The 576,716-nt window shown below is 38.9% G+C and overlaps 3 protein-coding genes across 8 annotated transcripts; 1 reads left to right on the forward strand and 2 right to left on the reverse strand.

Moving 5' to 3' along the window:
• The first annotated feature begins 3,586 nt into the window (after window positions 1-3,586).
• Window positions 3,587-264,398, forward strand: cdh8 (cadherin 8). 2 transcript variants are annotated; one of them, XM_038267329.1, is made up of 12 exons: window positions 3,587-3,689; window positions 5,374-5,921; window positions 86,462-86,756; window positions 170,702-170,821; window positions 194,135-194,302; window positions 194,415-194,602; window positions 222,103-222,350; window positions 240,036-240,172; window positions 247,834-247,955; window positions 251,478-251,595; window positions 261,954-262,205; window positions 263,781-264,398. In XM_038267329.1, the coding sequence occupies exons 2-12, from the start codon at window positions 5,667-5,669 to the stop codon at window positions 264,272-264,274; spliced, it is 2,397 nt and encodes a 798-aa protein (XP_038123257.1). In that variant the 5' UTR covers window positions 3,587-3,689; window positions 5,374-5,666; the 3' UTR covers window positions 264,275-264,398. The 2 variants fall into 2 exon arrangements, with proteins under 2 accessions (XP_038123257.1, XP_038123259.1); XM_038267331.1 differs by having other exon boundaries at window positions 263,787-264,398.
• A 180,542-nt stretch (window positions 264,399-444,940) lies between these two features.
• Window positions 444,941-446,536, reverse strand: LOC119771408. Of its 3 annotated transcripts, none has more exons than XR_005279144.1 (3): window positions 446,425-446,536; window positions 445,845-446,003; window positions 444,941-445,074 (listed from the first exon to the last, which is right to left on the reverse strand). XR_005279144.1 is itself a non-coding variant. In XM_038267328.1 (3 exons), exons 1-3 carry the CDS (start codon window positions 446,494-446,496, stop codon window positions 444,963-444,965), a joined length of 657 nt encoding a protein of 218 aa, XP_038123256.1. In that variant the 5' UTR covers window positions 446,497-446,524; the 3' UTR covers window positions 444,941-444,962. The 3 variants fall into 3 exon arrangements, 2 of the variants coding, with proteins under 2 accessions (XP_038123256.1, XP_038123255.1); XM_038267328.1 differs by having other exon boundaries at window positions 445,845-445,932; window positions 446,040-446,524; XM_038267327.1 differs by having other exon boundaries at window positions 445,845-446,524.
• Window positions 446,537-446,558: 22 nt separating this feature from the next.
• On the reverse strand, window positions 446,559-449,721 carry LOC119771407. Of its 3 annotated transcripts, none has more exons than XM_038267326.1 (3): window positions 448,710-449,721; window positions 446,865-446,940; window positions 446,559-446,662 (listed from the first exon to the last, which is right to left on the reverse strand). In XM_038267326.1, exons 1-3 carry the CDS (start codon window positions 448,776-448,778, stop codon window positions 446,580-446,582), a joined length of 228 nt encoding a protein of 75 aa, XP_038123254.1. In that variant the 5' UTR covers window positions 448,779-449,721; the 3' UTR covers window positions 446,559-446,579. The 3 variants fall into 3 exon arrangements, 2 of the variants coding, with proteins under 2 accessions (XP_038123254.1, XP_038123253.1); XM_038267325.1 differs by having other exon boundaries at window positions 448,152-449,721; XR_005279143.1 differs by having other exon boundaries at window positions 446,582-446,662; window positions 446,808-446,940; window positions 448,152-449,721.
• Window positions 449,722-576,716: the final 126,995 nt, after the last annotated feature.

The following is a 576,716-nucleotide window of genomic DNA, read 5'->3' on the forward strand; positions in this document are numbered from 1 at the left end:
TGAATCATCCAGGAATATTAATTGTTAATTGTCTTAACTTTTAAATCAACACTGCATAGCTTTTAGCCACTAGGGGAGCTATAGCCTACTTGTAATTTCCAGGTTTAGCGCACCAGAAGGCCACTGGAAACACAGCACTCCTCAAAATTTAAAAGTCTCCATCTGTGTTATGGAATCTGATAGTGGAGCACTTTGGACCAGCAGATTGAGAAGTCATGGGAAGAAAAGGCTGCATTCGTCCATCTGTTTATCTGCTGGATCTATTTTTTTATTATATTTTCCTGTTTTTTCTTCTATTTATGGACCCCCTTTGAAAACGAGATGGTATCATCTCAAGGAGCATATCTATGACGGAGCATTAGCGCCAGGCTAGAGATTTAATTTCTTCTATTTCGATAATAAAGTCATAAAATACGAGAATAAATTCACAACGAGAATAGTCATAAAATTATGAGAATAAAGTGGTAACATTACCAGAATAAAGTCGTAAAGTTACGAGAATAAAGTCAGAAAATTGCGAGAATTAAGTTGTAAAATAACGTGAATAAAGTGGTAACATTACGAGAATAAAGTCGTAAAGTTACGAGAATAAAGTCAGAAAATTGCGAGATTTAAGTTGTAAAATAACGTGAATGAAGTGGTAACATTACGAGAATAAAGTCGTAAAGTTACAAGAATAAAGTCATAAAATTGTGAGAATAAAGTCGTAAAATTCCGAGAATAAAGTGGTAACATTACAAGAATAAAGTCGTAAAGTTACGAGAATAAAGTCATAAAATTGCGAGAATAAAGTGGTAAAATTGCGAGAATAAATTGGTAAAATTACGAGAATAAAGTGGTAAAATTACGAGAATAAAGTTGTAAAGTTACAAGAATAAAGTCATAAAATTGTGAGAATAAAGTCGTAAAATTCAGAGAATAAAGTGGTAACATTACAAGAATAAAGTCGTAAAGTTACGAGAATAAAGTCATAAAATTGCGAGAATAAAGTGGTAAAATTGCGAGAATAAAGTTGTAAAATGATGAGTATAAAGTCGGAAAATTAGGAGAAAAAGGTTGTATTTTATGACAACTCTTTCAAGAAGCACTTTCTTCCCTAAAATGAGGAATATGGAGCATCGTGCGAAGTTCTACTTTAGCATCGGTTTGACAAATCAGGAAATCTTTTAGCAGCAGCATCAAACTGGGCAGGATGTCAAAGTGGTTGCTGATTGGTGGAGCTGGTCGGCCGCCATCTGCTGGTCAGAGCTCGAACCTTTCTTTCTGAAACGGGCTTTTGTATGATGACTTCATTCTCGTAATGTTACGACTTTATTCTTGTAATTTTATGACTTTATTCTCGAAATAGAAAAAAAAAATCTCTAGCCTGGCCCTAATACCCGAACATATCATCTTTGTTTAAATAAATACAAAATAAATACATCTATTAATGAATTATTAAACAATCAATTTTGGTGAAGGTTGTTTTAGCAACATGAGGCTGTTTTATAAGCAGTTCCAGCTTTCAGTACCCAAACATGCTTCCTTATTTATTCCAACATTTAGAGTGATTTGAGAAGAACAGCCATCCCTGAAGATTTTTTTAAAGAACACATTTATCTCCATCCATGCATGTCCAACTTGCTCTGCGTGTCCGTCAATGAAGTCTTCATCCATATGTAGAAAGAGCTCAACATTTACAGCCTAATGCATTATGCAGCAGGGGCTTTTAAGAAAGATGACTGGAGAATTCCCGTCTGACATGCAGCTGCGGCATCAAAGCAGATGTAGGAGGAGAATTAAATCGTGCAGAAATAAATAATGGTCGACTTGATGTCTTTGCTAATTACAATTTCTGGCATTTGGGTCAAAAGGCCTCCAGAAGGAAAAGAAAAGCCTCTTAGGAACAGGTCTGGGGTTTTAAGGTGGAGAAGCACAATAACACGCATGGCACCACGACAATCTCATATACAAAGCCATCTGAGAGCCTTTAAATGCTTTGCAATTGTTCACATTTTGCGAGTTTTTTATGCAATTAACCGCCCAAAAGGTAGCTGATAAATTTGAAGGGAGTTGAGAGGATTTATTTATTAGGATACTTAATGAATAAAAATTTGAAAAGATAAAAAATAAAAATGTATTTAGGTAAAGTCTTACAACAGCTGATTCTGCAAAGGTTTTAGAGCTTCGATGGATAATAAATGTAAAGTGAAAAGAAACTTGAAGCAGGGAAATTTTGTTGAAGAAACCTCTACAATACAAGTTACAACTTAATATTTTAATTTTGGATTTGGTATTTTGGTAGGTCAAGTACTATATTGGAAGAAACATAACAACAAAAACCTCCTCTCTGTGAAGCATGGTGGTGGTAGCCTCATGCAGCCAGATTCTGTTTTTAAATCAGGGATACATAAATTGTTAAGAGTCAATGAAGATGAATAAAAAACCAAAAACAGTAACAGACAAAGTTTAGCTTTAAACCAGTCATAGGCTGTAAAACATTTGAGGCTGAGGTAAAGGTTCATCTACCAGGGATACAAAGACTGACCGCTGTAATGCAATAACCTGTCACAGTCTCTTGACAGATTTCCAACCCATCTGGCAGATTTTCAACTATTTTTCATGGAAAACCAGTATCTGCAACACTTAGTTTTAGTACATCACATTGGAAATAAAAAGATCCACAATGTTTGGGCTTTTTATTACATGGCAAACTGAATATTTTCAAAGCACCCTGTGTTTCCCTTCTTCTGCACCCCTTAAGACCCACTCCACAGCTGCCGAGTAGCCACACAAACACTAGAGGGCTCCCTCTATGGGCAGCTAAATGAGCCTCCTCTGCTGTTACTCACACTCTCTTCTGCTCTCACATTCTCTTAATTCATCCATGCATTGATGAGCCATGACCTTTTCACTAACAGTCTTAATAAGGCCCCAGTCCTCTCCCCTTCTCTTTTACAAGACATGAATTTTTCTTCTTCTTCTTTTTATTTTTGGTCTTTCATATTGCTTCCTTTATAGCGTTAATGTGCAGAAAATGTGTAAAAAGATCAGCAGGGATAGAGAAGTTCTTCACTTTCCCCTCTGCTATATAACTGTATCCATCTGCTCGCTGGTTAATCCTATAAAATAACCTTATAGGGGCTTAATGCACGTTACTATAAACAAGAGGAAACTCGTGCGCCGTTTTCCTAAATGTTAGGCTACAAAAAGAACACAAATGTGAAAGATATAAATTATTATTATTATAAATATTTAATATCCGACACTTTAAACGTGAGACAATAACCTTTTTTTTTTTCACCATTACGCCGCGTCCGTGCCGGCGGTGAGCGCCATGCATTCATTTGCGCGCCTGTTGACCCGACTCCTCATCAACCCAATGAGCGCAGCGGAGGGAGGCTCTCCCCTCTCTTCTTCTCTCCTTTCCTCCAGCGTGCAGATCTCTCCTCCATCTCCTCATCACTTTTCCAGTCGACCAGCAAGCCTGTCGGAGCTCCTCTAACTGCGCGCACCAACACTCTGTCGCTCTGCATTGACAAACTGCAGGACGGATTTTATTTTATTATTATTATTATTATTTTAACAGCCTGTTTCGCACACTCACCCCCCCGAGAAAACCTGATGGAGTTTTTTGTCGTTTTGGGGGAGAGAGAAAAAAAAACAACGATAAAATAATGCAGCAGCGGAAAAGGATGCGAGTCTCACGAGTAAGTAAAGCAGTCACAGTGACATTAAATAAGAGCCCCATCAGGTAGGCTACTGACACCTTAATGCATGGTGTTTTTGAAAGGGACAGCTTGAAGAACACTTCTTGTCACCTTTTGCTCATTGGAGAGGTTCCATCCTTAACGCATCTTTAGCAAGTCTGCAGAAGAGCTCTGCAACTTAGGTTAGATGTTTTTTTTCTTTGACTCTTCTCAGTCCTGCCTTCGGTTGATATGCACGCTGGCTGCATGTGGATGATTCCCCTTAAATCGGAAAGCTAAAGCGCTCCAGTCATACAGCTGATGCGCAAAGAGGGGCTGAATAGAAAACGGGAAAACTTCAGCGGGAGCCGGAGAAGGTGTTATAGATACAAGCGGGTGCCTTTAACTTTTATTTATTTTTCGTGTTATGTATTTTTTGTTGGAGATATGAAGGAAAAAGATACATTTTAAGTATTTAAGCACCTTGGACAGCTCCTCCGACTGCTGCTCGGTGTTCCGTCTGCGTCTGAGCCGCCTGGACGCTGCTGTCATCCGCCGGAGAGCTGTCCCTCTCATGTGGTGCTGAAATGCAAGCCTAGGATCAAACCAAAAATGACGGCAAAAGAAAAAAAAAAAAAAACACGCGGTGGGAATCTTATTAAAAAGCCAAACATGTGTTTTTTTTATAACTGATATTATCTTTAATGTTTTTTTTTTTTTTTTTTTTTTACATTTGTAATTTATAGTCTGGGTCGCTTGTCACGCAGTGTTGCTGATGTTTTGGGCTTTAAGCGTATTGTCCTTAGATCAGCTGCAAAATTAAGGAATAGGTGGAGTAAAAGTTCATTGCAACTGAAAACAGGCTGCTGGGCAAAAGGATACCATGTCCACCTGCACCAGTTTTTATTTTTATTTTATTATTATTATTATTTTATCGTTCTTGCTTTTTTGCAGAAACTGTTTTTGGCTTTTTTTCTCTTGGTGTCTAGTCACAACTAAATCACATCAAACAGACAAAACTGTGCAACTTTTCAGGGAAGGACAATATTATTATTTTTTTCATCGAAATTGTTTGATTATAGAATTTGCTTGTAAACATCAGCCTATTGTTCAAGCTTATCATAAAAGAACAGCTCTGGTGTAAAATTCCATATCTTCTGCAGTGGGTAAACACTCCTCTCAGAGCCTTTTGGTAATAATCTCATCTGCTTTCCTTTGATATCAGAGGGCTGCAGTCTTGTTGACAAGGCTCACCTGCCTCACCCTGGAACAGCAGAGCGGGCTTCTGAGGAATCTGGCTGTTGTTTGTGAATATGCTCAACCTCTCACTTCAATCACATGGAAACATGAGATTCCTCAAAATCTGAGCACGATAATCCCCACAATGGCAGATTACATGCACAGCAATCTGATATTGTGAGGCTGGAGAGACCCGGAGTACCTTTGTTCTCTTCTGGTAGGATAATGTAAAAAAAGAAGAAGGGAGATTTGGATTGAGGGTTAAGACTGCTTAAATGACACAGTGACATTTTCCATTGCACCATGACAGAATAATCCTGCCATATCCTCAACACCCCTCCACCCCCTTTAGATCTAGCACAAGTAACATGTTTAGATGTTGAGTTTACTTTCCCCTTCTGCACCAGCTCCTCACAAGTTTCCATAAGTCTGAGGAGACTAACTAGCACTGTTTGCTCTCTTTTAGGTCTCCTTTCAGGAGTAACGGCGAATGGATGCTGGGCAGAGAGCCTCACCCCCCTCACCAACTGCAATGGAGGCACGCCAAGCCATGCCAATGACCTTTATTGCACCATGAATGCAAGCTCTGCCGCTCTAAGAGGACACAAGTAACCTTTTCTTGTTATCTAAGAAGGAGCTGTTGATCTGAAGAGAGAGAAGAGGGGGGAGGCGGGGCAAGAGGTGGAGATAGGAGAAGAAGACGAGTCCAGTAAAACAGACAAAAACAACAATCAAACAATCAAAACACGCAGGGACAGGATGCCAAAGAGGTCTGAGGAGATGCTCGTGGATCTGTTGATGTCCTTGTTGCTGGTGTGGATTACTTGCATTCCCTCCATTTCCATGACCCCTATTGGGGGACAGTCCAGAACAGCACAAACCGGAGGGTCGGCGGCGGCAAGCGGTCTTGGCGAAGGACAAAGATTACTGAACCGCGCCAAGAGAGGATGGGTTTGGAATCAAATGTTTGTGCTGGAGGAATTCTCTGGACGGGATCCAATCCTGGTTGGCAGGGTAAGTGTTTGTGATTGTCAGCGTTATATTAAGCTTGCTTATCACGGGCAAACATTAATTTGGTCCATTTGAATGGATTTTACGTTTCTGACTTTGTGTGCCCTTGAAGCACATTTCTAGCTTCCCGAAAGTCTTCTGCAGAAATAACCTTTCTCTTACTCCCTTTCTTCCACTTTCCTTTGATAGCATGTGTTACAGCCAATACTTGTAGGCTAACTTCCATTTTCCATTCTGCAGCTCGGGGCCACCTGCTCTCCTGGCCGTGCACTGCATTGGAAGGCTGCATGCCAGCCTGGCCAAAGCAGCTTGTTCACAGCTCTTTGCTGACTTTCACCTGGGGAGAGTCAGTATGGCATCCCCTCCGTCGTCCCCACCCCAATGTATCACCCATGCACTTTGGCACCAATAGGCCATCGAGCAAAAATTAACAGGATCTCAAAACGAACACAAAGCTGGAATTCCAATGTCATTTATGACTGTCTGCCCAAGTAAACACTTTAAACATCCTCCTCAATCCAAACTCTGTCATCTTGCCCTATCAATAAAAGATTTGCAACCACCAGACATTTACACCTGTGTTTTCTGAATATCGTGCAACATAAAAATGCTGTTAAGATACGCATTAATAATTCAGTTCAGTCAGTTAGGCACCCTCTGCAGGATTCAACAATGACTGCTCATTAGGACGCAGAAGGAAACAAACACTTGCTGGGGCCATGGGGCCCGCATGCGAGCTTAAAACGGGAGGGCTTCCACACAGCTGTGGGACACAGAGCTACACAAGCTTAGCATGTCACCTAAAAAAAACTGTTATATAATGAGTTTTTTTCTTTTTAAAGGGAAGAAATTTAACGAATAATGCAGTCTTTAACTTTAGCTTTTAAGGCAGCAAAGATCCAGTTGGAAATGTTGAATGTATGAAAACACTTTACGGTCTGAAATGGGGAAGGATGCTTTCTCTCAAGGTCTCTGCTAATGCAATGGAAAGTTGACTGTAGGACAGTTTAGTCGGAGGTACCTTCCTGATGAAGGACAGTATGAGGATTTGGTGCGGGATGGGGAGGGGGTGGGACGAGAGCTAGCCCTTTTGCAAAGCGCTGATGATGGGTTGCGTTCACCGCAAGGTTAAGTGCTCATGAGTGTGGCTGGCAGAGCTGAGATAAGTTAGACCAAGATGGCACAGCATCAGTTCAGGACTATAAATCTCCCTTTCAAAAGCTCAGTCTCCTTTTCTTCCCACTTTTTTCCTGTGTTTCTCATGCTTAATTAAAAGATGAATCAAATAGGTGGGAGGCAGGATTCAAATGGGTCATATAGCTCTCTGGGTGTTTTTGCTTAATTTCCTCCGTGGTGTTTGTTGCACACAATATCTAAGGAAGCCGAGGCGGAGTATGGACTCTATCCATCTTGGATTAGTATGTGTTTTTAATGCTACTGGTCTTTGAGCCTTAATTTACTCTCATAACTTGACTCCCTTCACCTACACTCAAGATGTTAGGGAGAGAAAGACGGTGTTTGTGAGGAAGAGATCATCTCATTGATTTTTACCGGCGTTCCATCTGCTGTGATTTCTCTCAGCAGGGAGGATTAGCATAAAGGGGAAGTGGGGTGAGGAAGGTGGGTGGGTGGGTTACGGAGAAATGAGAAGGACAACCAGGAGCTGTGACAGCACCCACCTCCCCCAAGCCTCCTTTTTCCATTTTGCTTTACTTCTTCAGCGCACCGTTTCTTGACATTGTGATTCAGGGAACGACGCGCTCGTCAGCCTCTGTCACTCCTGTCGGCGCCGGTCGAGGCAGACATGCAGTACCTGTTAAAGTGAAGCCGGAGAGACAGCTGTGAAAGCTTGTTGCTCGGCTGTAGCTTAAAATTAACACAGAGTTGGAGGGGATTTTAAGGATTATTCATCAGGAGCCAAAGGTGCTTCAGAAATATCCCATCATTAGAAGCAGGAATAGGTAAATGTGGGAAAGCAGACGGATTCAGAGGTACTTCTAAGACTGGAGAATATATCGAGCAACAGCAGGCTGCTATTCGGTCAAGGATTTACAGAGCAGAATTTGCTCCTTCAATGCTGTCTGATTAAGTCTCCAGATAAAGGTTATATGTTTTTGCTTTAACAGGGATTCATTTTGTCCTTCCTACGTCCTGTATCTGAATATCAAGTTGTTGAAAAGTATTTTTTTCGCTCATTAAATGCGTCCAAGCTTCCACCATCTTTAGTGTGCAAGAATTCAAACCAACAGTATTTTCTGATGGCATGAATGCATATCTTCTAAGAACAGATTTTTTTTTTGGGCTGTGTTTGCAGATCTTTTTCCACATGAAAACTAGAAGTAAAACTAGGAAAAATATTCCTCAATATTATTTTTTCCAGGAAAAATTCTATTTTTTTTTTTTAAAGAAACCAGAATTATAATTATTTGGGGAGAAATATGTTTAAAAAACCTTTAAAACTAGCATAGCTTATATGAAATTATATCATAAGTAGACATAAAAAACAATAATTGAGTTTTTGGTGCTTTTGCCTGCACTATATATCCAAAGGTTGTTACAAAAAACACCTCCCATCTGGAGGTAGGCAGACCTCGGGTGTTTTTTTGTTTTTTTTTTTGCATAAATCTGACTTTTTCCTCCTAAACTTCCAATGCGAGCTGAAATAATAACTGAACAGCAAGCGATCTAGAGTTAGATTTATTTTGGGAGCATGGAGTATCCCTCTGCTGGTGTCGTTTCAGGCTCCACCGCTCTCAGTCCTTTTCTGCTTCATCAATTATTTGCTGTCATGCTCTAAAGCCTAAAACTATCTGTACTCTTGATGGCTAAACCTAACTTTAATCACAGACAAACTGTTGAATCAGACATTGTTATCCAATATTTTGGCAGGTTATTCTTTTCTACGCGCCTGAACTAGAATGACTGCATGAGTCAGGAGTTTTTGACCGTTAGGCCTCATAAAATATACCGACATCGTATCCAGCTGCTGATTATGTTACAGGGCTTTTTGCAAAAAAAAATTTAAAAAACTATAATAATAATTTCAGTTATAAGAAATATCCAAAGACCTGCAGCCGGGTCCTTAGTCTGTAGCGGATTCTAGCCATCAGTCACATCCTCCTACCATTTTTGCCACTTCATTCAAAGCTGCTTAAATTATTAAAACATACAACGATGCAACTCAATTACACCAGGCCATTAAAGGCAAAACACTGTGTAAGAACAAAAGACAAACAGCGTGCAAATTGCTGCGTTTGCACCAAAGAGATATCCGGATGTGTTCCCTTTGTAGTGCCAGGCAGATTGATGGCAGTTTACACTGGGATTTTTCTTTTTTTTTCCAGAAATTACTTCTCTAAACTCCTTTACTTCAGATCATTTAACATGAATCCTGTTTGGATTGCTAATGATGGATTCCGGGGTTGAAATTGGGTGTGGATGCACTAATCTGACTGATCTTTCATCCTATTGTCCAACACTTTTATCCACTGTAGCATTGTGTGTGTGTGTTTTTTTCCCACAAAGAGAATCTGTAATCAACCATTAATATTCATCAGTTCAGACTGAAGTGTGAGATTGCAGGGACTGACAGTGATGCAGGCAAAAAAAAAGAGAGAGAAAAAAACACTTTGATTACTGATTCAGTAAAGAAAATAGATATGTCTGTAAGGGGGAAATGGCTTTGTCTTTTCTCGTATGTGTTCTGAGGAAAAAACATGAGATTTATCCTTTTTAACAAGCTGCTGAAGTGCATTCCCAACATGGGGGGGGGGGGGGGGATCGCATCAGACCGGAGCTGTAATGGAAGTCTGCTGGGTGTTTTTGTTGGAATTAAAGGTGATATTTGTAGACTTCGCTCCTTCAAAAATTCAAAAGGCGTTTCTAGGGCTGACTTCTTCTCAAATGGTTCAGTTTTGTTTTTTTTCCATTTACATGACGCATTCAGGTGAAACCAATAAAAAAAAAAAAAAAGATCCCAGTGAAATTTAATTGGTTTAGTGTGTTGTAAAAGCAGCTGCTCCTTGTGCATATTTATGTATCTATTTGATTCTGTATCTCATAAAGTAAAATTTTCACAGCTCATATGAGTCGAGGTTTTAATTGCTTTTCTATTTGTGTTTTCCACCTGACTCTGGACTTGTAATGCACTATCTCTGCCCAACATGGTGTGTAAAACTCATCCCAGGTTTTATTATTCGTTGCTCTCTACATATCTGCTCTTGTTATAAGTATCAAAGAAAACTGAGATGCCAGTCGTCTTATTATGTTAGGGGGTTTCATTATGATGGAAGCGACTATGTTTGAAACCAGCTCTCCCAAAGAGGATAAGTTTGAAGCTCCCCTGGGAGCGTTTCTATCGTGATACCGCTAAACGCAAAACTGAAAACACACTGGCGTGTTTACAGATGCGAGTCAATGCAAACCTCCCTCCCTTTTTAACCATTTAACTGTCAGGTTTCGTCCGATGGACGTATGTGTTGCTCTTAAATTAGTAGCCTCATACTGGATCCATGAGGCTACTGTCCCCTAATATAACAGTTTTATATGGCAGGTTAGATCCTCCAAAGGGTTAAAGAAACCAGATGATTCATTTTATGTTTTTTCAGGCATTTTGTGGTAATGTTGGTGTTGCTAGTTAATATTTTAACATACATGTGTTAGCAAAAAACCACAACTTTAGCAGATTCTGTGCCGTGGTTCTTTTTTTGAGGCCATTGAGCTTATTGGGGATTTTATACTTGCTACTTGTTGCTCCTCCACTGCTCCTCCTATTCTTTCTCTTCTGTGTTCCTGCGAGGCAGTGCCAGCCTGCCACCCACTGGTGTGGCACAGGTATTGCAACGCCTACTACAGCTTTCTCGGCTTCATTTCGTTTCTTCTTTACACTTAATTGTTTTTCTGTCCACAAATCTTATTTGATTTTGTGAATCTAGCTCTTTTATGCCAGATTAGGTACCGCAGTGACTGACATTTTTTCTAGTTGCCCCAACCCCACTTGTTGCTGTGCCAGTGAGTTAGCTGAAAGAAAGCTACAATGCTCTTCGCTCACGCAAATTAGTGTTATTTCAAAACACTCAACTGATATCTTCATTGCTCAACTGCTGCGGGCAAATTGTGGAAGACTTCCTGTATTCTGCACGATATGCAGCAGAAAGTAGAGACTGGCTGGTAAAATCTGCATCTGAAACAGCTTACGCCTTACATGGAGTGAGCAATTCCAGTTCCTGGGGGCCGGTACCCTGCAACATTTAGATGTGCCTTTGGTTCAACAAACCAAAATCGAGTAATTAGATGATTGAGAGGACTCTGGGCAAACTAACTGCACACTAAGGAGGTATTTCAGCCATTTGATTCAGGTGTGTTGGACCAAGGATGGATCGAAATTTTGCAGGACGCCGGCCACCAGGAACTGGAATTGTCCACCTTCTTACATCTTGTTCTATTTATTTATTTTTGTTGTCAGCTTGGTAACATTCTTTCTAACCGGTGGCTGGTATGACTGTTGGTAATAAAGCATCCATTTTTTGTCATGTTTTTCACCAGCTGGGGTCGCCAGGGGTGCTGGTGCCTATCTCCGGCTGTCTACGGGGGCAGAGGAGGGGTACACCCTGGACAGGTTGCAGTCTATCGCAGATCGAACTATTTATTAGTTCAATATAATTCTTATTATAGATGCATCAATGAGCCAGTGAGAAATCAATCAATCCCCCAACAAAAATCTAGCGTAGATATTAAGCAGATGTCTTCCAGCTGCAGAAGGAGAAATTTTGTCTTTTCTTTTTAAATTAAAGTAATTTGATCAAGTTATATATCAGTTAAATAGAAGCAGGCTGATTCTCCCTCTCTACACTTTGGACTGCCAGGACTATAAGTGGAATACTGCGCAGATTCCATCTCAGTCTCTCTATCCTCCACCTGCTCTCTTCCCCTCTCCAGCTCAGATCACGGTGAAAGTGACTCTTGAAGCTGAGTAAGCTTGGCCCCAGGGCTGGTAGGATGTGGGACGGTGACATTCAGCTCCACAAATATGAAGCATAGCTGGGAACTTAAAGAGGATACTGGGGCCCAGAACGGAGCCCGGGCCTCCACCGGTCCATTGCAAAGTCCTCGGGCTTCGCCAAAGCTTGGCAGATCAAAGCTGATCCTGCTCAGATTTGGGCTGGTGATGAATGCCGATCCCCCACCTTTATCCTACATTTACTTCCCCTCGCAGCTGAGCCACCGTCTGGCTCTGCCTTTGATTGATGGATGAGGAGTGGGAGTTAATGAGAATATTAGCCGAATTATTGCCAGTGATTGATAGCCATTATGACACGTAAATTACAAGCATTGGCGCAGATATAATACATTCTGAAACGTAGCCCAAAATTAGACACAGGTTCCCGAGCCGCGGTGAGAAGGTTGAATCGGAAAGCTGTTATTAAATCCTGGAAGAGAAAGCCCATCAGTGTTTTTGTTGGACTTCATTCCATTTGCTTTCTCACACCCGCATCAGCTCTTGGAAAACAGCTCTATAATCTCCCTTTGAGCTGTGCCACACAGACCCATATTGAGCTGCAGTCTAGCGGCGGCTCCTCAGATCAGCTTCCTCACCTCATATGTAATTTTAAAACAAAAAAAGCAGCAACACATGCTAACAGCTTTCAGTCTCCTGCTTCTTTCTACCTTTCCTAACTCTCTCAGTTGGGCTCGCCTCTTTCCCTGATGCCCTACCTGTATTGTATATCACTAAAGCTACTGGAGCCATTATATCAGTGGACCATGGTCACAGTCTTCATGTTCCTTTCCAATCTCTCTCTCTCTCCCTCCCGGCCTGTAATAGAACACTGGGCAAAGGGAAGGCTCTGATGGAGCTGTGGGATCACATTAGCACTGCCCTTGAAGAGCTTGACAGGTCGTCTGCGCCTTTGTATCGTCATCAACACGCTCAGTATGTCTATATGCGTGAGCTCCATTTGGCCAAGTCCAGACAGACCTAAATGAGATGAGCAGACGCAGGCTTGGATGGAGTATATTAAGTCACAGGGGGCTGTTTGTGTGTAACAGTATATACAACGCGACTGCGAGGCTTTATGGCAGCCGTATCTTTGCAAACGTTTGCCGAGGTGTCAGCGCGGTTATATTTATGAGAGAATTTCTCCAAACTGCATTATGTGTGCATTTGTCCAAGTTGAAATCTCTGACGTTTCGAATTTACAGGTGACCTTATCCTCCCAGGCATTATTACTTCCCCCATACACTGATATTACCCACATCCTAAATGTTATTTTAAAGTGTTTTTATTTTAACCAGCCTGTCTCTGATGATTTAGCGGCGTTTCTGAAGCGGGTCACATTTTACCTTTGGCATGTCTGTCATTCTTTGAATGCAGTGCTAGGGAAAAGTATAGCTCCAAAACAGTAAAGCTGATTATCTTTTTATCTATGCAATCCAATGTGCCGCATCAAGATATTATGGGACTGACAAAAACAAAAATACATGTTTGATTGTACAATAGATTCATGTAATGTTTACTGCTATTCTGTTGGGTTGAAAGACTGCAAAAATATCCCGTTCTTGTTTGCAAATTGCTTAAGCTCAGTCAGATTGGATCAAGAGTTTTGGTAAGATTCAACTTTCTAGATTTTTACACATGGACCCTTTCAAATAAACCATTATTTAATCTCTGGCTCTTTAGCTTTTGGATCTTTGTCTTCCAGGAAGAAGAACTTCCATCACTTCTCTTCCTTTCAGAGCCTCTGATAAACTCAAACTCATCAACTCTGATGAAATCAAATCGTAAATTTTATGCTATTGTAACTTGGGCTCCTGATTTTTTCAAATTTATGTGAAAGTCATAGTTACTAAATCACATAATGAACAAACTAAGAATCTTTAACTTCTAACCAAAGGTTCTTATTTCTTGTTTAGTGCAGGTTTGTCATCTGCGTATTTACATAAACTTTATTGTTTCAGGTACAGTAACAGAGTTTCAAACCCTGTTTTTTGCAGTTTCTTAATTAAATAAAATTTAAGCCTTATTGCTACTTAAAAGAAAGTTCAAGATGATTTTGTTTGGCAAAATCTCTTTAGCATTAATTTTCGGCGACTGAACACTCAGTCTCTAACGTAGCTCCAAAAGTTTGTCCTCTCAAATTTCACAACAAAACAAATGTTTTGGTAGAGCTTTCATTTCTTAAAATGACCTCAAGCAATACTGTAACTTTTAGCCACTAGGGGCGCTAGACTTGTAACATACAGGTTTAGCACCCCTGAAGGTTACTGGAAACACTGCAATGTCTTAAACTTAAGTCTCCCTCTGTGTTGTTGAATTTGATAGCAGGCCACTTTGGGCCCATATAGTTTAAATCCTACATCACAGAATCAAAAACAACAACTTTTAAGATATTTAGCACTTACAGTATGTTCAAGGGGAGCTTAGAAGTGCTGTAAGGCCACCTTCTGAGTCAGATAAGGTATTTAGTGACAGATACGACCCTCTCAACTTACAAAGGAGAATCTTTGGGAAGAGCAGCGCTGTATAACCTGAAAAATGTATTGATATATCTTAAAATAAGCTAATAGTTTGGTCCTAATTAGTATTGCTTTTGGGCTAGTGGTTACAGTAGTGCACTTGTGCCCTGAGAAGAATTGCAACCATCTGGTTTAATCCCCACAGCCTCCAGCCACAGCCTCTGGGTCCCTGAGCAAGACCCCTTAACCCAACACTTCTCCCAGGACGCCGCAAAATGGCAGCCCTCTGGTCCCTAAAGGGTTGGGTTAAATGCAGTGGTAAATTAGCCTGGTGAGACCATCCTGATCTTGCGAGCTTTCAAGGTTTCACTCGCTAATCAGTCTGAAGACTCTCTGTTGAAGAAAATTTGGAGCCGTTCACCAAACGAACGTCCAATCAGCGTTGGCTTTGAGGCGGGTTGAGGTGTGACGCAACGAGAAGCGCGACAGTTCAGTCTAAAGAACATGGCGGCTTCAGCCGATGAAACTAGCATTAGCGTGGCTATCGAGCAAGTTTTATCTGAATTACAGAGTATTTCTTCACTGAAAGAAGAGCAAAACACTGCTCTGGAGGCTTTTCTCAGAGGAAAAGATGTTTTTGCTCTTCTCCCGACTGGTTTCGGCAAGAGTAGCCTGGCTTGTGGTTGTGTTTTCGTCGCCCCTCTGTTAGTACGTCATATGCTTCGATGATCTGATTGGTTTATTTGGCCCGTATATCACCAACATGGGCCAATCAGCTAACCGGTATTTTCGCCCCTTCCCAAAATTACTTCAACGGAAGGTTTCCAGATGGATATGCGGAGCAAATCCATCTGGCGGAGTCAAGTTAGAGGTAAATTTCTCCAGTGTGAGATCAATAAAGTTCAGGTATTAATAATTATGCTTATTATTAATTATTAATACAGCATTTTTTTCTGATCTTTCAGCAAGTATAAGACATAAGATCATCAAAAAAGGAAAATCTGATTTAGGAACGTAATAAACTAATAATTGCACAGTTAAAAGGTTTAATGTTAAAAATGAACACATATGCACCCTTTAGGCAATTACCAGGTGTACATTTATTATTGATTATTCAATCTGATATTTAAATAGAGTAGTTGTCTATAATTTCGGCAAATAATCTCACTGAGTAGTTTGGTCTACAAGAGAGATCCATTTAGAAAATCTAAGTGCATATCACTTTTAACCATCTACAATCTTCCTTAGACCATCAGTATGCATTAATCTGTCTCACTTCTATGATCACAAAAACCCTGGATCAAATTCATTGAAGGTTGTGTTGAAAGATGACAATAACAAATGCAGAATAGTCAGAGAATTGTTCATGCTTTTGCTAGGCACTGTATAATTTACTCATGACTTTCTGTTGCATACTGCATTTTTCTCCTTGTTCATTTTCATATGGGAGTCAAAATCAGGTTTCCGCTCAGTGGATCATAAGAAGGCACGCTACGTCCGCGCTCTCCTGTGTACATGCATCAGCTGCAATAATAATTTAACAGGAAAGCACATCAATTCACACGGCTTCAGAGTCCCTGGGCAAAATAACAAGCTTGCTGCTATCAGTCACATCTGAGGCTCGGCGTGATTAAATCCGTGTTGTACGGTGAAGGGGGCTGACGCAAGGCCACTTTCCCCAAGCTTCTACATCACTGTTAATTCCTAGCAAATGGTCCCTTTATGGTTTCACCCAGGACTGCGTCGCTATGATAGCACGCTCCCATGTCAGCGTTTGTCGGTCAATGGAGTCTGGCTCTCGTTGCTGAAATAAAATGTAAAAAAAGGGAAAGAATTCCCAGCCTCTCATTAAGTCTAAATCTCCATCCCTGCCCTTGCTTAACTGCCTTCCCTCCCCTCCCCTCTCATCTCCCCCCGCCTGCCTCGGTCTGAGCGGCTCACCGGGGCTTGGCCTGTGCTGGCTGTGTGGAGGTGGAGCGCTTATTGGGCTAAATCATCTGGCTCTCTGCCTTGAACTTTGCTCTAACTAATTTATAGGAATTAAAGTGGTTCACCTCAAAGGCCTGGATGCTGCGTTGTCTTGTCTAAACTAGTCTCCCTAAACAGGACGGTTTGGTGTTATTTAAATTACAGATAATTTATGGAATGTAAAGTGGATTTGTAACTTTAAACTTCTATACATTTTTCCTGTGCTAATATTTGAATTATTGTAATCAGGCACATGTTTGTTAGTGGTATTAAAGTATATTAAAGCTTCTATTGAATTCTAGGAAAAAAGTCATTAAACTGATTCTAAATTAAAACAGAGGTAGTTATTGAAATGTTTCACATGGATTAGGTATACTTTTTCATATTCAAATTGAAATTGATAAAATTGGTTTATTTTAGACATAACCTGACCACAGGGTAGTGGCAAAGTCCTTTGAAAGTGATTTTGCTGGTTTCTTATTTGAGGTATTTTGATGTTATGAACCATATATAGACGGCTGGACAGACAGTTATATCGTTTTGGAAGATTTTAAAGGTTGAAAATGTTCCATTGCATTTGGATGTGGTGACTATAGAAACCTAACCTGACTCTGCCAGATGGATTTGCTCCGCATATCCATCTGGAAACCTTCCGTTGAAGTAATTTTGGGAAGGGGCGAAAATACTTGTTAGCTGATTGGCCTATGTTGGTGATAGACGGGCCAAATAACCCAATCAGATCAACGAAGCATATGACGTACTAACAGCCAGGCTACTCTTGCCGAAACCAGTCGGGAGAAGAGCAAAAGCATCTTTTCCTCTGAGAAAAGCCTCCAGAGCAGTGTTTTGCTCTTCTTTCAGTGAAAACATACTCTGTAATTCCGATAAAACTTGCTCGATATCCACGCTAACGCTAGTTTTATCGGCTGAAGCCGCCATGTTCTTTAGACTGAACTGTCGCGCTTCTCGGTGCGTCACACCTCAACCCGCCTCAAAGCCAACGCTGATTGGTCGTTCGTTTGGTGAGCGGCTCCAAATTTTCTTTCATGGAGAGTCTCCAGACTGATCTGCGAGTGAAACCTTGAAAGCTCGCGAGATCAGGATGGTCTCACGAGGCTAATAGAAACCCAGCTGACACTGTTGACTGAATAAAATCCATACTTACATAAAGTAATCATAACCTGGTATTTGAATTATGAAATTGTATTTAAATTGTATTTAAAAGCTCTTTCTGACCCCTTTTTATCGTTATTTTTTCTTTCAAGAATTTGACTTGTGTTTATGCGCATTGATGTAAATGTAACATCAACAACATTAGCGGTTAGCTATAGGTCGTTTACCTTAGTTCCTTGGTCACACAAGAATTAACACTTAATGAACGCCTGTAGGTGAATCACTGATGGTAGAATTTGCCTCTTTTGGTGGATAATCTTATGGGCTTTTGTGAGCAATGAGCCAACATTAAAAAAATAATAATATTTCTGGCAAGTTCTAACTGAAGCTCAACACTAACAAACATGTTTTAAAATGAGAAACTGCATTTAAGAGTTAATCCTTTCATTAAAACAGAGACAGTAAAAGAGCCACTGGACCTTCTCTCTACTGTTTGGAACCTAAACCACTGCAGAATGCCCCTCCCACACCTGTTGTTATGAACTGCTGTTCAGCTGGCTGCAATAAAGACACCTAACGTGGCTGCTTTGACATTTTCTTGGTGAATCATGCTAAAAAAACTCCACCTATCGCTCTTAATAAAAGACTGTAAATCTTCATTTGGCAGCTTACAAATACATGATTCAACCTGCTGCAGGCTTGCAACCAAATAAACAAACAGCTTACATCAGATCATGATGCTCTGAAATAGCCAAGCAGTCTGAAATAGTCTATTATGACAAAATATACTTAAATTCTGCTTCTATACTTGATGGTTTTTATAAAATTTATTGTTTTGTGTTCATAAATCAATATCAGAAAATAGTAAAGATCACAGAAAAAAACTGCTATACAATATATATCATTGAATTTAAGCAATAGTGTGAAATAGATATGCATTTTCTAATGACCCTTATGTGAAGGGAAATAGAAAATAATACATTAGTCTATTTATTATTCAAACCGTGAGAATCAGAGATGATGATCGTTATGGATACTGGAGACAAATCAATCACCAGATCACCAGACGGCTAAAAGGAAAAAAAAGTTCTGAATAAAGTAAACGAGGGAGTGAAGGGATTTTAGACAATCTGATTGCAGATGAATAGCGACTGTATTTTCTCATCCAATCAGTAGTTGAGAATTAGTGACTGTGTTGGACTTATGTCCAAATCTGATTATTCAAATCAGAAGCTTATGATTATTTGAAACCTGTTAATTGGCCCCTGCCTCTGACGCCGCTGCAGAAGTAGCTCCAGATTCCTGCCGGATTCTTTGGCTCCTGTGGGCTTGATGCTTGGCTCTCCTCACTGGGAAGCCCCTTTCCTATTGATAGATCCAAGCATACGTAAAATGCTGCAGGCGGCTGCAGGCTGCTTATCCCTACGCCCCTGCTTCAAAATGCTTCCCATTAGCCAAGCTGGGACTTGCGGAGTAATCTCTTTAAGAAGGGATGTTGCCATTGTGCGCACAGATGTGCGTCTCAGCTCCAAATGTTTGCTTGGAGCACACGTGGGCCGGATAAGATAGACAATGAGGACGTCGTTTTTTGGAACGGGCGGGGTCTTTGGGGGTGGACAGTCTATTTTCAGGCCCTCTGAGGACAACGTTCCTCTTTCCCTGTCTTTTCTTTTACATTACAAACATCTCGTGCCGTAAAAGCAACATCAGTAAACAAACAATGTGACATTTACTTGAAGATAGGTGTCTTCACCTATAACGGGCATTAAAGATGATTGTCTTCACTCCTGAGCAGAAAGTGGCGGTTTGCTCACCCCAATCATTTGCCAAAAAAAAAAAAGAGCCCTATTCTGTGCAGACTCTTCTCTCTCTATGCAACCATCCCTAACTCTGGTATCTGGGTGCCAACAGACTGTGGTTTTGACCTTTCTAGCAAATGAATCATTTCAGTTTAATGATCCTTTCTGCAGAAAGAACAAAAAGATAACTAAAATAATAGGCATGGCAGAGGAGGCGGGGTGCAAAAGGCCAGAACATGGACCCTCATCTTCCTCATACTTTACCCTGGATGCTGTGGAGGACACCTTTCTCCTTTTAATAATACCATTTCCATGTGTTTGTGTCTCTAAGGGTTCCAACTCATGCCTTAGAAATCGACTGTCTTTAAAAAAACTAGATATATAACAAGCAGATGGTGGTGACAAAAAAAACACATTATTTTTGAGTGTTTTAAAGTGACACCTTGGATTTTCCCTTTTCATCCTCCAATGTTTGATTAAGACTCCTTTTTATCCAAGTCGGATCAGAAACAGAACGGGTGGTGGCGGAAAGTAGTGCTGGTGGTGATTTTTGAGGGGGGGGGCTGCATGAAAAATTCAAAACGTTATAATATAAATTCCAGATGAATCATGAATGCTTAATGGGAATCAGGGCTGGATGCTGAAATTGTGCTCAAAGAATCGTGTTGCGTGTGCGCCGCGTACGCATGGATCAGGGACGGGACGTGTTATAACGTCCCTCTCAGCTGCTCGCTCAGCGACAACAAAAATGAGCTGCAGAGGGAGTGAATGAAGGATGCCAGAAACATGTGAAAAGCTTTTAGGGGCTAGAGGCCTTCTGTTGGTGAAGTCCGCCTAATTGCTTTTATCCCTTGCTGCAACTGCTTGTTGTTGTGTGTGCGGAGTGGACATGAGCGGGATGGTCTATCTGATAAAATATTAACAAATCTTTGCCCACAACCGCCCCTCCTCTATTGTTAGAACGCAGGATTCCAAGAAAAAAAGAAACTTCTGCTTTCATGAATTATAAAGTATCCAATTAGTACAACATCCTCACACATGATTTTGATGAAAGAGCACAGTTAACCGAGGTTGAATGTGGCTTTGCTATGGGAGATCACTTGTGACTTGATGATGCAGACACGCCACATTAAACCTGCTGGAGTGCCTTTATTAAAGAATAAAAACACTGATATGATTCTCAGCAGAACCCAGGGTCAGACGTTTGAGTCACTTAGGGAAAATAAACTGTGATGAAACTGCTTTATGTTTGTAGAAGCAGAGTCTGAGCTCTCACTGCAGCAGCTGACTGAAACCTGAGAGCCTCGGCTGCTGCAGACCAGGTGTCCATGTTGACCTCCTACCAGCTGAATTGTTTAGAATAGTTCTGTCTTAATAGGAGACTTCTCTTCTTACACAACGTACACAGATGGTTGCTTATTTACTGAGCTTTGAGAGCTAAGCTATGCTGACAGTCGGATGAAATAGTTATATAGCTATTACCACGGTGACACAGTTTTACAGTATAAACAATTTAAAGCAAAAATATAAAAAATGTAAAACACATTCACAATTACCACTCTTGCCCAAATAATTTCAAATATAACCTGGTTTTCAAAAGCCCTCGATATGGCATTTATTCATATGTGCTACATTATATAACAACCATTATCTCATCTGGTGTTTATAATGTATAAGTACGGTGGCCCTGAAGTGCAAACTGCAACTACAAATCTAAAAGCGCAACTACATTAAGAAAAACAGAATTACATTAACCTACCGGAAAAGGTAGGTACCAGTGGGAAACATGAGACATCGCTGATTGGACGACGGCGCCGTTTGACCCTTGAACCGGAAGTCATTCTGCCTGCTGCGGCTTTTGAAAACATGGATATTGTCGGCGCCCCAAACATAGCTGCCGTTATCCAGGAATATTTTGAATCAGGACATACGTACGAGGCGATACTGGATATGCTCAAGACTAATCACGAAATTTTAGTTAGTTTGCGTACACTGAAGACACACTTAAAAGAAGCTGGACTGTTCAGACGACGCAACTTCCGGTTCAAGGGTCAAACGGCGCCGTCGTCCAATCAGCGATGTCTCATGTTTCCCACTGGTACCTACCTTTTCTGGTAGGTTAATGTAATTGTGTTTTCCTTAATATAGTTGCGCTTTTAGATTTGTAGTTGCAGTTTGCACTTCCGGGCCACCATATATAAGGGATGAAATGCTATACATATACAGGAAAATAAATTGACATTATAAAAGAATGGGAATATAAAATGTTGAGTTAAAGAAATGCTAATTGTAAAAAGCACTGTGGCAAAAATGAAAATAAATCAACCTTATAAAAAATTGGTAAGAATTTATGCGGTTGATGTAGAAGCTTTAGGAAATTGTTATACATATAAACATGTGCGGAGATGTTGGTTAAAAAAAGTTTTACATTAGTTTTAGTTGTAAAAAAATAAAAATAAAAAAATGTGTGTATTTCCAAGAGTTGAGACCAGATTGAAGATAGTTTTACCTGTAAAATATCTCCAAGATTAAAGGACTAAATCTCAGCAGGACCATTAAAAATAATTAATGTGTTTATCTTTAGTAATATTGATCACCGCTGTGGTGTTTTTACAGGTTGACCTAAAAACTGGATCAGACAGCTGCAGCTGATTCAGAGAGCTGCTGCCTGTGTCCTCAGCAAAACCAAGAAACTGGAGAACATAAACCTATTTCAAAAATGGTTCCACTGGCTCCCTGTACCTCAGAGAATAAATGAGATAAATCAATTATTGATTAGCTTAGCCCCAGAATACATTATAGACTTACTATCAGTCAATCCTTCCTTCGTGACAGAAAAGGAAAATATCCTTCATATATATATTTGATATAATTTAAGTATAATGTAAAGTTGATGTTCAATCATACAAAGTCTGACTGTTTGACATGAAAAACGTGCAGAAACACATTTGAGAATAATAAAAAGCTAGCTAGGAAGCTAAAATGGAGAACAAAACCCCCTTTCTTCTTATTTCTGGACCACACTACAAATTAAAATGTGTTCATGATGTAAATATCTAAAGGAAGAACATCTTTAGAAATACCTGCAAAAGCACAGAACAAAGCAAAATATCATGAACCCTGAAAGGTGGTTTGAGAAGACGTGGAAAAAAAGGCATTATGCAGCTTGTAAACTTTAAGCGCTTCCAAAGCATCTCAGGATTGTTAAAGCCAGAGTTCACTCCTCACTATTGGCCTTTAAAAAAGTCTAAGTGGTAAAGATCTACAGTTTGCTCCCCAAATGCTGTACTACTTGTCCATTTCAAAGCCTCTGGCCTTAGCAGAAACTTGTGAATAGTAATAGTCCACAACAAAGATAACAGGATCATAAATATGAGTAGTTCCTAATCTCCTTCCATATGGTGGCTGGATCCATAGACATGTAGTGAGGTGCTACCTCTTAGGAGGAACCGCTGCTTCTCCAAAGCAAAGCCAGTTTGTTTAAGAGGTTCAGGCATCTGATTAGAAAAGCTTCTAGGTTAACCGACAGAGCTTCCTAGTAGAATTATTAAATTCAGTTCAGTTTATTTGCATATCTCCAATTCATCTCAACAAATGCTTTTTACAGAAAAAATAAAATAAAAAAGTCATACAGACAGATCAGTTAAAGGTTTTCCATTTATGGAAAGCCAGCTGATTACATCCAGTCTCTGACTTTGCAGGATTCTCTCCTCCTGGATGAACATGTGGTGACAGTAGTAGGCATTCACTTGCTTTGGGTAGTTGACTATACAGCAAGAATGCATGTAGGGACAGTAGAAAGGAAAGAGTGGAAGAAACCTGCAGCAGAACTAGGCTCATTGTCAGCGGCCTTCTACTGGAGCCAACTCAGGCTTCAATGAAACAGAAGCAGACATGCAAAAGGATCTTAGAAGCTCAGATCCATAAAACCTTTAATGTTAGAGAAGGAAACGGTCAACTAGCTCTGTCTAGCCAAAAACAGATAAGCAGATGAGCAATGAGTTCTTTTTTTTATGTTAAAAATGATAAAAGAGAGCAAATACAATTAGAAACAGTAAAAGCTATAACTATAGATCCCTTCTGGTTTCGGGAAGTTTTGGGAAATGAACAGAAAAAAACAGGGTGTTTTATTCCATATAAAATAATCCTGGATTAAGAGGATGTTGGATTGATGGACATCCACTGAGGATTTCACAGATGTATTTACAGAAAATATGCCTTTTTTTTCTCCGGCTTCTTAGAGAAAAACATGAATCAAAAAAATGTGAAGTGGCAGCTTTATTGAATTCTTAGTCTTCTGTGTAACGGCGTTCATCAGGCCTTGGTGGTCAGTACTTTCATTTTACAACAATTCAGAGATTTAATTGACAGTTTAGTTTGAAAGATATTTCTGAAAGTGAAAGCACTTGAGTTAAATTCAACTAAATATCCTGAAATTGGAATCCTCCTACCTAAACAATAAAAACCTTTAAACAATGGCAGCTCTTTAATATTTCATGTGCAGGGCCACGTGAAGCAAGGCAGATTTGTCAATTAAGGGTTTTAGTCCAGTAACCTCAGCTCTGGTTGCGAATCCTTTCAGAGAGAAACAAGCAAAGTGCTGAAATGTCAAACAGCAGGTGGGGATGAGAGAAACTCTGAATTTCAGCCCACCAGTCGGCTTACAGGCTGTTTGGTCACTCCATTTTACAGCTAAAATATTTTTACACATCTCCCACACAATTTGCAACAATCAAATTATATAATGCTGCCAATCTAATCCAAAAATATGATCAGAGGAAAAACAGTCAGTGTTTTTAAACTACATATCTTAGAATTATATATATATGTAAAGATTTATCTGTCGTAAATATGCATTTTTCCCTGAGCCTAATTCAAAAGCCTTTAGATCTGCAAATATTACATGATAAAAAAGAAATCATTATGTGTGTTAAATACCTATGTTAAGTTTTTGGCCATTTAAAAGAAATGTAGAATATTTAATAAAGAAAGAATAGAATAGAATTCCTTTTGTAAGATGTTATTTGTGGAAAAAAAAACAAAAAGCAGTTACCCATGAAGCAGTTTCCAAGATAATGGCAAGAAAACAGATCTAAAAGTAAAAACTTCTGGGATTCTAAATAACCTGCTGTTGTGAAAATGCAATCAAAAAAAATATTTGAAAAAGCCTGCTAAAGCTTAAAGTCGTAGGGAAGAGGCTGTTCCAACCGTTGTATTTCCGAATTCTCCCGAATAGTGCCCGACTTTACACGAGTGAATAAAGTGAATGCGATTGGTCGTTTATCAAAGAGGCGGGATTATTGTGGCGGAAGGTTTGCAAACAAGTTTGATTGTGGCCGGTTTGTCGGAAGCATCTTGCTAACCAGTTAGCAACTTAGTGCTAGCAGGTTCCCAATGGGAAATTCCATTGGGACCAAGTAGCACTAAATTGGTGACTTAGAAACGACGCTGTCAAGGAACGCTATGGACAGCGGAAACATGCAAGAGGAGGAGAGTTTAGTGTCGGAGGTCGTGGATGAGTCTCCTCCGTCATCCATTTTTTATTTAGAGGAGGAAAGCGGGGACGAAGATGTTGTGGAAGAGGACGCCAGGGCGGCAGAAGCTTGGTTTGGTGTAGAAGGCTTCCAGCCGTCCATGTTTGAGCCCTTGCCTCGCAACGCTGCCAGTTCTGTTAGCTCTACGCCTGCTGAAGACACAGACGTCCATCCCCGTGAACACTGGGACGCAACTCAATGGGAAAGGAAAGGATTCTGGTTTCAACCGTTGCGTATATTAGCTGCGACATATGAATCAAGATGCTATGAGCTTAAATATTTGATTAACAGATGACCGTTGATATATAATTGGCCGAATTTTGGTTGAGGCTGACGTAGAACTAACTGGCCTGCAGAAGATAACGAGAAAAAAAAAACACAGATTTTAAGACAGGATTTTTTTTTAAATAGAAATGTTCTAACTTTTGAGACAATATGGTCTGATAAAGAGTACATTTATATACATGTTTAAGCCAGAATGATTTGACATTTAAATATGACTTCCCTACAACTCTAAGGCTGGCATTTGTTTTCAGTTATTATTCTATTGCAAAACTATTAAGCTATGTTCAGACTTGGTCGGTCAGACTAATACTTAAATGCTCCCACCATCATACTCCTTTCTGAGCATTTTACAGCCCCCACCCACATGCACAGGGGGACAGTTTAGACATCATGCATCAGCACTCTGGTAACGGAAGCAATAATAGATGTTATTATATATTTTTGAACAATGGAAGCTGACAATATCATAAAACGACGGAGAACTGGAGGAGAAAAAGAAAAAGCACAGCTGTTTATAAGGTGACAGTTGGATGAAATGAGACATGACCGTTCAGCTGCTTTAGAAACTTCCAGATACATATCAGATTTAGTGCCACATATGGAAGTGGCATCATTTTAGGAGGCATTTAGCCGCTGTGGCATGAAAAAGTTGGATACAGGTCGCATTCACCTGCAGTGTGAGCGTAGCCTTATTTGATTCTGTATCATTTTATTATTTATTTTACATCTTAAGCCACTTTAGTAACAAAGAAATACTTGCGGCTCTAAAGGTTGCAGTTCCTATAGATTTCTACTAGGGATGCACGATATTGGGATTTTGGCCGATATCCGATATGCCGATATTTTAAAACTCATGTAGCCGATAACCGATATCGACACCGATGTTAAAGCTGGACAAAAATAAGTATTCATTGAAAATAGCAGTTTTGTTATCCATTTCTGACAAAAATAATATACTCAAATATATTTTCATATGCTGATATCAAATAGATTTTTAAAAACGTGGTATCGATCTATTTTACTTTCAAAATCTGGTGAAATTTCATCGTTCTGTTACAAACTCTCGTGATATTTTGCAAGTTCTTGTGAGATTTTGTTAGTAAAATAGATCGATACCGCGTCAATATATCAACATATAAAAATATGGCAAAATTTCGTGAATTTTCGGGGGATTTCGTAGCATAACGATGACATATAGCAATATTTCATTAGTAAAAGAGATTGATGTGGTGTTTTTAAATGGCAATATATCAGCATATGAAGATATTGGGATATTTTAATGTATCAATATTTTTTCCCTCGTCTTTAGAAGTTTTTAAGTTTTTGAGGAAGAAGAAGAAGAATTTGTATTTTTTTTTTTAGACTTTAGAAACTCAGAAGCTTATCAAATATCGTGTTAAATATCGGTGGGGTGGCCGATGTCCGATATTCAGTTTTAAGGCTGATACCGATAGGGGGCCGATTATATCGTGCATCCCTAATTTCTACATATATTCCTCCAAGGAACGCAGAACCACTCAGAGTCCACCTGTAGAGCCAGTAGATTGACATGCATCCCAACACATGCAGACATGCACAGCAGATTCACACTTCCAAAGCAATTGGGGAATCCCACTTCACAGGAACCTGTGTGAGTGGGTGGAAGCTGAAGCTAATTCAAAGCTGCACCCCAGTGATTATTTCGTTCATTGATATCTTTAATATTTCACTGATGTGTGTCCCTCCATACTCTACTCTCCAACTATACATATTGCCTTTGAATGCATCTCTGTGATGAAACAGCTTCTATGTTTGTGGCTTTAGGGGCCGGGTCTTACATCTCTCTTGAGCTTTATCTATGTGTCATTTCAGTGCTAAAACTCACAAATGTGTCAACTCTGCTATCCTTTGGGGAAAACAAAAATTGTTTTTAGGTAACCCGAGAAGTGTAAAGACACTTTAGAAACCCGGTATACTCAAGGAGCAGAGTCTTCGAGGGAAACCCTCCCTCTGAGTCTCAAGAGATGATGCTTCTCGCTTCTAAGGAAAGGATCTCAGCCAAATGGCACAGTGCCCTTTTATGTTACTTTCTGTGCTCTATCTGCATCACAAAAGCTCCGCGCGCTGGTGAAGACAGGGAGCAGCTGTAGTGAGAAAGCAAGATTGTGACGGCTCCATGAATCCTAAATGGTTTGCTATTAAGGTGTGTGTGTGTGCTATGAAGAGTTGGACAGAAACAATGTACCATCCTTCTGGACTGAACCAGTCCACGGGCGTTAATTTCCCTCCATCTCAATCGGTGCAGCACTCTGTGTTTGCAGACATCGGTGCCTTCGCTCCAACCACAGCTTGCCAAGATGTGCCGTTTTTTTATCACCGTCTCTCTCGACACAAGGTGGCACACAAACACAGATGTGCATGCAAACTCAAGTATAGTCTTCGTCTCTCTTTGAGTGGTCAGATAAGAAAACATGACATTATCTTTTTTTTTTGTTATGTTTGTGCAACCGTGCACCACCGCTGCTGCGGCTTCAGCCCATCCTCTCAAAATGCTAAAGCCGTATCTGTCTGTGTGACCTTTTGTTCTTTGGTGATGCCTGGTGTTTTTATAAATACTGTGCTGATATCCTGGGATGTGTAATTACTGCACCGCAGCAACACTCTGCCTCTTTATTAGTTTTCTGACAATGGCCCTCCCCGTCACCAAAGAGGCTCGTGCTGGCGTCGGTGTGTGAGCGGCTTTTGTGTCGCCCTGTTTATACAGCTGAGCACTACAGTACACGAACTGTTCTACTCTTCACTCGCATCTGATAAAATAGCTTTTTTGTATGATGATTTATTTGCTAGTCAAGGTCACCGATATATTTGAAAGTGGAACCTTGATAGAAATTATTTTAACTGATTGATGAGTGTAAATGGGAGGATTTAGATATCTAGGAATGCACCTACTTGTTTTGTAGGACCTTATCAAACACAGAATCGGACAAACCTCTGTGCTTTTTTTTGCTCACAGTTACATGTATAGGATTAAGGTAATTTAGGTAGGTTGTCAACCAAACTGCAGGCACCAGAATAATAAAAGCGAACATATTTTGCCGGCACGTTTCGACAAGTTAATTTAGGCATTAATAAACTGTTTCAGAGGATTACTCACAGTGATCTGCATCAGCAGTGCTGTGTCTGACTCCCTGCCAGCTACCAGATCAGCTTCTCTGATTGGTTGATGTCGTGCATCAAGCATCAGAAGTCCAATTTTTCCAACTCCATCGTCTGCTTGTGAAATTTTCTAACATTTGAGCAAATTTTTTGAGGTAGAATTAGGGCATACTAAAGCCATACATCCCAATAACGGCGTACAATTTGTCCTTTTTTAGTAAAGGGCATAAAGGGCGTACAATGTACACCTGTACGCATTGCTAGTTTAAAGCCTGGTTTCCACCTCTAAGAAGCTACACCACTTTTCGATGAATCCAATGTGTATCTGCCGGCTCTTGCTGTTATTCTCTAGAGTTCCAAAACCTTAGAAATGGCTCTACTTTGCATTTTGAGATCTTCCAGTCTATTTTTATGCTGTCAGAAAAGTAATCCTCATGTAATATATTTCCAAGTCTGGATGAAACTCAACTTTTCATATAAATTTTGTTTTTTCTATAGAATCAAGCTGGTTAAGATAGCTTTCCCCCCTTCAAAGAGACATCTCCCAAAAAATCAGACTTATTTCATGTTAAAATGTCTGGGTTGGGCTTCAATTAAAACCTGCCTTTAAAATCCGAAGTGTGAGAGTGGCTTGCTGGATTCTTGTGGGCTCATGGTTCAAATCAGAAAAACCTACAAGAGAGCACGCTACCTACAAAGTGCAATGTTGGTTCACCTTCTGTATCGACTTCAATACTGGAATAATTTTCGCTTTTATTCCTTCCGTCTTCAAAAGGAGCCTTTCCACCCATTAGTGAACCTGCAGGTATTCAGTAAGTGTTGCTATGTCCATATCTTCTTGCCTATTGGTAAACAAACCATGGCTAATGTCGCTAAGGCTACATGCACATCAACATGCATACATGCGCTCCAATTTCTTATGCATAAACTTGGGGAGTGGGAGCAGTATGAATAGGAGTGTGAATTAGCTCTATTTTTGTTTTCTCCAAAAAATGTTTAAACATTTTAGAAAAAAATCAAAATCTTATGGCTCCTTTAAAATCATTAATGAAACCATACATTATTTTAAAAAGTGCTATTTTTATCTACTCTGCAAAAACATAAAAAATCTGCTCTATCGCAGTGGTTCTCCATCCTGCTCCTCGAGTGCCCTTGTGCTGCATGTTTAGGTGTTTGCTTGCCGTAAGTGCCTGACTTTTATGAAAGAGTGGTTAATAGGATTTTGCAGCATCTGATGGCTGCTGAGGAGGTCATGCATACATTTGTATCAGGTGTGCTGCAGCAGAGAAACATCTAAAACCTGCACAGCATCGGTGCTGGATGATTGAGGCCCACTGCTCTATAGGATTCAGATGAGTAGGAGTTTTACAGACGTCATGTTATTTTTATACAGTAAAAGCAAGAGTGGCATTTCTTTTTTGCATGCTAAAAGGGTCTGTATGCTGCTTGTTCGTGAGGTTTTGTGCTGGCTTTACATTCATCAATACTTACTTCTTGAGTTGGGTTGTGAGGATTAGGGCTCAGTCTGTTTGATCTCTGTTGGTTTTACATAAAAACTGTAAGTCCTGAATAATCTGGCACAGAAAGGAGCCGGCTAATTGCGAGGTGCCCCAGCAGCCGGGATGGACTCGCACTGTTTCTTTGTGGGGTGTCCTCAAGATGTCTTCAACAACACAGCAATTACATTACAGTCAGAGTGGTTTGTAATAGATGCTTTCAATAGCGGAGAATAGAAGGGTGTTTCTCTCAGTCATGTAGCAGCGGTAGAACTGGGATTTCAGATAGAACCAGCTAACTCTCAGTCAATACACTAAAAACGTGTGCAAATAGGATCTCAGTCACAGCAGGCAGTCAGACAGGAAAGTGAACTTATTCACCGTCAAATAGGAGATGCTGTTAGCTTGTGCATGTGGAAGCATATTCTGAATCTCTCCAAAGCTGCAGTCATGATCCCCTGTGTCCACATCAGATCAACATGCGCCTAGGCAGCAAACACAGCAAAAGTAGACTGGTGCATGCCAGCTACGGAACATAATTGCTTCTAATGACCATTAAGAGTTTGGTTTACATCCTCCGGGGGTTGTAGAAAAGGCCTTTCGTCTTATCAGTTGATTAGGAACAAATAGACGGGTCGGATCCTGCATATTAAGCAAACAGGAGTCTAAAATGGTGTTACTCTGTAAAAAGGAAGCCTAATGGAGTGGCGGGAAGCTCATCCCTTGCTAATGTGTCGGCAAATGGATAAGTACTCAGAAACCCTTGCTCCACTCGTCAAATATTGGTTTTCTTATATTTTTCTTTCAAAGTTTGAACTGTATGGAGATAAAATACAAATACCAGCCTGAGGGTTAGACCTACCGTAGACCATAATCACACCATGGTGTAGTTGGGTTTAAGTATCTTTGTGGTGTTACAAAATCTTTGGATTAAAAAGAAAAAAAAAGGCAAATATTAGCTTTAGTCTTTAAGTTAGGTTGCAACATGTTTGCTGGAGAAGCTGAATATTTCCCATTCAAAAGCATCACATTTTTGAAAATGTAATGTAAAAAAAAAAATAAATAAATAAATAAAATGCCTTTATTGTCCAAAAATGGCAAAATTCACTCTGCATTTAACTTGGGGAGCAGTGGGCTGCCACTGTGTGGTGCCTAGGGAGCAGTTGGGGGTTTAAAAGTTTTGCTCAGGAACCCAGAGTGGAGGCTGTCGGGATCGAACCGGGTACTAGCAAACCTCTCAGAGCACAAGCGCACTTTTCTATCCACTAGGCCATCACTCCCCAGGAAAATGAATATATAGGTGACATTAAACCACATTTAAACACGAAATGGTCAACTAAAACAGGCATGGAGTTGGCCACCTTGGCCAATCACTGACCACCTGTATAGCCACCCCTACCAGATGATTTATTGTCCATTGGAAAATATTTCACCAACTCTGGAACCAGTAGTTTAGCCTCGTGAGACCATCCTGATCTCGCAAGCTTTCAAGGTTTCACTCGCTAATCAGTCTGGAGACTCTCCGTTAAAGAAAATTTGGAGCCGTTCACCAAACGAACGTCCAATCAGCGTTGGCTTTGAGGCGGGTTGAGGTGTGACGCAACGAGAAGCGCGACAGTTCAGTCTAAAGAACATGGCGGCTTCAGCCGATGAAACTAGCGTTAGCGTGGCTATCGAGCAAGTTTTATCGGAACTACAGAGTATTTCTTCACTGAAAGAAGAGCAAAACACTGCTCTGGAGGCTTTTCTCAGAGGAAAAGATGTTTTTGCTCTTCTCCCGACTGGTTTCGGCAAGAGTTTGATCTATCAATTGGCTCCTCTTCCTCATCGCTCTGTTAGTACGCCATATTCTTCGTTGATCTGATTGGTTTATTTGGCCCGTCTATCACCAACATTGGCCAATCAGCTAACCAGTATTTTCGCCCCTTCCCAAAATTACTTCAGCGGAAGGTTTCCAGATGGATATGCGGAGTAAATCCATCTGGCGGAGTCAGGTTACTAGTAGTTCCCCCTTTAAACAGAGGGTGGCAGCACTGATACTCTCAGTTGGAATGCCTTAATTTAGTCAATGTTTCTATTGTAAGTGTTTTAACAATAAATCAACAACAAAATGACTGTAACTAAGTAATTATTTGCATCAATATACATTAATTAAGAAAACTTGTGTTTTCTGATTTATTGGAATGGAAGAGAAAGTTATGAGCCTTTCGTTGCAGGGAAGTCTATATGAAATTATAAAGAACCACCGCTCAACCAATTTAACGTGTATATTATACAAAACCATTACAGATTTAGACAGCATAGATGTATAAATATGTGTATGAATTTATTAGCAAGGGCTTCTTTAATATCTAGCATGACTTCCCTGATTAATTTGGAAAAATCCAGCTGTTTTTCTGATTTAGTTCGCAGTTGGTAAATTAGTGTAGACTGAACCTAAACTGCTAATCACCACCATGAACATTTCCTGGCTCCGCCACTGTGCAGAAAAAATAACAAATGACCATTTATTGTCTGCTTTCTGATTGATTCCACTACGGATTATTTGATTACTGCTCATTTAACTTAAGAGAGGAACTTTTATTTACAGTATATAGCACCTTTGGCAGATAAAAACATGAGGTCCTTCAGGATAGCAAACATATTATAGTAATATATAATAAATAACAAAAGGGAGATGATTTCGTTCCAAACTATACTCTGTAAGGATGCAGTTGGATGATTGTGCCTCATTTAAACATGTGAACAACCAGATAACACTAATTTTTCCTTCTACTGACATACATCCATGGATACAGGGGCGGCGATGCTACAGAACAGCTTCTTTAAAGGCAAGCCCAGAAACCAAACTGTCTAGACCTCTGTGCTGCTCTTTAGTAAAGTCATTTATGCTTCTCCAGGAGCATTTCTGGCATCCAACTGTCACTGATGGCAGGAAAGTTGTTTTTCACTCTCATAGGATTCATTTGCATTATGCAAATGAACAATTGATATGGATCTTCTCCCCCCCGATGAACATTTTGCACAGCAATTTGCCAAGCAAGTAATTACTTATTGACAGAATAATATCACACAGGAAATTGTTGTGTAAAATGACTAACCCATCTCATTGTGATGCTGGTAGTAAAAAAAAAAAAAATAATGATAATAAAAAAATATAGAAAAAAATAATAATAAAATTAGGAGTTGTTGGTTAAATGGGCATGAGTTATGGAGCCAGGAAGCCATCACGGCTGTTCTCGTCGCGCTCTCGTCGCTGCCACCTGTGGTTGCACTCAGGGCTGGTGGCTTTGCATTTTAATTAATTCCAAACATTATTAAGGATAAAAAACTCACTGTCTCACTCGAGTGCACTACGCAGTGTAGTTCAGCTGCAAGAATATCAGTAATTATCTATATTGTGATAGAATATTTAGGCCTTGTGCGTGTAACTTGCGTCTTACATTGTGTCGTGACTAGCGATTAAACTTTCTCTTCTATTTTTTTTCTTTCTCTTTTTCAAGTTCAAGAAATATTTTTGGATTAAACCATAAATTATGTCAAACAGCACCAATAATGCCTGCAGCTGCTTGTATGCAAAAGATTTAGTTACTCCAACTTGAGCCCCCGTGTTGAATTATAAATCAAAGGCTGCATTCAGAAATGCGTGAATTCATTTAAGCGTGCAGAATTCTGTTATTTTTTTGTTTCTCACTTGAAGCAGTATCTCTGTAGTATTCCTAAAGTGGCATCACTTTCCCTAAAAAACAGGCAGCACTTCAGCAACATGACCTCTGGTAGGACAGAAAAAAAATAGAAAACAATCACACGAGTCAATAAAGCAATTAATATCCCTGCAGCAGAGTCTGGGGGTCAATAGTAGAAAAAAATGTTGGAGGGTTCTTTGGTTCATAACAAGGCTTCTCTCATATATTCCACTTTCTGTGTCCCTGTTTTGTTGCACAAAGGAATCATTTTCCAGCACGTTTGCGTCAGTGCCGTTCCAGCTCTAATATCCAGCATCCCCACAGATTGACACCTGGAGGAAAATAGGAAAGGGGGGGAAAATGGAAAGAAAAAAAAAGGGGAGGCTGGTGTGCAGCTGCATTTTGTGCCTCAGTAATCGAATTCCTCAAAAGGGGTCCATTTTTCTTCATCTCCCCAGGTCCACAGGACCTTTAAGCAGAGCAAGACACCAAAAGAAGGTGCCATAGAACGCAATTATAATTCCAATATAGTCTTGTAAAGAAAATATAAACAGATAGCTCGGCTGCAAAGCTGCCTCCTATTCTCCCACAGGACTGGTAATAAAGTAGAAAAGATGTAATATTGGAAGAGGCTTTTTACCCCCTGTCCTTTTTCTTACTCTAGAAATTGAAAACTGCGGTTTTCAATGGTGATGCTGCAGGAGGAGGAGATGTTTTGAGGTTGGTGGGAAATTTAGAGCAGTGCTTGATTTTACCACAACGATTAGAGTGGTTTTGCAAATGAACTTTAATGCACAAGTAGCGATCAGAATGAATGGTGCTCTCCCTTTCTGGTAAAGGCAATTGGTTCTGTATCATAAGTCTGCCTGTTCTTCCCATAAGCCTAAATCCCCAACCTTCCAGTCTCCGACAGGGGAAAGAATTAAGCTACTGTCCCCTCCAGAAATCCTAGAAAATTGGTGGCAAATTTGGATTTGTAAGCATGCGCAGCTTTGCCAGTGGCAAGTCTTATATTCTCAAAGCGAGACATTTCAATGCTTTTCCATACCGTCCTTCTTATCCTCCTTTGAATATTCTGTTTTCTGTGTTGTCTTGGGGGATGCATTTGTTTTCTATCCATTTCTTCTTTTCTGTTGGTTTCTTCTCCAATCATTGGAAAACAGCAATGCACTGCTTATGAACATTTTCTGGCATAGGTTGCAGCTGTCCTAATAATTATCACTGCTATAGTGAAAAGCACTTGGGGGCATAGCTCATGGGTGTGCGTGCAAGTTTATGTGTGTTTGTGCATATGGTACTGATTGTGTATTCAGTGAATTTGATGAAACTAATCCAAAGTGCTCAGTTTAGAACAAGGAACAGTGTCGCCACGTTTACAAAGCAGCCATTTATAGAGCGAGGACTGGGCTGATCCCCGTTTTTCCTTAAAGCTTTATTCTCCAGATGCACAGTTATTTACCAATGAAGATAAGAGGATATTAGAAAAAAGACACATTTAGTAGATAGAAATGTGGGAAAAAATGCAATTAACCCTTTAAAGCCCGATCCAAGAATAAAACAAAACAGAAAATTACTTTTTTTTGGTTTGAAGTCCTTATTTGGCCTTTTAACAAAATATGTAAAAAGAAGAAACTGAAATTTTTGATATTAATAATTTATTACTATGCGATAAGCCAAGATTATTTTTTGTGTGGTCTTCTACTGGCTGTTATCAGGTATATCTGATTGTGTACAATAGGATTTTGAGCAAAGTTTTTACCATTAAATTATGCAAAAGGTGTCAGACGCAAAACATTTCAGAAACCGTATGTATCAAATATGATAGTTTTAAAAATGTCTAAATCAAAAAAAGATTTTGGTTGCAATTTTTTTTTATTTTGTTATATTTTATTATGTTAACTTTTTTTTTCAAATTCTGTTTTTCAAATGTAACTCTACAAATATCTTTTTTTTTAAAGCTCACATTTTGTTTAATTTGCCTTGCCTTTATTTGCTTTGATGAGTTGGAGAAAAGTAAACCCCAAACCGCATCTGTGCAGTCAGTTTGTCAGGATTATGATCCTAATAAATGATTCGGTTCTTTTTCAGAGCGACAGAGCTCCCGCACAAAAAAAATCCAGAAAATTACTTATTTTCCACCATATTTTGCAAATAAATTCTTTAAAAATCAGACAATGTGATTTTCTGGATTTTTTTTCTCATTTTGTCTCTCATAGTTGAGGTATATCTATGATGAAAATTACCGGCCTCTCTCATCTTTTTGAGTGGGAGAACTTGCACTATTGGTGGCTGACTAAATACTTTTTTGCCCCACTGTAAATATATATTAATTTTTCATATGCCGACAGCTCTGCAGAAGCAATCTCAGCTTGCTTGTATTTGCCGATGGATCATCTCCTTTTATTGGTTGATGATCCACACCCAGCTGCAAAAGTTCAGATTTTGCAACACTACCATTGGCTGCTTTAGAAGTGCTTAAAATGCATCAAGTCAAATGCACAGCACAGAGAAGTCCAAAACACACAGAGGAGAAGACATCTTGAAGCACATTTATACTGGATATCCTTGATGCTGAAAATGCGATTACCCTAAAAATCACCAATTTTTAGGCTTAAAAATAAGGTTTATTTAAGTTGTGTTTTTTTTTTATATTTCAAACTTAACATATTCATATCAAGTTTATTGACAAACAAGTGAACTTAATCTTGTAGCATCACTAACTTTGCCTTAAGATGAGGCTATCAGCGCTCTTTGGATGGTTGCACTGGGAAAAAAAGTTAAAATTTCCTAAATTAATTGTATTTACCCTTAATTTGAGTAGGCAAATCAGATACGTTGCCAATAGAATGAGTATTTTTACTTTTAAAATAAGATAATTAGATAATCTGCACTTGAAATAAGACGATGCAATCGTGTTTTCTTATTTTAAGTGGAAGTTGTCTTGTTCCATTGGAATAATGTCTCTTTTATCTCCTTAATCCAAGAACAAATGCACTTATTTCAAGAAAAAATGACTTATCTAGATTTTGATTTTTTTCAAATGTGTGGTTACGCAGTTTCCTGTGCACACACAGACAAGCAAGAGTGTGTGTTTATTAGACAGTGTAAAGTAATGCGTGTGTGTGTGTGTTGGGGGGGGGGGGGGGGGGGGGGTGGGGGTTGGGGGGGGCCTGAGAGTGAGCGAATCTCAGGGCAGTAAGGGCCCAGCAGGGCCCGGGAAGGGTTGGAGGAGGTGGTTGTGACAGTTCAGTGTGAGTATGGGAAATGGCATAGTGTTACTGAAGGCAGTCATCCGTCTGCTGTGACACCCAGCGTGCATGGAAGATGCCCGCGGGACTCAGCCAAGGCGGCGAGGACGACTGGTTGTGCAGAGGAGTGAAAGTGTCATCCTCTCTGTAAGTGTCACTCGGTCTCTGGTAGCCTGTCTGTATCTTTGCTCCGTACTTGCTGTCGCTCTCCAAGTGTCTTACCAAACATTTGATTCCACATTTTCTTTTTTTCTCCATGGTTAACTGTACGACATGTTTTTTTCTCATGAATATCAGTTCTGCCCATATTTCCCCTTTGACCCACAAAGTAACAGAAGCTAAGATTGTCCCTGGTTGAAGTCTATAAATGCTGCTAATGAGCTAATTAGTGCTTAATGATCAGCATGAACCATCAATACACCACTCATATCTATTTATGAATGCCAACAGTTACGATGAAAATATGCTATTAGATTCCTTTGTTAACTCTATTTTAATCACTATTTTATTCCCTTTTCAGATCTCACACGAGATAAAAACTGACATCATAGCTGCTGGGTTTTAAAACCAAATTTATCTATATCTGGATTAAACTAATGATTAGAAAAAATATAAAAGACTGATGTATAGCTACTAGCTCATTGGGTATCATGGCTTCAATGTCAGGAATATGATGTCAATGTGATTCTATTGCAGAATGCCAATATTGATTGTAGAAGCTCATCTTTCAAACATGTTTGTTTCTCCAACATGACTGACTTCATGTTGAAGAATCTCAATCATGATGTCCTCACCAGTTTCTGTGAGTTTAGCTGCTCAGCTACCAAATGTGTACCTTAGCTGGGTACATGACGGGCAGTTAGAGGGCCAAATTAAGCATCCTTATGCATCATGCAGTTGCTTGACTCTTGGAATGCAATACTCTCATTAACACTGCATCCAAGAAGTCACTTACATTCAAGACATTGCACAGATACCGCAACAGAGACTGCAAAGACTGTGATTATTCAACAACTTAACCAGCTTCATACCAATTTTACATCATATGCATTCAATTAATGTCATATTTAAACCTCAGAGGTTTGTTTCATAGTGAGATGATATTACTGAACAGAAGCCTGCAGATCTGGCATCCATGATGCAGAACTGCTGTTCCCTGACGTCCTAAAGGTGGAGTTTGATTTGATGATTTCAGAGGTTGTGAATCAATGCTTATTTGGTACCAAGGGGCCCAACATGGGTCAACTATGATCGGCTACTACCTGCTTGAACTGTGTCACGGTTTTGGTTCTGTTCAAATTTTTCATTGGTCTTATTTCCATTTTGTGTTGTAGTTATTTTATTTGAGTTCTTTCCTGTTTCCCTTCTTGTGTCAGTCTCCTTTTCCCTAGCTCCCTTCTTGCCTCCTCTCTTCACACCTGCTCCCAATCTGCTAATTAGACTGGTCTTTGTTTCTCTCTCCCATATATTCTCCTCTTGTTCAGTCACTCATTGCTGGTTTGTCGTCATTTCTTTGCCCTCTTGTTGTGAGTATTCCTGGTTCTCAGTTTTTGTGGATTTTGTGGATTTATTTTTTGGATTTTTGCTTCTTTTACCCTTTTTTTTAAAAGTCTGCAAGTAACCGCTTTCAGCTTTTGTGTCTGCATTTGGGTCCTGTCAAACCTCCACCCCACAGTGACAAACTGCTGCTGTGTTTCAGGGTTTAAAGTGTTGTGTTCAGGGATAGTATTCTGTAGACGTTGCTTTAGATGAATGATTCTCTGAAATTATATTGACAGTCTTTACATTATTTTGTGACGGCAAGGAGTTGTTTGTGTACACAACTGCTGCTAAATGGACTTTTTTCCATATTTTAACCATGCTCTACAAACTAAAGAGAAATCCCAGTAGAATCCAATGTTAGAATTAAAGTAAATCCCCTAAATCCTTTATTGTAATGCTTAATTTGAAATGCATTGAATTTCACCCACTAGATTGGCTACTTCAGTTCATAGGCATCAAGTGTACCTAGAAAGAAAACTAAAAAAAACTCAGCCAGGGAAACACACTTATATATTTACAGTTGTGGGTGCTTTTCAATAGCAGGTGCTGTATTCTGCACTATAATGGGCCTTTCTACTTTACAATGACCCAAGCAAGTTCCAATAACAAATGTTCAATGTGCAATCACTGACCTAAACGGGGTCTGTGTGAAGTACAAATGTTTTAGATTCTGATTTTTAGCGAACAAACCAGTGCAACATCAGTCAGAAGGTTTCTGTCACATGCACACTATTAGGATGAAGATGGATGTGAGAAATATATAACGAATGGTTGCAAAAGGTTTGAGCAGCACCAGTGACGTATGGGATGTTTGGTGTTGTTGCATTCTTCTGTTCTAACTGCAGGCAATAAACTAAAACAAAATGTACATAAATAAGCTGTTTTTCTGTTTTTAAATCTTTGCAAAACAACTTCCTATAAGAAGGATGTATAACTGCACAGTATGTTCTGAGCTAAACCTATTCTGGAAACACATTCTATGTGTTATATATTCACATATTTAACATGTGAAAGTTATTGTTCAGAGGTGACGGGTATCGCACACAAAAGTTCACTGCAGTCACTTTAAACACCTCTGAAAATAGCAGGAAGAATATAAATCATGCAGGATTTCAAGAACACACTGTTTTATTTTTGAGATCACCTATATTAAAATTCATTGACCTTGTTAAATATCAAACTGCCATACTGCTGTATGAAATGAAATATAACACGCTGCCAGGAGAAATGCGAGAAATGCTTACTGTTAGGATGGGGGGTTCATAATGTCAGAGAACGGTTTAAATCAAGTAACCAATGTGAGATAAAGGAAAACATACATTGGTGTTGTAGGTATTAAGCTGTGTGTTCAGCTGTGCTTCCTGACAGATGAAGTATTTTAAATAAAAACGTTCAGAAAATATAAAAAATATATAACACTGAAAGGAAAAACTGCTGTTAGTTTGTGAAAGGGCTGTTTAAATGCAGAGTTACAGTATTTGCAAGCATGATGCCAGTGATGCAGAATATTTAGATCGGAAAAGATCACAGGTGTCAAGTAATAAAGTACAAATACGTTGTTAATTAAGTAGACATTTTGACTATCTACACTGGAAAAACGATCTAGAAATAAGTAAAAATTTCTCAAATTATGTGTATTTACCCTTTTTTGAGTAGGTAAATAAGATGATTTGCAAATTGAATGAGTATTTTTACTCTTAAAATGAGATGTTTAGATAAAATGCACTTGAAATAAGACAATGCAATAGCTTTTTCTTATTTTAAATTTAAATTGTCTTGTTCCATTGGCAAAATGTATCTTTTACCTTCTCAATTCAAGAACAAATGCACTTATTTTAAGCAAAAATTACTCATCTAGGGTTTAATTTTTTCCAGTGTATATCATTTAGACAACTTTTTACTTCTACTCCTTACATTTTTTTTTTACAATTATCTTTATTTACTGCTCCTTACCTTTTAAAAATAGACTCTTTGCTTTTGTTTTATTTAAGATCATTTTCATGATGGCCTGTTGGTATTAAAAAATAAAAATAAAAACCATCAAAATAATTTGTTTTATCCAGACAATTTATTTGTGGACTGTGGTACTGCACCAATGTGCTGTTCACGACATACAAAAATAAATCGTTTTTCAGGATGATACAAAGTTAAATTTGACACTGTTGCCTAGTGGTGTAAATCACACCTATCATGGCGATTCGATTCAGTATCGATTTCCTGACCCAACGATTCGATTATTTTCGATACTCAAGAATACATCGCGATACGATTCGATTAATTGGTTCTTTTTTTTTTCTTCAATAAATCAATGAAAGTTGTAACATCGTTATGCATTTTATTTTGAGAAACAACAGCAAATAACAGAAGTTAAAAAGTTGCACTCCACCTTTTCCTATTAAAATGTCATTCACTGAAAATTAATAATACCCCTGCGTTATAGATTCTGAAAGGCACAAAATCAGTGCAATGCAATACCTCGGCTCCAGACGTCCCCGCCCCCTCCACAGACGCTCCGCTGCTCCTCTCCCAAATTGTAGCTGACCGCAGACAGCGCCGCAGACAGGAGGCCGGCTTGTTTTGTTTTTATGAGCGAAATTGCGGAAAACAACTCGTGAAGTTTGACCCGCTAGAAGAGCGAGGTGCGCGAGAACGCTGGGACCCTTTTTCCACCTGGATCTCCGCTCTTTTTGGCCCTCATGTCCCTCCGTCGTCGGACTAAACTCGCCCCCACTTCCTCGCCGCCTCGGCCGTATCTAGACTCACAGCGTGTAGCACAGACCACGCTTCAATACTGAGCATAAATCAAAAATGTCTGCATCAAGCTCACTGCAACACACTGCTGTAAGAGGATAACCAGGAAGCGAGGTAGGAGGGCAAAATAGATTTAGCGCCACCACAGCACGGGAGGGAGAATTACACCCAGGAGCAAATGGATAAAAATAGACCGCAGGAAAAAAAAAACATGAATCGATTCTCTTGCAGACGTATCGATGCATCGGATCGCCGGCTGTTGGATTGATGCATCGATACAAAACGATTATTATTTACACCCCTACTGTTGCCATTAGTTATAAATTTAAGCAAATTAAGTGTGGGAACCTTTTTATTTCTCATGCAGCTGTTGTTAGATTTTGCAGTGTATGTTTGTATGAAATCAGGAAGCCAAAAGAGTTACACAATGTCCCTTTAAAGGATGGATAATAACTTTTTAACAGACTGCAGAGGGTTAGGGTCAGTTGCTGAGGCTGTCGATTAATAAGCTATTCTTTGTCCATCTTAGATTGCAGTTTATGTGTGATGAAAACTTTTAACAATGTTCTTGAGTTTTTTTATGTTTCAGCTGTCTGGCTTTATTACAGAAGACAACTTTTTATTTTCTTACGTATCATAATGATAGAAATGTTAGAAAACCTAATGTAACTTTAGAAATGCATAATAAAAATGTTAAATCTGTCATTATTATGACATCCCCCTTTCTCCTATTTTCCTCCAGAGCAAAGTTGCAGTCAGTAGAAGTTAACTAAGTAAAATTCCAACAATAAATAATTCTTCTCCGGAGTTTTAACCTGTTTAATTCATTTTCCCCCCCATGCTCCAATCCGTCTTTTCTTTGCATTACAATAGCAACTTATTAGCAGAGTTACCTACAGCATCAAGTGTTTCACAGGGGTGACCCAGTTGGGAGAGAGAGGAAGACAAAAGACGCGAAGAGACGGAGGGGGGAGCTCTAGTTGCTGGAATTTTAATGGCTCTTCCTTGCCAAGTGTGGTCACAAACCTCCAGTGCAAAGACAAGCCTAATCAAAAGCCCCACACCGTGTGAGTGACAGCATCAAAGTGCATCTGCATACTGAGGGGAATTCTCCCCACTTTCTGATTTCTTCACAATTAAAGTGGGTGCGGAAATGGAAAAGCGCGCTGTGATGATTTCCTCCTTCCTCCCTCTCTCTCTCTTATTTTTTTTCCCAGTTACTCTTTTCTCCTCATCCCCACTATAAACAACACGAGTGCTTTATCCGTCTGCGTTTTATGTTTGTGTACATTATTTTGCAATCCTCCGGAGATTCAGAGCCGGGGGAAGTGGGGAATTAAAAGGAAAAAATGGGAGAAAAGGGGAAGTGAGGCTGGAAATGCAGAGGAGAGGGGTAGGAGTTACACAGCCGGGAGGAAGAAGGGAAGAGGGGCTGAATAGAAGAGAAGAGACGTCATTTTACACCACTTTCTGAGGGGCATTGAAGAACCAGTCACTACACTGAAAATAATAAAAAAAAGATTTCTGCCTTGTGAAAACATCCCTCTGAAATAGGACAGCCTGACCCGCTGCAGCAGAAGGTGACCAATAATTACAGCACAACTGGATTTATCCTCGTTTCCAAAAGACATTACATAGAAACTACCTTTTTTTTTTTTTTCCCACTCCTGCTTAACTTTCCTCTGACTGTGTCTGTCCGCTGCCGCATATTTTGCCATAAATATATCAGACGCCGAAAGCTCATTAAAAACATTTTTATGTTATTTTTTTTTTTGGCTAGGAATGAGGCAAAAAGAAATATATAAAAAAAAAATCTCCTGCAGGATAAGATTTATTTGTCAGGTTTATATTTGCTATCTCAATTTCCTTCTCTCCCATTAGCGGATTGGCTACTTGCAAGTGCTGCTTCCTATCAAGGGAATTGCAAAAGCCCGCACCAGCCAGAATGATGGAAATTGCTTTTCCAGCTTTCCACGTATGATGCTGAAATCTGGCAGGGCTTATGTTTCATGAGCGATGCAGTCCCCCAGCTTTTAATGACTAAAGCAATGCAAAGTATTCACATCCCTAATACTTTTTTATGCTTTGTCACATTAAAACCACAAATTTAAGTCTATCTATTTTAGATTTTATATAATATGTACATTATCGCAGGTGCAACTGTAGGCTCTACACATTGAGACAAAAACAAAAAGTTTGGTTTCTTTGGATGCAGAACGTCTTTAACCCTATAATGCCAAATGTATCATATTTGATACATACGGTTTCTGAAATGTTTTTCGTCTGACACCTTTTGCATAATTTAATGGTAAAAACTTTGCTCAAAATCCTATTGCACACAATCAGATATACCTGATAACAGCCAGTAGAAGACTACACAAAAAATAATCTTGACTTATCGCATAGTAATAAATTAATAATTTTTACATATTTTGTAAAAAAGGCCAAATACGGAGTTCAAAGCAAAAAAAAGGAATTTTCTGTTTTGTTTTATTCTTGGATAGGGCTTTAAAGGGTTAAAAATCAATTCTCTTGTCATTAATGGATTTAGATCTGTACTTTAACTAGGCCATTTTAAAACATGAATGTGCTTTGACCTAAACCAGCGGACCAGCGGTCGGCAACCTGCCGCTCAGTTGCCGCATGCAGCTCTTTAGTGTCGCCCCTTTCGAGTCCATGGAGCTTTTTCAAAAATGTATGAAATTTTTTTTTGGTTTGTTTATTTTAATATGGTGTGCAGGAGGTGGAACAGACATAATGTTTTCCAATGCTGTAAACATTTGTATAATAGATTTAAACAATAAATGTAAACATTTATTTCAATGAAAATGTGCATCATAGCCATTGAGACAAGTGGTCTTAGCCTGCAACACATTGTCAGCGCGACGTCCGCCAAACAAAGCGGCGGGTGTCTCGGACCATGGATCCCAAAGAGAAAAAAAGGGATATACCTGATGAGAACAGATGATTTAAAGAAGAATTTACCAAATCATTTGCTTTCATTATCAATGTGGAAGGATTGCCTTTCAATTTTCATTTATTGTTCATTTGAAAGGGGACAGTGTACATTAATCAACATTAAAACAATGTAAATATACCCGAGTTAGCTAAGGAGTGCTAATTTTCATGGGTAGTCCCCCAGCCAGATATAAAAAAGGCAACCTTAAAAATAAACACAAGTATAAAATCACAAGATAAAATGACAATACCAATTACATAAAAAACCTTATGGTTAAGAAATACAATTCATGTAAAATAATGACATTTTTGCATTTTTTGCTTTGGCACGAGAATTTGTCAAATAATAAAAAGAGTAATTTGGAAATTTGAAATTTCAGGGAAGGCTAAATATGCGGCTGATCACACAGTGGTGAGTGAGAGAAAAAGTGCAACTGCAGAAATTAGAGGAGAGCAAAGATAGATTTAAGAAGTGGATTGCGTCTCCGAATTTCACTACTGCTGCTAGTTTGGTTGCAAGGATGGAAAAATGTCCACAGATCAAACGGGTAGCGCTTTTCTGCAGGTGTGGGAACTTTCTAACATTTTTTTCCCCAAATCCTAAAAATATAAGTTACACAAAGGAACGATGGTGAAGGAGGATGTGGGATTTCACGGTTAGAGAGCTTGGCTCTGATGGATGTCAGTTCCTGCTTGGTTCTTAATGACTCAATCAACTCCTCCCAACAGAAACGCGTCCACCATAGAAAGATTCCTTTATCGTGTTTCTATAATTTCATCAATGCAACAAAACCTAAACCACGCGGTGAAGTTCCCTGCCCCTCCCTCACCTCATGCTACTGTGTGACATTTGCTCCAGGATAAACATTTAATCATGAATACTTTATATATATTTAAGCCCATATAGTCCTTTTTAAAAGTGGGCTAATACACTTAAAGCCCTTTTTTGCCAAACGAGGCTTATATAAAACGTTTACGTTTTTGTGGCTCAAGACAGATTTGTTTTTTCTTTGGCTCTTTGAGCAGTTTGGGTTGCCGACCCCTGACCTAAACCACCTCACTGTGCCTTTAGGGTCAAAGTACACCCAAGTCAGAAGGCTTTTACTACTTCTATCTCTAACTTTATCTATCTTCTTATCAACTCTGATCAGCTTCCTTTTCCTTGCAGAAGTATGGCGTCCCCACATCATAATCCTTCCACCGCCATATTGACATATTTTGTCTGGCAGGTTAACAAGTTAAAGTTTGTAGCAGTGTTTGGCTTTGTTTTAACTGAATTTAGGATGCCTGATTGTTCCAAAGTGACTCTCAAGCTCCAACATTCAGCATTGATGCTAATATAATGAATGCATCTAGTTTGTATTAAAGCAACATTTTAGCTTTTTATCCACTAGGGGTGCTGCACCTTTAACTTCTAGGTTTAGTCAAGGAAGCCTGAAGACCTAGCCTCGTGAGACCATCCTGATCTCGTGAGCTTTCAAGATTTCACTCGCAGATCAGTCTGGAGACTCTCCGTTAAAGGAAATTTGGAGCCGTTCACCAAACGAACGTCCAATCAGCGTTGGCTTTGAGGCGGGTTGAGGTGTGACGCAACGAGAAGCGCGACAGTTCAGTCTAAAGAACATGGTGGCTTCAGCCGATGAAACTAGCGTTAGCGTGGCTATCGAGCAAGTTTTATCAGAATTACAGAGTATTTCTTCGCTAAAAGAAGAGCAAAACACTGCTCTGGAGGCTTTTCTCAGAGGAAAAGATGTTTTTGGTCTTCTCCTGACTGGTTTCTGCAAGAGTAGCCTGCCTTTTGGTTGTGTTTTCGTCGTCGCTCTGTTAGTACGTCATATGCTTCGTTGATCTGATTGATTTATTTGGCCCGTATATCACCATCATAGGCCAATCAGCTAACCAGTATTTTCGCCCCTTCCCAAAATTACTTCAACGGAAGGTTTCCAGATGGATATGCGGAGCAAATCCATCTGGCGGAGTCAGGTTACTGAAGACCAGCCATGTCATAGCAGCATTTGTGGCAATATGAGGCTGCAGCGTCGCTCTGGGTCACATGACTCAGCAGTCACAGATCTGACCCTCAAGTACCGTAGTCGGGTTATTGAGAATGGTAGCCCACACATAGCATTGATACACGTCAAGTGCTGTAAATCGACCTGAAAATCCTTTAATATATCTAAAATTACAGGTGCTGGTCATAAAATTAGAATATCATGAAAAAGTAGATTGATTTCAGTAATTCCATTTAAAAAGTGAAACTTGTATATTATATTCATACATTACATACAAACTCATATATTTCAGATGTTTATTTTGTTTAATTTTGATGATTACAAATGACAACAAATGAAAATCTCAAATTCATCATATCAGAAAATTAGAATATTGTGAAAAGGTTCAAAATTGATGGCCCCTGGTGCCACACTCTAATCAGCTAATTAACTCAAACCACCTGCAAAAGCCTTTAAATGGTCTTTCAGTCTAGTTCTATAGGCTACACAATCATGGGGAAGACTGCTGACTTGACAGTTGTCCAAAAGACGACCATCGACACCTTGCACAAGGAGGGCAAGACACAAAAGGTCATCGCTAAAGAGGCTGGCTGTTCACAGAGCTCAGTGTCCAAGCACATTAATAGAGAGGCGAAGGGAAGGAAAAGATGTGGTCGAAAAAAGTGTACAAGCAAGAGAGATAACCGCACCCTGGAGAGGATTGTGAAACAAAACCCATTCAGAAATGTGGGGGAGATTCACAAAGAGTGGACTGCAGCTGGAGTGAGTGCTTCAAGAACCACCACACACAGACGTATGAAAGACATGGGTTTCTGCTGTCGCATTCCTTGTGTCAAGCCACTCTTGAACCACAGACAGCGTCAGAAGCGTCTTGCCTGGGCTAAAGAGAAACAGGACTGGACTGCTGGTGAGTGGTCCAAAGTCATGTTCTCTGATGAAAGTAAATTTTGCATTTCCTTTGGAAATCAAGGTCCCAGAGTCTGGAGGAAAAGAAGAGAGGCACTTCATCCACGTTGCTTGAAGTCCAGTGTAAAGTTTCCACAGTCAGTGATGGTTTGGGGTGCCATGTCATCTGCTGGTGTTGGTCCATTGTGTTTTCTGAGGTCCAGGGTCAACGCAGCCACATACCAGGAAGTTTTAGAGCACTTCATGCTTCCTGCAGCTGACCAACTTTTTGGAGATGCAGATTTCATTTTCCAACAGGACTTGGCACCTGCACACAGTGCCAAAGCTACCAGTACCTGGTTGAAGGACCATGGTATCCCTGTTCTTAATTGGCCAGCAAACTCTCCTGACCTTAACCCCATAGAAAATCTATGGGGTATTGTGAAGAAGAAGATGCAATACACCAGACCCAACAATTCAGAAGAGCTAAAAGCCACTATTAGAGCAACCTGGGCTATCATAACACCTGAGCAGTGCCACAGACTGATCGACTCCATGCCACGCCGCATTGCTGCAGTAATACAGGCCAAAGGAGGCCCAACTAAATACTGAGTGCTGTACATGCTCATACTTTTCATGTTCATACTTTTCAGTTGGCCAACATTTCTATAAATCCTTTGTTTTTATTGGTCTTCAGTAATATTCTAATTTTCTGATATGATGAATTTGAGATTTTCATTTGTTGTCATTTGTAATCATCAAAATTAAACAAAATAAACATCTGAAATATATGAGTTTGTATGTAATGTATGAATATAATATACAAGTTTCACTTTTTAAATGGAATTACTGAAATCAATCTACTTTTTCATGATATTCTAATTTTATGACCAGCACCTGTAAGCTAGTATATCAAAGTTAAACAGTGTTGCTTTGATATAGAAGGTAGTGAAATCAGATAGGGTTGACATCAAATGTATTATCTTTTGCTGCCAGGCTAAAGACAATGAAATCCTCACAGAGTTAGCAAAAAGGAAAGCCTCATTTGTCACAGGCTCTTCTGCTGCACAGATCTCGCCATCCTGTAATGCCCTCTGTTTTATTTTTTTTTGATCATCCACTCATACTGATGATGCAGGTCAGTAGGCTTGGCCACCCTTTTCTGTACATGTAAGCATTTCTGCCAGCATCTGGAGCGGCTAAATGGATATTGGACGCCATCACAGGAGCCGAAAGAATGTTGGACAGTGGTGGAGATTGATGAGTGTTTGGGCGCTTTCCCCGCGACCCCGCCGCATCTGGCAGGAACAAAGTCAGACAGGTGTGACAGCCAGCATCTATCTACTAGTCAGCCGAAGTAGGGAGGGGGCACTTGTATCAGGACACGCACACCCCTACACAAAGCACAATCCCACATCCTACAGCCTGTGTTTTTCTGAACATTTTATCAAGCAACAATGCACACACAAACACAAACATCTGTCACACCAACGCAATGCAGCCGGGAAGAGAAGCAAGAGTGGTCGTAATTCATCTAAACGTGCATGCGCACACACACAGACACTGACTCAGGGAAAGAAAAAAAAACAACTAAAAATAAATAAATAAAAAGCTTTCCTGGCAAGCCTCACTGAGCGTCTTTCCAGGAAGAAGTCGTTTTGCAGTGCTGACTTCCTTCAAATGTCTGCAGGCTCTCATGTCTTATTACCAGAGACAAATGGCATGGCGTATCAACGTCGTGTCCCGACTCGTTAGCTCTGGACATGACAGCCATGACAACGCGTTTCGCCGCACCGCACGCGGTCTTAGGGTGGATTTAACATGTGGAAAAGGTGACACGTGGGTTAGGATGGGACTGTAACAAGCTGCATGTCTGTGAGAAGGTGCTGGGGTTCAGCTTGTCCAAATGTTCCGCGTCATGCGAACACAATACCTGCTTTTACAACCAAAACCATAACCACACCTACATAGAAGTTTACAGTTGATTTATTTGGAAACAATATACTCAGGAAAGTCTTTCTAGACAATATTTATCTTTCCATTTTACTGGTTATTCTCAGTTTGCTGGGTATCTGCACTTTGATGGCAGCAAAAGGGAAAAAAACAGAGTACTGCAAACCAATGTAGAAAAAGGTGACTGTGCAAACATCCTGGCTGTTCCCATGCTGTTTCCTCTAAGAAGTCAGTAGAAGCATTTCCTTCCTATAATTTGTCTTTGAACCACCAGACAGAGGAGTCAGAGATGGAGACTTTCAAGCAGAGCTCACACAAATTCCTCCATTTTAACATTTGATGCCATTCCAACTCCATTCTTATGAGATTTTTCTACCTTTTTGCAACATTTCGGAGATTTTTAGTAACACAAATTTATCTTAGTTTTATCATTGCTTCTATGATATTCAGACTTCATTACTTACGAAGTGCTGTAGACTTTTTCATATTAGAACTAGATTATCCTACACTGCAGAGCTTTTAAAGCCCATTTTGTAATTTATTATAGCTCAATATTGTCTGTAACCTAATAGGGGTTCATGAATCCTTAACCCTGTAATGCCAAATGTATCGTATTTGATACATACGGTTTCTGAAATGTTTTGCGTCTGACACCTTTTGCATAATTTAATGGTAAAAACTTTGCTCACAATCCTATTGTACACAATCAGATATACCTGATAACTGAGGGCAGAAGACTACACAAAAAATAATCTTGACTTATCGCATAGTAATAAATTATTATTATCAAAAATGTATTTCTGTTTTTTCTTTTTGTTAAAAGGGCAAATAAGGACTTCAAACCAAAAAAAAGTAATTTTCTGTTTTGTTTTATTCTTGGTTCAGGCTTTAAAGGGTTAAAATGTTAACAAATACATCCTTTTTAATTAGTTTTATCCGACTTATTCAAACTTCAGAAATTTGTGTAAATCTCTTTATTGTCCAACAATGGGAAAATTCACTCTCTGCATTTAACCCATCCCCTTGGGGAGCAGTGGGCTGCCATTGTGCGGCGCCCGGGGAGCAGTGTGGGGTTAAGGGTCTTGCTCAGAGACCCAGAGTGGAGGCTGTGGGGATCGAACTGGGAACTGCAACCTTCTCAGAGCACAACACTGGAAAAAATCAAAATCTAGATAAGTCATTATTTCTTAAAATAAGTGCATTTTTTCTTGAATTGAGGAGGAAAAAGAGACATCTTGCCAATGAAACAAGACAATTTACATTTAAAATAAGAAAACACAATCATATTGTCTTATCTCAAGTGCATCTTATCTAAATATCTTATTTTAAGAGTAAAATCATTCATTCCATTGGCTAACTATCTCATTTACCTACTCAAATTAAGGGTAAATGCATGTAATTTGAGATATTTTGACTTATTTCTAGATCGTTTTTCCAGTGAACGCACTGCTCTAACCACTACACTGGAAAAAATCTAAATCTAGATAAGTCATTATTTCTTAAAATAACTACATTTGTTCTTGGATTGAGGAGGTAAAAGATACATTTTGCCAATAGAACAAGACAATTGAAACTTAAAATAAAAAAAAATAAATAATTGCATTGTCTTATTTGCATATTAGTGCATATTATCTAATTATCTTATTTCAAGAATTAAAATACTCATTCCATTGGAAAACTATCTTATTTGCCTACTCAAATTAAGGGTAAATACACTTAATTTAAGACATTTTTACTTATTACTAGATCGTTTTTCCAGTGTAGACAACACTCCCCATAATTGCCAAATTATTTAATAATATTTCCGGATTTTTCTAAGTTTAAAATCGGAATATTTGTACTTATGTCAACAACTTGCATATACAACCTGCAGTATACTGTACTGCACAACATTTAAATGATTTAAGTTCAATTATGAGGTCATGGTGGATGTAGATGTAGAACACGCAGGACAGATATTGAACTAAAGATATTTTTACATCAATTTTGAAAAGAAGAAAAGACAGTTAAGAAATCAGCAAGTCCTTAAACATGAATTTAGGAGGCAAACATCACCAAGGCCGAGCTCTAATGAAAACAGTCACGGGAACAGAAGGGATTGCTTTAATAAGGCTCATCCAAACAACAAAGGAAATCAAGGAGTAAATATGCAAACGGAGGAAAATAAAAATAAAAACAATGTCAAATTGCAGGAGAGCCTGCCAGTTACCTGGAATAGGATGTTAAAAAACAACAAGAGGTAAACTAAGGGGTTCAAAGGAAATCCTATCATATATAAATAGATTGATCTGCAAAGAACTTTAAAACCTGGTAAAAGGCAAAAGTAGAAAGTGAAAGATGGGAATTTTAATAGTTCAAAGAAGCAGAAGAAAAATCCAAAAAGGGTTTAATTTACAGACCAATATTATGTATTTGTAGTGATGCATTTATTTTTAAAGGAAAATGTGTATGGATATTAATATCCGACATAGATTTTATATACTTTTTTGTAGTTGTGATAAATACAAAAATATATATTGCGATTAAAATGTACATATCCTTTGTTTTTAGAGAAAATCTAGCCTCTTGGACCCCTGACTGGTACTAGGGAGATAATTTAAATTAACACTAATTTGGAAAGGAAGATATTTTTTAAAACATCCAAGAAAAAGCTTTACAGTTAGCTATGATTTTAAAAAAAAGGCTAGCATCTATGAGGTCTGGGTTAAATCTGGGTCTTTTAGACGTCTCATTTAGCCACAACACCTGAATCTAATGACCTAAGTACCTCACTGGCTCTGCTAATGAGCTCACATTGGAGTCAGGTGCAAATATTTTTAAATAAAAAAAAATCCTTTTGCATTAAAATTCATTCATTTTCAATTCTAAACATATTTTAATCTCAGTTAGTTTGGCTCTAATCCACTCCTACTGTGTCACTTAAACCAGTGATTGATAATTCTGAGTTAAAGCATCAATTAAAAAGCACAGCTAACAACAGATTAGCAGAAAAAGGTGTTCCTCGACCCCAGACTGCCAATTAGCGTTATCTTTCACACTGACGCACTCAGTGTAAAGTCAACATGTGGAATCGAGACAAAATCCTTGACAGTGTTGAGCAAAGTTGATGGCATATCACAACAGAGACACATGTTTACAGTCTACTGACATTCTTAACAGTTTACAGTAACAGCCTTTAAGGCCTGGAAGTCTAATAGTGAGCAACAGCAGGATGTTATCAACCTGTAATGAAAGACAGTAAATATTGCAGCAAATAAAAGGGTCGACTGTTTGGGACACTTTTTTGTTTCACAGGTGAAGTAAATTATCATACAGATGTTTTATTAGTATAAAAAATCAAAACTATGCTGTGCTCTTTCAGAGGCTTCAAGATACACATAGACAGCCTGTGCAAACAAACCAATATACAGTATATTTATATAAGTGCACTGGAAAAAAATCGAAATCTAGATAGGTAATAAGTTAAAATAAGTGCATTTTTTCTTTGATTGAGGAGATAACAGAGACATTTTGCCAATGGAACAAGACAATTTACACTTAAAATAAGAAAATTCAATTGCATTGTCTTATTTCTAGTGGATATTATCTAATTATCTTATTTTAAGAGTAAAAACACTCATTCCATTGGCAAAATCTTATTTACCTACTCAAATTAATGGTAAATACACTTAATTTAAGAATATTTTACTTATTTCTAGATCGTTTTTCCAATGTGGTCGCCATAGATAATTTTTTTAATGTAGATTAATCTCACTGTAATCTTCAAATTATTCTAGATTTATCTAGATTAAAATTGCCCATTTAAATTCTGAAAATATGTGTGTACTACCTAAATAATAACCTGTTCAATACGCTTTCCCTGAAGCAAACCTGTCTTTATAGCTGCATCCATGCACTGGAAAAACGATCTAGAAATAAGTAAACATTTCTTAAAGTAAGTGTATTTGCCATTAATTTGAGTAGGTAAATTAGATTGTTTGCCAATGGAATGAGTAGTTTTAGATTAGATATTTAGATATTTAGATTATATGCACTTGAAATAAGACAATGCAGTTGTGTTTTCTTATTTCAAGTGTAAATTGTCTTGTTCCATTGGAAAAATGTCTGTTTTACCTCCTCAATCCAAGAACAAATGCACCTTTTCCAAGAAAAAATGACTAATCTAGATTTAGATTTTTTTCAGTGTTAACATGTTCTGAGATGCAGACGGAGTTTGAGGGTCAAACATCATTAATGATCAAACAGATCCCTTCACTTTCCAAAAAGGTTCATCAACAAACATCCTTCTTCGCCACAATCTCTTTCCAAAATCAACAACTTTGCTTTCTGTGGTGATCAATTGTTTCTCTGCAGCACAGCAGCACTTTCATAAATAAACTCAATCAGCTGATTTTACTCACGGTCCACTTGCTGCTTTCTTCGTCTGTGAGTGATCAGTTGGATCTCCCAAACGTTGCACTTTTCTTCAATTCATAGGTGAAGTTTTCTACTTGTTGTTGCTACACTTACAACCTAATAAGTTCCCAAAAAATAAAAAAATGCCAGGTTGGTTTTTAGCAGGAGCTTTCAACTCCAAAATAAAAAGCACGTGCGCAGAGTTTTCTGGTTTCAGAAGGTGTTTTCTTTACTTATAAAAACAACCGAAATAATCTACAATTTGACTTACAAAAAATGTAAATATAAATGTTAATTGTTGGTAGAAACTGTTTCACTCCTTCCACCTTCACCAAACAATCAGATCAACCAAATCAGCTGTTTCTGCTTGTTAAACACAGCAGCAGGTGGACTGACAAGGAGGAGGGTCAAATAAGATTTAAAAAAATAAATAGCAATGGATCTACCATTCACATAACCTTAGATCTCTAACATTAATAATTTAGCAAAAGAGAAATTAATCCTACTTATAAGAGGCTCCAACAGCACGTCACCTTCAATGTGGTGATTTCACAGTACGCTTACACAGGTTCTCACCCCCAGATATACATCTGCGCTGAAATATCAAGGTGAAAGTCCACCCAACAGTGAGAATAAATTAACGGTGATATATTTTTTTATTGCATTAATACGCTGCATTAACAGCCCACACACACACATATATATATATATATATATATATATATATATATATATATATATATATATATATATATATATAATATATATATTATATTATATATATATTATATATTATATATATATATATATATATATATATGAGTATGGGCTGGAAGTCCCAAGGTCAAAATGGAAGACACCTCCTAAGGTAGTTGAGAATGACCGAGCTAAGATCCTATGGGACTTCAAGATCCAGACTGACAAACAGGTGATGGCTAACCAACCAGACATCGTGTTGATCGACAAACAGCAGAAGAAGGCAGTAGTGATAGATGTGGCAATCCCAAGCGACAGCAACATCAAGAAGAAAGAACACGAGAAGCTTGAGAAATACCAAGGGCTGAAAGAGGAGCTAGAAAAGATGTGGAAAGTAAGAGCAGCAGTGGTGCCAGTGGTAATTGGAGCACTGGGGCTGTGACCCCCATACTGGGAGAGTGGCTACAGCAGATTCCAGGTAAAACATCAGAGGTCTCTGTCCAGAAGAGCGCAGTCCTAGGAACAGCTAAGATACTGCGCAGAACCCTCAAACTCCCACGCTTCTGGTAGAGGACCCGAGCTTGAAGATGACACATACCACCCCACCAGGGCGAAGAAAGCAGTTTTTTTTCTTAAATATATATGTGTATATATACATATATATATATATATATATATATATATATATATATATATATATATATATATATATATATATATATATATATATATATATATATATTGAGTTGACAAATTGACAAAGACTCCTGGATATTTGAGAGAATAATTCAGTGAAAGTCTGGTTGCACCTGTTATGCATCAATAAATTATTTTATGGTACCAATTAAAACAATTGTTACTTTTGGCTTTAAATAAAAGCAAATGTACCATTATATTGTGGATGCTTTACATATCCATAGAAATGTGAGGCTCATGGTTATCAAACCGTGGGAATCTCAAACCAGCCCAAGACAGGTTGGTAGTAATAAAGGATATGACGCTTTATTAAATGGATATTATCGCTCTGGCCACAAATGCATGCAGTTTATGCTTGTCACAAAGTTTTCTGACCAATTTCTATTCAGGACATAGTGACATTTAACCAGCAGAGTCTACATGTGGGTAGAGTTTGCTGTAAAAGCATTTCTCAGCCGAGTGATCAACGCGGCCATTGTAAGAGTGCCTTACCATGTCAGGCCCAAGGGCAATGGCCCTTATCCACATCAACTCCCCCCTGCTTTCCTTTACGTACCACCACCTCCATCACCGTTACTGCCGCCCTTTCTTCGGCTGGCATGGAAAATCCCCCCAGAGCCTCCCTTCTGATGTAAATCACAGGTAGGGGAACTTGGAAGGCCCGGCTGATGCACTGGCACTCTGCCGTGAAATCTCTGTTGACATTACCAATGGGCGACTTCAGAAAAGAAGACACAGTGTGAAAGCAGTAGGGGGGTTAAAGTGCTATAAAGAAAGAAAGAGGATTGTGAGTTGACGTAAGTATTTCATTTTCTTTCCTACATTTGGACATACCACCTGGCCCTCATGTCCAGGATGATGAACTGAGCACAGGGGGCTATTTTCCTTTATCCTTTTTCATTCTTTTGCAGTTTCTACGTGTGGAATGTTTTACTTTACTCTAAAAGCCACAGAGAATCTTCCTTTTCTATAAAAAAAAAAAAAAAAGATAGGGGAAAATATCCTTATTATTGTGCTGCTGGCTAATACCCCCAAGACTTAGCCTGTTTTCTTACTTTTTGTTTGGTAACCTTTTACCGGACAGGGATTGATTTATTTCTACTACTGGTAGCTTCATTAAGTGGTACCAAGATGCAGAAAGATGAGGATAACTTGGAAATGAAGTGAAGGTAACAGGGGAATCAGGTAAATGGGTTATGAGAGGCAATTTCAAGGCAAGCACTGAGAAGAAGAAGAAGAATTACTTTGCAAAGAATAATATTCAGTTATTTCTAAACTCAAAGCATTCCCTTTCATTGGTAAGGTGCACTGTACATTTGTCGCTTGCATAGTTCCTTTTCATTCTGAAAATGTTTCAGATCATTACATTTATTTTTACATCCTTCAAAGAAAGGCTGAATAAAAAAGAAAATGTTCTCCGAAGATGATTTCAGTTGATGGAAAAAAAAAATCTATCCAAAGCATCTGGGCTCATTGTAAAAAAAAGTAAACCCTGCCACACTCTTGGACGCAATGAATTCTGTATTTCGTACTTGGCTATGGCAATGAGTCTTGAATCTCTGCAGGAACAATGGCCAGTCTTCCTTCAAAAATACTCAACATCCACATTTTTCAGATGTACTTGCATTTTTCAAAAGCAAGCACTGCCCATATTGAATAAGTGGAAGGATAAAAGGAACATGTCATCGCTGCCCTCCATTAAGAACATCCAGACTTCCTGCTTGTCCCCTTTGTTATCCTGTGCCACTCTTTACTTTGACACAGATGCATCACAATGCATACAGGGAGGATTTTATGTTGCACCCATTCCAAGGCGATTTGACATCTTAAAATGATGCTTTTTGCAACTGCATGGTTGTTTCGGCAAACCTGTTGTTTTTCTTCCTCCTAACTCACTCCGACCCCCCCTTGCCAGTGTATAGCTGGCTGCCAAGTGCTTCCGCAAAAAGGATGGCTTAATTGTTTCTGCCAGAGCCATGCCTCTTCTTCATTTTTCTCTCTTTCGGTCCTAATCCAAGGGATGGGAAAATGGAGCTGTTATTTGCATGTCTAATGATACTCAATATCACAGGCCTCTCAAAGGAAAAGGCAAAGATGATTATTAAAATGGCCAATGAAGCTCCCATTTACACTGCCTTTTATTCTTAGGCAGGACTAAATACTGCTTTCCTCCAACTTACTTAAAAAAAAAAAGGTGCTATAATGAGGTAGGTAAGTCAAAAATAAGTATGGAAGTTGGGAGTTATTAATGCAGAAAATAAAGTTCAGAAAAGTTTCACTTTTGCTGTAAATAATTGCAATTCAACCCACAGAAAACCTGTTTCATTAGGGCACACCTAAAAAACGTAATAATGCAGTCGCCTGTAGTGCTGCTCTTTAGAAAGAGTCCAGAGAGGAATTTGCACAAAGACAAACAAAAGTGCTTAGCCAAAGCTGTCAGAGCCCATTACCCAAGCTTCTATACAGAAACTCATTGTGTTCCCTACCTGCACAAGCCCTCCGCACCAGCAATGCATGCCTTGCCGGTGCTGGCAGCTGGCATTGGAACCAGCTAATTTGCAAGACTTCTCAGGTTGAGAACAATGACTTTGACAGCTCGAACAGGCACAGCGGAGCACATCTGCATTTCCCTACAGGAATAAGCCTCGCACAGTGACTCTGACGCTGCGTGCCCACCCAATTATGAAAATATGAGCTTGTCTACATATACTCTATATGAAATACATTTTGAATTAGGCTTATTGGAAAGCCAAAGGGAATCTGAATTCAAATATTTGTTGGACATAAAATTATTGACAAGAATATAATTTTTTTCTTTTTAAGTAAGTCTTTTTTATATCGCACACATTGAGCTCACTATAGAACACTATAGTTTTTTTAATGACTGTATCTAATTTGTTGAAAGTATTTTACATATTAATAAGAAATAATGCATACCGAGTGTAGGCTGATGTAGGTCCTTAAAATATAACAGCCAGTGTCTTCTGCAAATGTTAAAGCTTCTCCTGACCTGTATAAATATAAAGCAAAGTAATTAGAATACAGCTGCATAGAGTCATACACATCCAGTATTAGAGCTATTTTTTGTTGAATTTTTTTTTCCTGCTGGGAAATGCAAAAGCCATTTCCCTAAAGACGTACAATGATTGTTATGTGGGAAGAAAGTTTAGTTTTATTTCCCATGGGACAAAAAAATCCAACATTTCTGATTGTTCATATATGCTATTTAATATTCAGAAGGGCTCTATTGGTGATGTTTTACCCGTCTCCACTGGTGATTTTGACTTTTCATCCTTCTGGAGAGCTCCAAGTCATTCAGGTATAGAATAGCAAATGTTTTAACCCTCATCGCAGATTCAGTTCAGGATTCTGGTATTTCCGAAATATACTTATGTGTTATCAGCTGACAAATCTACTCCACTTCAAATGTGTTTTTTTTAACAGAATTGTTTTGCTGAAACATCTTAAGGTTCTACCACACAAGACGTGATTCCAGTGAACAGTTTCCATATTCACATGCTGTAGTTCGCCAGACGCATCACCAGCCGTTCACATGGCAGCAACAAACTCCACTCTTGTTGCTACATGGCATAATCGAATATTCTGGCTTTTATCTGCTACTTGTAAATTTCAATTCAGCATGTTGGACCTGGATTTTTGCTTCTAGTTTGGGAAGTATGGGAACGAGCTTGTTCCCATACTGTTTTCTGTTTCTAATACTGTTTTCTGAGCTTGTTGTTTTCTAATTTTATCTTGTTTTTTTTTTCATTACAATCGCAAAAACTAACACAGCATTTTGTATCACTACCATGTCTGAGCCCTCGCCATGCTGTGTAGTGACATTAAGTTCCTTTGATTTTAACCAAGAATTAGAAAAAATAGCTGTGTCGATTTGTTTTTTGAGTGTTCAGTCAAATCTTTGATATCTTTAGGATGCTTAAAAAGACTATGCACTAAGCAGAATGATGAATGATGAAATATGAAGCATCCTTTTAGTCTTTAACATGAAATACAGTATATCAAACAGAAATAGTTCTTTTCAATTTGAATTTGATGCATATTGTCATTAGCCTCGTGAGACCATCCTGATCTCGCGAGCTTTCAAGATTTCACTCGCTAATCAGTCTGGAGGCTCTCCGTTGAAGAAAATTTGGAGCCGTTCACCAAACGAACGTCCAATCAGCGTTGGCTTTGAGGCGGGTTGAGGTGTGACGCAACGAGAAGCGCGACAGTTCAGTCTAAAGAACATGGCGGCTTCAGCCGATGAAACTAGCGTTAGCGTGGCTATCGAGCAAGTTTTATCGGAATTACAGAGTATTTCTTCACTGAAAGAAGAGCAAAACACTGCTCTGGAGGCTTTTCTCAGAGGAAAAGATGTTTTTGCTCTTCTCCCGACTGGTTTCGGCAAGAGTAGCCTGGCTTGTGGTTGTGTTTTCGTCGTCGGTCTGTTAGTACGTCATATGCTTCGTTGAGCTGATTGGTTTATTTGGCCCGTCTATCACCAACATAGGCCAATCAGCTAACCAGTATTTTCGCCCCTTCCCAAAATTACTTCAACGGAAGGTTTCCAGATGGATATGCGGAGCAAATCCATCTGGCGGAGTCAGGTTAGTATCCTTTTAGTCTTTAACATGAAATATATCAAACAGAAATAGTTCTTTTCAATTTGAATTAGATGCATATTGTCATCAGCTTTGGCAGCTATCTATATCCTTTCCAGTCCAACAAAAAAATGAATTAGTTAAAAGATGACCTAGATTCTAAAACTACCCAGAGTACGTTTAATTCTGGATGCTAATGAGACTGATAACTTGTACGATTCCTGGTTGAGTTAGTCGCTCTTTGTCACATACACCGTGAAACTGACCAGTCAGCATGTGTTGCTTCCTACATTTATCAAGATCACAGGATCGGCTGTTTAACAGATGAGTTTGTGAGACTCATCCACGTCAACGCTCATTTACTCCATGGTTAAACTGTGAGTGGGAAAAAAAGGGGAGAAAAAATCCAAAGCTTATGAAAGAAAAGTGCCAAAAGATAGGACGAGCGGACGGGGGGGGATGCGACGCTAAAATGTGAATCACAAACCAAGGCAGCGCCATCTGGGCCGAGAAAACACGCATCATAGTGGAGAGGCAGCACATTGAATTAGACTTGCTACGGGATCCATCTGCACCTCGTGAAATCAATCTCATTCCTTGATTTGATTAGGTTAGCCTCACAGAAGAAAGAGAAAAACTGTTGTGCTCCTTGATTAAGCTTGTTTTGTTTAGTGCCCCTCTGCCCACCCATCCCCTCCTACCTTCGGCATGCTTTGTATACAGATGAGCTTAGGGGTCTAAAGGTAGGGTAATGACACTCTTTGAGCTTAACTCTGAAAAACTCCTCCATTTTGGACGTTTTGTGTGACCAACAGCTCCTTTGGCTGAGTCTCTTTGTTGTTCACAATGCATCCTTTTCTTTTCCTTCTGCTTGTTTGTTTTGCTGAAATTACAGCTTTTTCTCGTCAGGCTGCTGAACTCTTCAGAGAACACAGAAGCTGCTGTGAAGTGGACTTGTTTTCTGGTGCTAAGAGGCCAAATAAAATGAACAACCTGATTGTACTCTTGCTGAACAATAGCGTTTAATGAGGGGATGTGAAAAAAAAAAATTTATGGTCAAATTTCCATATCTAGTAGACCTTGATTCTTGAAAAGAGTTCCAATAAAGCGGACATAAAGGACAACAATTCGTTTTTTCATAAGATATATTAATTTACTGCCTTAAATTAGTCCTTTCAAATGGTTCCCTGTTGGGCTTACTGCCTAATTTAGGTATGTGAAAGCGTAAAGTTACATAAAAAAAGCATTTTTTTCTGTGCCATTCCTCATCAAATCATGCAGCTGAATACAGAAGGACGCATGTCTATACAGGCTTGTTTATCTCTCTCTGATGGATGCTTTCATTTTCCAAATCTGGTCCTCAGCTTTGTGAGCATCACTGAAACTCAGTTTGATTTATTTTCTTTTCATCTTTCTTCTCCACATTCTTACCACATGACAAACTCCTTGCGTTTCAATTTGGCTACCTGGTCTGTCGAAAACTTTTTTTCAGTCCATCTTTATTTTGTCAATTAATGGCTTCATCTTAGTCTGATCTACATGTGATTCACTACATACAACTATAAAATTTGCAATCCCTACTTGGAACGAGGAACTAAAGATTGAGCACGGAAAACAAGTCTTTGTGTTCGATTTCTTGCAACTTCACATGTTCTAGAGAACATCAGAAGCCTAGATGCATCAGGGAAAATAGTTTTCACTCTCTGTTCTGTTCTGATTTTTGCCTGAGAAACAAAGTTCAATACTCCTAAATGTTATAACTGTTGATATTTAGGGTTTTTTCTTAATGTCCAATGAACGAAACTGGTTGTAGGACAGCATTTACCCACATCATACTACAGATTTTGGCTTTATTTCAATTTTTAAGGATAAAGAAATGCCCTGTCTCTTCCACTGAGTTTGGTTCAGATCTCAGTAATTAAATGTAACAGATAATATCCCCAAGGCAAGATGAAAAATAAGCTAAACATTCTGTTATTAGATATCATTCAGTGGAATGACAGAAACCACGTTCTTTCACAGTCGACTGAGCTAAATGACAAAACATTATGATTAGTTATGATCTAGAGAAATGGGTAAAAAGGCAGGTGTGACCTTAATTTGAGGTTAAAAGTTTGTTTTCATTCTTTATTTTGTATTCTAATAGCGGAGAAAGGAGAATAGTGAAAGTGCTAGAGTAGAAAATGACTGACCAGCAACCGTTCCATTGTTAAGTCCAGGAATTAAACTTCTCTTGTTTTTTTTTTTTGTGTGTTTTTATGCATTTGTGTGTCGTTACTAACCTCCCTCCCCCTTAATGCTAACACCTTTTAAAAGCCTAACCAGGGAAGAAGGATGCAAATTAGCCCATGGCTACAAGCCTTATGTACTTGGACATCGGCCACCTGTTTGGTTGCAATGTTTAATTGTACTGTCCCTGTCAAATAAACAAATAAATAAAAAAAAAAAAAATAAACTTTAACAAGATGAACCCTTTAATGGACAATTCAACCTGTCTAGGTAATTATAGTATGTAAGTTCATTGTATATTTTTTTCAAATCCTTCCTTCATTCACCAAAGATTTTGATTGCATGCCAAGAGAAGCAACAGGTAGAATTCCAGCAAAAATAACAGACCCATCTAATTGGTTATTGCATGTCTATTAAGGGTCAATTAGATATTTTTCTTCTGTTTTATTGCATGCCCTGCAACCATTTCAAATACAGAAATAATGAAAGTAATTTAGAGAAGCTGAAATTTTACTGCTACTCATCAGTTTTCCACCTTCATGTATAAAACACTTCATATGTTTTATACATGAAGTTTTAGGCACTGCATGTAATGAAAGGTCACCTGTGGTTTATTTGGTTTAAAGGTTAGGACATGTCACCGAACATTTAAGCCATTTGCAAACCATCAAAGGCTGAAGCCTGAGATCGGCAGGGCCTGCAGCCTCCCTACCAGGTTTCAGTGCGACGACATGTTATCTAACAGTTTAAATGCGCCGTTGCATCTTTTTTCAGACTTACAAGCAAAACGCTTTTCATGGGTGGATAAATCTAATTGCGTTGCCCTCCTGTACAGAGGAGCGCTGCTTTGACTTTGACTTATTCTCCAGAAGCAATAAAGCGCCGGTGGCAATGAATGCTACATGCATGCAATTGCTCAGAGTGCGGGTATGGGCCGGAACACATTAGCTTAGATCGACCTTGGCACAGATTGCACACAAATCCAGCATTTTGGGTTTGGATCATTGAACCACATTCATCCATAAAAAAAAAATAAATGAATAAAATAAAGAGGATGTAAGCAGTGGCCATTAATGTCATGAAAAAGGAAAACTACAAGATATTTGAGTGAGTTACTATGGAAATGGTATCTATGCTGGTTGTAATTACTGTACCTATTCCGAGTGGCCCTGGCTTCAATTACAAACCACCACCTTTGCTTGTTTGAGTGTCGTGGAACCATCTCTCTCCCATTGTCTCAATAAAGCTAGAGTGTCTGCACTGATAATAAATGAACAGGAAAACATGCAAGGCACTCGTTCCTCTTTTTGCCCTCCATTAATACTGACTGACCTCACACTGAAACAGTATTGATTATGGTTCTCCTGCAAAAGATGCTTGCAAATCTCGGCTGATTTTATCCCTTTGCGGCCTGAACAAAAAGGACAACAGATAACCTAGCTTTTAAATCTCTTTCTTCTGTGAGAGTCGTGAAAATAGCTGCGCTGTCTCACAACAGATGCAGAGAAACGAATGTTACAACAATCGCAGAAGGAGTACGTTTTACTTAACACCTTTAAAGATGACTTGATTTGTGTTATAAAGTGTGAAAGGGCTGATAACATTTCAGACAGATTTAATTCTAAAAGAAGCTTTTTCATTTCAGCTGGTATAACTGATGTTCGCCGTATAGTTTCCTCTAATAAAATCTACAGTGGTTTTACAACAGAAGGGAACTTTTGTGTCCAATTTGATAAACCGCTATGTGCCATGAGACATACTGGAGGGAAAATGTTCCCAAGAATAGCTAAGTGTATCATATATCATGCATCGCACCATCTGTTCCGTACATTCAAAATGTTATTGCAATATTTAGAATTACAGATTATTCATGTAAGTGTAATTAGAAGAGTCAAAATCCAACAAATGGGAGGAAGTACAATTAATATCTAGACATGTTTGAGCAGAATCTATCTGGAGTAACTATTTGGGCTGCAGTTGCCGAAGGCTCCACAGAAGCTCTAATTTTATCCGTTTTGGCAATGAATTACCCGCTGTTGATTTGTCGCTGCAGTGTGAAGCTGTCTCAGATGAACTTTTTTTGGATTTGTTCTGCAGATTACGCTGACCAAGTGAGGAAAACTAGGGCACAACAACCGGCTTAGCTGAAAATATAAAAAAATAAAATAAAATCAACATCTGGCTGCAACAAAAGGTGCTCTGCAAACCAGAGTGAAACTGTGCATGGCCTCAGGGTTCCTACACACTTTATATAACATGCATGTTGTCCATATTTTACAGAGAATACAGCATTTCCCCTCAACTATGATAGTGGGATTATGTAATCTAGTTTAAACAAACCATAATCCTTTTGCATCAGTTCTGTACTAATTACTTGTACTGTAGAGCAAACACATAGATTCAATGAACAACTTCAGATGATCAGATTTCAGAGGTAATAGCATTTGAGCATTTCCTCCTTCGGCCTCTTTTACATTTTTCTCATGCACACAAAAAATATGCACTTATATTTATTTAAAAGTTATATCTAATATTTGAATTTAGATTAGGTGAGAGGAGACAGATGATGAAAATGGTATTGTTTATGCAACCCTGTTAAAAATCCAGGTTTGTGAATCAAAAGGAGATAATTTTATACAAACTGTAAGATGACACCTAATCTTTACTATCTAAATAAAAAAAAACATCAAATTAAACCCTCTAATCTGTTGAGAGGTTTTGTAGTGAGGAGCGATTATATCCACACCATTACACCACCCCTATTAGCCAAAACCATTGACTGCTGTTCCCATGTCGTTTTTACAAAATCCTCAAGCTTTTATATAAATGTGGCAGCTGAAACGGGGCTCATCAGAGCAGTTTAGCCAGTTACTGGGTGTTTCAGCCATTTTTTTTAGCTGTAGGAGCGGCAGATCTTGTGTTCCTCCTTTCTTGAAGCCAAGCTGTTGTAAAGATTAGGATGTTCAGGTATGGTATTATGGCAGCCTGGCTACAGCGGCCTGAGTCACCGTTAAACATGAGAGCTACACTGGAAAAACAATCTAGAAATAAGTAAAAATTTCCTATATTAAGTGTATTTACCCTTATTTGAGTAGGTAAATGAGATAGTTTGCCAATGGAATGAATACTTTTACTCTTAAAATAAGATAATTAGATAATATGCACTTATTTTAAGTGTAATTTGTTTTGTTCCATTGGCATACTGTCTGTTTTACCTCCTCAATCCAAGAAAAATTCACTTATTTTAAGAAAAAATGACTTTTCCAGTGTAACCAGGCAATCTATAGCTAGGGAGAAGAGGTTTTTTAAGAATCTGGAGGCCTTTCCGAATAAACACTTCTGCGTTGTTGGAGTCTGTCTTTTTGTATGTTTTTTGTATTTGGCTATTTGAATCACAACGAGTATCCTTATGTAAGATCTTCAGAATGAGTTCCAAGATAGAGTTGTAGAAACTACAGAAAACGCATTGCTCAAACTTTTTTCAGCGATAGCTTTATTTACCCCTCTATCAAACCATCTATCCTCTGTGTCCAAAATTGGAACATTTCATTAGTCAAAGGTGTGTCCTTTCCCCTTAAGGTTAAGGCTTTTCAACAAGTCGACTGGGGCGACAGTGGCGTTGGATGTAGGAGTTTGCCCTGAAATCGAAGGGTTGACGGTTCAAGCCCCGGCTCTGACTTTCATTGTCGTTGTGTCCTTGGGCAAGACACTACACCTGCATTGTCTACGGATGGTGGTCAGAGGGCCTGGTGGCGCCAGTGTACGGCAGCCCCGCTTCTGTCAGCGAGACCCAGGGCAGCTGTGGCTACAATGTAGCTTGCCACCATCAGTGTGTGAATGGGTGAATGAATGTAGTGTAAAGCGCTTTGGTCAAGGTGCTATATAAGTACATACAATTTACCAAACCTTGTACAAACTGCTCGCTTTCATTTGCTGTGTCCTTGCATTTGTGTAGTTTCTGTATGGCTTCTCCAACATAGGAGTTGAATCCGTCCTTGCTGCACTGGAAGGCTCAGTTTTGTTATTTCGACATTCTGTCTTTGAGGTGAGCCAGTTTTTGTATGAGTGTGTTGTTGGGTTTGTAAGATTTAATCTAGAGAGGTTGAATCCAGCTATTTCTTTCCAACTTAAAGCCTGGAAGTTACAGGTCTAACTTAACCTGACAACAGCCAGATGCATGTCTCGCTCCGCCTAGCTTCACTCACATACATCTGGGAAACCGCTCATTGAAAGTGATTTCCCCAACCAAATTTATGGTCTGGCCAATCAGGACGCAAGGCGGGTGTGTCCTGGAGTAGAGAAGCGACCGTGAGATTCCAACAACAATGGTGGCTCGCATTGAGGAAGCAAGCGTTAGCATTGATGCTGCTATTTCTTCTGTGTTGTCCAATCTATCTGATATTGTTTCATTAAAAGAACATCAGAGAACGGCTTTGAAGGCTTTTATTGGTGGAAACGATGTTTTCGCCCTTCTCCCGACCGGATTTGGCAAGAGCGTGATCTACCAAATGGCTCCTCCTCTCACAGCGTCACGGGTTAGCTTCGGTGTGAGTGGTTGAAATAGCACGTCGATAAAGATGACAGACAAGTGGCTTATCCAATAATATGCAAGGAGTTTTGATAAGGCCCAGTCTTCAGTAAAGGCAATTCCTATGGCGGTGTCCCAGATGTACACTATATTGCCAAAAGTATTTGCTCACCTGCCTTGACTCACATATGAGCTTAAGTGACATCCCGTTCCTAATCCATAGGGTTCAATATGACGTCGGTCCACCCTTTGCAGCTAGAACAGCTTCAACTCTTCTGGGAAGGCTGTCCACAAGGTTTAGGAGTGTGTTTATGGGAATTTTTGACCATTCTTCCAGAAGCGCATTTGTGAGGTTGCACACTGATGTTGGACGAGAAGGCCTGGCTCTCAGTCTCCGCTCTAATTCATCCCAAAGGTGTTCTATCGGGTTGAGGTCAGGACTCTGTGCAGGCCAGTCAAGTTCATCCACACCAGACTCTGTCATCCATGTCTTTATGGACCTTGCTTTGTGCACTGGTGCACAGTCATGTTGGAAGAGGAAGGGGCCAGCTCCAAACTGTTCCCACAAAGTTGGGAGCATGGAATTGTCCAAAATCTCTTGGTATGCTGAAGCATTCAGAGTTCCTTTCACTGGAACTAAGGGGCCAAGCCCAGCTCCTGAAAAACAACCCCACACCATAATCCCCCCTCCACCAAACTTTACACTTGGCACAATGCAGTCAGACAAGTACCGTTCTCCTGGCAACCGCCAAACCCAGACCCGTCCATCAGATTGCCAGATGGAGAAGCGCGATTCGTCACTCCAGAGAACGCGTCTCCACTGCTCTAGAGTCCAGTGGCGGCGTGCTTTACACCACCGCATCCGACGCTTTGCATTGCACTTGGTGATGTATGGCTTGGATGCAGCTGCTCGACCATGGAAACCCATTCCATGAAGCTCTCTGCGCACTGTTCTTGAGCTACATGAAGTTTGGAGGTCTGTAGTGATTGACTCTGCAGAAAGTTGGCGACCTCTTCGCACTATGCGCGTCAGCATCCGCTGACCCCGCTCCGTCAGTTTACGTGGCCTACCACTTCGTGGCTGAGTTGCTGTCGTTCCCAAACACTTCCATTTTCTTATAATACAGCTGACAGTTGACTGTGGAATATTTAGGAGCGAGGAAATTTCACGACTGGATTTGTTGCACAGGTGGCATCCTATCACAGTTCCACGCTGGAATTCACTGAGCTCCTGAGAGCGACCCATTCTTTCACAAATGTTTGTAAAAACAGTCTGCATGCCTAGGTGCTTGAATTTATACACCTGTGGCCATGGAAGTGATTGGAACACCTGATTCCAATAATTTGGATGGGTGAGCAAATACTTTTGGCAATATAGTGTATGTGAGTGGAGCTAGGTGGAGTGAGACATGCATCTGGCTGTTGTCAGGTTAGGTCTAACTACCCTAGTGACTAAAAGTTACAGTGTTGCTTTGTAATTGATATCTGTTTTTTATGGTATTCAACATAGAACTTCTTTTCACTATTCCACACATTATCTCTTCATTTTTGAAAGTATACAAGTTAAACCTCTAATGTATTAAAGCAACCTGATGTTAAATACTGATGTGTGATTATTTGTTGAGCCCTGGTTGTGTTATGAAAAATTCTTGGCCTTGTAAACATCTCTCAGTACCTTATATAAAAAAAATGCATGGCCTGACAAAATTGAGAGCACCTTGTTCTCGGGTGGTTGTTTTTCATCTGCTTGAACAGGGTTTTGCTCAGTCAAGCTGTAAAATCTAATATTGTTCATTGCAGCTCTAAATAGCTGCAAAACCTAGCTGAAAACTCTTTGTTGTCTGATAGGACACTGAAGATAAAGAGTGATTTCATTTTTAATCATTAAGGCTAACCAGGGAATACATGTGATTCAGCAGTAGACCATCATTATGATAATAATTACTAAAGACCTAAATTCATACCAAAACTATATGACTCAAACACAAGAGACGTCTTTGCAATTTAAAATATTTTGAGCATTTTTGTAATGGAGAGTGGGGAGAAATTCCCACTCAATATCGAGCATACCAAAGATACATGAATGGTGTAACTGACACAACAATATGAAGCTTCAATTTGTACTTCAAACCTTGGAATCCAATGTCACAGACTAACTAATTAGTAAAAGACCCCTTTAGCAAGAATGAATTAATATTTCCGAGAATATTGTTTGCTCTGCTGCACATCTTTGCACATTTTTCTGCATAAACCCTTAATTCATTTAAAGCTGACATCACCTGAACTTTATAGATTTTCCTCTTAACACGTGTGTGCTAATGTTGGGATTTAGCCCAAACCTATCAAACAGTCAGGAGTGTGAAAGTATCTTGTTTTTTTTGTTTGTTTGTTTGGCTCTTTGTTCAAACCAGCTCTTCACAAAGTGCCATTTTGTTCCTCCTCCTTGATTTATGTCTATTATGGAATGGTACTAAAATGAATACGCCTTGCATTCATCACTCCTTTCTCTATTCCACCAGGAGATGTGATTCCAACAATCAGGAACTCACCTGCAGGCAGTCGGTAAATGTTGCTGCTTGTGGAGCCTTTTACCTGTTCTTTAGGAAACCTGAAAAACTATGCTAAATGAACCATTGCAAACTGCTAATGTTGCTAACATCACATTCACATGAATGAGCATACACACAAGTAAAAAAAAACGATAAATTAGGGTATGAAAATTAGCTCAATTAGAACAAAAATAAAAAAAAAACATGATGAAACATGAAGTTGAGGGAAAAAAGCAGATTATGAATCCTTTAAGAAAAGGATGGAGTATCATAGTGTATAAAGTCAATTTTCTACATTACTTGTAAATGTGAAAAACAGCAAAATAAAAAGGAACTGTGTTGGTTCATGGGCCAAAATCACATTTTAAGCCTACAAATCTAGTCAACATATTTTATCTTCCCTTCCAGTAAAATCAGATAATATTTTCTGGTGGTTCACAAATTAAATTTCCAAGTAAGAGAAACAGAGGAAGAACAGCAGCGTTTTTTATGTCATGCTTTTAAAAAGATTCCCACTTTTTAAGAAAGAATTGGATATACTCAATAGCAGCGTGTCACGGTTTTGGTTCTGTTTAAGTTTTATCTCGAGCTTTCAATGGTTTTATTTCCATTTTGTGTTATTCTGGTTGTTTTTGATTGTATTTGAGTACTTAGGTATTTCTTGTTTGCCTTCTGTTGCTCTTTTGTGTCAGTTTCCTTCGCTTAGCTCCCTTCTAGACTCCTCTGTTCACACCTGCTCCCATCTGCTGATTAGCCTGGTCTTTGTTTCTCTCTCCCATGCACCTCCTGTTCAGTCACTGTTTGCTGGTTCGTCGTCCTTTCTTCACCTTTAAGTGAGTTTTAAGTTTTTCCATATTTTTGTGGATCCTGAGGGTTTATGTCTTTGGATGTTTGCCTTTGTTGCACTGGAAAAAATCAAAATCTAGATAGGTCATTCTTAAAATAATCATCCATCCATCCATCCATCATCGATCCATCATCCATCCATCCATCATCCATCCATCCATCTTCCATCCATCCATCCATCATCCATCCATCCATCATGCATCCATCCATCATCCATCCATCATGCATCCATCCATCATCCATCCATCCATCATGCATCCATCCATCATCCATCCATCATGCATCCATCCATCATCCATCCATCCATCCATCCATCTTCCATCCATCCATCCATCCATCCATCCATCCATCCATCCATCCATCCATCATCATCATCATGAAAAGGTTCATTGTGCGACCTGAGTAACATGCCATAACAGGGTGTCGGCAATTGTAACTGTGTTATAGTTACAGTAAAAAGGTAGCGGCGTTAGTAACGCCGTTACTTTCAACGCCGTTACTCCCATCACTGGTTTTCAGTCGGTTTGGGTGAGAGCTTACAGTTAATGGGTTGTCCTTCCTTAAACCCCTCCTCTCTTCTAACATTAAAATAGTTCTTTAAAGAAGGGTTGGTGCATATTCTTCAACAATGATAAATAAAAAATACTTGTTGCTTGTCGGCAGAAATTTCTGCCGGTTGTAGGATTGGTGGTAATTAGCTCCATGTCGGTTTGCTTCTTTTTTATGTATTGGTGTAAATTCCTATTAAAATGTTAAATGTCGTTATCAAAACTTTCCTCAAGAATAGCTTCTTCCGTCCCTCATAAACACCATGCCCAAGTCATTGCAACTACAGAAGCAATCTTCAGTCCCCTTCTAAATAGTAACTGAGGTTGAACTTAGAGACAGCAGTCTGACGTATTGTGTGCAGTATGTTCTTCATCACAGTGACAGCATCTCCTCCCTCTTGCTCTTTACTTCAGTCTGCCTCTCCATCTTCAGTCCTGCTGGTACATACATAGGAGGAGCACATGTCCTAACTAACATTTGGCCTGACAAGGAGCAAAATCATTAGTTCCTTCAGCAGGGGCAACACCGGGAGAATTCCAGCCTCCTGACGGGGGAGGGGAGTTAGTTCGGGTGTGTGGGAGTGGAATCTGTTGAATCTATCTCATTAGGACGGTGATTGTTCAAGTGATTGCTGTAAAGGCTCATCTGCAGCAGGGGCTGACATATTTCCTCCTCCACTGGCTGGTAAAGAAGAACCAATCCAGCTCCCTGATTGGAAGTTGCGGCTGGTGTTGTGCACATGAATGTGCATGCATCGGCAGAGAGTGCTGCTAAGGAGTGTCATGGGGGGAAAAAGACCTCTTCATTCATCAAGGGCTTTCCTCATCAGTCTGAGCTCTAGCCTCAGAATGTATAGATGTCTGTCTTTTCAACAGCAGAGGCTGCGGTTGGAGAGGGAGTCAATAAAACCTTTCCAGCCAGAACACACCCGCTGCACTCACTGATGCTGTGTGATGAATTGCATTGTCTTTTACAGAACACTGAAGTCGCTGTTTACTAAACGAATGAAACTCTGAATGAAGGCAGCGTTACATTTCAGCCCTATTTAAAGCCTAGTTTAGGAGTCGTCTTGCCTTTACCGAAAATCGACTGCAAACATCTCTATTAATATTGTTTCATGCCAAATACCAAATCGATGGAGGCATGCCATAGGGTGCATTAGCTTTGTTTACCCTGTGTTCAAAAGTCTGTGTGGTGTATTGTGTCTCTAGTGTGCACTGCAGCACATAATCACTCTGACTTCACTCTAGTGTTATCTATTTTCCGCTCACTTCCTGGATACCAGAGCTAATGTCAGTAGTTGTTGATGCTATGTAAGTTACCCAGGCAACTTGCTTAATGACCAGGACCAGTGACAGTCTTCTTTTTTCATCTGTCAGTAATTGTACTCTTTAAAGACCCTTTTGGGTACTCCAGGGCGACCCAGCCCTGTAGAGGAGTGTCAAGAGCTGTGGCCGGGTATGGCAAAACTCCCTTTAACTTTTAGGGAGGACAGGGGTCAAGTCCCAGCTTCAGACACAGAGCTGAGTAGAAGTGTTACTTTCAATTTGTAACAGGAAGAACACTGTGCCCCTTTTAACGGAGATGATTTATTCAGGCCTTGTGTTTTTTTCTTACTTGCCAGCTATAATGCAGCACAAAGCCACTGAAATATCTATACAGTCTTGTAAGCTGAGTCACAACGAGGATGAAAATAACAGCCTTTGAAATACCCCCCCCCCGAACTTGTAGTTATACCAGTAACAAGGCGTGATAGTCTGCAAGATAAATCTGGCAAGGTAGGAGACCTGAAACAGTATAAAAAAGGGAAAAGACTTACAGAAGTCAGATATTTCTTAGATTAGATTGTAACATAACTATAAATTAAAACTTTATTGACTCACTTTGCTGTCCAACTTCAATTCAATTCAATTCAGTTTATTTATATAACACCAATTCACAACAGATGTCATCTCAAGGCACTTTCCAGTTCACCAGATCATCCAGTCAAATTGATTTAAAGATTTTTATCTAAGGAAAACCAGTTGATTGCATCGACTCATTGACTCTTCAGCAACCCCTCACATTGAGTATGCTTGTAGCGACAGTGGAGAGGAAAAACTCCCTTTTAAGGCCGACTGGGGTTCAAGGAGACAGAAGCAGAGATACAAACAGCAGCTGTAAAAGGCGGCCCCGTCCAGGAAACATACAGTCAGGCAGACAAGCCAACTCCCATGTCAGGAAATGAAGAGAGCACAACTTCACTATGTTAGCCACATTATTTTCTACTGCCTTGGAATATGTAAATAAGTTAAATTCAGTTATGTCCACCATGAGAAAACAAATCCTTGCAGTTTGTGGGGTTTTGGGGACTTCTAGATGCATGCTGTGGTGTTTAATTTTATTAAGCATTGGACATGAGTGTGTTTGGTTGTGCATAATATCAAGGCGTTTCATTGTTTAAAACTAGTATTGCTCCGATGCCAATTTTTTGCCCCCGATACCGATACCCGGTACCTGGCTTTGCAGTATGAGCCGATACCGATACCATCTTTTTGAAATTGATTTGTGTATATGAAGAACTGAAAGCTACTTGGATGTAAAATAATTGCCATCATGGCTTTGTCAAGCTGCTGCCTGCCTTTGCGAAGCAGGAAAAAGACCAATGCAAAGTGAATCCAGTAGAAATTTTTATTTCCTACCTGGAAATGGTGACAATAGTTGAATAAACTTTTGGTTCTCAAAATGGTATCGGTGCCCTATTTGTTGGTACTCGCCGATACCGATGCCGCCATTTTAGTGCTTGATCGGGGCCCCGACCGATACTGGCATTGGTATCTGTGCAGCTCTATTTAAAACAGGAGTCAACAGATGCAAATTTTCTCTAGATTAACCTCTCTGAGCTTGATTGTCTTCCTCTGTGGTTCCACAATGCTGGTGAAAGCTCAGACGGTTGGGTTTATATACACTATATTGCCAAAAGTATTTGCTCACCTGCCTTGACTCACATATGAGCTTAAGTGACATCCCGTTCCTAATCCATAGGGTTCAATATGACGTCGGTCCACCCTTTGCAGCTAGAACAGCTTCAACTCTTCTGGGAAGGCTGTCCACAAGGTTTAGGAGTGTGTTTATGGGAATTTTTGACCATTCTTCCAGAAGCGCATTTGTGAGGTCGCACACTGATGTTGGACGAGAAGGCCTGGCTCTCAGTCTCCGCTCTAATTCATCCCAAAGGTGTTCTATCGGGTTGAGGTCAGGACTCTGTGCAGGCCAGTCAAGTTCATCCACACCAGACTCTGTCATCCATGTCTTTATGGACCTTGCTTTGTGCACTGGTGCACAGTCATGTTGGAAGAGGAAGGGGCCAGCTCCAAACTGTTCCCACAAAGTTGGGAGCATGGAATTGTCCAAAATGTCTTGGTATGCTGAAGCATTCAGAGTTCCTTTCACTGGAACTAAGGGGCCAAGCCCAGCTCCTGAAAAACAACCTCACACCATAATCCCCCCTCCACCAAACTTTACACTTGGCACAATGCAGTCAGACAAGTACCGTTCTCCTGGCAACCGCCAAACCCAGACCCGTCCATCAGATTGCCAGATGGAGAAGCGCGATTCGTCACTCCAGAGAACGCGTCTCCACTGCTCTAGAGTCCAGTGGCGGCGTGCTTTACACCACCGCATCCGACGCTTTGCATTGCACTTGGTGATGTATGGCTTGGATGCAGCTGCTCGACCATGGAAACCCATTCCATGAAGCTCTCTGCGCACTGTTCTTGAGCTAATCTGAAGGCCACATGAAGTTTGGAGGTCTGTAGTGATTGACTCTGCAGAAAGTTGGCGACCTCTTCGCACTATGCGCGTCAGCATCCGCTGACCCCGCTCCGTCAGTTTACGTGGCCTACCACTTCGTGGCTGAGTTGCTGTCGTTCCCAAACACTTCCATTTTCTTATAATACAGCTGACAGTTGACTGTGGAATATTTAGGAGCGAGGAAATTTCACGACTGGATTTGTTGCACAGGTGGCATCCTATCACAGTTCCACGCTGGAATTCACTGAGCTCCTGAGAGCGACCCATTCTTTCACAAATGTTTGTAAAAACAGTCTGCATGCCTAGGTGCTTGAATTTATACACCTGTGGCCATGGAAGTGATTGGAACACCTGATTCCAATAATTTGGATGGGTGAGCAAATACTTTTGGCAATATAGTGTATGTAGAGCACCAGTTGGTTTGTCATGACAGGAGAAAAACAATGGTGCTCTTTGTTGATTTTGGTTCATTTTATCTACTTTAATCAATAAGATTTTCATAATACCTAATGAAGAGTTTTTCTTTTTTCATGTATTTTTTTGTCCCATTTGTTGACTACAATTTACTTTATAGTTTGAGACTTTGACGACGACATCGAATATGCTTCCTATCTACATAACTCTGCTTAGTGTAAAAATTAAGGTGATTTGGTTTCTTTTAATACTGAATACTCTGATGTTTGACAGATAGCATTTTGCCGAAGTGTTCAAATGTCCAAACTGTTTAGAAATATGTTATTAAATCTCTTGGTTCTCAGGGTCAGACCTGGAGCATAGTTGGATGGGATGATCTAATGTCTGACCGAAAAGGTCGATAAGGTGGACCATTATTATCGCATCTCTTAGAAGTATTTGTGGATAGTACAATTTTTTTATCTCTTTTTACAGGTCCATGTGCAAGAGCTAACTATTTACCTTAGTGATTCAGCAAAGCAAAATATTTGTAATTAATTAACTTTATCAGAACTTATGTATTTGGTGATCTTTGACTTGTTTTGTTTACAAATGCTTATAAATATTTAATAGTATTCAACTGCTAAGACATTTCAGTCTCAGGATAATTGGTTTTCAAACCTTAGAGGTTAAAATATCCACTTTTCAAAAACTATGAGTCCATAATATGAAGAAAAATAACAGAGAAGCATTAAACTCAATACTTCAGATTTGGCGTGAAAAACAACAAACCTATTTCAATTAAAGGTTTGCAAATCAGCTCTCTTGAGAGAGTAATCAGCAGATTAGGCTTGTTCAAAGAAATATGAATGTAGAATGTGTCCGCCGCTCTCAGCACCTTTGGGACTTTTTTCCAGCCTCAAGATGTATTAAAAAAAGGCTTATTTCATTGAATGCTTTGTCAATACTGGTTGTATTTTTTTGGCAGTAACCCACATGTTTTACCTTTGAAATATTGTTAAGAATGACTTACTTCCAATTGTTAAGATTTGTACCATATTAACAGACAAATTGAGCCTGAGTAAAGGAGAAAACAGACTAACAATTTATCCAAACCACCTTAGCCAGATGTAAATCCATAACTTCAACCATCATGATCACTGGTGTTCAACAAACAGTCAGGTTCAGTTTTTCCAGCCTCACCCAGATCCGATTAATTTACTTTAGTTATCAGATTGTACTTGAGTGAAATTAAAGAAAACACTGAACAATGGAACCTCATCCAGAAGTGACATAGTTAAGTAAGTGTGTATTGTTCATTATTAAGATGGAAAATAGGTTAAAAGGCTGTCAATGGCTGAGTTCTGTGGCAAACAGACTGCTGAGCTAAACAAAGACAAAGATCCCTATCATATTAGCCAAGTACATCTTGGGATCTACTGTGAACTGACGAGCCAGGCATGGAAATCCACTTACTTTGCATTACTTACAACTTAACTATTGTATCTATGCTTCTTTTTCTATGTCTGCTTCTGTCTCCTTGAACCCCAGTCGGCCTCAGCAGATGGCTGCTCACACTGAGCCTGGTTCTGCTGGAGGTTTCTTCCTGTTAAAAGGGAGTTGTTCCTCTCCACTGTCGCTACAAGCATGCTTAGTGTGAGGGATTGCTGAAGAGTCAATGAGTCGATGCAATCAGCTGGTTTTCCTTAGATATAAAGCACTGAATTGTCTCTTAATTGCCTTGAGATTAAATGTGTTATTTATTAGTGTTTTATATATATATATATATATATATATATATATATATATATATATATATATATATATATATATATATATATATATATATGTGATTTTTATTTGTTAGGCAGAGAGGTAAAAAAAAATGAATAAATAAGCATATCTTCAACATACGAACATGAAGTAAGAATATGAGTTTAATAATTGCTAATGAACAAAATGTCATGATGGGTTCACTAAAGGAGACCCAGTTATGCAGAACACCACTGACGGACACAAGGATGAAAAGTTGAACAGTTTATTAAGCACAAACACACAGAATGTACTGATTCTGGTTCTGGTCTGGGTTCTGGTTCACCGGAGTCTGCGTGAGAGACAGCACAGTAAGTGACTGTTGACAGGGTTTGATTTCCACGGGTTTACCGTCTATACCTTGCGGGTTCTTGAGGTTAACTTTGGGAGAGTCACTGTTGGTTCTGGAGAGGGGTTTGTCAGCAGAGTCCGTTTGCTGCTTCAGTGTCTCACGTCTTAGCTTGAACAGACCTTGGCTTGGGTTCCCAGCTCTAGTCCTGAGCTGCTTGGAGGTTCTCTGTGAGTCTTCAGGGTTTGGCTCAGAGGGTCGGCTCGGCAGGTTAGCTCTTCCTGAGCTTTCCCAGAGGAGGCACAGGTTTCCTGGAAAACAGAGACAATAGTTAGAATCCAGACTGGATTCAAAGTCATGGAGATGCACTGAGAATCTAGGCTTTAGCGCTGACCAACTGGAGCAACACTGCGGCGTTGAGGCAAGGTCTGAAGACAGCTTATATAGTGGATCCTCTGATGGTCTTGATGAGCTGCAGCTGTGCAGGAGGCTCCCTCAGAGGATCCACAGCGGACTCTGCTGGAGAAAGATGGAATCTTCTCCAGCTCCCAACAGTACCCCCCCCTCAACGACCGCCCCTTGGCGGTCCGGAAGAGGTTGATGGGCAGGAACGCTCGTACTCCTCGATGAGTGCTGGATCGAGGATGTACGAGCCTGGGACCCACTGGCGATCCTCCGGTCCGTAGCCCTCCCAGTCGACGAGGTACTGCCATCCGCGACCTCGTCGACGGGAGTCCACGATGCGGCGCACTGTGAAAGCCGGATGGCCATCGACCTCCAGGGCGGGTGGTGGGGAGTCGGACGGTGGGCACAGAGGGCTCGAAGAGACGGGCTTGATCTGGGACACGTGGAAAGTGGGGTGGATCCGGAGGGACTGAGGTAACTGGAGACGAACAGCTGAGGGGTTGATTACACGAGAGATCCTAAAGGGTCCGATGAATCTTGGGGAGAGTTTTCGAGACATCCCCTTGAGAGGGATGTCTCGAGTGGAGAGCCACACCTCCTGGCCCTCAGCGTACTCGGGGGCGGGACGTCTCTTGGCGTCGGCGAAACGTTTTGCAGATGCTGATGACTGATTGAGTGTGGCAATGGTTTCCCTCCAGATCCTCTGGCAACAGCGAATGTGATGATTGACGGACAGCACCGATATCTCTCTCTCATCTGCGGGGAAAAGAGGTGGTTGATATCCGAGACTGACCTGAAACGGGGACTGTCCAGTTGATCCAGAACGGAGTGAGTTGTGGGCATATTCAATCCACGGAAGGTACTGACTCCAATCCACGGGGTTGTTGGAGGTGAGACAGCGGAGGGTGGATTCCAGTTGTTGGTTCATACGTTCAGTCTGGCCGTTAGATTGAGGGTGGTAACCTGACGTGAGAGATGGTTTGCAGCCGAGAGCAGAACAGAAAGCCTTCCATACCTGTGAGATGAATTGAGGTCCTCTGTCCGAGAGGATTTCCTGGGGTATACCATGAAGCCGGAAGACATGCTTAATGAGTAGCTGGGCTGTCTGGAAGGCCGTGGGGAGTTTCCTGAGGGGAACTAGGTGGCAGGACTTCGAGAAACGATCAACAATTGTAAGTATGGTGGACATACCTCTGGAGACAGGGAGACCGGTGACAAAATCTATGGCTATATGGGACCATGGACGCGAGGGGACAGGTAGAGGTTGAAGCAGGCCCGAAGGAGGTTGGTGTGAGGCTTTGTTGCGTGCGCATGTGGGGCAGGCCAACACATACTCCTTAATGTCCTTATGAAGCGTGGGCCACCAGAAGCGCCTGGAGATGAGAGCAACTGTCCTACTCACACCAGGATGAGCGGTGAATTTGGCGGCGTGCATCCACTGGATAAGACGGGACCTGACGGAAGATGGGACATATGTACGATTAGGCGGACCGGTACCTGGGTCTGGTTCAGTGGCTAGGGCAGAATTGATTAGATCCGTTATCTCCCAGTTGACCACTCCAATGGTGCATGATGCTGGGAGAACTGGTTCAGGAGTCTCAGGATGATCGACGGAGTAGAGACGAGAGAGAGAATCGGGCTTCACGTTCTTGGATCCGGGCCTGTATGAAATGATGAGATTGAAGCGAGAGAAGAAGATTGACCACCTGGACTGGCGAGGATTTGCCTGTTTGGTTGACTGGATGTAAGCAAGGTTCTTGTGGTCTGTCCACACGAGAACCGGATGCTCAGCTCCCTCCAGCCAATGCCTCCATTCCTCCAATGCCAGCTTAATAGCCAGGAGTTCACGGTCACCCACGTCGTAGTTTTGTTCGGCTGGAGATAGCCTACGGGAGAAGAAAGCACACGGGTGAATCCTTTGATCTGAGTCGAGCCTTTGAGAGAGAACAGCTCCAACCCCGGAGTCTGAAGCATCCACCTCTAGGATGAACTGTTTGGTTGGATCTGGTTGAATGAGAACAGGTGCTCTGGAAAACAGGGATTTTAGTTTTTCAAAAGCTGTTTGAGCCTCGGGGGTCCACTGAAAAGATCGTTTGATGGAGGTTAGTGAGGTTAAAGGAAGGGCGGTCTGACTGTAATTCCTTATGAACCGGCGATAGAAGTTGGCGAAACCTAAAAACCTCTGTAGCTGCTTTCGGTTCTCTGGAACTGGCCAGTCCAAGACAGCCTTTATTTTGTCTTCTGAAGGTTTTACCTGGCCGCCCTCGAGCACAAACCCCAAAAAGGTGACTGAAGGTTGATGGAACTCGCACTTCTCGGCTTTCACGAACAGTTTGTTTTCCAGTAGTCTCTGAAGACAAGACGAACATGTCTCTTGTGTTCCTGGAGGTCCTTGGAATAAATGAGAATGTCATCAATGTACACAAAAACAAATACATTGAGGAAATCTCTGAGAACATCGTTAACCAAAGCCTGGAAGCAGGCAGGAGCGTTTGTTAAACCGAAGGGCATCACCAGATATTCGAATTGACCCAAGGGTGTCTTAAAGGCAGTTTTCCATTCGTCGCCCTCGCGTATCCTAAGGAGATGGTAGGCGTTTCTTAAATCCAGTTTGGAAAACACTGTTGCACCCTGTACAGGTTCAAAAGCAGAGGCGAGAAGAGGCAGTGGGTATTTATTTTTAACTGTGATCTGATTCAAACCTCGATAATCAATACAAGGTCTCAGGGAACCATCCTTCTTGCCCACGAAGAAGAAACCAGCGCCCAATGGAGAGGATGAAGGGCGAATTATTCCAGCAGCTAATGATTCGTTGATGTATTTTTCCATTGTTTCTCTTTCGGGCTTGGAAATGTTATACAATCTGCTGCTAGGAAGAGGTGCACCAGGTAAAAGTTCAATGGCGCAATCGTATGGTCGTTGTGGAGGTAGGGACGTCGCACTGACCTTACTGAAGACAGGGGCTAAGTCATGGTACTCAGAGGGAACTGAAGAAAGGTCAGGAGAGTCCATCTCCCCCCCACCACTAGGAGGCCCCACCATAGGGGCAGCAGAACGAAGGCAGGTTTCGTGGCACGTAGTGGACCATGATTCCAGAAGACGTTTAGTCCAATTAATGTGAGGGTTATGCTTCTCCAACCACTCGAACCCGAGGACCAGCGAGGAACATGCAGAGGGAAAAACAAAGAAAGTTATAGTCTCTCGGTGGTTACCTGACAGAAGTAGCTCGAGGGGCTGGGTTTGGTGGGTAACACGGTGGAGTCTTTTCCTGTCTATGGCGGACACACTGAGAGGCTGAGAGAGAGGAACGGTTTTAATCTGGAGTTGTTGGACGAGGTTAGAGTCGATTAGGTTACGCTCACAGCCTGAGTCGATGAAGGCGGAGAAAGATAGACTTTGGTTATCACAGAAGAGGGTGGCAGGCAGCAACAAACGAGGAGATTTTATTGTGTTAATTTGGCCCGCCAGACTCCTCAGATCCTCTGGCGGGCCCCGGCTTTTGATTTTGCCGGGCAGGAGGCGATGAAGTGTCCACTCTCGCCACAGTAGATACATAACTTGCTTAGGAAACGCCTCTGTCTCTCCTCTGGAGTGAGCCTAGTGTGTCCCACCTGCATTGGTTCATAATCCCTTTCCCCCGAATGAGAGGCTTGAACAGGCAATGGTAGAGGCTGGGGCTTAGACATCTGAGTGGGCATCTGCTCTGTAGAGGGAGAACACACAGTCACGTTAAGAGAGGCAGGAGAGAAATTACTCTGCTTCTTAGAACTGTTTCTGGCTCGAATCCTATTATCTAGTCTAATGGAGAGGCGAATTAAATCCTCGAGGGAAGCAGGCTCGTCGAGGGTTGCTAGTTCATCCTTAATCTGTTCATTTAAGGCCATGAAGAAGGCTCCCTTCAAGGCGCTTTGGTTCCATCCGGAAGCTGCCGCCTTAACCCGGAAGTTTATTGAAAAATCGGCCACCGATGAATTTCCTTGTTTAAGGCTGAAAAGAGCTCTGGAGTCAATAGTTTGGTCAGATTCCTGGTTGAAAACCTGGGCAAATTCAGCAATGAAGTCAGAAAAACGGCAATTTAGACTGTCGTCAGTGGCAAATCTTGCCTGAGCCCATTCCAAGGCTCTTCCCGTTAACTGAGAAAGAATGAACGTTATCTTCTTGTGATCTGTGGAAAAGCTACCAGGAGAGTTCTGAAAAATTAGCCGACACTGGAATAAAAATCCTTTGCAATCTTTCATGTTACCGGAGAATTTCTCTGGAAGACTAGGGCGGAACTCTGATGACGTCACGGGTTGTGACCTCGGGGGAGGGACTGGACCCGGAAACGGTTGCTGAACAGATGCAGCATTAGCGCTATTCATGAAGTTAGCACAACTCTGTAGCATTTGGTTATGAGTTCCCACTAGATGGTATAACTCACGGAGTGTTTGGGTTTGTCCTTGTAGTTGCGCATCCTGTTCCTCCAAACGGCGGATGAGGTGATCTGCTGGGCCTTGAGTTTGGCCGCAGTGTTCTGTCATGATGGGTTCACTAAAGGAGACCCAGTTATGCAGAACACCACTGACGGACACAAGGATGAAAAGTTGAACAGTTTATTAAGCACAAACACACAGAATGTACTGATTCTGGTTCTGGTCTGGGTTCTGGTTCACCGGAGTCTGCGTGAGAGACAGCACAGTAAGTGACTGTTGACAGGGTTTGATTTCCACGGGTTTACCGTCTATACCTTGAGGGTTCTTGAGGTTAACTTTGGGAGAGTCACTGTTGGTTCTGGAGAGGGGTTTGTCAGCAGAGTCCGTTTGCTGCTTCAGCGTCTCACGTCTTAGCTTGAACAGACCTTGGCTTGGGTTCCCAGCTCTAGTCCTGAGCTGCTTGGAGGTTCTCTGTGAATCTTCAGGGTTTGGCTCAGAGGGTCGGCTCGGCAGGTTAGCTCTTCCTGAGCTTTCACAGAGGAGGCACAGGTTTCCTGGAAAACAGAGACAATAGTTAGAATCCAGACTGGATTCAAAGTCATGGAGATGCACTGAGAATCTAGGCTTTAGCGCTGACCAACTGGAGCAACACTGCGGCGTTGAGGCAAGGTCTGAAGACAGCTTATATAGTGGATCCTCTGATGGTCTTGATGAGCTGCAGCTGTGCAGGAGGCTCCCTCAGAGGATCCACAGCGGACTCTGCTGGAGAAAGATGGAATCTTCTCCAGCTCCCAACACAAAAATCATAAAAATTAGATAATTATTTATTTATAATACATATGGTTTCATTCATTAAATGCTTGTATTAATGCATTTTTATCTTCTTTTTGTGTGTTCCTAACTATAACTTCATTGAGCACAGATACATAGAGGTTTTTTTAGCGCTAACAGCAGGCTGTCAATAGGTTGACGCCGACCAAAGATAGGCTGTACCTGCGGCTTGATCCTCAGATGACAGCCGGGGCACTGTTTATATATCAAAGTAATGGAGCCACTGTTGAGCTGCATAATTTTCCCTTCTTCACCAGCAGCCGATCGAGCATTGTGAACTTTAACAGGGCGACTTCATAAACTGAAAGAAATTGCATCAGTTGCCAAACTATTTTGTGGGGATGGGGGTCAGTGGATGTCTATCATAATACTGCATGGACAATTATGAAGAGAAAATTATAATCAATGGTATTTATGCAAGCTATAAAAGTTTTTCACATGCAGCAATAAATAAAAAAATTAGGTAAAGAAGTAAATGAGGGTTGCAACTAATGGTTATTTAGCAAATTGACTGATATGTCAGTTAACTTTTTTAATTTATAGTGGCATATCTTAAGTTTCCTTAAAGATGACTTTTTGCAAAATTAAACCAAGTGAACCTGAAACATTTCCTCTTGAGTTCTGGATAGAACATATTGACAGACAAAACATTTTTTAAAATCTTAATTGCAAAATGTTTATATATTTTGTTTTTTTAAAGTTTTGATATAATTACTGCCCTAAATGGGTCACTCTGTCAGCTAAAGACAAGTTTTAGAGTCTCTACACTCCATTGAATGATTAATCAATTATTAAGTTTGGTTATGATTATTTCAATACTCGATTAATCACGATAAATCCCATTAATTGTTTTAGCACTACAGTAAATAAGAAATACCCAGTTGCCCCGCCCCCTTTACCCCCGTCGACCTGGAACCAACTATGATTTTTTTCTCTCTAGCAGAAAATCCTTAGCCTCGTGAGACCATCCTGATCTTGCAAGCTTTTAAGATTTCACACGCAGATCAGTCTGGAGACTCTCCGTTAAAGAAAATTTGGAGCCGTTCACCAAACGAACGTCCAATCAGCGTTGGCTTTGAGGCGGGTTGAGGTGTGACGCAACGAGAAGCGCGACAGTTCAGTCTAAAGAACATGGCGGCTTCAGCCGATGAAACTAGCGTTAGCGTGTCTAACATCTTTTCTCAGAGGAAAAGATGTTTTTGCTTTTGATCTGTCAATTGGCTCCTCTTCGTCGTCGGTCTGTTAGTACGTCATATGCTTGGTTGATCTGATTGGTTTATTTGGCCCGTCTATCACCAACATAGGCCAATCAGCTAACCAGTATTTTCGCCCCTTCCCAAAATGACTTCAACGGAAGGTTTCCAGATGGATATGCGGAGCAAATCCATCTGGGGGAGTCAGGTTAGAAAATCCTAGCAGATAATTAATTGTCAGCAGTTTATGACCTCAAGTACCCTTTGGTTGATCCAAGAACACAATGATCTGAGGGAAACTAGCGAGTCTAGTTGGCCTCAGAGAAATTAAATAAAGGTTATTTAGAGTCCTCGTTGAAGTCCGTACTTGAGTTTAACCTTAAACAACGATGTGAAAGAGTTATCAAAAGCTTCTGATGGGAATAATTGGGTGGAACGAGCAATTATTTTAGTCTCAGAGAGAGATTAATGCCTTAAAAAAGTGTTTAAAAACTTTGTAAAGGATCCATCTTTATACATATGGTATATACAATCTGAACTCATAGGTATACTTTTGCAGCAGGGTATGTGTTCAGCACTGTGTTACCATCCTAACAGAACCCCTTCATTGAAGGTATTGAGTTGTAAATATTAGATTACATGCAAGTAGCCAAACAGAATAAAAGAGGGGGTTAAAAATGACAGACCATCATTAATTTGAGCTCATTTGGAGTTTCTCAGTATGCAGGATGTTGTAAGGCATTTGTGTTAATGAGCTACATCATTCATGTGAAATGATGGCACAATTAGGAAAACAAAAGTGCAAGGTGTGACAATTTAAGCGAATGTGCTTTGTCAGTGTCTTCAAACAACACCTCGGAGACGGCAAACACATAAAAGCTGGCCTGCGTGAATGTCGCGCGGGGAGGGCTTGAGGGGACGGGATTTTTGCCGACAGATCCCTGCTTCTCTTTTCCGCATCCCAGCTACGCTCCCACAGGAATCCCTGCTGAAACACTGGCTGGGAAATGAAATTAAAGCTGCTGAATTCAGATGTTTTGATTCATGCCTGTGAGCTTTTTGAAAGCATGTCTTTCAGATAACATGTATGTTCACAAAAATAGAGACAGAAATGACGAGTGCTGGCATCCGAAGCCAGAAACCCGGAGCCCTGTCTTCCCCTCTTCTGACAATCACTCGCATCATGGATCAGGAGGCATATATGAGAAGAGCTTAGATGAATAAAATCAAACTTCTTTGCTTTTGTATCCCACCTTCCTCTTATGTTTTCTTCTTGCATTTTCTCCTGTAAGTTCCTTTTTTTAAACCCTACAGCTTAGGCTTTCTCCTCCTCGTGTGTTTGAGCAGCCTTACATAGATAGCCCTGTCAGGCTCATTAGTTATACCAGGCTGTGCAGCGAGTGGGATCTAACCACTCAGCTTAGCATGTAATGCAGCTCTACTGAACTAATGAAACCATAATGACAAAAATAATGAGGAGTATGCAGCACCGTCCACTGACTTTTGGACTTATTTGAGGAAATGAATGAGGATAGATTCATCCTTAGAAAAGAAATGTACCTTTGATTCTTGCCTTCTAATAAGTTCTGCATCCAGACCACAACCAGCTTCTGTTTTCCGTGAGTTCTACACTTCAGGGAGCATTTTACCTAGGATTGCATGTTTGTATGACGCTTTTTTTGATGTACAACGAGGAACTATGTCGGCTTTGGTCCATTTCCTGCGCTACTTATAAACTTATTGTCCCCAGCGGGCCTCATTTAGCTAAGCGAAGCAATGTTGGGCCATGTTTAGTATCTAGGCAACACTTCTTCCAGCAATGGAGCAGCAGCAACCATAAGGTATTACACCTATGTCAAATACTTCAACTGAATATGCATAAAATAGCACAAAAAAAAGTCATAAGCATTGAATGTCCAGATTTTCATATCGTTTTCTCGTTATAAACACAATTTTGTCTGAGAGGACAACACAACGTAGTGATCAGTTGTGAAGAGGAAAGTAGAGAGCAAATGTTAAGAAGGAAAATGCATAAAGAAAAAATTGTCAAACTGTCCAGCTTCTGCTGGAATTATCTTTTGGGGGCTACAGGTACAGATCTATCTATCTGTATTTGTAGATCTTGAATTTCTGTATCAATTATTGCCTGTGTCAGTTCTTGGAATTGGAAGGCAATTGTTTCAACACTTATTCAGGAGTCTTTGTCAGTTCTGTTAGCTTGCACCAGAGCAAGCTATAGTTGGAGAGGAGGATGTACCTACATTTGCTTAAAGGTATAGTGGAGGATGTCCTTTTTCTAGGTGGATCATTAAAATAACTGGTCCTCCTAGTTGTCAATCATTCTGGTGATATGTTTACGTAAGGCTGTTGAACGTGCTTGTTCTGACATAGTGGAAAAATTTCAAATCTTCTTCTGAAAATAAGCTTGCAAACAGCAACTCTTAAACAGAGCGTGCACCAGGAGAAATGTGCTCGTGCACGCTCTTGCAAGCGTTTAATAGGCGTTCCCTCTGGGGAGCGGGTACAGGGTTGTGCATGTGCGTTTTGTTCAAAAGTGGAGAGGGCGGGTCTTTTCAAAAATTCGCAAAAATCCCCTTCAATACCTTTAAATACATCAGCAATACATACAGTGGCTAATTTAGTGTTACCTTTTCTGTGTAGGAAAGAAACAATCAGGCAGATGAGCTCTGAGCTGATTTCCATGCACAGAGGAGAAGAGAGCAGTTGGTCAAAGTAAAAGCTTCTTCTATAGCTATGTCTAGGGGGAAAAACATGACTAAGCACTAAATAATGGGCTCTACTCAATCCTTCAAAATGAAAGTTGTTAATGGCAGCAGCCCAGCTGATGTTTGGAGCTAGGAGGATTTCATAGACAAACACTACCAGCCCAGATGGAGCTACTCTGAGAAGAAAAGGCAGAGCGAGCTTAAAATTAGCGTTTGACCTAACATAAACTGCAGAGTTGAATTGCAGAGTAATCGAAAGTTGTTCCAATGTTCTCTACGGCAGCCTAAGCCTGGAGGACATTGGAACCTGAGCCACTCCACCTATAGGCTTTATCAAAAAGGAAAGCCATAAATGTTGAGAGGGTGTCTGCTTTACGAAATAAAACTCTTTGTTGGTTACACAGGAAAGAAGCCTGGATACAGCTTTCTTTCTTTGTTTCTTGGTCGTCATTTAAATGGTTTACCAACATTCTTTAATAAACTCTTAAACCTATAATGAATTTATCATGGCTGTCAAATTACTGAAGGTGAAAAAGTTTAAGCTGTACAGAATGCTAATTGACGACACTTCACCATGAAATCATTTTCTGAAGTAGTTGAGGAGATAGATAGATAGATAGATAGATAGATAGATAGATAGATAGATAGATAGATAGATAGATAGATAGATAGATAGATAGATAGATAGATAGATAGATAGATAGATAGATAGATAGATAGATAGATAAATAGATTTCAAAACATCTTCCTAACATTTTATCTCTCTGTTCTTTTGATTGCAGCTACACACAGACTTGGATGTGGGCAACAAGAACATCAAATATGTTCTGGCAGGCGAGGGGGCCGGCACCATCTTCGCCATAAATGAGTTAACAGGTGACATTCATGCCATGAAGAGGCTGGACCGTGAGGAGAAAGCAGAGTACACGCTAACAGCCCAGGTCATTAACGCTGACACAGACGAGCCTCTGGAGCCGCCGTCTGAGTTCATCATCAAAGTCCAGGACATAAACGACAACCCACCGCAGTTCATTGAAGGCCCATACCGTGCGTCAGTTCCAGAAATGTCTGCTGTTGGTAAGTCACAGTTGACCGACCTCATTTCTAACCTCTTGCCTCTCACAGCGGCCTAATCAGAGTGAGAGATTTCCAAGACGGCTGATCTCTAATGGGCTATCTAACAGAAATAATGAGAGAATCAGACAAGAGGAAACAAGTGTGCCTATTTACATGCATGTCTTTGATGAGCATTTTGGGCAAGAGGAAATACATGAATGATGAATAAGATCAAATCCCTTCGATTTCAACCCACAGCCCAGAACTGTGACCTCGCAACTGGGGTCAGCATCAAAAACCATTTCAAAGTTGAATGTCTGTAAACAACTTAAGTAGAAAGAAATGCAAATGAGCAAAGCATGACGAAAATGTCGCAGATTTCTTATTAAGAATCAACAATGCAAGATATACACAGCAACATTCCAGACATTACGAAGTCATCAGCACATTTAATTAGGGTATGAATTCTACTGCAAGATGCTTTAACCCACTGATGACTTTGTTTTTTCTTTTTACAAAAGTTAGTTCTTCATCTCCAAATCATGTCATCTCGAAAAAACTTCAATCAGATCATACAGTCAGATTGGTTAAAAATTTGATATCTAAGAAAACCCAACTGTTGCATTAAGTCACTGACTTTGCAGGACTCGTTTCACCTGGATGAGCAAATGTAGACAACAGATATTTGCTTGCATTTGTCTTTGACTCAACAGTCATCCCTCATACAGAGGAAGCATGCAGTTTCAGTGGAGATGATAATCCCCTTTTAAACAGGAAGAAACCTCCAGCAGAACCAGGCTCATTATGAGCGACTTCCTCCGAGGGTAACTAGGGTTTAAGAAGACAGAGACAAAAACACTGAGGGAATAGAAAGGACTTGAAGCACTTCCACAGGTGGCTCTGTCTGCAAAATAAACTGTTAGGCTATGAGTTAAGTTTTATGTCAAAAGGGATAAAAAAAAGAGCGCATTGTTGGCCACAGTAAAAGCTGAGAACATAGTAATGTCTAGAAGAGAAATAGGACTAAGCACTGAAAAACTAAGAACCAGATAATCCAGATCCGCAAAGTAAAAATCATGGACGAGATTAGTTCCAACATTTATATTTTAACCTCCAAAACACAGACTGGGGGTTAATCACCTGGTTTAATGAACAGGATGAAAGAAAACTAAGAAGGGTTTTTATTTTCTGGAACAAGATCAGACCAGACAGCTAATATGATGAGAAAAAGAACAGAGGACATAAGGGTATTAGTTGAACTAACAAATATTGCAGAGTTGGAGAATAGACAGACAGACAGACAGACAAGTAGAGTTTTATTGGTTCATTTTTATAAAAATGTTATTCATATAACCTGTGTTGGACTCAAGTTATTTCTATGACCATTTAGTTTTTTTTTATTGAATAACTTTGTCCATGTCTGTATGTATTTTTAATATCCAAGATTCAATTTTATTCAGAAGCAGTTTCAAATTTGCTGTTTGATTTAAGGCTGATTCTTGTGGCTGGCACTGAATGTAGTCGCAGGCCTTTGTAATCAGCTAAATTTTGTCATTAAAAAACCCTAAAACAAATGAGCAACTTCTGTTCACCTGAAAAAATTATCTTTTAGTGTCTTGGTTTCAACAACATCGCTATGAATGTAACAGAAATTCTATCTAAGAGGAAGATCATTTAAGGCAGGGGTCTTCAACGTTTTCCAGACCAGGGACCCCCAAACTTATGGTGAGATGGAGCAGGGACCCCCTAAATATAGATTGTATGAAATAGTGTTCTATCAAACTGGTCCTATAGTCACTCGATGGAGTAATGTAATGAAAGTAATTTCTCGCTGGGATTATTAAAGTATTTCTGATTCCTGGTTGACGGGACAGGTGTTGTGAAGGAAACGGTGCCCAGCTTGAAAGAGCTCCTGTGTGTTGTATTGAGATTGGATCCCAGTTTTCTTTTTTTCAAAAGAAATTCCTCTAATTTTTAAACCTGAATGCATCGTATTTTTTTTTTTTGTTCTAATTCAGATTTTATAGAAAAATGTAATTTTAAGTTAAATTAAGTCAAAAATATATAAAATTCCAAAATTATGGAATCCTGGCCCCCATGTACATTTGGTATAGAACCACCACTGGCATTGATGACTGAAAGACATCTTCTGCCTCCATTTATCTGTTTACTACAGTCTGAATTCATGTTAATGTGGATTTAAAGACATTTCAATTAGTGGAAAAAATTGCAGGGTGAATATTAAATAAAAGTCTAATAAACCAAAACTTTCGCGACCTCCATGCAGTACCTCTGGGGACCCCTTAGGGGTCGCGGACCCCCTGTTGAAGACCTCTGATTTAAGGATCAATCTATAGAGGAGCATGTTGCAGCAATAGGTGGGGGTAGGGACAGCTTTAATGGTTAAAACAATGTGACACAAATAGGGTTTAGAACAGTATTTTCTTTCTTTCATAGTTAGATGAATTGTAAAACAGCTTGAATGCTCAGTCCTCATACTTCCTCTTTTCCACAACACTTGAATCCACATTTTTATAACTTGGACTGTATTTCCTCACTGTTTCCTACATTCTGTTAGCTAGCAGACCCCATGCAGATTTGACAGTCAGTAGTGAAAAAGTCATCAGCTCTTCCTCTGGGCTCACTGTTGTGCAATTTTGTTTCCACCGTGGTTTTTGGAAAAGATCTCACAGCTCTTCTCTTTGTAGTAGATTTGATTAAAGGAATAGTACACCCAAAACATGATTAGCCTTCATTTTCTACTCACCCCCATGCTGAACAACACTCTGGAGTACTTTTTTGATATCTCAAATGCATCTGGAGATCTGGGAGGCTTCTTGCTGTCTGCTGACATTCAAATAATGGAGGTCTATGGCGCCCGAGACAGAAAGGTCCACAAAAGTCCACAAAAACGTGTCAATATTCCTCCATACTGCTCGTCCAATGTAATCCAAGTGTCCTGAGTGGGTAGCATCCAGAATTTACTCGAAACGAAGTCATTTAGAACGTTTTAGAGCATAAACAGTAGTGTATAGGATTTCCTAAAAGCGCGCTCACGATTCTACGGAAACCGCGGCAGACCAAACCGGAAGAAAGTGCGCATTCAACGTCTGCTCTGCCGATAATGCAAGCGTAGAAGAAGAAATGTGCTGTTTACCTGTGCAAAGAAAGAAACAACGAAAGAAAAATGTCTGAGGACTTCAGCGTTGAGGAAGAGCATGAGTTCTTTGCCGAGCATTTTCTCTATGAACCAGAATACACAGATGACGAACTTAGAGACATGGATGAGGCAGCCGCAGCTCAAGCTGAGCCGCAAACACCATTGTGCTACAGACGTAGAGCGTCAGAAACATGGTGGTGTAAATGTGGAAATTGTCAAGCAATGCCAACAGAAGAGCAGAGCATTTGCTGTGTGGACTGGGACTTGTTGATGCCACCACTGGAGGATCTAAATATCTCCACTGATGAGACCGAGAGCACTAGCCAAAGACTTTGTGTCACCCAAAACATGGATTATCCACCATTACTGACCCGTGGAGTTCTGGAGATGTTTTTCCATGTGCCCAAAATCAATTGGAAAAAGAGGCCAAGACCCGCAGGACCAAACAACACGCTCTCTGCAGAGTAAGTTTTGTGCAACAGGCCTATGCCTTGCTAATAATATTATTATATATATCATATATATATATATATATATATATCATATATATATATATATATATATATCATATATATATATATATCATATATATATCATATATATATATATCATATATATATCATATATATATCATATATATATCATATATATATATCATATATATATCATATATATATATCATATATATATATATATATATATATATATATATATCATATATATATCATATATATATATCATATATATATATATATATATCATATATATATCATATATATATATCATATATATATCATATATATATATCATATATATCATATATATATATATATATCATATATATCATATATATATATCATATATATATATATATGATATCTATATCATATACACTCACCGGCCACTTTATTAGGTACCCCATGCTAGTAACGGGTTGGACCCCCTTTTGCCTTCAGAACTGCCTCAATTCTTGGTGGCATAGATTCAACAAGGTGCTGGAAGCATTCCTCAGGGAGTTTGGTCCATATTGACATGATGGCATCACACAGTTGCCGCAGATTTGTCGGCTGCACATCCATGATGCGAATCTCCCATTCCACCACGTCCCAAAGATGCTCTATTGGATTGAGATCTGGTGACTGTGGAGGCCATTTGAGTACAGTGAACTCATTGTCATGTTCAAGAAACCAGTCTGAGATGATTCCAGCTTTATGACATGGCGCATTATCCTGCTGAAAGTAGCCATCAGAAGTTGGGTACATTGTGGTCATAAAGGGATGGACATGGTCAGCAACAATACTCGGGTAGGCTGTGGCGTTGCAATGATACTCAATTGGTACCAAGGGGCCCAAAGAGTGCCAAGAAAATATTCCCCACACCATGACATCACCACCACCAGCCTGAACCATTGATACAAGGCAGGATGGATCCATGCTTTCATGTAGACGCCAAATTCTGACCCTACCATCCGAATGTCGCAGCAGAAATCAAGACTCATCAGACCAGGCAACGTTTTTCCAATCTTCTATTGTCCAGTTTCGATGAGCTTGTGCAAATTGTAGCCTCAGTTTCCTGTTCTTAGCTGAAAGGAGTGGCACCCGGTGTGGTCTTCTGCTGCTGTAGCCCATCTGCCTCAAAGTTCGACGTACTGTGCGTTCAGAGATGCTCTTCTGCCCACCTTTGTTGTAACGGGTGGTTATATGAGTCACTGTTGCCCTTCTATCAGCTCGAACCAGTCTGGCCATTCTCCTCTGACCTCTGGCATCAACAGGGCATTTCTGCCCACAGAACTGCCGCTCACTGGATGTTTTTTCTTTTTCGGACCATTCTCTGTAAACCCTAGAGATGGTTGTGCGTGAAAATCCCAGTAGATCAGCAGTTTCTGAAATACTCAGACCAGCCCTTCTGGCACCAACAATCATGCCACGTTCAAAGTCACTCAAATCACCTTTCTTCCCCATACTGATGCTCGGTTTGAACTGCAGGAGATTGTCTTGACCATGTCTACATGCCTAAATGCACTGAGTTGCCGCCATGTGATTGGCTGCTTAGAAATTAAGTGTTAACGAGCAGTTGGACAGGTGTACCTAATAAAGTGGCCGATGAGTGTATATCATATATATATATATCATATATATACATAATGTTAATGGTACTCACTGTGCAGTTTTTTGTATGTGATGCTAGTACTAAAGTCTGTTTACTCAGCATCTTACCCAGGTTGTGTGCTGGATGAGATACTGCTTTCTTTTTCAGTTGTATTGCTAAAATAATGGCTCCATTTCACCCCCCCCCCCCGTCCCCCAGTCAGTACAGGTTGGTGGCCTACCGTGTGGTACTCGAGTGGATTCTGAAAGGCGAGAGACTTGGCAAGGACAGCAGAAGAGTTTTACCTGCCTGTATTGTTAAAAGCATCCGTTCCAGCTACCCTTCACCACATGGAGTGTATACTGGTTTCAAGGAGGCAGAGGCAGCTTTTGAACAGTTGTAAAGACTATAAACAAATCCTAAGAGACTCTTCCATATTAATTTGTACTACATTATATTTCATATTTTTTCCCAAATCACAAACCTATACTGCCTCATTATAGATAACATTTCAGAATTTATGTAGCCGATAACTGTAACCTTTCCTGGACTATTGTGTTGTTTTGGAAATAAACAAAATGACTTTGGATGGTAAGAAAGATGTAACTCTGTTCCTTTGATTAAATATTTATTCTAGACTCACTAAGTGTGAAATGCAGACAAACCAACCACAGACACATGCCATTTTATTTAAAAATGTCATGTCATAACTATATTAAGTAAACCCCTTATCAGACTCTGTATCCCAGAATTTTGAAAAAAAAAAAGGTTAAAATTACATGCCACCAGCTAGACTTTTTATTTGCATAAGTACAAATATAAAAAGGCAAGAGTAAAAATACTGCACCACTCAGACTAACTGCTGTATCGGGAAGTAAGTTTTTGTATGGCTTCCTCTTTGGCAGGTTTTGGTTTCTGAGCAATGTTTTCTGGTATGGGAGGGATAGAAACATATGACTGGGGGTCTTTGATCTTGATGTTGGGGTCCAGGCGTCTCCGCACAACTTGCACCACCAGATTTTGCCGGAATGTTTGTGTTGTTGGAACATAGATGTTTTTGGCGACCCATTCTTTTGTTTGTTTTGGGTAAACCACATTGAACCGTGCTTGTCCTAAAAAACAAAGAAGAAAATGTAAGACAGAGGAAACATTAATGAAATAACATAGCTATTATAAAGCATTCAAAAAGTTTCGGTTTTAGGTTTCAAAAAAGGAACCAAGAAATTGTATCCAAATAATTAGGAATCTGGTACTTGTAATTTTGTGGTGGTGAGAATTAGGACCATAAAGTACCATATTTGTTATGCAGATCTTAGTGCAGCAGCTCACTAAACAGGTGCGGTTCCCATTGAAGGTTAAATGTAATGTTTGCTGTTTTTTTCAGTACAGCTCATTTTGAGGACATAAATGAGTATATGTCACTGAGCAAAGCGCACAAGGTTAGGTTTTTTTGGTTTTGAAGATACTTTCTTGTTACCTGTGTTGGTGTAGGCCTGTTCACGCTGAACATTTTCATTGTGGTCCATAACGGCAAGCTGGGTGCGAGCTTTCATTGTTGAGTAGTGGAAGTGCAGTCTCTTCTCTGTGTATTTCAGCATAGATGCATGGAATACTTCAAGCTTCCCTGAGAAAAAATAATAATGACAAGTTCACTAAATATTTAAAATTTTGAATTTCTCATAATTATTGTGCTTTCCTCGTTATATTTACCAGTATGTTTGAAAAGGGCCATTTGCCTAAGGTCTTTCATGAGTCCTTTGTCCAGGGCAATAGCTGTCAGGGCTTTGAAAGCGTAAGAGTCTCTCCTTAACCACCTCTTTCGCCTCTGTTCCTCTGACGTAAGGTCAGCATGCACACATTTAATCTCCTGTCCATCTTCCTCCCAGCGGTGCACACCACAGATGTGATGAAGTAGTGCTTTCCACTTCCTTATCAAATCCTGAGGATATTAGAAAATTACAATTCAGTATCAAAGAGAGTAAAAGGATTGTGTCAAAGACTATCAGTTATTATTATCATAACTTTATGTTGCCTAAATGTGAAGAATGTGATGTTTGCTCACATCAGGGTCACCTCCACAAGTGGAACAGGCGTACCACAAGTGATTGCAGATGGATTTTATCCATGGTTGCAGGTTGTCCTTTTTGTTGGATGCTGACAGCAATTTTTTCATGAGCCCTACCAAAAACAGAACAATCGTCAATGAGTCTCAAGCAAGCATAAAATATGGCAACTGGAGTAAACGTGTGAGTAGAAGATGTTTTGTCTCTCATCCAAGAAACTTATTCCTTTATAAAATAGTCTGGTTGGGGAGTACAAGAAATGTATCCACCAGGTGTATGGTGGCAACGTCACTGAGGTGGCACTAAACGTTAGACAGGACATGTTGTTCATACAGGTGGATCAAAGAGTTTGGGAAGGATCAAGGGAACCAGGTGTTAGAGACAATATTGCTTTGTTGTTTCGAAAAACAGAAAGGAGTGTGAGCTTTTTAAAATATTTAATTTCCCTTCTGGGATAAATAAAGTATTTTTCATTTAATTTAATTTTAACGACAGTAGGGAGCTCAGGGCTCAGAGAGTGTAGGTGATTGGAGATGTACAGTCCAAACAGACTGCACTTCTGCACATGGGTGACGTCAACATAGTCTTGGTGGGTATGAAGTACAAGGTGGGAGCAGGTAATAGAGGAGTGTGGGATCACAATGGGGCTGTGTATAACCTAGGCAGATGCCAGCGCTTTGGCAAGGGAGGGGTAAATTATGTAAAAGTTTATGTGGCTGTACAAGGGCTATACAAAGTATATTGTAAAAACATTTTCCTCATTATAGTAATTCCTTTACCATTGTACATTTACAAATTACAATTTGTCAGCTTACCCTTGACAACAGGCCAGATGTCAAACTCATGGTGGATTTCCGGATACTCTTCGCGCATAATTTTTCGTATAGATGGTGATCGGTCAGTGGTTACCACCTCCACTTCAAGACCTTGCTCAAGGAGATAATCAAGTCCTCTCCTGAACCCCACTGGCTCCAAATTAATGTTTAAAATCATTTTCATACATCTTTGATGGGACAGTGCTTGTCATAATCCGATAGCAACAATGATTTTTTAATATGTTCCACATATTACACATACATTTATTTACTTCTTTAATTTCATTCCGCACATGATGAAAATGAGAAACATTACCCCAAAAAAAAGGAAGAAAAACAATATAATAAATGCACCAAAATTGATAATAAATACAATAGATAATAATAATATTTAAAAAAAAGATACAATAAAAAAAGAAAACTGAAAATAGATAAATATAGAAATTTAAAAAATAATGTAGGCTACATTTATCAAATTGAAGAACGAAAATGAGTGGGATTAAGTACAAAACCAAATTCAATCCCACCCTTTAAAAAAAACAACATTTACATAGATCACAGTCTTCCGCTTCACAATTATTATTTGCCAATTAGAATGACCAAAATCCAAATAAAACTACAAAATATATGCATATGTATCTTTGTGCAGTCAATTTGTAAACACACAATTGACAATTGTTCTCATATTATGTTGTAATATGAAATATGAAATAATAATTTCCCTTACCTGCACTAACTGAAAAAGGATTATTTCCTTTGTTGTGTCCTCCATGAAGCTGTAGGTGTTGTATTTTGCGGAGAAGCCTGGGCTGTAAAGACAAAAAGATAAATAGGCTATCAAATCCAATATTACATCAATTACTCTAACGATAACTTCAGATAATCAAGAGTTAAATATTTGTCATTCATTATAAATAATATACTAACCTGTCTGATCGGCCATCTCCAGATACATGCACTCCCTTTTTCAGAGTATACTGTTTATGCAGTAGCTGTTCCATGATGGCCTTGTGCTGCTCGTTGTACACCATGTCGATGACTGGGATTAGATATGAAGACTGTATTTTGTAATATGTTGTATTGTTGGGAATTTGGAGATTCAGCAGTCCAGCCCAATCAGCAGTTGTTGTGTACGTGGCACCAGTGAACAGAGTTGACGCTGCTACAAGTAGATTATTCTCTGGCATCCCTCTAACATCTGGACAGGAACTCCACTCATCACTATGTTGATTCAGACACTCCCACAATATTTTGATACGGCTCCCAGATATCTGAACATTTTTTTGAATGATTTCTGTTCCACACTGATGGCAAGTCTTGAAAAGCTGAAACAATTTTGACTCGTCAACCAGCCATTTCCTCTCATCCCAGGTTCTCAAGTCTTCAGTTTCTTCTGAGGTTGGAGTTGAAGTTGATGTTGAGCTTGGAAGAGCAAAACTGGTGTCTTTTGGGTATAGAGGAACAACAATTGAGGTCATGCTGACATCCAAACCTTCCTCCAAACGTTCCTCTGCCATCTGAGCTTGCATATCCTAAAATCAACAAAATAACCATTAGACTTGTTGAGAAGCTATATTTACTTGCTTTAAGCCACACATAAGCCAAAACTGTAACTACTAGATTTGCCATAGCAGCCAGTGGGTGAGTACTTACAGTTTGAGATAACCATGTGGGGGGGAAGGCATGATAACTGCCAGATGTGGATGGACATGTGCGTTCTTTGGTTGTTTCAGGGCTTGTTAGGACCAGCTGCAGTCTTGCATGAGAGTGCTCAGGTCGATCACCTGGTTGTTTTGGTTTAACTGGAGTGAAGTGTGGCACATCATCAAAAGAAGTCTCAATGTTTGCTGTCTCAGTCACTGCAGCAGCAGGATGTTGTGAAATGCCCTAGAAACAAACACTATTATTAATAATAAAAAATAATCATGCTATGATTTCATATGAGCAAATAAAAGTTGCAGCATCTAAGAAAGACTTTATGTGGCAATGAATGTCATTCATTTCACTTTTTTATTTATTTATTTATGTATTTTAAATCATGGATCACATTAGTATTTCCCTGGGTGCTAAAAGTTGAGTTATTATCATCCAGATTTTTATTTTTTATTAACTCCTAAACACTAACAACTTGCAGGCCATCAATGATCACATTGATTGATCACAAAATTAATATGATGTCACACTGAGCTGTGGAGCGGGTGTTTGTCAATAGGTGGGTTGTACATACATACATTGTAAAAAAAATCCGTCTGATAACAAAGCAACTAAAATAACATGACTTGTAAAAAATTCCATGATTGTCCAAATTGATGTGGAAGTTAACATTTTTACTCAAGTAATATTAGCGTGTTTTAACATTTTAACGTTTTTTTTTAAAAAGTACCGGTAAAAATACAGATCATATACAAACGTGTAAGTTACATAAATGGTTTATAAAGTACATACCTCTGTCCTTAGTTGTGACACCATCGGCACAGCTTTACTCTTTAATAAAGCTCTTCCTTTACAGGTTCGGAAATCATCCGCTGAAAAGTGTTCACTACAGACACGGAGAGAATCCATGTTAGCTGTCCTTAGATCTTTTCGTAGAGCTATTAGACACAGTTTTAGCCTTTCAGGGTCCCGAAGAGTTAATTTGTGGAAAGTTACGGAATGGGTTATTCCACACTTGCGCTTCATCTGATTGAAGCATCCAGGATAGGAACACACTCGAACCATCTTCTTAATTTCACGACTAAAATCACTAATCAACAACTTTTTCAAACTCTGAGAGAGACTGACCTCGTGCTCACCTGGCTCAGGGCAGAAAATAAACAGGTGAAAAGCGGAACTTCTTCTTCTACGCTTGCATTATCGGCAGAGCAGACGCTGAATGCGCACTTTCTTCCGGTTTGGTCTGCCGCGGTTTCCGTAGAATCGTGAGCGCGCATGGGGGCGCTATTAGGAAATCCTATACACTACTGTTTATGCTCTAAAACGTTCTAAATGACTTCGTTTCGAGTAAATTCTGGATGCTACCCACTCAGGACACTTGGATTACATTGGACGAGCAGTATGGAGGAATATTGACACGTTTTTTGTGGACTTTTATGGACCTTTCTGTCTCGGGCGCCATAGACCTCCATTATTTGAATGTCAGCAGACAGCAAGAAGCCTCCCAGATCTCCAGATGCATTTCAGATATCGAAAAAGTACTCCAGAGTGTTGTTCAGCATGGGGGTGAGTAGAAAATGAAGGCTAATCATGTTTTGGGTGTACTATTCCTTTAAGACCCAAGAGTGCAATGCCCTTCAACCTCTCATCAGAATAGATATCTTTCAGTTGTTTTTACTTTCCTTTGTCAGTATTGCAAGATTTATTGTATTTCAGCAGCTTCTTCTTTGAGTTCTAAATTAACTTAAACGTTTGTACAGAGGGTACATCAACATAAAATAATAAGGTCATAACAAGTCATTAAATTCAGATTCTGTGAATCTGGACATATTTTATTTTTTTTATTTGAGCAAGGATATACTCAGTGTTGGGAAAGTTCTCTTTCTACGTGAACTAGTTCAAAGTTCAGTTCACACATTTTAAAATGAACTAGTTCAGTTCATAATTCAAAATTTTGAACTAAGTTCACAGTTCCAAAAAATGAACTAGTTTATAGTTCTTTTTTTTTTTCCTATATTGCTCAATTACACCATAGCCTACTGTAGAACCACAGACAGAATTATTTTATCAGTTGTAACACTTGTTACGGCTGCAGTGGGTCTCTGTTTTTTTCTCCTTTCAGGGTCCTGGAGGCAGGCCTTCTGCAGGTGTTATGTTTTTTCCCTGATTGGTGCTGCTGCTTTAAAAGCTGTCATGCTGCAGCAGTCAGGAGGCTTTTTTACTCCTCTCCCTCTTCAGAACCCAGTTGGTTTGGTTTGTACCTTATGATTGAGTTTTGTTAGGTTTGTGTTGCGTTTGTTTGTTTCTAATTGGTTGTGGTTTTGTATTAATCTGTTTTGGCTTCTTATTTCAGGCAATTCTTTTTTCAGTTTTTACTTAATATAATTTAATAAATTTCCTTTTTCATTACCTCTAAAATCCTTGTGTGGTCTCCATTAATGTTACCCCACCTAACAAGCCAGGTGGACGTAACACACTGAAACTGTGCGTCAGATTTCATCTTCATATCCAGTTTTGAATCTTTATCCAACCAGGGTTTACATTAGCATTGAGGGGACAGCATTTCCCCATTGTTACTTTAACGCTTTGTTGCTGTCCATTCACTTCACACTAGTAGCAGCTGCAGCTTTCACCCCTACAGTATATTCTCAAAAACATCAGGAAAAATGTGCTGCTTGAATGGTCTTTTTATGAGGAATTATTAAAAAATAAAACAGGAAAGTAGTCTTTAAGCTGCAATTTTTTATTTTTTTTTTTATATTTTTTCCAATTTGAAATTCCATTTCAGTACATACTAAAAAGGAATACTGGAATCCTGGAAAATTATACCAGGCAGGTTTAACAAACAAGTTACATGAATAGTAAAACCCTCAAGAACATTTTACTGACAGAAACTGAGGGACCAGGCTGAGGTAGGAATTTAAGGTTACTGAAGTGCGGATTGTTTTACTGAAAGCCGGCGGGCAAAGTTTGCAGAGAAATGTAAGATTGTTGCCATCATCCTCACCGACCACCTGGTCATAAAACTGTTTTAAGTGATCATACTGCTGCTTTGTCGCCTCCACGGTCGCCTCCACGCTGCATTTTGTTTTGATGACGCACGCGGCTGTAGGCTACGACACTGGTAGCTGGTGTTTCCAGATTGGGTGTTTTTCCCGCTACATATTAAGGCTTGTTTACGGTGTGATTTAGCCGGGGTTTCGCCTGGAGGGCTCTATAGAAATCTGTCAACCTATTGAACGGAGTTGAACTGAGAGCGTGCCGTTCACAGACACCAGAAAGAACGAGTTCACAATAACGTTCATCAGGCAGTAATGCAGTACGTTCAGTTCACGTTCGCCCAAAACATGAACGAGTTCATGAACTTTCATTCAATGAACGCGTTCAGGCACAACACTGGATATTATTTTTCCATTGTATGCCTTAACCACTAGGCCACCACTCCCTATTATTGAAACTATCAATTATTTTATAGACTTCATCTTCATTTTAAACATCTTTAGAACGTTTTAATCACTATTTTTCCTTTCTCCTACGGCTGGATTACCAGATATGCAAATGATGTGATGACATCATTTAGTGATTTATAGGACAGCTAATGGTGACTTTCCTAGCTGAAGAGTTGGCAACAGTGCTGGCAGTGGCTCAATGAACATTTTTTCTCCATCTGAACTAAGGGAGTTTGTATTGTCAGCACTCAGCAACAAAATAGCCGATTGTCTGTATAATATATTAAGAAGCTGTGAGAGGTCTATGGAAAAGCAACTTAAATGATGGTGATAGCACTATAGTACCATTAAACAGCTGCCCTATAAAGTAGAATACAAGCTACTTTATCCTCTTCTACTGTAATGGCTCTTAATGAATTGTTCTACTCTCATCTATTGAATTTCGGCATTAACTAGAGTGCGGTGTGATGATGATCTAAGGGAGTGGCAGAACTCGTGTCAGTGGATCATTTTGCTGTGTTTTTTCATCTAGGATAACCTCAGCGCTGACCCTGAAGCAGCAGGGGGGCTTTTGGGAAAATGTTTCCATCACCAGCAAAAAGGAGATCAGAGCGTGTCTTTATGTGGTTTTGACATTCGAGGAGCTCAGCGAGAGAGCTGAGGTCTGTTGTCTGGCATTACGTGGTTGTTATTGTGTTTCTCCATTGAGCTACCTCTTGTAACCTGTCATGGAGCTGACATAACATGCAAGGGCAGATGGTGTTAGGTATATAATGGAATCTGTTTTGGGCAAATTCCATCTGTATCGAGCAGGCCTTTTGCGTTGGTTTAACCAGGTGGTGCTGATTTAGCTCCAGCTCCTCCTGACGCCTGTGGCTGATTCTTATTAGCTGCGGCTGTTTTGGAGGCAAAAAGGAACAAAAGATGCTGTAAAGTATCCATGTAAACACAGAGAAACAGTGAACTCTTTTTGTCTGAACTCTGTTACGCGATCCCCACTGCTCAAGGCTTTGGATCTCGGGTTGAACAGAACTCTGGCTCTCTGAGGGGTTTTTGCCAGCGCAGAGCAGAGACAACCATGAAGACGGGGTAGGGAGCAAAGTGGCAGTTGACAGCACTCTGTGATTTGCCAGCGGGAATAATGCATAAGAAATGGAAATCCACATCTCTTTGTTGACTGTTGTTCCCTTTTGTCACTACTGATTAATTAAACATTCACGGAAGCTCAGTTGTTTGCTTGCAAGCCTTTTTTTTTGTCCCCTTTCAGCTGCAAGTTTTCCTCTTGTTAAGTTTGTGGGATTATGGGAAGACACACCGGACAAACAAACAAAAATTTGTTCGTCTCTCTCGTCTCATATTCATAAACCGCCGGTTTCCTTCCAGCAGCGTTTCCTCTTCATCACGGTCGAACTGAGAATGCCTGTTGGACTCGGCGGATTACCTCGAGTGTGTCGAGCCTTGTTGATAACTAATAAAGTCCACAAGAAAGCAGAGCTGGAATAAATAGACTCCACTGAAGTCTGCCGCACGCAAGCCTCTGCAAGAGAAAGAAGGAAGTATTTAAATGTAATTATGACATGTAGACGGCGTGCTGGGCTCAGAGCGTTGAGAGGGCTGATGTGTCTCTGCTTGGAGTGAACTCACCTGCGTCGAACAATCAAAAATCTAATCCAGGACCATAACAGGCTGCTTCTCCTGACGATGTTATCCACTTACAGAGCTTGTCAGTTCCACTCCAGACTTCATCAGTGTCTTAGCCGCTCTACGCTTATCGAGAGTGTATCCGTGTATCAGCGAGACCGGGACAAATATCAACACCCACCTTTATCTGTCAAGGACTTACAGCTAGATAGAATCCCCTCCCCACACACAAACCTCTTGGATTGAATGTCAGCTTCCAGCAAAGGAAGCGTTCCCCACAGCCGGATGAGATATGTGACATGGGCCGCGGAGGTTGCCATGTTTCCTGTGTGCCGAGGAGCACAGAGGTTAATGGGAAATGAAGGAGAAAGACCTTTTGTTCTTCCTTTAAAAGAGCTAGTCGGATAAGACGTGTGGCTTTCTGTGACTTTTCCCTGACTTTCACTTTCCTTGAATGGCTGAGAATGGAGGTGACTATCACTGTGCAGCACGTTGTCTAAGTACAGTGCAACAAAGAGGGGGAGTGGGCAGTAAGGGGCCATCACTCCGCTGGAGGGGAAATAGCTTGTTGGAATAAAATTAGATGTCATTAGTGTAAGCAGCCGGGGAATATGTTATCAGTTCGGTTTCTTTGATTGAGACTCTTATAAGCAAGGTTTATTTTTTTTTATTTCTATGTTTTTTATTTGAAAATACTGTTAAAGACTGAAATGCATCCCAAAAAAATATTTTTTTTTACAGGAAAGACCACCAGATAGTTCTAAATTTCCACCAGAGAATAGTGGGACATTAAATAATAATTCTTGTTTATCAGACTTTGATGTTCTACTTATCAAGGCTTGAATCCGGTACATTACTGTTCCAATTGAGACATTTATAAGGATTAACAACCTAGCAGAATAAATGTACGTAAAAAAAAATTAAAGATCTAAAACTTACCAGCGGCCAAATCACATTAAATTTAGGTCTGGAGTCTGGTAAAAAGCTAACATGGAAATTAGCTCCAAAAACCATTTATTTCTTTAACTAAATCAGGGAGCTCTAATTAGTTTATTCTGAAAATGATTAAGGATTTTCCATAAACAATGTCTCAAGGATGTTTGTGGGGCTACCACTATAAAATATAAATCTAAAAACTATCCTGGAAGATTGTTTTATCCAAACATAAGAGAATGCAGCGTAAACTTATCCCACCAAATTAAAAAAAGGAATAATTTTCTGTTTTAACTCCCGTTTAATGAGGTAAAGTCTCAGCCTAATGTTGTCTAAAAGATTCTTTTTGTTTGTTGTTGTTAAAAAAAGGATTTTCATAAGGCAGTTGTTGTTGTATTAATTTAACTCATTAAACTTTTGAATTCAAAAAGCTTCCTGGATGGGAATGAGACCTCTTGAAACTTGGAAAACAAATTCCAGTAGTTTGTTTTTTAACTTTTTTCATTAACTTTTTTGGAATTCCGTAAACATTAAAAAAATATCCACTGGATTTGAAGACGTTTCTCCACCTCTCCAGGAAGCTTTCTCAATTCAAATGTCTGGATCCGCTGGGAGTTTGAGTCTTTATATAGACAAAGCCTTGTATCGCTTGGAAGCATGCAAATGGTAGCCGATGAATGGGTTGTTTGGTTCCATTGTTAGCCTGTAACGATCAAACGGACCAAACGACCCATTCATCGGTTACCATTTGCATGCTTCCAAGCGATACAAGGCTTTGTCTATATAAGGACTCAAACTCACTGCGGATCCAGACTTTTGAATTGAGAAAGCTTTTTGGAGAGGAAGCGAAATGTCTTCAAATCTTGGAAACCAAGTCCAGTGGATATTTTTTGAAAATTTTACGGAATCATTATGACCTGGATGACTGGGAATCTTGACCAGCAAACTCAGAGAAGGTTAGTTTTTTAAAGAAAAATATTTAAACAAAGTGTTATTCTTGCAGACATTTTCACCACCAACTATTCGAAACATTTCTAAGTATAAGACACCCAAAGAGTGGCTGGGATAGTTTATTGTTGTGATTATATCATGGACCTAGAGGAAGGCGGCCAGCACCACAGCTAGCATAGCCTTGAAAGAGAGCCGGACTTAGGCTATGCCGAATGTCCGCCTTAATCACTATATATGGCACTATATAGTGGTTAAGCCATTTTAAATGAGTGTCCGAAAAGCTAGTCGATGAAAAGTAGTCGAATACAAATTTCCCACAATGCACCTTGAAAAGTAGTGATCATCCATGGTCACTGGACAGAATGCTTTTCGCGGAGAGTTCTACCAGCAAAGCATTATGGGATTTGCTGTCACAGGGGCTCGCTGTCGCCATAGGCTGTAGCTTCCCGACAGCGGCGACTAATAACAAAGATGGCACAGGCACCGGGCGCTTGAGGCGGAGTTACATCACTAACGGGAAGTGAAAAGTAGTGATCATCTGTCCGAACGGTCAATTAACTGAGTTCAATATAAAGCTCACTATATAGGCCCTACTCTATATAGTGATTGAGGGATTTAGGGGTTAGGGCGGATGTTCGGACACAGCCTTATTCAGTGGAAGGTTGAGGTTGGTAGCTACAGTAAGCCTCTTGCCTGGATTACAGTCACATTATGGCATCACTATTTGTTCTTGCATATCATGGTGGGTAGGAACTAGTTAATATTTATTTAGTCATATTTATTTGGGTAACTTTAAAAAAAAAAACAAGACTAGCGGTACTATACCAAACATCTTATTTTTACCTTACCTTGTTAAGTATCAGAAGCATATAATAGTATATATATTATAGTATTAATGCATGTCCATATTTTATTTTTTTTTTTTTTTACATATTAATTTAAGCTGCTATGATTGATGCTGATATCATAGGATCAAAACTCAAAGCTGCTATATCAGTATTTAATCAGAAATGTTAAAAAAGCTGGATGAAAAGATAACACCTCAATTCAGTGTATATATTTGGAAAAAAATAATCTGGAATCTTCATATCTTTTTTTTTTTTTGTGCATATGTCTTTATTTTCCTCCATGCTGCAAATGAGGATGCTTATTACCAAGGATAAATCCAAATCCAACACACTAGTTTAACCTTTTATATTAGGTATAAAAATAATAATTAGCACAACTTCCAGAAATTTTCCACGTTTTCAAGTCCTTTTTTTTTTGTTTTTGTTGTGTTCATAAATTCAAGGTTTTGGTAATTTTCTGTGTTCCTAATCTTCAAGCAAATGAAAACACTCGTTTTATTTCCTCCGAGCTGATTAGTGTTTGATATCTCTGCGTGTCTAGCCAACGTTGTTAGCTGTGTGAATGTATTCATTTCATATTTATGATTCCGTGTCACTGCAGTTAAAGCGAGTTTATTATTGCTTACGGCTGCAAGCCTGGCTGTGATATTAATGTGTTTCTTTCGCACTGATTGCACAGATCTCACAGGATTAGTGGATCCTGTTTTCTCGTTAATGGGGTCTTCGACTTTAAGGCCAGTACAAGCTGACAAATTCCCTTGTATGTTTGTAGACCATATGCCGGAATTATGAGGCTCTGCCACCGTCTGCAGCTAACAAGCGGGTTGTGATGTAGATGGAAATTACAAAGTCTGCTGGAGGTGATGCTTCAGGTAATTAGGCAGAGGTCGCCAGGCCCTCCTCAGTGCGCTAAGAGGGGGTGTGAATGACAATAATTGCTCCGCTGCGAAGCAAACTTGGTGAAAGTTGTTCTGCTGCATAAAACTCATGCGAGAGACGCCCCAGGGGTATAGGGCTGAACGTGCACTTCATTATCAGGCCGATTAATGTGGGAGGCTCGCTGACAGATGGCCCATCTTTTCCTCCCCTTGCATGAGCCGCCCTCACTAAGACCACGGCAAAATGAATACGTGTGCGGAAGCTCGCCAGAAAGTTCCAGGATCTCCTAAATTGGAGCAAAGACATAAAACCAAAGTGACATTAATAGATTACCTGGACTTGATTTACATTTTCCGAGCTATTATGGGTGCGGGTAACGTGCCTAAGAGGCACAGCCTTCTATGGAGGGTCTTAATGATGTTTCTGATTATGGTTTCATCACCACCGGCAGGAGAGAAAATAAGTAAAGGCTTGTCATCCCAGATTTGGGCGATGAATGTGTGGACTTGATCAAGTTGCGACGTATGGAAATGAGCAGGTTGCAGACCTTTATCTAAGCTACATCTGTTGTGCTGTTATGATGTTCCAGAATACTGTGATCCATGATGATGCATTTCTTTCTGCAAGACAAGACAATTTATTTTTTTACACTGGACTGTTTTTTGTTCTCTCAATTTAAAAGGCTCTCTATTCTTTTTTTATATTGTTTTTGCATTACAACTAGAAATGTATAGGAGTAGTATTTTATTTTCCTATGTCCCCAGAGGCGGTGTTCTGTCAGAGGAGTATAACCGGTCAGACCAGCATACCCATAGTCAATACTAGGGATGCACGATATTGGGATTTTGGCCGATATCCGCTATGCCGATATTTTAAAACTCATGTAGCCGATAACCGATATCGATACCGATGTTAAAGCTGGACAAAAATAAGTAGTCTTTGAAAATAGCAGTTTTGTTATCCATTTCTGACACTTTGAAAAATAATATACTCAAATATATTTTCATATGCTGATATCAAATTGATTTTTAAAAACGCGGTATCCATCTATTTTACTTTCAAAATCTCGTGAAATTTCATCGTTCTGTTACAAACTCTCGTGATATTTTGCAAATACTTGTGAGATTTTGTTAGTAAAATAGATCGATACCGCGTCAATATATCAACATATAAAAATATGGCAACATTTGGTGAATTTTCGGGGGATTTCGTAGCATAACGATGACATATAGCAATATTTCATTAGTAAAAGAGATTGATATGGTGTTTTTAAATGGCAATATATCAGCATATGAAGATATTGGGATATTTTAATGTATCAATATTTTTTCCCTCGTCTTTAGAAGTTTTTAAGTCTGTAAAAAAGAAGTTTTTGAGGAAGAAGAAGAAGTAGTATTTATTTTTTTTTTCAGACTTTAGAAACTCAGAAGCTGATCAAATATCGGGTTAAATATCGGTGGGGTGGCCGATGTCCGATATTCAGTTTTAAGGCCGATACCGATAGGGGGCCGATTATATCGTGCATCCCTAGTCAATACCATTATCCCTTTAGTTGATATTAGTTTATCCCTTTAGTTTTGTGCAAAAGATAGACTTGTGCATTGTTCCTTGTGTATCACTCACTTGTCATGTCATATTTGAATTATTGTATCGAGGTTTGGGGAAACAATTTTAAGACCAATCTTCAGCCCCTGGTTACACTGCAAAAAAGAGCAATTTGAATCGTTCATAAAGTAAATTATTTACATCCCACAAATTTATTGTTTCTACAATCCTCCAATTTAAAATTATTTGATCTTGTAAACTTAAGAACTGCGCAAATAATGTTCAGAGCATCAACTCTTTCAGGAGCGGGAGGCACTTCAGGCTTAAATCTTAGAGGCGAAAATCGATTATACCAACCCAAAGTAAGAACTACCTTGAAATCAATGTGCATCTCAAGTCGTGGCGTCACCCTCTGGAATAGTTTACCAGAGGAACAAAAGTGTTGTGAAAACATAAACCATTTCAAAAAAATATTTAAGCAGGATGGAAAATACCTGGAAGAGAGTGAGTGATGTTCTATGAGGGTGGTGGGATGTAGGGAGGGGGTTGCAGGGATGGGGAGCGTTGGACCAGTGTGTTGTCTTGTATGCATGAGTGTGGATGGGTTGTTTGTCTTGTCTTTGGCCCCGTCCACACGAAGTCAAAACGAACACGAAACGCTAATATTTTCCAGAACGTTTGTCGTAAAGACGGAGACGTAAAATAAATGTGATCGTCCACACGAATGCATGAAAACGCTGCAAAATGTATGCCAGGCCTGTAAGTGGCGCAGTGGTGCCAAAGCAAAAATAGGCGACGAAATGTTGGGCATGCGCACTAATTAGAGATGTCCCGATCCAGGTTTTTGCACTTCCGATCCGATACCGATATTGTTTTTGGACTTCCGATCCGATACCGATACTGGCCGATACCAGCCTATCCGAGCATGTATTTAAAGTATTTAGCCTTAGTTGTAAGACTCATGTTGAAAAGGGTTTTAGTACTCTTGATAACATCTAGCCAGCTAAATTAGGTGAGATTGAATAAAACACAATGCTTGGTAACAACAAACGTACCTGTTTATTAAGAGATAAACACAAACTGGACAAAATTATGAATAGCAATCTGAAATTGCACAGTGAACAGTAAAACCGTAAACAGTTAAAGGTGCAAGTATTACTGTAAGTTTTAATAAAAATGCAAAACAGGGAAACACTGGCGCAAAAAAGTGGAATGGATCGTTTCAATCGGCGAAACTGGAAAATACGGACCGGATTTTTTTTCAAAAACTGGATCGGCAGTCTGGATCGGCATTTTACATGCTTTGCCGATACGCATTTTTTTGCCAATATCGGCGTCCCGATCCGATACGTGGATCGGATCGGGACAAGCCTAGCACTATTATTTATACATGGTTGCCCTGCGGGTCCATTTTCGTGGTTCAGTCAAATTCAGGTGCTGAACTATGTCGTCGATATTGCTCTGTTCTTCCTGGAGATATTCCAGAAGAAGATTCTGTTGTAAGCCCGACAGCAGGGTGAGTAGCATGAGCAGCAACCATTCAACACAGTATGGCACCATTGTTATTGTGATACTGTGTCGCGCATGCGTGTTTAGAGGCGACGCTATGACGCAAGCGTGTAAGAAAAAAAATGCGGTTAGAGCTTAAAGATGGAACCGCGAAAACGGCGTTTCAAAATCTTCCCACTCTGAAGGCTGAATAAAAAAAAGATTGTTTACAGACCCCTGAAACGCCGGCTTCGTATGGATGAGAGGCTGGTTTGGTGAAAAATGTGTGCGTTTAGGCCAGGGTTCGGCTTCGTGTGGACGGGGCCTTTGTCTTGTCATTTGCAGGAGTGTCCCTGGGATGAGCAGGAGGGGATTGGACATGTATAAGCTTTTGCTTCTTCCATCCCCTTTTCAAGCCATGCATATGTATTTTTTTGTCATATGTGTTGTAAAATGTGTGCAGGTTTGAAATAAACTTTTTGATTACTTGATTACCTTTTTTTTATTACCTTTTTATTACTTACTGTTTGTTTTTTTAAAGCATATGGCGATCTGACCATTATATGTTTTTTCTTCTTTTTTTGTACATGACTAAAGAGATACACGCCCCTTTAGGGTGTTTAAAGTCTACTTTTTGGCACAAAACTAAAGGGATAAACACAAATCTGATGTCTTGCACATGCGTATTGACTATAGGTATGCGGGTGTGATGGGGTATGCTCATCTGACAAAACACTGGCTCATAGCACATAGCAAATTGCATAGGGTGGTAACTACAGGACTGAGCTCTGCCACAAAAAAAGTCAAAGGGAAAAAAAATACTAAATGATAATAAAATCTAAAACCCTGACTGGCCACTTTTTAAAAATTTAAAGAAAAAAAAACTAATATAAGCAACACAAACATGTCTCTGTCTCTCTCTCCGATTTCCTCCTTTTGATAGACCGCCCCCATAGCTGGGGATTTAAGAATTGAATACCCCCCGATGCGCAACTATGAGCTGATTCAAAGCAGATTAAGATGTTTTTAAAATAGATTCACTACAAAGTTTTCTCCTCAGGGAATCTTAGTCACATGAGACAGTGAAAGCCTAATTTTCAAAAGTTATTTCTTGACTTATTCTCAATAAACAGGATTAGTAGGAAGCTACGTTGTCATTACCAGCTGATGTTAGTATCACATTTAACCTCTTAGGGGCTGTGCCACTCGGAAGCTAGCTTCAGTGTCATCATTTCCACCTGAGGGATTTTAATTATCGGCCCAGACTTTTTTTTTTACTTTTTCCCAAAATATATTTATTCAAATTTTAGCAATTTAAACAAACACCTTGAACAATATACAGAATGTAATCACAGCAATATTTACGTTACTGTTCAAGTCAAAATAAAATGCAGACAACAAATTGCCTTACACAACATTTGCTCCAATGCAACTGATCACATTTCATGCTTGGCCTCTTATAATGCAAATTAAATTTGACAGTATTTGTCCTCCAATAAAATGTCTTTGGGAACTGCGGTTCACTTGTTCTTCAATCACTTGCACTTTTTTTTCTAGATATTCAGAGTCTTAACATAATTAATGAAGGAGTTCCAAATAGATTCAAACGGGTCCTGTTTGTCCTAATATATATTCATGATTTTTTTTTTCCAGAGAGAGGACAGATAACATTAGAAATCAGACAGAAATCAATATTTACTTTTTACTCCTTGAACTCCATTTTAAAACCATTATTATTTATATCCCAGCAAACAGCCAAAGGTTTTAACACTTAACTTTTAGCTCCTGTAGACTTGTTAAATGATACCACATATTCTGTTATGGATACTGATTGATTAATTAATTGACTTTACTGATCTCACAGTGGAGAAATTTCTCATTAGATCAGCTTAAATAGTAAAATAGGTGAAGTGTAGTCACTTTAGCCCATAATTTCAACTAGCTGATTAGTTGTTTCAATACAGTACATCTGGTCTGCCTGCCTCTGCTAACTGTTTGATCATAATGCACAAAAACAGGTAAACTTTACAGCCTCAGTCCTGGACAGACGCTGAAGAGAAGCTTACCAAGGTTGTCAACACATTGAGGCTTTGAAGGTTTACTTTTTCTGTGCCAATAAATCGTTCTGTGATATATGTGTACCACGATGGATTCTGATAATATTTTAAGTAAAGTTTTGGCTTAGAATTTTGCATTTATAAAAATAAATGTCATACACCTTTACTGCTTTGGTAAAAGCTTTAATATGTATTTAAATAAAAGCAAAATTTACAAGTTAACAGCATACAACAATATATTTTTTTTCTTTATTATTTTTTTTAAACATAGAACATATTCATGCTAGAACAGTTTATCTAAATAATCAATAGGGAAAGTTTTTGCTGTACCGCAAGCCATGATGAGAGCTGTATATCTCCAAGCGCCTTGCACATTTAGAGACGGCCATTTATGTAAATTAATTTTCACAAAATATCTCAAGTTCAATTCAGTTTATTTATATAGCGCCAATTAACAACACATGCCACATACGGTAAAATTGATTCAAAGTTTCTAAGGAAAACCAGCTGATTGCATTGACTCATTGACTCTTCAGCAATCCCTCACACTAAGCATGCTTGTAGCGACAGTGGAAAAGAAAAACTCCCTTTTAACAGGAAGAAACTTCCAGCAGAACCAGGCTAAATGTGAGCGGCCATCTGCTGAGGCCCACTGGGGTTCAAGGAGACAGAAGCAGAGTCATTCAGTCATGGACAGAGAAACAGGACTACACTGAAAAACAGGCTGATCTCCAACATCTAGAAACAAATGTGTTGATGGCAGCAGCAAAGCTGATATTTCTCTCCAGGATGGAGTCACAGCCAAACAGAACAGACCAGATGAAGCTACTGTGAGAAAAAGCAGAGAGAGCAGAACGTTAGAGATTAATAACAGATTCTGCAGAGTGAGAGAATAGAGATAGAATGAAGCAAAATTATGAAATAGGGGTCCCTATGTCTTCCAGAATTCAATGCCTATAGCAGCATAACTATATTGGTTGGGTTGCGTTTACTTTGATCTGAATCATTGTAGCTCAGGTTATACATGTGTCATCGCAGTCCTTTTCGGAAGGGGAACTGTCCCCCTTTAGGAAGGGTTTGGTAGCCTCAGCAGATTTCTTCCAGAATCATTAATGGACTTTTAGCTACGTTCACCTTCCTTTCAACATTGACCAGATTCTCTTGCCATAGTGAAAAAAATCGTCATAATGCTGCCTCTACCTTGTTTTTACAGATGGTATGTACAATTAAACCAGTGATTCCTAAACGTTTCTGGCTTCAATAGTGTTTGTGAGGCCCCTAACTAACTAACTAACTAACTAACTAACTAACTAACTAACTAACTAACTAACTAACTAACTAACTAACTAACTAACTAACTAGCTAACTAACTAACTAACTAACTAACTAACTAGCTAACTAACTAACTAATCCAATGCACTTTATTCATATAGCACGATTTCAATAAACACAAGGTTTCCAAAGTGCTGCACAAAAAGATAAAATAACTAAAATAAATAAAAAGTAAATAAAATAAAAAAATAAAAGTAATTAGTATGTATCTATCTATCTATCTATCTATCTATCTATCTATCTATCTATCTATCTATCTATCTATCTATCTATCTATCTATCTATCTATCTATCTATCTATCTATCTATCTATCTATCTATCTATCTATCTATCTATCTATCTTCTGCTCGTTTGTTCACACGTTGCACTCTGTGTTTTGGATCAATAAAGAAACAGCTGAGATATTTTCAGACCGTTTCGCTTCAGTTGAGCCAGATGTTCTATAAATAAAAGCTGTCCTGATATACTGAGGAACATTGTTCTTTTTTTCCTGATCTCTCAGCACCTCTTCAGCGTGTGTCGGCCTTGCAAAATCAGAGTCTGGGTGCCTTAAAGGAGCTTAACTTCAGTAAAGTGTTGCAGTATTTTGGGGTCACAGCAACCCGCAAGTATGAGAGGAACATTTATAGTGCATCTTTTATCTACCATTTCTCTGCTGAGCTTTGGACTGAGGGCTAAGAGAGTGGGTTTCTGGTGTTTGCGCCTCTCTCTTCTCTGATCCTCGACTCCCGTCTGTAGCTCGGCAGATGGGCAGAGTGGCAGGGGGCTCCTGGCCCTTTAACACAGTGGGCAGCTGGGCCGATGCTGAGCTGGAGCACATCCGATGAGCAGGCTCCCCGAGGTGGGGAGAGATGCTTCAGACCACGGCTGTGATTACGTTGGTGGGTGGCGCTGAGGCTGCGCGGGGGGTGAGTGGAGGTCAGAGCGGTGAACCTGGCCAAGTTCGGACTCTCTCAGGCCTAACAGCCAGCGCCTGCGTGCCAAACTGCCATTTGCTGTGGCCGTGCTAAATGGGGATAGGACAGGCCTCCGAGGCAGAGAGGATTTAACTGACACACTGGAGTTTCTCTGTAAATAACCCACTACTCCTATCTGTCTCACCTCATTTGGCAGCAGTGTCTGAGCTTCTGCTCTGGTGTGTACGGCTATGGTTGTGTGTTGTAAAACAGAGGTGGGTAGAGTACCTAGAATTTGTACTCAAGTTAGAGTAACATTACTTCATTATATATTCACTCAAGTATTAGTCAAAAGTAGGCATCCAAGCTACTCAAGTAAAAGTATTTGTTAAAACAGCTACTTACTGTAGGAACTGAGGAACTCTAATGTTTAAAGTATGTAATTAAAAAAAGGGAACAACATGTAAAAAGTCAGGTGCAAATTCTGCTATTTAAAAGAAAAAAATATATATTAAAAATGTAATTGAAGAACAAAATCTTCCAGGCAGAAGAAACTTTTCTGAACAAATGTAATCTGTCTGTCTGTCTGTCTGTTTGATCAATAAAGGAAAAGCTGAGATATTTTCAGACCGTTTCATGCTTCAGTTGAGCCAATTTTCTTTTTAACATAAAACCTATAAAACCAGTCTCTCCGGACGGAGTTGTCAAGTAACGCAGTAAAAATACTTCCTTACTGTACTTAAGTAAACTTTTTAGGTATCTATGCTTTACTCCATCTCTTAATTTTCTTCCTACTTCTGACTTCTGCTCATTACATTTTCACACAAGTATCTGTACTTTCTATTCCTTACATTTTTAAAACAAACGTTCCTCGTTACTCTTGGCTTCGGTTTAATGTTTCTAAATATTTATTTCCCGTCATGTGCTCCATCCAATGCAGATCATTGGCTCCGCCCACATCTAGTGAAAACTAGTGTGATTGGATGAGTCATAGAATGCAAACACTCATTGGTTAGCTAAAGGAAATCATCAGAAGCAAGCAGGTGTTCTTCAAACTGCTAACGTGAATTGTCTATGCCATGCTACAATGTGGGATTCAGAAAAAGATGTTCCACTGGAAAAACGATCTAGAAACAAGTAAAAATTTCCCTGAATTAAGCTGATGAAGGTTCTCAGTCATCCAGGTCATAGTCATTCCGTAAAAATTCAAAAAATATCCACTGGACTTGGTTTTCAAGATTTGAAGACGTTTCGCCACCTCTCCAGGAAGCTTTCTCAATTCAAAAAAAAAAAAAAAAAAAAAAAAAAAAAAAAAAAAATGAATGAAAAAATTTTTTTTTTTGAATTGAGAAAGCTTCCTGGAGAGGTGGCGAAACGTCTTCAAATCTTGAAAACCAAGTCCAGTGGATATTTTTTGAATTTTTACGGAATTCCCTGAATTAAGTGTATTTAACCTGAATTTGAGTAGGTAAATGAGAAAGTTTGCCAATGGAATGAGTATTTTTACTCTTAAAGTAAGATAATCAAATAATATGCACTTCAAATAAGACAATGCAATTTTGTTTTCTTATTTTAAGTGTAAATTGTCTTGTTCCATTGGCAAAATGTCTCTTTTACCTCGTCAATCCAAGAACAAATGCATTTATTTTAAGAAAAAATGACTTCTCTAGATTTCTATTTTTTCCAGTGTGAAATGTCTGAAAGGTCGGACACAGGTGAGGGCGTATCGGGAGACGGAGACCAACAAGACCTCCCTCATCCTTGGCCCTATCTCAGAGAAATTTTAGAAATAGTCGAAAAATTAAGCTTTCAATTCATATAGTGGCATCTGGCTGTTTTTTTTAAAGGTTACTTTATACTTTAAGTAGTTTTTGGAGCACATACTTTTTCACTTTTACTTAAGTAAAGAGGTCAAGTTGATACTTCAACTTTTACCAGAGTGTTTTTTTGAACTGCAGTATCTATACTTCTACTTAAGTAACAAATGTGTGAACTTTTGACACCAATGCTACCGGACAATACTTACTCCTTAGTGCACATTAGCTTGACCTCAACTGATGTAAGCTTGTATAAAAAAATAAAAATAAAAAAAAGAGACACATATATATTAACTGTGGGCACTTTATATAAAAAAAAAAGAATAGAAAAAAAATTAATAAATAAACAAGCTTGTTTGTAATTCGTTGAAATTACTTATAATAAATAAAGTAGCCATACGTAAAGTTCAGAGAAATCTTATCAGGCTATTCCTCAAATAAAAGTATAAAAATTTGGTGCACTAAACCTACAATTAAAAGTATATTTTTCACAAATAATATACTGAAATAACTAAACTAAGTTAATATGACCAGTTATTACCCACTTCTTTTGATAAACACACAGATTTGATTTTAATCACCTCTGTTTCAGTAGGTATTGTCATTTATTAATAAATCTGTCTTGTCTCACAATTTTAAATGTTCAATAAACTAACTGCTAATCAGTTGTAGCTTTGAATAAACCTAAATACAATCTTTCCGTTTGTCGATTCATATGGTGTCAGTACTTTATTTGATAACTTTTTTTAGATTAAATTGGTGAACATGAAAAGATGCACCACACAGAAAGGCACGTTCCATCTATCATGTAAAAAATGTTTGCCAAACCTGCAAACCAGCAGAGACAGGGCTGTCCCCGTTAGCTGAAAGATTTGCAAAGGACAGTATAAATCAGAGAAGGAGCCCAGGGGCCCATTTCAGATTCACAACTCAAGTAGGAGAATCTGTGAACAGGCAACTAACTCACCTGGGAAAGTCCCATTAAAATCCGCTTTTAAAGGGACTCCAGGCCTTAGGGGCACTAAGTTACATGGCAAATACCATAAACAATACACAATTAAGGTACAAGTTAAGCAAAACAATTACGATTTACTAAGGCTATCACAGGTGTTCCCAGTCTTGTCTTCAAATGATCAAGTACTGTAATAAATTCAGTTTAATTCAGTTAAACTAAATGGAGAAGGGGCAAGGAGAAAGCCATAAGAAGTCCAGTTAGCGATCTGGGGAAAGTCATGCATTAGACACACAAAGTGAACTGATCAAACACCAAAATAAAGTAAATTTCTTCGCCTGGTCTGACTGACTTACAGCACGCTGGATTTAAGTCAGTCTGGTAAGGCTCAATACTCTCTGGTCTAAAACAGACCAGCTATAAAACAGCTTCAACAGAGAAATGTTTTATTGATGCCCTTTACTATGTCCCAAAAGAGCTGTTTATATGGCTAAAATCTCAACAATTGACTGAGGTAACACATCTGTTGTTATAAAATGTGTTCTTTGTTTCCTCTGATCCTGTTAGCCCCACCTTTGAAATCAAAATATTTATTAAAGCCTCCTTAGTAGAAAAAATGAAATGGAAGAGGAAAATAAAATCTCTCTTTGTAAACCTCTTGGGAATAATTACACATGCTTTATTGTACCTAAAATAATATATTTAACAGGTGTAAATGGTTAAAAAATAAGTCAAATATAAATAAATTAAGTAATAAAATAAGAATCTGGTGAGGATTTAAGGTGAGGATTTTTCCCCCCTGTTATTAATCTATACCCCCCAAGTTCTAAACTTGGTTCTGCTGGAGGTTTCTTCCTGTTAAAAGGGAGTTTTTCCTCTCCACTGTCGCTACAAGCATGCTTAGTGTGAGGGATTGCTGAAGAGTCAATGAGTCGATGCAATCAACTGGTTTTCCTTAGACAACTTTGAATCAATTGAGATGGCATGTGTTGTGAATTGGCACTATATAAATTAACTGAATGGAATTGAATTAAATTTGACCTAATTAATGATTACCCATCTGGTAATTGCCTGTACAATAAAATAACCACAAACTATGTTCTTCATATGTTTAGCATGATCCGTTATATTCTAAATTCTGATCAGTACAGACTTGCAAGATTGCAGTAACTGGCTGTTTTAATTATATATTTACATGCCTCCACTATCTGTAATCTCTGTAATTTACACATTCAAAAAAGCTAAAATATACCAAAAAAAACTTGAATTTATTTTCCCACTTTTTTGTCACTCAAAAGGTTGGTATAGCAGCGCCCTGGTAGAGCAGTGCCCCTATGCGCCACACACACTCCATAACTTCTCAACAGAATTTTATAAAACAATAATAAGGGAGATTTACAGGAGACAGCTAACATGGGAGGATGGCGGGAAAGGGGTAAAATACGGGAGCTCCTCGGCCAAAACGGGATACCTGACAGCTATGTAATGGTGTGTTATGTGTTGATTCAGATCCACATAAAATGATAATGAAATATGTTAAAGCTAGTGTATGGCCGTGACAACATCTGAAAAATACAGTGTCTGCATTACTTTGTTAAGTTCTGGAAAAAAAGATCAATTAAAAAAATACATGCAGTACCACAGTCGCAGATGCTCAATATCACACATATCTGCATTACTAATTCATCAAATGTTATTTATTATCCAGTGTAGCTCTAAATTATGCATGGAACATCATCAGTCTTGGTCCAGACAGAGTAATATGAGCCCTTTAGAGCCCGGGGGGTGGGGCGGGGGTATCTGTGTGTGTGCTCTTGTTTTTATCACATTGCAGGACCCATTTTAAGGGAAAATAGCATGTTGTGGGGACCGGCTGCTCCTTCTTAAACTGACTGGGATGGATTTGCTCCGCATGTCCATCTGGAAACCTTCCGTTGAAGTAATTTTGGGAAGGGGCGAAAATACTGGTTAGCTGATTGGCCTATGTTGGTGATAGACGGGCCAAATAAACCAATCAGATCAACGAATCATATGACGTACTAACAGAGCAACGACGAAAACACAACCACAAGCCAGGCTACTCTTGTCAAAACCAGTCGGGAGAAGAGCAAAAACATCTTTTTCTCTGAGAAAAGCCTCCATAGCAGTGTTTTTTCTCTTCTTTTAGTGAAGAAATCCTCTGTAATTCCGATAAAACTTGCTCGTAGCCACGCTAACGCTAGTTTCATCAGCTGAAGCCGCCATGTTCTTTAGACTGAGCTGTCGCGCTTCTCGTTGCGTCACACCTCAACCCGCCTCAAAGCCAACGCTGATTGGACGTTCGTTTGGTGAACGGCTCCAAATTTTCTTCTACGGAGAGTCTCCAGACTGATTAGCGAGTGAAACCTTGAAAGCTCACGAGATCAGGATGGTCTCATGAGGCTAGCTCCTTGTGGGGCCCAATGCCTGGAACCCACGAGGGAAATTGCTGTTTTAGGGTCAGGGGTCACGTTTAGGACTATGTTTTAGGTTAGGGTTAGGTATTAACCCAGAATAGTTTTAGGGTTAGGGTAGAGGTCACGGTTAGGCTGTAGAAATGAATGGGAGTCAATGAAAAGGCTCCGCAAAGACTGTGAGACTTGGGTAGGGTGTGGGTTTGTTAATGTGTGTGGAGGGGGGGTCATTTGCATGCAGGCAGAAATACACGATAAAGAGATACATGTGTCCACTATATTCACGCCTGTGTCACAGGGACATGTGCACAAAGCCGCCAGCAGCTGCAAATGTAAAGGTGCTGTTGTTCAGGTGTCGGCTTCCCTCTCTAGAGCATGCAGAGCCAGACTTAATTCCCCCCCAACCTTAAACATCAACAGTTTCATCTTTTTTTTTTTACTTTTTCCTCCATCTCACTCCATCCTTTTTAGCCATCACTCTCCTTTGCTAAGCTAATGCTCTCTCATTTGCTCTCCCCTTCAGGGAGAACAAAAAGTATCTGGCTTCTAGGTAATGAAGCCCTTCAGTTTGATCTGCATAAGATGCCTCTCTAGCCGCCGTGGTCCAATGAATAGCAAGAGACTCAACGAGACTAAGGACAAAAAAAGGCGCCTTCTTCTTCGCCATAGGGTCGTTTTTCAAACAAAGTCATCTTTTTAGTGTTGATATGCTATGCCCATGAGGTGAAAAGAAGAGAAAAAAAAAATAATAAAACGGGGGAAATAAATAAAGTTCATGAAGGGGAAGTCGAATGAGAGCATTTATTCATGAAGGAGTTTGCATGCAAGCTATCATGTGCCTCTTTTTTTAATGATGAGGACACAACAATGCAAATAGCAGGACCTGACACCAAGGCCATCACTCTATGCTGACAGGTAGGAGATGATATTAAGGGAATTTTATGCACCAGTCAGCAGGAGAAAAACAAATAATGATAATATAATACGGATTAAAGCTAAAGAAGGAACATTTTTTTTTCAATATTCATAATTCTGCAGGATGTGTCAAATCCCAAGGAAAGAACATTTTTTTGTTCAATTACACATTAGCTGTCACATCATCCTTTCCAATTAATGATCTCCAAATTTTTTTGTGGCTTTGAGATGCATGGAAGTCTCATCTTTCCCTGTCATGCTGTCACATGCTGCCACATGCTGCCGATCGTCGTATCAAGGTCAGTTAATCAATCTGAGAGAGGGAAACAAGGGCAGAGCGTCCTTTATGCAGAGGAGAAGAGGAGCTGATTCGCTCCAGCGTGTTCGGAAGGCAATGTAAAGCTTTCTAAAAGCCACTAATGGGCAGATAGGCTAAAGGTACTTATGGAAACGATTGAGCGAATGCATTATATGTCAGATGGACTAATTTAAGCTGGTGTTATTTTCAAGAAGAGAAGTTATATTTCAAGCAGAAGAGAACATTTTTGTCATATTGATCAGTAATTTTCATTTTTTGATCACTTAAAAACCATTACTGTTTTTTATATCAGGCACTATGAATGTTAATAACTAATGATTAGATCATTTTTATCTACTCTGTAGACATGTATTACTAAATATGATGTTGCAAACCAGAGGGGTTCTAAGTCAAAGTGAGTACTAAAGTCTGCAAGTTTAATATCCCTCTGATATTAAAAGCATTAGTTAATAGTCCTTTAATGAGTCTTCTTTGCTGCTACACACCCGATTGCAACAATGAGAGACAATAAGCATGTGCGATATTTCCCATATAACCCAACATTTGAAAAATAAAGAGTGGTGTGAGTATAGAAAAATGTTTTTACGCAGACAAATGATATTTTCATCCCATACCAAAACTCACCAGGGAGATTTGCAAGAGTAATTTCCCCTGTCCCGCTAATACGTTATCTGCTATGCTTTTCAATGATGTAGCACGGTATGCTGCGTTTGGTAAATAATACCCCTGAATTTAGCTGACCCAGTGGGGACTGAATATAAATGCATACTATACATTTTGGCTTTTAATTTGTAAAATGTTATGAGAAACCATAAATCTCTAAGAATCCTTCTCCTTTAACAGTATTACTTTGTTAGTTTACGCTCACAACAACATGTAGGGAGGTTTAGCGTTGGACTGTGACAAATGAAAAACAAGAGGCATGCAATTTTTATGTTATTTTTTTTGCAATGGGCTGTATATACTTGGAGATCTTTGCAAGAAGTTGACATAGACATTCTTAACCTTAAATGATTGGCACCACAAGTCTTGAGAATGACACTTCTACGTGCATTGTTTTGTTGCTGATAAACCTCAGTACACTGCTATACATACAAAGCAATCCAGCATTTATTTTATTTTTTTGACATCCCCATATTAAAATAAAAGAGAAGACATCATGCCTTATTAACCTTTAACCAAACTAACTTGTGTTTGTAGTTTGGAGGACAATAGTTTAAAACATATATCAGTAAAGTTGTCAAAGTGGGGCATGACCTGATCCAAAGCATCAAACATAAATTAGATCATGGCACTAAAATACTGAGATTCATGCTGCCTTTGAGGCACATATAGAAGTCTAACTAAAAGTATAAAGATAATCTTAATCTAAAGTTGAATCCAAAAGTCTACACCTGTTTTTCCTACAAAATTTGTAGGTTTTAAAAGCTTAACCCTGAGTTCACTGCAAAAAATCTAAACCTAGAAAAGTCATTTTTTTCTTAAAATAAGTGCATTTGAACTTGAATTGAGGAGGCAGAAGAGACATTTTGCCAATGGAACAAGACAATTTACACTTAAAATAAGAAATCATAATTGCATTGTCTTATTTCAAGTACATATTATCTAATTATCTTACTGTAAGAGTAAAATTACTCATTCCATTGGCAAACTATCTCATTTACCTGCTCAAATTAAGGGTAAATACACTTCATTTAAGAAATTTTTACTTATTTTTAGATCGCTTTTGCAGTGTTGGAATCTCAGGCCGGGTTTACTTATTCTCCTCATACATGCATGGAGTCTTTGGTTACTCAGGCATCTTACCATAGTGACTGTCAGTAGTTATTGGTCTCTTAATGCCTTTTTACTGGATAGCTCTACTTCATTTGCTCTCACTCTAATCAGCACAGAATTTGATGAATTTCCATTCACTAAGTGTTTGTTTATTTATCCCCACCTCCAACCGTCAGCATCACATCATTCTTTCCACTACCTTGGCAAACACTTTTCATTTCCCTTTCAACCCATGATTGACTGAAAATATTTAAAACTGCAGCCTTGTATGATACACAGAAAGGCCGACATCTCATTGCTACACCAAGGGTTCGACTTGCTGTTTCCATGTATAGTTTGTAACTTAAAGGGGCAGTTATACTCAACAGCAGTGGGTCGCAGTGAGCTTGTCGGAGGTATGATGCAGATATTTTTGATTTATGCCCGATATTGAAGCATGGTCTGCGCTATGTTATTCCACTACAAAACGCAAGAGGGACAATCAGGAACTAGCTGTGGGTCTAGATACGGCCGAGGCGACGAGGAAGTGGAGGCAGGTTTGTGCGACAACGGAGGGACATCAGGGCCAAAAAGAGCGGGGACCCAGGTGGAAAAAGGGTCAAACTTCGCTCTTCCAGCTGGTCCGTCTTCACAAGTCGTGTTCCGCAATGGCGGTCATACAAACAAAACAAGCTGGTAAGGTACCAAACAGGAAATATGCATAGTGTAGAGCGGATGTAGATTTGACCAATCAGAGGCCTCTTGAGACCATCCTGATCTCGCGAGCTTTCAAGGTTTCACTCGCAGATCAGTCTGTCTACTTTCCGTTAAGGAAAATTTGGAGCCGTTCACCAAACGAACGTCCAATCAGCGTTGGCTTTGAGGCGGGTTGAGGTGTGATGCAACGAGAAGCGCGACAGTTCAGTCTAAAGAACATGGCGGCTTCAGCCGATGAAAGTAGCGTTAGCGTGGCTATCGAGCAAGTTTTATCGGAATTGCAGAGTATTTCTTCACTGAAAGAAGAGTAAAACACTGCTCTGGAGGCTTTTCTCACAGGAAAAGATGTTTTTGCTCTTCTCCCGACTAGTTTGATCTATTAATTGGCTCCTCTTTGTCGTCGCTCTGTTAGTACGTCATATGCTTCGTTGATCTGATTGGTTTATTTGGCCCGTCTCTCACCAACATAGGCCAATCAGCTAACCAGTATTTTCGCCCCTTCCCAAAATTACTTCAACGGAAGGTTTCCAGATGGATGTGCAGAGCAGGTTACCTTTCTGCGGCACTGTCTGTTGTCACCTACAATTTTGGAGAGGTGCAGCAGAGCGTCTGCGTAAGGGGCGGGGCTTATCTGCGTTCACTGCAACACACACACAGACGACCTGGTTTCTGAGTATAAATCAGCCTTTAATCTTAATTTCTTTTAAGCTTACAGACTCATGCCATGGGCATTATCAAGCACTAGACCACATTCAATTTTGATCACATGTTGTCCCTTTCTAGTTCCAAAAGCATGTGATGGTCAGCAGGTTCCAAGACACCAATATCAGACCGAATAATTCAGTAATGGAAACAATCACAAAAAAACTGAGTGGATTGGACCCAGACAAAGTAGAACCAGTTGAGAAGGGCCTTAGAGTGTATTCACTGACACATTTGATACGCTTTTAACCAGATTATGATGGTGAAGGTTACACCTTTTTTCAATGAGGTAGTGTGAAAGAAAATTACCAGGGTCTTAAGAAGATCCTGGGCTGCTCAGTGATGCAATCACTAGCACTGCTATCTTGTAGCAAGAAGATTCTGGGTTCGATTCTCAGTGTGTTTTTTCTCTGCATGGAGTTTGCATTTTCTCCCTGGGTGGGTTCTCTCTGGGTACTCCAGCTTTCTCCCACAGTCCAAAAACATGATTGTTAGTTTAATTGGCTTCTCTAAATTCCCCTTAAGTGTGATAGTGTGTGTGAATGGTTGTTTGTCCTGTTTGTCTCTGTGTTGCCCTGCGATGGACTGGCAACCTGTCCAGGGTGACCCAGACTCTCACCCGTAGACAGCTGGAGATAGTCACCAGCAGCCCCTCATGACCCCGCTTGAGATTGGGGATCTACCTACACACACACCATTTTCTGTCATCAAATTAATAAACAATGGACTCTTTAAAGAACTGATACAAATCCTTATTCATAAAACTTCAATGGTAATGAGGCTGCTCTGGTTCCTTACCACCATTCAATAGTAAACATATTCTAAGTTACCTTAAGGTGGGAATAGTATCGGAATAATTTATTCTTTCATATTGGACAGGTTGTACCTTACCTTTCCCATGGGATGGGTGTAAGCTCTAGAACCTTTTTCAATAATTAATTGGGTTTTTTTAATGGATGGTTTAGAGGTTGTTTTTCCTTTATCAAAATGCAAAAACACATTCATGTTTACATAAGGCCTATCATTATCGGGGTAGAAGTCTCCTTAGTTGACATTATGGCTCTAACTTTAAGAACGATACAGTTGCCTCTGCCCCAGTTTGTGTCTCTATCTGTTTGATTTATCACTTCATCTGCAAACTTTGATGTATATCCTGACCATTAAACTGTGGTCTTTTTAATGGTCTGAGGGGTAATCCATCATTACAAGTGACTGGTGAATTTTCAGAAAGCCAGCTCCAGGCTGTAAACAAAAAGGCATACACAGATGAATATGATATAAAGAGTACATCAATGCTTAGGACAGCCCATAGGTTGCCCCAGACAGAAATAATATGGTTAGAGAGATGCATGCGTGAGAAAGCTAGTTTCTTAGCTTATGTTTGGCAAAAGCGTAACTGAATCACAGAAGACTGCCTCCTGGAATGAAAGCACAGCTAATTGGATATCAGAGCATTTAACTTTAAAACTTCACCATTTACAGTTATTGCTGGCCTCTAACAGAAGTTTTGATGCACAAAGTAGTGGAACTAGAAACTCCCAAAAGATGGTGCTATCAAATACAGATTCCTCAGAAAAAATAGCAGAAGTTTGGCAATATCACCAATAGGGGTGTAAATCACTAACCTGACTCCGCCAGATGGATTTGCTCCACATATCCATCTGGAAACCTTCCGTTGAAGTAATTTTGGGAAGGGGCGAAAATACTGGTTAGCTGATTGGCCTATGTTGGCTATAGACGGGCCAAATAAACCAATCGGATCAACGAAGCATATGACGTACTAACAGAGCGACGACGAAGAGTAGCCAATTGATAGATCAAACTCTTGCCGAAACCATTCGGGAGAAAAGCAAAAACATCTTTTCCTCTGAGAAAAGCCTCCAGAGCAGTGTTTTGCTCTTCTTTCAGTGAAGAAATACTCTGTAATTCCGATAAAACTTACTCGATAGCCACGCTAACGCTAGTTTCATCGGCTGAAGCCGCCATGTTCTTTAGACTGAACTGTCGCGCTTCTCGTTGCGTCACACCTCAACCCGCCTCAAAGCCAATGCTGATTGGATGTTCGTCTAGTGAACGGCTCCAAATTTTCTTTAACGGAGAGTCTCCAGACTGATTTGCGAGTGAAACCTTGAAAGCTCGCGAGATCAGGATGGTCTCACGAGGCTAGTAAATCACACCCAACGATTTGATTATTTTCGATACTCAAGGATACACCACGTTACGATTCGATTAATTGGTTCTTTTTTTTTTTTTACCTTACAGGCTAGATAATGTTTCAAATTTGAGATAAATCAATGAAAGCTGTAATATCGTTATGCATTTTATTTGAGTCACAACAGCAAATAACAGAAGTAGAAAAGTTGTACTCCACCTAGGCCTATCAAAACCTCATTCACTGAAAAATAATAATGCCCCTGCGTTATAGATTCTGAAAGGCTTTGCATCAAAAAATACTGCACATAATCAGTACAATGAGTGCAATGCAATACCTCGGCTCCAGACGTCCCACCCCCTCCGCAGACGCTCTGCTGCACCTCTTACAAATTGTAGCTGACCGCAAACAGAGTCACAGACAGGAGGCCGGCTTGTTTTGTTTTTATGACCGAAATTGCGGAAAACAACTCGTGAAGTTTGACCCGCTAGAAGAGCGAGGTGCGCGAGAATGCTGGGACCCTTTTTCCAGCTCCGCTCTTTTTGGCCCTCATGTCCCTCAGTCGTCGGACTAAACTCGCCCCCACTTCATCACCGCCTCGGCCGTAACTAGACCCACAGCGTGTAGCACAGACCACGCTTCAATATTGAGCATAAATCAAAAATGTCTGTGTCAAGCTCACTGCAACACACTGCTGTAAGAGTATAACCAGGAAGCGAGGTAGGAGGGCAAAATAGGTTTAGCGCCACTGCAGCACGGGAGGGAGAATTACGTCCAGGAGCAAATGGATAAAAATAGACCGTAGGGAAAAAAGACATGAAACGATGCTCTTGCGGACGTGTCGATGCATCGGATCGTCAGCTGTTGGATCGATGCATCTATACAAAACGATTATTATTTACACCCTTAATCACCAATATCTGCTGTCTTTTCAATTTTATGCATTATGTGTTACTGGAGAAAAAGTCTTGGATCATTGTCCCACTTAGGCTGGACATGCTCTTTAACTGATCATCTGCATCCTTTTTATACATATATAGATTATTGGTACATAACTGTAGTCAATGAGTTATCCAGGAGGACAGCTACAGTAAAGCTTCATGTTAAAAAATCTTGTAGAAGTAACTTATTCTTCCTCATCCAAGCCCATGTGCCACTCACATTTCCTTGCAAATGTTTCCATTGCAAAAATACTTTCTTTTTACAAACTTTTAAAAGATATTATGTTATGCTGTCAATAGATTGAGTAAAAATCTACTGAAGTTTTAGCAGCATGAATACTTTTCTACACGAGGAATCTGCAAAAAGTATTAGGGACTACTTGATGTTCAGGGGTGGGTGAGTTGGATGTTCTTCCTGAATTAATGCTAAAGAAAGAAAACAGAGAGGGATCAAGTTTGCTGCTTCTAACTTGACAAATGCTTACTCATATCTATTAAGATGCCAGGAAGTGTTTCCATTCTCATTCCTCAGTATAACGGCAGAACTCATCTATTAATTATTCAACTAGAGTTGTAGATATTTAATGTGGTGTTGTAAGGCCTTCTCTGGCTGTGCATGCATCTCTCTTTTCCTCTATTTGTTGGTGCATTTTGTGAAGGTATCACTTCCACTTGCAAAGGACAGACAAAAAAACAAACAACAAAAAACATTTGAGGTAAGGCTCTGTGGCTGTACAGCCAAAAGACAAAATCAGTATGTTTGTGCATCTGGGGGTGTGTTTGAGTTAAACTATGTCAGGCTTTGGGCGATTTCTATAGTACTGAACAGCAGGGGCTAGATTTGCACACTCTCATCCCTTAATGTCTACATTATTAATTGTATGGGTAGCAACCATACCATTTAGACCCTGCAGTGCTCAGAAACTAAAACTGAATCAGCATTTTGTTTCTATTGGAATTAATGATCACAATCAGTTACATTTGCTTTTCAAAGCTGCTGTATACCTGATTAAACAGCAGAAGGATGAAAGGAAATGTGTCTGGAAAAACAGGGGAGGTATCGGTTCTTACAGTTTGGAAAAGGACAGAATTTAATTTGAGTATTTTCCCAGTGTTTATAGGTGTGCAGAAAGTAAATAGAGTATAAAAATAAAGCTTTGCCTCATTAGAATATCCATCCATCCATCCATCCATCCATCCATCATCAATCCATCCATCCATCCTTCCGTCCATCCATCCATCCATCCATCCATCCATCCATCCATCCATCCATCCATCCATCCATCCATCCATCCATCCATCCATCCTTCCGTCCATCCATCCATCCATCCATCCATCCATCCATCCATCCATCCATCCATCCATCCATCCATCCATCCATCCATCCATCCTTGACTTTAAAAATTCCTAATGTAAATCTATAACCACCAATCCCTATTCAAGTTTTATTTTTTGAAATGAAGCACCAAAAGGTAAGAACCAGAGGTGTGCTCTGACTTGATGAATTGACTTGAGTCAGATCACAAGTCACAGATTTGATGCACCTGTTTCGGATTAGCCTCGTGAGACCATCCTGATCTCGCGAGCTTTCAAGGTTTCACTCGCAGATCAGTCTGGAGACTCTCTGTTAAAGAAAATTTGGAGCCGTTCACCAAACGAACGTCCAATCAGCGTTGGCTTTGAGGCGGGTTGAGGTGTGACGCAACGAGAAGAGCGACCGTTCGGTCTAAAGAACATGGCGGCTTCAGCCGATGAAACTAGCGTTAGCGTGGCTATCGAGTAAGTTTTATCGGAATTACAGAGTATTTCTTCACTGAAAGAAGAGCAAAACACTGCTCTGGAGGCTTTTCTCAGAGGAAAAGATGTTTTTGCTCTTCTCCCGACTGGTTTCGGCTAGAGTAGCCTGGCTTGTGGTTGTGTTTTCGTCGTCGCTCTGTTAGTACGTCATATGCTTCGTTGATCTGATTGGTTTATTTGGCCCGTCTATCACCAACATAGGCCAATCAGCTAACCAGTATTTTCGCCCCTTCCCAAAATTACTTCAACGGAAGGTTTCCAGATGTATATGCGGAGCAAATCCATCTGGCGGACTCAGGTTAGTTTCGGATAGGATCAACCATAAATTGGCCGTTATCAATCCCATAGGATGTCTACAGACTGTGCCTTCAAGTACGTTTTTATAGCTGATAATAGGCAGCTTTTTGTTGATTACAGCTCCATCGGCTGCATCTCATGATACGCTTTATTTACAATGTACCTACTTTTTTGTTTTGAGTTATATGATTTCTATAAAATTTCTATAAAATATATTATCTCTATTTTATTCCTATAAAATAGATAAAGAACTCTTTTAATCGTCAAATTACACATATGTACATTGATTGATTTCACTGGCAAAAAAAGGATTTACCACAGGTTTGGTGTTCATTCAGTAATAACAGAGAAAATTAGTTATTTTAGAACTTTAGATTTTTGCTTATTGACAGGACTTTGTCTATAAAAAAGTGATGCTTTTCAAGCAACTTACAAAAAAAAATGCTTTGCAAAATAATTGTATATGGACCACTCTATGTAAAAAGAAAAAACTCCAAAAAACCAGAGGGACTGAATAATTCCAGTCATTCTATGTAAAAAACAAAACAAAAAGCAGTACCATGTAGGTGAAATTAGCGTAACACTCACAGGGTAACGAGCACATGTTGAAAAAAGCAGCAGGGAGTCAGTCACTGTTGCTGACAGCTTCTTTAGATTAGAGCTGCTTCTAACTGACATATATTAAATGTTTGTTAACCTGTTATATGAATAAATCACAGGAACATTAGGCCTTTAACTTCACTTTAAATACACTGTCATTAAATTAGTGGCTCAGCGCCATCGCCTCTTCTCTCAGTCTGTACTCAAGGCATGCTGAACACCTGCCTACATTACAGCTGAAATTCACCACTGGTTAGATTTGTGTGGCGCGGTTTGCAGGTAGATTGGTTATGAATAAATGAATTAAAAACTTTTTTTTCAGACAATCTAGTAAAATTTTTAAATTCAACAAATACAAGTATATTTTCTCTACCAGTGATTGGTTGGATCTTAGATCTCTGCCACCTTGATTAATGTGTTTCATTCCTAAACAGCAGTTTAATTTCTCCAAACTCTTTTTAGACGTATGCAACAATTATATATCTACGTCTATAGCTATATATATATATATATATATATATATATATATATATATATATATATATATATATATATATATATATATATATATATATATATATATATATATATATATATATATATATAGATATATATATATATATAGATATATATATATAGATATACAGTATATATATATATATATATAGATATATATATATATAGATATATAGATATATATATCTATAGATATATATATATATAGATATATAGATATATATATCTATAGATATATATATATATATAGATAGAGAGAGAGAGAGAGAGAGAGAGAGAGAGAGAGAGAGTCATAATTGTTGCATTTGTCTGAAAAGGAGTTTAAAAAAAGTGAAACTGCTGGTTAGGGATGGAAGACATTAATCAAGGTGGCAGAGATCTGAGGGACCCATCCAATCACTGGCAGAGAAAATAGCTCGGAGAGGCATAAAAGACAGTAGGCTACAGCAAGGACATTTGAGAAAGAAGCTGATAAGACAAAATGATTAAATCTCCTTGGGTAGCGTGGCCCTTCGCTAGATGTCTGTCCCATTAACAAACGTCCGTCGTCTGGCTGTGCCTCACCTTTCTGACACAATGCGAGTTATAAAAAAGACTCTTTCAGCTGCTTTTACTGCTTTAGTTAACATCAACATTTGTGGCCAGAAGTCTGTGTCAGTTTCTTTCTTCTTTTTATTTGGACCTGACCTCAAATTTTAGTGGCGTTCGTATCGTATTGTGTGAAAGCTGTTCCATATTCTGCTCTGGCCACTTCCTGTTGTCTGCTTGTCATGCAGCCGGCTGATTTGTGGCAGCCATCGCGGCTCTGGCTGTTTGTGTGCTGTGGCATTGGCAGCTGTACTGCCCTCAGCGCTGCAGTATGGATTTAGTCAGTCTATGGTTTTACCACAGTAACAGCCTGGTGTCAGCGCACACACCGTCACACACACTCACACACCCAGTCAATCTTACAGCAAGTTTGCTATGCCACGTCGGGGACTGCTGTGTAATTGGGTGAATCTGCTCTCCAGCATGCTGCAGAGATAGCCCTTTTAAAATGTTTTCTTCACTTCTCAGAGAGTAAACAAACCTGTGGATTTCTGGCAGTGTAAATTCACACTTCTCTCTTTCATTTCCTGGCTTTCTTTGATCACTTGACTACCTCGTTTGGGGGGAAGCCTAACCTCCTGAAGTCCCTTTACTTTTCTCATCACCTGTGTGGGTTGAAAAATCTTTCATTAACATTATTTCTTATCCATACATAGTAAATCTTCCTAATTACTTTTAGTTTTTTTTATTTCTCAACAATTCAGTTACCAAGGATTATATTTTACATCCAAATATGTTTTTTTCTGTTTGCTTTTCTAAGGTGGAGAAAGTGATTATTTCATAGCCTGCCATGTTTTTTTATTGGTCACAAGGAACATGGAAAGGTCTAATATTTTTCATCGCAGTCACTGTTTAATGGAGAGCAGTGACAGTGAGTTAAAACAGTGCTACATTACAAAAAGTTCTCTTGTTGAACTTGATTCCTAGAATTTGCCCGCTAGCTTGTTTTTGCTGATTCAAGACTGCCATTGTGAAATTATTTGCTGAATCTGCAATCATACTTTTCATAAAAGGAGAGCGGACATACTGTGCAGCTAGCTCGTTATCTATTGCTTTTCTTCCAAACCATAACCTTTCTCACCATTTTGTCGTTTAACATGATGATATTTTTAAAATACAAGGTTGACGCTCATCCTCGCTAACTGTTTTTAGCAAAAAAATAATAATAATAATGATACAATACTAAAAACTGATTTATACTAAAATATAATGTGTTTCTGCTAAATCAACAAACTAAGATTGTTTACTTTTTTATTGTTTCTGTTTAACCAAAACCAGCTATAAAATAAATTTACATTTACCTTGACGCTTTACAGTCAAACTTCTTTAATCCTGTTATTCAATAAAGGAATTGGCAAACATAGCTATTTTAAATGTCATTTTGTTTTCATTGTTTTAGCACCAGGGGTCGCCAACGCGGTGCCCGCGAGCACCAAGGGGCCCTCAAGGACCACATGGTCATTTATAGAGCATTTCATCATAGTAATCATATAGGGCATTTTAGGATTTATAGAGATTTTAAAATTATAATTTTTAAAGGAAAATTAGAAATTAATAGCTAATAATAAAAATTTGTTTAATTTGGATGAAGTTTAGGTGAACGCTGACCCCTCTTGTTCATAGGTCCGTATTGGTAGCCCTTCCTATGATTCGATAGCCATGAAGTAGCCCTCAGCCTTGAAATGGTTGGTGACTTCTGGTCTAGATGTTGTAATGAGACAGAGACTGGATCAAAATGAACCAAGACAGGTTAGTGACGTTTGATTGGTTTATTGAAAAGGTTACTACAGGCTGCAGGTAGACAGGCGGGCAGATTAAGGGAGGTTTACCAGTTTTTGATCCAGGACGGGGAGGCAGGCAGTTGAACCGAGCTTTTCCGAGTCCGTGATCCAGAGAGAGGGGAGCAGGCAGACCGATCAGAATGACTCAGAGATCCGGGGATCCAGAGGCAGAGCAGAGAGGGTAATCAGGCAGGCAGATTCAGACAGGGGTCAGGCAGGCTCTGTATCAGGAGGCAGATCGGGTCAGAAACAGGTAGACAATCAGAGACTCTTCAAGATGCTGGACTATTCGTAGCAGGTTGGCTCGAGATAATCTGGCACAGAGGACTGATCTGATGGGGTTTTTAAACTTCTGGAAACAGGTGACTCCGGTCAGAGCTGATTGCTGATGGGTGGAGCAGAGCAGGTGTACGGACTGAGTGATCAGGCCAGAATCAGTGCAGAAACCATTACAGATCTGATTTCTAAAGCTCATTTTCATCACTACATGAATTTATTTATTTATTTCTTTTTGCAAATGTCTAAAACAGGTTATATTTTCTGACACAATAAATAAATGTAAAGAACATGAAACATTTTTTTTCTGGTAAAACCAAACGTTACATTTTTAATAAATCTAACTTCAAATAAACAGGAAAATGAATAAAATAGAAATCAAATAGGAATAATAATTTTTTCTTTTACATTTTTTCTCAGTAGAACAAATTATATAGAAGGAATAAGCAGCCCTCTATATAATCTAAATGTCATTGCCTTTTTTATTAATCCCCGTACCCTGGCCAAATTATATAGAACTTGCATGTTATGAAATAAAGTTAAAGAAACAAGAACCCAGGAGGATTTAAAACTTGTACTTATGTCAGTCTGCCTGAGATTTGTAACTGTCTCGGTGCCCTAACTAGCGCATTAATGTATGTCTTTCAGCATGCTGGGTGCTATGTGTGCTGATGTGAGTCTGCGGCGGTGCGCAGTTACCGTGTACTTTAGCGTGTCTGTCGTGCAGACGCTCTATGTGGCTGCATGCAGCTTTCTGTCTGTGTGTTCTCTGTGATGGATTGCTTGTCAGGCGGCAGCAGAGTGCCGCTCTCACCGGCTGACGGAGACATTAAACCACCAGTCACAAAGTAGGCTTCAGCATTCCTCTAGGGAAAAATCTAAAACCCTTTGCACTCCAAGATGGCTGTCAGATGACAGAGTGAGTTGCTCAGAAAGTGCTTTTTAAAAAAACAACAACAGAAAATAGTGCGGTGAGGATGCTGAGGGTTTTTGTTGTCCATTATTTCTAGATGGACAATTGTTGAAGCTACAGGCTAGAGATTCCACTCTGCTCCTGTCAGCGAGACAATCTATAGAGTTGGTTTTTGGTGTTTTATAACACCAGGTCTGCAAGAACTAGAAAGAGTGACGAGGAAATGTTCTGGAGATGCTGTAGCTTATAAAGGATTATAGTTTTAACCTACATTTATTCAGTGTTTTTTTTTCTCTACATTTGTCATGTTCAAACTGTCATTCAAATATAATGTTATAGAACAACATGACATAGAGCATAGCTTTGAGATGGCAGTGTAGTTATACATAGTTTTTTAAAATAAAAATGGAGCCGGGGCGGGTTGTGAAGCTGGCTGCTTAATGCTAATTGGCAAACATACTTAAGGATTTTGACTGACAGCGAGGAGGTTTTCCTCAAGAGTACAGAGGGAAGAGTGATTATTCAGTCAGAACAGTCATCATGGGCTGAATTCTCGCCGTGGTTTCTGGACTTTATTATTTGAGCTTCACAACATTGATGTGTTTTAATTGTTTAGTAATGAAATATGTGACATTTGGATTTAATTAACACCTTTGAGCCTCTCCTGGATCAGAGAGCGGCGGCATCGGCTGAATGCTACCTGTGCAATAAGTCCTGCAATGAAATTCCCTCAAAACTAAATCCTTCACAGTGGGTTGTAGTATGGGGATGTCTTTTTATGTGGCTTTAGTTTAGTTTTAGTAAAAGGAAAATATAGCCCCATTTACACTACCCTCTCAAAACCGATCCATGCCAAGCTGGGTTCCTTACGACCGTTTACACACCACGCTAGCACGGTTCCTTGCCTCCTAGTGACATCTACAGCACATCGACATGGCCGTGCCCGTAACGTTCAAGAAGTTTGGTTATAATTGTGATATTTTGTTGTTTGCGGAGAGTCAGGCGAAGAAGGCAGCCTTTGATGAATTTACTTTACAGAGTCGGCTTTTGGAGACTGGATACGACAATTGATAGTCTAATCAGGGCTTAAAGATGCAGGAAACATCGACAGATGTTGAGGTTTAAAAAAGGTAGGGAAAATAGGGCCCTAGTTGCACTATTGCATTGACTGTTATCGCTGTTTTGTCCCTCACTCAAACAGTATATGGTTTGATTTTGCACTTAACAAGAACAAACAGCAAAAAAACAGCATGAAGAAACATGTTGCCAAATTCCGATTAGATGCTTAAAAAACTGAAATCTGTATCAGACCAAACAGAAGAAACAGATGTGTCTTCTATCTTGGTCTCCAAAGTAACAGTAGGAAGTCGATTTAAAATGCGCTTACAGCACCTTTAAAAGGACACCGCCACAACTGAGTCTAATCTGACCGCAGTGTTGTGAAAGCCTCTTTGTGGATTGAATTCTCCTGGAAGTGTTCTTCCCCTGTGTTGAATCAGCAAGCTTTCTGCCAGTTTGCACAGTGAGTGGTCTCTTTTTTCCCTTTCTTTCTGGGTTTCACAGGTATATCACTAAGTTATCGTCTGTTCTTTTTCTCCCAACTGATGTGGCCTCATGAGTAGATCCTATCTTACTGTGTGGAGCTCCAACTTGATAGATCAGTAAGGAAACTACACACAGTGTTCTTATAAAACAATTCTTGAACTGCACTTTTTAGAGGGCTGAACGTAGTGCACACAGAACTTGACTATAAAACAAATTCCTTTTCATTTTTCATTTGATACTACTAACATTCCCTATAAACAACCTGTCCTCTCAGTCAGCAATATCTTAGTTCAGTCGTTCTCCATTAATTTTTTTTCTTTCTTTTTTTCTCTTCTTTTTTTCGTTGGAGTCGTTCTCCATTCAAACCTGACTCCGCCAGATGGATTTGCTCCACATATCCATCTGTAAACCTTCCGTTGAAGTTATTTTGGGAAGGGGAGAAAATACTGGTCAGCTGATTGGCCTATGTTGGTGATAGACGGGCCAAATAAACCAATCAGATCAACGAAGCATATGACGTACTAACAGAGCGACGACGAAGAGGAGCCAATTGATAGATCAAACTCTTGCCGAAACCAGTCGGGAGAAGAGCAAAAACATCTTTTCCTCTGAGAAAAGCCTCCAGAGCAGTGTTTTGCTCTTCTTTCAGTGAAGAAATACTCTGTAATTCCGATAAAACTTGCTCGATAGCCACGCTAACGCTAGTTTCATTTGCTGAAGCCGCCATGTTCTTTAGACTGAACTGTCGCGCTTCTCCTTGCGTCACACCTCAACCTGCCTCAAAGCCAACGCTGATTGGACGTTCGTTTGGTGAACGGCTCCAAATTTTCTTCAACAGAGAGTCTCCAGACTGATTAGCGAGTGAAATCTTGAAAGCTCGCGAGATCAGGATGGTCTCACCAGGCTAACACTGTGGGACTACTCGGTGCAGAGTCTGTGTAGTCTGTATTTACTTCCTGGTTCCTCAGCCAATCAGATTAGAATACCCAAGGTTGCCAAAGCACAGCATTTGGTATTTTATAATAGCAAAAACAGCAGCAGCTTGGAAAGATGGAAGTTATTAAGTTTATATTTTACAGAGAGTATTTACAAAGAAAAAAATAAATATCTATCATGGTGTGTGAAAAATAAAGCCATTGAAATTATATATCCACTGTCTAAATAATTAGAGAAAAACATATTTTCCTTCAAGTTCTTGTTTTACATTTTCCATTTCTCAAAACAATAGAATATACTTTGGACTCTGAAAATGTTCAGAGATATTTGTTTATCCACATGATGAATTGGCTTGAAATGATTCTGAACAAATCCCAGAAATCCTTTCCAGCAGTCCATGGATTTACTGTTACGGTTGATGATTCCTGGATATTCCTGTATATAGAGCCGTTCTACTATTGAATCGCAGCTGTTCTGCTGACTCATCGTTTCAAGAGCCAGTTTTGACCAGACAGCTAAAGCTCACATATGATGTTTTGATACTTTGAAATATAGAGGAGCTTTTGCCAAAGTTATGACTGCAAAGTTTTGTGTTTGTAAAATTTAAAAAAACAAGTAATCTTTTGGCTTTTTTTACTTCTTTTGGTCTAGTTTCATAGTATATCCTATTCTAATACTTTGCCAAAACAGCCATTTTTTATTATTTTATTTATTTAGCCTTCTTTGGTAGTATTTTTACATGTCCACACCCCTTTTCAGGAGACCATAGAGTTTCTGTTAGATTTAGCTCAGATCTCTACTATTCCCACTTCAGAACTTTATTATACTGTTATTTATGTTTTTTTTTATTTTCTATGCAATGCTCTACACCCTCCTCCTGACTGATACCTCTGTACACTAAGATCTTTTTTATCCTTTTTAATCTCTTTACAAATCCTGGCTTTAGCTAATAGGTGTGGATGAGCATATGTCAGGAGAATCCTTGTAGGACAGCTGAACTAAGGTTAATCAGATTCACCATAGCCGCTGGCTGATGTGTATTTAAGATGACTGAAAACTAAAGAATAATGAAAAGGTGCTAACACAAAGTATTAGCTTATTCCATTTGCCTGCTTGTCCTTTTTGTTACATTTCTCTAACTCTTTTTAATGAACCGGGGAAACCTTGGTTTCTTTTCTTATAGAAAAGAATTTCCTTATGTTGAGCTTATTTGTATCACACCAGTAATCAGGTACTACTGTAATATGTCTTCCTATGTATATAAATGTGAATCCCCTCATAATTTAATTGGATATACCCCCTCCTGTTCCTAACATGGCTGTTATAGTACACTATGTGTATGGACGCCATATGTAACAGCAGGCCACACTGATCCATAGCGCTTGAATAAATCACTGAATCAATTTACACCAGTGCAGGGGAATAAAGCGTCACCCTGAAAAATGTCCACTGTTGTAAAACCAGCGCAGCGCAATTATTTCTTTAAATGTTACAAAATAAACAGTTTCACTCTAAAGCTTTACTCCCTTACTTATGTTGCTCCCAGCATCACTTTGTCCTCCTTGTCGCTTTGACTCCTCCCGTCCTCGTTGAAGTAACAAATGCATGGACTAGTTTCTCAGCATCACCCATGGACAGGAGATTTCTAATTTTTGCAATATTGCACAGATGAAAGAAGGAAGAATAAAATTCTAGAAACCTCATTGATAGGGGATTTAAATGACAGGTCCTGATCAAAAACACTAAGATTTTTACTTTATTATCTGAAATCAGTTTAATCCCATCCAAATGAAGTGACTGACTAATCAGCTTCTTTTTCAAAGACTCTGGTCCAAAGACTATAACTTCTGTTTTGTCTGCATTCAGAAGCAGAAAGTTAAGAGTCATCCAGGTTTTTATGTCTTCAGACATGCCTGTAATCTATGTAATAGGTTCATCTGGATTATAGACAGATATAGCTGGGTATCATCAGCATAACAGTGAAAATTAATCCCATGCTGTCTAATAACTCTACCGATTGGGAGCATGCATAAAGTAAAGAGAATTGGTCGTAGCACTGATCCCTGTGGTACTCCACAGGTAACCTTTGAGCGTGTTGAAGATCTATAATTAACATGAACAAACTGAATTCGATCAGATAGATAAGATTTAAACCAGTCTAGTGCTGTTCCTTTAATTCCAACAAAATATTCAAGTCTTTCCTAAAGAAAATTATGGTCAACTGTCAACAGGACGAGCACAGATACAAGTCCATTATCTGAGGCTATGAGAATATCATTAGTGACTTTCACCAGAGTTGTTTCAGTGCTATGATGAGCTCTAAAGCCAGACTGAAACTCTTCAAAAAGTTCATTATGGTGCAAGTGATCGCAAACTTGTTTGGCAACTACTTTCTCAAGAATTTTGGATAAGAAAGGAAGATTGGATATAGGTCTATAATTGACCAAGTCATCTGGGTCAAGAGACGGTTTCTTAAGCAGAGGTTTAATTACAGCAATCTTAAAAGCTTTAGGTACATATCCCTGTAACAGAGATAGATTAATCACATCTAAAATGGAGGAGGAGATCAAAGGGAATACCTCCTTAAATAACCTGGTTGGAACTGGATCTAACATACAAGTTGAAGGCTTAGATGAAGACAAAAGTTTAGCTAACTCTGAAATTTTAACTGTATCAAAGCAGCCTAAACCCGGATCAGATTCCATGACTACCTCAGATGCTGCCTCACCCTCCAGAGACAAACAATTGAGTGCTAATCATCTTATTTTTAAAAAGATCAATCTTATTTATAAAGAATCCCATAAAATCATTGCTGCTAAGAGCAGGTGGAATGGACGGTTCAACTAAGCTATGGCTCAGGGTGAGTTTGGCAACTGTATTAAAAAGATATATAGGATTTTTCTTATTCTCCACTATTAATGAGGAGAAATATGCTGCTCTTGCTTTACAAAGGGTCCTCTTATACAGCAGTAAACCATTTTCCAGACTAGGAAGGACTCCCGCAGGCCTGTGGAGCGATATTTTCTGTCCAGTTTCCTAGCATTTTGCTTCAAAGTACGCAGTTCTGCATTAAACCAAGGAGCCAGCTTTCCATTTTTAAGGGTTTTCATTTTTAAAGAGGCTGCATTGTCTAAGGCAGTACGTAGAGAACTAGCAACCCCATCAACAAAATCATCAACCTGTGAAGGGGAATAAACAAAGCTTTTGCACTCTGCAGCACTGCTCAGTGACACAAATGAGAGAGTTAAACAGATTCTTTAAAATTTATAATTGCACTATCTGATAATGATCTGCTCAAGTGAAACCTTCTTTAGGGCGAGAACTATGTTAACGTAATCCTGAAGGTTATTAAAAAGTGGTCAGAGAGGGCAGGGTTGTTAGGAAATACTCTTATTTCTTCACAATCTATGCCGTATGTCAGCACAAGATCCAAAGTATGAAGATGAGAATGTGTGGGACTATTGACATTTTGAACAAAGCCAATAGCGTCTAAGATAGCATTAAAGGCTGCTCTTAAGCGATCACCTTCAATTTCAGCATGGATGTTAAAATCTCCCACTATGATGACCCTGTCAGTATATCATATCTCTGATATGAGATGGAGCTTGGCAATTTAAGGCTTTATATGTGAGAAAGAGGATTTTAAATTCTATTTAGGGGTTTAGCTCTCCCCTAGTGGCTAAAAGTCCTTGCCTCTATTGTATAAAGGCTAGATGTTTGAAGTTATAAGAGTTAGCTGTGGATCAAGTGAAGCTCCTACAGGTGTCAATGTGCCTCTGATTCTCAGACACATGCACCATTTTGTGTGGCTTTTGAGATTAAAGGCTGACAAAATATATTCAAGCCTCTGGTTAAAATATTTAAAATAATGAAGAAGTTGAAGGATGGCTGTATCACTGAATACCTTTGATGTGGAGCTCCAGTGGTAAAGGCTGCTGCTCCTATGGAGTTGTACCAGCTTTAACCACACGTTTATTCCATCCAACTGTTTTGAATTATTCTGAAATGATTTCCCCCTTTTTTAGTGGAGAATGCCTAATTCACATTAAACACCCCAGGCCCTGTGGCAAAGTTCTCATATTGAGAAGCATTCAATACATTTACCCATGATAAAGTTGCTCATTAGACAATATCCTTTGCCTTACTTTTTGTTATTACCTCACCATTGCTAATGCCTTGGGAGCAATTAAACATGTGAAGGGCCCAATTTTCCATTCTTGACTTCCAGTCCTGAACCCTATCTGCATGTTGCACACATTGCCTATGAGCTAATTAAAGTGAATCAATGACACAACCCTTTAAAAATGGCGGCGCGCGTCACGGCCATCAGCGGGGAACAAAAGACCCTCTTAATTATTTTGTTCCTGCCGTTCCTGTAAATGGCCTGTCAAGGCAGTAGACTCAGTAACTGCCTGCTTGAAAAGGGGATGTCATGCACAAAGCAGACACATGTGGCGTTCAAACTCACACACATGCAAACACGGCTTCTCTGTGACGGCTCCCTCTCTGTCTTGTAAAAGACTAGTAATTGTACTACAACAATGGCAATGTAAGTGCTTAAGTGTGACGATCCCCTTACTTATCAAAAGTGCAGTGTCCCTTATCCATCATTGCCTCTAGGGAACCATTTCTTGGATGCTGACAACCATATCTTATCTTCAAGATGTAGTATGTTTTTTTTTATTATTGTTTTATTGCTATAAGCCACACATGCTGGATTTGCTTAACTCTAATTTTTAAAAGTGTGATAGTGTGATATAAACATATATTTCCTTATCTTCTCAGCCTCTGCAGGGTGCTTATATATTCATCTTCCCCATTCCTCAGCTGCATTTTACAGCCCTGTTGAAACCTGCTTTTTTAACATGTGTATTTATTAGTTCTGTTATGAAGACTGATGGTTTTAGGAGAGGCGTGATACTTTTTTTTCTTACTTGTCATGCTCATGTTGAACTTATTTACCCTGCTTCCCTGTTATCTGTAACACATGCTGATTTGCTTGAAAGCGGAATACAGAGATGCAGTTTTAGTCACCACCTAAGTTATAGATAAAGTCAGTGGTTTTTTTTGGCTGCTTCTTTGGTTAATCCTTCCCCTGGCCTGCCATTTAAGTCACTCAGCCCTGCCTTATTTTGGATTTATAGAATGCTTCTTATGATGTACAGGATCATCTGATTTGGAGATGTTTCATAACTTTGTTTAAATTTTTTTTAACATTTTTTTTCTAAACCAAGTTTGTAATGTGTATCTTTCTTCATTACTACAGTATCTTTAGCTGGATTTATATTAAGATTGAGCCAAACTCACATATATTCTTTTTTTTATGGGGACATTTCATTGATTCATTTTATATAGTCTAACCCAGACTGTTACCTTAAACTAACTATTACCAATGCAAACCTATTCCTACACCTAACCCTTACCTGAACTGAATTCATACCTTTGTTCTAAACCTAACCGCGACTCAAAGAAAATAACCTTACCACATGAGAACCGGGATTTTGGTCCCCATAAGGACATAGGTCTCTATGACGTGAGCAGTGGGTTGCCTTTGTGTGGTGCCCGGGGAGCAATCTTTGGTTAAGGGTTTTGCTCAGGAACCCAGAGTTGATAACCTGACTCCGCCAGATGGATTTGCTCCACATATCCATCTGGAAACCTTCCGTTGAAGTAATTTTGGGAAGGGGCGAAAATACTGGTCAGCTGATTGGCCTATGTTGGTGATAGACGGGCCAAATAAACCAATCAGATCAACGAAGCATATGACATACTAAAAGCCAGGCTACTCTTGCCGAGAGTAGAAGAGCAAAAGCATCTTTTCCTCTGAGAAAAGCCTCCAGAGCAGTGTTTTGCTCTTCTTTCAGTGAAGAAATACTCTGTAATTCTTTCCGTAAAAATTCAAAAAATATCCACTGGACTTGGTTTTCAAGATTTGAAGACGTTTCGCAACCTCTCCAGGAAGCTTTCTCAATTCAAATGTCTGGATCCGCAGTGAGTTTGAGTCTTATATAGACAACGCCTTGTATCGCTTGGAAACATGCAATGGTAACCGATTTCATCGGAATGACTATGACCTGGATGACTGAGAACCTTCATCAGCATACTCTGTAATTCCAATAAAGCTTGCTCGATAGCCACGCTAACGCTAGTTTCATCGGCTGAAGCCGCCATGTTCTTTAGACTGAACTGTCGCGCTTCTCGTTGCGTCACATCTCAACCCGCCTCAAAGCCAACGCTGATTGGACGTTCGTTTGGTGAACGACTCCAAATTTTCTTCAACGGAGAGTCTCCAGACTGATTAGCGAGTGAAACCTTGAAAGCTCGCGAGATCAGGATGGTCTCACGAGGCTACAGAGTTGAGGCTGTGGGGATCGAACATGGTACTTGCAACCTTCTCAGAGCACAAGGGCACTGCTCCAACCGCTAGGCCATCACTCCTTAACCATTAACCTAGTGGCTCAGAAAATGGCTAAAATTCAGCTCTCTGATAGAGTGCCGACTGCTGAAGATAGGCACCAGCCCAACCGAGACCCTGATGGAATCAGGAGGAAACGATGGATGGGTGGAGTAAAATTTTACACTTTTAGCATCTAAATTCGTAACACTTTATCAAGTTTAAATAACATTTTTCAAAGAGTTAAACAATTAAAACTGAGAAATTTGGATTAACAATCTAAATATTTGTAATTCAATGTTAGCAGGATTAAATTCAGAGGTGTCATAAATACTTATTTTGTTTAGTAGAAGTACAAATACCTTTATTAAAAGTGCAAATTAAACTCTTTTTTTCACAAGTAAGAGCAGAACATGTCCTACATTGTACTGAAGTGCACAAGTAAATGCTTTAGAAATGGTTAATGGCACAGAAAATGGCTTCCCTTTTCCCTTCTGCTCACCGTGTTTGTAGATAGAACATAAAAAATACTGACTCTGTGTAGTTGTGTTGTGAATCATAATTTAAGAAAGGATAAGATAGACTGAACTAAAAACAAATCCTCTATGTTCATGTAAATGTGTTTATATCTCTGGTCTTCAGAGCATCCAGGCTGCAAATAGCATTAAAATTGAAATAGAACTTGTAAAATAATCAACATGTAAATTTAAAATCAAATAAAGGGATGCGTCGGTAGATTGGGAGTTGTCTTCCATTTCAGAACCTGATCCATCATCTGGAATATTTTTCAGCTCTTTGTCTTCATTAATGTTTTTCTTTAAACAAACTTGCTTCCAAATGGAGAGATTTTCTTCTTGATCTTCTCTGTTTTTCGTTGCTGCTGTTTCCTCATATTTATCAATATGCATGGAAGTAATGACCCACTTTGGAGAAAGGAAAGAGTAGATGGATCAGATATTTGTGTTCAAATGTAGTAAGAAAAAATGATTAGTCCTCAGAAAAATAAATACTCAATTAAAGAACAGATACTGAAAAAAAAAAAAATCTTGAATATATTAACGTAGTATTTATATTTACAGTAGGTACTTGACAACTCTGGTTAAATTTACTAAACAGCAGGTTGTTCATGCAAGACCAGAACTCCACTGAAGTTTTCATTTGCAGTTTACAGATATTGAATTCTGCACTGCAAAAAATTCAAATCTTAATAAGTAATTTTTTCTTAAAATAACTGCATTTTTTATTCGATTAAGGGAGTAAGTGAGACACTTTGCCAATGGAACAAGACAATATACATTTAAAATAAGAAAAAACAACTGCATTCTCTTGTTTCAAGTGCATTTTTATCTTATTATCTTATTTTAAGAGTAAAAATACTCATTCCATTGGCAAATCCTCTTATTTATCTTCTCAAATTAAGGTTAAATTCAGTTAATTTAAGAAATCTTCACTTATTTCTAGATTGTTTTTGCAGTGTGGGATAAGACTTAATCCGCACTCTGTGGATTGACGCCAATTCCTTGAAGGAATTAACTCCCTCATAGCTGAATTTAAATAAATAAATAGTGCTGAACTTGTGTGTTGTACATTTAACATACAATATCAACTGTTTTTATTTATGGTGTTTGAACTAAAAGGGGATGAACACAAATGCACATCCCATTTTTACTTGTTAGATGAATTGAAAGCCATTTATCATTTACTCTCCACCTTTACAATTATCCAACACTTTGGAGGTTCGTCGCTAAAATACAAGACAAAAAGGAGACAAGAATGCCTGGTATGAATATCTATGGAAGGCACTATGCAGATTTAGTCACTAGCTGAGCTGTAACTAAATGTCAGGTGCCAATTGTTACACATGAAAGGGGCTGTGCTGGCAAAGACAACATAAGTTGGTTTTTGTCCATTTGTTTGAGGGTTTCCCTCAACGCTCAACTGCATTGTTGCTGTAAATGCCCATCTGCAAGCCAGGGAATCTACAACTGACTTTGACTGCAGAGGGAGAATCAGCAGTGCTCCAAGTGTGTCATCCTCTTTAATGTGAGCTTTGGATGGATGGATGGATGGATGGATGGATGGATGGTGGAAGGCTGGAAGGGTGGATGGATGGATGGATGAATGGTGGATGGATGAATGGATGGATGGAAGGATGGATGGATGGTCGAAGGATGGATGCATGGATAGATGGTTTGATGGATGGATGGATGGATGGATGGATGGTGGATGGATGGATGGATGGATGGATGAATGGATGGATGGAAGGATGGATGGATGGACGATGAGTCGATGGATGGTGGATGAATGGATGGATGGAAGGATGGATGGATGGACGATGAGTCGATGGATGGTGGATGGATGGATGGATGGAAGGATGGATGGACGATGAGTCGATGGATGGAGGATGGATGGATGGATGGATGTATGGATGGTGGATGGATGGATGGATGGATGGATGGATGGATGGATGATGAGTCGATGGATGGATGGATGGATGGTGGATGGATGGATGGATGGATGAATAGATGGATGGATGGATGGTGGATGGATGGTGGATGGATGGATGGATGGATGGATGGATGGTGGATGGATGGATGGATGATGGATGGTGGATGGATGGATGGATGGTGGATGGATGGGTGGATGGAAGGATGGATGGACGATGAGTCGATGGATGGGTGGATGGATGGATGGATGGATGTATGGTGGATGGATGGATGGATGGATGGATGGATGGATGGACGATGAGTCGATGGATGGAGGATGGATGGATGGATGGATGGATGGTGGATGGATGGATGGATGGATGGATGATGAGTCGATGGATGGATGGATGGATGGTGGATGGATGGATGGATGGATGAATAGATGGATGGATGGATGGTGGATGGATGGTGGATGGATGGATGGATGGATGGATGGTGGATGGATGGATGGATGATGGATGGTGGATGGATGGATGGATGGTGGATGGATGGGTGGATGGATGGTGGATGGATGGATGGATGGTGGATGGATGGATGGATGGATGGATGGATGGATGATGGATGGATGGATGGATGGATGGATGGAAGGATGGATGGACGATGAGTCGATGGATGGGTGGATGGATGGATGGATGTATGGTGGATGGATGGATGGATGGATGGATGGACGATGAGTCGATGGATGGAGGATGGATGGATGGATGGATGGATGGATGGATGGATGGATGGTGGATGGATGGATGGATGGATGGATGGATGGATGGATGGATGGTGGATGGATGGATGGATGGATGGATGGATGGATGGTGGATGGATGGATGGATGGATGGATGGATGGTGGATGGATGGATGGATGGATGGATGGATGGAGTTTTTCTGGTTCAGAGTTAAGCCCTCACCTCCACGGCACAGTGCATCACTTTGTGGCTGGTGATGCTCTCTTTGCCACACTCGGTTGATCGTCTCTTAATTCAAGCGTTACTCCCCCCTGATCCGTGTGCACGCATTTCAATCACTAGGTGGGACTGTCCAAAAATAGAGCTGGCGGCACTGCCTGAAGAGATTGGCTGTCAGTCTTCACGTCTGAGCTATTATCCTCTCAGCCCACAGCCAGAGAAGGAGCTACACCAGTGTCTATGTGATCATGATCAATACATAATCACTTTCCTGTCACCGCAGTGGCGCTGTCTGGGGAAGGTCCAGCCGCATAGACCAGCCATTTTAGAAAAAAGGTCTGGCATGCCATCTTTCTGACCTAGAAAGGCAGAAAGAGAGGAGAGTGGTGGCTAAGCGAGGGTTGGATGTGTCTAAGTAGTTATTCTCATGAATTTTTATTGTACTTGGATTCATCAGATCCTGTTTATTATGCTCCTGCTGTAAGATAGAAGCAAAAATTATTCACTCACTAACATGTTTTTTTTTATATACATGTTGCAAACTCATTTGAGTGAACCAAACTAATGCCATTTAGTTAGACAAATCTTTTAAATACCATGCTTCAGAAATAGGGTGATAACATCTGAGTCTAGAAAATGAGGGCTCTGCCATTCCATCATTCACTGAAACACAGATATGGATTTTTTTCTCTTTTACTTTTGCTGCATTTAAAGAATTGCCAGTTTGATCTCAGAGGATTTTACGAAAGAACTGATTTTTAATTTTTTTTTTTCAGTTTAGTATGAGAAAAAAGTCATAATTCTGACTTTTTTCTCAGAATTCTGACTTTTTCTGACTTTAATCTCAGAATTCTTACTAAATTCTAACAATAAAAATTCTGAGATTAAAGTCAGAATTCTGACTTTTTTCTCATACTAAACTGAAATAAAAAGTAAAAATCAGTTAACTTATTTTTTTTTTTTCACTGGCCCTAATCCTCTTCCGTAAGATTTAAACTGTTTTTGATGGAAACCTTTCACTTAAAGCAAATTCTAGTCTAAGATTACAGCCTTATTCACTAACCTATATTTTATAACGTATTTTAAGTAATTTATATTCATATTGTTATGTTATATTTTATAACATATTTTAAGTACTTTTTCTTTTATGTATCCTAAAAACAAATATTCCAAATATTTTTGCCTTGAAGGAGTTTTATAAACATGGCAAAATATTTTTTAAGAGTCATTGGACAAGCGTCTGTTTGGAGCAAGGCATCCAGATGGCATCTGAAACAGATTTTATAACCATGGCATAGGACAACCAGTAAACTGAGAGCTTTTTCTTTTGGCTCCGCCCCTCTTTACCGCAACAGACCAACGCAGTGTCCGCATTAAAGCATCAGCCATCTGTCAATATCCTACTCCATTTTCGCCTGACCTGTGAACAGGACACCACGATACTTGACCCCTAGCAGATGATGTAGGGAGAAAGAAGAACCACATCATTTGCAAAAAGCAGAGACAAACTGTGCTGTTCCCCAAACCAGACTCTCCAACCCTTGACTGGCTTTTTAAACTGCATTAAGGACTGTTGAGAAAACTGCGAACTTAGCCTGAAATTTTGAACAAGCATACTTTCCCGGTCACATGTTCAGCAGGACTAATTTATACCATCAACACAGCATATTAGTCTGGAAAGAGGTTTGAGGAGTCAATTCCTAAGGCTTGACTAACAGAGTCATCACATACAGTTTTGAACTAACCTCTTACACCCTCAGGGGGTATAAATAAATTTCTGCCTGACAAAAACACACAAAAGTAAATAACTTATAGCCTCACAGCTATTAGATTTAAGAAGAAACTTTTGGTACCTCTGTAAAGGTAAGATGTCATAGAATGGTTTTCTGGTGTCAGCAGCATTGTAGCTTTGACCCTGCCTGAAATATTAGGGACAAAATACAAAATATTTTGCATTTTTTCAACCTCGCCAAAATTTTCTTTGAAATAAACATTACAAAACACAACCAAAATATTATTTATAGCACAAAAAAGTAGTACAGACTTTTAAATCTAAATGTTGTGTAAAAATATACCAAATTTGGACTCAATCAGATGAATCATATTTATTTTAGAATTAATTGGTATGTGTTTTTTACATCAATACTGGGGGTTTGTTAAAATTACGAGGTCACGTAGCAGCTGGACCCACCGGTGGGTCCGTAGGGTTCTAGGGGTTAATTGGATAACTAGGGATGTGATGCGAAAACATATATTTAAAAATAAATCTATTCACAGGAACAAGTTCTTAATATTTACAGCAGCCAATAGTTAAAATTGTATCAATATAAACAGCTCTCCTATGGGGATAAGGTATCAATAAAACATGGCTCCTTTGCAGCTGCAGGCTTGATTGTTATGGTTACAAAAAAGACTCCAATGCTGCGATTAGTTAGGTTTGTTTTAGACCAGAGACTATTGAGCCTGACCAAACTGGCCTATGTCCCATATAAGTTCATTTGGCTGGCCAGGTCTCCCACACAACCACAGCTGCCATTCCTATGAATTTGCTTCATTTTTAAAGTTTTATTACTACGACATACTTTTTTGGTCATTTAGTAGGTTACACATAAATGTGAAGTTAAACAGTGTGATGGTGATAGGCAACCAAAATGCTCCATCTAGACAGATGGACCCAGTATTCAAGGAGAGACGGTCAGTAGAAAAGTTCAAAATGTTTATTGAAATAAAGACAAACAAATGGAAACTAAAGTGGAGCTGTTGGATCTGTGGCGACTGCAGGTGGGGGGCGGGGCACCGCCCAATCTCAGACACTCCGTTCATGGGAGAAACACAGGTAAGTGACCGCCATTATCTGCAGAAGATGATTATCTGAGTTGGTCACTTACCTGGTTTAACAGTCCAGTCCATCTCCCTGGAATGGGGCACAAACCAGCCGCTGGACTGATGCGGCGCGCATCACAGAGAGTGTCCCTTGGGTAAAGATGTCATGATGTTCTTAAGGGATCTGACCCACATCCAGTAAACCACTCAGAGAACCAGGGTAAAAGTTTTAACAGGTTTATTGATAAGATCAGCGGGGTAGGATTCAGGACACTCAGTGTACTGGTGAACTGGAACTGGAAGAGGGAAGGGAAGTATCAGTGGTTAGTTCAGGATCCGTGGGAACTTAGAACGATGACTTGGAGAGACACAGAAAACGGGACTCACGTTAGTGGAGAAAACTTTTTCCAAGAATCCAGTCGGTGTGGGTTTATCCAGAGGAAAAGACTCGTTTAAGGGCAGACAGGTTTAGACTTGGTTGGACCCTGAGGAGCTATTGAGCGGACTGTACTTGGGAAACCTGGAGGACTTGAACGGAACTTGTGGAGGTTAATCCCCTGCTTCCTGCCGAAGAGGCAGGAAGGCTTAGTGAAACAAAGACTCAGTTAAACTCAGCAAAACTCAGCTTGGCTAGAGTACCCAAAACTGGAAAACACTCTGGCACTGAGGTAGTGACAGTCCACGGCTAAAATATTCCTCAGTGATGAGTCTACCAGCCGCAGTTGTGTGAGAGGACCAACAAGAACAGGGCACCACCTGGTGGTGAAGGGAGAGAAAGACACAAAAACACAACCCACACAAACTGGATTCCTAATAAAGGAAGCCGATCCTGGACAGGGTTACAGATCAGGCAGGAACAGACAGATAACAGGATCCAGGCTTCCAGGTAATCCACAAGCTCCCAGGCAGGTTCAGAGTCTGACAGAGTCGAGAAGCGTGACCAGAGGACACGCACCGGAGCAGACAGGATCAGGTGCAGACGGGCAGGCTCATTGGCAGAGGGTAGCCGAGACGGGACGTGGAACCAGAACTTGATGCAGGACCTTTAAACTGGTCTCCTCCCTGGAGCCAGGCTTACTAGGATAAAAACTTAACCTCCCTGCATATAGAGCCAAAAACCCAGAGGACTCAGCAGGGGAGGAACAGTGGACGATCAGGAGACGAGACAAAGAAAAAACCCTCTTTCCACTTGCCGCCAGGATCCAGGACTTGAACTGTGGAATAAAACTGAAAAAACCTCAGTCAAACAGGAAAACAAATGAAATGATCTGGCCCTGAAAGTTTAGGCTGAACAGAGTATATAGCAAAGGAAACAGGTGTGAGGAATAAATGATAATTAAGGCTGGGAGGGAAAACGGCAGGTGAAAGAAATAAGCAATTAAGATGGAGGAATCAGGCCAGATCATGACATCTAGTTTATTAAGCTGGAAAAGAAGCTGAAAATCTTTCCAATATATGAACCTTTTAGCTCACTTATGGTAACATAGCTAATGGAAAAGCATAATTTTCTTTTGCGGTTCTAGTGTAAAATTCAGGTTCAGTTTATTTGTTAAGTGCTTCAGAGGAAGGATCCTGGCTGGCTTCTCAGGGATAAAAAAATTTAATATAAATAGCTTTTGTTGTCCCACAGAGGGAAAATGATATGTCCCAGCAGCAAGTAAAATGAAAATAGAAACATACAGATACTTTACTGTACATATTATTAAAAACCAAAAAAGAAGAATAGAAGACTGGTCTGTACGGTAAGATAAGAAGAAATACTTCATCGCTATTATCTGTTAAAAATAGCACAATCAAAGATATTAATCTGTATTATGTTGAACTTCAGAGGAGAGAAGATTTAAGGGGAAAAGATTAATGATTAATAATTGTTTAATCTAAATATTATCCATTTTGCATTCTCATATAAGAAAAAAATCCAAAATTCATAGCTCAAGTGCACTCGACTCTGCACCTCTACTTATTTACCCCTGTGTTTCTCTCTCTCTCCTCCGACCCCTGCAGTGTAAAGCCAGTCAGACATAAGCAGTATTGCTTTATCCAGGTAGGGCTCACAGCGGGGAACTGTTAGCCTGACGTCTCATGCAGCCCATAGCTCTGCTCATGCCTCAGTGATATCCTTTCTCTATGGCTCAGTGCTTACATACATATGAATGCCCCCCTCCTGTCTTCTACCCTTCACGCCTCGGGAGCCAACCCAAGCTGAGGGAAGCGGTGATGCTACCGTGCTGCTGCGCTTTCTGGACAGAAGGTTATGAAACAGGGTTGCATTCCAGAGCTAGTAAACGAACTGTAGTGACACTTTGTTTGGAGTGATTCAGGAAGGGTGGCACTTCATCTGGGAGTGGTGCACTTTGCTGACTTGTATGAGTAAATTCAGAGCATGCAGGATGAAAGTAAAAACATCTTGTGTTTCCCTGATCTAAAAGAATAAGATGAGCTGACAGCCTTCTAAAAAGTTTATAAAGCATTACTGTAAGCTTCACTAATTCTGAAATCATAATGGCAAGGCTTTTAGTTTGCTCCAAAAAAAAACTCTATTAGCCTTGTTTGTGTGGGTAACATTGAAAATAATTCTAAATTTGGAGAAGAAGATGCAGACTACTGTACTGCCTAATTAGCAAATTCATTTCCTCTTTCTGCCACCCTGCAGTGTAAAGTAAGTGTTTGCAAAAGAACATCCTGATGGCTCAAAGCAAAGTCTTTATGACTTCCCCCCCCATTTGATTATCCTGGCTATACCACTGCAGGAAATAAACAGGCCATAACAGATGAAGCTGAGCTGCAGAATGAAAACATGCAACAGAAATAAGCTGCAGTGTCCTTCTTTGGCCGTTGTGTGTCACACGGAGCTGTATCCCTCCCAATTTACGCCCTCTCCGGTTCAGGAAAGATACCTATTGATTTCCTATCAGCGAGCCAGTGTACAGACTAAATGGAAGCGTTGGCGCTATTATTTCTGCTGCTTGACAAAACATAAGGCTAGACCCCATGTCTTTATTATAAAGCCCCTTTAGTCGCCGTATGCCCTTGAAGCTACAAACAGCAGCTGTAAATTTGATATAAATGGTTTATATACAGTAATGACATCCTTTGAAAATGATGTGTGTTTAAATTATTGCTGTGGCATTAAATCCTGTGAACTTCAGCACATGAGTAATGGCGTTACACTTAGCATGGGTAAACAACCATAACGGCAGGCTGTATTTCCATAAATGCCCAACGTGTTTCACCCTGTGGGGGGTCGGGTAGGGCCGATGTAAAGCTGACACGGAGAGAGAGGCTTCTTAGAATTGCAGTATATAGTCAAGATTACTTTATACACATGCATTTTTTACATTTCTTTATGTGAGATTCACAACTTTTTATTATTATTTTTATTTTATTCTAATGGAAATGTATAAATCATAACAAAGTAGATTGTACTTTTAAAGTAAAAAATAATGCATGCTTTAAAAACACATACACTGCAAAAGCAATCTTTAAATGAGTAAAAAATGTCTTAAATTAAGTGTATTTACCCTTAATTTGAGTAGGTAAATAAGATGATTTGCCAATAGAATGAGTATTTTTACTCTTAAAATAAGATAATTAGATAATATGCACTTGAAATAAGACAATATAATTTTTTTTATCCTATTTTAAATATAAATTTTCTTGTTCCATTGGCAAATTGTCTCACTTACCTCCTTAATTCAAGAAAAATGCACTTATTTTAAGAAAAAAAATACTTATTGAGATTGACTTTTTTTTTTGCAGTGTATACATACTCACATGTATGTTTCTGAAATGTGTGGGGTGCATTTTTTTATACCCGCCTTCAATCTGAAGCCCCGGAATTAAATCTAATCTCACAATGTCCATGTGGGACACACTGAAGTTCATAGCTACAAATTATACATCAAAACAATTTATAAAAAGTATATACGTCCACAGAATGTCTATAGTGCTGCAGAATAAATATATTAATTTGACTTAAGAAAAAAATTGGGGATGCACGATATAATCGGCCCCCAATCGGTATCGACCTTAAAACTAAATATCGGACATCGGCCACCCCACCGATATTTAACCCGATATTTGATCAGCTTCTGAGTTTCTAAAGTCTAAAAAAATAAATAAAAAATACTACTTCTTCTTCTTCCTCAAAAACTTCTTTTTTACAGACTTAAAAACTTCTAAAGACGAGGGAAAAAATATTGATAGATTAAAATATCCCAATATCTTCATATGCTGATATATTGCCATTTAAAAGCACCATATCAATCTCTTTTACTAATGAAATATTGCTATATGTCATCGTTATGCTACGAAATCCCCCGAAAATTCACCAAATGTTGCCATATTTTTATATGTTGATATATTGACGCGGTATCGATCTATTTTACTAACAAAATCTCACAAGAATTTGCAAAATATCACGAGAGTTTGTAACAGAACCATTAAATTTCACGAGATTTTGAAAGTAAAATAGATCGATACCGCGTTTTTAAAAATCAATTTGAGATCAGCATATGAAAATATATTTGAGTATATTATTTTTCAATGTGTCAGAAATGGATAACAAAACTGCTATTTTCAATGACTACTTATTTTTGTCCTGCTTTAACATCGGTATCGATATCGGTTATCGGCTACATGAGTTTTAAAATATCGGCATATTGGATATCGGCCAAAATCCCAATATCGTGCATCCCTAAAAAAAATTATAGTAAAGTAGTAAAGAGTCAATTTTGACCGGTTCAGTATGTATAAACATTAACTTCTGGTTATGAAAGGAGTTTGCACCAATAGGAATAGTAGGATGGAGTCATGTGAGATGGAGGTCAGGTGCCACAGGGTGTGTCCCATTTCAGGGCCTACATCCTTCAAAGGACCCGACCCATGTAGGAAGGATCCTTCGAAGGATGTATGCTCAAAAACATCCATCCATCCATCCATCCATCCATCCATCCATCCATCCATCCATCCATCCATCCATCCATCCATCCATCCATCCATCCATCCATCCATTTTCTTCTGCTTATCCGGGTCACAGGTCACAGAGCTGCCCCTCACAGTGTCTGCAAGCTGACAACAACCCACTACATGAGGAAGTAGAAACACAGCAGCTTACAACTTTATCAAAGCCTCTTCATGCCGTTAGAGAGCAACAAAAATGTATTTACTGGAGTTTTTCCAAAATGTGTTGATAGTGCAGAGATCTAAATCAGGAATTCTCTGGATGTGTACATTTGTGTACCAGTACCAGCAGAAGCTGCTGCCTGCTCGCCATGTTTTCTGCACAGTTCCATCTGCGTAGCTAAAATTTTTCTAGGTGCTCTGTGTGGAAATTCTGTCGATACAGAATCCACGCAGAGTGGCGTGAAAGCCCAAAATAACAAAAATTGGCTGCACGGCCTCGCAGACTCGTTAATTATAAATCAAGATTAAGTAAAACTGGAAATCAAATTAGGCCTCTCTATATACGAAAAGGTGGTTGGGACATCTCCCTAATAACATGGACCTGTTTCTGGAGTGCAAGATGAAGTAAAAAGTAGTAAAGTAGCTTCTTTAGCAGATATAAATTATGTCTATTTTGGTACAATTACCCTTGATTTCTTGCCATCATAACAGAGGAAATGTCCAACTCTCCTTTGAATGATTGTTTTATTGCTGCTATGTTGGAATTTTTTTTTTTAGCTTTTTTATTGAGTATGAATGGTGATGGATTTGGATTTGGCCCTAAACCTGATTAAAGTCCTGCTCAAAACTTCATTCTGCTTTCATGAGTCATTCAGATGCTTCCTTTCTATCTTCTTTCAAATAAGATTTTTTTTTTTAAGTTCCACCTTTTGTTTTATCAACCTACAAAACATTTGCCTCCACATTATAGGGATATTGAAGAGGATTTTGTGAAATGAAAGATGGGGATCATAGTTTGGTCTCAGAACCCTTCCCAGTGGAGTCTCATCCATCTTAGCCGTCATTGGAGTTAAGTTGTTCTGTGATGCTGGTTCAACTGGTTAAATCATTCATATCTTCATGCACTAGAGCAGCCTTTGTCAGGAAGGTTCACCACCTCTGCATGTCACTTTTGGTCATTTACTTTGTTTTATAATGTTTTTTTTAAGATGTGATGTTATTATAAATCTTTTGTCCATTAGCTACAGTAGCAGCCATTCGAAATGACCCTTCCCAGTCAAACAGCAGCCGGATGGCAGCCAACTTCCAACCACTGGAGTGACCCCCTCCTCCTCCTGGGCCTGCATTTTTTTTACTCTGACTCCACCCTTTCGCTGAACTGCAGGCTCTGACAAGAAGATGACGCTTCTTTTTAGATCTTAATGTCCACAAATCATAACAGAAAGAATATTTAAGAACAAAGATTGATGAATAAAAATGAAATCTCAGGGGCTAAGCCAAAGGCCCAGAAAGAAAAGTCGGGAAAACTGTTTGTTTTCAGGGAGATAAAATCTTTATTCCAGATTGGAAAGATGTTTGCATTCATGTTGTTCTTTAGACCTCACATAGTCCTCCTGCACAGTTCTTTTGATTTTAAACACCCATTCAGTTTTCCATTCCTCTCAGTGTATATTGAAAGTGTTGTGTTACTATTATTGTAATCGCCATGGTGCTACAGGCTTCAAATAAACGCCAGAGACAATATTCCACCTACAGTCCAGTTGGTGTGCCCATTGCGTTACCCACAGCGTATCCATCTCAGCGCTGTCCCTGGAATTTCTTTGGATCATCAGCGGAAAAAGAAAAGCTAATCTGCTCTGATTTGAAATAGCAAAAAAACACTGGCTTTCCTAATCTTTTTATATTATTTGATATCAGGGGCAGGGAAGAGCATTTTACCCCTTTTGGGGCTGGGGATGGGGGATGGGGGGGGGGGGGGTTATTTCACGCTTCACTGATTCTACTGTTTTTTTTAAGACTTTTCTTTTTTTCTGAACCCCTCTTTCAACACTTAAATCCATAGTGTAACTGAATGTATTAAGCCATTATGCAATAGTCCAACACACTGCAGAAGGACTAAGGTGCTTTTCATAATTAGGGAGGCGTAAAGGGCTCTCTGCTCGCTCTGTACTTGCAGCAATTTAACTTTAAAGCAGATTAGACTCTGTATCTCTGAAAATTGGGCGGTGCAATCTCCTTTGTTGTCGTTCATTCAACTCATTTGACAATTGGCAAACAGCGATGACACTGAGGAGGGAATTAGCCTCCTGAAAACGAAACACAAATTCTCCAATTTGGATCAAAGAACACCTTTGTGGGATACAGATGATGCAGCTGTAGCCCCTTCGTTCTCTAAAACTGCTGAATATGCTGTACATTTGATCAACTAAATAGACCCCCTAGGTGGACATGCAGCATCTCAACCCAGGTTTCAAAGTGATTGGATTTTTTAAGTAAGGTTATGTGGCTAGACTACTTTTTAATGAACTCTGCTTGCATCAAGCCAAAGAGGCTTAGACTGTCATGATAGCCTGATTAAAGAATCTGCTTCCAACAACTCTCCAGCCTCATGTGACCCTTTGGGTCCTTCACAGTGGCTTTTAAACAATCATGTAAAACTAAATAGGGGTTGAAGTTATACTGCAGATAGTGACAAAAAGCTACGTTTTAGCTTTGTCTCTATGTATTTTCATAAATCTGCATAATCATCACTAATTGCACTCATTGAAAAAAAATGTGTTTTTGGTTTAGCTCGTTCTTGTGTTATAACGGCGAAACTTACAGGCCATATGTGCAATTTAATCATTTTAAAACAGAAATTTTATCTTATCAAATTACTATAATTTCATAGTAAAATTCAAACTAAAGAATGTGTTTTTTTTAATCATCTACAAAAGAAGTAGGCACATAAAACACAGAATAGGACAAATAGGTTTAAAACATCAATTTAGGTGTATTTCTACGGAAAAGAAGCCTCATAATCTTCTGATTGATCTGCTTGTTAAAAAAGTTTAGTTACTTCGGTTTTTCCAGAACAGAAATGAATTTACGGGATTAAATGGTGCTTTATTTATAACATACTTAATTTCTACTTTAGTTGATGTGCTTTCAGTTTTGGAAACATTTTATAGCTTTAGAAAAGATTTAATAATTTGCAGCAAGGTTAAAAATAGATCTTTTACAAACTAGTCAAAAACTGCTATGTTTTGACCAGGTTTTGTATCATGAAACTCATATTCCCTTTGACAATCTTTTACAAAAAAAAATTTTTATTAGTGGTCTGGGAATGTCTAGACCCCCATGTAAAATGGGGAAACTAATCTGAAAACAGTTCCCCCCGTGGGCTGTCCCAAAACCCATCCACACAACCTTTCATGACTGCCAGCATGCAATTCATCCCCCAAGGCTACGAAAATTTAACCTGACTCCGCCAGATGGATTTGCTCCGCATATCCATCTGGAAACGTTCCGTTGAAGTAATTTTGGGAAGGGGCGAAAATACTGGTTAGCTGATTGGCCTATGTTGGTGATAGACGGGCCAAATAAACCAATCAGATCAACGAAGCATATGACGTACTAACAGAGCGACGACGAAAACACAACCACAAGCCAGGCACAAGCCAATTGATAGATCAAACTCTTGCTGAAACCAGTCGGGAGAAGAGCAAAAACATCTTTTCCTCTGAGAAAAGCCTCCAGAGCAGTGTTTTGCTCTTCTTTCAGCGAAGAAATACTCTGTAATTCCGATAAAACTTGCTCTATAGCCACGCACGCTAGTTTCATCGGCTGAAGCCGCCATGTTCTTTAGACTGAACTGTCGCGCTTCTCGTTGCGTCACACCTCAACCCGCCTCAAAGCCAACACTGATTGGACGTTCGTTTGGTGAACGGCTCCAAATTTTCTTTAACGGAGAGTCTCCAGACTGATCTATGAGTGAAACCTTTAAAGCTCGCGAGATCAGGATGGTCTCACGAAGCTAACGAAAATTTCCCACTGGGTAAAATGAACAATTTAGGTTAGTTTTGCCTTTGAAAACAGGAAATGAAGCTTAAGAGTAAATTTAATCAGCTCACCTGAACCATCTACGATGTCCCTCATTACGCTCCGCCAATCAACTCGGCAGCCGCACCTTATTCGGAGCCAATCATCTTGCAAGATACCCTTCATTTAGCCCTGGCTCAGCTTCACTCTCCCGCAGGCAAGCGAACTTTCATCAACCTCCACCCCATCTCCTACCTCATTCTCAGTCCCACTCATCCTCTGGCTTATTCCATCACCACTGTTCGGGGCAAAAGCGAAGACTACTCTAATGCTTTTCTAGGTTACTCATCCAAATGTATGTTGATTCACGGCATCAAAGTCTTCTGCCAGGGCCCGAGTGCCAAAGAATTGATCTGGTTTATATCTTCACCTGCTTATGTCTCCTTGAACCCCAGTGGGCCTCAGCAGATGGCCGCTCAAACTGAGCCTGGTTCTGCTGGAGGTTTCCTCCTGTTGAAAGAGAGTTTTTCATCTCCACTGTTGTACATGCATGCTCATTGCGAGGGGTTGCAGAGAGAGAGAGATTCAATCAGGTGTTTTGTTCTTAGATAGAAATATTTTTGAAGAATTTGATTGTTTTAGCTGTATAAGTAAACATAATATTTTCTAATTGCAGCATTTCTCTGTGTAAGTCTCTCCAGGTTGAAATGCTCAGTGAAAAACATTTAATTTTTTGTAACATCAAGACCAACATATTTAAAAGCTTTTAGGATTAAAAAAGTGATCTCAAAATCAAGAGTTTGCCATGATCACCATTGATGTCTTCTTTATTGTTCTTTCTCAGAAAACTTTAAATTATTGCCTTTTTGGTCAAACAATGGTAGAGAAGAAAACAAAACAGGTTTGAACATGTTTATCTAGAATCAGGGTGTTGTTGATTTAGCCAATCCACCATTTCGCAGCTAGTGGTAATAACAATACCTTAACTCAATGAGGAAAACTTAGCAACATTGATTAAAAAGATACAAATCCACTATTTATTGTTTCTTATGAATAAAGAAAAAAGTTTTTTAAACTGTATATTCTAAGAGGATTAAATCTTCATCAATTCAATTCAGTTTATTTCTATAGCGCCAAATTCACAACACATGTCATCTCAAGGCACTTTACAGTTCAACCAGATCATACAGTCAAATTGATACAAAATTTTCTATCTAAGGAAAGCCAGCTGATTGCATCGACTCATTGACTCAAATACAATCCCTCACACTAAGCATGCTTGTAGCGACAGTGGAGAGGAAAAACTCCCTTTGAACAGGAAGAAACCTCCAGCAGAACCAGGCTCAGTGTGAGCGGCCATCTGCTGAGGCCCACTGGGGTTCAAGGAGACAGAAGCAGACGAGCTCCGAGCCAGCTCCCATGCCAGAGGATGAAGAGAGCACATCCACTCAGTCACGGTCAGAGAAACAGGACTACACTGGAAAACAGGCTGATCTCCAGCATCTATAAACAAGGGTGTTGATGGAAGCAGCACAGCTGATATTTCTCTCCAGGATGGCGTCACAGCAAGGGCATAGGTTTGATTTGAACTTTGGTAGGGACACTATTGGTCTGGTGTCATTGGTGCTATGCAATATGCATGCCCTTTTTAATGCTCGATGTGAGCATCCGTACTGATAAGAGGAATCCATTGTTAAAAGAGAAAAGCAACATTTTGCTCCATTAATAAAAATGTTATAAGCTCTACACTCATTAGATGCTGTTTATCAATGTTTGAAGTATCACCGGCTCTGATGAATGTGGAATTAGGACTGTTTTCCACTTTGAAAACGGTTTCATTTGAACGACTAAGAGAGAAGGTAAATACAGTATTTTCTTTTGAAGATATAGAATTGTGCAGAGTTAAACCCCACTCTAATATTTGTACCTACTATTCTCTCTCTGTATCAAGCAAAAATAATACATTCATTAAAATATGAACTTCACTATAAAAGTTGAACATCTGGGCTGTAGTTACTCTGTGTCGCCCATTTCATGTATTTCATCTGGGGCTGAAAAAAATGAATCATATTAATTGATTATTTCAATAATCGTCAACTAATTTAGTAAGTGATTCATCATTAACTGGAGTGTAGAAACTTTAAAACATACAGTAATATAAATGTAAAATGTGCCTTTTCCCACAGAGCAACCCACTTAGATCAGTTATTATATCAAAATTGTAAAAATAAAAACAAAAAAATGAAAACAGTAATATCAACTTAATATCGATAAAAAGGAAACCCTCACATTTTCTTTTTTAGTTGGCTGTGGCTAAGAATCAGAAATGTTGATGGCTTACAGCCTTTATTTGCCCATTTTTCCAGCAGTCTTCAGAACTCCTGGCTGACTCAGAATATTTCGTTTTATAAAAGAAAAAAAAAGGTTTTTGTTTTTTAGTGTACATGATATTCGTTTTTTTTATTGGGACTAGTTCTGTAGCCTAATATTATTTGTAGTAACCGCAGCATTCTAGTGTGAATAAATTTTCAATGTTGCGCTCCAAGCACACGCGGACTAGAAAACAGCCAATCAGAGAGAGAGAAGGCGGAACTTAAGGCAGAACAACCAATGAGAGTGGAGTTAAACAGCGCAGCACATTTCCATGCGCTGCTACAGGAAAGGGACAGGAGAGACCAGGCAGAGGAGCTGCGAGAGGAAAAGAAGCCACTGCTGGAACAACTACTGCTGTAAATTATAAACATGTTGCTCACATCCAATTATTGGTAGGGACAATTAGGTCGGTTCAAAATTTTGGTAGGGACATGTCCCTATGGTCCCTATGCAAACCTACGCCCATGCGTCACAGCCAAACAGGAACAGACCAGATGAAGCTGCTCTGAGGAAAAGCAGAGAGAGCAGAACGTTAGAGATTGAACTAACAGATTCTGCAGAGTGGGAGAATAGAGCTAGAATGAAGCAGAATCAGTGCAGCCAAAGTGTCTGCATAGCATAGCAGATTTAGGAATGCTTTTTAGATTAGTGCTATATTTTAGTGGCACTTGCATCTATTTCGAAGAGTAAAGTATAGCATCCGATAGTGAGAAGCTATTAACTAAATATTATTGTTTATGTTCTCGAGTGACTTTATGACACAAGGCGGGACTTGATCAATCCTGGCTGGGACTTCTTAGGGTCACCCTAAAAACACCCTGAAACCCTCTAAATTAAAAAGTTTAAATTCTAATAATTTTTGCTTAATAGTTTCTATGGTTATCACTAAAGGATTGTAATTTATTTTTAATCTATATATTTATTTAATCTACTATAATAATTTAGCTAACTAGTTCATTTTAATACTTAAATCAGAATCAGAAATACTTTAATAATCCCAGAGGGAAATTACTTATGTTACACGCTCCAGTTACAGTTTTATATATATATATACACACATCCAACTACACAATATAATGATAAAAATAAGAATAAAAAGAGATATAATATATACACATATATACACATAGATAGCCCCTACATATGAATGATGGGTAATTTTCTATTCCTCATTTCCTCCTGTTTTACAGTCTTGTTCCTTGACTTAGTAACAATGGCTGAATTGGACACTTAAGCCTTTTAAAAATAATTAAATACCAATTCATTGCTTCTGCTCCTGGGGTTCTGCCTCTGGGCAATGGGAGACAACAACAGACTTGTTTTGCCTATTGCTCTCCAGTTCAACTGCCTTGAAATAATCTATGACAGCTCTGTTAGGCGGTGATCAAATGGTGAATGCTAAAGTATTACATAGGTAGGACGGAGCAATCCTGGAGCTTTCTGTGCCTTAGAGAGTCTATCTTCCAATTCCCTTCGCCTGAAAAGCAGATACACAATACTGGGGTTATTTGGGCTAGCAATTTACTGTAATCATCATTATCAATAACCGCAGACTCTTATGTATCTAAATCATGGAATGAAAACCCAAGACGGAAAATTTGTGTTACTCTCAGAAGATCAACTTAAAAAGCATTTTTTTTTTTTGGATAACACATCTGCTGCCTCTGCTCGTGATAAATGGAGCGGGGATTTCATTGTTAGTTATAAACATAGTAGGGTAGAAAAACTCAGAAGCTGAAATCCAGTTATATATTTTCCTTTTTTGGCCAACGCTATAGTGCAGCAAGCAAAGAAAAAAGAAAAAGAATGAAAAAACAAACAGCACATTGATCTGTGCTGATCTAAAACACTGCAATAGGCATATAACAAGCGGTATGAAATGTATATGGTAACTTTGGCAACACAACAGCGTGGGTCATCATAAGACTATGAATTACTGGAACACCTTTGTCTCAGAGGACCACTTGAGGCTCCCTCACTGTGAAATAATTGGGTTGCAACAGTGAAACTGCTTCTGCAGTTAGAGTGCAAAGGTTGCTTTTGCTCTGTTTTGCTGTTACAATACCGCAGACACGGCGGTGACTATTAATCAATCCCTGACACGTTCAGCTGACGGCACAAACTGGTTATGGAGGTAAGAGGGAGAAAAAAGCTGCGACATGGATGTGGTATTTATCCTTTGTGCTGTTTTTGCTGAAGATCGGGTTCTGTTTCTCTGTGGTTAAATGCTGAACAAATCGTTTTATTTGGATTTCAAATATCTGTTTTTCATTTTTTTTGCATAATTTAACTTGCTCAGGCCTCCATTACTCAAAATAAAATAGTTTTCAGTAATTCAGTCTCAAAAATCCAGCCCATCTTATATTGATTCCATTTTCATACAATGATAGATTTCCACCTTTTATTTCTACACATTTTTAAGAGTCTTATAAAACCTCAAGTTCAGTTTCTTTGAAAAGTTTAATGCTTTATAATGGAAATAAAATGATTTTTGATACACAAGTGTTATAAAGTGACAGTCTGTGAGACACTCCAGGGAATTCAATGAAAGATCTGAGTTTTGCACCCAGGCACACAAAATAAAAAAGTCTTAGCCTTGACAGGATCAGGAAACAAATACTCTACAGGTTTTTGGGATATTAATGAGGTTTAAACTCAGGCCGGAATCATTGCTTCAAGATCTATGAAGGGATTTTTCCCCCCCCATTATACTTTAAAGGAAATAACACAATAATAAAATGGAAATTTGAAAAAGACTGCTATTCAGAAATAATAGTTTAAAAAAATTTATAATCAATAAAATGTTTTCTGGGAAATTTAGCTGTTTCTCATACTCTTTTTCTTTAAAGAGAAATCTTTTTTTCATATTTCATTTCTTCTTTTTTTTTCCGAATATCTTTTTTTTAAAATAATTGCATTATTTTCAAGTGTTTAACATTCTCTTCGCTTCCAGGAGCGCGCTTTCCTCTGCAGTGAGACGTGAAGCTGATTTTTGTCCATCTGAGTGGATCAATATTTTTATTGGTCAATGTGCGCGTCAAAAGAAAGCCTTTGTATTGGGCTGCAAGTGAAGAAAAATTAGATCTGCTAAATGTAATTTAAAAAGAATGCACTGAGTTAAACTGAATCTGATGAAGAAAAGGAAAATGCATTATAAAAAAAAACTGAAAGAGGAAATAATATTTATTTAATTCTAAGAAAACAGCAAAATTACTCTCAAAAAAATTTTTTTATTAAGGACTTTTTAATAGTATAATTTCTGGATTATATTTCTTAAAATGTGTGTTTAACAAAATATATCCCTTGCTTAATAACAATAATAAAACAAAAGTCATAAAGAGATATAAAGAGTTATATCCAGAATGTGTGACTGAACTGTCACATTCTGTGCCATTTCTATAGATAGATGCAAACTACATTTCGTTGCTTTGTACTTGCCACAGTGTGCAATACATTTGAATTCTATTTTATTCTATTCTTTTATATTCTATTTCTACTCTGTTCTCTACTCAACTCAAACTTTACACATTTAAAACAACCCGGGTCGACCAAATTGCTGCACAGATATCACAGAGACAGGAAATAAGGTAAAAACTTAAAAGCTAAAATACATAAACAATGCAATATAATACAATGAAAATAAAAGTAGTAGAAATGTAATTAAAAATTTAAATAGATTTTCTTTTTTTTTTATTTAGTTTTTATTTTAATTAATTAATTTATTTTTTTACCAGATGTCCACTTCAACTTGCAAAAGATCCTGCAGATGGATTGTTACAGGGCAGGTTGTTCCAGAGCCTCGGTGTCGCATGCCTCAAAGGCAGTAGCAGCTGAATGGAGCATCTCAGTGTTTTGGCAGAATTCTATTCTTTTATTTTCTATACTGCACCAGAAACATTGCCAAACATAATCTGTCTACTGATGAACTTCCTGGAGACGTTAATTTGATATTGCAGCAGAACTTCAGACCCTCCTACAGCAGTGTTTTTTTTTTTAACCCTGACCTTCAAACACACCCTGCATGTTTCAGATGTTCCCCAGCTTTCAAACACCTGATTCATTTGATGGTCACAGATATCATAACCTGATTTAATAAGTATATTTTCACTGTGCTGGATTAGTCAGCAAAGTGTCCAGACCTCAGTGAGAATCTACAGATTATTGTCCAAAGGAAGATAATCAACAGCTAAAGCTGTCAATGCTGACCAGCTGGGGGCACATACGCTGATAAAAATGACTTTTTTGGTGTTGTAAACTCTATTAGAGTATTTGTAATAAGTTCTAATTAGAATTTTTAAGCTTCTGTAAGAACTAGAGTTTCTGAAGTAAAATTAAACATTTTTTTAATGTAATACATGCATTTTGGAAGAAGAGTAAATTTTAATTAGATTTTCTTAAAGGTATACTATGCAACCGGTGTTGATTTTCCAACGAGGCTCCCCCCAAGAGGGCAAAAGTAAAAGTGCACTGTCGTAAATATGCACAGCTGTTCTCCTGGTTTCTCCGTCAATCCAATCCAATCCACTTTATTTATATAGCACGGTTTAAATAAACACAAGGTTTCCAAAGTGCTGCACAAAAAGATAAAATAACTAAAATAAATAAAAGTAAATAAATTAAAATAAAATTAAAAAAAAGCACTGCCCGCACAGGATAAAAATATGCATGTGTATACATAAAATCAAGCCAGGCGCGGTTGTTTTGAGCTTAGCAGACAGGCGAACGCAACGAATGACTAACACAGTGAAAGTATGAACATGCACACAGAGAGAGAGAAACCATTCCAATGTTACTTACAATCGCATCAGCAGAAACGCGAGGTCCGCGTCAGCCTTGCAGCCTTCTTTTTATTTTAGCTCTCGCCATTCGGAAAAAGCTTGCCCGATGTTCACCCGTGTACGACTCCTCTCTCTGTCCGGAGCCCTTTTCCTCTTTCTTGCCTGCTCCGACATGGGCTTTCGCTGTTGTCACGCTGGTTCCGCCATGATAACTGCACAAAGATCGCCACTGCGCTAGCAGCGAGCATGCCTTTCACTGGGGGCGTGTAGCATTTCTCGCCGTAAAGCAAGACCGACTCTCACGAGACTTCTGAGCCTGTGGGTGCGGGCCGAGGGCTCCTGCAATTGCAAGTGCGGTATTTCCCCTACAGACCACCAGGGCGGCCGAGAAAACCTTTGTTTGACCTGAAATAACTCATTTAATCATCCAAAACGTTATAGAACACATTAATTAACTGAAAAATGTTGCATAGTATGCCTTTAAACTATTTAAATATTTGCCAGTTGTATAAAGATAAACCAAAAATACTGGATTAACGCAGTGGGTAGCACTGCTGCCTTGCAGCAAGAAGGTTCTGGGTTCCATTACCGGCCTGGGGTCTTTCTGCATGGAGTTAGCATGTTCTCCCTGAGCATGCATGGGTTCTCTCCGGGTACTCCGGCTTCCTCCCACAGTCCAAAAACATGACTGTTAGTTGATTGGCTTCTCTAAATTGTCCTTAGGTGTGAGTGTGAATGGTTGTTTGTCCTGTCTGCCCTACGATGGACTGGAGACCTGTCCAGGGTGTAGCCCGCCTCTCGCCCGTAGACAGCTGGAGATAGGCACCAGCACCCCTCGCAACCCCAATTGGGACAAGCGTTTAAGTAAATGGATGGATGGATGGTATATAAAATCTATAGAATTTTATTTCAATTTATTTGGTAACATTTATCAAAAGAAAAATGGCAATGGTTACCTAATATTAGTGAGTAATGTAGCGTAATGAAGCAAAGTAAATGTCAATCATAGAAAATAATTTCATTACTTAAATTACTTCATAACAGCAAATTCTACAAGGATATAACATTTACTTAAAATTTTGAGTAAAATGCTAGTTCACTTTACTTAATTTTTTAAATAAATCTAACTTACAATTTGGATGTAATTAAGTAAATGTTACTTAATATCTTCACAACTGTTATGTTTAATGGAAAGTAAAATTCACTTGATACTGGCAAGTGAGTGTTAACTTGATATTGCAGCATTAAATTTTACTTAAATCATTTGAGTGCAAATACTTACAATATATTTTTTCAAGTAAATCTTATGAGCTGTTTTTTCAGTGTAAAAAAGCCAACCTGGCGTCCTGATTGCTGAGACGATCGCCTCCACGTCACAATGACGCCATAAAAGCTTCTTTTGGAGACTTTCCGGAGTCATGCCTTTTTCAGTTTTTTTAAAATTGATATCTAAACTTCTTGAATCACGGTGCTAGACAGAAAATTCTCACCTAGCATGTGTCTGCACAAGGTCCCTGATCTGCAGTGGACAGATTTAACAGCCTGTGGCAGGACCTGTGCCGCCTGTGATGAGGGACATTTCCCTTTGTAGTCAGAACACCACTAAACATCTTTCTGAGAAACAATTACCATACCATCTGCAGCATTCCTGCCAGCGTGCTGCCCACCCTCAGACTGCCAGCCTCTTTTCTCTCTTTCTCTCCCATACTCACGTACTTTGGATGACTGCTCAGGAGGTGGGTCACTGCAAATAAGAACTGGTTGGGTTTAATTGGGTTAATAATATATTTAAATTCAGATTGTGAGAGCTTTTACCCTCCAGATAGTGGATAATGCTGCTCTGAAAGGTAGACTGAATTGGCACTAATCTCTTTTCTGATTTGCCTTGAGCGCTCGGTGTAAATGGAATATTGATGAAGGTCCTTGCATATATTTTTGACAAATATAATAAAGCTGTTGTAATAAAGAACCTGATTTCTGCTTTTGAGAGTAGCTAATGTAAAAAAGTTATAACACCTGAAGCGTTTTTATTTGGAAAGCAAAAAAAAAATGCATTAACATAAGAAGAAATAAAAAAAGGAAATCATAGTTTAAATATTTATTTAAAAATTGGAAATTGATTACAGAAAAAGAAATATATATATTTTTTATATTTAGACAGGCTAAAAAAAATAGATTCAATTAAAGTTAAACAATTATATAAGCAAGTAATTATATTCCAGGTTACATTTTATGATAATATATACTTTTAATTACGAGTTTTTAATTTATTTTAGCCCTTCTACTGCAGGGATCGATAAACTAATTTCTGTCCTCTGATTGGTTAGGGGCCTGTTTCAGCACTGTAAACCCCTCCCACTTTCTGACCCTTCTTAAATACAACATATAGTCATTACTTAAATGCGTCATTGTCGGGTTCATAAAATGTAGGTTTTTGCTTAAGAAGAACTGAAATACACAATTATGGATACAATTTCTGCAGAAAGGAGAGACAGTTGAACCCTAGACTCAAACACACTGTCTCCCACTGGACCTCCTCCGCAGAGCGTTTTATTAACAGAACATGACGCATGGTTACAAACAGAGTATTGTTCTGACAGAACAACTGATCAGTTCATGAAGACAGAACAAGGCAGGATGGTCTCCTGACTGAATCATGAGACAGGAGTGGAGCATCCCCTCGCACAAATGTTTCATAAACACACATCAATTTTATAATCCTCATTGAATAAACCTAACAGTCATTAGCTAAAAAAAACACAGATATCCATCGGTGGACAAAGTTCTCAGCAGTAGTACTTGAGTAAAATTATTGATGCTTGTAGTCAAATCTTGCTCAACAAGTAAAAGTTACTCAGTTAAAAATCTGCTCAAGTTGAAGTACTCGCTTTTGAATATACTTCAGTATTCCAAAGTACAAATTGCATTTTCTAAAATCATTATATTTCTGTTTAATTTTTAGAGCAGTTTTAAAGAACAGTGTAACTTTCAGGAAACACCGGTAAAGTTACTGTAGAACTTCAGCATACCGTAAAAATAAAAAAAATATCCACTGGACTTGGTTTCCAAGATGTGAAGACGTTTCTCCACCTCTCCAGGAAGCTTTCTCAATACAAATGTCTGGATCCGCAGTCAGTTTGAGTCCAATCATAGACAGGTTTCAGGTATTACAGGCTAACGATGGAACCAAACGACCCATTCATCGGTTTCCATTTGCATGTTTCCAAGCAATACAAAGTTTTGTCTATATAAGACTCAAACTCACTGCGCATCCAGACATTTGAATTGAGAAAGTTTCCTGCATTGCAAAAACGATCTAGAAATGAGCAAAAATGTCTTAAATTAAGTGCATTTACCATTCATTTGAGCAGGTGAATATGATGATCTGCCAATGAAATTAGAATTTTTACTCTTAAAATAAGACAATTAGAGAATATGCACTTGAAATAAGACAAGGCAACTGTTTTTTCTTATTTTAAATTAAATTTGTCTTGTTCCATTGGCAAAGTTTCTCACTAATCTCCTCAATTAAAAAAAAAATGCACTTATTATAAGAAAAAATGACTCATTTAGAATTAATTTTTTTGCAGTGTGGAGAGGTGGAGAAACGTCTTCAAATCTTGGAAACCAAGTCCAGTGGATATTTTTTGAATTTTTACGGAATGGCTGTGACCGGGATGACTGAAAACCTTCATCAGCAACTTCAGCATAAAAATGGCAAAAAAAATAAGAACGTCTGCTCTGATTTTTATTTCTTATTTAAAAAGAAATGAAAAAGAAATCACAAGTGTCTTGATTCTTCTCACATTTCCACTATGGAATATATGGTTATAGTTTGATCTATTATGATGCAGAAGCTACAACTCTGCTTTGAGAATCCATCCTACTGAACAACTCGGCCACATAGCAACAAATAAAGCGTTAATAAAATGTATTAACTACAAATAATAATCTGAATTAAGTGTTTCACATTTGTGGAACGTCAATCTCTAAGCCAGTGGTGTTCACGTTCAGTCCTTAGTGCTTTAACACTGCAAAAAAATTTAAATCTTAATAAGTAATTCTTTCTTAAAATAAGTGCATTTTTTCTTGAATTGAGGAGGTAAGTCAGACACTTTGCCAATGGAACAAAATCATTTAAAGTAAGAAAAAACAATTGCATTGTCTTAATTCAAGTGAATTTTATCTAATTGTCTTATTGTAAGAGTAAAAATACTAATTCCATTGGCAAATCCTATTACCGTATTTTCACGACCATAAGGCGCACCGTACTAAAAGGCGCACTCTCAGTTATGTGTCCCATTTCTGTATTTAACACACACATAAGGCGCACCGGACTATAGGGCGCGTTTTTTATATACAGGTACATGTCCTCTACTACCTTTAAATACCTCTACTGCATATTTTAAAATACAGCGGGGGCAAAACTGAGTATGACTGTGCTTTATTCATGTATTTATTACAAACTATTAATCAAACCTGGGTGCTGGCCGTGAGAGACACATCAGATGACACAGCTCTGTGATCACTCCTAAATTAACTTAAAATCCTGAAACCTGCCGACGGAATATGTTCGCTTTTATTACCGGTATCCTGGTGCCTGCAGTTTAAATTATTTAGATGAAAAACACCTGCCAGCCACCGCGGTGAACCTGGAGGCTACCCGGCCTAGAGGCTGCTGATGAAGGGATTTCTACTGCCGGTGTACCGCTGGTATGTGGGGGTCTGAGCGCCTCCGACAGAAATAGATAATCTGGATGAATTGACTGCAATTATTAAGTTTTCAGGTAGACTTTCTCACTTAAAAACATATTAAAACTACTTTATTCCCACTGATCACAGCAAATATAGCTGCAAGATTTAGATTATTTAGATGAAAAAACACCTGCCAGCCACCGCAGTGAAGAGGAGGAGACCCGCCCAGAGGCTGCTGTTGAATTAAGTTTTCAGGTAGAAAAATAGAGCGGGAGCAAAACTGAGTATGATTGTGCTTTATTCATGTATTTATTACAAAGTATTAATCAAACCCATCAAAGTCATCATCCTCTGTTTCTGAATTAAACAGCTGCGCTAAATCAGACATGCCAGTTTCCCATTCTTCGCTGTCAGAGTCACTTTCCGTGCAGCGCAGCTCCTCAGAAATAATGCCGGCTTTTGCAAAAGCTTGAACAACAGAGCCAGCAGACATGTTAGCCCAAGCATCTGCAATCCATCCGCAAACGGTGGCGTAACTTGCCCGGCGCTGCCTTCCACTTATCCTGAAACTGTGGTCTCCGTCGGTCATCCATCGCTCCCACGCCGCTCGCAGCCTTACTTTGAACGGCCGCTTCACACTGAGTGTCGAGCGGTTGAAGTTCCTTTGTCAGACCTCCCGGGATAACGGCGAGCACAGCGTTCATTTGATTCACCTTTTTTTTTCACATCGGCTGTGAGATGGGCACGCATGGAGTCACAGATTAACAGCGATGGTGATGCGTGGAAAAAAAAACCCTGGTCTCCTTACATTCACCTGCCTCAGCCACGCTTTCATCATCTCCTCATCCATCCAGCCCTTTTCATTTTCGTTAATATCATATGTCATCAGAGCGCTGTGTCTGTCTCTCTGTCAGCTCCCAGATCAGCTTCTCTGATTGGTTGATGCGGCGCGTCCAGCAGCAAAACTTCAATTTTTCCATCTCGAGCAGCAGCAGCGCGTTGGCGGTGCGTCAGATGCTTAAACGCTCCCGACGCGCTGTGCCTTCTGCTCAAAACGCGCTGCAGGACCTTTTGCTGCACCTATACGCGCGTCAACCATTGACTTTGCATGTAAACTCGCTGCTTCTGCTGCACCTGCTGGGTCCGGTTCACAGCGATGTCGAGCGGTTGAATAACAGCGAGCACAGCGTTAATTTGTTTCCCCATGTTTTTCTCATCAGCTGTGAGATGGGCACGCATGGAGTTACGTATTAACAGCGATGGTGATGAGTGGAAAAAAAACACCTGGTCTCCTTACATTCAGCCACTCTTTCATCATCTCCTCAATGAGGTGGTCTCAAAAGTCGCAGTTACAACACACATAGGGCGCACCGCACCATAGGGCGCACGGCACATTTTGAGGGGAAAAAAAGACGTTTAAGTGCGCCTTATAGTCGTGAAAATACGGTACTTACCTACTCAAATTAAGGGTAAATACACTTAATTTAAGAAATCTTTACTTATTTCTAGATCGTTTTTGTAGTGTATCTGCCATGTTGAAATAACATTTTAGTAAAGAAAAACAGGAACAGCGGATTACAAAGCTAAGCTGAGCCAAAAGGAAGGAGGAGCTAGCAGCTTCCATTCCTAGAAATGTAGCGAACTAGAAATAGTTGACTTTGAAATGTAGTTGAGTGAAAGTTATTAAAAACAACAACAAAAAAAAGAAAAATTTTACTCAAGTAAAGATACTCAAAAAAGGATTTAAGTACAGTAATCAAGTTAATATACTTTTGTTACTTTCACCCCCTGCAAATATCAACATAAACTTTCTGCTACATCTAGATCTAGCTATGTTAATAAAAATAATAACATGATTGGTTTGTTTTTGTAAAACAGTTTATATTGCTAAAGAAATGCAGCTATACCCGTTTTAATTACATGTGTCACCAACTCCCAACATAATTACTTACACTGTTCATGTTGATTGGTTTTAAACTAACTGTGTTCGTTAACCAATTAGAAGTTAGGATGGACCTGAGGGGCCGTGGTGACAGTTTGAATTACCTTTGGGTTCACTGCAGCACTGACACTTGGAAATAATCTAAATCTACTCAGATAAATATAACTTTTAATGAACGTTCTCATGGGACATTAAGGAAAAAATACTAAAATAAGCTATTTGTTTAACATATCAAATTATTAAGTATTTGTTACATTATTGCCACTTTAAATAATTATAATGATTAATAATTATTCAGACTTTTTAGACACAGAGTTTGTACTCTTTACTTTTTCTAAAATTATAAAGTATTATACTACTACCTGAGTAAAATGCTTGTTTTTTCTCCACCGTTGCTGTAACCAATCCAGGCTGATAATGTGAAGTTCTTTCAGTTTACTCTCACTTTAACAACAGTACCAGCATCCACAAAATTGGAAAATTGGTCTTGATAAAAATAAAATAGGTGATCTATTGACCTCCTATTCTGGTTTTAAGGTATTCAGATTTTCCATTTGCATATCTAATGAGAAAGATGCTTAGGAGAACCTTTTAAGGCATCATTTATTTATATTCTAACAAAAGATGCAGAATTACACTGAAAGGGATCAGACAGCAAATCCACACCTTGCTGCTTCCTTCACTTTTAACGATTGTGTTCTTTTCACAAATGCAGACTTAAAGAAAAAATAAGTTTAAAGCACAGTGCAATCGGGTATGGTCCAGACATTTGAACCAATCAACCCCACGTTGGGTCAAATCGCTTCATTCTGATTGGCTCAGCACAACCGCATCTCAATGTAAAGGGATTTGAACCTGATTGCTGTAGAGCCGCTGTTCGTAACAATCTTCTCCTGCACCACAGGTACCCCGGTTACCAGGGTAACAGCCACAGATGCCGATGATCCGGTGTACGGGAACAGCGCTAAGCTCGTCTACAGCATCCTGGATGGACAGCCCTACTTTTCAGTGGATCCAAATTCTGGTGAGTTCATTTTTATGCTTGTATGAATTTTTAAATGTGGAGCTTCATCTCTGTTTTCCTAAAATTTATTTTTTTTGTTTTATCAGATTATTTTATGTGCTTTTATACACTTCAGTTTAGTTGAAAGCAATTTTCCCCTAAATTAAAACACCAGCTTTGATAAAGGATATATTTTTTAACCATAACTGTAAATCAGATGATAAAGGCAGTAGAAACAGTGGACACCTTAATAAATGCATCTTATTTACATCATTATGCAGTAAAGTTTAAGTAAAGTAAAATTTAATCCACCACCGCTGCTAAAATGAAGACATAAAGCAGGACACCTCGATAGAACAAGGAAAGCTCTTTGTACTCCTATTCCTTTCTCGATACGGCCTCACTAAAGTCTCTGTGAGACAGAAATATTCTTTTATTAGACTTAATAGGAGCTTATAATAGAGCTTGGAGACCCTTTGTCAGTTTCTTACCAATGGGGAGCGTAATGTTCTACGAAATTTGATAAATATAAGCCACACCCATAATAGGAGCAAAAAGAAAGAAATCTGCTTTCAGAGTGTGACCCTGATTACCTCTCGATACTCTTTTTTCTTTTTTTTTGCTAAACATTTTTAGAGAAAATCTTTCAGAACATTTCAGAATGCAAGAATTATTCGCTCCCTTTCTTTTTAACCGAGATCACAGTTTTATCTTAGGTGAAGGTGTGCTTTTTAGATGATATGTTTGTGTTGAGGTTCTAAATAAAGTATTTAGTAATATTTCGAAGACATAAAGAAGAGGAACCTTGGTTACTAAATAAAAATTCAATTCAATTCAGTTTATTTCTATAGCTCCAATTCACATCATGTCATCTCAAGGCACTTTACAGTTCAACCAGATCATCCAGTCAAATGGATTCAAAGTTTTCTATCTAAGGAAAACCAGTTGATTGCATTGACTCATTGACTCAAATACAATCCCTCACACTAAGCATGCTTGTAGCGACAGTGGAGAGGAAAAACTCCCTTTTAACAGGAAGAGACCTCCATTAAGAGTAAAATATGTGCAACATGTGATTATCAATAAACAGAGATATCTATCATGATAAAAGAAATGGTCTGTTGCACTGACTTGCTGTCACTGAGATGTGTTATTTACCACTTTGTTTTAATGAAATAAGGGGTAATGTGACGTAGCTCTCTGTTTTTAGTGTAACCCATACTTCAGACTGCTGCTAGCCGCGCCTTTAAACAGGTGATTAAATGGGAACTATTTACCATAAAGAGTTTATTAAATATTATCATTTACAAACAGAACTTTATAAAGTCTAGTCTGCATTCTTGATGCCATTGATTAGTGTAAATAATTCCTGAACCAGACTGCGGACCGGACTCTAGCATGGCTCCACACTGACACTACCTCATGCAAACAACAATATGAAATGCGTGACAAAAAAGAAAACATTCAAGGGATTAAATATCCATCCATCTTCAGACACGCTTATCGCAAGCGGGGTCATGAGGGATGCAGGTGCCTATCTCCAGCTGTCGATGGGCGAGAGGCACCCTGGACAGGTCGCCGGTCCATCACAGAGATAAACAACCACTCATACACACACTCACTAGCCTCGTGAGACCATCCTGATCTCGTGAGCTTTCAAGGTTTCACTCGCAGATCAGTCTGGCTACTTTCCGTTAAAGAAAATTTGGAGCCGTTCACCAAACGAACGTCCAATCAGCGTTGGCTTTGAGGCGCGTGGAGGTGTGACGCAACGAGAAGCGCGACAGTTCAGTCTAAAGAACATGGCGGCTTCAGCCGATGAAACTAGCGTTAGCGTGGCTATCGAGCAAGTTTTATTGGAATTACAGAGTATTTCTTCACTGAAAGAACATAAACGGCAAATATCCTTTGCCGAAATGTTGCTTATTTGCTGAGCTAACGAGCCTTTACCTGCAGCAGCAAGAGTAGCCTAGCTTGTGGTTGTGTTTTCGTCGTCGCTCTGTTAGTACGTCATATGCTTCGTTGATCTGATTGGTTTATTTGGCCCGTCTATCACCAACATAGGCCAATCAGCTAACCAGTATTTTCGCCCCTTCCTAAAATTACTTCAACAGAAGGTTTCCAGATGGATATGCGGAGCAAATCCATCTGGCGGAGCCAGGTTACACACTCACACCTAAGGAGAATTTAGAGAAGCAAATTAACCTAACAGTCATGTTTTTGGACTGTGGGAGGAAGCCGGAGTACCCGGAGAGAACCCACGCATGCTCAGGGAGAACATGCAAACTCCATGCAGAAAGACCCCGGGCCGGAAATCGAACCTGGAACCTTCAGTGCTATCCACTGCGACACTGAGCAGCCTATTGGTTAAATATTTCATTTTTCTATTGCACTTTAGATCCACCTTTTTTATTTAAAAAAACAACAACTTTATTTTCACACTTTAGCTGATGATTTTTTTTTTTGCGAAGTTTAAAGTATTGCAGCATCTGCCTGAGTGTCACAGCTTCTAGTGTTGTTTGCTTTTACAGGTGTTGTTACAGGTTGCAGACAATCAGCAGGTGGAGACACAACAGCTTCCTCACCTTCTGGCCAAAATAAGCTGATCACCTAATTAAACAGTGTACATGTCCTGAAAAAAAAAAATCCATGACTAACCACTTTTTTGACATGGACCAATATGTTGTTCACAGCTCCTACACGGTTGTTTATCAGGGGTCGTATTCGACAGCCCCATAAGGGACGACATTATCAAATGCCTGCTAAAGGAGAGCTGACAGTGTTGGTTTATTGCTTGAAAAGTTGTGTAGAAACAACAGGACTGCAGGTAACTCGGCCCATCTGTTTTGTGAAACGCTTATAGATTATCGCTGCGTGGGGCTGCCGCTAACTCAAGCTGCCAGGCGCAACCGAGACCCCCCTGCTCCTCCATTCGGCTATTGCTTCCCACTCCACCTGCTCACTCATGCACGCTTCAAAATACAAGCCCTTATGCTGGGTTATACATACTGCTACTGGAGCAGTAGAACTGAACCAGGGGTACTCGGTTTAATCTTTATTTCTAAGTGGATATAACGTTTGTTTATGGTCTCTGCAAACATGGGAGACAACATTTTGGGGTCTGCTGCTCCATATATGAAAAAGTAAACACCCACCTTCACATAGAAACCTGGGGGTAGAATATCATTTCACTATGCACCTAATCAAAAGTTACAAATTAATACAATAGATTTAATAATATTAATCTAGACTGATTGATAGATGGAAATTTATGTTGTTTATATTTGTAACAACATTAATATTGTTTTTTTCTATATAGAAGGTGAGCATCTGTATTTCTTGCATATTAATGAATCTAAGTTTAAGGAAATCTCAATTTGCTTTGATTTAAAATGATCCAAAGACCAAAAGAGTGACAATCATCTTTTCTTATTGTTTTCATTTTAAGACTTAAAGTTTTGCTCATTTGAGGTTGTGTTTCACTGTTATTTTCAGTGTACAAGCAATCAGTTAAGGCGGAGGTCTTCAACAGGGGATCCGTGACCCCTAGGGGGTCCTCGGAGGTACGGCATGGGGGTCACGAAAGTTTTGGTTGATTAGACTTCTTTTTTTCCACTAAATGAAATGTCTTTAAATCCACATTAACATGAATTCAACACACTGTAGTAAACAGATAAATGGGGGCTGAAGATGTCTTTCAGATATCAATGCCAGTGGCAGTTCTAGACCAAATGTACGAGGGGGCCAGGAGGGGGCCAGTGTGTTTTCATGGGGGGCACAGAAAAGCAAAAAATAAAAAAACAGGGCAAGGGATTCAAATATATTAAGAGAGCTGCATGAAATGAAATTTCTATTCAATTAGGTTTAATTATTAAAATTCTAGTTCTTGTTAGATCAATAGACAATCATACATTTGAAATTTTACATATTTTTGACTTAATTTGAGTTAAAATTACGTTTTTTTTCTTAAAATCTGAATTAGAACTCAAGAAAAATGGATAAATTCTGCCGCAAAATTTGAGAATTTTTTTTGAAAAAAATAACATTGAGCAGATGAAAACTGGGATGCTATCTCAACACCACTGAAGCTATAACTTTATTGTTTTTAAATAATTAGTAAAACAGAACTTGTATAGAAAAAAAAAATAGATCCCAAGGGCCTATCAGTAATCATGTCTGTTCCAGCAAATATCATCATTAGAATTTCTTTAAATACTATGTTTTTAGTACAAGGGCCATAACAGGGTCCAGGACATGATCTACAGGGGAACTGGCCCTCGTTGGCCCCTGTCTAGAACCGCCCATGATCAATGCACACATTTAGCAACACACAGGAGCTCTTTCAAGCTGGGCACTGTTTCATTCACAACACCTGTCCCATAACCAGGAATCAGAAATACTTTATTAATCCCAGGGAGAAATTACTTTAGTTACATTACTCCATCTGTAATAGAGTGACTGTAGGACCAGTTTAATAGAACACTATTTCATACAATATTAGGGGGTCCCCGCTCCATCTCGCCATCGATTTGGGGGTCCTTGGCCTGGAAAACATTGAAGACCCCTGAGTTAAGGTATTAAGACTGATCAGTATTAATATACAGCATTTGTAAACAGAGATGATCAAATATAGTCCTTAAAACATGAAAACAGTCTGACAGCACAGCTGCTGTAATATGAAGTTTAAAAACAAAAAAATAACCAGCATAGTTATAATTCCTAACATTTACAGTTGTAATGTTTTCTAACATTTACAAATTGCAGATGCTCTTTAAATAGGCTTTAAAGCTGAAATGGGTAAAACAGCATCTTGTTCCTAATGCTATGAGTCTTCCTTGTATCTGCTTAAGTCAGATCTCGGTAGCTCAGCTCCTTCAAGCACCCAAAAAAGACAGACATGAAATTAGGGCTGGGATGATTGATGGGATTAACTTTGATCAACCAATTATATCTAATAATCGAGAACTAATTTGGTAATCAATTAGAATAATTTTCTTGAGTAATGGTACAGACTCTTAAAGTCTTAGAGAAGTCATATTTGAATGTCAAATCACTCTGACTATATAAATGTTCTCTTTATCAGACCATTTTGTACCAAAATTTAGAAAATGTCTATTTAGAAAAAATCCTGTCTCAAAATCTGTGTTTTTTTCGTTATCTTATGTAGGCCAGTTAGTTATAAGTGAGCCTGAAAACCTAAATTCTGCCAATCATATATCAACGTTCATCTGTCAATCGAATTTTTTAAACGCAACAGTTAAAATAAGAAATCAGAATCCTTTCCTTTCCCATTGAGTTGCGTCCCAGTGTTCACGGGGATGGACGTCTGTGTCTTCGGCAGGCGTAGAGCTAACAGAACTGGCAGCGTTGCGAGGCAAGGGCTCAAACATGGACGGCTGGAAGCCTTCTACACCAAACCAAGCTTCTGCCGCCCTGGCGTCCTCTTCCACAACATCTTCGTCCCCGCTTTCCTCCTCTAAATAAAAAATGGATGACGGAGGAGACTCATCCACGACCTCCGACACTAAACTCTCCTCCTCTTGCATGTTTCCGCTGTCCATAGCGTTCCTTGACAGCGTCGTTTCTAAGTCACCAATTTAGTGCTACTTGGTCCCAATGGAATTTCCCATTAGGAACCTGCTAGCACTAAGTTGCTAACTGGTTAGCAAGATGCTTCCGACAAACCGGCCACAACCAAACCTGCTTGCGAACCTTCCGCCACAACAATCCCGCCCCCTTGATAAACGACCAATCAAATTCACTTTAGTCACTCGTGTAAAGTCGGGCACCACCTGGGAGAATTAGGAAATGCAACGATTGGAACAGCCGCTTCCCTACGACTTTAAAACATGACATTTTCTAAAAGAATAAATTACTTTATAGCACTTTTCAAAACAATGTATTTTTTCTATATTCCACATATTTAATTATAAATGTTAATTAATCAATCTTTATATTTATTGATTAATCGAAATAACAATCGACTCATTCTTTTAGAAAGTCTAAAGAACAAAACCAGCTGATATCCACAGTTTTCCTTTAAATACCTGCTCTCACACACAGAGCTTTTAACACCATAGTGACAAACGGTAAATCACGTTGATTCTCCTTTTTTTCAACTACAGTTTTCACACTGAAGAGTGTTATTGAAAGCATAGCAGTAACCGTTATTTATGGACCATTTATGGATCACAAAAACAAACTGGAACTCATATTTTCCGGTTTTCGCCCAACAGCTCTCTGTAATAAAATATCCTCCTCGGTGACATGTGGCTGGTTAACAGGATGTGTTAAAACATATGTCAGACTGAACTAACAAGCAACGCTTCCTTCAAGTCTTTCTGCTCATCCTAAATTCTAAATGGGCCAGTTCACATAAGTTGTTGTCTTCTGCAACCTCACTGAGGGATGAACTCCAAAAGTAATATTAATAATTACTTCCCCCTCTCACAAACTCAGACACATCATGGTTCATAAACTTAACTCAAAACAGATTCCAGATTGGATCTCTAATTGCTTTTTCGGATGAATTTTTAGCACGTGTCTGTAAGCAATATGATTAAATAATGGTGGAATGACATTAATAAGGAATGAGATGGAAATTGACGGCTCATAATTTTGGAACACAGAACACAATAAACAACTTTGACGAAAAGGAGGCTCCGAATTTATGTGCATAATTAGAAGGAGGGCTTGGATCAACATGGAGAACTGGAGCCCTGCTATACAGTCGGCGCCATAATTCCAGAGCATCCGCAGCGGCGGTGTGGAAGTGCGCTGAATGGACATTCTGAGGATTAGCATTCACCTTTTGTTTGAGTCAGGAGCTCTCACAGATGGCTCATTCAAGTGAGGCAGATGTTTTAATGAATGTTAATGGAAAATAAAAGGTAAACAGAAAACAACCATTAGGATGCGTTTGACACTTGCAGCGACACATTGCGAGTGAAACGGGTTCAATAAATAAATAAACATCATGCCCCAATTCATCACTTGGTTAATGGTCGGTGAAGTATAAGAAAAGAAAAAAAGTTGAGGAAAATATCTATGGAAATGAGTGTTTGTCTATCTTCCTTTCGTGGTGATTAGGAATTCATTTGAATAATTAACGACGATCGGCAGAGATGAGAGTGTTGCTGCTGGTAGGAAGTCTGAGTAGGTGTGTGTGTGTGTGTGTGTGTGCAACACTAAAGGCCTGATCAACTAAGATCCCCAATGAAGAGCGCTTAAATACATTTCCCATGCAAAGAACAAAAGCAGTTTATTATTAGTCATGATGTGGGTAATCTAATTGGACCGTGCAGGTAATTGATAGCAGGTGGAAAAGTAGTCTAGAATCGGCTAATTTAATAAGAATTTCACGTTTGTTATTGGTTGTTATGGTTTATGGTATGTTGCCTACTAAGGTGTTTTAGTATCAAACAAGCATTGATGACTGAACTTGGAGCTTTGCATATTTTAAAGTCAGACACTCTGCTCTATGCTCTGGGTGTTGAGCTGCTCTGTTCTTTACCTTGCAATAGAATCAGTAACTTGGCTGTATTTGCTTTGATCAGTAGGGAAATATAGACGGCAAAACATCATCTGTTCAGTCAGTTTCTCAGGATTAAGATCCTACTTTGAATTCTCTGTTCTCCTTCGGAGCGGTAGACCAACCCTTGCCTCGTGAGGCCATTCTGATCTCGCGAGCTTTCAAGGTTTCACTCGCAGATCAGTCTGGAGACTCTCCGTTAAAGAAAATTATGAGCCGTTCACCAAACGAACGTCCAATCAGCGTTGGCTTTGAGGCGGGTTTAGGTGTGACGCAACGAGAAGCGCGACAGTTCAGTCTAAAGAACATGGCGGCTTCAGCCGATGAAACTAGCGTTAGCGTGGCTATCGAGCAAGTTTTATGGGAATTACAGAGTATTTCTTCACTGAAAGAAGAGCAAAACACTGCTCTGGAGGCTTTTCTCAGAGGAAAAGATGTTTTTGCTCTTCTCCCGACTGGTTTCGGCAAGAGTTTGATCTATCAATTGGCTCCTCTTTGTCGTCGCTCTGATAGTATGTCACATGCTTCGTTGATCTGATTGGTTTATTTGGCCCGTCTATCCCCAACATAGGCCAATCAGCTAACCAGTATTTTCGCCAATATTACTTCAACGGAAGGTTTCCAGATGGATATGCGGAGCAAATTCGTCTGGCGGAGTCAGGTTAGACCAACCCCCCCATATCTCCAGCTGTCTACGTGTAAGAGGTGGGGTACATGCCGGACGGGTCCCATGTCCATCGCATGGCCAATAGTACCATGGCAAAAAAGTACCAGACTATAAAGGTTTTAAGATTTTCCGTAAATGTAAGTATAAAAACAGCTCTTCAGAAGTGAACGTTGCTTGCATGTTGTGCCTTTTTCACAAACAGATCGATGATGAGCTACTCTGATGGTTTAACACCCAGCATCCAGCTGCAAAAGTTCAGATTTGCAAACTTAAGTGTTTCACTCTGAACATTGAACGCTTAACCCTGTAATGCCAAATGTATCGTATTTGATACATACGGTTTCTGAAATGTTTTGCATCTGACACCTTTTGCATAATTTAATGGTAAAAACATTTGCTCAAAATCCTATTGAACACAATCAGATATACCTGATAACTGAGGGCAGAAGACTACATAAAAAATAATCTTGACTTATCGCATAGTAATAAATTATTAATATCAAAAATGTATTTCTGTTTTTTCTTTTTACATATTTTGTTAAAAGGCCAAATAAGGACTACAAACCAAAAAAAGGTAATTTTCTATTTTGTTTTATTCTTGGATCGGGCTTTAAAGGGTTAAATACTCAGAACACGCTGCGTCCAACGTTAAAATCTTACTGCTGAGCTCTTGATTGTCCTTGATCCCAATTTCTGAAAGCTATGTCGCTCAGAAACTGCCTAATGCTATTTGGAACGAAGGTTAGTCTGAAATACAGCAAACACTTCTTGCACTGGAAAATATCAAAATCTAGAAAAGTCATTTTTTTCTTAAAATAAGTGCCTTTGTTCTTAAATTGAGAAAGTATAACAGACATTTTGCCAATGGAACAAGACAATTTACATTTAAATAAGGAAACACAATTGCATTTTTATTATTTCAAGTGCATTTTATCTAAATATCTTATTTTAAGAGTAAAAATAATCATTCCATTGGCAAATCATCTCATTAGCCTACTAAAATTAAGGGTAAATGCACTTCATTTGAGACAGTTTTACTTATTTCTAGATCAGTTTTCCAGTGTGATTTCTGGGATCCAGCATCAATGCTTTTGTGATGTGTGTTTGTCATTCACTCGTTCTACTGTGCTGAATTTCTTGTATTTAGAGCAATAAAATATCAGTTTAAGCATCAGAATATGTTCAAAGGCAATAGCTACCCAAATTATCAGATATAAAACAATCTTTAAAACTTCACCAAATTGTGTGTTTTTTTTTGTTTGTTATATATTTTTGGTTTTTTTTATACATTCAATCAAAAAATCCTTATCTTACTGAACCTTTATTAAACTTTGTTACATAAACTAAGCCAGACTTTTGACTCTGATCATTTATACACGTGACCCTTTTGATATACAGTCATTGTTCTATTAAATCCTCAGAACATCCCCAAACAATATGTGTGAAACTAAACACTCTAAAGGTGAATCAGGTGTAGAATTTAAGGTTTAATTTAAGAGGCTTAACAAAAATATTTCCTTTACAGAGTGAGATAACAGCTTTATTTAAGATAGTGTCCTTGTGTTCAGAGGATCAATGGGGATTAACTGCAATACAGTTTCATGGTCAGGTGTGACCTCTTTGTTGATTGGCATGTAAAGAAAAGGCTTTTGATTAAAACGGAAAAAGAGAAAACTATAATAAGAATCACAGAAATGTTTCTAAGGGTAATAAAAAAAAAACAAGATTATTGTGAAAATAGAAAGGGCCCGAGAGCGATGCAACACTAAGATGCCTTGAAGAGTACATCTGGGATCTGTACTACGGAGCAGGATTAGAGGCTTAGGGGGGGGGGGGGGGGGGGGGGGGGCATCTCCAGTTGTTCTCTGTGGGTTTTCAGCGTCTCAGAGCTGGTTTCCTGACGCATCACTGTGGGAGTTTAATGTGGAGTCCCACTGTGCTTTAGAAAGTGTTTGGTTTCATGACAAAAGATCAACAGTTGACAAGACTTATTTTCAACCACGTTTAAGAAATGCACACACACACACACAAACATGTCTCACTATCTTTTCAGGGCCTTTCCTTGACTTCCATTAATTTCTCCAACCTAAATGTAACCCTAACCATGACGGGTTCATGCCTGACACCAACCTAAAGTCAATTCATACCTTAAGGCTGATTTATACTCAGACACCAGGTCGTCTGCGTGTGTCGCAGTGAACGAATATGTCACTCTGCTGCACCTCTGAAACTAGATAAGTCGTTTTTTCTTAAAATAAGTGCATTTGTTCTTGAATTGAGGAGGGAAAAGAGACATTTTGCCAATGGAACAAGACAATTTACACTTAAAATAAGAAAACACAATTGTATTGTCTTATTTCAAGAGAATATTATCTAATTATCTTATTTTAAGGGTAAAATTACTCATTCCATTGGCAAACTATCTCATTTACCGGCTCAAATTAAGGGTGAATACGCCTAATTTAAGAAATTTTTACTGATTTCTGGATCGTTTTTGCAGTGTAGTTGCACCTCTAAGACTGTGCACTGGAAAAACGATCTAGAAATAAGTAAAAAATATCTTAAATGAAGTGTATTTATCCTTATTTTGAGTAGGTAAATGAGATATTTTGCCAATGGAATGATTATTTTTACTCTTAAAATAAGATAATTAGATAATATGCACTTGAAATAAGACAATGCAATTGTGTTTCCTTATTTTAAGTGTAAATTGTCTTGTTCCATTGGTAAAATTTCTCTTTTACCTCCTCAATTCAAGAAAAAATGCAGTTATTTTAAGAAAAAATTAGATATCTAGATTTCCAGTGTGGTCCTATCTTATTACAAGTGTGACACCTTCCTTTTTAAATCATCATAGAAATAGAACTGTTGAAGTAAAACTAAATAAAATAGATCAATTAATGACAGTACAGCCCATAACAGGGGAGAGGTTAAGTTCTATAGTAGCTTTGGTCCCTGCTGGCCGCTGTCTACACTGGAAAAGTAATCTAAAAATGAGTAAAAATTTCTTAAATTAAGTGTATTTATCCTTAATTTGAGTCGGTAAATGAGATAGTTTCCCAATGGAATGAGGATTTTTACTCTTAAATTAAGATAATTAGATAAAATGCAGTTGAAATAAGACAATGCAATTGTGTTTTCTTATTTTAAGTGTAAATCGTCTTGTTCCATTGGCAAAATGTTTCTTTTAACTCCTCATTTCAAGAACAAATGCTCTTAGTTTAAAAAAAAATGACTTATCTAGACTTTGATTTTTTCCAGTGTAAAACCACGTTCCCACAGTTTTGAATAAGAAGGATCTTCCTGATGAAACACATTGGATTTAAACTCTTAATAAACTGAACCAGAATGTTTTATAGAAGCTCAATTCTCCTACATTTAAAAAGTTTGTTTCAAATATATAGCTCCTTATAAAATGTATGGAGATCTGTTGAAGCTTTTTAAGACATTTTTATACAGTTAAAAAAAGTAGGATTTGTATGTTTTTTGTTTTTTTTTGTTTTTTTTTTTGTTTTTTTTTTTGGTAGTAGAACCAAAGTATACATAAAATAAAATATGGTTTCTCCTTTTTCAACTGATAAGGATTAAAGCTGTGAATATATTATTGTCAACCAGCTAAAAAATGTAAAATTAATTCTGTTAATCCTTTTTAACTGTACCTACATCCTTTGACTTGATCATTTTAACTAATGAAACTATCTTGCATTCCATTATATGCTCTACCAATACACTGCAAAAATGATCCAGAAATCAGTAAAAATTTCTTAAATTAAGTGTATTCACCCTTAATTTGAGCAGGTAAATGAGATAGTTTGCCAATGGAATGAGTCATTTTACTCTTAAAATAAGATTAGATAAAATGCACTTGAAATAAGACAATGCAATTGAGTTTTCTTATTTTAAGTGTAAATTGTCTTGTTCCATTGGCAAAATGTCTCTTTTACTTCCTCAATTCAAGAACAAATGCACTTATTTTAAGAAAAAATGACTTATTTAGATTCAGATTTTTTGCAGTGTACGTTTAGGTCATTTTCCTGATGAAAGACAAATCCTCTCCCAGTTTTTAAGTCTTTCAGACCCTCTGAAAAGTTTTCTTCCACAGTTTTTTTTTGCAGTAGCTCCATATTTTTGATCAAACTCAGACTAGCTTCTGTGACCGTGCTGAAGATGCTGCCACCGTATCTCATACATGAGCATGTTGTGGTTCATCACGGTAAGCAGTATATTTTGGTAACCTCTCATAGGGTTTTGTAAGAAGTATGAGAAGATACTATAAAGTCAGAACAAAGTCCAACTCTTTCCTGTTTGACAACAGGAAAGAGTTGGACACATCAAACTCGTTTGATGTGTCTCCTATATGGCTTTTGTCAAACTGGAAATGGAAATTCTCAAAGGTTTCTTTCATCAATGTCCTTCTTCTCTGCAGTTTGCTATAAAGTCCACATCTGTTGAATGTATGAATTATAAGTTTTCCTTTTAACATATATCCCACTTTAGCTGCAGATCTCTGCAGCTAAAGTTGCTTTGGTCCTGTTGGCTGCTTCTCTTCTGAACTCCTGACCCGATCTGGGTCTGGGTACACTGCAAAAACAATCTAGAAATTAGTAAGAAATTTCTAAAATTAAGTGTATTTACCCTTAATTTCAGTAGGTAAATAAGACAATTTGCAAATGGAATGAGTGTATTTACTCCTAAAGTAAGATAATTAGATATTATGCACTTAAAATAGGACACTGCAATAGTTTTTTCTAGTTTTAAATATAAATGACCTTGTTCTATTGGCAAAGTGTCTCACTTACCTGCTCAATTCAAGCAAAAAACCTTATTTTAAACAAAAATTACTTAGTTAGATTTCAATTTTTTTGCAGTGTAGTCTATTGTTGTGCCATTCTCAGATCTCAATTAAACTCTGAAAAATGTTCTATGTGTTGTTTAAAGCTGGGGTTTTATTTTCCAACCTCAGTTTGCTTTAATCTTCCCCGTGGTTCTATCTCTCCTAGGTCCAACATGCATTTCTAAATAAATTCATAGCAATGAATTTTATCTACCGGTACATGCATCAGATTAATTGAAGTAAATGCTGCCCATTTTTTAGTGCAAAAACCTTGAATTCTATATAAATTTGTTCCCCAGACTTTACAAAAATCATTTATTTTTAAACAAATGTTAAGGAGGTAAAGTTTAGGGTACATTGCAGAACTTTAAAAGGTAAATATTTGTTTTCTTTTCCATATATATTCTTAATACACTGGAAAAAAATCCAAATCTAGATAAGTAATTTTTTCTTAAAATAAGTGCATTTGTTCTTGAATTGAGATGCTAAAAGAGACATATTGCCAATGGAACAAGACAATTTACATTTAAAATAAGAAAACACAATTGCATTGTTTTATTTCAAGTGCATTTTATCTAAATATCTTATTTTAAGAGTAAAAATACTCCTTCCATTTGCAAATCATCTCATTTACATACTCAAATTAAGGGTACATACATTAATTTAAAATTGTTTTACTTATTTCTAGATCGTTTTTCCAGTGTATTGCCGTACACGTTAAATGACTTTTCCTGTATTCGTGGATATTTTCCCCTAAATGCTCCCTTTGTGAGTTGAAGAGAAAGTGTTTTGAAACAAATTCTTTGCACATGTGGTGGGTGGAACAACCCTGGCACACTCATTCTCCCTGGCTACTTAGTTTAGATTTTTGTTCAGTGAAATGAGAGGGAACAGTGAGTGTGAAGACAAACCACAAAAACAATCACAATTTCACCTCAAATCCCATCATACGCTCCACAGGAAAGTAAGAAAGTTAAACTTTAGTCTAGTGCAACAAAATGGGCTATATTAGAGTCTAATCAGCAATGGAATAAAATTAGAGTAGATAGTGAGGAAGAGCTCAAACTATCTGTTTTTTAATAAAAAGGTAAGATGCTCCTTTAGAAATAACTACAGTATTTATATCTTTTTCACCTCAGATAACATTAAACCTCTAAACAAAAAAAAACAAAAACCTGTGCTGTAGCAGCAGACTGCAGCGCCCGCTCTCCTCTCACATGCATGTGCACAATAATTGTGTCATTTCAACCTGTCACCAGAGGGTGCAAAAACTCTGTAACTTGCACTTTTTTCCTCTTTGAAAGTCTCTATATCCTGAATTTTAAAGCCTTCCAAAGTCATCTGGTGACATATATGCGATGAGATATTACCTTTGTATCCACTGGTGCTATTTTTTTCATCCTTGCCCTTCACTGCACTGCTGCTGTGTGGGTGCCACTCATTTCACAACATAGAAACGCTATGGCGGATGTAGCTTGGTATTACGCAACTTCTAGCGATGAGCCTCCTCTTTAGGAAGGAGACCTCTCGCAACAGAAAAACACCACATTCAAGGTTGTTGCTTCTTAGAGAGGTTAAAAAAACCACTGTATTATATGCATTCTCTTTTCTAAGAGCAGAATTTGCGATGATAACTTATTTATTCATGTAAATATAACCTTCAGCATTATTTGTTACAGGAAAAGCAATAGGTCTCTGAGAAGGTTGAAAATACCCGGTTTGATCCCAGCAGCCTGAGTAAGACCCTTCACCCCTGATTGCTCCCCAGGCGCCGCACAGTGGCAGCCCACTACTCCCCAACGGGAAGGGTTAAGATGCAGGAGTTAATTTCTCCATAGTGAGATCAATGAGACTCATCTGTACTATGGAGACATTGATGTTTATGGTTGTGCTTTGAATGGCTAGGAGTCGCTTTTATTCTTTTGCTGTTTTCTTTGTTATGTAATTTTTTATGTAAATTGGACTTTGAGTCTGCAATAAATAAAATGTATTAAAATGATTTTTAATTTCTAATTATTAAAACATTAAAAGTCCAATAAGTTGATTTTGTTTAATATAGGCTCCTGAATTAAGGTGACATAAAAAAAAAACATCATTCATGAGAAATTGAGATTACATGTTGGTGTAACTCTGGATTTTAATGGTTGTGCAACAGACTTCATATTTTAAACAGATCAATATTAGATCAGTGCAGAACATACATGGATTTGAATCAAAGACTTAATCATAAATAATGTTTTAATCTAAAGTAAACGATTGAAAGAAAAATCAAAAGACTTTTGATGCATTTTAGATCTTTAATGAACGACAAAAAACAAAGACTTTATGATAAACCCTTCGGGTACAGTGTGCGATTTTTAGCTACAGAAGAAAACAACTGCTTGGGCTTTTTTTTTTTTTTTTTAAACAGCATTCTCACATGCCCCAAAAAATAGCACATTGGGAAACAGCACAATTAAAAATAATTACACCATTTTTAATCATCAGATTTACTTCTGCTTTAGCAACAGATCAGTGGGTAATAAAAGCATTCATATAGTTTCTGTTCTTTTCATAGCCTTTTTTAGCTGCTTTCTGATAAATAAAGGAATTGTTTTATGAATTTAGGATCAGAACTAATCTTTTTGTGAAATTTTTGGCTCTAGTTGAATTACTGCAACTGGTTACCAGAGGATAACTCTTTTCTTAAGACTGTTTAAATGTCTCATATTTAGCCAAGAGGACGTCTATGGCTTGTTGATGATAGAAAACTGAAAATAGGGGAACAAAATTAAAGGTAGTTAGGGTAGCATCACCAGGCTGTTGATGCTACTATAATAATTCAAATTAATTCCCAGCTCACTAATCTACCTAAGTCACATTAAATTATACAAAAAAGGACATGAAATAATACACACAAAATCAACAATTAACAATTGCTTCTCAACTGTCTCTCCTTTCTGAAGAAATTGTATCCATAATTGTGTATTTCAGTTCTTCTTTTGCAAACCTACATTTATGAACCCGACAAGGTTCAAAACTTTTTTTTTTTTTTTTACCTAAAATGGAGACAATTTTTTTTTACAGTGCAAAAGAATAGCAAATAAGTGATGGAAGTGAAGAGTGGAATAACTTGTTTAATATAAATTTTGTAGTAAATTTTCTTTCAACATATGCTTTGGGCCATCTTTGGAGACTCTAAACAATATTTGTCATCTTGATGAAAACATTCTCCAAATCTGTTATATTGTGGTTGCATATCTCGGCAACATTTCTCTTTAGGTTATTACAGGTTTTTTGTTTTGAATTTAACTCTTAACTCTGGCTCAGTCATTCCACTAACTGTTATTTTTGTTCACCGAAAACTTTCTCTTATTGAGTTTTGTGTACAATTGCTGCTTTTTGTGATGCAGACACCTTAAATAGTTCTTCATCTTTAAGGTGCTTATTTTACTAACGGAGTACTTATTGATATTTGGAAGTATTCATATCTCAATGAATAAAACATTAGTCCTGTAACCTTTCACGATGGGTGCAATGTTTTTTGACTGATATGCAGTGTTATTTTTTGGGTAAAATATAGTATTCAGACCTGTGGGCCAGAGGTCCGAGTCTGGTTTCACATTTCCCCTCAAGGATCTGGGAACCTGTAACAAAGCCTGAAGGATTTCTGCAGGAAAACAGTTCTGTCTCTCAACCTTACTTTTATCCACACCAATGAGGAACACAGGAGGTTGCTTTCACATGAAATGTTGAACATAGACAGTACTTTCCTCTACTGCTAGATTATTGTTAGTCTCAGGTTCATATATAGCCTTACCAAGCAGATTTTGTTTATTTCTGTTTGTCAATATTTGAGAAAAGGCCAGGTATTATTTTGACCTCTATTACATTTTTTCCCCCAAATTATTTCAAACTTAATTATGTAGATAACAAAATTTAGAATTTGTTGCACCACTCCGCTGACTAATATTATGCAATTAGATCCTTATCATCTTTTGTATAATCTCTGTAGATCTTAGCTTTAGATTGTTAAAGATAAAAATGCCACTGTGCACATTTTATGGCACAAGTTTTAGAAAAGCTTAACTTTTTATTTATTTTAATCAGATGCTCTATAAATTATTTCAGGTATAAAACCCAAGAAGACTGCCGATGAAAACTAAAACTAAAAAATTTTGATAAGTAACAAAGTGTTAGTTTGATTTATTGAAAATATTTATTTGCACAAAAGCCAATTGTATTTGTAATAATAAGAAAAACTCGAATATGTATTTGTAGAAATAATGATGGTGGCTTTTGAGATTATTATGTAACTGCTTGTTTTTCTCAGAAGGTCATTTAGGTCATAACAGGTGACTTATAAAAAGAAGGAAAAAAAGAACATTTCTAATCATTAGAGTTGAAAAACTAGACATTAGTCAAAGAGAAGAGCTCTTTCCAAAAATCAAAAGATCTGGATTTTTGCAATAAAATAAAAAGAAAGGAAAGAGAATGAGATGTACCTTTTTTCAGTTAAAAAATGTACTTTTTAAAGATATGCTCAAAACATATTTTTTTGGTAATCTATTCCACATGAACAATAAGTGAAAAGAAGATTTTAATCACTAAAAAAGATTATTTTTAGAGGCAATTTTAGAAAGAGACGACTCTTTAGATAAGAAAAGGAGAATAAAGTAGAATTCTCTGAGGTTTAGATGTCCCTCCCGTGCTTTTATGAGTTTTGTCCTTGTGGTCAGTTTTCCTCCCACAGTACAAAGACATGCATGTTAGTTTAATTAACCCGTCTTGTAAGAGAGGGTGTGCGCATCATTCTCCATGCCTCTCACTGATGAACAGACGATCTGTCAAGCGTGTATACTCCCTCCTGTCATCCAGACACTAGAGATAAGATACAGCCCCTTAACCCTTAACAGAACTAAAGTAGGTTAAAAAAAATGGATGGACCTTGGATTTTGACCAAGTTACAACTGCAATCACTTTGCTGAAAGGAAGAATATGTGAAATAAACCTCTTAAAGTTATATTCAATTTCCACTTTTACCAGCTTTCCTGTCCTTGGGGAATAAAAGCGATTCCAACAGCAAAATATTGCCACTGCTATGGTTACGGTGTGATCAGGTTGTTGTGCAGTATTGGTTTTCGTATAACTCCTCTTTTTTTCATGTTGGCCGGAAAGGATTCAGGAATGTTAACTACAAGAAAGCTTGCAATGGAGACATCGTAATGTTAACATTTTCTCCTTTTAATTCAAATTTGATTCAAGGACGATTTATTGATCCCAAAGGGAAATCAAATGTCATAACTTATAGAATTTTATTTCAATGCGTTGTTGTAGAAGTTGATAGCTGCAGTCATGATGCATGTTTTGTAAAGAAAAAAAAAGAACTAGAGAAGCCTTTAACTAATTTTAACTAATGACTCTCTGTTGCTCTGTTGCAATGTTCTTCATTTTATGAGGAATTCTTCTTTGTGAAACCAACTCTTTATGAGTTCCTAGAACAGAACAGAGTCGACCTTCTTTATGTGCTTATTTAGCTTTTTTTAGTCATTTGCCCTGATGCTGTCACCCCAGGAGGTTATTGCAGAAGATCTTACACTCTCCACATCAGACTAGCAGCCGAAACACTGAAGAACTACTGTAAGCCAGAGGTGGGGACTCGAGTTTGTGACTCGTACTCGAGTCGCACTTAAGTCGCATATTAAATGACTTCAGACTCGACTTAGACTTGCATTTGAAGGACTTCAGACTCGACGAGACTCGAGATTTCTGACTTCTGAACAATATATATTTTTTAAGTGTTTTTTGTTTTACTAGCTTGATTGATCGCCGCTCGCCTTACCCGCACACAGCAGAGGTAAAAAAAAATATAAAAAACTGGCAGAGGCGCTGTCAAACAATAATGTAGCACTGATGTCACTGACCAGTTCAACATAAGGATCATTCCATAGATATAATAGTGACCTTTAAGCTATACCGTCTCAGTGAAGGAGATAAAAACACAAGGAGAAACAAGCAAGCACGCAAATAGACTTGGACTTGAGCTCTCAAGACTCGAGAATTGACTTGGACTTAAGCTCTCAAGACTTGAGACCTGACTTGGACTTGAGCTCTCAAGACTTGAGACCTGACTTGGACTTGAGCTCTCAAGACTTGAGACTTGACTTGGACTTAAGCTCTCAAGACTTGAGACCTGACTTGGACTTGAGCTCTCAAGACTTGAGACTTGACTTGGACTTGAGCTCTCAAGACTTGAGACTTGACTTGGACTTGAGCTCTCAAGACTAAAGACCTGACTTGGACTTGAGCTCTCAAGACTTGAGACCTGACTTGGACTTGAGCTCTCAAGACTTGAGACCTGACTTGGACTTAAGCTCTCAAGACTTGAAACCTGACTTGGACTTGAGCTCTCAAGACTTAAGACTTGACTTGGACTTAAGCTCTCAAGACTTGAGACCTGACTTGGAATTGAGCTCTCAAGACTTGAAACCTGACTTGGACTTGAGCTCTCAAGACTTAAGACTTGACTTGGACTTGAGCTCTCAAGACTTGAGACCTGACTTGGACTTGAGCTCTCAAGACTTGAGACCTGACTTGGACTTGAGCTCTCAAGACTTGAGACCTGACTTGGACTTGAGCTCTCAAGACTTGAGACCTGACTTGGACTTAAGCTCTCAAGACTTGAAACCTGACTTGGACTTGAGCTCTCAAGACTTAAGACTTGACTTGGACTTGAGCTCTCAAGACTTGAGACCTGACTTGGACTTGAGCTCTCAAGACTTGAGACTTGACTTGGACTTAAGCTCTCAAGACTTGAGACCTGACTTGGACTTGAGCTCTCAAGACTTGAGACCTGATTTGGACTTGAGCTCTCAAGACTTGAGACCTGACTTGGACTTGAGCTCTCAAGACTTGAGACTTGACTTGGACTTAAGCTCTCAAGACTTGAGACTTGACTTGGACTTGAGCTCTCAAGACTTGAGACCTGACTTGGACTTGAGCTCTCAAGACTTGAGACTTGGACTTAAGCTCTCAAGACTTGAGACCTGACTTGGACTTGAGCTCTCAAGACTTGATACCTGACTTGGACTTGAGCTCTCAAGACTTAAGACTTGACTTGGACTTGAGCTCTCAAGACTTGAGACCTTACTTGGACTTGAGCTCTCAAGACTTGAGACTTGACTTGGACTTGCAAAAAATGACTTGTGAACATGTCTGCAGTAAGGTGTCTTATGAAGTTCAGTCTACTCTGTCCCTTCTTGTTGATGACTTCATACTTGATTCTCGCATTAGGTGTGTTGTCCAGATCAATGCAAAGGTATTTACATTCCTCCACCACCGCCTATTCTTCTTCTTTGTTGATGTTTGTGGGATTTGACTTGTTTCTGTTTCTACTGAAATTGATTGATTGATTGATTGATTGATTGATTGATTGATTGATTGATTACTTTATTAATCTCACAGTGGAGAAATGTACTCGTTATATCAGCTTAAATAGTAAAAAAAAAAAAAGCATGAAATTCTGAAAAAGAAGTACGGTGTATATACAGTATATACATTGCATCCACAAATGACAGCTTTTTCTTAATAGCAGGATCATTATACAGGGTTATTGCTCAGGGTGTTTAAATGGGTATATATATATATATATATATATATATATATATATATATATATATATATATATATATAGATATTGCACTGGGTGTCAAATATAAAGAAGCAGGTTAATGCACAGGGTATGAAAAAGTAATTGCACATTATACATTGCACAAGTTATTGCCATTGTAGTGTCGAAATCTACGATCATCTCCTTCATGTTGTTGAATAAGGATCATGTTATTGTTTCCATATCATTCCAAAAATCAGTGCAACACCTCCTTGCACTCAGCTCCATGTCCATATCTGATGTCCCCAACAAATGCTGAGTCATCTGAGTATTTCTACAGTTTTGAGGACTGAAAGTAGACAGGAATGGTGAGCATACTGTCCCCTGTAATTCTCCTGCAGTGCTCCTATGCTGCTGACTACCTGATTAGACAGATGATCCTTCAGTGTCACAAACTGAAGTCTGTTTGTCAGGTAGTCTTTGATCCAGGGGATTGTCGAGGCTTTCACTTGAATCTTCTGGAGTTTCTTACAAAGAAAATCAGGCTGAAACTTGTAGAAAAAAAGAAAAAATATATGCATACGCTTAAATTCATCTAACACTTCTGCACTATGATGTGTAAATGAATAAGATACAATCCAAATGTATTAAATCAATGAAAATTCAACAAAGGGGGCTGCTCAGGGGGTACCACTGCTGCCTTGGAGTAAGAAGGTTCTGGGCTCGAATCCCGGCCCGGGGTCTTTCTGCATGGAGTTTACAGTCCAAAAATATGACTGTTAGGTTAATTGGCTTCTTTAAATTCTCCTTAGGTGTGTGTGTGAATGGTTGTTTGTCCTGTTTGTCTCTTTGTTGCCCTGCGATGCACTGGCAACCTTTCCAGGGTGTACCCTGCCCTTGCCCGTAGACAGCTGGGGATAGACACAAGCAAAATGGATTGTTGGATGGAATTTAAGAAAGGTTTAATAGGTATAAAACTTGAGCAAGGTACTGTATGGAGTCTGATAAAAGAGTTTCCCCTGCAACCCAACTGTTGTTGGTAAAAATGTTCTTGAGCAAGACACTTTTCCTGCATTACCTACTGATGGTGGCCAGTGTGTGGCAGCTTCACTTCTCCCAGTGAGCCCCAGGGCAGCTGTAGCCTCGTGAGACCATCCTGATCTCGCAAGCTTTCAAGATTTCACTCGCTAATCAGTCTGGAGACTCTCCGTTGAAGAAAATTTGGAGCCGTTCACCAAACGAACGTCCAATCAGCGTTGGCTTTGAGGCGGGTTGAGGTGTGACGCAGTGAGAAGCGCGACAGTTCAGTCTAAAGAACATGGCGGCTTCAGCCGATGAAACTAGCGTTAGCGTGGCTATCGAGCAAGTTTTATCGGAATTACAGAGTATTTCTTCACTGAAAGAATAGCAAAACACTGCTCTGGAGGCTTTCCTCAGAGGAAAATATGTTTTTGCTCTTCTCCTGACTGGTTTCGGCAAGAGTAGCCTGGCTTGTGGTTGTGTTTTCGCTGTCGCTCTGTTAGTACGTCATATGCTTCGTTGATCTGATTGGTTTATTTGGCCCGTCTATCACCAACATAGGCCAATCAGCTAACCAGTATTCTCGCCCCTTCCCAAAATTACTTCAATGAAAGGTTTCCAGATGGATTTGCTCCGCATATCCATCTGGCCGAGTCAGGTTAGTACGTGAATGGGTGAATGACTGAATGTAGTGTTTTGGTCATTCTCCTGACTTGAAAAATTGCTAAGTACAGGCCATTTACCGTCACAGCAAAGGTCCCTATTTTCCCCCGATACTTTCTTATCAATATAACACGGTAGTCAAGCATGTATGGGCAAAAACACTGTTTGCTGCAATAGTCATGATTCCACATGTTCAAAACAGTTTTATTTAATTTTCAATCCACCCAGATTTAAAGGTGTTTACCATGTATTACCTATTCCTGTAATGCAGTCATATTCCCTTTGCTATCCCTCACCTCTGCATTTGTTTAGATGGCCTCTTTTATGTGTGACCTCCAAAATAAAAATGCCCTTGAATTGTGCTGTCTTTATGGGGGGAAAAAAAGGCTAGCTATCTTGGGGAAAGCATGCAGGCGCAGAGAGCAGCCTAACCCCTCCCATGGTTCTCATCATAGCCAAGCATATTATCATTGTCTGAGGGAGCTCAAAACCAAGACAGGGTGTCATGCCAAAGCCTGGCTTTTATGAGGGGTTTTATATTCATTTGATGATCTTGGGGGCCTCTGTTTCCTGAGTGGATTATCCATATATGCCAGTGCTGAGCCCTTTTTATATTCAGCACTGCGGCAGAGTCAATAAGGTCCATTCTGCATACAATATTCAAGATTATACAAGACAGACAGCATAATTCACACTCAATCAGAATACAAATGCCTGCATACGGCAGAGACATTCATTGGAATACAAACAGCTGATTCGCAGGGCTGGGGTTGGATCAGTCACGATCACCTTGCTATGGTCACACAGACGCTACGCAACACAAAAATAGAAAATTCATTGTCTATGCTTGATGAGGATGAGGCTTTCTTGCATTTTAGAATGGTCCTCTACTGTAAGAGGACGGTGGTCTTGAAGGTTACCTTTTGCCTTTGCTCTGTGCTTTTTACACGAGCTTCATTAATTTGATGTGCAAAATATATCTGTCCTGTTATTAACTGTGTCTGTGTTCTATGAACTGTTTCCATCTGCAGCTACCATAAAAATTGCTCTCCATGGGATGGATCGGGAGATGAGAGAGGAGTACCAGGTGGTCATTCAGGCTAAAGATATGGGAGGTCATATGGGCGGCTTGTCAGGAACGACCACAGTGACTGTCACTCTCACGGACATTAATGACAATCCACCCAAGTTCAACAAAAGTAAGTAACTTTCATAAATCTATCAAGAAACACATGCTCCATGGAGTTTCTTTTCAGTTGGTTTCTGGAAATCTAAAATGTCTATTTTTTTAATTTATTCTTTATTTTTTAGGTTTGTATGAGTTTGGGATCCCTGAAGACTTGCCGATAGGGAAAACAGGTGGTAAGGTGAAGGCGGACGATCGAGACATTGGGGAGAACGCAAGGTCGACTTACAGCATCATTGAGGGAGATGACTTGGGCGCATTCGAGATCGTCACAGATGCACAGACACAAGAGGGCATTCTCAGGCTAAGAAAAGTGAGACCAAAAAGCTTCAACTTCATCTTTTTAAACTGCAGAGAGAAGAAAGTCCTCTTATTGCTTAAGTTAAATATTAATCAATATTTTTCTGTTTTGGTGTATTCCAAATATTTTCATTGCAACGGCTGTATAAAATCCAGCTCTTCAGCAACACATAAGGATCCAAGGCCACCAAATTTCCTCAGAGACATTAACTGTGGACCTCCAAGCTTCATGTAGCCTTTAGACTGATAAAATAAAAGTCATAAAGAGCTTCATAAAATAGGTTTTCATTAAGCACTTCCATCCAACCTTTACATCATCAAGGTCAATGTTTTGGTGCAAAGCGTGAGACTCTGGAAAGATGGAGGTCCTTCTTGCAGAACATAATTTTGTCTCTTTGGGGAGTTAGGGTGTGGCCATGGGTCCAGCAGGGTATGGAATGGTTCTTTGGAGGTTGTATTCATCTTTCATAAAGCCAGGCATACACTGTCAGATTTTTTCAATGGTTGCATGTAGAGATGTCTCGATCCAGGTTTTTGCACTTCCGATCCGATACCGATATTGTTTTTAGACTTCCGATCCGATACCGATACTGTCCGATACCAGCCTATTCAAGCATGTATTTAAGTTTAAGTTAAAGTATTTAGCCTTAGTTGTAAGACTCATGTTGAAAAGGGTTTTAGTACTCTTGATAACATCTAGCCAGCTGAATTAGGAGAGATTGAATAAAACACAATGATTGGTAACAACAAACTTACCTGTTTATTAAGAGATAAACACAAACTGGACAAAATTTTGAATAGCAATCTGAAATTGCACAGTGAACAGTAAAACCGTAAACAGTTAAAGGTGCAAGTATAAATGTAAGTTTTAATAAAAATGCAAAACAGACAAGAGTGGAAAATATTCTATTAACTTAGAATCAGGACTCAACTCTTAAAAAAAGACACTGCTTAAAAAAAAAATCAGTGCAAAGAACAGTGAACTATTACACAAAAATGCCTTAAACTCCCCAATCTCCTCCACACCTAGTCTCCATCTACACATCGTGCAGGATAAAATAATCCCACACGGCTGACATTTTACCCGCTATCTCCCAATTCACCTGTTTTAATGGTTAGGCCGGGAGACAGACCCAAAAAGACCTGTGGGTGTGTTGAAGGTGTTCTGGAAAAGGCGGACCAGATTCGGGGAACACGGGTGCAAAATAGTGGAATGGATCGTTTTTTTTTTTTTTTTAACTGGATCGGCAGTCTGGATCGGCATTTTTACATTCTTTGCCGATACGCATTTTTTTGCCAATATCGGCATCCGATCCGATACGTGGATTGGATCGGGACAAGCCTAGTTGCATGCAGCTACAGCTCACACTGCACGACTAAACCACAGGGTCACAGCTCACGATGTTTGTTCTCACACTGTGCGGCACTACGCTCTTTTGCGATCTACTTGCTCACACTGCACATCTAAAAACTAAATTAGTGTGAATCACCGTCTTCTTCTCTAACTAACTAGCATAATATTAATGGTAATAACCACTAATAAACCCTTTGTTCTTGCTACAGACATTTCATCTATGTTACTTAAGGGACAAGTTAAATGCGTTGCCTTGTGGTTGCTAGCTTTTATCTCTGCTGTGTGACATAAAACATTGGAGTCTGCTTTCCTTCTTGGTCGTTAAAATACTAACATTTCACTAACAATTAAAGTAGACGTGCAACAAGATCTCCAGCAAAGATATCTTAAGATATTAAAACGCCACAACATTTCTTGTCAATGAAGCCTGTATTGCAAAGTGTTATGAGTTTGCTGGCAGCATGCATTTATAGCTCTTTATTTTATGGGCTCTGCATATGAAGGTGTGTGTTTTGAGCTTGACATCCTGTATCTATGCAAGAAATGAAGTGGATTAGCATTGTTTTGCAAATGAAGTTAATTGGTTGACAAAACACACTAATAAACACTGAAAAGGCCTGTGCAACTTTTCAATTTTGTGAGTGGCAGATTTTGGTTAAATAGTGAAATAATGACCACTATCCACCTGTTAAAGGTTAGTTAGCCTCTCTAAGCCATCATTAATGTATGTATTCATGGTTATTTCTTTTTGTTGTTAACCCTATAATGCAAAATGTATCGTATTTGATACATACGGTTTCTGAAATGTTTTGCGTCTGACACCTTTTGCATAATTTAATGGTAAAAACTTTGCTCAAAATCCTATTGCACACAATCAGATACGCCTGATAACAGAGGGCAGAAGACTACACAAAAAATAATCTTGACTTATCGCATAGTAAAAAATTATTAATATAAAAAATGAATTTCTGTTTTTTTTTTTTTTTACATATTTTGTTAAAAGGGCAAATAAGGAATTCAAACAAAAAAAAAAGTAATTTTCTGTTTTGTTTTATTCTTGGATCGGGCTTTAAAGGGTTAACCTGGGTATACAAAATCAAGGAATAATGAGTAGCTTATATAGTAGCATTTTCTTGTAAATTGTAAAATCTGCAAGTAAACAATAACATTTAGTGTTATTGTTCTGTTTTGTTTCTGCAACCCTTTAATTTTGAACAGATCTCTGGCAGAAACATAGCTTTGTTGTTTTTTATAGCATGTTTGCTTAAATAAAACAGAAACTAAATAATTGGCGAATAAATCGTATTACTTTGCTTCTACAGAAAAGAAATATTAATTTCATTAGTGAACGCATTGAGCGTGAACATAAGGATTTAAAGAATTTATTTCTTAGACTACAACCACATCCTCATTTTCTAACCCTTTTTTTGGTTTAATGGGAAGGAACAAAAACAGACGATAAAAGACGGTATAAAAGACCTTAACAAATGATGTTTCATTTTAATACAATTTAAGATGGTTTTGCTGTAGATATTTTCACAAGTCTACTTCAATGTTTATTCAAAAGCTTTCATGAGAAAAAAAGAGACTCTAACATTGTTTTAGAATCGTCCTTTTCCCTACAGTGTCTTAGGGGCTAAAAGAAAAATCAGTGTCTGTCTCATTTATGGCTAAGGGTTTGCAAATATCAACCAATCACTTAAATTATCTACTAAGTGCAGTATTATCTAATTCTGGTTTGATTAATGTCAGTTATTTATATTTTAAACTTGATTGGATCAAATCCAGTCCAGACTCATTAAAAAAAGTAAAATGACCCATTTAGTTAAGCATTAATATAAAACCCCAAAACACACCCTGTTATTAGAATTACTAGTGGTTACTAGTTTACTAGGGTTATTCTAATAGATTTTACAAGTTGTGTAGATCTCCTCTCTCATTCTGTTTTGTGCCGTTAAATAAAATAAACAAAAGGTGGAAATTCTTTATTTTCCCTTTGTCTCACACAAAAAAGTACAGAGTGTCAAACCTAAAGTATACAGCTTTTAATAGTAGCAGGGGGGATTTTAACCTGACTCCGCCAGATGGATTTGCTTTGCATATCCATCTGGAAACCTTCCGTTGAAGTAATTTTGGGAAGGGACGTAAATACTGGTTAGCTGATTGGCCTATGTTGGTGATAGACGGGCCAAATAAACCAATCAGATCAATGAAGCATATGACGTACTAACAGAGCGACGACGAAAACACAACCACAAGCCAGGCTACTCTTGCCGAAACCAGTCGGGAGAAGAGCAAAAACATCTTTTCCTCTGAGAAAAGCCTCCAGAGCAGTGTTTTGCTCTTCTTTCAGTGAAGAAATACTCTGTAATTCCGATAAAACTTGCTCGATAGCCACGCTAACGCTAGTTTCATCGGCTGAAGCCGCCATGTTCTTTAGACTGAACTGTCGCGCTTCTTGTTGCGTCACACCTCAACCCGCCTCAAAGCCAACGCTGATTGGACGTTCGTTTGGTGAACGGCTCCAAATTTTCTTCAACGGAAAGTCTCCAGACTGATCTGCGAGTGAAACCTTGAAAGTTCGCGAGATCAGGATGGTTTCATGAGGCTAGGGGGATTTACCATTGGGCAATACTAGGCAGTTGCCTAGGGCCCCCAGTTTCTGGGGGCCCCATAAAACTTGGTTTACATTTCAAAAAAATCCTTTCCCTAACATGCCATCAGAATTCTTATAATATTAAGTGTGTCTCAGCCCCGCCCAATACTCCATTTGCTGCACATGTTCAGAAAGGTCCAAACAGACAGCAGCAAACCGTTTGAAAACAAACCATGCAAAGAGCAGTGTTGCCAACTTAGCGCTTTAGTCGCTATATTTAGCCACTTTTCAGACCCCTCTAGAGCTTTGATTTCTAAAAAGCTCCTAGCGCCAAATCTAGAGACTTTTTTCTGCTACGGGAGACTTTGGAGACAACATCTAAAAGCAGCGAACTCTGCTCTCCAGAGCGAGTAGATTGGTAACCCCGCCTCCTGCTCTCCTCTATCTTGTCTGCTGTCATGATTCATGCAGCTATTATTTCATCCAAATGAAAAATGGAGAACAGATAAGCAGATCATGGCTTGTCTACAGTGAAAAGAAGGACTGGGTTATTTACTTTGGCCTTTTTGGAAACACAGGAAGGAGCAATCAGCTAAGTGAGCTTAGTGCTTGGAAAAAATCTTTCATTCCTTTAGAGACAGCATGAAAAGTCAGTCCAAAACATAGAGAGGAAAACAACAAAGAAGGGACAAAAAGAGAGGGACAAAATCTAGAACAGATATTGGATGTCTATTCTATTAACATTTCTCTATCTATAGAATTTCCTAAATCCGCCCCTGAAGAGCAGTTAGTGCTCACTATAACAGACACGCTAGTTAGTTAGTTAATATATTACATCATTTGATATAATCCCTCAAACGTGATGACATCACACCCCAATAATCAAATCACTTCTACTTCACTTTTTCTTTCAGATCAGAAGTTTAAGAAGTCACTGCCTAGATATCATTGCTTGTAAGAGGGCATTTAAAATCACTCAATTTATCATTATAGATAGGGCTAAAGTTGAAATCCATTAGATTCTGTAACATGATATGGCAGTAGTAAGATTTTGACTGCCATTGACTGATATTTCTCATAAACAAAACAAAAGTGTTGCCTTTTTATTTACATGCTTGTGTGTGGTGTGCATGACGGATGGATGTGAGGGGTCAGGTCGTGAGTCAGAGCTGGTTGAGTGTCTGCTAAGAGTAGCTTAACATCACTCAAGTCTGGAATGGCATTGTGTTGTCATATAAAACAACATTACCCCAAGGACATGTTGTGCGACTTTGTGGAAGTGTGAACAATGAACTGTGTAGGAGGTGGAGAGAGTAAGAGTTCAGGCAATCCACCAGGAGCACACAATGCCACAGACAAACATCAGCACTCCGAAAAGAATGGAACACTAAAATGATAAAATGTCCAACTGTTAAAATAGCAAATGTTCGATATGCTACTAATCCTAGAAAACATTCCATATAATGTTCTGCAGAAATTATAATTTTTCCAGGTCTGCTCTGCTTTTTCTCTGTTGCCTTTAAAGTTTTCTACCTACATGTCATGAGATTTATAATCCAATAGGCCATATGGACTCCCATTTGCAGTTTTCCAGGAGCCATCAAGGGGTCGCAACAAATATTTGAAAGTTTTATTTGGTGTTCTTGCCAGATGAGAGTAAAAGCGAAACATTTTGACCTCGATTTAATGTGTCTGGCACAAAAAGCAGAACATCGACCTGATCAGACCGTCCCCAAAGTGGCAAATGATGGGGGGAGCCTGATGCTGTGGGGGAAGCATCTTTCCAGAGACTTAGAGGTTTATAGTCACGCTATATGCCTATACCAAATATACCAAAAAACATTTAATTAGAATCGAAAGAGATTATAGAGACCAAGTCCACGTCCTGATATTGTCTAGATGGTCTTTTTTTTTTTTTTAAGCCTAAATAGAATTCTATCCCAGGTCATGATGATCAGACTAAAACTGATAAGAAGTTCTGCAGAAAGAATTAAATCCAGATGGTGATGGTACCAAATACAGCCCAACCATCCTACAATGCTTTGTGGTAAAACAACAGCTTGGCGTTGTCAATAAAACGCCATATAAACTGATTTTTAGCATTTCTTAGTTCTAGTCAGTCACCCCTAGAGCCTCCTATCACAACATAAAGGAAAAAGTAAATCCTTTTCTTGCAAAGATAAACAGGACACAGCGTCAAAGTATAAACCAATCCATCTATATTTACATTTATTATATTTTTTGTGTCAGGGTTGGGTTGACGTTTGGAGGACCAAAATGAAGAGGTGAGTTCTTGAAGTTTTAATTGAATAACTGCAGAAAAAAAAATCCAAAAACCAAAGAACAAAATACATGAAACCAAAAACCAGACAACTTCCTTGGAAAACATGCATTAGGAGCCAGGAAAGGACGAGAAGCTAGCACTGAGGAACTGCACATGGAGAGTTTATGAGGGAGACTGAACAAAGACAGGACTAATGAGCCGATTGGGAGCAGGTGTGAACAGAGGATTCTAGAAAGGAGCTAGGGAAAAGAAAAGAAGACCAACACAAGCAACATATTCTCATTATGAGTTCGTATGAAATCGTATGAAAAGTTATGCACACTATTTCATACGTTTTGGACGTTTTCCCTCAAAATACCACATCAGTGCGCATGCGCTGACAGACAGAAAAAAAAGCAGATCCGCGGACGGGCGTAAAACTGGGAGAAACAGTGCAATCATCACTTATTCATGTCTCTAACTATGTTGCTTGCTGTTTTATATCTTAGGGTTAGGGTCAGGGTTAGGGCTAATTGTAATTTATATTCTATATTCGTGAATGGTGCGTCAGATGCGCATGCGCATACGACGAAAAAAACGTCCAAAACGTACGAAATTACGGTGCATAACTTTTCGTACGATTTCATAATGAGAATAGGTTGACACAAGAGGGCGACAAAGAAAAACCTAACAATTCAAATATATCCACAAAATAGGAATTAAACCAATAAAACTAGAAAACAAAGAGAATCATGGATCAAAGTGAAACTGAAAACTAAAAGGAAAACTTAAACAGAACCAAAACTATGACAGTTTGTATTTAGACTGTAGAGAAAAAGCATTGTTCCTCTTAGAATCACTTAATTACAGAATTTCTGTCAAGATCTTTAAACTCTCTCCACTCTGGCAAATTAGCTGGATCCATAAAAAATAAGAGAAACTAAAGAGTCGTTTATTTAATCAGCCTTTGTTAAAGTATGGTTCCTATCTAAAGCATGCTAAATAGTATGCAGGGAAGAGAAATTTTATACATTTTGTGGTTTTTTCCCCCTGTTCAGTGTTATCCCAGCTATCTGGACAAGAGAAAAGATTCCCCTGTAACTCTAACTTCATCGAAAGGGAAATTTGAATTATTTAAGATCTTTTTGGCAAGATTAAATCTTATTGATCTAAGGCTGAAGATGGGAGAACGCGGGGCAGAACTCCTTTTCCGTTTGAGCTTTAAGCTTTTTATCTGTTAGCCCCCAGGCATGTCGAGGGATGTTAGAGGGATGCTGAGCTTTCACCCCTGCAGCCAGCGGTGAACTTTCAAGTCTCTAAATGGCCTGTGTGTACATGCTGATTTGATGCTAACGCATGACTGAGGCCAAAGAAAGACGCAGTGGGGTAGTCGAGTTAGATTCATGGGGGATGTTAGCTTAGTAACGACAAGAATGTGTCTCTTGTCACCGCATGACTCACTTCCTTCTCAGAAATTAGAACCTGTCTTGTTAATTCATTTTTAATCGTCTGTTTTCCTTGGACAGCGTGATATTCTGCAGTAGCAGAGTAGTTTTTGCAGCAGTCTTATACCTTTACTTTGTTCCTTTTTCACCCATAATACCACATATCTTAAAGAACTCATGTTTATTTGATTTTTTTTTATTTTGGCATAATCTTTGCTCTATTCATCTAATTTCATCTCATTTTGGGGCCATTTTAAAAATGTTACTTCCTCTTTTTACAGTGACCCCACTGCATTTTTATGTTAACCCTTTATTGTTTACTCTCCTCTTTTCAGTAGGTAATGTAAATAAAAAAAAAAAAGGCATTTAATGACTCTAATTGTTCTGGAAATAATGATGTCTTTAAGACAATAAAAAAAAAAGATATTTTTTGTTCGAAGAGACAAAAAGTAGAGCACTAACAAGCAAACAAAAGATCAAACTTAAAGCAAGGTTGTCCAATTCTTTGACACTGTATGCTTTGCTAATATTTTGTCTTCAAAATTGTTATTCAGGGAGCTGAAAATTCAGAAAATTACTGAATCTTTGCTCTTCTTGTACCAGCTTATTTACATTTTTAAATGTTTGTTTACCTCGCCCAGTATGAGGGTCTGCAGGAACACAATACTTTTAACAACAGCATGTTTGATTACTGAACTACGCTCATTTTGCAGTTGTGAATCTGCTGATAATTAGCAGTAGCAGTGTGACAGAAACCCCACTGCATGCTAATAACAATATAACACCTCTGGATTATTCAGCCCTGCCAGTGTTTGTTTAGTGAATTAAAAATTGTCCAAGGTCAAAATAGGACTCCTATTCTGATTTGGCAAACAGGATATTATGCAGCACCACACAAAACACAGCTTGTATACATGCTTTATTTGATTTGATAATTGATAGTGAAAATTATTTTAATTAAACTAAGCCGAGGTAATTAAAGAAGCTGTTTACCACAGTGTTTTTCTTTAAAATGAATATCATATAATTAAATTTGCCACCGCCCCTTCATTCCCGCTTTTAGATCTTTCTCAGGCCGTTGGAAACAAACAGAATGAGTCCCTTTCCACACGCTGAGAACATTAATGTTGTGTTTTCATACCGGGGAAGCTAAGCACGGCGAGCCGATTTAGCTAAATCCATTTGAAGCACTTTGATTCAATGACAACCAGCCTTCAAATACACTTTATTACTGATCTATAAAATTCTTAAACAGTAAATATATAATATATGAGAACACAGCAGCGAACATCTAATTTGTGTAAGAGTATAAAGATGATGTTAAAAGACAGAAAATCCTGCTCCTGTGGTGGGGTCTAATTTAACCTAAAATAATTTCAGTTCAGTTACATACCATGTCAAGGAATATAAATGATCTCTCAATAACTCTACAGCAGAACATTAAAAAGCTGTGCAAGAGAACCTGAGACGTTCCAGTTTGGCAGCGTATTAAAGCACAGAGATTTGAGGTGGCAGGGATGGGGTCTGGTTGCATTAGTAAAGCTTAAATGTGGAGAATTTAACTGGAGCCCAGTCACGTACAAGGACTTAAAAACATTTCTACCCCAGTAGCTTACTCTGGTTGCATAGAAAGGCTTTCTCATTTAATGATGGGCCCTGTTGGCTGATTTTATTTCACTTCTTTGTTTTGCTCTACTTATTACGGAAAAGGATTAGGGCCAGTGGAAAAAAAAAAGAAAGTTAACTGATTTTTAAATTTTATTTCAGTTTAGTATGAGAAAAAAGTCTGAATTCTGAGAAAAAAGTCAGAATATTCTCAGAATTCTGACTTTTTTCTCAGAATTTTGACTTTAATTCAGAATTCTGACTTTTTTCTTAGAATTCTGACTTTAATCTAAGAATTCTGACTTTTTTCTCAGAATTCTGACTTTAATCTCAGAATTCTCACTGAATTCTGACTATAAAAAAGTCAGAATTCTAAGATTAAAGTCAGAATTCTGACTTTAATCTCAGAATTCTGACTTTTTCTCAGAATCCTGACTTTAATCTCAGAATTCTGACTTTTTTCTTAGAATTCTGACTTTTTCTCAGAATCCTGACTTTAATATCAGAATTCTGACTTTAATCTCAGAATTCTCACTGAATTCTGACTATAAAAAAGTCAGAATTCTAAGATTAAAGTCAGAATTCTGACTTTAATCTCAGAATTCTGACTTTTTCTCAGAATCCTGACTTTAATCTCAGAATTCTGACTTTTTTCTTAGAATTCTGACTTTTTCTCAGAATCCTGACTTTAATCTCAGAATTCTGACTTTAATCTCAGAATTCTGACTTTTTTCTTAGAATTCTGACTTTTTCTCAGAATCCTGACTTAATTCTCACTGAATTCTGACTATAAAAAAGTCAGAATTCTGACATTAAAGTCAGAATTCTGAGATTAAAGTCAGAATTCTGAGAAAAAAGTCCCAATTCTGACTTTTTTCCCATGTTAAACTGAAATAAAATTTAAAAATCAGTTAACTTATTATTTTTTTTTTCAGTGGCCCTAATCGTCTTCCGTAACTTATAGTAAACTTGAGCGTTTTGCACGTTTAGTTTAAAAAGGTCATGTGACTATGGTACATTATGCACATGCTAACAATGAGTAAACAGGAAAGCGATGAAGCAAAAACAACCCCTAATGGAGGTGATAAACGAAAGAGGAAAAGTCTAAGATCTGTAAAACATTGCAGGAAATATAAGATGCCACGTTGGTAAAACAATGTTCATATTTCCTGATTTTTGCCAGTTGCAAAAAGTAATTTTTGGACTCAAAAAGGAGTAACTCTACAGTATAAACATAGTACTTATCTCTTCTAATGCATTGCTCAAAATATTTTTCTTTCTTTTGACCAACAAACTGACAATGCAAAATAATTTTGTTAGGTTTAAACACCAAACACCTTATTCAGCAACCTGCACAAAGAATGACACAGAGAATTTAGTATATTTTACTTGCAAGGAGAGGGGATCAGAAACTGCATTCAGTTACAACTTCAAACCCACTCTGAAGCAGTATCTGCTCTCCAAGCCCTTTATTGAAAAAACGCCCTGATTACAATGTGGTTTCAACCGCTAAAGGGGGAGGGAACAGAACCCAGTTGAAACCAGAATTTTCGTACAACATCATACAACATCAGAGGATAAGGAGAACCCCTCTCCTTATCTAGTTGCACAGTTCTCCATTCTCCTCCACACCCTTAACGACATCTGTTAACAGCAGTCGCAGTCAACATCCCTCCTGCACAGACTTAAAAAACATTAATGACACAGCAAACAAAACTAAATGTTTTAACACTCTTTGTAATATGAGTAAGATAGAGATAACAAAATGTGTAAGTATAATATGATTAAAGTAATATGATTAAAGTAGAATAACTTATGTTCAATTAATTAACCCAACATTTCCCTCCTGTTTATTCACTTTAAGCTATTTATTTTATCATTCAATAGTTACTTCTTTTCAGATTTTCAACTAAGAAATCATTCTTTTTTTTTAGCTGTAAAGGGTACACTCAGAGGTACTTTAAACTGGTGGGTTATTGTCGTTGGGATTAGGATAAAAGTCAGGAAAGTGTAAAGAGAATTCATCCTCTTCGCTGTCTTCATCATCCGATAGGTGTTCCTCAGTGGACATAAGGGCATACATTTCTGTTTTAATGGGTTGTATTGCAGTGGTAATTAGTCTAGTTAGCAGCACTCTAATACATGGAATACAACAACATCCACATAAGGTCAGGATGGCGGCAAATATAGCTACAGACATCAAAATAGAAAGTACCAGTTGTTTGTATTTACCAAAAATGTCTCCAGATCCATCCCACATTTTTGTGTCAACTCCAGAATGGTCTTTCATTTTGCTGTTAAGAGAGCGAAGGCCTTCAAGGGCCTTTGTGAGGCTGCCATCTGCAGCGGTGTTGTTGGGAATAAAGGTGCAACACTGATCTCCAAAAATAGAGCACACACCACCTTTTTCAGCTAACAACATGTCAACAGCAATACGGTTCTGGAAAGCCATCAGAGAGGTAGCTGACAATTGTTCATGGATGGCGGAGAAGCCTTGTTCTGTTTTATTTCCCAGCCTCTGGACGTTATAGTGGATGTAGTTGATCCTGTCTACATTTTTATTTATAGTACACCACCAGCATAAGAAAGATTCAAATCCTGCAGAAACTTGATTCACTAGTTTATACTCATCTGGAACACCTCTGGGTACTCCAATACTGTCAATATAAGTAGGGTCATCTGGACTCCACGCATTTTCAGATGCCCTCCTTCTTCTAGTATGCCATGTGTGAGGTAAAATACTGTTTACAGTCGTTAACAATTCATCCATTGTGAGTGAAGTAATAGAAACAGGTAAAATCAAGGTGACAGCAGCACATAATCCAGTGGTGTTACATGGAAGTTTGTCAAACAATTTGTCATCTCCACACCACCACCAGATGTCGCTGCGGGATTGAGGTTTAAAAAAGGTGGATACCAGTAAAATGCTTGCACATTGTTTTTCATTTAGTGTGCCCAATTTTGGGCCCACTCCGGTCCTGTTTACACAGGTGAAATTTGCCACAGCTACTTTTTTCAAAAAGATTGGTTTTTTTTTTTTTCTTCTCATCTGTGGTCAGGGGATAGATGTTATCCCAATAGGTGCAATTATCAGTTGGAACTGTATAATTCATTATATTTAGAAGACATTGAGGAGTTATGGTAGCAGGAACCACACGTAACAGCGGTCTAGCTCCCATACACACAAGACAATCATTAGACACTGTTTTAGCTGCTTGTTCTGCCATTAAAAGCCAGTTGTTTGTTTGCCCAGAGATTCCAGTGATGACTTGAAACAATTCATCTGTTTTAAGCGGGTCATTAATAATTTGAATTTTTATCTGTTCACCTTGGGCAGAAGTAAGAATCCCTTGTATCTCATTTTCTTCTTGTGTAACATTTGCAGAGCACAGATACAATGTCCAACACGGATCGGTTTCACTAGACCGTGCACATATAAATGAGGAAGAACAGCCTTCCTTCTCAAGGGGTTCTGCTGTGGAGTTTATTGTCATAGTGAAAACTTTGGAGGCATGGTTAACAGTGAACCCTGATATTCTACTCATCCATTTCTTAGCTAAAGATGTCCATCCATACGATCCTTTTTTCCACTGTCCAGTGGTTCTGAAAACGTCTCCCCAACTCTTTTGAGTTCTTTGAACTACACGGGGATATAGGTAGAAATCATAACCTCGCCAATCTCCCGGGTCAATTTTAAATCTTTGCGAGAATGTTTGAAAAGGAATAGTCACTACACTGATTACTCTAGTAGAGTTATAGCAGAGATAGACGTCCCTTTTACAAATAGCTGGCTCATGGGGGCAACAAGAATCCTTGCCCTGAGTGAGAGCTAAAAACAAAACTAATATGAAAAGTTGCAACATCATCTAGGTTCAAACTTCAAAAAGTTTCCTATGGGTAATCTTTTACACAGTGGTCTACTTCCTATGACCTCTCGGCAGAGTTGTGTACAATCATCACCAGTTTGAGACGGTTGTATACTAAAAATACAACCCCCTTTGTACGATGGACTTCCTCTGAAGGTCGGTGAAGGAGACCAAATGCGTATTCTATAACAGGTACCACAGTAGAATTACTAGAGTGCTAAGCAGTATGGTAAGGTTCCACAGAATAATTAAGAAAGTGATTTTACTTATTACTCATCTGATCTAACTATCACTTTCTTGCAATCCATTTAGAAAACAAATCTATTATAACCAAACAGAATTGAAAGGATAAATAGGTTTAGGGAAAGCACCTTTTTTAGGTCTTAAATTTCCTTGAAGATTATGTTTAGCACATATTAGACATGCTTTACAAAAGTTTTTTGCATAAAATATAAATCCATATGCTGTATAATGATGCTCAATGCTCAATCAATCCTACAATCCCCCCGTTTGAGACATGAGTGAAATCATGACTCAATATAGCAGCTCATTCAAAGAAATTTTTTTATTTGGAAGGATTGGTTTATGTTCTGGTCACATATAGGGGCCATCATGGATTTTATGATAGTTTGGCTGAATAACATGTTTGTTTCGTTGAATGTCATCCCCACTTCACATGTATTTAATAAGAAATGTTATGTTTAATGCAATGTTACGATGAAATTAGGACAGCAACTAACAATTATTTCGTAAATCGATCAGTCTATCGTTAATTCTTTCGATTAATTGGTTAGCCAAAAGTTCTGTAAAGAAGATTACTAATGACATTAAACCAGGTGAAACCAAAACATTTCCTCCTGAAGAGCTCCGGACGGAAGTTATTGACAGACAAAAACATTTTATATCGTATTTGCAAAATGTTTATAAATTTATTTTACAGTTTTGGTATGATTACTGATCCAAGTGGGTTACTCTGTCGGAGAAAGCCAGATTTTACATGTATATTATGTGTTAGAGTCTCTATACTCCATTTAATGATGAATCACTAAATTTGTTTACGAATATGTAAATACACAATGAATATGATTCATGTTTTCAGCCACAGATAAAATACATGAGATGGGCAACACAGAGTAACTACAGCCCAGATGTTCAACTTTCATAGTGAAGTTATTATTTTTAATGAAGCATAGTAGGTAAAAATATAAGAGTGGGGTTTAACTCTGCACGATTCTATATATTTAGAAGAAAGTACTGTATTTACCGTCTGTCTCAGTTGTTCAAATAAAATCATTTACAAAGTGGAAAACAGTCCTAATTCCACATTCATCAGAGCCGGTGATACTCCAACATTGATAAACAGCATCTAGTTAGTGTAGTGCTTAAAAATGTTTATTAATGTAGCAAAATGCTCCTTTTTTCTTTAAACAATGAATTCCTCTCATCAGTACTGATGCTCATATCAAGCATAAAAAAAGAAAGGCATGCATAATGCATAGTACCAATGACACCAGACCAATAGTGTCCCTACCAGGGATGGGATGCCCAGCCTCTGTCTAAGCAAAGCATAGAGCATCCCTGCCTAAGAGGTTAACTGGACATTCAGGTAAAGTCAGTACAGACAGCCGGCAGGAGAGTCCTTCAGGGTCTCTCAACCACACAAGCTGGATCTTCTGCACAGCCTTTAAATGACCTTGAACTAATCGGACTATGACAGTCTCAGGTCCTTGGCCAGCACCTGGAATTTGTTGTTTAACAGTTGTTCTGCATGCACCACTGTCACACAGGAAAACTGTTGGGGTGCTATTCACATGTATAGTTAATACAACTAATCCTTATTTATGCATATTAATTATGTTTTTGATAAAAATGCTTTGGCTAAAATGCCATCAGAAGGCTGATAAATAGAGAGGAAAAAAGGACAAGAACAGAGGGACAAAACCTAGAACAAATAATGAATGTCTATTCTATTAACATTTCTCTATCTGTAGAATGGGTCTGTTTTATAGGTTTTCTTGTCAGGGGGGGCCCCCTGCCCATCCATGCCCAGGGCCCCAAATTTCCTAAATCCGCCCCTGCCTATAGACCATCATGACAGGAAAAAATGGATTTTCAGCTGGCCCCTGACCCGCCAAAGGATTTGGCAGCTCAATTAAAGGAAACACTCAATTTCAGGTTTGGGTTCAGGGGCTGGCTGTGGGGAGATTAAGCCTCCCCCCATATCTTTTGACCAAGCCCCCACAGGTCCCCCAGAATGGGTAACCCTTGTGGAGGTGCTGGGCATAGGAGAATAAGCCGGTAGATTCTCAACTTTAGGAGCTGGCAAGACTGGGGCTGAAGCAGAAGCAGCAGCAGCACCAAGTTAATTTGGGTCTTGCTGTAAAGCTGCTTGTGCAGCTGCTTGCGCTTGCTGTAATAATGCTGAATATGGACCTACAGGTAAATCATCTTTACGATGGGTATGTGCAAGGGTATGGGTTCTTTTATTGTGGTTCTGCAGGCTCCTGTATCACACAAAATTTAACAGGAGTGCCCTGGACCATCAGAACTATTTCTGGTCTATAACATTTCTTTTAAAAAAAAAATCTTCTAGGTTTAAGACATCCATATTTTCACCCTCTATCTCTCTAATAGAAAATGGTTGATCATCTAGTCATGCTGAGCTTCCTGCTTTTGTGGTTTACTTTGACAGTGTCTAGCTATGTGGCCTTTTTTTCCACATGACCAACACGCTCTGGAATTATCAGTTGAGCGTGATCCAAAATCTCTTCCCTTTCCACGGCCTCGGCCCCTACCTCTGGACTGCTGATAAAACACAGTGTCCTCTTCCTCCTGATAAAACACAGTGGATTCTTTATTGTGATTCTTTTTACTTTTTATGACTTTCTCTGCATGCAGGGCGTGGTTTATATACTTTTGGAGTGTTGCACCACTCATCTCTATGTGGTGACGATTTACCCATTCTTGAATTACACATTCTTCCACATCCTTCTTTGGAGAGGGAATTCCTTCTACTGCTTTTCTTTGTCTCTCCTCCCTCTCTCTGTTAGCTCTGCGCTCTCCCTCTTCTCTCTGTCCTGCCAATTTCATCCAGACCATGGTTTGCATGTAACCTTCTTTTGCCATCAAAGTGTCTTTATTTTTGCTTTTTGTTTTTATTTTTTGCTGCAATTCCTTTATGTTTGTGGTGCTCAATTTACCATTAAAACCGTAGTTTTTTATCCAGTAACACAACGGCTCTGCCGCCAATGGGTCATCATTTTCGACTGCTTTCCAATCTTTGCACTGGAGTTTCTCTAATAACTTCTGTTTTTCTTTACTTTGCCCCTTTCCCATTTTGAACTAAATTTGGGCCCAGTGGGTTTTCAACACCTGTCGTGTTCTAAACACTGGGGCTTCAGACAAGATGGTGATCAACGACTTTTTGTGGTAAAACTCACTTCAACCCTTACAGGTGGAGTTTTCTTGTCTACAAACATCCACAAAAGCTCACCATTTAACCCTTGTCTTTTTGGTATGAAATACAGATATCTAGTGATATCTATATTTCCTTACACACGCACACACACAAACACACACACTCACTGCGCAGTTAACTTTTACTTTATTTCTGTTTACTTATTTTAAACACAGAGGACGCCGCCATCCTATGCAGAATTTAACTAGTTTACAACTCGGGGAGCCTGCCCTTACAAACTAGGGGAGCCTGCCCTCCCGCGGACTTTAACTGTTTTAAAATTTCTATTTTACCTGATAGAGTCTAGAATTGTCAGGGTTTTAGTACAAAAGGGGGACCTCGTTACCCCATGCGGAATTTAACTATTTAAGATAGAGGACACCGCCGTCCTTCACGAGGTTTAAACTGTTTGCAAAGGGGAATCTCGTGACCCCACGCTGAGAGGACTTCAAAAGGGGAATCTCGTGACCCCACGCCCTTCACTTCGATCTTTTTTTCTTTTTTTTTATATTATATTTTTATAAATTTTTTATATTTTATATATTTTTCTTCCAATAATTCACTCACTCCTTATTAAAAGAAAAACTACTCACAATTCTCTGCGTCCTCGAAATGCTTCAACCGTCGGACCCCAGCTTGTAAGGGAGAGACCAGTCCCGTAAAGGGTCTCTTTGCTGCGGCCGCAGGCTTATCTGGATCTCACTCACCTGCTGGGGGTCGTCGGGTATCTTGCAATCCGGCTCGAAGGACCAATTAATGTTAGGTTTAAACACCAAACACCTTATTCAGCAACCTGCACAAAGAATGACACAGAGAATTTAGTATATTTTACTTGCAAGGAGAGGGGATCAGAAACTGCATTCAGTTACAACTTCAAACCCACTCTGAAGCAGTATCTGCTCTCCAAGCCCTTTATTGAAAAAACGCCCTGATTACAATGTGGTTTCAACCGCTAAAGGGGGAGGGAACAGAACCCAGTTGAAACCAGAATTTTCGTACAACATCATACAACATCAGAGGATAAGGAGAACCCCTCTCCTTATCTAGTTGCACAGTTCTCCATTCTCCTCCACACCCTTAAAGACATCTGTTAACAGCAGTCGCAGTCAACATCCCTCCTGCACAGACTTAAAAAACATTAATGACACAGCAAACAAAACTAAATGTTTTAACACTCTTTGTAATATGAGTAAGATAGAGATAACAAAATGTGTAAGTATAATATGATTAAAGTAATATGATTAAAGTAGAATAACTTATGTTCAATTAATTAACCCAACAAATTTAGATCCATCTAATAGAAGTAAAGGTATTGTGATGTGTAGAAGGTGCATATTTTGGATTTTGCACATCTTGATATATATTACATAGTATTTTTACACTCTTTTACCTACTTAAATACATATTTTTCCATATTGCTTAGTAGCTTAGGCTCAGGTAAATTGGATGGAGAGCATTTAAACTGTTGACAACCTTTGACGACCTAGTTTTTAATGAACCATGCACAAGACTGTTTAACAACCATCAAAGAAACAAATGAAAAAAGGTAACCCAACAAATCTATTGTCCACACATTCAACTAAAGTTTTATACGCTGCTTTAATTAGCAAAACCTGGAACAGAATAAGCAACAAAAAATGAGGCATACCTTCCAGTTAGACCAAGTCCTCGTATAATCTTTTGTAGCAACATATCAGAAGCAGTGTTCCTTGAGGTGTTTTAGGTTTTTATACTAGCCTAGCTCCACTTTTAGCGATCAAAGCTAGGTCATAGTTGGTTTAAGATGTTTACATAAATATTTGTTCATATGTTGGCTGTAGTGGTGCAGTTCTTTTAGATTCCAACTTTAGTACTTGCCTGTTTTGGCACAACAGCCTCTGCTGCAGAAAAGCTTCACAATAAAAAAAGATGCAGGGGTTATTGTCCCTTTTTAACTCCTTTATGATTGTCTCAGCAATATATTTCTTTTAGTTATACCCTGTGATAAAAATACAACCATAAATTCTAGCAAAATGTGTGTATAGACAGCTAAACTAGCTAAACACTTAATCAGGTGTAAAGCATAATACCGTCCCTGAATATTAAAGTTTTAGCAGAGGATTCTACTTCTTTTTCTCTGCACACACAGTAAGATTTAAGGGAGAGAAAGGGAGGATGGGAAGGGAGGAGAAAAAAGGATGATGAGGTATGGTGCAAGGGGAGGTTAATAATGAGAGAGTTCCAGAGAGCTTCTCCGACCATGAAGGAGTGGGGCTTGAGAGGCTTCAGGGGCTTTGGTCTCTTTACGATCGCCCCAATGCCCGAGCTGAAGGAGTGAGGAAGTCAAAGGCGTGGGTCACTTTCAGCTTTTCCTCTTCTGCCGCACAGCGTCACCCGCAGATACCCCTCACCCCACCTGCCCCCGCTGTTTCTCAGAAGCAACCTGTGGGGGACGATCCCGTTTTTTTTAGCTCTGTTTCTAGAGCGGAATGCATTTCTCGTTTTGTTCATTTTTCTCGTTTTACTCCTCCTCTCTCCCCCAAGCCAGGCCCAGTCCCCTCAAGCGGCAAGGCACGTTTTGATTTCCCTATAAATCCTGGTTATAGAGTGTGGAAGTGACTTGATCCCATTATATAAAACTGACCAGAGGTGGTTTGGAATGAAATTGTAATAGTGCTCAGATATGCCAAGAGGGTAAAAATCTCTCTTCTCTCTTTTAAATATTAATAACAACCCATCAGTAAAGAAAATACTGCACAGAAGTTGGAAAAGGGAATGAAACAGATGTGTCAGACACGCAGTTACCTCACGAGTGCGATGGAATATTTTCACTATTTCTTGATTTTTCATTTTTAGTGCAGGTAAATAAACAGACTTTTAAAGCTGTAGTTTTAATTTTTACATACATTGTTCCTCCTAATCTAACAATCACAAGCTTTATATGTTGATGAATGGTAGCATGCACTGCTGTAAACCAGCCAGAATGTTGTTAAAGTTTGTTTATATTAAACATTCCAGTGGCAAGAAAATTCAAAATGTTGTACATGAAAAAAAACATAATAGGAAAAAAACAGAGAAAATTATATTCCATTGGGGTAGTGGTAATTTATTAATTATTTAGTATAAATCATTAAAGAGAATAAAAATAAAAAGTTAAAATTATAAGTTAATTATAGAAAATAAATAATAAATTCAAAGAAAATCAAACCTTGTGCTTAGCTAGCATAGTGAAAGGTTTATATAAACAGACACAGATAATATGAATTCATTCCTCATTAAATTTAAGAATCCGAAGAAACGATTTTTGACATATTTTAGTTCTCATGCTGAGCTATTAGCTAATGGAAATGTTTCACACGATCATCTGCTAGACTGCTGAGGGAAAAACTGCTTAGCATATTTTAAATAATTATGGGTTAAATTTAATCTTCCAAATAATTAACATGTAGGAAAAAGAATGAACATGTTCTGGACGTTACCTGACATCCATGTTTACATCATAATAACACACAAAAAATTAGATGTTACATCATATGAGACAGGATTCTTTCAAAACTGAATCCCTCCCAACTTCTCCGCAGTTTTTTTCAGCCTGGTTTGTACAGTAATAGATTTTTGTTACATCATTCTGGATATCTAATGTAAGATAAACCATAAACCCATAAAATATTAAGTATTTCCCACAAAGCTATAGTCCTGATCAAAGACGACAGACAAACAAATAAAAAAAACCTGTGCTATATTAGAAGAAGCAGTGTAGCATCTTAGTTTAGACACATGCAATAATTTTAGAATTGTGTTTTTCATACAGTTTTCTTTTAGATTTCAATATAATTTTGAACTTAATAATACAGCTGTTATCATTCAAAGGATATTAGATTAAATTAGATTAGATTAGATGAGCTTTATTGATCTCACAGCGGAGAAATTCACTGGTCACATATTGGCATAGAAGTTAAAGAAGGTCCAAACAAGGAGGAAAAAGGTGCATTAAAAATAAACAATATATATACAGTATATCAAGATAAATAAGGATTAAGGTGCAAGTGTACATGTATCGCACACAATGAAAAACAAAATAAAAAAATAACCTAATATAACCTTTCTTGAAATCATGTTACTTTATTATACTTAGGAAAAGAAGAATAAGAAATGTCTTTGAAGAATGAGAGTGGAAATGTTTGCAGGAGTTACCTCCTGTATCAAACAGCAATAAAGCAGCGAAAGCAATAGGCCTAAACATGCTAGTAAAGAATCTTTAAACTCAACCTAATACTGTTTTTTTCTACATTGCTTTCATTTTCTTATCAGCTCTCCAAACTCATCTATTTCATTTGGTGGTGCTTTTATTTTCCTGCTGATTGCTTATCCAATAAATTGCCTAAAGTATTTATTTGTTTTATGCTGGAGTCATTGATTGGGGATCTGAGGTGTTTGAAATATCTCATAAATTAATCTACACAACAAGTCATTCATAATTGTCAAGTGGAATACATCAAACATGTCATTTTGAAAGTGCTCTATAAACCAGAATCAATACCCCAGTACAACAAAGCGACCCTTATAAATGGCTAATAAATAGTTTATAGATGTGATTAGTTAATCTCTCAACACGTTATAACTCATCCACAGGTGTTTATTAAATTAAATTGTGTGCAAGTTTCAAGTCAAATCGTGAGACTAATTTGTTTAAGCATATATTTAATCCATGTTTGCTTTTTATTTATTTAACCTTTATTTAACCAGGAAGTCCCATTGAGATTCAGAATCTCTTTTTCAAGAGAGACCTGGCCAAGGTAGCAGCCAAACCACAGGAAGGTCATACATATTTACAACATATTACATTTTGCAAAATAAAAAATAAAGAATTTAAAAATAAAAAAAAATTAAAAATAAAAAAAAAACATAAAAAAATAAAATCAGAGCAGTATGTTAAAACACATTGAGCATCTCAAGAAAAACAAGCACATATCTCCATCGCTACATTCTTCATGGTTGCTTTAAATTCATTAATGGACATGAGAGTTTCTAACTTGAGCTCTTTCTGGAGGTTATTCCATCCCCAAGGTGCAGAATAGGAGAATGCAGTTTTTCCCAACTCAGTTGAAGCTCGGGGTGCATTAAAAAGTAACCACTGAGAGGAACGCAACTGATAACTACCAGAACTCCCAGAGAGGAGGTTACAGAGGTACAGTGGGAGTTTACCAAGTATTGCTTCATAGAAGAAGATATACCAGTGCTGTTTTCTACGAATTGTTAGTGATGTCCAACCAACTAGATCATAAAGAATGCAGTGATGAGTAAGGGACCTAGAATTTGTAATGAATCGTAATGATGCATGGTACACTGAGTCAATATGACGCAATATGGAGGATTCAGCATGCATGTACAATATATCTCCATAATCAATTACAGACAAAAAAGTAGCTTCTACAAGTTTCTTCTTAGCACTGAAGGTAAAACAAGATTTATTTCTGAAGTAAAACCAAGCTTTACTTTAAGCTTCTTCACTAATGTATTGATATGTAGTTTAAAAGAAAGCTTATCATCTATCCATATTCCTGTCTTGATGGGTTTCGGATTCAAGCCCATATGCAGAAACACAACCAGGAGGCAGGGAAAAAGTTCAAAGGTTTAATAAATAATGAGAACAAAAACAGATCAGGGGGTAATCAGGTCCATGGCTGGTCACGACTGGGTTTAGATTTCCAACAGAGAAACTCTTCAGGGGGTTTCTGGTTTCAGACAGGTTCAACCTGGGAAGCAGAGAAGACAAAATGGATCAGGTTCAGGTTTCGTAGTCAGGAGACTAGACAGACAGGTTGGCTCAGGGTTTGCTGTACCGTAACTGACTAAACACTCTGGCACCGGAGTGAGGTCCTCAGCCCACTTAAGTACTGGTCTCCTGATGAGCAGATGAGGAACAGCTGGTGAAGTCAGCTCCAGCTTCAGCGGGTCCCGTACGCCCACTGGTGGAGAAAGATAGACAGAACCCCAGATCCCAACAGTAACACAAACCCTCAGGAAGGGATCATCGGCGCCCCCTGGTGGGCAAGCCTCAGGATCCCAACAATTCCCAAGTACTTGTATGAAGACAGTCTCTCAATGGATTTCCCATCTAAGGACAAGATACTACAATTGCTTATCTTCAACATTTCAGTTTTAGTCAGGTGGTGACAAAAATTAATAAACTAAATTTACTCAATCTAAGAGAACATTTGCAAAAAGAGTTTTTAGCTATTATGTTTAATGCATAACGGACATTCATGAGTCGGTTATAACGTGTTTATAGACTAAATTGTTTTTATTGGTGGGGCACAATCAAAAATGTTCATCGAGTTAAATACAGGGCCTCTAATTAATTAATCACAATGATTTTATTTCATTCAAAAAACATGGTGACAAAACAAACAACCTTTTCAGTTTAAAAACGTCTCTTACTCATCAATTATTAATAAATAAACTTCTTAGCACAGGAACACTAATATGTATTGTTTTTATTCCATTATTTAGGTTATTCAACCATCACATTGTTAAATACTTAAAATCATTTAGCATTTTCATTTAAAAAAACTGATGTTTTTTGTAGCTTCTTTACAAAACTAATTCTTTAGAGGAGTTAACAGTATATAAACATTTCTTATAGAACAATTTCTTCAATTTAATATAGTAAAAGATTATTTTCAGCATAAAAAATTTACTTCAAGACTTTAACCTTTGCTGTAAACCAAAAATTAGTGTTCCATTTCCCATACTGGCAAAATAGTTCAGACAGCAGAATTATGCATAAAGTATTGATTTTCATAACTTAACATTTGCTTTTAAATATGCAACATTTATTGCAATTACGACATACAGAGGCCACTTTTCCTAATTAAGCAACTTACTAAGACAAACAATCTGGTGGCTTATGTTAAATGGTTTATGTTTTCAGATGTGGACTTACTTATGTTTGCTCTAAAGCTCTTCATCTGGTCCAATGTGGGCTGGTATGAGAATTTGTTCAGCAACTTTTGACTCTGACAATAAGTCAAACATCTGTGCTGCCGCAACATGAGACACAATAAGATGTTTTTTTAGCCTAAGTACTCACAGTGGACCAACGTTTGAGATGTTGCTTGTGCGTCAGATTTACAGTCGTGCAAGAAACAGAGAATACAAAGGATTCCACTTGGGACTTAAGTATGTAAAAAAAAAAAAAATGGAAATAGTTGCCCTGACTTTTACATGCATTAAAATCTACATAAATGATTGATAATTCAGCCATCAATAAGGGAAGACTTATTGTAAAGTGGTATCCAAATCTCTAATGAGTCTTGTGTGTTTTTTTGACCCAAGTCAGTTATTTGTAGGGGTGTAAATCACACCCATCATGGTGATTCGATTCAGTATCGATTTCCTTACCCAACGATTCGATTATTTTCGATACTCAAGAATAAAACCACGATTCGATTCGATTAATCGGTTAATTTTTTATTTTTTTTTGCACCTTACAGGCTAAACAAAGTTTCAAGTTTGAAATAAATCAATGAAAGCTGTAATATTGTTATGCATTTTTTTTTTTTACAAACAACAGCAAATAACGTTGCATCAAAAAATACTGCAAAAATACTACACAAAAACAGTGCAATGAGTGCAATTCAATACCTCGGCTCCAGACGTCCCGCCCCCTCCACTGTCACTCCGCTGCTCCTCTCCCAAATTGTAGCTGACCGCAGACAGGAGGCTGGCTTGCAGAAAACAACTCGTGAAGTTTGACCCGCTAGAAGAGCGAGGTGCACGAGAACATTGGGACCCTTTTTCCACCTGGATCTCCGCTCTTTTTGGCCCTCATGTCCCTCCGTCGTCGGACTAAACTCGCCCCCGCTTCCTCTCCGCCTCTGCCGTATCTAGACCCACAGCGTGTAGCACAGACCACGCTTCAATATTGAGCATAATTTAAAAATGTCTGTGTCAAGCTTGCTGCAACACACTGCTGTAAGAGTATAACCAGGAAGCGAGGTAGGAGGGCAAAATAGGTTTAGCGCCACCGCAGCATGGGAGGGAAAATTACACCCAGGAGCAAATGGATAAAAATAGACCGGAGGGGGAAAAAAAATATGAATCGATTATCTTGCGGACGTATCGATGCATCGGATCGTCGGCTGTTGGATTGATGCATCGATACAAAACTATTATTATTTACACCCCTAGTTATTGGTCAAGTGTCCTGACTTTAATAAAGGCGCTATATAAGTAAATGCCATTTACCATTTACTATAGGTCTGACAGGCAGGACTCCACCCTCCTCACATTTATTCTTCAGAAAATTAATAAACTATCGATTTTCTTCATTAATTAATCAGGAATTTTTCTCTCTCTTTTTCTTTAACCGTTAATCAACCAGGAAAAGTCCCATCAAGATGAAAAACAAAAGTTCTGTTTTTAAGAAGTCCTTGAAAAATATAACTTTACTCTATAAAGAAAGAAGTTATTTGGGTACCGTATGTCTCTCCTGGTTTAACTTGTCTTAAAGCCTGACCTTGTCCACTCATTTAAATAACTTAGACTCAGTCAGGCTGATTGGAAAACATCTGTAAAGATCAAATGCCAGTTACGTTCTAGGTTTTACCAACCTTTGTGAAACTGAAAGGTCGGGACTTTAAATCAACAAATCATGACCAAATGATCAATATGCTGTCATAAAAGCCACTTTATTCTAAGTCGTCTGTTTTTAAGGTTTATGCCTTTTCACAGGTGAACAAAGCAAAAGCAGATTCTAAGGTGGTTGTGCTTTATTTAAGCTCTATCTACCTTCCAATCGATTAAATCAATGAATAAAACCAAATTGAACCAAATTGAACACCTGATGCCGCCCTGATTCTTTTCACTCTGGGTTTGTTTTAAATGATGTACATGTTTTTACCACATAAGGGAGTCTCAAAGGCCATTGTTCTGCAGCTTTTAGATGTGCTTTAATGCACTTAATCAAATAATCAGGTCATTACTAGGACTCTTGAGAACTAGCCTGCATACCGAGGAGGTAATTAAGCCATTCGATACAGGTGTGTTGGTATAAGACCATGGATATATTTGAAAGTTGTAGGATGTGAAAAACATTGAAGAAGTTGTGTTGAGATTAAAACCCCTGAAATGAGGAGTTAACATTTTGAATATTGACCGAAAGGTAAAAATGTTTCTCACCTGACCGGCATATGTTCCCTATCCCCTACATGGCTAGCACTTGGGGACTTTCAACGTTTTTCAGTTCTTTTTACTCTTCTATAAAAGCAAGTTGTTGTGTTGGTGAGTTCTCTTGAATAATAAACTTTGAATATTTTATTTTACAGCCTAACCATGCTTTGAACTTATCAACAACTCTCTCCCTGACCTTTCTACCGTCCTGCTCTCTGAGATTCTGTTTGTACTTTTAAAGCCTTTAAGGAACAGCTGTACTCGTACAGCAATAACATCGCGCACAAGTAGAATCTTTCTAACTAATTTGGTCAGGGAAAGGCAGGTGGCTGCATCGGGATTATTGTTAGGGTATCAAAATAAGAAAGAGAATAGAATGCATTTCAAACTTTTAGTATCTTTATTTTTCTTTAAACGTTTCAAGACTATGTGCAGGATGGATCAAGGGCTGCTCAGTAGACCAGAGGGTAGCACTGCTGCATTGCAGCTTGAAGGTTCCTGGTTTGATTCCCAGCCAGGGTCTTTCTGCATGGACTTTACATGTTCTCCCTCAGCATGTGTGGTTTCTCTCTGGGTACTCTGGCTTCTTCCATCAGTCCAAAAACATGACTGTTAGGTTAATTGGCTTCTCTAAATTCTCCTTAGGTGTGAGTGTTTGTCTCTGTGTTGTCCTGTGATGGAATCCAGACCTGTCCAGGGTGAGAGGCGGAGTTTTACCTCGTGACCCTGCATGGGATTAACCTGGCTCCGCCAGATGGATTTACTCCGCATATCCATCTGGAAACCTTCCGTTGCAGTAATTTTGGGAAGGGGCGAAAATACTGGTTAGCTGATTGGCCTATGTTGGTGATAGACGGGCCAAATAAACCAATCAGATCAACGAAGCATATGACGTACTAACAGAGCGACGACGAAAACACAACCACAAGCCAGGCTACTTTTGCCGAAACCAGTCGGGAGAAGAGCAAAAACATCTTTTCCTCTGAGGAAAGCCTCCAGAGCAGTGTTTTGCTCTTCTTTCAGTGAAGAAATACTCTGTAATTCAGATAAAACTTGCTCGATAGCCACGCTAACGCTAGTTTCATCGGCTGAGGCCGCCATGTTCTTTAGACTGAACTGTTGCGTCACACCTCAACCCGCCTCAAAGCCAACGCTGATTGGACGTTTGTTTGGTGAACGGCTCCAAATTTTCTTCAACGCAGAGTCTCCAGACTGGTCAGCGAGTGAAATCTTGAAAGCTCGCGAGATCAGGATGGTCTCATGAGGCTAGCATGGGATAAGCGTGATGGAGAATGGATGGATGGATCATGTATCAAAGTTTGTGGAAACAATGTGTGTTAATAATGGAATAGCAAAAGAAGACTTTTTATGAAATTGAGCCAGATGAAACTTATTTTTTTCCATTTAAGGGGTTTTGTATAGAGCATATTGACGGACGAAAAAGTATTCTTATCTTTAATAATACATTTTTACATGTTTTTTTTTCACAATCTTGGTATAGTTACTGCTCTAGGTGGGTCGCTCTGTAAGCTAAAGGCATATTTTAGAGTTCCCACACTCCAGTTAACGATTAATCGGTTACTGAATTAGTTTAGTAACTGCAATAATCGGATTAATTAATTAATTAATTAATCCGATTATTGTTTCGCCCTAATGGGTATATTTCTTTGTATTATCATATGGGGATGCCTATTTGTACTTTTTATAATGGGTCTTATGTATGTTGAGGATAAGAAGTGTCCTGTTGACCTTGTCAATCTGTCTCTCCTTCCAGCCCTTAGATTATGAGAGCAAGAAAGCGTTCACATTGAGGGTTGAGGCGACCAACGTTCGCTCGGAGCCCAGCAGCGGTGTGCCCTTCAAGGATACAGCCACAGTCAAGATAGTGGTGGAAGATGCTGACGAACCTCCGGTTTTCTCCAAACCCATGTATCTACTGGAGGTGAAAGAGAATGCTCCCATCAACACGGTGATAGGGGCGGTCACCGCCAGGGATCCAGACTCCTACGGGAGCGTCGTCAGGTAAGCCCTAGTGAACAATGATCCGCTGACACAGCCTTTAGCTTTTACAGCTGAAATATTACCGCTGCTAACTCAACACATAAAGCTGGAAAAAAAGCTCAGTAATAGATCTTTAGTAGAAACTGGATGAAATTCTTTTCAGGCTGTAATGACTTGTTTTAATAACGGGGTTGACACTCTGGCATGCAGTTAATTTTCCTCATGTTGCTGACCTTTGGAACATGAGGAGGTGCTTCAAGCACAAAGGAAAAAAACCTTAAGATTGAACTCCATTCTAGAGATGACAAAAAAATTATAAAGTAGATCATGAGATTTATTTAAAAAAAGGCGTAACTTCCTTTCTTCAGTGTGGGAGCAGCCTATCAGAAACAGAATAGGTTCTTCGCTTGTGTGACTTATTCTTGGAAATACCACAAGGGCACCTTGAGGACAGGTTATACAGGCAATTTCTCTTTCTCCACTTTGGCATTTCATTAATTCTCCAGTGACTTGCTGACCGCATTCCCGGGACAACACTCAACAGGTTGTGTGTAATTGCCTGGCTAGCAGAGAGCAGGCTGGGTTGCGGAGATTGGTTGATTCTATAGAGCAGGACAGGTCTATTCTACTTTCCTTTTTTTTTTTTTTTCTACATTTCCAGCAGCATTTTCATGTATATAGATGAAAATTGGAAACTTAGGAATTCAGCCCTGAGGTAGCAGGATGCCTTTACTCTCATGTTTTATGGCATATTTGATCTTTTTGGCCTTTTATGTTGGCAAGTTCTTATGTTTATGAGAATATGTTTGTGTTTTAGTATTAAGAAAAATAAAGAAATGTTTGTGAACTCATCTTGAAATGTTCTTTATATTAACTAGAAAGTTACAGTAATGGTTACTTTTGAAAAATACTCAGTGTATTTTTGTTCAGTTTCTTATTGAAGGAGGAAGTGATTAAATAATGAATGAGTGACTGCAGATGGCATCACCCTCCTGCCGAGGACTTTTTGTGCATTTCCAGCTATATATCTGCCCACATATAAATATTCAGTCTTATCTTTAACAGCTTTAAACTGGGTCATATGCCTTCCTCCTTATGGACAAGGTTGCTTGGATACGTTTTGGGTTAGCCCAAGAACGTTTTCACTGAAACAGTTGACTTTTAGTCATTTATTTTGTTTTTTACATCCATGTTGTTGTGGCTCTTTGCCAAATTTAAGATATTGCAGATGAAAGTTTGTCCAAAACTTGTTTTATTGAATGCTCCATAAATATGTTTAAGTGGCATTAAAATGCATCAGGCTGCATCAAATTCATCAAAACGGTTATGTCTGGATAGTGCTGGCAGTAAGGAAAAAGATGTGAAAAAGAGTGTGTATGGTTCCAATCACAGTTCCTCATTGGTGCAGTAAGGAATCCCATAATCTTTTGAGTGACATGATATACTGTATGGTCACAGACTCATGGAAATTTAGAAAGGTACACGCCTTTATATGTTTTGGTTTGTGTTTTGCCAAATTTGTGCAACTTGTGTTTTTTTTTTAGGTTCTTTTTTGAAAGGCTGTCATTGCAATATGACTAGCATCGTGAGAGTGTGTTTTAGTTGTGTAATGATGTCTAGAAGGCTAAAGGCTCTCCAGATTAAGCATGGCAGTTTCTATCCTTCCCATAACATAGTTTTTACTGTTCACTAAAGGTTAAAGCGTAGCATACACTGTATGATTTGTTCAATCGTTGCACGCAGCTACAGTTCACAATGTTTGTTCTCACATTTTGAGGCCCAACACTCTGATGCAATCTACCTGCTAACACTGTACGTCAAAAAAACCAGGTGGGACTCAGCTCCGCAGTGAGATGGCGCTACTCTGACTCTTCTATCCAGAAGCCAAATGAGCTGTCATGATTTAATTCTATGATCTGACCAACATGCAGGAAACCAAACAGAGAGACCAAGGGAAGGTTTAACAGGTTTATTGAGAACTGGTAGAGATGGATCCAGTGCTGCTCTGAACACTGGCGAACCAGGAATGAAAAGTGAAAGGGAAGTTCTTGTGGTTAGTTCAGGCTCAGTGGGAAATTTGAGCTTTGATTTGCAAAAAGGGAATAAAGGCAACGGGACTCACGTTTCCAGTAAAAGGTGTCTTTCTCTGAATCCAGTCGGTGTTGCTCGTTGGAGGGCGGACAGGGTTTACCCAGGTTGAGGTGTTTCCTTGACGAACAGAGGATCTGACTGCCACTTAGATTTCCAATGGTACTTTCCCTTGGGGAAAAGTAGATCCAAACCACTTGTTTGAATCCTCAGCTTAGTTTGACGCTCTGACAATCCTTCCAGGCGGAGAAGGTCCAAAACATGCAGTTTGCAGGAAGACTTCCTGCCGAGAGGCAAAGGCAAAAAAACAACAAGGTTAAGACTCAGGTGACAAAAACTCAGTTCGACTCAGTAAAACTCAGCTTGGTTAGGGTATCCAAAACTGGCAAACACTCTGGCGTCGAAGTAGTGGCAGTCAGCAGCTTAAGGCAACCATCCGTAGGTGTGTGAGAAGGCCAACGAGAACCAGGCGCCACCTGGTGGTGGAGGGAAAACATACAAAAACACTACCCACACAAACTGGATTCCTATCCTTTCCTGCTGAAAGCCCTACAAAGAAAAGGTGACGACATATTTAGACAAAGACATGGCTGAGCAAACATGGCTACTACGGTCTGTCAATTTTACAGAAAGAACTCCATTTCACTCATTACACCCCTGCCATGCTTCTGTTTTCGTCTGAGAGGAAGAAGAAGCTTTGTTGTTTGCACACTGAGCGATTTGCCCACAATGGCTGACCTAAAATCAAAAATGTTTGATTTTCTCCCGAACTCACGATTCCTGATTGGGAGTTGGTAGTGAGAGGCTGTTACCCCCTGTATACTACAAAAGTCGGGGCGATCGAAAAATTCATGCATGACTGGAAAATTGGCCCGAAAAAAGCAAAAAATCTTACAGTGTTACGTAGCCATTTCTAAGACTTCCAGCAAACCAAAATAAAAGCTGCTATTACCAAAAAAAAACAACAACATAGAACTGTGGTGAACATGCCCAGATTCACTCATGAAGGATACCCAAATTGCTCCAAGAGTGTTTCATCCAATCAGTTACCAAATAATTCAGAACAACTTAATCATCCCAGACCTCACTGTCAAGTTGCTCCGATTAGATTCAATGCTGATGTTCGACAAGAGCGTTGGAAAAATCCGCTGTGGTCTTATGGGACAAGATCTTTGGAGGAAATATTTTCTGACCTCAAGTGTTGGTCCACTTGGGCTCTGCAACAGGTCCGTGATGCAAAGTACACAAGTCGGAGTGTGGGTTTTCACACCTGCAAATATCGGACACCAACGCTCCACCTTGTAGATGTTTTTTCTCATTATAGACTGATATAAAGATTGTTGGAAAGTAGTCTGAGAAAGTTCCGGAACAGAAAGACAGAGTTTGTTCTCTGATGTCATTAGGATGTGGTTTTCTAGGTTGCACTGCAGTCACTCTACATGATGATTAGATAATTCTGTGCTTAATTTAGCAAGACCTGGCTCTTTGTTTATAGTTCAAATTGAAAGAACGAGGATGTGATTAGTTTTTCATAACTATATTTTCCATTTTGGCTCCTACTTTGCTTTGGACATACTTACAGCATATAAATATGTTTTTGCATCCTTTCTTACAATTCAGAGCTAGCATATTCTTTTGGCTTGTCTTTTTTGCAACTGTACCTCCATCCTCGGGTGCATAATTTAAGAGCATCCATCACAGATGTTGAGTGCTTTCTTTGGGCTGTCGGTGGGGGGTGAGATGAAACAAAGTATTGTCGTGTGGAGGCCTTAAGATGATGCATCAGCCTAAACCTCAAAGACAGTTTGATTGTACTTCCAGTCACGCTTTGTATTAGCCTGTATGTCTGAGCACTGTGCTGATAAAATGATTACAGGCTGGGAGATTTTAATCCTACAAAATATACTAGCTGAAAGAGAGCTGTACCCACAGCAAAGGCTTTTATATAACATCACAGGTGTTTCTAAATAATGAACAGCCTGAGGGGGGAAAACCCTTGCCAGATAACAAGCCAAATCCCAAACTTTGGCTCTACCATTATTAGATATTACTCTGTCTGAAACATTGTAGGAAGGTGTAATATACTTGTTCGGTTATGATGTTTTTGTCATCATACTTTTATATATTCAGGTCCAATATTTTTCCATAAAACTTAAAAAAAAAAAAAAAAGAGAAACAATCGTGAATACCTTAGTGTCAGCTCTATCGCTATGCTCGCTCTTACAATTGAATTAAATTATATTCACAGTAAACAATAACTGCTACAACTTTTTTTCCCCCTTTTTTCCATTTTATGCAAATAGGTTTTGCTTTCATAACTCACCATCAACCAGATTCTTTTGACAATTCTGAAGTCGGAAAAGATTGATCTACAGAGCATTGCAGTTGTAGTACGTTTTCCCTTTTTTTCTGGTTAAAACCACCGAGTGTGGTGTTTTAATGGTATTTTATGTGAGTAGATAAACAGAAAAGTAGTGGATGATGTGAAGAAAATGGAAAATCACACATCAGATAACGGATTTTCTCAAACATATCTAAAAATTGTGTTTTTTTCCTTTGGACTCATCCCACTTTACTATGACACCCATGAATAAGATCCAGTAGGTGTTTTCCTTTTCAGGTCAACTATTTCTTCTTGAGACTCCACTTAGTATAATTTCAGCTGCAGGATGGAGACCAAACAACAAAGAAACAGCATCCCACTGCAAAAACGATCCAGAAATAAGTAAAAAATTCTTAAATTAAGTATATTTAGCCTTAATTTTAGCAGGTAAATAAGATGATCTGCCAATGGCATTCTATTTTTGCAGTGCACGAAGGCTGAGGAACACAACAATCAAAGAAAGATATGAAAGAAAACAAATTTGGGGATGTTAAGAGCAGGATTAGGTTTTCAAACAAAACTTCATGTATCCAATAGAGCGTTGTTTACTCCAGGGAATGATTTTGGTGAATACAACCATGAAAATGAATTACACTGCAAAAACCATCTAGAAATAAGTACAAAATTTCTTAAAATAAGTGTACTTACCCTTCATTTTAGTAGGTAAATAAGACGATTTGCCAATGGAATCAGTATTTCTACTCCTAAAATAAGACAATTAGATAATATTCACTTGAAATATAAGACATTTTTTTTCTTATTTTAAATGTAAATTGTCTTGTTCCATTGGCAAGGTGTCTTACTTATCTCCTCAATTCAAGACAAAATTCACTCAATTTAAGCAAAAATAACTCATACAGATTTCCATTTTTGCAGTGTACATTATGATGAGTAATGTAACCAGTAATGCTGGTTGTCGGGGGCGTAGCTAGATGGGGGGCCAGGGGTGGCCATGGCCACCCTTAGCCAATCATTGGCAACCCCTGTGGTCACCCCTACCATTTATTTCCCTCTAATACAGATAGTGGTAAAACATTTAAATTTTTCATATATTAACAATTACTTGACAACAAAAACACTGTGGTTATTTCTTCACATCAATATACTAACATTAAAGATTATAAATACAGAACACTAACCTGATTCCGCCAGATGGATTTGCTCCGCATATCCATCTGGAAACCTTCCGTAGAAGTAATTTTGGGAAGGGGCGAAAATACTGGTTAGCTGATTGGCCTATGTTGGTGATAGACGGTCCAAATAAACCAATCAGATCAACGAAGCATATGACGTACTAACAGAGCGACGACGAAAACACAACCACAAGCCAGGCTACTCTTGCCGAAACCAGTCGGGAGAAGAGCAAAAACATCTTTTCCTCTGAGAAAAGCCTCCAGAGCAGTGTTTTGCTCTTCTTTCAGGGAAGAAATACTCTGTAATTCCGATAAAACTTGCTCGATAGCCACGCTAATGCTAGTTTCATCGGCTGAAGCCGCCATGTTCTTTAGACTGAACTGTCGCGCTTCTCGTTGCGTCACACCTCAACCCGCCTCAAAGCCAACGCTGATTGGACGTTCGTTTGGTGAACGGCTCCAAATTTTCTTTAACGGAGAGTCTCCAGACTGATCTGCGAGTGAAATCTTGAAAGCTCGCGAGATCAGGATGGTCTCACGACACGAGGCTAACCAAATTCATGCTCTTTTCAGAACTACATTTTGTGCCTTATGGAGTAAAGAGAAAATTATGCGTCTCTGCAAGTCATCTGGGAGTCTTCAGTGAATCATAGATACATAACAATTTTGATAAAAACTTAATAAATGATCAATTTATGTAGATATTAGTATTTGTAAATATAAATTTTATGCAGAATAATTACTGATAAAAGTAGGTAAGTAATGACAATGGAAAAGATGTTCACCCAAAACTCAAACCTGAAAGAATTTTATCCACTATACCTTTTATGTAGAAAGCACATATATTTGAATATATTCCTCTATTTGTTAGCAAAGCCTGTGGGAAAGTATAGTTTGTCTTTATTTAGAAAATATGGATGTTTTGCTCGTTAATTATCCTGTTGGAACAGTAGAGATTGACGGTAAGCTTTTGGTGCCTATCTGCTTTCGTTTGCCCCTCAATGTGCATTGGTTAATGCCTGGCCACCCTTATTAAAATGTTCGAGCTACGCCTCTGCTGGTTGTTTGTTAACTGCAGCAAAATGCAAATAAAAATATGTACCCAAATGATGTACTGCTGTAACTAAAGATTATTTTTCCAAATCGATTAATCTGTCAATCATTTTTTCGATAAATCTATTAATAATCGGCTAGCCAAAGGTTCCTTAAAGAAGACCTCTTACGAAATTAAACCATGTGAAAGTTTTTTTCCTCTTCAGGAGTTCTGGATATAGAATATTGACAAATAAAATATATATTTTTTCTTAAATACAATTAATTGGTAATTGGTGTAATTACTGCACTAAGTGGGTTGCTCTGTCAGCTAGATGTATATTTTAAAGCCCCTTTATTAATAATTGAGCTTTATTGATCTCATATTGGAGAAATTTACCTCTGAATTTAACCAATCCCTTTGGAGAGCAGTGGTCTGCCATTGTGGGGCGCCCAGGGAGCAGTGTGGGGTTAAAGGAATAGTACACCCAAAACATGATTAGCCTTCATTTTCTACTCACCCCCATGCTGAACAACACTCTGGAGTACTTTTTTGATATCTCAAATGCATCTGGAGATCTGGGAGGCTTCTTGCTGTCTGCTGACATTCAAATAATGGAGGTCTATGGCGCCCGAGGCAGAAAGGTCCATAAAAGTCCACAAAAAACGTGTCAATATTCCTCCATACTGCTCGTCCAATGTATTCCAAGTGTCCTGAGTGGGTAGCATCCATAATTTACTCGAAACGAAGTCATTTAGAATGTTTTTAGAGCATAAACAGTAGTGTATAGGATTTCCTAAAAGCGCGTTCACAAGCCTACGGAAACCGCGGCAGACCAAACCAGATGAAAGTGCGCATTCAGCTCGGCAAAGAACTCATGCTCTTCCTCAACACTGAAGTCCTCAGACATTTTTCTTTCGTTGTTTCTTTCTTTGCACAGGTAAACAGCACATTTCTTCTTCTACGCTTGCATTATCGGCAGAGCAGACGCTGAATGCGCACTTTCATCTGGTTTGGTCTGTCGGCGTTTCCGTAGACTCGTGAACTTGTAGGAAATCCTATACACTACTGTTTATGCTCTAAAAACATTCTAAATGACTTTGTTTCGAGTAAATTATGGACGCTACCCACTCAGGACACTTGGAATACATTGGACGAGCAGTATGGAGGAATATTGACACATTTTTTGTGGACTTTTATGGACCTTTCTGCGTCAGGCGCCATAGACCTCCATTATTTGAATGTCAGCAGACAGCAAGAAGCCTCCCAGATCTCCAGATGCATTTGAGATATCAAAAAAGTACTCCAGAGTGTTGTTCAGCATGGAGGTGAGTAGAAAATGAAGGCTAATCATGTTTTGGGTGTACTATTCCTTTAAGGGTCTTTGCTCAGAGAGCCAGAGTGGCAGTCTGTGGGAGTGGGGCTCGAACTCAGAACCTCAGGATTCCAAGCTCTATGCCCTAACCACCAGGCCGCCACTCCAGTTAACGATTAATCGATCACTAAATAAGTTGACGATTATTTCAGTAATCGATTAATCTAATTAATAGTTTCAGTCCCGTGTCCATGTGCTATGAAATACCTGCTCTGCTGAACCATTAAAATAAGAGAACCTTAAAACAGAAAAAAATGGTGAAGGTCAAAGTTACTTCCTTTAATTTAGCTGTCTATTAAGCATCTTAATTATCACAAAGCAGGCTGAAATCAGAGGAAACCAGACTTCCAGAGGTTTTCTGAGGATGTTTCAACACCCATCCAGAAGTCTGTCATTTCTGTTGCCTCTTACTAGAGCAATCTGTAGCTGGAGCGCTGATTTTTTAAGCAGCATGGAGGCTTTTAAAAGTATCAACATTGGAGGGACTGAATAATAATTATTTTTTTATGTAAAATCTTTATGCCTTCAAGAAACATTCTTCTGTCACTTCACATTTAGCAACAGTTCTGTATTCTTCTGTTATAAAAGTCTACACTGGAAAAAGGATCTAAAAATAAGTAGAAATGTCTAAAATTAAGTGTATTTACGCTTAAACGGGTAGGTAAATGAGATAGTTTGCCAATGGAATGAGTATTTTTGCACTTAAAATAAGAAAATTAGATAAAATGCACCTGAAATAAGACAATGCAATTGTGTTTTCTTATTGTAAGTGTAAATTGTCATGTTCCATTGGCAAAATCTACGGTGGCCCTGAAGTGCAAACTGCAACTACAAATCTAAAAGCGCAACTACATTAAGAAAAACAAAACTACATAAAGCAAAGAGCAACTACATTAAGAAAAACACAATTACATTAACCTACCGGAAAAGGTAGGTACCAGTGGGAAACATGAGACATCGCTGATTGGACGGCAGCGCCGTTTGACCCTTGAACCGGAAGTCATTCTGCCTGCTGCGGCTTTTGAAAACATGGATATTGTCGGCGCCCCAAACATAGCTGCCGTTATCCAGGAATATTTTGAATCAGGACATACGTACGAGGTGATACTGGATATGCTCAAGACTAATCACAAAATTTCAGTTAGTTTGCGTACACTGAAGACACACTTAAAAGAAGCTGGACTGTTCAGACGACACAACTTCCGGTTCAAGGGTCAAACGGCGCCGTCGTCCAATCAGCGATGTCTCATGTTTCCCACTGGTACCTACCTTTTCCGGTAGGTTAATGTAATTGTGTTTTTCTTAATGTAGTTGCGCTTTGCTTTAAGTAGTTGCGATTTCCTTAATGTAGTTGCGCTTTTAGATTTGTAGTTGCAGTTTGCACTTCAGGGCCACCGTAAAAATCTGTCTTTTACCTACTAAATCCGAGAACAAATACACTTATTTTAGGAAAAAACAACTTATCTAGATTTGGATTTTTTTTCCAGTGTATGTCAAATACCTGGAAGCTTTTGGCTGCAAAGTAATAAAATGCTGAAAAATTCAATGGGTAGAAATACTTTTTACTACAAGTTTAGCTTTATCTCACCTTCTGCTTTAATAAAATGACTTCAAACGTTTCATGGACGGTCTGAGTTTGTAAAAATGTATCTGTTCATGTAGAGTAGCAGGAGGAATACCAGCATTGCTGCTGCTATCACTGGCAGAAGGTCTCAACTCGACCCCTTTGATAAGAATCAACCCCCTCACCCCCACCCAGTGCAGCCCCCTCCTCCTGGACCAGGCCGAGCCAGAATGAATCTAAAGCACTCGCGGGCGAGTGCTGCTTTGGTGGGCTGCCATGTCCTCATTCCACTCAGGAGACAAACAACCCCTCAGCTGTACTTAATGCATCCAACCAATAACCTTTCAGGTGCTCTCATGAAATACTCCCCCAGAGCTGCTTCTCCCCAGAGCCTGTGCTCTTTCGTTTTCTACCTGACTGATAACAGATAAAAAGCAATGTGACATCTGGCAGTCTCTAGGACATTCTGAAAGAAACTTTTAGGGTTCAAACAACTGTGGGTTTAATTTCTCCCAACGTATTGATCGTAACGGAAAAAAAAAAAATCGTAACTTTTATAAATTCCCCTTTTTTCATCAAGTTTTGTGGGGATTTACTGTCACATACTGTAATAGCTTGCTTCTAGGCTATGCTGGAGGACAGCTGACATGCAGCATATGCTAATAGAAGCACTCAAAAACATGAGCTAGGCTGGAAATAAAAGGATATTCAATGTTGCTAAGACCAGAGCAGCATTTTTCACTGAGATACTGTTATAGTTAATCTTTTTTTCTTTTTTTTGTGTGGATGTTTTATATAGATTAGTTGAAACCCTCCTTTTGGCTTTGCAAGGTAACCTAAATAAAAAGGTGTTGTACAAACACAAGTGGTCAGCATTCTGGATATATGACTAAATTAGTCTTCCACCCGTGACCCTTCTGGAGGAATTGCTGGCCTAATAACAAACAGGAGTGTCACAGCCTTTTGTTCTCTGCAGACACAAAAAGAACAAAAGGAAAACAAAGAATGCACTTAATATTTTTTTCTCTCCTTTCTCCAGATCATATGGCCACTCCCATGCAAACAGTATTCCCACTCAAAACATCAGAAAATCAAAGGCACACATAAAACGTCTGAAATGTCTCCCCATAATTTTCTCTAAAGCTTTTGAGCATCTTGCAGAATAAAAAACAACAACAATGTGTAAATAAAATTTAACTGTTAAAACATGCAGGGTTGTTGCTCACACTGTGTTTAGCTTATGATTTTTTTTTTATCTTATATATTGTATGTTATCAGGATAAAGGAAATCACTACTGTGTCAGGAATGGGCATGTCACCCTTTAGGGTATTTCACCATCTTCATTATATTTGCATGTTATATTTAAGATGCCAGTTTCAATGCTTTTATTAAGTCTTAGTGCTGTGCAGTGAGCAAATTATATGACCAACAATATATGTATTTCGGTTCACGGTGTTTGCAAAACTGGTTTAAAGTCTCTTCAAGGTCAGGTTAGGTTAATAAAATTTGCGGCTCTTTATAAATTAAGTCCTAAGCGACTTTACCAAAGGAGCATAGATCAGAATCACTGTATGGAGTGATATGTGTTTCATTATTGTTGCAATAAAAAAAAAATCTTTGTAAATGGAAAGGACAAAAATAGCAATTAAGAAATTAAACCTCAAAAGATTTCTTAATAAAAAGGTTCTGAGAGTGACTGCTGCTTTTTATTGTCTTTTATTGCCTTTGCAAATGTTATATTTTAATTTTAATTTCTCTTTTTTTGGACTGAGTTTTACAAATTGCATTGTTTTTAAAATTGCATTTTACAAATAATATTACCTTCAGTTCTGGAGGTGATCTTTCCTCCGGAGTGATGCGTGTATATTATATGATGGGCTCGGAGTAAAGAGAATGTTGTCTTTAAAAAGCAACTTAAAATTTATGCAATTATAGAAACTCAATCCGAAAAAAAAAATTGAATAAAACATCTAATTTGAAAATGTATAATCTATAATAACATTGCAATAATAAGGTTTAGAAATATTAAATTTGAAAAAAATATTTAACACTGAAAAAAGCTGGTTTACACTAGTTTACATTAGATATTATACTCACCTCCTAAGAAATGTGGTTATGGTCAGACATCTTCTAGCAGCTTCTAGTGACAGAGCTGGAGCATTTGGGTAACCTGGCAAAGTCAGACTGATAAACTGACATTTATTATAGCTAGATCTGGCTGAACGAATCACTGCGCAGGAGGCGGGACTTTATAATGCGTCACTCTTAGCGCCTTCCTGCTTTTCTTCTAGCACAAATGAGACCGAAGCGAGGCAATGTTTAATGATGCCCTTTTTAATGTCTTACATTGAAATTCTAACAATGGACCTTATAAACCGACATGCCACCATTGACTATGATAGACAATAAAGTTTAACAATGCATGATGCAAATCCGCGAAGCAGCGAGACCGTGAAAAGTGAACCGCGTTATAGCGAGTGTTCACTGTACTAATTATTTCAAATTTATCACAAGAAATTCTAGCAGATAGTAGAAGCTATTTACTTCTTTAAACCGATATTATTGGGAAAAACTATATCAAAGGTCCTAATAAATGAACGTTTTTCTGAATAGCTAACTTTCCTACCTTAATTGCTTGTTTTTATCCTTGTAAATTTTGTGGAAACATAAGGAAGCAATAATTTCTTGAATACCTTGCCTGGTTCAGCTCAGTTCTGTTTTAATTTAGTCATCAGAACAATTTTTAAAATATGTCTTGATCCAGTACAATGCATGCCATTTTTAATTATAGACACAGACCAAAAGGGTTTCTGCAGAATTCAAACTTATTAAAGCTCATTCCTTTTCCATTTCTTGGATGATAATTAACACCATATCGATGCAAGCGAGTACAAAAGACAGGGAGAGAAAAGGAAAAAAGAAGCAAACATTTCTAAATGTTTTGAGGGTACAGATGAGATAGAAAAGAAATCAACAAAGTTCCTAGAATTAGCTTCCTGTAGGTGAAAATCATGCCCTACTAGATTTGGAAACCTGTTCAAGACAAACACCAAAAGAACTGCGGATGTAGGGGCTGATTTTGTGTGATCACTTATTTATACATTTTAAATTTAACTTCTTGCAGAAACTATATACAAATAACTAAGTGTGAAGCTGACAGACAGTATAGTTAATGAGGCTTAAAGATTGTAACCTACAGAAGCTCCAACAGAGAAAACATCTTGGAAATGTTGTTTAACTGACAAGCAGTTTAAGAGAAAAAAAATGTGCAATGAAATGTAAATAAAAAAAATATTAATCGTCTCAGTGGTTACAGCTTTTAATGCAAAGAACAGCCTCTGTAACAGTGATCCCCTCTGATTTAGCTGCCTTATAATGGGAGTGAATATTCTAAGCTATGCCCAGTCATACGAGGGAACAGAATTGGCCTCAGCTGCGTCAGCGTGACGCTTAACACTCTCACCGATGGGCTTTTAATGGCTCCAGAGATAAGGCAAAGAGGCAACAAGGCACACCAGCAGAGTCAGGAAAGTCGCGTCCCACATCGAAAATCTTTTCTTTTTTTTTTTTTTGGAATGTGCATCTCATTCTTTGCACGTCACTTTGTCAGTTTGAGTGACAGGTGGCAGAACATTTCAGGGTCTGTCTCCTTGCCTCCACGTGAGGCTGTCAGAGTTTGACTGGGATACACTCAGTCTGCAGGAGAGCAGCTGTTCCCAGGTGGTTTGCTGCTGTCTGCCTGTCTTGAAAGTGCTCTGGGTCTGCAGAGAAGTGGGGGTGGGGGACGCAGACAGAGGGAAAGGGGGCCATTGTGGACCTCTGCCAGCCTTGCCGTCTAGAGGATTTTACACCATTTCATCTCAAAAATGGAAATGTCACACCTCGGTACATCTACCCAACAATTGGAATCTGGGCCAGTGGTTTATTTATTTCATTCCCTGTCGTTTTTTCATAAGCAGCTCCCTCCTTCACATAAACGGTTTGTTGGGAGTGTGTCTGCTGTTATTTCTCCATTTTTCTTCTCTGTTCCAGCCACCTTAAACCTTTTTTTTATTTAAAATACAGCAGAATCCCTGCCAACAAGTCTGCACGGATAGGGATGAGCAGTTCCTGCGTGAGATGGTATGAGACCCAGGGTGAAGGACAAAAAGTGGAAACCAGATGAGCATGGTGAAAGTGTTAGAGGTGTGTGAGTAGTGGCGGTGGTGGGATTTCATTGGAAAGAGCTTAAAGATCCAGCTGGATAGAACAGAAAAAGGGTGACGATTGAGAAGGAGGACATGAAAGTGAGAAAGGCGAGATGATCCGAGACAGTCTATCCCCGAGGTATGGAAACCGGTGTGCAGAACACGCTGTAATTAGCGCACGTGAATCACTGCAGCCCTGTGGTTTTGGGCGTTTTTTTTGAGTGGTGAGTAGGCTGTTTTGTGACAGTCGCACACGACGTGTGGAAACCAAAGATGACCCATATTGACAGATTCTTTTCTGGCTGGTTTTGTGTGGGCTTGTCCTAGGAATTGGTGCCATGCATGCTGCTACATGAAAGAACGATTTCACACCTTCAAGTCGCTCTGGAAGCATCCTCCTTTTTTTGGGGGGGGGGGGCATTACAATTACATGTCCTTTGCTTCAATGTCTTCTGCTGAGAGTTTATGTGCTGCCTTCTTGTTTTTGTCTCAGACTTAAAAAGGAAATGCTCATAGATCAAAATCATTTAGAAAACCTTAATTGAGAAAATGGCCCTGTGTTCTATCACACAGTTGATAAAGTTGGGCTGTCTGCTAGATTAGCCAAGTTGCATTGAGCTCAGCTGTGCACCAGACACACTTTTTCTAGTTTGCCCACTTGGGCAACTGTGGCTTTTTGGAAAAGTGGTCGGCTCAGTCCGATAAACCTCAAATGGGTAAGGACCCGTAAGCCATGGCGGAAGCGTGCTAGTAGCCGAGTGGCTCTGTCTGAATAGGGTTGGCAGTTGGGAAGGAATTGCTTCCTTGTGCTAATGCAGTTAGCATGGGGACCTCTTCACGTCTGTAGCTGCTGTTGGGAGCTAACCTGAGTCCGCCATCTGGAAACCTTCCGTTGAAGTAATTTTGGGAAGGGGTGAAAATACTGGTTAGCTGATTGGCCTATGTTGGTGATAGACGGGTCAAATAAACCAATCAGATCAACGAAGCATATGACGTACTAACAGAGCAACGACGAAAACACAACCAGAAGCCAGGCTACTCTTGCCGAAACCAGTCGGGAGAAGAGCAAAAACATCTTTTCCTCTGAGAAAAGCCTCCAGAGCAGTGTTTTGCTCTTCTTTCAGTCAAGAAATACTCTGTAATTCCGATAAAACTTGCTCAATAGCCACGCTAACGCTAGTTTCATCGGCTGAAGCCGCCATGTTCTTTAGACTGAACTGTCGCGCTTCTCGTTGCGTCACACCTCAACCCGCCTCAAAGCCAACGCTGATTGGACGTTCGTTTGGTGAACGGCTCCATTTTTTCTTTAACGGAGAGTCTCCAGACTGATCTGCGAGTGAAACCTTGAAAGCTCGTGAGATCAGGATGGTCTCACGAGGCTAGTTGGGAGCTACATGGTTGCCCACAATTCCCTGGTTGACAGGACGTATGGGCACAACCCACGTCACACAGTTTAACACAAACACATTATTTTGTGTGACAGATTGAATCCATGCAAAGGTCCTCACCTTCATATGTTTTGGGTGTGACAATGGAGAGCGTCAGCCGCTTGCTACATTGAAGTAATTTATGTTTTTTGTAATTCTTTCCTGGAAGGCTGTAGTCTCATTTTGACCAGCATCAATCATGTGCTTGACCGCCGCATAATGATGTCCGTAAGGCCGAAAGCTCGAAGTGATTCAGCACAGCAGGCTACAGATCCTTTTCTACCCTTGATAGTGTTCTTAATGTTGAACTCGCTAAAGATGAAGAGAAGGAGCTACAATGTGAGGTTTTTTGCTTTAATTTCCAAACAGCACAGCTCTAACTTAACGTGATATTTCTGAAAATATGTCCAAATATTTTCTCTTTCTGCTAGCAGGCATGAATTTTAACTATAACCACATTCTACACTCTATATTCATCTCTCATTGTACCATATATGCTATGACCTGTAGTGTGGCATGCATATGAATCTAACACTAACCCTAATTGTATTCTACAGAAATAAAAGCAATTTGAATAGTGAATCAGGCTCTGTATAAACAACAAATGCAACATGTAGTCAATTCAAAGCAATAATGTTTTATAATTTAGTTATTTTAAAGGCAGCTGTCTTTATATACAAAGTGAATCATAAAATATTGCAAGGTAACGTGTTATATCTGTTTCAAAAGAGGGAGGAAGTCTATGGTCTAAGAAGAGAAAACATGTTGAAGAAACTATTGATCTGATCAAATGTCATAATGAATACTATTTATTTCAAAAGGAGATCTTAAAAGGAATTCAATTTATCATAAAAAAAAAACACAATATCGATCTTTATGAAATAAAAGAATAAAGTTTAACTCCTGACATTTTATTGATTATTGATGGGGAGATGTTTTTGTGAAGGAGGGTTAGCATAATAAGCTGTGGCTGTTTCTAAATGTCAATGTTCAACAGAAATATTCTGCATACCAGTAAAAAAAAACAAAATCCAAATAAAAAAAAAACAATTAAAAACTTTTCAAATGTTGTATTCTGACAGATGTGCTGAAGGGCTGATGGGAAGCGTTGAGCTACTTTACTGTATAAGCAAAACAGTTTAATGATCATTCCATATTTTTGGCTTTATTTGTGTACAAAAGTCACATCTAAAACTTGGTATTGTTTGTTTACCATAAAAGTCAGAACCTCTGTGTTTTTCCTGCTGGACTTTGCATAAAAAGCAGGGGTGCCGTATGGAAGGGGGGGAGTTAGGAAGATTCTTAGGGCCCTTGACTGAGGGCGGCCCCAAAAGAAGAAGAAAAGATTTGTCCCATAATCCCAGAGGGAAATTACTTTTGTTACACGCTCCAGTTACAGTTTTACATGATATATACACACATCCAACTATACAATATAATAAAGATACAAAAATAAGAATAAAACAATATAATAAAGATAAAAAATTAGAATAAAACAATATAATAAAGATAAAAAATAAGAATAAAATATAAATATAAAAAGAAAATCCAGCAGCGAAATCAATTATTTTTGTGTTTTCATTCATTTTTAAGGAGTAAACAGTGAAGCAAAGCATGAATATCGAACCTCCATTCTGCATCGCATCAGATCTCCTCGTCTGTCACCGTCAGTTTGCTCATTCCGGGGCTTAAGTGCCACGCACTCGTCATTTTACATGAATGAAACAAATCAATGCATCCTTATAGCAATTTAAAAGCTTACATGCTATTTTTTTGGGGTGGGGCCCAGTATCAATGTCTTTCAAGGGGCCCCAAATTCCTGGCGGCGCCCCTGATAAAAGGGATGCTTGTTACTCCTTTAATAAATAATTTGCATCTTGTGTTACACTTTATTCCAAATTTTTTCTCTATATAATTTGAAACCAGGGAATTTTCAGTCAAGCTTATCAAAATGTGAGGATTCCATATCAGCCCCTTCGAAAAACAAACATATTTCTGCAAAAAATCGAAACATAGATACTGTTACCACCGAAGACATGGTTAACCTCCAATATATCCCTGATTACTCATCCCTGCCAACCCCTTGCATCCATGCACATGCATCCTGTTGTGTTGTATGTGACACTTAGCGATCCTAACTTATTAATCCTAAGCCTGTGGGAGCCATTGAGTGTTGGGAAATGCCAAACAGGGTTAACAGCAGCACATCTCTCACCTTGACATAAACTCACATGTGCTAATGGTGGCTTAGCTCTGTTTGTCTGTATGAGAGATTTGAAATGGAGGGCTCAGAGACGTTATTAGGCTGGTGTGCTGCTCATGTGAAGGCTGTAATTATTCCTCTGATGATAATTATTGATTTGTAAGCGTTTAAATGCGCATTGATCTACAGGTTTCGTTTGATGAATAGGGGCTCTGTTTGCCACGGCACCCAGAGGACCTCAGAAGACGCTTCAGTGGAGCTGCTTGCTCTAGCAATTCGGCTCGAATTTCTGATGTTTGTTTGTCTTGCCAGGTACTTCATTGATCGGCACACAGATCTGGAGAGGCAGTTCAACATCAACGTGGACGATGGGAAGATCACGCTGGCCAAACCACTGGACCGGGAGACAGACATGTGGCACAACATCACAGTAACCGCAACAGAAGTCAGTAAGTAGGGGAGGGGGAAAGTCAGGCAGGGTTGATTCTATTTCAGGCCTTCTATGTAGCTGTCGAAGGAGTCCTGTGTACTTCTAATTGTTTTGGAAAATCTACTGAATAGATGAAAACAGTCTGAATGAAAGTGTTTTTTGAAGGCATGTTTAATTCTGATGAGCAATAGTTTCGTTTCAGTTAATATGTAGGTCAGATTTAAGTCAGCTGTTTGAACAGACTCGTATTTGAAGTACCTCAAACAGAAAAGGTGTGTAAAAGTGGGATAGAACTAACCTGACTCCGCCAGATGGATTTGCTCCGCATATCCATCTGGAAACCTTCTGTTGAAGTAATTTTGGGAAGGGGTGAAAATACTGGTTAGCTGATTGGCCTATGTTGGTGATAGACGGGCCAAATAAACCAATCAGATCAACGAGGCATATGACGTACTAACAGAGCGACGACGAAAACACAACCACAAGCCAGTCGGGAGAAGAGCAAAAACATCTTTTCCTCTAAGAAAAGCCTCCAGAGCAGTGTTTTGCTCTTCTTTCAGTGAAGAAATACTCTGTAATTCTGATAAAACTTGCTCGATAGCCACGCTAACGCTAGTTTCATCGGCTGAAGCCGCCATGTTCTTTAGACTAAACTGTCGCGCTTCTCGATTAACTAGGCTAAAGCAGCCTAGTTAATTCAGCCATTTTTATATTAATGACCATTTTACTATCTTAACATTAGCATAGACTCAAAAAAATAATCATCTTTTTTTATTATTACTTATTTTATTTAATTTATTTAATTTCTATAATAAAAAAAAGATATAAATTTTGTACAAAGTGACAAAAAATTTTAATAGAGATAGCTAGATATAAAAAAGACTAAAATAAATCAACAGTTGAATTGATATATTTTAAAAAATCAATTACGATAAAACATTAATAAGTCTTTTGGTTTAAACCTAGAACTATCTAAATCAGTTGCTGTTTAAACGTGGTACATTAATAGGATCTGTGAACAGTGTAATATGACATTAATCAGGCTATTATCGTAGAGCAATGTCATTCTTTCTTTTTTTAGCTCAAAGCAACTTGGACTGGATATGTACAACATATGTACCTTATGTTGGCTCTCTGGCTTTTATAAAAGAATTGTATTTAGACACAATTAACTCTTTATAGAAGCTGGATTTCCAGTTTTCAGGCAGTTTGGTTTAGAGTGGAGGTCTTCAACAGGGGGTCTGTGGCCCCTAGGGGATCCACAGAGGTACTGCATGGGGGTCGCGAAAGTTTTGTTTGATAAGAATCTTTGTTTTTGTTTTTAGATTTCTCCGTCTATTTTTTCTACTAATTGAAATATCTTTAAATCCACATTAACATGAATTCAAAAGACTGTAGTAAACAGATAAATGGAGGCAGAAGATGTCTTTCAGTCATCAATGCACACATAGCGACACACAGGAGCTCAAGCTGGGCACCGTTTCATTCACAACACCAAGGAATCAGAAACATCTTAATAATCCCAGGGAGGGATTACTTTCCTTAGATTACTCTAAGGAAAGTAATCTATAGGAAAGGAGTGACTATAGGACCAGTTTGATAGAACACTATTTCATACTATATATTAGGGATGCACGATATAATCGGCCCCCTATTGGTATCGGCCTTAAAACTGAATATCGGCCTGTATCGGCCACCCCACCGATATTTAACCCGATATTTGATCAGCTTCTGAGTTTCTAAAGTCTTAAAAAATATATATATATACTACTTCTTCTTCTTCCTCAAAAACTTCTTTTTTACAGACTTAAAAACTTCTAAAGACGAGGGAAAAAATATTGATACATTAAAATACCCCAATATCTTCATATGCTGATATATTGCCATTTAAAAACACCATATCAATCTCTTTTACTAATGAAATATTGCTATATGTCATCGTTATGCTACGAAATCCCCCGAAAATTCACAAAATTTTGCCATATTTTTATATGTTGATATATTGACGCGGCATCGATCTATTTTACTAAAAAAATCTCACAAGAATTTGCAAAATATCACGAGAGTTTGTAACAGAACAATGAAATTTCACAAAGATTTTGAAAGTAAAATCGATCGATACCCCGTTTTTAAAAATCAATTTGATATCAGCATATGAAAATATATTTGAGTATATTATTTTTCAAAGTGTATTTTCAATGACTACTTATTTTTGTCCAGCTTTAACATCGGTATCGATATCGGTTATCGGCTACATGAGTTTTAAAATATCGGATATCGGCCAAAATCCCAATATCGTGCATCCCTACTATATATATATATATATATATATATATATATATATATATATATATATATATATATATATATATTTATATATATAAAATTGGGGGTCCCCGCTCCATCTCGCCATCAGTTTGGGGGCCCTTGGCCTGGAAAACGTTGAAAAACATTCCTAAACAGGCTGATGTGTCTATAAAGTTCCCAGGGTTAATATAGAGCCTGATAATCAGTAACATTAAGATGGCTTTGTGTAAAAAAGTTTTTTTATTTGGAGGAAGAAAAGAAGAGCTTATAGTACCAGTACTGTAACCAATAAGTGACCAACAAGTTTTGGTCGTCCGCATCTCACTTAGAAACCACATGTGTGCATAGTTTAAATAATTACACTACTTTATGTTTCATTAATTATTTGGTTAAAAAAAAAAGGAGAAAAAAAGAAAGAAAGCTACATTAGCTTCTTGTTCATCTTATGGTAATTATGTCCCCAATGACAAACGTCGTTCTCAGCGATTAGATACTCGTCAACAGGACTTCTGTGTCTCTTTTTTCAGCAGAGTAACTTTGCGAGGCGTCTCAGTTAAAGGAATCGCTGACCTACTGCTGGAAATCTTCTGTTAAACTGTTTAAACACTCTGAGAGCACGGCACAAACAATTAGCTTTTAATCCGCAGAGGCATTAAATGCGTTAATTTGCTGAGTTTTGATTGAATTAAACGGCCCAGTGCTCAATTTGTGGAAGTGCAATAACATTAAGACATATCAAATAGACTGTTTTAAAGACATGCTCCAGAGTGGATTGCTCCAAACGCCAGCATCCCTTACAGATTAAAGAACATCTGCGAAGCACAAAAGTCACTGACTACGTAGAAAATCTTGCCGGCAGAGCTACAAACAGCTTCAACCATATGCAAGGCTTTATTTGCATACAGATTGTTTCAGGGGGGCTGTATGATGTGATAAAGCTTAATGTACCCCTTTAAGCTATTGGAATAGAAATTGACTCAGCTTGTAACTTTTCTGTGTGCTTCTGCTGTATCTCTCCCTGCTTTCTGTTCTGGTCCTGTTCTCCGTCTGTGTCGTTCTTTCTTTAATCAAAGGAAACACTCGTTAATTGTTGGAATAAATCAAAGCCCAAACACTGTCACAATGTTTTGGCCATGGAGTAAAGACAAATCCCGCAATCGACGTAGGCTTTCCGAGGAGCTGAATGTGTTTCATTCGATAAGCCTGTTGCCTTGTCATGCCGTAAAACCGTGCACTGCAGGCATGTCTTTATGCCTCCTGGCAAAGTAACTGTGGCTTGAGATAGTGGCATCTCTAAAAGCACCTAATAGGAATTTGCTAAAATGAATCCTGTGGTTCTGCTATTCTTCACGCTCGGAGAGTAGAAGGCGGTGTCTTCTCTGGCGTGAAAAGGAAGAGATGTGTTTCCCGGTTCTATCCCGGTGCCATTTACCACCCAAACCGAGGCTCGTTCTGCTGCCTCGCACCAGTTGACATCTTACTAATCAGATTCTATTCCCTGTCTGCTTTGGGGGGGGGGAAGCAAATCACTTGAGCAAGGAGGGATTGCCCCCCTCCCCTCCCTTTGCTCTAATCCATCTATCACTGTCTTTCTGGCTGTCAATTCCCTCTCACCTCACTGTTTACCTCTTTTTCAACTTCCCTTCCAGACAGGCAATAGCCCGTATGTTTCAATAGCCCCTGCTCACTGCGTTGGTTGAATTTGTTTGTTAAAAGACAGAACAACAAGATAAAACAGACTAATCTCACAATTCCTTCTACCAACAGTTTATTGATTTGTGCCTCATTGTGGTAAAATGTTCAGGTTACAACAAAAGAACCTGACTTTTACACCTAAGGACCTAATCACTCTCCTGCACAATTTCACAGATATTTTAACATTAAAATTTCCCTTAAAACAGGTTTAACACATTTTATTTTTTTTACTTAAAATAACAAAACCTGCAATATTACTGCTTCTGCTGAAGTAACAGAAAAGATTTATTATTTCGTTAATAAAGTTAGGCTGTAACTTTCTTTATTGATAATCAATTGATGTTTTATAGACCAAAATGATCATCATTTTTTGTAATTATAGAAAAACAGCCATTAGAATTAATGGCAGGCTGCTGAAAAGTTTATTGAGATAAATTGTGTTTTTTTTTTGCAAAAATATTTCTAAGGAAGCTGATTATGACAGCTCTTCTTCTGCTATTCAGTTATCAGGAGTTAACTATAAAAAACACTCGAAAATGTAAAAATGAAAAATACTTTTTAACCTTTACCTCCTGATGAACCTTGATACTAACCAACCTGCCTATTTTCATCCCTTGATTGATTTGTACTTTTTCAATTAGCCTTCTTGTAACCCATAAGAGCTAAAGTAAACATGGATGTGGAAAAGATGTTTTTAGAATGTTTTTCAAACATAACATAGCTGTAACCTGGTATTTCACATTTCCAACCTTTGAGAAACTGTTTTTAATTTTCATCATTTTAAGAAAAAAAAAATCATTATAGCTTAGGCAGACCTCTTTTCATAACCGTTTTTATCTCGTGAGGTTATGCATGAGAATTTAACTTGTACTGTAAAAATGCACATTCGTTTGGTTATAGTGTTAGCAACATTAGCATAGTTTGACATGGTTCATTTACCAATGTTTCCTGATCTCTTGCACTGTAGGTAAAAATTACACAACCAGCAACATTTACTGGTGATGCAACGTGAAGACTCATAGATTTCAGGTGGTTGAGATGATGATGAGATCAGGTGATGAGATGCAGGTGCGGGGAAAACAAGGCAGGCTAATCTTAGCACCCTTCCACAAATGACTTTAATGAAGAAGGAGAACCAAAATTGTGCTCTATGGAGAAGCTAACCTCGAAAAAGTCAGATGGATACTATGTAGAATTAAAATTAAAATACAGTTATCCATCTGGAAAGCCCCATGTGGAAATTTTTTTGCAAAGGGAGGGACATTCTCCCAATCAGCTCAAGTGGCACCTGTCTCCCATGTCGAGTTTTTAGCCAATCACAGCAGCAAGAGTAGCTATGACGAGAGACATTATTGATTTGTTTCATAACAACCGGAGTCAATGGAAAAGTCAAATTCTTACCAAATCGGTCAGAGGGAACGCAAAAAACATCTTTCTCGTCTCTAACTCACAAATATTGCACCAATTCATATTTATTGGAAGGTAATGAGAATGCAGCTTTATGGGCCATTTTCTGGTTTTAACAAAAAGCTCAGGCAAAAAACAAACAAAAAAATAAATAAGACACTATATCACTCTACACTGGCTGGCTTTAACTGCAGTGCAATGCCAACACACGTTTTGAACTTGAAAAGTTAGATTTCTGGGTGATGTCAACTTTACTGTTTATTGTCTACCTGTGTCAGTTCTTAAAATATAGGTATATATACTCTTATATATCCCTCTTATGACACTTATTGTTTTATGTTGAGCATTACTGCTGTTCCAAATTTATAGACTTGATTAAAAAAGAAACCCAATTTGTCTTCTTGGACAGAAAATAAAAGATGCCATCAGTTACTGTATGTGTTGCCAGTTATGCTGTAGATCTGCTGAGTCCTTGCAAACTAATTCATTTACATACCCATAGGTGGTCTGCATGCCTACCAAACTGTTTCCATTTGATGAATTATTTTGGGGTACCTATACCTATGTCTGGATATCAGGCAGAGATGTCATGAGGTTCTGTAACACTTGCGATAGTCCCTCCTCGGTGTGATCTGTCTTGCGTGACAATAATCTTCCATATAGATGCTCCTATATGCCTGCTGTGACATTTGTACTCTCCCAATGCTGTGCAGCTATCAAACTGTCTAGTGTTGGTAATGCTATCTGTTGTGATTATGAGAAGTTGTCTGTTAGTATGAAATGATGCAATAGCCACAGCAGGATGACGCTAGAGTCGGCGTTGTTGCATGGTGGTAGAATATACTGCAAAGGAGTATTTTATGTCTGCAGGTAGGTGTCAAATTTAAAACATTTATAGGCTCATTGCAAGTTTCATTTTGTATCACATTAACTACAAATCAGGGTTGTTATTTCAGGTTACTGAACATCACATTTGTGATATAATCTCTAAATAAAAGATGGATTGGAGATAGATTGTAGATTTGTACCCAATTTCTGGTTACAGGTTTTCATAAAGTTTTGGACTGATTTAATTTCTGTTTAAGGACCACAAAGAACAGCATTCATTATATCTTTTTAAAGACTTTCTGAGTAATTATTATTATTTTTTTTTTTTTAGAGGCCGGGGCAATGTCTCACTGTGTAAAGCACACAGTCAGAGATTACATTTGAAACCCATTTCACTGCAAAAAATAAAAAATCTGTATGAGTTATTTTTGCTTAAATTGAGTAAATTTTGTCTTGAATTGAGGAGACACCTTGCCAATGGAACAAGACAATTTACATTTAAAATAAGAAAAAAAAATTGCTTTGTCTTATTTCAAGTGAATATTATCTAATTGTCTTATTTTAGGAGTAGAAATACTGATTCCATTGGCAAATCGTCTTATTTACCTACTAAAATTAAGGGTAAATACACTTATTTTAAGACATTTTGTAGTTATTTCTCGATGGTTTTTGCAGTGTTGGCCCTTTTTCAACTGCCGATTAGCCCTGACTTTAGTATGAACTTTATTCTCCACTAAAGTCATTCATAAACTCAGAGATTTCCGCAAAAAAATGCCACCTTTTCTAAATCTATCATTGCTAAACACACAGAGAGGTTAAAAGGAAACAGAAAAAAAAAATAACCCAAAAAGAAAAAAACTATGAAACAATGACAAGGGAGAAAAGTTTTATTGGCTACAGTGGAGAAGCTTTCTTGGGGTTAAACGAATAATTAACGGCTTGAAAAGTTGCCAATTGCACCAGTGATGAATAAATAAATTCACAGGGCCTCTTGAAAGCGACTGTCAGTTATCAGTGATGAATATTTCCTCTAGAAGTCTCATCTGATTAAATGGCCTTTTCTTGTTTTTTTTTTCTTCTTCAACTTCAGTTACAAATGGTTCATTAATATGCATGATTTTAACCCTCATGTTTTAAACATTACAGTGTACAGGGGATTATCGAAACCATTTTCAAATCACTTTCACTCAGTTCTGTTGCGTTCATGCTCTGGGCGTTGTTGGTATTTGCTAAAATAGAGATAAATGTCTTGTCATTTGTCCTTTTATAAACTGGAAAAAGAAGAAACAAAGATGGCAAATAAAGCAAAAATCTACCTGATTTTATGTAGAACATTGTTTTTAGCCTCTTTGCCGTTTCCTGCTTATTCATTACTACTTTTCTTTTACTCCTCTTCTATACTATCTCTCTCTATCCATTCATCTGTCTGTTGAACTATAATAGGAAACCACAGTCAGATATCAAGAGCAATTGTGGCCATCAGAGTAATGGACATTAACGACAATGCCCCTGAGTTTGCCACCGAATACGAGGCCTTTCTGTGCGAAAATGGAAAACCTGGACAGGTAAGGAAAGAAATGACTCATTCATCAAAGCAGCAATCTATCACTTTCTTACTCTCTGTCCTTCTTCTCTTTCTCCCTCTCCTCCCCTGTAATGATTGGCCACAATGAATTATAGCCTATTTATTTCGCTGGGAAACCACAGAGGTGGGAGTACAGACCTTTTTCTCTAAAACAGGCCTCCCTCGACACAGTGCGCACGAAGCGAAGGGAAAATGAGCGCAGTCAGGATTGATCGGAGGGGATCATAATTCAAAACTGTCTTTCATGTCTACCTCCAGATGGCACAATGCTTTCCCTAGCCAAAAATCCTGGACAAGTACTTAGTATTCTCCTTCTCATCAATCGCCCTCATTCAGTGGAACTGTGTACGTACAATAGGGAGCTTTATTCAAAGGGGGAGAAAAAAGGAAGCAGAGAAAAAGAAAAACTGTCCTGCAGGTCCTGAATTTAAATTTCCAATCAATCATCAGGACGTACAACCTGGTAGGACCCATGATGACAGATTAATAGATGCAGGAGCCTGAAAGTGGTAGCTAGAAAGGACCTCTCAGGTAAGATACTTCAGGAATAAATAGCAGAGGTGTGAGGATACATACAGGTCACGAGAAAATGTAGACAACACTGGATTAACAAGGAGTCAAATGTTTTGGGGGAAAACAAAAAGCTGATCCCGGTTTCTCCCTTTTAATGTTGGCCAGTGTTTTAAAAAATGTGTATTTTTATGGATAATAAAGGTGATTTTATGGAGCATCGAGCCCTGTCGTCTAAAGTATGTGAGTCACGTTTGATCTGAATAGTGTTTTTGTATTGTGGGTGTGAAATTTAATGTTCTCTAATATTACTTTAGTCTTGGAATAAAACCTTGCCCCCTTATCAGTGCTGACAAGATGTAAGATTATTTTTTTAGAAATATTATTCAGTAAGTCGCTTTCAGTTTCAGGCAAGTAACATTTCGAGGTGAGGAAATCATAATTTCAATCAGTTATTAGCTCATTTGAACAACATTTAAGTCATTGGATATATTCTATGGCAGCGGTCCCCAACCTTTTTTGCACCACGGACCGCTATATGTCAGACAATATTTTCACAGATCAAGTAAAATGATACGACTTGCATAACATCAAATACAAACAACATAAAAATAAAACAACAAGCCGGTCCCATCTAGGCGTAATCGGAGACAATGAAGTGTGCTCCTGATGTCCAGTCTGCTCCATAGCTTTGTTTTGGTCGCTGTAACCGCAGAAAATCCCGCTTCACAAAGATAGGATGAGTCTTAAACTGAATTAACTTATGTCAAGAGGCACAGATGCACCGACTGATGTAATTGGGAGAGAATACCGCAATTTTTTATATTTTTCAAAATAAAACATCACTCAGACTCTGATCGTCGATAAATTATAAATATACTTTTTTCTGTGCGGCCCGGTACCAAATGACCGACGGACCGGTAACGGTCGGCCCGGTGGTTGGGGACCGCTGTTCTATGGTACTTGGGTGCATGTATTTTGGCTCATTTACAACATTATCAAATGTTTAGAGGGTGATGGCAGATCTCCCTAAATTTTTTGTTGTTTTTCAGTTCTTGAATGCTTAGTTCCAGTTTTTAAGTCAGCGTTTATTAATCCAATCAAAAGATGGAGCTTATGCTGAATCAAACTAAATGGGACTGAGCGAGATAGATTTTTGTGCATGACATTATAAAAGGTGACATTATAAAATCTTGAGTTTCAAGTCTACAGCTGAAACAATTCTTTTGATATATTGTACACCTTTGTACAACTTACATGCTTTCCTCAATCTGTCATTAAATCAGACTAAAATCTTACAGGGAAGACTTTATATCTGTCAGGATTTGGTTTTAAGGTTTTTATGAGGACCCAAATGCAGAAGCTGACAGGCAGGGGTGAGTTCTTTGGAGGTTTAATGGAAAATCAGGCAGGAAAAACAGGAATCCAAAAATCCAACTTAAAACTGTAAATCAAAACAGAAATCCAAAAAAAAAAAAACATAAGAATGGTCATGAGGTCATGAGGAGCCAGGGTAGGATAAAATAAGACAAGGAACCAGCAAAGAGGGACTGCAGAGGGAGTGTATTTATGGCTGAGTGAACAAAGGTAGGACTAACAAGCTGATAAGGAGCAGGTGTGACTAGAGCTGAAGAGGAAGCAGAGGGAAAAGAACACAAGGGGGCAGCAGAGGACAGACAGAAAAACCTAAGCAACTTAAATGAATCCAGACACACCAATAAAGCTAGAAAACAAGGAAAAACCTGGCTAAACTTGAAACTGAAAACTTAGAGAAAAACAACAGAAACAAGATCGTTACAATATTATTAAAAGATTTATATATATTTTTTTAAAAACCTGATAAAACATTTTTTAGAGAAACTTTTTTTTTTGCTCTTTATATTCAGAAGTTGACAGACATTCACAAAATTTTGGGTAAAATTCTCTTTTAAACACTGATTTAAATCAAACATGACCAATGATAGTCAGAGGGGATTGGGTTCTCCTGCATCAGACACCTGACTCGTCTTCAAATATGTACGTCTCTGCCTCTGCGTGCGTTTGCAAACTTGCTTCCTCAATTAGAGCAGTCAAGTAACCAAGTATAAATACTTAGTTACTTTTTTTAAATCGTTTCTTTGAATATTTATTGTTCCACAAGCTTTTTGACTTTCATTTCCTTTATTTGGACAAAATATCTAAACTTTTTACCCCTAACTTTTTGTAAACTAGCCATTACTTCTATACATATTATATCTACATAGATAGAAAATCAAGAGGAGACTCACACAAGATTAGATTTTAAATATGCATATTGATCATTTTTTAAGTTCTATTTCAATTTTAATGGTGTTGGTAACTTTAATGCTGCGAATACCAGAGCTTTAAAATTACTCAACTGTTCAGTTCATTCTATACTATTCTGTCTGAAATTGGAATTTATTATTTCTTATTTATGTTTTCTCTACCAATATAGAGAGCAAAAGAGGAAAACTTTATTTTTGTATATAAAACTGTTTTTATAATGTAATATTTATTATTTTCTATAATTATATATATTATATAATTATATATTATATTATTATCTATAACCATACAAAACTCTTTTACTTTTGTATTCAGGTACAATTTAGAACCTGATTTTATTTTTTTTTTTACTGAAGCAAAGAAGTTTAATCATTACTTTTACTTTCTCTTTTTTTTTACTCTTTATTTTCACTTATGTAAAGTATGCGAGTACTTTTGACTCCTCTGCTCTCAATATTTTGCAAAAAAAAATTATCATAACAGACCAAACTGACGCATTCTGGGGAGATTTAGTGAGAGTTGTCTTTTTTTTGGCTTTAATTTTACAGTAAAAGTAAATATCTAACTTTCTGTGCATATTTCATCAGGTTTGCCTTAACCACCATAATAAAGAAGTGTTCTGAAATGAAAAATACAGACTGAGTAGGCTGTGCTCTCTAATGGCTTTGCTCTATCTGCTGTTTCCTCTTGTCTGTATTCAACACAGGTGATTCAGACTGTCAGCGCTGTAGACAAAGACGACCCAATCCAGGGCCACTACTTTGACTATCGTCTGGTGCCGGAGATGCTCAACAACCCTAATTTCACCATTAAAAACAACCAAGGTGAGAAGCCAAATAAAACTCTTTAAATAAGCTGTTTTTGTGGCAGAATGAGTGAAGTACCTTTGAATTGTTCTAATGCATCTCTGAGTCTTGTCTCTACCCTGTAGCGCATTAACCATACTGGAGTGGAAATCTGGTGGATCAGTGTAGCTCACAATTAGCAGATGTGAAATTGTTTGGACACCAGCTTCTTTTTCACTCCCCAGTGCATTTTGAGGCAAACTAAATGAGTGGGATCCAAATGGTCTTGCGGCTCAATGTAGGGTGACATCCTAGGAGCTGTTTCACAACAGATGGTACAACACTTATTTGCTAAATTCTCTGATTGTTTTTTTCTTTTTTCTCCCCGTTTCTTTTGTCTTTATGCCAATCCTAGATTTCGGCCTCCTTTCCCACTCCTGGCTCAGAACAGGCTGTGTTCCAAATGACGTTGTGTAATGTTTCAGCTTGGGGCAAAAAAAAAAAAAAAAACTCTTCATATGGTACTAGCCTTCTGTTTGGTTACAGGAGCTGCAGGCTAACTTACAGCAACCTCACTCAGATGGAGGCAAGTACATAGAAATCAGGTCATAGAGTGGACTCAGTGGCTTTTTGCTGAAACAAAAACCTTTTACTTTGATACAGGTACTTAGTAGGCAGGAACATGGCATCAGGGTAATCACTGGGAAAAAAAGATAGCCTCTGGAGAAAGCATGTTTTTTTCTAACATAAGTAGGAATAGTTAAATTGAAATAAATTTATATTTTCTTGTAACGTGCAGTTATATAAAAAAAAACAATAAAAATCTGAGATTGGTTTCTGTCGATCAGCCAAATGTGGACAAAACATGAATGTGACCTGGTTGTTTTTGAAAAATAATATCTTCTTATTTTATAAAAAAAACAAAAACAAACAACCAACTTTATTCCAATACCAGGAGAAAAACTCACAATTATACAACATTTTCACTACTGTTGAGACATTATTACAAGGCACAGTTAAATTAATAATAATAATAATAAATCCAATTTGTACCGCACTTTTCATTAAGAAAAAATCTCAAAGTGCTACACAGTGCAAATAAAATCAAAGATAAAAATCAACCATTAAAATCATGTGGTCATTAACAAAAATCTCAAAGTGCTACACAGTGCAAATAAAATCAAAGATAAAAATCAACCATTAAAATCATGTGGAGGCAGAATAAATTGGGTTAGTAGCAAAAAAATAATTATTTATATCACAAATATAATCCCTATTCTCTTATTTAGGACAAGTACAGGCAAGATATAACCCAAATATTTAAACATAAATTTCATAGACCTTTCCCAGCTTGTGCAAAAAATGTTCCCCTGTAAATCACATAAATGTACATAGAATATTATCCCAAGAATATTATTTACATCAATGCAGCCATTTTCAAAGTCCAGATGAAAATCCAAAGGGCTCCAAAGGGTCGCAAATAACATCCCACTTTAATCACAGCGACGGCAGCAAGATTCCTTAATAACGTCAGATTTCCTACAGGCTGCCTCTTTGGTCTTTGTCAATGGGTCCTCAGTTCTCTGCAACTAGTTTGCAGCATGAGGCCCAATATCAGGCACTAACCCTAAGCACTAACCGTTCATTTGCACGTTCCCGCGGAGGGTCCGCCACATAAGGGCCGTCCCAATCCAAGTAGTGAGTAGGGGGAATGGCCCGTCCAGCCCTTAAATAGTGAGTCTGCATCAGTGCAGGCTTGCACAAATTTGGCAGAGGGTGTAAGGGAAAATTAATGGTGGAGGAAACACATGCATTCAAGTATAAATTCAGTTGGTTTGATGCATCTTTGTTGCACTGACAAAAAATGTAATTAATTTCAAAAGGGAAGCTCCCTTTTTAAATAGTTTTATTTGACCGTATACATTTGTCTGAAAAAAGGGATTTAAAGAGCTACAGCCAAGCACATGCGGCGTCACTTTGTTTCCTTAGCATGGACTGCTTTCCTTTTTCGTTGGATGGAAGAGGGTGTCACTTTCTCTTCTAAACAATGGAGGATGAAAACTGACAGAAATAAAATTTTAAGCAGAAATTGCTTAATACTTGAATCAGTAAAAGGTTCATTTTAGGGGTTTAAAATGCATAAATATCTAAAGAATATGAAGATCAGCTATGTTATGAAGTGTGAAAAATGAAATACATGTGATATTTAAACAAAGACCTAACATTGCAAAAAATGTTTTACCATTTATTTCAATGAATTTGTGCATATAAGTAAATTGGTGCTTTGTTCCTCCACAGAATTGCTCAACAGAAATATATAATTTATTACTTATAGTTAGTTAACTTATAAATTTGTTAGTTCCCTGTTTAATTAAACAGTACACCAAATAACTAACAGTATAATCATTAATATATTGTATGGAAATAAGTACCTTTGATTTAGAAATACCTTTATTTTTTTTATATTATACTGTTACATGTTTCACTATATTCTTCCATTTGCCTCCAAAGCTTAACAACTAAAAAGGGGAGTAAAGGAAAGAGATGCATCAGTGTTTGTTTATTTCTTTTTCCCTCTTTGTCATCAGAGTTAAGCATCAGCTGAAATAAATATTCCTTCATTGATTTGTACCACAGCAGAAAAAAAGTGTTGCGTGGTTCAGAACTGTTCTTCTGGGATGTCCATCTGTTAAGGAGAGCTGATGGAGAGATCCTCATCATTGTTCTGTCCATGTCTATCAAGCTAATAACAGCTAGCGTTCGCTTATCGTCCAAATTGCAACCTCACTTTTGCAGATGCATCAGCTATACGAACTTTTTTACATACCGTATTTTCACGACCATAAGGCGCACGGGACTAAAAGGCGCACTCTCAGTTATGTGTCCCATTTCTGTATTTAACACACACATAAGGCGCACCGGACTATAGGGCGCGTTTTTTATATACAGGTACATGTCCTCTACTACCTTTAAATACCTCTACTGCGTATTTAAAAATACAGCGGGGGCAAAACTGAGTATAACTGTGCTTTATTCATGTATTTATTAACAAGTATTAATCAAACCTGGGTGCTGGCCGTGAGACAGACACATCGCAGATGACACAGCGCTGTGGTCACTCCTAAATTAACTTAAAATCCTGAAACCTGCCGACGGAATATGTTCGCTTTTATTACCAGTATCCTGGTGCCTGCAGCTAAAATTATTTAGATGAAAAACACCTGCCAGCAGCCGCTGTGAACCTGGAGGCTGCCCAGCCTAGAGGCTGCTGTTGAAGGGATTTCTGCTGTCGGTGCACCGCTGGTATGTGGGGTTCTGAGCGCCTCTGACAGAAATAGATAATCTGGATGAACTGACTGCAATTATTAAGTTTTCAGGTGGACTTTCTCACTTAAAAAACATATTAAAACTACTTTATTCCCACTGATCACAGCAAATATAGCTGCAAGATTTAGATTATTTAGATGAAAAAACACCTGCCAGCCGCCGCGGTGAAACCGGAGGAGACCCGCCCAGAGGCTGCTGTTGAATTAAGTTTTCAGGTAGAAAAATAGAGCGGGAGCAAAACTGAGTATGTTTGTGCTTTATTCATGTATTTATTACAAAGTATTAATCAAACCCATCAAAGTCATCATCCTCTGTTTCTGAATTAAACAGCTGCGCTAAATCAGACATGCCAATTTCCCCTTCTTCGCTGTCAGTCACTTTCCGTGCAGCGCGGCTCCTCAGAAATAATGCCAGCTTTTGCGAAAGCTTGAACAACAGAGCCAGCAGACACGTTAGTCCAAGCATCTACAATCCATCCGCAAACGGTGGCGTAACTTGCCCGGCGCTGCCTTCCACTTATCCTGAAACTGTGGTCTCAGTCTGTCATCCATCGCTCCCACGCCGCTCGCAGCCTTACTTTGAACGGCCGCTTCACACCGATGTCGAGCGGTTGAAGTTCCTTTGTCAGACCTCCCGGGATAACGGCGAGCACAGCATCCATTTGATTCACCATGTTTTTCTCATCAGCTGTGAGATGGGCACGCATGGAGTCACAGATTAACAGCGATGGTGATGCGTGGAAAAAAACACCTGTTCTCCTCACATACACCTGCCTCAGCCACGCTTTCATCATCTCCTCATCCATCCAGCCCTTGTCATTTGCGTTAATATCATATGTCATCAGAGCGCTGTGTCTGTCTCTCTGTCAGCTCCCAGATCAGCTTCTCTGATTGGTTGATGCGGCGCGTCCAGCAGCAAAACTTCAATTTTTCCATCTCGAGCAGCAGCAGCGCGTTGGCGGTGCGTCAGATGCTTAAACGCTCCCGACGCGCAGTGCCTGCTGCTCAAAACGCGCTGCGGGACCTTTTGCTGCGCCTATACGCTCGTCAACCATTGACTTTGCATGTAAACTCGCTGCTTCTGCTGCACCTGCTGGGTCCGGTTCACACCGATGTCGAGCGGTTGAACAGCGAGCACAGCGTTAATTTGTTTCCCCATGTTTTTCACATCAGCTGTGAGATGGGCACGCATGGAGTTACATATTAACAGCGATGGTGATGAGTGAAAAAAAAAAACACCTGGTCTCCTTACATTCAGCCACTCTTTCATCATCTCCTCAATGAGGTGGTCTCAAAAGTCGCAGTTACATCACACATAGGGCGCACCGCACCAAAGGGCGCACCGCACATTTTTAGGGAAAATAAAGACGTTTAAGTGCGCCTTATAGTCGTGAAAATATGGTAACTCCAAAAAAACAGTGTCATTATTATTTTCTTGTATGTCTGCATTAGGAAAAGTTCCGCAGGTCTACACCTTTATTTTTTTTTTTGCTGATAAAGAGGATTAGTACGGAAGAGGATTAGGGCCACTGGGGAAAAAAAAGTTAACTGATTTTTAAATTTTATTTCAGTTGAACATGGGAAAAAAGTCAGAATTCTGACTTTTTCCCATACTATACTGAAATAAAATAAAAAAAATCTGTTAACTTTTTTTCTTTTTTTTCAGTGGCCCTAATCCTCTTCCGTAGATTAGTGCTTTTTTATTTTATTTTATTTTTTTGCAATCATGTCCGGCTTTATATGATTGCAGCTAACATTGCAACAAATTTGGTAATTTTGCCTGAATATATTGATTTGAAACAAATGAGTATTTTTGACTAATAACAGTATTTGGTGTCAATCAAATACCATTGATTGTTTTTGGCAACCCTAATCTAGTCACAACGTTCAAGAGTTTACCTAAAATAAAGCAAAAAACAGAATGGACAAAAACATTTAAAGCTGGTCAGTTGATCTCCAGTTGAATGGAACCTAAACACTGGGCAAAACAGGAATAAAAACTAGGACAATGAGGACAATGAGCGTATATGGACCAGTCAAAGCCCAGATCTGACTCATCTTATCTGACAGAGCTTGCAAGAGATCTTGGGTAGGAGTTGGAGTCTACTTCATGTTTAGAATCACATCCCAAATCACAAAGAAAACACACTATACATTTTTCAGATTTTTTTTTTTTAGAAAAGAAAATTAAAACCATTTCATTTCCTTCTATTTCATAATTAGACACTTCTTTGTGTTGATCTATTAGATCTAATTTAATTCTGAAAACAATTTCTCGACACCGAAAGAACAGCCCTGCATTAATCCCAACAACAAAGCGCCTTCATTTTGTCTGACTTTTCCAAACCACAGTAAATGTGTTGTGTTCTTCTTTGGCTCTATAAAATGCCCCAACACACAGCACTACACCTGCCACTTCTATATAATTTTGTTAATTCAAAACAGAGAAAAGCAGCCCGTTGCACCATATCCCCCTGCACTTCAGTGGCTATTTCTATTTGAAAAGGCAGCTGTGGGAGACACTTGAGTGAAGAGCATCAGGGTCTCTGTCAGCCTCTGTACGTGGCTTTTGTTTGCAATGATGAATCTAATTGTAGGGTTTACACAGTGAAGAGGTTAAGGGTTGCCAGCCATCGGGAAAATGGCTAAGGTCCTGAAACAGCCAAGGATGCAAAAGATACTAATTCATAAGAAAAAATAACCGGTTACTGGAGGTTCCAGATTTATTCCTGGAAATTTCAATACACAATGATTATGTACTCACAGACTAACACGGCCATGTGTAAAGAGCAGTTTTGCCAATAAACGATACTCTGGCTCTGTTCATCTGCCATTATGGTACCTATGATTTTAGAGTTGCCATTTCTTTTTTATTGAACTGTAGAAACAGCACACCAGGGATGGGTAGAAAAACATTACTACGGAAAGTTGAGTCTTATTGTCAGACTTGTAGTCAAAGTTTCAGGTCTAAACTATTTCTTTAGTACTTCTCCACGTTTATTTCTTGTTAGCACTTTACTAGCCTCGTGAGACCATCCTGATCTCGCGAGCTTTCAAGGTTTCACTCGCAGATTAGTCTGGAGACTCCCCGTTGAAGAAAATTTGGAGCCGTTCACCAAACGAACGTCCAATCAGAATTGGCTTTGAGGCGGTTTGAGGTGTGACGCAACGAGAAGCGCGACAGTTCAGTCTAAAGAACATGGCGGCTTCAGCCGATGAAACTAGCGTTAGCGTGGCTATCGAGCAAGTTTTATGGGAATTACAGAGTATTTCTTCACTGAAAGAAGAGCAAAACACTGCTCTGGAGGCTTTTCTCAGAGGAAAAGATGTTTTTGCTCTTCTCCCGACTGGTTTCGGCAAGAGTAGTGGGCTTGTGGTTGTGTTTTCGTCGTCGCTCTTTTAGTACATCATATGCTTGTTTGATCTGATTGGTTGATTTGGCCCGTGTATCACCAACATAGGCCAATCAGCTAACCAGTATTTTCACCCCTTCCCAAAATTACTTCAACGGAAGGTTTCCAGATGGATATGCGGAGCAAATCCACCTGGCGGAGTCAGGTTAGCACTTTACCACATATAGAACTAAAACCCCATTGAGAGCACAATCTTTTGTTTTTTTAATGCAAAATGGGGAAACATACTTTCATCTTATACTCATACATCATACTTATTATCCTGTGTTGTGAATCGAGTTTTGTACAGCGACACAAAAATTAGAAAATTCTAGTGCTTTCCTGCAGTGGCGCCACAAAGGGGTGGCCAAGGCCACCCAGTTAAAAGCCCTGGCCACCCCACCCACTGATGTAAATTGTAGTAATATTAGTTTAGCATTTCATCCCATTATGCACAGCCAGTGACGTAACATTAAAAATCACACAATAAACCAAGATATGAGTAGGTGTTTACTGAAGTCTTTATCATTTCTACAGGCAGGTTTAGAACAATAGCAGATTTAAACCCTCAAATTATGGCTTTTAGTTTTAGTGGCCACCCCAACATTTATCTGGCCCCCCTATGGAACATTTCTGGAGCCGCCATTGCTTTCCTGAAAGGCATATAGGAGATTTTTAACATATAACTACCACATATAAAACAGTTGCCCTTTCATTGTGCTGGCATTATGACAGCTAATAGTAACACCATGACATTTTATCTAAGAATGTTTGATCAAAACATATGAGCTAACCAAGAGATGACCTAAAAGGGCTCACAGTATACTGTATTTAATCTCTGACAAAGATACATAACATAGTCAAAAACATGATATAGTAAAACTAAAATGCTATTGTGGTAAAAGTGAAAATCTGTACCAATTGTTCACTGTAACTGGGAAAGTAAAAATACTGAGTATTTTTCTACATTAAGAAACCAAGAAACTATTTTCTGTTGTTCCCCTTATTTCAATTGGGTAACAACAATGAAGGTAGAATATGTTAAAACATAGAAAGCACAAGAGGGAAAAAAACACAAAAGTGCAATGTGTTGAAATAACTTAGAAGCAAATCAAATTAAATTAAACTTTTCCACCAATCATGCAGCATGGTTTAGCTGTTACTTGGGTTTATCCGATGTTGTAGGAAGAAGGTTCTGGGTTTGATTTCCGGCCCGGGGTCTTTCTGCATGGAGTTTGCATGTTCTCCCTGAGCATGCGTGGGTTCTCTCCGGGTACTCCGGCTTCCTCCCACAGTCCAAAAACATGACTGTTAGGTTGATTGGCTTCTCTAAATTGCCCTTAGGTGTGAGTGTGTGGGAATTGTTATTTGTCCTGTCTGCCCTGCAATGGACTGGCGACCTGTCCATGGTGTACCCCGCCTCTCGCCCATTGACTGCTGGAGATAGGCACCAGCACCCTTCGCGACCCCACAAGCGTGTAAGAAAATGGATGGATGGATGTATCAGTATACGTAGCTTTCTCTCCTCTATCAAGGAACAAAAGCAATTAAAATTTCTGTTCTGAAAGAGTCGTCCATCCATTTTCTGTCACGCTTATCCCAAATGGGGTCGCGAGGGGTGCTTGTGCCAATCTCATGCTGTCTATAGGTGAGAGGCGGGGTCCCTCCTGGACAGGTTGCTCTTAATGAGTCACCATTAAAAAAAAAAAAAAGAACGCTGAAAAAATGTAGTAAACAATGTGATGAATAATAACCACTGATCATTAAGGAGTGGGGACCTAAACGGACAGGGTGCCATTCTTTTTCTTCTCTTGTACAAATGCTATTTTTACATGAATTAATTTCTTAATGATAAAATCTGGTCATATTTTAATTTCTGTCTCAGAATGTCTCAGAGTTTTTAGCAAAGCAATAGAAGTAAAATCTTTAGATCTCCACTTTAATTGAAATAAAACTTAAAGTCTTCGTTACAAAATGGCCATTTAAGTAATGATCCTCAAAAATATACATTTACTTCAGTAGGCCAAGTATTAATAAAAGAGTGTTAAAAATGTGATAGCAAACAGAAGATGTTTACATGGGCCATCTTGGCTGGTTATTTAGGGGGGTTTGCTTCAGTAACCTACTGGACGATACATTCATGTTAATTATTTGCTATGTTTTTATTTAAAATAAGGTTTCATGTCTAGATCTATAGAAGAAGTATTGTTTTAATCAAAGTAGCATCTAAATTTTCAATTAATGTTTTATTTTCTTTGTATGAATTAGCCACATGTACATTAACTGGGACAAAAGCACAACAACTTTTAAGAAAATAAAAAGGTTAGATGTAAAAAAAAGTTTTTTAGCAGGTAAAGACTTGATTGAGATATAAAGTTAAATGTACAAAGAAATCTGTTCTCACTCTCCTTTCTTTATACATTTTATTGCAATAAAACTATGGCCTTTTAGCATCTTTGCACGATGTAATGTAGATATTTTTACCTAGTGACACTTTTCTGTCAGCGTTGTCATCTGTAGCCTCAAACATGATGAGTTTTTTATATCTAAAATCCTAATTTAAACAAACCTGTGCTCTTAACTTTGTGACAGCATTAAAATGTACTCTGTGTGCCTTTGAACCTAATATTTTAGTGGAATAAACACCGTTATTACGGCCTTTTATGTGAAAGAGGAGTAAAGCTGCATTCTTGTAAGTGCGGTGAGTTCAGTGTCTTTGAAGGTAACCTACACAGCCGCCTTGTTCTTTGAGCTGCTGACTCTCTCTGGTTGGGCTGACAGACAAGAGATTTTTTTTATTATTCTATTTTTACAAACGGTGTTTAAAAAAGAAAGCTGGAGTGACCTGCATACCAGCACGTACCCTGATAGTTTACTAGAATAGAGTTTCTACTTGCCTGCTCTGTGTGGATTGCTAAAAAATTCAAATGAAGTAGGACATGCTGGTGCTCACAAAGCAGAGCGCACCACTTAGTGGCAGCACTTGTAAGAAAATAAATCTGAGCATATGTTCACATCAATTACAGATTGTGCGAAGCAAGTGATTCTATCATGAAGCGTTCCATCTTTTGATTAAGTTCTTTTTGTCAATGAAGAAGCCCCAACGTGGCTCTTTTTTCTCTCTATAATAAGACCCTCTGATTTCCATCCTCCTTCCCTAACACACCCTAAAGCAATGAGGCAAAGGTTAGACTATCAGACATCTTGTAGGTTTTCAATAAGATCACCAGAAGTAGATTCTTGTGGGAAGGGAAGTGTTTGATAATGTGAGCCGGGTAAGAAGTGCCAGCTAATGAGCAGACAGCTTCACAGAAGTGTCATCAAAGAGCAGCTGGCACCTTTCTGGGTCGACATGTGCCAGTGTCGCCTGCCGTGGTCCCTTCATTTCTAGAGTTTTTAAAGAGAAGTAAAAGCAAACTTGGAGCCACCTTCCTTTGGTTTGTCTAAATTCCAGGTAATTCCCCAAATGAGAATCAAGAAGAAAGAAAGTAAGTCGTCTATAGCATTGAGATGTGAGAACGCTTAAAAGCCTGGCGACGACTGATTAATTTACGCCTGATTTTCACACAATTTGATAACAGGATTTTAGTCTGTCACCACAAATAATAATGGGCTTTTCACACACCCTTCTGAAAATTAATTTCTAAATTCACACTCTCTCTCTTTCTCTCTTTGACAGACAATTCAATCAGTGTTCTCGCCAAGCATGATACCTTTCGGCGACAGAAGCAAGAGATGTACTTCCTGCCAATCATTGTGACAGACAACGGTAACCCACCCATGAGCAGTACCAACACCTTAACCATCCGGGTCTGTGGGTGCAGCAGAGATGGAATTGTCCAGTCCTGTAACGTGGAAGCCTATGTCCTTCCCATCGGTCTTAGCATGGGGGCTCTCATCGCCATCTTGGCTTGCATCATACTTTTGTTAGGTGAATTATTTATTCTTTCTTTTATTTACATACACTTTATGACAACGTATGCTTTGTCACATTACACCCTCACACTTCACTGTATCTTGAGACATAGGTTTAGATTTTATGTGCAGAGCGATAGAAAAGTAATTCTCAAGTGAAGTAAAAGTTATTTATATATCACTTTAAAAAAGCAAAGTTAACAAAATGTCAAACAAAATTAAACCATTAAATGCAGGAAAGAAGATTCAGTGATAGAAAATATATGTGTCGGCTGTTTGTGTATTTTTGAATTGTGCGCATGCATCAGTGCCCCCTCCTTCGCAGAAGGTATCCACGCCTAGAGAAGCAGCAAAGTGCTAGCCTTGTGAGACCATCCTGATCTCGCAAGCTTTCAAGATTTCACTCGCAGATCAGTCTGGAGACTCTCCGTTGAAGAAAATTTGGAGCTGTTCACCAAACGAACGTCCAATCAGCGTTGGCTTTGAGGCGGGTTGAGGTGTGACGCAACGAGAAGCGCGACAGTTCAGTCTAAAGAACATGTCGGCTTCAGCCGATGAAACTAGCGTTAGCGTGGCTATCGGGCAAGTTTTATCGGAATTACACTGTATTTCTTCACCGAAAGAAGAGCAAAACACTGCTCTGAAGGCTTTTCTCAGAGGAAAAGATGTTTTTGCTCTTCTCCCGAAGAGTTTGATCTATCAATTGGCTCCTCTTCGTCGTCGCTCTGTTACTTCATATGCTTCGTTGATCTGATTGGTTTATTTGGCCCGTCTATAACCAACATAGGCCAATCAGCTACACCAGTATTTTCGCCCCTTCCCAAAATTACTTCTACGGCAGGATTTGCTCTGCATATCCATCTGGTGGAGTCAGGTTAGCAAAGTGCCAGGATTCACCTAGTCTACACCTAGGCTACCAACACGGAATGCAGGCTGCACATCCTATGTTGTCAACATATCACTTGACACGTTTTCAACTGTGCATGTTTCAAAATAAAAAAAATACAGCACTTAATACAGAATCAGTCATTGGTGCTCCAGTTTACACAAAAGAGTGAACAAATAGCTCAACAAGAAGCAGCAGCAGCAAACGAGCATAAGAGTACTTTATTCAGCTTAATGGCGGACCGCTAGCCAAACAGCATATGAGTAACGCTTGGAGACTACGTAAATAACATCATGATGGCACTTATACAAAATGTTTGATTGACATACAAGTAGCCAATAAATTTTCGACAGTAGATAAAGTAGATTGACAGATGTTTTATAGGCCCCACCATGGCCAGATTTTATGGATTTTTATTTTGTTTTTTTGGATACGGTAAGTCCAAGAATGGCATCCATCAATTAGGTCATTTTAGATGAATCTGGAGACTACATTTCTTTAAGAAAAAAAGCATATTATTAAAACATCAGGAAATAATTTAAACATAAAACACAGAGTAAAGTAATACTACGATTAACTCACATTGGGTCAATTTTTTTTTTTTAATAGAGACTGAAAAACTGAAATTGTCGAAGCCCGGTTTTTAAGCTTAACCAGGTTTTCTTTTTTTTCTTTCTTGTTCTTCTCCCAATTTTTTTTGGACAGTAATAGTAGTACTGTTTGTGACCCTGAGGAGACACAAGAATGAGCCCCTAATTATCAAGGACGATGAAGATGTGAGAGAGAACATTATCCGATACGACGATGAGGGAGGTGGTGAGGAGGACACCGAGGCGTTTGACATCGCCACACTGCAGAACCCAGACGGCATCAACGGCTATCTGCCGCGCAAGGACATCAAGCCAGACCTCCAGTTTATGCCCCGAGCAGGGCAGCACTCTGGTCCGAACGGTGTGGACGTGGACGAGTTCATCAACGTGCGGCTTCACGAGGCGGATAACGATCCAACAGCTCCACCTTACGACTCCATCCAGATCTATGGGTATGAGGGCAGGGGATCCATCGCTGGATCCCTCAGTTCACTGGAGACGGCATCATCAGACTCAGACCAGAACTATGACTATCTGAGAGAATGGGGCCCACGGTTCAGGAGACTTGGGGAGCTCTACTCTGTGGGTGAAAGTGACCGTGAGACCTGACCTTGGGTTTGTTAGAGAAAAAAAAGACCTTTCAATTTCTTTTTTTCTTTCAACATATTTGTGTATTAAACACTAGGATTTGCTGGCTCATTGAAACATGTGAAAAAAAAAAAAACATTAATAAGAAGAGCAGCCACCTTTTTGTATTCTTTTTAGAGTGAGGTTTAGCAGTCGTCATCCACTACGTCAAGCGCAATGTACTTGTTGAGCCAAACAATGTCTTTATTAGGAGATTCTTGTGGAGTGTAACTTAGATTCAGTGTGGAGTGTCTAGCAGTACTTCGGGTGTTTGTGATTTGCCGTGGCTGCAAGTAGCAGGCAAAACCCTGGCATTTCTGGTAGTTACCACATGAATAAAAACTGTTGGTTTCTTGACGATCGAACGGTCACCATTACCCAGTACTCCCAGGACACCGAGCTGGACTACAGAAGCTGCAGTTGGACTATCAGTGTCTCCCAAAGCCACCTAACTGAGAGGGGAAGGGAATGATAAAGCAATACTTGGTCTACATTAAAATGATGAATGTATGTATGGTTTTAAAATGCAGCAAAAGGACTAACCAGTATTGGCTTTAAGGTTAAATTGTCATAATTTGATATGTTCTCCGGTGGCCACATTTATAGACTGATAGCCTTGAGAGGCTTGCTTTATACAACTCTTTGTATTTACATGCTACAGGTGTGGGTCGCAAGTGTTACTAGCCTATAAAAGACTGACATAAAGACAAAAAACAGAAATGTAGAAACTTTGAGGCCTTCTTTTTACAGAAGCAACATTAAATACAATTGTAATCTACTGTTTTTTGACAACAGATGTGTTGGTTCCTCATTTCCGTTCTGTTTTTGGATATCTGTTCTTAAGTCTTAATTTTTCCCCTTGTGCTATTTGAAATGAGTGTGTTTAGATTATTTGACATTCCTTGTTTTTTCAAACATTCAATCACTGTTTTATAACAACCGAATCGTGGCATGAGTTCCTGCGGGTGATTATTAGGCATGGACTTTCTAACAAACGTCAACACGGTTTGTAATTTTCCGCAACACATCTTCTACAGTTTCAATTCCTCTTAATATGAAACCAGAGAAGGTTATGGAGTATCCGTACCCAAGTTTTGACTGGATCTATGGAGCATTGAGTAATGCAACACTGCTCCCTCCCACATATTGCTGTGCACTGCCGGTTAGCTGGGTAAAATAGGGCTCCTGAACCCTTATATAACTCATATAGCAAGCAAAGAAAATATTTTTCTTCCTACATTTTTTCCTAATAGGGCAAGTGACTTAAGATTGAAACCAGATGTCAGTAACAACCCGAGTAATCCAACACAATTATTAATAATTATGGTTATACATGACATTATGCTTAAGGCAAAATGAAAGGGAAAAAAATGAAATGTCTATTAGTATTTATAAAACTTTCCTTTTCCCTCTGAGACATAAATAGAGGATGGTTCTAGTCCTAACTAGTCCTAACTTATGGCCTTTCTTTGCAAGGCCATCATGGGTCAAAACAAAACTAAAGACTTTTGCAACGTTATTATTGCAAAGCATTCTAAAAACAAATAGGTTGATCTCAAAGTGCAAAGAACATTAACTCAGTGTAAATCAGTAACAATCTGGTAATTACTGTAGTACATGTGGTAAAACAGCCAAAGAAATATCAGAAAATTTGGGTAGTTCAATTAAGCACTCGGAAAAATTAGTTGAATCAATATTCTAATGCCAAAAATTGTACTCTTTGGATGTCTTTTTACAGTCTCTTTTTGGAGAAGAACTTTGTCTTTTCTATATCCTAAATGATACCATACCAACAGAAAGATTTAGAGTACTGACAGAACCCAAATAACATCAATCCATCCATCCACCTTCTCCTGCTTATTCCGTCAGGGTCGCTGTGAGGCCGGTGCCTATCTCCAGCAGTCTATGGGCGAGAGGCGGGGTACACCCTGAACAGGTTGCCAGTTTTTCGCGGGGCAACAAAGTGACACACAAAGACACACAACCATGCACACACAATTTAGAAAAGATAATTATCCTTACAGCCATGGTTTTGGACTGTGGGAGGAAGCTGGGGTACCCGGAGAGAACCCACGCATGCACAGGGAGAACATACAATCTAACCAAATATCAGAAAAGGGATTTACTTATAACATAGGTGATAGAGAAACAGAAAATAAACAGCAAGAATGTTTTGTTAATCATTTTGAAACTGACTGAATCATACAGGTATATATAAAAGGCTCTAAGAACCAATATGATTTGAAAATAAAAGTACACTAAAGAAAAGGTCATCTAAACAATGTGTTTAATTAGTTTCTCCATTCAGGAGACATTGTAAGATTGTCTTTAAAAAAATATGCTTGTCTTATGCATTAGCATTAGTTTGCATATTTTCATGTATAATGGGCTGCAGGGCTCCGGGTACTATTACATCCTTCAACACACAATGGATAAAAAGTATCTATTTATACAGTCTTATATGTTACCAAAATGTCTTTATGTATTAATAAAATAAACCAGAGCACATTCTGTAAGATTATGAATCTTTTTCTGAGAAGATTCTAGTCAAATTAAGTGCAATGCGATAAGACAGTTGCACCTAAAAATTCATGGCATAAATTCTCAAAACAAGAACTCTTACTACTCTTGCTTAGTATATTAATTGCATTAAAAGATCAACACAAATGTTTTTGCCTAATCTAAGATTTTAAGATCTGGTGTGATGGAAAATTGCTGCAGCAATGGAAGTTGGTAGCCTCGTGAGACCATCCTGATCTCGCGAACTTTCAAGGTTTCACTCGCAGATCAGTCTGGCTACTTTCCGTTAAAGAAAATTTGGAGCCAATCAGCGTTGGCTCTGAGGCGGGTTGAGGTGTTTCGCAACGAGAAGCGTGACAGTTCAGTCTAAAGAAAATGGCGGCTTCAGCCGATGAAACTAGCATTAGCGTTGCTATCGAGCAAGTTTTATCGGAATTACAGAGTATTTCTTCACTGAAAGAAGAGCAAAACACTGCTCTGCAGGCTTTTCTCAGAGGAAAAGATGTTTTTGCTCTTCTCCCGACTGGTTTCGGCAAGAGTTTGATCTATCAATTGGCTCCTCTACTTCGTCGCTCTGTTAGTACGTCATATGCTTCGTTGATCTGATTGGTTTATTTGGCCCATCTATCACCAACATAGGCCAATCAGCTAACCAGTATTTTCGCCCCTTCCCAAAATTACTTATATTTGCAGAGCAAATCCATCTGGCGGAGTCAGGTTAGGAAGTTGGCTGCTTACTCCAAAATTGAGTTCAACTATAAATGTTACGAAATATCTGGTGTAATCTCTGCTGTGCCTGGTTGTGTGTCTGACGGACTGCCAACCTGTCAATGGAGCACTAAACCCAAACCAAAATCGCAGCTGTGATATGACTCCAGTAATGATAATTATTTTATTTTGCAATTAAAATTTTTGCCCACACTTTATTGATTCAATGGTATTGGTTTCTTTGTCTGTGTATATTACTTGGGTTGTTACCAACTAATTATATGGCTTTAATGCCAGTAACCTCTTTAGAAATATATTAAGAGAGATAAAATATTGCTTTAATTTCCCCCAATATAAAATAGACAACCTAAGATTCAAGAGTAATAATTCCATTTCTCAACATGGACGGCATAACACCATGAAACTATGGTATTCTACTCACACTTTTTGTATCACCACAGTCTCATACAGCCCATGCCTAATGATAGCCTAAATGTAAGCAGGTACACTAGAGCTCTAAAGTTGCTCAAACTGATGGACTTTATTTACAGTAATATTGTACCAGAAAATATCTGACACATACAGATTGAAGATATAATGTGATCCTACCATATTTAAGGTTATAGTAACTGAACCTCTGAGCACAACTATCCAATCAGGACCAAGGAGAATAACTTCCTTCCATCATCAAGTCTCATTTAGCAAACACAGATCTCGAGAAACTTAAGAAACTGATTAAAATCATGTCCACATTGTGCTTACACTGTATGATACCAATAAAAAAAGTCTTGTACTGTACATAGAGTTACCGCTAACGTCATTAGCTTTCAATGAGGTGGTAGGTTTTGTCTCTGCACGTTAGCTCTTGCACATAATGACAATTCAATGGCACTACAGCTGCGTGCATTCTCAGTTTGTACTGATACATTATTCTGGCAGTTCTTAGTAGACAAAACAATATATATGGGATAGTTCTACATGCAGATCATATTTTCTAATGTGCTTAAATGCTTATAAATGTGTATGTTCAATTATTTACTCCCTGTACTGTAATCTAAGATACCCTGTATTGTTTCCTACTTTGTGAAATATATTTTTATAAATATTGCTGAATGTGTTGGATTCTTTACATCTTTTGCTCTTCAGTTTCAGTTAAAGGTCACCTACAACGAAACAAGCGGTTTGTTGATTCCTGACAGCTTATGATTAAACATTTACAACAGTTTAACTCATATGACATGAGAAGTACGCTAACCATTTACTGATCGGGCATAACATGACAGGTGAGGCAATTACGACTACATCATTGGACATGTTAGAAGGTAGGACATAAAATGGGTTGACAGTGATTTTTTTTTCTCTGAGATAATGTGAGGTGCACACATTTATAATTTTAGCCAAGTTTTGTCTGTACAGATATATCCCTAAAGCTACACGTTTGTGGGATACTTCCAGTCTGCAGGGTTAGAATCAAGGGTAAAGTAAATGAGCCTCTGGACAGTGTTTGGCGTCATAAATTCCAACATCTTAACCGGGATGAGGTTCTTCTTTTTTGCTTCGCACTGTTTTCACCCCAACAGATCGGTGCATTACCTGCGTTAAAGAGGCTTCTTCACCGATCCGTCAGCCAAGCTTCAACTCCATTGTGTCCTGACCTATGAAAAGTATCCTCAGATATTTGGATTCCGTTACTTTACACAGAGAGGGTTTGGACAAGCCACCATTTTCTCATTGAGAACCACAGACTTGGACTTGAAGATGCTGATCTTCATTGCCGCTTCTTTACGCTGAGTTGTGAACCACCCAGGTCTCTCCGTAGATCTCGGCTAGAGGGACTAAATAATTGAACTACATACATTTCAATGCTATCAATCAAGGCTCACAATTCCAACTCTCGTCTCACAATGGTGATGTTTGTCTAAGAAAAATAGTTTTACTGTGCATTTTCTTTTACAGTGTTGTTTTAAATAAAACTAAAAAAATGAAGGTGATGAACTTGATGAGCTTTAGGCATTCTGCGATAGGATTAGTTTAATATGCGTTTTTTTTTATCTGCTATAAGCTGTTTTGAACGAACTTTAAAAAACGAAATCTATCAGTTTGACAAATTTTCTAATTTTTATTTAATTAAAATGTATTATTTTCATATAAAATAATTCAAAGTATATAATTTAATGTAAATTTACATTATATAAAAAAATAATAGCTTTATTTTATCTATTATCTTTATTCCAAAGACTTTAAACATCAAGTTGTTAAACCCAATATTGAACTATTAAACAAATTTATTTATTGACTATATTAGGTTATGTATCAAGACCTCAGTGTTCTCAGTAGAGCCCCTAACTATCTAATACAGACATTGAAAAGGACAGGTATTTTATTTTGCAACAGCAACTTTACTGATGGTGTTGCATCACTGACCAGGCCATTTATAAAATGGTCAACCAACGTCTTATTACTCATCATATATGAGCTACATCATGCTGCCATGCAATACTACCACCTCTTGACTAGGTGTAGATATTTATTTAGCAGCAAATTCTTTCAGTTGATTTTTTTTAACAGTAGGGGGTTGTTCATTTCAGGCAAAGTGAAATTAATATTTCAAACCAGGAATACTAATTTTCAGTTGTAACAACCTAAAACTTTGTTTAAACTAATGACCTAGAAATTTTCATTCATTCAGTGCATAGTACTTATTTAGTTCTGTGGCTCTCTTAATATATTATCTGCAACACCCTGAACAAACACATGTGTAGACAGGCTTAATAACATCGAACCATCAACTAATCTTTCACATTAAATACTGACTGATCATCTTTACCATTTATATATATATTTTTTTCTTTTTAACATAGATTTCCATTCTGAAATATTTCTAACAAAATATTGTGAACTTTTCAGCCTTTTCTATGAATAAGATTTTACAGAAGGCAGGGCAAGACTACTAGCCTGACTCTGCCAGATGGATTAGTTCCACATTTCCATCTGGAAACCTTCCGTTGAAGTAATTTTGGGAAGTGACGAAAATACTGGTTAGCTGATTGGCCTATGTTGGTGATAGACGGGCCAAATAAATCAATCAGATCAACGAAGCATATGACGTACTAACAGAGCGACGACGAAAACACAACCACAAGCCAGGCTACTCTTGCCGAAACCAGTCGGGAGAAGAGCAAAAACATCTTTTCCTCTGAGAAAAGCCTCCAGAGCAGTGTTTTGCTCTTCTTTCAGTGAAGAAATACTCTGTAATTCCGATAAAACATGCTCGATAGCCACGCTAACGCTAGTTTCATCGGCTGAAGCCGCCATGTTCTTTAGACTGAACTGTCGCGCTTCTCGTTGCGTCACACCTCAACCCGCCTCAAAGCCAACGCTGATTGGACGTTCGTTTGGTGAACGACTCCAAATTTTCTTCAATGGAGAGTCTCCAGACTGATCTGCGAGTGAAACCTTGAAAGCTCGCGAGATAAGGATCTCAGGTCTCACAAGGCTACAAGACTACTTGCATGTTTATATAATTTCCCCTACAAGTTTATGTTGCCTCTCCATTTCTAACAAACTTTGGTTTTGAATTAGGCTTATACTCTAAAGCTAATCTGCATCTTAGAATTAGCATTTTTAGTTCTAGAGTATAAACTAATGTTAAGTGCATGGGAATTTGTTTTCCTTTCTGTGATACCTCCTCCCTTTAAAATGTTGTTTTTAAGTCAATGTTTTATTTTACACTAATTTTTTTTACTTGCTCTGAAATCCTGCCGTATTGAGGATTTACTCTACTTTAGAAGGAAAGCAGTTTTAATTACAGCTTTGCTGATTGTTATTTGGCTATATCTCCCTAAACCAGGGACACTCAAATCCAGTCATCTAGAGCTTCTATCCTGCAACTTTTTGATGCAGCCTATTTTTAACACACCTGAATCAAACGAGTGGCTCTTTATCTCACCTCTGCTGAGCTAAATGAGGGGATTGAACCTTTAGATTCAGGTGTGTTAGAAGATTGTAGCTCTTGAGCACCAGACTTGAGACCCTTGCCCTAAACTTTAGGCTGCATCTTATAGTTTCTTCTGCTGTGAGTTTATAGCAACAAGACCTTGGGTTCAAATTGCACCTCGGTTATTTTCACCATGCCATTCATGGGCTTTCTGTAGATACATCAAAAACCATGTCTGTTAGATGAAGAGTTAATATTAAATTAAACGAATTGACATCTTACATCTGATCTTTACAATTCAAAGTGCCTGTAACATATTTTTCTATCAATTAAAGAAAGAAGATAAAAGCATGTAATCATTCAAAAATTCAGCAGTATTTTGCGTTCCATTGTGATTAAATATGTAATAAAGGTCTATTGTGACCCAAACTGGGCATTTCTTCGTTATAATTTAACAGTCCAACGTTGACCCAAGTGGGCAACTAAAGAGAACAATGCAATAACTTTTGAACGAATGTCAAACAGTTCAGGTATGCTGAACTGAACTGTAAGGTTGCACAAAAACAGCATTAATATGGTTAATCTGGGCATTGCTGCTTCGTTGCAGGAATCCTGTGACAACAGACATCCAATTTAAACTAGTTTTCTAAAGTCAAGACAATAGGCACTGCCTTTAACAGAGATGCAACTGACAATAGACAGCTGAGCTGGTGCGATTGAGCACAGCTTGTTGTGATTTGAGGATTTTTCATAAAGCTGCCTCAATCAAAAGATGTCTGAAATCCCTGGAGAAATCAAGGGGCTGATATGTTACAGAAGATAGATAACCTTAAAGGGGATGCTTTGTGAATGCACTTTAGTTTATTTGATGTGAAAATGTGAAAATTAATTTGAAAAGCTCGCCAAAGAAAAGGCTGTCACCAGAGGGATCAAAGCTTACCAGGTAAGAATAATATGTCCTTGTCACAAAAGTAACCTTAGATATTGGTACTTGTCACTAATGAAATATCTGAAATAAGTATGTTCAAAATAAGAATTAAGTTAGAAGGGCTTATGACAATTTTAAGTTTAGAGAACAGTAGAAACAAGCTCTGCTCGTTGTCTGTATTACACCGATGTGATGCATGCTTGTGTCTGTTGCTGCTCTGCTACTCTAGAGCTTTACCTGTGTTGTTGTTTGTTTCACTGCCGTTTGGCTCTGCTAGCAGCACCAACACACGGAGATGCACCTTAAAGGAAAACTACGGCGATATTTTGAATTCAAACTTCTAAAAGTACTTTAAATACAAAATTATTATATATTGTTCAATGAATTATAAGTGTTTTTAATTAAGAGTAATTTTTATTTGAATGTGCTTTACTGGAGGCATCAAAGTTTTTCAAAGAACACTACTGCCACCTACCAGAGTGTGACGTCACAGTGCGGTATCGGCTGTTGATCAAGTATCTGATGTTTGTCACAACGCGCTATTATTCAAGTCATGTTGAAAACATTCATCTTCGAAATGTTGGCAATCCAACTACCAGGACCGCAGTCTTGGATCATGAATTGGAAAGGGGAACCCAGTGTATTCCAACATCCAACTGCCATGCACGTGGGCATTGTTAGTTTAACTATAGCTCTGGTGAATTTCAATGGGGAAGTCCTTTGGAAATCTTCAATAATTGTTGTTGATTGCAGATGTGTCTAGTAGTTCCCATTGATTTTGCTTGTAAAGCGGGGAGAATGGTGCTAGGCTTACCGCACCGTGACATCACTGCTGGAAGATGTCAAGAGTGAGATTTATTTGGGGCTGACTGACTGTTCTACCTGCTCTGCCAGGACTACATCCTGCAAGTCATTGACTTTATAAAGTGCCAAGAGATGGGACATGGGTTGCAGATCTCTATTATATAGAAAAACTGATTGGAAATGCAATTGAATTGCCGGAGTTATTGTAATTAGTTGAGACGCACACTGACAGCCATGAAAAACAAACTGTATAAATATCCCTGGGACATTTTGTTGCCATAAACAATAGTATTTCAGCATGATTTGCTTTCTATGCTGCCCCTATGCATAGAGAAAACTCAAGTTCTCCCAGGCCCTGAGGCTCTAATACTTACCTTCACCACTAAGACTTTAATGTTCTGCATATTCTCTATTTATTCTTTAAGCCCTTAACATATCTGTATCTTTTTATTCTTACTTTATCACTTCATGGGAAGCCTTCCTTTATCCACTGAAATGGTGGTCATCAACTGTGTTTAAGTCTCATTAAGAAAGTTCTACATTCATGCGTCCGATCATCACACATGTATTGCATCCCACCATAACTGCAGGAGTTCAAGCCTTCTCAGCCATTGGGTCATATTGTTATTTCTTTATGTCACCATATTACAAGTTGATTCAGACTAAAGATTTTCTCTGTCGCTTCTTTTCACAGCCTGGATCTGGGGTCATATATCCTCATGTCTTAGTTTTTGTGTGTTCATAATTCATCCTTCTCTAATCATTAACTAGACTTCTTGGTACCAACTGTCTCTCCCTGATGATGGTACATACTAAGCAACAGCTTAGCCTTCCATAGTGATTTCTTTATCTTCAACATTAATCCAAATAAATAACCAAGGATTTCATTGTTAGGGCCCATCATTCCAATTTCAGCCATTTTATAATGACATTTTCAAAACTTCAAATCTGAAAAAAAAAAGTGTATTGAGTGTACATTTTTAAGGGAAATATTTAATTAAATGAGATTTGGAATATGGGATGTCCTGCAACAACTTTTCATTTACGATATTAACCAATAACAACAATGATCCTACAGTATCTGTAGTGTAGTATGTTCAGAGATGGGAAGTAAAGAAGTACAAATACTTCGTTACTGTACTCAAGTAGATTTTTCTGATATTTTTACTTTACTTTACTACTTATTTTTATGGCGACTTTTTACTTCTACTCCTTACATTTTTACACAAATATCTGTACTTTCTACTGCTTACATTTTAAAAAATTGGCTCGTTACTTTAGTTTTGAATAATTTCAATGGAGTTACTGTTATTATTTTTCACGTCATCAATACTGTGAAAACGGAGCCGTTTTCCCCCTCTGTTCCCAAAGTGTAGCCGCCGTCTATCACACACAGCGTCACATCCTTCACTACATTTCCCAGCATGCACCACAGACCGGCCGTCATGGCGGTAATTCTCACTAGTTCCGAAATTACAACGTCACCTTTTATTCAACACTTTACTTACTCACCAGCGTAGCAAACTCTGAAGGTACCCACTGCGACAGCTTTAATATACATTCCGTAGTCGGCAATAAAACTTCCCAGTCAAATCTTCCCTTAGTCCGTCAGCATACTGGTCCGTGTGGAAACACGTACCGCATCGGAGCCAGTCTCTTATCTATTGTCCCAGGGCATTGGAAAAGAGGGGGCAGGGGTATTAAGTGGGATTTCAATGTATGTAATAATTGTTTGCATGGTAATAAGTAGGTGAAATGGTAATGTTAGTATGGTTAAATTATTTCATAAATATGTATGTTTTTGTATGAATGATGCTATTGTCTGTTTTTATTTTTCTACAATGTTAACTGTGCTTTATTGGGGATTTGCCTTCCGGTTTAATTGGGCTGTCCCAATTGGCTGATTATTGGTGGGTCTATTTAAGGGGTACACTCACAATGGCTTAGCAGGGCTGCTTGGAGAGACTGGTTGGAGAAACTGCTTTTGAAGGTCTGCTTAGAGAGACTATATTTATAGTCAGCTTGCTGTGAGGCTGTCAGTGTTTTGTATTGCCTGCAATGGCCGGTTTTGTCTTCACCGTTGCACCAGTAAATAAACCGCTACACGCTTTTGAACTCGCATTTTGTTGTCAGCTGGTTCTTACCACCTTTTTGCAAGTCATCTGCTTACACCTCCTCTGACGTGAGACGGGAGCTGGCGAGCCGTTATCTCACAAATACCAAATTCAATCTAATTGGATGGGAATCTACGTTGCATTTGACGCACCACTACAAGATGAATCGACAGATTCGGCGGTATTCATTCACGGCAAATCATTGCAGCTTGGTGGCGGTGGCGTTAGCATAGTAGTATGGACGACGAGATGATTGAAAATGAACACAATGGAGATCTAGTCCTATTGGCAGACATCCATTTAAAATGTAGGCAACGGCATGAAAAAAGTGGTTTCTACTTTTACTTTTATACTTTAAGTAAATTTACAAGCCTGTACTTTGTTACTTTTACTTGAGTAAAGAAGTTTAATCAGTACTTCCACTTTTACCAGAGTATTTTTTAACACAAGTATCTGTACTTTTACTCAAGTACGGAAAGTGAGTACTTTTGCCATCTCTGAGTATGTTTCAAAAGGCCTGATTAAGTGATCGTACCTAAGCAGAAAACAAGAGGAAACGTTAATAGATAGAACAAGAACAACCGAACCAGTGCTGCTACTTTGCACACACTCAAAGTACACACACATGCATGCACACCAATATAAATATATGCACCCCTAACATGGACTTTATGGTTCTCTCCTGCAAGATTCCGTTTTGTATCTGTGTTTCTTCTTGTGCAGAGGTTTTTTGAAATCTCAGACTGTATCCTGCTAAGAATAAACTGAGGCGTGTTTTTTTTTCTTTTTTTTTATTCCTCTTACCCATTGTGAAACATTTCTCTTTATTTTCTCTAACTGTAAGGGCAGCCAGCGCCTTTAATGGCAGCGAGGCCTCGGACACAACATCCCTGTGTCTCATGTCTGTGTTTTGTCTTTTCTTGGACAGGCTGTACCCAAAATGAAAATTTCCCACACTGGAGTGCCTCTCCAGGCAGGGTGACAAATGAAGAATTTTTATTCTGATTATATATATAAAGTTTGTGACAGAAGTGACCAGAAGAGTATTGTTTCTATTAGCTTGCCTCTACCTGAGATTTTAGATGCAGGCATTGATTTTCTTATCCAGATATCAGTCTGATATCTGGATAAGAAAATCTCTCTCTCTCTCTCTATATATATATATTTATATATATATATATATATATATATATATATATATATATATATATATATATATATATAATTATATATCTTTTGCCTTAAAGGAAGGCAAGAGATTAAGATATTTAATCTATTGACGTTAAAAAATAAGTTTATCGTCTGATTCCACATTGCAGCATGTGTTCCTCTTTGTCCAGAGTTACCAAATGATGAGCCAAAGTGGCAGTCAAACTGCCTTAGCACTCTTGGACTGGCAGTGACATTAAACCCAGAGGCTATTATCTTCCTGCACATGATACATTAGACAGAAATCAGCCAAGGAACACAATTTTACCAACTAATCTCTCAAGCTAAATGATAGCACAAATTGTTTTTGGAAATGTGCAACCCTGGCAGGTCAGTTCTCTCATTTGTAGTCAATCTTCATGCACTCCCACTGCTGTGTATGGCTGCGGGTCTGACAGGGGTTGCAAAACTAAACAGTAAATCAAATTACCTACACACTTTTGTCACGTAATGGAAATGTCCCTTGGGTGACAACCTTGTGCTCGTGGTTCCCAGCTGATATGTGCCAGACTTTTTATTGCAGGCCTGTGGCTTCTGCTCGTGCAGAGTAGCAGCTATAATTACTGTTGCCTCCCAGAGATGCCCTCAATTACAAACAAACTTTGGTGAATGCAAATTGAGAAAGCAGTTTTGTGTTGTGAATTTTAAGATATGACTATCACAAGTTCCTCTGTCTCTACCTATACTCTTTCTCTGCTCTTCTATATGTTGCATAGTACCACTGGACCATATTAGGTACAGGTTAACCCTCTCAGGGGGTGAAAGAAAAGATTAATGGTAAAAGTTGCAAATTCTTCTTCTTGAACGTTCAATCTTAGCTGCTAGAATTTGCACATTGAAATGTGTTGAGACCTACAGTCCAGGAAGCCCTGTTAACTGGGGTATGCAGGGATATGAACCCTGATTATTGAGGTACAGAAATTAGTTCAATTATTCCAATTATTGTTTTATTATTTAAAGAGTTAAAGATATCAATTTCAACATGTTATTTTCAAAAGTATTGAATTTGTAATGACTGGCTGACTATTTTGAGCCACTTCTCTCAAGTTTAGATTCTTCAGATTATTTTCAAAAAGGAACAGCCTCTTTTACATCAGATATAGATATTTATTGTGCTTTGAAATCATTGTGCCGCTATAATCCTAAGTTATTTTAACTGAATGACCTAAACTAATAACTGAATACTTACCTATATTAATATTATAGAATTCAGAACTTTGGGTCACTTTGATTAAAATAAGTCGTCTAAGTCCTGAGGAAGCAGGGAGGCTGTGATCACACAACTATTATCATATCTGACTGTTGATATGATGTTCGTTTTGTAAACAGTGCCATTGATGTGCTTTTCTCACTCACCTTGTAGACATGCTTTACTTGGAAAGTTTTCTTGGCTTCTCCACTGGTCAATAATGACTCGCAAAAATGCCTTCAAAATGCATTTGGAACCCTTTTGATAAGTTTTATCTTATTGGCCTTTCAAATATTGGTTTGTTAATTTCTTTAGAAAAGGATACCGTTTGTTTGTCATGGAGATCTTTTTAGCGTATACCTATCTGAGTTAGAATTATTAGTATTATTAGTATTATGGAAGTGGAGATGGAATTGAGAGGACACTTCTCGCCGCTTCTCAGACCAAAATCTTCTGTACGTTTATCAACCAGTATTATGTCCCAAAAAAATATACCAAGGATTTCATATGCTCTGTATGGATTTTGCCGACCCAGCGAATGTCTACATATCAGTTCCCCAATACTCGGAGTTTCTTGCGTCCATCCATCACTGCCTGCCATCATGAAATTTTCACCCAAAGTCGCTACTGTAGTTGGTGAGATCTTCCCACAAAGTCACTGAAGTTCGCTCACTGTGTCCGATGGCCCTGTGCTGTGCATCACGGCCATTGCTAACGGCTAACAAACCACCTTCGATTACTGGTATGATGTTGAAGTAGTTTGTCACCCAACTGAAGAAACTCAACAACTGCACCACTCCATCGTGCATGTCAGTCATTAAACGACTTGGACGCCTTCGCCTGGCGCGTTACATTCACAGATGTTGTGGCCGAAAGTTTCTTTTCTCCCGGTCGGATCACGCATCCCATCTTTCTGGTTCAGCACACGCCGCGTCTCATCTCCAACGCGTCATCAGGGCGCTGCCACTGCAAGGACTTATAATGCTGGAGTTTCCACAGCAACACTGCGCACAGAACAGGATTGAAAACAAGGAGTGGATTTTAGTGTGCTCCGGCCAATACAGAGACGCACTGCTCCACCTTCCATCAACATTGAACTGTTTAATGCACAATCCATTACAAACAAATCTTGCCTCTTACACAACCACATTCTTGATAAGTGTGTGAATCTGATGTGCCTTGCAGAAACTAGGCACAAACCAAATGTTTTGAACTGCCCTCCTGGCTACTGCTACCTACTGAAACCACACAGCACAGGGTGCGGTGGAGGTCTGGCTGTCATCCACCGAAGTGATCTTTGTTTGTCCCCTATAACCATGCCAGAGCTCACGTCTTTTGAATGCCTTGGATTTAAATGTAAGCCTCCTCTCTCCACAACAATACTCCTTATCAGCCACCTAAACCAAACCCATCTTTCATCCAAGAGATGCCCAACCTTCTCTCAACATTCTGTACTATGTCTTCCAATATAATTGTCCTTGGAGATATAAATATTCAAATAAACTCCTTTTATTTGAATATTTCTCTACTTAAATGTAAGTAGAGAACAGCCAGGGTGTCTAAGGCAGGAACCTCTGCAGGAAGAGAACACAGGTTAATGTCCAAGGCTATCTGGCAGAGGATGATAATCAACAAGTGAGTCACTAACCTGGTCTTAAAGTTCAGTTCATGCCCAGAGGACGAGGTTGGTTCCAGCCAGTTGGCTGCCAACAAGACATGGCGGGCATCGCCCACAGAGTCCCAGACGCTGAAGTACTGGAGGTTAGAGGACAGGCAGAAGATCAGAACCCAGCAGACAAGGGAAAGCAGGACAATCCAAAAGGTGAAACCAAAGCCGGTGTGGAGGACTTGCATAGGAGTCATAGCTAGGAGATCAGAGAGCCGAAGAGATACTGAAGGGAAATACAGGACGGTGTCAGGAGTCAGTAGCAGGTTCGGTACACAGGCGGAAGTCCAAGGACAGATCAGGCAAACATATCAGAATGGGGACAGGCAGGCTCAGAGGTCCAGAGGCAGACCAGGTCAGGGTCAGGCAATCAAAAACCCTCAGGTACACTAGAGAACTCTCACCAAAGTCTTGAATAATCTGGCACTGATGACTTGTTTGAAGGCTGCTTAAATAGAGACTGGAGCAGGTGGGTCAGAAGAAGGGTAATGAGAACTGGGCAGAGATAGGCACCTGAATGTAATTAGCAATCAGACCAGTCATCAGTGCCAAGATTATAACACTTTTCAGCAAAAACACCACCCTAAACAGAGCATTAAAGCTTAATTGCAATAAATATGATCAAATGATATTTGTGTTTGAATGCTCCAGTTAGAGCCCTTACCCAAATGAGGTCTAGGGATTGATTCATGCTTATAGAGAATATTTTGTTTAAGAAGACAAAGGTTACAGTATTTTCAAAAGAACAGGAAAAAAAAACTTTGATGTGCAACCTGAAGATGGCTTAAAAATCAAAGTCTTATTGGACAGCTCAAGGTATTTTTAGGCTTTCTGAATGCATACATGTTGCTATTTTAGAATGCTGTAATGAGTTTGATGAACTATTTATTTATAATGGATTCATAGCCCAGCTCTGAAAGGCTTTGTACTTTTTCGTTAGCCCAAAGCACCCATACATGTAAGGAAAAGAAGATGTTTGCAGTTTCTCTTTGACAAATGAATTCCTCACCTTTCCTGCATTAACAACGTCCCAGTGGAATTAACAAATAAAGCAATGTCTTTATTAAATGAATTTATTACCTCATTATGATTGAAGTTATGCAGGCAGGATAACCTTAACTTTTTTAATTATGTTCCATCAAACAGTGTTTACATGTTTAATTTAGTCGACTTTGATCTCATGAAGTTGTTGCACAAACATCTCCACATCATTACAAAAGAAAATCAAAGCAAGTTGAATCCAGGTACATATAAAGAAATATGTGGATTTAAAATAAATAGATAACCTACAAGATTAGTTTCAAAGTGGGTTAAAGTTTATTTTCAAGTAAGGACAACACATTTTGGGTGGACCATTAAGAGTTCAATGCAGGGAAAGAAATCAAACTAATGGTCTAACCAGTCTGTGTTTTCACCATTGGTTGCTGAACCATCAAACCACATAAACACCATGTGGTCTCCACTGCAGCTCTAATTCATTCTGTTAGTTGTGTTATTTATTTATTTGGGATGACATGAAGAACTGCAGATCTGAAGCTAATTTAGCAAGCTGACATCCAGTGAGGCTAACGTATGAACTATCTTTTTTTTCTGAATTTGTTTGACCCGTGGCAGCCTGGAAACACGGCTACAGAAAAGCAAGTATTTCTTTAAATGTTAACAATACCAAAAAGTCCAACTGAATGCTATATTGCTTTATTTTCAAGCATCTGTAATTTCAGGATTTACTGGATATGAGCAAGAAGGGGCCAATTAAATATTAGATGTTATATTTTCTTATGTAAAATGAACATTGCAAAACCCTTAAACAAAACCTTGCAAAAGCATCAAGGCTGCTTGGATTTCTTCATAGTTTGTTTAAATTGTTGCTGCACACTTTAGTGATGCTTATTGGTTAAAAAAGTCAAGCATAATTGTAATGTGGAGGGTATTTTATGTCATGTCCAGAGGTGGAAAGTAACAAAATATATTTACTCAAGTTACTGTATTGAGTAGGTTTTTTTGTGTATTTTGTATTTTTCAAGTAGGTTTTAAAATCGGTAATTTAAATTTTACTTGATTACGTTTTGAGTGAAGTATTGTATTTTGTTACATTACAAATCCCATCCGTTACTGAGTAAAAAAAAAAACTTTGGAAAACCAAAAGGAAGACAAAAAATGGGGCCCGGAAGCGCTACAGAGAGTGACGTGATCAGCATGTAGATCTAGGCTACCGGGCGCCAAGTCTTTCTGCAGGAGATTGGGAAGGAGATGGAGGTGGATCAGGAGAGCGACGACGGTTCAGAGAACGTTTAACTAGAAGTGCTAGCTGAAACATCGAATTCTGCTGCCCAAAAACGATGAAAATCCTTGGCCACATTTGAAAGACTGCTTTTCATTTAAATTCAAGAGGGCCGACAGTATCATCATGCAATGCCAGATGTGTCTGCCAAAGATGACTGAACTGGTGGCATTCAATAACTCCACATCTTATCTGCGGAAGCATGTTTTGGTAAGTATTTAGTGCATTGGTACTTCAAACAAAGATTTCATGACTAATAGCCAATTAGCAAAACAACCTGTTTCGTAGCATTGCTAAGATTTTTCTTTAATTAAAAACTAGATACAGGTGCTGGTCATAAAATTAGAATATCATGAAAAAGTAGATTGATTTCAGTAATTCCATTTAAAAAGTGAAACTTGTATATTATATTCATACATTACATACAAACTCATATATTTCAGATGTTTATTTTGTTTAATTTTGATGATTACAAATGACAACAAATGAAAATCTCAAATTCATCATATCAGAAAATTAGAATATTACTGAAGACCAATAAAAACAAAGGATTTATAGAAATGTTGGCCAACTGAAAAGTATGAACATGAAAAGTATGAGCATGTACAGCACTCAGTATTTAGTTGGGCCTCCTTTGGCCTGTATTACTGCAGCAATGCGGCGTGGCATGGAGTCGATCAGTCTGTGGCACTGCTCAGGTGTTATGATAGCCCAGGTTGCTCTAATAGTGGCTTTTAGCTCTTCTGAATTGTTGGGTCTGGTGTATTGCATCTTCTTCTTCACAATACCCCATAGATTTTCTATGGGGTTAAGGTCAGGAGAGTTTGCTGGCCAATTAAGAACAGGGATACCATGGTCCTTCAACCAGGTACTGGTAGCTTTGGCACTGTGTGCAGGTGCCAAGTCCTGTTGGAAAATGAAATCTGCATCTCCAAAAAGTTGGTCAGCTGCAGGAAGCATGAAGTGCTCTAAAACTTCCTGGTATGTGGCTGCGTTGACCCTGGACCTCAGAAAACACAATGGACCAACACCAGCAGATGACATGGCACCCCAAACCATCACTGACTGTGGAAACTTTACACTGGACTTCAAGCAACGTGGATGAAGTGCCTCTCTTCTTTTCCTCCAGACTCTGGGACCTTGATTTCCAAAGGAAATGCAAAATTTACTTTCATCAGAGAACATGACTTTGGACCACTCACCAGCAGTCCAGTCCTGTTTCTCTTTAGCCCAGGCAAGACGCTTCTGACGCTGTCTGTGGTTCAAGAGTGGCTTGACACAAGGAATGCGACAGCAGAAACCCATGTCTTTCATACGTCTGTGTGTGGTGGTTCTTGAAGCACTCACTCCAGCTGCAGTCCACTCTTTGTGAATCTCCCCCACATTTTTGAATGGGTTTTGTTTCACAATCCTCTCCAGGGTGCGGTTATCTCTCTTGCTTGTACACTTTTTTCGACCACATCTTTTCCTTCCCTTCGCCTCTCTATTAATGTGCTTGGACACTGAGCTCTGTGAACAGCCAGCCTCTTTAGCGATGACCTTTTGTGTCTTGCCCTCCTTGTGCAAGGTGTCGATGGTCGTCTTTTGGACAACTGTCAAGTCAGCAGTCTTCCCCATGATTGTGTAGCCTATAGAACTAGACTGAAAGACCATTTAAAGGCTTTTGCAGGTGGTTTGAGTTAATTAGCTGATTAGAGTGTGGCACCAGGGGCCATCAATTTTGAACCTTTTCACAATATTCTAATTTTCTGATATGATGAATTTGAGATTTTCATTTGTTGTCATTTGTAATCATCAAAATTAAACAAAATAAACATCTGAAATATATGAGTTTGTATGTAATGTATGAATATAATATACAAGTTTCACTTTTTAAATGGAATTACTGAAATCAATCTACTTTTTCATGATATTCTAATTTTATGACCAGCACCTGTAGTTTTGGATTTATGACTCCTTGTCCTATTTTCACTACATGGAAGAGACCCCCTGCCCCGTTCAACAGTTTTTGTTTTTCTGAATATAACTAAGTAACTTTTACTTAAAATACATTTTAAATTAGCTACTTATTACTTTTACTTGAGTAATTTTTCTGATGGGTAAATTTACTTGTACTTGAGTAATATTTCATCAAAATATTGGTACTTTTACTTGAGTATGATATTTTAGTACTTTTTCCACGTCTGGTCATGTCCATACCACCTTTGCACTTTAAGAGATTAATATTTCTTCTTGCCAAAAGAGTGGAAAATAAACTCAAAATGATGAGTTGGAGGTTCTCCAGGAACATCATTTTTTTCTTTAATACTAGCAAAGTATTCTAAATCAGATTTAGGTTAGATTTAGATTGTTTGATTTAAGTTATATTTTCTTTATCATCTAAAATTTTATTACCCTTTGTACAGAATAGCTGGATTTAGATTTATATAAAATTACACACAGATGGACCCACAGCACACAGCCTTTTTGGCTTTTGTTATTGAACCACATGGCAACGCTGCTGATTTTTTTTTTGTAAATACAGTATATACAGTTATGGACTAAATCGAGCCGGTCTTCCAGGTAAAATATTAGAAACCTGTAAGAATACTTTTGCAATAAATTATTACTTTTAGGTTGCTGCTTTTTCATTGAATGAAAAGGTTAATCATTATGCTCTGCATCCCCAGAACTGGACATGAAGAAGCTGCATGCAGTTCTTTAACTAATCTGAAATAAAGTCCTGCAGGACTAGAAAAATGCTAAAACCCAGAGTTCTTTTAAATCAATGTAGGCACCCCATTTGTTCAGAGATGCCTTTGACTGTTCTATTGACGTCATGAATTTTAAGCTGCAGTCTAACTTTTGTAGCTTGCCGCTGCACTCTTCATTTTCTCCTCGTGTTTTCTTATCCTTTGTTCAATTTCTAAACGTAATTTAAACTCTGTGTGTACTGAAAAGAATTAAACAAATAAACTTGCGTTTCCTTACCTTGCCTTAAATAAATCTAGCGGTCATTCGATTAAGAAAGAGAAGGAAAATCTCTCAGGTTAACTATAAATCTGAACCCACTACAATGAATCTGTGTTGTCGGGTTGATAGCTGCTGTTTTGATTCACTGGTTGCTAACCCACTGGCTCTAATCAGGCACCGTGAAGAGATTAATTGACCCCCTTTTGCAATTACCATTAATTAGCACCTCTGTTGGTAGATAGTGCAGCCAGCAGACCTGCAGCACAAACTGTCTTCTTGTTTCTGCGTTGCAGCACTGTGTCAGATTCAGCCAAAAAGCTGCTTGGAACTAAATCTGTTTGTGAGCTGCACCCCTCTCCTGCCCCCTTGCAGCTGCCTTGTCTTATAAACCAAGTTGGTCCTGCCGGGTACAGAGCCAGTCATATGAACAGATGCACATCGCTGTGTTTGGATTATCATTGTTTGACAATGCTCTATTGGAAGTTATTAAAGTCCGGTACTCTATGACAACAACACACCATTCTGGGTTTGCCTTTTTTTTCTATTTATCAAACTGAATAGAGCTTATGGACCAAATCGTCCTTTGATTTAAGGCAGATTTAGCATGTGACACACTCAAATTTAAAACATGTAGCTGATTGTGTCATAATATGAGTCAGTCTTTAAGGCTTGTTTACAGACATTATAAAATAATGAAATTAAGTGTAATATGAAAGATGGTATTTAGTTTGCTTTTATTAACAAAGATTTTAATCAATACTAGTAAGTTCATGTAAGCTTGATTAGTAGAGATTAATAATTAATACTGTTAAATTAAAAATAGAATTATAAACCCTCCTTCTCACATATAAAGCCTTAAATGGCCAAGCTCCATCTGATATCAGAGATCTGATTGTTCCTTATGTTCCTAACAGAGCACTTCGCTCTCAATCTGCAGGTTTACTAGTGGTTCCTAGAATTTCTAAAAGTAGAATGGGAGGCAGATCTTTTAGTTATCAGGCTCCTCTCCTGTGGAACCAACTACCAGTTTTAGTCCGTGAGGCAGACACCCTGTCTACTTTTAAGACAAGGCTTAAAACTTTCCTTTTTGATAAAGCTTAGGTTATCCTGAGCTATCTCTATAGTTATGCTGCTATAGGCTTAGACTGCTGGAGGACTTAGAAACCACTTATCATTAATTCTACCCCTAACTGTATGTAATATTTGTTTTTTCTTGAATAGAAGCTTTATCTGGCTTGGCTCTATTTGGCTATTACACAACCTGAAGGGAAAAAATAGCTGGGTTGCTGCCATCAACACCTTCAATTCCAGATAATAAAATTTTGCCTGTGTTTTTAGTGTCTTTTTAGTGTTTGGTACTATTTGGTACTGCTTCTCTCTTAAACAAGTGCTCTGTTAGGTATATAGGGAACAATCAGATCTCTGATATCAGAAGGACCTTGGCCATTTAAGGGTTTCTGACTCACGGTGTCATGAACCAAGGACAGATGGACCCAGTATTCAAGGAGAGACAGTCAGTAGGAAAGTTCAAACGTCTATTAAATAAAACAAAACAAAAGCGGAGCTGTGGCTCGCGGACACTGCAGGCGGGGGGGTGGGGCACCGCCCAATCTCAGACACTCTGTAGTGGGAGAAACACAGGTAAGTGACCACGATCATCTGACAGAAGATTATCTGAGTTGGTCACTTACCTGGTAAACCAGTCCAGACCAAGAATGTCCCCAAGTGCTGCAGTTCCAGAGGTCATGCTGGAAGCCGATCCTGGTCAGGGATCCAGAACAGAAAGGAACAGAAACAGGTGGCAGGATCCAGACTTCCAGGCATCCACAGGCTCCCAGGAGGGTTCAGAGTCTGACAGGGACCAGAAGCAGGACCAGGCGGTCACGCACAGGAGCAGACAGGATCAGGTGCAGATGAGCAGGCTCAGTGGAAGAGGGTAGCCGAGACAGGACGTGGAACCAGAACTTGAAGCAGGACTTTAAACTGGTCTCCTCCCTGGAGACAGGCTTACTGGATAAAAACTGAACCTCCCCACATATAGAGCCAAAAATCCAGAGGACTCCACGGGGGAGGAACAGTGGACGATCAGGAGACGAGACAAACACAAAAAACCTCCTTCCACTGGCAGCTAGGATCCAGGACATGAACCAAGGAACAAAACTAACAGACAGGCTAAAGACAAGAAATGATCTGGCACTGAATGCTCAGGCTGAACTGAATTTAAACCAGAGGAAACAGGTGAGAGGAATAAATTGTAATTAAGGCAGGGAGGGAAAACAGCAGGTGAGAGGAATTACTAATTAGGGAGGAGCAAACAGGCCAGATCATGACACACGGTGTAAAACTGGTTCCACAGGAGAGGAGCCTGATAACTAGAGGATCTGCCTCCTATTCCACTCTTAGATGAACCTAAGGTTGAGAGAGAATGAACAATCTGACCTCAGATACAAGATGGTTTCAGGTTATTCAGGAATTTATATGTGAGAGGGAAGATTTTCACCTTTTCACGTATAGAAAGAGGGTTTCTGACTACCACACTGTGATTAGACAGGATTTAGATTTAAAAGTTGGAAAATAGAGATTCCACCTACATATTGAACCAATTATGATAGTTGTGCAGTTCAACAGTGGTGGTTCAGGGGGTTGAAGATGCCACTTCTGCTCACTTACAAGGTTTCCTTTATAAATTATCCTAGTGGGGCAGTCACACCCTCTCCCATTGTTGCAGATGGAGTTCTTACAACTCCATCTGCAATACGATCAAGTACAATGATACGACTGGCATAAAAATCAAATACAAACAGCATAAAAGTAAAACTCACCATTATGTTGAATTAGTGGGAACCCTGAGCTTGTTTCTCCGAATCAATACGGTCACATCTAGGTGTAATCGGAGACAATGACACTTGAAGTGTGCTTCTGATGTCCAGTCTGCTCCGTAGCTTTGTTTTGGTCGCTGTAACCACAGAAAAAAAAGCACAGATGCACCGACTAATTGGGAGAGAATACCGCAATTTTTTAGATTTTTCAAAATAAAACTTCACTCAGACTCTGATCAATAAATTAAATATATATATACTTTTTTCTGTGCGGCCCGGTACCAAATGACCGACGGACTGGTACGGGTCCGCGGCCCGGTGGTTGGGGACCACTGGTCTATAGTGTTGCATTTTTGATGGGTAAGCCATTAAAGGAATAGTACACCCAAAACATGATTAGCCTTCATTTTTACTCACCCCCATGCTGAACAACACTCTGGAGTACTTTTTTGATATCTCAAATGCATCTGGAGATCTGGGAGTCTTCTTGCTGTCTGCTGACATTCAAATAATGGAGGTCTATGGCGCCCGAGGCAGAAAGGTCCATAAAAGTCCACAAAAAACGTGTCAATATTCCTCCATACTGCTCGTCCAATGCAGACCAAACCAGATGAAAGTGCGCATTCAGCGTCTGCTCTGCCGATAATGCAAGCGTAGAAGAAGAAATGTGCTGTTTACCTGTGCAAAGAAAGAAACAACGAAAGAAAAATGTCTGAGGACTTCAGTGTTGAGGAAGAGCATGAGTTCTTTGCCGAGCTGAATGCGCACTTTCATCTGGTTTGGTCTGCCGCGGTTTCCGTAGACTCGTGAACGCGCTTTTAGGAAATCCTATACACTACTGTTTATGCTCTAAAAACATTCTAAATGACTTTGTTTCGAGTAAATTATGGACGCTACCCACTCAGGACACTTGGAATACATTGGACGAGCAGTATGGAGGAATATTGACACGTTTTTTGTGGACTTTTATGGACCTTTCTGCCTCGGGCACCATAGACCTCCATTATTTGAATGTCAGCAGACAGCAAGAAGCCTCCCAGATCTCCAGATGCATTTGAGATATCAAAAAAGTACTCCAGAGTGTTGTTCAGCATGGGGGTGAGTAGAAAATGAAGGTTAATCATGTTTTGGGTGTACCATTCCTTTAAGTGTATTTACCCTTAATCTGAGTAGGTAAATGAGATAATTTGTCAATGGAATTAGTATGTTTTACACTTAACATAAGACGATTAGATAAAAAGCACTTGAAATGAGAGAATGCAATAGTATTTTCTTATTCTAAATGTAAATTGTCTTGTTCCATTGGCAAAATGTCTCTTTGACCTCCTCAATCCAAGAACAAATGCACTTATTTTAAGATAAAAATGACTTGTCTAGGTTTCTATTTTTTCCAGTGTACTTAAGAATAACCCTAGAGGTTGAAGGTCAAGTGTGGGGGTGAGTAATGTTACTTTTTATTTTGACCTTAAACTGCATATGTATCAATGATACATATCTCACAAAGTTTGAAATGCATTTCTAACCCAACGATGCCGAACAGTCAGGTCAGGAACCCAAACAGACACTATTGATCACATAAAGACAGACTTTTGTATGAGTCTTTTATTCCAGCAGAGGACAAGATGCTTTTCATCTCGTCTAGTTCCTGAAGTTACAATAGAACAAAGCACTACTTACCTTTTCAGAATCTATTATATGCATTCACTTGCTAAGATTTAAAAGGAAACCATGAAAAGCAATTCTGCCTTACGGCTTAATTAGAAGGTTAAACACTCAGTGAGGGATGGAAATATAATCAAGACGTAATGATATTTTCTCAGTACTGATGATCTAAGAAGCCACAACTGAACTTGAGGGAAACCACAAAGAAACCGAAGTGATTTGCAGCTTGTTAAAGCCCATTTAGTTGCTAATTTAGATGTTGTTATGAACAATCCATTAGTTGCCATCTATAGTCAACCCTTAAGGTGAGAAGATGACAGATCTGTTTAGGAGTAAAGTATCATTTTAGTCTATGAATGTTCTAACATAACTAGAAATCAGGCAGGGCTTTACAAATGTGTTTATACCGACTGAATATTTTTACAGTTTAAGTCACAGCTTTAATAAACAGTGTGTATTTACAGGGATATAATATGATACCAGCATAAACCAGCATAAAAAATTAGCTCTTGTTCCAGTTTGGGGGGAATAAATAAGCACAAAGTACATAAACATAGGATATTAGTCTGGAAAGGGGCCAGTACACTTGAAAAATTATGTAGAAATAAGTAAAAATGTCTTAAATTAAGTGTATTTAACCTTAACTTGAGGAGATAAATTAGATATTTTGCCAATTGAATGAGTATTTTTACTTTTAAAATAAGATAATTAGATAATATGTACTTGAAAGAAGACATTTCAATTGTCTTTTCTTATTTTAAGTATAAATTGTCTTGTTCCATTGGCAAAATGGCTCCTTTGCCTCCTAAATCCAAGAGCAAACGCCCTTTTTAAGAAAAAAATACTTTTTCCTGTGTAGAGCCCAATCTTAAAGACAGGACTAACACAGTCAGTGGCAGTTTAGAGCCAATCAGATATTTACAAATGCAATGTGACAACATCTTTCTTTTTTATAGAAAAACTCTTACTGTAGCCAGTTGTTGAAATTTTAATGACATAATACTTGCCGTCATTAAAACGTTGTTCCTTTACAACTGCAAACTTGATTGTTATGGTACCAGAAAAGAGCTGATGCAAGCACTGTCGCACTATAGCACTCATAAAGATTTTATTTTACTATTATTTTACCTTTATTTTTACAGAAAAGAAATTGGAATCTGTTTTGCAAGGATGTCCGATTCACATGTCCAAAAAGGAAATTTTTTGAATATGAAAGAAGAGATCAGGCGTTCTGAGAACCAAATGAATGCTGATCCATCATTGATTGCTGTCAAAGGCAGCTGTTATATACAGTGATGGGTGTAATGGCGTTGAAAGTAACAGCATTACTAACGCCGCTACCTTTTTAGTAACGACTAATCAAAATGATTACTCTTACTGTAACTATAACGCAGTTAAAATTGCCGACACCCCGTTACTGCACGTTACTCAGGTAGCACAATTAACCTTTTTTCATGATAGGACTCGTGCGCGTGTCATGAGAGAGGGGAGGATGGAGAGTGAGGAGGACTCCAGCAGCAAAACAGCGTTTTCCAGATGGAAATACCGGTGTTACGTCGAGCTGCATTTCCCCACCAGATATGGTTTCCCCTGCATCTCCGCACAGCGCGGCGGCACGATTCACCGCGCAAGCGACAGGAAACGCGCATGCTCGCTAAAGGCGCGCAACAGCCGCCCTGTGCTTGCGCCACAGGAGAACTATGGAGAGCGTGAACGATCATTAGCCTATATGGAGAAAGAGAGAAATATGGATGGATGGATGGATGGATGGATGGAATAGATAGAAATAGCTACATGTTGCAGTATCTATAACAACCCAAACACAGGATTTCAGAATTAGACATCCCTAGTTATTAATTTCATACACTCGCAAAAGTAACGCAATAGTTACTTTTACTAGTAACTAGTTACTTTTATTGTGGAGTAACTCAGTTACTAACTCAGTTACTAACTCAGTTACTTTTTGGGAGAAGTAACTAGTAACTATAACTAAGTACTTTTTCAGAGAAACGTGCCCATCACTGGCCATATATGTGTTTGTTTTTTTTTGTTTTTTTTAAGTGTTCACAGAAATTAAACTTCATGATTGGATTTAAGGAGGGTCGAGAATTCTTTGAGAAAAACCTGTTCCTGACCGGGTCACTTATAGGGACAATGTTGTTAGGGTAACAGACATAGACTTAAAAAAATAATATTTATAATATTATTTATTTACTTTAAAACTTTTTTTTTTTAAATATACTATCACTGTAGGACATAAAACAATTGTTTTTAAGTAATTAAATAGGATTAAGTAGATGCCAAAAACGGCTTTGTTTATTTGGTTTTGTGTAAAAAGAAATATATATTATCAGAATTTCCCCATCGACTGTTCCTTTAAAGCACTGAGGGTAGACAGGTTATAAAAGACAGCTAATGTCTTTCAGTTTGCGAAGGTTTTTCCATGTATATGACCTAAAGTTCAAAAATAAAACTGCCACAAATTTCATCATATTACCTCTTTGTTAAATTGCCAGGCAAAACATCCAAGACTTTACTATATATACAGTTATTCATTGCTTCATTTTAACATATCAAATAAAAACTAGCTAAACTTTTTGGTTACAAAATGATGAAATATTAAAAAGTTTAAGGGTTGTTGCTATGTTTGCAGGGCACCATATCTACCCGTCGTCCTATACATGGAGCAATGTATTGCCACAGCACAGCATGAGAATTTTTAAAGAGAAAAGCTGCCTTTTTTTAGAGAAACTCAAATCTGGATAAAGAGACTTCTAACCATACTGTCATTTCAAAGTGTGAAGTATCATGTTTGTAGTGTCTATTTGCTTATGGATCTTTAGCAGAGAAGTATTTCAAACTGCCTTTTGCTTCCAGTTAAACTTACGCATGTGACAGATGGGTGCAGTTTGCTCTGGGCGTTACTGCCTGAGTTTGTGAGAGTTTAGACAAATCAAAGGAAAATCGCTCAAAAAGGCCTCCTCTTTGTGGAAGCTTTTATGACAACCATCTTAGAACGAAAGACGAAAAACAACAGAGAGAAAGAAATAAGATGCTAAAGACAGCTTGCAGGAATTTAGGCAATCAACAATGCACCAATGGTGCTTTGCAGGAAAAAAAAAAAAAAACGTTTCCTCCACATTTGTACCATTTGCAAAAAGAGAGCTATGTCAAACTCCACAAAAATCGTCCTGCTAATATGTTGAAGGGTGTCACATGCTTGTCAGGAGGCCAAGCAGTCTTGGAGGTGGGACCCAAACTGGTTGAAAGAGGAAAATGCTTTGAAGAGTTTTCAGCAGCAAAACTTTAATTTTCTTCTTGTGCATGACATCAACCAAACACAATGGCAGACATGTTTCTTAAATAGAGGAGGAACTAAACTGGAAGAAACCATTTTTAAAAGGCTGTTCAGCTTCAGAATAAGAAGAAAAAGAAAATTTGGTTTAAACAAACAACTAATTAAGGAATACTTTTACCAATAAATACAGAATATTTTAATTCAATCCAAACAAATACTCAAACTCAATAAAGAAAACACCATACATCAGATCAAACTCCCCCCTCTTCAATTATCCAATGGTACAGTCCTGTACACACCTGCTTGGAGAATGAACCAGCAGAGGTGAGTATTTCACAATATTTTAACTCCTTAACCCATGAATTTCCCTTTTATGAATAGTTAAACAAAAACAAAATATTGTAAAGTGAAATCAATTTACCTTTTTACAAAAATGAAAACAAGATGTGGCTAACCAAAGAACCTCAACCCAAACAAATCCACTTCACCCAAAACAACAAAAATAAACCAATGTAGAAAACCAGATCAGCTTAATGGAGAAGAAAAAGATCAGCAGAGGAGTCATTGGAGGAGTTTCTCTAAAAGTTTCTGAAAAAGAGATTCTGGAAAACATAAGCGGTGCAAAAGTAAAAGAAGTAAAACGGTTAAAAACAACTAGAAACGGAGAAAGATCTGACAGTTTATCTGTGCTAATTAAATTGGAGGAAGAGCAATTACCAAGCAAAGTATTCATTGGTTACATCAGTTATAATGTCAAAATCTACAATCCTCCACCATTGAGATGCTTTAAATGCCAAAAATTCGGACACATTGCAGCAGTTTGTAAAGGGAAACAGAGGTGTGGAAGGTGTGCAGGAGAACACGAATATGGTAAATGTAGAAAAGAAGCTAAAATAAAATGCTGTAATTGTGGTGGAGAACATACTGCTGCTTATCGCGGCTGTGAAGCAAGAAAAAGGTCTGAGGAAATAAAAAAAATGAAATTTGAGCTCGGAATAACCTACGCTGAAGCTGCAAAAAGGATCCCATCTCAGTTAGAAAAACCCAAATCTACAGTTCAACACACGGCAAATTCCAAACCTCTAGAGAAATCTCCAAAAATTGATGAAGACTCGCTAATTGTTACAATACAAATTTTGTTCTTTTCATGGTAGAAGTGATTAATCGTACTGCACAGACGACAAAAAAACCCCGAAAAAATAAAAATAATAGTGAAGGCTGCAGAAAAATATCTGGATGTGAAAGATTTGAACTGGGAGATGGTTGGAAGCATGATGGGAGGACCGATGGGACCATCAGAAACTGGCAGTGACGATGACTTAAAGGCACACTATGCAACATTTTTCAGTTAATTAATGTGTTTCATAACGTTTTGGATGATTAAATGAGTCATTTCAGGTTGAACAAAGGTATTCTCGGCCGCCCTAGTGGTCTGTAGGGGAAATATCGTACTTGCAATTGCAGGAGCCCTCGGCCCGCACCCACAGGCTCAGAAGTCTCGCGAGAGTCGGTCTTGCTTTACGGCGAGAACTGCTACACGCCCCCAGTTAAAAGCATGCTCGTTGCTAGCGCAGTGGCGATCTTTGTGCAGTTATCATGGCGGAACCAGCGTGAAAACAGCGAAAGCCCATGTCGGAGCAGGCAAGAAAGAGGAAAAGGGCTCCGGACAGAGAGAGGAGTCGTACACGGGTGAACATCGGGCAAGCTTTTTCCAAATGGCGAGAGCTAAAATAAAAAGAAGGCTGCAAGGCTGACGCGGACCTCGCGTTTCTGCTGATGCGATGTAAGTAACATTGGAATGGTTTCTCTCTCTCTGTGTGCATGTTCATACTTTCACTGTGTTAGTCATTCGTTGCGTTCGCCTGTCTTTTATAAGTTTGTTCAATGTCCCTGTTTCTCTTTGACTCCTATGATGGACTGGTGACCTGACCGGGGCATACCAACCGCAGATAGACACCAAAGACTACCTCTTTGTGGAAAAGACAAATAAAGACAATGAATGGAAGATATTTAGCAGAAAGAACTGCATACCTTCAAAAAAGATTGGTAATTGTATCCAGAATGTTTCTGAGTGATGATATTAAATATTCTTCTGCATTAACATTGGATACAATAAATGCAAATATTAATATTCAATTCAGTTTAGTTTCTTTATATAGCACCAATTCAGGTTATATTTAGGATACAACTCTGGAAAAATAGACAAAACTGGAATTTTTTTAAAGATGGTTCAGAACTGCTTCAACCTTTAGCTTGTATGGAAAACACATCAACAGAAAAAATTGTAATATTCACGCTAGTTGGATTTTTTTGTCATACAACAGTTCAATCTGAAAAAAGAGAGAAAAAGACAAAAGACAATAAGGAGAAATTATTGATAAAATTACTTTGTCTTTGGTGCTCAAACCTCGGCAGGAAACATAGAGCTTAATTTTCATAGATATGCATGAACAGGAGCAAAGAATAGGGCTGTTTCCCTCCAAGCCTGAAACTGGTGGTGGAGTGGAGATAGATAAAATTGGTCAGTCTGTAGACTGCTGGTTAGAGAGACGGTCTGCTGAGCTTTATGGGGAGATCCAGTGGACTGCGTGAGCTGATACTAGAGCTTCACTGAGGGACCTGGAAGATGGAAGTCCAGCTTTGATAACACAGGTTGACAAAACCTGTCTATGATGAGCAAGCATGAAGCGACAGTGGAGAGGTAAAACTCTCTGTTGGGAAGAAACCTCTGGCAGAACCAGGCTCAACATGGCGGCGTTCTGCCGGACCGGCTAAGATGAGACAGGAAATGCAGTAAGGGTTCGGGAGGAATGACGCTCTGATGAAGCTTTAGCTACGATGGTGGAGGAGGGGCTGGAGGTGGGTGGAAACGGTGTCATCTGAATGATGTCACACAGCGCATCCACCGCCTGCGCACAGGAGCAGACAAGTGCGTATTGGAGGCCTTTTAAGATTAAATTTAGATGCCGATTGGCTTTCGTGGAGGTGTGGTTCAAAGCTGATTGGCTGTGTCGCAGGTGGATGTAGGATGTAGAACAGGCTGGTGGCAGCATTATGCTGTGGGAATCTTTCAATTCACAAAACAGAAGAAAATCAAAGTTCATGTTCAGTCAAAGTCCAAAACTGTTTGGAAGTTCTTTCTGATCTTGAGCTTTTATTGAAAAATCAATTAACATTCAAAGAACTGACCTGGGGGAGTTGGATCCTTTTAGAATCTATTTAAAAAGTAAGTGCTATTATAATTTGGTCACTTCATATTTAAATTAAATTCATAGAAATATATTCTTGAAGCTTCAGAAACAGTGGGAAGGGTTAAGGATAACTGCTTATAGGTTGTATTTTCACAGGCTTTGTGTATATTTGGATTTTCTTTGGTTTGCAGTACTGCTGGTTTTAGACTTATTTCACACCAACCCCCCAAAATGTATTATGCATTCGGTCAGGTGTTTTGATGTGGGATATAAATGAGCTGGCAGGCTTCTCATCTAGAGCCGCAGGTTAAAAGAAAATGCTACTTATCCCCTGCTGAGTTCGGTTATAAATGATCAATGCCATTAAATTCCACTCCACTCTTGAATAGCGTTGTATATGTATGTGATTTATTTTTAATATTTGGGCTTTGCAGAATGGGATTCACAGAAACTTAGCTTCAAGGAGCCCGTCAGCTCCAGGTTGCGTGCTCTTGTAGAGATGCCGCCTCTCTTGTCACCACCTTTGATCGTGATATGCATATTTCATGGCCAATGTGATGTCAATGAGTCCTGGACTAATCCACCTCAGAGCCACTGGGAGCACACCCAATGATAAGGGTGAGTGAACTCAAACAGACTGAGATAAATATTGTATTTTACGGGACGAGGAGAGAAAGATGCTATGGAGCCAAGGGACACCAAGTCAGCGGGTGGGAGGTAGTGGGGGTAAGATAGCAGGAGGGACTGGCAGAAGAGAGGCATTTGAAGAAAGGAGACAAAGAACCAAGACATGGTGATGGAGCGATAAGAGGGGGAAAAAGAAAGTGGGCTTTGCTTACTGCAGGCCAAATCTTGCAGTCAAGAGACACAGAACACTGAATTTCTGTCGCTTTTACACATTCCCTGCTGCGTTGACCCTAAAAGCATACAATATTCAGGTCACCAGCAGCTTGTTTCAGACACCTTGCGGACTAATCTCAGATTCATGCATCATTAAAGCTATATGATCCCCTAAAACGAGTTTAATTTCAAATAAAATAAATGATATATTTCTTCTGAATACTTGAATCATTGAAAATATGTAAGAGACCATGAATTCTCCAACACGGCCATGATGCACAGATCCAAAACCAGCCCCAGTGAGCTGGCAAATGGCTCAAACACTGCATGCATGCAAACCCCAGGGAAGCACTGGGGATGAAGCGGCAACACATTTAAAACTTAATCACAGTCTTTCTATATGCTGGTCACTTGTTTACTTATACTGATCATCCTCTTGAATGCTTTACTAATTCAGGGGATAATGATGCATTAGAAATTTTCAGTTTATAAGTGTAGGATTACTATACCAAATGAAACTTGAGATTCATTTTAAATCAAGAATAAAGTGCATAATATTAAATGGATAATTCCCATGCTCTAAAGTAGATATTATCCTTATTCTGCCATAGGGCTGAAAGCAACCCAGCAATAGTTCCATTTGAGATATATCTAATAATTGCTTCAGGTCAGTATGAAGTACTTGGTGTGTATAAAAAGCTACTCTTATCAATTCTCACCTTTGTAACTTGATCGGGTCAGATAATCACTGAAGGACTCACGTGGCTGAAAGCTTCACTCTACAGCAGTTCTAACTTCCTTTAAACATTAGAGCTAAACTAAACTAAGCAAAAATTGTTATTAGGCAACAAAAAGACACTTAACTGATCCAACATAGTTTATGGACAGTGCCAGATTTAGCAAATGTTACATGGCAGTGTGGCAAAGCTTAAACTCTCCACGCAGGTGAAGTATGTAAGAAATGTCTTAGATGCAAATAAAGTAAAAAAAAACTAGCTAAATTATTTAATGTGTCATTTTCTCTTTTAAGAAATAAAGTCAACTTTAAGGTACAGTATAGGCTAACCAAAGAAAACAAATTCAATACAGAGACAATACAAGACAAATTAAGGTAATCATTGAAATTACAATACAGGGCAGATTTCTGCAGTTACCTCAAGGAGCTTAAAGCAATATTTCGTCTTTGTTTTTATGATGTGGTCATTATAATGTTAATATTAGAGAGAGCTCTATTGAGAGAGGAGGTTTTATACATTTATATGTATATATGAATAAACGCAAATGGTGAAAGTATGAAACAGCATTGAGTCCAATTTAAAATGATATAGTCGCACAGGTAGAGCCTTCAACTTTCATGATCTAATGTAATGCTGTGGGTTTTGGAATATATATATATATATATATATATATATATATATATATATATATATATATATATATATATATATATATATATATATATGTGTGTGTGTGTGTATACAGGGCTCGATGTTAACCATTGCCCGATCGCCCGGGGCAAGTAGTTTTTATTGTCGGGAGAGTACAAATTTCGCAAAAAAAGATATTTATCACTCAAAATTACTTTAAAATCACCGCCATTCGTTGAAAACGACCCTCACCATTTTTGTTGTTTTGTACACATTCTCCCGTGATTTGAAAAAGCCGCGTGATTTTCCGCTAGATGGCGTGGTTCAATAACCTGACTCCGCCAGATGGATTTGCTCCGCATATTCATCTGGAAACCTTCCGTTGAAGTAATTTTGGGAAAGGGAGAAAATACTGGCTAGCTGATTGGCCTATGTTGGTGATAGACGGGCCAAATAAACCAATCAGATCAACGAAGCATATGACGTACTAACAGAGCGATGACGAAAACACAACCACAAGCCAGTCTGTAGAAGAGCAAAAACATCTTTTCCTCTGAGAAAAGCCTCCAGAGCAGTGTTTTGCTCTTCTTTCAGTGAAGAAATACTCTGTAATTCCGATAAAACTTGCTCGATAGCCACGCTAACGCTAGTTTCATCGGCTGAAGCCGCCATGTTCTTTAGACTGAACTGTCGCGCTTCTCGTTGCGTCACATCTCAACCCGCCTCAAAGCCAACGCTGATTGGACGTTCGTTTGGTGAACGGCTCCAAATTTTCTTTAACGGAAAGTCTCCAGACTGATCTGCGAGTGAAACCTTGAAAGCTCGCGAGATCAGGATGGTCTCACGAGGCTAGTGATTCAGCTCTTGGGGAGAGAATTCTGCAGAGCAGCAGCTGGATGATGAATTTAATCTATACTATAATCCACGCTAGATTAAAAACGATCAGTCAGGGATTAGGAAAATAAAGATAATAATTGTAAATATTTCTATCATATGGCAGTCTTCTGTACAGTGATGCAGGTCATACATTAAAAAATGTTCATTAAAGTTTTTTCTCTTAGACATTGGAGTGGTGCATTTAAATGTTATAGAGCTAAACATGTTCAATTGGTGAGTAGTAGCAGTGTAAGTTTTTAACCTGTCAAGTTTTTTTTAGATTTTTAACATTACAATTTATATTTTTCCAAGCACACAACAGTTTAAAGCAAAGTTTAGTTTGAAAAGAATGTGCAGGAAGGATTGAAAAGCATGTTAACACGGTAATGTAGGCTTGAGTTCATTATCTGACGCATGCAGATACACACCAGGAACCTGGAAACTTAAAAAATGCTGAATTACAAAAAACATTTAAAAAACAAACATGTTTCATTGATATATATATATAAACAAAAAATAATATTAGGAACTATATTTATCAAACATTATACTGGGCAAGTAAAAAAAATTTCTGGGCAAATGAAATGTAAAAATCACCTGCCCGAAGGGCAAGTGGTAAAAATCCTTAACGTCAACCCCTGGTATATATATATTCCAAAACCCACAGCATAATATTTTTTCTTACATTCCGAAGTGTTTCGATTTTTTTTGTATTGTTATCCATTAATAATAATTTGACCTTAAAAAAAGAAAGGTTTAGCAGATCCATAGGAGCAAAAAGTGGATATAGCAGTCAGCCAATTATGAGTGTATACTAGTAGAGATACATTTTTCTGATAGTCTCTCACCCATAGTCCCTCTACCTCTTTTGCTTTTCAGTTCATTAGTAGCACCGGCTCAATCTTAGAGCACCTCAGAAAGAAAATCTCAGGGAAATTCTGAACCTTTAGTGGATTTTCACCTCATGGTGCTTGTCCGATCCCCCCTCCACAAGGTCTTTGAAAGCAATATGACGGCACAGACATGATTATGGGATCCTCCGTCCTCCAGACAGAGACGGAATGAGGTTATGTGTTAACTTAAGGTGAGAGCTTTTATTTCATGTCAGATGATTACCCTCCTGGGGCCTAATTATGTCCCTGAGGACAACTCCACTTCTCTCTTCCTCTTTGTGCAAAACCTTTGCCATCTCTGCCTATTCATCCATTTCCATTTGACTCCCCTACCCCCACTTTCATTCTGCTTCCTTCTTTAGTAACCGACTCTCTAGATATCTTTCATTGGGCTTTCCTTAAGTAACCCAAATCATCCTGAACCGTCCCTGTCTGTGTGCATAAGAAAGGGAAACAGAGATAAGGCTAGGCAGACAATTGGGTGAGGCATGACAGATTTTTTAAGCAATAAAGCAGAAGGAAAAGAGACCAAAAGACAGTCAGGTAGAGAAAGAGAAATGATTTCCACTTTACCGAAACCCTCCTCCCTTGATTGTGCATCAATCGCTGGCTATCTCTCTGCTGCAGATGGACGTAAAGGGAACCCGATTCCAAGTCAGTCTGAAATCTGAATAAAACATGCTCCCTGCTTTACAGTTCAAGGCCACTATAAAGGCATACAGGCCCCTCTAAACTTGTAGAAGTGGGGCTCCCACTCAACAGATGCCAGTCTGGCATGCTGTTATGAGTAATGGGAGTGCGATGGTGATCAGCGAGAGAGCAAACACGACACCTCTGGGGATATAAACTGTGTTCTACTTTCAAAAAAAAAAAAACACTTGGATTCAGGTTTGATAAATGAGGCTTAGAGTGCTTCAAAGAAAAAAACTGTTCCACTTTTTATTAAGATGTACAGAAGCAGTAAGTAATATATTTGTTGGATAATTGTGTTAAAACTTGGGTAGGGGTATAGTGAAATATATTCACCCAGAAGAGAAAGAGCTAAATAAGAAATAAGAAGAACTAAAACCGTGTCAAGTACAATGAAAACGAAATAACTAAAAAGATCATTTCAGGTTGAATGTTTTGAATGAAACTGGAATATTTGGAATTATATGCTAAGTGTATTGAATTAAACTTCTTATTATACTGAATGAAACTTCTAAACATATTTAATGAAGGTTAGCCTAAAAGAATTATGGGTAATATATATTAAAACATGATTGAATGCTGCTATGCCAGCAGCCAACTCACACATCCGGCTTGTTAAAGCTCTTATTCTATTCTCAAACTTCTACATGAATTAGTTTATTTTAATTAATTCATGATTTTTATTAATTAATAAATAATTGATGTAACCAATGTATAAATAAAAGCATTGTTAAATAACATAATTGAAACAACCGTTTCTGTAGATTAAGGTGATTTAATTTGGATATTTAATGCAACCTTTTAAGTGGCAGGAGTCAGAGAGGTCTGCATTTCTGGATGGGGGGACGGTTAACAGACCCAGACAACTGGAGGGGGGGTGGTGGTACAGACCCTGGGAAGCGACATAACTGGAATAAAAGAGAAATGGTGTGCGGTCATGCAATCAAACTTTTTCACCAAAACACAAATTTCTAGCAGCAAAATACTATTTGGGTGCAGAGAATTACTGATATGTGTGGAAACATGATATTGTGCATGTAAACTATACAATTTATGCAAAACACTACAATTTGAATGGCATTGTACATCTGTTTTAACAACAATAAAAATATGGGGTTGACTCTGCGATTTCTAGAAAGGAAAATGTTATTGCTTTTGCAACTCTGATTGCTCGACGGAGACTACTTCTGGAATGGAAATCCCCATTTCCACCTAAGGCAGCAATGTGGCTCTCGGATATGATGATGTTCCTAAAAATCGAAAAAGTGAAATATTTTTTGAAAGGATCAACCAAAAATGACAAAGTATGGGACCCTCTATTGGGTTATTTTTGATAAACTTTCAAATCTCCCTTCTCGCTAGTAAACAAGTCTCAATGTAAAGTGTTTTTATTTTGGGATAACAATCTTTTTATATATATATATATATATATATATATATATATATATATATATATATATATATATATATATATATATATATATATATATATATATATATATATATATATATATATATATATATATATATATATATATATTTAGTTATTTTTATATTTAGTTATTTTTATTTTCCTGTCGGCACAGGGGTTTCTGGGGTTGAATGGGGTTTATAAAAATATAAAAATGTTGAAATGCTGTTTAATTCTTGTTATACTGTACATGGTCAAAACAATTGTAACAACTGCAAAACACTACAATTTAAATGGCATCTGTTTTAACAACAATAAAAATATGATCAAAAAAGATAGATAGATAGATAGATAGATAGATAGATAGATAGATAGATAGATAGATAGATAGATAGATAGATAGATAGATAGATAGATAGATATCATTATAGATAGATATCATTAAGTTAAAGATATATTCTGTTATTCCCTGTAGTCATAATATTAGTTCTGACATGTAGACTGTAAACTATGGTCTATGAACTTTTTATTTTTTTATTAGTGAATTCAGAGTAGAACAACAAAACTACAAGGATCATGTTCCAAACTAGATTCATATTTGCAATCTCCTCAAAGGTATAAGATAAACAGAAAAAACCATGAAAGTATCAGTCTCTTTTAATTCTCTCTTTTAATTTAGTTCTTGGTCTAGAAAGCGGCCTTTTTTTTTTTTTTTACTAAATACGGCTCTTGGAGAGGAGGAAAGTGCAAACTGATTGCTGAGATGAATATGCCATGAATTGGGCCGACAGGCTTTAGAGTAGAAAGGAAGAAAAACGTGGACTGATTGGCTAAGTATGCAGAGTGCTCGTGTTTGTGACGTTCTGCACTTCATGCACTCTACCTTTCTGAACCAACTTCAATTTGCGTTTGCTCCATCTTGCATTTTACTCATTTTGTGTTATTTAGTGTGAACAAAACTAATTTCAAAGAATAAAGAAAAAGGCTTTAGGATTATTTAACCTGCGTAGTAAACCTGCGAATGTCTTGGTGACATTTTACAATTGGTCTCTTTCTTAAAATCTTTATTTCTCCTTTTTAAACAGAACATCTCTGTGTGCATGGATGTTTGTGTTCTTTGGAGTTCACAGCTTGAGGATTATCACAGTAAGAGGAAAATACATGAGCAATTTATTAAAGCTTTAAATCTGGTCTCTCTTTTTACCTGTCAGAACCTATAAAGCCTCCTCTGGTGATGGCTGTAAATCAAAAACTTGTGTTTTTTTTTCCACATCCTTGAGTGAAAGCAACTAATCTGTTACAAAATCTGTCACAGTATGAAAAGAAGAGCGTCTGTTGAATTTCAGATTTGGAACATCTTCATGCCAAGCTTCTGTTTGCAGCGGTTACTGCAGCTGGTGGTCAAGGTAAGAGGCCCATTGTGTTGACTTAACAGCAGATGAATTTGTACGGAAGAGGATTAGGGCCACTGGAAAAAAAAATAAAGTTAACTGATTTTTAACATTTTTGTGAATTCTTCAAAAAAAAAAATTCATATTTTTTTTCCATCTACAGAAACCTTCCGCAGAAAGGAAGAACGGCAGGACTGATGAGCTTCTTAAATGTGTCTGTATGTTCAATGATTCTCGTGTTGCAGCTCAGACCTAATGCATTTAATTAGAACAAAGCACTACCCAGAGACACAAACTAACTGATGCCTTGCATAAATCCTATTATGTTACACTCGCTTGTTCTACCAACAACTCAGTACAGTAAAAACAAAGGCTTAAATAAAGCTATATTATGTCAAATCCTTTTGTAATGATACATTGTATTGATTCATGATACAGTAAATATGATTAATTTTTTTAATATAGAGCATAATAGAAGCAATATGTATTTGTGTAATTATTGGTTCTCTCTTTTTTATAATTTAAAAAAATTGTTAATTTATTTCTATAGAATATTTTTTGGTTGTACTGCTTTGTGTGAATTTTATTAGAACTTATTTTAGCTTTTTTTTCTTTTCTTACTTGGTTCCACTCACTCCTCGTTCACTAGTCCCCTTTCGTCAGTTTTTTATCTGCTTGTTCGTAGCTGAACTCAATCGCTCTGTAACATTAAAGGAATAGTACACCCAAAACATGATTAGCCTTCATTTTCTACTCACCCCCATGCTGAACAACACTCTGGAGTACTTTTTTGATATCTCAAATGCATCTGGAGATCTGGGAGGCTTCTTGCTGTCTGCTGACATTCAAATAATGGAGGTCTATGGCGCCCGAGGCAGAAAGGTCCATAAAAGTCCACAAAAAACGTGTCAATATTCCTCCATACTACTCGTCCAATGTATTCCAAGTGTCCTGAGTGGGTAGCGTCCATAATTTACTCGAAACGAAGTCATTTAGAATGTTTTTAGAGGATAAACAGTAGTGTATAGGATTTCCTGAAAGCACGTTCACGAGTCTACGGAAACCGTGGCAGACCAAACCAGATGAAAGTGCGCATTCAGCGTCTGCTCTGCCGATAATGCAAGCGTAGAAGAAGAAATGTGCTGTTTACCTGTGCAAAGAAAGAAACAACGAAAGAAAAATGTCTGAGGACTTCAGTGTTGAGGAAGAGCATGAGTTCTTTGCCGAGCTGAATGCGCACTTTCATCTGGTTTGGTCTGCCGCGGTTTCCGTAGACTCGTGAACGAGCTTTTAGGAAATCCTATACACTACTGTTTATGCTCTAAAAAAAATCAGCATGAATGAAACACCTTACATATATATATATTTATATATTTATATATATTGAAATACATGAACATTAATCTTCATGCGACATAAAACGTATTTGTCCCAAATCCACCAAAGGATCACACTTATTGCACAATTTTCTGTCCATATCTAAAGGTAGAGACAGGTTTCAGTGGTATTTCCTGTTTCTGAATTATTTCTGCCATAATGCTGAGATGGTGGTTAAGGAGGGTGGAGAGGTGCAGACTGGGTGCTGAGCCTGTACAGATGGACCTGGGTCATGCAGCTGCACCACAGAGTGGGGCCCCCCCCCCCCCCCCCTGTGCCCCAATGCAATTTAGAAAAAAATGAATAAATAAAACTGTTTATTTATAGCCCTCATACTGCGTATTAATGTTGTAAAATCATGCTCATAAAGACACAGGGAAGCATATAAACATATCAGAGTTGCGCAGGTCACTTAGATCGCAAATACTTTGTTCCATGAGTCAGAGACGTCAACAAGCAAGGATGATTAAGCTCATCAGGATATCTTTGATACCTGTTACCTTTACACTAAGTAAGGAGGTGGATCTGGTTCATTTTTATGTTTTACTTTTACAAACTTTCCTTTTTTTTATCAACCCTCTGCAGCGGGGAAGACTCCGCCATGGCACCTGAAGCATTCCTTCCTTCCTTCCTTCCTTCCTTCCTTCCTTCCTTCCTTCCTTCCTTCCTTCCTTCCTTCCTTCCTTCCTTCCTTCCTTCCTTCCTTCCTTCCTTCCTTCCTTCCTTCCTTCCTTCCTTCCTTCGTTCCTTCCTTCCTTCCTTCCTTCCTTCCTTCCTTCCTTCCTTCCTTCCTTCCTTCCTTCCTTCCTTCCTTCCTTCCTTCCTTCCTTCCTTGTTTTGAGAGGCTGACTTTCTCATACTGTGTAACAATAGTGTTATACTGTAAGCATTTGATATGCAGCCAGCTTACATTTATACAAACACCTGAAATAATTTGCTACTATCAGGTCTCAAATTCAGGAAAGTCATCCTTATTTTATCACAATCAATCACTCTGCGGAATAAAAAATAAATAAATAAATAAATCCCTTCTAGAATCCTCACACAAATTAGGAGCATATGAAGCAGCCAAGTCTCACTAATCAAATGCTGTTCAATTACTGATCATCAGGAATGGTCTGGAGCAGTTGAGTGTGTGTTAACACAACAACAAGGTGTAGCGACATGAGCAATTATATCTGAGTAGCGCTGTTGCTGTATGTCAGTCTGGGAAGGTGTGTGAGGCCATTTCCAAGCAATTTAGAGTCCATCACTCCACAGTGAGAAAGATTATGTGCAATTGGATAACATTCAAGTCGGTTGCCAGTCCACTCAGGAGTGAATGTTCCAGCAAGTTCACTCCAAGGTCAAGCTGTAAAACACACAGCACTAAGCCAAGAAACCCCACAGACTGCATCTCACATTCTACGGTTTCCTTCTTGGTTGAAATGTAAAAATTCGAGATTGCACAGTTAGAAAAAGATTGTGAAAGTTGGGCTTTTTGGAAGGGCTGTTAGAAAGCTGTTTGTTTCTAAAAAGTAAAATAAAAAACAGAGACAAATATGGTTGTTTTGCAGAGTTGCAACTGACCTACAAATCTGCCATGCTTTGTAGAAAGAAGGGATAAAATCTGCCTTTTTGAGAAGATTTTACAGTTATAAATTAGCATTAATGCAGGACTAACATTTTGGGTTTCTCTTTGCCCCCACTTTGGAGCATATCAACAAACTGACACACAGCAGGGCTAAAATATTTAGCATTCCAGCAAATAAGCAGGTCCTAAGTCATTTTAAAGAAAAGAATATCTGAAAACCAGAAAGCAGACTGTTTTGTGCACTAAAAAGAGATTTAGATCTTTAAAATCAAGTTCTAGATCCACACTTTTCTTTATTTGCTAAATAAATACAGATCAACTAGGAGAGACCTGCACAGAGAAAAGCTGCATTCGAAAACTTTTATTGATATGAATAAAATAGGTTTTTTGGCGCTCGGGCCCCGGCTGAAGACTTTGGGTGCATTCAAATTTATGAAGACGCAGTCTTCCTGGACTGGATCCTTCGACGACCATGAAAATATGGAGACTGGAAAGCTTTTACCGCCATACACTGTTGCTTAGCAACCGTGATAGTTGACACACAAAGCAGGAAAATAATGAATACAGAACTTTTCAAAACTGTTTATTTTTTATTTTTTTTTTTTTTTTTATGGTAAAGTGAACAAAGACTACACTCATGTGAATCCAGAAAGATATAAATGAATCTAAATAATGCATGTATAGAAATATATATCTGCAAAAAATCTCTTGTATTCAACAACAAAACATACTTAGTTAGACAAATTGTGCAAAATAGCAGTTAAAAAATAAAAATCCTATTAGATTTATATTCCCCACACTGCAGATATATTAGAATCTGTCCTTAAATTACAACCAACCTCATTTACACTGTAACAGATAAAAACCTTCACATATATAAAAAATGATCTGCCACATATCTGACTCAATAACCATTAAAACCACTATTTTCTTTGATTTCAGACGGAACTATTCACATACTTGTATTATAATGAACTAAACTTCCAATATTCACCATTGTTCTGTGCCAAGTACCTTTTTTCCTCTGATCATGGAGCAGCCGGCTTGCTTGGTCTCACAATGAATCCTGGGATATCCAAGGATAGCGAGGTTATATCAGACCCATCCTTCCAATTGGGCGAAAGAAGGAAGGTCGAATAACGAGGAGTCTTGGAATCTGACCAGATCTTGGCGCCGCGCTATGATGTAATCGGCCTTCAATTTGATTTTATGAATCCACATTCTTTTGGAAGAGTAATCTAGGTAAAGTATTCGAGTAGTCTTGCCCCCAGGGCCTGGCCCTGGTGGTGGAACATGCCAGAATCTTATAGTGGGGCAGGAGATGTGGTGAAGAAGGCTGAAGGTTTGCTGGGACGTGGGAGGGAAGCTAGGCCAGGAACTAAATGAAAGGGAACTTGAAAGATGATTGGCTTTGGAGAAGGTGCGGTCCCGACGTTGATTGGCTGCATCTGAACGAGGGACATCGCAGATGGTCCAGGTGAAGCTGATAAGAGTCTTGCACATAAAATTTTCGCTTAAGCTTCATAAAATATTCAACCATGTCTTTAATGTGCAAAGAAAAACATTATTTTAAGAGCTGATCTTTCTAAATTTGTGTAGTTTGTGTGTTTCTTTTTTCCGGATTATTTTTTTCACCTGAAAATACAGACTGAGTAACTACAGCACCTCATCCCAAGGGGTGAAGCATCTCTGAGGAGGGTAATTTTACAGAAAAATACTTTTTTCCTAGCCTACATTCATATCAGCGCTGCATGACAACTTGAAAAAGTCATCCCTACTGTACTGTGTTAGTGCAGATGTCAGGTAACTATTTATTTACTGTACTTAAGTAGGTTTTTTCTGTATTTGTAATTTTTATTTTTCTGAGGACCTTTGACTTAAATCAAAACAGAAAGAAAATCAAGAGAGTTAAAAATAAAAAATCTGTCCAGTTGGCATCCAGTGAGTTTATTAAAAACCACTGATGCTGGGCTGGAAAACATTGCAGATGATTGATCGGATTCTGAGACGCAAGATATTCCCCATCCATTCCCTCTTTATTAAATAAAAAGATTTACATGCTGATTATGTTTAAAGTTAAACTTCAGATCTATTTGCATTTTCATGTTGGGAATAGCAGAACTCTAAAAGTATTCAATCAGGACTTTGACTTAGTTCATTCTATATAATCCTGTTTGACATCTAACACAGTGAGCACAATAGTAATAAATAACCTATTTTAGGTTCATATAACAATTATTTGTATGATTTATTTTTATTATTTTATGAAGAGGAGATTTTAAGTCATGTAAGGCTGAAAGTCATTTTACTTTTGTAGAACTTATACTTTTTTGCTTTTGCTAAGGTAAGAGTTAATTTTAAAATTGTCATGATCTGGCCCGTTTGCTCTCCCTTAATTAGTCATTCCTTTCACCTGTCGTTTTCCCTCCCTGCCTCAATTATACTTTATTCCCCTCACCTGTTTCCTGTTGGTTATATTCAGTTCAGCCTGAGCATTCAGGGCCAGATCATTACTTGTCTTTCTGTCAGTCTGTCTGTTCAGTTTTAGTTCATGGTTCATGTCCTGGATCCTAGCAGCCAGTGGAAAGAGGGTTTTAGTGTTTGTCTCGTCTCCTGATCGTCCACTGTTCCTCTCCCGCGGAGTCCTCTGGGTTTTTGGCTCATTATGTGGGGAGGTTCAGTTTTTATCTCAGTAAGCCTGGCTCAAGAGAGGAGACCAGTCTAAAGTCCTGCTTCAAGTTCCGGTTCCTACGTCCTGTCTCGGCTACCCTCTTCCACTGAGCCTGCCTGTCTGCACCTGATCCTGTCTGCTCCTGTGCGTGACCACCTGGTCATGCTTCTGGTCCCAGTCAGACTCTGAACCCTCCTGGGAGCCTGTGGATGCCTGGAAGTCTGGATCCTGCCACCTGTTTCTGTTCCTGCCTGATCTGGATCCCTGACCAGGATCAGCTTCCAGCATCACCTCTGGGACTGCAGCACTGGGGACATTCTTGGTCTGGACTGTTAATCCAGGTAAGTGACCAATTCAGATAATCATCTTCTGTCTGATGATCGTGGTCACTTACCTGTGTTTCTCCCACTACAGAGTGTCTGAGATTGGGTGGTGCCCCGCCCCCCCGCCTGCAGTGTCCTCGAGCCACAGCTTCACTTTAGTTTTGTTTTATTATTTAATAAACGTTTTGAACTTTCCTACTGACTGTCTCTCCTTGAATACTGGGTCCCTCTACTTGGTTTATGACAAAAAAAAAAAATAGTAATTTTCGCTGTATTTTACTTAATTAAAGAAGACTTTAAATACTTTAGATAAATCTCTGTTTAAGTTATTTGAGTTCTAGTGTACATATTTTTCTTTTGATTCGATTTTCTCTCAGCATTGCCTTTCATACTTACTTCTTAGATCACTCTGTACATTTAGCTCTCTCTCTCTTCATCTCTCTCTGCCTGTTCTGCTCCTGATTATATCCTCTCTTCATATTTAAAATAATTTGTATTTTGTATAAGTCCCTTCTACAAATTGATCTGAAAAAAGCTGCGGGGGAAATATCAAAACAACCCCCCGATGGTGTCTTCTGCGACATAAATAAAGTTTAAAACTCATTTGCAGTATTGCCTCTGAGGAAATAAAAGAAACTCATTCAAAGCAAGTTAAACATCATTCTATCTATCCATAGCGAGCAAGGAGGAGAGAAAGAAGCTGCATTAACCCTGAGTTATCCTTGTTTGATCGATATGTCAGAGCTTTGGCCTTGGCTTCAATGATTGGGCTGAGCGAGTATATTAGCGTGATGCATTATAAATCCAATAGCTCTTTCTGCCACTCTGTATTTGTCCCCATAAGAAAAATACAGACATAATAGTGATTAAGCCAAGCATTTATTTTTAATCTTCCATATCACTGTTATAGAAAAAAAGAATAAAAACAGCAATTATACATTTTGTTCTGTGGGAAGACTGTACGTGTTTCTGGACGCTCTCTCTTTCTCTCCCTGTCCTTCTCCGCTGTCTCTAATTAAATGGGTTGAAACAGCCTTGTGTTTCACTTTTATGTGTTTCAATTTTGTCAGCAAGTTTCTCCAAGATGCACCCATCTGAATTTCAAATGATAAATGAAAATTCTGCTCTTAGTGGAGTAATTCCATTAAAGGTCTACATTATGGAAATAAAGACAAAACCAACAGTATATAATTCAATTTACAGTGTTTGGTTTCTCATAGAGACCACGGTGGATGAGACCATCTATCGAATTTACTAATATTTAAGTGCCTCGACTTCCCAGAAAACCACATTACTCCACGCATAAATGAAACACTTATGTTGAACTATTCCTGTAAAATGTATTTTCTTTTTACTTTACTTAGCCTCCATGAATTAGATATGTGGAATTTATTCCTGTAATAACCATATCCCCGTCTACTCTGATTCCATCTGCGACGTCCTTAAAGATAAAAGCTTATCAGATTTGATGAAGTCAAAGTTTTTGAGTTTTAAAGCAACCGCTAACCTTTGCAGTGCTCTGAAGATTGATGAAACCCAGCGCGCATGTTTGAATAATGTGTAAGACACGACAAAGGCCCCTGCCGGGGGTTATTTTCCTGCTCCTGGCATGTGTTTGGCTGCAGCCGCGGCAGCCTTAACACGGATATGGATCCCAGCCTGGGGAGATGTCTCAGCCTTGCTGTGGGATCATTATTCCGATGGACAAAGCCTCGGTTATAAATAGGTTCATGGAGTTCTTGGGCGGCAATCTCATTGTTTTCAGACTGGCCCTATTTGTCTTATTGATCTGAATATGTGTGGCCAAAGTGCTGGTGTAGAGGAACTTTTGGGCGGCATGTTTACCTGATCTGGGAACACATTTGGTCATACTAATGAAGAAACACTATTCTCATTAATATGCTGCATAAAGCAACAAAATATATTAGATTTTATATTGATGAATAAAAAAAAATGTCTATACTGAATACTTAATGTGATGTACTGATGTTTTTACTATGATTCTGTATTTCAAATGGAAGGTTCATTTCGCTCAATTTTACCCCATATTTATACAGGAATTAAAACAGATTCAACAGACTGCGCAAATTTAAAGTTAGACCAGCACAAAAAACACATGCAAAGGAAAATTGCTGAAAGTTCAAAAACAACTGGAAGTTAAGACCAGTGGATGGATTAATAAATCAATTAATTTATAAATTAATGGATGGATAATTGGACGAATGGATATATTTATTTTATAGAGCATTTGGGCAGCTTGGCGTTGTAGCAATGTATAGGTTATAAAGAGAAACAGCTACTGTATCAGACCAACATAGAGATGTTGGTGTTAGTCTGTAATTTGATAAATGCTGCCTGAATGTGTGCAGGATTTCTCTTCAATACTGGAAGAATACAAAATATACATTAAAGTTGTAGGGAAATCATATTTGACATAAATGTCAATTCTGGCTTAAATATATATGTAAATGTTATTTTTTTATCAGATAATATTGGCCCAAAACTTAGAAAATTTCTATTTTAAAAAACAAAATCCTGTGTTAAAATCAGTTTTTTCTTTTTTTGTTATCTTATACAGGCCAGTTAGTTATACGTCAGCCTGAACACCCAAATTCAGCCAATCACATATCAACAGTCATCTGTCAATCAAATTTTTTCAGTCATAGCATCTTAATTTATATGTCTCAGCTGATATATGCAATGGTTGAAATAAGAATAATTTACTTAACCATTGATGTACTAGCAACCCACTAGCACTAAGTTGCTAACTGGTTAGCAAGATGCTTCCGAGAAACCGGCCACAATCAAACTTGCTTGCGAACCTTCCGCCACAACAATCCCGCCCCCTTGTTAAACAACAAATCACATTCACCGTATTCACTTGTGTAAAGTCGAGCACCACTCGGGAGAATTTATAAATGCAATGGTTGGAACGGCCGCCTCCCTACATACAACTTTAAGCATTATGAGGTCTGTGTGAGTTATTCACACAAACTATAAAATTTTCTAATGGGCCATCAATAAAATATATAACATTTTGTTGATGGCTGGACACAGTCAGTTTTATGTCGAGCTGATTGTAGGCCATAGGCCTTGATCCAAACTAGAGACTGAAATTTTTTCGGGAATTCCCGTGGGATTCCCGTGGGATGGGAGTCAGTATTAGTAACGATCACGTGATTGGGACGGTACAGGATTAAACATTAACGGGAGCAGACGGGAGCGGGAGCACACCAATAATAACAAAAAAAACTAGGATCGATGCCAAAAAATAAAATAAAATAGAAAGAAAAAAATCCAGCACTGGTGCCGCCATTTTGTATTTTTTTTCCTTGAAGCCTACACTATAATGCGAGTAAAAAAAACTACACGACCCAAAAACCAACAGTGCTTCCGCTCAAAAACAAGGATGGATGGACCAACAGTTAGTGGGGAACTCGACTTCGAAAAGTTTGATTGTTTTGATTGTTTATTCACCTAAGATAAGCATGGTCTGTTTCCTTGTTTGTTACTTTTATTATGTATTTATAATTATTATTCCTTTTACTTTAACTGACCTTTACTACAGTTAGAAACAGGAACATAACTGACCCTTCATAGAAATTCAGATTCAATGTATTGTCAGAAATCTTATTGAAGACAACAAGAATGGGAGTGATGCGGGAGTCGTTCTGAATGGGAGCGGGATGGGAGTGGGAGTAATTTCACCAGGAGTGGGACGGGAAAGGATTTAGATTTCTACTCTGGCACGGGATCGGGACGGGACACAATTTTTTTTTTGTGGAAGTGGGACAGGAGTGAAAATCCACTCCCATGTCAGTCTCTAATCCAAACATGTCTGTTTTAGATTATGAACTTATAAAACAGCACACTGAAAGAGAAAAAAATGTCTCATCTATTTTGTTCCAAGATGTCCTTTAAATAGGAAAAACAATGTAATCCTCCAGCCTCCCTTTAGTCTGAACGTTAACAAACTGTTTAGCAGCTTTAAAAAACTAAGCTGCACCAGTTCTCTTTGCCCCACCACTTAGACTCTGCTTTTACCACACAGGTGCCAAAACCAGGAGAAGTGCTGTAATACAGTTGCTGTATTATTCCCAGCAATAGAGGTGGCTATGACCCAGGTTCAGATATTAAAAAACAAATACTTCAAATCATTTGCTTTTCCACCTCCAAAGCATAGTCAGAAAAAAAATGTTTCAAACAGCGCTCTCACACTGTGGGAAAGGTGTCCTGCAACCTCTTATATGAGCTTATTATCAGATATCTACATGGCTTGACTGCATGCTAGTGATGTTGTTTGGCTATTTGATTCAGGTGTATAGGGCAAGGTGCACATTTAAAGGTTGCAGAGCACTAAGTAGAGGATTCAAGGTTTAAAATCACACTGCCAAAACGATCCAGAAATCAGTAAAAATTTCTTAAATTTAGTGTATTCACCCTTAATTTGAGTAGGTAAATGATATAGTTTGTCAATGGAATGAGTAATTCTACTCTTAAAATAAGATAATTAGATAATATGCACTTGAAATAAGACAATGCAATTGTGTTTTCTTATTTTAAGTGTAAATTGTCTTGTTCCATTGGCAAAATGTCTCTTTTACCTCCTCAATTCAAGAACAAATGCACTTATTTTGAGAAAAAATGACTTATCTAGATTCAGATTTTTTGCAGTGCAACTGGTTAAGTAAACAATATGAATATAAATTAGGGAGGTTATTTACTTTCTTAAGCCAGATTTACCAACCTCTGGTGTTTTGTTTTAACACCATCAGCTTTAAGGTGGATAAGAAACCCATCTGTTGTACTGACCAAAGGTTTGTGGTAGTTACCTTGCACCCATTCTTGAGAAATTGCATCAGCCAGACAGGGATCACAATGCCTCTCATGCACTGTCATTAACAATAGTAAAGAAATGGTTGAATTCACAGTGGTGCCTTTATTTGAAGTCATAAAAATAATAACATTATTAACAAAGGTGGATAATCCAGGTCCAGAAAGTAAAAACCCTTCCTTGTTTTCCTTGATCCTGTTTATTTAACCAGGTTATTAGCTGCTCTGCAGCAAATGGTTGGAACTGAGCTCTGTACAGGTTTTTTACTTTCTGGGCCTGGGTTTTCCACCTCTGAATATCAATAAAAAAAAATTTTTATGCAGGTTATATTTCAGCCAAACCCCAGTAAGATAATCAAAGCAAGCAAAAAAAAAATATGTAGAATCTACATAAATAAATAGTGCAAATGTTATGCACAAGTCACGGCCAGCCATGGTGCATTCATGCCTGGTAGAAACATTCAGTTTGTTTTGCATTATGGATGGCCATTGGGTGCATATACTGTATAGAAGTGCAGAGGGAGGAGGACCAATGTTTTCAATGTTGGAAAGAGATTCACTGAGATAAAACTGCATCACTGTTTAGGGAGTAATAGGGTAGGAACTGTCAGGCTTCAGTGGCGCAATGTGTTATGTCACTGACGACCCAATGGATTTTTGTTTGTAGTGCTAGGTCGGTTTAGATTATTTTACCTCTAAGAAATGTCTCTTTGACGTGAGTCAGCCACTTGCTTCGAGCAGTTTATTTTTTATTTTTGTTTGTTTCTTCTTGGGAAAACTGCAATTAAAGGAGCTACTATTTTCTGCAGTGAGTAGGAGGGAAAAGGCTACAAAGCACCGAGAGAGTAAAGCACAAAACAAATCAGGAAAAACTCTTAAGTTAAAGCTAAAGTGCGTCAGCAGTCGCCATGGTAAGTGATATCTGAATAGTATTGACAATGTAGAAAAAGGTAGAAAGAGGAAGCAGGACGATTCCTACTGATAGTTCATTTAGCTTAGGGACCTCCCGGCATTCCTATCGGGCCCTTAGGAGCCATTTAAATTCACACAATTCCTTGCGTGACAGGACCACTTCGCTCTCAATCTGCAGGTTTACTAGTGGTTCCTAGAATTTCTAAAAGTAGAATGGGAGGCAGATCTTTTAGTTATCAGGCTCCTCTCCTGTGGAACCAACTACCAGTTTTAGTCCGTGAGGCAGACACCCTGTCTACTTTTAAGGCTAGACTTAAACTTTCCTTTTTGATAAAGCTTATAGTTAAAGTGGCTCAGGTTATTCTGAGCTATCTCTGCAGTTATGCTGCTATAGGCTTAGACTGCTGGAGGACATAGGGACCCCCATTTCATCATTCTGCTTCATTCTATCTCTATTCTCCCACTCTGCAGAATCTGTTAGTTCAATCTCTAACGTTCTGCTCTCTCTGCTTTTCCTCATAGTAGCTTCATCTGGTCTGTTCCTCTTTGGCTGTGACTCCATCCTGGAGAGAAACATCAGCTGTGCTGCTGCCATCAACACCCTTGTTTATAGATGTTGGAGATCGGCCTGTTCTCCAGTGTAGTCCTGATTCTCTGACCGAGACTGAGTGGATGTGCTCTCTTCATCCTCTGGCATGGGAGCTGGCTCGGAGCTCGTCTGCCTGGCTGTGTGTTTCCTGGATGGGGCCGCCTTTTACAGCTGCTTTTTGTATCTCTGCTTCTGTCTCCTTGAACCCCAGTGGGCCTCAGCAGATGGCCGCTCACACTGAGCCTGGTTCTGCTGGAGGTTTCTTCCTGTTAAAAGATAGTTTTTTCCTCTCCACTGTTGCTACAAGCATGCTTAGTGTGAGGGATTGTATTTGAGTCAATGAGTCGATGCAATCAGCTGGTTTTCCTTAGATTAGAAAACTTTGTATCAATTTGACTGTATGATCTGGTTGAACTGTAAAGTGCCTTGAGATGACGTGTGTTGTGAATTTGGAGCTATAGAAATAAACTGAATTTAATTGAATTAAGAAAAATACTTAATTTCTGTCCTTATACTCTGCGATACATTCTAATATACCTTTCCTATGTTAAGGGGTTTTATTTTGAAGCTATTATAAGCCTGTGTGGGGCTTTCTTTTTTACTAGTCCTGGTTTTTAGCTCTCATTGTTCTTGTGTGTTTTGTTCCGTATTGATGTCCGCAAAGGTTAAGGCTGTCCGGATTTAGCACAGCACTCCAGCGTACCTTATGTATCCACAATAGTGTTTTGCTAACCATTTGTACTGCTGTTCTGCAACAAACAAAGAGGTACACTGAGCACCCATGATGGATAATGAATATGGTGCTGCTGTGGTTCAGGCCCTATTAGGAACCCACATCATTAAGGCCGATACACTCATGTTAGCCATGTTGCAGCATGGGTTCGGTTACCAAGGCCATGCTGTGCTTAGGGTTGGGAATTGAAAAGATTTTCACGATTCCGATTCCCTTTTCGATTCTATGAAACGATTCGATTCTTTATCGATTCTTTTTTCGATTCCAATTTGGGGGAAAAAGGAGAACAAACAGTTTGATTATCAGAATCAACTTTGTTTACTTAACTATTGCACAATCTTACAAAATCAACAAGATCAAGATGTCCACAGGAAATGTGAAACTGGAGTAACATCTGTGTTTAAATGAAAAATGAATACAAGAACAAACTTAATAACAAACAATGTCTAATAACAAATGATGGGATTATAACCTATTTTAAATAACAAAAAGTACTAATTATAAAACAGTAGTAGGGAAAATTAACAGTTCTTTTGCAGAAAGATGAGCATATCTGCTTTTTCTGGAAGGATATGGGATCTTTCAGGGCTTAAGGTGTCTCCAGCCGTGGAGAACACCCTCTCAGATGGGGTGGAGGAAGCCTGCACACAGAGGTAGTTTTCAGCCAGTCCAGATAGCAAGGGCAGCGTATCTTGCTTGTTCCACCACCACAGTGTGGCGCTATCCCTGCAGGGGATGGAGGGCAAGCTTTTATAGAGCTGGATTTCCTGATCTACCCTCTGGGCTAAGGAAAGACGGGGCTTTGATTCACAAAGTGACCGCAGCTCGTTGTCTTCCTCCTCGAATAGTTCTTCCAACTTGCGTAACTTGCGTAAGTTGCGTAAGTTGCGTAACGTACGTAAAAAACGTGACGTAAGTCGTGCTCCCCAGAGCCGGCGCGCTAGGCTCTGTTGCTGCGGGAATCGAAAAAAGAATCGTTCAGCGAGCTGCCAAACGATGCCATGGAATCGAAAAATACGGAACCGGTTCTTAACAGGAACCGGTTTTCGATTCCCATCCCTAGCTGTGCTGTAGAAAATTCAGAAATGTTTTGATTTTTGCTGGATGTCACAGTAGTTCTGTGTAATGCGTCACATTCTGGGCAAGCCAAACAGGAAAGTTTCAGTTCAATCTCAGAATAAAATCAACCCATCAACTTAAGCCAACTTGGCAAACAACAAACAGCAAACCCACGTGATGGAACAGAGAGGTTATTGGAGGATGAACATTATATTTATATATATATATGGATGTATATGGAAAGCAACGTTTGCCCAGAGCAGAGTATAGCTGGGCCAGGTTGGTAGCAGCACCTTTTTGCACCAATACTGCACCACCACAGTCAGTATGAGCTTGGTGTCAGTGGAAGAGCAATATATTTTCTTAAAGCTGCAGAGAAGAAAAGACAGAGAGAGACAGAGAAAAAACACGTGACAGGTTACATATTGAGTGATTAAGATTAAAAGAAAATGCTGAAAAATTTAGACACCCTTTAAAGCCCGATCCAAGAATAAAACAAAACAGAAAATTACTTTTTTTTTTTTTTTTATTCCTTATTTGCCCTTTTAACAAAATATGTAAAAAGAAAAAACAGAAATACATTTTTGATATTAATAATTTATTACTATGCGATAAGTCAAGATTATTTTTTGTCTAGTATTCTACTGGCTGTTATCAGCAGTGTTGGGAAAGTTCTCTTTCTACGTGAACTAGTTCAAAGTTCAGTTCACACATTTTAAAATGAACTAGTTCAGTTCATAGTTCATAATTCAAAATTTCATAGTTCTTTTTTTTTTCATATATTGCTCAATTACACCATAGCCTACTGTAGAACCACAGACAGCAATTATTTTATCAGTTGTAACTCTGAAACTGTGCGTCAGATTTCATCTTCATATCCAGTTTTGAATCCTTATCCAACCAGGGTTTACATTAGCATTGAGGGGACAGCATTTCCCCATTGTTGCTTTAACGCTTTGTTGCTGTCCATTCACTTCACACTAGTAGCAGCTGCAGCTTTCACCCCTACAGTATATTCTCAAAAACATCAGGAAAAATGTGCTGCTTGAATGGTCTTTTTATGAGGAATTATTAAAAGAAAAACAGGAAAGTAGTCTATAAGGTGCAAATGTTTTTTTTTTTTTTTTTTTTTTATTATTTTTTCCATTTGAAATTTCATTTCAGGACATACTAAAAAGGAATCCTGGAATCCTGGAAAATTATACCAGGCAGGTTTAAGTGTGGATTTTTTTACTGAAAGCCGGCGGGCAAAGTTTGCAGAGAAATGTAAGATTGTTGCCATCATCCTCACCGACCACCTGGTCATAAAACTGTTTTAAGTGATCATACTGCTGCTGTGTCGCCTCCACGGTCGCCTCCATGCTGCTGTGGCTTCCAAGCTGCATTTTGTTTTGATGACGCACGCGGCTGTAGGCTACGACACTGGTAGCTGGTGTTGCCAGATTGGGTGTTTTTCCCGCTACATATTAAGGCCTGTTTACATTGTGATTTAGCCAGGGTTTCGCCTGGAGGGCTTTATAGAAATCTGGAAACCTATTGAACGGAGTTGACCTGAGAGAGCATGCCGTTCACAGACACCAGAATGAACGAGTTCACAATAACGTTCACCAGGCAGTAATGCAGTACGTTCAGTTCACATTCGCCCAAAATATGAACGAGTTCATGAACGTTCGTTCAATGAACGCGTTCAGGCACAACACTGGTTATCAGGTATATCTGATTGTGTACAATAGGACTTTGAGCAAAGTTTTTACCATTAAATTATGCAAAGGGTGTCAGACGCAAAACATTTCAGAAACCGTATGTATCAAATACGATACATTTGGCATTATAGGGTTAATGGGCCAAAGGCAGAGTGTAGATACCAAGATTAAACTTTATATACATCTGTAGAACATGGTGCGTCTTTATGCTGCACAATAAAAATGTTTTTTTTAGTCACTAATTAATTATTTTACACGTTAGTAATTGGTGCAACTCTTTTTACAAAGCAGATCCAAAAGAACAGGCTTTCTTATAAGAGCCCACATCTGTGTGTTTGCTTTCAAACACAGCCATACGTCTGATCAAATACTCTAATCATAGCCATATAGTTACATCACAGTTTCATTTCTTACATTTTGTCAGTGTGTGTAATACATAGCTGTATTAATGTGGTTATGAGCGGACAAAAACAGAACTGAAATTATTTCTTGTAGATATTGTTTCATCCCAGGGGACAAACCCATAAGCAACTACAAGGTGAGGTGACAAGAAGCAATAACACCGCAGTTTTTTGCAGGCTTAGTTGGACAACAATTTCTGACAGTCGTGACTTAATGAGACAATTAGAGTAGTTCATTATTTTTGACTGGGCGGCAGATGTCAGCCTACGCAGCAGGACTGAAGAGTGAGCTGCCAGCTGTCTTTCAGACTGGTCAGCGAATTATGTTTTTCCGTGACTTGTTGCCCTGTGTACCACATTACACAGATCATGTTTCTAAAAAGAGCAAGTAAGATCTGTTCACCCTAAACTCAACTAGTATCATAAATGAACATTATGGTGTATAGGTATGTTTCATGTTACAGTTAATCTCAGTTTAAAGTTATACTAATGCAAGTAGGACTGCTGTGGAGTTACTTTGAAGTCCTGTATGCATGCAGGATCAACATGAACAGTATATGAAAAAAAAAAAGGAATAACCAGGTATGTTAGAATATTAGCAATTTAAAATTTAAAAATCTATTGCTATTCTCTGTATTAATGTATAAAAGTCCTTTGAATAAATTAATTTCATTATTGCTGTTGCAGTATTGCACACTGACAAATGGGTTTAGTGGTTTCCATGTTTTAAAACATCTAACTTGTAGCGGCTAAAATCCTATATTTTAGGCTACTGGTGGTTGTTGTTGGAAGGCATTGGTTCTACGTGCGCTCAATTAAGATTCAGAATGCCGAGCTTCCGTTTGACATAAGATAAAGTCATTTATTTCCAGTACAATGTCCATTGTCTTACTGTTTCCCTTAAGATCCACATAAATTCCACATACATCCAAACCAAGCACAGTAGAAAACTGTTTGCCTTAGCCTATTAACACCTGAACAGAATTGATGGTTGACCTTAAATAACCCATCCCTCCATCAGACACTCAGAACTCAAAATTAAATACACCCCCTGGTGGCGACAAACACCAAAAGATAAATGGCTCCTACATAACTGATACATCCAAAGCTGACAATTTGTCAAGTCTTCTTACTGCCCTGTTTCCTGTTAAATTTTATTAGTTTATTATTATTTTTTTTAATCATTATTTAACCTTTATTTTACTAGGTTAGTCTCATTGAGATCTAAAATTTATTTTGCAAGAGTAACCTGGGTAAGAGAACAGCAGCATATAATTGTATCAGCATGATAAAAAAGGACAAAAAAGTGCTTAAAGCCATACCTTAGAGCCTTTGCAGGCCTACACCTGCCTGCATTGCTAATGCTAACCTTTGGGACCTGGGCTGCTGATGGGTGTGTCCCAGAGTATGTGAACGGAGCGGAACGCCGTGCAGTTCCCGCTCCCCGCTCAGGAGGATGTTCACTCATCTACTCCGCTGCTCAAAGTTGCGGCAGGACGCTCCGCTCAAAATCCGCTCCGCATTCACCTTAATTTTCCTGTCACTCCAGCGTAAATCGTTCCACGCTCGCTCAGATTTTCAAGAGAACTTGCGGAAAAGTTCAAAGAAATCCACTGGACTTGGTTTCCAAGATTTGAAGACGTTTTTCGCCACCTATCCAGGAAGCTTTCTTAATTCAAAATGAAATGAGAAAGCTTCCTGGAGAGGTAGCGAAAATGTGTGGAGAGGTGGCAAAACGTCTTCAAAACTTGAAAACCAAGTCCAGTGGATTTTTAGAACTTTTACGGAATGACTATGACCTGGATGACTGAGAATCTTCATCAGCATTTTCAGGAGAAGGCATTATCTGAAATTTTTCCTTCATGTAATTATGCCAGGGTCCCGGGACACACGTTTGATTTAATGTTGTGACCGATACATGTGGATTGTCCTATTTAACTTCATTTGGGGTCTCAGCTATGAACGTAACACCTCACTCCATTCATGTTGCCCCAAGTTTCCTATTTGATTATTAATTTATTCTACTAGACTACATTAAAAAGTTCACTTTCCATCCCATTGCAAATGAGATAATAGCGTATAACGCATGTATGCGATACATTTTCAAAAACAGGCTCTTACCACAATGATCACTTTAACTTACACTTTTTAAGGTTTGAAAACAACAGTTTTTCAATTCAAAAACATTTCAAACATTTTATACATTTCATACGATTTTTAATTAATGTTATGAGTGCATCGGAGTGAACTGGAGCAGAGGGAAATCCTTTCTCCAGCCTTTGAATTGAAATCCGCTCTGCACTCCACCATATTTCTTTCGCTCCGCTCCACCGCTCGCTCCATGAACCGCTCTGTTTACATGCTCCTGTGTGTCCCAATACTGCATCCTTCAAAGGACCTGGCCCACAAAATCAACGAAGGCTGGAAGTGACCAGTTACTGGTCAATAAAACGGGACAGAGGGACAGTCAGTAGGAAGGTTAATTTTTTTTTATTAAATAAAAACAAACAAAAAACTAAAGTGGAGCTGCTAGGATCTGCGGCTCACGGATGCTGGAGGAGGAGGGTGGGGCACCGCCCAATGTCTGACACTGTGGTGGGAGAAACACGGGTAAGTGACCACGATCATCTGACAGAAGTTGATGATCTCGGTGAGTCACTTACCTGCTTTCACATTTCAGTCCATCACCCTTGAAGGGGGTGCGATCCAGCCAACGGGCTGACAGCTGACGCGGCGCGCGTCACCCAGAGTGTCCCCGGTGCTGCAGCTCTGGAGGATTTGCAGAAAGCCGATCCAGGTTAGGGATAAAGATCAGGCAGGAACAGACAGAACAGGCAGGACCCAGGCTTCCAGGCATCCTAGAGCTCCAGGTTCAGAGTGTGAAAGAGTCCGGAAGCGTGACCAGGCGGACACGCACAGGAGCAGACAGGATCAGATGCAGACAGGCAGGCTTAATGGAAGAGGGTAGCAAAGACAGGACGTGGAACCAGAACTTGAACAGAACCTTTAAACTGGTCTCCCCCTTGGAGCCAGGCTTACTGGATGGCTTAATGTTGATAGACCCACCTTTTTTTGCCAATTTGAAGGGACCCAAAGGAGAAAATGCAACTGCAGATAAACATTCATTTAACTGAGGTAATTTCAGAAACCGTCGATACAAGGTCCAAACTTTCAAGGCATCCCTGAAAACATCTGCCAACTGCCAAAAACAAACAACCAAAAAATATGAATAAAAACAAAAGAATACTACACTAAATAGAAATTTCTGAAGAACTGTCATTTCCACAGGGCTGTGTGCATTTGTGTGTGACTGACAGGTGCATCCTCACACCTGGAACTCATCATGTCCAATCTGGACAAGTTAATAGGAGCAGATCCCCCGAGGCAGACGCCAAATTACTTTCACTTGTTAAACGGTAATCAGGCATTTTCTTTCCAGCCAGTTGTTCTCTCACCCTGTGCTTCTCACTTACCTGTTCTTACTCCCTTACAAATAAAAACATCTCTTCTCAGGACACCCTCTACTTCTCTGGATCTGCTGTCCAGACTCACTTTCACTACACCACCTTCACTCACATTAGTGCCCATCTTACCACCCTCCATCACCACCTCCATCCTTCTCTGGAAACATAATAAGGCTCATTACCATGCAGCACTGCTTATCCTTACCCCCTAACCTCAGCCTCTATGGGTTCACTAACCTCTTACTATGAGTCTTCATCTTTCCACCAACGCTAAAGGCTCTTAACATTATTTCATGATCACTATCTCATTATTGTCATGGAATTAAATGTTGCACTCAAAGGACAGCAAATTTAAATTGTGTATCGATTTTAAATCTTTGTCAAACAGTTACACATGCATAATAAAAACTCAAAAACTTCTATTTAAAATATAAGAAATCAACCAAGTGAATCACATTTCAGAACTCATATTCAAAAACTCTTTAACTAAACTTATTAAACCCAATTAAATTAAGCTATGATGTACACCAAAAAGGAAATGAAAATGGTTAAAAACTATAATCACTGAAATAATGCATTGATATCACAATATGGCTTGGTTTCAGTTTTTGGGAACCAAATTGTGACTTGGAATGAGGTCAGAATTGCTTTTAACTAATATAGAGTAAGTGGAGAGTAAGTGTTTAAGCCAATTTGCAATTTAAATCTAAAAGGCAAATAAAACATTGTTTGGTAAAATAATGCTTTATGAAATTATTTGCTTAATCTGAACTGAATAAACTTTTTGATAACTGTTTCTTAACGGGAGAAGAGACCCTTTAGATTCTTTACCTTTTGGTTTGTGAACACAATGGAGCTAATTGCTATCAGACAAGGGCGAAGGACATGTGTCCTTATGAGTCTTTTGTCTACGGGCGGAGGGGGTGGAGGGTGGTTGCAGGGGTTCTGCACTGTGGAGAAAAACTGCTTTCTCCTCCTTGTTCAAATTTAAAGGCATACTATGCAACATTTTTCAGTTAATTAATGTGTTCCATAACGTTTTGGATGATTAAATTAGTCATTTCAGGTCAAACAAAGGTTTTCTCGGCTGCCCTGGTGGTCTGTAGGGGAAATACCGTACTTGCAATTGCAGGAGCCCTCGGCCCGCACCCACAGGCTCAGAAGTCTCGTGCATCGCGAGAGTCGGTCTTGCTTTACGGCGAGAACTGCTACACGCCCCCAGTGAAAGGCATGCTTGTTGCTAGCACATTGGCGATATTTGTGCAGTTATCATGGCGGAACCAGCGAGAATTTTCAAACTGGAAAATTGGAACAAAATAGTCACTTAGACATGGTGATTCGTTGCGTTCACCTGTCTGCTAAGCTCTAAACAGCCGCACCTGGCTTGACGGAGGAACCAGGAGAACAGCTGAGCATATTTACCACAGTGCACTTTTACTTTCACCCTCTGGGGGGAGCCTCGCTGGAAAATCAACACCGGTGGCATAGTGTACCTTTAATGTTATGACATGATACTAAATCCCCATCATCATCATCATCAATTACCATACCAATGCAAACTGAGGTCCTCCCCTTAACCCGGAAAGAAGACGTACTGTTTTACTATTTTAGATGTCTCACTGCTGTGGTAAGTTGATGCTCACTTCGGGGTCTTACATTCCAACTTTATGGAAAAACATAAAAAAAAAAGAGGACATCATATGAACATTTTACACACTAAATTAAGACATTAAAAAAACAAAATATTAATTAATTTGAAAGTAATGATGCCATACCCATGCTTGTAATTCACTCAATTTTGTTAAACCAATTAAGAATAAATTAACCATCAAATGTCTCTCCTGTAGGTTTTCTGTCGGTCGTTCGTTGCTTTTTACCCAGTGGAATTTGGTTTATTTTCATTTAAATGACTGGTGCCCTTAAATATCTCCTATAAAGACAATAAGGAGCATTAATACATTGGCATTAAACTTTACGAGTAACACATCCCTCTCCAGATGGTCTTCGTTTTCCCTAGATAAAAAGTTTAGGAGCATGAAAATGTGCCAGAAAATGTGCTTTGGCAGTCACTGAATGCTTTACTTAGAATATTACTGACTTGACACGTATATTTTCCTTTTTAGACAAGTTTATCGGGAGACAATATGGTTAAAACTTTGTATTTTTCTAGTTTTTTTCCCGCTGTAGTAAAAGTTTAACACAAACGCATCTTTTCTGTTCTTGGAGCAAAAGTAAGAATGAGTGTAGGTATTCATGAAAAATAGACTTCTAATTCTAGCCTTTCACCAGTGTGTATAAAAGTAGGTTAATTTCTGCAGCTCAGCATGGTCTCATTGAGGGCTGAAATCGCAGATGTGCTCTATGGGGCTCCGCATTGTTACACGGGCGTCAGCAACTTTCCCCACCACCTAGCATATGTGAAAACTCAGCCTGGAACGCATCCATGAGGAAGAGAGCAAAGGAAGCTTTGCTGACCCCAGACAAAATCAAATGGAGGGAGGTGAGGGATGAAGAGAGGGATGGATAACAGAGCTGTGTGTGTGCATGTTTGTGTGTGGGCATATGGAGTGGGTGAAGTTTCCCCCCTCTTTCAAGGGGATTAAAACATGGTCATAAATGTTTAATGATTCTCTGCCTATTGACCAAACAATAACTGTCCACAGTTTATTTATCTTTCCCATAGCTCACGTTAAAGACGAATTATTGTTCCCTCTTAGCACTATACAGTACTTTAGACAGAAATTGAAAATTCAGAAAATGTTTTATGCGTTTGATTTAAACTACAAAATGTGTCTTTACCATAAATGCTGGCAAACTGAAAGTACAAAGCTGCCGACCATACATAGAGAAAGATCGGCCACTCTTTGAAATAGCTTTGCCCCATTGAGTCATTCAATGGGTGTCTTGTTGTGTCTGGCAAAAGGATGTTGGCAGCAGATCACTTAGCTTAACTGGACCGGTGCTTGCTTTAGTGCATCACACAGGAGCTAAAATAGTTTGGTATCTGACATTCAGACATACATATCTTTTTATATAAATACACATTAGTTTAACTTTGAGGCTAAAATGAATCCAAGACAAGGCCACAACCAAATTGGACTTCCAAGATCTAGAACATTGAAAAACTTTGCAAACATTTGAATTTAAGCAAACTCTACTTTACTAGCCTTTAAACACTTAGGTTTGCATTGAGTTATCAGTTTACAGAAGATATTATAAATTAGGAACATCATTCATTTTCATGGAGGTCAAGAATTTCTGTAACCTGACTCCGCCAGATGGATTTGCTCCGCATATCCATCTGGAAACCTTCCGTTGAAGTAATTTTGGGAAGGGGGGAAAATACTGGTTAGCTGATTAGCCTATGTTGGTGATAGACGGGCCAAATAAACCAATCAGATCAACGAAGCATATGATGTATTAACAGAGCGATGACGAAGAGGAGCAATTGATAGATCAAACTCTTGCCAAAACCAGTCGGGAGAAGAGCAAAAACATCTTTTCCTCTGAGAAAAGCCTCCAGAGCAGTGTTTTGCACTTCTTTCAGTGAAGAAATACTCTGTAATCCGATAAAACTTGCTCGATAACCACGCTAACACTAGTTTCATCGGCTGAAGCCGCCATGTTCTTTAGACTGAACTGTCGCGCTTCTCGTTGCGTCACACCTCAACTCGCCTCGAAACCAACGCTGATTGGACGTTTGTTTGGTGAACGGCTCCAAATTTTCTTCAATGGAGAGTCTCCAGACTGATTAGCGAGTGAAATCTTGAAATTTTGCGAGATCAGGATGGTCTCACGAGGCTAGAATTTCTGAGCAAATCCAACAAACAAATGACAAATGGTAAATGGCCTGTACATATATAGTGCTTTTTCAAGTCAGAGGACTTGAACTCACACACTGATGGTGGCTTGCTACATGTACATTGTAGCCACAGCTGCCCATGGGCTTACTGACAGAATCATGTGGGTAAAGTGTCTTGCCCAAGGACACAAAGACCCTGAAAGCCGGAGCTTGAACCGGCAACCCTCCGGTTGCAAGACGTAGTCCCTCAGCCGATACCACTGTCGGCTGAATTTGATTTATTCTTTTGTTATGTTTATTATTTTCATTTGGCAATACCTCTGATCAGATCTTTGGGTAAATAGCTATAAGGTCTTCTGTAAACGGTTTTTCAAACAGTTTTAGCTTTCTGCTGCTCTGGAAGCTATTTAGACATGGTCTGTTGTCTTCTTTTTGCTGTTGTTTTGTTTCCTGTTTTCTTCCTCTTGTCTCATGCAGGTGGGGAAGCAGACTTCAAGGAGTTACTGTATATCTTCTGTGTTGTTTATTTTTGCTGTTTTGGTTTTTCTCTCATTTGTTCTGCTCCTCCCTCAGTCCTGTCTCTTTATCCCTCCCCTTAATTCTTACATAATCTTCTTTTCTTGCCTTCTGCCACCATAATGGTCTGCTTGTGAAAGTAGACTATTATGTTGGACTATCATAGCTACACACACACAATTGACCATTGTAAATCTGATTTTAGTTTAAAATGGTTTGTTCAAAAATGTTCATTCCCAGTGATTTAGTAAAATAGGAATACATCTTGATATATATTGAATTAAACTCAAAGGTTGTTTGTCCTGTGGGTTTCTCAGTGGCGCGGTGGGTAGCACTGCTGCCTTGCAGCAGGAAGGTTCTGGGTTCGATTCCTTGCCCAGAGTCTTTCTGCATGGAGTTTGCATACGTGAGCATATGTGGGTTCTCTCCGGGTACTCCGGCTCCCTCCCACAGTCCAAAAACATGACTGTTAGGTTAATTGGCTTCTCTAAATTGTCCTTAGGTGTGTGTGTGAATGGTTGTTTGTCCTGTGTGTCTTTGTGTTGCCCTGCAACAGACTGGCGACCTGTCCAGGGTATTCCCTGCCTCTCGCCCATTGATTGCTGGAGATAGGCACCAGCAACCCAGCGACCCCACTCGGGACAAGCGTGTCAGATAATGGATGGATGGATGGATGGTTGTTTGTCCTGTTTGTCTCTGTGTTGCCCGGCGATGGACTGGTGACAGCTAGAGATAGGCACCAGCACCCCTTGCGACCCCGATTGGGATAAGCTTGTCAGAAATTTGATGGATGGATAAATTCAAAGGATTTTATAAACTCAAAGAAATATATAATTACTATATATCTATAATCTTTTAATTAACTGAGCAGGCAGATATTCTTTTTTGTTTAGTTGCTTACTAAACAAAACAGCAGAGTGAGAGTTGACATAAACGCTGCCAAAATCTATGTATGATCCTATTTAAGTAGCATGACGAAAACAGCAAATGATAAATTATATCAAAAAACGTTATGGTGATAAAGGAACAGCATGGTACAACAAGCATCAATTGAGATTAAGTCAACTCAAAACACACAGTGGTCACACAAATGATGTCCTCTTATTCATTAATTTTAAAGTACAACAGCTAACCAAATGGATGAACCAAAATACAATCAGAATGAATAAACAAAAAGCACAAATAAGGGTATTAGAAATGTTAAACTTTTATTAAAAATTATGGAGTAGAAATTGTCTTTCAGCGTTGTGGTTAGTAGTAAAGATGACGGACAGCACAGACCGTTGAGCCTGATGCCTTCTAGGTGGAAGGACCTCTCATTGCACTGTGTTGCTTATCATGGACCAGTAGAGGGACCAGTGTGGCAGACCCACTCTAGCAGGATAGACCACTAATTACAACCACAGACCGATGGTCCGGACCAGACCACCTTTTCTATTACGACCCCGTCTCCTGTTGTACCAGCTTTCCTATTATCTCGTTCCTGTAGACAAAACATTTTTGGTGAAGTAGGCTTTCTCATATTTTTATAGCTGGGAACAGACTTTCCATTTTCCGTTTTTCTAAGAGCCAAAAAAATGATAGCAAAATGTATGTCTTTCTTTAAGTAAGGGAAATACTCAGAACCACCTTTTTCGTTTTTTAACCTAAAATTATTTACACACCCTTTTCTACAAAATGTAGGACTACTGTCACATTATCATCTTAAGGGATTGTATAGACAACAAGCCATGCTTTTAGATTTTTACTGAGACAAAAAAGATGACTCAGAAAATGTCTCCTCCTTGTTGATATGTCCAGGATAGCAGTAAGTAGACTTACTGAAGGAAGGACTTTATGACTGGTATAAAATAGAAGAGGCTGTAATCTTACTGTGGATGAGATGGTGGAGTTCACAGGGAGTATATGAGTATATTCATAGAGGCTGAGAATGGCAGGTTGTGGTAAATGGTTTCTATTTTATATTTGAAAGTCAGCTGAAAGAAAATGGGGTAGAGAGAGAGAGGTATGAAGACAAGCAGCAAGGGTCAATAGACAGGGTCTTAAATTCATTGTACTGGTCCCTTCTTCCAAGAGGACATAGAGATGAAAGTTAAGGGGTGGATAGGCAGGTAAGTAATAGTTGGGGGATGCCGAGGAGACAGTGAGATGGGAGCAGCTAGGAGACACTCATGGAGGATACCATAAGGCAAATCCTTCAATGAATCTCAAGAAGCAGGAGGCCAAGTACTTTAATCTAGGAATGTAGGCAGAACTAAACAAGGATTTCTCGAAAAGCAGAACAACACAGGGTAATTGTTGGACTTAAAAAGGTAAAGGAGCAAACAAGAGGAGACATTGTTACCGCTCAAGGAGCAGTGCAATCCAGACTTTGCCTCAGAGGTTTCTCTCCTCTTCAAGCTCCACCTCATTGGAGTTGACAAGCTCCAGCTGTGATGCCACACCTGCCACTCACATCTTGCAATCAGAGCAGGTAGAAGTACAAACAACACACCCACACACACCAACCTGCACTCCACCCCAAAGAAATGCAAGCCCCTACAACCTGAGCAATGAACTGGACACCTTAATCAAATAGAAGTGCTGTTGGGATGTTGTGAAGTCTAAAGATGGCAGTTCATGGCAATTTGGAGGGCACTACAAAGTGGTAAGATTCTCACAGTAATACAGAACTGGAATCATATTCTTTTAGAAATACATCAATGTTTGTTTTTTTGTTTGGTCTTGTTTATGAAACCTCAAATAATTTGTGGGCTAAAACAGAGAGATTTTAAAGACCTAAATAAATGCTTAGTTGGCCTTTATTTTTGGTGGATGTGGTAGAAAAGAACACATTATCTTGCATATATTTGAGGGATGGCCACCAGAAATAATGTGGGAAATTAATGTTGTATTTTGACACACACAAGGCTGAAATGGCTACAGTCTGACCATCGAATGACTGTCACATGCATAGAAAGATCCAACGAGCTCAGACCTCTTATAGATGCCCTGATTTCCACTGGGCTCAACGCCTGATAGAAGAGACAATGTTCCAGGTGGAATCCTTCTAGAAGTAAGCTATCCAAATCTTGCTTGGTCCTGCTTACAGAGCTGCTGACTGCAGTGTATCATCGCAAGCCTATACGCTGTACCACGGGTGAGAAAACAGAGCCTCTGCCTTGTTAACCAGCTGCTTTGCGCCACTGAATGGGGAATCGCTTCGATGAGTCAGTACCGTAGCGTAGAGAGGGATGCCTCCCGACGAAGACATAAGTTTAATACATCAATTAAAGCCTTTAAATCCCCTTGTTGCCTGCATCAGATTGAAATCTCTTGAGAGCCGACCGGCTTCTGGAACGGTCTGGTTGTGGACTGCATTGAGCCAATTCCCAAAGCTGCCCCTCCCCCTCCTGTTCATCCAGGATCTTCAAAATTGACTTAAAACAAATATGCTGGTGACGATTCTCAGTCATCCAGCTCATAGTCATAAGTGCAGGCTAACAAAGACATCTCACTACTAACCTGTAGTTAGTAGTGAATCTGTTCTTCTGGATCAATTTGCATGTTTTGCAAACCACAACGTGGCTTTGTTTGTGTGAATTGTGACTAAAACCTGTTTTAAGTGCATTTTTGTCATATAGAGATTTTTTTTGGAAGACAATGTAAAAAGCAACGGATCATTGCAATGAAGGAATTTAAAAAGCCCTTACTGTTCATCATCATCTTCATCTGCCTTCTTTCCAAGTAAATTTGCTGATATGAGTTCAGTCAATTACTTTTGTTTTGCCAAACACCTTCATAAAATCCCTGTACAATATAATGTGGCTTTCATAATTTCTTTCCAATCAGTCTACCATGCTACAGTAGAATATACCCTAGCTTCTCATAGCTTAATATATAACCCTTTGCTTGCTATCAAGAAGTCCGTTTCATTCTGTCCATGGGTTTAGTCAGGGTAGGAAATGGTCTTGAGCTCTAATGATGGTGGAAAATGAAACTGTGCATCGTAGTTTAGAACAGATAGACTTAAAAAAAGGGAAAAAGGCTAAACTGATGAAAGTGAAGGCAGTTACACATGATTTAATGTGTTATTATGCTCCTACTGCATGTGTCGGAGTAAGAAGGAAGGTTTACTTGTTATGTGTGTATATTTGTGGATGTCTGTGTGAGAGAGAGAATTGTTGGGAGTCTGACTGACCTTTCAATGGACCTCCCTCACTGAAGCTGTCCTGTAGTGGTATTAACATTACCATTTCAATACACTGTCAAGCCTGGATGGCAATAAAATATTCAGCTGACCTTTAAGGCAAAAAAGGAGACTTAGTTATAGACCGTCATATCATTTAACCTTAAGACTTAATGGTGTAAGTGTGAGCGGTGTCGCTGTGTGGCCCTCATTACTGGCCACACTCTGACAGAGTTGTCTCTTTAAGTGAGAGCCAGCCTGTGGCAAAGGGACCAACCTACTGTTCCCACTGAGAGCCATTTATTCCACCTCTGCTCCCGAACCTTCAGCTGCCAAATTGAAAACTCAACGTTATGCCTTACTCTCATTTGTATGACAGGTTTTTCCAAATAGATGCAAAGTGCACACAACACCTAGACTCATATCACTCTGCCTTCGAAATTGAATGATATTCAAGTTAGCGATGTTTTGTTTTCTAATCTCATCTCTTTTTTACTTTTAGAGTGACACCTAACACTCGAGGGGAAATATGTTGATGGAAAATTGATATTCATTTAGGACACGTTTAGTACAACAAGGTAAAAAAGTTGGACAATACATAAACTGGGCATGTTTTTGTTTCTATGCCACGCAGCTGCAGACTGATGAAAGGAGGTCCTGGCTGAAAAATAAAGGAGCCAAAACATTTAAAAAAAGTGTTTTCTATGACAGGTTTGAAGTTAAAGTCAAACGCATAAAAATAAGCCTAATCTGCACCTCGCGCTCTCCAACCTATGGAAATGGCGAGTTTAAAAGGCTGTAAATACTGTTAACATCCACATAAGCATTAGTAAGAGTAAAGATGAAAGGTTACCTCAAGAGAAACCGAATGGCTGAATCAATCTTGCTTAAAACTTAATGTAATCAAACAGTTTCAATGTACTTTTCTAAATCCAACAATGCAAATCAGGTCGAAGATATTTATGTGACAAGGGAAAAAATAAAAGTTGGAATTCAACTTAATGGAGTTCAAATACCTCCGCATCCTAATAGACTCTAAACTAACTTTTAAATCGCAGATTAAATAGGTGTGCAATAGAGTCAAATTCAATATTACAAATTTCCGTTTCATAAGATCAAACTTGTCCCTCCAGGCAGCTAAAATGTTCATCTACAGCAGGGGTGTCAAAGTCAAATGGACGGAGGGCCAAATAAAAAGTTTAGCTACAAGCCGAGTGCCGGACTGATCGAATGTTCATTGAAATTTTTTTAAATGACGCATATAGTCTAGTGAACCTAATTGAACCTACTGAAAACCTAACAAATATATTCCAATATGATCAGATAAATAAAGCAATATTTTCTTATGGCTCTGTCAGTAATCTTTAATTTTCAACAGACACAAAAGACAAATTTCCTTTATATAAAAATCCCCATAACATGAACATTAAATGAAAAAAAAAACCTGTATTATTCAAGGCACCATCAGTAGCCTATATTTTCTATTTTAGCAAAAGTGGGCTAAATTTACCTCAAAGAAAAAAATAATAGCAATTTTCTATCATCCACTCAACTGAAATATTTTTAAAATATAATTGGATTAAAAACAATAAAATAAAGTGCAAAAATCTATTAATCACAAACAACTTTCCTCAAGGAGAAGTAACATGCAGTGAAAACAAATATTAAACTTTAACTTTTAAACTTGAACTGAGTAAAAACTCTAAATATGTGAATGGACAGTAATGTTCACTTGTTTGAGGTTGAGGGTGATATTTGGTGGTGTCCCATCTTTTCCACAAGTTCATCAATGTTCGGGGTAAGGCTCTGAGCTGAGCATTTTTGATGGGTATCTGAAAGTTAATTTTACAGTTATGCTGACGACTGCTGTGCTAATAAACACTGAAATGAAGCAGCCTACTGCTCGGTGCGTCACCGTTGCATTGTTGGAAATGTAGTATTGGTGCGTGTAAAAGATCTGCGGGCTGCCGGCTTGCTGCGGTCTGCGGGCCGGTTCTAATAATAAATCAATATCATCCCAGGGGCCGTAAAAAACCTTCTCATGGGCCGGATCTGGCCCGCGGGCCTTGACTCTGACATATGTGATCTACAGCATGATTCTGTCCCACATCAGCTATTGTCTTACAACCTGGTCACAGGCAAATAAAACCAGACTTAAACCCTTAGAATCTCTTTACAGACAATAAATATTTTGTATAAAAAAAAAACAAACATCAAAATATCACCATTGTGCCATTTTACTAAAACATAAATTTTAAGCTTGGAAAACGTTCTACAAAATAATCCATGGTCTGTCATCTCCTCCCCTCAGTCAGTTTGTGAAGATCAGGAACACACGGACAGTAACACGAGGGTCGGCTAGAGGAGACTGTGTTGTTCCTCTGCGCAAAAGTGCTTTTAGTCAAAGAGCCTTTGCAGTTACAGCATCTCAGGAATGGAACTCTGTCCCTCAGATCATCAGAGAACTTACAACATTCACTATTTTCAAAAAGCATCTAAAAAACTGGCTCATAACACATCAGTCAAGTCAGCATTAGTTAAATGTCTATCATTAACAAACCAACCTGCCATTTGTGTCTCTACTATGTCTATATGTATGTGTGTATGTATGTATATAGTTTAAATGTTTTATTCTATTTTATTAACCTTAAATTTGTTGTCCACCGAACATTTATTCTGTATTTTTTATTCAGTTTTAAAGAGTTATAGCTGTTTTTATTTCTTTTTATATTTGTATTTTTCATTGTAAAATGCTTACTGTTGTGTTTCTTTAGGTTTAGACAATTTTAAGATCTGTCCAGGGACAACAGAAAAAAAATATAGCCTTTTGGCTAATTCTGGTGCATTTGCAAGAATGCTTATAAATGTACACTGTCCCTATCAAATAAATACATAGATCTAAATTCTAGAAATACTGTTATATGCAAGGATTTACTTTAAAAAATATTAAAATACAACAAATTCTCAGTTTTTCAAGTAAAATGTTGCTTTGTCTTATCTGTGTGCATGTTAAGTTGAAGGATATATTTAAGTTACCCCTCCAAAAAAACTGGAAAAAGAAAAAGCTATTTACAAGTTACCTTTGTTTTAGTGCAAGACAAGATTGAACACCCTAACACAAAATAAATGTTCTCAAAATAAAGCCTTTAGGAAGTATTGCAAACAAGCTTGAGTTACCAACAGTCCTTCAGTAGACACTTTGACCACAATCAAAGTATATGCATCTCCTAATTTCCTGATTTTCCTTCATACATGGCAACAGTGGAAGGAGAAGTCTTTTTCCTAGAAAAAGTGTAATAAAGTCTAATAACATCAGAGTTTACTATATATATTTTATGCTAATTACATAAAGGCATTAAACGCTGATCGAATTAAATAATTAGCCTAAGAAGAGGAATAAATATGTTTCTTATGACCTAAATCGATGCATGCAGGACTCATCTGCAAATTGACTAGTATTTTGAAGTTGACCAGCTTTGCATTTCTTTCCCCATGTCTGACTTCCTGTTTCACACGTCTGATTTTTAGAAACCGATGTGTCTTGCTCTGTCATGTGAGAGGAGCTGTGTGTCATGTTGCAGTGCATCATAGTGTGTAGGACTTTTCACACTGAGTAGAATGGCTGCTATTTGTGGTGAAAAAGAAGATGCATGGATGAAGGAGTCTGTGGGAATGAGGGGTAATGCATAACAGGAGTTAACCAGTTTTTCATAGATTTATTTTCGTGTCTTTGCCAAGTTAAGCAAAAGATAATGTTCTGTTGCACCTTTTTTACAGATGTTTTAAAATCTCTGAATATATTGTTATTGTAACTGAAATATTTTTTTATCTTTCAATTTGTCCATCTGTTTGTCCATCCATTTCAACTTCTATATAAAATATCATATTTCAATAGCAACTTGTTGTTTTTGCTGGTTGGATGTATAGTCCATCCAGATGTATAGGATTTTGCCAAAATTGCGTCCATGCAATAAATAATTTGATTGTGCCCAAGACTATCTAAATGTGTGTTCAGCATCTGCATCAACCAGAGTGGTACGTTGGATTGCTTTTTGATAATGTCTCTGTTACTGCCAACACTTTATAAGTAACTCAGTATTTTTCTATTCCAACTGCTTTCCCACAGTTCTAAGAAAGTCTAGTATCACCTATCACCTTACAGCCTGATGTCTTGATCTTGGCTTTTGATGACTGTCCTAATTGCTCACTTTATTCACCTGTCTAACTGCTCGGTTGTTCATTACTGCTCATCTAATCCACCTGCTGCTGCTTCAGTTTTTACGGCTCGGTCCCAGCCATCGTGACCAGATTGATAGAGGGTTTTTAGCGTTCCATAGTGTTTCTGATTTCCTGATCCTGATCTGCCTCTTATCCGCTGACCATACCCTGTTCCCGTCTGTATGTTCTGCCTGAACTATCTGTGGACTCCTAGAACCCTGAACCAACCTGCTCCTGTTCTCATTGGTATCCCTGACCGGGCTCCGGACTGCTGGACCTCTGAGTCTTCCTGTTCTGATCCGTTTCCCTTACCTGGCTTGGACTCCTGCTTGTTCTCTGGGGCTGCAGCATCTGGGACACTCTGGGTGGCACCAGCTGCATCTCCTTGGCAACCCACCAGCTGGATCTTACCTCTTTCTATGGAGATGGACTTGATCTGTTAAACCAGAGGTTCCATTGATGGGGAGCGCCCCACCCTAGCCGCTGATACTGCAGATCCACAGCCTGTTTCTGTATAAAACAAACATTTTGAATCTTCCCACTGTCTGCCTCGCCTTAAATACTGGGTCCTTCTGTGCTGCTTCATGACATCTGAAGCATAAAATTTTAACAGAAGGTAACCGACACAAGATGATGACAACAATGTTGCATCTGTTCCAGCACTCACAAATGCAACATTTAGTTTATTTTCTAAAAACAAAAGAAGTGATTGTCACATTTTCTTTACTGGACTTAATTTGGTTTGCAGATTGGTGTGATTTTCTATTCATGTAACAACTGATATACACATATAAATATATACTGAAAGAGAAGCCATATACCAGCAAACAAATGAATGCTTGCTCTTTAGGATGAATATTGTTGACAAAAGAATTAGCATCTTGGAGACAGAATAACCTTTACTCAGTAAATCATCTTTGTTGTCTCTGGCCTTCATTCCTACCCAGTCTTACAGTAGTCTTGTATTCAGCTGTGGGTTTTTGTGAAAGTGAGTCTTCCTGGATGTGTGTAAAGATACTTGTGAGGAGCCGTGGAGCCGGGACCCGGAGGAACATCTGAAGTGTTTAATGTGGTGAAACAGGTGCAGTGAGACAGAAAGGGCAGCCCAGCCACAGCTAGTAGGTTAGTCACACTCTGACCCTCACGTCACAGTGCTGGCAGTACTGTGGGTGGAGCAGTACAAATTGCTCTTTTCATCTTCCACCCTCCTCCCAATGCCTCTCTCTGATGCATCTTAAAAACACAATGCTATTAAAAAAGGATAGAACCATCTGCTACAATGGCTCCTTATATTTGCACTCGCTGAGTGCTAATATATTTCATATATAATACATTGATGTTTGCGCTCCCTCAGTACAAATAGGAGTGATGTATAATAGCAGAAGCATGGTGTCAGAGGGATTTCGATTTATGATATGTCAACAGCCCTGGGTTTTGACACCTTGCAGCCATTGTGTTAAACGTGTTTAGCCTAACTATGGGGCCACAAATCCAACATATTGAGCTTTAGCCACCCAGCTCAAAGCAACACTATCCTAAGCCCAGTTTTAAGACAAAAACATAACATTAAAAAAATCGTCGATTCATAGTTCAGACCTCAATCTGCCTAAAAATACTCTAACCGAAATATCTGAGTATTTTTAGCTACATTTATTTAGATATTAAATCAAATAAATGAGAAAGAAATTAATAAGCCTAAGATCTCCAATTGTTGTGCAAAGCTTTGGTAAAATTCAAACAGAATCAATAGTATTACTAAGCTGCTAAAAAAAATAAAGGAAACAACACAACTTGAATTAAATAAAACGTCTGTAAAATCCAATTGTCAACTTAGGAAGCAAAACAAATTGACAATAAATTTCACTTGCTGTTGTGCAAACAGAATAGAAAACAGGTGGAAATTATTGGCAATTAGAAAGAAACACTCATTAAAGGACTAGTTCTGCAGGTGGGGACCGCACACCACTTCTCAGTACCTATACTTCAAAACTGATGTTCCTGTCACCTTTGAATGTTGGTGGTGCTTTCACACTCGTGGTAGCATGAGACACACTCTACAATCCACACAAGTAGCTAAGGTAGTGCAGTTCATCTAGAATGGCATATCAATCTCTGGCAAGAAGGGTTGCTGTCTCTGTCTGCATAGCCCCCCCCCTTTGGAGACAGAGGCGGGAGGTGCTACCAGGAGCAGGCCAGTACCCCAGGAGATCTGGAGGAGGCCATAGGAGGGCAACAACGCAGCAGCAGGACCGCTATCTCTGACTTGTGCAAGGAGGAACAGGAGGAGCATTGCTAGAGCCTTGCAAAATGACCTCCAGTAGGCAACCAATGTGCATGTGTCTGCACAAATGCATGGGAACCGACTCCTTGGAGGTGGTTTGAGGGACACACGTGGCTTTGCTTACAGCCCCTGATCTCTTCAGTTGAAAGCAGGATGACACTGAGCACATGTGAGAGATGTGTCTGGAGACACCTTGGAGAGTGATCTGCTGCCTGCAACATCCTTCGGCATGACTGGTTAACAGTGGGTCAGTAATGGTTTGGAGAGGCATTCCTTTGGAGGTAGAATGATTGCCAGTATGCTATGTTCACACCAAGCGACTCAAACAGCAGAAGCAGCAGGTTTACATGCAAAGTCTATGGTCGACGTACATCAAGTTGCATCAAAAACACCTGCAGCGTGTCTCGAGTAGCAGGAGCAGCACATCTCGATGCACCTGAGCAGCTGAAGCACATGATGCGCTTCACGAGTAGCAGAGGCTGGAATTGGAAAAATGAAAATTTTGCTGCGCGTCGCGCCACATCAAGCAATCAGAGAAGCTGATCTCGGAGCTGGCAGGGAGACAGACACAGCGCTGCACGTGCATACCGCTATTATCAATGGCCTGAAACAGATTATTAATGCCTAAATTGACTTAAAATGTTGAAACCTGCTGGCAAAATAGGTTTGCTTTTATTATTCTGGTGCTTGCAGTTTGTAACATCTACTTCCAGTTAACACGAACAGTAAGGGGAAAATCCCCAATAGGCATCCAGGCCAGAGGCAGCTGTTGCTGGATTTTCAGTGACAGCACATGCCTGTATTTGGGGGTCTTAGTGGCTCCGACAGCAAAATAATATTTTAAGGAAGGATGATGATCTTGATGATCTTGTCTGACCTTAATGTGTACAAGCATTAAAAATGAAGCTGCAGACACTTTTTTGCTGTTCACATCTCGTTCGGTGTGAATGTAGCATTAGGTACCGAGATTAGATCATCAGACCCCTTGTGAGACCATGTGCTGGTGCGGCCCTCCTAATGCTAGACCTCCTGTGGCTGGAGTATGTCAGCAGTTCTTTCAAGATGAAGATATGGACATCTGGGATATAATGTCTCGATCCATCCACCAACATCATGTTGAACCACAGACTGTCCGGGAGTTAGTGGATGCTTTAGTCCAGGTCCGGAAGGAAATCCATCAGAAGACCATAAGGAGGATGCCTAAGGTTGTATAGGGAGGTCATACAGGCTAGTGGAGGGTAAACACAATACTGATCTTTATTTTTACATCCAAGATGGAGCAGCTTAGAGTGAATTCTATCACTTTACTTTTGTGTGTGACTCAAAATCAAGACCTCCGTTGGTTAAAATAATTTGATTTGATTTCCATTGATGGTTTTTGTGTGATTTTGTTCTCAACACATTCAGCTTTGTACAAAACAAAGTACTCAATGAGAATATTTCATTCATTCAGATATAGGATGTGTTGAGCAGTGTTGTAGTACTCGAGATCGGTCTTGGTCTCAAGACCATTTTTTGATGGTCTCTGTCTCGTCTCGGGCTTGACCGCATTGGGTCACGGTCTCGGGTGCTGAGGACTCGGCATTTTATTTCAAGACCGGTCAAGACCACAACTGTGGAAATAATGCTAATCATCAGAATATTATCAGTTTCTTTAAGATCCTTCTTTTTATTGGATGCTTGGATTCAAATCCAAGCAATAACCTCATAGTCTCATTGGTAAATGCATGTTTTTTTTGTTTGATTTTTTGTTTTTTGTTTTTTTACCACTGTCACGCCCACCCCCTTTCACCTGCGTGCAGGCTGCAGCACTTATATAATATAACTTTAATCTGTATATGAGAGAGAAACAAGAGAAATGATTTGCATTTTTTCAGTTTCACACATTTGCACATTGTTTTGAAATAGCACATTTAAAAACAACATAAATGTATGCACTGTTCATGAAAGGCAGAGAAAATACTATTTTGATCGACTTTGATTAATTGTTTGAAATTCTGTGATTACTACACAGAAGTACTAAATAAAGATTTTTATGTTTATTCAAGTTCTGTGTGTTAAATATCTAGGTGTTTTTATGTGAATGTGGGTCTTTTAGATCAATTTTAGTGATTTTGATCATGTTTTACATTTTATAGTCACATACTGGTGTTGGTCTTGACTCGGTCTCGACTTCCCTCGGTCTTGTTCTTGACTTGGTCTCAGACCCTAAAAGTCTTGGTCTTGTCTCGGTCTCAATACACTCTGGTCTTGGTCGTGTCTTGGTCTCGGGTTAGGTCGTCTTGACAACAACACTGGTGTTGAGCGTTCCTCTATTTTTTTGAGCAGTATATTTCATATGTTGCTCTGACAACTTTATCATGTGGTTTCTTAGGAATAGATTGAAGGTAAACTGAACAGTGCTGAGCATCTGGGACAGCACTGAGTAGGTGGTTCTAGAGCTGCTCCTTTCCCAATGCAGCAAGGTAACTGTACGATGATGAGAGAGTGGTGCAGATTTCTCATAGAAAGACCTTGGTTTGGGTCACCCCCACCCACTCAGTTCATTCAACTGAAGACCTTCAAATCCACCCCCTCCCCCGTCACCTCAGGTGTGCCCCAGGGCTCTGTTCTGGGGCCCCTGCTCTTCATCATCTACCTCCTTTCCCTTGGCAATATCTTCCGTAAATTTAACATCCACTTCCATTGCTATGCCGATGACACCCAGCTCTACCTCACTACGCAACCATCGTCCTCTCTTTCGCCCACCTCCCTCACAAATTGCATCTGCGAATTAAAAGCCTGGTTCACCAACAACTTCCTTCAATTAAACAGTAGTAAAACTGGTTCTCCTCATTGGCACCAAATCAACTCTTTCCAAAACCGACAGTTTCCCAGTTACTATTGATAGCTCCTCCATCTCCCCCTCCCCCCAGGTTAAGAGTCTGGGTGTTGTCCTCGATAGCACACTATCTTTCCAATCCCATATTAATAACATTACCCGGTCTGCCTATTTCCACTTAAGAAACATCAACCGCCCCGTCCCTCCCTTACCCCACACACTACTGCCATACTTGTGCACAGCCTTGTCACCCCCCGAATAGATTACTGCAACTCCCTCCTCTTTGGACTTCCTCAGAAATCACTCCACAAACTACAACTGGTCCAGAACTCAGCTGCTCGCATCATAACAAGAACTCCCTCTATCCACCACATCACTCCGGTCCTCCGACAGCTCCACTGGCTCCCCGTACAGTTCCGCATTCACTATAAAATTATCATGGTGACATTCAAGGCACTTCACCACCTTGCCCCCCTATATCTGTCAGACCTCCTGGATGTTCCCACCCCCTCGCATGCTCTTAGATCCTCATCTGCTTTGCACCTGTCTGTGCCTTCCGCCCGTGTCACCACCATGGGGAGCAGAGCATTCAGCCGCTCTGCCCCCCGCCTCTGGAACTCTCTACCACCCCAACTTAGAAACACAGACTCAATTCTCCATTTTAAAATGCAACTCAAAACCCATCTGTTCAAGATTGCTTATTCTCTTTAAAGCTACACTGTGTAATTTTCAGCGACATCTAACGTCCAGACTGCAGCAACATGAACATCTCCCCCCCTACGCTTCTCCCCCCCAACAGTACGGCGAGCATTACAGGACAAAATGTCTTCCACGACGTCCGCATCACCTACCTTCTCAAGTGATGAGGTTTTTTTACATAGATAATTTTACAGATAGTATTTCATTAGTCTGTGTAGGGTATAGATTTAATGTAGAAGATAATAAATATACCCGTTATTTTTTCTACATACTTTTGAGCGTAATGGGCGATCTCGCAATCGCTAGTTTGTTGGCTCTGCGCTGCCGTAGCGCAAAGATGTCTGCCTCCATGGCTGCGAGACCCGCTCCTATGTAATTATAAATAATGAATTCTAAGGCAACGCAAATATTAAGGTTAAGAGGCTGAGCTCGTAGATGATGATAAATAACATAGTTATGTATAATATATTACATTTCTGACTGTATATCCCTGTAATTATTACACGCTGTAGCTTTAAATATCAATTTCACGGTCACAGCCTCTGTATTTTTTAAATGTTTTTATTTTCATTTTTTCTGACACTGTTTTTATGCTTTTGTACGGTGACCTTGAGTGTCCAGAAAGGTGCCTTTTTAAATAAAATGTATTATTATTATTATTACCCCCTGGAGGAAGTAAGGAAAACCCCCATATGTCAACGTATGGTAAATGTAAACACGGAATCTTGATTCAAAACCAAGGCTCTTCAAAGATAGGAAGGTTCTTTAACTTGATCAGCGATTTCAGCATAATTTGGAAAACTGGAGGGCTTACTATATGCTGTATGCTGTATGTGTGCTTTTGATGTCTTTGAAGTCTCTGCTTCCTGGGAGCTTCCTCGACCAATAGGCTTATGTCAAGGGTTACACACCATGAATGAAGAGATTTGGAGTTCTTTTACCATTTTTCTTGTTGCCAGTCCATATGGTCAAGCTGGAGCAGGGGTCCTCAATTCTAAACATTGATGTTCCGTGTCCTGCTCAACTTAGATATATCACTGCTTCCACACATCTGATTAAAATAGATGAATTACCTCCTCAGTATGCAGTCAAGTTCTCTGGAGTTCTGCAAAAGACCTGATTCTTTGGCACAGCAGAGATATTAATAAAAGGGCAGCACCTAAGAGTGCAGCAAGGCCTTGATCGAGATATTTTGTGAGAGAGACAGGCAATAATTTCTGCAATTGCAGAGCAAAGTGTTTCTACAAAGTTGCCTCAAAGAGATTGAATGGATTTCAGATTTTTGTTAAAAATATTATATTAAATTCTTCCCCATCAGATTTTTTGCCCTGCTTTGTTTTATGTCTGTCAGGTTCCACTATTCACAAGAGCCATGAATACATTTTAAAGCCTTTGTAGATATGTAGTTTAAAGTCCATATAAACAAAAATATATCCAGTTTTTAGGAGGGTAATTTTTCTTCAGTGTGTCTTGCCATCCAGTTTGATCCGCAGCTCGGCCATTACCTCTGATGTAATTTATGAAATGAAATTGTTTGAAATTGATTTTCAAAAAGCCCGACCATCATCTGTAGAGAGTGAGGTGGATTGTAGCTGAATAAGTGCACAGCATCAGATCCTCAGAGGCACTGCTAGCGCCCGTAAAGCCAGGCACATGAGGGAGATCAGGAAGACAGACAACATTATTTGCTGTTTGTTTACTTTTCTTTCTTTGCTGCTATTCACAGTTATCAATCACAGCGTATTTTGCATTCACAGCACATCACGGGTTTCCCAGAGGAACCTGAGAGAATAATCACTGTTTATTGCACAGCATTAATCAAGGAGAAGCAGAAGTATTATTTTCTTTAATTTTTTATTTAACTGTCAGAGAAATACTTACAGAGCTGTCTTTCTTTTGTAGAGGTTATAGTTTTGGAGGGCGATAATAGACATAACAAACATGTCTACAAACCACTTTCTCAGACTTCAGACACAATTTCATCAGTCCAAAAAACTCTTTCAGATGTGTGACTCGGGAGATTTTTAAGGCTGTACTGATTTTATCCTTCAGCTAATGCAACTGCTTCAATTACACATGGAGACTCTTCTATATGAGGTTCATGCCGCATTTGGAGCTGAAGCAACATTCTGACCTGTGCACTGGACCCCTTACCTTTTTTTCCTTTCTGGCTTGATATTTATTCTGATTGAATCAGAATAAATATTTCATGTTTTATGTCAGTAAATAAACCCTAATTATTGTGATTTTGGGAAATGCCATAATAATGAGAGACATGTTTCTTTACTGATTTCATTTAGCTCAGAAGTTTACATACACCATAAGTTGGGTAAGGCCAAATGTTTATATACATGTCCTTTAAGCATCTAAATAGCTAAATTTATCACATCAACTTTGATAAAGGGACGCCTGTTTTAAGGCAAGACCTCAACCATAAATGAGATTTCGGAAATTACTAAACAAAGGCAACATTTTGGGTAGAGAAGAGTGGCAGCACATATTAAATAATATGTTCACATATGCATTGACTATCTCCTTCAACTGTGGTAGATTGCTTTACAGATGAAAAGTACTTAACATTAGCATAAATGTCCAGAGTCTGATAGGGCTGGGCGATAATTCAATAACGATATATATCGATCGATAGACGTGTGGCGCAATAGAAAAAAAGAGGGTTGATAAAAGTTCGATAAAGAAACGTTTTCCTTCCTTCTTATTGTAGCCTATCATGTAGGTTTATGCTAGTCACTACTTCCTTCCAACCAATCTCAATCGCGGACCCAGGCACGCCGTCACAAAGTGCTGCCCTCTCAAACCACAACACAGAGCACATGAAGATGTCGCAGCAAGGAGAGGCGGAGGAAATTGTTTCAAAGAAGGGTTTTTGTAGTTCGCCAGTTTGGCAGTATTTCGGTTATGGCAAGTCGGACAAAAAACAAACCACAGTCATCTGTAAAATGTGTAGGGAACCAGTGAAAACGAAGTGTGATAACACAACCAACTTTTTTTTTTTATCATCTCAGCCGCTTACACCCGCAGGAGTAAGAGCTGAGGAACCTTCGGGAATTTCGGGGAAAAAAAAGAAAAAAAAAAAAGAAAAAGAAATATATATATATTCAGTTTTGGGCAGTTTCCCACGTAGTTCTAACAATTGAGAGAAAAATACTGAGGGGCCAGCAACTTCAAAGTAATAACTCAGGTTAAAGCAGGAAACTAAGCTGAACCATAACGAGGTGCCAGCAGCACCTCTAGAAGAACAGGGGTGAGAAAAAATAGCCCATAGAAATGCTAGGCTAAAGGATGAGTTGATTTTTATTTGGGTTTTTGTTCTTGTTGAGTGGAGTTTGTTTACATGGTAGCCTAGCCCTACAATCTTTTAATTACCACAAGCTGGTGGTGTACTATTCCCACCCAAATAGGGTATTCTATTTATTTATTTGTTATATTTATTTTGGTCACTTTTCTGGTCCCTTTAGTTTATTCTCTGTCAGTATTTAATAACATAACTCAGGTCTCTTAAGTTATTTTTCTTTAAAACAATTCTGTTATGGTTAAAAAAGTTGGTTAAATAAATATTTAATTGGAAGTCTGTGTTTGTTTTCTTTATTAAAATTAAATCATTTAGCAATATTATAAAAAGTCCAGGCAGAGCTGCACATAAAATATGGTTTCAAATCTTTTCAATAATTATCGATATCGATCAATATGCATTTTTTTTTTATCAATAAGCTTTTTTTCTATATCGTCCAGCCCTAGAGTCTGACCTTTAGATCTAATCTGCATATAAAGCACACATGCGAAAAATGTTTGCGCCTGCTGAATTGCACACTCAAATCACTTGCATATGTTTCAATACATGCAAAGACTTTTATTTTGCAATTTATGTTCTGTATTCACAGAGTGGCTGCAGTCTATGCAGAGTTTTTGTAGGAGTGCATTTTACTGAAGGAACATGTGGACATACTGAACATATTTACACACTGTTGGTAACATTAGTGTTTAGGCACACACCATTAGCATATCCTTAGGAGCTACAAACACAAGGTCAGTGTTTTTTTGTAATCACTGAAAATCAGCCACGTGGGCAGAACTGGGAAAAAATGCAACATGTTAAATGGTTGATAACCCCAATTTAGAAGATCCGGACCAAAACATTTCTCAAATTTTTCTTGTTGGGAATCCCAATGGATCGCAGACAGACAGGAAATGTCCGTCTGTTTCTGTCAATTTACAAGATAATTTGAAAAGTTCTGAACAAATTTTTATAAATTTTTTAAGCAAATGTGCACCTCAGTCCAAGGAACAATCTGTTAATCAAACAGGAAAACAGAGTGAATGATGCAGGCAAAACACCAGAGCCTGCAGACACATGCTGTGCCTTTAATTTTAAAAATTATGAAAGGATTTTACGGAAATTGTTTCCACAGTTGCACCTCGTGTCAAGGAACAATTAATAAAAAATTGGTAATGATCCAGATCATGTGAGAGTTTTAGCTCTAAGTTGCGTTCACACAGAACATGGTTTGGGCATTAAAAATGCAGAAATCTGGGCGTTGGGTTCGTTACAATGCTTTGACGCTTCAATGCTCTGGATATTCTGCGCTCAGGTTGTTTAGCTCTGTTCTTTCGTTACAAGCAAGAGAGCAGCTTGGCTCTCTAGATTGTGAGAAAAATATTTTTTAAGCGAAAAAGTCCACCTCAAAACATTCATTAGGATTATGATCCTACAAAAAATATAGTTCTCATTCAGAGCAACAGATCCCCCGCATTCCGGTGGGCAGCGATGCTGGGAATCTCCAGCCAAACCTCTCAAGAAGCTGGCTAGGCTCTAGATGATTTCCCGCTGCTGTTCATAGCGGCTGGGAGTGTATATAAAGTGGGTTTAAGGTTTTGTCGTAAAAAATGCAAGAACCAGAACACAAGTTAATATTTTTGACTGGTATGTTTTAACATTTGTAGTTAATTTAAATGCTTATAAAATGTTTTGCCACAGTTCAATAAAGAAATGTTTTTGTTCAGTAAAAATGATCAGAGCTACTCTCTGTTCCTTGTACATAACAATCCCTTCTCCCAGCTTCTTTTCATTCCTTTTAAGTTGAACTTTTTTACATTTATCTATTTGTTTATATGCAGACAGCTCTGGAAAAGCGATCACAGCTTGCATGTAGTGTCTCTCTCCCAAAAAACTCCTGGATTTGCTTTTCTGATTGGTTGATGCTTAGCGTCAGGCTGCAAAAGCTAAGATTTCTCAATTCTAGCATCAAAAGCTGGGAAGCTCAAAAACTCTGACGCTTGGATACTGCACTCCCAATGCTCAGACGCACTGCAGGAACTCTCTTTTTTTTTTTTTTTTTACAGTGTCCTGTCTGGCAATGTGGCAATAAGAATAATTGTCTTGATGCCAAAAAGAGTCCAACAGATTTTACTTTCACAAGTGGAGCAGTACGGCAATTGCCATACTGCTCCACTTGTTTCATTATAATAAATTGCTTTATTATAATAATGCAGGGAGTTTTACAGTTTATATGGACACTGCAATGTAAGTAGAGCAGAAAAACAGAAGAAGAAAAGGAAAAAAAGAAAAAAAAAGAAAAGATGAAAGAAAGAAGAGATAGAAAGGAGATAATGACAAAACATTTTCATTCTGCTTCATCACCTGTAACGAGATGAAAAAAGAACAGCACAACCGAAAGACATGGTACGAGATATACAATAAAGCAACACCTTGAAACTATCGCTAAAGTAATATTATTAAGTCTGACATGTACTCTGTGTTACCTGAAGATATGAATGTGGGGTTTCTGTAAGGAACTCTGAACGCTGCTTGACGTGGTTCCCGTTAGACCTTGCATGGTCTATCGGGAACGCCCAGATTGTGTTTAATGTGAATGCACCTATTGGTGTAAGTCACACTATGTGTCAAAATGTGCTGTTTGGCTTAGGTCTGCGCTCTCCAAGTGCTTTTCTAGTTACAGTGGGGCAAAAAAGTATTTAGTCAGCCACCAATAGTGCAAGTTCTCCCACTCAAAAAGATGAGAGAGGCCGGTAATTTTCATCATAGATATACCTCAACTATGAGAGACAAAATGAGAAAAAAAAATCCAGAAAATCACATTGTCTGATTTTTAAAGAATTTATTTGAAAAATATGGTGGAAAATAAGTATTTGGTCAATAACAAAAGTTCATCTCAATACTTTGTTATATACCCTTTGTTGGCAATGACAGAGATCAAACGTTTTCTGTAAGTCTTCACAAGGTTTTCACACACTGTTGCTGGTATTTTGGCCCATTCCTCCATGCAGATCTCCTCTAGAGCAGTGATGTTCTGGGGCTGTCGCTGGGCAACACGGACTTTCAACTCCCTCCAAAGATTTTCTATGGGGTTGAGATCTGGAGACTGGCTATGCCACTCCAGGACCTTGAAATGCTTCTTACGAAGCCACTCCTTCATTACCCGGGCGGTGTGTTTGGGATCATTGTCATGCTGAAAGACCCAGCCACGTTTCATCTTCAATGCCCTTGCTGATGGAAGGAGGTTTTCACTCAAAATTTGACGATACATGGCCCCATTCATTCTTTCCTTCACACGGATCAGTCGTCCTGGTCCCTTTTACCAAAAAGTTCTATTTTGGTTTCATCTGACCATATGATATTCTCCCAGTCATCGTCTGGATCATCCAAATGCTCTCTAGCAAACTTGAGACGGGCCTTGCCATGTACTGGCTTAAGCAGGGGGACACGCCTGGCACTGAAGGATTTGAGTCCCTGGCGGCGTAGTGTGTTACTGATGGTAGCCTTTGTTACTTTGGTCCCAGCTCTCTGCAGGTCATGCACTAGGTCCCCCCATGTGGTTCTTGTTGTGTGATTCAAAGTAAACGTTGAAAGAAAACACGGGACAACCAGCGTACGTTTCTGTTCAACTGTATTGAATAACTGACGTTCTGATACAATGTTCTGCCTTACATACCAAGGGACTCAGGTTCCCTCCAGTGGTCACATTTGGTATTACACATGCAGGTCTTATCACATAAACACTGGTTAACATCACATCCCTCTTACTGGAAGTTAAAGAGACCTTATTGGAAGTACACCAGACATTTAGCATTCAGCCACGTAACTGACATAACATAAACAGAGTTTTAAACCAAACACAATCATCATTTTAATTCATTTTCACCTGGAAACAGTTTTCTCTTTTTTTTTTTTTTTGTAACAGGTAAGTGTCTCACATTCTCTTTTCATTTCACAGGTAAGTATATGTTTCTTTCTCTTATTATTTTCACAGGTCAAGTCTGTCCGGTCTCTTTATTTTCCTGCCAGACCTGGTTCTTGTGATATGAGGTGAGCTCACAGTCGGTCTGACTGCTGAAGGAGTCTCTTCACCTCTGTCCACCTTGAGTGGCTGCTGCTCGCACTCTGACCTCTGCTCTGGCATAGGAATCAGGTGAGAACGGTTCCGCCGCAGTGTCCCCTGTGATCCAGCGAATAGGTAAGATCGTGGGGTGCCGTGTGCGGATGTTACCGTACCTGGCTCAGCTGTGTCTGTGATCCAGACGTCGTCACCTGGTGACAGCTTACCCAGGTCTCGTGCTCTGTGTCTGCTGTTGTAGTGTTGTGCGCCTGCTCGCCTCTTCTCCCTCTCTTTCCGCTGAAGGTCGCGAAGGTCTGGAAGTGCTGGCTGTAACCTCTCTGGCAGGACCGGCAGAGTGGTGCGCAGGCGCCGTCCCATGAGCAGCTCGGCAGGGCTGTAGCCGTTGCTCAGGGGTGTCGCTCTGTAGGCCAACAGAGCGCGGTAGGGGTCGCCGGCTTTCTTAAGCAGGCTCTTTATGGTTTGGACGGCACGCTCGGCCTCACCGTTGCTCTGGGGGTGTTTTGGGCTGCTGGTTACATGCTCAAAACAATAGTCACTGGCAAAGGCTTTCATTTCATGCCCAGAAAATTGTGGCCCATTGTCACTAATTAGAGTCTCTGGAATGCCGTGACGTGCAAACATTGATTTGAGGTGTGTGATCACGTTAGTAGATCGTGTGGGGCTGAGCTGGGCAATCTCAATATAGCGGGAGAAATAATCAACTACTAACAGGTAAGTTTTGTCCTTCAGCACGAAAAGGTCTGCACCTACTTTCTGCCATGGCCTATCAGGTAGTTGGGTTGGCATCAGGGGCTCTTTTGGGTTGGCCCTCTCCTTGATGCATTCTCTGCATTTGAGTACCAGCTCTTTGATCTGGTTGCTCAGCCCAGGCCACCATACTGTTTGGGTAGCCCTCTCCCTACGCTTCACTATGCCCTGGTGTCCCTCGTGTATTTTGTCTAACACAGTGTCTCTCATTGTTGCAGGAATGACTAACCTTGTGCCCTTCAGGAGTAGTCCGTTTTGCACAGTCAGGAACGCCCTCTCGTGCCAGTAGTGCTTGGCGGGCCCCTGTAGCTGGTTCCTGTCCGGCCAGCCCTCCACGCAGTATTTCATCACCTGCGCGCAGACGCTGTCGCCCTGCAGCTGTTTGCGAAGCTCTGTGAGGTACCTGTCGCTGGTCGGGAGGTGCTCCAGCACCGCTTCGACGTAGATGTTGGTGTCCTCCATCAGGTCGTTGTCGCTGCTTGTCACTGCATTTGTCAGTGGGGCGCGTGAGAGTGTGTCAGCTGAGGTAAGGCTTTTCCCAGGTGTGTGGAAGATCGTGTAGGAGTACCTCATCAGACGCATCCTGAATCTCTGGATTCGTGGTGGCAGTGCGTCCAGAGCCTGGCCTCCCAGCAGGCTCACTAGAGGTTTGTGGTCTGTTTCGAGTTCAAAGTGCACTCCAAGGATAAAATCACTGAACCTCTCACAGGCCCATGTCAGTGCCAGTGCCTCTTTCTCCAGCTGGGCGTATCGCTGTTCTGTGTCGGTCAGCGACCTGGAAGCATACGCGACCGGTAGCCACGCTTCTGCCTTCTTCTGTAGCAGCACGGCTCCCAGCCCATAAGATGAGGCGTCCGCCGAGATCTTCAGTGGGCTGTTTGGGTCGTACAGCTGGAGTACTGGCGCTGTGGAGAGTTCATGTTTGAGGCTGCGGAAAGCACGTTGCTGGTCGTGCCCCCAGCACCACATGTTCTTCTTTGAGAGCAGGGCTCTCAGTGGCTTGTCCTTCTCAGAGAGGTTGGGGATGAACTTCCCGAGCTGGTTTACCATCCCCAGGAAGCTGCGGAGCTCGCTGATGTTCGTCGGCTCCCTCATGTCTTGAACTGCCTTTGTCTTCTCTGGGTCTGGTTTCACCCCCTCAGCTGAGATGATGTGCCCCAGGAACTTTACCTCTTCTCTCCCGAACTCACACTTTGCCATGTTCAGCGTCACACCGGCCTTCTCTGCCCGCTCCAGGACTGCATGCACCCTGCTGTCGTGCTGCTCCTTCGTGTCTCCCCAGATGAGGATGTCGTCGACGTGGCAGACGACGCCTTCCAGGCCTGCCGTGACCTCAGATGTCATCCTGTTCTGGAAGTGCTCCGATGCTGAGCTGATCCCGAAGGGTAGCCTGTTGAAGTGGTACCGCCCGAATGGCGTGATGAAGGTGGTGTACAGTGCTGAGTCTTTTGAGAGCGGTATCTGCCAAAAGCCCATGTTTGCGTCGAGTTTGGAGAAATATTTGGCCCCTGTCAGCATGCCCAGGGTGTGTTCCACCGATGGCAAGATGAACTTTTCCCTGCACACTGACTCATTCACTGGTGACATGTCCACACATATCCTCACCTCATTGTTTTTCTTGGGAGCCACCACCATGCCGCAGCACCACTCAGTTGGCGCCTCAATGCGGCTGATGACGCCCAGGCTCTCCATCCTCTCCAGCTCCCGCTTCACCTTGCCCATGAGAGGTAGTGGTACTCGCCGTGGGACTTTGAGAGAGAAGGGTTTGGCGTCCGGCTTGAGTTTGATGGTGTAGGGCTTCTGCACCAGCCCCAGTCCATCGCAGAGTTTTGGGTACGTCGTCCTCACCGTCTCCTGGTCGATCATGTCTATCCGAGCAACCAGTTTGAGCCTCACTGAAGCTGGCCTGCTCAGTAGCCCGACGTGTAGGTCTCTGACGATGTAGATCCTCTCTGTGGTGCTCCTGTCCTTGTAGGTGAGTGTTTCGGTGACTGATCCTAGCACATTCAACTTTGCACCACCAGGGCCATACAGCTGTTTCATGGCGGCTTTAACGTCTTTGGCACCGGGCATGGTATTTTTGTATACTGTCTCTGGTATGGCTGTTACATCGGCGCCCGTGTCTATTTTAAAAGTCACTTTTCTGCCCTGTAAGCCTATGTCAGCCATCCATGGATCTTCACCCGAGGACACCTCACCTAGAAACAGTCCATCTGTGTCCTCGGCTAACTCATTCACAGAGCTGATGAGTCTGCATACCTTGCCGTAGTGCCCTCTTTTGCCGCAGCTGTGGCATTCAGCGTTCCGAGCCGGACACTGAACCGCAGGATGAGATGGTGATTTTCCACATTTGTGGCATGCCTTGTTTCCCGTCGCCGTGTGAGTCGCTGCTTTTGCTTTTGCATGTCCCGGTTTAAGCCCTTTAGCTTTTAATTGCGTCGCGTTCCACTGCTTTCCTTTTGCTTTGTGCAGTGCATCCACAGCTACTTTGCTAGCAGTGCTCATTTCCCCCCTCAGGTCCGTCTGCTGGCGCCGAACTTCTTCCGACTGCCTGGCCATGGTGATCGCCTTGGTGAGAGTGAGTTGGCTATCCAGCTGCATTTTCTGAGACAGTGCTGTGTCTCTAATGCCCACCACCAATCTGTCTCGTAGCAGTTCATCATGTAGGGAACCATAGTTGCAGCTTTCTGCTAGGGCATAAAGTGCTGTGAGGAATGCGTCGACTGATTCGGTAGGTTGCTGTACTCGTTGGTTAAACTTAGCACGTTCATAAATAACGTTTTTCTTCGGGACGAAGTAACCGTCAAATCCCTCCTTCACTGCATTGTACTGCAAACGCTGCTGCTGGGTTAGCACTAGCCCTCTTAGCACGTCGTCCCCCTCATCACCCATGCAGTAAATTAGCGTGTTAACTTGGTTAGCCTCTGAAGAACAGTTCAAATTACTTGCCAGCCGGAATCTCTCGAAGCGACGAATCCATTTCTCCCATTCGTGCGGTTTAGAAAAGTCAAACGGTTCCGGTGGCTTTATGGTAAACGTTGCACACGGTATGCTAGCCGCTCCTTGGCTTTCCGTTACAGCGTTAGCCATATAACGGTCTGTAACGTTAGCATCTTCGTGGTGGTCCCCCGACGCTTCAACGTTCCCCTGCTGCTGCTCTCGCTCACTCATACTCGCTTGATGTCTCCTCTGTCGCCGTCTGGCACTAGATCCTGGCATTCACGCCGTCTCTTGTCCGCAGGTCGTGAAGTCTACACTTCTGACACCATGTTGTGTGATTCAAAGTAAACGTTGAAAGAAAACACGGGACAACCAGCGTACGTTTCTGTTCAACTGTATTGAATAACTGACGTTCTGATACAATGTTCTGCCTTACATACCAAGGGACTCAGGTTCCCTCCAGTGGTCACATTTGGTATTACACATGCAGGTCTTATCACATAAACACTGGTTAACATCACAGTTCTGGGATTTTTACTCACTGTTCTTGTGATCAGTTTGACCCCACGGGGTGAGATCTTGCGTGGAGCCCCAGATCGAGGAAGATTATCAGTGGTCTTGTATGTTTTCCATTTTCTAAAAATTGATCCCACAGTTGATTTCTTCACACCAAGCTGTTTACCTATTGCAGATTCAGACTTCCCAACCTGGTGCAGGTCTATAATTTTGTTGTCCTTTGACAGCTCTCTAGTTTTGGCTATGGTGGAGTTTAGAGTGTGACTGTTTGAGGTTGTGGACAGGTGTCTTTTATACTGATAACGGGTCCAAGCAGGTGCCATTAATGAAGGTAACGAGTGGAGGACAGAGGAGCCTCTTACAGAAGAAGTTACAGGTCTGTGAGAGCCAGAAATCTTGCTTGTTTGTAACTGACCAAATACTTATTTTCCACCATATTTTGCAAATAAATTCTTTAAAAGTCAGACAATGTGATTTTCTGGATTTTTTTTTCTCATTTTGTCTCTCATAGTTGAGGTATATGTATGATGAAAATTACCGGCCTCTCTCATCTTTTTGAGTGGGAGAACTTGCACTATTGGTGGCTGACTAAATACTTTTTTGCCCCACTGTAAATATCATGTCAGGCAGTAAGGGAAGAAGGTGATGCACATGGAAGAGTATGCGAACATGTGGTTTCCACTAAGACTAAAGGTTGCATTATCGAGTATATGATCATTTTCTTCCAGGGATGCAGCTTCAAAGGTAACCAACATTATTCAGGAAGTACAGTACAAGCTGTCCACATTAACACATGACTGCACGGATTCACGTGGACAGTTTGTGTCACGAGTCTTATTTTCTTTCCTCGTCAGGGTGCGGTGTGCTGTGAGTCAGCTCGCTCCAGGCTCGGCAGGTGTGAGCTGGTCAACCCCAATGTGCTTTTCAACATAGCAATGCCCCACCTAGGTTAATAAGATAAGTCTGCAACCTTATCTGAACTGACGAGGGGCATTTCTTGGCCCTTCCACAAAGCGTCTTTGAAGCATCTGTCACTGCCCTCCCCTGGATAAATGTCGTGTGGAATATCTCAGGAGGCAGCTGTACCTTTGCAACAGCAATGGCAGGAAGTCAGAATATAACCCAAAGCCATATGCTCTTACATTTTCACCAAAGAAAGAAAAAAAAAACCCATCTCTTTCACTTCCTTTTGAACAATTTGTAAATCTGTATGTTTTTAAAATAAAATTACTTTTTTCAAACGGTACATAGAGGCTGCCTGGCTTTGTTCTCTGAAGTAGTGGACTGCTTGTCCAATTCTTTATTTTTTTAATTTTGTAGGCACATTATCCATTTTCACATTTTTCATTTTAGTAAAAATTGATAAAGAAAAAAAGCCAGAAGGTCATCAGATGTTTTAGAGAAAAACAAAAAACAAAAACATTGCTGATGCAGTCTTGATCTGAGCTGAGAAAGAACTTTTTAATGGATACTACCTATAAGACAGATAAATATTAATAAAATTCAGCACATTATTTCTGTATTACAGCATTAGTTTAAGTAGGTAGGTTTAAGTTTAGTAGTACCCATGTAGACCATAAGATTGTCAGGGTATGCCAGTGTCTGTCATAGATTTTTTTCAAGCATTAATCAACATTTTGTATAAGTATCTAGAGCAGGGGTCACCAACGTGGTGTCCGTGGACACAAAGGGGCCCTCAAGGACAACATGGGGTGCCCTCACACTGCAAAAACCATCTAGAAATAAGTACAAGATTTCTTAAAATAAGTGTATTTACCCTTAATTTTAGTAGGTAAATAAGACGATTTGCCCATGGAATCAGTATTTCTACTCCTAAAATAAGACAATTAAATAATATTCACTTGAAATAAGACAAAGCAATTTTTTTTATTATTTTAAATGTAAATTGTCTTGTTCTATTGGCAAGGTGTCTTACCTATCTCCTCAATTCAAGACAAAATTCACTCAATTTAAGCAAAAATAACTCATACAGATTTCCATTTTTTGCAGTGCAGCATCTTTTGAAACAGAACAATTCACCAGTGGACTAAATCTGAAATGTTATTTTTTACTGAAGCTCTTATTTTGAAGCATTTATGAAGCATTTTATCATATCAAAAAATTTGAACATTTGAGGATTTATATGGATTTCATAAGGAGAATATCTAAAAGCAAATTAAAAATGAAAAGAAACAATAGAAATATGTTTATTATCTATGAAGTTCAGGTGAACGCCGACTCCTCTAGTTCACAGGTCAGTATTGGTAGCCCGTCCTATGACACAGTACCCATAAAGTAGCCCTCAGCCTTAAAAAATTGGTGACCCCTGATCTAGAGTTTTCAGGCAGAAATTCTGTGTTTACCAGGATCAAGTTGGTGAATTTAAAAGGTATTTTCATGTAAAATTTGTTTTGAATATGTTTGTGAATCTCTATCAAATATTGACTTACGACTGGAAATCCCAGAATATATGCCAATGATTGGCCTCCTGAGTTCCACATTGTCAACAGCTACTAACTTTACCCATGACAGCTACCCATGATAGGAAATCTAATTTCAATTTAATTTAAGAATAAGAAGCTATGAATTTCTAACCTGACTCCGGCAGATGGATTTGCTCCGCATATCCATCTGGAAACCTTCCGTTGAAGTAATTTTGGGAAGGGGCGAAAATACTGGTTAGCTGATTGGCCTATGTTGGTGATAGACGGGCCAAATAAACCAATCAGATCAACGAAGCATATGACGTACTAACAGAGCGACGACGAAAACACAACCACAAGCCAGGCTACTCTTGCCGAAACCAGTCGGGAGAAGAGCAAAAACATCTTTTCCTCTGAGAAAAGCCTCCAGAGCAGTGTTTTGCTCTTCTTTCAGTGAAGAAATACTCTGTAATTCCCATAAAACTTGCTCGATAGCCACGCTAACGCTAGTTTCATCGACTGAAGCCGCCATGTTCTTTAGACTGAACTGTCGCGCTTCTCGTTGCGTCACACCTCAACCCGCCTCAAAGCCAACGCTGATTGGACATTCGTTTGGTGAACGGTTCCAAATTTTCTTCAACGGAGAGTCTCCAGACTGATAAGCGAGTGAAACCTTGAAAGCTCGCGAGATCAGGATGGTCTCACGAGGCTAATGAATTTCCACTGTGATGTAGTCAATACTACATTCTTCACCCATTGTTGTATTACCTTCCTTTTTTTAACTTTGTTTAGACATATACTTTTAAATCTATGTCTTTGTTCAGAAATCCCTTAAATTGTCACGTGAGTTGTTACATGATAGTGATGACTACTTATGTGTGGCATTTACCCTTGTCAAGCCTTTCCTGTTTTGTTTTTTTTTTTATGGCAAAACAGCCTTGAAATTCAGTGTGCTTTGGGATTTATATTGCAATGTTTGGCTCCCTAAGAGAACTCATACCCATATTATCTTTACACATTTAAATAAAAGCCAGCATTCACAGCCTTAGCCCTAAAAGATACACTTGTCCTCACTGAAAGCAGAGCTGCATTTTTGTATTAATGTCATTAAAGCGGTTTGTGGAGCGAAGAATGTGGCTTTGATTGAAATTAGTTCATCTTGAATGAAATATTGGATACTTAATGGAAAAAAATGGACTTCATTTAGAGGAGAGAGGTTCTTATTCATAATACACTCCAATTCTTCAAAAGTTTCACTCCTCAGTTTGAACTTACTAAAAGTGTAATTTTTAAAAGCACTCAGAGAGATTATGCAAAGCCTGTTCATGGCCTCAACAACTTTGCAGTTTGAAACAAAGTCTAGGAAAAAATCCTGAAAGTACATACTTAGCTTTGTTGTACTAGTGAACAAACTTTGGTTGTAAAGCAGCTGTCTGACTGCCCTTCAGTCTGTTTTAGGAAAAATAACTACTTATAATTTCAAAATAAGGCTTTAATCAGGTACTTTAGGTAGAGCAAGTTGAGCAGTTGGTATTGGAACTTCTTAAAATCTTTTTGTACAGGCAACAACCTTCGTTTTGTCTCTAAACAACCACCTTCTATATTGCACCTAGCTGATACCTGGTTGACACCCTTTTAAATTTACTGTTCATGATAATTCTTCATATCAAAATTGACACAGCAAGTTCGTCCAGGAAGAGAATGTCCTGCATGTCCACGACTCAATCCAATCCAATGGTTTTCCTTGACAGAAAATTTTAACCAATCTGACTGTATTGTTTCTGTAATGGGCCTTGAGATGTAACAATTGGCCAAAATGAATAAATAAACTGAACTGAATTGAGGACACAGATTCAACAGGGTGTCAGAACCTCCTTCCGACATCTCAGTCTATACACTGCAAAAAATAGAAATCTCAATAAGTTATTTTTTCTTAAAATAAGTGCGTTTTTCCTTGATTTGAGAAGGTAAGTAAGACACTTTGCCAATGGAACAAGACAATTTCCTTTTAAAATAAGAAAAAACTATTTTTTCTTCTTATTTCAAGTGCATATTATCTAACTATCTTATTTTAAGAGTGAAAATACTCATTCCATTGGCAAATCATCTTATTTACCTGCTCAAATTAAGGCTAAATATCCTTAATTTAAGCAATTTTTTACTTATTTCTGGATTGTTTTTGCAGTGTATTGAATCCAATTCAATTCAATGTTTTTATATACTGCCAATTCACAACGTCATCAGGTACTTTACAGAGACAATTCAATCAGATCATACAGTAAGATTGGTTCAAAGTCGATCCAACTGATTGGATCGACTCATTGACTTGACAGTAATCCATCAAACCAAGCATGCATGCAGCAACAGTGGAAAGAAAAACTCCCTTTTAACATGAAATAGGATTGTTCTTATTCTTCTCTATTAATTAATATGCTGCTATTGTTTAACAAAGTGCTAATTAACACAACAGAAGACAACCAAATTATTATTTCCATAGGCATCTAGAGTGCCATTTTCTATACATTATGCTTCATCTTGCGCAACTCTATATTAAACCACTAGGTCAGCCTTCTACTAATCTTCGGTACAGTCTAAAGCAGTACCGAAGAACTAATGAAACATCAAAAAATCATCAATTTGTATCATCGCCCTCTGCGATGTTATTCATTGATACAATAGAGATAAAAAGTGGAATATATCCCTTAAAATAGACCACTGAGTTCTCTGATAATGATCTGCTGAAGTGAAACCTTCTTTTGGGCAAGGAGAACTCTGTTAAAGTAGTTTTGAAGATTACTAAAAAGTGGTCAGATAAGGAAGGGTTGTGAGGAAATACTGCATTTTTTTCACTGTCAAAGCCATATCCACAATGTCAAAAATATGAAGAACACTATAAGCATGGGAGTATTCACATTTTGAACAAGGCCATTCGAGTCTAAGATGGCCGATTTAAGTTTTCACCTTCAGTGTCAGCAAGAATGTTAAAATCACGCACTATAACGACTTTGGAATTCTGACACCTCATTTAAAATTTCAGAATAAGGACCTGGTGGGTGATACAAAGTTATAAACAGAAAGGTTTTTTTTGCTTTACAGTTTGGATGGAGGTAACTAAGGGTTAAATATTCAAAAGAATTGTAACTATTGTCAGAATTTTTGAGCATATAAAAATTTAAATAACTGGCGGGAGTTGCCTCATTTCTCCTAACATAATCCTCTTGTTCCGTCCAAGTTTCAAGACAGCAGAAATGTATTTGACTATCACAAATGAAGTCATTAAATAAAAAACATTTTGAAGAGAGACATCTTGTTTTAGGTCATTTTAATTTTAATTAGATTATCATGATTGACTCTAGAAATTTGTTCGAATATATTTGATTTTAGCTGTGGGCTAGACACTATGTGTAGGGGGTAATGGGTGGATAATAGTAATGAAGCTGCAGGGAAGTATATTAATCTACAACTCTTCTTCCTGGTCTCCACCCTGACCTGTCAGTGATTTAGGTGGACTAATGGATTTGGCCAGACTCCTAGAAAGAAGAGCTTCACCACTGAATTTGACCACATTCTCCTCGAAAAGTTTGACAATTATCAACATAACCCACATTGTTTTCAGGACACAAGCTAGACAACCAGTTTTAAATGATGACATGTGGTCTGATCAGGGAGGGCACCACAGAAAATTATTGAGTCTGACATTGTTTTGGCAAACTTGTACACCAAAGCAGCAAACATTTCACCAGCTGTTATTACCGGCAGTGTGAATAACAATCTTATTGCAGCAATTTGCTTTCTTGTAATGATCTTACAGCTGATAAAGAAAAAAAGGAGCAAACGTCTGGCAAAAATAAAACAAGCATAACCTATATAGCAGATCCCAAAAGGCAACAATAATAGAAAGTGGCAAGACAGGATGAACCAAAAATCAAAACCAAAATCCAGCTAAGATTGCCATGATCTGCATGGATCCTATAGACATTGCCGATCCTTGCAGATCATGGTAATGTTTATACGAACACGACAACAATTTTTAGATGATATGTATTTTAAGATAGGTGTGTCATTTTCTTTTTCTGTCCAGCCATAAATATGAATTTATATCAAATTAAAAAGCAACAGCTATAGGTGTTGTTATCAAGTTCTTGGAGGTTTTAACAGAGAAGCTCTTTCAAATACTTAACTGTTCCTTCATTGTTGTATGCATCATGTTTCATGACCGGGACAGATGGACCCAGTATTTAGGGTGAGACAGACAGTGGGAAAGTTTGAAACATTTTTTGACAAAAATATGAGAACAGACACCCAGATCTGTGGATTCCAGTGGGTGGGTGGGTACTGCCCAATCACTGACACTGTGGAGGGAGAAACAAAGGTAAGTTACCACGAACATCTGTGTGAGGAAGGCAAGATCCAGCCGATGTCCCCAATGCAGCAACCTCAGTGAGCAGGTAGAAATGCAGGTTGGGGGAAACAGATCAGACAGGCCAGTTCTAAAATCCAGGAGTCCGCAGCTCAGTCAGGGTCTGATCCACACAGGAACAGACAGATCAAGGGTTTCGAGGAATCCACAGAGCGTAAAGGCAAGTTCAGAGTTCCATGAGTTCAGCAGCGAGCTCAGACAGACACTCAAAGATGCAAACAGGTAGCATCAGCGGTTGAGGGAGAGAGACAAAGACAAGGTACCAGGATTAGTGCGGAACTTTAAACTGGTGTCCACCTAGGAGCCAGGACATGGTCCGAAGTTCACAAGACTAACACCAAAAACCTCTTAACCCACTGGGCTCCGAGGAGAGACACGAACCTTGGAACAACTCGAACTAAAGAAATAAGACAAACAACAATAAATGATCTGGCCCTGGTAGCTGGGCAGAGCTGAATATAAAGCCATAGACGAAGGTAGATAAGATGAGGAACAATTGGGAACCGGGCAGAGTTAGGCAGGTGGGTAAAATTAATAATTAAGATCAGCTATAATGGTAGATCATGACATCATGTGTGTTGTACAGACAGAAATCATCACTATAAATACTTTCTGGAAATCTTTTTTACAGATTTTTGGCTTTAGAAATAGCTTTTTGTGGTAGAGTATTAATACCGTGATTACAATGCATTTGCAAAAAAGAGGGAGAATCGATCTACTTACATCCTTCTTTAATTAATAGCTGCTTTTAAACAAAGTCTCCCCCAGTGCTTGCACATTGCACAAACATTCAGATTTAAGTTACCACACGTTTGATTGAAAAAAAACAAATAAACAAAAACAAAATAATACAAGTCTAAACACATCCAGCTTTTTAACAATGAGGCAGTAACATGCAAACCGCATGGATCTGTGAATAACCAACAACACAAGCTTTTGGGAAGCAAATAGAAAATACGGATTACTCCAGCCAAGGACTAAGCGTAGATTGGCGGAGCTTCTCCAACACAGCCAGTATGGGAAAGCTAATTCTTTCCACTCCAGTAAAGGCCTGGATAATTGGCTTTTTTTTATCAAGATTGACATCAGCTGAAAGTTGGTTATTAACAAAGGGTGAAGCGTGGCAGATTGTTTATTAGAATCCTGTCACTATTTACAACTCAAAACAGTAGTGCCTTGACATTGAGAGTTCAATTGAAAGTGAGTTTGCAAATTGACAATCCTTACAAAGGAAATATCCAGGAGAGTTTTGGGGGTGATTTAGTGCTAAGAACAGTGTTTAAACAAATGCTGGGTGATTGCCATTTTCAGTGTAAGCTGAATGTTATTCACCATTTCAAACTTCCATTGTTTGTAGATATAAATTTTAATAATAGAAACAAATATCAACTTAAATAGGACCCAGCTGTAGTAATTATGCCAAATCAATACATTCCTGTCTTTTTCTTAAAACCAGTGGTCGTTCTAGACCAGTTTTACAGGGTGGGGCCAATATTTTACATGGGGACACAGAGCAAAAGAATATAACAAAAACAAGGAAATAGTTCATGGTTTGATATATCAAAAGAGCATAAAAGTCACTAATGGCTCTGAAGACCCTGATCTAGTAGATGCAGATTGTGATCCTATACAGCTTAAGCTAAAGGTGCAATGCATTCATTTTTAAATAATTGTTAAAGTAAACCTGTACATTTTGAAAAATTCATCTGTTCGAAGGATTAATTCCTTACAGTTTCAGTGTCAACTCGTATCATCATATACTGTGATATGTCTTTAGTAGAGGGCAATTACAGGGCCAGAACCAGTTCTATAGGGACACCGGATCTAATTGCTTCAATATTGATTTAAAATTGGTCTCTTTCTTGACCAACTGACCCTACATGAATAGTTTGGAGATGTACACTTCCGCTGAATTTGTTTTTCCAAACAACTTTTTGTTTTAAAATATTTAACAGATGATAACCCACTGATTGACAGGCGTTAAGGATGTGATTAACTGGAGCTCCCGCCCCATATCCTGGCTGAGCCCACGCCGGCCGGCCCTGAAGCCCTTCGACTCTGCAAATTTGACAAAGATTTAAAAGTAGAGTATTTCTTTAAAAAATGCATTGGAAAAAATCGAAATATTTTCTTAAAATAAGTGCATTTGTTCTTGGATTGAGGAGGTGAAAGAGACATTTTGCCAATGGAAGAAGAAAATTTACATTTAAAATAAGAAAACACAATTGCATTGTCTTATTTCAAGTGCATTTTATCTAATTATCTTATACTAAGAGTAAAAATACTCATTCCATTGGCAAACTACCTCGTTTACCAACTCAAATTAAGGGTAAATACACTTAATTTAGGAAATGTTAACTTATTTCTAGATGTTTTTCCAGTGTGCTCTGGCGTAAACATGTCTTAAATCCTATACTGTAACAAGCACCTAGTATGGCCAAAAAATACAATCACCTCCAATGGTTACTTCTGCAGCTGGGGGAATAAATCACTGCAGCTGTAGACAAACCACCCCTCAAAAGCCCAGAAAGTACCTTACCTCTAGAGGGTCCAAAGCCCCAGGAAAGTTAATTTTCCCAGGTAAATGTGTATGGAAATGCTACCTAGGCTTCCATAAGTCCCACATATCTCAAATGTTCCAGGCTTTAGTGTGGTGAAGGGAAAGCGGCTAAAGACATCATTTTGCAAATGTCAACTATTGCCACATGCTCATCCAGGAGGAGTTGAGCCTACAAAGTCAACCTCTTGATGCACTCAGCTGAAATATGTAAATGATCTGTTTGAATTGTCACTGTAAAGTGCCCTGAGATGACGTTTGTGAACTAGCAATGCATAAATAAACTGAATTGAATTGTAACAGTTGGATTTTCAGGTGTGTTGAACCAAGGACACAATGAGCCTCATACAAGAAGAATTCATATGAACATATATATTCTGAAATTGTTCGTAAGAGTTATTTAGGAGAAAATGTAGCATTCACCATTTTTCTCTTATTTCTAATCCCTCTGGTACGAACAAATTGGAGTCATTTGTTATCCAAACCTATTTTTTTTTACTAAATTACCACATTTGTTGTTACTTAGAAGCAATTATTAATTTTATCACGTAGGCTACAATATTATATGTTAAAGTCTGCATTTATAAATGTTCGCTGATGACAGAACTATCTTTCACTGCACTTGCAGATGGCATGTCAGTATCCAGAGGTGACTGGTTTAATTTATTGTCATTCTATCAAAACAAAGAACAGTCGGTGAACTCTATATGAAATCAAGCTACTGTTGAAATAACATCTAGAACAGAAAATGGATAGAAATTTCAGAAAATAGTTCAGCAACATGCTGTTGCTTGAAACTGTTCTAAAGGTAAGACTTGCATTCACTTCACTCCATGGCAGCTACTTGGCAATGTTATTATATAAAATGTGGAATGTTTGGGTTTGGGTCAAATTAGAGTTTTGCTTTTAGCATTTCACAGCTTTAAGACTGCAATCAGACATTTTACAGCTCTGTGATTTACTCCCCACTCCTTGGTTTTTACTGGTCCTTCAATTCTCTTGGTCAGCTCTCAATCACCAGAAACTCAATCTCCGAACTGGTAACGTCTCTTTCCTTCCATCTTAATACCTTAATTCCTTCCATTTCTGTGAATGAACAAGCATGGGAAGTCGTAGCCTTATACAGGATTATTGGGGTGGTAATTATGCAAATTCCATTTCTTAAAATGGTGGCCTCACTTATGCACAGTTTATCTGCATTTTAAATTTTAAATTATCCTCGTAAGATTATTTACTGAAGTTAAAAAGTTTGTTATATGCATATGATGTGGCGCGTCAAAAAAACAAAAAGGACGAGAAATTTAGAACAAGAATCCAAAAATGTTTGTTGCATGAGGTGCATTAGTTTCTTAAAACCCTGAATACCCTACTTGCTCACCCCCTTAATCTTCCATTATATTTACCTCAGGGTTTAAAGTGTTGATAGGTTTATCTTTTGGCTTTGCAAATAGTTTTAACTTTTCACAAATAAAGGCATGTTGTGTCACACTATAATCGAAGAATGAATAGAAGTGGAAGAATAAATTGACTTCAATTCATATTCTATTCATATACATGATCTAACGCTGATCCTTACCCTAAACTTTAACATTATCAACACATACTTTACCCTAAATCTAACCTAAACTCAAACCACACCTTAGTTCTAAACCTAATCATCGCCCCAAGAAAAGAACTTTCCCTCATAGGAACCAGTCATTGGTTAAGCAAGTCCCCAAAATATAGCTTATTTCTGGGAAATTGTTCCCACATTCAACAAAAATATCCACGCATGCACACATTCTGTTTATTGGGGAGTTTTTTCAGTTTGTGATCTTAAATTTATGTTAGATGATACTCTGGTATCATTTGTTCTTGTACATAAACCTTTGTGCAAAATAAAGGATTTTTTTTTTACACTGTTCTTTACATACAGTGTGAATAGCCTGAGCGGGATCCTGAGGGAAGTGTCTTACTTAGAGGTGTTTTACATTTATTCCTTTATGTCGCAGGGCTATTTGGTTCTGCCGTGGAGCTGTTGCCAGTGTGTGGAAGCTGAGAGAAAAAAAGTAAGAGTATGTGGTTTAAATGTGAGTGTGTTCACGTGTGAGAGACAGCTAGTGTCTGGCTTAGCGGCTGAGCGTGGCGGCTTTGCACTCCCAGTGAGTCAATATGCAGCAGTGTGCCACAGGTAAGCCAAGTCTGACTCAATCTCTATGACTTGCAATGGTACTGACTCCCTTTCTTGTTCTTAATCTTCGTCTTTTCTTTACACATTCATGCACACACCTACACAAGCACACATACAAAAAAAATAAAAAATGTTGGGGGCATTCTTATCTGAAACAAGCCAGCCTGCTAACACAACAACATGCCTAATGAATCTGCATGGAATTTGCAAACTGCGTCTTCTGCTTGCCCAGTATAAAAGCACTTGATATGTTTTGTATTTCTGGTGGTAAATTCTAGCTACAACTAGATTATACATATATAGAATATATATAATGCCGACAGCAAGTGCCTGCAAGCATACGTTTCTTACAATGAAAGGAGACATCATGGTTTTGCATAGCAAATATAAAACTTAAATTGACTTATCTGCCATGCTATACATTGAGGAAATAATAAAACGTTCTGTATCCCCTCTATACTCAAAAACATTCCAGCTCAGGTTCCCTCTTCTTAAAACCATGCAAACGACTTTTCTTGGATGACTTGTAAATAAAAATGGGAGCAGAACTAAATTATGCACACTGGGAATATCTGCTTTTCAGTTTCCTCACAAAGAAAAATGGCATTTTGTTCCATCCTTTACTATGGAAGGTGTGTTCCCATGGGATGATTAGTAGATCAAAGAATGGGAGAAGTCAAACCTGCTTGTAGTTCAAAACAAGCTCTCCATGCCTTTGAAGATGTGCTTTTACTCGAGGCAAAACTGCGAATGGAAGACAAGATTCACCTGTTGTCAGATGTGCTCTCACACAAACATGGCTGCAATAATGCATTCAGAGCAGAGTGGTAACCAAGACCTTTGACTGTTTTGATCCCGGACTTACTGCCTGGTGTATGCACATGCAATTAAGGAAGTGCATAAAAAGGAACATATAGTATGCACCCTTAAGGTGCAGGTTATGAGAGGCTTGTTTAGGAAAGATATTTGATCCATTATACATTGTTTGTGTCTACAGCTGGAGCGACGAGAATAATAAATATTGTATTTGCCATGGGACCTACTTTTCCATCTCCAAGACAAGTTCATAACATTCTCGGCAGGGAAGGGCGGGACTCCCTGTGGCTGTTTTTTAATTCTCCTCTGTTCTTTTCCCTCCTGCATGCTGAGATCAGTTGAAGAAAATAACTATGTACAACATGCAACATGTGCATCACACCTTGCCGACTGTTACATTTTTTATGTACCCAATGAGGGAGCGGAACTTCAGGATCTAGAGCTTGTTAACAGTGGTGATCACTTTGTCACAAATCAAACTGCAGTTGCATCTGTTCCTTCTCAGTCCCGCTGAGATTTCAGAGAGGCAGTGTTAGTTTGCATGTTCTCAAAAAGAAGTTATAATAAGAGAAATACTTGTTCAAGAGTTGATGGACAAAATACCTTTTTTATTTAAGTTTCTTGGGTGTCCCTTCTTTTGAGCATAATTGTCATAAACGATACTTTACATAGATTATCCTTCAAAAAAAGAAATCATCATGTCATTATCCTAAGTCTGTATGTCCTACATGAACCTCCCCCAAGAACTGAGTGTTCTGAGGTTTATTTTCTTTCAGTCAGTGCAGTCTTTCTTCTTGATTTTTAGTTTCCTTTGTGTCTAGCGTAATTCTCCTTGTGTTAACCCTGTAATGCCAAATGTATCATATTTGATACATACGGTTTCTGAAATGTGTTGCGTCTGACACCTTTTGCATAATTTAATGGTAAAAACTTTGCTCAAAATCCTATTGTACACAATCAGATATACCTGATAACAGAGGGCAGAAGACTACACAAAAAATAATATTGACTTATCGCATAGTAATAAATTATTAATATCAAAAATCTATTTCTGTTTTTTCTTTTTACATATTTTGTTAAAAGGCCAAATAAGGACTTCAAACCGAAAAACAATAATTTTCTGTTTTGTTTTATTGTTGGATCGGGCTTTAAAGGGTTAAAAAACACCCCTTTTCTCGGTATCCTACTTTGCGCTCTACTCTTCCGGCTGATTCAGAGCCTTATCATGAGCTCTAAATCCAGTGTCATCATCCACTCCTACCTTAGTATGCAGCTCCTGGGTTTTCATTGTTTTTATTGGTTTCTCCCATTACTTTGTCCATGCTACATGCTAGTTTCTCTTTATGTATGTTCTGAATTTTATTCAATAATTAAACCTACTTTGGCTCTTTCTACTTTTTGAAACATGCTTTAAACATAGTAACTTAAAGTATTGTCATTTACAGTATAAAAGCTTACGAAGGTCCTTGTCAGTGTGGGTAGAGCTCCTTTAATTACTAATAAGAAAGTTACAAAGTGCAGCGCTTAAAGGTAGCACTGCCATTGCTTCCAACATACACCTCTATGCTCCACTTAGGCCTTATTACAGACATCAAGATAATGATGGAGGCACTATCACAACATTCAGGCATTGTCAGAAAATATTTTTTCTGTAAACACTCATGATCTCTCACCCTCTAATTGTTAGCTCATTATTTAGATCCATATTATTTAATTTACTTTTGTAAAATAGTACATTAGTGAGGGTTTATTCTTAAACAGTGTTGCTCATCATTTTACAGATTTGGCTACAAGAAAACGTCAGATTGACAGAGAGTTGATAAAAAAAAATAAGATCTACAAAAATACATCTAGAACTTAATTAAGACCAAAATAAAATTTCATGTGAAAGAGGGCACGGTAAGTAAAGTTTATTTATTTATGTAGAACATTTCGGGCAACACAGTTCAAAGTTCTGTAAATGAGAAAAACAGAAAAAGAGAAATATATTGCAGTTGCATAGAGGCAATAATTAAACAGAATAAAAGAGAATAATAAAATAGGATGTGTCATGATGTTACTAAGTTCTGACCCAAAAATGCAGAAAACCGAACAGAGAAACCAGGGAAAAGGTTTAACGGGTTTTATTGAAGAAGTAAAACAGAGGGAGAACTGTTGCTCCACTGCTCAACCGGAACTGCAAAATGAGGGGAAGACACAGCGGTTAGTTCAGGCTTAGTGGGGAATTTGACTCGTGAAACTTGGAGAAGAGGTTTTGATTGCCGAATCACGTTTCAAGTGAAGTTGTTGTATCCTTGACCCCTGTCTATGTGCCGTGGTTCCAGTGTTTGTCTGATTCAGTGGAGGGCGGATCAGGTTTTACCTAGAATGCGGTTGATAGTTGGAGAACGGAGATACTGACTGCCACTCAGATTCCCTGCGGTACTTGAATGGGTCGTAGTGGATAATAATCCCTTTCTCAGTGAGAAGCTCAAACGATCTCTTGGGGAAAGTGGATCCAAACCTGTTTGAACCCAAGCTCAGCTTGAAGCTCAGTTGATCCTTCCAGGGTGTTAAGGTCTGAGAGATCCAGTTAGCAAGACAACTTCCAACTTCCAAGAGGCAAAGAAAAAACAAAGTTAAATTCAGGTAGACCCAAAGCTCAGCTTGACTCAGCAAACACAGCTTGGCTAGAGTTCCCTAAACTGGCAAACACTCTGGCGTGGAAGTAGTGGCCTTCAGCAGCTTAAGAACACTCCGTCTAACGAGGAAACCATCAGCAGGTGTGTGAGGAGGAGGACCAGAACCAGGCGCCTCCTAGTGGATGAAGGGAGACAAACACACAGACACAAAACAGGAGTCCTGACAAGATGATCATATATTACAAAGGAAAAAGAGATTGTTTAAAAAAGGATAAATGTTTACTGCAAAACTAAAGGGGATGAAACAAGATAGGGCGGAAATACACTTAACCCTTAAAATATCCCTGCAGAAACTGCGAAAAATAATTCCCTTCACTAAAGGTTGGCATGGATCTGCATGACATAATAACTCTACAGTAAGTAATTCTAACAAATATAAAATCCAAGCCTTTGTACGTAGGTTTTGTAATATGACATTTAGTTTGTGTTGAATAAAAACAATCGCTACACCGGGGGGAAAGGTTGAGTCAGACTGTCAGAACAAATACTGGGTGTCACATTGTACTGTGATTTCTGTTCAGGTAAATTTGGAGACTTTAACATTTCACTAAAACTCTAAAGTAAAATCTTCACCGTCAGGCCGTCTCAGTCTACCCTTAAAAACAATCTCTGATTGTATGCGCAGACACAGATTGATCACAGCGTCCTTGCTCACTAACTAACTTTCTGAGGCAGTCAAGGGAAATCTTCAGAAACATCTTTTATGCATACATACCTGATTTTGATTTATGTTTTTGTGGGTAATGCTGCGCTTTTAGCGTTTCCACCATTACTTGCATGATTATACATCATTAATAAAGGAATAACACATATGCTCGGCTGTCGACCTACATCTGTTTTTTGGAGTCAAGTTGCTGCATATGGTGCAAGAAATCAGATGGTAATGTTGTGCTGCAGTCCACTGCCTTTTAAGTAGATGACTTCACCTTGACAAAGGTGTTGGCAGGGTTCCACATTGTTCTCTCAGTTTTAATGCGTTGAGAAATACCAGCCAATGAATACATGCTTAACTTTTATTGTCCACACAAAGCTTATTTTACTTATTATTTCTATTTTGATTATTATTTGAGAATACATGTCAATTTTATACCGTAAACAGACAAATATAAAATAGTCAAAACTTTACAATGAACTTCGTAATAAAAGAAAACTGTCTTGATGGTTCCTTTAAGGCATTTCAATGTAAATATTCAGCACTTGCAAGGGTAAATTTCTTAGTGCGCTCTTCCTTATGCTTTTTTTTTATGTTAAAAACAAAAGTTGAAGCTGGATAATAAAAGCCTCACCTAAAGAAGTTCGGCTCCATCTACCAAAAATGAAAGAACACAATAAAGAAAGGAAGAACAATAGGAACCATCAAAGGGGTAGGTTACTCTCTACCCTCAACCAAGAACCCAAATTAAAGCTGATACTGAGGGCCAGGGCCTCTCATTTAACATCAGTCTATAATCCTACAGATGTGCTCATGTAAAATTGATCAAAAGTTCCCATTAGCAAACCAACTGGACAGTCTTACCAGACGCTCTTCTAGGTGCAACAGGGGAGAAAACATTACAATGAACCCTGTGGATTACCCTTTAAGCCCGGTACCTGAACTCTAAGGGCAGAGCTTTTCCTTTTTTTCTAAAGTTTAGATATTAGGTAAAAAATAATGTAAAAAAAAAAAGAGGTTTTAAAGTTTCTAAATCAAGTCACCAATAATTTTTTTTTCATACATTTTTTTTTTTACTGCTCTTTAAAAACAGAGGATGCCATTTCACTGCCTATCAGAAATTCGGACTCATCCATCCATCCATCCATCCATCTTCCTCCGCTTATCCGGGGTTGGGTCGCGGGGGCAGCAGCTTAAGAAGGGAGGCCCAGACTTCCCTCTCCCCAGCCACTTCTTCCAGCTCTTCAGGAGGAACCCCAAGGCGTTCCCAGGCCAGCCGAGAAACATAGTCTCTCCAGCGTGTCCTGGGTCTTCCCCGGGGCCTCCTCCCGGTGGGACGTGCCCGGAACACCTCACCAGGGAGGCGTCCAGGAGGCATCCTAACCAGATGCCCGAGCCACCTCAACTGGCTCCTCTCGACATGGAGGATCAGCGGCTCTACTCCGAGTCCCTCCCGGAAGACCAAGCTTCTCACCCTATCTCTAAGGCAGAGCCCAGCCACCCTACGGAGGAAACCCATTTCGGCTGCTTGTATCCGCGATCTCGTTCTTTCGGTCATGACCCAGAGTTCATGACCACAGATGAGGGTAGGAATGTAGATCGACCGGTAAATTGAGAGCTTCACTTTTTCACTCAGCTCTCTCTTCACCACGACGGACCGGTACAGCGCCCGCTTCGCAGCAGACGCTGCACCAATCCGCCTGTCGATCTCCCGCTCCCTTCTTCCCTCATTCATGAACAAGATACCGAGATACTTAAACTCCTCCACTTGGGGCAGGACACCCCCCCTGACCCGGAGAAGGCACTCTACCCTTTTCCGGCTCAAGACCCTTGCCTCGGATTTCTGACTCATAAAAAGTCTTATTTGCGTAGACATGCTCTATCCCACCACCCCACGGATGGTTCCATTGAAAAATAGAGACTCTACAACTGTGGTCTCCAACCCTGGTCCTCAAGATCTACTGTCCTACAGATTTTAGATGCATCCCTGCTTCAACACAGCTGAATCAAATGAATGGCTTGAAAAGGTAATCAATCATTTGATTCAGCTGTGTTGAAGCAGGGATGCATCTAAAATCTGTAGGACAGTAGATCTTGAGGACCAGGGTTGGAGACCCCTGCTCTACAATGTATGACATATGTTTTCTCTGATGGGTACTGGTGTAATTTTTGTGTGTATAAGAAACTATAAAATTTCTGAGCAGAGCTGCTTTGTGCACCAGTGCTCTATGCGTGCAGCCAAAGTACAGTTTTGGGTATAAAACTTAATTTGATAACTGTTTCTTCTCCATTTTTACTATGATTATTCTTTTGCACAAGGCTTTAACTGCTCATTTTTTTAATTACAGATTTATTATTTTTATATTTACACATTTTATTTGATACTTAATAAATTTTTTCAGACACTTGATTGTTTTGTTATAACTGACTTTTAGTCGTTTCTTGATTGATGTCTTTCTTCAGAACACAGTGTGTGCTTTCCTATTGCTTAGTTATTGTTTTATTTTGAGAGCATTTCACGTTTAAATGTTCAGACCTCCTGCTGTGAATTAATCACTGATTGAAAATAGAGAGTGCTGGACATGTGTTACGTTAATTGATTTGAGAGAGAATCATTCTTTTAAATGTTTGTGGAGATGTAAGGTTGAAAATCAATTAGGCTCACCAAGTATTTGTTTTGTTGGTGAACATCTGATGCCTTTTCTTCGGGCTATGCTAGTGATATCCACTAAAACATTTGTGGAACAAATGTGCATTAACCAAAGCAATCCAAATTTACTGCAGTTAGAATAAAGATGCAAATTGTTTTTTTTTTTTTTTTTGTCCTATTAAATTATTAAACTAATCCTATTTTTTGTTCTCTTGGGCTCTTTTTGGTATCAAGAAAATTCTTCTTATTGCCACATTGCCGGACAGGACACTTTTAAATAAAAAAAGAAAGACAAAGCTGCAAATCTTAACAGTTAGAGGCTTCAAAAGAAGTTATAAGGTACGGAGCCCCTCTGATGACATGGTCAAAGAAAAATTTTTAATTGTGGCCACGAAGTAGTATTTCGTGCGCACGAAATACTACTTCGTGGCCACGCAATAAGTTTAACGTGCGCACGAAATACTTATTAATAATATTAATATCATTCCTGGACAACTGGGTAAGCAAATCGAGCGCGCCTTCTCTAAGGTCTAAGGCGCGCTCGATTTGCTTACCCAGTTGTCCAGGAATGATATGAATATTATTAATAAGTATTTCGTGCGCACGTTAAACTTATTGCGTGGCCACGAAATACTACTTCGCCACAATTCAAATTTTTTTTTGACCATGTCATCAGAGGGGCTCCGTAATAAGGGGCTTTGCATGGTATTTTATTTTTGATAAAAAATAAATATGCCAGACTAATAAATCTTTTGATCACCTATAAGTCATAATGTGTCAGAATTCTTTTTTTGTACATTTCCACTTTATACCTTTGTTGTGCAGCTAGAAGAGTCTCAACTTTAACAAACTCAAGTATGTGATCCACACATGCACAGCGCAATCAACACATGCAGCATAATTCACACATGCACAGGTGAAGATCCGGGTGTGCACCTGCTGATTCCAACAAGCACATAAAATGCACATATTCAGGAGATAAGAAATCACAAAATTATCTCTGAAACATATAGAATTATATCTAGATTTATACATTCCCAGTGGTCTTTGAACTTCGCTGCATTTGTGTGTGGAGTTTTAAGCTTCTCCTGACAACAGATTAATACATTTTTTAACAAGTTGTAACCAATTACTGTAAACCGACTCCATTATTGCAGCTATTACGAGAACGTTTAACAAACGTGTGATGATTTTGTTGTGTGGAAGAGTAGGATGTTACCGCAGCAAACAGAAAGAGGGTGAAACTGATCACATGGCAGAACCACACCGTAATTGAACACTATATCGCATTCCAGTTGCTGTTTGTTCCATGTTTTTTTTTTTTTTTTATTTAACAATCTACATGGGTTACTGTTGTTTTATTTTTTTAAAGATATTTTGTGTAAATACATACAAAAAATGAAGAAATAAGCAAAAAGTGAGGTGGAAACAGAGCTTGATTTTTTCAATCAAAGACAGTAAAATTTTGTTTAAGCCAGGAATGCTAGTTAGAAGGTTTCTCTGTGGTATTCAAAGAGGCTGTGTCACTTTAGCACTTTATATCACCCATCGTTCATTCTCCTCACTTTGCTTCCAGAGTTGACCTCTTCCCCGCTCTGTACTCTGGCCAGCGTTTGAACTCCACGGTTAGGCCAAGCCACCCACCGCCTCTGCCCAGCTCCGGTGACATCTGCTGGGCTCAGATCTACAGCGATCCTGTTCCAAACTGCTGAAAGAGAGTGTGCCAGGGCATAACAGAGTTCACTGACCGCAGCCCACTCCGTAGCAAAGAGAGCTGACAGCAGGAGATGTACGGAGGTCCTACTCTTTTGGTGATAGGCTTATAACGAAATCATCGTCCATGTGGTATACGTCCTTGTGATTGGCTGAGACAATGAAGTTATCTAGTTAGATTTAAATCATAGCTTGTTAAATTGCATTTCTGCATCGTGTTACATCAGGTGATTCTCTAAAATCCACACACAAATGCAGTGAAGTTTAAAAACCACTAGTAGTTTAAAAAATAAAGAATAAATTGTGCATGCATCAGAAATAAATTATGAATCTTGTCTTGTGACTTTGTACATTTATGCATTTGTTCGAATCATTATGTGCATGTGTGGATCTTATTATATGCATGTGTGGATCTTGTGGATCAATTTATGAATATTGAGACTCATCCAGCTACATACTATTTAGCAACACTTGATTTACTTAGATATTTAAAGGGATAGTTCGGTATTTTTGACATGAATCTGTATGGCATCCCCATCACCAGCGGCATGCAATCACACTGACTTACCCCTGGCAGCGTCCTGTGAGCAGAGTTATCGTCCAGTTTTGGTCAAGCCGAAAGTAGTCCTGCAGGTTTTTAGGAACAGCGAAATAAAACTTTTCTCTTCCCAAAACATTATGTGTTCAAAAGAGTGATATTTTCGCATCCCAAAAACATTGTAGTGGAAAAAGTCACACGTCGTTATCAATTGGTCCTATTTTCTCTCTGTTCGTATCAGTGGCGGAGGGAGACATGGCTGTTGTTGGGCTCGCTGTCTGAATGACGGCGCGCACTGATACGAACAGAGAGAAAATAGGACCAATTGATAACAACGTGTGACTTTTTCCACTACAATGTTTTTGGGATGCAAAAATATCACTCTTTTGAACACATAATGTTTTGGGAAGAGAAAAGTTTTATTTCGCTGTTCCTAAAAACCTGCAGGACTACTTTCGGCTTGACCAAAACTGGACGATAACTCTGCTCACAGGACGCTGCCAGGGGTAAGTCAGTGTGATTGCATGCCGCTGGTGATGGGGATGCCATACAGATTCATGTCAAAAATACCGAACTATCCCTTTAATTTCAGATGAGAAATTGTTTCTAAAACCCTCTGGGCTTAAAGGGTTAAGAATGGTACTATACGCAAATTTATATGACTAGGCTTATCTAGAATAGCACAAAAGAATCTGAACCGACATCTATAGTATTCAAGGTTTAATTTGGCACAGTTATGTTGATCAATCAAATAAATGGAACAATCTCATATTTGCCACAATCATCTAGATGGTAATCAAATATTTGGGGAAAATATTTTTTGTTGAATAAAGTTACCTCTGTTTGAAGATATGCACTGGAAAAATGATCTAAAAATGAGTAATACATTTCTTATATTAAATGTATTTATCCTTAATTTGAGTAGGTTAATAGGATTGTTTGCCAATGGAATGAGTATTTTTACTCTTAAAATAAGATAACATGCACTTGAAATAAGAATGCAATTGTGTTTTCTTATTTTAAATGTAAATTGTCTTGTTCTATTAGCAAAATTATTTTTTTACAACCTCAGTCCAAGAACAAATGCACTTATTTTGAGAAAAAAATGACTTATCTAGATTTCATATTTTTTTCAGTGATGGGATGAAATAATTGAAGTTCACTTAGGGTAATTTTAATTTTACCTTTACTCTAACACGTTACGTGTAAACGCACCTTTAGTCCTAAACCTGACCCCTGACCATAAAAACAGCAATTCCCCCCCTGGGGTTCACTTATTGGGCCTTACAAGGAGCAGTCTGTCCCCACAACATAGCAGAAATGGGCCCTGCAATGTATTAAAAACAGGAACAAACACACACTCCAAATTTTCAATCCTTTCTATGCCTTAACCATAAAAATAACCCTAAACCTAACCATTAGCAGTGCGTACTTCACCCTTTCCCTAAGCTAACTGACTTCTTACCCTAAACACCCGTTAGCAAAATAGCTTGTGAGGATCATCAAAATATCCTCACTTTGCAACAATCGGTCCTCAGATTGATGTTGAAATCTGAAAAATGGCCTCACTCATGCTTAGACGGACACACATATACTTGTCTGACTATCCTTGAGGGGCCTTTCCATTAACTCCCATTAATTTCTAGCCTATCCGGACCGCTACCCTAATCCTAACCATTACGGGTTCATACCCAAGCCGAACCCCAACCTTAACTCACTTCAAAACTTAATCCTAAACATGACCCTAGACCATGACCCCAAACACAGCAATTCCTCCCCCACGTGAGATCCAGGTATTGGTCCCCAAAGGAAGCAGACAGACCCTACAACGTGCTAACTTCCTTGAAAATTGACCCCACATTGTATTAAAAATAACAGCACCCAGTAACATTAAACATCCGCTAAAATCACCGACTGTTATGGAACAGTATATGAAGGGAACAGTACACCAAATGTTAAAAACTTAAAATTTGAAGAAACATTGCTGAAAACAATGATTCTATGAAAACATGAAAGGTGGTGGTGCAGGTAGCAGGATAATTCGGGGTAGGTTTGCTGTTTGAGGATCTTGGCAGCTTATGGTAATAGGACTACTAATTCCACAATTTAACAAGCACTTATGAGAAAAATTTGTGCATAATTCCACAATTTTAAAACAGACATACATTATTCAGCAGCACAACAACCTAAGTGTGCTCTGTACACCACATTAAATCAAGCTATGAGTATGTAAAAAAGGAAAAAAAAACAAAAATAAAGGTATTTTAAGTGATCTAGTCAAAGGTTAGATAAAATATATTTGACTCGGAGAGATGCTATCCACATTGTGCTCATGCTTGAAACCCTTAACAAGTCTGCTGAGAGGTGTTGGATGCAATTACTCCACAAAGATGTCAAGATTTATTGGGAATTGCCAATACACTACATAGTTGTTGTAGATGCCAGGTGTGGCATCTCCTGCTGGTTTGGATAGTTTGACCACCTTTACTGTACTTACTGCATCTTTAGAACTGCATTGCTTATAATAAACTACAATCTGTTAAATGAAATAAAACATATTACTCTGACAAAATACTATAAAGAAGAAAACTGTAAGAGGGCACAGACTTTCCACATCAAAACTGTTCCCCAGGCACTAAGCACCAGGAGAGTGCTGGGCGTAGATCAAGTGGGAAAGTCATGCTTCATCACAAATTTCACTTCAGTGTGTTTACCAACAGTCCCGTCTGACCTTTACAAGCAACTGTCTCTATTGATCAAATGCTTGCGCTCTGCCTTGTAGTTAAAGCCCTGTTTTGTTTGAGGCTGTTCAGCATGCCAGCTCGTATCTTCCTCCCTGACGGAACTCTACCTGAATGTGCTGGAGGACGGTGTGGTGACGTTAGGCAAAGGTCAGTGTGACTGTCTCAAAATGTTCAGCAACAACAGCAGACACAAAACCCCCCCGACAAAGGAAATGATTTCAGATTTGTGTGCTTCTTTATGTTGTTACACCTTTTGTTTTGTATTAATAAGGGACACTAAACTAGGCATCTACTTAATATGAAAACAATAAGGTCTGAATGACTGAATGAATGCCAAACTATCCCTCAAAGAGAAACCTGATCATCTGACTGCTTCTGCGCCTCATAGTGAAATATGCAGACCTGCACAAAAACCCTCTTCCTGTATGTGATTTGATCAGAGATTTAATCATTGAAAAGTATTGTAATTCAAAGTAGTAGCTTTGGCTTTTATTTGCAGTTTGCTTCAGGTGCTTTGTAATAAAGCTGAAGCTATAATTAAGTCTGAAAGACTAAAATCTGTAGAAATCTGATTTTTGAGAGACAGCTCGTGAAAATCGTGGCAGCAGCACCTGCCGCAGAACCGGAGGAGGTGGCAGACAACCTGCCACTGATTTCCATGACCTGCCACAGAACCGGAGGAGGTGCCAGTTAGCCTGCCACTGATTTCCATGACCTGCCACAGAACCGGAGGAGGTGGCAGACAACCTGCCACTGATTTCCATGACCTGCCACAGAACCGGAGGAGGTGGCAGACAACCTGCCACTGATTTCCATGACCTGCCACAGAACCGGAGGAGGTGCCAGTCAGCCTGCCACTGATTTCCATGACCTGCCACGGCACTGGAGGAGGTGTCAGACAACCTGCCACTGATTTCCATGACCTGCCACGGCACCGGAGGAGGTGCCAGACAACCTGCCACTGATTTCCATGACCTGCCACAGAACCGGAGGAGGTGCCAGTCAGCCTGCCACTGATTTCCATGACCTGCCACAGAACCGGAGGAGGTGCCAGTCAGCCTGCCACTGATTTCCATGACCTGCCACAGAACCGGAGGAGGTGCCAGACAGCCTGCAGCTGATTTCCATGACCTGCCACGGCACTGGAGGAGGTGCCAGACAACCTGCCACTGATTTCCATGATCTGCCACAGAACCGGAGGAGGTGCCAGACAGCCTGCTACTGATTTCCATGACCTGCCACGGCATTGGAGGAGGTGCCAGACAGACTGCCACTGATTTCCATGACCTGCCATGGCCTCCAGTTAGTGATCAAAGCTGCAGTATTTATTGGTAGTGTATCAGAAATGGAATAGTTGTATCCAGACACCCCTATCTAATTAAGAGTTTTATTTTCATTGTTAGGTATTGTCATGATTTTATTTAAAGCTCGGACCCATATGCGGTGAAACCAATTCAGAGACACAGATGAAAAGTTTAACAGGTTTTATTGAAGAGATTAAGCACGGTGCAGTGTTGCTCTGAACTCTGCTCAGCCGGAACTGGAAGGCGAGGGGAAGACAGACTATTAGTTCAGGCTCAGTGGGAAATTTCATTTGTTGATTTGAAGAAGAGGATCTGGTAGTTGACTCACGTTTCCAGAGAAGTGAAGGATCTTTGACTCCAATCTGTGTGTTGGTTTCCAGAGTTTGTCTCATTTGGTGGAGGGCGGAACAGGGTTTACCCAGAACTCAGACGGTGTAGGTGAACGGAGACGCTGATTGCCACTCAGATTTCCTACTGTACTTGAACAGGTCGTAGTGAAGATGATTCCCTTGCTCAGTGAGTAATTTCTACGTCCTCTCAAGGAGACTGGATCCTTTTTGAATCCCTGGCTCAGTTTAAGGCTCAGTTGAGTGGAGGTCCGAAAAGGTCAAGTTTGCAGGAAGACTTCCTGCCGAGAGGCAAAGACAAAAAAAAAAGTTAAAACTCAGAGCCCTGACAGGTAATGTTGCAAATCAACATAAACTTTATCACTCTTGGCATTATTTTACAAAAATTATTTTTAATTGGACATATAATGCTTGGGAAGTTGATCTCCTAAACTCCAGCTTAACACTTTAAATGTCTGGATAATGATTTAATGAGTCTACGTTTGTTTTCCTGTGTTGTAATCAGTTTATTCAGTTTTTTTACATTCCTTTTTAGGAGTCTTTCCTACTGAATTTATATATGGTTTCATTGCAAGAGTGATTTGGCCAATTTTGAAAAGCATGAGATTAAAAGTCCTGAAAATATTAGCAAAGAAACTCCCCTATTTTTTAAGGTATTTTCTTTTAAAATATGTTCTGTGGCCTGTTTAACAGCAGACTGAACTGATCAGACTCAGCACATAATTAATGACCCAATCAGCACCATTCTAACATAATAATATTCAAGTCTAATTAAACCCTTCCTTTAATTTGGGACATAACCATATGTTTAAACTAATTGCATGGACCAGAATAAAAGGAATCATTTCATTTACTAATTAATTTGTTAATAATGTAATGCAATATAGAGTTCATTTCAAATCATAATTTTGTAAATGAGGGGCCATTCAGGTTCCTCCATTTTACTGATTTCCAGGCTTGTAGATTTCTACAATCCCTCCTTATGTAGTAATTATAAGGAATAATTATGTTGAAAATACTATTAACTGAGACTGTTTAAAGCAACCCTTCCTGTAGGTGAAGGTAAAAGTTTGTCGTTTCCATATTTCTATCTAGATTCTATGAGTCATTCACAACATTCTGTTGCTAACAATTAAATTTCTAGGTCAGACGAATCTAGAATCCCAGCCATGCATAAGAACAAACAAATTCCCTAAATGACAAAGTACCGCTTTTGCGACTGAAAACACTAAATTGCATTGTCATAATGAGCCAGGCTGCGAATTGTCTAACTGTATTTACTTAAATTATTAGCAAGGTCCATGCATTCAGATTGGTAAAAGAAAAATAACAATGTTTAAAAAAAAAAGGTTCCTTGTAATGATCCATCAAACAATCCAGAGTGGCTATACGTTCACTGCAGGTTCTGATCCATTCATTGGTTGCATAGATGTTTGTATCTTTGAAAAGAAGTGGCCACAAATGTTTTGAAGGGGAAACAATGAAATATATTGACTATAAATATGTATATATATATATATATATATATATATATATATATATATATATATAATTTTTTTTTTTCTTCAATTTTCTCCCCCCTGGTGGGGTGGTATGTGTCATCCTCAAGCTCGGGTCCTCTACCAGAGGCCTGGGAGTTTGAGGGTTCTGCGCAGTATCTTAGCTGTTCCTAGGATTGCGCTCTTCTGGACAGAGACCTCTGATGTTTTACCTGGAATCGGCTGTAGCCACTCTCCCAGTTTGGGGGTCACAGCCCCCAGTGCTCCAATTACCACTGGCACCACTGCTGCTCTTACTTTCCACATCTTTTCTAGCTCCTCTTTCAGCCCTTGGTATTTCTCAAGCTTCTCGTGTTCTTTCTTCTTGATGTTGCTGTCGCTTGGGATTGCCACATCTATCACTACTGCCTTCTTCTGCTGTTTGTCGATCAACACGATGTCTGGTTGGTTAGCCATCACCTGTTTGTCAGTCTGGATCTTGAAGTCCCATAGGATCTTAGCTCGGTCATTCTCAACTACCTTAGGAGGTGTCTTCCATTTTGACCTTGGGACTTCCAGCCCATACTCATGGCAGACGTTCCTGGACACTATGACAGCTACCTGGTTATGGCGTTCCATGTATGCACTTGGAACTGATGAGATGCTACTATATATATATATATATATATATATATATATATATATATATATATATATATATATATATATATATATATATATATATATATACATACACATATAAATGTGCACTGAGTCGTGTTGTCAACAGGCCTTGGTAGTGTAATTTGAAGAAATTGGTTGAGTTTGGGTTTGAAGAAATTGGTTGAGTTTGGGTTTTATATCTATATATATTTATATATATATTAGACTACAGAGCAGAGCCAGCCTTCTTTATCAGCTTCTTGAGCTTTTTAAAGTCATTTTCTATAATGCCATGACTTCAGCAGGTTATGTTGTTAGATTAACTTTATTTTGATTGAATAACATTTACATAAACATGAACAATAATGCAATTAGCAAAATCCAAACCTTATTTCACTCTAATGTCAGGTCAGGCAATGATAGAAAAACCCTTTTACCGATCATAGACCGAGGGCTCTGAGTCTTCAAAAGAGAAGAATCAGACACCCACCTCTGTATCCTGCACTCCCTCCACCAGTGCAGCAACTGGATTTTCCAAAAAATAATCCCAACATGCATCCTCTCTGCTGTGACACCACCAGTCGCAAACCTTACCATCCTTTTTCACTTGAAATAAAAATGTATTTTTATGTTTTTTTATTGTTCTCCTTTTTTCCAGTTATATGGCACCATATATCATTTTTAAAGAATTCAATAAAAGAGCGGGGCTTGCATGACAAAATAATAGGCATCATGATTGGTGAAGAACACAGCAACTGCTAAGTTTTGTGTGTTGTCTTATCAGGTACCCGCCAGCATGGCAGGTAGATTGAATTTCACCGGCAAATCACAAAAGTTACCATTATTTGGCATGTGTTTCTGTGTATTGCTTTTTCTTCTGAAAGCTACAATCATCCTTAGTTTTGTCCCAATTGTGGAAAGTCATAGGTGATTCTAAAACCATATTTAAAGCCTTTATAGGACCACTTTCTCATTTATGGGCATTTATTACAAATAAAACTTAATATCAACTTTATGTTCAATGCCTCACATGTCATCTATTACACCAAGCTAATGGCTGAAGTTGGTTAAGAGTAACTTAGATCTTTTAAGGGTATTAGACACAGGCGACATGCTGCTAAGGGTTCACTCACCAAGTAGTACTGTACTGGAAATAGCACAGATTAAATCATTTGTATATTGCACACATATATAATATGATATTATAGGATATGATTTGTTCTTAACAAAGCCTGAGTCATGCCAAGAAGTTATCACGTCCTGATTGGTGCAGTGAAATTATAATGGAGGTAAAGATGTTCCACTTACCTAGAGACTAAACCAATATTATAGAACTGACGGCATCTGAAATAAATTGTCAATTTGATTTTTTTATTGTTTTGTAATCTAGAAATTAATACCTTTTGTACAACTTAAAAAGGGATGATTTTCTATCATTATCAAAAAATCTCAGTTAGAAACCTGATAATGCTACAGGTGGATGTCTTTATAATAAGAGAGTTATGAGCACCACTAGGCTTGCCTCAGTTATTTCTTTTCCTTTTTATTATGTGCAACATTTTTTGTACTATGACTCTGGAAAACTCTTTACAGCTATCACAACTCTACTGTAACTCATCTGGACAACCTTTTCAAAAATTTAGGAGTACATTTATAGTAGTATTAGACCAGTAAGAAATCCTGCCACACAGTCTCCATTGCACTCCTTTCACAAGTCATCAGTCTGTTTGATGTGAGGACTCTGAGAATGCCTGCCCGGTTATTCAACACCACACTTTCACATCCATATCTATATACCTATTGGGTGCTAAGGGGTAAACACCAGTCTAAAGGCAATGTAGTGTTTGCCAGCCATGGCAGGATGGGATAATTTCCACTGTATGGGTTTTGGGTGAGTTTGTGTGCTTGTGTGTAGATGAACAGGAGGTACTATCTGTAGTAATGCAGTCCTCACATAAATGGTTTCAGCTTTTTCCATAACTATATAGTTATATTATATGCCAATACAAAACAGAACAAAAAAAAACAATCTATCTATCTATCTATCTATCTATCTATCTGTCTGTCTGTCTGTCTGTCTGTCTGTCTGTCTGTCTGTCTGTCTGTCTGTCTGTCTGTCTGTCTGTCTGTCTGTCTGTCTGTCTGTCTGTCTATCTATCTATCTATCTGTTTATATACAGTGAGTAAAAGAAGTATTTGAACACCCTGTTATTTTGCAAGTTCTCCCACTTGGAAATTAAATGGTATATAAATAAATAAATAGTTAATAAATTGTATAATAAAAATAATATATTTGCATTTCTGGATTTTTTTCAGATTATGATTCGACATGCACCTACGATGACAATTTCAGACCCCTTCATGTATTCTAAGTAAGAGAACTGATACTAATTTTCTTAATTGTCTGTATGTTGTTGCATGAGGCAAATCCTTGCAGTCTTATCCCTCTTTGAATTAAGCAGTGTTTGGTGTTGTTTTACACCTGATCTTTTTCTTAATTGTTTTTGGACTTTGCTAGGAGGGACTAACTTGCTTAGCCACAGAAGGCTACTTCCTCCTTCACCCTCTGCACACATTCACAATGACTTACCTACGTGGTAGTTGTAAGGATACAGGAAGGGATTTATTTACCAACAAACTAAGCAAAAGCAAGGTGTAAAACACAAAAATAAAATGCTTATCTTTCAGAAGTGAATTTTGAAAATTTGCAAATGTAATATGTAGGGGTGTAAATCACATCCATCATGGCGATTCGATTCAGTATCGATTTCCTGACCCAACGATTCGATTATTTTCGATACTTAAGAATACACCACGATTCGATTCGATTAATCGATTAATCGGTTAATTTTTTTATTATTATTATTATTATTTTTTTTTTTTTTATTATTTTTTTTTTTACACCTTACAGGCTAAACAAAGTTTCAAGTTTGAAATACATCAATGAAAGCTGTAATATCATTATGCATTTTCTTTAGAAACAACAGCAAATAACAGAAGTAGAAAAGTTGCATCAAAAAATACTGCAAAAATACTGCACAATATCAGTGTAATCAGTTCAATGCAATACCTCGGCTCCAGAGAAACTGTCCAACATATTTTTTTAGAATGTAATAAATATATTCAGGAAAGAGAGATGTTGTGTAGAGAGTTAGACAGGAATAAAAATAAACTAGATATAAGGGAATTGTTTCAAAGGTCATCTGGGGATGTAGTTTTTGGTAGTATTTTTAATTTTCTAAGAAGAACGGGTATTTTAGGGAGAATATAATAGTTTGTCTGGTCCATACTCCATTCTGGAAGGTGGCGGTAATGCACCTATAAGTTATTTGCCAACCGCCATTAAAAAAAACAAGAAGAAGAAGGCTCCAGAGTGTTGCGTCACCGCCCCTTGAGAGACGCTCGCTGCTCCTCTCCCAGATTGTAGCTGACCGCAAACAGTGCAGCAGACAGGAGGCCGGCTTGTTTTGTTTTTATGACCGAAATTGCGGAAAACAACTCGTGAAGTTTGACCCGCTAGAAGAGCGAGGTGCGCGAGAACGCTGGGAGCCTTTTTCCAGCTGAATCTCCGCTCTTTTTGCCCCATTGTCCCTTCGTCGTCGGACTAAACTCGCCCCCACTTCCTCATCGCCTCGGCCGTATCTAGACCCACAGCGTGTAGCTCAGACCACGCTTCAATATTGAGCATAATTTAAAAATGTCTGTGTGAAGCTTGCTGCAACAAACTGCTGTAAGAGTATAACCAGGAAGCGCGGTAGGAGGGCAAAATAGGTTTAGCGGCACCGCAGCACGGGAGGGAGAATTACGCCCAGGAGCAAATGGATAAAAATAGCCCGGAGGAAAAAAAAAACATGAATCGATTATCTTGCGGACATGTCGATGCATCGGATCGTCGGCTTTTGGATCGATGCATCAATACAAAACGATTATTATTTACACCCCTAGTAATATGCACCTTTAAAGGCTTGGTTCATGGAGGGTGCCCCTTTCCTCAACACTTCCTATGCATTTAACAGACGGCTTTTGCTGAAAATTTAGAATACATTTAATAACACAGAGACACTTACAGAGAAATACATGCATTGAACATGCAGTTTATGCAACTGTTTCTATTGTTTCTGTTGTCCCTGCTATACCCTTTCCCCCTCTGTCTCGTTTTAATTGTCATGGCTTATCCAAGCTGCTACTTGAACAACATCCAACAATGAAAAGTTATTTATTCAACAGAAATAATTGTACAAAACAAAGAATATCACTTTTTAATTTTCCATGAAACTATTCTGCAAGGGAAGCTACAAATAAACCAGACCCACGTTTTTCGTTTGCCTTGGAAGCCAGAATAGGAAGTACCGACTTGATACAAACATATACAGCACTCTTAAGATTTGCATCAGTAAAAAGAAAAATTGCTAAAATTATACAAAATTTCCCTTTAAATTTATTATATTGTAAAGTCTTAACTGGTCCACAACATAAAGTCCCCATAAAATAATTTCAGAATCAGTATCAGAAATACTTTAATAATCCCAGAGGGAAATTACTTTTGTTACACGCTCCAGTTACAGTTATATATATATATATATATATACACATCCAACTACACAAGATAATAAAGATAAAAATAAAAAAGATAAAAATATATACACATATAGCTCTTCTTATATATATTTATATATAAGTATACATATATATACATATATATATATACATATACATATATATATATATTGTTAAAGAAAAATGATTATTTTTAGACTTTAATACACTTAATCTTATGGCATGTGTAAAAGGTATGTTGTATACTCTCCTTGTGAACATATTTCTTATTTTGAACAAGTTTGTGAAGATAACCTTTCCTTGAACCAGATTACTAAATTTAAGTTTGTTTATGAGAATTTATGGTGAGGCCCCCTGCATTCCACAAGCTGTCTGTGGGAGCTTATCTTGTGTTTTATGACCCTAAGAATTCTAGATGCCAGGACAAGCTTTCCGCCTTTTCTTGTTAAAACAAAGAAGCAAATGACCCCAGATGTTTGCAGTAAATAAGGGGAAGCCCTAGCAGTGTCAGAGATGGCTTTTGGTTGGAGGACCGAGGGCCAGCCCTTTTTGAATGGATTAGATACAAGAGGATAAAGCTTTCTAAATACACTATATTGCCAAAAGTATTTGCTCACCTGCCTTGACTCACATATGAGCTTAAGTGACATCCCGTTCCTAATCCATAGGGTTCAATATGACGTCGGTCCACCCTTTGCAGCTAGAACAGCTTCAACTCTTCTGGGAAGGCTGTCCACAAGGTTTAGGAGTGTGTTTATGGGAATTTTTGACCATTCTTCCAGAAGCGCATTTGTGAGGTCGCACACTGATGTTGGACGAGAAGGCCTGGCTCTCAGTCTCCGCTCTAATTCATCCCAAAGGTGTTCTATCGGGTTGAGGTCAGGACTCTGTGCAGGCCAGTCAAGTTCATCCACACCAGACTCTGTCATCCATGTCTTTATGGACCTTGCTTTGTGCACTGGTGCACAGTCATGTTGGAAGAGGAAGGGGCCAGCTCCAAACTGTTCCCACAAAGTTGGGAGCATGGAATTGTCCAAAATGTCTTGGTATGCTGAAGCATTCAGAGTTCCTTTCACTGGAACTAAGGGGCCAAGCCCAGCTCCTGAAAAACAACCTCACACCATAATCCCCCCTCCACCAAACTTTACACTTGGCACAATGCAGTCAGACAAGTACCGTTCTCCTGGCAACCGCCAAACCCAGACCCGTCCATCAGATTGCCAGATGGAGAAGCGCGATTCGTCACTCCAGAGAACGCGTCTCCACTGCTCTAGAGTCCAGTGGCGGCGTGCTTTACACCACCGCATCCGACGCTTTGCATTGCACTTGGTGATGTATGGCTTGGATGCAGCTGCTCGACCATGGAAACCCATTCCATGAAGCTCTCTGCGCACTGTTCTTGAGCTAATCTGAAGGCCACATGAAGTTTGGAGGTCTGTAGTGATTGACTCTGCAGAAAGTTGGCGACCTCTTCGCACTATGCGCGTCAGCATCCGCTGACCCCGCTCCGTCAGTTTACGTGGCCTACCTCTTCGTGGCTGAGTTGCTGTCGTTCCCAAACACTTCCATTTTCTTATAATACAGCTGACAGTTGACTGTGGAATATTTAGGAGCGAGGAAATTTCACGACTGGATTTGTTGCACAGGTGGCATCCTATCACAGTTCCACGCTGGAATTCACTGAGCTCCTGAGAGCGACCCATTCTTTCACAAATGTTTGTAAAAACAGTCTGCATGCCTAGGTGCTTGAATTTATACACCTGTGGCCATGGAAGTGATTGGAACACCTGATTCCAATAATTTGGATGGGTGAGCAAATACTTTTGGCAATATAGTGTAGAAGAAAAAGATCAGATTTTGCTCTTGCAAACTCTCCAAAGATGTCTTGTACGTCTTTGCTTTCTTTCCTCCTATGTCAGGTAATGGAATGTATGTCTCTGTTGTTCTGCAGTTTCTGGTGTAGGTTTGTGCATTGTCTTATTTCTAAGTGTATGCATAGTCTTATATTGGATTAAACTCTGTAATTCTGTGATTTCAACTCGCAATGCTGGTTTTCATAGAGACCACACGCAGCTCGCCGGGTGGACCTGGAAGGGAAGAAAATGAAAAGCCAACCTTTTTCCAAAGTTAACTATGTTAGAATATTTTCTTCCTTTACAATTGGGGGCTCGTGCCGGTTTTGGAGTCTCGGCGGGCGGCTGTTTGGTCCTGATTGATCCGTTTCGGCCCGACGCTTCGGTGTGGTAAGACAGTATTTGATAATTTTTTAGTTGTCTGAAGCGCCGTGTGTCGTCGGACCGGGGCTGATTTGCTGTGTGCGGCCTCACAGAATTCAGAAGCTGCAGAGGTAGTCTGTGTATTAATTAGCAGGGGCTTGTATCAGCCCGGAGATTTCGACTCATCTCCAGTGGACTTATAATTATTTGGGTTACTTGGATCGAGTTGTATCACTCATGGAAAAGGACTAATAGCAGGTTGGATCACCTTTCTTTGGCACCCTTAATCGGGTTGCTTATAGTATGAAGGACTAAAATAAATTATTTGATTTAATACGGGTTCAATCGCTCTCCCCAGCTGAAAAAGAAAAAACCTTTTGTCACTGGGCGGATTGAGTGATCGAATAAACTAAATTGAGGCTTATTTTCGCCTCGAGCTTGACCCAGCTCTGAAGTGTAGGACTGAGAAGTTGAAATGAGAATAAAAGGGATTTGTAAAAGTGAAATTGGAAAATTAAAAGATACATACATTCTTTAAGCCGGCACCTGACATTTTCTTTTCTTTTCTGTCTTTTCTTGACTGAACTACAACGTTGTCTGTGTTTCTGTGTTTTGTATGTTTCTTAGTGTTTGTGTGCGTGCTTGGCTGCGGGTTGATTTAGGGCTGTGTGTCTGTCTTCCCCCGTTATACTGTAGCCTATGTCCCACCACGCGCTGCTGTCTATTCGTCTGTCTGTGTCTGAATTGTGCTGAGATTGTGAGGAAGTGATTTGTGTTTCAAGATTGTGTTATGAAATATTGTTAAATATTTTTGCTGGATGTTGTATTACTAACTTTCTGTTAAAATGTGCTTCTGTGGGACAGAGGTGTCTCCATTTGGGTTACAAGTTGTGTTTCACAGCAGGGGGACTGATTGACCCCCTTATTTGCATTTTGGGAGTGCTTCAGTTCTGTGCTATTTCCAGCTCACGCTTTCAGGATTCTTGGATTTTGATGTGAATTGCTCTTAGAACTGTGTTTTGTGTTGAAATGAAAAGTACAAAATAACAGATTTACAGATGTTTTTACTTTCTCGGCGGGTGAAATGTGTTGCATCAGTTCCAGGCTGGAGCACTGGAATGATCCAATTGTTTTTTTTTTTATTATAATACTGTAACATTGACAATCACTTAAATTTCTAGGTTTCCTGACAGGATGGAACACCCTCACTGATTGTAAGAGAACAAAAATGAGAACATATGGATGTTTTTCTGCGTAACAGTGTTTTCTACACTGTTAATGTGGGACATGTTGAAACACTAATGAATGACTTTGTTTCTTGTAGGACGATCTTCGTGTGCAGCCCATTTCGCATATTACATGACCACATGAACGGTTTTTGGGTTTTCCTACAGGGGGTCTAGGTAGCCATTTAATAACAGTGGGCTATCATGAAATACGGTTGTGTGTATAATTTGGAGTTTTTAAAAAGGTTCACTCAACACTGAACAATATTAGAATTATTGGATGATAATGTCTTCTTATTTTTTACTCAACCATTTTGTTATAATAATTGTGTTTAAGACGTCACAGGAACGTCCAGGCTCGGGATCAGTTCGGGAAATCGACTGGGTGCGCCTGATGGTCATCAAAAGAAAGTGGTCTGAACCTCGCTTCGCCAGACCATACCGAGTCGTGGAGAGGACATCTCATGCTGTCCGTCTGCAAAGGAGACATGTGGTTCCATTGGAGTCAGCTGAGGAGCCACGGCGCACGCTGCAGGGCATACAGGAGAATCTACAGTCTCAACCTGCGGTCGAGGAGTGTCTGAGGCACATCACAGCGCGGAGGAGGATCTGCATTTCCGGGCAGAAGTCTGCCAAAACCACTTCATTTTCCTGAATTACAAGGCTTAAAAGGCCCAGACAGGCACAATAATCCTGTTCCGGTGTCCTTCCATTGATAAAAGGAGATTGCACCCTCTCCTTAAACTCACTGTTAAATTGGCATAATACTCCAATTTTCAGTGAGCAACGGACACTCAGGTGGAAAACCTGAGGTTTACAACCGAGGAGGAACACGTGAAGGATCCAGCTACAAGATCATCATTAACTTATCTTCTTTTTATTGCGTGTTTTCGTTTTTTGCGAACTCTTCAAGAACATTCGTTTCTTTTTGCGCGTATTTTTGGATCGTTTCCTGACGAAGAATTCATATTCATTTTTGAAAGACTATCGAAGGAGCATAGAGACGAACTCTAACTTCTTATTGTTGAATTGTGAAAAAAAGAAAAAAAAGGTCTTTTGTAATTTTTATGTGTTTATGATGTATTTTTTTATGTTGTTATTGTTTTGTATTGACAAATTGAAATTTTTGTGGCGAGTATTGTCTTTTAAGTCTGCTGAGCATTTTTTAGTAATTTCGAGATATCTTACTTTGGTTTTCTAATTTTATACTTGGGCTGATATTTCTATTGTGTGTTTTCTTCTATTGACATAACTGAGTTTTATGATTTTTCATGTTTGATAAGTGAAATGTATTTTTAGTTTAGTTTTTACTGGTTAAAATTTTGTGGTTCATCAGGTGAGTATTAAATTGTTGGACAGCGCAAGATACATTGGATAAGTTTAGATTATGGAGTTCAGCTTCAGACACATGACCTGGCAGTGGACCTAGGAGGTGCTGTTTAAAAAGGGGACTGTTATAAAATTGGGCTAATGTTTTAGTTTTTTAGTATACTAAATAGTTTTTTGGTTCCTCTATTAGAAGGCTTAATAATTTTATTTGTGAGGTCTGTATGTCTCAGACCTCAAAACGGGGACTGTTAAAGAAAAATGATTATTTTTAGACTTTAATACACTTAATCTTATGGCATGTGTAAAAGGTATGTTGTATACTCTCCTTGTGAACATATTTCTTATTTTGAACAAGTTTGTGAAGATAACCTTTCCTTGAACCAGATTACTAAATTTAAGTTTGTTTATGAGAATTTATGGTGAGGCCCCCCGCATTCCACAAGCTGTCTGTGGGAGCTTATCTTGTGTTTTATGACCCTAAGAATTCTAGATGCCAGGACAAGCTTTCCGCCTTTTCTTGTTAAAACAAAGAAGCAAATGACCCCAGATGTTTGCAGTAAATAAGGGGAAGCCTTAGCAGTGTCAGAGATGGCTTTTGGTTGGAGGACCGAGGGCCAGCCCTTTTTGAATGGATTAGATACAAGAGGATAAAGCTTTCTAAATAGAAGAAAAAGATCAGATTTTGCTCTTGCAAACTCTCCAAAGATGTCTTGTACGTCTTTGCTTTCTTTCCTCCTATGTCAGGTAATGGAATGTATGTCTCTGTTGTTCTGCAGTTTCTGGTGTAGGTTTGTGCATTGTCTTATTTCTAAGTGTATGCATTGTCTTATATTGGATTAAACTCTGTAATTCTGTGATGTCAACTCGCAATGCTGGTTTTCATAGAGACCACACGCAGCTCGCCGGGTGGACCTGGAAGGGAAGAAAATGAAAAGCCAACCTTTTTCCAAAGTTAACTATGTTAGAATATTTTCTTCCTTTACAATATGTATATGTAAAACTAAATCCAAGTATTAACGTGATTAATGTGAAAATTTGAAATGTAGATATAAACAGAGGAAATTGTAAATGGGAAAACAGGAAATGCTACCGTTTAATTATCTATATTTTTTCGAAACATTAATTTAATTTAATAAAAAATAAAGCTCCTTCCCAGATTTACACATCAACCTAGACCTGAGAGGAGCACGTTTAAACAAACAGACACAAACCCTTCTCAACCTGTAAATATCCGCAGACAGAACAAACAAGACCTTGATTTGTCTCTTCGTTTCAATATTGATCATTCAGGTTTGCCAAAAAGGAGAGGCAGGATACCTTATACATATTCATCACGAAAACAGCCTTGTGTTTTTTTCAGCAAGCCCCTCTTGTCCGTCTCTGTGGTTTTTCCGTCAGTCGAACAACCGCAGATTGTTATGCATAGAGTGACACGACCTGCAGGCGTTGCTCAGATTCTTATCGGCGGGCTTTCATCTGATGGCGACGTGCACAAGCGACAAAGGCTGGTCCTCCTAGATTTTGCTCATATCTGCTTTTTAACAATTCCATCAGAGGCGGATAAGCTGGCTGGCAATAAAGATGCAATGGCAATACATGGAGGGATCTGGGTAGCATCTGTGCACAAAAATGACTGATAACGAAAGTGCTGTTTGAATTTAAAAAAAGGGGTAGAAAAAAGATAAGGAAGGGATAATACAGGCCATCCTAATATAAGCTTGAGTAACGAAATGTCAGTGCTGTGGCTTTCTCACATCAAAAAGCATAAATTTCATTTTGATGTCATTTTGATGTATTCCTTCCAAGCTTTTTGAAATTTACAGATATTCTAAACCCCCCAAAAAAAGTTTCTGTGACATTTTATTTTATAAATGTAAGTATAAAGCAGCTTTGAACTATTATTGGACTGCTGGGGACCACATAGATGCAAACCCTGCCGAAACATAGAACAAAAACAAAATTGGCATCGCTACTACACCAATGTTAGATAATATTCAGGCAGTCTCTTTTACTTCGTAGCAGACTGCCTTTATGAATAAACTTAACAATATTTGGAATGTGAGAATAAAGTAAATGGAAGATAAGGTTAGTCTATATACCATTCAAACTGTAGTTGTCAGGTTTCTGTTTCTGTTATAGTATTCAGTCTTGCTTTACTCCTTGGTTTCTAGTGTTAGTGGTTTTATTTTTATTTTGCTGTGTTCTTTGGTTTTTTCCAGTTACTTTCATAGTCTGGGTTCTGTTATGTTTTCTTTTGAGTGTTTAGTTTTCTTTTCTTCATGTTTTATAGTCCTATTAATTTAACAATGGCTCTGTTCGAAAACCTAGGACGCATCCTTAGAAGACCGGATTCGAAGGTCGATTACGTCATAGCGCGGCGCTGAGGTCTGGTCGGATTCCAAGAGTCCTCGTTATGCGGCCTTAAAATGCGTCCTTCTTTTTGCCCGATTTGAAGGACAGGTCTGATGTATCCTCGGTATTCTTGGATATCCCAGGATTCATTGCGAGACCAAGCAAGCTGTGATCAGAGGAAAGGTTACTTGGCGCCGACCAGTGGTGAAAATTGGAAGTTCAGTTTAATATAATACAAGTCATTTAATAGTTCCGTCTGAGATTAATGAATAATAGTTGTTTTAATGGTTATTGAGTCAGATATGTGGCGGTAATGTTTGGTTTATCTGTTGACTCCAAAAGTCCTCTGCACAGAGGACTGTTGGAGTCAACCTCCCCACCACCACAGACATCTACACCTCCAGATGCAGGAAAAGGGCCTCCTGCATCATGAAGGACCCCACTCACCCAGCACACTCACATTTTGTCCCGCTACCCTCAGGCAGGAGGCTGCGGAGCATCAAATGCAGGACAACCAGACTGAGAAACAGCTTCATACCAGAAGCTATGAGACTCTCAAACTGTCCCTAACAATAACTTGGTCACTTCAACCCCTAACCACCCCAATGACACTGTATTGCAGTTTACACTCGGACACTTTAAAATGTTGCACTACTAAATATATCTTCCCAAGCTGCTACATTACTTATACTTCATCCATCCTGTACATTCCTATTAATATACATTTTATTCTCTACTTCTTGTTTTTATATATCTGTAAATATTTTTTCTATTTATATAATTTGATCTTGTAGCTAGTTTTTACAATTTATTTTTTATATTCGGATGTAACTGGGGCCGTGACTCTCAATTTCGTTGTACCTCATGTAACACGTGATGTGAATGACAATAAAGTCTCTTGAATCTTGAATCTTGACAGCAGCATGTTATTTAACTGAGTAAGGTTTCTATCATTACATTTGATTTTATTTGTTCCTGCTCCCGCCTGTTGGAACATTTATTCCATTCTGGATTCTTGTGAGTGTAGCCTTTGTTCACTTTACAATAAAAAAGAAATAAATAAACAGTTTTGAAAACTTCTGTATTCATTCTTTTCCTGCTTTGTGTGTCAACGTTTACGGTTGCTAAGCAATAGAGCATATGGCGGTAAAACCCGCCGAAGGGTAGACCTGGTCGAATTCACAGCCAAAACTCTTCCGGTCTCCTTATTTTCAAGGACTTCGAAGGATCCAGTCTAGGTAGACCGCGTCCTTGGAGGACACGTCCTAGGTTTTCGAACAGAGCCATTGTGTTGTTATTTCCAGACTTCCAGGTTTCTGTTTGTTGCTCTCTGCTGCCCTCTTGTGTTCTCCTTCTTCCCTAGCTCTTTCCCTCTCTTGTTCTGTGCACACCTGCTCCCAGTTTCCTCATTAGCCCCCTCTTTGTCTCTGTCTCCTTTAAAAGCCCTCTCTCTTCAGTTCCCCTTTGCTGGGTCCTCGTCAAACACTGCCAAACTTTGTCAAACTTCCTCCAACTGCGTCTTCCTGAGTCTTCCTCGTTGTGACAGTGATTCTCCTGATGTCTCCACGGTTTCTGGTTCGTTTTGACTAGTTTTTATGTTTGATTCTTTTGGATTTTTGGACTCCTGATTTCATGCTTTTTTGGACTTTGTTTCCATTATTGGATTTTTGGATAACCTGCCTTTGTTTTCAGTTTCCCTTTTTAATTAAATCTAAAGAAATTCACCCCTGCCTCTGCTTTTGGCTCAACACTCCATAACCAACTCCTGACAGTAGTAATGCCAAAGTGAATGCTACTATAGGAGGAAACTTGGAGAAATTATGAAATGTGAAGTTATGAAGTCATGCATTAGTATAATGTTAAAAAATATGCTATTCATATTTACTGTATAAGCACATATAGGTCAGATTTGGTAATTAGCCTGAGGCTGACATTTCCAGATCTAACCTTTACTAGATGAGCTAGTTAAATAACTGCTGACTTTCCAAGCTTGTGCTGTTGGTTGTGCATCTGCAGGTTTATTGGATCTTTAGCCTTATAAATTAGTGCACTGGGTTCAGAATTATTCCTTTACATTGTAAAGGTTTTTGAAAATCATTAACGCTGACCACTGCAATACTAATGTGGAAACGACTGTGATGATAAAACAACAAAAAGTAATCTCACCGTTCTCTTTAAAAATGTTGAAACCATTTCTTAAAATATTGATTTCATCATTTTGTTATAAATCTATGATGTAGAATACTTTGGCACAAATAATAATCCAGATTCCAGCTGTGAAAGAGAGCTGGACGGAAAACCAAAATGGGATTTAATGTTCTCCTCTGATAATACAAAATAACAGATTAAATGCAGACAACCATCCCTTAATAAAACAAACCTCTAGATTCGGCAACAACTTTTGCTATTAAAATAATTCTATCAATTTATATAGGAGTTTGTTTATTAAACAATTAGATTATTTTTTATCATTGCAGAGTTTGTCCAGTGCTTTTACTTAAATAAAAACTAAAAGCACATTGCCTTTAAAGTTGTTCATGCACAACTGCAAGTAGAACCTTTCCTTCTACCATCATTGCCATAAAATACTAATAACCCTCTTTAAAACATTGGACAAAAAAACATTGTTAAATTTTCCCAACTCACTGAATTTTACCTAATAAACTGACCTTTCATCAAGGTGTGCTCTAATGCACAATGAATACTCACCAGGGTAGCTGTGTTCTAGTTTTGCAAGACAAAGGTTTAATGTATAACACTTTATTGAAATTATACCATTTTATATTAAGATTACATAATCTTAAAACACTATGTTTCATTATTAAAATTCATAGGTTTTTTTTTTTTTTGTTTTTTTTTTTTACTTTTCCTTGATTTAAATGCCCATGAGCATATATTAAACAAATATAGGCAAGCAATTTTATGGTTTCAAATTAATATTAGCTACTGTAGATATGAAGATTTTGTTTGACACACTATGTTGTATTTCCTTATTCACTTTTTCCCACCATGTGTGGTAAGGTATGCAAGTGAGGGCCAAGCAGGATTTAATGCCTGCTTGGCCAAATGTAACCAAAAAGTAACCAAAAGTAATGGTGACACAAAAGCAACATGGGCAGTTATAAACCGTGTTTGTACAAAGCATAAAATAAAATCTGGTATTTCAAAACACTTTTTAAAAGAAAATACAGAAATTTATGACCGGAATGAAATAGCAAACGAATTCAATCATTATTACGTAAATGTTGGTCCAAGACTTGCTGCTCAGATACCAAAAGATGATAGCGACGTGACTCAAAAAATTGGGAGTTGTTCAAACAGCATCTTTCTTGGAAAAACGGATGAGGAAGAAATAAAGAGTATTGTCAATAAAATTGTGGATAAGAAATCAAAAGATTGGGTAGACATGGACATGACCTTTGTGAAGGAAATCATGTCTTATGTAATTAAACCATTTACCTATATCTGTAATTTGTCATTTTCATCAGGCAAATTTCCAGACACCATGAAAATTGCAAAGGTAATTCCCATTTACAAAAACGGTGAGAAATGTATGTTTAGTAATTACAGACCGATATCGTTGTTACCACAGTTCTCAAAAATTTTGGAGAAGTTATTTGTAATCAGATTAGATACATTTATTGATAAAAATAATATTTTAAGTAGCAGTCAATACGGATTTAGAGCCAAAAACTCGACATCAATGGCTCTTATGAAACTGATAGAACAAATAACAAATGCAATTGATCAAAAACAATATTGCGCCAGTATTTACGTTGATCTAAAGAAAGCATTCGACACGATTGACCATAGCATTTTACTCAAAAAATTCATTAAATACGGGATTAGAGGGACGGCATTACAGTGGATCTCGAGTTATTTGGAAAAAAGAAAACAGTTTGTACAAGTACATGATACTAGATCCGAATTTTGTGAAATTACATGTGGAGTTCCACAGGGTTCAGTACTTGGACCAAAGTTGTTCATCCTATATGTTAATGACTTGGTAAATGTGTCAGAGTTTTTCAAATGTGTCCTATTTGCGGATGATACCACTTTTTTTTGTCAAGGTACAGATATAGAATGGATGTTAGAAAAAATGCAAACAGAATTTATGCAAATACAAAAATGGTTTAAACTTAATAAATTATCTTTAAATTTGGATAAAACAAATTATATGTTATTTACAAGGAGACAAAGAACTGTTAATATTCCATTTAAAGTTGATGGTGTAGAGATTTGTAGAGTTAGTGAGGTGAAGTTCTTGGGTGTGATTATTGACGAGAGATTAACATGGAAATCCCACTTGAATTATTTAAGAACAAAAATAGCCAAATCAATTGCAGTGCTTTATAAAGTAAGGGATTTTCTGAACGATCATGCACTGTATATGTTGTATAATGTATTAATTGTTCCACACTTGGTCTATTGTGTTGAGGTATGGGGAAAGGCATGTTATACTAGTACAAAATCTGTTTTTGTTTTGCAAAAAAGGGCTATAAGAGTTATTACTCGAAAACATGGCAAATACCCATCCAATATATTGTTTTGTAAATTGAGGTTATTAAAATTCTATGATTTAGTTGATTATAATATTTTGTTAGTTATGTATAAGGCACACCTAAATACATTACCCTCAAACATCCAAAAAATCTTTGCAAAGAGAGAGAGCAGTTATAACCTTAAGGGGACACAGATTTTTAAGAAACCCAAATTCAGAACCAGTTTGAAAGAACGATGTACCTCGATACAAGGAGTCAAACTGTGGAACGAACTACAAAATGATGTTAAAAATGCCAAATCACTGCACATGTTTAAGAGAATGTTAAAGACTGCATTCTCGAAGAAGTATGAAATAGTATAAAGTGAGCTCATACTATCGTTGTTTAGTTGAGATTGACGACTGACTTTGTTTTTGTTGCAGAAGATAACCATTTTTTTTCCCTGTTTAGTTTCAGAGCTGAGAAAAAAGGGGCAGATATTATAAGATTTTTTTCTTCTTTCTGCTGCCTTTCATTTCATTTTGTTTAAAAAAAAAAATTTGAAATACATATGTAGTATGTCTGTGTGTATATATGTATGTAATGTATACAGATGGATATGTAGGTATGGATGGAGGTGTATTTTTTATTTTTTAGTATATCAAAAATTTGATAGGCTGTTTTTTTTTTGTATTCAATGAAATGAATGAATAAATAAATAAATAAAAATAAATGCCGCAGACTCCAGGGCGAAAGTCATGCTCGTCTACCAGTCAGCCAGAGGGATATCCCTGCAGCTAAGTAGCATTAATCGATTAAATGAAAACATAATAGACAGATTCATCTATTTGCAAGATAATCATTAGTTGCAGCCCTAAAAGACTCAGTCGGATTTGGTTATCAGGTTTATGCTTTGCAAAGCATTGCAGATTCCTAACACAATGGAGACAATTTGAGCTCTGATTACTAAGTAATTTATGTGTGTTTTTTTTTTTACAATAAAGGTAGTTGAACTAAACTTTCAAGTCCAAAGTTTTGTAAAAGTTTTTTCCTTCTGCAATTTAATCCCTTAGGTTACCATTCCATGATTTAATTTCTCTTCAGTTTGTTGAATCTCACATTTAGATTAATCTTTTTTATTTTAGGTGTTTGAAATGTAGTGATTTTGAACTGAAGCTAGAGAAAACATTCTACATCTTCCACTTACAGCTACTGGTTTTGACGTGCCTTCACATTTTCAGCACAAATCTGGGTATGAGTGTTGTGTTTTTTTCATTTCTTGTGAGTGTCCGTGCCCTTAAACACCCAGATCATGCTTCCCCTGCAGCCCTGCTGTCACTAGGGCTACATTATAGGTTTTGACTCTTCCAGTAGAAAAACCTATCAATGCTCAACAAAACACAAGTCACATCCTGAGTGACAGGCAGCTCCCTTCAGAGCTGAGGAGGGTAATTGGCATTCGGGATCATCTGGATGATAGGGAGGGTGGCGAATTCCATGTGCCATTTCTCCTCGGCTTTTATCCTGGGCCATAAAGTTCCCTGAGACCCGTACCCCGTTTGCACGCAGAGAGCCAAAGATCGACATAAACCACAGGAGGAGAAAGAGTGGGAGACTACTTTGCATGCAGTGAGTTGGCACTAGAATCCCCAAGGGAGACATTTTCAGCGAGGGGGAAAAACAGCTCTCTATGCATGAGAAAAAATCTCCTTCAGGTTTCTGTTGCAGTTACCCCCTCCCCTCCATTTTTAGTCCCATCATCTTCTTCACCCCCATCCTATTTGCTAAAACTCTCACATCCATGTCTGTAGGGATTTATGACCTGTCACCTAAGCAGCTCAGGAAAGAGGAAGAAGGAGTAAGGAGTATAAGATGATGGTGACAGTATTTTCCGTGGGTGGCTTTTCACGTCAGTCCAACAAGCGCAGCGTATGTCCGTTGGAGCGTGGAGCTGTGCATAGAATTAACAAATGAGGGGATGGGGGTGGTGCACGTTATGATAGCGCCCACACGAGGCGGCCTTTCACAGCGGACCTTTTATTTCCCACTCTGAGCCCAACAAGGAACTGATGGGGGCTTCAGCTCCTATCAACATGTCATTTGCAGTGCTGTCAAACAGCATGTGGCATTTGAAGACAAAAAGACAACAGAAGCAGGAATCACATGTAATGCCCTGATAAAGAGTTAAGTAATGGGAGCAAAGTGACGTGTGCAACAATAGATTTTTCTACATTTCCATGTGAACCTTTGATGAATGGCATAAACATAGTTCTGCCAGCTCCAATGAATTACTTAGGTGTGTGCTTACCTCGACTGAGGTAGATCATTAGTGCTCTTGATAGCTATAATAGCATAGTGTGGTCTATTGCTGTTTTACAGCCATATAATCGTGACAAGAAAGAGTTCTGCTAACAGCTAACTGAATAATGCGTCCCGTCACGTTTCAACTTTAAAAATGAATACTGACTTTGATCATCATTCAAAGCTTTGAGACTTAACATTTAATATTAACACTGGTAACAGTCAAGTTATGTAAATCCACTAAACAGGGACATTTTCTGACATGATTTCAATTATTATTTTTAAACAGGTAGTTTTTTTTATATTTATTTTTTACTTAAAGGTATACTATGCAACATCTGTTGATTTTCCAGCGAGGCTCCCCCTAGAGGGCGAAAATAAAAGTTCTCCTGGTTTCTACGTCAAGCCAGGCGCGGTTGTTTTGAGCTTAGCAGACAGGCGAACGCAACGAATCACCATGTCTACTGCGGTTAGTGACTATTTTGTTCCAATTTTCGAGTTTGAAAATTTCGCTAGTTTTCTCTCTGGTTCCGCCATGATAACTGCACGAATATCGCCACTGCGCTAGCAACGAGCATGCCTTTCACTGGGGGCGTGTAGCAGTTCTCGCCGTAAAGCAAGACTGACTCTCGCGATGCACGAGACTTCTGAGCCTGTGGGTGCGGGCCGAGGGCTCCTGCAATTGCAAGTGCGGCATTTCCCCTACAGACCACCAGGGCGGCCGAGAAAACCTTTGTTCGACCTGAAATGACTCATTTAATCATCCAAAACGTTATGGAACACATTAATTAACTGAAAAATGTTGCATAGTGTGCCTTTAACAATTTAATCAATAATAATATTTAATAATCATCATTTAATCTTCAATTGAAATAATATTCATATTGAAATGGATATTATTTCAATATTAAGACTATAGGCAAAGAAACAATCCACCATTTTAACCATCACTTAGCAGAAAAAGAGCAAACTACAATTTAAACAATATTTGCTTTAATTTGTTTGTTATAGTTAAGAGACTTTGTGTCATCTGTGCATGAAGCATATTTAAATGTCAAATTGTTTATTAAAAAAAAGCAACTCTACACCATGCTACCTCACTGTTACCATGCAGCATGTGGGTTTTTAGCTGAAAATTCCATATCTATGTTAAAAATTTATTTTCACCTATAAAATAATGTATTTGTGGACCAGACACAACCTCAAAAATATATAGTACTTTTATAAGGAGCAAGATCATGTTTTATGAATGTGGTAATGGATTCTACATATAGCCTCGGAGGATATAATTCGCTTATACAATGTGGATTATGATAAAATGAAAATAAATGTGTTGACATAAATAGATAGTGTCTAACTTATACTTATTTCCTGCTATAAATGAGGTATTTTGGAAATATCAAAAAATTACTATATGACTTGTATTTTTGTGATTGGGGATATCATATAATTAAAGATGTTTATACAGTGTATCCAGAGATTGTTGTCAGATATTTTTCTCCTCTGATAGCGTTGTCACATTAATGAAAATGTCACTCTGTTTGTCCTTTCCAGAAGCAGTTCAGATAGTGCAAAAGCTTTCATGAACTACTTCTTTCACAAGTGTTTGCTTAGCTGCAACTGCAACCACGTAAATCCAGCAATATTAGCATATACATAATTGGAAAACGTAAATAAACACATTTATCTTCCCCACTGCCATCAGACTGTTGAACCTTTGATCCACAATCCGAACTCTGCACCTATTGCACATTATCGGGCATCAAATGCTGCTGAACTTTTAACTTTTAGCCCTTTAAATTGTTCATCTCATTGTATTTTTCAATAACGCATTTTTTGCACAAATGCCATTTTGCACTGAACCACTGCAACTTGCACACTGTCTCTTATCCTCTGCACTGTTCACACTTTGACCACTGCTGCACTTTTTGTATTTTTCTATAACTCGTGCCATTTGAAATATCAATGCAACGTTCATAAGCTGTATGTAACGCAATTTCGTTCTGTATGCACCCTGTGCATACAAAATGACAAATAAAGAAGTCTAAGTCTAAGTCTAAGTTATTAATTTGTAAAAAAGAATTAGGAAATTTGAAAGTTAAAAAAATATAGTCTCTTTAGTCACAGATTTGCAATGTTTTCTTTTTTGTTTTTCATTCAGAGCATAAAACCAGTGAGGGAAAAGATTTTAATGCTGCTGGAGATGAAAGGGGTGGGGGTAGATGAAGGAGCAGGTGATACCAGACATGTGAGGAGCAAGACGACTGTGCGTTCCTTAAAGTGGTGACTTTTGCAGGGGTTCTGCTGCCTGGGTGGAGAAGGAAGGTCATTACAGTGTAGAAAGGCCAGGAGGGACAGAACCTGAACGTGGAGCTGAATCTAGGCAGCCATATAGGAGAGAGAACATACAGAGTCGCGCCGACACAAGACCATTTAAAAGGTTGAATCAAACACATGCTGAAGTGTTTAACCAAAGCTGAAGGGGGTGAGAGGACTTTAGGAAAATCCAATTTCCCACCTAAAATAGCCTGCATCAGGTTTTCTTGTTGTTCAAGCTCCTGCCGTTTTATCAAACAAAGCCTTGTAGGAAAGGTTTTACCTTTTGGCTTAAAAATTAAAGGTAAAAATAGAGATGACTATGTGAATACATGTTTTATTTTATTTTTTAAGTGATTTAATGCCTTTTTGATTACCAAAATAGTACCGTAACTGCTTTGTAAATAATCCATTTCACAGCATTAATGGATTTGAAAAAAAAAAAAAAAATGCATACTTCTGGTTCAAAAATTAGCATAATGGGAAAAATACAATTCAAGACAAAGATTTACTTAGTCTCAATGCATAAAGAGTTTTTTGATTTTTTTATACAGCTATTCAAAACTGCCTTTTAGGCAAACGTTAAGGACAAAACCTTTCCAGAAGCTTTAGAAAATGTCATATTGTGAAGTTTTTGGAGAATTGCCTGTAAATCATAAATTGAATGGTTTATTAGAATAATACAATGTCCAAAAAAGCAGTACAATGAGAACATGATGTATTAAGGTAAGAAGCTAAAGCAGGACATTGCAGTAGTAATCAGGCCCATGGAAGGTAAGAGGGTACATGAAGGTCTAGAAGAAGAGTCCTTCAACCACGGGTCCTCTGTACCATCATAAATAGAAGCCTTACTGCACAGATGTGCTCCATTATCTATCATATTTAAAGATCAAATCTATTTGTAATGATGACCAGAGAAAAAAACCCAAAAAAACTTTACATTTCTAATAATCAGATGAGCCAGAAAGGAAGTCAGACAAAGTGAAAGTAAAGCGGATCTGGTATATAGAAAATAAAAGGCGATGTACAGACATGTTTTGCACGCATTAAGATCTGCTACACAGCGATGCTTTGCGACTGTTGTCAGAGCGGACATATGATGCGGTATGATTAAAGCCAGCTCAAGAGAGAACAAGAAGAAACCAGGAGCTTAAAGACTCTTGAGATGTGATAAGCAAGACGGAAAACAGGCGCCCACCGTCAAAAGAATGCACAGAAGCTGGTGGAGAAGACGGGCACAGAACTGAGGAAAGCTGATTAATAAGCCCTAATGTGGCTGAACAGAAGATTTAAATAGACTGACGGAACAAAATCTCACAGAAATCTAACTTTAATACTTCCAAATTTACAACAAAAACATGCCCAAGGATGGAAAAATAAGGCTGACATGTCAGGCTTAAAACAAAATGAACAGGTACTCAAGGCGGAAATACAGTTAGGTTTCACAGAATGTTTATTTAAGATGGAACTGTAGAGAACAGCAAGGGTGTCTAAGGCAGGAACCTCTACAGGAGGAGAAGATTAGTTAGTGACCATGTCTATCTGATGTGGAGGATGATTTCGAACATGTGAGTCCCTAACCTAGTCTTAATCAGAGCCCAGAGGATGAGGTTGGTTCCAGCCGGTCGGCTGCCAACAAGATACATAGGGCACAGCCCAAAGAGTCCCAGATGCTAAAGTCCTGGAGGTCAGAGAACAGGCAGGTGATTGGACGAAGGATGGAAAGATAATCCGATAAGCCGGTGTCGAGGAGATGCTCAGGGGTCAAAGCTAGGAGACCAGCGGTCCGTAGGGGGGCCGAAGGGTAATTCAGGATGATGTCAGGAATCACTTCCAGGTTTGGTCCGCAGACAGAAATCCCTCAGGAGTCTGAGGACAGGTCAGGCAAACAGATCAGAACAGGGACAAGCAGGCAGAGGTTTTAAACTGAAAGTGAGAGAGGATTGGGTGCTCACAGATGAGTAAAGACAAAACAAAGAACAGATTCAAAATCAGACATAAATACGTGCTTGACTAGCCTCGTGAGACCATCCTGATCTCGCCAGCTTTCAAGGTTTCACTCGCAGATCATTCTGGCTACTTTCCGTTAAAGAAAATTTGGAACCGTTCACCAAACGAACGCCCAATCAGCGTTGGCTTTGAGGCGGGTTGAGGTGTGACGCCACGAGAAGCGCGACAGTTCAGTCTAAAGAACATGGCGGCTTCAGCCAATGAAACTAGCGTTAGCGTGGCTATCGACCAAGTTTTATCGGAATTACAGAGTATTTCTTCACTGAAAGAAGAGCAAAACACTGCTCTGGAGGCTTTTCTCAGAGGAAAAGATGTTTTTGCTCTTCTCCCGACTGGTTTCGGCAAGAGTAGCCTGGATTGTGGTTGTGTTTTCGTCGTCGCTCTGTTAGTACGTCATATGCTTCATTGATCTGATTGGTTTATTTGGCCCGTCTATCACCAACATAGGCCAATCAGCTAACCAGTATTTTCACCCCTTCCCTAAATTACCTCAACGGAAGGTTTCCAGATGGATATGCGGAGCAAATCCATCTGGCGGAGTCAGGTTAGTGCTTGACTGCTGAATTTTTTTTCTTAAGCTTTATAATAATAAAACCATCAAACCTTTACTTTCACTCTATATTCGTACCAAACTTTGATTTGATTCATTGAATTTTGAGGCTGTAACATGAAAGAAACAATGAAAGAAAAAAAAATAGGTACTACTGTACCTATAACTATTACCTTTTTTTTTTTTTTTTTTAATGCTGTGAATCTTTTTATACATTTGCACTTAAAGCTTTTAGAATTCTGATCTGTAGGGCTAAACATGAGCACATTTGGTACATTTATGACTAGAATGAGATGATAACTAGAGAAACCAAAGGGATTTAAAACCTTCAGTTAACGAATATCGAGTAAATTAAAATGATTTGATTTTAATTTGGTGTTTTTTTTTTCCTTTACATTTCTGTAGGTCTATGGATAAATTTTGACGCAGGATAAGGTCAAGTTGTTCTAGTTTGTCACTGAACATTAAAGCTAAATAGAAATCTCCAGATTTGACAGCTGTAAATTAATTTAAAAGCTCTTATTCTTTAGCCTCTCATCAAGTAAAAAGTGTCCATGAGTACCTTTTATTTACTGCAACCCTGTCATATTCAGTATTTTAAATGTGGAAAGATATAGGGTCTCTTATTCTCTGTTGAGAGCCACTGGGTAGTTGTATAGCCTCAGGCTAAAATGATTCAAATAAATCAATGAAAGAAGCAACCTTCATTCAGTTCACAGCTCATAAAAACTGCACATGCAGCCTGTTATTTCCGAAATCCATGGCCATTCTTTAAGTTAGACACTCAGTGGTTGTAAAGGGCATCATATTAGAGCTGTTTGAAACTGGAATGAGGCCAGATTGCATGCTTGTAAACAGGAGAAACAATTTGCCTCTTAACAACTTTGCTCTAAAAATGTATTTTCAGTAAACTGACAATGGGGATAGTAGCCTACAGTATGAAGACTGAATAAGCATCAATGACAAAATCAGCGATTCATTTTGGAGACTCTAAGAGATTAGTCATGGCACACCTGTACTTGTGAAAAATGTAATGTACATATATGTGTAGGTTAAGGTTTGGCTATTTTCAAAAGTTTAACATGGATAAATAAACATGGATAAATAAAGCCTAAGTTGTTAATTTTATCACCAGATTTGAGTTTAGCCTAGGATCATTTTGTTAGGCTTTACTGCAGGTGAACCCGATTTTAGGTCGGACACTAGTGATGTTATGAAGCTCTAGCGGAAGTTCAATTGAAGAAACTCTGACTTACCTCCATCAATCAGAAGCTGATCCGTCTCTGAAGCGAGCCAATCAGCTTCGAACTACTCCACCACGAAGCCCAATCAGCGTCCTGCTTCCACTTTATAAACTCCCTCAAATCTCACCCCAGCCGCTATCCTGCAATCGCATGTCGGATTTCGATTCAGACGACAATTCAATTTTCCCTGCTCGGAGAAGCTCCCGTCTAGCCGCTCTCATCTCCTTCTTCCGCGTTACACTCCAAGGGTATATTGCCAGGCTCCGACCTAGACTCTGCTCAGATGCCTTAACGAGCCTCCCTCTTACCTCCTCGTGATTCATCTCCCTCGCCTTCCGCTCTTCAATCTGCTCCGATTCCTGGCCGCAAAAGACATGCAAGTCCTCCGCTCCCCTCGCCAGGCGCAGAAGGCCTCCCGGATCTGTCCCAGCAGCAGTCACCGCTACGCCCGCTCCTTCTCATCGTTTCGATGCAGCCTTGGACCTTCTTCAGCTTCCTCATTCATAGCAGCCTCCCGTCTAGTCCTTCTGGTGTTGAACAGCTCTCAGCCTCCCTCCGCTCCACCGGACTCTCTCACTCAATCCTTCGACGCTGTCCGCACGCTCCAAACGTGGAAATCCCTGCACTGCCACGTCATCCCTGCCGCTGTCTGCTCAGACGGACCTCCCCCTCCCCTCATTCACATTAGGGAATGCCCGCCCTGGGCCAGCCTTAGGTAAGACGTATTCAACCATGTTTTCATTCATAATTTTCTATCTATTTGAGTTCGCTCTTTATGCTTTGTCTGCCTCTTATTCAGGCATACCTTATATTAACATGCATGCTGATATTTCCACTAGCCTCGTTCTAAATTATTCAGGGGAAATATGTTAATTTAGTCTTTCTTATTCTTCCCTCCCCTGAAGTCGATCAGCAGGTCGCATCAGCAGGTGACGTCACAGTTTTCTTAAATCATCCGATCTCCGTCTACCAGAGATCTTTCTATTGGCCAATTTTGGCCGCATTCAGCATCTATCGTGATTACTTAGAGCTTCTCCAGGAGGCCATCCGAATCAGTCTGTCTCCGCCGTGCACGCTTCATATATATCGTACCTCAGTCTTAGCAGCCGTCATCTTACCACCCCTCATTATTACTTCTGATTATCGTTCTGTCTTCTTCATCACCTAACGTTTAAAAAAAAAAAAAAAAAAGAAAAAAACTGATGTTCTCCATCAGTCATTTCTAACGCCAATTGCGCTCCTTGCTAGGTCAGCTAATTTGCTATGCGCTTATTTCTCAAGGCCGCTCTTTCATTTCCCAGTTGCTTGATCCGGCAATTTCTGTCCCTCTCCTTGGTCAGATTACTGAACGTAGGCTGCCGTTCGGATCTCCTGGTCAGACTGCTTCTAAGTTGGAACGAAATTTTTCTTTTCTATGTCGACATTATCTATCTCCTGCCATGCTCCAAATTTTTACGGATGCTGCATCCGTAGGTTTTGGGGGGTTCTTCAGGACAGGTGGTTCGCGGGTTCATGGCCTCTTTTATTCACACCCATTATCTGCTTGTGTGAGGTCTACCCTTAGCTAGCTTGCCATCGTGGGGCTTTGGGAAGGAATCGAGTCCGCCCACTGCGATAACTTCGTAGTAGTTGAAGCCACTAATAAAGTCACTCCTCCTCCCAGTCTCTCATGCCCTTCATCAGAAGCATCACTGGCAGCAGTCACTAATGTTTCATCATCTCGGCGCGTCATGTTTCAGGCATTCTAAGCACTTTCATTTCGCCCAAGGGTTACCCTAAGTCCACTCATGGTTCCTTCACCACCTCAGGATACTCTTAGTATCATGTGGCCTTCCCTCTAGTAGGTAATCTGGGCATTCGTTCTGGACCGAGCAGCTGCATCGCAGCTACTCGCGGGGTTCTGAGGCTTCCCTCAGCTCTGGGCAGATGGTCATCAGCCTATACCTCATTCATCCGCCAGAACTATCACTAATTCTCGCAGCTCAGCGCTCTCTCTGCCTCTAGGTAACTCTATTACAAATACTGGTGGTGGTTCAACTCATTCTCATAATTTTCTGACCTAATCACGACCATCCTCTAACTCATTTTTCTACTCCCACTCCTTATCAGTTTTCTTCATTATTCCCTGCTTCATGCAGTCTTCCATGCTGTCTCCTTGCTATATTCATGCTGTCTTCATTCTGGCTCGCATTCATGCAATCTCACCTTTATGTCAGGCATTTACATGCATTCTCCTGTGTGTCACGTCACGTCTGGTCTGTGTCAGGAATACAGGAAGATAAAACAGAATCAAAGCAAGTAGGAAAAAATAAGAAAAATAAATAAATAAATTAAATAAAACAAAAAATGCAGAAACAAAAAAGAATATTAAAAACAGTTGGACTAAAGAAAATATGTTTTAGTTGAACTGTTTAACTAGAACAGTCGAAGGCGATCCTAAACAAATGTGTTTTTTGTCTTGATTTAAAGGAACTCAGGCTTTCCGCATTTTTACAGTTTTCTGGAAGTTTGTTCCAGATAAGTGGAGCATAGCAGCAGGTATTGAGGCTTTCTTTGTTTAGGGGAGAGGCCAAAATCGTTGATGTCCGAAGCCTCGCTACCCCTCTATACAACGTGACAGAAAAAGTTTAACTTAAAAGATTGTTCTCTTCTATGATGTTTTATGCACAAAAAACTTACAAACGATACTAAATGCATTAATCATTAACAATTTAAAGGAACTTAAATCGGAAAAAAACAAGAAAAACAATTGCAAAGAATCAGAGATCTATTTTGCTAACTGTAGTTATTCAGTCCACCAGTAGGTGGTGACATGTTCAGATGAAGCTTCACGAACTGTGGGGATCATTGACGCAGTTTGCCTAAACGGTTCAATTCCTCATAAGGGTTCATCTCACCGTCACTACCAGAGGGCCAATCACAATCTAGCTGTAGGTCTAGATACGGCAGATGCGGTAGGGAAGTGGGGGCAAGTTTGTGCGACAACGGAGGGACATGACGGTGAAAAAGAGCAGGGATCCAGGTGGAAAAAGGGTCCCAGCGTTCTTCACCTCGCACTTCTAGCTGGTCCAACTTCAGGAGTCATTTTCCACAATGGCGGTCATACAAACAAAACAAGCTGGTAAGGTAGCAAACAGGAAATACACATAGTGTAGAGCGGATGTAGATTTGACCAATCAGATGCTTCCTGTCTGCGACACTGTGTGTGGTCACGTACAATTTTGGAGAAGTGCACCAGACTGTCTGCAGAAGGGACATTTGCATTCACTGCTACACATATGCAGACGACCTGGTTTCTGAGTATAAATCAGCCTTTAGGCAACCTCAATTAGGAGAGTTCAGCTAGCAGGGCAAACAGGATCTGTTAGACACAGACAATCTTAGCAGGAGGGTCCAGCTGGTAGAGCACACATCAGCTAGTGATAATCAGGAAAATCACATCGGAAGAAATTGAGACGTTCTGGCAGAGATGAGCAGGCAGAGGAAGGTATAAGTAGGCAGGTGAACAGGTGAGCTAAGTAACTAATTAGTGGGAACAGGTGGAGATAATTTAGAGTAGGGTGGTGGCTGGAGGCAGACTGAGCTGATAGGATAACTGCTGGTGGCTGAATAGTGACAGGGTGGACAGAAAAAGTCCTCATAGGACCAAAACCACACTTAACAGAACCATAACTATGACACATTTTCTTATTGGAAAATCCAACAGTGTCCAAATTTTAGCCATCTGACTCAAACCTATGCAGACTTGGGCAATTTAGGTTGCTGAGGGCCTGCATCCTGCAATCTTAACATGTGTCCTTGGTCTGACACACCGAAATTAAGTAATCAAGTGATTGAGAGGACTCTGGGGAAATTGACTGCATACCGAGAAGGTGATTCAGACATTTGATTAAGTTTGTTGGAGCAAGGACAAATCTAAAAGTTGCAGGAATTCTGCCCTCAGTAACAGATTTCCATGTATGTATGAACCTTGTTTTGCTCATTGCAGGGAAGTCATGGGTAATATAACAGGAAGAGTCCCTGCCATAGCAGTGTCCTGCAAAGTTGGGATCAAGATGTTGTCCAAAATGTCTGGATATGATAAAATGTATTTTGTTTCTTCCTGGAACAAACAGACCATCAATTTTCTGACCACATGACAAAACTCTTTCTGTACCAAAGTTTATAATTAACACAACGTTGTGCTGACCTACAAATGTGATAAACAGAGACATGGCTAATCACTCCAGAGAACATGTCTCCACCGTTTATGTTTTATATCACTGCTTAATACCAACGCTCTGCATCACACTTGTTGATTTAAGTTTCAGCTTCTGCTCCCTACTTGTTAAAAAAAAACAACTCAGTGCTGCCCTTAAGCCACATCAGATTTTGTAACCAGAGTTGTTGAATAAAGAAAGTTTGGAACTATCACTGGTTAACTCAGCAACCTGTGTTTCGTTGCCTTTTTCTGCAGCTCAGATCTAATCCATGTTCTGAAGGTGACTGAATGTCTTCCTTTTTTCTATTTTCAATGAAAAGCCATTGACATAAAAAAAAAAAAAAAATCCTCACCTGCACTGAGCAGTTGTAAATAGAACAATGGAAAACACATAGGTTGTCTTCTGTTTTCTTTGTTTACAGTGTCTGACTTGCAGCTAGCAAGTGACTTTGTAACATACGATGTGACTCTCCACAATATCCCCTTGCTGAACGGATTCTGGATGACCAGCCAAGGAGTCAGGTTTGAACATATTGACTTTCATGCATATGCACAAGCCCCTCTCAGCGGGACCTGCCAGAGCAGAAGAATATTGCCCGCTGATGGGCGACGGAGGCGTTGCCACAGGAATCATCGACAGGGGAAGGACACAATGTTTGCTCCTTGTTTCAACTTCGACTCATCTATTTCCTCTTGAAGATAATGGGTGTACCTTTGTAGTGTGCATCGGTGCTGATGGCCTGGCTGTGAGCAGGCATTGATGCTGGGCACCCAGCAGTGAAGGGGAGATGGACTTTTGCCTATTTTGAAGAACAATAGTATATGTACATGACAGCGAAGAGAGAAATCCCTCATGTCAGGGATGGCTTATTAGCGGTAAGGTACCCCATTGATTGAAAGAACAATCCGATTTTCATCTGTAAGAGTATCTCAAACCGTGACAAATGGTTTTAGTAGCTCATCTCTTCTGAAGGGTGCTTTGTATTGTAAAAATGCACCTTTGAGTCCATCCATATCAGCTCCTCTGCCCTCTTTAGAGGCATTTCACCTGTGTTAAAAATGAAAAGAAAGTATAAGCACAAAGAAAAAAGATGCATTGTGTTACATTTATTTTAGCACGCAGTAATTATAAAAGTAATTTAGGAAAAATGATTTTGTTTTGAAGAAAGAGATTGTTTTTTTTGGTAGAACTCCCTCACTTCCTTTTGCAATATCTCTGACTTATTGGTGAAACATCTCACTTTATTAAGCTATTTTTATCCTTGAATGTTTTTTTCTTTGGATTCTTTCATCCAATTTCTGCCAAAGATACAAAGGACACTTTTATAAAGTAAGACTAAGACTGACAAGACTAAGACTGACAAGTCCTGGATATCTTGAAAATTGTGCCACAGTGTGTCAAATATAAACAACATCTGAATATCGAGGTGGAGGATTGTATTTGATGTCAGTCAGGCAAAGAGAGAAAAAAAAAAACACACATCCCACATTTTATTAAATAACATACTGTTTTTATGTGAGTGCTCTGGCAAAAGAACCTTTGTGTTATGAAATGGTTCAACATATACAGTGTGCCACTTTTGTCTCAGTGAAAATGTTGAGTGCCATAAATTCCTGGTCAGGGTGACCGTGCGAGGTGAACATGGTTCCAGTGTGGACACTGTGCCCTTCTGGGACCGACCTCAGCAGGGGAAGCGCCACAGAGGTGGAGCAGAGAAAGAATAGTCCAGGTGTGACCTCTGACCTGGAGGGAAGTTATAACTGGAACACCGAGCTCAGTTGTGGCACTTTATCTTAATTTAAAGGCAGCCTGTCTCAGCTTCCGTGGCCCGGTCACTGACTTTTGTACGAAGGTTGCTGAGGTTTTTGTTACTTTTCAGAAAGTTCATCACGGTAATGACAGAAACAAGGTGATACGACTCAAACTCAAGAGTGTTAAGGCTTTCACCCTACAAACTTTTGGAGAATCTGAGAGATTATAAACTATTTAGCTACAGAGAAAGCTTAAAATCATGTCTTTGTTTTTATTTAATTTTGGATTTTTTTCTTTTTAATAATATTGTTTTCGTTTAGGTCTAAAGTTGGTCATATATCAGGAAAATTTTAATTTTAATTATTACAATTCAGTGAAGAACGTGGTTCCTGAGTGGAAAAAAAAAAAAAAGAACAATTCAATTTTTTTTCTTACTAATAGTTTTATGAAGATCAAGCAAGATCTTCATAAAAGGATAAAAAAAAAATCAAGTAACTCAAGGAGGACAAGATCACCTTCACATCCATTTATTCTTTAGCTCCATCCAAAGATCCTTTATCAGTTTCACAATTGGAACTTGGCTTGGTCCAATTGTGCAAAATGATAATATTACTTCCAGATATATGGCTATTATGAGCTTAGCTGGTTCTTTGCAGTGGTAATAGGTTGATTATAAGCACCGATGTAAACAAACAAGCCCTTACATCCCAGTTCAGGTCACAGGTCTACGATGATGAGACCCTTTCTCATAATTAAAAGACATGTATTATCCTGGGGTAATTAATTCAATTCCTCCATAGTTGGTCATCTGGTGTGAACACTTAAGGAATTTAATAAACTTCTAAGCTCATTATTTTATATTATTCAATCACTACCTTCTGATAATTTCAAATATAATATAACCAACAGAAGGGCTTTAAAAATACTAAAAACTGGTGAATATCCACACATTCAAAGATATTCATACAGTTTGCATGTGTGTTAAAAAAACGAGATCAATGTCGTAAAAAGTGCAATTCTGAGTGGATCAAAATAAGGGATTTTATATGTCATTTTTGTTTTGTATTTTTCATTTTTATATGACTTAGCAAATACGTTATCAAATAGTTTAGCGTAAGCTGCAGCGCAGAATTTCTGAAAAGATTTAGGGACATAATTTTTTTAAACCATAAAATGAAAAACCATAATGGAACAGCTGTTAATTAACCTAACAAACTTACTTCTTGCAGGTAAACTAATAATTGCTGCAGTAATGTACAACATATTCTCATTATCAGTTCGTATGAAACTCTAATGTAATATCAAAATATATAAATGCAGCCATGCATAGATACACATCTTAGTGATGTAATTTCTTATATCTAATTTTTTAAATCTATCTATCTATCTAAGAAATCGTCTGGGGCTGCTGCGTGCGTTAGCCTTATCAAATCCAATCAGTCAATTACAAGAAATCGTATCTAGTCTGATCCAGCGGTACTTTGATCACTTAGGTTGTTTTAATTTTTATTTTTATCATTATTTTGTTTACAAAATAACATAGTTGAGGTCCAACAAACCAAGACCAAGACCAGATAGAAAATGATACCCTCTATCCTATAGAGTTTAAATTAGTATTTTTTGTTTGTTTTTTTTTGGGGGGGGGGGTATCCCAGCCTTGCTGACACGTTTAAAAAGAACATTTTAACCCTTATATTACATTGAAGAAAAATTACATTCATTATGTTGCGGGTCATTTTGACCCGCACTGCGTAAATACATGCAAAATAGTCAAGAGCAGGTAAACCAATAGCCAATTTATTTTACATTACTTAAACATTCAGTCAAGTGACAAACCATACAGTTTTAATTCACACACTTTATTTAGGTTTAAAATGTTCCCTCTTCACAAATTTTGTTTTTTAAAATTTACCTTTAAAATTCGCTAGTTACTAATATTTTAAACATTCAACAATTTTAAAGTTCTCCACATGATGGGAAGAATGTAACTGCTTTCTGCAGATGGAATTTATACATTTAACACAAGATGTACTTGTTTTACTGTCCTCTCGGGAGGGACAGAGCTGGGATCTTTTCCTCTTCTCTTCACCCGTCTCCACTTTATGTTGGTTGGGTAGCCGGCAGTCTTGCCCTGGCAGTTGTATATTGCTGTGACTTTGTCCAGATTGTCAACTCCTCCTCTGGTTGAATTATAATCCAGGATCATTTGTGCCTTCAAGTCCTTTCTTGTGTTCAGAGATATATCAGCTTGCATTATATTCATGATAAGAACCTTCTGTTCCCAACATGGTCAGCTTTCTTTTCTGAAGTTCTTCTCCAAGGAGGTAGGACATAGAGGTTGTCACAAGTGATGTTATGACTTGCAGCCCTTCATTCATCTCCAGCATTAAACACATCCCTTGATTCTTCTAAGCTTTTTCTCCAGGTAGCTTTGCAGTATATACTTGCATATTCCATGCATAGCTGGATTTTGCACCTCAGGTTGCCCATATTATGATATGGGCAACCTGAGAAATGCTAACTGAATCTCCTCAATTCTTGTCGAGTTTTTATCAAATTAGCTGATGATAGTCTGCATCAACTTTGGTGTGGTGATGTTGTCACTCTTGCGGAAGATGATTGCCTCATTCCCTGGCTTTCATTTGTTCGGGGGATAATAGCAGACTCTTCCTCTGAATCCTTCTCATAGTAGGAGAATTGATCATGTATGTCAACAATAACTTTGTCTTCTGATTCTGAAATATCCTCTGTCTTAGAAGCCTCTTCCTCTGCATCACTATCCCAGTACAAAATTTGTGAAAAAGACTACTCAGCTGTAATACTTCAGGAGCTCAGTTTTTGGTGAGTTTTTTCATATAGATGATGTGAGAGCAGTGACAAGAACTAGTGTAAGAAAGTTCTCTCCCTTACCACACCTGGGTCTGGGTCTCAGAGGCAAATGAAAAGAGTAAAGTACATCACAAAGCCATTTTTATTTACCTGAATGGCTACTTAAGCACATTAAAGTGTCCGGGTCAAAATGACCCACAACGTCATATTTGTATACATACTCTGCACAGACACTCCACTACACATCAGATTGGCCAGATTTTACATACATGTTCATGAGCCCAGATGAGGAAAAGTCACCAAATTTCATGAAGAAAAAAAAAGATAACTAGTACTTTGATCAACACAAAAAATGAAATGGGTCAAATTGACCCTTAACATAATATAAGGGTTAATTAGGTCAAGGTTCTAAATAACAGCAAAATAAGACAGTTGAATGGATATTCAATGTCAACAAACCAGAAAGCTTCCTTAATCAGATAAGTAGAAAGTAGTTTTGTCTTGCTTATTAAGCATAAATACTCACTTTTTACTTGCATGCTATATATTTATTCTCACCCTCTATAAACCAGAACGATAATTTTGTGTAAAAATCCCAGAATACGAGAGGCTGCTTAACTGCAACCATTCTTCCTCATGCTCCCTTTAGGTTTCAGCAAGATGTCCTCACCTTATCCTGATCCCAAAATATGTTGCATTGTTTTAATGTGATTGGCTGCTTGGCTATTTGAGTTAACAAGCAGTTTAAACTTATTTCTAATTCTGTTTAAACTAGAAATAGCACAGAGAAGCAACAGCACTAATACCCTGGTAGGTTAATTACTCATTTGTTGCTTTTGAGATTAAAGCATGATAACTTATTTGCAGAAACCTACTTTGTGATTAGATAATATTAGATAGTAGCCAAATATGCCTTATAGCTTCATAATAATCCTAAAGCTTTTGTGCATCGCTTTTACCTTGGCTGGGCATCTGCAGCTGATGACAAAGACTGATTGTCCCTAATCAGAAAATTGGAGGTTTAATCCTCTGCTTTTGTGCAATGTTAGAGTGTTCTTGGGAGAGCAACAGAACCCCACATTAGTCCTAATTCACTCAATGGTTTGAGAGGCACTTGTAAGTATGAGTAAAAGGATCTGTTAGAAGATTTCAGATGGAGCGAGACCAAAACAAAGCTCCCGTTTGGCTGCCAGCTGACATCCAGACAGTTTCCAGTCTTTGGAGGAAGCTTCTCCTATTTCAAGTCAGCGTTGTTTCTTCTTTCTGATTCAGACCATTTTTATTTGATCCTGTTATGCTAAAGGCAAAATTTATCTTCATCTTCAACTTTTTATGGATACATAAAGGTTTAGTTTTAGCACTGATTGGCGCTTAGTGTCATGGGCGCTAAAAAGGGGGAAAAAAGAAGAGGGGTTCCAAGGGCCAATATGAGTCAAGAGCTTACTGTCGGCATCCCTCTCCTGTCCCACCCGCACAAGTAACGTCTCAGCAAGAGGTGCACAGCTGCCTGTTAAATTAATGAACTATGATGGAGGAAATGGCATTAAAGAATAGAAAATTGTTGCAACACTTATTTTAAAAAAGCTTGTATTCTTCATGTATTTGAAAAAAAAACGTAATAGTAAAAAAAAAATCATCAGCTATCTACGGTGGCCCTGAAGTGCAAACTGCAACTACAAATCTAAAAGCGCAACTACATTAAGGAAATCGCAACTACATAAAGCAAAGCGCAACTACATTAAGGAAAACACAATTACATTAACCTACCGGAAAAGGTAGGTACCAGTGGGAAACATGAGACATCGCTGATTGGACGACGGCGCCGTTTGACCCTTGAACCGGAAGTTGTGTCGTCTGAACAGTCCAGCTTCTTTTAAGTGTGTCTTTAGTGTACGCAAACTAACTGAAATTTTCGGGATTAGTCTTGAGCATATCCAGTATCACCTCGTACGTATGTCCTGATTCAAAATATTCCTGGATAACGGCGGCTACGTTTGGGGCGCCGACAATATCCATGTTTTCAAAAGCCGCAGCAGGCAGAATGACTTCCGGTTCAAGGGTCAAACGGCGCCGTCGTCCAATCAGCGATGTCTCATGTTTCCCACTGGTACCTACCTTTTCCGGTAGGTTAATGTAATTGTGTTTTCCTTAATGTAGTTGCGCTTTGCTTTATGTAGTTTTGTTTTTCTTAATGTAGTTGCACTTTGCTTTATGTAGTTTTTTTTTTCTTAATGTAGTTGTGCTTTGCTTTATGTAGTTGCGTTTTCCTTAATGTTGTTGCACTTTTAGATTTGTAGTTGCAGTTTGCACTTCAGGGCCACCGTAGTTATCAGTGGAATATATTATAGTTTCTACAATATAATTTCTACTACTTTTCTGTAGAAAAAATGTATTGTGTGCAGCCTGAGTGGCTGTTCTCAGTGCAATTAAAAAAAGAAAAAGATTCTCTGGATATTACGAGATTACATCGTGAGTACACGTTAACAATATATCCTCATGTATATATATATATTTTTTTATTCCATCACCTGTGAGTCTACAGTTTTGGAGATAAATACTTGCTTTTGCTGAGAAAGGCTGAGTAAGGGCCAGTGATTATAAAAACATGGCTGAAAGAGGAAGCCCAACTCAGCAGTTTTTATCCGTGCGATATATTATTACACAAATTCTACCTTTAAAATGTGTTTACTTATTTATAGTATGACTCCACAATATGGGAAGGCTTTAAACCTCCACAGACCTGATTTGCTTGTCCCCCAATACACCGATTTTATACAATATATCATGGAAAGTCTTCTTATGTTTTCTATATATTTTAACCTTCTTCACTGACAATAACATCTGTTAATGATTTATTAGTTGTAGTAGTACTAGTTGTCTTTTTTGCAAAGATTCTATATACTGTATTTCTCCACAGATTGTATTTAAATTGAAGAGGTTAATTTGTGTTAACATTTTTTTTCTTTTGAGTATTTCATTTATTTAAAGAAAAAGATGGGATTATGATGGTTTATTTATAATTTAATTGCATTTTTAGGTCTTCCATTGCCCAATAATTTTCAGGTTTTTATTTTTGCAAATATGGGAATGAAAGGCAAAAATAAAGTGCATAGTTTTATGTAAACCACTGTAAAAAAAATTTCCACTAGCCTAATGGTCTGCTACTGAGGGGGCCCTTACAATTTATTTTCATGGGGCCCCAAGTCCCTAGTGCCCCCCCCCCACTTAGAGCTGCTGATTATTTTATGCATATTGACAGAAGTTTTGTTTAATTGAGAAACGACAGCCACTACCATAGTCAGTGCTGCTATGGTGTTCTTCTATCCATCCATTTTCTGACTAGCTTTATCCCGAGTGGGGTAGCGAGGGGTTCTGGTGCCTATCTCCAGCTGTCTACAGACCATGAGGATGCAGTTGATTTTGACATCACTAAATTTTATGCAAATAAGGTATTTACTCTTTTCAGAACTCTTGTGAATAAACATGAAGTGAGCTATTTTTCTATTTCCCCTCTTAAGCAGTAATAGTACCTCAAACACATTGGGTGATAGCTGCAGCTCTAAAACTTTGTAGTCCTTTATATCATTCGGCGGGCGGGGAGGCAGTTAAATTAAGGCAAAACAGCATTAACCAATTATCTCTAAACATGCATCTGACTGCATATTTAAAATTAGTGATAAACCATGATGTAACATTTTAGTTTCTTTCTCCAGTAGATTAAACTCATAGCAAAATCGGAGAAACTGCTGTGATCTAACTTCCACAAAGCTTTGGGCGACGTCTTTTCCTCTTCTCATTTGATTTTAATCAGCCTGGGATTCTGCTCTGTTTGAGTGTTGGCAGAGAACAACAGAGTTAAATGTTTTGCTTCTCCTTGCTTTTCACATATTTATTCAGATCAAAAGTATACTATACCTTGGAGCGTCAACTTATTAATACGTCATAAGCTTGTATCTTGTTCCAGAACTCTCTTGATGATGCATGTGGAGCGCAGAGAACAGCAAACACAGTAGTTGAATGTGTTGGACTCAATATTGCAAATGATTTAAATTCTGTCTCTAAAGGTTTCAAGCTTCAATCACGTTAAAAGTAAAATAAGGATATGTGTCGTTTATTGAATATTAACTAAGCATCTGATGAAAAATAATACAGAGGTGCTTTGAATTGAAGAGTGCAAGTGGGTTTATGGATTTAGTCAAATTAAAACTCCTAATAGTTTCAAAAATGTGTCATAAATTCATGAAGACTCTAGTTTGCTGCTGTAGCAGAGGGAATCAGGAAGCACCCCGGTGCAGTAAGGTGTACTGCTGCCCCCTGTGTTGTCAAAAACATCTCTATTTTTAAAGGCTTGTCAAGGACCAAAGTATGAAGCGATTCCAGAGGTCATCACCGCTGCTTTATTTGCTGTCACTGTAGTCACATTTGAAAATCCATTTTGTTCCTGTTCATCTTCCAGCGTATAATTACTGTAACTGTGTCTCATGAATTTGACAAGGTAATTAGTTGTTTTTGCTTCCTTTATCTTTCTGTTTGTTGTTTTCAGTAGTTCCAATCCCAATCAGATCAAATCCTTCAATACAGACAAATGATATAATAAAAACACACTATTTATAGGAGTCACGGAACAGAAATAAAAAAAGATGTTTATTTGTAAATATATGAAGTGAAGTAGAAAGTCAGGAGCCTTTAATTTGATAAAACGCATCACCTGTTGTAAGACATACATTCCATGGCTTTAAAAGGTTGTAATGCAACTCTTCTTGTTAATGAAAATAAACTGAAGAACTGCAGTAATTCAAGATTGGTTGGGGAATTTAAAGGACAGGTTTAGTTCAATCACATCTAATGTTTTAAAAATGCATCTTACATAAAATTTTAGGAATGGGAGGCGGGGGTGATAGTGGCTGGTTTGGAGGTAAGGGCTGGTGATGCTCTCAACTGTGATTGACAAATGAATTAACAGTGGCAGTTATACCGACTGTCATAAAAATATGAAACAAAGCAAGCAGGAGAATCAACATATTCTCATTATGAGTGCGTATGAAATCGTACGAAAAGTTATGCACACTATTTTGTACGTTTTGGACGTTTTTCCTCAAAAAACCACATCAGTGCGCATGCGCTGGCAGACAGAAAAAAAAAGCAGATCCGTGGACGGACGTAAAACTGGGAAAAACAGTGCAATCATCACTTATTCATGTCTCTAACTACGTTGCTTGCTGTTTTATATCTTCGGGTTAGGGCTAATTGTAATTTATATTCTATATTCGTGAATGGTGCGTCAGATGCGCATACGACGAAAAAAACGTCCAAAACGTACGAAATTGCGGTGCATAACTTTTGGTACGATTTCACACGCACTCATATTGAGAATAGGTTGGGAGAATGCAAGCAGACCTCAGCTGTTCAGGTCATAGCTGCTGGTTCTAGAGAGATGGCCAAGGTCACCTGCATGGTGGAGATAGCTGCAAAGCTCCGTACATCTGCCTTTCTGGGTGACGTCCCAATAACTGTAACATGATATTCGGTACATATCCAGCTGTAAATTTAGTTCATAACACTAGTGATCTATATATTATATTCATTATTTATAATAGTATTCATCTCTATACTCATTCAGTAGAAATACCCATGTCTTGTATTTATGGAACCATTATTTATTTTGCACTTGCTGCTTTTGCACTTCTGGTTAGACCTAAACTGCATTTCGTTGCCTTGTACCTGTACCTGTCTAATGACAATAAAGTTGAATCTAATCTACTGTAATCTAATCTAATGATTACTGATTCAAAATCAGATGCGATTTACACGTTCTGTATGAGTTTTAAAGACTTTATTGTGGATTTTCCTACCTACCCAAGAGTAAATCCAAATCCTCAGCCGTAATACATCTGTTTTCATATTACTGCTGAGTGCATACACACACACACAACTGTCTTCTCTCACACCATGCCTGTTCAGTTGAAGGGAACGTCTATGATTCAATGCAGATAACTGAGAAACCATCCATAGCACTAGGTATTATAAGCTTAGTTTGGGTTTTTACTAGAACTGATATTATAATTTAGCCATTTCTAGTAAATTAAATTTTATTGGACTCCTATTTACAAGCCCTAATTTCTGCAAATAATGAGGATTTTACTTTTTTTTTTTTATTATTTTGTTTTTCGTTGTGTGCGATACATGTACACTTGCACCTTAATGCTTATTTATCTTGATATACTGTATATATATATTGTTTATTCTTAATGCACCTTTTTCCTCCTTGTTTGCACCTTCTTTAATTACTATGCCATTATGTGACCTGTGAATTTCTCCGCTGTGAGATCAATAAAGCTCATCTAATCTAATCTAAAACGGGATAAAAGTGTATTCAACATTAGAAAGTTGAATCAGCTCAATAGGAAAACATTTTTTTTTTTTTAATACATACAACTGGGCTTAATGGGATGTATATTTGAAATCCAAATAATTCTTAACGGTGCAATACATTTGAGCAGTATGCTTCCTATATGATAGAATTAATTTGATCAAATATTTCTGTAAGAAATTGGACCTGCTAATTTTGATGAGTCCCTTTTGGATTTTTTGTAAATTGGTACTACACAAACATCCTGAAATTTCTTGACTTAAAAATATATTTTTTTTATTGCCCGACCATTTAATTGCATAACCAGTGGTTATGGAAGTAGTGTTAGGAAAGGTAGTTCAGTGCCATGGGTCTTTCCCTGTGCTGCCAACCTGCCTTAACGCCAGGCGATGGATCCTTTGTGGGGGTGGCTGGTGTCTGCCTGCCTGCGGCTGCTATAGTACTCTGAAAAGCTGGGGTTACTTCTCCCTTGCTGCTCTTGGGGTTTAATTCTGCAAGGTTACTACTCTTCTCACTATAGTTACATATTCACAGCTTCAAGTGAAAAAGGACAGAGTGATGAAGCATGAGGCATCGCAAACAGGTGGGAGTAATCCAGTGGACATGAGGAACAGCTAAGATCAATAAAGGCAGAGGGGCCTTAAGAGAGAGGAGTAATAAACAGAATGAGAGCAGAGAGAAAAACGTGCAGAAAATCAGACAGATATAATACAAAATCTACATGAAACATTACTGAATAAAAAAAATAAATAAAACATAAAATTTGCAACAAGAAATTGAACATAACAGATAAATGAGAAACAGAGATATAAAAGAAATCAAAAGTCCAATTCTCTTAAAAAAAAAAAACGGGCAGCTCTCAGTAAATACTTTTGTGAAGGAGCACCATAGAGGATATTTCTAAAAGTAGAATGGGAGGCAGATCTTTTAGTTATCAGGCTCCTCTCCTGTGGAACCAACTACCAGTTTTAGTCCGTGAGGCAGACACCCTGTCTACTTTTAAGGCTAGGCTTAAAACTTTCCTTTTTGATAAAGCTTCTAGTTAGAGTGGCTCAGGTTATCCTAAGCTATCTCTATAGTTCTGCTGCTATAGGCTTAGACTGCTGGAGGACATAGGGACCCCTTTTTCATCATTCTGCTTCATTCTATCTCTATTCTCCTATTCTGCAGAATCTGTTAGTTCAATCTCTAACGTTCTGCTCTCTCTGCTTTTTCTCATAGTAGCTTTGCCTCGTCTGTTCCTGTTTGGCTGTGACTCCATCCTGGAGAGAAATATCAGCTGTGCTGCTGCCATCAACACCTTTGTTTATAGATGCTGGAGATCAGCCTGTTTTCCAGTGAGGTCCTGTTTCTCTGATCGTGACTGAGTGGATGTGCTCTCTTCGTCCTCTGACATGGGAGCTGGCTCGGAGCTCGTCTGCCTGGCTGTGTGTTTCCTGGACAGGGCCGCCTTTTGCAGCTGCTTTTTGTGTCTCTGCTTCTGTCTCCTTGAACCCCAGTCGGCCTCAGCAGATGGCCGCTCACACTGAGCCTGGTTCTGCTGGAGGTTTCTTCCTGCTAAAAGGGAGTTTTTCCTCTCCACTGTCGCTACAAGCATGCTTAGTGTGAGGGATTGTATTTGAGTCAATGAGTCGATGCAATCTACTGGTTTTCCTTAGATAGAAAACTTTGAATCAATTTGACTGGATGATCTGGTTGAACTGTAAAGTGCCTTGAGATGACATGTGTTGTGAATTTGGCGCTATAGAAATAAACTGAATTGAATTGAAATTCTGTCATCATTCATTTGCCCCGATTACTTTATGTCCTGTACTCATCATATTTGTGCCATCTGTAGAAACAACCAGGTGATTTCTGAGTCTTTTAGAAATAGACAAGAGACAGAGCATAGCTAGATGACTGCTTTCTGGCATTGTGCTGGAACAGTTATCTTATCTTGAATTTAACAAATGACAAAAAGAATTATCTTGGATTTAAGACAATGACAGAATATGCTAAACTCTAATTCCATCATGAAGTATTATATGTGGTAAAAGGATTTGAACTCCTCTTTAACATAGACATCATGGCTAAAAAAATAAATAAAAGTAACACTACAAGAACCTGCATGGCAGACTGGAGAAAACTTAGAGCTTTCCAGTGTTTGCCTAATAATCTCGCACATTTTCTTGAAGGTTGTTGTGAAGAGTGCGCTTTTGTCTGTAGGGACATTTGAATCAGTGTCAATTACTAAAAACCTTTACGAAGAAGTTCTAAAAGCAAAGCGCCGGCTCTGTTATGGACTCTCTACAGCATAGTCATAAAATGAAGAGCATAATGAATGACCTAGAGATCCTCTTTACACGATAGTGACTCAGACCATTTCCTCTGTCAGAGGCTACATTAAAGTGGAACGGGAAAACTCTCCTCTCACCATTCATTAAGTTTCTTTGAAAAAGGTTTTTATATTAGAAGAGACACTATCTAATTTTTCCTTTAATTGAATAAACTAATAGAATCACCAAAGTTCACGACCGAGCTAAGTTTCAACATTCACAGATTTACATCATTATGTTCATAGAGAAGCTCCTGCTCCTCAACCAACACTCTGCTATTGTCCTCTCAGAGCTGTCCAGACCAAGGTGCTGTTCCTCTGTCCAGTTCAGTTTACACCACTTTATTTTTTTCATTTTATCTTTCGCTTTATAGCAGATATTCACGGTAAAATCCTGACGGGTATCAAATAGACAGAGGAGTAAAATTACCATCATGTCAAACAATCAGATCCAACGTAAATAAAGTAGAGTTAAGCTTTATGCCAATTCATTTTAGCTATTTTTCATCATTATGAACCATATTTCTTAAGCCATGCCTGAATTTGTCATATTTGTAAAAAAAAAATAGGATCAGCATATTTGTGTTATTTTTTTGTTTCTTTCTTTCTTTTATTAGCCAATCACAGCTCTTAGATGACAGCATCCCACATAAATATGGTTCAAAAACATCTCACTAATATAGGAGTTTCTTACAGGTCTTTGTTTAGAATTGCTTAAAGCTATTATATGAATCACTCTTAAGCTAAGACTCCTTGGGAGGAGTTTTAAGCTCAAATATGAGCTAAATAACTTTGTGAATATTGGTCCAGACTTTGATCTGTCTGGACACAATTATAAAATGTTTTTGCAGGTGAGCATTTAAACCCTAAAACCCTGAAAGATTTGAACTGTGTGTGTGTGTGTGTGTTTGGTGGTGCGGGGGGGGGGGTAATGAGTCAGGTTTTGTTTTATATTTTTAAGTTTGTGCTTTTACACTGCAAAAATGATCTAGAAATAAGTAAAAACTTCCTAAATTAAGTGTATTTACCATTAATTTGAGAAGGTAAATGAGATAGTTTGCCAATGGAATGAGTAATTTTGCTCTTAAAAGTAGATAATTAGATAATATGATGCCATTTTTTGGCCCCGATACCAATACCCGATACCTGGCTGTGCAGTATCAGACGATACTGTCAGGATCCGGGACTTTGCCCACCAGAGGGCACCGTGGATCCAAGCCTGGGGAGCTGATGCTCAACGCTCAGCTGATTCTCATCAGCTCATTATTAAGGAGGCTTCCTATTTAAGCTGTGTGTGAAATCCTCTCTGTGCTGGATCGTTTGTTCTTACCTGTGCCACCATGCCTGTCTGAGTGCTGATCCTGTGATTCCTCTGGTTTCCAATAAATATTGGACTTTTATCCTCCCTCTGTGTCTGTGAGTCTGCATATGGGCTAGTGAAACCAACGCATCATGACAGATACCGATACCATAATAATGTAAAATTATTGCCATCATGTCTTTGTCGAGCTGCTGCCTACCTTTGTGAAGCAGGAAAAAATCTAAAACAAAGTGAATCCAGTAGAACTTTTTATTGCCTACCAGGAGTGGGTGACAATAGTTGAATAAACTTATGGCTCTCAAAATGGTATCGGTGCCCTATTTGTTGGTACTCGCCGATACCGATACCATCATTTTAGGGCAGTATCGGGGCCCCGTCCGATACTGGTATCGGTGCAACACTAATAATATGCACTTGAAATAAGACAATGCAATTGTGTTTTCTTATTTTAAATGTAAATTGTCTTGTTCCATTGGCAGAATGTCTCTTTTACCTCCTCAATTCAAGAACAAATGCACTTATTTTAAGAAAAAAAAGGACTAGTCTAGATTTAGATTTTTTGCAGTATATCATTGTATTTCTTAGTTCTGATTTCAGGGAGTCCTAAGTTTTGATTTCTTAAACAGTCTGAGCTAACTGTTGATTTCTATCCGCTATGGATGTACATCCTTAAATGATTTATATCCTTAAATGATTTAAAGATTTCATCAAGGTCCATCTCAGATGCTGATATGGTTCTTGCAATGAAACATATTCCTGTTGTTTAAGGGTGAATTGCTGTCCAGCTGATCCTCAATCTACAGTGAAACTCTGCTTGAGTTGCTGCATCTCATTTGGACAAATCGGTGAGAAACTGAAATCCACCCACCCACTCCCGGCTGACTTGACCACAGCCAGACAGCTGCTTGGGCCCATTGCGCTGTAAACAGCCCACCGTTGGTCAAGGCCAAATGGGTCTAATTTTATGTGACACATTTAGCGCATGATTTAGCTTGCAGACCTACAGCTGTGTCCTCAAAAGTCAAGACAAGATCGCTGGGGCATCTCATGAGCATAATTAACCCCTTCATTATGGAAATAAGCTAAAACATTCTAAATAATTGTGGCATGCTGGATTGGCAGGCTGGATTACAGCAGATGCCACGGCGTGCTTGACTGACTAGGAGCTGCCCGTTTTACCAGAACTAAAGATGATGTGAATTTGTAGTCTGTGACCATCGAAAACATGCACCAAAAATTCTGTATTATTGTACACAGCGTAACTAATTATTATTAAACAGTATGAAAGAAATACCAGCCTCACTATTTTTCTGTTATCATCAAAGCAATTCAAGAATAAACAGCCACAATAAAAAAATGAAATATTACTTTTAAGTTAACAACTTAAGGACTCATTTCACATTATCCTATTTTTACAGGTACAAAAAAAATGCTTTAAATATTCCCAATAAGTGCAGTATTCTCTCACTCATTTTCAGGAGGTGAAACTTGAATAAAGTTTCATTAAAGGAATAGTACACCCAAAACATGATTAGCCTTCATTTTCTACTCACCCCCATGCTGAACAACACTCTGGAGTACTTTTTTGATATCTCAAATGCATCTGGAGATCTGGGAGGCTTCTTGCTGTCTGCTGACATTCAAATAATGGAGGTCTATGGTGCCCGAGGCAGAAAGGTCCATAAAAGTCCACAAAAAACGTGTCAATATTCCTCCATACTGCTCGTCCAATGTAATCCAAGTGTCCTGAGTGGGTAGCATCCAGAATTTACTCGAAACGAAGTCATTTAGAATGTTTTTAGAGCATAAACAGTAGTGTATAGGATTTCCTGAAAGGGCGCACATGCGCGTTCACGAGCCTACGGAAGCCGGCAGACCAAACCAGATGAAAGTGCGCATTCAGCTCGGCAAAGAACTCATGCTCTTCCTCAACACTGAAGTCCTCAGACATTTTTCTTTCGTTGTTTCTTTCTTTGCACAGGTAAACAGCACATTTCTTCTTCTACGCTTGCATTATTGGCAGAGCAAACGCTGAATGCGCACTTTCATCTGGTTTGGCCTGCCGGCTTCCGTAGGCTCGTGAACGCGCATGTGCGCGCTTTCAGGAAATCCTATACACTACTGTTTATGCTCTACAAACATTCTAAATGACTTCGTTTCGAGTAAATTCTGGATGCTACCCACTCAGGACACTTGGAATACATTGGACGAGCAGTATGGAGGAATATTGACACGTTTTTTGTGGACTTTTATGGACCTTTCTGTCTCGGACACCATAGACCTCCATTATTTGAATGTCAGCAGACAGTAAGAAGCCTCCCAGTTCTCCAGATGCATTTGAGATATCAAAAAAGTACTCCAGGGTGTTGTTCAGCATCGGGGTGAGTAGAAAATGAAGGCTAATCATGTTTTGGGTGTACTATTCCTTTAAGTATAGAGACAAATATTTTAAAGCAACACTGTTAACTACCAGAAGGTTATGACCTCTGCTTTCCAAATTTAATACATCTGATTGCATGGACTCTAACTCTGCAGCCATTCCTCACACCAAGCATGCATGCAGCCTTTTAACAGGAAGAAACCTCCATCTGAACCATGCTAACAGTAAGTGGCCTTTGGTCAAGGCTAACTAGGGGCTTAAGGAAACACAAGCAGACAAAATCAACATAGAAGCGCTGAACCATAAATATTTTGTATGTTAGGAAAGGTAACAACAAACTAGGTCCTCAGGTGGCTCTGTTTAGGAAGCAGTTAAGCAGACAAGCTCTTAGCCAGTTTTTAGTTCAAAGGGATGATAATAATCAAATGTGTTGATGCTAGCAGCCCAGCTTTTATTTTTCCCCAGGATGGTTTCACAGCTAAACAAGAAAAAAAAAAATAAACATACATCAGAGAACCAAAAATATGTATGATCAGGTAAATATCATTTATTTTTTGTTGTATAACAAGCGTTATCTTATATTTATGGGGAGCTTGTGTGGCCATAACGCAGCACCCTGGGGCCCAAGACTCCTTCAGTGTTTGATCAGACCCTGGAAAGTTATAAAGGAAAGTTTTTGAGAAGAGCACCCTTAAAAGATTATTGATACACTCCAAGTGCCTTTTATTAATCTGAAATCTCTGTCTATCCATTCATCCATCTTCTCCGGTATTCCGTTGGGTCACGGTGGTGCAGGTGCCCGTCTGCGGCAGTCTATGGGCGAGAGGCAGGAGGCACTCTGGACAGGTCACTAGTCTGTCACAGGGCAACACAGGGACACACAACCATGCCCACACACACTCACACCTAAGGACAGTTTAGAGATGTCAAGTAACCTAACAGTCATATTTTTGGACTCGGGGAGGAAGCCCAAGTAGCCAGAGAGAACCCATACATGCATAAAGAAAACATGGAAACTCCATGCAGAAAGACCCTGGGGCAGGAATCGAATCCAGATCTTTTCCCTCTTAATCCACTAGTGTCGTGGAATGAATAAGCCACGGGTTTGTCGCAAATAAAGATTATGAATACAGAAAAAATAAAACAATCCAGTCTAATGTAAAGGCCTTTTACTTTCTTTCTCTTTGAATTCTTTTAGTTACACAAGAAAATCTCTTGAGACTTAGTGTCTCCTTTACAAGAGAGACCAGATTGTCATGATCTGGCCTGTTTGCTCCTCCTTAATTAGTCATTCCTTTCACCTGTCATTTTCCCTCCCTGCCTCAATTATAATTTATTCCTCTCACCTGTTTCCTCTTGGTTATATCCAGTTCAGCCTGAGCATTCAGTGCCTGATCATTAACTGTTTTTCTGTTAGCCTGTCTGTTCAGTTTATTTTCTTGGTTCATGTCCTGGATCCTAGCAGCCAGTGGAAAGAGGATTTTTGTGTTTGTCTCGTCTCCTGATCATCCACTGTTCCTCCCCTGCTGAGTCCTCTGGGTTTTTGGCTCTATATGCGGGGATGTTCAGTTTTTATCCAAGTAAGCCTGGCTCCAAGGTGGAGACAAGTTTAAAGGTCCTGCATCAAATTCTGGTTCCACGTCCTGTCTCGGCCACCCTCTTCCACTGAGTCTGCTCATCTGCACCTGATCCTTTCTGCTTCTGTGCGTGACCACCTGGTCATGCTTTCAGACCCTGTCAGAGTCTGAACCCTCCTGGGAGCCTGTGGATGCCTGGAAGTCTGGATCCTGCCACCTGTTCTGTTCCTGCCTGATCTGGATCATGTTCCTGTCTGTTCTGGATCCCTGACCAGGATCAGCTTCCAGCATGTCCTCTGGAACTGCAGCACTTGGGGAAATTCTAGGACTGGACTGTTAAACCAGGTAAGTGACCAACTCAGATAATCATCCTTTGTCAGATGATTGTGGTCACTTACCTGTGTTTCTCCTGCAGAGTGTCTGTGATTGGGCGGTGCCCCGCTCCCCATCCTGCATTGTCCGCAAGCCACAGCTCCGCTTTTGTTTTGTTTGTTTATTTAATAAACATTTTGAACTTTCCTACTGACTGTCTCTCCTTGAATACTGGGTCCATCTGTCCTCCTCTCATGACACAGATTCCATATATCTGTTATTCTAAACGATATATCAATCAGGTTTGTAGGTTTGTTTCTGATATTTTCCATCTCAGTTTAGCTATTCAAAACAAATTAGAAATCAGAAAGTGTTCATATCAGAGGCATAGTACATTGTAACAGTCTGTAGTTTCAAAAGAGACTATTAATAAGTCTGTTTTGTTTGGCTAAACAACGTCCATGTTGCTATTTTCTCTTATATTCATTGACCATGCTTGCTCTATTGATACACGTTTGAACTAATCATTTAAATTCAGTTTCTAATTTCTCTGTCTGACTTTTTTTTTGTTTAACCAACTGAGCACAACACTTGTCCTCATGCCTTATTAAAAACAGTGCATTGTTATCCATGTTCTTTGCTCCCATGAACTGAACTTTCTCAGAAATGGAAATAGCATCTAATTAAAGTTGTAAGAAGTTACTCTAATAAAAAAAAATGTAAAAAGATTTGGAGATTTTAATGACTACTTGTGTCCATAATTCATGAAAGCACTTAGCTACAAAGAGAAATGAATTCCCGTTCCTTAAGTGTATGGGTATGAAATGGTTTGTTTTGTAGAATTTAAAAAGAAGGGCCCATGTCATTTATACTTTTTGTTATTTAATTAATGGGAAAATATAAGTTTAGTTACACAAAGCTGAGTGACAGTAACAATTTTTCAAATAGAAAAGTAGTCCTTTAAAATATTGCTTTGCTGTGTACCGTATGATGTGTCCACATTTGAAACAGTGGCTGTGTTAGTGCTGTGGAATTTAATACGACAGATGGGCCCTTTTAACGCATTACCTTCATGCCAAAGACAGAAACCAATCTGTTTCTCACATTTGCCAACAATAGTCACATTCTTTTTACTTACCTTCCTCCATCCAGGTTGTCTGGTTGTTTTGTTTTGTTATTCTTTGCCTTTTGCCTTCATTTGTTACAGTCAGCGATGGAAACAATGCACCTGAACCCCTTTTTCACAGCCAGAAAATGAACTCAACGGGTTTATATTGCAGGCATCAAGTGAAAGGAGAAAGCGTGAACTCTCGATGCAAGGCTTTTACTGCAGGGATTATTCTGTTCTGCTTGACAGTGAAAGCGACTTATGGAGCAGACAGCCGGGGTCTCAGCAGAGAGAGCAGAGAGGATCCACCTGTACTGTCCTCTCAAAGGGCAGGCGAAGACAGAGCTGTGTGCTTTCTAAATGACATCAGCACCTTGGCAATAAATGCCATTATACATATTCCTCCTTGTCTATCTCATGGGGAAGACCTGGACCTTAAAGGTAGAGTATGAAATGTAATAAAAAATGAAGACCTAAATGATGCTCAACCAGCTTTCTGCCTTAATCTGACTCCGCCAGATGGATTTGCTCCGCATATCCATCTGGAAACCTTCCGTTGAAGTAATTTTGGGAAGGGGCGAAAATACTAGTTAGCTGATTGGCCTATGTTGGTGATAGACGGGTCAAATAAACCAATCAGATCAACGAAGCATATGACGTACTAACAGAGAGACAACAAAAACACAACCACAAGCCAGGCTACTCTTGCCGAAACCAGACGGGAGAAGAGCAAAAACATATTTTCCTCTGAGAAAAGCCTCCAGAGCAGTGTTTTGCTCTTCTTTCAGTGAAGAAATACTCTGTAATTCCGATAAAACTTGCTCGATAGCCACGCTAACGCTAGTTTCATCGGCTGAAGCCGCCATATTCTTTAGACTGAACTGTCGCGCTTATCGTTGCGTCACACCTCAACCCGCCTCAAAGCCAACGCTGTTTGGACGTTCGTTTGGTGAACGGCTCCAAATTTTCTTCAACGGAGAGTCTCCAGACTGATTAGCGAGTGAAATCTTGAAAGCTCGCGAGATCAGGATGGTCTCACGAGGCTAGCTCTGCCTGGGTTGATAGTTGATTTGCATCTGACTTGGAATGTGTTTATGGGGGCGGACTTCCATGCTGCTTACAAACATCAGCTCTCCAACTCCAGATTGCTCTAGTTCTATACTATAAAACATAAATGTTCTCTCTTTCTATAGTTTTTAATCAGTTATTAGACAATTTCTGTGACAGTACCCCTCAAAGAAAAACACTGCTTTCATACATTAGGATGTAAACATCTCTGTCATTGCTCATGTCTCAGCCTGGTGAGAAAACACCTCGAAGGGGACTCAGGTGGAAGCAAAGTGGTCACACAACTAAATCAGATCAAGTCATTAAGTAAAAGAGAAAAATAAAAATTATTTGCTCGGCAATGCTTCCAACACAATCAAAAAGGCAGAGAAAATCAGTTTAATTCTCCAAATGGAGGCCACATTTGTCCCATTGTAATAAAAGTGATTGTACACCTGATAATTACAACTGGAACAGAAGACATATTACATGTTTGTTGTCTGTTGATAACATTGGTCTCACTAAACTAGAGTTGTTGGAAACAGCTGCCCTCTTTGACACATATTACAATGTAATTCACTTGTGCATGTTGATGAATAAATAAAAATATGCATTTGTGTGGTTGTTTTTGGGTACATGCAAGCCTAAATTGTTGACTTTGTTTTGTAGAGCTTAAATGTTTTCGGGCTGCTTATGAATATGCATGGCCACACTACTGTGAATGTCATCAGTGGGACTTTGCTAGTGACTCAGGCCAAACAGATATGGCAAGTGACCCCAGGAAAAGCAGCAGCTAAGGTCAAGTCACATTACATCTACTTTTAGAGGGCTATTTAGATGTAACAGAGCTGTTTGTAAAACAGCAAAGGTTGCAGCTGATATGGATGAATAACAAAAGAAAAAGAAATGCTCTTTGTCAGAAGGTTGTTTTGCTTGTTTAGTGAATATAACATGTTGGGTAAACTGGACATTATCCACAAGCTTTCCACCAGCTATGTAGATTTTCATCCTTTAAAGCTGCAAATAAGAATGAAAAATATATATATATATTTAAGGTGCACAATACACTCACCGGCCACTTTATTAGGTACCCCATGCTAGTAATGGGTTGGACCCCCTTTTGCCTTCAGAACTGCCTCTATTCTTGGTGGCATAGATTCAACAAAGTAACCAATTAACTGGTTTGTTTTTGTTTTTTTGCAAACAAAATTTATCATGAGTCAGTATTTTATACAACTATTCTTTAATTAATGTTTTAAAAACTTGTCAGTTTTAAAATGCAGACGCACGGTTGTAATTTTATTTATTTTTTTTATTAGTTTATTTGATAGGGACAAGTATGTTTCATTAATCATGTCACACACTACAACATTTTAGCTAAGGCTAATTCTCAATTCCTGTCCCCAGTTAGGCTTTTACAAAAAACACAGTGAATGTAATGTTTCAAAAAAAGAAATATCTGCAACGGTGCAATTATGCTAAACAAAGATCATTCTATAAAATAAAAAAATAATAAAATCAGCACGAACCTGGATGGGATGTGCAGGTTCTTGGTGAGGTCTTCTGGGTAAACCTCATAGTGCAGCGTATTCCCCATCCTGGGTAATAGATTGAATTTCCCAAAGGTTTAAGCGTGGGTAAAACTTTCCCTACAAGGTTGCTGTGTTTTAATACTATGCATGCTGGCAGAGTATGGGAATATTTGCAGGAGCTTGGGGAAGCTAGCTGACAGCATAATCATGGCATAGGGCTATGTGCATGTACAATTTCAAGCATGGTGCAGACGTGATACATGAGGCTTTGGCTTAATGCTGGAGTAATGTGATCTTCCTGACCCACTTACAGTATGGCAGCCACGAAAAAAAAAAAAAAGTTTTAACATGATAACATTTTACCAATCAACAGCTTCTTTACTGGCAGCTGTAGCAGCTGATTCTGAGCAGAATTCTTAAAGTGCACTTAGCAGGATATTCCACAGCTTCCAAAAATCCAGCGGCGTTTTGCTACCCTGTTCTTAAGAGGGTTTATTTCTTCTACTGAATCATTTCAGAAACAGAACAAACAGCTATGTGAGCTACTATATGAATAAAAGGAGCAACGAATATGTATTTTAAACTTACAATACAAGGCAAACTTGTTTGATTCATACCAGTAATACAGAGTAAAATCTATTTACATCCTAATTTTAAAACTGCAGCTGAAATCAGTTAATGATTTAGTGCAAACTGTTAAATAATTATCTATACATAAAACCCTTCTGACTGTATCTAGTTGCTGACTTTGCAATCCCTCTGCCAAACACAGCAAATATATGAAGAGTGTGTAAGAAATAACTGCATTTTAATAAGGAGGGAACTCTAACAGAACCAGATTTAGAAGCAATATGTGAAGCAGCGCTGTCTTGAGTTCTCTTTGTTATTCGTTTTCTGTGTTATTTTGGATGTATGTTTTATATATCGAGTCTTTTTTTTAATCATAGCCTCCTGGGTTGGAAATTTTAACCATAAAACTAGTGTTCTATACATAACCAGTTCTTAATTTGATTTTAGAGTGGGATGGCGAAGGCTTAACAGTGAGAAAGTCGGGTCAGTGAGATCACCCAGCGGAATGTGTTATGAAGTATGTAATGGTGGTTTCCTTGCCTTCACAGTTAATATTGGTTTCCAAATTAGTTATCCTGCTAAATCCTAGTACTGCATATCATATAATGCTCTCAAAAGAAAAGTATTTATGCGAGCACACAACATTTTCCAAACATGCCGTTGTTTGAAATGTTGAAAAAACACTTTAGTGTTTTCATTCTGGCAACCAAATCCCAAGGTTGTAAAAATCAAAGATGTCACAAGTCAATTTTTTTAAAAGCAACTTTTCTGAATGCAAGTAAAAGTGCATTACCTATGCCATTTTTCTGTATTTGGTGTATCTCTGTGGTAGCTATGGCTCATGCATATATTGCCTTGTAAATATGGGGCCTCTGGTAGGATAAGAACGTTTTGTGGAAATAATGTGCAAAATTGCTTGATAGAAAATTGTTTTAGAAAAGGCTCTTACTGTCATGTTTGGTTTAAGGTTCCTAACCCAAACGCAGAACACACAGAAACAGGAGAAAAGTTCAAAGGTTTATTTAAGATGTTTCTGTACAGAGAATAAACAGATCCTGGGGGTTAATCAGAGCCGGGACTGGTCACGAGCGGGTTCACTGCAGAGGAGGACAGAGATGTTAGCGGATGTCCAGAATAATTGGCAGGACGTGCGTGAGCAGGATTGTACCTGTTCTGGGGTCAGAGCTTAGCGGCTGAGGGGGGCGACCTTGAGGGTCGAGAGGCTGTCGGCAGGCTGAGGGCTTGGCGGAGGCAGAGCTTGGTTTGAGTGTTTGCAGATTTCAGGTTTGAGTTTTCCCTTCCAGATTCTTCAGAGGCAGGCAGGTCTTTGGCAGGAAAGATTCTCCAGGGTTCTTCAGAGATCAGACTGGCAGATTTCCAACAGAGAAACTCTTCAGGGTTTTCAGGTTTTCAGACAGGTTCAACCTAGGAAGCAGAGAGGAGAAAATGGATCAGGTTCAGGTTTCAAGGGAGTCAGAGATTCAGACAGGCAGGTTGGCTCAGGCTTGCTAACCATAACTGGCAAACATTCTGGCACTGGAGAGACGTCCTCTGCCTCCTTAAGTACAGATCCCCTGATGAGCAGATGAGCGACAGGTGGTAGCAATCAGCTCCGGCTCCAGGAGATCTAGTACGCCCTCTGGTGGAGAAAGTGGACAGACCTCCAGATCCCAACACTTACCCTCTGTTGAGTTTCACATAGAAATGAGTTCTTTGATTTAAAATTGCTGAACTTTATACAAACCGTTGTGTTCTTTCACACATGGTCTATACAACACCATTAATCTACAAGACTACTTTAAAACATGCAACCACCTTGATTTAATGGATTTTTTTTCTTCACTTCTGGTGGTTTTCTTCCTTGAAGGTCATATCTAGAGATGCACAATGGAACAATGCACCAGAAGTGTAGCATCTACTGAATCCTCCTGAAGGTCTTGTGCAGTCAGATGAACACTTGCATTTGCCTTTTTTTTATTGCAGTTATTTTTCTCCACAGTTACTATATTCAGTATTTCTTAATTACACACATAAAAGAACTACTTTCTTTTTACTTAATTGTAATTTATTACTTAATTCTTTTTCTAAGGAGCATTATATGTATCTATGTTTTAATCTATTTGAACATTTCTATGACACATGTCTAAATCACTGTACTTCTGTTAAGATATATAACTGGAAATTTCTGAATTAGGTTTAGTGAAATCATTCATTTAAATGTTTATCAAATCAATGTACCACCAAACCCAACAAGCTAGATAATAACGCCATGTTAATGTTGTGGCAGTACTATTGGTGAGGCCTAAAGTAAATAGATTTTAAATGTATGAAGTAATTTATTTTAGGGTTTTTTAGTTTTTATATCGGCAATGCTTCAATTTAGCAGGAATTATATAATGTTTGTTTTAAACCTGCTAAGAATAATTAATTTCAATTCAATTCAGTTTATTTATATAGCACCAAATTCACAACACATGTCATCTCAAGGCACTTTACAGTTCAACCAGATCATCCAGTCAAATTGATTCAAAGTTTTCTATCTAAGGAAAACCAGTTGATTGCATTGACTCATTGACTCAAATAAAATCCCTCACACTAAGCATGCTTGTAGCGACAGTGGAGAGGAAAAACTCCCTTTTAACAGGAAGAAACCTCCAGCAGAACCAGGCTCAGTGTGAGCGGCCATCTGCTGAGGCCCACTGGGGTTCAAGGAGACAGAAGCAGAGATAAAAAAAAAAGCAGCTGGCCCCGTCCAGGAAACACACAGCCAGGCAAACGAGCTCCGAGCCAGCTCCCATGTCAGAGGATGAAGAGAGCACATCCAGTTAGTCACAGTCAGAGAAACAGGACTACACTGAAAAACAGGACGATCTCCAGCATCTATAAACAAGGGTGTTGATGGAAGCAGCACAGCTGATATTTCTCTCCAGGATGGAGTCACAGCCAAACAGGAACAGACCAGATGAAGCTACTCTGAGAAAAAGCAGAGAGAGCAGAACGTTAGAGATTGAACTAACAGATTCTGCAGAGTGGGAGAATAGAGAAATTTCTTCTTTTCAAAAAAATGTATTATGTTTGTATGTAGCCTTTGTTAATTTTAAATCTCTACACTAAAACCTATGATACAAACACAATAAATTTCAGTGTAAAGGTAAAATATGATTTTGGAAAAAAATAAAACAACAGGCTGTTGCACTCAAGCTGAAAATGAGTTCAGAGAATGTCCAACATACAGTAGAAGTTCCTATTTAGTTTCAAAACTTCAGTTAAGAGCTTATATACTTAGCATATATAGCTGCTAAGAACTCATAACATGAGAGTGAAATGCTATTGTACTAACTAGCAATTGGCATCATAAATTTTAAACTATGTACTTATATATTCCGTTCAAGCATAACAATCAGCATACATCGAGTACTCAATAATCACAGGGGGAAACACAGTTTTGCATCCATTGCTTTTTCGATCATTCTCCTGTTAACTCTGGTAAACAGCCTCCTTAGGCTAACGGCACTAACTGGGTGCCACATGTCCGCCTTAATCACTGTATAGGGCAGTGGCGGCTGGTGAAAAATATTTTTGGTGGGGCTGATATAGCCTAGTGTATGTCTCCAACTAATCCGGAATAAGAATTCAAATAAACAATTGGACAATACATACAATTTAACAGTAATGATTTAATTTACTATATAATAACAGTAACAGTGATGATTTGGGTCACTGTGACGGGGTTCTTTGGCCTCCAAGAATCCAGTCTCAGTCGGGTTACCGGTGTTGGTGATTTATTGAGCTCAAAAACTCAAAACAGGGTGCAAAAGAAACTACACATACAAGATACTCTGGGCCTCAGCCTCCCTCCAGTTACCAGCAATGTAACAAAGAAACAGAAAACAAAAATTGCCGCTTTTCTTCCCACAGCCCTCATTAAATAGTTTAAGCCCCTCACATCAGGCTCTCTTATTTCTGATTTCTTCTCATTAATCAGTTTTGTCCATATATTACCTCCACAAACAATTGATGTACAAAAACAAATAATTTTTACAACTTAATTCTTTTACACAGAGTCATTGACTTATTCAATTACACCAAACTGGGTTTGAACCCAGCAAAGACGCAGCCAGACTGAAGATGACAAGTCCCCGTAGCATAAACACGTACACACCCACACCCCCCCCCCCCCCCCACACACACACACACACGGCTAACCCCACTGAAATATTAAGTGTGCACCCTCAATATGCCAGCAGGTAACCAGGAACAGCTTGTGTGTTTTAAGTTCATGGAGCTACTGGTCTCAGCGCGAGTGTATTGGTCCTCACAAACACAGTATAACAGGAATGTGTGTGTGGCACGCAAAGTTAGAGAGGATGTTTTAAGCGACGAGGTGGATTCGTCACAGTCACAATAAACATGACATGAAATGTTCATATCCTACAACAGGGATATTCTTCTGGCAAACGGGTAGATAAATAAGGATCTCACCGAATTTGGTGGAAGCTGCATCTCGGTCGTTACATTCGCCATCTTCCCTCTAACTGTCTGCACCTGCGCTTGGGTTCAGAAGCCTGTTAAAGCGCAGTATTTTCAGCGCCCCAATACCATAAAGTTCCGAGACGCTGATTGGCCATTAAATTCACCTAGCAATAGTACATGATTGACAGATTCTCTGCAAATGTGGGTCAGTCTGATCAGCGCCCCCAGAACAGAGACGGTAGGAGTCTGTCTATGGAAATCCACAAATTAATGACAGTAGATAGGGAAATGTAGTTTATATAATTTGTTTTGCTTATAGGTACACAGTCTAGAGAGTAAAACTGACATTTATGAGTTAATTTCTAAAAATATATTTTACGTTTCTCTCTTCTTGTCAGGGAGGGCGGTGCCCCAGCGCCCCCTATGGGCCGGCCGCCACTGGTATAGGGCACTATATAGTGGTTATGCCATCAAATCAGTGTCCCAACATCTAGTAGATGCAAAAGTAGTGGACTCAATATTTCCCACAATGCACCTTGAAAAGTAGTGATCATTAATGGTCAATAGATGAGAAGTCGCTGTCGCCACAGCCGTTGCTTTGCTACAGCAATGACAAATAAAAGATGCCGCAGGCATTTTTTGGGGAGGCGGAGTCGAGTGAACAAGGGGGGAGCGAAAAGTAGTGATCATCTGAACAGCCAATTAACTGAGTTCACTATAAAGTTCAGTATATAGTCCCTGCTCTACATAGTGATTGAATTATTAGGGGTTAGGGCAGACTTTCAGACACATCCTATATGTTTTTTTTGCCTCTCAGAGATCCCGCCCTCAACACATCTGATTGGTCAGTCAGTTTACATCAACCAATGTAATTAAAGAAATTACAAGACAGACAAATTAACATTAAGGTTGTCAAAAAGATTCCATCCGAACAAGTTTAAAACATTTTAACAATTAACATGACAAAAATCCCTTTGGTTGGATTATAACTGTTTAATAATATTTTAAATGATTAACTTTGAATTATTAGGATTTATAACAGATTGTAAATTAACTTTAACTTGTTTTTAACATATTTGATTTATTCAAAAATAAATGCAATTGCATAGCAACTTAATGTGTTGTAGAAAAAAAATAAAATAAAATAATAATATTTCAAAACATTTTCCAATTGGAAAAAGCAAGAAAATAGCTTAGCTTAAGGTAGAATGATTTATTGAACTGATACTTTTTTGGCTTAATTTAAGCATAAAAAATGATGGCTGGCGTTTGACTGGGAAGGGCAATTTTGAATTGCTGCTACTGTATATAGCCAAATAACGCTGGTACGAAGAAATATATGTTAAGGTCCATGTTATGCGTCTTGATTCTCCATACCAGTGTTAGTTTTGCTAAACAAGACACCAAGCAAGCAATTAAATTGAGTCTAGAATTATCCTTGTTGTTGTGATTAAAAGAAGACATGAGATTTTGGTTCAGCAAATCTTATTTTTTCCATTCACACTGTCCCTAAACACTGTAAAAAAAAGTCTTTTCAAAATTAACATGACAAACACCTGTGATTTTAGAAGTGTTCTATGTTTTTGTTTTTTATACAGTCCAATGTAGAATAGAGAGAACGTCATTAATCTAAGTTTAAATTAATTTGTAAATACTTAAGAGCAGTAATTAAAAAAACTTTTACTGAACAAATGTTATGCCATTCAGTCTTGATTAAAACAACACAACTTTGTATAATTGTGTGCTAAACTGTGCACCAAGCTTTAACTGCACAGATTTTACTAAATTTTCCTTGAGAAAGAAATGGAAGAGACAAAAAAGATTTCCCAATCTAAAGATCAAATATGTCTGACCCACACAGATACGTACACACACAAACTTCCACAGGGACATAAATAAGCTGAGGAAGTCCCCCAGATCAAACATCATGCAGTACAAAGATAATCTGCATGTGCAAACACAAGGAAATAACTGGGAAAATGTCAAACTGAGATTTACACCTTCCTTTGCAAAGGAAGCAACTCCATGCCTCAGCGGACAACGACTTACTCATCACATGCACTAAACGTGGTTTGCAATTAAACTGTGTTTTGTTTCAATGGTATCGATGAATAATAATTTTAGAGGCCACCATCATAAAATTAATTACTTTGATTCCTGTCTAAAACTGTCATATTTAGAGAAGAACGACACTGAATCAGGGGAACCACAGAGACAGTCAGTTTAGGTTTAAAAAGAGCTTTATTGTGTAGTGAAAAAGTTTCAGTCTGGCTCTTAGAGCTCATCACAGCACTAAAACAGCTCTGGTGAAAGTCACTAATGATATTCTCATGGCCTTTTGCAGCTGCTTTTTGTATCTCTGCTACTGTCTCCTTGAACCCCAGTGGGCCTCAGCAGATGGCCGCTCACACTGAGCCTGGATCTGCTGGAGGTTTCTTCCTGTTCAAAGGGAGTTTTTCCTCTCCACTGTCGCTACAAGCATGCTTAGTGTGAGGGATTGTATTTGAGTCAATGAGTCAATGCAATCAACTGGTTTTCCTTAGATAGAAAACTTTGAATCAATTTGACTGGATGATCTGGTTGAACTGTAAAGTGCCTTGAGATGACATGTGTTGTGAATTGGCGCTATAGAAATAAACTGAATTGAATTGAAAAGGAAATGGTGTCTGGCAGGATCGTCCTGGGTTCTGCTTGGGGAAAGGTTTAGGGAAATGATGAATAATTGGTCAGAGAAGATGGAAAGGTGGAGAAATGTCTGAACTTAGGGGATTCAAGGTTTGTCTTAGGCTTGGGAAGGTGGTGTCCTGGGACCGAGTGCAAACTGAGACTCTCTATTTCTGGTGCTGGTGTGTAGGAGGGTGGACAGGCCACCCAGCACAAGATGGCTGTCCAGGGGTGGTTAAACTCCTGTAGCAGTCTATCACAGTGAGCTTGTCGCAAGTATGATGCAGATATTTTTGATTTATGCCCAGTTTTGAAGCGTGGTCTGCGCTATGTTATTCTACACCACAATGCAAGAGGGACAATCAGGAACTAGCTGTGTTTCTAGATACGGCCGAGGCGGTGAGGAAGTGGAAAAACGCAAGGGGCTGGTTTGTGCGACAACGGAGGGACATGAGGACGAAAAAGAGAGGGGATCCAGGTTGGAAAAGGGTCCCTGTCCAGGGTGAACCCTGCCTGTCGCCCGTAGACAGCTGGAGATAGACACCAGCACCCTCAGGAAGCGTGTCAGAAAATGGATGGATGGATGATTGAATTGAAATACAACTAAAATATGTGTAAAATCCACTTTTAAAGTTGAATAACTTAAAGCATATTTGGAGGTGCAATAATCAAACACAATATATTTTAAACGGTAGGGTTTTCTAAATTTTCACTACATTGCAAATTAAATACATTTTGGTTGCAATTACTTGATGATAGAGTCTAAGGCTGCAACTAATGATTATTTTTTGATTAATTGATTAATAATCAGAGAGCCAAGGGTTTCATAAAGATTTTTTTTTACAAAATTAAACAAGGTGAAACTACAACTTTTCCACTGAAGGAGTACTGGTTAGAGCATATTCATCGACAAAAACATTTATTTTTTTATCTCAAATGCAAAATGTTTTCTATTTTTTTTACAATCTTGGTATAAGTGCTGCTCTAAGTAGGTTGCTCTGTCAGTTAAAGTCATGATTTAGAGTCTCTGTACTCGACTTAACAATTGTTCTATTTGTAAATTAGTTGATTTGAATTTGATTGATTAATAAAGGTTAATCCATTTATTTGTTTCAGTCCTAATAGAGTCATTATAAAAATGTACATCTCATAGAAGACAATTTGCCTTCCTTTTATACATAAAAATGTAGTTCAATTGTGAAAGCAATTTCCATAGCTAGAGTCATGTGAAATAAAGAGCTAAATATGTATTACACATTAGTAGGAAGTTAATTAAATATTTGAATAACCAAATAAGTACAGTGAAATTTTACATAAGGAACGAACAAAGACAAGAAAGAACAAAGTTCATATATCCCTGGAGGGAAGGATTTTTTTTTTATGGTAAATTTTTTATTTTTTTTCTAAGAATGCAGAGATGTGCAACTTTCCATACTATAATTATACAAAAAAAAAAAAGGTTTTACTCTTATAACACCTCTATCTCATTCAAGCACATTTATCAAAAAAATAACCGTGACATTTATTCACAAATATTGATTCACTGATATCGTCTCTGTTCCGAGATTTGGAAAGGTCATGGAGAAAATCTACAAAATAAAACCAAGCTTATCCTGAAAATGTAGGCCTAGTAACAGTGCAATCACGTATGAATAGAGTAATAAAAATTTAAACTTTATAAATAATGAATTCCAACTTCATTCTTTTGTGAAAGATCTCACAAAACATAAAACAATTTTCTCAGGGTGATTCCCAAACTTTTCTGTTTTCAGTCGATTTATACTGAATGTGGATACTTTTAAGGGCCTCAAACTAAAACCTAAAATCAAATTTTGTGCAGATCAACTGTAGTTGTTACTAGGGATGGGCGATATGGACTAAAAAATTTATCACGATAATTTCTAGGTTTTACCACGATAACAATAAGTGACGATAAAAAACAAAACAAAAACACAATATCAGCCTAATGTATCAAACCAATCAAACAAGCCTGAAATATGAGAACAAATTTCACATTTCTTTAAATGCTACACAGCAAATATAACTTGGCTTATAAAAGTTTCAAAGTAGTGCAACTTTAAATACAACCTGATAAATTGAGAAACAGAATTTAAAAGTATTTCACTGAAAATTAAAACTAAAAAATGTGCAAATGGCATGATAAATAAAGGGGAAAAAAACAGGAAAATCTAAAAACTAAAATAGAAATAAATAATGTCAATAAATTCCAACAAACATGTAAAACCTGAAATACTTTGTGCAAGAATGTGAAAATAAGACTAGGAGCATCGTCAGCATGCTAAACAATGAAATAAAAATAATTTCAATAAACTTAAAAAGAATATAAAAACTGAAATACCTCTCTGTGCAGCAGTGTATAAATAAGGCTGACAGGAGCATCTGTATGTGCCTTACACCTTTAGATTTTTGGTTAGAAAGACCAGCATATCAACTGTGGCTGGTTTCAGAAGAGATCACATTACCTCCAGCACTGAAGACCCTTTCTGAGGCTGTACTTGTTGCAGGGATGCACAGGTACTTCTTTGCTAACTGACTCATCAGAGGGAAATTCACCTCATGCTCTCACTGTCTGCCAGTCGTCCAAATAAATAACTGCTTAGTTCGGCCTCAACTCTGTCACTGTAAGAGACACTGGTGGAGACTTCAGCTGCAGCTGCTTGTTTCAGAAAGCTTCCCAGACTCTTCCTCTGTTGTTTGTCCTCAGTTTCTTGACCCTGGCCTGTTTCAGCAGACTGAGGTGATGTTTCAGAGGCGGCAGCAGCAGCAGGGCCACTTGGCATGGCAGACACAGGTTCCCCCTCTGTGACCACTTTGACAAAAAAATAAATAAGGTAAATATTACAAAGGCAAATAAATAAAGAAGCTAATTAAAAGAGTTATATACATTTATGTCTCACTGTATAATTTAATTTCTATTTATATTTATTTGTTGATTGTGTTTTTGTTGGCAATTTATTGTATGCTTATATATTTATTGAGCATTTATTTCTGTATTTATTTTTAAATATGGCAGAGTTGGTCCTCCATATGTACCAGCGTCCCAGTGCAATGGAATTCTGCTCATGAGGACACAGGTTAAAAGAAAAAAACTATTAGCTTCAGCACAAATGCGCTTAACAGAGGCTTTGTTAAACCTCTCATCTTGCTGTTGTTTAGCAACGGTAGATGCCAAGACTATATTAGAACTTTGGAGTGCGCAGGAAGAATGAAAAAAAAAAGAATCGATAGAAAACATAAGCTGTGACCTTAAACGCAATTAATTGCAAGTAGTACTGTTGAATAAAAATAATGCAAGCACACAAAGTAGAACACTCAGAAATAAGAAGAAAGGAGACATTACGAGATTTACTCACCAACAGCAATGTGCAGATTATGTCCAAAGCAGGACAGCCTTGTCCACTTGTTCAACGCGACTGCCTTGACAACGTTGGCCCCACTGTCCGTGGTCAGGCACACCTGTTTGGCCTCGTCAAGTTTCCATTCTTGTAAAAATTGTTTCAAACCACTCGCAATATTTTCACCCGTGTGGTCCTCCGGGAAAAAACTCGTCTGTAGGCAGCTGCTATTTAAACTCCAGTCATCCAGTCATCCAGTCATAATTATGAACTTTCTGAGGGTTTGATTCCACATAAACATGTGGTAGATGTGATGATAAATGGCAAAGCTGTAAAAGCTCTTGCAGATACGGGTAGTTCACAAACTTTGGTGAAATCTTCTTTGTTGAACAATGTAATGCCTAACTTTAACAAGCTGGTAAACATTACTTGTGTTCATGGATGTCAGAAAGAGTATCCAACTGCAGATGTCACTATTGAAGTTGAAAGCCAAGCTTTTATGTTGACTGTTGGAGTTGTGAATCAGTTAGCATATGATGTTATCCTAGGGGAAGATTTACCAATCCTAGACAGTTTGGTTCAAGAAAATTCTGTGGCATATTCCTGTGCTGTCATGACACGATCTATGAAAAAGGGCTTAGAACCTCTGCCAGATGCAGATGATGATTTGTATGAAGGAGGAAGTAAAATCAGGAAATCAAAACGACAACGTAGACAGGAGAAAAACAAAAACAAAAGCAAGTCAAAACTTCCTGAACCTACATTACCTTTAATTCCATGTGTTGATCTCCAGTGGCAAATTCCTAATAACTTTAAAGAAAGACAAGAAAATGATCCATCTCTGATACCTCTCTTTGATAAAGCAAACAAAGATGGTGAAAAAGAGACTACTGTGGAGTTCAAAAGTTTAGCAGGAGAGCCTTTTATTATAAAGGACGAACTTTTGTATCTAGCAGACATTGATGAACCCAGACTTGTTGTACCAAAAGAATACCGTTCAGTAATTTTGCATTTGGGTCACACTGTACCATGGTCAGGGCACCTAGGACAGGCAAAGACATATAATCGTGTTGCTCAGCGTTTTTATTGGCCAGGATTATATAAAGATGTGATTGAGTACTGCAAATCATGTCATGATTGTCAGTTAGTAGCCCCCACTAAAGTTTCAGACCGTGCCCAGTTGCAGACTTTACCAATAATGACTGTTCCTTATGAGAGAATCGCCATGGATATTATAGGTCCTTTACCTAAGAGCAGTAATGGTCAAAAATATGCATTAGTTATCTGTGACTATGCAACCAGATATCCAGATGTTTTTCCATTACGTTCTCTCCAGGTCAAACACATTGTCCGGTGTTTGGTAGACCTTTTCTCCAGAGTTGGTATCCCAAAGGAGATTCTAACTGATCAAGGTACCAATTTCATGTCACAAGTGATGAAAACTCTTTATGATCAACTGGGAGTAAAAGGTATTCGTACTACTCCATACCATCCAGAAACCGATGGTTTGGTAGAACGATTTAATGGTACATTAAAACAAATGTTGAGAAAGTTTATTGATGAAACTGGGAAAGACTGGGATAAATGGTTGCCTTTTCTTTTGTTTGCATACAGAGAAGTACCACAAGCCTCAACTGGTTTTTCTCCTTTTGAGTTGCTTTATGGGAGACACGTTAGAGGCCCTTTGGACATGCTGAAGGAGAACTGGATGGCTGGAGGGGCATCTGGATCCAGTAAAAGGTCTTCACCAACAACAAACGTCATCTCCTACATACTGCAAATGAGAGACAAACTGGAAAAATACAGAGAACAAGTTAAAGACCATATGCAGAAAGCACAACACAAGCAGAAGGTATGGTATGACAGACATGCCCGTGAAAGAGAGCTGAAAACTGGCCAGAAAGTTTTAGTACTTTTGCCCAGTGGACCAAGTAAGCTACTAGCTAAATGGCAAGGACCCTACACTGTGATTAAAAGAGCAGGTCCGGTAACTTATGAAATTGCTTGTCCAGAAAAACAAAAGGTCATTTATTAAGGTTCTTCCATCAGAGCATGGTTATACTGAACACAAAATGGCAGCTTTCCCATCAGACTCTTACTACAGCAATCAGTCCACCTATATACTGTTATCCCCGCCTTCTCAATTTACCCACAGCCAATCAAAGTTCAGCCATCATGGCTCCCTCTATAAGAGAGCTGGGTTTGAGGCGGGCCTCCTCCTTAGCAAGGTTCCAAGATGGCTTCTAAAAAGGAAACACCCACAAAGGTAACAAACAATTCAAAAAACAAAAGAATCACATACACACACTCTAGAACCTGAACATTATAGAAAATCTTATTGCTTCTTAACATTTACTCACTTCCTCCCCCCTCTGGTTCACAAAACTCAGGCAAACGAGAAAGGTAGTCAGCAATCAGATTTTTCTTACCTGGACAATGCTGTATGGTGAACTGGTATGGCTGAAGGGCAAGGCACCAACGAAATATCCGTGCATTCTGATGCTGCTTGGAGTGCATCCATTTCAGAGGTCTATGATCGGTTTGCAAAGTAAACTCCCTTCCTAGGAGATAATATTTTAAAGAGTCCAGAGCCCACTTTATTGCAAGTCCTTCCTTTTCTACTGTGGAGTACTTTTTCTCTCGGTCAAACAGCTTTTTACTTAAGAAAAGGACAGGTTTTTCTTCACCAGCTTCTCCCTGAGCGAGCACTGCTCCAAGACCAACATTTGAAGCATCCACTTGAACAATAAATGGCTTGGAAAAGTTAGGACTCTGCAAAACAGGAGCTTGACAGATCAGTTTCTTCAAAGATTGGAATGAATGTTCACAGTCATCCTTCCACATGATTTTAGAAGTAGATCTTTTTGTTAACTCAGTCAAAGGGGCTGCTAAAGTTGAGAAATGGGGTATAAATCTCCTATACCACCCAACTAAGCCCAAAAATGATCTCACTTGCTTCTTTGTTTTGGGTCTGGGGATTGTTTGAATGGCTTTTACTTTTTCAAGTTGTGGCCTTATTTGTCCATGGCCAACAAGGTAACCCAGATATTTAACTTCTTCTTGCGCCCATGCACACTTGTTCACATTCAAAGTGAGACCAGCCTTCTGGATCTTTGCCAACACATCCTCAAGGTGTTGTAGGTGATCCTCCCACGTCTCACTGTATACCACAACATCATCCAGGTAGGCAGCAGCAAACTTTGAACAGTCATTGAGAATAATGTCCATCAACCTTTGAAAGGTAGCTGGTGCCCCATGAAGACCAAAGGGTAAAACAGTATAATGGAATAAACCCATTCCTGGAATCTGAAAAGCTGTGTATTCTTTACAGGATGGATCTAAAGGGACTTGCCAGTAACCTTTACATAAGTCTAAGGTTGTGATGTATTTGGCCTTCCCCAATCTTTCCAGTAGCTCATCAATACGTGGCATGGGGTAAGAATCAAAACAAGAAATGCTGTTCAACTTTCTTAAGTCAGAACAAAAGCGTAGTTGAGATGAGTCCTTCTTGGGAACAAGCACAATGGGATTTGACCACTCACTTCTTGATGGCTCTATCACTCCCATTTCCAGCATTGTCTGGACCTCCTGTTTCAGTGGTTCCATCATCTGTTGGGGAATCCTGTAAGGCTTAAGACGAACAGGTGTTGTGTCTTTCAAGGTTATTTTGTGTGTTATGACATCAGTTCGCCCAGGTACATCTGCAAACAGTGATGGAAAAGATTGTTTAATCTCACCCAGCTGTTGCCACTGGTCTGGAGTCAGATGCTTTGGAGCCTCTTCAGATTTGGCCAATTTTCTGCATGGACTCATTTCAGCTTCTCCATCCATCAACATGGCACTGTCTTCAGGCTGAATGTCTTGTACCATCAGGGTTTGCTTCACATCCATTTCTGGAACATTTCTTTCATGATACTCCTTTAGCAGATTTACATGGAGCAATTGCTTTGACTTTTGTTTTTCTGGACAAGCAATTTCATAAGTTACCGGACCTGCTCTTTTAATCACAGTGTAGGGTCCTTGCCATTTAGCTAGTAGCTTACTTGGTCCACTGGGCAAAAGTACTAAAACTTTCTGGCCAGTTTTCAGCTCTCTTTCACGGGCATGTCTGTCATACCATACCTTCTGCTTGTGTTGTGCTTTCTGCATATGGTCTTTAACTTGTTCTCTGTATTTTTCCAGTTTGTCTCTCATTTGCAGTATGTAGGAGATGACGTTTGTTGTTGGTGAAGACCTTTTACTGGATCCAGATGCCTCTCCAGCCATCCAGTTCTCCTTCAGCATGTCCAAAGGGCCTCTAACGTGTCTCCCATAAAGCAACTCAAAAGGAGAAAAACCAGTTGAGGCTTGTGGTACTTCTCTGTATGCAAACAAAAGAAAAGGCAACCATTTATCCCAGTCTTTCCCAGTTTCATCAATAAACTTTCTCAACATTTGTTTTAATGTACCATTAAATCGTTCTACCAAACCATCGGTTTCTGGATGGTATGGAGTAGTACGAATACCTTTTACTCCCAGTTGATCATAAAGAGTTTTCATCACTTGTGACATGAAATTGGTACCTTGATCAGTTAGAATCTCCTTTGGGATACCAACTCTGGAGAAAAGGTCTACCAAACACCGGACAATGTGTTTGACCTGGAGAGAACGTAATGGAAAAACATCTGGATATCTGGTTGCATAGTCACAGATAACTAATGCATATTTTTGACCATTACTGCTCTTAGGTAAAGGACCTATAATATCCATGGCGATTCTCTCATAAGGAACAGTCATTATTGGTAAAGTCTGCAACTGGGCACGGTCTGAAACTTTAGTGGGGGCTACTAACTGACAATCATGACATGATTTGCAGTACTCAATCACATCTTTATATAATCCTGGCCAATAAAAACGCTGAGCAACACGATTATATGTCTTTGCCTGTCCTAGGTGCCCTGACCATGGTACAGTGTGACCCAAATGCAAAATTACTGAACGGTATTCTTTTGGTACAACAAGTCTGGGTTCATCAATGTCTGCTAGATACAAAAGTTCGTCCTTTATAATAAAAGGCTCTCCTGCTAAACTTTTGAACTCCACAGTAGTCTCTTTTTCACCATCTTTGTTTGCTTTATCAAAGAGAGGTATCAGAGATGGATCATTTTCTTGTCTTTCTTTAAAGTTATTAGGAATTTGCCACTGGAGATCAACACATGGAATTAAAGGTAATGTAGGTTCAGGAAGTTTTGACTTGCTTTTGTTTTTGTTTTTCTCCTGTCTACGTTGTCGTTTTGATTTCCTGATTTTACTTCCTCCTTCATACAAATCATCATCTGCATCTGGCAGAGGTTCTAAGCCCTTTTTCATAGATCGTGTCATGACAGCACAGGAATATGCCACAGAATTTTCTTGAACCAAACTGTCTAGGATTGGTAAATCTTCCCCTAGGATAACATCATATGCTAACTGATTCACAACTCCAACAGTCAACATAAAAGCTTGGCTTTCAACTTCAATAGTGACATCTGCAGTTGGATACTCTTTCTGACATCCATGAACACAAGTAATGTTTACCAGCTTGTTAAAGTTAGGCATTACATTGTTCAACAAAGAAGATTTCACCAAAGTTTGTGAACTACCCGTATCTGCAAGAGCTTTTACAGCTTTGCCATTTATCATCACATCTACCACATGTTTATGTGGAATCAAACCATCAGAAAGTTCATAATTATGTTCTTTGGAGGGTACCACACATAACTCTACTGACTTAGGTTTTCTTAAAGGACATAAAGAAGCTTTGTGACCAGGCTGCTGACAATAGTAACAAGTGAGGTTATACTTTAGTCTGGATTGTTCCGATTTCTTACCACCCCTCATGTCCAAGTTGTCAGTCTTTATTGCATCTGGAGGTTTTACCTCCACAAACCTTGGTCTCCCCACAGTTACTCTTGACTTTGAAGGTTCTCTGTGAGCAGCCAAGTAACGTTCAGCCAGATCTGCAGCTTCCTCTCCGGTCTTTGGATTGTTCTCCTTCACCCATGTGCGGACGTCTGGATGAAGCACACGTAGATATTGCTCCAAGATGATGGTTTCCCCGATCTCTTCTTTACTCCGACTGTCAGGCCGCATCCATCGCTTGTAGAGTCCCTTTATCCGACTGTAGGTTTCATGCACACTCTCTCCCACAGGTACATTGGTGCTTCGAAACCGGTATCTGTAAGTCTCTTCTGTCACATTAAACTTAGATAGCACAGCAGCTTTAATAGATTCATAAGAGTCTGACTGGTCTTCATCCATACCAGCATAGGCCTCCAGTGCTTTTCCAGTCAATAATGTGACCACTCTAGCAGCCCATTCAGTTGGTTGCCATCCCCATGTTTTAGCTATGCGTTCAAAACGTATGAAGAAACTTTCAGGATCCTCACCTTCCTTGAAGTCAGGTATCCTAGGATCACCTCCACGGGTTGGTTCCACTCTTTGTCCTGGAACATCATGCGCACCACGCAGCTGAGGCTGTGCAGGAAGTGGTTGAGATGGATAACGAGGTTCAGCTTGGTAACCAGAGGCTCCTTGGGCTTGCTCTGTTGCTAATAGCTGAGATAGTGTTCTGCTCTCTCGCTTTGGGAAAACTGCTTCTGTAGAAACTTCAGTCTGTACAATCGTCTCATCAAGTTCAGTATATACATCACTTTGCAGCTTTGGCATGTTACTGCGCAACTGTTTAATCTGTTCAAACAAAATTGCTTCGGTTCGTTTAGAATGTCGCATAAATTCTCTTATTTCATCAAAGATGTCAGTTTCACAAAGTTCTTTACTCACAGTACCAACTGTGGTCTGTTTAGGCCGCACCACTGGTTCAAAGACATCTTCACCAGACATGACTCCTTCAGGTGCTGGATCTGGTTCTGCTGTTCCTCCACTATCTCTTTCTTCCATTTCAGAAAGAGGGTTTTTCCTTGTTCCTCGAGTTCTTCCACGTCCTACTCCTCTCATTTAGCCTGATTTCCTCCTTCAAGCAAAAGCGTAAAGATCCCACTTCTGACACCACTGTTGTGCTGAGAGGTGTGGTGTGGAAGGAAAAATCCAGCAAAGTTGGTTGGAGCAAAAACAAAAGGTCATTTATTAAGGTTCTTCCATCAGAGCATGGTTATACTGAACACAAAATGGCAGCTTTCCCATCAGACTCTTACTACAGCAATCAGTCCACCTATATACTGTTATCCCCGCCTTCTCAATTTACCCACAGCCAATCAAAGTTCAGCCATCATGGCTCCCTCTATAAGAGAGCTGGGTTTGAGGCGGGCCTCCTCCTTAGCAAGGTTCCAAGATGGCTTCTAAAAAGGAAACACCCACAAAGGTAACAAACAATTCAAAAAACAAAAGAATCACATACACACACTCTAGAACCTGAACATTATAGAAAATCTTATTGCTTCTTAACAGTTATGTAGTGCACCGTAAGACTGATGTATGGCTCAGTCGCTCGGCTGCTCCACATGTCTGTGGTTGAAGCAAAAAACGTCACTGTTGATAGCTTCGCTTGTAGCCCATCACGGCACTCGTCATACATCTTAGGCAAGGCTGTCTTGGAAAAATATTTCCGTGAAGGCATCTTATATCGTGCATCCATTTTGTGGACCATACGCCTGAAACCCTCCTTCTCCACAGATTGAAGCGGCAACATATCTTTAGCCAGGCAAAACGCAACGGCCTCTGTTAACTCTTTCCATGGCTTGCTTTGGCTATCATACGGTGTGGAATGAGAAAACGCGTCGTTAAGTTTTGTTTGAGTTGAAGTTGGTTTCTTAAGAGGTTTTCGTCGAGGCTTCTGCTGCATCGCAGCGCATCTTCTGACTAGCATCATATTCCGGTTTGTGTTTTAGGTGGTGAAATAAATTGGTAGCGTTGCTGTCCTTTGTCGTCACAGGTTGTCTGCAAACTTTGCATAGTACGACTTTCTGCTCCGTATCAGACTTTTTGAATCCAAACCAGTTCCAGATAACAGAGCTGGAGCCTCTTTTAGGAACCAGGTCTTGGGGCACGTCTCCTCCACCTTCCGCCACGCTTGTTGTTTGCGCATGGCTCGCACGTGGGTTGGACTGCAGGTGTGTCACGCGCAGTATACGTCACCGGCGGGAGTTTATCGTTTTTATTGCGAGATGACAAATTGTTACCATGAGGAATTTCTTTGACGATATATCGCACACGATAACGTATCGCCCATCCCTAGTTGTTACTTTGTTTTACTTTGTGGAATTGTTTTACATTTTCCTGTTTAGCCCTGCAGTGTTTGGCAAGTAACTTAAAAAGTACTTAGTTATAGTTAGTAGTTACGTCTCCAAAATGTAACTGAATCAGTTACTGCTCAGTGAAAGTGATCAGCTACTAGCCAAAGTAACTGGGCAGTTACTTTTAAGGATCTAAAGTTTTGAAGAACCTTTTTATTGGAATTTTAAATACAACTTAAGGTTATATTATGAAATATAAGGTATTTGTTATTAATTAATAAATTAAATAATTAATTTTAAGGTCCATGCATCTTATAACATTGAAATCTAATCTGCACTATTTTGAGGTGAGTTGCAATATCATTATGTAGATGTAATCATGTTTTTGTTTATGATAAAAGTAGACAAAGAACATATTTAGGCATTTATTATTTTGCACATTGACAGCCTTGAATTGGCTAAAAATTAATGTTTTTTTAAGCAATTTAATAAAAATATATACTGCGCAACAGAATAGAACAGAACAGTGGATACATGAATAGAAAAAAATACTTAGCAGAAATGTACGATCCCAGTATTTCTACGTGAGAAAACATAAATAATGCAAGTAAAGAAGCTAAAGTAAAAGATAAGTAAAAGTAAGTAAAAGAAAGTAAAGAATACACCAATACACCATTGTCTCTCCAATATGTTCATCCCTACTGCATGTGCCACGCGCACTTACACCACAAATTAATTAATTGATTGACTTTATTGATTTTACAGTGGAGAAATATACTGTAGTCCCTATTTATCCATGTAAGTAGCAAATAACAGCTCTGTTTAAAGTGTAGTAGTAACTATTGTGTTACTGTTTTTACAAACTAATTAGTTACAGTGCTAGTTACAGGAAAAGTAACGTAGTTACTGTGACGTGTTACTTCATTATTTGTCTTGAAACCATCTTGGTGCAGCCCTTGTAGGGTTGATAGGTGGCACTTTAATTTTTCAGTTGTTATAAACAGTACACTGAAAAAAGAATGCAACCACTTTTGGCATTTAATTAATCATAATTAGTTTCTTTAACACAATTGTTTTATTTCCTACCCTGGTAACTTTAAACAATTATGTTTAAGTAACTAAATATGATTAAGTAAATGGCAAAAATAGTTGCATTATTTTTTTTCAGTGTACATGCTGGTATTGGCATTCATCACTGGTAGACATCATAATCCTGCAGTCAGGTATATTTACAACTCCTTCAGAAACATTACGACAGTCATCCTGTCCTCTGCCAGCTTTATATATTGCTAACTCAGTGCTTTAAAGAAACCCTCTCAAACTGATAAGATTCTGGCCAACTGAGCAGAGGCGTAGCCAGAACATTTTTATAAGGGTGGCCAGGCAACAACCAATGAACACTGAAGGGTGGCCTAAAGCGGATAGACGCTAGAACATCAGGGTCAAGCCAAAGATAAGACAAACTATACTTTCCTACAGCCTTTGCTAACAAATAGACGTATATATTTAAACATCCGTGCTTTCTAGGTTAAAGGTATAGCGGATAAAATTCTTTCAGGTTTGAGTTGTGGGGCGAACATCTTTTCCATTGTCATTAATTACCTACTTTTATCAATAATCATTCTGCATAAAATTGATATTTACAAATACTAATGTCTACATTGTCTAAATTGGTTAGTTAAATTTTTATTAACATAGTTATATATCTCTGATTTCACTAAAGACTCCTAGATGAATGCAGAGACACATCATTTTCTCTTTATCCTATAAAACACAAAATCTAGTTCTAAAAAAGAGCCTGAATTCTCTACTTATCATCTTTAATGGTAGTATATTGATGTGTATAATTAACCAGATTGTTTTTGTTGTCAAGTAATTATGAATATATGAGAAAATAGTAAATAATATATGAAAAATTAAAATGTTTTGAATTTTCCGCTTGAGAGTATTACTGCTGGCACCATCTGTATTAGAGGGGAAAAAATGGTAGGGGGGGCACAGGGGTGGCCAATGATTGGCTAAGGGTGGCCATGGCCACCCCTGGCCCCCCATCTAGCTCTGCCCCTGCAACTGAGCTCCACAATGCCTCCTCAAACTCTTCTACCTGAAAAAACCTCGTCCACGACCACGTCCCCCAAGGGTCATTTGCCTTGACCTTTTTGGTGGAATAAAAAAAAAATACACTTCTCAAAAAAAATAAAGGAACACTTTGAAAACACATCAGATCTCGATTGGGGGAAAAAAATCATGCTGTTTATTTATATTGATATTGACTGGGCGATATGTTAGGAACAAAAGGATGCCTCATCATTTGATTGGAATGAAAATTATCAACCTACAGAGTGCTGAATTCAAAGACACCCCAAAATATTCTACTATATATATATATGTATATATATTTACACTTTTAAACAAAATTTAAGAAAATTTTACATAAAATTGTGCTACTTTGTATTGACCTTAATACACCAATCTTAAGCATTGTTTTGGGAATCCTGCATAACGACAGAGATACAAACACATGGCTATCTGTTGTCCATCTAGGCTGAGCAAGGAGAACATATTTCCTGGAAACATCTGTTAAGCTCAACTCTGATGGAAAAAACTGTGAAATGGTAATTAATATTCTTATGAAATTGACCGTCATAAACAATTATACTGTTCCTTCAGATACGGTGCAGCGTGTTATGAAATATAAAAGTCTCTTATAAACTGCTTACATACTGATTATGTAAATACCAAAGATGGCTACCAATGAAAACAAAATGAGCTTAACAAATTAGCATAAATAAGCAACGAACAAATAGAGTGAAGCATCTGAAATATGATAACTGGAGTTTAGATAATAACTCCGTCAGATTAAAGAAATATTATCATGAACAGAAACGTCAATAATTCTCCAGATGTCTGCATCCGAGATGTTTTCTTTTAAAACTGAGATGCTGTAGAAAATCCAATTACGCTCCCTTCATAAGCAAAGTAAACAAAAGAACCAAAGAATAGTTTCTTTTTTTTTTGCATCCTTTTGACAGCAGAGGTGGGGGGGTGTAAACACAGAAGGGCACCCGCAACCTGCCCCTGCCTCTAATAAATACTATTGTTTGTCTCCTTTTAATACAATTAAGAGATGTTTTGATCCGGGTGGTTTTACTTTCATCTGTCGTCAGTAATGAAGTGCGAACTTCTGATACTCCTCTCTATTTCTGAGCTCCAGAGACCACCTATCTGCTGGAAAGAGAAGAAAAAAAAGAGACACAGGAGCTACGCATGCAGGGAGAGGGAAGGGGGGGGGTGTTGGTGGAGTGACAGTGAGAGAAAGAGCGAAAAAAATACACATAACAAAGAGACGAGAGGGCATCTCAACAGGGGATAAAAACTCAGTTCTATATAGAGCAAGACAGCTCCCCCGTCTCTCTTCTGTAGTGTTCAGAGGTACATCATGTTTTTATTAATGCACAAAAACATGCCATGATTTCTGTGTCAGAGTAGCATATTTAATATGCACCGAAGTAAGTCATGTGAACATGGAGGTGGTGATGTTTGTGGTTAGTTTAACTGTCAAGCATAATGCTGCTGCAGAGCTTTCTCTAACATACAAACACAATTATTTGGTCTCTCCACTGATGTGGGGATGTTTCCAGTGCTTTCTAGTTGCCTGGCGCTTGCCTATGGGGATATGATGGCGATGCATTGAAATGTACATATGTTATTCCGGCATGGAGCATGGCGTAAAATGACATGCAAATTCTTAGAAATGTAATAATGTTGTGTAAAATAGGAAACATGACTCACCATGCTTGGCATTCATGCACTTTTCATGAGATTTAGCAGTACAGGGACCAAGCCATGTATGTTATTAAAACCAGCCACTACTGTATGTTGAGAAACATGGCTAAAGGGCAAATTATTATTATTTTTTTTTTTCATTTGGCATTGATCAAAAAAAGAAGAATTTACATCCAATTATCTGACATCTGAGCTTTATAGGAAAACACTTTATCATGTTTCTTTTAGTTTTATTTATTTGTTTGTTTTTTTACTTTGGGGCATTATTGTCTTTTGTGATCATTTGGCAGATAAAAGATATTGAAATAAAGATTTGTGTTTATTTTCCCAAATTTTCTGCCCTATTAGCTCATCTGCCTCTGGTCTGTCGATGGAAGCAGGACATCTTTTTGCCTCTCCAGTTCCTCCCTCATGGCCTTCATCCTGCAGCCTGATTGTTGTTTATTTTTGTTTCCTGTAGCACTCCTGGCTTAGGAGCAGTTCAGAGTATTTTTTTTCTTGGAAAAAAAAAAGCTATATCAAACACAGCAAAACAAATATAATAAAATAAAATACATTTAAATAAAAACATGGATGTATATTTTTGAAGTATTTTTTTTTTAAGTAAAATAGGTGCGTGTGTATAGGTAGTATATGGTTTGTTCTTTCTTCTCCTTTCCTTCAAAAATTTAAACAATCTGACATTAAATATTCTGGGTTTTATTACACAAAGTACCTTGCGAAAGTATTTATCACCCAAAGCCTTTTAAAAACCGGTCATGTAACAAACAAAGGCTTCATATTTCGTAGGGATTTTAGTAGAGAGAATTGACTTCTGTAATTTTATCTCAGTATGAATCAAGTATTTCCGTGAGGTTCTCAGAGCATCAGAGAGCAAACAGCACAATGAACACCAAGGACACAGTAGATAGGTCAGGGACAAAGTTAAAAGTTTATATATATATATATTCCCAAGTTTAAGGACATTTCAAAAACCACGAAAGGAGTCAAATATCCTAAACAGTGGAGGGATCATCTCTTTATACCGGAAAGCTTCTCAGACGTGAAAGGAAGATGATTTAGTTAAAATCGTTAGATCATTGCATACTAATGCCTAAATCAATTCCAGACACCAATCTCATTAAGAATCACTGGGTAGATTTTTATTTTTTTCTATCTAATCTAACTGAGCTTTAACATTTTTTTTAAAGAATAGGCTAAAATATTAGTCTTTGGAGATGAACAAGCTGGTTGACATATCCTATAAAGACAGTTTATTTAAAGAAAAGCAGGTATAATTTACTTTTATTTCATGTTACTTTACATTGTGTTGTTGGTCTATCCAAAATTATACATTAAAGGGGTCATGGAATGCAAAACCTAGTTTCCATAGTTCAGTGGGTGAAATGGACGTACAGAGAAGTTCAAACCCCATCAACACCTCCTTTCTATGCAAATCTCACAATTCTAATCTTCCACCATAAAACGGTCAAATTCAAATGAAGCCCAAGTTGACGTAAACTCGGGGATGTTGCCTTATTTGGTTCTGGCCAGTACTTTTGTCATGCTGCGGGGGGGCATGTATGAAGTGTTGACTGCTGGGCCGCTAAAGGCCTGACCTCAGCAGAAAGCCATGAGCCGCCCGTCCTCAGCCAGAGGAGGGGGGCTGGGGGCCAGTAAGGCAGGGGCCGCCTGTGTCCAAACTATGCTCACTGGGTCGGGTCACTCCATCCCCTGCTGGCTCCCTGTTTCCACTATGTGCTGCACTTTAGTCGACCAAAATCCCGGACAATTTTAAAATTCCCCCACTACATCATTTTTTTTTTAAGTATGAAAAGTAGGACATATGCGGGAAAAAGAGGACGTCTGGTCCCCCTACTATATCAACAATCTGATGTTTCAGTGAGTGAGTGCTTGTTGCTATGATGCGTCTTTGCTCAGCAGCTTGGCTCGTTGTAAACCAACCAATCAGAGCACAGCTCATCTAAATATTCATGATCATACCATAAAAGGAAGAAAACCTGTCGTTTCATTCTAGGGCTTTTAACCAGGCTGCATTAGGGCTCATAGAACAGCTAATATGCCATTTTCAGCCCAACCAATGTTACACACCCTATTCAGAGACCTTAAGGACCAGATACCCTATAGAATCATTCTATCACCCCTTTAAGAAATGTATACCGTTGTTCAAGATCTTTATAAGGGCTTAGATTCTGTACTGTAGGGTTGGGGCCCTGTATTTTGTGTGCCACCGGGGAAATAAATCAAAATTAACTTCCATATAAACATATAATTAAACAAGTGAAAACATTTACCTCTTATATAACCTACTCAAAAGTTCTCAAACAGAGTTGTGTTCATATAAACTGGTGAAAAGCTTTCATATAGCATTTCACTAGTTAATGTGAGAGCTTTTCACTAGTTTTTGTGCATGTTTTTAAGTATATTATATGGAAGAGTTTAATTTAATATGTGTATATGGAAGTTAATTTTGATTTATGTCCCTGGGGGCACCCCGTACCTGCATGCCTTGCTGTTGTTTACCCAGTAATGTGTTAAATTAATTAAACATTATAAAAAAATATATATACATTTCAATATGCATGTGGTAATCTTGTTATTATTCCTGTACTTCTGTGAGCTGTGAGGTAACCATTCCTATGATGGTGGATAAAACATCCCAAACTGTAGCAGCTATGGAGTCAAAATTGATGCCAAGCACAAGTTTAATTATAGTAGGGATTTTAAAATCAAATATTGACCTGGATTTCTTTCACTTTAATCTAGATGGAAAATAATCAACACTGGTGAAGTTGACCTAATATGCAGCCGTTGTAAATATCTGTCAGTTTCTGATGTGTTATTCATGCAAAAATTAAATAATGCATTACAAGTAGACTTAAAAGGCAACATACTAATTCTTTGTTGGGCTTCCCTTTGTTCTCAAAAGCAAAATGCAGAAAAAGTCCTTTGAGATCTCGCTCCCTGTTGATATGCTAGCATCAAATCTTTGCGGTAGATTTTTTAGCTATGGATACATGCTGGGAACCTTCAGTTCTAACACACCACAGGGGTGTTCTGCTGGATTTAGATCTGGTGTGTGGGTAGGCCGAGGATGTTGAATCTAAAGGCAGGTTTGTTCATTGTGACAGGGCACCTTACCATGTTAAAATCAGACATTTGAGGTGAAATGGGAACACTACAGCAATGCACATTGATTCAACAACAGTAATGAGACAGGTGGTGAAATTCTAAGTATACCTGCTTGGTATTTAAAGGCCAAAGGGCTGCCAAGAAGAGACACCCAAAAAAAACAGCGGCCTGGAATGTTCACAAGAAGCAGGTTGGGTCTGTAGTTACTGCTACTCGATTCTAATGTGTGGTGAAATGATTACCTCAAGCTCTTGGCATGTGCTGAATTTTAAGCTTTGAGTAAAATTGACTGGAAGGAGTGGAGGACAACTTCAGTCGAAATGGAGATGAAGCAAAAGACGGATATAATAAAAGCTGTAGCTGAATTTTGTCACATTTACAAGATGCATTGGATCATATAAAGATTCTAGAAAATACAGAAGTCAGTTTTAGCCAAATATGGGAAAACTTAAGGGTTAATAAACGCATATTGTTTAACTAGTTATTATGGTCACAAAGATTTGATGTCATATACAGACATTTAATATCCAGCTCCATATTACAGGATTTCAATAACCTTCCTTCTAATACAGTTTACTGTGATCAATAACAACAATTCTACAACAATCATAGCTCGGCCTGACAATTTTTAGGGGAGTGGCGGCCTAGTAGTCAGGGCATGAGCTTGGAATCCTGAGGTTTTGAGTTCGAAACCCACTCCCACAGACTGCCACTCTGGGTCCCGGAGCAAAGACCCTTAACCCCTGATTTGTTAGGAATCCAGTTTGTGTGGGTTGTGTTTTTGTGTTTTCTCCCTCCATCACGAGGCGCAACCTGTTCTCCTTGGTCCTCCCACACGCCTGCGGCTGGTTGGCTCATCACTAAGGACTATTTGAGCCATGGACTGTCACTACCTCGGCGCCAGAGTGTTTGCTAGTTTTGGGTACTCTAGCCAAGCTGAGTTTTGCTGAGTTTTGCTTCCTGCCTTTCGGCAGGAAGTCATCCTGCAAGCTTGACGTTTGGCCTTCTTCCCCTGGAAGGATTTTTTGAGTCTCACAATGAGTAGGGGATTAACCTCCACAAGTTACGTTCAAGTCCTCCAGGATTCCCAAGTGACAGTCCGCTCAATAGCTCCTCAGGGTCCAACCAAGTCTAAACCTGTCCGCCCTCAAATGAGTCTTTTCCTCTGGATAAACCCACACCTACTGGATTCTGGGAAGAAAGTTTTCTTCACAATCGTGAAATTCGTTTTTCTCTGTCTCTCCAAGTCATCGTTCTAAGTTCCCACGGATCCTGAACTAACCACTGATACTTCCCTTCCCTCTTCCAGTACACTGAGTTTCCTAATTCCTACCCCCGGTGATCTTATCAATAAACCTGATAAAACTTTTACCCTGGTTCTCTGAGTGGTTTACTGCATGTGGGTCAGGTCTCTTAAGAAAATCATGACATGATTGTTTCCTGGGTGAACCACAATGGCAGGCCACTGCTCCCTAACAGGTGGGTTAAATGCAGAGGTAAATTTCTCCAATGTGAGATGAATAAGGTTCAATTATCATTATTATAATTTCAATCAAATAAAAAGAAACTGATGGAAAAATTACCTTATTAGATGATAAACCATACTTTATTACAACCATAAGAGATTATATGACAGAGACAATAATACTTCAGAGATTAAACATAGGAAAACAAAAATCTGAATTCAGGATATAGATTTTGATTTAAAATCTAAATGATCCATACTGGATAATAACTCTTGCTTGCGCTGAGAATATTTGACTGCTCCAAGTGTTGTGGTGAAATGTTTGATTCTTGGTTTCTGAACTTTCAAAACCTTAATTAAAAATGTCTATCAAAAAACTAGGGATGCCACCAACAATTATTTTGCCAATTGATAAATCTTTTTTTATTATTTTTTGGATTAATAATCGGATAGCCAAATGTTCCTCAAAGAAGACTTTATCCGAAGTTCTGGATAGAGAATAGTGACATCCGAAAAATATATATATATTTTTTAACTTAAATTCAAAATGTTTATATATATACTGTATATATATATATATATATTATTTCAATAATTGATTCATCATGATTGATCCGATTAATTGTTTCAGCCCTGCAGAATACCTTAAATACAAAAATGTGTACCTACATAGAACATCAGGAGAATGTTAATATAAAACATAAAAAAAAAATACTGTAGTATTTTTTAACTTCATATCATGTAGTTCATTTATTCAGTTTTTGTTCATTATTTGTCCTGCGGCAGCGAATCATTAGTCAGAATCCAACCTGAAAATAATTACTGAGACCAGATAGATGTAATTTTTAAACAATTCATATTTCCTTCTGCACATTAAACAATTAACTGGCCACACCAAAATCATCAAAAACAAATTTGAAACCCTGAATAAACATGAATTACATTAACAGCTGCCACTTAACCCCTGGGAGGGCCTAGTCGGCCATAAGGCCGTTGTAATGGTGAACAGTAGCCATGTTGTTGCAGGGTGAGGCTGAAAATTTGGAAGCACCACATCTGGGACATGACAGTTAATGGATTAAATGCATTTAATCAATTATGATAACTTCAAAGAATAATATAGATCTGAGGAGCTTCAGAAATCCACCACTCATTTGGGAAAACAAATTGACTAGTCAACTATTTGCTGTTGTCATGATTTTACTAAAGTTCAGACCCAAATGCAGAAGACCAAATGGGAAACCAGGAGAAAAGGTTTAACAGGTTTTATTGAAGAGATAATGCAGAGAGAAGTGTTGCTCTGAACACTGCTCAAACGGAACTGAAAAGTGAGGGGAAGGCACAGCGATTAGTTCAGGCTCAGTAGGAAATTTGATTCTTGAACTTCAAGAGAATTTGGTTGCTGACTCACGTTTCCAGAGAAGTTGTTGAATCTTTGACTCCAGTCTGTATGCTGTTGTTCCAGTGTTTGTCTGATTCAGTGGAGGGCGGAACAGGGTTTACCCAGAATGCGGTTGTTTGTAGGTGAACGGAGAAACTGACTGCCACTCAGATTTCCTGCGGTACTTGAATGGGACGTAGTGGAGATGAATCCCTTTCTCAGTGTGAAGCTCAAACAATCTCTTGGGGAAAGTGGATCCAAACCTCCTGTTTGAATCCCAGCTCAGTTTGAAGCTCAGTAGATCCTTCAGGGAGAGAAGGTCCGAAAATTCCAGTTTGCAGGATGACTTCCTGCCAAGAGGCAAAACACAAAACAATATTAAAACTCAGGTTGACAAGAACTCAGGTTGACTCAGCAAAACTCAGCTTGGCTAGAGTACCCAGAACTGGCAAACACTCTGGCGTAGAGGTAGTGGCAGTCAGCAGCTTAAGAACACTCCGTTAACGAGGAAACCATCAGCAGGTGTGTCAGGAGGCGGACCAGAACCAGGCGTCTCCTGGTGGAGGAAGGGAGACAAACACAGAAACACAACAGACAGACAGCAGTCCTGACAGCTGTACACTCAACATCTTCGACCTTTATGTAAAAAAGCTACTGTAAAAACAAAAACAAACCGTTTGACGTTAGGTTTCTATTTTGCTACAGTCCCTGGATGTGAAACAGCAAATGTTAAAAAAGTCACTTATTAGCGCCAAGTAAGATAGACAGTAAGATCGGAGTTGAGAGAAAAGTTTGAGCCAAAAAGACATAAAAAGTTGGTTGGAATGAGTCTTGACCTATTTCCTATTGAGAAATTCTGAAATGGCTCATACAGTAATACCCTCAAAGCAATCTTGGATTATTTTGCAAAGAGGAAAATGTAAAGAAATAAAGTTGCTTGATCTGAAAAGCTCTAAAAGACTTTTCAAAAACCTTGCACTTTCAATTCAAGCAAAAGGTGAATCTACAAACTAAGTTGTGTAGTGCTTATAATAACAGCACACCACATTTTCATTCTCAGAACTTTCTTCTTCTTTCATGGTGAATTTTCCTTGCAATTTTCCAATTTCTCACTGTTAGAATAGTTCTAAGTATAGGGGTTTTATTCTACAAAAAAAAAAAATCAATGAAAAGCACAGTTCAGAAAGCAGCCAACAGAGCAAACTTAAAGGAATAAGTTATGCTGAATGGCGTTTTGGGCCAAATTGCAGACTTGCATTGAAACAATTAAGATCTACATTTTTGTTTCTGTAGTGGAACAAACTGGACCTCATGAAACAATGTGCTTACAAAAATAAAACACTTTTCAAACTTGTCTTTGTGAAAACAGAAAGCAAATTGAGTAAATAAATAAATATGCACTGGTGTGGCATTTCCCTGATGGAAAAGGGAGTTGGAGAAAAAAGGTTTGGTTGAGCAGCTTTCAAGTTGCTTGTTTCCCCTTGACAGCTCATCCAGTCAACCAATACAGCCGTTATTTGCTTCAAGATTGTTGGTAGGCTGCATTTGGGGTGGCTGGCTTTCTCAAGCTCTTTGGTGTAATTGTTCCACGTCGTTTTTTAACAAGCAGAAAATACAGTAAATCAAAGGACAGAGCAATGAATCAGTGCCCTGTTAAAATTCATGATGCCTATCCATCACTGTTAAGCGCTCTATAAAATTTGCACAAAATCTCAGTAAGGCTTTGGTCTATTAAAGCAGTCAGAGCACGGTGGGATGTGTGTGTAAATGTTTTCATTAATGTTTTCAGAAAGCCTCGAGCAAGTGGCTGCTTGTTACACAATTGGCCCTTTGGAATTGTGAAAAAATCTAAAGTGAAAACCAAGTTAGATTTCACAGCAACCTGTTTTAAGAGGCTTATGTAAAGAAAACAAGAGCTTCTTTCTCTACTTCTGCAGAAAAAAAGGAAGACACTTGAGGTGAAGTGATCCATTACACTAAGAATAACAAATGGAGAATTGATGATGACCTACAAAGGGATCAACTCATATTTGGTCGGAGTACTACTGGTTCTGTTACATATTCTGATGCTATGCCTGTGTTTCAGTTTTGTTCTTCAGGGCAAAGAGATCTAAAGCCTTCTGTGGAAATATGTGAGTAGCCGTGTTTATCAAGGTTGGATGCAGGCTGCTTCAGGACCCAAATGCAGAGATGAGTTCTTGCAGATTTAATTTGGATTCAGGTGGCAACAGAAACACAAATTCCAGGAACAAACAACAAGAAATTAAAACCAGGAGACACCAAGGGAAAAACACACATGGGGATTATAGCATAAAAGAGAAACCAGCACTGAGGAACTGCAGAGGATGTGTATATATGGGAGACAGAACAAAGACTGGTCTAATCAGCTGATAGGGAGCAGGTGTGGATAGAAGCTACTAGAAGCTTGGCAAAAAGAGACAGGTACAGGGGGCAACAGAGAGCAACATAGAAAAAACAACACTGGTTACATGTAACTAGAAAACCACCACAATGGCACAAAATGGAAAAGAAACCAATTACCAAGAAAACAGAAAATCACAGTTTAACTGAAAAACTAAAAAAGAAGTAGATCAAATGCAGAACCATAACAGTGTTTCCATCCAAATCTCATGTGAATCTTTAATCGAAATTTTAAAATGTGGAAAAACAGAAACTGCAAATAAAGAAGTGTTTTCATCCCATGGAGCAAATAAACCAGTGATGCAGAGGGTAGTTTCTTCATACGTTTAGGTTACGCTTGGCTGTAATAAACACAATGTAGCAGTAGAAAGAGGCAGAAACAACTCATCAGTCAAGTAAGGTAAATAATTGCTATTTAAGTTGACAAATATGTTTCTGTCTTCTCTTTAGCAAATGTATATTTTTGCTAAATAAGTCAAAAACCACTGCATTAAAACCTTTTTTTTCTAGTGCATTTTTCGGTGGCACAGTGGTCAGCGTGCACAACCCATATACGGAGGCCCAGACAAGCCACTGGTGCCGTAAAAACCTAAAAAAAAGGAAACTTTTTTTGGTAAAATCACTAAGCTTATTTGAATTTAGTTTTTTCCATCAAACTGTTTTACTGTAATATTTTAGAGTGTGCATAAAAATGCATTAATGGAAACATGTCAACATGTGTGGAAACAAGGGGGAAATTGCCTGTAAGTAAGGGGACAAATGCAGAAAACAATAAGTTAGACTTGCAGGGCACCTATCTACGGAAGAGGATTAGGGCCAGTGAAAAAAAAAAAAAAAAGTTAATTTTATTTGAGTTTAGTATGGGGGAAAAAATCAGAATTCGGAGAAAAAAATACTTTTTTCTCCGAATTCTGACTTTAATCTCAGAATTCTGACTTTTTTTTCTCAGAATTCTGAGATTAAAACCAGAATTCTGACTTTTTTCTCAGAATTCTGACTTTAATCTCAGAATTCTGACTTTTTTATTGTCAGAATTCAGGCAGAATTCTGAGAAAAAGTCAGAATTCTGACTTTGTTCCCATGTTAAACTGAAATAAAATTTAAAAATCAGTTAACTTTTTTTTTTTTTTCAGTGGCCCTAATCCTCTTCCGTACCTATCAGTCATCCTATTCAGCAAAGAGATGTCTGTGTACACTGAGACCTTTGTGAACCAAACGTACAATACACATCCAGTGATTTAAAGCATTGATTTAGTTCAGAAAACTAAAGTCTTAGATTAACAGTTCACCCAGCAGGGATTCACACGTGCACAATTCTTGTGCAGTCTAGATTAGAGAGGGGCTTTCACTGCAGATGGTGGAGAACTAGATTGCATGTGACTGCTTTAGTATGGCAGAGTGCCCCATGGCAGCATCCACTGGGTGTTGAGAGGAGTAAGAATGATACATATTTTTGCATCAGATCCTCCTTGTCTCTTTCAACACCATGAAAGTGAAAACTATTCAAACTTTTTAAGTCAATTTACCAACAATGTCAGCGGGTTTTCCAAAACTTCTACTGAGAGAACAAAAAAAGTCCCCCATTTTATTTTATTTTTCAAGCTTCCGGCCGAAGCCATTTTTTGGGGGTTGAACAGATAAAACTCTGCTGTGAAATAGATTGGTCCATATTTCATCCAGGAGAGGTTGGCAAGAAAAACAAACAAAAAACAAACTGGTTTCTATTTAAACGTGTATTTTCTTATGTGCATGATTGAGAAGCTTGGGGTTCAATTTGTTTTTTCAGCGACAGCTGCAGTCATCCATTATATTAAAATAGAATTTAACTTTTGAGTTACTTATCCTTATACCGTATGTATAAAATTAGAAAAGAAATATGAATAGATGTACCATTTTAAATTTCGCTGCAATTTCGTATTGTTTAAGTCTACTCTAACCTGCTGTTTTTTTATTTTAGGTAATATTGTCATGATGTTCCTCATTAACTGAACGTCGCTAGTTTGTTTTCTCTAATTAGTTTCTTTTATTTTTTGGTCAAAATAACTCTTTTCCGCTCTTCTAAACCTTATAAAACTGTCTATCTCTAGGAAAGAAGCTGGCATTTATTGAACAGTACTTTTTGCATTGCTCCTCTGACTTTTAAGGCACTTGAAACAAAAAGATTGTAGGTAAACCTTGAAAAATATCTATAAAAATTACAGAATAATCTTACTTTTCAGTAACAAAAGGCACAGGACACACTGTTCACCCTAACGTCCCCAATCATGCTCCGTTAGGGGCAGATTGTGGTAAAAAGATGAAATTCACTTTCCTCAGACATGTCTGTGCTGTGGGGACTGATTGAGAAGTGGTTCGTTTAAACACGCTGCAGTGCTCGAAAGGCTCTATCAAATCGTGGGTTTGGAGCAGTGCTCTTGGTTTGATTAACCAGGCCTTCTGGGAATTTAAGCCATCTGCTTTTAGTTTGGAGATGATGTGGTTTTTAAGGAAGCTAAGGGAACATTGTACATATTCTACAGTGAATTACCGCTTTTACACAACCACATTCTGCTTCATTCACGTTTTATGTTTTTATTATAGTTGTCGCTTTATATCGTGAGTTTTATATTCTTGTTACCGAGAGAGTATGGCTGTCATATGTTAATGACATAAGACAGCAGTAGATGTATAACTCCAATTATTGAGAGTGTTTGTTCAACATAGCATAAATCAAGCCATTATTTATGACACGGAGTGTAAACCTTTCTGCTAAAAGTTCTGAGAATGAAAGAAATTCTGCAATTAACTTTGTCACAAGCCCTGCTCTATTCTTAGCTAGAATAAATATTTCTATATATCATAATATTGAGAATTTATAATTCATAAATATCTATTTTTTAAATGGTTATATTTTTTATAACAGATGCATGCTGATTCCTTATTAGAGAACATGTTTTTTTTTTAACATGAGTTTTTGTATAGCGATAATGCTGGGGTGAGCAGGACATCAGCTATAGCACTGAAAATAGCTAGGAAGGCCCTTCCCTTTCTTGTTGTAGTAAAAGTAGGTTTATGACTTGGTTTTCTGCTCAGAAACCAAGTTCTTATAAAATCTGGTTTTTCAACAGGTTTGCTTGAATAAAAGCCTGGTTCTGCTGGAGTTTTCTTTCTGTTCAGAGGGGGTTTTCCTCTCCACTTTTGGCAAAAGCATTTGAGTGAATGAGTCGATTCAATCAACTGGTTTTCCTTACATAGAAAACTTTGAATCAATTTGATTGGATGACCTGGTGAATTGTAAAGTGCCTTGAGATGACAAGTGTTGTGAATTGGCGCTATAGAAATGAACTGGAATGAATTGAAAAGATTTGGATATGACTAATCAGGTATCCCAGCAAAAAGGTATGATGTTGCAGGGTCAGTAAACATGCCTTGGACATGCTCTTATTCTGGTGCTAGTTTGTATTTGCCTTTCTCCAGTCTCATGAATAAGGGCTTGTTAATATCAAAGGTTGTTTGCATTACAATAGTGACAGCAAGGTGAGGGAAGTTGCAGTGGAGAGGGGTGCATGCAGGAAAACCTGAAATTCCTGTGACTACTAATACCCCCATTAGAGGGGTATTAGTAGGCAACAATGCTAGAACTTCAGACCCAAACTAAATTCAGTAAAATAGGCTACAGGCTTATACTGTAGATACATTGGAACTGAGGTGTCATTCTGCTCGTAAAACAATTTTTTACTTGTACAGGGTCAAATAAAAGGGCTATTTTAAAGCTATTTTTCATTAAAAACTTACAAAATGTCTCTTTAGGTTGATGTTTTGACGCAAAAAGAAAAGAAGTAAAACTTGAACATTTAAAAAGCTTTATTTATTTATTTATCTATTTATTTTTACAGCTAAGTCTAAACAATTTACAATGGCAAAGGTGTATATTTTTTTCAGAACTTTGTTTCATGATGATTGATGATGCATCAAGCTAGCTGATATCCAACATATCAGCTGTAAATTTCAATAGAAATCTTGTTTTCGTATAAAAAACTTATTCTATTTCTGCTTTCTTTTTCTGCATTTTTCACTGAGCAAATAACAACAGCAATCTTAAGATTATGCATGAGTTCATTTCATGATGTTGTTCCATTTTTTATATCTATCTACATTTTTTTATTAGAGTTACTCGCCTGCCGACTCTATTCTTATACTGATGTGTGAAAGGCATTGTGAGCGGTGGCCGCTGCAAGGCTTCTAAGGATGTTAACAGCTGAAGCAAAATGAAGGTGACTGGTAATGGTTATTGTTTTGTCTCTCTCTCCCATTTAATCTCCTTTCAGGGAGCTTCATTAGATGCTGGAAGAGCAAACGGCTTGCAGATAAAACCTGATCTGTAAGCCAGGGACACACAGGGACAAGCCAATCTGCATTCACCTCCGGCCAAGATTATATTTGCACCAGTGCAATTATCTGTCAAATAAAAGGCGCACATTACAGGTGGATATTGGAAATAGAGGTATGAAATAAAATGTATATTTAGAGAGGTGACAAAAAGGGATATTTGTTATAGAAATTTAAATTAATTTGTATTTAGAGAGTATTTTTTTTTATTACATCTATTAAAAAAAAAACATTATCAAACCAAATATGACTCAGGACCAAAGTAGATGCAAAATGCAGACTCAAATTCTGAATTTACATGAATAACATTTATGGAATAACAAATCTGTTATGCAAGTACTATTTCAAGAATGAACACCTTCTTCTGGCTTACGCAATAAATATACCAGATCAAAACGTCAACAAAGCGGCATGCGCGGGTATGTTTAAAAACTGGATCTTACACCAGACGAGGAACGCTCCACAGCAGTAGGTTCAGCAAAGGAGCTCCGAGCAAAGGCGAGATTTTGTAACATGGGTTAGTTAATTAAACAGTATTATGTGAAATTTATGAACTCATAAGTAATATATGATCACGTATTAATCAAGATCTTGACCAATCTGTTGAGAAATCAAATATGTATTTTGTTAGCATGTCACAGCTACCAAGATCTGCTGGTTGGGTATTAATAACAGTAGGCCTTTGGTTATTATCTTGTAGAAAAAGCATTAAGTAGAAGACACACCTTGGCCTGAAGTCAACTGTGACATACAATGTTATGTTTCTGTTTCTTTCTATTCCACATATAACAGTATAAGAGTCTGAAATTAGAAACTTATCCAAAGTAAGGCACAGCATTGCGTTTCTGTGTGCGAAATAAGGATGTTGAACAAGCATATTATGTATACAGAATATATAATTTAACAGTTTAAAACAGAAAGCTGATCTTTGCCAGCCCTGTAGAATAAAGAAACTGCATGAATATAACTGGTATTTGCTATTTTACTAGGAGCTGCTGATTAAAATTACTCCAAGAGTGCATAAGCAATTCACACAGGAAAAACTCAAAATCTAGATAAGTCATTTTTTTCTTAAAATAAGTGCATTTGTTCTTAAATTGAGAAGGCATAACAGACATTTTGCCAATGGAACAAGACAAGTTACATTTAAATAAGGAAACACAATTGCATTTTTATTATTTCAAGTGCATTTTATCTAAATATCTTATTTTAAGAGTAAAAATACTCATTCCATTGGCAAATCATCTCATTAACCTACTAAAATTAAGGATAAATACACTTAATTCGAGACAGTTTTACTTATATCTAGATCGTTTTTCCAGTGCATCCAAAGCTCACTTAGATGAATTGGAAGCAAAAAACAAAGCTTGCTTAGATGACACAAAAACTTTTCATATTTTAAACAACATCAACAAAAACAACACAAATTGGATGCTGAAAAACAGGATTTCATTGGTAAGGATTGATTTTACTAAGTTTGACCCATACATTTATGAAGCCAGACCTTTTTGTTTGTGGAAAGAAAAAACAAATTTTCTGGTTAAATGCTCCATAGTAACCTAAAACCGCATTTCATATAAAAGCCTTTCAAATTGCTTTCTTAACTATCTGAAAAAAAGAAAGAAAAAAAAAACAAGTCACACCTTGAGATATTCATACAAGGATTTAATTTTTTGTTAGAAGAAAGTTGCTAAAGGCACTGCAATTTCTGAAACAAACTTTTTTTAGTTTTAGTTAAACTTGTGTCACTACTGCAGGGCTTCAAATCTTTTGTTAAATCCTTCAATGCTTGTTGAGATACTTCTGTCTCGACTAAAGACATGCTTTTATCAGTTCTGTTTGCAAAGCCTTGTTAATATCTGCAAGGTTCCGTGGATTAAAAGCTGTAGACTAATACACTGCTCAACTGCCAGCAAGACTCAAGCCAAAACACGGAACAGAGGCTCACTTGGCTAGTTTAAATCTAATCTCGCTTTGTATCAAATCCAGGAATGACACTCTGAATCTAAATGAAACTTGCCCATCTTCCTATCCCCATTCTGATTCATTCACCATACTCAACGATGGGGGGGGGGGAGGCAGAAAGCAGTTTGGCCGCGATTTGTTTCATATGAGGCACCGGGGAATTGTGGAAGCGTTCAGTTGTTATTAGGAAGGACACTGAGGAGGAGGAGAGGGAGGAGAAAGAGTTAGAGGGGCAGAGATGGCTGCGGCTCCAGCTATGGGAATGGCGTTAGCATATCAGGCCGAGCAGATTGTGTGGTCTGAGCAGCTATTAAAAGTGACAGGATAGAAACCTTGGAGTTGGTGAGCTGCCTGATTACACCTCTCCTCCCCAGTCCCCCTATTGACTGTGGTTAGGATGTAGCTTTCCATTTCCTGCAGAAATAAATTAAAAGTCAGAAGTAATTTGCCTGATGGGGAGGGTGGTGGTTTGGGTAGTTGGTGCAGGTGTTCTCTCTTTTTTAGTCTGTGTATTTGTGTGTGTGCCTCAAAGTTTCCCAATAAGAATTCAAGCCTTGCCTAGAAATCAATTGAACCCTTGGCTCTTTGATAAGGAAAGGGCTTATTTTCAGCCTGTGACAGTTTTGTGGCAGGGAGGCAAAAAAGGTAGGGATTTGATTAAAGCGGAGATAGTGAGAGATTGAGGTCTTGTTCTTGCCATAGGAAAGATCAAGGCATGCAATCATGTCGGCTACAATGCTTGCTCTACCTCCATGCATCTGCTCCCTCTTTGCCTGTCTGGCTCTCTCAATTTCCTTTTCTCATGGATACACACAACCTCACAATCACTCTGACATTTCCTCACCTGCACTTTGTAATTACATTTTAGAAGTAAGGACTGTCCTGCTCTGTCCAAGAAGCTAGTTAAAGACGCTAACCTTCCTGTTTGCAATGCCTTCCCTTAGAATCCGTCTGTCTGCCAGGCACTGCACAGGCAGCACATACACAGCAGTATCCTGTTGCTTCAAAACTTGCCTTTTACAGCCCTCTTAAAGCAAGTAGGGCCGCCTACGCAGCAAGAATTATGATGGCTTTGGATAGGCGCTTTGAGAGCACCAAAGTAAGGGTACGGTCTGAATACTCTGAAAGTTAAACTGGTGAACTGCAAAGCTTTCAACACTTGGCTGTGTGACAGTGTGTATGTGGGTAGACTAGTGCCATGGGGATAAATATTGTATGATGCCACACTGGAGTAAACGGTGACAAACTCTGTCGTGAGCTGAGTGTTGTGAAAGTGCATCAAAAGAAAACCTGAAGTGTCACTGAGCATTAAGAGATAAATGATGGGTGATTATTCAAGAAATCAGACAAACAATCCTAAAGCAGCGTGTTCCTTGGAGGGGGGCTTTCACACCATTTACACCATACGTCTCCAAAAGTTCAAGAGTAATGCTTTGCCCCCTGTTGCTCATGCTTCTGTTACTGTTCGGAACTAGATAAACTATGTTGACATCAAACCGGATTTCATGTTGCTTTTATTCTAAATGACAGTTTTTAGAACGCCAGGAATCCTAAACTGCTGTCTTCCTTTTTGGTTTGTTCTATAATTTTTTGCCGGGGAATGCCAAAGAGCCTATTTTTATCAGCTAAGGAATAGCAGTAGAGAGCCTATTGTGGTTGGAGTACAAGAGAGGAATTATTTAGAGAGACAAAGAGGGGCACATATAAAGAATTCTTGTCTGTCAAACACCTAATTGCCTACTCTCTCTCTGTGTTGAAGATTCCTAGCCATATGAAGACAGTTAGCTAGGACCAATGCACGCCTCAGTTCAGAAACGCATTGGGTTGCATGCATGCAATTGAAGATGTGCATACATGAAGAAAATATATTTGTCTCTCCTTGGTGTAGCCACCCGGGAGATAAAAGAAACCCTCTCTTGAATTGTGTACCAGTAGAGGTTACATTTTAAATAAGCACAGGAGATTAAGGAAGAAGGGGTTTGCTCAAAATTGGGCATGTGGGAGCCAGTGTTTATTCCCTTACTTTATGCTTTCCCAGAGGAGTGATTATAGCCATACAACTGTGCATTGAGAATGTTTACTGGTCTGTGCATCGAGTGATAAATACTGAATGGAAAAATATATTGTATTAAGATACATGTCACAAATGTACTTCCTTCTGCCAGCTCCTTTGTTTCCGTTTTTTCATTACCTGACAGACTAATTAATCCAGGTGTGTCTAACCTCGATATCCATGACAACATAGGCCAGACTCACCTAAATGAAAGGCATACTATGCAACATTTTTCAGTTAGTTAATGTGTTCCATAACGTTTTGGATGATTAAATTTGTCGTTTCAAGTCGAACAAAGGTTTTCTCGGCCGCCCTAGGGGTCTGTAGGGGAAATACCGTACTTGCAATTGCAGGAGCCCTCGGCCCGCACCCACAGGCTCAGAAGTCTCGTGCATCGCGAGAGTTGGCCTTGCTTTACGGCGAGAACTGCTACACGCCCCCAGTGAAAGGCATGCTCGTTGCTAGCGCAGTGGCGATATTTGTGCAGTTATCATGGCGGAACCAGCGAGAAAACAGCTAAATTTTCAAACTCGAAAATTGGAACAAAATAGTCACTTACCGCAGTAGACATGGTGATTCGTTGCGTTCGCCTGTCTGCTAAGCACAAAACAACCGCGCCTGGCTTGACGGAGAAACCAGGAGAACAGCTGAGCATATTTACGACAGTGCACTTTTACTTTCGCCCTCTGGGGGGAGCCTCGCTGGAAAATCAACACCGGTTGCATAGTATACCTTTAATCAGTATGTTCAGTAATGAAAGACAAGAAATAAATGTGCTGTCTGGAGTTCAGAAACTACTTAAGTCTGGCATATAGCCCATTGATTTTGTTCAGTCACCTGAAGTCAATTTGATTGTTTTTGTGGAAGTATTTCAATTTAAGTTGGTATAGAAAGAAAGAAATGTGATGGTGAGGGTTTTTGTACTGCTAGATGGTAAATCTTTTGCCTATTTCTGAGTTTTCTGCAGTCTCCCACAGGTTTTTCTCTAGGATAGCTCTGTATCTACCTTATTCTAACAGTCTTTTTCTGCTTCCCCCTGCATGCTGAAAAAATTATCATGGACACAAGATGATGCTGCAACTATGGGGAACTTTCTTCTTTTTCTCTTATTTCTCATTATGATTTAACTTCAATCCATTAGAAGATATATCATGACATTTTTGCAATGCCCTATATGGCTGTGTGGTTTCTGTATTTGTTTGCCTTTTGCTCTATAGATATGGTAGTCTATCTGTGTGTAATGTTGACACTAGGATGTTAATATCTTTAGCCAAGATGTGTATCAGTTAAGTAGTGGGTGGAAGGTAAAAAGGACAAACTAGGGGAAAAAACCCTGATGAGTAGTCTAATAGAAATGCTAAAATAATGAAATATGAATATGGAAAGGAAATAATAATGCAAAAAGTAAATCTGGCTTGACATTTTTTTTTTTTTTTTTTGGAATAGGAATTGGAAATAAGGCAGATACATTTTTAAATCTCCAATTAAGATGAAACCATCATGCTACTTAAAACCCTTTCCGAGTTCTTTAAAGTATACTTTATTGGTTTTAGGCTGTTTTTAAATGGTATTACTGTGAGATTCAAACAGGATATGGGCAGTTTTGTTTTCTAAAATACTTGTCAGTTGCCTCTGTTTCATCATATTCTCAAGTAGGGAAAAAAAGGATACTTGTAGAAAGCCATTTAGTGTAGAATTACCTGAAAAACAATAGGAAGCATCAGATCATTCCACAATTTTGTTTCCTCTTTAGAGAGCTCTTAAAGAAAGCCCTGCAGTACAGTTTATTAGAGAAGCAATTAAGAAACCATTTGCCCCATCGTGCCTTGAGGGCTGCTGTCCTGCAGGTTTCAGAGGTTTCCTTGCTCTAGCACAGCTAATTTTCATTGATGGCTGATTGACAGACTTTTGCTGAACTGCAGTCATCAGAATCATATGTGCTAAAGCAGGGAAACCTCTGAAACCTGTACTGCAGCGGTAACCTGACTCCGCCAGATGGATTAGCTCCGCATATCCATCTGGAAATCTTCCGTTTAAGTAATTTTGGGAAGGGGCGAAAATACTGGTTAGCTGATTGGCTTATGATGGTGATAGACAGGCCAAATAAACCAATCAGATCAACGAAGCATATGACGTACTAACAGAGCGACGACGAAGAGGAGCCAATTGATAGATCAAACTCTTGCCGGAACCAGTCGGGAGAAGAGCAAAAACATCTTTTCCTCTGAGAAAAGCCTCCAGAGCAGTGTTTTGCTCTTCTTACAGTGAAGAAATACTCTGTAATTCCGATAAAACTTGCTCGATAGCCACGCTAACGCTAGTTAACGCTGAAGCCGCCATGTTCTTTAGACTGAACTGTCGCGCTTCTCGTTGCGTCACACCTCAACCCGCCTCAAAGCCAACGCTTATTGGACGTTCGTTTGGTGAACGGCTCCAAATTTTCTTCAACGGAGAGTCTCCCGACCGATTAGCGAGTGAAATCTTGAAAGCTCGCAAGATCAGGATGGTCTCACGAGGCTACTGCAGCGGCTCTCGAGGACCGACTTTGGGCATGGCTGTAGTCACGTTAACTGATATATCAAACTCATGCTAAATACAGGCGAAAGAAGGGCGTCATAATTGTGTCCTTCTGCTTGTTTTTCAAAAAACAAATAAAGGGTATTCAAGCTAATACAAACCGAATAGCAGAGTCTACGGGTACATCCACCACAGCAGCCTGCTGCTTCTGGTTGACGTCATACACATCACTACATTTTATTTGTCCGAAACATCTATATTCGAGGCTGATGCATTTATTTGCTCCTGGTAAAATGTTTCATAAATCTAGCAAAAATTCCTATTGCTTGCAAGCCTAACTTACAAGTTATATCAAGACCTGCAGTGTGAATACAAACTAAAACTGAAGCATGACAGAAAAGTAGAAAACAAAGAACAGTCAAGTCCAGCTCATGTGTAAAGGACTAGAAAAGCCTAAGTGAAAAGAGAGAATGCGTCATATAATTTCTTAGTAAAAAAGGAGTGGATAACAAAACGCAAAACCTCATCACAAAGGGCTAAATAAATGGAGCCAAAAAAAGAGAGAGCAAAGACTGGCCTAAAACTCTATGCATAGATCGGAAAAGGTTATGTATGTTCTGAGAACCTTGAGTTAAACAAGTTTTGAATTTCAGATGTATTTTATTGATCTAGATTAATCTGACTCTTTCTTGCCACAACTTTAATTTAGCATCTTAAATCCCAGCACTTTCTTTAAGCATTTTATCCGACCTGGGCAAAGAAAAAAGGGACTGGGTAAGGGTAATAAAAAGGCGAAAAAAGACACAGAAAAAGGTGACACAAAGAGGAGAGAGCTGCGTGCCAGAGGGAGTCTATCTCCTCTTCAGCAGGAGCTGTCAGCTGGTGCCGTCAGAGTGGCTATAAACAAAAAGTGTTTTCCCCCTTAACAAGCTCAACAGGACCTTCAGTGGGGAGACGACACAGAAATGCTTACTCTCCAGGGGTGACAGCCACTGTCTGCCATCAATCAGTCAGACTCAACATGCTACCCACAGACAATGCCTCAACAAGGGCACCCCTCAGATTTATCACAGAGGGGGGAGGAAGAAAAACTGAACAAGATGGCATGATGAAATATACACATCAGCACTGCAAGTCATTTAATTGAACTGCGCCATGTGAAAGAGAAATTATTTAGAAAAGTATAAAACTTCTATGACATCACCAAGAAACGAGAGTCCCACACAGTGAAAGTTTAACTTTATGTGATGTTTGAGCCGCAACTGTTGATTAGCTGACCCGGTGTTGGTGACAGGGAGTCAGAGGCCAAGCTTACGTCCAGACGCACCCACGCCTAGATGCTCAATCCTTTGAAGCATATCTCAAAAACTGTGCTCTCTGTCACAGAAATCACTTGAAACACCTCTTTCAGAATGTCGCAGAGCTGTTTGGGCTTTGATCAAAGCCAACAATGTCAATTTTAGGAGGAACCGCTGTGCAGTAATGCATGATGAAACTGTCAGAAAGTTGTTTCAACTCGCTCCCCTGTGCATCTTCAAATAATCATCTGCTCGCTGCCTCAACGAGTGTTAACATTTGTCTCATGTAAATTTTTTTCCTTTGTAGTTTTTAGACATTAACTGACAGGAAACAAAATGAGTTGCATTTATATGATAAATTTCTTATAATATTATAGGTAATATACACTAGTAGTGGGTGTTTGCTTGCAGTCATAAATGTAAAATCCGATATTTGTCAACATGTGTGCAACAAAACTGAAATAAACATGCTGCTTAGGTGGAAAAGGGAGACAATTAGCATCGTGTCTTATTACTATGATACAAACCAGTTTTTGCACAGAAAGCCAATTATAAAACCTGCAGTGCATCAGATCTGCAAAATTCAACTGTTGTGTGTATATAACAAATTTTCAGTGTTTATTCCATGATTTTCTCCTTACCTTTTGAAGCACGCCTGCTTCATGACAATTTGACTTTATAGTTACCTGCAACTCAGTGTAATGGCGCAGAAAGTAAGACAGAGAATTCAGGCAAGATAGGCAATGGAATACTTAAAGGAATAGTACACCCAAAACATGATTAGCCTTCATTTTCTACTCACCCCCATGCTGAACAACACTCTGGAGTACTTTTTTGATATCTCAAATGCATCTGGAGATCTGGGAGGCTTCTTGCTGTCTGCTGACATTCAAATAATGGAGGTCTATGGCGCCCGAGGCAGAAAGGTCCATAAAAGTCCACAAAAAACGTGTCAATATTCCTCCACACTGCTCGTCCAATGTATTCCAAGTGTCCTGAGTGGGTAGCGTCCATAATTTACTCGAAACGAAGTCATTTAGAATGTTTTTAGAGCATAAACAGTGGTGTATAGGATTTCCTGAAAGCGCGAGCCTGCACGTTTACGACACTACGGAAGCCGGCAGACCAAACCAGATGAAAGTGCGCATTCAGCGTCTGCTCTGCCGATAATGCAAGCGTAGAAGAAGAAATGTGCTGTTTACCTGTGCAAAGAAAGAAACAACGAAAGAAAAATGTCTGAGGACTTCAGTGTTGAGGAAGAGCATGAGTTCTTTGCCGAGCTGAATGCGCACTTTCATCTGGTTTGGTCTGCCGCGGTTTCCGTAGACTCGTGAACTTGCAGGCGCGCGCTTTCAGGAAATCCTATACACTACTGTTTATGCTCTAAAAACATTCTAAATGACTTCGTTTCGAGTAAATTATGGACGCTACCCACTCAGGACACTTGGAATACATTGGACGAGCAGTATGGAGGAATATTGACACGTTTTTTTTTAAAGCATTTATTAAAATAATGACGGAACGGCTTTGCAGTGACAGCAGCTGCAGCAGCTAGGACATCTGAGGGATGAACGTCTATAGGAGAGAAACAAAGGCTAGTGACCACGAGAACCTGACAGAGGATGACCACGAATGCGCGAGTCACTAACCTGGCCTGAAAATTCCGTGCACAGAGAACCAGGACGACACCAGCCGGTCGGTTGACAAGAGGCAGCGGACGCTGCCAGAGAGCTCCAGATGCGGAAGCCCGGACGGCTGCATACCTGACCGTATATATAAGATCTGAGCTGACGACGGAAGGGAGGATAATCCACAGGGTAAATTCATGAGGCAGTTCCAGGCTCAGTAGTGCTGGCTTTTTCAATGCCCCATTAAACAATGAGCTAATTCTAGACAGCTCGACACCGTGCGCAATGCGTTTGATCCCGTTTGAAAGGAGATATTAGCTTGATTGCTATGAGATCTACTTTTGAACGGGCATTTTAATGTAGGGGCTAATTAATGGCATAAGTAGTTTGTTTCATGATAATAATATTGATAATGATACCAAAAGGAAAAAAAAAAAAAAAAAATGTGAAACTTGTCATAAACATCCCATAACAGCTGAAGCTTTTCTCCCCTGAATGTCGTGTAAATATATCTTAACCTATAATGTTGTACTTCATACAGTTTTTGACAAAATGTTACTTAGATTTTGGGAAGACTTTGTGTGTCTGCAACTGGAAGAGGGTTTATGTTCCTTTAAATTGTGATATAAGAAGCTGGATGTTCAATTATTATTTTTTTTTTGTTTCAACGTGTTTTATTCAGAATTAGATTTAATTTTATTAGTGCTTGGCTTCAACCAGCTCCTCTTCGGTCTCACTACCTCTTCAGCTTTGGAAAAGACCCTCGCATGGTACCGAATATACAGATATTTCTTGCTATTCTATGTAAATTAGAATGCACAGCAGTACATGTAGCCCAATATTTGAGCCAGTATTCTCATCTGAAGAGGTAGGGCTCCAACATATATCTTTGTATTTCCACCAGGACATCTGCTGTCACTCTGTGTGTTTTTTGGGTCACACCTACAAGAAAATAAATACAACTGTAAATTATCCTTTAAATGAATATGAATATATCGTCGCTGTCGGACGGAAACCTCGTATGTCCAAAACCATAAAGTTTACAGCAAATTGTAAAAACAGCGATAGTGGAAGAGTCCAATGGAGTAACGAGATTAAGTCCCAACCTTTTTTCAACACTTTTAATTGGTTAATATTTTCCAAAACATACGTTCACACGTGGGGACTGACCAACCGTATCAATTTATGAAAAAAAAAAGTCCAAAATGGGAGTTACAAGGTTTTTTCCCGACAGCGACGATATTTTTAATAGTTGAAATGATATAAATTCTCCTGCCCGCGTTCCTCCTTTGGTTATGATCAGATTAAAGGAAAAGCATCAATAACAAAATAACAGCAGTTTATATGACAGTGGCTCCTCCTGCATGTACCTTTCCCACATAGCCAAACAGTTAGCCTGGTTCATAGACCGTTTACTTTAACAAAAGACACAACTCTTTCAGTCAGTCACTGAACTCAAATTTTAAACTATTTTTAAAGGTACACTATGCAACCGGTGTTGATTTTCCAGTGAGGCTCCCTCCAGAGGGCGAAAGTAAAAGTGCACTGTCGTAAATATGCACAGCTGTTCTCCTGGTTTCTCCGTCAAGCCAGGCGCGGTTGTTTTGAGCTTAGCAGCGAATGACTAACGCTGCGTTCACACTGGACGTAGCTGGCGCGACAGAAGCAGCGAGTTTACATGCAAAGTCAATGGTTGACGCGCGTCAAGGCGCAACAAAAGGTCCCGCGGCGCGTTTTGAGCACCAGGCGCAGCACGTCTGAGCAGCTGAAGCCGCGTGTCGGGTGCGTTTAACGCAGGGAGAGAGACACAGCGCTGATGATCACTCCTCTTAAACAGTTTATTGACGCCTAAATTAACTTAAAATGTAGAAATCTGCCGGCAGAATATGCAGTTTGGATTATTTAGATGAAAAACACCTACCAGCTGCCGCGGTGAACCGCTGCCGATGAAGGGATCCATACTGTTGGCGCCCCGCTGGTATGTGGGGGTCTGAGCGGCTCCGACAGAAAAAATATTGAAGGCAGGATAATAATCTGAATGAACTGACTGCACTGATTACGTTTTCAGGTGTATTTTCTCACTTAAACACATATTAAAACTACTTTATTCCCACTGATCACAGCAAATATAGCTGCAAGGCAGAGAAAGGATAGTGAAGCTCCGCCCAACGCGCCTCAGACACAGCCGGAGCAGCAAAGCTGCTTCAGCCACGAGTCAGAACTAACTGGTACAAGCAGCAAAAAGGAAGCAGCAGACGCGATTTTGCTGCTTTTGCTGCTTTTGCTGCGTGAACGTAGCATAACTGCACAAAGATCGCCACTGTGCTAGCAACGAGAATGCTTTTAACTGGGGGCGTGTAGCAGTTCTCGCCGTAAAGCAAGACTGACTCTCACGAGACTTCTGAGTCTGTGGGTGCGGGTCGGTGCTCCTGCAGTTGCAAGTGCAGTATTTCCCCCACAGACCACCAGGGCGGCCGAGAATACCTTTGTTCAACCTGAAATGACTCATTTAATCATCCAAAACGTTATGGAACACATTAATTAACTGAAAAATGTTGCATAGTGTCCCTTTAATCTCTAAACTAAACCAACCTATAACGTAAAGCCTAACTCTTTAGATTGTGTGAATAAATATATGCTGTAAATTAATCAGCGGATGTCTGCAGTAGGTATAGGTGAGTCAGTTTATTTCCCAAGGAAACTCTTGGGTTCTCAGATTCTGCTTCAGCTCATCATTCTTTAACTCCAAGAAATTTTCTGCAGATCGCCCCAAAGAAACTGCAGAAGCAAGACTCTGGCTGACAGCTCCACTCCTCCTTTCTACCTTCCTGGCCTAACTTGCAAACTTCGACCACCAAGGTAAGCCTATCTGAAACCATTACTTCAGCATCTCACAACAATATACTCTCCCATGCTTATTCTTTTTTTATGGCTCCGGTGATTACCCAGTTCTTGAATCATTTAATCCCACATCCCACAATCACCTTATTATAGTAAAATTCTTAAACTTTTGAGTTTCTTGAGATGTGTGTCTATATATGGGTTGCAGAAAAAAAATACTTCAGTTAGGGGTAAAAGGTAAACATTGTATCCAACTGCAAGTATAAAAAAAAAATTCAATATAATTACTTATATTGAATTTTCATCCATTTTCCGTCTAGTTTGTCCCAAGCTGGGTCGCAAGGGCTTTCAAACAATTTAATTATTGCTTTTAGTGATTACATGTATGGAAGAGGATTAGGGCCACTGGAAAAAAAAAAGTTAACTGATTTTTAGATTTTATTTCAGTTTAACATGGGAAAAAAGTCAGAATTCTGCTTTTTTTTTATTGTCAGAATTCAGTCAGAATTCTGAGATTAAAGTTAGAATTCTGACTGACTTCCATACTAAACTGAAAAAAAAATTTAAAAATCAGTTAACTTCCGTATACTTGAGTCAAACCGTAACTTTGTGATATATTCCTGGTGAAAAGAGAATCATCCAGACTTGGAGACTTGTTCAGTATCTGCAACGCTCTAGATGCAACATCCTACATGTCCTGTTTGGAAGATTAGCACCCATCTGAGTCTATAGATCCAAATGCCTGAGCATCTTTACAGGGAAAATAATTCACAACCCAGCTGACAATCCAGTATTTACAAACATGAAATGAAAGCAAGAGCCAGTATGAATAAATAACACAAGAAGTAATTTACTCATACATTAAATTCACTTGATTTTCCAAAACTAACAGAAAACAGTGTGATGCTAATAGAATTTAGGTGTGCATATTTATCAGATGTCATGCAATTATTGCTTATTTCTGGTAATCTGAAAAAAAAAATTAAGAATATGAATACAACTTATTAACTCTATTTCTGTTGTTCAAGAAAAAAATTGGAAAATAATGGGGAATTGTTTTGGAATTTATCTAATTAAATAGGTGGAGTCTGCTTATGACCTAAAAATAGTGTGCGGCTTTCAGTATGTGTACTCTATTTGCAGTGGGAGCTCTAGATCCAGCTTTTATCCACTAAGAATTGAATAAAAGCATCCGTTCGATGTACAGTATGTGGACCGCAACAAAAATGAAGCCCTTTCGGTGTTATACTCAGCAGGTTTTATTACATTACCATTATGCTGAATGCAGAGGAATCATAGTGCAAACTCCTCTGAATACTCAGTGCACTTATCTTTCTGTCCTTGAGCAAGGTATTTAAAGTAATGTTGTTAGGCTACGTCTTTTTTGCATAGCTCCTGCCAGGAAAATGTAAAAAATGAATAAAGAGAGATTTGATAATTTTACAACATATTCCCACTGGCTACTGGGCTGTTGTTAAACCTAATTTTATTTTCATGCCTTAAGCATTAACTTCCTGTTCATATAGATACTGATTATATTTCCTGCAATCTATACTGGAACAGCTTAACTTCTATTCCACTAGGGAAATAAGATAGATAGATAGATAGATAGATAGATAGATAGATAGATAGATAGATAGATAGATAGATAGATAGATAGATAGATAGATAGATAGATAGATAGATAGATAGATAGATAGATAGATAGATAGATAGATAGATAGATAGATAGATAGATAGATAGACAGACAGACAGACAGACAGACAGACAGACAGACAGACAGACAGACAGACAGACAGACAGATAGATAGATAGATAGATAGATAGATTGATTTACAGGAGTAGAAAAGGTGGATCATGATTCTTAATCTGCCATTTGGGAATAACCTATATGTTTGCAAATATTTTGAATATAAATGTTGCTAGATGTACTTAATACACAAGGATCTTTTGCTCAAAAACTGTGAACACATAATTACTGCTACAGGCCAGTATAGACTATTTTTATAAGCAACATTACTAATAGCACAAATATTTATATGTATTTTCCTATAAGGGCATCTGAAAAAGTGCTTCAAACCTTTTGGATTCTTACAACAAGGCTCACGTATTCAAAGTTACCACATCCAGTGGAAACCAGTACCTGAAAACTCTTGTCAAATTTGTTGGTTATTGTAATGTGAAAGAAATGGGACCCTGACTTAATATTTCAGGGGTCTTTTTCTACTTTAAATTTACTTTTATCCTGGAACATCCGATTGTAAATAAGCAAAATGAACTACACTGTGTAGCATCCACACCTGTAGGATCCAGACAGTTCGAACTCTTATTTTGAAAAATACTAGATTTGTTTTACAATGTTTAACTTCCTGTCTGGCTCAAATAGACCTCAGAAATTAACATATTTTGTTGGCATCTCTCGAGGATAGATTCAATGCCTATCCCTGAATGACAACGTAGCATGGATCTCCGCAATAACACAAAACCACTTGGACTGCAAAACATATTCAGTTCTGCATTCCTTAGTGTTAATCTACTGGATATTCACACATCTTGACTTGGTAGCATCTGTCTATAAATGGACAGTGGTCCTCCTAACCAAAGAACTACAACAAGTTCTAGGAAAAGGACAAGGCAGAATAATCTCAATTCATCTCAACCAATAGATGCGTTTCCATTAACCATTAAATTGCAAAAATTGTAACTTTGAAAATAATTTTACTAAATAAAAACACTGCAATAAAAAAACATAAATGTTTTCATAAATATTATTTATTTTTTTTCCTTCATTGGGGACAGTTTTTCAGTAGCATTAAAATTGTTATATTTTTTACATAAATACTATGGAAACACTTTTTATGCATCGCACCATTCAAGTGATCTCGGCCTCGGCAGATGGCCGCTCACACCGAGCCTGGTTCTGCTGGAGGTTTCTTCCTGTTCAAAGGGAGTTTTTCCTCTCCACTGTCGCTACAAGCATGCTTAGTGTGAGGGATTGTATTTGAGTCAATGAGTCAATGCAATCAACTGGTTTTCCTTAGATAGAAAACTTTGTATCAATTTGACTGGATGATCTGGTTGAACTGTAAAGTGCCTTGAGATGACATGTGTTGTGAATTTGGCGCTATATAAATAAACTGAATTGAATTGAATTGATCTGCAACTTCACTTACTGGCATATAAAAAGGTCAAGAAGTAAAATATCTCATGTGTTTACATCCCCTTCCAGGGCTCGATGTTAACCATCACCCGATCTCCCGGGGCAAGTAGTTTTTATTGTCGGGAGAGTACAAATTTCACTGCATTTGCCGGGCGGGCAAGTGCGATGATCGCAAAAAAAAAATAATTTATCGCTCAAAATTACTTTAAGATCACCAACATTCGATGAAAACGACCCAGAAGCGTTGCTGGCGCCATTTTTGTTGTTTTGTACACATTCTGTACATATTCTCTCGTGATTTTTTTAAATCACGAGAGAATGGCGTGATTTTTGTCCACCTAGCGGTAATTTTGATGTAGTTACCAAAACGACAAACAAGCTAGAAAGCGCTATCATATGGCAGTCTTCTGGACATTGATGCAGGTCATACATTAAAAGATGTTCATTAAATTTTTTTCTCTTAAACATTGGAGAGGTGCATTTAAATGTTATAGAGCTAAACATGTTAGATTGGTGACCTGTTATATTATTATTGTCTTGTTGCTGCATTTATTTTGTCAGGGAAAACTAATCCTGAGTCAGTTAAAAGTCAGGGAATTCTGAAATGATGTCAGACTGTGGAAACCCTGTATAAAATAACTATGAATAATGATTCTCTAGAAAAGTCACATTATATTAATAGTATTATCTTGTATAAACATACCGTGACTCTAAAATAAAAGTTATTAATTTGTGACATTGACTGTCTTGTGATTTATCTTAAGTTTTTAACCTGTCAAGTTTTTTTTAGATTTTTAACATTACAATTTATATTTTTCCAAGCACACAACAGTTTAAAGCAAAGTTTAGTTTAAAAAGAATCTGCAGGAGGGATTGAAAAGCATGTTTATACGGTAATGTAGGCTTGAGTTCATTATCTGACGCATGCAGATACACACCAGGAACCTGGAAAATTAAAAAATACTGAAATACAAAAAACATTGAAAAAACAGACATGTTTCATTCACAAAAATGAATATTAGGAACTATATTTATCAAACATTATACTGGGCAAGTAAAAATTGTTTCTGGGCAAATGAAATGTGAAAGTCACTTGCCCAAAGGGCCTTAACGTCAACTCCTACCCACTACCATGTTGTTTTAACATATCCATGTGCATTTTTATCTTATTTGTTATTCAATGGAAATAATGCAACTGTGAACTTTGCATTTTCGAAATTGGCATATTATTAACATAATTCTGCACAGATTTTTACAGCTTATCAAATGAAGAGGTTCAAATGCCTCCTCAGCAGTATGGATGGATGGATGGATGGAGATCCATAAGTTTAGGCTGGGTGATTTCCATATATTTTTTTTAGGATCAGATTTTGAAACTACACCAGGCTTGTAACAGACTACAAAATGTGAGTGGCTGCGGTAACATGTATTAAAATGCATAAATCAAAATATTAAAGCAGGTGTATGTACATATTTGGGCCTTCATAATTAATTTCAAGTGTTTAGAATGGAAAAAATCTGCATCAAGTGTAAAATTCGTGCCACAACCTCTTGTTTTTGTAAAACTTACTAAAGCCACATGTCTAATTTTTCCACCCTGGAAAAAAACACTTGTTCAATAAAAATAATGTAACAAAGAAGCCAATCAAAAAATGTCCTTAAACATTTGAGCAACATAATAGTAGTGAGATAAAAAACTGAAAATAAATGTCTATGTAAGGTGTAAGTAGAAAAAAAGAACTCTCTTTGTATTCATTGCAGGCGTATATCATATGCCCAACAGCAAACATACATCAGAACAACCCCTCGGTGAAAGGGGTTTGTTTACATTGACAATACACTAAGCCACCAGAATAATGCATGCTAACTGTGATATATACCCCAATTAGGCATTGTAGAAATTTACATAACAGAAAAAAACAACTTCAATTAGCACATGAGCAATGGCTGCTGGCATTTGATTGCAAGAGAAATACACGGGACAATAAACATAATTTACAAGATATTTAATTTTGCATTGGGAAAATTGAATCCTCTCTCTCTCTGTGAGATTTGCTGCAAGTTTGTGAGAAAAGGCCGCAGCTGTGATTGATTGGAGGAAACTAATCTGTAGTTTGTTTGCCCTGCAAAGCCAAACCTATAACTCTTATATGTGAGAGGAAAAGAGCGAGGTCTGCATTGAACAGGGAGAGGTGCACACGAAGAATGCATGACTATAATTTTGTTGCCATCGAACCAAATCAAGGCTACCTCCATGGTGTGCAGATCCCCATGGAATATTGAGATTCATCATCTTTTATACTCCATGGTTCACTGTCTCAGAGTACGAGGAAATAATTCTAATTTCTTCTCTTGATGAGCTTCAACACATGGGCAATTATCTCAACACAATAGATGGTGGCTCTGTGCAGTTCTGCTTCTACAGTTCACAATTTCAACCAGACAGATATAAAGGAAAATAGACTGCTTATAGACTACTAGGTGGTCAACACTGACTGATGGATTTTTTTCAAAACAAAACACGTTTCTGATGTATTTTACGATATTTCCTTTATAGTAGAAGATCAAGTCAAAATACCTCTAGCAATCTATTCCAGGCAAACCTGAATGACCGGAGGCAATTTTAGTTAGAAGGACTGGTTAAGACTGCTTCTGAACATACTGCAGACTGAAAGGGTCATACAAAGATAACTACTGTCTATTTTGCTTCTGAAGTATGGAAGCAAATCGTTACCATATTTAGAATGAAAAAGCATTTTCAGAAATGCTTTTTCATTTTAAAGGAATAGTACACCCAAAACATGATTAGCCTTCATTTTCTACTCACCCCCATGCTGAACAACACTCTGGAGTACTTTTTTGATATCTCAAATGCATCTGGAGATCTGGGAGGCTTCTTGCTGTCTGCTGACATTCAAATAATGGAGGTCTATGGCGCCCGAGACAGAAAGGTCCATAAAAGTCCACAAAAAACGTGTCAATATTCCTCCATACTGCTCGTCCAATGTATTCCAAGTGTCTTGAGTGGGTAGCATCCAGAATTTACCCGAAACGAAGTCATTTAGAATGTTTTTAGAGCATAAACAGTAGTGTAGAGGATTTCCTGAAAGCGTGCGCCAGCGAGTTCACGACGCTACGGAAACCGTGGCAGACCAAACCAGATGAAAGTGCGCATTCAGCTCAGCAAAGAAATCATGCTCTTCCTCAACACTGAAGTCCTCAGACATTTTTCTTTCGTTGTTTCTTTCTTTGCACAGGTAAACAGCACATTTCTTGCTTGCATTATCGGCAGAGCAGACGCTGAATGCGCACTTTCATCTGGTTTGGTCTGCCGCGGTTTCCGTAGACTCGTGACTACGGCTGGAGTCACGAGTCTACTCGGTTGCATTGTTTGGCTCATAAATGAAATTAGTAATCAATCATCCTTTTTGCATTTTCAATTTCTTCTTCAACACTGCTCATCCTTTACTTAATTAAAATAAAAAATAAAAAGACATTTGAGATCTATTTTTTATAAAATGTACCCCAGCAAATACATACCAAAATTCAATTTGAAATGTAAAATTTTTAAACGAAAAAGCATTTCCAGAAATGCTTTTTCATTTTAAGAATGTGGCTGCATTGTATGTATTAGCTGGGGTACATTTTGAAAAATAAATCTCAAATGTCTTTTTCTTTTTAATTAAGAAAAAGGATGAGCAGTGTTAAAGAAGAAAATGAAAATGCAAATAGGATTATTGATTACTAATTTCATTTATGAGTCAAACAATGCAGCCACATTCTTAAAATAAATGAAATCCTCTAACCAGCTGAAACCAATAATTTACACACTCTTTACACGGCCTGTGTTCTTTCTCACTGTCTGACATCAAAAATAAACTATTTCTGATTTGCTTCAGTCAGGATGTTTAAAAGTAGTTTTATTTGCTAAACAGCAGAACAGAAAATTGTCAGTTTATAATGTTTTAATTTCTGATTTTAGGTCCATTCCATCTGACAAAACTGGTGTAACTAAGGCTATGTATGCGCACATCAGCTCTTCCCATAAATGATGTGAGAGAGCTTTGTGTGACAAACCATAGAGTTATTCAGAATCAAGGACAACCTAAAAAAACAACATCAAAAGGCTTGTTTTTAATTGTTCACTTCATTCAAGAGATAAAGGATTTCTATAAAAGCGAGTGACTGATCACGTAGTGCTATATCTAACCATATTAATAGAAAATTGAGTGCAAGGGAAAGAAGAAGCGGTTTTAAAAAGTATTAAAAAAAATACATTTTGATATTTTTGGCCAAATTCACAAGTTCCCAATTGCAACAGAAGCAGGCACAATATTAAAGTTTTTTTAAGTATCTCTTTAAGTCCTCATAAATAAATATGTGGATGTTAATCCATATTATATGTGGATATATTAGCCCTATTATATTCAATTCAATTCAGTTTATTTATATAGCGCCAAATTCACAACACATGTCATCTCAAGGCACTTTACAGTTCAACCAGATCAAACAGTCAAATTGATACAAAGTTTTCTATCTAAGGAAAACCAGCTGATTGCATCGACTCATTGACTCTTCAGCAATCCCTCACACTAAGCATGCTTGTAGCGACAGTGGAGAGGAAAAACTCCCCCTTAACAGGAAGAAACCTCCAGCAGAACCAGGCTCAGTGTGAGCGGCCATCTGCTGAGGCCCACTGGGGTTCAAGGAGACAGAAGCAGAGATACAAAAAGCAGCTGTAAAAGGCGGCCCCGTCCAGGAAACACACAGCCAGGCAGACGAGCTCCGAGCCAGCTCCCATGTCAGAGGACGAAGATAGCACATCCAGCCAGTCACGGTCAGAGAAACAGGACCACACTGGAAAACAGGCCGATCTCTAACATCTATAAACAAGGGTGTTGATGGAAGCAGCTGATGTAGCTGATGTTTCTCTCCAGGATGGAGTCACAGCCAAACAGGAACAGACGAGGCAAAGCTACTCTGAGGAAAAGCAGAGAGAGCAGAACGTTAGAGACATGTGCCTAAACAGTTTGTCATGTGCCTAAAAAATAAACTACACTTAATGGTGATTACTTTCTCACTTTTCTCACTCTACAGATCATGTCCCAACCTGTATGGCTAAAGACCTTCACCTCTTGCATATAGTTACTTCCAGGCTTGGAGTCAAGGTGTCAGTCTATAAATGTTAGCATCTGTTTTTGTTATCGGCCCATTAGAAGCTGATGCTGGAACACAGTTTTGTGTATATATATATTTATATATATATATATATATATATATATATATATATATATATATATATATATATATATATATATATATATATATGGGAATATATATATATATATATATATATATGGGAATCATTGGTAATCATCCATGTAATGTGGTGCCACTCAATGTTTGACAGCTGAGTGAAACCACAGCACTGTGGTTTTATGCTTTAGATGTAAAATCAGAGCTGAAAACCAATGGCTTCCCAAGGTAGAATGACTGCTCCTTATGTATGTTTTTATGTATTTATATGGATACTTGAAATGCAAGCTAAGTGTTTGTGCCCTTAAAGGAAAAAAAACAAAGGTGGGTAAGATGAAAAAATGTATTTGCATGCATGCTAATTCCAAATTTAATTAACCTTGACATAAATTTGTTCGATAAATATCAAAATTCCTAGATTTTTTTTTTTTAAGTATATTACTGTTTAAAGTTTTCATCTTTGTCCTAAGATCTATTCACCCTCTTCATGCTGGAGATAAGCAGTGGTGTCAAAAGTTCACACATTTGTTACTTAAGTAGAAGTATAGATACTGCAGTTTAAAAAAACTCTGGTAAAAGTTGAAGTATCAACTTGACCTCTTTACTCAAGTAAAAGTGAAAAAGTATGTGCTATAAAATCTGAATCTGAATTATAAAAATCTGAAATATTCTATTTATTTTAATTCAGTTTACTTAAGTAGGGCCAATTCACAAAACATGCCATCTCAAGGTCCCATAGAGAGACAATTCAATCAGATCACACAGTAAGATTGGTCACATTTTTCTTTCTAAGGAAAAGTAGGCGAATTCATTGAGTCATTGACCTGCAGCACATGCTCCTATGGTTGAGCATGTGATATTCGCTTGTATTTTGCCATTACTTCTACAGCAATCCTTCAGCATGTGTGCAGCAACAGTGGATAAGGAAAACTCCCTTTTAACAGGAAGAAACCTTCATCATAACCAGGTTCAGTGTGAGTGAACTGTTGCCAAGGCCATCTGGGGATTCGAGGAGACAGAAGCAGACACGCAAAGGCAACACAGAAGCACTGATCTATACATACTTTCAGTTAGAAAATGTAATGGAACAGTAGCTCCACAGGTGGCTCTATCTAGGAAGGAAACAATTAGGTAGACAAACTCTGAGCCAGTTTTTTTTTTTTTATGTTAAAGGTAAGAAAGAGTGAATTGGTGACAGTAAAAGCAGAGTCCATAGCTGTGTCTAGGAGAGAAGAAGCATTTAACACTAAAATCACTGGGACAACTCTATCATCTATAACCAAAGGTATTGATGGCAGCAGCCAAGCAGTTATTTCTCTCCAGGATGGTGTAACAGCCAAAGAAGAATAGACCAGATGAAGCTACTACACTGCAAAAAAATCTAAATCTAGACTAGTCAGTTTTTTCTTAAAATAAGTGCATTTGTTCTTGAATTGAGGAGGTAAAAGAGACATTTTGCCAATGGAACAAGACAATTTACGCTTAAAATAAGAAAACACAATTGCATTGTCTTATTTCGAGTGCATATTATCTAATTATCTTATTTTAAGAGTAAAATTACTCATTCCGTTGGCAAAATATCTCATTTACCTTCACAAATTAAGGGTGAATACACTTAATTTAGGAAATTTTTACTTATTTCTAGATCGTTTTTGCAGTGTATGATGAGAAAATCTCGAGAGAGACTCATTTTTGGGTAGAACTAACAAATAAGCCGACTACTGAATGGTAGAGAATAGAAAAGATGATGAAAACTGGCCCTAAAGTCCTCCAGCAGTCTAAGCCTATAGCAGCATTACTATAGAGATAGCTCAGGATAACCTGAGACACTCTAAATATAAGTGTCATCAAAAAGTTTTAAGCCTAGTCTTAAAAGTAGAATTTTGTCAGCCTCAAATTAGGGCTGGACGATATAGAAAAAAAGCTTATCGATAAAAAAAAATGCATATTGATCGATATCGATAATTATTGAAAAGATTTGAAACCATATTTTATGTTCAGCTCTGCCTGGACATTTTATGACTTTGCTAAAATATTTTATTTTAATAAAGAAAACAAACACAGACTTCCAATTAAATCTTTATTTAACCAACTTTTTTAACCATAACAGAATTGTTTTAAAGAAAAATAACTTAAGAGACCTGAGTTATGTTATTAAATACTGACAAAGAATAAACTAAAGTGACCAGAAAAGTGACCAAAATAAATATAACTAATAAATAAATAGAATACCCTATTTGGGTGGGAATAGTACACCACCAGCTTGAGGTAATTAAAAGATTAAGAGATGCTAAAACAAGTTGGTTGTGTTATCAGACTTTGTTTTCACTGGTTCCCTACAAATTTTCCAGATGACTGTGGTTTGTTTTTTGTCCGACTTGCCATGACCGAAATACTGCCAGACTGCCGAACTACAAAAACCCTTCTTTGAAACAATTTCCTCCACCTCTCCTTGCTGCGACATCTTCATGTGCTCTGTGTTGTGGTTTGAGAGGGCGGCGCTTGGTGACGGTGTGCCTGGGTCCATGATTGCGATTGGTTGGAAGGAAGTAATGAGTAGGATAAACCTACATGATAGGCTACAATAAGAAGGAAGGAAAACGTTTCTTTATCAAACTTTTATCGACCCTCTTTTTTTCTATTGCGCCACACGTCTATCGATCGATATATATCGTTATTGAATTATCGCCCAGCCCTACCTCAAATACTACAACAGATAGCTGTTTTCACAGGAGAGGAGTCTGATAACTAAAAGATCTACACTGCAAAAAATATAAATCTCAATAAGTTATTTTTTCTTAAAATAAGTGTGTTTTTCCTTGATTTGAGGAGATAAGTAAGACACTTTGCCAATGGAACAAGACAATTTCCTTTTAAAATAAGAAAAAACTATTTTATCGTCTTATTTCAAGTAAATATTATCTAACTATCTTATTTTAAGAGTGAAAATACTCATTCCATTGGCAAATCATCTTATTTACCTGCTCAAATTAAGGCTAAATATACTTAATTTAAGCCATTTTTTACTTATTTCTGGATTGTTTTTGCAGTGTACCTCCCATTCTACTTTAAAAATTCTAGGAAAGAGCCAGTGAAGTGCTCTGTTAAGGATATGAGGAAAATCAGATCTTTGATATACAGTAGAGATTGGTTTTTCGGGGCTTTATATGTGAGAAGGACGATTTTAAATTGTAATCTGGATTTAAAAGGAATCCAATGAAGGGAAGTTAAGATGGGAGAAATATTGTCTCTCTTTTTAATTTTCATTCAAACTCTGGCTACAGTTTGAGGACTTTCTGATAGTAAAGAATTATAATAGTCCAGCCACAAACTAACCAATACATGGACAACATTCTCAGCATCATACCCGGAAAAGATTTTGTTAAATGAGGAAGTTATGTCCCCTAAAAAAAAGCCGTTGCAAGGGGCTTTTCCTTCTTAAAGCTCATGAGTCTATGTGTTGCATCATGTTGATGTTTAGCTGTCCGTATCAGAAACTGAGACACCATCCATGTCTTGAACTTCATGCAGCTTGCGTCTATGCCTCAGGGTTACAGATAGCTCTCCTCTATCAGACCGGCTCCAAGATGTGCCCATATCCTGTGTATTTTTAAAGACACGAAGGCTGTCCTAAATAGATGACCTCCGTACACACAGTGACATCCACAATGTGAAGGAAGGCCTTCTACTCTCTTTAATCTGGCTAACAGAATAACAATGCACATGTATAAAGAATAAACCTAGCAATTTTTTTTTTCTAAAATTCCTGAGATGAAAGACGTAAATTCCAGAAACCTGTTTAATGTGGGATGTGAATAAAAAGTCATGATCAAAAATAATACAAACATTTTTTACGTTATCAGAGACCAATTGAAATAATGGCAATGTTGGAAATTCATTGCACATAAGAAAACACATTTAGAAGATATTTTTTTTAATTCTGCTAATTAGAAGTTTTTTCCCACATGAAAAACATATAAAAATCTTAAATTTTCAATCACAGGTGCTCTTCAGCTGTGAGTAATGGAATCCAAAACAGAAATCCAGAAAATCCCATGTGATTTTGAAAGATTTGCTTTGCAAATGCTCCAGTCTCTTTACAAGTTCAGTCTTATAAAAGAATCAGGGTTGAAAGAAGAATCATTTTGCCTTTGATTCCTGCAATAGGTTTGAAATAGAAAAGAAAACACATACTTTTAAAAGGGAGATTTCAAAGTTTAGGTTACATTTGGATTTGGAGGAAGTTTTTATCAGGTATCAATCAGGCTTTGTGGTTTAGTACAACACAGATTTGACATTAATTAAGCAACTCCAATTTTTCCCAGCTAAACAAAAGCAAACAACACAATAATGACAGTAAACAGAATAATTGTTTGCTACCTTTGTACAGATAAACAACCAGTAGCTCCAGTTGAACTGCTCCTACCTTCTGCACTAGAAGCCTCTGTTCATCATTTACATTTTCCATCATTTTAAAATAGAATTAAAGCTGTTCCGTCCTTTGAATACTGTGGGAAATGTTTCATTGAAATCCATGTTCCTGACTAATAATATTTAGGTTTTTATTACATTGTTTTAAAACTTAATTCCTATGTCTGCTGTGCCTTCCTATGCAAATCCTGGTAACACTGTTAAAGCCCTATCTCCTCTTTACTTTGAAACAAATCAAGATTGCTGTTCGGATAGTTGCTGAAAAACCTCTAGAAATGATTGACAGGTGGCGTCACAACTATGTACCTGTCAGCAGGTTCAGAAGTCTTACTTGACATTTCCTTGATATTACAGAAAACACCTGATTTCAGGGATTACCTCTACAAAACTTTAGCTTAGAAGCTCCATCAGGTTTGTTGGACTCAGGCATTCAAGTGTACGGGAAATATAGGAGATCAGGAATGACGCATTTTGTATTTTTAGTCTTTAGTGTAAAACTGACTTTTTGAGTCGTATGCTAAGAGCTATCAACAGTTACTGCTTCTAATCTCTTGTTTAGGCGAGAACTGCTTATTCCACCGAAGTATTTGAATGAAGAATCATTTAACATTTCATATATCTGGATTGCAATCTGGCTGATCACCAAACTTTAATGGATTGTTCCTTGACATGAGGGACACCTCTGATAAAAGAAAACCCATCAGAAATACTTTCAGGATTTGGTTGCAAAGAAGAAAAAAAAATGCAGTGCATGGGACATCAAACCAAAGGCTAGAGTATTTTGGACAATCTCTGAAAGACTTCCACTCATGCTTAAGTGTTCACTTTTAGTATTTGAAAATAGTTTTTGGGAAAAACGACATTTGCATAGAAGCCCTAACTGTGATGAGTACAGAGGGTCAATATCTATATACAGACAACACATGTACGAAATACTAACAATTGTTAAGGTGTATTCCCTATCAGCAGCTAGAGACACACTAAACCACTTTGTACCATCTTAGGGTTTATAGTCACCGCATAAGATGGAACCATTGATTCCCTTTAGCATGAATTGTTAAAAATAATGATAGACATCAATAAAGAAGGACACATAACTTTAAATTTGACTTTGCCTCTTCCAGATAATCATCTTCTTTTATAAACCTGATTTGCATTCCACATTTTTATTACTACACTGCAATTAGATAAAAGTATGAAGTGTTGGTTGAGCTGTAGTAAATCAAATACAAATAGCTAATAAAGCTGGAAATCAAGTGAGCATTTGACACTAAGAAAACAATTGCATCGTCTTGAACCTGAGGGCTGTTTACTGAATTTAAAGTTTACTGAATGCATCTCCAAACATCCTTTTAGGCAGCAGTATGTGAGAAGAAGGTTTAAAATAAGAGTCAATTCACACTGCAGGCCTTGATTTGAATTACAAAGAGTGTACAAAGAGTCTTTATTGTTATTATACTAATTAGTAAAAAGACATTAAAAAGACGGAGCATCCTAGAGGAGTTAAAACAATGTATATATGGACTCTGGCATGTAGTATTTACCTAAAGTTCAGGTTGTGGTAAATACCGTGAGCTTGGCCCTTTCTCTTTCCTTATGGAGTGCAGATCGATTCCATCCAGTGCATGATATCCCAGAAGCCTCCGGACTGCCCTCACCACGTGTGTTTAATCCTTTCTCTCTGCTGTGCTGCCCCCACTGGCATGAAATGCTTTCAAGTCTGGCCCTCTAAAAGTTTGTGAATAGAGAGTAAAGAGTCCAGTCTGTTCCAAGGCCCTGAGAAAGAAGAGCTGTTGTTGGACCTTCTTCACCAGGTGGGAGCTGTTCTTGCTTCAGGTGAGGCAAGGGAAAAGGAAATGCTCAGGAATATTGTGCTTTTCCACCTTAGGCTGGTGATGCACCTCCAGCCAAAGTGAATGTTTAGACTGCCTGGATAGTAAAAGCATGCAAATAAGTTTTTTAAGGTTTCAGAAACAGATGAATTGTTGCTGAGAAGCTGATTGCTGTGCATATCATCTATTACAGGGGTCTTCAACGTTTTCCAGGCTAAGGACCCCCAAACTGATGGCAAGATGGAGCGGGGACCCCCTAATTATATATATTGTATGAAATTGTCTTATATCAAACTGGTTCTATAGTCACTCTATTACAGATGGAGTAATGTAATGTAACTAATTTTACCCTGGGATTATTAAGGTATTTCTGATTCTGATTCTGATTCATGATTCCTGGTTGATGGGACAGGTGTTGTGAATGAAACGGTGCCCAGCTTGAAAGAGCTCCTGTGTGTCGCTGAATGTGAGAATTGATGACTGAAAGACATCTTCTGCCTCCATTTATTTGTTTACTACTGTGTGTTGAATTCATGTTAATGTGGATTTAAAGACATTTCAATTAGTGGAAAAAATTGCAGGGGTATATAAAAAAAAGGTTTAGGTTACAGCTATCCTATACCTGTTTGACCTCTTTTCTCTGGTTCATTTGTCATTTATGTTGAAGACTATCTTAAAATATAAATCATTTTTTTAGATATTTTATGCGTCAAATCTTGATATTCTTTCTCTGACTTTTTGAAGAACTAAAAAAAATCTAGAGTCTATTTTTCTGTTCTTACTATTAAACTTATTGGAACAACAATAACAACAAATTTTTTATATAATCTTCTCATTTCCATTCTTTTGTCAGATATTTGACTTATTTTTACTCAGAAACGCAGATCTGCATTGATGACTGAAAGACATCTTCTGCCTTCATTTATCTGTTTAGTACAGTGTGCTGAATTCATGTTAATGTGTATCTAAAGACATTTCAATTAGTGGCAGCATGGAATATATAAAAAAAATCTAATCAACCAAAACTTTCGCGACCCCCATGCAGTACCTCTGCGGACCCCCCATTGAAGACCTCTGATCTATTATGTTCCTGATATGTCTTCATATTCTGAATTGGTTCTTGGTTCTGAAGTACGTCTTGATGCAGTATCGGTAACCCTGCTCTGACTGCTTGATGCTCTCTCTGGGTGCTGATGTATGTTAGTCTCTCAGCTGATCTGTATGCTGCATCCTGGGCTTTTAGTTATGACGAATTAACACTGAAATTAAACTGAATGGTAGCATCTAATCTCTTATATCTCAAAATATTCAATTTAAAAATACTCTATCAAACCCGAAGGGAAATTAAATGTTGTTGCAACTTATAGGGTTTTGTAACTCATATGTGGTTCATGTGTAAAGCAAAGGTAATTCCCCTTAAAGATCAGTTTATTTGACCAATTGGAAACTAATGTTTCCCCAGAGTACCTAAAAACAGAAAGTTCTGAGTGAGTGGGGAGCTGGAGGAGGGCAGCTGGAGGCACGAATACTCGTTAGCCGTGCTGGCGCTCCCTTTTAAATGAGAACTTAATGATTTATAGATGTTTGCTTTAAAAAGTCATTGGCATTAATCCCATGGCTCATTAACCATTTAATTAAAATTAAATTCAGTGTTAGGACTAAAGCAGATTGAGAGGATTTCCTCCTGGTGGGAGGCTGTTGAATTACCTCATTTCGGAAGTGCCTCATGTGACAGGGACCTTTGCCAACACTGAGCTCAGGCGAAGGAGCACATTTAAGCAACATGAGGAGTGGGGGCTGGCCAGAGTGGATAATCACGGCTCAAGCTGAGCCTGCTGCGAACACCACCTGAATCTTTGCGTCAGGCTACTGAATGCCTGAGTTTATTTAGTGTGCACACTGGAAAAAATCGAAATCTACATTTGTTCTTGTATTAAGGAGGTAAAATAGACATTTTGCCAATGGAACAAGAAAATGTATATTTAAAATAAGAAAAACACAATTGCATTGTCTTATTTCAAGTGCATATTATCTAATTATCTTATTTTAAGAGTAAAAATACTCATTCCATTGGCACACTATCTCATTTACCTACTTAAAATAAGGATAAATACACTTAATTTAAGAAATGTTTACTTATTTCTAGATCATTTTTGGCTTTCTGACCTGCAAAGAGAGAAAAGAGAATTAATGAAGCACAACTATGAATATTATTTTTGAAAGGCAGAAAGAGGGTTTGTTTGTCTGTTTATCCTCATCGACAGCAACTTAAGTGCAAATAAGCTTGAAGAGGGAATCAGGTAAGTCATGACCCACATCTAGATGAGGGTATTTTTCCCCCTGAAGGGAATAATTTGTATAAGCACAAGTTTTAACCACAAAAATATAAACATTGCAATTCTATCTTTTTCTGTTTTTAGCCACATACCTGAAACCCTTCATAAAGAGTGTAAACAGCATTGTTACCATACACAAGACATCTTTTTGTTTTCCGTTCATAGCTTCTAACCAAGCTACCACATTTGTTGTTAAGCCAATCTGCCATTTTGCTTTGGGATCCAACCTCTGCAGCTTTTCACAGTCAGGAAATATTATTTAAATGTCAAATCATTCTGGCTTAAACATATATATAAATGTACTTTTTATAAGACTATATTGTCCCAAAATTTAGAAAATTTCAATAAAACAAAAATCCTGTCTTAAAATCTGTTTTTTTTTCAGTTATCTTATGCAGTCCAGTTGGTTATACGTCAGCCTGAACACCTAAATTTGGCCAATCATGTATCAACAGTCATCTGTCAATCAAAATTTTTTTTTTTTTGGTCATAACATCTTGATTCATATGTCGCAACTAATATTCGCTACGGTTGAAAGAAGAATCTTCGCAGGGTAGGGGTGACCATTGCAGGAGTATAGTTGGGGAGCGAATTGTTGGCCGTTCCTTAATTCACAAGAACACGAGTACGGACTTGTGTCCTCGCCAAGTATGTTCTTGAGAAGAACACAGAAATGTCTAGACTTGGGGAGAATGGGAGCACGCAGAATAAATATACGTCAATTGGAACAGAAGCGTACTCGTGACATCACCACACGCTCGACTAGTCTGGAGCTGCTTTTCACCCCCTGTTATTAATAGCCTCTAGATAATAATAAATTCTGACTTATTTAATTTAGTGGGGGATTGATAACTGACTCAGTCAGATAAACACAAAGCTGACGTCTGGGTCTCCCTACTAATGCTGCTACCCCCGCGACCCAACCCCGGATAAGCGGAAGAAGATGGATGGATGGATAACGATAATATCGGACCATCATATCTGCACCTTTGAGCAAATCCATTTTATTTAATTTTCCTGGCCTGTTCTGATGATGTCATGATGCACTAAACTTGCCTGTCTTTTGACGGGTCAGTAAAACATGTGAGGGACAGGTGCAGTCCATTTCCTAACAAGTTTAAGCAAAAACATAGTTGTCAATTAGCCTCATGAGACCATGCTGATCTCGCGACCTTTCAAGGTTTCACTCGCTAATCAATCTGGAGACTCTACGTTAAAGAAAATTTGGAGCCGTTCACCAAACGAACGTCCAATCAGCGTTGGCTTTGAGGCGGGTTGAGGTGTGACGCAACGAGAAGCGCGATAGTTCAGTCTAAAGAACATGACGGCTTCAGCCGATGAAACTAGCGTTAGCGTGGCTATCGAGCAAGTTTTATCGGAATTACAGAGTATTTCTTCACTGAAAGAAGAGCAAAACACTGCTCTGGAGGCTTTTCTCAGAGGAAAAGATGTTTATGCTCTTCTCCCGACTGGTTTCGGCTAGAGTAGCCTGGCTTGTGGTTGTGTTTTCGTCGTCGCTCTGTTAGTACGTCATATGCTTCGTTGATCTGATTGGTTTATTTGGCCCGTCTATCACCAAAATAGGCCAATCAGCTAACCAGTATTTTCGCCCCTTCCCAAAATTACTTCAACGGAAGGTTTCCAGATGGATATTCGGAGCAAATCCATCTGGCGGAGTCTGGTTAGTTTTCAATAAAGATATTGGAAATTAAAATCATTAAAGCTTAGAATAAAAAATGTCATCTAATTCTAATTTGAAAGAAGGTTTTTCAAGCCTTTAAAGAATTTTGCTCTGTTTAAGTGATACGGTATATACGACAGCAACCCTCCATCATTGGCTGTACACATGGTTCTCCGTAGTAGATAAAAATGCTTTCTTAGAGTCCATATGTTACTCAATATGTGGTGTCTGCTGTGTGTTTTACCAAAGTGAACTTAGTAGGAGGGTGGAAGTGAAAAGCCTAAGATTGATCGCTACACTCACTGCAGTAATCCAACCCCACTCATTTTCCTTCAGTATGCAGGTTTTTATAGCATTTAAAATAGCAACACAGTAATGGCTCCACACATAGTTGACATTCACAGAGAAGGAGATATAAGCCACCACTTTGTAGGACAAGATGTGGTCTAAAAGTGCTGGGAAATGAAAGAGGGTCAAAAGGATTAATTCACGTGTCTGGAAATGCTCCCTTCAAAGTGTATTCATTTGCCACCTATGTAAGCTGAGACACTTTGGTCCATTTAAGTCATCCGATCATCTCCTTCACATATGTGTATTATCATTTAGAAGCTTCTTTTTTAACAAATAATTTGTGTTTATGTTTGCAAATATTTTTTATTTAATATAAACTCTGAGCAGCTGTAGCTAAAAAAATTTATAAATAAAACAAAATCAAAAACACACTTGTAACATAGGCTTTCTGATAAGCCCGGCAGGCCATGTACCGGGCCCAGCTGACAGCAGCTGATGTTTATCTATTTATAGAAATGTCCAAAACACAATTACATGGTGTTTCATCCACATGCCTTTACGGTGGCCCTGAAGTGCAAACTGCAACTACAAATCTAAAATCGCAACTACATTAAGAAAAGCACAACTACATTAAGGAAAACACAATTACATTAACCTACCAGAAAAGGTAGGTACCAGTGGGAAACATGAGACATCGCTGATTGGACGACGGCGCCGTTTGACCCTTGAACCGGAAGTTGCGTCGTCTGAACAGTCCAGCTTCTTTTAAGTGTGTCTTCAGTGCATGCAAACTAACTGAAATTTCGTGATTAGTCTTGAGCATATCCAGTATCACCTCGTACGTATGTCCTGATTCAAAATATTCCTGGATAACGGCAGCTATGTTTGGGGCGCCGACAATATCCATGTTTTCAAAAGCCGCAGCAAGCAGAATGACTTCCGGTTCAAGGGTCAAACGGCGCCGTCGTCCAATCAGCGATGTTTCATGTTTCCCACTGGTACCTACCTTTTCCGGTAGGTTAATGTAATTGTGTTTTTTGTAATGTAGTTGCTCTTTGCTTTATGTAGTTTTGTTTTTCTTAATGTAGTTGCGATTTCCTTAATGTAGTTGCGTTTTGCTTTATGTAGTTGTGATTTCCTTAATGTAGTTGCGATTTCCTTAATGTAGTTGCGATTTCCTTAAAGTAGTTGCGATTTCCTTAATGTAGTTGCGCTTTGCTTAATGTAGTTGCGATTTCATTAATGTAGTTGCGCTTTGCTTTATGTAGTTTTTCTTAATGTAGTTGCGCTTTGCTTTATGTAGTTGCAATTTCCTTAATGTAGTTGCGCTTTTAGTTTTGTAGTTGCAGTGTGCACTTCAGGGCCACCGTATGCCTTTCAAATGAGGTTTTAAAATTTCTAAAACATGTTTCAATTTTTTTTAATTTTTTTTATTTATTAATTTTTTTTACAAATACTTATGTTGTTTTATAGCTGTGTAAACAAATAAAATGAAATTTTTAATTCCAACTTACATGTCTGACTGTTAGAGTAATGCAACAGCAGGTATTAATTTTTATTTATTTTATTTTATTTATTTTTTTTTTACAGTGTCCTGTCTGGCAATGTGGCAATAACAATAATTGTCTTGATGCCAAAAAGAGTCCAACAGATTTTACTTTCACAAGTGTAGCAGTATGGCAATTGCCATATTGCTCCACTTGTTTCATGCATATAAATTGCTTTGTTATAATTATGCAGGGAGTTTTACAGTTTATATGGATACTGCAATGTAAGTAGAGCAGAAAAACAGAAGAAGAAGAAGTAAAAAAAAGATAAAAGATAAAAGAAAGAGGAGATAGAAAGGTATTACATTTTTGGCCAACATTATTGGAAACTAGAGGCTCAGACCTTTCCAAGGAGGGGTTGGAGGTAATTGCGAGACCATTTCAGGTGATGTAACTGGCATGCGTTACATAACCTTGCTCTGTTATTTTTATTTTCTATTCAGGTTGTTGATATTGTGTGTTCAATGGTAAATTTCAATGAAACCACGGTAAAATACTAGGAGCAGAATCCAATAATGTAAATCAGCATATCGGTCGGGCCAGATTCCAGCACCACTTTTGGCACTGCCAAAAATCACATTTCCACCTAGCAAACTGCCCACTAAAACCTTTCTGGAACAAACATGCTTCAACTTATTCAGTCCAAATGTGCTTGAGTTATAGTCAAGATGTGGATATATAAAGTCTGAGGGTTCCTACAGAGTTTCAAAGGGGATTTCATGGTTTACGAGTGTTTATGTTGCAAAACAATTTGGTGAGGCTATTTTCTTTTCTTTGTTTAATCACCAAGAAATCAGAAATGGTGACATTTAAAATTAGCCTGACGTAGTCCTACTCAATTCTAGTCAGAATATGAGTCTGATACTGCTCCATAGAACTGTGATTATGGGGCGTGTTTTGAACGAACCAGGGAAAAAAATGCCTCTGCACTCAATTGGATAGACCTACAACCAATAAGAGCAAAGGAGTGCGTGACGTATGTTAAGCGACGCATAGTTGTTGTCAACAAAAATCAAAGCGTGCAGTTGCACGCCTAGAATAAGAAGATGAGCCTTGATCGCGTTTCTCTGTTCCTCTTTTAAAATTAATTTGCTGTCGATATCTTCTAGAACAGACCTAATAGAAGAATCTACTCACCTCAACTCTCCAGCGGCAGCCATTGTTATTGTCGCCCATGCGTGCTTTGGTGACGTGGTTGATTACGTTACTGTTGATCATCTGTCCATCATCGTATAAAGCCCGCCCTGACAATTTGATTGGCCCGCCAGATATTGTGCGAGCATACTCGCGCTACTATTGAGCAATGCCAGACCGAACTTCCCGACCTCAAACGTTGTGGGCGGGACTAAGTTCGGAATGGCACCCAGGCTAATTTAAAATAATGGTTCCACCTAGAAAAAATTTCTCAATGCCTTTCTGTCATACAAAATCAAACAATTGTCTTTCTAATTTATAGTTTGGGACCTGTACTTGCTTATATTCCCATACAGTAGCAGCCAAAAGGCAGCCTACTCCCCTGGTACTCCCAGCAAAATCTCCTCCAACTTCCAGCCACTGGAGTGACCCCCTCCCTCTCCCGGGCGTGCATTTTTTTTACTCTGACTCCATCAATTCACTGAATTACAGGGTCTGACCAGGTGATGGCGCTTCTCTTTATATCTGAATGTCCACAAATCATTACAGAAAGAATATTTTAGTACAACTATTGATGTTTAAAAGTGAATTGTAGGGGACCAGCCAAGAACCCATCAATGAAAGTGGGGGAATTTTAAATGGCTACTACTGTATATAGTTTCAGGCAGAATTTTCTCCTAAGACCCTCCAGGCTTAAGGGGTTGAGAGGGCATTTTCCTTGCTTTAAAAAAACTGCCCTTTAAACTGTTGTGAACTTTTTTAAATCATTTTTTCATTAGAAAAAATTCAATTTAAAAGAATAGGTGCAACTATATACAGTGAACAAAAAGGATAATCAAACATTGTTATTCATTTACAGAAAAACCAAAGAAAAACCACAAAAAGAAACTAATTACAAACCCATATCAACAAAAATACTTTCCTTCTTAATTATTTACAGTGAAAAAAATTATGTTTATGCACAAAAATTCATCAAATTGTCCAGTCCTGGAAATATTTACATTTACTGAGCAGTCCGAAAATGTCCTGAGAAAGTTGTTGGTCGATGCTTATGAGTGTTTTCCTGTGATTTTCAAAAAGTCCTATGAACAGTTTCCAGCAATCCAGTGACTTATTTTCAAAAAGTTTATAGTATATATATTGAGTGTCTTGCGAGAGAAAGGATTATATTGCTTAAGGTGTGAACTCAAGGTGGTTTGCATGGTGCAAAAGGATTTACTTGGTATTGGGTGTCAGTAGCAAAGCAAACTGGTAAGGACGAATTACAATTACTGTAGAACTGGCAAATGTTCACAACTGCGTTTAAATCAATAATCCTAACCTGATATTGTTTACATCTGGACCTGAGCATGTGATCAAAGCATTTTTAACTTTTAAATAATTTCTAGTAAGCAAACAGGGAAAGATAAACAGTTTGAAAGGGAACTTTAAAATCTCTGGAATTGCATAAAATATAAATAAAGTCTCCTCTGTTTCAGAAAATTAACTTAACAGCTAGCTTACCTTTATTCCAGGGTTATATAGCTCTAGTGTTTTAGTTGCCATTATATCCTAATAACAGCTTTTCCGGCCAGACATCTGAACAACATATTTCACCTCAAGCGTAAGATAATCCCAGGAAGCTGCCAGGGTGTCTAATTTGAGCAAACAAAATCTTCCACTACTAAGCATTTTAAAGATTGTTACGGATATGTATCTCCTGAATATCTTAAGCTGTTTAGACACCTTACTCTTGATCCCAACCATGTGGAAATGCTGATATTCAATAAAGCTGACATCTGAGATAGTCTGAATAGTAGCTGAATGTCATATCCTGGGTAAGAATGGGAAAAAAAGGTATCTACGTATTATTGTCTTTAGGCCTAAGGTAGTGCTCATCATGTTATAAGGGCCTTATTGGTATTAGGGCATGTTTTTGTGTTGTTTTTTTCTCAAGGTTCACCAATCATTGGTTATTTTAGATTTTGTACAGATAAGCAGTGAATTACTGAGTAGAAAAGCAATAATGATTTAAACCTAACCAAAGCCATGGGTTCCTATCTTAGCTATAGTTGCATGAACTGATTTATTCAGTAAACAAATCTTTTGAACTTTAGTAAAGCGAATCCATTTACTACTCAATTAATCAGGCAGTCCTCACCAAATCGTAGACATACAATACATTTATTCACTCCACATCTTCCTCTACTAGAATCAGAATCAAGTTTATTGCCAAGTAGGTTTGCACTTGCAAGGAATTTGACTTGGTGTTGTTGGTGCAGACAAAAAAACAAAATAAGATAGAATACATATATATACACAGAAGCTATATACACACAGTAGACTGTGCGTTAATGTAACGCAGAAATCCTGAATGGGGGAGAGAAACATTGTCCAGTGTCACGGGCGGCTCTTGGCCTTGTCGATAAGGCTGCTAGCAGATGGGAAAAAAATGTTTTTGTGACGGGAGGTTCTGGTCCTGATGGACTGAAATAATCTGTGACTGGGGTGCGAGGGATCAGCCACAATCTTCCCTGCACGCCTCAGAGTCCTGGAGGCGTACAGCTCCTGGAGAGATTGGGAGATACTATTACTGTTATTTACAGTCAAATTTAACTCTTTAGTTTTGCAATTTTTAAGGGGAGTGTTGCCTAGTGGTTAGAGCAGTGCGCTTGTGCTCTGAGAAGGTTGCTAGTACTCGGTTCGATCCCCACAGCCTCCACTCTGGGTTTCTGAGCAAAACCCTTAACCCCTGACTGCTCCCCGGGTGCCACATAACGGCAGCCCACTGCTCCCCAAGAGGGATGGGTCAAAATGCATTGAGAGAATTTCCCTATTGTCAGACAATAAAGTAATTTACATTTTCTCAATAAAAATGTTTCTCTGTATCTTCCATGTGGATTTAAGCAATAATGTAAAACGACCCTCATCCAGGTGTTAAATATGCAGACTCATTTTCATTCCTCATTAGGCCAATTATGTGCTATTTGAGATTCCTAAATATTTGCTTTTGTTTGACATGGAGGTAAACCTGCTGAATAATGCAGATGAGAGAAACATTAGCATAAGAAAATGACTAATGTGGCTACAGTTTGCTGTTGTTGACGCAAGTGTGTGTGCAATGTAACACACTGCCTCGATCAGTGTTGACGTATGTAAACACAACTTGGAGAGATAACCCCCCGTAAACGGCTGCCTCACCTTGTCGTTTGGATAGAAAGAAACCCAGCTGCCCATGTGTTATGACTTTTCCTGCTAATGTCTTTGCTAAAGCCTGGACACAAGCCTGTGGAAAAGGCACGCTGGCAGACGGCTCCACATCAATATCTCAACTAGCCACCAGAGCCTGACTCAAACGATCAGGGAGTTTAAAGGTACCAGCTGGTGAGTTGATATGGGGGCTTCTCACATTCTGCTCAGGGGCTTTAGATTAATTTAAATGATAGAGATTACGTTTAGGGGCTACACACATTAATTGGTGTTGAGAGCTGGGAGATAACAAGGGGATATAGGGGACCACAGACGAGCATCAATGGGTTTGTTGTGTCGCTTTGTTTTTTTTTAAATTAAACAACCAGTTGCTACAGGAACCCTTCGAGACATAATTTTCTACTAGGGATGGTCCAGATGAGGTTCTCACGGAATGATAACCTTTAGTAACAATATGTTACAATATTAAGGTATCAAGATGTGAAAATAAAAATATGCAATAATATACAACAGTTTCCAAACCATTTTGTTTAAAACACCTCTAAAGCTTCATATAATTATATTCGGACATTTATTTGGTTGTGTTTAATTGACAGATGAACTTAAGTAAAATAGGATGCACACTTGCAGTTGTATATTTTTCTGATTCTGTTCTCAGATGCAAATCACCAGCATAAAAGCCAATATTTAAAAAGAACTTCATACCAAACAACAGTGAGTGATGCATTTGCTCCGCAGTGAGACCTGAAGGAAGACAAGGTGCAAACGTGACGCAGATCTGTTAATTGCACCTTGTTCTAAGTACTAAGTTCTATATCTGCATATATGCTTGCCACTGTGTGCCTGATTATTGCGATTTTAAAGTGATCAATTTTTAATGTGCCACATAGAGAGGATGAATCACCTCAGGAGAGAAAATAAAAAATGTTTAGCGGACAGGGGTTTAACTTTGAAATTTGTAACATGTTTTGGTTTGTACAGTAGAAAATGTAAGTCTAATGTATTTTTAATGCATTCCAACAAAGGAAAATTAAAAACAATCCACTGGACTTAGGTTCCAAGTTTGAAGACGTTTCGCTTCCCATCCAGGAAGCTTTTTCAATTCAAAATGTTAGGAATAGCGTGGAGTTTAAATTTTTATACAATAGCCCAAAATTCAAATTGAATTAAATCAGTCCACAGTGTCCATGTGAATCTGGGATTCACATGGAAAATAATAGAATATAGTGTACTTTTTGTAGATGTGTCATGATTTTATCAAAAGCTCGGACCCACATGCAGATGAACCAGTCCAGAGAGACAAGGGAAAAAGTTTAACAGGTTTATTGAGAAGTTTTGTGGAGATTCCAGTGCTCAACCAGAACTGAAAGGTGAGGGGAAGACCCTGCGGTTAGTTCAGGTTCAGCTGGAGAATTGAATCTCAAACTTGAAGAGGAGAAAAGGTTGGCAGACTCACGTTTCCAGAGATTAGGTTGACTCTTAGACTCCAGTAGGTGACGAATGTGTTTCGGTGTTTTTCTCATACGGAGGATGGCGGACAGGGTTACCCAGAATGCGGTTGCTTGTAGATGAACGGAGAAAGACTGATTGCCACTCAGATTTCCCGCGGTACTTCAACAGACTGCTATGCAGATGAATCCCTTGCTCAGTGTAGAGCTCAAACGTTTCCTCGGAGAAAAGTGGTTCCAAACCAAACCGGTTTGTTTCCTCAGCTCAGTTTGAAGCTCAGTTGATCCTTCCAGGGAGAGAAGGTCCAAAAAATCCAGTTTACAGGATGACTTCCTGCCGAGAGGCAAAGACAAAAAAAAAACAATGTTAAGACTCAGGTTGACAAAGACTCAGTTTGACTCTGCAAAACTCAGTTTGGCTAGAGTACCCAAAACTGGCAAACACTCTGGTGTCGATGTAGTGGCAGTCAGCAGCTTAAGAGTCCTCCGTTAACGAGGTAACCCCTTGCAGGTGTGTGAGGAGAAGAATCGGAACCAGGCGCCACCTGGTGGAGGAAGGAAGACAAACACACAAAAACACAAACCACAAAGACTGGAGTCCTAACAACATGTTTGTTAATTCGCATAGTTGCCCTTAAATAAACACATTCTCAGAAAATAAATAGTTTTTATATATCAAAAAAATATAGAGCTGACTAATAGCTTCTCCATTATCAATCAGGTACTGATGTACCTGATTGATAATGGAGTTTTTGTATGTTTTTGTATGTTTGAGACACCATATTGGACCATGAAAAACACAGATTTGCCTTCAACAAAGCCTCAGAAGGGAAAGATTTATGTACAAAAAGTAAAACTGTACATTAAATTGTGCTTTGTTCTTATAAAGGGTTTATATAATGTTTTTTTGTGTTTGACATTCAGATAGGTGTGATAGCTTAGTATAAGTTTGATTGCTTTTTGGTATACGTGTGTTTTGAATTTATAGCCCCACCCCTCTTTAAAAACTCCAACAGCCGCAAAGACAATGCAAAGTGCTTTACATGATTAAAATATAGGAAAATAAAACAGAATCAAAGCAAGTAGGGAAAAAAAATTAATAAATGAATAAAATGAAGTTTAAAAAAATGCAGAAACAAAAAAGAATATTAAAAACAGCTGGACTAAAGAAAATAAAAAAGTTGAACTAATGATGTTTCAGTTAAACTGTTTAACTAGAACATTCGAAGGCAATCCTAAACAAATGTGTTTTTAGTCTTTATTTAAAGGAACTCAGGCTTTCCGCACTTTTACAGTTTTCTGGAAGTTTGTTCCAGATAAGTGGAGCATAGGAACTAAATGCTGCTTCTCCATGTTTAGTTCTGGTTCTAGGTATGCAGAGCAGGCTGGAGCCAGAAGACCTGAGTGGTCTGGAGGGTTGATACACTGATAGCAAGTCTGTGATGTATTTAGGTGCTAAGCCATTCAGAGATTTATAGACTAACAGAAGTATTTTAAAGTCTATTCTCTGAGATACAGGGAGCCAGTGGAAGGAATTTAGAACTGGGGTGATGTGCTCTACTTTCTTAGTTAAATGCTTTAAGTTGAAAGAATTTGAAGCAGCCTCAATTATCTGTAATTGTTTTACTTGACATGTTTTTTTTATGTACCTATCATTTAATTTAATGTGTCTGATTATTATGTAACTTTGATGCCTCTTGGCCAGAACTCCCTTGAAAATGAGTTTTTTAAACTCAAAGGTATTTTTTTCCTGGTTAAAAAGAGGTTAAAAAAACATTTAAACAAAGATCTTTTTCCACATTATATTCCCTATCCATCTGTCAAAAGAAGGTAAACAATGGAAAGATTTTAAATGGACTAGAAAGAAACAAAACAAGAGAATATGTTCTCATTAATAAGGCCTTTCCTCTCCTCTCTCCTGTGTCTGCCCCACTCCAACTTCTGTTTTATTCTTCATTTGCTTGGTTTCTCTCTTTCCACCCTAACTGTAGTTGCCCACGAGCTGTTGTTAGCTCCCTGAGGATCCTGCTGGTTCTCGGTCAGAGGGCCTTGGAGCTGCCAAGTCAGCTAAGGCCATCGGTCCCCCCACTGTGTGTTCCTGCACAGAAACTGCTGGGATGTTGGCGCAGGCCTGCTGATTTACCGCCTTCAGCTAGGACGCTCTCTAAGGAGCTCCCTCTCTGGCTGGGATATTTTTTATTTGGGACACATTTGGCAAAGGCAGCATCTTGGTCCTTTTTGAATTTACACCGTCCAGAGACAAAATAAATGAAGGGTATGAAAGATGTGTCAACCATGATGGTTTTTTTATGATAGCAGGGAGGAAGGGATGGAGAACTAAAGCAATGATGTGCCCGCAGAGCATGACTCTGTGTTCAGAATATCCAAAACAGCAGGACTCAACAAAGTTGAGATGAATGAGTATGTTTCAGTTGTGAATTTCTGGGTAATCTATCAAAGTCATCTGATAAAGTTATGTGTGACATTTTGTAATTTCAAACACAACCCTTTGAACAAGGGTTCCTATTTTGCCTGTGATCATACTGATTTGAAAAGTTCTGCATTCCGTCTGTCAAAAGTAAGTGTCAGGACGTGGCTGTGTGACCGTGCAATGTTTACTTCTCATATTGTGTGCCGGGCACTGAGCGACAGCCCAGGCATTCAGAGACATGTTTCTGTTCCACTGTTTTCGAGGTGAAATTTTCTCGTTGAAGCTTACAGACAGGGGAGAAGTGAAAGCCGTGGTTGAGTGGCAGCATTTTGTTTTGCATTTGTCTCCAAACAGATGCATAGCTGTCATTCAAGGCCCCATTGAAGATTGCTATCAAATGTAATCGCTTCAAAGCTTATTCCCATGGATGCCCGTTTACAGATACAGCTTTTTCAGGTGTCTGTCAAAGGGATCTTGCAGAGGGGCAGGCAGCAGAGCTTCAAATATCTGAATTTAAATATAGGAGGGGCGAAGACATTATGATTCACATCATGCCCTCCTAAAGCAACAAAACACATGTGGCATTCTTTTTTTTTTTTGCATTACCTGCTCCATCTTTAAAATCTATTGCAGAACAGATTAGCCATATTCTTTGTTTTAGCAATCGAGATGCTAACATCTACCTCAATGAATTAGGAGGACTTTGAAAGATTTGTTTTAGTTGTTCAGATTAAAAAAGTGAAACACCTATATAAAATTCAACATAGAAAGGGATTTATTTCAAACATGCATTTTGGCTATTTTTGATGGCCATTTTTTACAGTGAAGAAAGAGCTCATCCCAGATGAACAACTATATTTTATACATAACTGTTATATAAAGACAGTTCCAGCAGAGAGTCACTAGCTCCCTCCACAAGCAGGGCAGCCCACAACAGGTCACTGTTAAGAATCTAGGGCATGGATATGCTATGCACTGATACACAAATAACCCAAAAGGCTGAAGGTCATATAGATGGGGATGGAGTGACCCCAACATTTTTCCATCTGCCAATCACATTGCAGGTCTTGGAGGTTTTGGAGCTGCGGTCCGACTTTACTGCCAAAATGGCTGCATTCAACTCTTTGAAAAAGTCCTGAGCGAAAAACCCTGCATCATTGGGTGCTGCTACTTGCAGCCAGAGATGGGAAGTAATGAAGTACAAATACTTCGTTAATGTACTCAAGTAGATTTTTCTTTTACTTTACTACTTATTTTTGTGGCGACTTTTTACTTCTACTCCTTACATTTTTACACAAATATCTGTACTTTCTACTCCTTACATTTTAAAAAATTGGCTCGTTACTTTAGTTTTGAATCATTTCAATGGAGTTACCGTTATTATTTTTCACGTCATCAATAGCAAATTCAATCTAATTGGATGGGAATCTACGTTGCATTTGACGCACCACTACAAGATGAATCGACAGATTCGGCGGTATTCATTGGCGGCAAATCATTGCAGCTTGGTGGCGGTGGCGTTAGCATAGTAGTATGGACGACGAGATGATTGAAAATGAACACAACGGAGATCTGGTCCTATTGGCAGACATCCATTTAAAATGTAGGCAACGGCATGAAAAAAGTGGTTTCTACTTTTACTTTTATACTTGAAGTAAATTTACAAGCCTGTACTTTGTTACTTTTACTTGAGTAAAGAAGTTTAATCAGTACTTCCACTTTTACCAGAGTATTTTTTAACACAAGTATCTGTACTTTTACTCAAGTACAGAAAGTGAGTACTTTTGCCATCTCTGCTTGCAGCCCATTTATTATGGCGGATGGGGAAATCCACCCGTCAGCGACTAAAATAACACCTGGTTCTGTCCTGACCAGACCTTTGCATCCTACACTGCAAAAACAATCTCGGAATAAGTACAAATTTCTTGAATTAAGAGTATTTATCCTTGATTTGAGCAGGTAAATAAGATAATTTGCCAATGGAATGAGATGTTTTACTGTTAAATCCCTTTTGATGTAAAACAGCCACAAGAGGTTATTTTTATCACTTTTAACCTCAACAAACTAACATTGTAGGTTTAGATCTAAAATAATTTTTGCAAACCAAAATAGATCATTTTCAGTTCATGCCAGTTTTTGAGGGTGCTAACACTCAGCCTCCTGGGTCATGGAAACCACAAAACAGGCTTAAATGTGGTGCAACCAAACTTTCATTTGGTTTCTCTAAAAATGTTTCCACACCTATGTAGGAATCTTTGTTAATCCTGGAAGATTACAACAGAGCAACCTCTAGCTGCGGATTTTTCAAACATCTGGAAGCTGTTGGGAGCTGGAGAAGTTCCACCTTTCTCCAGCAGAGTCCGCCGTGGATCCTCTGAGGGAGCCTCCTGCACAGCTGCAGCTCATCAAGATCATCAGAGGATCCACTACTTAAGCTGTCTTCAGACCTTGCCTCAACACTGCAGTGTTGATCCAGTTGGTCAGCGCCTAAGCCTAGATCCTCAGTGAAACTTTGTGACTTTGAATCCAGCCTGGATTCTAACTATTGTCTCTGTCTTCCAGGAAACCAGTGTCTCCTCTGTGAAGCTCAGGAAGAGCTAACCTGCCGAGCCGACCCTCTGAGCCAAACCTGAAGAATCCTAGAGAACCTCCAAGCAGCTCTGAACTAAGAGCTGGAAAACCCAAAGCCAAGGTCTGTGCATTACTAGAAGTGAGACGCTGAAGCAGCAAGCGGACTCTGCTGATGAACTCCTCTCCAGATCCAACAGAGACTCTCCCAAAGCTAACCTCAAGAACCCTCAAGGTACAATCAGTAAATCTTCAGGAAATCAAGCTTCTGTTGGCAACGCTAACTGAACTGTCTCTCACGCAGACTCCGGTGAACCAGTGTCCAGGCCCCGAACCTGAACCAGTACATTCAGTGTGCTTGTGCAAAATAAACTTGTTAAACTTTCATCCTTGTGTCCGTCAGTGGTGTTCTGCATTCTTGGGTCGCTATCAGGGAACCCATCATGACAGAACACTGCGGCCAAACTCAAGGCCCAGCAGATCACCTCTCCCGTCGATTGGAGGAGCAGGATGCCCAAATTCAAGGACAAACCCAAACGCTCCGTGAGTTATACCGCCTGGTTGACACTCATAACCACATGCTTCAGAGCTATGCTAATTATCTGAACAGCGCTAATGCTGCACCAGCACCACAACCATTTCCGGGTCCAGTTCCTCCTCTGAGGTCACCAGCTGTGACGTCATAAGAGTTCCGTCCTAGTCTTCCAGAAAGATTCTCTGGTAACATGAAAGATTGCAAGGGATTTTTATTTCAATGTCGTTTGATTTTTCAGAACTCCCCCGGCAGCTTTTCCACGGATTACAAGAAAATAACCTTCATCCTCTCTCAGCTAACAGGAAGAGCCTTGGAGTGGGCTCAGGCAAGATTTGCCGCCGACGATAGCTTAAACTGTTATTACTCTGATTTCATCTCTGAATTTACCCAGGTATTCAACCAGGAAACAGACCAAATTATTGATTCTCGAGCTCTTTTCAATCTAAAACAGGGAAACTCTTCGGTGGCTGAATTCTCCATCAACTTCCGGGTTAAAGCGGCAGCTTCCGGATGGAACCAAAGCGCTCTGAAGGGAGCCTTTTTCATGGCATTAAATGAGCACATTAAAGATGAGCTTGCAACCCTCGACGAACCAGCTACCCTAGAGGATCTAATTCGTCTCTCCATTAGATTGGATAATAGAATTCGTGCCAGAAACAGTTCTAGAAAGCAGGGGACACTTTCTTCTGCCTCACATAACGTGACTGTTTTTTCTTCCTCTACAGAGCAGCTGCCCATTCAGAGACCTAAGTCCCAGTCCCTACCGTTGCCCATTCAGGCCTCTCATTCGGGCGAAAGAGATGTCGAACCCATGCAGGTGGGACACACTAGGCTCACCCCAGAGGAGAGGCAAAGGCGTTTTCTAAGCAAATTATGCATTTACTGTGGTGAGAGTGGACACTTCATCGCTTCTAAGTCAAAAGCCTGGGCCCGCCAGAGGATCTGAGGAGTCTGGCGGGCCAAATTAACACTAAGAAATCTCCTCGACTGTTACTTCCAGCCACGTTGTTCTGTGCTAACCGAAGCCTCTCTTTTTCTGCATTCATCGACTCAGGCTGTGAACGGAACTTAATCGATTCTAACCTAGTCCAACAACTCCAAATAGAAACCATTCCTCTGTCTCAGCCTCTTAGTGTGTCTGCTATTGACGGAAAGAGACTCCATCAAGTTACCCATCAAACTCAGCCCCTCGAGCTACTTCTGTCAGGTAACCACCGAGAGACAATAAAATTTTTTGTTTTTCCCTCTGCATGTTCCCCGCTGGTGCTTGGTTTCGAATGGTTGGAGAAGGATAACCCTCACATAAATTGGACTGAGCGTCACCTGGAATCGTGGTCCATCTCATGCCATGAAACATGCCTTCGTTCAGCTGCCCGCTTGGTGGGGTCTTCTAGAGGTGGGGGGGAGATGGACTCTCCTGACCTTTCTTCGGTTCCTTCTGAGTACCATGACCTAGCTCCTGTCTTCAGTAAGGTCAGTGCGACGTCCCTACCTCCACACAGACCATATGACTGCGCCATTGAACTTTTACCTGGTGCTCCACTACCTAGCAGCAGGTTGTATAATATTTCCAAGCCTGAAAGAGAAACCATGGAAAAATACATTAACGAATCATTAGCTGCAGGAATAATCCGCCCATCTTCCTCTCCTTTGGGCGCCGGGTTCTTCTTCGTTGGGAAGAAAGACGGTTCCCTGAGACCATGTATTGATTACCGAGGTTTGAACCAGATCACAATTAAGAACAAATACCCACTTCCTCTCCTCGCCTCTGCATTCGAACCCGTACAGGGAGCTACAGTGTTTTCGAAACTGGATTTAAGGAACGCTTATCATCTCCTTAGGATCCGAGAAGGAGATGAATGGAAAACAGCCTTCAAGACACCATTGGGCCAATTTGAATATTTGGTAATGCCTTTTGGTCTAACTAACGCTCCAGCCTGCTTCCAGGCTCTCGTGAACAACGTTCTCAGAGACTTTTTAAATGTATTTGTTTTCGTTTACATTGACGACATACTCATTTACTCCAAGAACCTTGATGAACACAAGAAACATGTCCGCCTTGTTTTGCAGAGACTGCTGGAGAAGTGCGAATTTCACCAGTCTTCAGTCACCTTTTTGGGGTTTGTGCTCGAGGGCGGCCAGGTAAAACCATCTGAGGACAAGATAAAGGCAGTTTTAGACTGGCCAGTTCCAGAGAACCGCAAACAGCTACAAAGATTTCTAGGTTTTGCAAACTTTTATCGTCGGTTCATCAGAAACTACAGCCAGACCGCCCTTCCATTAACTTCTCTGACCTCTGTCAAAAGCACCTTTCAGTGGACTCCTGAGGCTCAGGCTGCGTTTGATAAATTAAAATCTTTATTTTCCAGAGCACCAGTGCTTATGCAACCTGACCCAGCGAAGCAGTTTATTCTCGAGGTGGATGCTTCAGATTCAGGAGTTGGAACAGTCCTATCCCAGAGACTAGACTCAGATCAAAAAATCCACCCTTGTGCATTCTTCTCCCGTAGACTTTCTTCAGCAGAGCAGAATTATGATGTGGGAGACTGAGAGCTTTTGGCCATCAAACTAGCGTTGGAGGAATGGAGACATTGGCTGGAGGGAGCTAAGCATCCGGTTCTTGTGTGGACCGACCACAAGAACCTGGCTTACATCCAGTCAACCAAGCAAGCAAATCCTCGCCAATCCAGGTGGTCAATTTTCTTCTCACGGTTTAACCTCATCATCTCCTACAGACCCGGATCCAAGAATGTCAAACCCGATTCTCTCTCTCGTCTGTACTCTGTCGATCATCCCGAGACGCCTGAACCTGTCCTTCCAGCTTCCTGCACAGTGGGGGTGGTCAACTGGGAAATAACTGACCTCATCAACTCCGCCCTGGCAACTGAACCCGATCCAGGTAACGGTCCCACTAACCGAACCTATGTACCATCTTCCATCAGGTCCCGTCTCATCCAATGGATGCATGCAGCCAAGTTCTCTGCTCATCCTGAAGTCAGCAGAACAATAGCCCTGATCTCTAGACGCTTCTGGTGGCCAACCCTCCATAGAGACGTCAAGGAGTATGTGTTGGCTTGCTCCACATGTGCCCGTAATAAAGCCTCACATCAACCTCCTTCTGGCCTGCTTCAACAACTTCCTGTTCCCTCGCGTCCTTGGTCCCATATCGCCATTGATTTCGTCACCGGTCTCCCCGTTTCTCGAGGTATGTCCACCATTTTCACCATTGTTGACCGTTTTTCGAAGGCCTGCCATCTCATTCCCCTTAGGAAACTCCCCACGGCCTTCCAGACAGCCCAGCTCCTCATCAAACACGTCTTTCGTTTACACGGCATTCCCCAAGAGATCCTCTCGGACCGGGGTCCTCAATTCATTTCCCAGGTCTGGAAGGCTTTCTGTTCAGCTCTCGGCTGCAAACCCTCTCTGACCTCTGGTTACCACCCCCAATCTAATGGACAGACAGAGAGGATGAATCAGCAGTTGGAATCAACCCTTCGTTGCCTCACATCAAACAATCCCGTGGACTGGAGCCAATTTCTCCCTTGGATCGAATACGCGCACAACTCCCTCAGATCTGCCTCCACTGGTCAGTCACCTTTCCAGGTTAGTCTCGGCTATCAACCTCCACTTTTCCCCGCAGACGAGAGAGAGATTTCGGTCCAGTCCGTTAACCAACACATCCGCCGCTGCCAGAGAATCTGGAGGGAAACCATCGCCACGCTCAACCAATCTTCTGAGTCCATCAAACGCTTCGCCGACTCCAGGAGACGTCCCGCCCCCGAGTACACTGAGGGCCAGGAGGTATGGCTGTCCACTCGAGACATTCCCCTCAAGGGGATGTCTCGAAAGCTCTCTCCTAGGTTTATTGGTCCTTACAAGATCACCCGAGTCATCAGCCGTCCGTCTCCAACTACCTCAGTCCCTCCGAATCCACCCTACCTTCCACGTGTCCCAAATCAAGCCTGTCACCTCGAGCCCTCTGTGCCCACCATCCGACTCCCCACCACCCGCCCTGGAGGTCGATGGTCATCCGGCCTTCACTGTTCGTCGCATCGTGGACTCCCGTCGACGAGGTCGCGGATGGCAGTACCTCGTCGACTGGGAGGGCTACGGACCGGAGGATCGCCAGTGGGTTCCGGGCTCGTACATCCTCGATCCTGCCCTTATCGAGGATTACGAGCGTTCCTGCCCCTCGACCTCTTCCGGACCGCCAAGGGGCGGTCGTTGAGGGGGGGTACTGTTGGGAGCTGGAGAAGTTCCACCTTTCTCCAGCAGAGTCCGCCGTGGATCCTCTGAGGGAGCCTCCTGCACAGCTGCAGCTCATCAAGATCATCAGAGGATCCACTACTTAAGCTGTCTTCAGACCTTGCCTCAACGCCGCAGTGTTGTTCCAGTTGGTCAGCGCCTAAGCCTAGATCCTCAGTGAAACTTTGGGACTTTGAATCCAGCCTGGATTCTAACTATTGTCTCTGTCTTCCAGGAAACCAGTGTCTCCTCTGTGAAGCTCAGGAAGAGCTAACCTGCCGAGCCGACCCTCTGAGCCAAACCTGAAGAATCCTAGAGAACCTCCAAGCAGCTCTGAACTAAGAGCTGTGCATTACTAGAAGTGAGACGCTGAAGCAGCAAGCGGACTCTGCTGATGAACTCCTCTCCAGATCCAACAGAGACTCTCCCAAAGCTAACCTCAAGAACCCTCAAGGTACAATCAGTAAATCTTCAGGAAATCAAGCTTCTGTTGGCAACGCTAACTGAACTGTCTCTCACGCAGACTCCGGTGAACCAGTGTCCAGGCCCCGAACCTGAACCAGTACATTCAGTGTGCTTGTGCAAAATAAACTTGTTAAACTTTCATCCTTGTGTCCGTCAGTGGTGTTCTGCATTCTTGGGTCGCTATCAGTGAACCCATCATGACAGAAGCCCATATTCCTAATCAGTCCCAGGAGAACAAATGGTAGATCGTCGTCGCTTATATGAACTGGGAATATGCTTTTCCTTATTTCCCAGATATGAGCATTCAGCCTGACTCAGTATTCATTTCAAGCCAAAATTTGATTCCACATTTGCCATATGTGACTTTATGCTGGTGAAGATTCTCAGTCATCCAGGTCATAGTCATTCCAAAAAAAGTTAAAAAACAATCTACTGAACTTTATTACAAAAGTCTGAAGACGTTTCGCTTCCCATTTAGAATGCCTTTTCAATTTAAAATGTCAGAAATAGCGTTGAGTTCAAAGTTTTATACAGTAGCCGAACAAAGCCTGGTTTTTGTTAAGAAAAGATGAAAATTAAAATGGACGAACGGGGTCCACCCCTTTGGAATCGGGGTCATTTAGCTTTTTTTGTTAGCCTGCAATGCCCCATACCTGTCTTTTGACAGGTTTCAATTTCCTTTCAATTTGCATGTTTTCTACCTGTCTTAAGAAAACCTGGAACTCAATGCTGTTCCTGTCACGATTTGGCTACCCAAAAGCAGAGGCAGGGAGGCAGAGGTGTATCTCTTGTGGATTTAATAATGACTTAACAGAAAACAGAGGCAGGTTATCCAAAAATCCAAAAGGAAAACAAAGTCCAAACAAACATGAAACCAGAAGTCCAAAAATCAAAAAACATGAAAACTAGTCTAAACGTACCATAAACCATGGAGACATCAGGGGAATAACAATCATAACGAGGAAGGCACAGAGAGAAGGAGTTGGAGCATGTTAGACGGTTTTTGACGAGGACCCAGCAAAGGGGAACTGAAGAGAGAGGGCTTTTTAAAGGAGACTGAGACAAAGAAGGGGCTAATGAGGAAACTGGGAGCAGGTGTGCAAAGAACAAGAGAGGGAAAGAGCTAGGGAAGAAGGAGAACATAAGAGGGCAGCAGAGAGCAACAAATAGAAACCTGGAAATAACAACAAAATAATAATAAAATAACTAGGACTATAAAACATGGAGAAAAGAAAACTAAACACTAGAAAACAAGGAGTAAAGTAAGACTGAATACTCAAAAGAAAAACATAACAGAAACAGAAACCTGACGGTTCCTGGCATTTTGAATTGAAAAAGCTTCCTGGATAGGAAGCGAAACATCTTGAAACTTGGAAACAAAGTCTGTTGGATTGTATTTTAACTTTTTTGGAATCATTTGTGACTTTATTTTTTTTACCCGACAATGTAGGGTAGAGGCTGCTCATTGATGGTAATGTTGGCACCTGCAGTTTTTAATTACTTGCTTCAGGCAGCAGAGATCAGTGTAAATATGTCATCCACCAGTCATACATGTCACCTTTACTTTTTATGTAAATAGAGGAATGTCATGAACTCTTTCAACCACTTTCTACAAACAGTTTCCTTCTAAAACTGGGATCCTCGTTGTTCTGGCTGGGACCATATAGGTTCCCATTTGTTTGCTTCCTGTGTTTCTCAAATAAACCGGAGACCAATGGAGTCTTTCAGCTTGGCCCCTGTAACGTCCCAGGAGCTGTCACAGCCGTATCGATGCGTTGCAGCCACAGTACAGATGAGCATCAGTAAAAGATGTGCTTTAGCATTCCTAAATCAATGATTCACTGATAAGCTGTGAACAGATCATCAATGTTTCTCTTTGCATGTTTGGGCCCGTCGCTTCAGAGGACATTTAGTTTCTGCTGTCTCCCTAAATATTTGGCACGCAGAAAAACTTTCCAGGTGAAGTAGTATCATGCTTTGCAGGTTTCACTACAGCTTTAGAGTACAGCACTAAGTTTTGGTATTTTCTATATGATATTTAAACAATAATTATAATATACCCAGCTGTCTTTGTATAATTCATCCTGTATGCTGTTAGTCTACTTCAGAAACTTGATTAAATCCTCCTTGTTAATGGATATATAGACATAGCCAGTTGATGTTTTTTTGTGCAACATATCAGGGGCGTCACTTGCTAGCTGACTCACTTTTAACAGAAACAGTCTTAGATGTTAATATTGAATATTTTTAGCGAAAGCTAATATTACAGGTCTTTTTAACAACTGACTAATTGCTCGGGCTTTGGGGAAGACAGGGGCTGTTTGTGTACATAGAGGTTGTGATTGGAGTGGGAGTTTTTTAATCCTTAACCCCATGCAGGAATTTGAAAGGTTATAAGCAAGCTAATATTCTATTCATACTGAGGAAACCAGCCTAGAAGAAGGTAAGGCTTAAAGGAATAGTACACCCAAAACATGATTAGCCTTCATTTTCTACTCACCCCCATGCTGAACAACACTCTGGAGTACTTTTTTGATATCTCAAATGCATCTGGAGATCTGGGAGGCTTCTTGCTGTCTGCTGACATTCAAATAATGGAGGTCTATGGCGCCCGAGGCAGAAAGGTCCATAAAAGTCCACAAAAAACGTGTCAATATTCCTCCATACTGCTCGTCCAATGTATTCCAAGTGTCCTGAGTGGGTAGCATCCAGAATTTACTCGAAACGAAGTCATTTAGAATGTTTTTAGAGCATAAACAGTAGTGTATAGTATTTCCTGAAAGCGCGCACATGTGCGTTCAGGACGCTACGGAAGCCGGCAGACCAAACCAGATGAAAGTGCGCATTCAGCGTCTGCTCTGCCGATAATGCAAGCGTAGAAGAAGAAATGTGCTGTTTACCTGTGCAAAGAAAGAAACAACGAAAGAAAAATGTCTGAGGACTTCAGTGTTGAGGAAGAGCAGGAGTTCTTTGCCGAGCTGAATGCGCACTTTCGTCTGGGTTGGTCTGCCGCGGTTTCCGTAGCGCCGTGAACGCGCTTTTAGGAAATCCTATACACTACTGTTTATGCTCTAAAAACATTCTAAATGACATCGTTTCGAGTAAATTCTGGATGCTACCCACTCAGGACACTTGGAATACATTGGACGAGCAGTATGGAGGAATATTGACACGTTTTTTGTGGACTTTTATGGACCTTTCTGTCTCGGGCGCCATAGACCTCCATTATTTGAATGTCAGCAGACAGCAAGAAGCCTCCCAGATCTCCAGATGCATTTGAGATATCAAAAAAGTACTCCAGAGTGTTGTTCAGCATGGGGGTGAGTAGAAAATGAAGGCTAATCATGTTTTGGGTGTACTATTCCTTTAAATCAAAGTAATGGAGAGAGTTGTAACAGTTTTTTTTCTTCCTGGTTTTATTACTGTAAGTTTCTTTAGTTGAACATAGAGTTAAATTATATCTAGAAAAAGTATGAATTTTGCTTAAAGCTAATTTAAACCATTTCTACAATCAACAAATAGTTATAACCACAAGCAGCTGAATCAGTAAGTAAACTACAGAAAAAAGCTGTCATGTCTATTAGAACCAGGGATCTCACACATTCCATAAATATAAGATTTGTCACATATATCAGTGATTTACTCTACCAGCAGCAAAAGAAGACCAGAATAACCAATTTAATAACCTGTTAATCTCTTTCCCTATAATTACATTAAAAACAAAAACTGACATAAACACCCACTCATGTTCCACTGGTAAACTGGAAAAATGTTTCATAATACCCGAGTTGCCGAGATGCTGTCACTTTCAGCATGGCAGAGAACAGAGACACGAGTCTGTATGATAAAGACTTTATCAGATGCTAGCTAGCAGTCCATTGAGGATAGCAGCCAGTAGAGTACTGTGTAAATTATGTTCGGACGTAGAAATGTTCTCATTTTATCTGTAGTCTATGCCAGTAAGAGCATGACTTACCTGAACCAGGAGATGATGAAATAATTGTCTTGCCCAAATAATAGGTCAGGATAATTGGTGGGTGTCAGGTTCATAAAATGTAGGTTTTTGCTTAAGAAGAACTGAAATACACAATTTATGGATACAATTTCTACAGAAAGGAGAGACAGTTGAACCCCAGACTCAGACACACTGTCTCCCACTGGACCTCCTCCACAGAGCATTTTATTAACAGAACATGACACATGGTTACAAACAGAGTATTGTTCTGACAGAACAATTGATCAGTTCATGAAGGATGCTCCAAGAATGCTCCATCAGAATTACAAGGCAGGATGGTCTCCTGACTGGATCATGAGACAGGAGTGGAGCATTCCCTTGCAAAAATGTTTTATAAGCACACAACAATTTTATAATCATCATTGAATAAACCTAACAGTGGGTCAACCACGTTCCTCTTTTCTACCACAACAAAAGTACTTGAGCACAATAAATCTGGTAATTTCCATTTTACAATTGGATCATCTTTACCAGACCCCATGAAGGCAGCATAACTCCTCAATATGCAGTCCTCTCAATTATCTTATTAATCAGGTGTGTTGAACCACATATCTAAAACTTGCAGGACGTCGGGCCTCAGGAACTGGAAATGCCCATCCCTGCCCTAAGATGTACATAACAGCTTTATATCCTGTTAAGCTTACATTTTTTCGCCAAGGGGAACAATGAAACTGAAGTGAAGCACAAAAAAATTTAAGTTTGACACATTTTTCCTCAATTTGAAAAAAAAGGTGCACATGCTAACCTACAAAGCTTTGTAGTTAGCCCAGCACAATACAATAAGCTCACCAGACATATTAACACTTAGGTGGGAGAGGAAAAAAAAAAGGTGTATCCTTGACTTCAGGATGGCCTCCAACTAACTGCCTAAAGATGAGATGTTTTCATCCACCTATACATGTTGGCTGCAATCCCATTCATTCAATAGATGGTATTTAGATTGATTTTATTACAGACTCAAGGTCCAATATACATTAAAAGAAAACAGATACACTAAGAATAAAAAATAATAAGAGTACAACAGAGAAGGTGCCTAACCCTTCAGGAGGCAATTATACCAATGTCCCCAAAGCACAGATGAGTATTTAACTGCACTATATTTGACATTGGTCATCAGTAGGATAATTCTATTATCAGACTCATTTAGGCGACAAATAAATTTATACCTAAGCTTTCTCAAAACAGCCATAAAAGTCCTGACACTAACAGATACAAACAATTCACTGGCACTGGTCCATCTGGGCTTATTTAACAAAAGTCTTAGTGCATCATTATAAGCCACCTTCAACTTATGAAGACTGGCCTTTTTAAAGTTGCACCACATATGTGCCGTATACAGTGATGTGCAATATGATCTGAACAAGTTCAGTTTCACTTCGTCAGAACAGAATCCAAACTTACGGACAAGGATATTTTCCTGAGCGTATATCATTCAGACCTGACGGCAAATGTCCTCATCATCAGACAGACGGTCTGTCAACACATGACAAACATATTTGACTTCATTTGATACGTTCAATAAAATACCAGATAGTTTAAAGTTGGGAAATATTATGTTTTTGTCCTCTTTAGTGCGACAGATCAAAATTATACTTTTAGAAGGATTGAATGTGACGTCATGAAGCTCACCATATGCTGAACAGACATTAAGCAGCTTCTGAAGAACAGCTGTACTTGGACTAAAGATTACTAGGTCATCAGCATACATTAAATGATTTATAATAACATCTCCAACCATGCAGCCAGTTCTACACAAGTTTAGCTGCTTAGAGAGGTCATTCATATAGAAATTAAACAGTATAGGGGACAAAATGCTACCCTTTCTGACTCCATTACTGATACAAAAGGATGCAGACACACAGTTATCCCATTTGACCTGCATAGTTTTGTTAGCATACCAGTAGGACAAGCATCTTACTATATATTGTCTGTGATTATTAAAACATATATACCCCCCACATAGGAAATCTAAATGATATAATTATTTATATTTTTACAAATGCATCAGCATTGCTGAACAGAAATTAATAAAGTAATTAGTTTTATTTGCAACAGCAAACCAAGGTTAAAAGAGGCTCTTTTTTTACAACTAAATTTAAGGAAAGATTAAGGAAAGTATTGTCCTCCATTTTTCCAACTGGCTGCTCGGCCAAAGATGTAAATTTCACTCAGGAAATTGTCTCAGAAAAATCAATAAAATCTGACCGTTGTGTTCCCCTATGAGTTTTTGGGAATCAATCATCTGGTGGCCAAGTGCGGATTTGCAATAGTACGTCTTTCACTTTTAAGAGAAATCCAAGCTTTTCAATCACACTATGCATTTACCTCAGGGCCGGAAAACTGTCGGCTCCATTTGGAAAGCATTTTGTTGCTCTTTCAGTGAAGGGATGCACACAAAAAAAAACTAAATTGTTGGTGGACAGCGTATAAATACATGGTGACACAGAGGGTTAGATCTGAAAGACGTTCTTCATTTTATTAAATGACTGAAAGAAAACAATAGCAGCCAAACTGTGAAAGGAGAGATACTTTTTATCCTTGGAAGATATAAACATTTCTGTTATCTGTAGCGGTGCAAAGTGATAAGGATGTGTGTTTTAGGTCTATTACAGTTAACTCTATCACTGAGCAACATCACCAGGGCTCAGGCTTTTAGATAAAAATGTATTGATGTTTGTGCTATGAAACTGTAAAAAAATAAAACTCAAAGAGTTGATATCGATCCAGTGGGTAAGAAAAACTGGGTCTCCATCTAACTGGAATCAGACAAACACAGGGAGAATAAGAAACGGCTAACAGATTGTCTGAAATACAGCTTTTTAAGTTTTTTCTCTCTGATTCAGCTACTGTTGCTAAGGATGCATCCCATGTGCTATTTGAAGTCAAAGTTTCCAATTTTCTATTTGGAAAAATCAGCTGAAATGCTCCCAGGAGAGTGGAACTTCTCACTTTAAAGGTCATAGTTACCTCACCAACAATATCTCTTGAGCTTTATGACTTATTATTATTGACATTAGCAATAATAGACTATTTATTCACACTACCAATATTAGTTATTCAGATATGCAATGTATAAAAACACATAACACTGCCCCTATGTCTGACACTAAATCAGATTTTTATTACTAGAGTTATTTAACATTGCTAAATGAAATTATAATTAGGTTACATTTCTTAAATGGTTTTGAAATTCAGTGTCCAGCTTCAGAATATAAGATTAACTTTCAAGATATTTGACCGAGGTCATCTATGTAGAACCTTCAACAATCTTTCTGCTTATAATTTGCTGTAAATGCGGTTCATACTCCTGACCGAACGGATGTAACAGAGTCGTGTTTATCTGTGTGTCTTTCTCACACATCTTCTAGAGGAAGGTCATTCTAAAAGGAATAGTACACCCAAAACATGATTAGCCTTCATTTTCTACTCACCCCCATGCTGAACAACACTCTGGAGTACTTTTTTGATATCTCAAATGCATCTGGAGATCTGGGAGGCTTCTTGCTGTCTGCTGACATTCAAATAATGGAGGTCTATGGCGCCCGAGGCAGAAAGGTCCATATAAGTCCACAAAAAACGTGTCAATATTCCTCCATACTGTTCGTCCAATGTATTCCAAGTTTCCTGAGTGGGTAGCATCCAGAATTTACTCTAAACGAAGTAATTTAGAACGTTTTTAGAGCATAAACAGTAGTGTATAGGATTTCCTGAAAGCGCGCACATGCGCGATCCCGACGCTACGGAAGCCGGCAGACCAAACCAGCGCATTCAGCTCGGCAAAGAACTCATGCTCTTCCTCAACACTGAAGTCCTCAGACATTTTTCTTTCGTTGTTTCTTTCTTTGCACAGGTAAACGGCACATTTCTTCTTCTATGCTTGCATTATCGGCAGAGCAGACGCTGAATGCGCACTTTCATCTGGTTTGGTCTGCCGGCTTCCGTAGCATCGTGATCGCGCATGTGCGCGCTTTCAGGAAATCCTATACACTACTGTTTATGCTCTAAAAACATTCAAAATGACTTCGTTTCGAGTAAATTCTGGACGCTACCCACTCAGGACACTTGGAATACATTGGACGAGCAGTATGGAGGAATATTGACACGTTTTTTGTGGACTTTTATGGACCTTTCTGTCTCGGGCACCATAGACCTCCATTATTTGAATGTCAGCAGACAGCAAGAAGCCTCCCAGATCTCCAGATGCATTTGAGATATCAAAAAAGTACTCCAGGGTGTTGTTCAGCATGGGGGTGAGTAGAAAATGAAGGCTAATCATGTTTTGGGTGTACTATTCCTTTAAGCCAGTTTGTAATTTGTTTGGTGGTATGGCTAGAGTCATTGCCAGACTGGAATTCCCATTTAAGGCTAAGCTTTACCTTCCTCTCTGATATTTTGAGATGCTTCAATATTTTCCGAACTATTTCCCCATCTTTCCAATTTTAGAAACTGTATCACTCTTTCTACAGCACACAACATGATGCTGCCACCATTTTATTTACCAGCAGGATGTTTCCAGGCTTGCAAACATCCCTGTTTGTCTTCCAAATCTAAAACTGATTATTACAGTTTCAATGACTGTTATGTGCGTCGGGCACATTAATTATTTTTGTTTCTTTCTTTTCCCTTTTATTGTTGTATAGACCTTAGTTGAGTTACTTCAATTTTAGAGTTGATAATTATTTATTTTTTCTTTTGTAAATCGATTACGTTAATTTGCGTGATATTGGTCTGCCTATAAGTAGGCTGGGTTTCCACCTGTTAGTCTCTCTCTCTCTCTCTCCCTTCCAACCTTCTGATCGATCCACCGTCACAGAGGGAGCATCTAGACGCGATGCGCACGTCTCCCGTCTTTGTTGGCCGCCGCTGACCTCTCCGGCCTGCCATGTGGTATTTTTTTCTGTTAGCCTTTGTTTTTTGCTGATATTTTGTAACTTTGACCTGGTGGGACCAGTTGTCCTGTTTTCGCTTTTTTTTATATTTTCTTATAAGAGTTTCCTGTTAGTTCGGTACTAGCAGAGGCTTCGACGGCCCTGTATATGGTTGGCCCTCTGCTGTAACGTTTTGTTGCTTTGGATCGGCTCAACAGGTCCAACTTTCTGTTCATACTTTGGTTTTTTTTTCTCTTAGAGTTTTTTTGGACACATGGAACTGGGGAAAAATCTGACTCTGTTTTTTTTTGTCTCTTTGCAGAAAAACAAAACAACTGATCTAAAAAGAAGTTCCAGAGATTAAGAATAAAATAATTCTTTTGAACCTCATGTTTGTCTCGTGTCCTCAAATATGTTGTGGCCTGGGTGGTCGTAACAAGGACTTGCAAGGCATTTCATTAATAAGTCGGTACACATGAATCCATCTCCTTCCAGAATGATATGATAGCTGGACATTCCCAAGCTGCTTATTTTATGACATGATAGTTTGAAGAGGGGAACCTGGGACCTTCAAGTCTCTGGTTATTGTACCCAAAGATGACCCAGACATTTAGAGGTCAGCTCGTCTCTTCCAGATGTTTTGCATGTCTTCTTTTTAGTATTTTTTTTTTTTTTTGTATAATGTCACTCAAGAAGGTAGTTCTCAGATGTGCTTACATTAAACTCAGATATTATGAACTAAGCTACAAGAGGCTAAAAAAGCCCTGACTTCATATTATGTTTTATCTAAAACTGTCCGAGAGTATTGTAATATTAGTGTGGGATATTTTTGCTTTGTGATAAAAGTATCTTGTTTCGACTATTAATAACAAAAGATTATGTATAAGATCTGAACAAACTACTGCATGGGAAAAGTTGCGTTTAGAATGTGACTAAATGTGAAAAAGTTTAACTGACATCCAGCTGCATCCTTTTTTAAAGGAGACTTTACCTCAACAGTGTCACATATGTAAAACTTCATGAAATAGCTCGGAGGTTTCATGGTCACTTACATGAGCGTTTCCTCTCAAAACAAGTGTGCGGTGGCACTGGGGGTGATATGCTTAAGCAGAATGGTTGGGTCCTCAGGGCTGACAGTAGTAAACAAGTCATTCCAAGCTAAAGGCTACTCTTCCCCTCTTGTGGACAGGGACAGCTGTGGCACAAACTGAGGCATACATACCAACATGCCCCGTGCTCTACTCAAAGATGACATGTTGATGTTTCACATGATATATCATTGTCACATCATGTGTCCCTGCAGGTGACAGGCTTATGAGCACAGTTACCCTGGAACTCTTAGGTTGACTCAGCCCTGCAACTGCTTGGCTGTGGTAGCCACGGTGGAAATAGGGCTAGATGAAGAAGTTTCTGTGTGTGAAAAATAATAATACAGTTTTTGTTTCACTTATTTTTAAGGCTACAGATACACCCCATCACAGAGGAACAAAGTACCTCCCCTCTTCAGCCGGTGAACAATACCTCCTTAACGACCGACCCTTAACAATCATAGACAGGTTCCAGGTATTACAGGCTAATAATGGAACCAACCGACCCGCTCGTCAGTGTGAATTTGCATGTTTCCAGGCAATACAAGGCCTTATCTATATAAAGACTCAAACTCACTGTAGATCCAGACATTTGAATTGAGAAAGCTTCCTGGAGAGGTGGAGAAACATCTTCAAATCTTGGAAACCAAGTCCAGTGGATTGTTTTTTAAACTTTTACGGAAGGCTACAGATATTTTAAACACTCACAATTATCATGTCCCACACTCAAACCAAGAATATTTAATTGATGAATAACTGTTATGGCATTCCTTAAGTAATAAATAAAACACCATATTCAGATATTAGAAGACCATGTAATTATTTTCTAAGTCAATGATTCATTTTCCTAGCAAAGGCCAATGTATTATATAGCTTAAGCACATGCTACATAGATTATTTGAAGTTTGGGTCGGGCCAGTTTGCAGGAATCTAACACTCAGTGCTAACATGGTCAATAAAGCAGGGTTGGTACTTTTTGTAATTAGGCTGTTGGCAAGCCCTACTGAAAATTTAAATATGCATTTTCACAAAGCTGGCTGTTCGAAGTAGTGAATGTAAGGACATTTGTATTAAACATGTATTATGGCATTGAGGCAAGGTCTTAAGAAAGCCTGAGATGCTTCCAAAGCAGCCTTCAGCTCATTTCTTTATTGGGTCCACTCTCTCTTATCATCTCCTTGACAACACTCCTTGGAAAACAAGCACAGTGACGCTATCATGATTAAAGCATTTATTTCTACTTTTGGCACTGTTAGCCTGGGTTATATTAGGCTGGAAGGTTGAATCAGCATCTCCTGAAAGTTTGCCAGTAGAGTGAAGCATGAGGTGCTGACTGTGGATACTTTACACTGAACCTCAAGCAACTTGGATTCTGCACCTCTCCTTCTACAGTTTTGCAATGAAAAAAAAAAAATTACAAACACAACATTCTAGTCCTTTTTTCTCTTTTTTCTAAGATAAAACATGGTGAATTTCCGTAAAAGTTAAAAAAAATTCACTTGACTTTTTTCCAAGATTTGAAGACTTTTCAAATCAAATTGAGAAATTGAGAATTTCAAATTGAGAAAGCTTCCTGGAGAGGTGGCCAAAAGTCTTCAAATCTTGGAAACCAAGTCCAGTGAATAATTTTTAACTTTTACGGAAATTCACCATGTTTTATCTTAGAAAAAAGAGAAAAAAGGACTAGAATGTTGTGTTTGTAATTATTTTATTTTTTTTTTCTGACGATGACTGAGACTGAGAATGACTCAGCACTTATGGTGAAGAAGTGAAAGAAGGATGTCAGGTTGTGTGGAGGTTTGTAGAGGACCCAAATGCAGAGATAAAAGCTGAGGTGGATTCTTGCTAATTTAAGAAGGAGTAGTGGCGACAGAAGCATAAATCCAGAAATAACAAATTAAAGGCACACTATGCAACATTTTTCAGTTAATTAATGTGTTCCATAACGTTTTGGATGATTAAATGAGTCATTTCAGGTTGAACAAAGGTATTCTCGGCCGCCCTGGTGGTCTGTGGGGGAAATACCGCAATTGCAGGAGCCCTCGGCCCGCACCCACAGGCTCAGAAGTCTCGCGAGAGTCAGTCTTGCTTTGCGGCGAGAACTGCTACACGCCCCCAGTTAAAAGCATGCTCGTTGCTGGCACAGTGGCGATCTTTGTGCAGTGCTGCTTTCACACCGGACGCAGCAAAATCGCGTCTGCTGCTTCATTTTTGCTGCTTGTACCAGTTAGTTCTGACGCGCGGCTGAAGCAGCTTTTCTGCTCTGGCTGCGCGGTGCAAAAGTGTGTCTGACGCGCGTTGGGCGGAGCTTCACTATCCTTTCTCTGCCTTGCAGCTATATTTGCTGTGATCAGTGGGAATAAAGTAGTTTTAATATGTTTTTAAGTGAGAAAATCCACCTGAAAACGTAATCAGTGCAGTCAGTTCATTCATTTATTATCCTGCCTTACAATATTTTTTCTGTCTGAGCCGCTCAGACCCCCGCATACCAGCGGTGCGCTGACAGTAGGAATCCCTTCATCAGCAGCCTCTGGCCGGGTCGCCTCCTCGCGGTTCACCGCGGCGGCTGGTAGGTGTTTTTCATCTATATAATCCAAACTGCAGGCAGCAGGATAATAAAAGCGAACATATTCTGCCGGCAGATTTCTGCATTTTAAGTTATTTAGGCGTCAATAAACTGTTTAAGAGGAGTGATAATAGCGCTCTGATCATCAGTGCTGTGTCTCTCTCCCTGCCAGCTCCCAGATCAGCTTCTCTGATTGGTTGACGCAGCGCGTCGAGCAGCAAAAATTAAATTTTTCCATCTCGAGCAGCAGTGCGTTTGCGGCGCGTCACGCACGTCAGATGCTTAGTCATTCGTTGCATTCGCCTGTCTGTTAAGCTCAAAACAACCGCGCCTGGCTTGACGGAGAAACCAGGAGAACAGCTGTGCATATTTACGACAGTGCACTTTTACTTTCGCCCTCTGGGGGGAGCCTCGCTGGAAAATCAACACCGGTTGCATAGTATACCTTTAAGGAACAATGGAAGGTTAGGGAGGGAATGAAGAGAATCCAGTAAACAGTAACTGCAGAGGAGAAACATATATTCCAAACAGAACACAGAATGGAGTGATCAGCTGACTGGGAGCAGTGCGGAAAGAAAGAGGTTGAAGGGAGCTATGGGAAAGGAGACTGCCACAGGGGGGCAATAGAGAGTAAAAAAAAATAAAAGAACTATAATACAACCAGAAAAAAATACAATGACGCAAAAATAAAACTGAAACTGATGACCTGGAAAAAACAGAATGATATCAATCAAAGTGTAACTGAAAACAAAAAAACTTAAACAGAATCAGAAGGCTCATAAAGAAAAGAATCTAAGACTTAAAGGAATAGTACACCCAAAACATGATTAGCCTTCATTTTCTACTCACCCCCATGCTGAACAACACTCTGGAGTACTTTTTTGATATCTCAAATGCATCTGGAGATCTGGGAGGCTTCTTGCTGTCTGCTGACATTCAAATAATGGAGGTCTATGGTGCCCGAGGCAGAAAGGTCCATAAAAGTCCACAAAAAACGTGTCAATATTCCTCCATACTGCTCGTCCAATGTATTCCAAGTGTCCTAAGTGGGTAGCATCCAGAATTTACTCGAAACAAAGTCATTTAGAATGTTTTTAGAGCATAAATAGTAGTGTATAGGATTTCCTGAAAGCGCGAGCCAGCACGTTCACGACGCTACGGAAGCCGGCAGACCAAACCAGATGAAAGTGCGCATTCAGCGTCTGCTCTGCCGATAATGCAAGCGTAGAAGAAGAAATGTGCTGTTTACCTGTGCAAAGAAAGAAACAACGAAAGAAAAAAGTCTGAGGACTTCAGTGTTGAGGAAGAGCATGAGTTCTTTGCCGAGCTGAATGCGCACTTTCATCTGGTTTGGTCTGCCGCGGTTTCCGTAGACTCGTGAACGCGCTTTTAGGAAATCCTATACACTACTGTTTATGCTCTAAAAACATTCTAAATGACTTCGTTTCGAGTAAATTATGGACGCTACCCACTCAGGACACTTGGAATACATTGGACGAGCAGTATGGAGGAATATTGACACGTTTTTTGTGGACTTTTATGGACCTTTCTGTCTCGGGCGCCATAGACCTCCATTATTTGAATGTCAGCAGACAGCAAGAAGCCTCCCAGATCTCCAGATGCATTTGAGATATCAAAAAAGTACTCCAGAGTGTTGTTCAGCATGGGGGTGAGTAGAGAATGAAGGCTTCATGTTTTGGGTGTACTATTCCTTTAATCCTAATACCTAGTTTTGGTAAGGACATTTAAGCCACAGTGTGTCGGAGGTCATTATAATAACTGCTGAATCCGAAAATAGTGCTGGCAGTAAGGAAGGAACTAGGAAAAGGAAGCAGTATGCTTTCTATCGCTAATTTAGCTAGCTTAAGGACGCCTGCTAGTAGCTACATGGTTGCCCAAACTCCTTTGGTTGATAGGACATACAGACACAGCCCACCTAAAGAGTTCTACACAAATACATTATTTTTTTAGGTGTACTTCATGGTATACCTTCATTTGTACTCACCTTTACATGTTTTTGTGATTTTTTAATAGACAGCTTCAGCTGTTTTATTTATACAACTTATTTTTTGTAGTTCTTTACCAATTAATTTTATTTATATAGCATCTATCATAACACCTGTCATCTCAAGGCTCTTTACAGAGACAATATGGTTAGACTGATTAGGAAAACAAGTTGATTGCATCCAGTTACTGACTTGCAAAACATGCTCCACCTGCATGAGCTTCCTGCAACGATTTTCGCTTGTATTTCGTCGCTAACTCTTCAGCAATCCCTTATACCGAGCATGCATGTAGGGACAGTGGAGATATTCTTTAGCTTTTTTCACCCAAGGATTTCAATAAGGCTGAAGGCTGTCTGGATTTAGCATAGCAGTCTGCAGTGCAGAGTTCCTTTTCCTAACCAAGACAGCGTTCTTACGGTTATACATGTAAAAGGTGAAGGGATGCGATCTAGGAACCAGAGGTATTGCCGACAATTCAATGTGTTCTAAAGGAGCCTATGTCTTGGATAAGTCCATGTGCGGTGGTTCTGGAATCACTGACCTCAGCTTAACCCAACTATATTTTTGTAATCCTAGTCTGGGCTTTGCTTCTTATCTTTTTAAGGATGTCCTTGTTTCCGTCCAGATTTTCTGATATTCGTTTCCTTCCACCCAATTTGTATTAACATGGTTTATAACAGCGTATACAGTCATTGTCCTTAGCAACTCTTTAAAGAATCAAGACTCTGTCATCTTTATTGTCATTTTGAACGTCCTTGAAAGTAAAATATTTAGATGGCAGTGTAGTGTGAAGTGTTTCTACAATGTACAGCTAGACTTTGTATAAAAATAAATGCTTGACGCATATGGCCCTGCCTGTAATAATACATTTATTTATTTATTTTTTCTTTAAAAACAAATATTGCTTATAATGCAACATTGGAAGTCTTTTGTTTAAACAACTTATCCACCTTTGCTGTGTGATGGTGACTTGTACTGTTTAAGAAAATTAGCCTTGCTATACTGTACCATTCTGCATCACATTTCATTGTTGGTTGGGTGAATCCTGTCCACCTTTGTTATTTCAGTCCTGTTGCTGGTTGTATAGTATAGTATTGCTGGTTTTATAGAGTATTCAAATAGTATTGAATAATACATGATTTAGTATGTAAATTATTAAGATAAAGTTTTCTCCATAACAATTATTTAATATTTGAAATTATTGCACAGGCCACATAAGCAGTTACTTGTTCGTTTGTCCAAAAGTGCTATTTTCTTTAAAAGAAGATTGTTTTCTTTATCTAATTATAAAAAAAAAAAATAGACTGAATTATTAATTATTAAATATAAGTCCTATTAATAGAAGGGAATATGACAGCAAATGTCAGCAAATTCAAAACTTCTTATTAGACCAGGAAAAGGATCTTTTTTTATACTTTTGTTTGTGCTCCCATATATATATATATATATATATATATATATATATATATATATATATATATATATATATATATATATATATATATACATGTATATATATACATGTATATATATACATGTATGTACATATATATATAATTTAATTCCTCATTGTGTTGTTGTATGCTATTGTGTTAAAAAAGTATACGGATAAAAAAATATATTTTGGCACTAAACCTTTTCGGTTTATAAATTAAATCTTGTGTTTTAAAGTCTATTCTGTGAACTACAGCACAGGTAACAAGTGTAAGAACATTAAACTAATTTCTAAATAACATTTTAAAAGACACTAATGATCATCTAAATAAAATTTGACTGTATGATCTGGTTGAACTGTAAAGTGCCTTGAGATGACATGTGTTGTGAATTTGGCGCTATATAAATAAACTGAATTGAATTGAATCTCCTGAAATTTTACTTTCTCCAGGTTGTAATGTCCCTCAAAAAAAAAACCCCAAAAAAAAGACAAATACAGCAGATGTAGAGGTGGTTAATGAATTTACTTTGTGTGATTACAAAGGTAAAACACACAAACAGCAGCCTAGTGCTGAAGAAGTGTGTGTTTCCATCAAAGTTTGTCAAGTTCACATAAAACTGGACTGTTGAACTTCGACTCGATCCCAGGTGTGCAGAGCTGAATGGATTATTGCCTGGTTTGAGGTCAGATATGATGCCTATTAGCTCATGAAAGAGTAGGACAGCGTGCCAGACCATTGTTCTCCATACTGAGATGAAAGGCGAGCCGGCTAATGAACATCTGCCAGCCAGCATAAGGACCCCAGCAGACACACAAAACCTTCAATTGACCATTGCTGAGAGCAGCTGCTCTGATCAGAAAGATTTTGATGTAGATTTAGACTGAGGGCCTACCATGGAGCAGCAGTAATAACCATAGACCAAGACTAGAGGGGAGTGCATTCTTCTCTTCTTTTATGCATGTCTGGCATGCCAAAGTTCATCAACTTAACTAATCAAAGCACAGTTCACTGCTCCAGTCCACTACAATTTGGATAATAGGAATGATGCAGATTTAAAGACATACACACCCACCCACACACATCTATTCAGAATACGGAAGACCTGATTTAATCCACCCATCTGAAACCTTCCAATTTTATAAAGATAATAATGAAGGAAATCTTATAAGTTGCAAATAAAACTAATGCTGTCAAAGAAGTGGGCAAAAGATGTACCTTAGAAGCCTTCAAACTCCAGGCTTTTTTTTTTACTTCCTGACATGTTAGAACAACAAACTCCTCTACATTTTATCACAAATTTAACTAATAAGACCTGACCTGAACTGACTAACTTTAATAAAGAGGAGAAGATGAAAGTCCACACTTTGTAGAACCATCCTTGACTGTAATTAGAGTTGCTTATTTTATTTCAATCATAAGACTTTAACACCTTAAAATATTCTCCCACTGAGACAAAAATACAGTTCAAATTTTACTAAACCTTTTCAATTAGATTAGGTTTGAACTTTGACTAGGCCATTTTAACACATAAATATGCTTAGATCTCTTTTTTCATTTTAGCTCTTGCTGTGAGGTCCTTGTCTTGCTGACTGACGAGTCCAACCGGCGCCATTTCTCTGCACTGAGTCCGAGAAAGTTTTGCTGTTCTCTGTAATAACCTACATTGTGATCTCTGAACTTTTAAACCTGTTGTTTGGTTGTACAGTTTAAGCCTAGCTGAAAAAAAAATATTGAAACTATCTTGTAGTGTATGCCCGGCTTAAGAAATTCTTTTTTTGTCTTAAGACATTTAGAACTTCAGAGGGCCTAAGACACTGTTTGTAGCCTGTCTCAGAAACATGGTCAAGCTGACTTAAACTAACAAAGGCTTTATGATTATAACAATTTTGTCTAGGTCTACTTATGTTTTTCTGTAAAATCTTATATAGTGTTATTTGAGTTTTGAATGATAATTACACACACAGCAGGCAGTGTACAATTGGTGGCTCTTTTTATGCCCACAAATGAAATCTGTAGCTGTAGTAACATACACAAACTTTGTGTGTGTAACTGTGCATGTCTGTAACAGTGCATTAGTCATAAGAAAACTCAACAGAGATTAAGGTCCATCTATCCATCCATCTTCATATTAGTTATCCATCAGGGTCATGGTGGGGCTGGGCGGTCTATGGGCGAAAGGCAGTGTCAGGACTCCAGTCTTTGTGTTTGTCTGTGTGTTTGTCTTTGTGTTGTTCTCCCTTCCACCAGTAGGAGGCGCCTGGTTCCGGTCTGCCTCCTCACATACCTGCGGACGGTTACCTTATTACCGGAGTGCTTCTAAACTGTTGGTTGCCACTACCTCAACGCCAGAGTGTTTGCCAGTTTGGGGTACTCTAGCCAAGCTGAGTTTATTCTGAGTCAAACCTGAGTTTTTGTATTGTCAGTTTTCAGTACTCTAGCCAAGCGGAGATCTCATTGAGTTAGACTGAGTTCTTGTCTCCCTGAGATTCAATTTTGTCTTGTCTTTGCCTTTCGGCAGGAAGTCCTCCTGCAAACTGGACCTTTTTGGACCGCCTCTCCCAGGAAGGATCAACTGAACCTTAAACTGAGCGACGGATTCAAACAGGAGGTTTGGATCCAGTCTCCTGAGCAAGGAAATCATCTTCACCACGACCCGTTCAAGTACCACAGGAAATCTGAGTGGCAACCAGCGTCTCCATCCATCATCACCGTCCGAGTTCTGGGTAAACCCTGCTCTGCCCTCCACCAAATCAGACATACTCTGGTAAACCAACACACAGATTGGAGTCAAGGATTCTCCACTTCTCTGGAAACGTGAGTCAACGAACAGATCCTCTCCTTCAAGATCAACGAATCATATTTCCCACTGAGCCTGAACTAACAGTCTGTCTTCCCCTCGTCTTCCAGTTCCGGCTGAGCAGAGTTCGGAGAAACTCTGCATCGAGCTCATATCTCTTCAATAAAACCCGTTGAACTTTTACTCTGTGTCTCTCTGTTTGGCTTCACTGCATGTGGGTCCGAGCCTTAGATAAAATCATGAAAGGCAGGGCACACCCTGGACAGGTCGCCAGTCTATCGCAGGTGAAGATTCAATGAAATAACATATAGTCTTATCAATATAAACATATTGATTATGTATTCTAATCTTCAAGTACTAATGGACGAGTCACATGTTAAAATTGTGAGCATTGCCTCATAATAGTTTTCAGGTATATTAGTTGTACCTTTTACCATCTATCCATTTGCATACTGTAACTAGATAAGCATAGTCATATCAAATTCAATGTCACTCTCTCATCCTGATCACAGCCACTCTTAATGTCCTCCTGTTTGGCCACTTTGGAAGATTTTTTATATTTTTTTCTGGGGCAAGGTTATGTTTTTACAGCGGTTTAGTTACATTTAAGAAATAAAAAATACAGTGCAGTAAAAACCCTGAAATAAGTGTTTTTTTTCTTAAGAATTCAGCAACTGTAACCAGTTATTCACTACTTATGGCACCTCTAAAGAGCACCTTTTATTTCTCCCTCTACATGAATTTTTGGCAAACTACATCATTTCCTTCAATAATCACAATTGAATTAAATAATGTACCAACAGCTTTTTCTATATTTCTCATCTTCAGTACGACTGATGCTGATGATTGAACTTCAGCTAAAACCTGTTAATAAGCTATCAATGGAATTCAGCTGTACTGAAGCAGGAAAACATCTGAAACTTGCTTTATATTATCTAGAAATGTATATATTTGAGTTTTCTACTAATCTAAATGAACATAGGGAATGATATAAAATAAATAAATGATAGCCATGTTTGTAAATACTCTTGAAATTAGCTCACCTGTTCTCCATTTTGTACTTTTCATTCCCTACATTTTCAGGCTTGCAACAGGGCGGGTAACTGTGGCCAAGGGGTCGGGGGATGAAAGACTGGCTAGCACTGGCTAGGGGCATAGTAAAACTAGGAAATTTAAAAACATGTATTTTCTTAATGTCTTTCTTTAAGTCACTATGTTTGTCTTTGTTTGTCAGAGATAACAGTGTAAAGTTTATCCCCAAACTTCGTTTTGCTTCAACACAACACCTGAAAACTATTTCCTGTCATGTTAACCACACTACACTAAGACTTCATTAAGCCATCATCCTCATGACTCTTCATTCATTTACATAATGCAATAACTCGCGACCCTATAGTGCAATTACATTGCTCACACCAGCATGCAGTAGGGAAATGATTGCTCTAACTACTGTGTCACATCAAATCAGAAAACATATCAAACCACGATCCAAATACAGCAAAGGCTATAGTGCTGTTAATTGGGTTACCAATACTTTCCTTTGCACAACTACTCTGTTTGAGTGGCTGCTTCAGTTAATCTAGGCATCCTATTTAATTTGTTTAATCAGCACAGCAAAAAATGATCGTGACCATCAAGCCTTTTCTTTTCAAATATAACTTCTGTTGTGCTGAGATCAGCACATTTCAGATTTGCAAATTTAGACATGTCCTTAAAAATAGCTACTTGAGGGGTTTTAGAAGTGAAAAGGGGAGAAAATGTACCAGATGGAGGCTTCAGGGGCATCCCTTAGAAAATGGTTTAAACATTGTGGGACTGTGTCAGAGGTCTGCCTGCCTGGGCGTACGTAAATAGAGGCTTACCCTGAGAGATAGAGGAAGGCTCTGAGGTAATTATTTAGAGATCTTCTGCCCACCATTGAACAGGGCTGATTCATTGGAGGAGAAACCAGAGGGTTTAAAGAGAGGCCTGGCACAATTACAGGGTCACAGAGCCTGAACATCCAGACCTTAAATAAAAATATAGAAATGGTCCAATCACAGTGATGCAGCAGTTTCTGATCCACTGAATGTTCTTGTGTGTATCTATGTTGGTCTATTCTTATGGTTATGGTTACTTTAGGTTAGCCTGGGTGCCATTCCGAACTTAGTCCTGCCCATAACGTTTGAGGTCGGGAAGTTCGGTCTGGCATTGCTCAATAGTAGCGCGAGTATGCTCGCACAGTATCTGGCGGGCCAATCAAATTGTCAGGGCGGGCTTTATACGATGATGGACAGATGATCAACAGTAACGTAATCAACCACGTCACCAAAGCGCGCTTGGGTGACAACAACAATGGCTGCCGCTGGAGAGTTGAGGTGTGTAGATTCTGCTATTAGGTCTGTTCTAGAAAATATTGAAAGCAAATTAATTTTAAAAGAGGAACAGAGAAAAGCGATCAAGGCTCATCTTCTTATTCTAGGCGTGCAACTGCACGCTTTGATTTTTGTTGACAACAACTATGTGTCGCTTAACACACGTCACGCACTCCGTTGCTCTTATTGGTTGTAGGTCTATCCTATTGAGTGCAGAGGCATTTTTTTTCCTGGTTCGTTCGAAACACGCCCCATAATCACAGCTCTATGGAGCAGCATCAGACTCATTCTGACTAGAATTGAGTCGGACTACGTCAGGCTAACTTTAGGTATCCAAAGTGCTTGATTACAGTCATTGCCAACAACGACTATGCAAGCAGTTATCAGGTTGCAGTCTTCTCCATCTCATATTTACCAGAAACCTTCTCTAGTTTCTCTTGGAAGTTCCAAGGACAGCCGAGAGACATTGTCCCTCCAGCCTGTCCTAGGCTGTCTCCTGGGCCTCCCCCCAGTGGGACATGCCAAGAAAAGCCTCCTCCTGAGGTGAGGGAAATGGGGAATTCTAAACAGATCTCCGAGTCACCTTAGTTAACTCCTTTCGATGTGTACTCTACTGCAAGCCTCAATGCTACTTGAGCCTTGCCAAGCTCCTCATCCTGTTTCTAAGTTAATGCTCAACCATCTTGGAGAGAAAGATCCTTTCAGGTGGTTGCTGTGATTAATCCTCTACATGAAAAACATTTGCTCTGCCTGTGTTGATCCCATGATATATTGTTTTTAAGAATTAGCTGCACTTGCACTCCTCAGAATGACCCCAAAAAATGTCCTGGTTGTCAGTAGCAACAATGAAGCCTCTATCTGTGACATGTATGTATGTTACTATAATTATTCCACCACCCTTCTGAGCCAAATTATTCATATAAAGATTTCTAGGTAAGATATTAGAGGCAGTTTGTCGACCATTTTTCCATTCTCTTCCTAATTCGTGTCCATCAAAATACCCACTGATGTTGATGTATTATTCTCTACCACTGTGGTTAAGAGTATAAATATATATTTTTGTTTATCTGGAAGCCATGATCATTGTATTTGCTTAGCGCTAGCTTACCTGACAAGATGCTGCATGGAGCAATTCTGTTTCAAACCTTTGGGATTCTGTGAAGGATTTCTTGAAAGATAAACATCCATATTGATTCTATAATGTGTCCAAAGCTTTGGATGTGCTCAATATCTTCCATGGAATACCTGCATTAATACACTAATAACGTGCCGAACATAAATTGACAAATGAAAAACAATGTTTTGAAATATTATGTTAAGTTGTTTACATCCCTCTTTGATACCCGATGATAAATACTCCCTGTTGCAATGACTAAGGCAGATGACAACACATTCTTTTCCACAGATAGAAGTATCTGCCTCCAAGAATGAAATGTTACACCCACCTGCTTCCCACACTCTGTGAGTGAGGAGGAGAAGGTTATATCTGATGCATGGAGAAGAAACAGTGATCCCTGTAGTAATGTGCAATATTTTTTATCTATCTGTTCAGTATCAAACAGCAAGAGTACATGTAAGTTAAAATTCAATCAGACAGCGAGGAACACAGGGCAGAACATTATAATGTTTTCCATCCATTTGCCAAAAAAAGAATACTGCTGGGTAATGAAGTATGGTTTTCCACTGCTGGATTTAACCAAATGAGGTTCTGATAAATAACCAAAAAAACTATTTTAAATAGTGTGTGTTTGAGTCATTAACATGACATGGATCAGCTGACATTGAGGAGGGAGAAGCCAACGTTGACCGATCTTCACAAAGGTCCTGAACCCTCATGTGTGGCTAATGGCTATTAGACAGAGAAAATGGGCTAGCTGCACTGATTTGTATTCTGATGACTCCTGTCCTGCCTTTGATAAAAGGACAGTTATAAATTCATGGTGTAAATAAGCATAAATATGATAATAAAAAGTCTGTAGTTTAAAATCAGTTCAAGGAAATCCAAGCTATAAAAACATTTAAAAACTTTTTTGGGTTCAATATTTAATCGGAGTGACATTTGTGGGAAGCTTATCTCACAAATTACGTGAGCTAGTACCGTAAGTAATCTCATCTTAAAACTATATTTGATGTATTTTCTCAGGGAAAAGCAACATTTCAGCAAGTAAACTAGAAATATGGCTCATGTACAAGAGAAATGTGTTCTTAACTACATGCTTATACCTCGGTAGACATCTGTCCTTTTAAGTATGGCTGTGTTCAGAAAGCACTTGAATATGTTTTGAAACTGTTTTGGGCAAAGAATAGAAAGATGACTCACCAATATATTTGTTTTGAAGCTATGCTAAATAAGTGGTGTGTGATCATGATATTCAGAGATAGATAGTATCAGACAGTTCTTATGTTTTCGCTGTACATTCCAGTTACAAGAAAACTGTGATAAATAAAGGTTTTTCAGAGAACTCAAGAAAAGCAAGCTTTGTGTGGTGAACAATTTTTTTTAACATATTCTTCCGTAAAAACTAAAAAATATCCACTGGACTTGTTACCAAGATTTGAAGGCAGTTCGCCACCTCTCCAGGAAGCTTTCTCAATTCAAATGTCTGGATCCGCAGTGAGTTTGAGCCTTATATAGACAAAGCCTTGTATCGCTTGGAAACATGCAAATGGAAACCGATGAATGGGTCGTTTGGTTCCATCGTTAGCCTGTAATATCTGAACCTGTCTATGATTGTTAAGAGTCGGTCGTTAAGGAGGTATTATTCACTTGACATATTCTTTTGCTTGCTGTCTAACTTCATGTTGTCACATGTTGTGAGGACAGCAATCCCCAATCAGTAAAAAAAAGATACCTCTTTAAGGAAAATAAAGAAAATAATGACCAACCTTAAAACTTAAATGTAATAAACATACTTTTGTAAAGCTGTAAACTTTATGGATATTGGTAAGATAGTGTTTTTCTGTAAGTAACCCCAAAATTAGCTCATCGCTAAAATTCCCTAAGTCAAGTAACCAGTGGTTAACATTCACTGAAACCTATACAGATTTGACCAATTCTCTCTAATCAAGATTTTGTCATGTTGGGTTCAAGGCCTCTAACCCACATGCAGTAATCACTCTTTGAAACAGGGAAAAAAGTTAAATGATTTATTTACAATGTTTAAAATGTAAATGGAGCACAGGTTCTTGGTTCTTCTGACTGGTAACGAGAGGGAAGCCACTGAGGAGGACAGAGCAGTTAGAGTAGATCCAGGAAACTTGTAGTCTACAGATGACGGGAATAAATACCTGCTCAGAGAGGAATCTGATAAGCAGGGGGGGAACCTGGTGAGTCCAGAGGCTAGTCGGCAGGCAGAGGGCAGAGACTGAGACTGAGTGCAGGCAGGCAGATTCCAGGCAGAGATTTCTAACTTCAGGATGTCAGGTTTCCAGAAAAGTCAGGATCTGTGAGGCAGAGAGAAACAGGATCAGACAGGTTCACAAAATCAGGGTTCAGATCAGGCAGGCTGGCTCAGGTTTTGCTCTACCATTACTGGCAAACACTCTGGCAGGGAAGTGTCAGCCTCCTCCTCCTTAAATATGTCTCCTGATGAGCAGACAGGAAACAGGTGTGTAGGAGTAAGCTCATGCCCTCAGGAGGAAGATCTCAGGCGCCCTCTGGTGGAGAAAGTGGACAAGCCTCCAGACCCCAACAGATTTCTTTTAATTTTTTGTTGGTGTTTCTGTATTGAAACAACGAGTATGTAAAACCCAGCTGTTTTACTATATGAATGTAGGAAAAAAATTCAGGTGCGTTATTTGTCAATGTCTGTCTGGGAAGATTTATTCAAAATCACATACATTAAAGGAGCATAGTGTGAGCTCCATGTTTTCCCTTCTTCCAACAAACTTAAATGAATTCAGTGTTGTGCACATGCGTGGTAGAAGAGAAATAGCACATTTTTTGATCGGAAGTATGATTTCATCTGGGTTAGAAAGTTATAAATTTTGAACTTATTTTGAATTAAACGTTTTTAAAAAAAGATGGCGAGTCCCAGGGCAGATCTGAACACCGTTTTTGCTTAAACCTTCCTCTTGACACCAACCAGATTCATATTCATTAATATCTGTTCTCTTTGCACTAAAAAAGGGTGTTATTTTCTTTCTCATGTGTGGCGTCTCTGATAGGGTTGGAGGTGCAGTTGTGACTGGCTTTTTCTGATCCAACCTCACAAACCATCACCCCTGTTCTGTCACTACTACAGGGACTCAATAAAGTAGCCAGGTGATCAAGGGCATCACCCCCCACGAACAGGCCCAGAAAGTTGGTCAAAATGACTAGTGTTGCACCGATACAGATACCTCACAAATAGAGCTGAATATGTTTCCTTGGGTCAGTCTAAATCTTCAACTCATACTGTGACTTGTGGAGTTCCACAAGGGTCAGTCCTTGGGCCAACCCTCTTCTCCATCTATATGCTCCCCCTAGGTCACATAATCAATAAACACAAGGTTTCCTTTCACTGCTATGCTGATGATACACAACTGTATATGAAAATGGACTCCACTTCTCCTACAGTTCTTCCGTCTTCACTTCAGCTTTGCTTAGAGGAGATAAAGGCATGGATGACTGCCAACTCTCTTCAACTTAACAGTAATAAAACAGATGTCATCCTTCTTGGCACCCCTCATCAAACTCAGTCCTCTAATCTCAGTAGTATTTCAATATTTGGTCTTAACATTCCCTTTTTCCACCACTGTCACAAACCTTGGAGTTAGGATTGACTCTAACCTCACTTTCAACTCCCACATCCGTCCTCTTTCTAAAGTCTCCTTCCTCCATCTCAAAAACATTGCCAGACTCCGCCCCTCCCTCTCCCAACCGGATGCTGAGAGGTTGATCCATGCCTTTATCTCATCAAGGTTGGACTACTGTAATACCCTCCTCTTTGGGACCTCTGGTAAAAACCTGCAAAAGCTCCAGCACATTCAGAACTGTGCTGCCCGGGTCCTGATGAGGAGGCACAAATACGACCATATCACTTCTGTTCTTAATTCACTTCATTGGCTACCGATCAAACATAGAATACATTATAAACTCTGTCTGCTTACCTATCAATACATCCATGGAGTTGCTCCTGCCTATCTCAGTGAACTCCTCTCATCGCACGCTACTTCTCGAAGGCTTCGTTCCTCCACCTCCTTTTACTGCCTGCATCAACCTAAGACCAAACTTGCCACTATGGGGGATAGGGCTTTTCAGGCAGTAGCTCCACGGCTCTGGAATGCCCTTCCAGAGTCCCTGAGAGCCCCACAAGGTGTGGAGGCCTTTAAAAAAGGTCTTAAGACTCACCTTTTTAAACAGGCCTTTTAGAACTGTAAGTTTTGTTTTAAATTGTGGTTTTAATTGTTGGTTTCAATTGTTGGTTTTGGTACCACTTGGTGCGAGATGTGTTGCTGTGGGCCCTACAATTTATTCTTTATTTTTTATTATTACTATTATTATTATTTTTATCTTTATTTTTTTATTTTTTTTATTTTTAATCTCCGTAGCACTTTGAGATTAAATTGTAGTTTTAATTGTTGGTTTCAATTGTTGGTTTTTGGTGCCGCTCGGTGTAGGATGTATTGCTGTAAGCCCTACAGTTTGTTCTTTGTTTTTAATATTACTATTGTTATTATTTTTGTCTTTGTTTTTTTCTTCTTCTTTTGGTCTCTGTAGCACTTTGAGATTTCTTTGAAATGTAAGGTGCGTTACAAATAAAATCTATTATTATTAATCTATTATTACCAGTATCGGCCGGGGCCCCGATCCAGCACTAAAATGGTGGTATCGGTATTGGCAAGTAACAACAAATAGGGCGCTGGTTCTGATTGGGCATTAATAAGATTTTCACGATTCCTTTATAGATTCTGTGAAACGATTTAATTCCTTATCGATTCTCTTATCAGGTCTGTCAACTTGGTGTGCGCGGTGACACTCGTCTACATTCGCCTGGGACGTTCTATTTCTGCCTGCCTCGGCAAAAACAAAAGCCAGTGAACAGGAGCTGCCAGCCTCTGAGCTAGCCAGGCTACCCGTCTCATCACAGACCTCTAAATCTAATGGAGAAGTCATCCATTTAATTAAAAAGCATTATTGTAAAATTGTGGGAAATAAGCTCATCTCCACCTGATCTAAATAAATGAGCGTCACCTTTCTCTAACTCCCTGAACTGCTGAGCAACTTCGTAGCAAGTTTATTAATCCCAAAGAGAGGTAGGAAACTGGTTTATTTCCAGAAATGGCATCTGATTTACTAGGAACCACATTAAGCAGCCAGTGATATAAAACTGGCTACTTACCACCAGAGTTGCCTTCCATGCTGGTCGTAACTTTAGCTTCTGTCCAGAAGCATAAAAAAAAAGGCATTTGTAAAAATTCTGCCATGTTGTGTGCGCAGGTGTTTCTGCATGTTGGATGTATTTCCTCCCGCGGATGTAACTGCCACTTTGCAATGATTGCAAAGCGCCTTGTTGCCATCTTTCTTTTACTTAAAATGAAGCAAAACTTTTTATTGCTTTATCCGATGCGGCGCCATTTTTTTTGTTTTGCCTTTCTAGACTTACGCCTGGTTATGTCGTACTTGCTTACTGAATGCGGTGTGCGTAACTTGCGTAAAAAATGTGACGTAAGTCATGCTGCCCAGCGCTAGGCTCTGGTGCTGCCTGGAACTGTTAAGAGAACTGTTAAGCGAGCTGCCAAACTGTGCCATGGCATTGGAACCCACGGAACCGGTTCTGAACAGGAACCAGTTTTCGATTCCCATCGCAAGCACTGATCTTTTTTTTTTTTTTTTTGGCCAAAAGTTTATTCAACTATTGTCACCCATTCCAGGTAGGCAATAAAAGGTTCTACTGGATTCACTTTGTATTAGTCTTTGTCCTGCTTCACAAAGGTAGACAGCAGCTTAACTAAGCCATTATTTACATCCAAGTAGTATGCAGTTCTTCATACACACACACACACACACACATCAATTTCAAACAGATGGTATCGTTATGGTATCGTTATCAGCTGATACTGCACAGCCAGGTATCGGGTATCAGTATCGGGAGATTTGATGTAGCAGCAATAGCTAACAGAGCATTGCTCCACTTCATTGTATGATTAAAGCTTCTTGAGAGACTGGTTCAGAGTACCGCTGAGGATCGGACAGAGTAAAGTCAGAGAGAATCATAAATGTGCGTCAATGGGAAAATATTTTCATGATTCGTTCCAGAACTGCCGGCTGAGACGCATTTTCTGAACTATAAAAATAGCTTATATTTTAATGTTTTAAACAACATTTTAACCTGAAGAGACTCACAAAGAGGCAATTCAAGAGTTTAAGATGAATAAATATAACTATTTTTGATGCTCATAATGCAAACTTGACTCTTGTCAACCATTCATAAACCATTTCTCTTTAATAATTAAATAATAATTAATAATGTCATTAAAACAAGATAAAATATATTAAATGTATGATCCACATTTTGTCAAATACAAAATTCCATGGCAGCTTTATATGAAAATAACAATACCCTAGACACTTAGGCAAATAAGTACTCTATCAATAAAGATGTTTTATTTTGAGTGTATATTATGAAAGTCAGAATAATCGCTGGTCAGTTAATTTGAATGGAACCGGATAGAAATATGGAAAATAGAATAATGGAAATATGCTTGTGAATATTCTCAGTCCTCCAGGTCATAGTCATTCCGTAAAACTTTAAAAACAATCCACTGGACTTTTGTTCCCAAGGTTTGAAGACAGAAGGTTTCCTTCCAGGTATCACCAAAACCTCCATCCCATCACAGAGGAACAAAGTACCTCCTCTCTTCAGCCAGACGAACAATCCCCCCTTTAACGACTGACCTTTCACAATCATAGACAGGTTTCAGATATTACGGGCTAACAATGGAACCAAACGACACGCTCATCAGTTTCAATTTGCATGTCTCCAAGCAATACAAGGCCTTCTATATAAAGCCTCAAACTCAGACATTTTGAATTGAGAAAGCTTCCTGGATGAGAAGCGAAACGTCTTCAAACCTTGGAAACAAAAGTCCAGTGGATTGTTTTTGAAACTTTAACAGAAGAATAATGGAAAGATCAAAGTCCGGTCATGATGTAATTTCTTGTAGTAGTTCAGTTTAAAGGGTGGGCAAATGTTAAACAACACTTGGATTAGAGTTTACAGACAAGGTTCAGTTTTACAAATCATGTTATTCGTCATTAGGAACCAAACCTACAGAGATTTCATATTTTAAATAAAGCACAAAAACACTGATTTCTACAACCATTGAAGGGAATGTCTTGAACCTCGTCCTCACCCCAAAAACACAAACACACACACACAAATATTCTGCTATACATAGCAAGGCCAATGTGTTGACTCCCATTGACTTCCATTGACTTTTTATTAATTTTCAACCCTTTCTATGCCCTAACCCTAAAACTAACCCTAAATCTAACCAACGAATGCATACCTCACCCTAACCCAATTAACACCTTAGCCCTAAACCTAACCATTAGCAAGGACCAGCAAAATGTCCTCACTTTGCAACAACTGGTCCTCAATCTGATGGTGAAATTGGAAAAATGGACCTAACTTTGAGGGCTAGACAGGCACACACACACCCACAGATAAAAAGCAAATATATCTTCTTTCAAAGCTCACCAAGAATATTATGTGTTTAAATCAACACAACCCTGGAAAGACTGTCATCACTCTTTCAGTTTGTTTCTGCCCACAGGAAAAAAATGACAGAGAACCAGTTTGGAAAAATGTCTAAAAAAGAGGCTTAAGGTGTTAAAGTAAGATTTTTAACAAAAGCTTACACTTACTTAAATGTCAGCTTTTATTTTGAAACTATTTGAAACGCAAATAAACAAAAGCTCCATAGCCTTCTGCCAAGGCTCAATCGATACCTGATAGAAAACCTTGAAGATGGCCGTGTGCTTTTGTGAAGAGTCTATGGATGTTTATTTTCCTGTGTGGGAAAAGAGCGAAGTGTGTGGCCGTGTGTACCTCACAAGTAATAAAGGTGCCATGGCAGTGTTACCTGAATATGTCACAGTCCCTCTAAGACCGCAGGGGAGGAGAAAATGTCTGCTCAGAGCCTGAAATATTGAGCTCTACTAGCAGGCATGTGCACAGCTTGCTGCTAGCTCCTATAGTCATGACCCCTTTTTCAGCCCAAAGGCAATTACAATAGAGAGAACCTGAACCTTTGGAGTTCCACAAAAAAGACTGCAAAAATAACACCACAAGGAGTAATTCAAGCCCCACCACTACCCATATCTATTGGAAGAGAATGAACGCTGCACAATCTACTTATTCAACCCCACAGAGGAGGCAATGCTGGTAATAAGAATTTACTGAGATTGTAGAAGTGAGAAGCACCAGTTTGACACAGATAAATAACAGAGAAGTTAAGGAAGATGACAAGACTGCAGGGTACCTAGAGCAATCGAGGTGCAGCCATGAGACTCAAAGCAGAAGCATTCTGTCGCAGCAAAAGAAGAGATGGAACCTTCCCCCTTATCCGGGCTCCAATATCCAGCTTTGATCACAAACTGGAGAGCTGTTCTCTGCCTGCAGTGCTGCTAAAGGCCGGTGATAGTTTGTTTGTGGGTGTGAGGAGAGGGAGAAGAAGTTGAAATTTTTAAACATGCATTTAATTTGCTTCCACTAAATGCTTTTGAAGTAAAGTTAACAGTAAAGGTAACACACAGTTAAAAATAACTATTACAAACTCTTGCTTGGAAAACACTGAAACTATTATTTACTTCCAGTTAAGTTAACCGAAGCAAACCAGAGTACAATATTTTGGTTATCTTATGATTTCCCTAAAAATGAGGAAAACTTTGCTAATTTTTTATAACAGAAAATAAATACAGCAAAACATTATTTTCATGATTTCAATTAAAATTCACAAACCAAAACAAAGCAGAGTGAAACTGTAAACTGAAAGAAAAAAGGTGCATGGTTTATATATTTCTAACAAAAAAAGGGGGTATCAATTGGTATTTAGTACCGTATTTTCACGACTATAAGGCGCATTTAAACGTCTTTTTTTTCCCTTAAAATGTGCGGCTCGCCCTATAGAGCGGAGCGCCGTATGTGTGTTGTTACTGTGGACGTTGTTGAGACCACCATGAGAACGTTAAAGGGGGAAGTGTGGGCGTGGATTGTGTATAAAAGAAAAGGTATGTGCTTCATGCTTTAACTCCTCATCTCATTGAGGAGATGATGAAAGAGTGGCTGAGGGAGGTGAATGTAAGGAGACCAGGTGGTTTTTTTCCATGCATCACCATCGCTGTTAATCTGTGACTCCATGCATGCCAATCTCACAGCCGATGCGAAAAACAAGGTGAAACAAACGAACGCTGTGCTTGCTGTTATTCCGGGAGGTCTGACAAAGGAACTTCAACTGCTCGACATCGGTGGGAACCAGCCGTTCAAAGTAATGCTACGTTCACGCGTCTGCTGCATAATTTTTGCTGCTTGTACCAGTTAGTTCTGACGCGCGGCTGAAGCAGCTTTGCTGCTCTGGCTGCGCGGTGCAAAAGTGTGTCTGACGCGCGTTGGGCGGAGCTTCACGATCCTTTCTCTGCCTTGCAGCTATATTTGCTGTGATCAGTGGGAATAAAGTAGTTTTAATATGTTTTTAAGTGGGAAAATCCACCTAAAAACTTAATCACTGCAGTCAGTTCATCCAGATTACAATCCCAGCGGTGCACTGTCAGTAGGAAGCCGATTCAACAGCAGCCTCTGGCCGGGTCGCCTCCTCGCCGTTCACCGCGGCGGCTGGTAGGTGGTTTTTCATCTAAATAATCTAAACTGCAGGCACCAGAATAATAAAAGCGAACATATTCTGCGGGCATATTTCTGCATTTTAAGTTAATTTATGCGTCAATAAACTGTTTCAGAGGAGTGATCACAGCGCTCTGTGTCTGTCTCACGGCCAGCTCCCAGGTTTGATTAATACTTTGTAATAAATACATGAATAAATCACAAACATACTCAGTTTTGCTCCCGCTCTATTTTTAAATACACAGTAGAGGTATTTAAACGTAGTAGAGGAAATGTAGTGGTATATAAAACCTGCGCCCTATAGTCCGGTGCGCCTTATGGTTGTGAAAATACGGTACCCTAATGATGAAAAACCTAAATAAAACCCTGCGTGTCATGATGGGTTGTGTTACTAGCCCATATGCAGAACACACACGGAGGAGGCAGGGAAAAAGTTCAAAGGTTTATTAGAATAAGCTGATCAGAATGTCATCAGGTCCAGGGCTGGTCTAAGCTGGGTTCCTGCCTGGAGCTGAGGAGAGCAGCAGAGGAGATAGTCCAAGGAGGATTCTGAGGCTGGTGACTGACTAGGGGCTTGAGGCTTGAGGTTAGCAGGCCGAAGGAGGGAACCAGGTGGGTTTGGAGGCAAACGGCAGGCTGAGGTCTGAGGCTTGAAGTTAGCAGCAGCAGCGTCTAGCTTCTGGCTAGTGAGCCTCAAACGTGAGTTTGGTTCCTAGCTATCCCCTGAAAGCTGAAGGAGGAATCCAGACTAAAACCTTCAGGTTTGGCTTCCTTGGGCAGGCAGGCAGGTTTCCAGACAAAGCTCATCCAGAGCTTCAGACTTCGATCAGGTTTCCTGTGAGCAAGAAGACAGAAGCAGGTTAGAATCTGGTTTCTCTCTTGAGAACTACTAAGATTATTTCAAATAACAGAGGCTCAGGTTCGCTAACCAAACTTAGTCAACACTGCGGCGTTGAAGACAGGTCTGGTCGCTGCTTAAGTAGGAAAGGTCTCCTGATGGGCTGACGAGCTTCAGGTGTGCTGGAGGGCTCCAGCCCAGGAGACCCACAGCGCACTCTGCTGGAGACAGATGGTAACTCTCCAGATCCCAACAGTAACCCCAGTCCTAACAGAAAAACAACATAAAACAGAGGAGGATCCTCTGCGCCCTCTGGTGGGCAAGCCTGAGGATCCCAATACTGCGTAACAATTGGCATTTAAAAGTCAATTTGTCAGTATGAGTTAACCTGTAAAGGCCCAAGAGGTCTGATGGAAAAAATGTTAAGAACCTACCAGTGAGGCAATAATGATTATTTTGTTCCTTAGTGTTCTGTTTTTTTTCTTCTTTTTTGTAATTGTCTAAAAAAAAAAGACTTAAATAAATATCCTACAGAACCTTTTAGCCCATTACCAGAAAACAGATTCTTTACCAGAGCTGATTTTGGGAGCATTAAACTGAAGGTACACTTTCCTTAGATCAGACAGTAAAGTTGAACAGATATGATGAAAAATGAAGGGAGCTAAATGCACATTGAAGGAAAACTTGACAGAGAAAAACATTTGAAACTCTGGATATTATTTTGCAGCAGTGTTCACTATATGTGTGAGGCTGTTTTTTGTATTTTGTATTCTTATACATGTATTTTTTCCCCCGCTTATACTCTGTAATGTCACATAAGACCTCACATAAAATGACAGAGGTAAAATTCAAGCCATACAAAAATTTGGGAAGTCACTCGGTTTGAAACAACACTAATATCATTTCAATTAAATATTAACCAGAATTATAAGGATATCTTATCTAGAACCTAGAGGTGTAACACATATTTGTATTTGTGTGTTAATTCTTAGCTGCTTAAAATAATTTATGCAATTGATAAGCTTGGTATGAGGCTTGCTGGGTGACTTCAAGTGTGCAGACTTCCAGAGCGTTTGGCAGTAAGTCTACCCAGCCCACCCATGGATAAGTATCCACAGGGGACTGCAAGAAAAAAAAAAGAATCTAAGAGGCAAGCTGAGAAAGTGCAGTTCAGCCAGGAAGTCTTGGTGTGGAGCACACTGGATCTTATATATCTGACTTTCTATCATTTCACTCTAGACACCCCTTGAAACCCCTGTCAAAATGCTGATGCAATAGTGCAGCACCGAAGAACAAATCAAACCTTTTTATGTTTCTTTGTACCGTAAGTAGAGCTGGATAACAACATACATTTTCTACAAAAACAGTAAAAGGCTAAAAAAAAAAAAAAAAAAAAAAAAGAGATTTAGTTAGTCATACCGGATGAATCACTGCTTTTTCAACTTTTAAAAAATTGGAACGTACACAGCTCGGATGTTGGGGACAAAGCATGAGAAAATGTAAGGTTTAAAACATCATGCATAGAAAAACTGGTCTCCTCCTGCCTTTTCATGCACTTTAACTCACATTTTCTTTTGTTTTTTCCAAACTGTAAGGGCAGCGCCTTTCATGGATGCAAGTTCTCTGACACCGCACCCCCCGAAAATGAGCTGATGTGTGCCACTGGGGAAAGAGTATTCTTGGTTTTCCTCCTGTACTGTAACTGCACAAGAGTGAAATCATGTTCCCCTGACAATCAGAGGTCTTTTTTTTTTGCAGACCAGACTCATTTCGATTGATAGAGCTCCACCTTCATCCACTGAAGAAAGTTTTTATGTCTGTTCATGTTATATAATCTTGTATTTAATGGAAATTGCATATTTTGTATTTGTTTTGTTGGACAAAATTGTTATTATCATTTTTATTTTAGCCTTTTATTGTTATTTGACTACTGTTTTTTAAAATGATTGGCAAAATCCTTCTGACCCATGCAGAAACAGGCAGTCATTAAGAAGAAAGACGCCTATTTACTAGTTTGAACAAAGTAGTCGGGAGGAGATCAGGAGGACTGGGGCTGGTACCGTGTAGGATCGATCGTAGGAGAAGAAGGTGGGCAAATAGAACTCACAGTTGAAGAGGTCGTTGGTAGCAATAAATAGTAGCAGATGATATTTGCCTGTTGTGAGCATATTCATTAACCTGACTCCACCAGATGGATTTGCTCCGCATATCCATCTGGAAACCTTCCGTTGAAGTAATTTTGGGAAGGGGCGAAAATACTGGTTAGCTGATTGGCCTATGTTGGTGATAGATGGGCCAAATAAACCAATCAGATCAACGAAGCATATGACGTACTAACAGAGCGACGACGAAGAGGATCCAATTGATAGATCAAACTCTTGCCGAAACCAGAAGAGCAAAAACATCTTTTCCTCTGAGAAAAGCCTCCAGAGCAGTGTTTTGCTCTTCTTTTAGTGAAGAAATACTCTGTAATTCCGATAAAACCTGCTCAATAGCCACGCTAACGCTAGTTTCATCGGCTGAAGCCGCCATGTTCTGTAGACTGAACTGTCACGCCTCTCTTTGCGTCACACCTCAACCCGCCTCAAAGCCAACGCTGATTGGACGTTCGTTTGGTGAACGGCTCCAAATTTTCTTTAACAGAGAGTCTCCAGACTGATTAGCGAGTGAAACCTTGAAAGCTCGCGAGATCAGGATGGTCTCACGAGGCTAAATGAGTACATTACTTTGTTTTCTTTGAAAGAAATGTACCTGCTAATTCAATTTCTCTCTGAAGCTATCCACAAGTGGTCTTTGGCTCCTGGAAAACTTTTCTGATAATTGTTTTCACTTGCGAGAAGCACTTGGTCATGGTAGGTTTATGGTGAAATTATGTTCTTTTAACTTCTAGATTCTGGCCCCAACAGTGAAATGAAACATTCAGAGGTTAAGAATTCAATTTGCATGTTTTCCAAGCCATGACAAGGCTTTTTGTTTGGCTATTTATAAAGCCTGGAACTCAATGCTAACCCAGAAATTTTGAATTGAGAAAGCTTCCCGGATGGGAAGCGAAATGTCTTCAAACTTGGGGGAAAAAAAGTCCAGTGGTTTGTTTTTTAACATTTTTTGGAATGACTATGACATGGATGACTGGTAATGTTCACTAGAATTCTGTAACCAATGCAATCTTTAAGGTTGCGAAGGTCTTGAGAAAGATCTTTACATTTACCCATCATGAGGTGTTTCTTGTGCAATACCAGAGACAGCTTTTTAAAGGCCATCATTTGGGACTGACCCAGCTGATATTACTTTGCACTGACAAGCGGCAGGATTGCTTTCTAATTACTGAGAGGGTTTTTTTTTTATTATTCTTTATTTCGAACATGCAAGAGAAAAACAAATAAAACAATGTTTAAAAACATTGGAGAGAAAAACAACAAACAAGGTACCCTTCTTTCCTAAATAAATATACCTCTATTACATGTGCGAAAAGGAGTAGAAAGAAGTAAAACTTATGCACTCCTACCCCTTTAATTCTTGTATTTCTTTAATTTACAATATTTATAATTATGTTGCTATATATATCCATATAAATACATACCTACCTACACATATACATACATAAATATGTATACACATATACCTTCATACATATATACAAATTAACAAAACAAAAAACACAAACAAAACTTTCTACAATGCTTCTCCATACCTTTTGAAAATAATTTCTTTGTACATTTTCTTGAAAAGGAATATGTTTGGGCATTGCTTTAGGTTCTCATTTAGTTTGTTCCACGATTTAACTCAGCAAATTGATAAACATAATCTTTTTCTTGTTGTTCTACATCTATTAGTCTTAAAATTTCCCCTTCCCCTTAAATCGTACCCTCCCTTCCTTTCAGAGAACATCTTTTGTATATTCCCAGGCAATAGGCTATGTCTTACTTTGAACATGAATACTGCAATTTGGTATTCTATTAAATCCTGGTATTTTAGCAATTTAGATTTTTAGAAATAATGCGTTTGTATGATCCCGAAGTCCGGTGTTGTGAATGATTCTTATTGCTCTTTTTTGCATTATGACTAGTGGCTGTAGTGAGTGTTGATAAGTGTTTCCCCAAACCTCTACACAGTAATTCAAGGTTTTAGCTGGTGTCTTGGCTTTCCATGGATTATTACAGATAACTGGTGAAAATGTCATGTGATTATCACCTAGAAATATGCTTACAGAGAAAAATGTGTGTTTGTGTGTTTATATAGGCTTAGCTCTTATACACATATAGTCAAAACTGAACATGCCAGGGTTTGGTTAAAAAACTAAAGAAAAAAGAAACAAACTAGGTTACCAAAGAGAAAGAGGAGGATAATGTACTGACTTAAATAATGATCAACAAATCAAAAAGGATTACAGTTGGCAGTTTTAGAGCCAGCTGATTTAATCTAAAACCTAAACTAAACCTAACTTAAAAGACTAAAAATTTAAACAAGCAAGGCACACCAATGATTCCCCCACAAAGGTACAATGCTGGTATTCTATTCGATTCTATTCTATTCCTGAAAAATGCAATTATAGAAATGGTGAAATTAAAGTTGAGAATCTAAAATCCTGGGGTATAGAAATGAGAAAAGTAGGGTGTGTTTGTATACAGACTCCTTGGTCAATACTTTGTAGAAACACCTTTCTTTGCATTTGCAGTTGGAATTCTTTGGGGTATGTCTGTACCAGCTCTGCACATCAAAAGACAGACCCCCCCCCCCCCCCCCCCCCCCCCCCCCCCTCCATTCTTCTTTGCAAAACAGCTCAAGCTCAGTCTCATGGGGTGGAGAGCATCTGTGAACATTGATTTTCAACTCTTACCCCACAGATTCTCAGCTGGACTTAGGTCTGAAGTTGAGTCATTCCAATACATGAATATTCTTTGAAGTAAACCAGTTTATTGTACCACTGGCTGTATGTTTGGAGTAAGTGTGCATGTGGTGCTGGAAGGTGAACCTCCTAAACAGGTTCTGCAGTTTTTTTCCAGGTCCTACCCTACATTATGCTCATCTGACATTGCTCTCAAGTTTGCCCAGATTTCCTGCCCCTTCTGGAGAAAAGAATCCATACATTGTGATGCTGCAATTAGCATTTTATCAAGGTTATGGCTGTGCACTGTGATATGGGACTTACTGTACTGCTATTAACACAATAAAATCAGTAGTGTTAACTAATAACTGAAAATATCAAATGTTTTTCTTTGTAAATATATATTAATTATGGATTCTGATTTAAAAATACACTTTGAAAATGCTCACATTGTAAGTCTGTAATAGAGTTAAAATATTTGACAACCTTGGTGTTTCCTTTTGTTTATTATTATGTCATTTTTGCCATTACAGTTCTGACAATTGATGTCCAGGTACTGGATAATAGCCCAACAGATTGGCTCTCACAATTGGACCATTGCTTCTGTACCCATAAGGTTACTCTTGATAACTGTGTATAAAACTTAATTAGAACTGACTTTGAGATAATAAATTCATTAATTCACCGGACATAGAGATGGCAAGCTTTGGGAACCTACTAGCCCTAAGTTGCTAACTGGTCAGCAAGATGCTTCCTACAGACAGACCACAACCAAACTTGCTTGCGAACCTCCCGCCCCCTTGATAATCGACCAATCACATTCACTTCTTTCACTCGTGTAAATTCGGCCACCACTCGGGAGAATTCGGAAATGCAATCGTTGGAACAGATGCTTCCCTACGACTTTAAGTATTACCAGTTTGACTTGCACCTTGTGTGATTCAGGCTGACAAGCCAGATTAAATGATTACAGGACAGACTCTACCTTGTCAGTAGATATGAAAATTCTTGTAGTCACCTGCAAGGCAGAAACAAGTTACATATTTGCATAAACAACATTCTTTACAGTTAAGGTCCCCAGATATAAATTTCTGTATTTCTCATTACTAATGCCTTAATTTCCTTTACTGCCATGGCATCATCTGATGAGTTTGCCTTGAGTTATACCTTTACAAAAAAGAGAAAAGATGGGTAAGATGAGCAGTTTCTTCTACCACCACACACTTATCTGTGAGAAGGAGACAGTTGCAGAAACACTGCGGGATCATGCAGTTGGTTGCTCTGAACAGTATTTCAGTCCCAACTATTGCCTGGGGAACTTTGTCAGGTCAGTGTCACACCTAAAACAGTTCGGTACGAGTACTCTCACCGAGCAGTGTAGTGATCAGTAAAAATGTTGTTTTGCACACACCTCTGCCTCAAATCTGCTCAGAGATTCATCGACACTTGTCCCTTCCAGTATGTCAGGGATTTTACACATCACCATGGTTACTAATGTCCAATTGAATGCATTTCTTTGGTATTCTAAACATTTTTATATGTATTAAGGTGAAAAGGCCTGTATATTCAAAGTACATGAACATCTCCACCTCAGGGGTTAACATCTAATTTGTGTCATTGGAAATATAAAATCTAAGTCATAGGAATGAATTGAAATTGATGTTCTTTATTCAATTACCATAAGGGAGAACAGATACAGTCTTACCACTGTTCTACCTGTTCTGGTAACACAGGATTTCACTAAAACTTAAGAAGTACAGGGAGGGATTTTCAGAAACAAAGTAGACAGTTCTACAAAAACAGATGGTTTTTTGACATAACTGTAAGTCTGAAAGAGTCTAGCCTCTTACCAAAACATCTAAAAATGGAAAACCGCTTCTGAGGTATCAGCAAAAGAAAACCCAAATCTTGCTCTGTCTAGCAGGTGTTTTGCTTTGACAAGTAATTGTTAAATTATCAACAAGCTCGCAATCACTGTCATTAACTAAAGGCCTAACAGGAAGAGTGTAAAATAATTTTTCCCGTCATGTTTGACTAAAAATGTTTGCAGAGCTTTTTCATTTTTTTTTCTTCTTTTTTTTATGTTTAACTCATGAAAATTGAAGCATTGTGGAAGATTATAATAGAAATGTTAAATAAGGCAACATAATCAACATAATAGTGTGGTAAGGTCTGGGTGTCTATTTTAAAAACTGAAGTACAGTAGCAGCCATTCAAATTGGCCCTTCCCAGTCAAACGCCAGCCGAATGGCAATCCACTCCCCTGCAACTCCCAGCAAAATCCCCTCCATAAACCCAACAATTTTTTACTCTCCATCCTTTCGCTGATTTAAAGGGTCTGACCAGGAGATTGTGCTTCTCTTTAGATTTAATGTCCAAAATTCACGACAGAAAGAATATTTTAGTACAAAAATTTATGTTTAAAAAGGAATTGCATAGGACCAGCCAAGGACCCATTAAGGAAAGTGGGGAAATTTTCAATGGCTAATACTGTAAATATGAAGTAACCCATTTAAATTGTACTGGAATGTCTTTTATGTCAGATTTTTAAGCAGTTGTAGACATAGCCCCGTGAGACCATCCTGATCTCGCGAGCTTTCAATATTTCACTCGCCAATCAGTCTGGAGAGTCTCAGTTGAAGAAAATTTGGAGCCGTTCACCAAACGAACGTCCAATCAGCGTTGGCTTTGAGGCGGGTTGAGGTGTGACGCAACGAGAAGCGCGACAGTTCAGTCTAAAGAACATGGCGGCTTCAGCCGATGAAACTAGCGTTAGCGTGGCTATCGAGCAAGTTTTATCGGAATTACAGAGTATTTCTTCACTGAAAGAAGAGCAAAACACTGCTCTGGAGGCTTTTCTCAGAGGAAAAGATGTTTTTGCTCTTCTCCCAACTGGTTTCGGCAAGAGTTTGATCTATCAATTGGCTCCTCTTTGTCGTCGCTGTGTTACGTCATATGCTTCGTTGATCTGATTGGTTTATTTGGCCCGTCTATCACCAACATAGGCCAATCAGCTAACCAGTCTATTCGCCCTTTCCCAAAATTACTTCAACGGAAGGTTTCCAGATGGATATGCGGAGCAAATCCATCTGGTGGAGTCAGGTTAGTTTTAGACAGAAGCTTCAAAAGAAGGATGACGTTAAAATCAGGTTTATAATGTCTGAAATGTCTGGCAGGGGTGATAGGAAAAGAGAAATTCACAGCCGAGCCTTTTCTAAAGTCACAGTGATGTTTTTGCTCCTTAAGACCCTGAAAATGGCTAGATTTAAATAATGGAATAAAAAAGATCTCTCGGGGAAGACGATACCAAACCTGCCTAGAGGCTCTGACTCTTGACCTCAGTTTTTTATGGGCCCTGCTTGAGTTAACTTTGCGCTTGTATTTGCACCCCTACCGCCAGCTTCAATTGCAGATCAAAGTGGACTGAATACAGGTTGAATATGAATTAAGTACCTTGCATCTTGAACATTATAAACCTGGGATGTTCTCTCCTCTTTGACCTCAGGCATATGGGGGGGAAGTCCCTCTAAATAATGTGACAGTACTCATCTTGTTTATTGACTATGTACCGAGTGGTTTGAGCAATTTTGGCAGAAAAAAAGAAGCTTCAGAATATTTGGCAAGTAGGGCCTGTTATGGGTGGTCGCTATATAATTTGTCTGACATCTCCACTTAATTTTGAGAATAATGCCTGCCTGACAAGTGGAGCCAGAAAATTCGGTCACAGCTTAAAGAGAAATGGCCGGAGGTTCAAAAAGTTTCTCAGCACAGCATAATTACTATACAATTATAGAGTTAATGTAATTGTAATTAAACACTGTTTCATGTTTGCTGCAAAATCCTCTGTGCATTTGTGCGACACTTCCTCTGTGAAAGAAGTGGCTGAACAACAACTGGTAATTAAATTAACAAGGGAGCTTTTTGCTGTTTCTTTGCCCAATATCCTGGCGGTGTGGCGTGCCTTTGAAATCTCTGCAGGCTCCATGCCAATAGATTCAGAAATAATCGCTCAAGCAAAATATGCTAAGGCTTCCAATGTGACATTACAGAGGCTTGATTGGAGGATCAACTCTCAGACAAACAGCATTAGCGTGCCAGTTGAGACGAAGGGAACAGAGAAGAATGCCATACCCTCAGGTACACTGTTGCTTTGTTGCTCATTAAACTTGCATTGTTTGAAGTGTTTAGCTGTTGAGCTTGTTGACACAGAGGTGCCGCGTGAAGCATATGAGGCAAAAAAAGTTGTAGTGTTAACCAGGAGCGGGGATCCTCAGCCACAGTAATGAGCCCAGAGAAAATGTAAAGCAGGGAAAGATGAAACAGACTGACTAATCCATCAGCTGTTCATCCTCTGAGATTTCTAAGAGCTCCTTAGAGCTGTGAGGGAAAGAACTGATTGACGACGGGGGTGGGTTGAGTGAGAAGCATGTCAGAGCCTCAAAGACAGGACCTGGTATCAGGTGGGGAGGAACCAAGTGAATTAAGCTAAAGCATATGTATGAAGGAGTCAATTTACAACAGTCGTGTTTTTCAATGATTGAATTATCATACATGGCAATGCAATTATAGTGGGGATTATTAGAGGTTTATTCATCTCCCCTATTGTTGACTGTGACTGGAGCATTCCCCAGGGAGAAGCCCTTAGAAGTGATATCTGACAATCCACAATTCACCTCAAGCCCTCATAGTTTTCCTAAATTCCTGCAAATCAACTTAAAGCTCCTCACACAAGAATCCTTATAAACAGACAGTATTTCTCAAGAAAGCTCTCTTTTTCTTGTATGGCGGCCTCAAAGACAGCACATTCCTGATAAGAAGAGCCAGGGTTTAGAGGGCACACAATGGGACTTTGGATTTGGAGCGATGTACATGACATGGAAGAAGGGATGAGTCAGGAGAGGAAGGGAATTTTCTCTGAGGAGAGATTTGTTAAAGCTTTAACTGTTTTGCACAGCAGGTAAAAGTGTAAAACGTATTAGTTTATCATCACTCAGTTGTACTTTTGCTTTTCAAACACTAAAATAAGCCTGATTTACTTACTGACAGACTCCACCCGTCTGTTTCTTCAACCTGTTTAAAGGATTAACTTTTGCTAATATACTTATTCTCTCACTCTGCAGGTAGTGACTGATAAAGTGGATTTCTCTCTGTGGATCCTCTCATTCATATGAAGCTGAAGCCTGGAAAGGATTATCCACAGTCAAGTTAGGATCTTTTGGGAAAACTTAGAAAAATAGACAGAGATCATACTGGCTGCTGCCTTGCAGTTAATTTTGCCAACAAAATCAAATTTGAAATATATAAATAGGTGTCTTCCGTCCAGCTGTACATTTAAATCCTTATACTACTAATGAACTAATTACACAAAGTATAGCTATCTTTGACATTTCATAATTTACACATTTTTGATGCTTTCTGTCAACAAGCAGTTAATGATGGTGCAAAGCCAGAGATGGCAAAAGTACTCACTTTCCGTTCTTGAGTAAAAGTACAGATACTTGTGTTAAAAAATACTCTGGTAAAAGTGGAAGTACTGATTTAACTTCTTTACTTGAGTAAAAGTAACAAAGTACAGGCTTGTAAATTTACTTAAAGTATAAAAGTAAAAGTAGAAACCACTTTTTTCATGCCGTTGCCTACATTTTAAATGGATGTCTGCCAATAGGACTAGATCTCCGTTGTGTTCATTTTCAATCATCTCGTCGTCCATGCTACTATGCTAACGCCACCGCCACCAAGCTGCAATGATTTGCCGCCAATGAATACCGCCGAATCTGTCGATTCATCTTGTAGTGGTGCGTCAAATGCAACGTAGATTCCCATCCAATTAGATTGAATTTGGTATTGATGACGTGAAAAATAATAACGGTAACTCCATTGAAATGATTCAAAACTAAAGTAACGAGCCAATTTTTTAAAATGTAAGGAGTAGAAAGTACAGATATTTGTGTAAAAATGTAAGGAGTAGAAGTAAAAAGTCGCCATAAGTACTAAAGTAAAGTAAAAATATCAGAAAAATCTACTTGAGTACAGTAACAAAGTATTAGTACTTCGTTACTTCCCATCTCTGTGCAAAGCTAGAAATTTCAATTGGAGCACTCCTGGCTAATATTTTCACTTGTCTTATTTTGAAACTCAAGCGACCCTCACGTGTTAATATCATCTGAACATAACACCTGTTTGCTCATTCCAAGTTGGGTTCACAAGTGCCTTTTTGTCTGGTGAACCCAGGGATGCTCCATTCACCAGATTCTCAGAGACGGAAACAGTTTGTGGAAAACACTACCTCCTCCAGGGGGTACATGTGGATGACGGTAGCTTTTAACAGTACTTCCGCCTATTTGTGACCCAGGTCAGGACCCTAAATGTCACTTATAACGAGTTAAGACTTTCATAACCCAGCATTTGGGTAAACAGAATCACACAGCATTTTTTAGATTATGACAAAGGTTCTGAGTTTAAATGGGAGCATAAAGAAAGAGATTATAATTCCTCTCAGATAAAACTCTTTTGGTGTGCAATTGCATTGACTTTAATTTAAGATCACTGTGTATCACCTTGATATTTTTGGAGCTTGTTATGCATCATTGTTAACAAACAATATGTTTATGATGTTAAGATGTGGCAGGATGTGACCTATAAAAAACTTCTTTTAACTATTATTGGGTGTCTCTTCTTGATGATGCAAGCTTGGCGAGGCCTGCTATAACCTAAAGCCATTTCTCTGGTCTGGGTAAAATAAAATTCTGTTAACCCCGCCGTCATGTTTAACAGTCATTGAAAATATACATCTAAAATATTTTTTTAAGGTAGTTTTTCTGAGTTATTGCTACCAGGAAAATAACTGAAAGGAAAGCTCTAAGGTGCAACTGTCTTATGGGGGCAGTAGTCAATTTTACAAAAGGCTACATCAATAAAAAGTTGTCATCTTGCACAGTAGAGCCGGGGAATAAAAATAAAACCCCTTGAATGTGGATGAGCTGTAATAGCCATTCCAATAATAATGCCATAGATGTGAGGGGTGTGCAAATGCTATCACACAAGCAAAGAAGGTAGAAAAAGAAGGGAAGAAGCAGTATGTACACAGGAAAGGCATAAAATGGTTAAAAGACAACATAACTGTGCCAATTTGTTAAAAGGACATGTCTGCTAACACTTAACAGACCTATTACCAATTATTGGCATTGATTTAATAAATAATTCAAGTAATTTATTCATTTATTTATATTTCAACCCAAGTCATTTTTTTGTAAAGTGGAAAAACAAGAAACCGGTAGAATCAAATTGCCTTTTTTGTTTTCCTTTTCTCAAATTTTTATTTTTTTTAGACAGGGTAGAACTTTTACTGTTTTTTTTTTAATGTTTGACATCATATTATAGTGATCAATCTCTAAAATGCGTCCCTCAAGTGATTCAGCCCCCCCCCATAATGGACATTTATGCACTATTTTTGCACGCCACGTATCACTTTACTTGGATTTATCACTTTACTTGGATTTTCACTTTATTTGGATTTAGTTTTTACATATGCATAGATATACATACAGATATATATACAGAAGAGCTATATGTGTACATATTTTATCTCTTTTTATTCTTTTTTTATTTTTATTGCATAGTTTGATGTGTGTATATATTATATAAAACTGTAACTGGAGCGTGAAACAAAAGTAATTTCCCTCTAGGATTATTAAAGTATTTCTGATTCTGATTCTGAAAATTGATATGTTATAAGAAAGAAAGTCTTCTTCACTTCATGATGTAAGATCAGCTATAAACTAACTCACTTTGATAGGTTAGTGACTTAAACAAAGTGGTGATGCAGAAAAAGGCAGAGCTAATGTAACATTTGCTTAGCAGATGTCTGTTCCAGGGTTGAGTGAATGACAGGTAGATTAACTCTGGCATGAAGGCCAGTCTATCGCAGAGTGTTTTAGGATTTATCAAACAATTTTTTTAACAGGTATTGCAATCAAGTGTGCTCTGCACACAAGCCAATAAAACTCTTCTGCAACTCCAATTTAAATCTGCATTTTTTTCACTGTAAATGTGTCTTATAAACAAGCTTTGCCTCCAAGCAGATGCACATAATAAATCACAAATTGGCTTTGTGACGCCACAGATTCTTATTTAACGGTGCAGGGCCAATTCAACTGTGTCAGATGACAGTCTGATGGATAAATGGAATAAGAATTCCAGCACACCCCATCCCCACCACCGCCCTCGAGTCAACGCCTCTATGTTTGTGACATGGCCATTCCACATCACACTGCTTGAAAAATGAGCTCCGTGGAGGCATACAGCCCTGCTATGAGATTGCACTTCATAAAGGGGAACAGCACACAGGGGTAAGATTCCACTGTAGAGTTATAGATTTTCTAGTACATCATTGATAGATTGCACTAATACAACCTCAATAAAGAGTTTGAGAACAATTTTATGGATGTTTTCCCTCTGTTGTCATCTCATTTTTTTTTATCTATGATGTGTACTCTTCTTGATTTGTCTGTTGTTTCTGTCAGTTTGTCAGCCTGTCAGTCAATGAGTGCAGAGCGCCATACTGAATACTATTACATTCAAAAGTTTTATAGAGAACTTTCAGCAGAAATCTTCATTTCATGTTCCTAGATTTTACAGAAAGGATCCTAAAAGAATCTGAAATATTTCCATTTTAATAACAGAATTATTTAGCATAAGATCCAGATTCAGGTTACTGTTATTACTGCAACTAATGATAAAAAAGTGAATACATATGTTTCCAAGTCTGCAGATGGTTTGAACTTAACACCATGGAAGTAATAACAAAAAAATATCTTAGAAATAAAAGTAAGCTCATGTCTTTGAAGTAACTGTGTCTCTTTGGATGAACTTCTGCTCAGCTTAGTGTAAAATAGAATAGATCATTAGGAAAAAATTCACAGTCATTGTTGGCATCTTCCGTTTTATCGCTGGGACAGTGAAGGTGCTTAGTCTTCTCTATCTCGAGACATCGCCTCTAACTCCTCCAGTGGAAGCACTGGACGGTTTGCCCAGGAGTGGAAATGTTTAAAATTTTTAATCACCAGCCACTGTTTTTTTTCCCACCACTCAGACTACTTTCATCAAAGGCATTCTTTTATTTTGACACTGTATTAAAGGCAGTCTAATATAAAAGTGTTTCTCTGACCACATATTCTAGTTCAACATAACTGTTCTATGAGTTATGAGGCCCTGATGGCCTCATAAGAGACGATCAAAATCCCTGCACATATGAGTGAAGCATTTGGGCCTCCATCCCTTGTGGGTGTAAAACAGGTTTGGCCTGGAAGCATATAATTATCCTTAGATTATCCTATTAAATGCACATTTGTAATAACACACATGCAATCCTCAGAAAAGACTTTCAACCTGATTTGGACATTTTAACTAACCTGACTCCGCCAGATGGATTTGCTCCGCATATCCATCTGGAAACCTTCCGTTGAAGTAATTTTGGTAAGGGGCGAAAATACTGGTTAGCTGATTGGCCTATGTTGGTGATAGACGGGCCAAATAAACCAATCAGATAAACGAAACATATGACGTACCAACAGAGCGATGACGAAAACACAACCACAAGCCAGGCACAAGCCAATTGATAGATCAAACTCTTGCCGAAACCAGTCGGGAGAAGAGCAAAAACATCCTTTCCTCTGAGAAAAGCCTCCAGAGCAGTGTTTTGCTCTTCTTTCACTGAAGAAATACTCTGTAATTCCGATAAAACTTGCTCGATAGCCATGCTAACGCTAGTTTCATCGGCTGAAGCCGCCATGTTCTTTAGACTGAACTGTCGCACTTCTCGTTGCGTCACACCTCAACCCGCCTCAAAGCCAACGCTGATTGGACGTTCGTTTGGTGAACGGCTCCAAATTTTCTTAAACGGAGAGTCTCCAGACTGATCTGTGAGTGAAACCCTTGGATCAGGATGATCTCACGAGGCTAGCAGCTTAAGCCTACAGCAGCATAACTATAGAGATAGCTCAGTATAACATGAGCCACTCCAACTATAAGCTTTATCAAAAAGGAAAGTTTTAAGCCTAGCCTTAAAAGTAGTACATCATGCAGTGAAAACTTGGTTATTCTATCTTTGTTCTAAAAAGAGTTTCTCTCCACTTTAACTATGTACTTCAGAAATACTCAGGATTTATTTTTGCTTGTGTTTAAAATCTTATTTCTCTCTGATCTGCAATGAAGATCAAAACTTTATCACAAGGAATTATCAGATTTTTTAAAACAATTGCTGTGACTCTAATTGCAACAACATTACTGTACAATAGGTTGACTTACACTGCTTATAACCAATGGTGGGAGTGGGGCGTTTCTTAATAACAGAGTATTCTAATTACTTTTGAAATATTGATAACATGTACATTGTACTTGCAATCTAATGTAGCATGTCACTTTAACTTGTGAGTACTCTCTATGTTGCGGGACGGAAGATCTTTGAGAGACCGCTGAGATACAAGCATATCATTGGCTGGCAGAATGTAAAGTGGGCAGGTGTGACTGTATTATCTGATTGAATTGTCTCTGTAAAGTGCCTTGAATGCTTGAAGGCATGAAAGAGCATTCTGTGGTGGAAGATATGTTCTACGGCAGTTTTTTTTCTTTGAATTGTTCACATGCATCAGTGCCCCCTCCTTCCAAAAGATTCTGTACAATGGAAATGTCTCAGCCTGTGTTATGCCAAGAAATACCTGCCTGCTGAAAATGACCTTCCCTCTCGCATACTGATGAAAACACGGATTGAAATATGAATGAAAAGGGAGCTTTTAATGATTTAATATTTCTTATGCATGAATGTCCTAAAATTGGTTGAGTTTTGGTGGACAGATAAATGCTGAGACTGCCACAACAACGGAGCTCCATTTTCTGTATTTTGAGCTTATGCTTGGAAATAAACTTCTAACGATAGAGACGTGTTATACATGCTTAGAAAGCTTAGATTCTCCAGTTCAATTTATGGACACCATGAGCACAAAAGCAAAATTAAAAAAGATATAGCAGCATTTCAAATCGTAATTTCTAAAACAAAGCTCTGACTTTCTACCTTTGAAGCGATCCTGAGGCTGTATTATAAATTCAACCATATATTGTTTATATTCCATTTGTCCGTAAGGGTCTACAAATAAAAAGTAATGCAGCATATTCGTAATAAAAACATTCCATGATAAGAAAATGGCCACATAAAGTTCGTTTTTTACCATCAGAAAAGTTTGATCCTTACAGCTAATGGTAACCGTCTTGCTAATTACACTAGCTTAAAAATATTTTTTTGGGGTTATGTTTCTTTTTGCGTTAGATTTGTCAGCCATTTACAGAAAATAGTAAACAATTAGCTCAAAAAAGCTGCAGCAGCAAACAAGCGTAGGGGTATTTCTTCCTGCTTCACCATAATGGCGGACTGCTAGCTAAACAGCGTATAAGTTACGCTTGAAGCCTACATAAATAATATCATGCCAGCAAATATGCAAAATGTTTGATTGCCACACAAGTAGCCAAAGTGTATTGGCTAATATGTTGTAGGCACCACCTCTTTAATACCTTAAAGCAGCGGTCCCCAACCTTTTTTGCACCACGGACCGCTATATGTCAGACTAAGGGGTTTAAATACGATCAAGTATACGACTGCCATAAGATCAAATACAAACAGCATTAAAAATAAAACAAGCCGGTCCCATCTAGGCGTAATCGGAGAAAATGACACACGAAGTGTGCTCCTGATGTCCAGTCTGCTCCGTAGCTTTGTTTTGGTCGCTGTAACCGCAGAAAATCCCGCTTCACAAAGATAGGATGTTACAGATAGGATGAGTCTTGAACTGAATTAACCTGTGTCAAGAAGCACAGATGCACCGACTGATGAAATTGGGAGAGAATACCGCAATTTTTTATATTTTTCAAAATAAAAGATCACTCAGACTCTGATCGTCGATAAATTATATATATATATATATATATATATATATATATATATATATATATATATATATATATATATATATATATATATATATATATATATATATATATATATATATATATATATATATATTAGTGCTGTCAAACTATTAAAATTTTTAAACGCGATTAATCGCATATTATCAACAGTTAACTCGAGATTAATCGCAAATTAATCGCATATTTTATCTTTTTTTTTTATTTATTTTATTTGGGCATTTAAAAAAGCAATTATGCAAAAATGTAAAAAACACATGCTTATACAAAAAGTTATTTTTTTATTATCATTATTTTTCAAGCACTTTTAAGAAACTAGAATAAAAATATCCTGGTTTAAATTCTACATTTTAAATTAGGCGTTATGCTTCCATCAAAACTTTACAAAACTTCCATCAAAACTTTACAAAACTACAGAATAGTAAACAGTACTTCAAAGTACTCTATAAGCTTAAGTTTTTTCTCAAACATAGGACAAAAATAAAGATGTACTGTTAAAATAAAGTGCACATTCCGTTATGAAATTCAGATTTAATTCAAATGAAATTAAGTTACTCACAAAATAATAAATAAATCAAAAGAAATTACAATAACAGGGCTTTGCAGGCATCTCAGTAACATAACATTTTACATGTAGAACATTTTCAAAATGCTTTAATATTCCTTTGGTCTGAACAGGAGCTGCAGCAGCAGTGCAGTCCACATGACTTAGTTAATTTCTTTGTCTTGGTGGCACTAAGCCAGTGAGACGCTCGTTTCTTCTGGAAAACACACACAGACGACTCGGGTTTTGTCAAGAGAGCCTTCTGGCATAACTTTAAAAAAAAAAACGTATCATTCAGGATACCTTGTCTGCCGGCCATTTTTTCCCATTCAAAGCACGGGTCTGTTACGCTGCGGACTCTCCACGGCCCGGTGGTTGGGGACCGCTGCCTTAAAGTATCTTTTCAAAGAGCTGAGAGAGAATCTGTAACAAATGGCACAATATGGTTGTGAAAATTAAGAAGTTGTAATCTTAACCCATTTTCAAAGATAAATACTTAATATGGTACTTTTATAGGTGGTTGGCTCTGGTGGATGTGTTCACTTACATTTTCTGTTCAAAAGATAACATAAATTTCTTATTAATTTATTTTAAGAGGTCAGGGTGGGAGGAATTAATTTTATAGGAAGTAATCACTTTCATGAAGTAAAGGATAATTCAGATTAGATGACTCAAACTCAAAGATCGCATCAGTATGTCTCATTAGATGATAATCAGGATTTTAATTATTTTCCAATTGTAATTATAATTCATATTTATTTAATAACACATTAATCTAAACACACCATGCCGAACAAAAAATGTGGGAGATTATTCTGTGAGGAGGTTGCAGATAAATTGAGATTTTAGCTTCTAGAAGAGTAAATGTCATATACATTCAGCCAGAGCTACACTGCAATGATTTAGATCAATGCAAATGCATCTCTTAGAAAGGCCCAGTCAAAGTCCAGCCCTGCATCCAATTAGAAATATGTCAAGCTGCTCATCAAGAAGTAGCATTGAACATTTCATTTTTTTTTATTTACAAAGTTTGTAGAGACACATGCAGCCATTTCAGAAAATGTTTCTACAACTCAACAAACTTCTTCAATAATTCTAACAGTTTTTATTCTTGCTATGTTCATTTTAAGAAAAGGGACACTACTGTAAAGGAATACATATATTGCATGATAAAATACAAATATTTAAATTGTTTATTTCAATATGCAAATACAGATCAAAGCTAGCAACATGGCCTCTCTGAAATCAGTAAATATACAAACAGTATTAAACTAAAGTAGATTAGATTGCTAAAACAGAACAAAAATAAACTCTTCCCTCTGTGCTTTCAAGTACTTCTGACTAAGTAAAGTAACTGTGTTCCACACATTGAACATCATGCACACTCAGTTGAACATGCTGAGACCATCTAATGCCTGCCCCCTTACACTCAACACCAGTCTGAGGTTTCGTGGTGTCCTTCCTCAGCCTGGACAGCAGGACCTTGCCTCCCACTGTAGCAGCCTGCTTTACTGCACCACACAATGCTCCAATCAGTTTCCCTCTTTTCTTTCCATCACTGTCCCAGTCGCCACCTGAGGAAACAGTTCAATCACACTGTGACCCAATCCATCTTTAATGATGTTCGGACACTCCAAGGCCCACCTGCGCCTTTCTAAAAGCCTCTTCTCAGACTTTATGCTGTCTCCTTGGCGTGCCTACAGTAAAACAAATCCTGCTGTGTTAAATGTGTGTGCGAAGAATTGGATGTTTGTGTGTGAATATCCCTTGCAGCTTCTCCCTGTGTTCCTTCTCATCTGAGACCTTGACCGGTTTTGGGTTTGTTTATGGCTACATGTGGAGAGAGTCTGGAGGAAGCGAGCCATGTTCCAGGAGAAGCATATGGCACTGCTGGGATAAAGACACCTGCCGTTGGACCGCTGGGAGAGCTTTCAAAATCACTAGGAATTAAAGTAATTTAATGACTTCACAAACAATGCAAATTCATATCTTGGTTGGTTCATTTTTACCCCCACGTAGGTAATTTGTTCCCTGATGGTACCTGGAGTGTCTCAGTTTAACCTTTTGTGCACCAAGCAGTAGAAAGTGTTTGTATAAAAGGTTAGAACAATACAGTATGAATAAAAAAAACTCAAAATAGCTCAGAACTGTGTGGGGTTTTTATTTATATTTACAAAAAAAATAAAGGATATTCCACTCAATGAATCTAATCATTTTATACTATCTGTCCAAACACTTTCTTTGTAAAGGTCTTTTGTTTCATTGCAAAAAAAAGCTACAAAAATGAGAACTAAAATTAAGCATAGCCCATTAATATTGTATTTTCAAAAGCTGTATACTGTTTATTTAGTTTAGTTTGATACAAAGATCTGCTAATACAAAGAGCTTTGTTGATACAGTTCAGTGCTCAGGCATAGCTATACAAACACCACTGTAATTGTTTTTTAATTCCACCATTGCAGGCCAAACCACCGATATTTTAGACCCCTGAAGGTATACTGTGGTATCTGGTAAAAATGCATTAACCGAGTCCTATATGCTGCAACATCCACCATGGATCAGGCCTGCTTATTGAGGTCACTCCACAAATTCTTGACCAGATTGAGATGCAAGGAATTTATAGGCCAAATCAATACCATGTAAACCTAGATTACTACTTTTTGTCATGATGCTTTTAAGAGATCTGACCCAAATGCAGAGAACCACTCAGAGAACCAGGGAAAAAGCTTAACAGGTTTATTGAGGTGAACTACAGGAGTAGGATTCTGGAACTCAGAGAGCTGGTGAACTGGAACTGGAAGTGAGAGGGGAAGTTCACCAAGATTAGTTCAGGGTCCGTAGGAAATTTGACTGAGTTCTTGAAAACAGTGAAAGCGGGACTCACGTAGGAGAGTTTGTTTCTTGTCCTTGAATCCAGTTGGTGTGGGTTTATCCGAAGAAGGGGGAACTCGTTGGAGGGCGGACAGGTTGGTTTGGGTTGGAACCTGAGGAGCAATGGTGCGGATTGCCACTTGGATCGGGTCATGTGGAGGTTTTCCCCTAGTCAGTGTGAACACAAATAATCCTTCAATTCAATTTTCAATTCAATTCAGTTTATTTCTATAGCGCCAAATTCACAACACATGTCATCTCAAGGCACTTTACAGTTCAACCAGATCATACAGTCAAATTGATACAAAGTTTTCTATCTAAGGAAAACCAGTTGATTGCATTGACTCATTGACTCAAATACAATCCCCCACACTAAGCATGCTTGTAGCGACAGTGGAGAGGAAAAACTCCCTTTTAACAGGAAGAAACCTCCAGCAGAACCAGGCTCAGTGTGAGCGGCCATCTGCCGAGGCCGACTGGGGTTCAAGGAGACAGAAGCAGAGATACAAAAAGCAGCTGTAAAAGGCGGCCCCGTCCAGGAAACACACAGCCAGGCAGACGAGCTCCAAGGCAGCTCCCATGCCAGAGGACGAAGAGAGCACATCCACTCAGTCACGGTCAGAGAAACAGGACCACACTGGAAAACAGGCCGATCTCCAACATCTATCCTTCTAGGGGGAGAAGGCCAAACATCCAGTATGCAGGAAGACTTCCTGCCGATAGGCAAAGACAAAAAACATTGTTAAACTCAGTGAAACAAAGGCTCAGGTTAGACTCAGCTAATTTCAGTTTGGGTAGAGTACCCAAAACTGGCAAACACTCTGGCCTCGAGGTAGTGACAGCCCACTGCTTAAATACTCCTCCAGTAATGCACCAGGTGTGCAGGAGGACCAATGAGGACAGGGCACCACCTGGTGGTGGAGAAAAGGAAACACAAAAACAGACCACACAAACTGGATTCCTGACACTTTTGCCTCAAGACAATAAAATTGCTTAGTATTTGAGGTTCTAAAAGCCATGCACACATAAATACCCTAACCCTAAGAACGACTCAAAAAAAAAAAAAAAAAAAATTAACATTTTAATCTTATATAGACAGTGTTGTGTATATTTACCTGAAGACTATGAACATATTAATAACTAAAGCCGGAAGTCATGGTCAATTATTATATGTTATTCAAATCAAAGGTAACACCAAGTATTGATTGCTAGTTAAATGATTATAATTAAAATATGCTTACCTAACAAGATTCTTTAGTCTTTTAAATGTAGCTTTGAATTAATGTAACGACTGGAATTCAGTTTATCTTCTCCACCATTTAATTAAATAATTAAGACTATGGTTATCAGCAAAATTATTAATCACCAAACCAAAGAAACTGTCTGTTTCTGTGAGTGACAACCAAAAAGTTTGGATCTGACTCAGTCACTATTACGAATAATCACAGACAAATGTTAAAATATTATATTATACCCCATATTATACTGCCACAGTATTATTATGTTTAATAAACTATGGGGAAAAATAAATAGTCTTGAGAAATACTAAAGATATAACAAAATACTCGCTTCACGTTTATCAAATCTAAAAAAAAAAAAAAAAAAAAAAAGTTGGGAAACTAGGATGCTTACAATGCAGGACAGACATAGCTTTTTCAGCACTGCCAATTGCAGCAACTCAAAACACATTTCATCTCAAGCCATATTACAGAAATAATTCAATCTGATCATGCAGTCAGAGTGGTTAAAAAGTTTCTCTCTAAGGAAAAGCAGCTGATTGCATCTAATCATTGACTTCCAGGACAAGCTCCTCCTGGATAAGCCTGTGGTGACAGATACTTGCTTGATTTTCTTTGTTGACCCTTCAGCAATCCCTCACTCGATCATTAATCTAGCAACAGTGAAGAGGACAAACTGATTTGACCCAGTCAAATGGAGACATTGTTTCAATTTGTGGTAGGGTTGTCATGATACTAAACCTTTTAACTCGATACCGATACTAAGTAAAATATTCGATACTCAATACCCTTTTTCGATACCACAAGAATAAAAACAAAGATTTTAAAATTCAACAGAAATATTTTCATTACTAAAAAACATACAAGAAATAAATAAAAAAAACAATAAGAATAATATTTTGTGGTTGTTTGCTGTACACAATATTAAGCAAGCTTGATAAAAAACTTAAAATTAAAATTAAGTGTTCCTTCCTTGACTTTCTTTTGCAGACATAACAATGACACTGGGCAAACCAGTTAAACAAAAATTATTCTCAGCAGTTACAAACCTGTTACAAAAAAAGTCTGAAACTGAAAAATGCACAGAATTATTCAATCACACAGTGATTAGAAAGTGCATTTTCCACTATTCTGCACTTTAGATGGCTGTATCGATACTTTTTAAAATGAGTATTGTATCCGGATACAACGTTTCAGTATCGATACTTTTTTGAGTATCGATACTTTTGACAACCCTAATTTGTGGGACAGAAGTTTAAAATATGGCAAAATCCCTCATAAATTAAAAGGTCCCCCTATCTCTCAGTGTTGTTCTCCAGTTTACAAGCCAAATTTTCCAAGTACACCCCACTGCAGGTAGGGATGGTGAAGGACCACACAAGTGACCTGTATCATATCTACTTCATCTTCATCTCTGCATTTTGGGTCCTCAAGCAACCTCACCCCCCACGTTGACAGTTTGTGCCATGAACCAGATGCAAGGGCATAGGTTTGATTTGAACTTTGGTAGGGACACTATTGGTCGGGTGTCATTGGTGCTATGCAATATGCATGCCCTTTTGTATGCTCGATGTGAGCATCCGTACTGATAAGAGGAATTCATTGTTAAAAGAGAAAAGCATCATTTTGCTACATTAATAAAAATTTTATAAGCTCTACACTCATTAGATGCTGTTTATCAATGTTTGAAGTAACACCGGCTCTGATCAATGTGGAACTAGGACTGTTTTCCACTTTGAAAATGGTTTCATTTGAACGACTAAGACAGAAGGTAAATGCAGCATTTTCTTTTGAAGATATAGAATTGTGCAGAGTTAAACCCCACTCTTATATTTTTACCTACTATGCTCTCTCTGTATCAAGCAAAATAATCCATTCATTAAAATATTAACTTCACCATAAAAGTTGAACATCTGGGCTGTAGTTACTCTGTGTCGCCCATTTCATGTATTTTATCTGGGGCTGTAAAAATGAACCGTATTAATTGATTATTTCAATAATTAGTAATTAATAATTAGTAAGTGATTCAACATTAACTGGAGAATAGAGACTCTAAAACTAATAATATAAATGTAAAATGTGCCTTTCCCCGACAGAGAAACCCACTTAGATCAGTAATTATACCAAAATTGTAAAAAATACAATATATATATATAATATATAAGATTAAAAAATGTTTTTGTCTGTCAATATTCTCCATCCAGAACTCCTCATGTGGAAATATTTTAGTTTCACCTGGTTTATTTAGACATTATCTGAAGCATTGAAGGGCAGCTGCTTCACCTACAAGCTGCCCTGCATCATTATTACTGGATATCTGTGTTTCCTATAATCATATAATGTATAAGTGCATTTTTAATAGTAAAGGATTAAATGTAACGCAACCTTTTATCATCATCCTATATTGCTTACTGTCTGACTGTTTAAATAGCTCCTTATGTCTATTTTCTTTTTTAGTGGCATCATCTACAAACACAACCCTAAGAATGAGCCTAAGTTTATTCAAATATAAAATCACTTTTAACAATTATAAAAGACAATATAACACTATCTTATCTGTAATTTAATAATATCCAAAATAAACAGCCAGATTCAAGCATTTTTACCAGACATTAATGTTTATAGTAATTTACATATAGACTGTCTGGAAATCTATGTAAGATAAAATCATTGTTAACATTCTTCCTCTGTTTGTTCTTGTCTTTATCCTATTTCTAGAAGTATAAATAGTCAATTAAATCACTATTATTATGTGGAACCCTAATTATGCTTTTTAAACGAAAAATAGCAGATGTTTAGGCGCCATTTCTTGTTCTTATACTCTATAAGAGAAATAACACCTGCTAATAATTATACCTGAACTTCCTCAAAGACTCATCAAAAAATGAAAACAGTAATACTAAATATCGGTAAAAAGGAAACCCTCACATTTTCTTTTTTAGTTGGCTGTGGCTAAGAATAAGAAATGTTGATGGCTTACAGCCTTTATTTGCCCATTTTTCCAGCAGTCTTCTGAACTCCTGGCTGACTCAGAATATTTTGTTTTATAAAAGAAAAAAAAAGGTTTTTGTTTTTTAGTGTGAATGATATTCATTTTTTTTAAATTGGGAAATTTTGGTAGGGACATGTCCCTATGGTCCCTATGCAAACCTACGCCCATGACCAGATGACTGAGAATTTACACAGGCATTAGCCAAGGTATCTTCTAATCTAATCTTCCAAAGATAATCTGTATTCATCATTAAAATAAAGACACAGTAGTTCGACAGTATAATATATAAAAACTACAGTATAAGTAAAAATGTTGTTGAGACAGAGTGAAGGAGTGCAGCAGGGACAAGACTTTTTTAGTCAAAATAGAAATGATCTCTTAAGAGATTTGTGGGCTTTTTAAAAGTTTTTTGATTGAAAGCTTTAGATCTAAATCATTTAGTCCTCCTCTTGTAGGTTCAAGAGCTGGACTGGCTACCCACTCCCTCCAACCCAGTCTGGTATACTCTGACTAGGGTCTGGCTCCCATTTACGGCTGTCATCCTCCGATCTCCCAGAGTTAGTTCGCTTGGCTCCACATCTAGGTGGAGTCTGCCTCCTGTGCCATACTCTGGTCTAGGGGTGTAAATCACTAGCCTGACATAGTCCTACTCAATTCTAGTCAGAATATGAGTCTGATGCTGCTCCATAGAGCTGTGATTATGGGGCGTGTTTCGAACGAACCAGGAAAAAAAATGCCTCTGCACTCAATTGGATAGACCTACAACCAATAAGAGCAACGGAGTGCATGACGTATGTTAAACTTCCCGACCTCAAACGTACAACGTTACCTACTATGTTTACAACATGGGATTAATGTCACAAAATTGCGAGTTATTTACTAAATCAGACAGTCAGGTGATCTGTTACCATTTGTAAGTTAGATGAACTTCGTCCACGACGATACCCATAATGTTGGCTTGAAAATCATCAGAGCCTAGCATGTCCCTCCACTTGTTGTTCAGCAGCCAGGATTCCGGGCTTCCGAAAAGGAGCTGGCAACGACCGCTGGCTATATCCACCTCGTCGTTCACGCCGACTTCCATCGCCGTTTGGTGACGTGGTTGATTACGTTACTGTTGATCATCTGTCCATCATCGTATAAAGCCCGCCCTGACAATTTGATTGGCCCGCCAGATATTGGGCGAGCATACTCGCGCTACTATTGAGCAATGCCAGACCGAACTTTCCAACCTCAAACGTTGTGGGCGGGACTAAGTCCGGAATGGCACCCAGGCTAGTAAATCACATCCATCATGGCGATTTGATTCAGTATTGATTTTCTGACCCAGCGATTCGATTATTTTCGATACTCAGGAATACACCACGATACGATTTGATTCGATTTATTTTATTTTTTTACACCTTACAGGCTAGACAATGTTTCAAATTTGAAATAAATCAATGGAAGCTGCAATAATGTTAAGGTTTTTTTGTTTTTTAGAAACAACAGCAAATAACAGAAGTAGAAAAGTTGTACTCCAACTATTCCTATTAAAACCTTTCACTGAAAAATAAAAATACCCCTGCGTTATAGATTCTGAAAGGCTTTGTATCAAAAAATACTGCACAAAATCAGTGCAATGAGTGCAATGTAATACCTCAGCTCCAGACATCCCCCCCCTCCACAGAGGCTCCGCTGCTCCTCTCACAAATTGTAGCAGACTGCAGACAGTGCCGCAGACAGGAGGCCGGCTTGTTTTGTTTTTATGACCGAAATTGCGGAAAACAACTTGTGAAGTTTGACCCGCTAGAAGAGCGAGGTGTGCGAGAACACTGGGACCCTTTTTCCACCTGGATCTCCGCTCTTTCTGGCCCTCATGTCCCTCCGTTGTCCGACAAACTCGCCCCCACTTCCTTACCGCCTCGGCCGTATCTAGACCCACAGCATGTAGCACAGACCACGCTTCAATATTGAGCATAAATAAAAAAATTTCGGTGTCAAGCTCACTGCAACACACTGCTGCAGGAGTATAACCAGAAAGCGAGGTAGGAGGGCAAAATAGGTTTGGCGCCACCACAGCACGGGAGGAAGAATTACATCCAGGAGCAAATGGATAAAAATAGACCGGAGGATTAAAAAAAACAAAACATGAATCGATTCTCTTGCGGACGTATCGATGCATCGGATCGTCGACTGTTGGATCGATGCATCGATACAAAACTATTATTATTTAGACCCCTACTCTGGACCCCTCTCTGTCTGGGTTCTTGCTCTGGTCTGCCACTGCTCCATAAAGAAATCCTGAAATGGCGTCTATTCCAAAGATGTTGGTTGTTTTTCCTGCCACTTTCTGTTTGCTGCAGTGAGATCCCTGTGTATGTACATCGATGTAAATCGCTGCCACACTAAGCCCCTCCCTGCCAATAAAATAATTCTGTCAGCACAGCAAATTATTAAATAACATAGATTGCTGCTGTAGAAAAACATACATTTTGTCCTGCTGCTTTTTTGTTAAAATTTCTACAGTTCCCTACAATAATACCCTTGTCTATTTCCTGTAAATAAATGTGTTTCAAAATAATTTATATATAGACGTCCCCCCATCAAAAATTGAGTAGGGTGCAACAGAATCCCTGATCTAGGTCTGCTTCAAAATTTCTGTTGTTTCCCCCTTCACATGTTTTCCTCCCATGTGAGCATCATGTTTATGCATGCCTCACACGTGGGTGCAGCAGCCAGATGTCTCGACTGATTCTCCAGCTAACAACTTGGAGGAGACTTGCTAGCACTTTGGTAATTGTATCTGCAAGGCTTTGCCGGTGGCATACAACACTTGTTACAGTATCTCCAGTTGTCCAAACCTGCTTGACAATGCAAAGAGCATGCCATAGTTAGTGTACTCCTGCAAAGAGGACATGTTGGAAAGATTTGCATCTGGTGTGTACACCGATGTGTTGAGAGGAAGATGGCTATTTTGAAGCAGAAGGGGAGACTGCATTTTGATTAAACATTCATGAGGGCTCAGGATGAGCCATTTACTATCAGGTGCTAATTAAATAAAGGTCAGCCACTCAGGTTTTGTGTAAGCTGTTTTCACTGTGTATAACTCAATCCTTGCAATGTAATTCTAAATAACAGCTGAAGATTTTGTACTGAAAATGAGCCAATTAGCTAAACTGAAGTTCAGTCAAATTCAGAAAATTAAACTACTTTATGGTAAAGAACAGACTTTATTGTGTTTCATTAGAGGAGCAAGTTTTCCATGATTGTATAGTGTGAAATGTTTTATGAAATCTTTTTCTTTTATAAATCTTTCCATTGTAAATTGGCTAATCCTAAACAGGGTGTGTGAGGCAGGCAGTATGATTTCAGATTATTCCTTATTTACTTTTTAGATATTGATATAAGATAACGTGATTGTATTCTAATTTTGAATCCAGAGTCATTTGAACATGTTAAAGATTTTAAAAGGCTGGTTAAAAACAAAACAGATTTACAATTTTATGTTCTCCCTGAGCATTAGAGACTGACATTTTTTCGGGAATCTCACGGTTCACGGGATTCCCGTGGGATGGGACTCAGT

This window comes from Cyprinodon tularosa, unplaced genomic scaffold (assembly GCF_016077235.1).
Source record: "Cyprinodon tularosa strain WSP-4 unplaced genomic scaffold, ASM1607723v1 ctg67, whole genome shotgun sequence".
Lineage (NCBI taxonomy): Eukaryota > Metazoa > Chordata > Actinopteri > Cyprinodontiformes > Cyprinodontidae > Cyprinodon > Cyprinodon tularosa.

Coding starts and splice junctions, on each gene's coding strand:
- cdh8 (XM_038267329.1), top strand. CDS start 5,667: ATGCCAAAGAGGTCTGAGGAGATGCTCGTGGATCTGTTGATGTCCTTG. Junction 170,822..194,134: donor TTCAGTGGATCCAAATTCTG/GTGAGTTCATTT, acceptor TTCCATCTGCAG/CTACCATAAAAATTGCTCTC. Junction 251,596..261,953: donor CACCATTAAAAACAACCAAG/GTGAGAAGCCAA, acceptor TCTCTTTGACAG/ACAATTCAATCAGTGTTCTC.
- LOC119771408 (XM_038267327.1), bottom strand. CDS start 446,496: ATGAGAGACAAACTGGAAAAATACAGAGAACAAGTTAAAGACCATATG.
- LOC119771407 (XM_038267325.1), bottom strand. CDS start 449,277: ATGAGAGGAGTAGGACGTGGAAGAACTCGAGGAACAAGGAAAAACCCT. Junction 446,941..448,151: donor CAACTTGGACATGAGGGGTG/GTAAGAAATCGG, acceptor CGTTCTCTCCAG/GTCAAACACATTGTCCGGTG.